Source organism: Neofelis nebulosa, chromosome 15 (genome assembly GCF_028018385.1).
Source record: "Neofelis nebulosa isolate mNeoNeb1 chromosome 15, mNeoNeb1.pri, whole genome shotgun sequence".
In the NCBI taxonomy this organism is placed as follows: Eukaryota; Metazoa; Chordata; class Mammalia; order Carnivora; family Felidae; genus Neofelis; species Neofelis nebulosa.
Window position 1 is genome coordinate 25054666 of NC_080796.1, and position 576716 is coordinate 25631381.

Below are 576716 nucleotides of genomic sequence, written 5' to 3' on the forward strand. Positions count from 1 at the left end.
GAGGGAAGTTCCTTAAGTTCGTATGACTGGTCTCGGTTTTACGCCTGGTTCTGTGAGACATGGAGATGTGAGAAGGAAAAGAAAAATGGTGTTGAAGAGGACATGAAAGGGAAGGGGGAGAAGTGGAGAGAAATGTCAAAGGTGAGGGCTTTGCGTTAAGCCTTGAACATTAAGCATGGACCCTTGAACATTACCGTCACTGACAGAAGGGGGAAGCCAGGAGGAGCGGTCTTTGGAAGAAAGCACATATATTTGCGATTTGATAAAATCAGTTGGAGGGCCAGGTAGATAATTACTTGGAAATTTCCTGTGAAGTCGTGTTTAGCACCCAGGAAGAGGCCTCTGCAGCTGGGGGCAGCCTGCCAGGGTCTCTGGTCATGCCAGGCATCATTCCAGTGGCCTGAAGGGCTGAGTGGTTGTCTTCACACGCCTGTTAGCCATTTGGTAAGACCCATGGAATAGATAGGTGGGAATGTGTGCTTGGAACTTGGGGGAGAGGTTTGTGACTAGAAATAAACACTTGAGAGCAAAAAGAAAAAGTTACCTGACATTTTCTTTATCTCACAAATTGCTTTCTTCTGCTTTATTGCTACCCGTGGGTAAGTCAGAGCAAAATCAGCTTTGTCTGTTTCCATTTTACAGATGAAGAAACTGTCAAGTTATTGAAAACTTCAAGTTCATATAACTAAGTTCAGCTTGGGATGGGAATCCAAGTTTTCTGTCTCCGAATGCCATATGCATTCTACTCTAGGATGTGGCCCACTAGGCCCAGAGCAAACCCATACCTGTTTTAGGTGGGAAAGTTAAGGGTCTTTTTACCTGTTGATGTTTCCAGGTGCTCATTGGTTTCCTTGTGGCTTTGTGAGTAGCTGATGGTGGGAAAACTGAGAGTTTTCTAGAGTGCTCTTCCAGGGCCCTCTCCTCATGCCAGGCCCTGAGTATAAGCAGATGCCCCTGCACATGCCAGTTAGGCCACAGCTGGCCTGAGACTTCTGGCAAGGCTGCCTTCTCCCTAATAGCTTCCCCAGGGATAGTCCTGGAGCGAGACTTTGGAGCTCTGGTTTCCATTGACTGACAAACTTAAATGACATGATGAGTCACCCGTTAGCTGGGAGACTCACTACTCTTAGATTCAGGCCAACCAGATGATGAGGGGCTTAGCATGGGGAGGATGGGAACGAGAAGGTTTTCCACTTACAAATAGCCCCATGGCATCTCCAGAGCTGGCTTTGGGTCTCTTTTGAAGTCACCCCAGAAAGTCCACTGATTCTGGATCCATAACATTTCAGGTGGCCCGATGATTAGCTCAGACACAAAAGAGTGTGGTGGTGAACATCCGGTATCTCATAATAGTCCACGCCCATAAAATCTACCTACGTCTTGTGTATTGGGGTCTGGAATGAGGTAAGACTAGTTTAGAGAATAGATGGCTATTTTCAAGTCTGCCATGGTCTGAGTCTACATGGGTCGAATGCACATTTTTCTGGTCAGAATCCAGTCTGGTGGTCAACTCATTGGGAAGTATATGTGATTGGCTACATTCAGCAACCTAATGATCCCTTGGGTACATTCTTTTTTTTTTTTTTTTTTTTTTTTCAATTTTTATGTTAGAAAGAGAGCATGAGTCTGGGAGAGGGGCAGAGGGGGAGAGAGTGAGAGAATCTTAAGCAGATTCCATGCTCAGCACAGAGCCCAATGTGGGGCTCGATCCCACAACCCTGGGAGCATGACCTGAGCTGAAATTATGAGTTGGACACTTAACCAACTGAGCCACCAAGGCGCCCCTGGCAGGGTATATTCTTAAAAGAATCTACAAGTCTGGTTAAAATCCCAAGTCAGTATAATAAAAACATTTCTAAACCCTGAAAGTTAGTCCAGAGTAACTGCAATTTACTAATATTCTTTGAATCAAATTTCCTTCTGAAGATAATTTAATATAGACAGCTTCCTTTTCTTTGTCTTTGTCCACATGAAAGTCATTTATTCAAATGTAAAAAAAGTTATAATAAATAAAGGGAGAGTGTTGACTTTTTAATGACCACCAATCATGTATCAATTTGCCTTTCCTCCCCATAACTGCTATCAGAAGGCAGTTGCCTTTTCAAAAATGTTTACACATGTACAAGTCATATATTTAAATCTCACAAAAGGCTATAAAAGTTACAGAATTTCCCCATACCACAACTCCATATGCACAGGTCAGAGGGCTTTCTGAATAGTAAGTCACATTGTGTTAGGACACAAATGACTTCGAGGAATGATTTTGTTGGTGGTGAATCAATCACCTTAAGAATGACCTGTGAGAGTGGCGCCTGGGTGGCTCGGTTAAGCATCCAACTTCAGCTCAGGTCATGAACTCATGGTTCATGGGTTTGAGGCCCGCGTCGGGCTTTGTGTTGACAGCTCAGAGCCTGGAGCCTGCTTCGGATTCTGTGTCTCCCTCTCTTTCTGCCCCTCCCCCACTCATGCTCTGTCTCTGTCTCAAAAATAAACATAAAAAAAAATTAAAAAAAAAAAAAAAGAGTGACCTGTGAGAGGGATCCCAGAGCTTCTTAAAGTGTCCAAGTAGCCTCCACTCTGGGAAACATTGCGTATTAACGCTGCTAATGCCTTTTCCACTTTGGTGGATGATCTGCTGGAGGGAGGCTAGGGGCAGGGATGACTGAGTCTGGACCTTGAAGGTTAGTACCTATGGTGCATTAATGGCTCATAATCTGTGGGCAGCAGCATGGTGATCTGCAAGAGGCTCAAGCTTTTGTGCCCAACAAATCTGAATTTGAATTCAGACTATACCACTAACTAGATCTGTCATCTAGTTACTTAACCTCTCTGAGCCTCAGTTCCCTAAATATCTACCTTTGCAGCCCTATGCCTAGCACATTGCCTGAGCAGTGCAGACAGGAAGAAAGGAAGGAGGGAATGCCAGAAGCAATGTGTATAGACTAAGCTGTCAAGAAGTTTGCCAGTGGAGAAGATGAGGGAAGTGCCTCTAAAAAACTATTTTTTAATGTTTATTTTTGATATAGGCAGAGCATGCGTGCGGGAGGGTGCAGAGAGGGAGACGCAGAATCCAACGGAAGCTCCAGGCTCTGAGTTGTTTGCCCAGAGCCCGACGCGGGGCTCAAACCCACGAACCATGAGATCATGACCTGAGCCGAAGTCAGACGCTCAACCTACTGAGCCACCCAGACACCGCGAGGGAAGTGTCTTTGAATGGCTTTTAAAGACGCTTCAAATCCTCAAACACTCTGATACTTGGACATCAGAGGGTCTCCGAGATGTGTGCCATGATTATTATATTCTCAGGACAGGGCAGCTAAGAGAATCCCGTGTGGTTTGGCTGTCAGATGTCCTAACCTACTGATTCAGAGAGAAGCAACGTGGATTGTAGGGAGATGGTGGTGAAAGTGGCACTGAGCAAAATGAAGTGGGCTAAGGGGAAATCTTCGGAGTTGGCAAAACTACCGGGAAGCTCCAGATACTTGGACTATGTCTGGAAAGTTGCACTAGCTATGTGGGATGCTGGTTATTGTCTTAAAAAAAAACCAAAACATTAAATTGCTGAATGCATCAAGTTTTAAATGCAACTTTCTACAAGGATGGAAATGTTCTCTATCTGCATTGTCCAGTGTAATGATAGCCATTAGTCCTGTGTTGCCATTGAACCCCTGAAGGGTGACCAGGACGACTGAAGAATTAAATTTTAGATTTTACTCCGTTCCAAAAATTTAAATGTAAATAGTCGCATGTGGCTAAGTGAACACCATATTGGACAGCACAGTTCTAGATTGTCACACAGATGACTCATTCACATTTGCTTTTAAAATATGCTTTGGACATCATTTTTTTTTTTTAATCATGACACTTATGTCCCATGGTTAAAGTAAGGGTACATCACGCCTAGCGAAGTATTTGATTATATTATTCTACTTTAGGAGAATTTCAATTTAATAAATTGTATACAAATTTATACATCCAGAAATCTCAAACCAGCAATAAGAAAAAGCAAATAAAAGGTCTCTTACTGGCATATAATTTCCATAAAGCCTATGCAGTTTTTTTAACAGATCAGGTAACAGAGTCACCACTGGGACCCACACTTCGGGAATTCAGACAGTAACTGAGGAGTGGAATACTTAACAAAAATGGGACATGAGAAGTTTTCAGAGAGATACACAGAGGCCCAGAGCAGCCCGGCTAACAAATGGCAGGGTCGGGATTTGCACCCTGAGAGTCTGACCCTAAGGTGTGTGCGTTAACCCACTAAGCTCTGATGGAACACCCCCGTCTGGGGAAACCACACACATAAAACCCATAAACATAAGTACCACAGTACTTAGTTTTGTAGGTTCTTGGGCATGAAGGGGTCTCCAAAAGACTACTAATGCACTCTAGCATTTTCCTCCATGAGTTATCCTGCTTTGTCACGAATCAATCTAATTATGAAACAGCTCACCATCGCCTAGGGCCATATATTTTACATCCGGACTGTTGTGACCTTCGTGAAACAAAAAAATAAAGAGCTGGTGATCCTGTTTCATTCAGTAAATATTTACTGAGCACCTGTTCTGTGCCAGGCACTAGGGATACAGTGGTGAACAAAACAATGTCTCTGTCCTCATGGAGCTTGGAAAGATGTGGGAGACAGACGAGGCAGCTGGAAACATATATGCCCCTGGCGAGGAGTTCCACAAAGGAAACTCAGGTGCCATAAGGTGGCAAGTAGTGGCTGGGGGCAGGGAGGTGCCAGTTCATGTGGGGAAGGTGAGAGCATGCTTCTTGGAGACACGTGGAGGTGAGAGAGGGAGCCCGGGTGAATACCTGGAGAAGACCAGTCTGCACAGGGAACGGCAGATGTGAGCTGGGACAGAACTCAGCATGTCTGCAGAAGAGCACTGAGGTCAATGTGGCCGGGGCAGAGTGAGGGAAGGGATGGGGGGATCGGGAGGGGTCCTGGAGGGTCTCCTTGGCCACGACGATGGCCCTGGCTAGTCCTCAGAGGGAAAGTGTTTCCCACAGCGGCTCGTCTGTGCTTGCACCTAAGCCATCCCCTTCCTGTGGAACTCTCACCTGTCCTCCTCCTTCCCACTGGCCTTGCTCTCCCCCTGGCTGCCATCGCCTCCTCAACAGACCACAGTGATGTTCCCAGGCAAGTTCCCCTCTCCTGCCTCTTACCCCCAACCCACTGGCACGTGGGGTCCACGTCATTCCTCAGCTCCCATCAGGTCACCGATGCCTCAGTGCAGTTACGTCATAGACGCCGCATGTCCTTCCTGGTCAAATTGGTGTCAAGATGGCCGGCACACTGCACTGACTTCTCACTCTTTCTGATCCAGGGCTCCCTCCCTCCCATTGAAGAGTAATGTCTCTGTGGCCCCAGAACCTCATGCTTGTGCTTGTCCTGTTCCCTACCCTGGACTGCCTTCCCTCTGCCTCCTCGTGCCTCAAACTTCATTTCCTCAGTCCTTTCTGCCATTCTCCAACTTCACGAAGCTTTTCTTCATTCCCCTCTTTGATGAGATGTATTGAATCCATGAACCCTTCCTGTCCTCTCTTACAAGAGTCAATCTAGTTGACTGGTGTCCTGTTAGCTGTGTTCTTGTCCTTTCCCCCCAGATCAAACTCTTTGAAGGCAAGTGAACTCAGCGGCACTAGGTCATTTGATGACTCCTGTAAGAAGGAGAAAACAGCACGCTTTCATCTGAGTGAAAGCCAACCAGCATCAGAGACCATGGCTTGAAAAAAGGTAGGCCAGGCCTGATTTCTGGCCCTGGGATCAAGCAACCATGAGCAGGACACAAGGTCACATCTCTCCACGGTGGTCCTGGAAGCACTATCTTACTTAGGTTGGAATCTCTGGCACTGCCTTGCACAGTGCCCCGCCTGAATAAAGCCTTGGAATTTGCTAGACTAAGTTCAACCCTGATTTTTATGGATGTGAGGCTCGAAAGAAAAGAGGATGCTGTGTTTGGGGTTGGCAGTGGGTGGGCCCGTGGCCCCTTGAAATTTATGCTTTGATTGGTTCTTTAACAATAGCCCAAAAAGTGATGATGAGAGCAGGGCAACATAGAAGATTGTGGATTGTGAGAGCAGAGTACCAAAACGACTCATTTTCAAGTTGACTGTTGAACTCAGGGTTCGTCAGTCAGTTTTCTGTTGAGGCCTGCTTTAGCCCAGCTAACACATATGCACATTTCAGTCTTAGATGTGTAGTCCACAAGGATTGGGAAGAAGCAGTAACTGCTGATCAAGCAAGAGAGAGAATCTAAGAGGCTACCAGGCAGATGAAATTTAATGATCTTGATCAAGTTACTTAATGGATGGAGACTCAATTTTCCCATCTTTAAAATGGAATGATAATTTTCAACTTAAAGAATTTTCATGCAGAATTTACTATAATGAACATAAAGTACATGCCATGGGATTAGCATTTTATATCATATATGTTTGTTGTAAGTATTGTTACTCAAGGTAAACAGAAGTGTCCCTGATACAGAAGAGACCAGAAGAAGCAGAATATTGAGGATGATGATTGGTGATTGGCTGGGTTTTGAGTTTCCACGCACTTTCAGGATGTGAGTTATTCTAAAGGGCTGCTTGATATTGTGCGCCCTCTCTCTCTCTCTCTCTCTCACACATACACACACACACACACACACACGTGTGTGCATGCGTGCAATTAAGTGTTCTATGAACCTTTGGCTAGGTTTTAAATTTAATTTCATTTTGGGGCGCCTGGGTGGCGCAGTCGGTTAAGCGTCCGACTTCAGCCAGGTCACGATCTCACGGTCCGTGAGTTCGAGCCCCGCGTCAGGCTCTGGGCTGATGGCTCGGAGCCTGGAGCCTGTTTCCGATTCTGTGTCTCCCTCTCTCTCTGCCCCTCCCCCATTCATGCTCTGTCTCTCTCTGTCCCAAAAATAAATAAAAAACGTTGGAAAAAAAAAATTAAAAAAAAAAAAGCTATGCTGTGCGCCAGTTTGAGGCCTCAGATTAAATAGTTAGAATGTGACCCCAATTCCAAGTATTAAAGGAAGGAAAATTTTTTTTAAAAAAAACGATGTCAGCAAGACAATGTAATTTATCCATGATTTCAGAGGGTAATGCTAATGCCAGAGCATGTCCCAGAGCTCTGCTTGGGAAGCATGCTCATTAAATGAGCAATCTGTCTCCACCCATAATAATTTTAGAGTTAGACAATTTACCTTCATGCAATAAAGAGGGCCCCAGGCAATGCTCATGGCTCGGGGAGAGTAGCAAGTTTCCCTCTAGATATAAATGAAGCTCCCAGAGGTACGAAGGCATCGTGTATTTCAACCCCTTGACTCTCTCAAAGTACATTCCAGGTACTTACATATTCATGCTACCTCTTTCAAAGAGTATAGACTTCCGAATCAAGACTTAGAATGGGCTCTCAGCTCATGGAGAACTTAGATAGAAGACTGAACCGTTCAAGGCTCATTTGCAAAGTGGGGGATGAGTTTATATTGCAGAGTTGTTATGCACATTCAATTGGGTAACATTTGTAACCCTTGAGAGCGCTTGGCACGCAAAGTGTGCTCCATGTGAATTCCTTTCTCAAAGCATAAAATCTTGACCTGAGATGAAGTGGAGTGATGTTGAGCAAGTTAGTGGCTTGAGACTCAGTTTTCCCATCTGTAAAATGGAACCACAGTTCCCAACTTAAAGAAGTTTTATGCAGACTAACTATAGTGAACGTAAAGTATGTACCACAGAGCCAGTTTACCTGGAGTGCAATAAATAATTATTAATAATCAACATTTGCTAATGAATGAATTTCCTTCTTTACCAATGAAGTGTCAAATATCACCCTATTAACATTTCAGATACACTTAAAATATCACCACTTATTTCCAGTCTCCACTCCTGCTATATTTTGCGTGGGAAAAGACTTGAATTTGGAGAAGGGAAGAGTTGAGTCTTGCAAGACCTGGGGGTGAAAGCAAGGTCACAATTACCAACTGCCAATTCTGGCAATATTCGTTTTCCAGGCTTTAGCGGGCCTTCCAGGCCTTCTTTCCTATAGACAACTTGGCCGGCCAGCCATTGAGCCCACGGTCACATTCTTACCGGGTTTGTTTGTTTCTTTGTTTTCACGAATCTCTTTGCTAGCAAAAGCCTCATCTAACCCCTGGGCCTTGGACACAAGACCCTGCCTTGACCTCAAGCTTTCACATATTCTGAATCCACTCCTCGTGTCCTGCTGGCCTCACCCCGTCACTGCCTTTGTGGTCTCGTCTCTTCTGCTTCCGCATCTCTCCAGACTTGCCCCTTCATCCCACTGTCACCCACATTCCCGTTGCCCACCCGTGCCAAGACCCCGTCTTCTGTTTGATCAGACTGAGGGTTTCGAGATCCCAGGTCCGTGTCCCCGGTGAGAACACCACTTTGGAAGAGGAGGGCAGGCGGCAACAGGAGTGAACGTTTGCAGGGAAGAACTCTCAGAGTGCCTGCTCATACCCTGAAGAATGTCAGCCTCAGAGTTTTGGGGGAAAAAAAACCAATTTGTCGATCAAGTCGCTTTTGGCTCTCTGTGGAGTTTTCCAAATTTCTTCTGGAAGGCCCCCATTCTGTGGCTGGGGGTAGGAAAACCCACACCTGGGAGGCCTGCTTGTCTTTTCCATGCCCGTCTTCATCCTGAGCATTCCTGAGAGGTACCGGCCGTCCGTGCTGGTGGCCTGGCCCCGGGCTCTGTGGGGAGGAACGCGGCCACACTCAGACATTCCAGCGGCTGCTCCAGGCCGGTGGCACTTCGTGAAGTCCTGGACCACACCCTCTCTTTGGAGTGTTTGCTGGTGTTGCCATGGCAACCAAACACCCTTCCTTTATGTCACCCCCCTCCCATTCCAGTCAGCTCCGTCACCAACACCTCCGTCACGGGCCTCCTCACATCCCTCCCCAGTTGCCCAGGGACACAGAGCCTAGAGGGTGAGGATCAAGACCTCTTCCCCTGGCTGATACCCTGGAGTGAGACGGCTTGGAGGGTCCAGGGGGCTGACTGGCCTTTTCAGTCAGACCTTGGTGTAGACACAGCAGATGACATGGTGGAGCCAGAGTGCCGTGGAACGCTTCCATTCTGTAACTGTATAGACACCGAGTAGCTGAATGGTCTGTCTGAGAACACCACCAGGCTAGAGAGTGGGGATGAGACCTACGCCTTATACCAGTTAGATCAAAACCCCGTGGGCTCAGAGGGGAGTTCAGGGAGGAGTCCCACTTCCATGAATGCCAACAAACTCGTGTCACAAGGAGCCTTGAAAGCGCACAGGCCCTGTGCCACCGTCATGCCTCTCCGCAGCAGGCACTGACTCCGTGCCAGTGACCCCGGGGGAAGAGGCACGATCGGACGTGTAAAGGTTGCCGTGTCTGCTGTGCTGGACGCAAGAAACACCGCAACCCCCTCATCGGCAAAACAAAACAATAGATCAAAGAACGGTCAAATTTTGCTGCTAGTTTAGTTCAGTTCGCTCACCGTGGAGACCTAAGACAGATTCCAGGTTCCAGGGGAGACGGAAAGTGGCTCAAGCGAGCCACACGGCAGCATGCGGTAAAAAAAAAAAAAAAAAAAAGACACACTGTGAGGGGCGCGTGGGCGGCAGCCTGCTTGGGATTCTTTCTCCCTTTCTGTGTCTCTCTCTCTCAAAATAAATAGACATTAAAAAAAAAACAAAACAACAACAACAACAACCCAAAGATGCATTGTGGCTCGCATACTTAGCTGCTGTGTGGCCTTGGGCAAATTACTTAGGACCTCTGAGTTTCCTCTGAGTTCAGTGTAGACAGTCGCAGCATCTGTGCATAGGGTTCTCGTTGGGGTGATTAGACAAGAGAAGCCATGCCAAGGTGCTCAGACAGTGCTTGGGACATAATAAGCAATAAACACACGTTACTTGCTGTTAAAAACAAGAGCCTCTTGGGGCGCCTGGGTGGCTCAGTTAAGCATCCAACTCCTGGTTTTGGCTCAGGTCATGATCTCACGGTTTGTGGGCTTGAGCCCTGCACTGGGCTCTGCATTGACAGAATGGAGCCTGCTTGGGATTCTCCCTCTCTTCCTCTCTCTCTGCCCCTTCCCCGCTCACTGTCTCTGTCTCTCTCTCAAAATTAAGTAAACCTAAAAAAACAAGAACAGCCTCTTTAGCAACAAAAGAAATCTCACTAAACAGGATAAACCCTCTTAGAGGAAGCTCCGTTTCGAAGATACGAAAGGATCTTTTGTCACATAAAAAAGAATGCATAAATATGAACTTAGAACATGTTTTCTTGCTACCCTATGTTGTCGATGTTATCAAGAGAAAGCTACTGATAACATCAGGGACAAATCTGGCTCAATTTTAGTGTCCAAGGGGCACAGAAGAGGGCCAGGGAGTACTCCTGTTGATGCTTACGAGGTGTGTTCCAGGCATTGTGCTAAGTGCTTTCAAAAGCATCCTCTCCTGCAAGCCTCAGGCTGCCTGTGTGGTTATTTAGCTACTGTGTCTCAGCTCAAACCCACCCTTTTGTATCCTGCTTTGCAATGCTGCTTTTGGAAAACTGCAAACATGGCTTCCTTTTTGTCTGTCAGTTCCATGTTAGGTTTTGTCCACAGGGGGCAGGAGAGGAGACTGGAAGGAAGGTGGAGGGAGACGGGATTGGTTCCTTCCTGTCTGCTTGCTGTTTGTGTCTATGCCATCCTACCAGTGGCTTTTCACCGTGGTAATAGCCCCGCGTTATGGTCTCCGTTATCTACGTGTGCTTGAGGAACCTGCCTCGTTATGTTCTCACAAGAACCTTCCAGCACTGGGCAAAGAACCTCTCCTCGTCGGGGGCATCCAGCTTCTGTTAAACCAACTTCCCCTCTTTGTTCTTCTAGCCCAAGGGTAGGGGCTGCTTCCTACAGTCATTATTAGTGCTATTTTGGGGTTTCAAATATTTTTGCTTTTCTGATCCTCCAGTATCTTTTAAACAAATCCCTATATTAAATTCTCCCTGTTGAAATCTTAACTGAATCCTAACTGATACACTGCTCAAGTGGCAGAAACAGATGAAGACTTTGAAATCCTTCGTTTTATGCCACTTAACATACCAAATTAACACCATTAAGACTATCTTAAAATACAGATTTAGAAATGAAAATGGCCGTTCAGAAAACATAAGTAAAATGCTGTGAAATTGATTATGTAGTAATGGGGCCAGAAGGCCTCAGAAATGTGTTTTTTGTTCTCACTCTATTTCCATTATCAGTGCACAATGAACCTGTATTCACTTTTGGACGTATCATAATTTATATACGATATATGATGCATACATCATAGATTTTCCTAAATAGTCCCGATTTCAGATAGTCTGTGCCAATTCTGCTTCGGCTAATTAGGGTGAACAAAAGAATGGCACACATCTTACTATTCACCATTTCCATACCCACGTGAGGCACTGATCATGGATCTCATCACTCTCTCTGGCTAGATACAGATGCATCCTCAGAATTCTTTTCAAATCACAGGCAGCCACTACCACTTGGCCAAATTTAGCACTCAAGTAGGAACCTATTCTCCAACCCTGTAATCAATCTTAGGGTTCATAGAAATTTTACTTTTAGCATCAAAATTTCATCTTCCAGATCATCACCCTGAAGAGCTACAACATTCCTGTGCCAAATGATATATATGTAATAATTTTTAGTTTGAAGTATATATTAAGACCCAGTCAGGAAACGGCACACATTTTAGGTAATGCAACAGAGGAAGTTCCAATTAGAAAGGTTTTGGAATAAAAGAAAGGGCATATAGAGAATTGTGGGGAAACCCAAAGATGAGCAGCAGGAAGCAGCTCGTACTTTGAGAAGATGAGATAGTGCTGCCGAAGCCCAGGAGGTGGCGCCACCGGAAGGGAGTTGTAATCACGGCACAGCCGGAGGAGTTCCGAGACCAGATAGGCAGCTGGAATCATGAGGGAGATGCTAGAGACACTATCCAAGTCAGAGAGGGAGAGGTACCCTGGCTTGCTCCCTCCTCCTGTCCTCCAGTCTTCCCCCAAGCACCTCCATTGTCCTGGACCCCCTCCAAGTGCCTCTATTATCCCACTGGACTGGAAGCCTATTGACATGAGAGTCTGGGAAATGTAGTTTATAATAGAGTCATCTCTATGTGACACGGAGCAGAGCAGCAGAAGGTTGGAAAAGGGATCTGAGGACAGACAGTTGGCTTTTGAGGACTGTAGGCATTACCATGTTATACTCAATAGTCACCAGGACAAATGCAGTGAGGGCATGTCCAATCTAGCCTTACTCTTGGGCACTTAGGTCCTGCGACATCACCAGGGCATTGTGTGAGGTGGTTTCGTCTCTAAGCCGGTAGGTCTCAGAGCACTGTCTGACCCATGGGGCAGCAATAGCCTCAGGGTCACTTGACATCTGAATCCTTCTAAACAAAGGAAGTTGTTCCCAACTGTTAAGCACAGAACATAGCTGAGGTTCTTCTACCTAGAAAGGTTGTAAGGGATCAGTTACACCCGATTCACAGCGCTGTGTCAACAGGCATATTCATAAACTCTAACAAAGGGCACTTTTGGTGAAACATGATGTCAAAACCTGCCCATTCTTACAGGAATCAATCCAATTATAGCCTACACTGCAAAGTCCCAGAACAAGGAGGAATTTTTTTTTTTTTCCCTCACTTTGGAAAAGTGCAGACATGAGCCAAATCCTGGAGTCCCACATATATCCAGAGAAATTGTCAGCCATCCTACAGAATGCTGAGGTTTCATTTGACGCTAAACTGCTCGTTAATTGGCACAATAAATTAGGCACTGTTGACGGGAGGAGGGTTGGAGGCTGCGAGTTATCAAAATCAGAGCTGGGCCTGAATCAACAAGCTGCCCTGAAGGGCAGAAGGTTTTTGTTCCCAAAGTTCTCTCTCAGATATCGGGTGTCACCATGCACGTATGTGCAACACAGAGACCAGGCCAAAGAACCACTAAAGCCCAATACAGGGCTACGCCGAACAGACAGAGCAGGAGTCACAATTTTTTAGCTCTGCATTACAGTCATATGACAGACAACACACCAAGCCGAGACCAAATAAACAAAAAGAGACAATGTGCTTCGTTTGCACTCTGAGCTGTTTTCTTAACGGTAGTGCTTAAGTTTGCACTGATCCAGCCACTTTCTCTCCTACTGCCTGAGATAGGGTAACAGGCCAGTGACCTGGAAAAATCTCAACGGGAGGAGTTTTTCCCTTTCTAGGAAACACAGTGAGAAACTCCTAGGAGGCAGTGGCAGTATGGTTTCACGGTGAGAGTCAGACACCTGTGGTTGAAATGCCTGTACTTGCCCTTAGCTGTGACCTTGGGCACGTCGTATCAAGTCTCTGACACTCTGCTTTCCGCTTACTTAAGAGTAGTCATTTCACAAGACTCCCGTGAAGACTGAAGACTATTTTGCAGTGAAGCGTTTAGCACAAGTGCCTGGCACACATTAGGTGTGGGATATGCACATCACATCCGGGAAGTTCCAAATGCAAAGGGACAGAGAAATACTCTCGTTGGAAGAAACCCTTCCCTTCCAATAGTTCTTTTAGATTCCAAATTGCCTTCTCCTTTCTCTTTCTTTCTTTTGCTGGCCCTGGAGCACTCATCCCCGCCCCTCAACCCAGGGTTTCCATGTAAGTTTCTGAGGTTCACCTGCTCAGATGTATTGGGATGAAGTGGCCATCTTTCTTTTTGCTCTCCTCTGTCGGAGCAGAGACTCAGCATGTTATGCATACATAGCCCAACCTGCACTTTCTACACTTTCTACTACACTTTCCTCTCCTTTTTGTGGTGAGTTCATGCCTAGGGGAGGGCGACCTCGAAGCTCCGTCACTGGCTGGCTGGAATAGGTTGTTTTTGGCCACTGATCCGATCCCCTTTATTTAACAGACCCCCTTAGTGGCTTAAAACAATAACTGTTTTATTATGTTGCATAATTCTGGGGTCAGGAATTCAGGCAAGGCTTGGCAGGGTGATTCTTCTCTTCCATGTGACATTGATAGAAGTTGCTGGGTGGTATGCAGCTGGCAGAGAGACTAATCTTGAGGGTCTAAGACAGCTTCAGTCACATGTCTGTGCCTCAGCAGGAATGTCTAGAAGGCTGGCTCAGCTGGAGCCGTGGATCACAGTGCTTACACGTGACTCTCCAGCATGGTGGCCTCAAATTTCTTATGCGGTGGCTCAGAGCTCCAAAGGCAAGAGTTCCAGAGAAGGAGGCAGAAGCCCCAGGGCCTTTTATGACTCAGGCTGGGAACTTACAGCATTATTTCCATTGTAATCTATTGGTTAAAACAGTCAACCTGCCCAGCTTCAACGGGAGAGTCCATAGAACACACGTCTAGGGGGAGGGTTTCGAACAATTTGTGGCCATGTGTGAAAACTGCCACAGTCTTCACCTCCAGATAGTTCCTGCTTGTATGGGGGAAACTGCTCTCATCACTACTTTGTGAGAGGGCCTACTAAGTGTGCAGACACTTAACGTCTGTTTTTGGGGGATAATGGGTGGCAGGAGAGAGAACATCTATTTAAAGTTACGTGGTAGAGAGGGAAAAAAAGTGGTTGAGTGCTTGGGCTGAGCACCATGAAGCATTTCATCCTGCTACCCTACCCCAAATGCCTCTATAGAGTCACAAGACAGACAAGTATCAGGGAGGGCCTTTTGCAACATTGGCCTTAAACACCCACAGGTAAGTTTAGTGACTCCCACCATCCTGTACTTCTCTCTCATGGTTCTCTTCACCCCGGTAACGATGGACTCAATGTCTGGCTTTCCCCATAAGATGCCAGGTTCTGCGATGAAGAAGCAGCTTGTCTAACTCAGCAGCACACGCTGGGCACCGGGCATCGTGTGTGAGATAGGGTAGATACTCAGTAAATACGTCTCATTGGCTAATTATCTGGATGGTGCTAGAAAAGATGAGAATCACTACTGCCTAACGACACGTTTATAATTAGCTGTGAGGTGTTTAACTTTTTGTTTTGGTTAGGATGGTGGGCTGTAAGGCACCTGAGGTGTAACATCCGAAACTGGAGCGGTTCCCCGGTGGGTCCCCCCAGATCACTCTGTTGACAGACACAAGGTAACATCCACACACCTGACACTTACTAACAGCTTTGTTTATTATTTAGTTGATTATTCCATTTTTTATAACCGTACAATAATTCTCTTTGAAACAATACTGTTATACCTGAAGTTGGTCACATGATATCCATTCTTCCTTCTATCGTAGTCAAGTGGGTTTTTTCCACACTCAGTGTTTTAATAGAACGTCTGAATCTCAAGAAGTGTGCTTAACCAAAAATAATGAATGAACTGAACTCCATGGAAGATGACTGCATACTCAGTTAAAGGTCTAATGCTATTATGGTGGGTCATGTATGTTTAAGGGGAAACGCCAGGGTCTCAGGGGGAGCCCAGAGCCGGGGGAGGGTTGGCAGGTATAAGTGACTCCTTAAGACCTGTTTGTCAGCTTGGAAATTTGAGGTTTAATACTGGTCTGGTACCATCACCCTTTTTAGTCAGGATGGGTTCCTCCAGGCACGCTTTGGGAAAGGTCACAAGGGCATGATCAACAGTGTTTTCCCAGGAGCCAAGATCCTGCAGTTAAATCCTCAGAGGAAGTTAGAATCCTGCCCCACTCATGTTGGCCTTCCTTGTAACTTGAAAGTGGATGATGGGACCCAGCCATAGCATCTGTGTGTCTAGTGTGTGTTTAATGTATGTGGATAGTGCATGTGTGTGCGTGTGTGTGTAATGTAGGTGTGTATAGTGTATGTGCATATAGTATGTGTGTGTAGTATACATAGTGTGTGTATATATGATATGTGTGTTATGTATGTGTAGTCTATTGTGTGTGCATAATGCACGTGTGTGCAACATATATGTGTTGAGTGTGTGTGTATACAGTGTGTGTATATATATGTGTGTGTTATGTATATGTGTGTGTATTGTGTGTGCACAATGCATGTGTGTGATGTATATGTGTTGAGTGCGTGTGTATAGTGTATGTGTATATGCGTGTATGATGTATGGGTATGTATAACTTTTGCACGTAGTGCATGTGTATAGTGTGTTGTGTGTGTAACGCGTGTGTGTGTGCTCTATGTACGTCTCGTGTGTGTGTGTAAATGTATGTGTGATGAGTGTGGTATGTGTGTGTGATGTACGGGTGTGCAGGGCGTGTGGTGTGTGTGTGTGGAGGTGTGTGTGTGAGCACACGTACCTCGAGGAGGGCACAAGGGGACACGGAAGGAGGAAAAGAGTCATGGAGAAGGAAGGGATGAAGGAGGCAGGGTGGGGCCCGAGAGGAAGAAGAGAAATCGGATGCAAAGCTGGAGGGAACTGGGGGAGGAGGAGGGGAGACTGGGAGAGAATGAGCCTCCTTATTTTAATAAACAGAAGAGGGGGGTCAAAGAAGTGTGACCCTGACGCCACTCGCCGTCCTCCCTCCTCAGCCCGTTGGCTCACGGGGCCAGGAAGTCAGTGCAGCCCTGGCGGCCCCCACCACGCTGCACAGACCCCGTGTTCCGGGCGGACTTGAACAGAGGGGGTAAGATGGCCTGTCTCTCAGCCTCGCCCACCGGTTGGGGACCAGCTGCCTGTGGCACTGTCCTCCCTGGCGGAGGTCAGCGATGTCCCTTTAGGCATCCCACCTGCGGCCCTGCACTGCCCATGAGCGGGAGGGCCGACTTTTCTGCTGGCCTCGGCTCCGGAAGTGGAGGAATTTCTGAGGCAGGTACCTTCCAGAATTCGAGACAAATCTTTCAGTTTTTTTACGGGAAGACGCAGGGCGGGCTGTGAGCCCTCCCAAACCCGCAGCCTCACCCCAGACCCCGCCGCCAGACCCCGGGGGAAGCTCGCTCCGCAGACCCCTCGGTCCCCAGGAGTGCTCCGGTGGCTGAGTTCAGGGTGCACCATGGGCACATCTGTCCCAGGCAGGTGTGGCAAAGGGAAAGCTCTCTGGGCGGGTCCCTGTGGAGCTTAGAGAAGGGACAGCTGCATGCCACAGGCAAACTGGCCTGTTCCTGTCGGGGCCCAGGCAGCGGTAAAGGAGGCATCCGGGGCAAACCGCCTAATGGGGTTCCTCTCTTTGCCTGGGGTTCCTCATCACTGAAACAGAGGCGAGAACAGCACTTCCTTGGTGGTGGGGGCGGGAGGCTGTCCTGAGGATTCAGGGATGTACGAAGTGCTCAGAGCAGCTCTGACACACGGTAAGCACGAACGGGATCTGTCATCGCTATTTGGAAAAAATCCAGGAGAGTTCCATATCGTCCTGCATCTCTTTCCTGACCTTTCTCTTGTGTTTCCAAATGAGGAGCCCCGGTCAAAGGCAGGGTGACTAGAAGTCTGTGTCGAGGCCTCTGAGGTGTGTGGGCCACATGGCCCTCAAAGCTCTTATGGAAAGGCTGGCTTCCCTTTTAACTGGGCCACCACTTATATCTGTGGCTATCACACTAGGGTCATGGGACAGAGCCAAGGGCCCGGCCTCTACTTGCCTACACAGAACCTCGGCTACTCCTGGCAGCTGGATGGGAGGTGAAAACTGGTATTCTCCTGTGGATGGCCATCCAGAGAAAGGATCTGCAAAACTAGCGACATAATTAGGCAAATTTAGCAAGGGAGAAATGGACATTAGTTGCGCGCGCGTGTGTGTGTGTGTGTGTGTGTGTGTGATCAGTAAGAACTTTAGTTCACCGAAACACTGACATGGAGGTATCAGCCCTTCCTGGACCAGAGTGGGTGTCGGTCAGGCCTTCTCTGCCCAGGGTTAAGTGACTCTGACACTAAAGAGAATCCAGGCGTGCGACGTACATATGTGGTCTGGAGAAGTTCATCCTGGAGACACAGTTTTTTAGAATAATCAACTCTACTTCTTTTCTAGAATATGACTGCTAACTAGTCTCCCAGGCAGACTGTTTCGAAGGTGCATTTGACAGGTAGCATTTTGTCGCCTCTTAAAGATCGTATTGTCTGAAGGAGAGGCAGAGATCCACCAGAAGGAGATTTCATTCTAATCCTGTCTTAGAACGGGTAAGGATCTAAAAAATCCCGAAGGCCTGCTGGGACCCATGTTGGAGGCTCAGTTCACCTGAGAGGTGTGAAACAAGCAATAGGAAGGTGTGGGGGAAACCATGAGACCCGCACAGAGGCCGCCCTCCCAATTTCCTGTGGTCTTTGTGAGCAGAGCTTAGGCTCCCAGAGTGAGATGCTTCCTGAGGAACGCTTGAGGCCAGGGCCCGAGGCCAGTCTAGCAACTCTCTGACCTCATCTCTGTCTCCAGCTAACGGACTCAGGGACTCAGTGAGCACAGGGTGCCTCGACCTGATAGACCTTTCATGGGAAGCATGGCAGAACTCTTGAGCATTTTGATGAACCTCATGGGAAAAAAAAAATTAAATGAAACAAATCAACTGTAAAACAAGCCCCAAAGTAATCCCCTGCAGAGAAATACTGCACGAAGCTGCCGGATGGCAGCTGTACCGACCATGCAGATGGAGAATGTCATACCAAAGAAGTTCCACCGGGAGCAAGGATCAGTTTCTCCCTGGTTTAGCTATTGCCTCTCCCTGGTTTAGAGGTTTTAATGTTCCATTAAAAAATATTAAAAATCCACAAACCAACCCAGATGTTCCTCTCCTCTCTCCTGCTTCGTTTCGGCAGCCACACCATCTGGCTTCATGGCGCTAGATGTCTTTGCTGTCCCCATAGTCGTTGTAAGGGACGCTCAGGGTCTGCTCCTCGCACGTCTTCCTGAGGTCCCGGCTGAGCTCTGACCAGTCAAGTCCGTAGGGCTTGATCTCACTGTAGCGGCAGCCCAGGTACTTCAGGGAGCCACGTCGCAAGCTTATCTTGGGTTCCTGAAGGAGGCCATTGCACCAACTGCTGAGATCGCCTAGCTGGGAAAGGATGAGGCCAGCTTTCCTATGGATCAATCATGGAGGATACTACTATTAGTGTGAGACTTCGTTATTTCTTTTAAAGCCTTATTTGTTTTTGAGAGAGTGTGAGCAGGGGAGGGACAGAGAAAGAGGGGGGCAGAGGATCTGAAGTGGGATCCACGCTGACAGCAGCGAGAAAGACACGGGGCTCGAACTCACGAACCTCGAGATCTTGACCTGAGCTGAAGTCGGACACTCAATCTGCTGAGCCACCCAGGCAGCCCTAGAGTGAGACTTTTCAACTCCAAGAGGGCACAGCCTAGTGTGTTCTACCTGCTGGTCTAGCGTGGGCACTTAGAACAGGGGTCTTCCATAAATATCTGTCAAGCAACTGGTTGGATGGACAGATGGGCGGATCGAAGAACAGTCTGGCCGTGCCAAGTGGGACAGGCACCAAAACAAAAGAGAGAAACAAAATGCCATGAGGGAAAATAAAGAAGAGAAAATAACTGATATTTTAGTGGGAATTTATGCCCTTTGAAAATCATAGAGTTGGCAGTTTTGAAAGACAAATCAAATCCGTTTTCTTTATAGCCAGCAATTTACCGTCATCAAATGACAAATAATGTATGTGAGTGAGTATTTGCCTTTTCCAGGCTATTTCAGAACTAAGCAGAAACAGCTGATATACTGAACTTTGGAGGATATCAGTGTAACGAATTATGCCCGTATGGAGGTAGTGGCAGTGAACTAAGGGCCAAGACAGCAAGGCCCTCAGGGCATACTGATGCAGGGCCATTCTTGGGGGAAATGCAGACTCACGGTGGCACACGTGACCTAATTAGCCTTCAGGTGAGCTCATGCTCCATTCCGCCTTCTATCTTGGAAGGCCAGGAGGCCATGGCCATTGCGCCCCAATCAAGAGAGAGAGGAACAGGAGGGGACGAGAGGGCACCTGAGCTGCTGCAGATCGCCAGTAGAGAGAGAAAGGAACAGAGGAGAGTGAGGCTGCCCCAAGTTCACGCACACTGGAGTGCAGTGATCCCTCTGGGCCAACACCAGAGCCTGGGGGCCTCCATGAGCAGCCTCGGGGAAGCAGCCCCACAGTCCATCTCACTGGAGTGCAGCCTTCTTCCCTGGGCCCATTTACAGTGTCAGAGAGAGGGGCTGCCTGACAGCCAGCTGTCAGACTCACCGCCTCTCTGGGCCCTTAGAAGCAGCGACGGAGCAACGTTTCCCTCACTCAGCTGTGTTCCTCTCATTCTACAAAGGCCTGAGTGCTCAGAGACCCACGGCATTTCTCATTTGAAAGAGCTCGTGGGAGGCTGTAAAATGCCGTCGTGAAAAGCTCAGTGAACAGCACCCCTTGCAGGATTTATCAGCGGCTAAGCTAACTTCTCATGTGAAGAACCACTCTTTTCTAATCCAATCAACAATTCTTTCCAGAAGATGGAAGTTTCTGCATTCCGTTCAGGATGACCTTTCAGAGAACAATAGCCACATTCATTTCATTTCTCCCCTCCTGTCTGGCTGTGACTACCACCGGGGGCGATCTCACTGCATTCCCGGGAGGCCATGCTGAGAGGCACAGAGATGATGCTGGAGGAAAGGTGTGGAGATTCAGCAGCACGGTCAAGGGGCTGAGAGAGGGTGAGGTCATCGGAGGGCAGTGGTATTTTCTCCGATGTCAGTGGTGGGTCAGAGGAAGTCAGACACTCCTCCTGCCGCAGAAATAGCATCTGATGCAGACCGTCTCTCCTCTGCCTCTCAGACTCTGCAGTTTAGCCACACAGGCTTCCAGAAGTCGTCATCAACAGGGACTTTGGTGGCCCTTCCTCTTAATCTACCCCACTACATGTCATTAGTTGTTGACAAATTCTTGGAAGGTGAGAACAACCAATGTCGTTCTCAAAGTATTTCAACCCGCAAGTCAATCTGGAGGCCTCCGTGAAAGTTAAGGGAACAGACTTATCTGCTCACAGGAAGTATGTAGCCCACAGACCCTCTTCTGTTCACTCTCAAGACGAGCTCCAAAGTGGGCCGATGCATCTCAAGGCACAGCGCTCTTCCCTTCCTGTGGTTCTCCCTGAGATCCGTGACACTGGAAAGTAAAACTTGATTTCCACAAGCTAATGAAATTACACAGTGTTTTCTAATATATAGCCTTGAGAAACCAGCATCACACATGGAAGGGTCTCCAGGGAGGAGAGTCTGTGAAGAGAGTGTCAGGTCAGCAGCACGCCCTGCTTTACAGGGGGATCCACGATTCTTCCCCTGCTCCCTTTCTTTATTAACCAATTTTCCTCCTGACTCTTGAGGTACGAGAGAGAAATTTTAAGAGCAATCCTAATGCCCTTGGAAATCAAGATGATATATGCAATGTTAGTGCTATTCAAATTGTGACATTTATGTTCCCTAACCAAGAACTGTATATATACACTCAATAAATGTCAGGAGGGAGGAAAGGGAGAAGGAAGGAGGGGGGAGCAGAAAGAAGGGAGGGAGCAGAGTGAGAGGGGGAAGGGAGGTGGGGGGAGAGAGGTGGAGAGAGGGGATAATATTAGGTATACGTAATAATAAGGGCAGGAGTAATAATGTATAGACCAGAGGGGACATATCTTAATGTGTATCTTCTCTCTAACCCAGGGTTTGCTTTTTACCGAAACTGAGACAAAACAAATGAAAAGCCCCTTATGTATTTCCCTCTGTGACATAGCTCTGGCATCTGTTTGCCCAAGGACCGCCAGTCTCTATAAACTGCAGGAAATAATTTATGAAATGCAGAAAAGATTCTTCCTAACTTACACTTCAAATCACTGTATTTTGGAAGATACTCCTAAACTTCCTCCTTCTTTCAAAAGTAAGAATGCAGGAGGGAATGTCCTGAACAATGGTCTTCTACGAGAGTTTATAATTTCAGGTCACAAGAAGCACTCTGACACTGGGCCTCCCTCCAGTTCGCTCAGAGGTCAGATGGGTGGGACAACTTCTGGGTGATACTTTCGTGCAGCCTATTGGCAGGAGTGCAAGGATTCTTCAAGTGCTAGAGGATTCCATTGTGTTGATTGTCTTCATTTTCTTTCCTTCTTTTTTTTTTTTTCTTAGTCCTTGGCTCTCCCCTTTTTTCTTTATGAACTCCTAACTAATTCAAGGACATACAGGTGCCAACATTTCATGTGAAAAGCCTCTTACACCGTCTATCTGAACATTCCAGTGCTTCCGCTGAAATCTGTTTTTCTTGGAATATATAGCCATGATGTAGAAACAAAATGAAGTTAGTATCTGCACACATCGTCCCCATTTGTCTCTTTCTAAGAATGTTATCTGAGTTGTATAACCTATAAGCAGTAGGGACTGAATATTGAAAAGTTGCAGCTTCAGGGCCAGGGAAACACTATATTGTCCTAACTTTGGCCAAGATAGCTGTCAAGGTGGGTACTGACCACCACGCTGTCTTTCAAAAGAATGTGCAGTTGAGCTGAAAATACGCCTGTGCAATGCATATTGCATAAGAAAAGTTCATATGCAATAAATATGTTTGGATAACCCCTTCAATAAAATTCCTAATTTTCTTTCACAAGACTAGGCTTCTGGCTCCTACTGTGTTTTAGCATTTGGAATGCCATGTCAGCATGAAAAAGAGGCAGGTAAAACAGGTCAAGGGCAAAGATTTTTTTTAGAGTTCAAGAAATGTATTCATGACTTGGCTGCTTAAATACAGCTTATCCAAAACTAATCTATATGAACTGGGCTGTGTAAAAGCACAGAACTTCCTTCTACAAGCAACTAAGCTCACCCAGGAAATCTCTGTGAATTCGTAGATTCAGTATTATGGTGTAGGAGGTACCAAATTTTAAAGAGCTGAGGTCTTTATGAGAGGCAATGAAGTTTATTAGTTACCTGGGGCCCAGTTCATCCTCACACCGCCAGGTGAATTCTCCAAAACTCTCATAGTGCTGGTTGTAGTGGTAGAGGACTCGGTGTAGGGTTGGAGAACCCAGATCCAGGAGGGTGTTATAGGCCGTCTGTTGCTCCTTCCCACTGGTGTAGCCATTGAAGAGATTGTAGATCTTATCTGCTATCTCTGAGGAGGACAACAAAGGTAAATAAATAAGATTTTTAACGTTTGTGTATGCACGTGCAACATATGAGTGTGCACGTGTATGTAGATGTGTGTAATACATATCCGTGTGTGTGTGTGTGTGTGTGTGTGAGAGAGAGAGAGAGAGAGAGAGAGAGAGAGAGAGAATGTTGCTTAAATACCAAACCTGGAGGCTGGAGACAGGGGTTTGAGTAACTCACTTTATCTCTGCCCCATTGTTTGTAGCTCTCTTTTCTATAAAATGAAAACCTTCAAATGGAATATTGCTGAGGTCAATTTCAGTTAGAATAGTCTCTGTCTTTGCCCATGTTTCCTGAAAATACAGTGCCTGAGGCAAAAGACTTCAGATTAATACTTTATTGGCAAGTGCAATCCCAGGGAAGCTGGAAGGAGGGAGGAAGGAAATGAAGCAAGAAAGGGGGCTGAGTTACTCTAAGGGAAGTGTGCTAAGGGAGCAGGTGGTAAGTTTTGCAGGACAGGATGTATGAAGCTACCAGAGCCCCACCAGTCTGTCCCAGGAGAATGGAAGCCTTTACCCCCAGCTCCCATCTGTGAATGGTCTGCAGGGACTTCTCACATTTGCCTTCATGAGCCATTAGCTCTCCCGCGCTTCCGGCTTGCATATGCTTGGGTACCAAGTGGGTCCTGCAAAAGCTACTGGGAATCCCTGGGTGGCAGGGGGTAGAGATTTGGCTCAGGGATGAAGTGAGGTAGTCAGGCGATGCCAGGGCAGTGTGAAGAACCCGGAGCGGTGAACGGTCGCAATTTCTAAGGCAACCTTGGCCCCACGATTAGGATTTCAGGAACACCAAGCCTTTGCAAGCCCACCCCCCCGACCAGATATGAAAACACGTTTGCAGATCTGTGATGACACAGAAATTGAATCCAATACATCCTGCAGCTCCAAATGAGTAATCCTTCGGTTTAATTTAGAACTCTTATATTTCTCCTCCAAGGCATACATTGCTAAGACTGAACTTGGTGATGTGGCAAAGTGGCAATGAATTTGTATAGCCTTGGCATTTTTCCTATGGAGCTCCAAGCACTTTATCATTAAATGTTTTCGTATTAAACCTGTCAGAAGGGAGATTTGTTCACATTTCCTTCCTAAACAGCTGGGAACTGAGATCTGGAGAGCAGAACTGTGTCTCAGATCCAATGTTAAATCTGAGGATGAAGAAACTAAGTCTACAGGTTTCTGAGACAGAACTTTGCCCACTCGACCTCCTGTTAGCCAAAAGGCATAGCAACCTGATTCGCTGTCACAACTCCAAGTGAACTCAGGGACGGTTGGTAATGACAGTCATTGTTGTAGGAGTTTTATGGGTTGGAAGGAAGAAAATTTCTACTCCTACTCTGTCCAGACATTGCAATGATTTCCTTACTTTTCTATCTTGCCCATCGCCTATGAGGACGGGGGCCAGAGCTTCTTCCATGTCCTGAGTGCCCAGCACAGGGCCAAACAACATAGTAGTTAAAGAACATCTTAGCTAAAAGAATAGAACTCATGATCTATCCAGTGATATTTCTCTATCCCACGCTCTACCAATCCTTTAGCAATCAAACTCTGACGGCCAGCACCTTAACTGCATTAAAAATAACTTCAGTCCAGAAATCCACTGAGATATTCAGGATTTTTAAATTCTCAGGTTGTTAAAATAGGATCAAGAGGTAAAGTGGACAGTGACTTAGAATATAACGAGTACCTCTAGTTACTTATTAACGGTCTCTCGATTGTCAAGAAATTTACGTATATAAACTCTCATCCTCACACCATCACTGCAAGATGGATACGAATGTCTGTATCCTACACACGAGGACATTCGGAGAGAGGCCAGGTCACCCACCCAAGGTCACATAGCCAGTGTAGGCTGGAGTCAAGATTTAAAACCACGTCTGTCCTCCATTACTCTTTGGCACTAATGCTCAGGGGATTGGAGTGTTTCACCAATTTGAGACACAGGAGGCAGAATCCTGGTGGATGCACATCTGAGGTGACTGTTTCTAGTAGACCCATAGGTGGCCCCTAGGTGTCGAGAAAGAGGGACTCCCAGTAAGTATGCAGGGAGCCTGTCATTTCTGGAGCCGAGAGAGACAGGAGCAGAGAGACCAGTCTAAGAGCCGTATTGTTTGCAGTGAGAGGAGGGGAATGTGTACTGAGAGAAGAAAGACCAGGGGAGGAAGAATGTGGGCAATCAGACCAGAGCCCAGATAGGGAGGGCTGGGGTTCTGTTTATTGATGCCTCTCTGTTCTTATTTCTGGTGATGGGAAATAGCATCCCTGGCCCCAGGCCCTGGTTATGACTGTCTCCGCAGAGGAACGGAGATGGCTGAGAAGGTGTTTTCGGGTGTATTTACTATTCTCATAACACAACAGTAATATCCAACTAGAGAAGGCTGATGCTTTCCATTAGCAGCAGCACATATGCCCGAGGCCAGGTGGGAGACGCCCGGATGCCACCATAAATCTCCTAAAACCAAGATAATCTAACTCCAGGGTGTGCTTACAAGCCTACATCGGTAAGCGCGATGCTATATTCAGAGGGATCTATATGCTAGGTTCCTGGCGCGTGAGTATTTCTGGTTCCTCCTATTTCCACGGACGAAATTTAGAGATGTTATTTCATTAACTTTCATAGCATCTCAAGAAGTCATTAACTCAAAGAATGGAAAAGAATACAAGGTATTTTTAGTTATCATTTTACCCAGCTTTCAGCTTCACAGAAGTCTTGGGCTATCCAAAACAGGGATATGTCCTTCCTCTCTTTAAAATGCATGGTGTTCAGGAATACTTAAAATGCAGGTGGAGGGATGGCAGGGAGTCTACAGACATAACTCATCACAAAAAATCAAGCTGAGTTACTAGTTCTTAAAAGGGAAACGATACCTCTTAGGGAGCAGAATAAACCAACAGGGCTGGGACTTAAGCCCTCAGACACAGAGGATGGTTAAGAACAGGCACCGTGGCATATAGCATCATATGAAGGTGAGTTCCACCACACTAGCTGTGTGGCCTTGGACAAATTACTTAACCTCTCTGGGTCTTAGTTGACTTTTCTGTTCTGTGACGGTGAATAATATACACCTTCCGAGATTATTGCGAGACTAAGTGGTGTTAAACATAAAGCCTTTCTTCAGCACAATGTCTGGACACAGTAAGCATACATGTATTCATCCATTCAATACAATCACCATGTACTTGGTATTTTTCTAGGCACTCAGGCTACATCAGGGAGAAACTGACAGAAGTCCTCACCCTTGAGGCGCTACGGTCCAGTGGTAGGAGGCATTTAGGGGAGCAACAACCATAGCAAGTACAATAGAGTCTGTAAAAAAGTGGGAGAGAGTCAAGAGGAAGAAGGAAGAATGGGGGAGTTGTGTGGGGCCCTGAGATTTTTCAACACGTGGCCATGATAGGTCTTATTTTTTTTAATTTTTTTTAACGTTTATTTATTTTTGAGAAACACAGAGAGACAGAGAACGAGCAGGGGAGGAACAGAAAGAGAGGGAGACACAGAATCTGAAGCAGGCTCCAGGCTCCGAGCTGTCAGCACAGAGCCTGACACAGGGCTCAAGCCCACGAACCACGAGATCATGACCTGAGCCAAAGTCAGTTGCTCAACTGACTGAGCCACCCAGGCGCCGCCCCCCCCCCCCCACCATGGTAGGTCTTATTGAAAAGATGACCCTGGAGCCAGGACCTGGAGGTCTTGGGAGGGGATGAGCTGCAGGGAGATGTGGGGAAGAGCATGCCAGGGAGAGGCAAGCCAGCACAGAGCTCCTAGGCTATGGCGGGCAGCATATCTGAAAACAGCAAATAAGCCACCATGTTTGGAGTAAGATGAGTGAGAGTCGAATGATGGTGGATGTTATTTTATTATTATTATTTACTATTATGATTATTACTGGTTCATCACTAGATCAAGCTTTTCCCAATGCCATGAGAGAGATACTGAAACACAGGAGTCCAAGAGACTGTGGGAAATAGTCTTATTTGAATGAGGGGGGGATTCCTGGGGCAGAAGTGAACTTTCTTTTACCCCAGCAGTGGCTGCTCTTTTTTTTTGTTTATTTACTTTTGAGAGAGAGAGAGAGAGAGAGAGAGACAGAGATTGAGCACTAGGGCGTGAGAGCAGGGGAGGGGCAGAGTGGGACAGAGGATCCAAAGCAGGCTCCACGCTGACAGCAGAGAACCTGATGTGGGGCTCGAACTCACCAACTGCAAGATCATGACCTGGGCTAAAGTCGGACGTTTGACCCACTGAGCCACTCAGGCATCCCAGTGGCTGCTCTTTTTACTATGAAATAAATAAGAATCTTGGAAGCATCTATACCTCCTAATGGCTTCCTTGCTGCTATAACGAAAGTTCCTTGAATGGAGGTCCTAAGGCACCATTGTCATGAGTCCCTGGGTCTGTCTGGCCCCACAATGAAGTAACTGATCACAGAATTCTATATGAAAACATGAGGGCAAGGAACCCCACCTGGCTTCTATCTTTGTCCTTCTTGGCACTGTCCACACCGCCCACCCCCACCCTCCAGCCTCTGTCCCCTTCCCCTGCAGCCTCTCACCTCCCCCGGCTGCTCTGTGCTGCCTTCACACCCGTGATTCTCAGCCCTGGGAATAAAATTTGATTCTCCACCTGGAAGTCCTGTGAAAAACACAGATTAATGGTTTCTCTGGAGTTCCTGATTCAGTAGGTCTCAGATGGAACCTGAGAATTTGCCTTTCTAGCAGGTTCCAAGGTGAGGCTGCTGCTATTGGTCTGATCACACTTTGAGAACCACTACTGTAGACAAATTAATTCTCTCAAGGGTTTCCTTGCTTCCTCTGGGACCGGCAATATGGCAAATAGCTCTCCCTTTCCCCTTGACCTTGGCAAACGCTCCTAATGTCCCTGTGTTGGCAGAAACCTGCCTGAAGCATTCTCCCACACAGAGGAATCCTCCCATGCCCCCAGAGAAGGGCAGCCTCTCAGCCTCTCATGAGTACTTGCAAACAATTTACTGCTCTCTCTGTACATACATAAATGTCCCTCCACCTTAAAAACTCACCTGCCTCTTCCTATTTCCCCCTGCTTATTTCCTGACCATTCTTCCACAAAAGAATCTGGCATCTAATTCATCTTTTCCACCTCATTTCTCATCACCATTTAGGGCAACTTCACTGTCGACATGAAAGTCCTCTTTAAGACTAGATCCCCCAGCCATCAGGAGTCAATTATCCTGTCTGAGACCTTCTCCAGCTTTGTCCCAGTAAATCCCAGGATCACATACTGTCAACACAACCTCCTTTCAAACTTCCTGTACTTCTTCCTGCCGTCAAATCTGTCCTTCAGTGATGGAAACCACCGCTCACTTCAGGCATCGGCTCTGACTGCCTCCTTCTCTACCTGGCACCATCCACATGGCCCATGGCCTGTGCCCTCAGCCGGCTTGCTCCATCCTTTGTCTCTTCTCTGTCTTCACACAGGCTCCTGGGATCTGCTGGGGGGACAGTCACAAGCCACTGAGCTAGGTGGTTCTGCTCGTGCTCCGTTGGCATTCTCAACACACCCCTGCCCAGCCCTTCTCACAACATATGACGCCTAGCATGACCTCTTTCTCTCCTGTCCCACATCCAAGCCATCGGCAAATCCTCTTGGTCCTACCATCAAAATAACTTAGGACTGGCCCACTCAGCACCACGGCCCTTGCAAGCGTCCCCTTTCCTCTGTCACTGCCACAGCCTTGACTCCCCACTTCTATCTCGGACCTGCTATCTGGAGTCCACTCTCAGCACAGCAGATGAATGCTCCCGGACAATGTGAAGTCCAATCACGTCCCTCTTCCGCTTGAAGGGCTCCATTGCTTCCCTTCCGAATCCCAGGTTGAATCCTCAGCTCTGCACTGGGGCACCACGGGATCCGCCCCACTGTCCCTCTGAACTCCTCTTTGCCCTCTCTCCTCCCCATCCCTCTCCACCATGGGGGCCTCCTTCCACATCTTTAAACACACCAAGCATCTCTTTCGTGCTGCTCCTCCTTCTGCAATGATTTTCCCCCAGTATCAGCGTGTATTCTTCTCCACCCTCTTCCCAAACCATGCCAGTTAAGATTCTGCCCTCAGCTTGGAGACCAGGCTGGTCTTATCATGGACACTAGCTCATTCCTCCCGGGAAGGGTGCTTTCAGGAGAACATGACGAGAAACTCACTGGCTCAGTGGCTTTAGTGTCACGATGTGATAAAATTCTTCATAGGAAAAGTGTGCATACAAGGAATAGAGTCTAGCTTCCTGATGGGTAATTAGGAGCCGAGGTCATGCTCCGGGTCACTTAAAAGGTAATTCCCATTTGTTACTAGATTTAAACTCAGACCCAAGTGAGTTATATTTATGACCACCATCTGGGTTTGAAGGAGGCAAAGCATATGGTTTTTCGGTACAGCTGCTAGAACTGTATTAATTTGTGAGGATCCCCTCAATTAGTCCAGGCCATTAATCTGCACGTTTGCCCCCTACAGGACCCCCTTTTGGCTGAAGAGTAAAAGCACCTGGTGACGCTGTGTCATTCTCTCAGCAATAAATTGACTCTCCTGCTCCCAGCTGGTCTGCTGGGCTTCCAGACACTCTGTTCTGTCAGGGAGCCCAAGGGGGCAGCCGCACGTCTTGATTCACTTTGGGGCTGAATTAACCCAAAGGAGCCCCACAGAGAAGCGGAATAGTGGTCTCTCCCAGGCCAGCTCTCTACGTTGGCCATTCTTTGGTCCAGTGTCGCGGTCTGTCCATCTGTTCCCGCAGGTAGCACTGTGCTACAAATCTCCTACCTGCTGATCCCGCCCCTGATGCCCCACCAGCCTGCGGCCTCTTCCGCAGGCAAGTCCGAGGGGCCTACTTCTGCCGGCAGAGACATCAGCAAATTTTCCAAAACAGAAATAACTGGGGCACCTTCCCACAACCTGCTCCTCTCTGGCTTGGAGTAAGAAATCAACAGATGATGACATAAGGGGGCCACCGGTCCTGTCCAGATAGCCTCTCATTGCAACCCCAGACTCTGGTTTCATCATCTAGGGATTTCGAGACCTTCCAAAGTCATTTGGTCCATACCCTATCAGCCAGGCAGCGCTCACTCTGGAGAGAAGCGTCCCAGTGGATTCTCATAGTTCTAAAAAGGGGGATTTTTCCCCCCCCGCCACCTAACTTGAACACTCTGCTTAAAATGTAGGTCTTTTATTCATTCAAAGACAGGTTTTCACTCTTTTACACAATGACCTTCTAAATATCTAATTTAACATTATAGGCAAAGTGGGAACTGATGTCAAATAATGGGTCTGAGTGCCGAGGCTGTTAGCTGCTCACTTTGTGACCCTGGTCAGCTGTTCACTCGGCTCTGAATCTCAATTTCTGCACCCATAAAATGGGGGCAATATTCTATCCATTCAGTAAATGCTTACCGGGTCCCTATCGGAAAGCAGACTCCGCATGGTTAGCGGCGGCATTTCTGTAGTCACGGAGACTTTGAGGCTGGAATTCTAAATGTTGTGGCCAAGCAATTTGCTCATACCCCTTACATCACCTCATTTGGGCTCCTGACTTCAGTTGTATCAGATTGGCCATGAGGGGCGCCATCTTAGAATGTATGTTCCCTAACATTTACTGCACCGTTCCTACGAGATGGGCACAAGAAAAAGACTTAAAGTAAATTCACTCATTTGATTCTTATTAGACTCTTATCAGGTAGGGTAGTCTTATCCCTTCCCCCATTTTATAGATTAGTAAACGGAGACATGAGGTGAGGTCAGCTTCTCAAGGTCAAGTAGCCAGCAGATCAGGAATCTGAACCTGGATGGTCTGACTCCAGAGCCTAAATTTTCCTGTCACCAGTCGGTCACCATGCAGCCTTCCTTCGAAGCGTTAGGGACGTGACAGTGAGCCAACAAACCAGATTCTGCTCTAGCAGAACTCACTGTCCAGTGAGAGATACTGGGCCCGTGAGGATACTAACAAATGGAGATGAATGTTCCGAAGGAAAGTAACACGGTGCTGCGGAACCTCCAGCAGTGCCTGTCCTGAGGAAGGGACACCGGATCCCAAATCTGGAGGCGGAGGGGAGTTAATCGGTTCGCTCAGGGCTGGGGGTGGAGAGCACTGGAGGCAACGAGACCGGAGGCGGGAGCAGAAATGGTGTGGGGGACCTGAGAAAGGCGGTGAGGCAGAGACGCAGAGATTGATGGGGAGAGGGGACAGGAAGAGGCTGGCAAAGTGGGCCAGGGTCGCCTCAATCAGGTCCCGTGTGTCTGGTGAGTATTTTGGTCTCTGTCACGAGAGGCATGGCAATCCTTGAAGAGTTTTAAGAAGGGGCCCGAGCAGGGGCAGATCGCTGTGTGGAAAATAACCGCGCTCTTCACAGGCCACACGTGTTCAGTGAGGTGGTAACTGCGAGGATCCTTCCAGGAGCTGTGAGGGCTACCGCGCCAGTGGTTCCAGTTAATGTAGGTCTGGGGCGCTCCTCCCCGTGTGTTTTCACATCACTGCACGCGCCCCTGGAATGCTGCGGGGCCGTGTCCCTCACGGGCAACCCGATACACCTGGAGCCAGGAGCCACCCGGAAGGCCACTGGCGGGGCCAGCAATCAGCCTGGCCACCCCACTTCCCTTCCTGAAACTTGCACGGCCGGAGCTCCCACAGTCGGCCCGTGTCTCCGCTCACGTGCAAATCAAATCGGCCTTAGGCCACCGGAGAGACGGCGGTGGCTGGACAGGGCACTGTGCTTGGCATCAGAGCTCTGCAGAAGGGGTGCCCGGGACGGCCAAATCCTGGCTCTGGAGGCCACGTGATAAGCCTCAGAGCAGGGGACGCTCTCGAGACACGCCAGGGGGCAACATGAAGAAGGGGATCTCTAGCAAGTAGGCTGTTTGTGCCACGGATGTTGACGGAGGCAAACCCCTTAAGTGACAAGGGCCTATTCCGGTGCACTGAAGAGGGACAATTCTCTACCAAGGAACTGGCCCACGGATACTCTGAAATACAGAATTAAGGATTTGGAAACATCTTTGGTGGGGGGGGGGGGTGAAGATACGGTAATTAATTCCCCACCTGCAGACTCTCTTATGCTTTAATTCAAAATAACCCTTCAGATGTGCACAAACACATGAAGCCAGCAAGTGCCCGAATCAGGGTCCTGAGGGCCGAGGTCACGGGCACTTCGGTGCACACCCAAGCGTTTGGTGTTGTCGCCTGTGCGTGCCCAGGGCTTTCGTCAGCGTGTCGTGCCAGCTGCCTGACTCTCAGACCGTGTGAAATAGCGGCAGACCGTGAGGCTCTCCACCAGAGGCAGAGGCAGAGGCGATCAGACAGGTGCTGCCCCTGGGCTGGGCCTCGAATCCTCCCCCTTGTCTGCGGAACCCACGTTCTGTCTGACTCCCTTGCTCCCACTTTCGGCCCCCCGCAGCCTCTGCCGGCCCCAGCGTCACTCACCTTGGGCTTTGACATCATCCACCACGGGGCAAGGGGTCTTTACGATCACGTCGCTGGGCCTGGAACGCCGTCCGGTGTTGTCCACGCCCCACAGGGTGAACCTGGCAGAAGGGGGAGGAAACTGTCACCAGACAGAAGCTGAGGGCCTGGCTGACAGTCAAGCTGTGCTTGGGCGGGTTTGGCCCCGGCCGTTCTCACAGCCTTGTGTCAACGTGCTGCTACCACTCACATCATGAGGTGCGTAGCCCAGAGCCTCTCGTGGCTTCCCGGCGGGTCCTGGGTTGTAACGGAGTGCTTCGGGTCTACTACTTGGCAGAAGGCATCAGGGCACCGAGCAGTGGTTCTCAAAGGGAGGCCCTCAGCCCAGCGGCATCGGCCTCACCCGGGTACTCGGCAGCCATAAAAGTTCTCCCGTCCGGCCCAGACCTACTGAATCGGAAACTCCAGAGGGGTGCTCTAACAAGCCTTCCACTTCTACTCTGACGGCCACTGAGCCGAGCAAAGACGTATGTGTCCAAGGAACCTGGGGTCAGAACTCGGGTCCGAGGCCCCACTCCCCACCGTGGGGAGTTACAGCTAAATCCTCTGAGCTCTACTTTCTCTCACCTGTGAAACGGGATGATGATGAACCCGCCTGCAGGTCCCTGTGAGGCCGAAATGAGATCATTACGTCCCGAAAGACCGAGGACAATACCCGGCAACCGGCGACACTGAGTAAATCACGTTCATTCTGTTCTGTCCTGTCTTGTGCTCAGATGGCACGGTGACGCAGAGGGCCGAGGACAGTTTCTCCCTTTTGAAGTCAGAAGCGGAACAGCCAGCGTTGAGGGGTCCTGACTTGCCTGTGGCTGGGGGCCTGCTTCCCATGTTCGGCTAGTTCCACCCCACCACGGACCAGAAGCCCCAAGTGGAAAGGCGGGCTGCTGGGACTGAGAATGTGACGACCTGCCTGGGGGCAGGGCCCAGACCACACCTGTGGGCCCCGCAGGACTGCCTGGGCTCCTGGCTGTCAGTCAGGCTGGGGCCGGTGCTAGGCTTTCCCTCCTATGTCCACAAGGCGGCTCAGTCTGTTCCACTGGCCTCTGCTCCTTGGTTCAGATCCACCATCTTGCCTGGTCCTAAACCTCATCTGACCCTGGTCCAAATTCCGGCACCCTGCTACCCTTCTCTCCCTGCCAGCCCTCTCCTCCTAGGTCTGAGTGGTCCCTCTGTGCCACACCGGCCCCACACAGCTTCCCAGTGGCTGCTTGGATCCTCAGCAATGGCGGTCACTGGAGTTTCTCATCCTCTGGGCCTCCCAAGCAGGCTCCACAATGTCAGTGCAGAGCCCAACGCGCGGCTCGATCTCACAAACTGTGGGATCTCAACCGGGGATTCTTAAACATTTTTGTACTGTGGACCGAGAATCCTCAGAAGAATGTTTTTTTAATGCATTAAATAAAATGCACAGATAGGATGGCAAAATAAGCCAGCTGGGCTGAAATGCACGTCTCCTTCCGTGGAGCCCAGGAGAAGAACCAGCCCTAAGCCTTCGTGTGAGGTAATGAGGTCATGGTCATGGCAGCAGCCTGGAGTGGCTGGGGAGCGAGAAGCTGTGAGTGAAGAAAATGCAAACCCCGATTCAATTCTGAACCACCGCCACATCCCAGACAACCAGCCTGCAATTCTGCGGAAGTTACTCCGTGTTGCTGAACCTCTCTTTTCCTCAACTATAAAATGGGAGCAAAACCCCGACCTCACAGGGTCTCCGAGGCTCCCAGGCATAGTAAGCACTCCATAAACGAAGGCTGACCTCTCCATTTTAATGATCAGAAAACTTAGTTGCAATCTTGCTTAGAATTACTTAGTGCTTAAAAACAAAACCAGGCTAGGGGCCAAGTGTTTCCAACAACTAATCCAGGGCTCTCTCCTTGCACCAGGGACTGAAGGTCTGGCTTCTCCTGATCCTCTGCGGAGAGGAACGACTCTCCCGGGCCCTCCACGGCCCTCTTCGCGTGATCTGCAGCGGCACCTAGTGGAGTGCCGCAGAGCTGGCTGCTCCTTCCTTCGCGCCCCCCCCCCCCCCCCCGGGGTGCTGTCTCTGACTTCCCCAGTAATCGACACTGACAGAAAGTTCGTGTTTTACGAGACAGCAATACTGGAAGCTCCCCAAAGATAGCAGAGTGGGAGAAGGTATCGGTCTCCGGTCTTTGATCAGGAAATATGGCCCAGTCAGGCCAACATGAGGAGGGTCCCAAGATGGGTAAGGGCTGGCTCATAGGAATTTCAAAATTCCTAATTAACAGTTGTGACTTAGTGGCAGGAATTATTGAGCCTTTGTTATAAATGAGAATTCCAGTTTCACCGAATTGGAGGCATTTGACAGCAGGCGAGGTGGTCCACCCTCCCTAATCTTTGCTCCTAAAGCTAAGAAGCTTTGCTCATACAGGGTTCGTGCTGCCCAACAGCACCAGAGCCGCTAAGAATCACAAGTAGGCTCTCTGTATTTCCCAGCTCCTCTAGAATATCCCTTGTCTTTACGTACTTTACTCGTATGGCCCCCTGGTTACTCTTTTTCCTAGATTGAAGATATGCAGGCTGAGCATCTAAGTTCATTTTGCAATCAATGCCACTCACACTTCTAGGGCTTTGCACCTCTGAATTCTTTAACTGTGGAAATGGAGATGATTTATTCTGGCTACTCTGACTCTATTCTTGTGACCTCATCTGTAAACTGTTACATGTTTTTCATACCGATGGAGTCAAAAGTTCCCAGAATGACGTCACTAGGAAGTCTGCCTCTCCCCCTCCCCGCCAATTTTCCCATCATGACTTACACTCCTTCCATGTCTCCCTCTTTTGGAGTCTTTTACGTCTCTGCTTCACCAAATATTTGACAATTGTTCCAGGAGCTCAGGGCAAAATGAGGAAGAGCTCCCTGAGAGCACAGGGCTGTTCCAAGTGCCATGATACAGAAGTCCACTGTATTTCCATTGAAGAAAAGTGCTGACCATCTCTAACCTCTACAAACTCTCTCAAAGTCACTAGAGCTAGCTTTCTAAAAAAGCAGAGTTCTTGGGGCGCCTGGGTGGCTCAGTCGGTTGAGCCTCCGACTTCAGCTCAGGTCAGTTGAGCATCTGACTTCGGCTCAGGCCATGATCTCGCTGTCCATGGGTTCGAGCCCCATGTCAGGCTCTGTGCTGACAGCTCGGAGCCTGGAGCCTGTTTCAGATTCTGTGTCTGCCTCGCTCTCTGCCCCTCACCCACTTGGGTCTTTCCCTCTCTCTCTCTCTCTCTCTCTCTCTCTCTCTCAAAAATAAACAAACATTAAAAAAAAATTTAAAGAAAAAAAGCAGAGTTCTTGGCATTCTATACCTTTCATCTAACAAAATGAATAATCTCCCCTGACTTACAGCATTCACTCTATTTTTCCGGACTCACTTTCTTCCATTCCCTTTTACTCACCATCTGCTTCTGCTCTACGGGACTACTCTCTACTCACCTTCATGCCTCTTTGCTTTTGCCCTTGCTGGCTCCCTAGGCTGCTGTGCCTTTTCCAACATCACTCTACCTATGGAAATCGTACACAACCCAAGTCAGACGATGTCCACTCTAGTCAGAATTCACCATTCCTTCCTTTTGCCTTCTACCACACGTTCCTTGTTCTCCCATCTAGCATTTCTTTCTTCCTACCCGATATGAAAGTGACTTGTTTGTATCTGTCCTCTCTGCGTGGCAGAGTCTTTGAAGGATGGGGCTATCCGGTCTTTCTTCATCCTCCCTTTCCAGGCCCTAGAAAGCTCTCCATAACGCCGATGGGGAGAGGACTTGAGAAACTCAAAATATTTCCCCAAGTTTCTGAAGGAACTCAAGCAACAAAACAGAAGGAGCTTAGAGCCTCAGGACGTTCAGGGTAAAGAATCGCTAGGCGGATGTGTGTCACTCACATGTAGATGGTGTCCGGTTCCAGGCACCGAATGATCAGAGAGATGGTGGTAAGCTGCTTGTCTGGCACCTGAGAGGGCATGGCACAAGGAGACTTGGCTCCAGAGATGATGTCGTCCACAAAGCTCAGCACCGTTTCTGCCCAGGGGGAAGGAACGGAAAAGGCCATGAGAAACAACGACGGCCAAGCGGTGAGGGCATGGCGTCAGTTCAATGAGAACTTAACATTAACACTGCTTGGTCCCCAGTCTTCTCGAATTGCTGCAGAGAAAAAAGACTTAGAAGGAATTGGCTCTTCTGTTTCGTGTTTCGTCAATTTAGAGCCGTTTGTCCAGAGTGAATGCAGATACAACTCCGGATGCAAGACATGCATACCCCATCTGTGAGCTCTTTTATGAAATGTTCTTGGCGAGGGCAGAGAACAGCTGCTGTGGTCAGTGGTCACTGCCAGACCTTTGCAGTACCTGTACACAGCAGGAAAAGAGCCTTCGGGGAAGCAAGAGACATTCTCCACACCCGAAGGCACTGCATAGGTCTCTCAGCCCGAGTGATGGTTTCAAAAGAAGCCATGTACCCTGAGTCGGACTGTGGATGCCACTCTCCCGTTGGCGACTACACTCACACGTAAGTCTTAGGCATGATTTATGTTGACCTTTCCCTATGTGTAGGCAGCAAAATCCTAAGGCATGGAACATTTTTCATGGGGCGTTTCCCGTTCTTTAAGACTTCCCTCTTCTAGCTGGACCTGGGAAAGCAGAGTTTGCTTTAGGACAAGACACGGGGTAAGCACATCTGTTTGCACATGGCTTGTGCCTGGAGGGGGGTTATTAGCAAAGGAATTTTTTTTTTTCTGTAATCATGGCAGTGGTTAGCACAGAATTGTTCCCTAATTGTGGGCTAGGATAACCAGTGTACTGTATTGTTGTTTCTTTGTGAGTGTGCCTAGAGGCAGTGAAATGGACACCTCTGTAATAAACAAAAAGAAAAACAAAATCAAAACAAGACTTTGTCAGATAGCTCGCCATGCAAAAACTCTTATGTGGGCAAGATGGCTGTTCTAGCTTGTCCCTGCTCCTCCTGCACTGCCCTGGGACACAGGGGACCGGGAGCAAAGGCCAGGAGGCAGGGCGTTTTTCTTCTCTCTTCTTTTCACCAATGGATCAAGATGAGCCCACGAAGTCAGAGATGCTCACCTGTCTCCACTTTGGAGTGGTCCATCCTGTCAGTGACCTTTTCTTGACGGATGAGGTAATCTACAATCTGCACCCCAATCGGAGGCTCTGAGTGTTCCCACTCCAGGACCACAAGGGTGCTGCTGGGCTCGTGAACCGTGGAGAGTCTCAGCCTGAGTGCATACAGAAAGAAACAACACATGGGGTCCCTGTTGATACCTTCAATTTTTTTCTGATACTGGCCATCTTCTCAACTGTTACACCCTGAAGTCTTCCTTCTAACCTTTCTTAACCAACTGCTACAATGATCTCTCTGAGCGCCTGTCTCCTTCACTAGAGACCAATGGTTCTTGAAGATCCCGGAAATCTACATTTTATTACTCTAAGTGCCTGTTACAGGTTAGGAACTCAACCTATATTTGTAAGTAAGTGACTCAAAAATGAATGAACCCCTGCATCTTACAGGGTCAATGGATAGGGCTTATAGGGTCAATGGATAGGGCTTTCGGGGTGGCCCTTTATATGGCTTGGAAATATAATTTCTGGATTTGCTCTTGAAAATAGGAAAATGTGCTTAAAAAAGCTCATACGAAGGCTCAGTGAAGGTGGTGTCTTGGAGAGCCCTGCATTAACAAGGCCATGATCAGCTCAGTTTCCATAGTGTTACCAGGATCTGCCCTGCTGGGGGGAACGCTGGCTTCCATCCTTGCTATGGATCTGCTGGCCGGGCTTTGCAACAGGCTCGGTGTGGAGGCAACACACGTGGGGGCTTTACTGGACAAGAGAGATGTGACAACATGTTAATAAGTTCTCTTCGGGGTGATGTCCTGTGTCTGCAAACTCTGATTTCAGTTTCTTTCTTTGCTCTCGGGTTTCTTTGAATATCCTGATTCCCAACTCCAGTATTTCTTTGCTTTTTCCAGTTCATAGTCTCCTCCTTCCATGCAAATTGTCTATTTTGGCCACTCTTTTGCCTTCCCATCTCATACCTCTTTGTACTCAAGACACATTATTGACATTTGGTGGTATGGATCTCCTAATGGTCCCCGTGGTTTCAATTTGCTGCCTTGTTCTGACTTTGTATGTGTGTCTCACGTTTCTCACTTGCTTCCAATTCCCTGTTTCTTCCTAGACCACGGGTTTCTGGGGATGTTCCCAGTTCCTGTTCACTCCAGTCTCCCTCCTTCACAGGCATCCCTGCCATTCACCCTTGGCCTCGGGTCCCATATCTCACAACCTCCCACAATCATCGTCCTCTGGTCTCTACTCAGGTCACAGATGCCTGTCACTGGTCTCAGGGATCACTGTGCAAGGTGCTGTGGATGGAGCACACTAAAGCAAAAGTCAATTTCAATTCAGCAAATATTTGTTAAACACCTATTGTAAGAATGACCTTGGGGCTAAAGATGCAGGGGAGTGGTCAATAGACAACTATACATGTGCTTATAATAATGTGTGATAAGAACTTTAAGAAGAAATCACGGGAAGCTATGGGAGCAATAGCAAGGAATTTAACCAGTGGGAAAATAATGCAAAACACATGCTCTTTAGTGGCTTACTATGAAGGAGCTCATAGTTTGCATATGACATTAAAGATGGAATAGACCCAAAACAGTGCGGATATTGACAAATTCATTAATTAGAGTCATATGCAGAGTGCTATTTTGAAGGAAAAGCATTAGGAAGCTTAAGTGAGTAACTAAGCCTTTCTGAGAACTCAGGTTCTTTGAAAATATGGACTGAAGCCCCCCTCTCCTGAAAAATAGCGTGCGTGATTACAGAGACTCGTGTAAAACCAGAGTGCATTTCTATTTCCAATGACCAGTCAACATCAAAGAAACTAATGTCTGCCACTAAAGAAGTGATTAAAGTTGACACAAGAAGTGAAGTCCTTAATAGAGGTTCCTGCTTATGGAACCTCTGCTTATGGAAAGTTAGCCCAATTTGATCTTTAGCGATGACATATAGTAAACACAGGTTTGGAGAAAAAAAATCAGCCCTAAGACACCAATGGCTGGCTCTTGTGTCCACCTAGTGATAACTATTTGGCGGCTTCAGTGTTGTGTCAAAGGTAATTTTCTTAGTTGGTGAATCCATCCAGAAGCATCATCTGCTTCCAGTGGCCCCCTTTATACCAAAAGAAAGGACTTCTACTGACAATGAGCTTGATTCTCTTTTGACTCAAGAGGTCCAAGTCATGGCCGTAAAGAGCAAGAAACAAAGGGCCGGTGTATCTAAAACTACCCTTAGAGAGAGGTCGTGTAGACAACACTGGTCTGTACTGACCGTCTACTGTTGTGTCCTCCTCCTCGGTTCTCTTCCTGCTCATCCTGGCCCGTTGGTAATGCCCACCTGTACTCCCATGCAACAGGCCAGAGGGCAGCGTCCAACAGAACCAGCCTCCCACTTGCTGGTTTCCTCCTGCCGGCTCGCTCTTGCTGACTCGGCCCTCCTGTTCCCGCTGGTCCTGATCCTCCCTTTGGGCTTTCTCTGCCTCACCAACCCACGGGGCCACACAGGTCCGGCTGTTCCTGCCAGCACTCTTTATTAGACACCATATGTCTGTGCTTCACTTCCAGGGCAGATGCCACAGTAGAGGCTAAGGCGGTTCCTGCCTCAGGCCCTTTACAGGAATTTCACCAGTTCTGTTCAGCCTTCCCCTGAGGGCAAGGAAATTGGACATGTTCACCGTGAACCACCCTAGCAGCCCTCTGTACTCTGTTCACTCCTCAAAGGCACATACCCCCTGATGCTCATCCCCAACTCTCCTCTTCCCAGTTTATACTTACTCTGGAGCAGCCCTTCTCGTAGCTGTGGTTGCATCTCTCATTTCTTTGGGGTTGATTTAAATCTTATCTTTAGTGCCTATCTTTTTTTTAAAGTGTTTATTTATTTTGAGAGAGAGAGAGAGAGAGAGAGAGAGCACGCTAGTCGGGGAGGGGCAGAGAGAGAATGGGAGGCGCAGAATCCGAAGCGGGCTCCAGGCTCTGAACTGTCAGCGCAGAGCCCGAGGTGCGGCTTGAACCCACACACCGTGGGATCATGACCTGAGCCGAAGAAGTCGGGTGCTTAAACGACTGAGCCACCCAGGCGCCCCCTAGTGTCTATATTTTCTACAGAGCTCCAGACTGTCTTTCCCTCTGACCACTGAACATCTATCTCCGTTAGGACTGCCCCGACAGAACCCCAAGACGGGTCCACACGAACACAGCCTCCTCCTCAAGCCTGCCTCTTTTCTCAGCTGTGGCCTATTCATCTTCCCAGCCACAGGGGCAGGAGTCTTAACATCCATTCTCAACTCATCCCTCTTTCCCCCCTCCCACCAACAAGTCACCCACTGCCCCCTGCTGGTTCTACCTAAAGTCATCTTTCTATCCTGTCCTCCCCACACTATCACGGCTGAGATCCCAGCTTCTTAGGTGGTGGTTCTGCTTCCTGCTCAGTGACCTTGGAAAAATTCAGTCCATCTGAATGCATTTCCTTATCTCTTAAATGAAAGTGATAACAGTACCTAATGGCTCCACACGGTGCCGCCACCCAGGGTGTCCTTGGCCTAGTTAGCGGCTCGCTACAGGCCTCTCACTTCCTCCTTTGCGACACCACTTTATCCTCTGATCTGCACGTGCTGTCCTACCCCCTCCACCTTCAGGGAGAGATTCAAGGGCCACCTCCTTCATGAAGGCTTCACCATTCCCCAAATTCAGACTTGACCGTTCCCTTTCACACTTGGCTGAAACGTCTCATAGAACTCATAGAACTCTTATTGTCTGTCTTCTACCTACAGCTTCTCTGTGTGCCTGCCTCCCCCGGAAGATGGAAAGCTCGCCGAGGGCAGGTACTGCCTCGCAGTTTTCTTACCCAGCACCCAGCCTACTGCTTTGCACACAGTGGACCCTCTGTAATCTACGTGTGCAGAAGCGTGCGGAGGCGTGCATGCAACAGAGGCAGAGAAGGGGAATCGTACACAGGCTGTGGGAGAGGCGCACAGGTGGGGAGTCCATCAGCTCCAAAAGCGGTGGAGTCACATCGGCACCAGTCCTCGATGACGTCTCCAGTCCCTGAGCACCACAGGGAGCTCATGGTGGCCTCCTGCAAGAGCTGCAAGAGAGGGCAGGGGAGAGAGTGAGCGTCCAGGAGTCGGGGTTGGGCCACCACAGTCGAGAGACAGAATCAAGGCTCCGTCTGCTTCTTTGGTTTTTGCATTTTTAAAAACGTTCATTTATTTATTTTTGAGAGTGAGGGAGAGAGAGAGAGAGCACACGAGTAGGGGAGGGGCAGAGAGAGAGAGAGAGAGAGAGAGAGAGAGAGAGACAGTCAGAGAGCCGGAAGCAGGCTCCGAGCTGTCAGCACAGAGCCCAACGCCGAGAGATCATGACCCGAGCCAGAGTCGGACACTTAACCAACTGAGCCACCCAGGCGCGCCAGGGCTCTGCTTGGTTCTAAATAATATCCAGGCAGTAGGCTGTGGCACTGCCTCACCATTTTTTGAGCTAAAATTCCTAATCCCTGGAGACCGTTTCTGGGAAGCCAGACCTCGCAGGACCTGTAGGGTGCCTCTCTCTCATTAATGTGACAGGTGAAGGGCTGTCACTTTGGAAGCAAGTCTTACTTCTCCCTCCTACTCCAGCCGTCATTCCACATCCGGGGCCCTAGGGACAGTAACCTCTGTCCCATCCACTGCCCTTACCTCCCTTGTCTCTGCCCTGAGGCCCTTGGCCCTTCCTCAAATGCCTCTCTGTGCCTCCTTGTGTGGCCTCTGCACCCTGCCCAGCATGGCTTCCTCATTCCTTCAGCACACCTTGTACCCCACGTACGATAATTACACAGTTCTGCCTTGGGTTGTGATTGCGTGTGAGGCCTCTCTCTCCTGGTAGAGGGCAGAAAGTGCGGCCGACACGCTAAGAACCGGGCTCTAGAGCTGTCTGCTCTGGGTGCGGACTTCGGCTCTGCCAATCACTGCCGTGGGACCTTGGGCCAACTGCATAAATGTTTCCTCACTGGAAAGACGGGAGACAAACAGCACTTTCCTTACAGGGTTGTGATGATCACATGAAATAATATACGCCAAAGGGCATAGCATAGTACTTGTGCTATGCACGCACTAGTCGCATATAAACAGTACACAGCAGTCATCAATAAATGTCAGCAATTATTATTGTGTTTGAATGACAGAGTGGGGTCTTATGGGGAAGCTTATAAATGCCGCAGAGCCTAGAACAATTCTTTATATACAGTGTTTCCATAGCAGATATTCAGTATTAAATGAAAGGACAAAGGGATAAAATTAGACCAGTCAAGGAGCAGAACTTGAGATGGGGCAATTCTCTGGCGAGGAAGCAGATCCTGACGGGCACTGACCCCTCAGCGGGGTGCTGCTGCCTCAACCCCAGGCCAGGGATGGGCAGAGGGGGAGGCTGGCCGCATGGCACATGGCTGGCCAAGCTGGCCAAGGTCAGCTTTCTCTCTGGGTCAGCCCATCTATTGCAGCCGCCGCTTTTCCTGTGAGTCTCTTCTCTCTGACCCGCTCTTACCAAACCCACATGGAAAATTTGGGGCCAAGAAACTGAAAGAAAGAGACAGGGGGGCGGTGGGAGGGAGAAAGGAAAGAAAGAAGGAAGGAAAAGGAGAAAAAAAAAGAGGAGAAGAAGAAGAAAAAAAAGAGAGAGAAAGCCCTACAAAAATCAAAACGCCCATGCTGAAAGCCAGTATCCCAAGTTACGTTGCTTCAGAACTTGACATAGTTGAAAATAAGGGTCAATATTGATCTTCCTCATCCCAATCCCTCAGGTTGGGAGCGTCTAGGGAGGAGGCGCCAATTCCTGAGTATCACTATAATATGTGTGCAGTTTAGAATCTCAAGGCCCTTGTAGGGCTAACACTTTAGTTTGAGCTCCTTGGAAAATCGTTATGATTGACAGTGGAGGACACTTAGAGTCAAAGAGGTGAGGTGAGCTGCTCAGGGTCACGGGCTAGTGAATGGGGGCAGTGACAGAACCTGAGCTCAAGGTGACCCATGCTACATCTCAGGCTCTTTCTAGCAAAGCTCTCTTCATAAACGCTGGATCTGCCAGTTCCCAGCATGAAGCCGGGCGCACGGTAGGTGCTCACTTTATGCTCTGCCTGCCTGAACCAAATTCAAATCAAAAGTATACTTTTCTAAACTAAGAAAACAGACTTTCATTGAGATTGGTAGAATAGAGAGGAAATTGTGGCTGCCCGTTTACAGTCTTCCATCAACAATTACTAGCTAAGCACCTGTGGGGGTGTTTCCTGTGCTTGGCGTTAAGGATACAGTGATGCGTAAGACCTATACAGTCTCTGCCCACATAAATCTTGCAGCAAAAGAATAAACAAGCACAAGTTACATAAGTAGCCAAATAACTACAACTGGGTGGTGGGGACTCCAACGGAAAAGGGTGAAATGTGGCAGGAGGGACAAGGAGGGCGGCCGGTCTCACAGAGGAGTTTGGGAAAGCCTCCCTGAGGATGTGTTTTTATTGAACTTGGAGGGACAGATCAGGAGTCTGGTTACAAAAGATGGGGAAGTGTTCCAGGTGGAAAAACCAATATTAAGAAGACTTCAGCCTGGATGAAACTTGACCTCTAAAATCAACGGAGAAAAGGTTGCTCTGGCTCTAAGAGACAGAGTGAAGGGGGAAGAGGTTCTCAGCAAATAGGAAGGGGTGGGGCGTGTTACAGAGGTCGTGTGGGCCATGGTGAGGGGCAGTGTCACAGTCTGAGGGCAGCTGCAAGCCATTAAAGTGGTTATTTTTTATGGTTATTTATTTTTGAGAGAGAAAGAGTGGGTGAGGGGCAGAGAGAGAGGGAGAGACAGACAGTCCCAAGCAGGCTCCATACTGTCAGCACAAAGCCAGACTTGGGGCTCGATCTCATGAACTGTGAGATCATGACCTGAGCCGAGATCAAGAGTCAGACAATTAACTGACTGAGCCACCAAGGCACCACCCCCCGCTTTTTTTTTAAGTTTACTTTATTAATTTTTGAGAGTGAGAGAGGGAGGGGAGAGAGAGAGAGACAGACAGAGACAGAGAGAGAGAGAGAATCCTAAGCAGGCTCCACACTGACAGTGCAGAGCTTGATGCGGGGCTCATGAACCATGAGATCGTGATCTGAGCTGAAATCAAGCGTCACACACTCACTGGCTGAGCCACTGAGGTGCCTCATTAAAGTGTTTTAAATAGGGGAACAACATTATCAGATTTCCAACCCAAAGGAGTAAGGACCAACACTTATGGCAACAAACATTTCTTCAAAAGCTTTAACTTTCCACTTTTGACTTGCACAATTCCACGAGTTCTGACTCCCTCAATCCTGGGCCATAGCTAGCTGAGAAGGCAGGACAGGGTAGAAGAGAGGAATCAAGAAGAAGGCCTTTTGGAAAGGAAGGGGAAAAAAACGTTTTTCTTAGTATCTGCAGTGTGTCAGGCATTGCCTGGGGAGTCCTCATTTGTTATGAGATTTAATCCTGATTCCAGAAAAGAAATGGGATTTTCCCATTTTTGTTATTACTTTGTTCTAAGGAAAGCAGCTGAACTTTTGAGCCAAGTTCACCGGTCCCTTCATTCCTCCATTTATTCATTTCATTCATTGATTCAGCAAAGTGCTCACTATGTGTCCACTACAACTCGCCACAGAAGAACAAGTGCTTCTCAGGGTCTCCAGGAGAGTGAACCATGTGAACACTTGTGATAGGAGGTGATACGCGTTCCAGAAGATGTATGGATACAGACAATGTGCCGTGAAGGCACATGGGTTGGCCTCGGAGAACAAGGGAAGGCTTGTCACAGTGGGTGATGCTTGAGCTGAAACCTGGAAACACTTCACAGCAGGAGTTTGCCAGTGACAGAAATGTATGACAAGCCATTCCTGGGAGGGAGAGTGACAAGTGTGAAGGGCTAGATGCACAACAGAAAATGTGTTTAAGGAGGTACAAAGAGTTAAAATTTGGAGGATAGAACATAAAGTATAGAGTGGGTACACCCTAACCGTGTAAGTGAAGACACCGTTGGGACAATGAAGGGCCCTTATAATGACATGCTAAGGATTTTAGATTGTATGTAACAGATTCTGCAGAACCACTGAATTATCTTGCTGCAGTAGGACCAGATATCCACATCAGAGAGAAAACTCTGACTGATCTCACAGGAAAACCAGCAAGAGGTTACTGTAACAAGATGGCGGCCTGATGTTACAGTGCATGACTGAAATAGTTAGGCTGTGATGGGGGTACAGTAACAAGAGAATGAATTCAAGGTATTTGTCTCTTTTTTTAAACTTTTAAAAATGTTTTTATTTATTTATTTATTTAAAAAAATTTTTTTAACGTTTATTTATTTTTGAGACAGAGAGAGACAGAGCATGAACGGGAGAGGGGCAGAGAGAGAGGGAGACACAGAATCGGAAGCAGGCTCCAGGCTCTGGGCCATCAGCCCAGAGCCCGACGCGGGGCTCGAACTCACAGACCGTGAGATCGTGACCTGAGCTAAAGTCGGACACTCAACCGACTGAGCCACCCAGGCACCCCGAAAAAAAATGTTTTTATTTATTTTTGAGGCAGAGGTTGACAGAGCATGAGCAGGGGAGGGGCAGAGAGAAAGAGGGAGAGACAGAATCGGAAGCAGGCTCCAGGCTCTGAGCTGTCAGCACAGAGCCCGACGCGGGGCTCGAACTCACAGACTGCGAGGTCATGACCCCAGCCGAAGTCTGGACGCTCAAGCGACTGAGCCACCCAGACACCCCTGGATTCAAGATATCTGTGATCCCTGGTGATACACAGATGTCAGGGAGTGACAAGAAAAGGAAGCAAACTTGGTCTCCATTTGGGGCAACTTGGTAGAAGAGAATCCCATTCACTGAGATTGAAGCACAATGTTTGTGCTGTTTGGGGTGGAAGATGGTGAGTTCAAGTTTGTTGGGTCTGGGACACCTGGTGGGTTATACGGCTCCACCTCCTGGTTTCTGGGCTGTTTCTAATCACAGACTGAAATATGGCTTCATAGACTGGTCCCAGAGAAGGAGGCCAAGGAGACCAAGAGAGGTTAGAAAATTGGTTCCAGACATGCCAGAGAGGTAGGGATAAGAACACACGCTAACTTACAGGTTTTGTGACTTAGCACCCCCACCCCCTCCTTTGCTTCTACACTCCACATCCTCATTCTTTGGGAGAAAGAGAAAATTGGAAGGAAAAGCAGAGGAGTAGAGAGAATGAGCAGAAAAGAAAGAGTGCGTCTGAGGAATGAGAAAGAACAAATACGTGATGGTGACTGAACCTATTCGGCCACCTTGTCTATGCGTTTAGAAATTAAAATATTCAAAATACGGCCAGATGCCTGGTATCTCCCAACCACTCTCGTGAAACCAGTGCAGGGAGACAGGGAGGGGCCAAGATGTGGAAAGTAGGAGATCCAGAGAGGGGGATGATGAAGACAGATTCCTCTAGCTTCCCCATCATGCTCATGACGCCCCTGCAGGAAGCCATGAGTCTCTGTCCTCCTCTCCCACCAGGCTCTTCCTTATTCTGCAGCTTTGCACGCCTTGCCCCGCAGCACAGGGCTGGGCATGTGCTCTCTGCCTCTGCTGTTCCCAGGCAAGTGCACAGGTGATCCTGGGGCACCAGCAGCCTTGGGTGCTCACAAAAGACAGGTAAGGGTGCTGGGTTAAAGCCACCGCAGCTTTGGGTCTCCACAGTGACACCAACCCCTCCTCCTCCTCATCCCTGTAAACCCCCCTCTCGTGGGCCTTTCTCTCCAACTCCTCCTCCCCAGTCACTTCTACCAGACTGAAGAGGAATTCATAGGCCAAAGGAACCATTTATTCTTTTGAGAAACCTTGTCTTCAAACACTCAGTGAAATGTCTGTGGCAGAGGCGGAAAGGTGAGGGAAGCCCACGTGTGCAAAATCTGTCCTTGTTGGTCTGAGCATCACCTACGAAACAACATGATACACCAGGTGTCCCTTAAAGGAGGACAGAGAAAGCAATTATGGCCCCACCTCGATGGACACACCTCTCAGGCAGGCAAGCAGCTCTCTGCTCTGACTCTACTAAGTCTTGTCCCCAAGGCCACCTTTGCCTGTAGTCTCAAAAGTCCCACACCCTGAGCTTTCGTGTTTTTATTCTTGTCATCGTCATCACCGTTGCTGTTGTGTGTTTGACCCACTCTGTTCTGTCTGTCCTTGAGGAGATCAGAGAGCTAGGAGATGAGCTAAGCCACATGTCTCCAGCTTATCCCTTTGGGTCCATTCGTTTTCTCGCAGCACCTTTGGAAAGGGAGCCGCAGAGGGAAAGGGGGTGCTGCTGGGAAATGTCATGATCTAGTAGCATTATTTGAGGCGGAAGATTTGCATGGATGTGGTGTTTTATAGTCTTTGTTCTGAGAGTCAAAGTGATGGGCAGAAAACCATCCCCTCCAGGCTAAGACCAGACTCTTCCCTTCGGGACCTGGGCCTGATGCACTCCTCCTAACCTCGCAGCTGGTCTAGGCTCAGGATCTGTTAGGGGAGCTGAGCCTCCTCTCATGACTGTCCCCTGAGGCTTTCTGAACAAGGCCTTTAGTGACTACAAATGCCGTGCCTCCCTCTCCACCTTTTTCTTTCCAGCCCTTGTTGCTCAAGGACCTACCCTAATGCTGAGTTGTGACTCCTGACTCATTACCATGGGTGTTGTGGATGCACTGATTTGATTTCATATGCAAACATGCAAATCTAAACAAATAATGTGCCTGGATTAGCTCAACAAAAAGTCTCACTATCCATATTCTAGCAGGGAGCTCAACTACACCCTGTCACCCCCCAGGCCATCTGGAAAGCCCTCTGTTGTTGCTCAGGCCTCCCAGAGTCAAGGGTCCCAGGCCTCTTACCCTCTGGGTCTGGTTGTTGGTCACCAGTTCATAGATGGGGGCTGCTCTGGTCACCTCCAGCAGAACTGGCTCAGCAGGAGTGTCAGGGCTGGATGTCACATGACACAGGGGGCAGGATGAGGGGCATCGTCCCTTGCTCTGGCACTCCATGCGGACCCCAGCTGCCATGCGCTTGGTGCCAGACTCTGACAGGCTGGCGATGTATTCTGGGAACGTCAGCACCTTGGGGTCTCTTTCCCGCTCCTCCGACTCATCGGATGGAGAGTTGCCTGCCGGACACAAAATGAAAAGGAACAGTGAGCAAGGATCATGAAAGAGCAAGGTCTTGCATGTTCTTGTGGCCCGAGTGCCGGAGTCAAGTCGTAGGGAGGTCATGAAATGTCACTGGCAGGTTACGGATGTGATTCTGACCTCCCATTGAATATGGGGAACCCATCCTCCCAGTAACCAACAGAGTTGGAAACAGCCTTCTAAATGTGAGATCAGGTTGTTTCCTTTCGGAGAATCATCAGCTCCACTGATCCCCTCAGAGGGAGGCATCTTCAATGCATGTGCAGGATCTAGGACTGTCATCAGGAATACAAACAGTAGCAACAGTGATTATTCCGGGACTCAGCTCCCTCATCCATTAAATGAAGATATTCCTAGTACTACCTCTAGCGTTGTGTGATGAATAAGTGACAACATGTTTTTAAAGCACACACCCCAGTGGCTAGTGCATGGCCAACCACCATCATAACAGTCTTCATTATAACCACAGGTAAGATTTACCTAAACTATGAAGTGAGATCCAGTCCAGGCCTCCTTCAACCCTTACAAGAACTCTCTGCATGGACTTCCATCATTGCATCCATTTTATGGGTGAGGAAAGCGTGGTCAAGAGCCTTAAGATCACACAAGGGTAGTAGGTGGTCAGAGCTGGGATTTGAATCCAGTTTTGCTAGATTCCAAAGCCTTTGAGTCATTGGGGGAAGAAGAGGACTTCTCTGCTTCACTACCCATCAATGTATTGAATATGGGGAGGAAGTTCTGGCTTTTTCAAAAAGATCTGCGCTCCAAAGCACTCCAAAGAGACAGATTCACATCACCCTTGATTGATGAGTAAAAAAGGTAGTTAGAGAAACTCTTGGTTTATTTTTGGTGTCAAAGATGAGAAATGCTTACCCGAACATAATACTTTGTTCCCTATGGAAGAAAGCATGGCTTGATATTTGTCCTCCAAGCCTTCATGATTTCCCATTTAACCTCTTCATTCCAGAGGAAGATGGAAGTAGGGTCCGTTGACCCAAGTCTACCTTTGCCTTGGGTTCCTTTCTACACCCCTGGCCTTTTGTGACACCACTGCAGTCTCGAACATGAGACAATTTCATGCAGGCCACAGAGCTTTTAGAAACAAGGGGCAGATCTAGAACATTCATTCTGGTAGTCTTGGCCTGATCTGGGGGAAATGCAGTACTTGATGGGCCAGATCTCTGGGGGAAATGGTTGGAAGGTTCCAGAAGGTGACCGGGATACAACTCATTGACTTGATAACAAGGTTCTCTCTTGTGGGGTCCAGGGAGTGCTCTGCTCGCCTGTCTCGTTTGTTATGTAATATGAGCCCGTTTGGAAATGTCATGAGACATTTCAGCACTGTTGTCTCCCAGATGAACACCCTCAATATGTGGATGAGGCATCTTTATCCAGAGACTCCACTGACACGGCTTTCCTCCTGCTCACTAACACAAAGGATTCTCTCAGTGACTGCAAACACGGGATACAATTCATTTCACATTTGCTTTTTGTTTAATAACAAACCCAGAGTGGAACTGAAGCCTTTCCTAGTTTATAAAAACTGCATAACTACATGTACCAAAACCAAGAATGATGTTATCAAATAGGGAGGCCCAGGAGCCCACACCAGCGAGCCCCAAGGTCCCTTGAGCCACATGTAAATCCTGATTGACATTCAGGCTTATGCAACTCAGTCCCATGGCTGAGAGTATTTGTAAAATGACCACAATCTGGAAGGACTCTCCTCACCCAGCCCCTGGCCAGCCCCTGGCCAGGCCATATAACAGGATATATGGACTGGGTAGGGATAAGAAGTGAATGAGGTCTTGGATTCTTGATACGATTTCTAGAAAAAAAGGCCTTCATTCTTTGGGGAAATGAATGAAACTCCAAAAAAAAAAAAAAAATCAGTGAAAACACAGTGCGTCTTTTCAAGACAAAATTTAAAAATTTTTGCTGCACAAACCTTGCCACAGAGCTTGAGTGTCTCCTGGAGGGCCCTCGTGACCCTTCCGATCAGATTCATCTCAACCCACAGCCCTCCTTGTGGAGTGTATTCAACAGAGGCGGGGAAAAGAGGTCCCATGAAATGACCACTAGATGGCGATATCAAGTGTAAAATGACTTCTGTGAGAGGGAAAATCTTGCAATGAATTCTGTGTGGCCACTCTGGTACTACAGAAAATAAACTTGGAAAAGTAACACCTGGCAACTTAAAAAAGTGTGTGACAGTACCATTTTTTTCCAGTGGAATAAGAAAAAAATTTAATGAGTAGCCTAATTCCAGAAAATGTATCCTAAGGAGAAACAATAGAGAGCAAGACAGGTAATTCTGAGAGACTGAGAATGAAAATCCTCCCTCAATATCCTTCACATGGAGTGACACTTCTAAGTGGAGATAATATGCCACCAAATTCCTTTCCTCTCGCCTTGAATCCCCAAATATCCAGGAACTCTGCCCCCCACTTGCCCACCACACACTCCACACGCATTCAGGTGTAGGACGCCTGCCCATTTATCACTTAGGGTGCACCGCTGTGACAGCCAGATGTGGCCACTAGAGGGCACCGAATCCCCAAACACAGTGGAGCTGAGTGACCACCTCCCAGCCCTCCAGCACTCCATCCTTAAGACTTGTAATTGCTGTAAACAGTTGAGAGGCTATTCCCTGGTGGCTGTCTGCTGACTGTCCCAAGCAAAATCAAGATACCACGAATCCCCTTCGATATCCGGGCAGGAGCACGGTTAGGGAGAAGAGAGGCGTGGGAAGGAGGATGCAAAAGAAGATGGTGGCAGACCACCAAACTCTTGTTTTGATCCAGAATCCTATTTTCTTTCTCCTGAAAATATTCAGGTTCGTAGAAAGCAGGCCCTGTGAAGGACCCTCTAGCCCCCTGGTCATGCAGTACGGAGCTGTCTAGAGAGGAGCTGGATTTATACAGAAGTGATGAGCAGCGAACTCCCAAAGCCATCCATTCAGGCTCCAGCAAAGAATAGAGATGTGTGTGTGAGAGAGATTTTTCAAAGAGGAAATGCATTTTCCATGCGCAGTTAAAGGCACAATTGGGAAATACTCCTTAAAATGATGGAGTCCGGTGGTGAAAGCCCAGATAAATCTCCCTTTGCCCAAAGAGAGCACCTATAACATCATGTCTGTGGCAAGCGAGAGAGTAGTTCAAATCCTAAAAGCTTTAGGGGAGTCTGATCTTTGACATTTGCTTTTAACTCCCCTTCAGTGTTGGAGCGGGAGGCAGAGAGAGTGCATGGAGAGTCACAGAGAGGAGACCCCCTTATTTCCTTATTGTTCAATGGCTCCCCCCTCCACCTCCTACTCTGGTTACATTCCTTAGGTACTTGTTGCCTCTTCTGCCCTCTAGATCCCTGGTGGAAATTCTCTAGTACTTTAAGTCACTACGTTGTCTCTTAATAAAATGAATATGCGATTTCAACAAGTTACAGAGACTCTGGACATAAGAAAGGAGCTACAATTAAGGGCATAAAAGATTATAATTGGCAAAGTGCCTTCTGATCAAGGGCATCCAGGTGCCCAGAAGGGGCGTGGCACACTCTTATCCCTGTTTGCAGAATTCATCGAATTGCTCTCAGGGAGGCTTTGGAGTCCAGCCATGACACTTAGCTTTCATATAAGTAGAAGAACAGCCAACCTGGAATGTAGTTAACAACCCCAAAACTGCAAAGCATTTTGCAAATACAGTTTGCTATAAATAAATGCCATTTGCTTTAGGCTAAATCTGTATCCTACAGCACCCAGTGGATGAATTTCCTCAATAGAATATTGTGGAATGAGAATGTTGGCATCCTCAATGTTCCGAATCTCATTGTGGATGTGCCCATGGCCTTAGGCGTGTACATACTGACCCACCTAGACTCAGGAGCCTACGAGGATGATAAAAGCGAGGGACCCATCCTCATACAGGGCCTGCTCTGCTGGTAGGAACTGACAGGTCATGGAGGTGGATTAGTTGTTATGAAGTAAATTGGTACAATTCCTGTAGGATTCGGGGACTGCTTAAGACTCTCTCTCCTGAGTTGGTGCCCAAGGCAATGAGATGCTAATGACATCACAGCCAGAACTACAGAGGTAGTTCATTAGGCAGCGAAGAAATCAAATGCAAACTAATTAGATCCTAGCCCTTGGAGACGGCACAGGATCTACAGGAAAGAAAGCTTGACGTGGGGCAGATGAAGCACAGCCGTGGCAAACCGCACCCTGGAGCCCCCCAACACCCTGCATTCCACCACCCTCCCCGCCGCCAGCCTGCTCCTGGTCACAAAGGGTGTCCTGGAGGTATCTGAATTCACATTTCCATCCAGGCCCTCCGGCTCAGATCAGTCTCTCGGGATGTTTGGTCACGTCTTTGGACAGAGAGGTTTAGGTCACTTGGGATGACTTAAAATGAACTCCTAGACTTGCCGTAAGACAGTCTCTGAGACCTGAATAAAGTACAATGTGATGGGTTAATAATCAAGGAGAAGGGGACAAGGCATAAACTGGCCACTTCTCTCTACTTCTCTGTAGGAGACAGCGAGTGTTTGGGGTCAGTAATTGTGTTTCAATTGGGTTTCATCTTTGAAACTCCTCTACCCATTTCAAGCGTATCCATATCCCTCCTCTCTCTCTCTCTCTCTCTCTCTCTGTCTCTCTCTCTCTCCATGGATATATGTTTTGGGGGGCAGGGTAAAGGGGGTGAATATAACAACCACGACCATAGACTTAAAAGTTAAAAACAAGTCAAACATAAAGAATAAAACCGAAGCATTTGTAAACAGTTGCTAGCCTCGTACTAAAGCTTCGAAGGATCCAGTGGCAAGAACAAAGTGTTATCCTAACCACAGCCAACCCCCCGTCTCTAGCCGGGACCTCTCCCACCGGTGTTAACAGAGCCTTGTCAATAGCTTGCTTGGAAATCCATCTGAATGTCCGACGGGCACCTCAAAGCCAACATGTCCCAAACTGCTGTGGTCATTCATCCATACTCTCTCCATCAGCCTGCCTCTTCTCTCCAAGGTGCTCGTCCAGCGAATGGCACCAGCTTCCTCACTGCTCAGCATGCGAGGCTGGGCTTCGTTGTTGGTTCTTCCCTGCCCTCCCAACCAATCACCCAGTCTCCACATTCTCTACCTCCCCAAACCATCCACTCCTCTGCTCGCCCACGGCTGCCCCAGCGGCACAGCAGTTTAAAGTGTGAGGTCAGAGTCAGACTGCCCGGGATTGACTTCTGACCTTAGCACTTGCTAGCTGTACAATTTGGGGTGAGTTTCTGAACCTTTCTGGGCCTGGGCTTTCTCGTCCATAAAAAAGAGACAGCAACTGAACTGCTTTCATAAAGCTGTGGTGGAGGTGAACTGATATAATCCATGAAGAGAGCTTTGCCGTACACAGTGAGGACACAGTGAGGCCTCTCCAAAGTTAATTACTCTCATGATGCCTGTCTACTTGCCTGCCCTGCCTGCCACCAAACGGGCTCCTTGAGGGGCAAAACTGTGTCTAGTTCTTCCACTGTAATGTCCCACAGTGTTGTTATTGCCTAACAAGTAGTTAATGCATTCGACAATTCATTAAGCAAATATGTATTGAATGTCTACTGACGTCTGTCGAATTAATAAATCATTTATAATGACTTGTATAGGACGTGACTAGGTACTAACCAGACAGGCAGGGTTTCAATTCGTTTCTCGCCTTGCCGTCCTGGGTTCTTTTGAGATTTTCTGGTTTTCTCCTATAAAAAAGATGGACGTCCATCCAGAGCAAGTTCCACCCCTCTCAGGGACAAATGTGAACTGGCCCGAGATAATCTGATTGCAAAAATTTGAGGAAATACCGCAAAAGTACACCTTGCAAAAGGTGTACTTTTGCAAAATCTCAAAGGCTATGGCTGTACATGGAGTGTTTATCTTGGGATAGAAGGAGTTAAGCTTAAAAAAAGGAGCAGCCGATTGTGGCACCGACGAGCAGGCAGTGGTTTTCCCGTGACTAGTAAATGTGGGAGCGTTACAGCCACTAATGTCACAAAGTGGCAAACGGATATGACTGGTGTCCTGGGCCATGAGGCCGCGGGTATCCAACAGCTGCTGAGGTGGAAGGCACATCGCTGTGGGGGGCGTGAGTGACAGCATTTGTACTGGGATTCAGCATCGTGCATTCTACTTCACCAATAAAAAAAGACAGTGGTTGTAACAGCAAGAGCGGGGGGGGGGGGGACACTCTAGCCCCCAAGAATGGCCCTAAGGAGGAAACATGGAAACCTGTATCTTCTGCAGTTTTCCTACCTTGCCCCATCTCAGCCTGTACACAGGAGCCCACCCACGTTTCCAGGCACACATTCATCATTACCTATGAGCTTAGAGGAAGCACATCTTTGGGGATGTGCTTTTGGGATTAAATACTAGAAAACCATTGGTTCACAACTGTCCAACATGTTGGACATAGAGTTTATATTCCTGCCCTTCCCTACACATGAATTCACAATTAAAAAATATCCTATGTCAGGATGTATTCTTTTGGCCCTCAAATTAAAGTTTCTGAAACTTCAGATCTAGTTCTTTGGTACTTCTTCAGGAAGCTTCTAGAAATAGCAAATGGTCTTTGTTATAGGCATGAGCAGCATCTCTGGGTGTGGTGAGGTCCAGTTAAATAATTAGCAGTCGTCAAACATCCACTGGGCACCTTGGCAAAGCACAATTAACTGTGGGGTTGAAGAAAAGGTGTCTTCTGGAAAATTGAATTTTTTGTTTAATTGATACTTAGCCAGAAAATGCTTACTTTTCCTCCAATTCCTGTTGACATTTTTCTTCTCTAAAAATGCAGTTTTCCAATTTTCTGCCTGCCTCGTGAAGCATTGCCTACCAAACAGAATTAAGCCTTTCCTCAAGGCACCTCAGGTGATCGTTTTGTTTATCAATTATGACTGTGCAGATTTAGAAGCTGTAGGAGACAGAAATAAAATGGTACATATACCCCAAAGGGCTTTTGAAAAGTTGATCGATAACCTAAGGTTACAGTTTCTACGATTCCCTCTCCCCTTGATGGGCACGTTGTCAAACAAACGATTGCCTGGTTGAGGTTCCTGGCTAGTTGGGTTCACGTTAGACTGAAGTTTTGGTGCAGGTGCAGTGCTCTGTCTTTGCCAAAAGTCGTTAGTCCTCTTTGGCATGGGAACAGTTAATCGAGTAACGAACTGACCAAACCTCTGACCAAAACTCACCAAAGTCTCTGTCAGCCTCTTTTTTGGTCAGTAATAGTGATGGTCCACTTAGGAGGAGAGGTTGAGTCCAAAAAATGGAATAGCAGCACCTGCCGAGGGATTAATAAAAACACAAAGATGGTCTTTGCCTGGCTGTGACTCCATCTGCACCCCCTTTAATCTTGAACTTAGTGAAAAGGGGAAAAATGAAGAAAGCTCCATGAACCGCCGCTTTGAGGATGCCTAGAGACCCATCTTTACGCAGCCCCATGTGTCTCAAGAGGATCGATAATAAAATCCAAGAATTCCTAGGAAGCCCTAAAGCTTTGTCAAACATGAACCCTTCTCGTCAGCTACACTGCCAGTCCCCAGTGGGCCAGAAACTGCCTGGTTCTCACCCAATGCCTGGCACTTGGTGAGCATTCAACAAATACAAAGGGGTGGCAAGAAGCAAAGGGATTGTAGCTCTTTCTGGTCTCTCACCGCCTGTAACTCCTCGAGTCCGTAACACAAAGCCTCGTTAGGATTCACCATAAAGTTGAGGCCAGGAAACCTGATGTGGCTCAGGGGGTTATCTGGAAACAGTTACTAAGTGCATATGGGAGATGGGGCTGGTATCACTGTCCTCACACACCAAAAATTCTCTCTTCCCTCCACCTTTCTCTATACATTTATTCACTTATCTATTTTAAAGTTTATGTATTTTGAGAGAGAGAGAGAGAGAGAGAGAGAGAGAGAGAGACAGAGAATGAGTGGGGGAGGGGCAGAGAGAAAGGAGGACAGAGAATCCCAAGCAGGCTCCGCACTGTCAGCACAGAGCCTGACGTGGGGTTCAACCTCACGAACGTGAGATTGTTACCTGAGCCAAGGTTACCTGAGCTTAATGGACTGCACCACCCAGGCACCCCCTTCCTTCCCTATATATTTATTAAGATCCTCTCTGCTCCCATCGTCCCTAATAGAAGTAATTCCACTGGTACCTGGAGCCCGTGTCCAGAAGAGCACCCACCACTGCATCAGACTGAGTTTGGTTCCATGTCTTGTCTGTCCCACTCTTCTCCAGGATGGGGCCTTACTCACCCATATGTCCCCAGAGCCCAGCACTGGGTCCTCTGCAGGTACTTGCTCAGCCTTGGCTGAAGTGTAATGAATATACGTGCACACTGTCGAACACCCTTTTGTAATGTTGACTTGATTCCATTTTTTCATTTGCCTCTTACGGCCCGATACGTTATTCACCAGATGCCTTTCATGCGACTCTGAGCGGTTCTCCAAGGTTTTTGTTCTTATCAAGTCTCTCCCCCTTCATTTCCTAGGGCTGCCAAAACAAATCAGCACCAACAGAGTGGCTTCAAACAATTTATTCCTCCAGGTCTGGAGGCACAAAGTCCAAAATCAGTGTCCACAGGGCCACGCTTCCTCTGCAAGCTCTCGGGAAGAATCCTTCCTCGCCTCTGCCAGCTTCTAGTGGCTCACCTCATGGCATTTCTTGGAGTTTCTCGGCTTGAAGCTGCACCGCTCCGATCCTGGTCTCAGCTGTTATGCGGTCGCCTTCTCTGTGCCCAAATTTTCCAAGTTTCCCTCTTCCTTCTAAGGACACCAGTCATTGGATTTGGGACCCACTCTGTGAATTATATCGGCAGAGAACCCGTTTCCAAGTAAGGTCACATGAGGTGGGCATGAGTTTTAGGGAGAAGCCACTCAGGATGTAAGAGCTGCAGTCCCTCCACTGCAGTGTCCATAGCCTGTAGCATTGTGACATCAACCACTGAGCTCTCCCCTGATCGACGGCCAGTGATGCCTGGGGGCTGGCTGTGCACCTGCTGGACTTCCTCCCAGGGCCCCAGGCAATGGGAAGAGAGAAGAAATTTTCGGCTCCCTCAGCATCCCAAGGCCCCGCTGCAGCTCTGTGCAGCTTCTCGTCAACATCAAAATAAACCTGACATCGAGATTCAGAGTCACAGCCTTGTGGATGTACAGAGCTGCACGGGATTATCCCTGCTGACAGAGCGGCATGGGGAGGGAGGCGGAGGACGGGGCTCAGAGAGAGGGGAAAATGAGGAGCACCCATGGGATGGCTCTTTGCGACCCTCCATTAGTGGAGAGACTACCCGAGTGAGTGGGCACGCTCATCGGGCTCCCAGCAGAGCCTCCCGTGCTCTTGTCCGCAGGTTAGCTCTTTTCCCCAGTCTTGTGTGTCCTGTCTGGGAAGCTGTGCTGGGAAGCCAAGCACACCCTCAGACCACTCGGGGGCAGAAGGAGCCAGGATCACTCTGGGGAGTAAGTAGCCCAGGCACAAGTGGAGGGAGAACCCTGGACCAGAGAGACACGGCTCCCAGGACCAGCGTGGGCCTCTCTGAGCTTCCGGTCCTTTCCGGAGTGGAATTAACGATGCTTCCTCCTATTTCCCAGGCAGTATCATTTCCCAGTCAGGGGTGCCCAGGAGTCCCCTTCGCTTTGCCAGAGCCATCCCCTCAGGGACATTCTGTGTGTGACTCCTTCCACCTCCTCCTCCATGTATTCAGTCTCCTGCCCTTTATGTGCTCCACCTGGGGGCTTGTCCTCTCTTTTCCTTCAGACTTCAAATCTGGACAAGACAAGCATAATGGAGAGAAACTCCTTGACATTCTGAGATGGGTGGAACTGGCATGTGACCAGTACTTGCCTTTGCTCCACGTGACAAGAGCCTGGCTTGCACAGTGTGTGTGTGTGTGTGTGTGTGTGTGCGTGTGTGTGTGTGAGAGAGAGAGAGAGAGAGAGAGAGAGAGAGAGACAGAGAGAGACAGAGAGAGACAGAGAGAGTGGCTGGGATGCTGACATGACTTACACTCAGGTGGGAGCCTCTGGGGGTTATGTGGCTCCGCAGAGGGAGATTCAATGCCTTGCTGAGACACTGCGAAGGCTGGTGTATAAATATCTTTAACTACCAAACGGTCTAGAAATTTTTAATAAAAATATTATTTAATAATAATACTATTCCAACCAGCAAGGGAATGTCGTAACGGTCTCCATTTTCCTCTTGATACTCATCTAGCTTCTGTTTTTCAAATGAATGTGGATGTTAAGTCCTTTTGCTGCCCTGGCCAATTTATTCTGCAAATTAACTATATATGACAGAAGTTAAAGTCCGTTACCACTTAGCTTTGCCTCACTGAAATTTATGCTGCTGTCCTGCCCGTTGGAGCCACGGGCTCCAATAGATTGTGGCTCCTGGTGGTGATTTGGATTCTGCTTAAGTCCTTTACCTCTTGGTCCTCCTCTCTTGAGTTTCAAATGTGCTGAGTGGACCAGGATCTTTTCACCTCTCGGTGACCTGTGCTCTGTTCTCAGACATATGGTCCCTGCAGCCACCCATCCAACCTTAATCAAACTCTCCTTATGAGACATAGATTCATCCAGAGCTGTAACCCACACTGGTCTGTGAGGGAGGGCTCACTGGCTCAGCCTGGCTGCAAGTGGTGGAAACAACCAGATGCACGGGAAAGCAAGGGTTGCAAGATGAACAGGCCAGCAACGAGCGGCAGGCGGATGTAATCTCAGGCTGTATTTAAGAGAGTGCACTGCCCATGCAGTGATGGGCCAAAGTGGTGTCATGTCAAGCCACCCTCCAAGAGCTGGTTCACTTCTGGGTGAGTCAGGGAGAGACATACTCTGACAACAGGGAGGGCAGTCAGGGTTCTGGGGCACATGGACCCGGTATCCTATCAACAATGGTTGAAGCAGATGGCGGGCGGAGTCTGGAATGGATACCAGGAGACCTGGAAGCGGACTTGGGAGCTCTCTCTCCAAGGATCTGAAGGGCTGTCACATGGACGTGGGATCACATGAATTCTGTATGTTTCAGAGGTAGAATAAAGATCCAAGGAAGGAAATGGGAGAGAATGAGTTTACTGAGCCACAGGTTTTCACTGAGTGCCTACTCTCTGTCAGTACAGTACTCAGTGCTCATGTGCACAGACACATTTTTGCCAGAAGCTCATTTTTCCAGTGTGTGAGGTGGGAGAGTAGATAGAAAAGCAGACACTGATATGATGGGGAGTGATATCAGAGGCTTCAGAGATAGGCTTAGGGCATGCCCATGAGGAAATTTGGAAATCCACTTTGCTGGGTATGGGGGAGACTGAAGGAGGACTCTAGATTCCTTCAGGGACACATCTTGTAATAACTTACAACTGATACGAAGTAAGATGGGCCGCCTAGGAGATGGTGGGCAGAAGCATTTGTATGGAAGCCAGACAGCCACTGCTAGGGATGTCATGGCAGGGCAGGGAGGCGGGGGGGAGGACTCTTCAGAAGAAGAGCTTTGTGTCCCTTTTAACAGCCAGATGTTAAACTGCTACTTTCTGTGACTTCATCTTCTTGGTCTTTCTCTAAATCAGTGCAGCAGGGCCAGGGATGTGCATCTTATCAGACATACCAAAGGATTCTGACTTCGGATAACGCGGCCATCCTCACATGACATGTTGGGATTCGACACCCTACACAAGAGTAATTTTATAAATATTGCCAGAACACTTCTTAAAAATTCTCCACGTTATCCCAATATGTAAAAGAAATTAAAGTGGGGAATAGATTCCTAGGCGTTTGGCATCTTGACTGTTTGGTAAAAAATAAACAACTCTATTGTTTATGGAGCCATTCAAGCATCTACTCAGAGCCCCAGGCACAAGCAGCCTAATTTGAAAACTACTGATTCAGACTCTGATGACATTGGCCTGAACTATTCCAGAAGTAACCAAGCGTGCTCCCCAGCCAAGAGGACCGCATGCTGACCCTGAGAAGGATATTGCCACCAGCAGCAGATTCTATTGTTGGCCATCCAATTCTATTGTTGGTGCTTCCTGGATTTTGCCAGACAAAAACCACACTGTGTGGTCAGTCCTACTTAGGTGATAATAATCAAAGTCAGAAAACTTTATACTCTTGACCAAGCATAGATCTAGTCAATCATGCACATTCATCTCATAAAGAACTTCATGGAGATGTGAGAAGGCCACATCCATGCAGACAGTTCTGTTCAGGGGGACAATAAAATGAGGGGCAGATGCAGAAGCCAGATCTAATGCTCTCCTGCAGACAGTGAGTATAAAGGTGTGTATTTATTAATACATTTCATTATTAACGCATCTCGTTCAAATGCCTTCAAGAGAACTTTATCATTATGTCCGACCAAGGTGACACTGTGATGTTACTCTACTTCCCTGCATGCTTATAGCAAGAGTAGAGATCAAGATGATTACAAATGTTAGAATGACCTGTGAGGTTTCTTCCAGCCAAGGAAGAAAGAGGCTGTTACTCATGTAGCAGGGCCCAGCTGTCATCACCCATAAAGAAGGCCATCTTGTCACTTTGGCCATTAAAAGCCCTGACACCACAGTCTCCATTAAAGTCTACCTCACTCTTGTGCAAACATACAATTTTTCTTATTTCAATAAGGAAATTAATGGTTGATGGGGAGAACAGCCAGCCAGCCAGCCAGCCAGCCAGCCAACAGCCAGGCAGAAATGGCCCTGCCTAGCCCCTGAGCCAGCAGAAGCTCCCAGACCCAATGATGTGTGAGGACATGGTCAGTGAGGAGGGCCGTCTCTGAGACCTTTGATACTGGACCACCAATGAAAGCAGATGTCTGGTGTTGAAAATGAAGGGAAGGCCAGAAAGAGGTGAAGCCCCATCTGTCTCAGCATAAACCGTTGAGACAGACACTGTAAGCATATCATATCCCAGGCCACCACCTCAGCTGGCAAAGACCTTCTTCACCCAGAATTCCTCATCTCCTGAGAGGAGGCAGTTAGGCCTGGGTTCAAATTCAGAGGTCTGGGATATATTATAAGACGCTTAAACTCTTTGGGCTACAGTTCCCTTATGAGTTAAATTGATGAATAACACAACTTGTCTCACTGGGTTGTTCTGAGAGTTAAATGGGATAAGACATGTCAAACCCTTAGCCTGGCCTCCAATAACTTAGCTCTCAATGGTAGCCATTGTTCACCATTACATCTCCAAAACCTAGCCCAGTCTTGTAGCACAGTCTGAGAACCCAGTAGGTACTCAATACATACAAAATGAGTGAAAAGTGAACAAACATTGACGATCAAAAACAGAACAAGGATCTTCATGAGCTAGAGACAGAACAAGAATACTCAGTAGTAAGTGAGGACTAAACTTGCAGGCTTTGGATCTGTAGGAACCTAACACACCAAGGTTGCCAGGAAGTCCGTTCCTACATAGTTAAGGGATCAGAAATCCCCCACGTTGTGGGGAAACAGACTATGGTTGAGGAAGGGCTCCACTACTTGCCCCCCAAAAGTGAGGCCAAGGAAGCCATGCCTAAGTCCAGGCTTCTGTGAGTACTTAGCTGCCTGCCTGAGATGGCAGGAGGGAGGAGAGCCAGAATGTGGCTGACCCACTGGCTTTAGTACTGGAGTCATGACAGCCCCATGGGATGGGAGAGGGGAAGGAAAAGATGATGCTAAATTCATAATTCGTTTGTGACCACGTGCTTCCATGTACACTTTTGATGCATGACAATCAATCAAAAGATGTGGCTGGTTTGCCTAATGGTGGCCTCTCAAGCATCACTGTTAGTAGTATGCTTGTTCAAAGTGACATGGTCCCTATGGTCCCAAGGTGACCCTCAAGGCTGGCAACCCATCCCTCCAGCAGTTGGGTGATCTTTTCATTAATCCTGGGGGGAAAGAGGGGACACCTGGGTGACTCACTTGGTTAAGTGTCCGATTTCGGCTCAGGTCATGATCTCACAGTTCGTGAGTTCGAGCCCCACCTTGGGCTCTGTGTCTCCCTCTCTCTCTCTGCCCCTCCCCTGCTCATGCCCTCTCTCTCTCTCTCTCTCTCTCTCTCTCTCTCTCTCTCTCTCTCAAAAATAAATAAACATTAAAAAAAATTTTTTAAATGGGGGCAAATGGGTAGAAAAGATGCTGGTGACCATGTTGAGCTTTACCTATTTCAAATAAAAATGCTACGTAAGATTAAATTTTGATCCTCCAAGCCAACCTTTCTAGTTACAAAATATTTCTCCCTGAAATTCAATACTACTTGGATGGTTCCTGCACAGGTGGGTAGTATATAAATGGCAGTATTTAAGGACCTTGAGTAATGATCTATAATACTTAGGGGTTAGTACTAAGAGAGTGCTAGGACTTCTAGATTCTTTTTTATTTTCACAGAAGAGAGAAAAAGCAAATCCCTCCTAGGTTTCAGGAAGACCTCAGGGGTATCTTTCCCTTATATCAATCTGGAATCAAAAACCCACAGAGAAATACAGAAGATAAGCCACTTCAGATATATCGAGTCATGAATCCTATCTTTTTCTAAACCTTGTAGCTATAGGATCTTGGATTTAATTTCCATTCCTATGGTAACAAGTCTACTGGAGGACAATTCGGATATTGTCTTCATTCTAGTCTAATGTCAAACAAATAAAGCCACACAATGTAATAGATGTCTGCCCCTGTGTGCATGTGTATGTGTAAGTGCACATACTCCTAACAAAATACAGTCTCACCCCAGTGCCAGGAACTTAAGTGATATCAAGGAAGCTGGGACAAAAGGACTCCTTTAAGATGGTTGATAAGAAAATTAATCATTGATATTTCCAAATCCCTGAGGCACATCTAACTGTACTTTCAGAAACAGAAGAAAGTGAATGTTGTCAACAAGCAACCAAGGCTGAAATTTTGTGTGTATAGTGGGAAGTACTCATCTCAAGGTTGTTACCAGTATTTATTTTTTTTTGAGAGCAAATCTTTTTAGATCCTTCTTGTGCTTCTGTTTTCAGCCCTCCTAGGACTTTCTTTCCATCAAAAAGTTGGTTGACATCAAGCAAAAGTCAAAAGACCCAAACTGGAACTCAATTCAATTTAATAGAGCAAATACCAAGTTATTGAATGTCTATTTACAAGGTACTGTGCAAGTCTTTTGAATATACCAAAATGAATTATGTGTAATCCCTACATTCAAAGGCTGTATTACCTTGTAGAAGAGATAAGACAGATATATGGAATTTCAGTGCCTTTTTTTTTTTAAACCAAATCATCAGATAAGGACCAGACAGTATCAGGATGATTAGACCATTCTAATCATTGAGGAAAGCTTCATTGAGGAGAGGGAGCTGTTGGGCTAGGCCTTGAGGGATGAAAGCATCCTTAATAACAAGAGCTACCATTCATGGTAGGAGTTGGCAACTCTTTCTCTGTAAAGAGCCAGAGAGTATATATTTTAGGCCTTGTGGCTCACCAGTCTCTGAAGCAACTATTCAATTATGCCTTTGTAGTGCACAAGCAGCCACAGACTATATGTAAGTGAATGGCATTGCCCTGTTCCAATAAAGTGTTATTTATGGATACTGAAATTTAAATTTTATATAATTTACACACATCGCAACATGTTATTTCCCCTTTTATCTTTATTTTTCAAATATTTAAGGAGGCAGAAATCATCCCTAGCTTGTGGACCATACAAACACAGATTTGCCTGTGGGTCATATAGTTTGCGGACTCCTCATCTCCTGAGTTCTCACTATACACGCGATGCTTTACAACACATGCTCTCATAGAACCCTAACCTGTTCTGTGAGGTAGATGCTATATCATTTCCATTTTCTAGATATCCGAAGTAAAGCTTAGAGGACTTAGGTCATATAGATTTCAAAAACCCTGCTCTGAACCACTAGGCCACCCTACCTCCTAGTAATGGTAAGCAGCTCAGGGGAATGGTGGAATTAATAGGTTTTCTTTAGCCAGAGGCATTCAAAGACCTAAAAAAACTCTTTACAAGGAGTATGAGGTTTGCCATCATGGCTTGCTCACAGTGAACTCATCTTAGATCTCTGTTACCATCATGTTCTCTCTTTTCACAGGTCATGCAGGGGGTGGATATAGTGTTTGATAGCTTCTACTTTCCAGAATGTAATATTCTCCCATATCTGAAGGAAAAAGGACAGCCTTCAAGCATTCGTTCCAACCTCTAGAGCCCGCTGCCCCCATGACCGCCCAGAGCCCACGCGTGGACCTTGCTAGCCCGTGCAGGAAGCGGGCATGCTCACATTCATCATTCTCTTCACATTGCTAACTTCTCTGCTCACCACTCTGAGCGGCAGTTCTCTCTTGCGCGACCTCCTGTCTCTTGTTTAAAAGCAATTTAATGTGCTAGAGAAGACGGAAGGAAAACAGGAGTTTCCATGTCCTTCCATCACCTCTTAGGATATCAGGTGGTGGTCTCCATCCTTCCTTGATCACCTTCCTTCTCTGAAAGAGCCGAATGCCCTTCACACCGTCTGTGGGTCACAGTGGATCACTGGCTTCCAGATATGATCCCGACAGCTTCATCAGTCGGTAAATATGCAACTGTTAAAGAACTGTGATGTGCCCAGCATCATGGTATGTACTGCGGAGAGTTCTCAAGTATAAGATACTGACCTCCAGGAATGTGCAACCTATTTGAGATAGCAAGACTAACAAACATGTGGTAACAGTAGTAATAACAACAGCTGATCTTTAGACATCTTGCCACTCTACCGAACACTTTGTATATACTCTGCCCACGAAACAGCAAATCCGGACTTAGTAAGGAGGGTATTATCCAAAAGGATTATTGCGTGGTACACGGGTGGAGTGGGGATACCATTGCAATAGGAAGAAGGGATTATTACAATAGGGAGAACGCTCTGGTAAGGTCTGCAAGCATCTCAAGAGTTAGGCAAAAAGAGGTTTTTTTTTTTCTTTTACAGAAGGCAATTAACAAAGCTAGAAAGAAACAGGTGTGGTGAAGAGGTGTGAGGCCAGCCCATTCTCCGAAGAGGCAGTATGTTCCGTCAGGTTGACTGTGGGCCAAAGGCCAGGGGTATAATAAAGTTTGATAAGCAAGCATTTTGTTTTGATAGATCCGTGGGGACAGTTTGGGTAATCCTTTATAAAGAAAAGAACGGGGATTTGAGGGTCTGTATCTGGCCTTCTCATAAATAAAGGGGACAACCATGACTCTTACAGTCTCATAGGGAAGCGTAGTTCTTTGTGGTAAGCCATTTTCCAGAACACAAATGACTGGATTTCTTACCATCCAGGCCAGATTCAACACTGTCAGTTCTTCATACGGACCGTAGTGATTGATGCTGAAACTGTCCCTACCTTCTGGATGACAGAACTGAGCAACAGAGAGGTAAGTCACTTTACTCAAGGTCACAGAGGTCTAAATGGAAGTGCAACGTGCACCTGGGCCTGATCCTAGGGTGCACAATCAATCCCGCATAGTATGGTTAAGATTGTCAGCGTTACTGGAGTCTGGAGGGGCAGAGAAGTCTCAGAAGGCTTCCTGGAAGGCCACATTCTAAGAATGGACAGGGGCTGATGAGGTTGTCAGGGACAATGTGGATGATCAGGTCAAAAAACAGAGGCGAAGGTGGCCAAGGAGGTCTTTAAAGAGTGTTAAGTCTATGCCACAGACGTTTTACATAGATAAGGTGACACAAGATGGGGTAGGGCCACACTGAATGGGCCCCTGGAAAACCACACTGGGACTTTTAGGCTTGGGGCAACAGCTAGGGACAAGCCTGTGCCAGAGCTTGGCGGTAAGTGGCATGGGGCACAGAAGTGGGTGAGGAAGATGGAGTGGGTAGTGAAACGTAGACCGACTTTGAATGACTGAATGTTTGAACAAATGGGAGACTGGAAGCCAAAGCGATCAGCCACGAGGCTGTAGTAACAAGGCGGGCCTGTCAGTCTGCGGTCAGACTGGGGAGACTCTCACGTGTAAGAACAAGGGGCAAACCGAGGTGGGGGGAACTACAGAAGAAATACGAGGATTTGGCGCCCTATCTGGATAGAGGAGGTTAAAGCTTTCACCTTATCAGAAGGTCTGTAACAAAAGCTTTTTTTCTAAGTAGACTTCATAGAACTTTTGTTTTTCAGATCTGCTAATAACATTATTACAAGTAACAAATAGAGTGACAAATAAAAAGATGTTCGAGCTTTAATGTGAACGAACAACCGAAGTGAAAGTTAAGCAGGGTTTTGGGCTTTTTTTTATATCTTCAGAAAGCCTTTAGAATCCTAATATGTTTTACAAATCTCCAAAAAAGAAATACCGCATCCAACGTTGTTAGAAAATAATGCGAACGTGGAATTCATTTCTTGCAGAATCTCTTGTTGGACGGGTGTGCTACTGGAAAACAGCTTAACAGTGAACATTCTTGAGGACCTACTATGGGCTAGATGCTCTAACAGCCTCAAGACTCTTAGTCCTCACAATGTTCTGCCATATTCTCCTTATCCCATTTTGCAGATGAGGACACCGAGGTCAGAGGCTGTGAGTCACCTGTTCTAAAACTGCTCAGCCAAATCCTTTTCCTCTCCACTCTGCACCATGTTTCCTTCCACATCATAGATACACGAGATCTTCGAAGTCAGACTTCCCTGGCTTTCTCCAGAACACCCACAATGACTGCATTTTGCTGGGTGGTTGTCAACGACTTCTGAAGGCCTTTCCTGGGATGCAGGATTTCCCACATCATGGGCCTAAGGATATCACCTTCCGATCTATTGGCTTTCACCTGCCGTTACGCAGGGCTTCTGGCAGTATCATTCCAATTTTAGATGACTCTTCTTTTGTTCCCCCCAACCTGACATCTATAAACGTGACAACACGGGCAGGAAAGGGCACGATGAGCAATCTGCAGCTCCTTCATGCAGGCTGGTGTGACGTGGGGAGGAGAGGGAGGGCACAGATAAGGCCTGACGTATCACATATCCTTGGAATTAACATGCACCACACCAGTGCTCACAGCCGCTACCATCACAAACTGTTTAGTGTTAAATTTAGAATAAAAACCAATTAAAAGATAACAAGGAGACATATGCTCAGAATGGCAAGAATCAGAGTATTTACAGAAATATGACCTCTAGCTACTGCAGGGAGGCAGTAGGCTTCACGAGCCTGAATCTCCCCGCCTTGCCCTGCCCGTTCTCTGTCTTCACCAACACCCGAGGTTCATCTCCACCCAGATTGCTTTCGCAGGAAAAACTACGGTCATGTTTAATACGGTGGATGGACTCGCTTGTACCTGAACACCTGAGACCACACACGTCACCGCTAACCTCGATCCCCCTGCGCTAGGCCAAACGACTGATCTGGGTTCAAGGTGCCTCTCCTTGGCGTCCTGCCATAGCACAGGCTGCTTGTGAGATAAGAATACAGGTGAAAATGCAGGTTCCCCATTCCTCCCGTATATCTCCATAAGGTGTGACTGCAGTTCAGGAGCCCCCCACAAGTGAGATCTTGCTAGGATGAACATTCCAGAAAGGTGAGTTTGCGCTCTCTGGATCCCCAGCCTTGTCAGCATCGAGAAGCAAATTGTACTATCACAAAAAGCAAAAATTCTGCTACTCAAAAATCCGTATCAGCCTGGTATAATGTCTGAGCCGAAGAGCTTTATTTATTTATTATTTTTTTAGTTTAATTTTTTAAGTTTATTTATTTCGAGGGAGAGAGAGAGAGTGAGCAGGGCAGGGGCAGAGAAAGAGGGAGTGGGAGAGAACTGCCAAGCAGGCTCTGCACTGTCGGTGTGCAGCCTGAGGTGGGGCTTGAACCCACAAACTGTGAGATTGTGACCTGAGCTGAAACCAAGAGTCGAATGCTTAACTGACTGAGCCACCCAGGCGCCCTGAGCCAAAGAGCTTTAAATTCTTGCTGTTGCACGATGAGGGAAATCACTGCAGGGCCCCAGGGCTTTCTACTTCCATCCATTTACCCCCTCCTTACCCTCTTCATCCCTAGAGTCACTTCTGGGGGACATTTCCCAAATTACTGTCACATCCACCATATGCTTGTTCTTCCCCTTAGTCCAGACCCTCCACACTTCGGACTGGTCTACTCCAAAATTTTCCTGATGGCCATCCTATCTATAGGCTTTATATCTCTCACTTATCCTCCAAGATGTTAACGGGTGTGTGCTTCTAAAGCATCCTGGGAACATACCTTTTCTCTGCTGAAATCCTTCAATAACTCTCAAATGCCTTTAAGGTAAAACTAAGGCAACTGGGATGGCCAGCAGGCCCTTTACACCAGTCCCTTGGCCTCTCTCTAGCCTCATTTCCCCTGAATTCCATCCCCCCGCCCCCCGCCCCGGCCCCGGGTCTCCTGTGCCTTGCTTTGTTCCTACTGAGAATGTCCTTGACCCAGAGCTTGCCTGCTAACATCCACTCACCCTCAGTTCTCCATCCAGGCAACATCTCCTTCAGCAGGGTTTTCTCAGTCCTGCCCCAGTCTGGAGCGGGAGGCCCTCTTCGGTGCTTTCTGTTCTCAGGTCTCTTACAGCTCTTATCACAGTATTACAACTTCAGGTTTGCTGGACACCTTCCCACGTATTTTATGAATGACTTGAGGGCAGGGCCTGGCTCTTATTCACCAGCATACTTTCAACCCTTGGCTTAGGGCCTGGCACTCAGTACACTTTTAGCAGCAGGTGCTGAGTGTTTGCTAACTTGTAGACTGGAACCCTCTCTCCAGGGGTGGGACGGCCAGCTAAGAGCTGGGCTGAGCAAGGATTTTATCTTGTTTGCTAGTATGCGAATAATGCCCAGCCATAAGGAAACTGTTAGGAGTAGATCATGTCATGGCAGATCTGGCATCCTTACGGGATGGGGCGCTCATCTTGGGTCAGCATTACGGCGGATCGAAAATTCAAAGAGAAACACCGGGACAGTGGAACCGGCGTCCAGAGCCCTCCTGGGCTTCAGCACATGGAGAAGCAGATGCCATAGCTCTGTTGAGACTGGGACAATGAGTGACCAAGCCTGGGTTCTGCCACTCTCTGTGTGACCACAGCCTAGTGTCTTCACATCATGGGGCTCAGGTCCTCCCCTCTGGAATTAGGGGTGCTAGACGGCCAGTCGGGGGCGGCAGAGTCCTACTGCAAGGGTACATGTCAGCAGGCAGATGTCCCTGGGGGAGGAAGGCTTCCAGTGTTCAGCACCCGGGGCGGGGCGATCTGGGACAACACATTCACCTTGCAGATACCCCAAGGGATGCAACTCTGGTCTGCAAGGGGCCTTTCGTGGTTTCACAATTCAGAGGGACTGAGAACAACTCACAAGAGACCCTTCACCAAAAAGGGTCATAATATATAACCTACCTCATCCCTTCATAACGTGATGAGAAATATGGTATATGTGAAGTACTAACAATTGTAAGTTACCATTATAATGATTTCTCAGGGCCTTGGTGGTTTTAATATTTTACGATTTTCTAGATGAACCAGGCAATGTTCCCAGGGAGACACAGAATCTGAAGCGGACTCCAGGCTCTGAGTGTCAGCACAGAGCCCGATGCAGGGCTTGAACCCATGAACCGCGAGATCATGGTCTGAGCTGAAGTTGGATGCTCAAACGACTGAGCCATCCAGGCACCCCCCCCAATTTGCTTTTATCTCTAGATTATTAATGCCCTTTGCCTGCCCGAAGAATGCAGGATACGTGATGTACCCAGCTTCCAACATATTAATGACCCTTGACGAGAGAGACTGTGCAAAGTTTGAAGGGATAACATCTCTTCTTTATATTCAGCCCTGTAAAAGAAGGCAGGGACCAGTAAAGCTTGGAGGCTGGCGTCTCCGGATATCCTCGTCCACATTACTGTGATCAATACTGAAGATGAACCCACGGTGAGCAGAAGCTAAGGCAACATCTACGGGGAGTCACAAAGAAGTGGGCCGAGTCCCTGCTCTCTAAGGGAGGAGTCAAAGCAGACCAAATAAAAATGCATAAAGCCATAAATGCCCCCAACACATCAATATATATAGAACCAATTACCACAGTAATCGACTGGATTTGTAACAAATTGACGGGAGGGGCCCTGGCAGTCAGCACGGGCAGCCAAGGCACGCACAAAGAGAGACTTTATAAGCTGCCCCTGTGGAATCAACCTGACTAAAGAAAAACCCCAAGGAAACAGAAAAGTGTCAAGGGAGTCCAGGCTGTTGGTTTACCCGATTAGGTTGTTTTTCCCTGTCACGGGCACTCACATTTCACCTACAAAGCACATATTTTACCTGGCAGATTTACTAAGAAACTGAGCGAAAGAAATGCTTCTTTCTACTTGCCTTTTTCTTTCTTAGTTACCATTTTTTTTTTTTAATCATCAAAACCAAAAATGTTTTTGAACCTGCTTGGTTTTGCAATTGCCTTAAACTGAGGGCTCTTTGCTGACATCAAGTTCCAACTAAGGGACTGGCCACTGTCCCTTGCCGGATGTCATCAAGTCTATGGGCCTCGTGTGGTTATGATTTAGCCGCGCTGTCTAATTACACTGGTTTTTAGGGGAAGACCGGTGTGACGCAGGCACGAACCCTGTGTAGGCAGGCGCCACCCCTTCTCTGCCTCAGAGAACAGACAGCCTTCCCAAAGCTGCAAGGTCTGGGCATCCCACATGTCCCAGGCACAGCCCAGTCCAGCCCAGCAGCATCTCTCCCCAGAAACGCTTGATGTTGTGAAGGGTCTTGCACGTAAAGCTCTGCACACGGGTCCCTTTGCTTCCCTCCTTCCGTGTGTCCCAGATTCCTCCTGTGGGCAGCCACCATGAGCCCAGGCTCTTTGGAAGTTGACAGAATGTGCATAAGCCTGCCCCTGAGAAACCTTCCAAGGAACAGGATAAACTCCCAAGGTGGAAAGTGTGTTTTGGACCTTGCGATGGCTTCCTTTGCCTCGTCTGTGGGTCCCCCTGAGGGCTCAAGCATGCTGTCCCACAGATACTGACTAGCCAGTTGCAGGAAGAGAAAGAGGTAAGGTAAGGCTGGCAGAGAAAATAGGCCTTCCTTCAGCATCTAGAATTCCACGGTGGGTCAGGAGCCCTCTCTTATTAACCACTGATGCCTACCACTGTGCCTGATCTACAGTAAACAGTCAATGCACATTTCTGCATGAATGTGTAAACATCCATACCTTGCAAAGGAACTCAGCCTTCCCTCAAAGTGCTGCTAACCGGGGTCTACATGTCACAGACTCTGCTGACGGCAACATATCGGCAGGAAAGTCAAAGTGCATGTGGGAATTTTTAAAAGAGGGACGTTGATCTGATCAGAGAACTATCTTCCTCTCATCAGTAATGGAGATAGAGATGATATATTCTGGAGCCTTTGACTGATGCAGCATTAATCATCTAGGTTTTGTAGTGTAGCTAGCTGGCAGCCGGGGCCAGGTTTCAACGTGATGTCGACTACTCCCACTTTTTTTGCAATTACTTACTTACCTGATCCCTTTCTTGATGATTTCTTTGACATCAGTTTTTCTTATGTACTTTTTAATTTTCGCTTTAATTTATACCTTCTACTAATTGATCCAACTTCCCAAGAGTTCCGTGAGATTCAGAAAGAATCCTCTAACAACAGAGGAATGGCGATTAGGAACGAACCAGAAATGGCTAGTGGCCACACAGAGAAGCTCCGATGGACACGGCTTGTTGATTTGTTGGTTTAGGTCAAAATGGTTTTACGTCTTGTGTTTCATTTTAAATACAAGCTGTGTGTTGCACCTAATACCTATCCCGCCCTTTTCCCAAGAAAACTTTCCTACTTGCTTTATAAAAGAAATGTCAGGAAACGTGGTAAAAGAAAGGCTGCTATTGGCTCCTAGAACATTAACTGGTAGACAGAAATTGGGGATAATAAATCACAAACTGAAGGTCCACACACGGATTGACTCCACTTTCTAGTATTTAATCCTAGTCCTACCTTGTGCTGATCACCTGATTTTAATGTCCAGCCTATTCTTCTAATGCCAAACCCCAGGACATGACATTATCCCCACCCCACCCCACACTCAAAACAATCAAACCTGGAGATAGGGGGAAGGGACAATGAAAGGGTGGACTAGTGCCGGGGGCTTCGGGGCAAGGTGTTCAAGGAGATGTTATCTTAGCCATTCTGCTGTCATTTCCCTTGGAAAGGGAAGAGGAAGAGAAAAAGTATGGCATTCACTCCTATATTCATTCCACCAATACTGACCGACTGGATGCTAGGTGCTGTGCGTGGCGTTACACATTGCTGGAGATGGGGTAGGCATGCGGGGTGAACCCAGAGATCCGTAGATGTTCCTCTAAAGCGTCCGTTAATGGAAACCAGGCCAAGATAGGGGTCTAACAAAACACCGAACTGCTAACGAGTTCTCTCTCAGCCCCAACATCACTTACGTTGGAACTCTGGCTGTAAATAAGGCCAGGGACCCATCTCTGGGGCACGAGAGGAATCAGTGTCTGCATCTGTATGCAGGCAGTGGAACTAGAGGGCAGAGGCTTTGAATCACAGGTAAAAGGAAAGGCTGGTACAGCTGGACACATTCATGAATTTTTCTCCCTTTGTGGAATGTACCTGGCAGCTCCTTTGCACTTAAAAGGCAGAAACACCCAGGCTGCTTATCAAAAAGGGCTCCCCAGGGATCCTTTTCCACGGAGAGCACATTCTCACAGCCCCCACCCCTTACTCCCACCAAAAAAAGAGTTGTGCTTATTTCCTGATCTTTTCCCAGCAGGGGGGTGCTACAACTGGAACTGAAAATAGTTGCCAAAGGATGTGATGCTGATCCTGATGTTTGGAAGGAAGGTTTGGGCCCCCTGTTCCACGAGCCTGATGAGTAGGTGACTTGTAAAATATACATCAGCGTTTCTGTGAAGCACAGAATTTACCCAGGGCAAGTTTTACTGATATCCCTTTGAAATTCTTATCAGTTACTATTTTGTTCAAAAAAAAAAAAAAAAAACCTGAGCTGCAAATTTATTAAAATAATTCTAATAATAGTAATAATAAAAAGCCTTATACTGAATTGAACACTTACAGAATACTAGACATTGTGCTGCATATATAACTATTATGTTCAATCTTTACACAATCCTCACTTGTAACGTAAGTATTAATAGCCCTATTTTATAGACATGGAAACTGAGGCTCACAGCCACTAAAGAAACTTCTCAAGAGTCACAGCTAATAAAAATTAAAAAAAAAATTTTAATGTTTATTCATTTTTGAGAGAGAGAGAGCAAGAGAGAGCAGGGGAGGGGCAGACAGAGAGGGAGACACAGAATGTAAAGCAGGCTCCATTCTCCAGGCCCTGAACTGTCAGCACAGAGCCCAACACAGGGCTCGAATCCATGAGCTTTGAGACCATGACCTGAGCCAAAGCCAGATGCTTACCCGACTGAGCCACCCAGGCGCCCCAGCTAATAAAAATTTTGATTGAAATCGGTCTGACTTTAGAACTTACTACAAAAGCAACTACACTAAAACTCCTTTTATTGTAACAGCAGTTGCATTAACCTATTTAGCCATGAGCCAGGCATAATTAAATGTTCCATTCTGTTATCAGAAGTAGAAAACACTGGCTGAGTATACAGAGTCACAGAACCTTAGAAGTAGGAGAAATTCTAAGAAGTATCACCTGATTCAAGGTAGTTATTATACAGGTGAGAAGATTATTTTGAGGAGGGTTAAGTAATTTACCCAAGGCCAAGGCTGGCTAATGGTTCAGCTGAGACCAAGAATGTAGGTCTTCACTCCCTACCCAGTGCTTTTTCCCTCAACACGCTGCCTTAGAGTCGGATGGGCGATAGAGACCTATTACTACTTAAGAAACAGGCACTCATCCCCAAAGACATGAAAACCCCAAGTGAGGTCAAGCATAGATTTTCACATTTGATGTGGAATATCCCTTTGCATCATCATCTATCTTGTACATTTATTTCTGACATTTTTTTTCAGAGATTAAACTATTAGTTGTGGAATGGAGCGCATAACTTAAGATCGAAATCAAAATACTGGTAGATATATGTATTGTGCCTTATGCTTATTTCTCTTGGTCTATACTACCACAGCCAGCCCACATGAGCACTGATCTACATGCTGGATAACACGGGATGGGCTAATATAACACTGTATGTTAACTATACTGGAATTAAAATTTCAAAATAAGGAGGATGGGCTAAACATACCGGTCCCATCTCAGCTTGCTGAATCTAGGAAACAGAACAAGTTGGGCTCGAAGTGGAGCTTCTTCTCTTCATATTCCATCAGAGAACCCAGGCTCCTCTGTTTTCCACAGTCATATTGATCATCAGTCTGATATTTACCAAGTAACTTCATATGCCCTCCTAGAAGCATTATGCTAGAAGCTATGAGAATTTAAAAACGAATTATGAAGCCTTTGCATTTGCTATTTCTTCTGCCTGGATGGTTCTGTCCCAGGTCTTTGCATGGCCAGCTCCTTCTTGTCTTTTCCAGGTCTCAGCTCAACTTCACGCCCTTATCATCATCACTGAGGCCTTTCTGTGGCCGCCATCTTCATCAGCCCCCAGTCCTCCAGCCAATCTCTATCACATCACCTGGTTTCAGTTTCCTTATAATATCTCTCTCTCACTATCTAGAATTATTGCTCTCATTTATTTGTCACCTGCCACTCTCTGTCTCTCTTCAGTAGGATATAAGCTCCACAAAAGCAGGAAAGTTTTCTGTGTCATTCATCATTATATGCCCAGTGCCTAGACCAATGTTTAGATAAATCAGGTGTTGACTAAGTGAATGAATAAGCCCTCTTCCAAGAAGCAATCAATCAAGTTGTGAGGGCAAAGCTTACATGCTTGGAGTAGAAAGTAATCCAGAATACTATATAATTAACTACTAAATTGTAGGTATGCACAATATGTCACTATTGTCAGGCCCATAATTATATGAAAGGAATTTGATATCACTACCAGAATTGTCCCATTAACGAAAATGTTAAATGTTAAACTATGAAATGTTAAACTATGAAATTCTGCAACCATTTGTGGATTCTAGAAGAAAAAAACCGGGGCCTCATAAATACTAAATTTAAAAATACCTAGAAAACGCTTGAGATATTAAGATGAGAACAGTGTTGCCTATAGTACAAAATTTAGAAAAATCAGCTTATCACCTTTAGTCCTGATTACTGGCATGTTTCCAATTCCTTTTAGCACCTGAGGGCTTAGGACTGTTCAATTCGGCACACAAGCCTATCGATCAATGGCTTAATCAGAGAAAAGTCCTGGACCAAAGTGAAAACCATTCAGTCGAGTCCTCTTATCTGTGACACTCCTCTGTGGGGATGACACCAGGATAGGCCCCTGGAGGCCACCGTGCCATGGCTCCATCATTAAAGCCCCTGCACCGGACAGGACGAACAAGGACAGTGGGGGAGCCCATTCCTTGTTGGGTCTTTGAGACAAGTCTATCACCTTGCTCTTCAAAACGGGTCCTTGGACAGGCAGCATTGGCATCAAGTGAGAGTTGTCAGGACATGCAGAATATCAGGCCCCACCCCGACCTACCGGATCAGAATTCCCATTTTAACAAGATCCCAGGTGATACATATTGCGCAATAAATTTTGAGAAACGCCGCCATATAGGAAAACGAAAAACTGCTGCGGCCACTGTGCCATTGCTCATGGCCCCCCGAACCCACAACAATCAAAAACTCCAGAAAACTCAAGGTGAAAGGCAGCGGATCCACTATGCAGTCTAACGAGGGTTGACATCTGGCCTCGTCGCGCTCATCTTAGACCAGTGACCTGGCTTCAGTGACGTCCTGGCCCCACCTCCATCTTGTCCACTACACTTCCCACCTTAATCTCTTCTTGTACCATTGGCAGGCAACATGGCATGCAGCTGCCCACAGTCTGTGTCAGGAGGTGAAGGTGTCCTGACTCTGCCACTTACTAGCTATGTGACTGCATGCAAGTTATTTATTTAAGCTTTCGGAGACTTGGTTTCCTTATCTATAAAATGGGGAGGGTAAGACCTAGGGATTAAATGAGAAAAGTTATATAACATGCTATTTGGTAATATTATTCACAGTGGTGTCTTTCTGCAGCCTAAAGATCCAGTTTACTCTGGACTCTGCATCAGAGCCTAGGGGACTTGAAGATTCAAATTAAACCTCACCCATATGTTTAGGAAAGCTTAGCTCCTTTTCAAAGCCTCTGTTTATGACACCACCAGGCTCAGCTTCAGCAGCACCTTCACCAGGCCGTCTGCCTGGGAAAGCCATAGAACAGCTGTCTCCTCTAAACCTAAATCCCCTCTCTGCTCACTACAGGGCTTTGCGTGGAGCAGGCCCTCAGCAAATGTTTGAGGAACGAATTAATTAATCATTTAAAGAAAATAGCTATATGCCATAATTGCCTTGCCACTTGAGCGCTAACTTCATCGTTGTAAACGTGCAGAAAAAGAGCCTTTGGAACTGGCTTGCAACCTAGGGTTGTAAAGCATAAAGCATTATAGAAACGTGTTTTATTGCTCTTTGTTGGATTTCTGTGTCGCGTCCTGAACTTAATCAGGTTTTCATGCCATTTACCACGATTATGTACGTTAGCCTGCAAAGTGCACCAGCGTCACGTGTCCCACCCTGGGTCTCTGCTGACCAGCACTCACAGACCAGGATCAGAAGGCTGGCGGCCGATCCAGCTATTGTTTCTGCTTCAGCCATGGCAGACATCTGTTCATTATTCTGGGGAAAGGGACCAGCTGAGTCTGTCTCGGGCTCTATCCACCCAAAAACAAATCGATGGGAAGTGGAAAACGTGGCATCCTGTGTGGTAAAAACACAATGCCATGCAGGTGGTTTACTTTTCTTCCTTTGACTCTAATCTGACTTAAGACTTGGAGCTAGAGAGTCACCTTACTCTCCACCACACCCCCACCCCCAATACAACCCTCAGCTCCGTATCATGGAAGAAGAAGAAGCAATTCTTCTTAGCTTTCCCCACGGAGAGGAGGCAACTGGCTAGAAACAAATAAACAACAAAAATTCAGTGGATTATGGACTAGAAAGTGCAGCAGACAGGAAGAGTTTCCTAACTCCCACCTGTCAACCCAGATAACCCCACTGATGTGCATGCACCAAAGGCAATGGCAAGAAAAGATAATGACAAAGGTCAGATCTTAAGTAACAATGGAAGTGGTATTGGAAAAGGAAAGGAAGAAAGCCCTGAGGAAATCCGCTCCTGAATGGAGTATTAAAAAGAAAAAAAAGAGAAAGAAAGAAAGAAAGAAAGAAAGAAAGAAAGAAAGAAAGAAAGAAAGAAAATGTACTGGGTGTGTCAGTTGGAGGATGAAAATTAAGCCCTTGGAAGTTCTTATTTGAAGAAGATTCGATGTTTTCTTTTTCTTCTCTTTTCTTCTTTCCTTTTTTTTTCCTTTGGTCATTTCTCCGGAATCTACATATCTGTAACTCTTTACTGGTTTCTTTTGAAGTATGAACAAAGTAAAGGATTCATTCCTTCAAAAACAGTGAATGCTAATTATATGCCAGGCACTGCGTCAGGGATGCAGAGTCAAATACCAAAAGGAAATGATGACATTGTTTTGCACTTCCTCCCAGATTTCTATCCCAAGTTCAGCTCTCTGTAGATACAATTGTACGCTTTGTTTTGTTTTGTTTTTTAAGTTACCTTTGTAAGTCTCCACTCCACGGTAACACAAACTTTTCAGAATGTATTTTTTCCCATGTGTTAAAAGAGTTTTATTGTAAAAGTGGCACATGCTTGTGGCACCTGGGTGGCTCAGTCAGTGAAGCGTCTGACTTCGGCTCATGGGTTCAAGCACTGTATCGAGCTCTGTGCTGACAGCTCAGAGCCTGGAGCCTGCTTCGGATTCTGGGTCTCCCTCTCTCTCTCTCTGCCCTTTCCCTGTCCATGCTCTGTCTCTCTCAAAAATAAATAAACATTAAAAAAAAAGTGGCACGTGCTTATTGTGGGAAAAGCAATACAGAATTTTTTAGTACAAAAAATAAAAGTCTCTACCCCATAGCCCTAATCTTGGAGCAAACAGATAATGTGTGTGTATACACACACACACACACACACACACACACACACACACACACAAAGCTATTTTGAGATTATATACATATGTTTCTCTCTATGTAGGTATATATATACATAGACATACTGTATACACATATATATATTTAGTGACAGATTAGAAGATTATACATATATATTTATATAGTGTGTATTGGCATATATTTATATGTATAATTTTTAAAACGGATGAGACCCTAATATATCTACTCTTCTGCGATTTGCTTTGTTCACTTGCAAATGGCTATGGATGGAACCTCTCTGGATGGATAGACAGTAAACTAGCAACAGTTGCCTGGCTGCCTCTGGGGTGTGGAACTGGAACACTGGGAACTAAGAGTGGGAGGAAGATTTATTTTTCACTTTATTCTGTTTTATACGTTCTGGATTTTTTAAATAAATAATCTTTTTAAACCCCCCCCCCCCAAAAAAAAAAGAGAAAGAGAGAGAGAGAAACAGGGTAAGTGCTGTGCCATCCATTATCGCGGGAGACAGTCCTACAGGGAAATGGCCACACAGAGAAATGAGAAGAGTGCTGCCGGGGGATAGGATAGGATACAAGGGGCTTTAAGAGGCAGCAAAGAACTCCACCCAGAGGATCTGGGAAGGGGTGGTGGGAGGGGTGGCACGTGAGCTTCCGTCAGCTGGGAGAGCAGGAAGGAGGGGACTGTGGAATGGAGGTGGAACAGAGGACAAGGTGAGACAGGCAGCACATGCCCACAGGCTCAGACGTGTGGAAAAGGCTCCAAGCCCTCTTCCAAACCCTGACCCTGGACCCAGAGTTGGGGCCTGAGCCTGGGACTGGGTATCGTTTAATTGCAAATGGCAATTTATAGACTGGAGAGGGCAATTAAAAAACAAAAGCAAGAAACAGAATTCAGAGCCGGAAAGACTCATTTGCTGATCCTAAGGGGCTAAGGAGAGAGGGAGATCCTTCCAGAAATTAGACAACTGAACGGACACCTGGGAAAGGAGAAAAACAGGGAGCCCCAAGAGGAGACAAGACAGGGACCCAAGAAAAAATTTCTGAGTGAGACAGAAACATATCTAGGGCCTTGGACTGGGGCAGGGAGGGAGCTTCTAAAGCCTTTCACTGTCTGGAAGCAAATGCAAGGGTTTGGGATTGAGAGCGAGCAGCCTTGTTATCATCAGAGTGGAGGATACTTGGGGCATGGAATGGTCAGTGATACAGCAGCTGCAGAGGCCAGAGATGTAGCAGGTTGGAAAGGGCTCCCAAAGATGCCCAGGGCCTGATCCCCGGAACTTGTGACAGTCACCTGTGAATGGCAAGAGGGACTTTGCTGATATGCTTAAATTAAGACTCTTGAGATAGGGAGATTATCCTGGATTATCTGCATGGGCCCAATGTAATCCAAAGGGTCCTTACAAGAAAGAAGAAGCAGGGGGCGCCTGGGTGGCTCAGTCGGTTGAGCGCCAATGATTTCACGGTTTGTGGGTTCGAGCCCCGCGTCGGGCTCTGTGCTGACAGCTCAGAGCCTGGAGCCTGCTTCATATTCTATGTCTCCCTCTCTCTCTGCCCCTCTCCTGCTTGTGCTCTGTCTCTCTCTTTCTCAAAAATAAAAAATAAACATAAAAAATTAAAAAAAAAAAAAAAAAGGAAAGAAGAAGCAGGTAGGAGTCCTGGCAGACAGCCAGGTGACTCAGAGATTGGAGTGACACATCTTAAAGATGGAGACGGCCAGAAACCAGGGAATACAGTGGTCTTGAGGAGCTGGAAGGGGCAAGGAAGGAATTCTCCCCTGGAGCCTCCGGAAGGAGCCACCTTATTGATACCTTTAGTTTGGCCTATTGACACAGTATTTGAACCTCTGGCCCCCAGAATAGTCAGGGAATAAATTTATGTTGTTTTAAGCCACTTAGTTTGTGATTTGTTATCGCAGCCCAAGGGAACTAATACCAGGAGTGAGGTCATGCTCACGTTGAGAAGGCAGCCAGGGGTGAGTGAACAGCTTCAAGCTGAAGAGTCTCATGATTAAGTGGCATTTTAAGAAGATAACAGTATGATGTTGAGTGGACTAGAGTGGAAGGAAACTGAAGAAAAGGAGACACGTGAGGACGGATTTCAGTTTTTCTTATGAGAGCTGATACCATAAGCTCATACGGCTTCGAGACACGGACAGGAGAACCTACACCTGTTGAAGAAGTATTTGGGTGGTAAGAAGAACAGAACTTTGTAAATGAGTGAGTGTGGAGGACGGAGGAGAGCATCTAGACGTACTCCCCACTTTGCATTTTGACCCATCGTTGCAGTGCACAAATCTACTAGTGGGTACAGAGAAAAGAGATGGTGACCACTGAGGTCCCTAGAGCATATCCAGGTAGAAATGCTCAACACTCAAGGGCAAGGTTTTAAAATCTCAGAGATGTAGGCTAAGGTAGACACAGAAGAGAATCACCCAGCAACGGGGAAGAAGAGACGAACATTAAAGATGAAATTCTGGAAAACAAGCAAGATGTAAATAATTTCTTCAGAGGAGGAAGGGGAGAAAGGCTGAGAAACAAAGGCCAAAGATTTATGAAGAGAATCTAGAGGGAACAGAATCAGGGACTTGAACGGAAGAGAGAATTTTCAAGATGACAGACCTGGTCAAGAGGGACAAATTCTTCAGCTGACATAGATACAACGGTCACCGAATGGAAAAGTAAACTTCTGACTGAGAAGCCCTTGATTTCCTTCTCCACTATTTCTGTAGGGTGACAGGGATTGAAAGCAAATAATAATAATCTGAAGAGTCAAAAAAGAAGCTGAGGAAGAAGAGAAGAGATATGTAAACTACTCACTCAACATCTGGTAGTCCTTATTTGCTCTGTAAAAAAAAAAAAAATTAGGGGCGCCTGGGTGGCGCAGTCGGTTAAGCGTCCGACTTCAGCCAGGTCACGATCTCGCGGTCCGTGAGTTCGAGCCCCGCGTCAGGCTCTGGGCTGACGGCTCGGAGCCTGGAGCCTGTTTCCGATTCTGTGTCTCCCTCTCTCTCTCTGCCCCTCCCCCGTTCATGCTCTGTCTCTCTCTGTCCCAAAAATAAATAAAAAACGTTGAAAAAAAAAATTAAAAAAAAAAAAATTAGGATACGCTAATCCTGAACAATAAGTGGGAGTTTATTTTTCACAGGTTTCAGTCAGACTTATTGAAAGACAGATACTCCTCAATATTGGTGTGGCCACACCATGTAGCGGTAGTGTGACAAATAGGTGCGTGATGAATGAAAGGCTGGCTTCTGAGGATCTGGCCAAAAATATCCATCTGTGAGTTTCCGTCAGCCAGGCAGAACTGGAGCACTTCGCATGTCTATAATAAAACCCACTTGGAAAGCTGCCGCATGAGAAGGGCTTTTCCTACCATTCCCACAGCCGCAGCCACCGCCATCACCACCCGCTGTCACCATAACTGCCTCCATCACCACTAACAACAACCACAGTAAACAACTGTTGGAGACTTACCATGTGCCCGGCTCTGTGTCAGACCCTGGGGATTTAAAGTTGAATAAGGCATGACACCTACCTTTGAGAAACTGTGCAGTGATTTGTACAGAGAAGAGGGCAGTCTTTATTCTAATGTCTGACCTGAGAAAGCTGTTCACATAAAGAGGGACGTGTAAGGATCCATACACTCTCGGAGCTGGGAGGAACCACAGAGGGCATTACAGGGGAGGTCCGGGCCGTTAACTGACAAAGCAAAAGTCACCTGACAAATTCTAGAGACCCAACCTTTAAGTCCTATGCATTTTCCATTTCGTTTCACTCCTAATAAATCTCCTTTCCTATTCAATCTGTGAGTAATTTTAGGCATCTGATCACAGGCGCAAAAGTGAGCAATAGAGAATCCCTTTCCACTAGAAGGTTTTGAAAGTTAGAGTGGACAAGAACATATAATCAAGGGACTCGAGTCCAAGAAGATGGCACTTTTATGTCATGGTAGGTCCAGCCCTCTCAGAACACTCGTCACCCCTAGCATATAAATCCCATCCTGGAGCAACCCTCTCAGAGTGCAGAAAAGTGGAAGAAAATCTTCCTTCGTTTTACGTATTTATAAGTCTTCATCAGGAGCATCCTTCTTTTGGAAGAAAAGGAAATTAGTCCCTACAGAGGAGAAAAATATTTAAGAGTGGTAAGCAGACCAAACAATAAAAGAGATAAACTCCATGACGCAGAGGTAAGACTTGGGAGGGGGGTGGTACCCATGGATAACTGAGAGATATCAAAGTAGACATACAAAAATGTTTGAATATCTTCTGAGATCAATAACAGGCAAAGTATTGTATACATAATACTTATGAGAACTAGAGTCACCAGTTGGACTGTGACAAAATGAACTTGAGAATGGCTTGAGATCAAGATGGGTGTAGTGCCAAGGTCATGGATACACCTCCCTCCTGGGCTCAGGGTTTAACTTCAAGGACATTGCAGTGCTCGGTATAGAAGCAAAGAACAGAACCAGGAATACAAGGGAAGGTCAGGCTCATTTCCCTGTAGTCATAGAACCTGGCCATCCCTGAACCACTGGCAAACAGAAGCAGGGAAGGAATTAGCCTTTTGGTTCAATCATTAGGCTCTGGCATAGAAATGTAAGAAAGCTTTGCCAGCTGGAACTGGTCTTATCTACATTTGCTTACATGACACTCCTTTCTTGGCAAATTGGAATAGAACAGTATTAGGAGACTGAAGTTTGAAAGGATACTAGAAGCCTGTGATTATGTCCTTGGGTTTAGAGGAATCAGGGCTTGGAGGGAAATGGCTGCAACAACTGGGAGCCCAGACACAAGCCTCTTACTGCTTCTGGAAGAAAAGGATGAGCCGGAAGAGAGGCCCTCATGCCTCTGCTACCCATCAAGTGAGACAAAACAGAAGTTTCTATGGAGCTCAGAGAGTGAAGAGCATCTCAGCCATGGGGGCACATTTTCCCAGTCCAGCACTGCTGACATAGGGGTCCCCTCATTTCAGAGAGACTCTTGATCATTAAATCTTAGGATGACTTACTTCTTGAGTTTCCATTGCACTAATTTCATGGCTTGCCCTTTAGCAACTCACACATCTATAACTCAGCCTCATCAGAATGCCATGAGACTAAGCTCGGAAGAAATTCCACGAATGGCGATTCTACATCAGTCTTGGTTGATCAGAATACATTATTTGCCAGCCAGTACTCCTCCCATACCAGAAGGTGAATTCAAAAGGTTTGAATAACTCCAATTTCTTATACTTACTTGGACAGAATACTAACCGGCTATCCAAGAGTAGACAAGGATTTATTTGTAAGGCTGTTATTCAGAGCTTTATAAACACTTGAGCCAATGGAGATTTCCTCTTAGCACAAATCAGTGGGGAAAAAATGGGTCTAAAGATAGGGCAGGATGGGGTGAGAAGCAGAAAGTGGTGGAGACTGCGACACTCTCTTGCTCCTCCCACATTCCATGAGAACAGTTGAATACTTTGCCCTTGCCATGAATGCACAGGGACTAGTAAATACCCTTAGTGGACTCTTTTCATGGTAACTCACAAAGTGACCATACAGTTTTGACCCCATCCTGTATCTAAAGTTTCCCCAAACATCCCAACCCTGGCAATTTTAAGGATGGGCGCAAAGCATCAAGACAGTATCTGAATTAGTCCTTTGCCAACAGACTCCTTTATTTTGGTCCCATGATTTGCACCTAGACAGCTGTACCTGCAAGGGTGTAGAATATGCTGGTGAGCACATCACTCACCTTTGCTGATGTCTTCATATTCCAGCCAGAGTCGCCGCTGCACCTGCTTGTTTGGGTACCATATGGAACAGGACTCCTCAAAGCCGTAGATAGCTTCCTGGATGTAGTGGTTGCCAAACTGGTCCAACAGGGCCACAAAATCCCCACGAGACGTAGCTCCATCCAGGGAGTGGAGCGCATTGCTGAGGGCTACAGAGAAACATCACCCAAAAGTAAGAGTGAGGTCTCACAGGGTGGGGAGCATCTGGATTCCCAGGCCATTCAGCCTCAAAAGCAGAAGTACCTCTGTGGCCCAAAGTGATGCTGGAGAGCTAGCTGAAGTATCAGGTGAGCTTCTCCAGTTAGCTACATCAGACACTTTAGTCCCTAAATGAGTATCTTTTCAAGGCAGTTGGTTATGCTGTTAGCTTCATGCAGGCATTACATTGCCAAATCTAACGCCCTGCTTCAGTCAACCTTGGGTTTTCTTTTTCAAATCACAAGTCATGACATCAAATTAATTTAGTGAGCTCAAATAATAGCATTTAAAAAAAAAGAATAGCATAGTCTAAAATAGAAACACAAACACCAGCGAAGAACATTTCACATCGTAAGATGATGTACTGTCTCATGAAACTTCTTTTGTGCGTATGTGGGGGTGTGCATATGCACAAGGTCGCAGTGTAAAAAAATGTATTCTAACTGTGGGTAATGACCAAAAGAGTTTTTGGAGACAGAATATTGCCTTCAGACACAGACATTGGTAATGGGAAGATAATGGAAGAAGAGGAGTAAGGAAAGTCCCTAATACACTATTCATATTTATTTCAGAAAATCAAAAGTGTACAAACAGGGAAATCCCAAATGGAGGAAAGGATCTGTCCCTCCCCCCCCACCTCCTCCCCAGCCACATCTCCACAGATTCATTTTCCCTGTTTAGGAGAATTACACCTGTCAGAAAGAGAGCCCACAACAAATTTTCCAAACCCAATGCCTTCTGAACTTGGACAGCTTTAGTCTGACTTCCTCTGTACACACCTGTGTCCTAACAGGACAAGGCCAAGCCCGGCCCAGGCTCAAGACCCTTAGTGCGGAAGTCCACATCACCTGTGATGCCACCTGTGGCTTTGAAAGGCATGTGGCAACAGAGATGTCCCCCTGTTAACCCTTGATGTGCATAGCACCTGTGCTGGGTGCAAACTCAGCACGTGAACAGCCCAAATTCTCTACTGCTACATTTCCCGAGAAGGAAAAGTAGCTTAGTTCTTTCAAGGATTTTCTGTACCAGCAGAGTTTACTTCCGGAAGATTCCCCATCCCAATCCCTTCCTGCCAAGAACTCTTTCACGTTAAAATAAAGTTCTGGGCCCTCTTGTGTCCTATGGACATGTTCTACATCCTTAATGCAGTTTCTTTCCCTAGACGTAAAGCTTTACTTCCGTGAGGATATGGCTCATTTCCTCTTTATGCTTCTCTACCTGTCCCCTACCTTTTACGTCTCTCCTGTTGGCGCTAAGACTCTGCCTTTCTGTTGTTGACCCAAAGGTCTCTCCTTGTCTTGTCCTCCTGTGCCAACAATGTCATCTGGCTCCAGTTACCTTTCCACCCAACACAGAGAAACAAGACCCTATGGCATAAACTTCACATCTGGCATGTTCTTTAGGTAGCTTCGGAGAAAGAATGCGAGTAACGTTCTCCTGGTCCCAGGGGATGACGTGGAATGGAGGTGCGCACCTGTATTAAGGCCTTGTCTGTAGCAGTTTTCCCATCTGCAAATCACACATTCAAATAGCTTAAGTGCTAGGAAAAACTTGATTCAAAGCATTGACCGCTAAAGTGTAAAGAAACTTGTACGAGCACCTGTTGTTTTTTGGCTCAATTTGTCCTGAGTTTTGGAATTCACTACTCCTTAACTTATTAGCTAGCTCTCTCTGTTATCTATCATCTGTCTATCTTTTGCTCACCTGCTAGTATTTCGTGACCATAAAAGCTGTTTTCCATCCCCTCTCCCACATCCTCCTCTTTCTTGTTCCTTTGCCCTTATTTCTTTCATTGTCTGAAAACTCTAAGTCATGCTCTTTGCATGTGGACGGTTTTATTCTGTCAATTTCTACAAAGTCTGCTTCTGCACATCCTCTCTCTACACTGTATGACCCCAGGAAGAATGATAAAGTAGGTGTTTATCTTCAGCGGTTCCCACCTTGCCCTTCCCATCTCTTCTTCGGTCCATGATAAAATGTGCAATAATTTAATCTATACTTAGACAAGGATCTGATTCCAGGGGCTTGTCCTTAAGGGTGAATCTGAGTGAATAGGTTATGTATCTCGCTGAAGTGGCTACATTTTAGACTGCTTCTTCAACAATGGGATAAAAGGCTTGTGCCCTTGGAAAGAATTCTAAGCCCCAGGAGCCAGTGGGATGGACGGCTTGCTGTGGTGCTCACCCTGAGAGACGGCCACTTGGTTGAGTTTGATGTGGTACATCACAGACCGGACCTTCCAGTGCTGCAGCACAGGGTATCCAGACACCTCACTGAAGTTCACCATCCCTAGGGGTAGAGGAGACGCGGGCTCAGTGTGTGCAATTAATTCACAGGTCCCAAGTCTACTAGGTTAGCAGGTGTCATTGTGAGAGAATGAGAAAGCATTCTTTGATGGAGAGAATTTCTGGAATCACAGTGACAACAGCTATCATTTTCTGAACCCTTACTCTGTGGCAGACATTTTGCTAAGCACTCTGCATGTATAAAGTCACTTGATTGTCACCAGACAGGTGTTATTATCTGCGTTTTATAAATGCAGAAACTGAAGCTCAGAGAGGGTGTCTGCATAAGGGCCCTAGGCCACCAGCTAGAGCCAGGGTGGAGATCCAGATGTCTCTGAGGCAGGGTGGTGCTCTTAACCGTTCTTTTTTTTTTTTTTTAATGTTTATTTTTGAGAGAGAATGAGAAACGCAGAGTATGAGTGGGGGAGGGTCAGAGAGAGAAGGGGAGACACAGGATCCGAAGCAGGCTCCAGGCTCCGAGCTGTCAGCACAGAGCCCGACGCAGGGCTCGAACTCATGAACCGTGAGATCATGACCTGAGCCGACATCGGATGCCCAACCGACTGAGCCACCCAGGTGCCCCTGTTCTTAACCATTCTACTACAATATTCCCTGAGTAAATTTATATGAAACGCTAGGCTTACTGTAACACACCAGATTTTCACTCTCTTTAATAGCTGCAGTAATTGACTCAGCTCACGTACCTGATAACATTGATTTTTCTGTCCCATTTAACTGATTTGTGTTCAGTATTTAAGTTTTAATTACTCTGAAGCTGATAATGCTTATTTCTTCTTCACCAGGAGGGACAGGGTCAGCGTGACTAAGTCATTAAGGGGCAGGGTGGCCCTGTATTGAGTGCCATCTATGTGCCAGACAGTATGACAGACACTTTATTTGTGGTCTCCCTTTTTACCAATGGGAGAACTGAGGCTCTGAGAAGCCAAGGCACTTGTCCAAAGTCATTCTCAATAAGCACATCCTTGTAGGTGCTTAGAGAAGATAAAACAGGCTATTCTTGCTTGAGCACCTTGGAGAAGGAGGGGCACCCTATTTGAATTCCAGTCATTATGATAAATATAAAACTCTACAGAAACAAAATAATTATGCTGTAAGAAATTAAAAAAAAAACACCTTGCTAAGTTTAGAAAACCAATTTTAGCTTCATTTCTATGCCTAATATTTGCTGTGTGTGTAAGTTATAGGAATAAATATATATGTATATGCATATGTGATATGTGCATATACATATATGTACATAATGTACATATACATTTATGTACATATATGTATATGCATACCACATATGCATATACATATATGTACATAAATATAATGGCAATATGTATAGAAAATTTAGATAGACAGTGTGTTTTAATATAATGTGTATAAATGTAATGGCGATAACACATACGCAGTGAGTTACCCTACCATTTTGACCCATGCTTCCGTGAGGCGAAATCAACTAATTTAATACATAAACTGGATGAAGAGGGGGTGGGATTAATTAGCTGCTTGTCAACTCTGGTCAAATTAGCTGAGTGACTACCAAATTTCCATTTCTGTGTGAATCATACAAGAATAATTATTGGTGAGACAAAAAGAAAAAAAGGTCAGAAGGGGCACTTAATGAATCAGTCGCTTAAATTTCATGTCAGGCCATCAAAGATAAGTTCTTGAAACTAAAAGAAGGTCTTCCGTACTTTTTTTTCTTTCAAATGTTCTTCTTTCAGGGCATTAAGCTTGGTGACAACAGTCATACTTTGGCTTTTAACCTTTATGTTAATTTTATTTTTAGTTTTAGTTTTTAAAGTTTATTTATTTATTTTGAGAGAGTTAGAGACAGCATGAGCAGGGGAGGGGCAGAGAACGAGGGAGAGAGAGAGAATCTCAAGCAGGCTCCATTGCTGTCAGCGGGGCTCGAACCCACGAAGCCGTGAGATCATGACCTGAACTGAAACCAAGAGCTGGACGCTTAACCGACAGAGTCACTCGAGCACCACCCCCTTATGTTAATTTTAAAGGCATATAAATGAAATTCTAACTTTACAGGATTAACATCCCGGTCACATACCTCAAAGGCACATTTCAGTAGAGCACAAAACGTGCACTCTTTGTAGAACTATTGTACGTAACGCGCGTTCTCTAGTCACGTCAGCTCACTAGCTTGTGGTTATTTCAAAAAGACTATTAATAAAAAAGTGAGCAAGTCCAATCAATGAGGCCTTTTCAGTATATTGGAAAACATTCCCTTTAATGGAGCTGCTTCCTGATGGGAAAAGGAACAGGCAGGAAAAGCAGTTCTAACACTGGCCATGTTGCTAGAAGGGCCCCTGGCTGAGTTCCTCTCTGGCGACCCAGCTGGGGGATCTTTTGGTTGCTGGAGGTTTCATCTGTAAAGGCAGAGGCTTAGCAGAGGCGATCTATTGCTTCCTTTTCAATCCTGAGATTCCAACCAGCTGTGTGACTTTGGGCTGGGCAAATCCTAGGTTTCCACTCTCCTATCTGAAAAGTGGCGATAATGGTATTCACCTCGCCTGCTTTACAGGTGAGCTGCCAGAACCCAGTAAAGTTACGGGTATAAAGGTATGTTGGGATAAGATAAAGTATTATACCACACGTGGCTTCTATAATGTTGTCTTCTGCCTCATCACCCCTAATTGTATAAGCTTGACATTTCTTTATAGATGCTTTTATTATAAATTCCTAGGCTTTAGTTCAGAACAACAGAGGAAAGAAAATTACAGCAGGGATGTCAGGGGTTAGGAAGGGGTAACAGTGTCCCATATTCACTCAGGATGAGCCAAGTTCACTGTCACTTAGCTGTCACTTAGCTGCTGAACAACAATCCTACCGAGTGCATTTCGGCTCCACCATGATCAGGAGACAGTTACGGAACTGTCAGTGCTTGGGAGGTGTTATTTTGTGCCTGCATGTGGATAATATGTCCATTAGTTAGGAAGAAAGGGGTATTTTAAAGTATATGCTTTCTAGCCGGGTCATAGGATTCTTTCTCAGTGTGCCCTTGACATGCAGTCAGTTCTAGTTCTTTGTTTTATGTTATGTTATGTTATGTTATGTTATGTTATGTTATTTTATTTTTATTTTTATTATTTGGGACACATCTCTCAATGACTCTTTTTTTCAAACAAAATATCTGACTATGTTTTCTTTAGAAAGAACATACTTTCCCCTATCTATGCTTGAAAAAAGGAATGACTGAATTGATTTATGCACAATCAAGAAAGAAAGAAAGAAATGAAGAAAAGATGGAAGGAAGAAACAAGGAAGGAAGGAAGGGAGGAAGGGAGGGAGGAAGGAAGGGAGGGAGGAAGGAAGGAAGGGAGGGAGGAAGGAAGGACGGAAGGAAGGAAGGAAGGAAGGGAAGGAGGAAGGGAGGGAGGGAGGGAAGAAACAAGGAAGGAAGGAAGATTGGTTTCTCCTGTTATTTTATTTGAAATGTCAGGGAAATGTATTCTGCCCAGAAGTTTTAAAAGTCTATTTCCTTCAGATGAACCCGAAGAAGTTCCAAAAAGATCAGAGCTCTAAATCTTTACGCAGGTTTAATAATTATGGCACCCACTGGCCCATAAATGTAACCAGCAGCCTCCTCTCCCTCCTTGGTCTGCCTCTGGTTTCTTCTTTTTCTCAACTGAGAGACTCAAAATACAGACAGGCATTGGCCAGACCATATATAAAAATAGAACTCCGACCCCTAATCTGCAGCAAAAAGCTCAGGAAACCAAACTATTATCTACAGTAAGCACCCCAAGAAGCTAGTCTACTGTCTATAAATCAGACTTCTAGAAGTCAGACCACTATCTCTGTCAACCAGTCCAGGAAGCCAAACAATAAGCCCTGTAAAAAGTGGCCCAACATGACCAGGACTTGACTGATACCTGACAGCATTCCTATCTTTGCTGTTGCTCCCAATTTAGGTCCGACCTACGTGCCCCTAAACATCTACCTGGAATGCCTCACTCCCAGGTAGTTGGCCCACTCTCATACCAAAAGCGTCCAACCTGGGCACATCCGAGGCCCTCCCTTCTTTCCTCTGCAGCTTTCCTACTCCTCTGTCAGCCCTTCAGTCTTGGCCAAAATGCAAGTGACAGAGGCTAAGTCTCTTGCTATAGCAAGCTCTGAATAAACAGCCTTCACCTGTTTTAATTTGGCTGCTCTTCATTTATTTCCACACAACTTACAACACAAAAAAAGGCTGGCAAAGCTCAGGGTTCTCAACTCTTATTTTTTTTACTTTTTTAAATGTTTGCTTTATTTATTTTTGAAAGAGAGAGAGAGAGAGAAACAGAGCATGAGCAGGGGAGGGGCAGAGAGAGAGAAGGAGACACAGAACCTGAAGCAGGTTCCAGGCTCTGAGCTATCAGCACAGAGCCCGATGCGGAGCTCAAACTCATGAGCCGTGAGATCATGACCTGAGCCGAAGCTGGATGCTGAACTGACTGAGCCACCCATGTGTTCCGTGATGAAGAGGGAAGCATTCAGCAAGATAAAGCACAAAAATCAGTTATTTTCCAGTATGTTCTTCCAACCAATATTCTGAAAGATGGAAATGGTTATTAGGTGTAAAACGTTCTCTAGTTAAACAGGTTTGGGAATTGCTGGGTTAAGTGAGGCAGAAGGGATTTCATTGCTACAGGGCTTCTTGGGACCTGCTCTCTCTATGCTAAGGAGTTGCAAATTGCTGAGAGGTAGATACTATAGTCTTTCTAAACAATATTTCAAGGAAGAACCTATTTATAGTAGAGCACTGGTTTTTCATGAAAAAACACCACCATGCTTGTAAATGCTGATATTGAAGCTTCTGAAGATCACTTTAGCTCTAAAATCTTCTAAGCTTGTAGGTTTATGGGCATTATAACCTAAAATAGCACCTAGGGCAACATGATATGATATTCTCTATGTGACTCTCAGGAAAGATACAATTAAAATGTTACCAGAACTAGAAAGTTAATATAGGAGACATTTGGTCAAACGTCTCTTGAATTCTTCTAGTCATTCTGGGCTTTTAAAAAAGCAAGATTGAACCTTTGTGCAACAAATGTTAGACTTCACTCTCTCAAGGCCATGACAAGTGTAAATGATCTATATAGACATCCTTCTACTCCTTTTATGTCCACTATGCCAGACTAGGAGAGGCCCAAGGGTACAGAAGGGAAAGAAGTTTCTGTTGCGGATGAGGACTGGGCTTGGATCTGTTCCTCATTTCCACAGACGTAGAGTCGAACATGCTCTTCTGATATTTCTCAGATCTCTCCTCACTCCTCCAAAAATGCCTCAGGTGGTATCCAGGACTCCTCTCTGTCCTCCCAGCCTAGCGACTGAAGCAAAGTCCCCTCACCTCCACAATAAACTACTACGCATGAAGTCTCGGTGGACCTTTAAACAGGAGACAGGTTTCTTTGGTGTGGAACCTGTCCTGTTTCTGTGTGTCATTGTACCCCTCTCTTTCCGGGCATTTTACACACACACATGGGAAGTATTGCTCAGCAAGTGACACGGAAATGAGAAAACCGGACTGCCTACCACTAGACACGGAGCACCAGGAATATTCTACCCACCTTACAAATATGAATTTATTTACTCCTTGTATCCATTCCATAGGGAAGACATTTTTCTATTCATTTTCACAGGTAAAAATATCGAGGCACAGAGAAGGTAGGTAACTTGTCCGAGATCACACAGCCAGGGAAGGGTTGAGCCCAGCTGTCAGGCTCCAGAGCCTACGTTATTAATTGCTACGCAATGCTCCCTCAGACAGACCTACTTCTAATCTGGTTCAGGTCTAAAATAAAGTTTGGACCATAAGGTCATGAACTTGATATCTTGAAAAGGTTTGCCCTCAGCACAATCCATTCTTCCGAAGAGGGAAGAAAAAGGAGAGAAAGGTATTGGATGGGGGAGACACAGAACGAGGAAGTGAGAAGAATAATGGAGACTTGAGCACAGCAGCAGTGTAACTGAGCTCACATCCAGCTTTATAGCAAGTGATGCTGAGTTCCTGGTCGGCCGTCCCTTAGGGGTCCACTGGACTTTTGAAGTGTCTTCTTCAGTCCAGGATGTGTTAACAGGGTAGGCCTCCAGAGGCCCAAAATGGAGGAGCATTCCCTGAGGTTCCTGCCTCTTCCAATCAACCCATACTTTAGTTCCATAATGACCCCAGGGGAAGAATGCCAGCGGGCTCAAAACAGCATTGAGGGCCATCATCCCCAACTTAGGATGAGGCCCGTGAGCCCCCCAGAGACTGCACTGCCTCAAATCACACAGCTAGAAAGAAAGAGCTGTGACTCAAAGCCAGGGTCATTCGACAACAAAACTCTACCATTTTCTCCTCCCTCGTGCTGGTCCATAAGTACCTGCCAGGGAACCCAGAGGCCCCAGTGACAGATATCCTAGGCTATGGATCCACCTTCTCTCTGACTTCACTTTCTCGAATCCACCGAGACCTCTAAACCATTACATATGTGCTATGCCATTTGTTTTCAAAGCAACCCAATGAGACTCGCAGGGAAAAGTACTAACACTACCATTTTGCAGATGATTATATAAAAACATTGGCAATTTTACTGACAAATAATCCTACCAGTGTTTCAGGATTAAGTTCTTATTGTTTATTATGGAAATTACTCACTAGTTTCTCTTTTTTTAATTTTTTTAAACATTTTTTTTTATTTCTGAGAGACAGAGAGAGACAGAGTGCAAGCAGGGGAGGGGCAGAGAGAGGGAGACACAGAATCCGAAGCAGGCTCCAGGCTTTGAGCCATCAGCACAGAGCCCGATGCGGGGCTCGAGCTCACAGGACACGAAATCATGACCTGAGCTGAAGTCAGACACTCAACCAACTGGGCCACCCAGGTGCCCTGGCTGGTTTCAAAACCAAAATAAGTGAGGTCAAGAGTCTTGATTTTATGAAACCATCAGGAGCTGCCTGCTTTTTGCCAGTTGAGTGGGGCAGGACATACTCACCAGTCAGGAAGTCGGGGTCAGGGGTGGGCTCCGAGATTTCCTCCAGGCACTGATTCTCCAGGGGAACAGTGGCCACCACAAGACCATCTGGCAGTTGCTGGTCTAAACCCCGAGCAAAGTTGTTTTGCCTGGAAATAGAATAGATGGTCATTTCTGAGTGTTAAGGTGAATCCCACTTCTTGGTGGGCAATCTAGATCTCAACCCACAATAAAAAAATTCTTCCTAGACCAAAAGGCTTCCCTCCTCCTGAACCCCACTTGCTGGACATGCCTGGAATAGGACAGGGTGTGAGAGGTAGGGTGAGGGCCAGAACAGACGAGACATAAATCAGCTGAAAAGGTTATTCAGAAGATAGAGAACATTCTTCCCTTCCTCCCATCCCAGACCCTACCTCCTGATCCACACTCCCCAAGATCTGGGCATACACAGTCTTATTTCCAGACTACAGAGTAGACTCCAGCCACCGCAAGATTAGTTATGACATCTCACTGCTTGCCATTGGCAAATGAAGTCCCAGCCTAAAAGGGGAAAAGTCTACTGTCTGTAACAGAAAAAGCAACTGATTCCAAGAACTGGCTTGGGTATTTACTCTTGGTTTGCTCATAAGGGTCCAGGCCTAGGATGTTACCGATTACTGGTCCATATTATAACATTCTCCTCCTCCTCCTCCCCTTCATCATCATCATTGTCTCCTGGGAAGCATGGGCTCTGAGGAAGATGTATTCTAACAGCCTAAGACAGACTAGGAACAGGGGTCAAATGGAGAATCTCCAAGAAGTATTCTAAATCAATGTCTTCAAATATTTTGCTCTCAGGACCCCTTTGTAGTTTTAAAAGTAAATGAAGGCCCCACATAGCTTTTGTTTATTTGGATTTTATCTGTCAATATTTACCATATTAGAAATTGAAAGAGAAATTTTTGTAATATGTATTAATCCATCTAAAAATGAACATATTGTGAAAAATGATGAGGGGAGTGGCATTAGTTTATATTTTTTGCAAATTTCTTTTGCAGCTGGCTTCTCTCCTCCGCATGCAACTTACTGTAACGTACTGTTAGGGTTGAAGTGAATGAGGAAAATCCATTCTTTCTCTCTCTGTAGTTCGGAGAGGCAGGACCTTGTATAGCTCCTGAAAGGATCTCAGGGACCCTCAAGATCCTTGGGCCATACTTGAGGACTACTATTCTAGACTGACTCACACACTGATTCTTCCACTCAGAGCAAATCAGAACATGAGGATTCCCTCGTGGCTCCCATGGGAAATCTGCAGTCCTTGCCTGGGCAAGACAGAAATTTATTTAACACTTTTTTTCACCCTGAGGAAGCACGGTTCCCAGATTCTGGAAAGAGGAGAAGACCATGGGAGAGAACACAACCTGTCCTTTTAGGATGCCGTTCCCCTTGCTCTAAGATACAAAGCTTTATGCTGACTTTAAAGCTCTTCAAGGAAGAAGACCCACCAATGGCGCCGAATAATCAGTTCTATAGACATGAGAATCACCTGAATGTTCCTTTCAGCACTTGCCCAGCAGCGACTTCCTTGGAATGGTTGTTGTAACCAAAGAACATTTCCCCAAAGAGGGTCTGGTTCATGGGAAGCTCCCTGCTTTCCCCACAGTCACCGGCCTCTGGGCAGGTCTCCGCGATGAGCTGGCAAGAGCGTCCATCCACACCAAGCTTGTAATCCTCGATGCACCTACCGTGGTGGAAAACTCAAGATAAAAAGCTGTTCCATCAATGAGATACGCAGTCAACTCAACCCAACAGATTGGGAAGAAACACCTCTGGGAGAGTGCTGGGTGGTAAAGATTATGAGTCTCCCAGGTTCATTTTGGCCCCTTTAGAACTCAGGTTCTTAAGCCTACAAACCGAGTCTCCTTCCATTATGTGATCATACAGAAACTCTCACCTTTCCTCTGCAGACAAGTGCTTTCAGAGCTTCGGAATGCTTCTTTCTCTAAGTATATCCTCTCCCAAACAGATCAGGGGAAGAGTCACTGGCCATAAGCTTGTAAGCGGGTTACCACATTGAAATCTGAGCTATTCTAGAACCTTTCTCCAGAACCATCAGTGTGGCCAGACCCTGCATTTGTTTGGAGGGTAATTAGGCAGCAAAAGGAATGACACTAGGCTTAAGAAATTAATAACCTTCTCATCTGGTCCTGTGACAAGTCATCTAGGAAATTAGAAAGATCGATCATCTTCTGACTGTGTTCTGGGTGAATGTATCCAAACACAAGATCGTCCCATGTTAAACTCCCCCTCCATTCCGAGTAGCCTTCCTGAACTAAGTAGATGCTAGGGCACACTGTGTGAACACCTCCTTGGCATCCCTCCCCATTAAGCATGTACAGTTACTCTAACGGAAGAGCAGTACTGATGTTGGTAAATATGGCTCAGTGACCCAGCAGTCATTAATGGGACCTTATTTGTAGTTATACTGAGAAAAATGTAATTTGTTAGTTCAAGGACTACTTTGATAAACCCGTCATTTAAAAAGCAGATTAATTTAATGTGGGTTTCTCCTTAAAATATACCGGATTTAGAATTTATAGATGTTTGTGACATGAAAACACATCATTTATCACTATCTATGGTAATTTTCATAACAAGATAAAGACCTCTCTTCTATATGGAGGAACAAATAATCACAGTGTTAAGTGGTGAGAAGCGATGACGGTGCCCTTTACTGGGTGACCTTGGGTGAGTCGATTAAACTCTCTGAGCTTCAGTTTCTACATCTGTAAAAGGAGGGGGAAAGGCTGCTTTGCAGAGCTGTTGAGAAGATCAAGTGAGACAACGAACTTAAAGAACTTACAGTGTCCCCAGCAAACAGCAAATACTCATCAAATCCTGCTATCGCTATCATCAGCAGAGGGACGAATAAGGTCCGTGTTACCGCAACTTTAACGGTTCATATTCCGCATTTGCCATTTACAGACTTGTGTTAACTGGTATGAACTACAGCTCTTTAACTTTAAGTGCCTGTGATTTAGTCTTTACACAAAAGTGTGAAGTCTTGGAACTCTTTTGGCAGGCCATATACAGGGGCTTGGAGAGTGCTACATTCACACACGTACCAAATTCTGACTGAGATCAGAAAGAGATTCTACAGCTCCAGCCTACGTCTGGGACAAGACAGTGAAGTGGCTCCTTCCTGGAACCATAACTCACTGTTTCTGGAAAGAACCGTGAAGCCGGCCGATCCCCTCTCAGTCCCTCCTAAGTGTCCTGACAGCTCCCCCTTCCCCACTCGCCCCTCCTTCTTGGTGTTCATACATGTGTCCCACTGTAAACTCCTTTGAGGGCAGAGGCCAGTCACCTATTCTGCGGTCTCTCCTGTATCTAACACTTAACTAGGTTCTCTGCACAGACCAGATGCCCATATGTATGTTTACTAAATAATTTATGAAAGTATCTCTATTAATTGAAGTGGGCCAGCCGTACCCCACGACATTATAGAGACGTTGCAATTTAGAACAAGTTGCCACTTACAGAAGGGAATTTTACAAGAAACTGAAGGTAAAAAGTATCAATTGAAAAGAAACAAAACACAATGAAATACAATAAAATAACATTAGCACTCCACCCAATAATCCTGTCATGATTATTCAGCAGGCACTGGCTTTTAGCGACAAGCTAGCATAGCTTTATTATTATAAACATTGATTTTCATTGCAAGACTCTTAGATTATGAGATCCTTGAGGGCAAGAACCATATGTCATTCATCTGTGCTGCCCGGGAGCTGGCATGGTGTGTGGCATAAAGCATGCACCCTGCCTGACAGGGGGGGAAACAGGGGTGGGGAGGGGGAGAGGAGGGAGGGAAGGGAAGGAGTGGGGAGAGAGAAGGGAAGGAGGAAGGAAAGCGGAGGAAAGAACAGACAAGCAAACCATGAGTGTACAAGAATGGGCCAAATGGTTATTTACTTTATAAATATAACATGCAATGGTCTTTAAATATAATTCTAGTCAGTGGTATAAATGTAAATTTTGAGGGAACCACAGAATTAGAGAGAGAGAGAGAGAGAGAGAGAGCCTGGATTCTAATCCTGATCTTCCCGCTTACCAACTCCCAGTCTTGAGGAGCATCTTAACCTCACGGTGCATTGGTTTTCTCCTCTGTAAAATGGGGTGGCACTGCCTGCCCTGTTCCCTCACACATTTATCCTGGGAACAAATGAAATGAGGGCTCTTTGACTGCACCAAGGAACGACCAGGTCAGGGGGAGGGTGGCTGCATAAAACGCTGGGGCTTTGGGGCAGAGTTTAATCATGTTTCCACTCCTCCAAAGACTTCCCCCTCCCCTTCTCTGAGAATTAATTCGTTTTACACAATCTTTTCCAAGCTTTTGGGCCATGAAACCCTTGTGTCACAGAACACAGTTACCATAGTTGCGCAGAACAGTTTGGAAAATTCTGGGGTATGCTGGCAATGACTGCGGTCAGCTTCCTCTCCCACGGGGATGGGACTAGACTTTCCCTGAGGGTCCTCTCAACTCTTGACTTTTAAAGTGTTGCTCTTCCGGTCCTGCAGGCTCTTTCTTCAGAGCCTAAGGGCTGGCCTAGGGTGACCGGTTCATTTAGATTTACTTTCCTGGCTTTAACACTGACCATCCCGCATCCCAGCCTCACAGGCGGCTTGACTCACCCACAGAACATGAGGATGTTGTACAAGGTGGGGTCATCCGGGAAGGGCGCCATCTGCTGGAGACACAGCTGCTCACAGCCGCCATTGAAGCCATCTGAGCAGTCCACCCCAATGTGGCGGTCGTAGCAGCCAGAGCTGTCCTTCATGGGGCTCAGTCCGGACGGGCACTGGAACAGTCAAAAAAACATCCATGCAGGGAGGTGAATCAGGGGACTGAGTTCTCGGGGAACCAGAGTGTAACCACTCATGCCTATTCTTAGCACTCAGCCTTGAAACCATTAACATTGGCAAGTAATGCACGAATTTCCCACCGTGCTGGACTCCCATTAAAAGCAAGCGACCTTTTTGACATCTTGCTTCTTTTCTCTGGGCACAGATCACACACATTTGCATTAAAGCCAGTTCCTCTACACGGGCTAGAAGGGGACGTCACAGCAAGACAAGAGTGAGGTGTGCTGGCCTCCCAACTGGGTGGCAGTGGTGGGGCAGAACTGAACAGCAACAGCAGAGACTTCTTTGGACTAGTTGGACTAAGGGGAGAGAGTGCTACTGTCTGCACTTAGTATTAATAGGACTTTTTTTTTTTTTTAACATGCAAACATGTTGCCAACCAGATAGACGATGGTGTTGGAGAGAACGGGCAGAGCCAGGACTTCCAGCTGGAAGGAGGAAGTGGACTTTCTCCGTGACCCTGGAGGGAGATTTGACTGCTCTCCTGGAGGGAGTGGCCGGACCCACAACCCTCCCACCTCAAGGACGCCTGCGGAGGACGCGACACAAGGGCATCTGCTACATGAACACCCACGGGTGCTGTGCTTGGGTCTGGGCTTTGTCCCAGTGTCCTGGATGCTCTTATTGTGCAACGATTAGCTTCTCTGCATGGCTACGTCCTCAGTAAATTCCCCAGGAGTGCCAGCAAAGATAATCCAGGCGGAGATGTCAGCCAGAATCTGGGCAAGACAAAGGGGCTTGGTGAGCAGGGGGAGCCCTCTCACACACCAGGCCAGGTCTAACTCATCGGTCTTACTCATTCAGCTCTTGACACATCCCCTTGAAGTACGGAGCATGATCGGTCCCATGGGATAGGCGAAGAAGCCGCAGCACAGAAAACTTAACTTTCCTAAAGTCCCGCTGCCGATCAGGCAGGACCACACCTAAAACCTGGCAGGTTGAGTATGGGGGTCCGCGACTCGGCCGCCCCATCATTAGCTTCCACAGCGATCCGTCTCTCGCACCGTAGTCACTGTTTACTGAGCACTTACTAGGAGCTGGGCATTACGGTGGTGCTCTGGGTATTTCGTCTCACAGCACCCTATAGGAGGGTCTTCATTTAATCCATGTGGAAACCATTAACATTGCCAATTAACGGCACTGGGGCCCGCCAAAAAAAGTCAATGAATGTGTTTCACCTTCCTGCTTCTGTCTGTTCAATAGATTCGGCACATTTGTGCTACGGCCAGAAGAGGGGTTAGTAACTTGCTCAGGGCCAAGCCACTAGTGTGGGGCCGAGCTGGGGGTCTGTCTAGAGATGATCTGCTTTTAATGACCGTGCTACACACACTATCAACTAACGAACACGCTCCTCCAAGACCAAACTGGAAAACGTTCAAAACCTGGTGGAACACCATCAACCCTCCCACCCTCCTCCTGCCCTGCTGCCTGGCTGCTTCTTTCTCTCGACTGCCAAGCACTCTGGCCTAGGAGCCCGGGGCTGCCGCAGGTGGGCCTGGGAAAACCCGCCTCCCCTCCCCGCAAGATCACAGCAGGATGCACACTGTTTGCTGACATTAATTCTGCAATTTCCCAAACAAATGGCCCCTTGGCCGGCCCACCGGGCTACCAGGCTGGCCCATCCCCTCCCTCCCCACGAAGCCAGCTGGAGTGCTGGAAGGTGAGGGCATTCAAAGCCACTTCCAAGGGCTGCCCCATGCGGTGCAGACCCAGATGTTCCAGATGATGGTAAACAAGCAAATGAGGCAGCTGAGGATGGCACCCCATGTTTTGTTAGCACCCCCACCCATCCACCTCCTTGGCCATCCAGCTGTTAGGGCAGATGTGCCACCAGAAGGGAGCTGGCTTCGCCACTGTGAGGCTGCCCCGCATGGATGTGGAAGTTCGACTGGAATTAAATGGGCTGCCCTGGTTGCTAGGAGTCCTTTTTCTTTTCTCCCTTCTGTGAAGCTTAAGCAAAGCCATCAAAGTAGAGACAAAGCCAGTCCTCCTGTCATTCCCAGGTGTGGTTTCAACCCTTGCATCGGCGAGCTCACCAGCCAGGACTCCCACCTTCCCAACCACCCGCTTTTTTTTCCACCTGCTTTTTTCCATTAAGCGTGATTTCTGACGAAGACTTCACCAAAGGAAACCCAAGCAGGCTTTGTTCCAGAATTCCAAAGCCTGGCATATCCACAACTTGCCTGGCCCTGATGTCTGGATGCCCACTGCTGTGCCAAGTTGGACCACCTGATATTTACAGTCTCTCGGAGGATCTGGAGAGAAGATGGTTAGCTGCCTTGTCCCAGTTGCATTGCTTTTGTTGTTCTTATAAGCAAAGCGAAAATAACAATAACAGCCATTGGGAGTTAAGCAATTCCGTGTGCAGGACAATCAATATATATTATCTTCAATCACAACAACACAGACTTTTTCTCACCTCACTTTACAGATGAGCAAACTTAAGACTCAGAAAGATTAAGTAGTACCTTGTTTCAGGTCACAGAGGTGGAAAATGGCAGAATCAGATTTTGGAACTAGATCTATTTGACCTCAAAGCTCAAGTCTGTCTCTTCTACTCTGCTGTGCTGCTTCTCAGGTGTGAGAAAACGTGGACTCATTGGAATCCCTAATGAAATAAAGTCAATTCAATACATCAACAGGTAAAGCAATCTGGTAGACTTGTTGTTTGTTTGATTGTTTTGAGCAACTCCCAGAGTACATTCTGGGATCAATTATGGATTTGTAGGTTTAGCCTAATATTCTTTTTATTTCTATTTCTCTCTGTGTCTCTCACTCACCCTTCTCCTTTACACACACACACACACACACACACACACACACACACACATTATGGGTACAAATATTTATAAGGCAAAAACACTCAAAACGTCCAGAGGGATGACCCTGAAGGCAAGACAAGCTCCTCAATCACTGAAAAAGATGCAATTATCTTCACTGCACTGTAACTCACTTGGTCTGCAGTTCAGGGAAAAATATTCTTGAAAGATTTCCAGGAAAAAGAAGGCTGAAACCGAAAATACAGTTTTCTTCTCAACCCTGGTGGAACCAGAACACCCATTCTCCAACAGGCCCGGTCAATCAAGTTTCCCACGGTTGACGTTTGTTTTTGTTTTTGCCCACATGTTCCTTGTACTGTTGTGGTCACATTCTAGACTCCTCAAAATCTGAATCTCAATACAAAAAAAAACTACTGGCTCCAAACCATGCCTTCTTCTTAGAAGTATTTGCAGCCACAGCCCAGTTGTCAGGAGAGAAATCTTGCCTCCAGGAGGAGCTGGTATTTTCTCTTGGCAAGTGTTGGCCATTCTCACCTCCTGGCTTGTGCACAAACTCTCCACTTACTCCTTAAAAGAGCACTGTTTGCTCAGGATGGAGCCCCAAAGTCATGTATTAACTCCTCTCATATTAGTTTACATTTAGCAGTCCCAGAGCCTTTAGAAACGAGGGGCTTAAAAAGAAACTCCGTTTATTATGGCAACAACCCTCCCCCATCAAGAAGGTCTAATAAATGAGCTCATATTTTAGCGACCCCTAAACTACACAAGGTTAATCATCTTTCATGAGATGCTCATGGCTTCTTGACTTATTACTGGTCTAAGGCATCATTTGCTAATGAGATTAAAATGATCCCCCCCCACCCCAATTCAACTTCTTTTCTTCACTGTCTCTTCCCTCTTTTTTTCCCAATGATTTTTGGTTGATTAATTACTTATGAGTCTAGTCAAATCTCACTAGGCCCAAGACATACACCCTTCTGTTCCAGATTACGAGGCAGATGCTGTTAGCCGATGAATAGGAGTCATGGACACGTGAGCATGTTCGGGGCCCCTGGGAGAAGAGGAACACTTTCCCGCAGGTGAACCTGCCTTGCCTTACCTGGATGATTCATAAGATATCCAACCATAATGTCTACTCCAAACAAGCTCCCCTTTACTACATGCTGATCTTCCTTTTACAAATAATGATTTCCCTGACTTTTCGATGGGCTCTGACATGCCAACCCAAGCCATGCAGGACTTCTCCCAAGGGGAAAGTTTGGTGGAATTAAATTTATGTTTCAGCTTCCTGCCCCCATTTCTCTGAAAGCCTCTGAGGCATAGACTTCTGCTTACTGTCCTACGGAGAGAAAGAGATATGGTCATCTGTAATGGTCTCTGCACATCTGTGCTCCAGCAGAGGTGAAATGACACATTTGGTGGGAAACCACTGTGGGCAGCATGTGGACAGAAGGGCGGCAGGGTCACTGGGTAATTCAAAGCTCATTAGAGCATAATGCTCTGGCAGGCAAGGTCATGTGTTCATTACACGGGAATGTGGGACAGCTGACCCCTTGCCTTCCAAGGCCACGGTCTGCTCACCTAAGTGCACACAGATAGTGTACAAAGCAGAGGCATTTTTTGGCCACTTTCAGGAAGAGTGTGAAGATGAGGAAGGGGCAGTAGAGCATGGGCTTTCTGTTATTTTAGAGCACTGGAAATAATTTTCAAACCTTCTAAGTGTTTTAACTTAAAACTCAACAGGTAGGCTGGATGAGAAGAAGGATGGCCTGGCTCAAGCTGGGAATGGGGACCAGCATCCTGCCCACCACGTCTGCCCCAATCCCACTGCCATCTCCCACCTGTGGCCCCCAAGGGTGTCAGCAATATAACCTCCGGAGCCTGTGAACGCGTCCCCTTACATGACAGAAGGCACTTTGCAGGTCAAGTTGAGAGGGGGAGATTATCCTGGATTATCCAGGTAGACCCAACGTCATCACAGGAGCCCTTAAAAGCAGATGAGAGAAGCCGAAGATCAGAGAGCAGGTGCTACAGAAGAATGGCCAGAAAAAATGCAACATAGCTGGCTTTAAAGATACAAGAAGGGGACCAGGAACCAAAACCCGAGGGCAGACTCTAGAAGCTAGAAAAGCCAAGGCAATGGATTCTCCCCTGGAGCCTCCAGAAAAGAATGCAGCCCTGCAGATAACTGATTTTAGCCCCATGAGACTCCTGTTGGATTCTCACCTAGAGAGCTGTAAGATAATAGATGAGGACTGTTTTAAGCCACTAAACCTGTGGTCCTTTGTTACAGCAACAATAGGACACCAATAGAGTCACTTCGCAGGACCTTAGGGAACTTCACAGGACACAGAGCCCCCGCTCTGGTGCTTTCCAGGGAGGGACTACAGCTCCCACCTCGGCACAGTAAGGACAACGGGTAGAAGTAAGACCCAAGTTATCAGCAGCAGGTGGCTGACTTCTGCTCCGGGAACCTTCCCAAAGGTTCAACAATCCCCGCTTTGGGAGAGTGTTCTGGTTGGGGACTGAGAGACCGTGGCTTCCACAGGTCTGTGCCTTTCACGGGCATTTGTTTCCTGTCCTCAGAGACAACATAAACAATAGGGCAATTAACTGGGTAGCAATTAACCCTGTGGGAGTCCATGCGTAACCGAGAAACGTGTCCTGCCTTCCTAGAAAGAATGAAGATTGAGCAGCCCATGTGCACCAGCCCCACCTGTCTGGCTTGCATCCAATCGGGAAAATACACAGGTGCCTCCCCTTGTCCCACATCCCTGCCCCTTTCCCAGGTTCCTTCAGGGCCAGTGTGTTCGGAGTTCCTCACCTCTTTCTCCTTCCACAAAAACATGCCTCTCCTGAGAAGGCTTTCGGTTGGGCACCCAGAGTACTGAATGTCAGGGTTGACGTGGAGAGGAGAACGGCAGCCCAGTTCACCCAAACGGCACTCTGGTGCCGCCCAAAGGCCCCTGGCCCTGGCCCACACCTCCAGACGACTCTGGAAGGCTCTGCTATCAACATCAGAGCTCTCGCACAGTGCTGACGTCTGGCTCAGCTCACGGTAAGTCTCAGCCGGATCACAAGGGTCGAGACTCGGCACATCAGCCCTCACCCTCCAGTCCTCCTGTCTCAGGGATCACGCGCGTGATGGCCAAGGAAAAACAGTCCATTGGATGGCCTGCCAGTCACCTGGCCCCAACAGCCACGTGGACCAGTGACTTCAAAGTATTATGTTAATCCCAAGCACTGGTATAATTGCGTGACTTTCTGCCGCGGCTCCAACTCTAAAACGCAGCGCGGCCTTATTGCAAATGCATATTCATCAGAACTATTCCTGCTAGCTTCGTCTCACAGATTACAGTGTTAAAAGTACAAAAATACACCAGCAAGGCTACGTGCCAAGTAAAAGGGGCTAGGATCACCAACAGAAGGCACTTGACAGGCAACCGTTCGGGGCTCAGGAAAGGGGCAGAGAGGTGGAGAGCATATCATGTGTAAGTGTACGAAGGTGTGAGCGCGCTCCGATTCAGCTGGGACCACCCGGGGTCGGGGGGAAGGTATTCGTGCACGTGCACACAGTGTTTGAGGACTCAGAGGGACCTGAGAGAGTGGCAAGGAACGAAAGGTTGAAATCTGAATGAAGAAATGCAGGTTGAACGGTAGGGAAAAATGTGGCTCGGCTGGGAGCTCCATCAGACAGTGAAATTGTCTCCCAAGGGACCCAGTTGGGAAGCTCATTGCTTAAGACGTCTGAAAGCGGACCAGCCAAAGGGAGGGGGGCCCTGTGGGACACCAACTTACCCCCCCCCCCCCACAGCTGCCTCTGGAAGACAGAACCCGCAGAGCGCTTCTCTTTGTCCTTGCCCGGTGGTCCTGTTTTGCTTTCCCTTCCTTTGATGGACCGGCCAGGTCTCCGCCTATCTGCCCCTCAGCTCTCTCCCTTTTCTTTTCTTCCCTTTCTTTCCCTCCTCAGATGAATTGGGCTCCTGTCAGCTGCTGCCTGATCTGTGAAAGTCCTGGGAGGCCTTAGGGCTGAGAGAGTCCCACCCTGGGTCCCAGGCACATATCCGTCTTTGATGGAGCACAGCTCCCGGGACCAAGCAGGTGCTCAGAGACAGGGAAGGGGTGTGTGAAAGAGGGATTCGGCCCAGCCTCCTCACAGCTTGCCCCTGCTCTGGGTCCCTTTCCTGAAACACAGCTGTCAGATTGGGAAGCAAGACGAGGCACCGTATTCTCCCTCAGCTGAAGGCTCCTGGCCCTGCCCCAGAAACACAACAGAACTATGTGTCTCAACAAACCATCTCTCCCTCTCCTTTATGCCCACTTTACATCTGGCTTTCCTGTCTGTCTTCCTTCTTTGTCCTCTCCTCTCTGTGAGGATTGCATCATTCTGCCCTTAAAAGAAAGGAGGGCTGGTAACAGAAAACAGTGCTGCTGGGCATGAAAATGCCAATATAAAGGCTCGGGCAGCTGATGGCTTCATCCGCTCCTGCCTCCATTTACCTGCATGGTTCAGTCACTCTTTATCCACAGTGCAAGAGCTATCTTAGTCCGCTCTCGACCAAATGGCCTATTTAGGTCCTGGCATCGCATGTAGCCAAAGTCTCCATAGCCGATAACAAAGCAGAAAACCACCTTCGGTGAAGTAGAGTTCATTGCTCTGGTGGCAAAGGGGACATATTTTTACTTTTCCTACCGTACCTGGCGCAACTTACTTCTTTCATCATTCTGGTCCTAGGTAGGTTTCTCCTAAAATCTCCTATTACAGCCAATGTGATCTGACCCTAGACAAAGGTAGAATTTCCTATTATGGTCAATACAGTCTATTTGCTATTAGAGTCAATGTCATAGTGTTAAGCAGCTAATTAATTCTCAAATTGTTTGGGGGTAGCCCTCACCAGTTAGATTGTAAGACTAGAAACAAAGAATCCTGCTATGTGATCCATGAAATTTCACTAGGATAGTTATAGTGCACACAGTAGGTGCTCTATAAATTCTTGATTGACTAGTGATTAGCTTCTCATCTCTGTCAAGAGAAAATTCGCAATTTAGACTAGACAGTGGTTGACAACTAGGGAGGGATCATTTTGACCTTCTCTCTTTTTTAAAAGTACTTTTAAAAGTTTATTTATGTATTTTGAGATAGAGTGACAGAGAGCGAGTGAGCAGGGGAGGGGCAGAGGGAGATGGAGAGAGAATCCCTGACAGGCTCCGCGCTGTCAGCCTGGAGCCCGACGCGCGTCTCGAACTCACGAACCGTGAGATCATGCCCCGAGCTGAAATTAAGAGTCAAATGCTTAAACGACTGAGTCGCCAGGGTCCCCCAACCTTCTCTTTCTTCTTTTTTAAAGATTTTATTTCTAAGTAATCTCTACACCCAACGTGGAACTCAAACTCAAGAGCCCGAGATTAAGAGTCACATGTTCCACCTACTGGGCCAGCCAGGCACCTGGTCTTTCATTCACAGTGTATTTGCGTCCGCATATCTGCATTATGTGTTATCCTGGGCGCCCCCCAACCCACTGGAATCACAAGCCTGATGGGGCAGACGTACCACACAACCAGTGGAGTCCAGCTTGCGGTCTGAGATGCAGCGGAAGTTCTTGCTGCAGCCCCCGTTATCCTTGCTGCAGTCGCGCACTGGCCCAAAGGAATCTAAGAGAACCTCCAGGCTGTCAAAGGAGGACGAGGTCATCAGCTCCTCTCTGTGGGGAGACACAGGGGGAGGGCGAGGAGTCAAGGCAACTCCAGGTACATCAAGTAGCATCACCTTCCAAGTTCCTCTCTAGTCACCCGCAGCACGTCTCACTCTCACGAAAATTAAAGATCAGCCACATTCTGAGCCTTGAACTAACAAATTATGGACATTCTCCATATCTGGGAAATGAGCCAAGGCTGTAATGCCTGGTCAAAGAAGGAGGTCTAAACTTGGGCAAGGAAATTAACATTTTATTGCCTGTCAGTCCTTAGGGGATGTGGGAAGTGCTTACAAACTCTAATTTTATGTCCTCTCCCAGAGCATGAGCCTTGGGGTGTACAATATTGACCCAGATAGAGTAGATCCTGGCACTGCGTACAGGGAATCTGAAGGCAGCCTGCCAACTTCTCCTTTCGGCTCGTCGTGACTCCTTTCCTAGCTCCTGGCACGGGCAGGTAGTTCCTCACTCAGCGCCCCAAGCCAAATGTGGCCCCAGCACCCTGGGCCCGGACTCACCTGACCTCCACAGCGTCCTCCATCACTGTCATGTCCGTCTTACACTTTGCCGAAGGGTTGATGGCCAGTTCAGCCGGTGGGATCACAAAACTCTTGCTGAGGGGCAACCACATGCCCTCCCCAAGGGTGTAGGTGAATCTGCAGGGACACCCAACACCAGGGGGTTACAGCTGGGGAGTAACCACCCCGCCGGGGGACCTGGCCTTTTGCTGTCAGGGGCTTCCTTATCGGCCCTCGCCGCCTCTTCAGGAAAGGGAGCTGGCCGCCATGCCATGGATAAGATGACGGAGTCCCAGAGAGGCAGAGAGGCCTACGCCTGTGCACATGTCCAGCCAGTTGGGGGAACGGATTATGGCGCCCACTCACCAGCTGTTTGAAGTGGTTTTTATCAAGCCCTAAGAAATCGAATTCCAGTTTCCTTCAGATGTAAAGCTGGGCTTCCTCAACCCTATGTCAGATATAATTGGAAGCATTTTAATTGAAGAGACAGGCTGGCCTCCCACCGTCCCCAGCCCTCAGATTGCACACCCACAGTGGTAGCGACGGCTTCTCTTCTTGTGCCTCAAGGAAGCCTCCAAGGGAAAGGAAGACGGAAGCTCCCTCTTTTCAGGTTGTGTGGTGCACACAGAAATGAGGGAAGACAGCAGCCCAAGGGAGAAGAGAAGAAGGAGAACGGGGCAAGCCTGGATGTGTTCGCCACACTCCTACCCACATCCTCAGCTAATGGCAGTAACCCTCAGGAGACAGAGGAGTTTTTTGTTTTTTGTTTTTTTAATTCTTATAACAAGGGCTGAAAGGAATAGAAGAATCAATCAGCATTTCAAGGGAGAGCTTAAGAAAACCGTGAAAGATTATTTGTTTATTTATTCATTCATTTTATTTCAAAGGCATTCAAATACCCTGTGTTCACAGTCAAAAATAGCCTATGGGATAAAAGCCAGTGTGGGTGGGATATCACAAGGCTGTGGCAGTCTGGCGGCCCCTTCCAACTTAATGTGGAGGAAGGAGCAATTGAAGAATGCATACAATTAAACAGAACCCAGCCCTGGCTTGATCAGCACGCTGGTCACAGAGCACCGCTTCAGAATCCTGCTCATCCGTCTCCCTTAACCCACATGCTCCCTTCTCCACTCCCTGGGGTTGCTTGAGATGATGCTAGGAAACGAGACGGATGGCTTGCAATCTTTTATGAGAAATGCAGTCCTCTGGAATGCTGGCCGCGGAGAATGCCCACTGACCCAGGCTCGCGTGATTTTCACCCACTCCCTAACGGACAGGCAGCCCTGGGTGTTGGAACAGCTGACAGAAGAGAAGGCGGGTGCCCAGGGGAAAGGCAAAACCACTGAGCAAGTGGGATGGGGCTGGGTCTGTGCAGGGATGCAGGGAGGGGTCTGCACCAGGTGAGGGAGGCCAGTTAGTAGGGGACAGAAGAAGACACTTGCCACTTCATTCTTCTGTGAAGCAGCTGGCAAAACGGAAGGCATGCCAGCCCCTTCTCTCTCTCTCTCTCTCTCTCTCTCTCGTCTGGAAAGATTAAGGAGCCGATTAGGGCAAATGATTGCCCCTAAGTGCCCGGAATTTGAGATTCAGAGGTGGAGTGGGTTCGAAGGCAACAACATGCAAGGTGTTGCACTGACATGGCATTTCAGAATGGACATTCTTGAGGGTAATATTACAACAGGCAGGCGGGGGTGAGGACACCACTAATATTATAAGTAAGCTATTGTTTCAGCGAGAACATACACAAGTGTGAATGGTACCAGGGAGGAAGCAGTTTATTTGTTGATTTGGACACAGAGGTGAATTTTTGTTTTCTATTTTGGTTATAAAATTATAAGTTTGCACTGATGCAGAGCAACAAATCTGGGACCTGTAGCTTATAATTTATGAAACAGATTTTCGGAAACAGTTGGCAGTGCTAGCATATTTCTGACGGTTAATTTTTCTTTTGGAAGAGAGAGTTCCACATCCCTCTGTCTCAGTGTTCCCCTCCTCCTCTGCATTCAGCAACAATTCAGAGGGAAAAGCAAGCCACCTCTTTCCCCAGCTGAAACTGTTCAACAGCACCCTGGACCCACAGAGCAAAGTTTATGTCTCCAACAGTGTCATTCTCACCCCCTTCTTCAGCCGCTTCTTTCCCCAACCCCCGCCTCACATTTTGTGCTTCTACCCTGCAATCGGACTGTCGTCTCTAAAGTCGCCTTAATTTCCTCACCTCTTTGCTTTGCTCTTAAGAATCCTTTCGGAATTTGCTTCCCTCTCTTTGCTGGATTCCAGCCATGTTAAGACTAAGTTAAAATCCCCACCCCTTCCAGAAGGCCCTCCAGGATCTTCACGCTCAACCTCAGGCTGAAACAAAGGACACTCCTCTGTGCACACACACGGTCCCTGGCTGCCCCCAGAGATGGTGACTCATGGCCACCTTCTCATGTCTATCACCACTCAGAAGAACGTGCTCTCTTGCGTGGCAGGGGAGGTTTCTTTGCCATCTTTGTATCGCACTGTCCACCACCAAGTTTTGGCCCAAGGAGGTCACTCCATAAATATTTACTGACTGTTCAACAATGAGATTCAGTTATGTTCCCTAGTTTGCATAGGCTCCGGGATGGATATAATCTCCATTGTCAAACTTAAGGGAGAAGTGATGGCGAAGATCATCCTTTACTTAGAGCAGGATGTGGGTCAACCTCTGGGTCTGAATGGATTTAGTGGTCAAGATGGATCTGGGTTTCATATTGTGAGGAACCTCCAAAGGGCACAGTAGTTTCTGAGACATAACACTGTACCACATTAACAAGAAAAACAGTGTAATCTTCGATGTCTGGTAGGGCCGAGGTGAAACCCTGTAAGAGGAAGCAAAGTCAGATGTGGCTGAGACTAACCTCAGTTGAGAACTCTCAACACAGCAGGTGCTCTGTATGCTGCTCCATTTACCCTCAATACAGTCTTCTCAGATTGGCCATTTGGCTACACTTTACTAATTTGTCAACTAACATTTTAAGGAGTTTAGCAACCTCCCCAAGGTCACCTCTCCATAAGTGGGAAAGACAGGGGTTGGTCTGATACTCAAGTATGGCTCACAGCAGCTTTCCAGCCCATACTGGCTCATGCCTATGAAATTCTGAAGTTTTCTTTTCTCTGCAAAATTTACTGAGTAACTCCAAAAACCAAATATAGAACAAACTGTCAGAGAAAAAGCTGTGTCCTGAAATCTCATCTGTCCCTCATTCATGTAGATTTGGCAGGAATGACTTTAGAAAGCCACCAAAGAGAAATTGGGAGAGCATCTGGAATGCTTTCCCAAGTTGGGCCTTCTCTTGCGACAGCTGGTGGTGACCACCACAGTTGATGGCTCAGCTGTAGGCTGAGTCCTGCACACGACACTGTTGAACTAGCACTTGAAACTTCTGTTCAGAAGCGAACCCTTGCCAGAGAGCACTGGGCATAATAAGCCTGTACTCTCACTGTGGGTTGGCATGAAACAGAATGTGGGGAAACTGACGGTTAGCTCTTGGCATCTTCACTCTTCCCCAGGTCCAGCCATTCCGGGATGAGATGTTGTTCCCAGGGACACAGGTACACATTTGGAAGGAGGGTGTCTGAGAGAGAAATCTGGTCTGCGCCAATCCCTGCCACCAGAGGGTCTAGTGAAATGGCATGATCCTCACCATAATGGAAAGAATGTCTCTGGGTTTGCAGAGGAGACTCAGTTCAGCTTCCTTGGACCCTTTGAGTCTAGCTTGGGCCCTTCCCAGATTCTTTGGGATTGCAGATTACCAAGGTTAGGTTGGGTAACAAGGTCTTTATTAATCTGGTTTCAAGCCCTTCGGAAAAACCTGAAATGATCAGCTACAGACATTTATTGGAGATTTACTGTGTTCAAAATCATATATTAGATAGTAAATATTTAAAGCCATGTAGGGTATTACCCCTTCCCTCAAGAAGACAATCATTTCATTGGAATAAACAGGCAACTAAAAAGAAACATGAGATGAAATAATTGACAAATAAATATTACAGTCAGTATGTTATAGATGTTTGGAGGTGGGGAAAGTCTTTGTGGATTTGGAGAAGCTTGAGAGCAATGTTTCTCAATCCTGGGTAGAGATCAGAAGAACCATGGTGATTTTAAAAAACTTGTGGCCTGATCCCATGCCCCTGAACTTTTCAATTAATGGGTTTGTGCCGGGGAAGATCACTGGCCATTTTTGAAGCATGCTGGGATTCTCCTGGAAGATCAGGGTTGGAGAACAATTCTTGGATGACATTATAAATTTCTTGAAGCCATGGGCTATGTCAATCATATTTGTTTGGTCATATCTACAGCATCTAAACCGGTGCCTTGCAGTGGTAGGTGCTCAGTAGATATTGGGCTTAACTAAGATTTGACCCAGACCATGAAAACGGATAATGTTTATATTAGAAGAAGAATATATATTCTTGCTAGGGGAAAGAGGATGAGCAGAAGTGTAGAGCGGGAAGTGTTCAAGTTGCCGGGGACGGTGGATCAGGTAGGGAATAGATTTGACTAAGAACAGAAGGTTCCGGGGAGCCTGGAGGGCTCAGTCGCTTAAGTGTCTGACTCTTGGTTTCGGCTCTGGTCATGATCTCACGGTTCGTGAGCTCGGGCCCCACAATGAGCTCTGCTCTGACAGTGCAGAGCCTGCTTGGAATTCTCTCTCTCTCCTTCTCTCTGTGCCCCTCCTGCTCTCTCTCTACTAAAAAAAAGAAAAAAGAATGGAAGTTTTCATAGGAGAAGGGCAACTTATAAAACAGCCTTGTACATTGGCATTCAAATGTGGAACGATTCAAATGTCAGAAATGTGCAGTGGCTTGGAATTCATTGGGATACTAAATCATGGGTGAACAGAATGGCAAGAAAACAGTCCTTAGCTTCTTGAAGAGATTACAGTCACTGACCAGGTCATAGAATTTTCCACAGTAGCCATTGGCAGGTGGTTTACTCCGATCCCAGGGTGGTTTTGATGAAAGTTCTTAATACCTAAAATAGGTAAATCATGACCCATTGCTTTTACCAGACAGGCAAGTTATTGTCATGTTAGGGCCAACATGATCGATTACCCCACTGGCTCCTGAAATAACTGCAAGGGTCAAACCATTCAGCTGACCCCTCTGCAGTGCGTGGGTATCACACGCAGTTGGCAGCTAACATATCTGAAAAGAATAAATACTTGTGGGGATGGAAGCACAGTTTTTGTACAGGTTCTGCTCTAATAGCAATTTCATTAAGGCCCCGGTTTTTCAAAGTGTTGGTTTCTGACTTTTAGGGGAGAGGAAACTTATGCACATCAATCCGCTGAACTCCACCAGGCTCTCCATCTGCCTTAGCTTTATCACCCTTGGAAGGTCTTAGCAGACCAGTGGTAGAAAAAGAGAGAGAGAAAAAAGTCAGCCAAACGATAAATCCTTGTTGGAAAGTTTAAATGCCCAAGTCATAGTCTAAGGAATATAGCTGACATCTTGTGCAGCACGAATCCTCAAAAGCAGCCTGCGGCCAATGCCATTAATGTGACCCAGCCTCCCCTGAGAGAGACATTCAGGAGGGAAAAAGGTAAGGGGAGGCCCTGTGAAGAAGCAGCTCTATAAATATGCGCTCTTGCTAAGAGCATGCTTTAAGAGAACACTGCAGGGGCCAAACCCAGGCCATCTGGGGCCAACACAGAGGAGGAACCAGAGAAGCTGGGTTAGAGGAGTCGGCTCTAGGGGGCAAATGCAGGAGCAAAATTAACACCTAGGCCAGGCCAGGCTGACAGGAAGGGTCCAGGGAAGGGACCGGAAAGGAAGCGGAGAATATGGAGACTCAGCACTCTGTACAAGTGCAGGAAAAAGGAAACAAGCTTTCCATTTGCCCCACACGGCCCGCCTTTTCTCCAGTAGAGCCCTGCACTAACTTAATGCATCCTTGGCAGGACTATTTACTTCCTCCATCAGAGGGCATGCACGTAGAGGGACATGTATTCACATCCATACTGCCAGGCCACAAGCAATCTCAGGTACTCTGCCGGTAGTCAGCAAATACTCATTAAATGAAGGACACGCTGACAAAATAAACGCATGCTAAGATCTTAGTTTGGAAATAAAGTTGTGTTCCGGCTAAAGCCTCGCGTGAATTAAACTTCATGAACATCCAATAGTTCACGGCGGCACCCAAATTCTTTCTCCGCTGGTTGACTTTTCTAGCATGTGCTATTCCCAGGTATGTAGGTAGAAATTTGGGAGGGACTAGAAATATCCAATTTGATTAGGAGGGTGGTAGATAAAAGAAAAATAATAATGAAGTAGAGCTGAGAAAAGGAGGAGGCAGGGGCAGGACAGATTCTGAATAAGACTTGATGAAAAAGGTGCAAATTAGATGCAAAAGGGAGAGGCAGAAACTGACATTAATTGCCTGCTCTGTGCCAGTTTCTGTGCCAAGGGCTTTCCCTGCATTATCTCATACATTCCTCACCACAATACAACCAGGCAAATAATGCGGCCCCATTTAGCAAACGCAGAAACTGGAGGCTCCAAGAGGTTAAGTAAATTACTGGGGCTCACAGAGCAGGCAAGCAAGGAAGCCAGGACCCAAACAAGGGCTGTCTGCCCTCAAGAGTGCTCCACGCTGTCACTGGGCGTGAGTCCGGGGCCAGCACTTTTGTAATGAGAGGGGCAGAACAGCTAGATGTGCTTCCCATTTTCTACTTTATCTCTAGGGAAGAAAGTTCAGTGCCAAGTGAGACATGGGGCTTGTAGACATACGTAAGCGAGTCCCTAGACAGCCACTTACCTGAATATTTTATCAGAAGGCTGTTCTCCCAAAACCAGGTCAAAGCCCCGCTGAAATATTGTGTAAGGCCAAGGCCTAAAAGGAGAAACATCATTCAATTAAAGTCAACTCCACAAACACTCTCTGAACATCTACTTCGTGCCAGGCACCATGCTGGGTACTGGAGACCCAAAGACACAGAGGCCTCATCCCTGCCCTCAAGGATCCCACTGACGGGAGCTCACGTAAGACCCTGAATGCTGGAGCCAGACCAAGAACAGGATCAACATAAAAATCACCAAACCACTAGGAAAGTGGAATGTAACAGACATGACAACCACAACTACAGAAACAGTAAAATTATATTAAGGTGGACCTCACGTAGCTGTAATTCATGGTCCTTCTGATGTAGATTTAACTGACACTTAGCTTTGCCTCACTTAAAAAAAGAGGGTCAGCATGACTTCTTGGGAAAGACGAAGCCTCTGGAGTCAGACAGTTCTGAGTTCAAACTCTGTTCTGCTGTTGGCTTACTGTGGGCAAGTTAGTTGCCTTGTTGAGTCTAATTTCCTCTTTGGTAAAAATAGAGTCTGTAATAGCTGCCTCCAGACCACTATGAAGATTAAGCAGACCTCGTAGGCCAAAGGCACAGCTCATACAGGGTCCTCGACATGTTCCCCTTCCCTCCTCAAAATGACAAGAAGGTTGACAGGTTCCAGATGTTTTCAAACATTTTAATGCCATTCCTCCAAACAGAAACAGTTGAAATGGTATTTTTTAAATGATTCTTAACTACAAGTCTCCCTTATGAGCTTCTAGGTTCTGTCACTTATAATTGAAAGTAACAAAACTATTTTATTTAAATAGTACATATATCTTTTGACTAACCCAAATGTCTAATCCAAAAAGTATTTACTCATTTGAGGCAGACTTAGGAAAGCCCGCGATTGTGCTGGGTACTAAATATTGTACACTCTGGATGAACTGAGCCCTTGTTCCCACGGAACCCAATGATTGAGGATTTTACTGGAGACTAGAAAAAGTCAGCAGGATAAATTGACATAATTATGATTTGGGGCTAAATCTAATGCTAGGAACCAACCCAGTGGTTGTCAGTGTGGGTGCCATCACCCAAGAGAGTGCATTTGGGGACATTTATGGTTGCTCTCCCACATAACCATTGGACACAACGATTGGAGGACACTGCTGGCATTTAGAGGGCAGGGCTAGAAAGGCTAGAATCGGACAGCGCTCAAGATAGCTCTGTGCAACAAAGCATTTCCGTATGTCCTACAAACTACAGAATGTCTCACTACACATTTACATAGGTTAAAACTTGCCTGTCGTGACCTGAGCCAAGATGCTAACTCCATTTACACATAAGCACAGAGCGGCTTGTACTGCTTTAACCTATGACAAATTTTCTGGGTGCATAACTATCATGTAAATCGAGGGAAGATTATACATTGTTACTTAGAAATTTTACCAAGAGGTGTTCATAAGTTTGGAAAATCATATCATTGTCTGCAATGCTGCTCACGATCTTTGAATCACCAATACAGCACATCTGGATCAGTGGGTACTGCTCTTGGACATATCGTACATCATATGTTACTTTACTTATTACATTACGGTGAATCTACATTCGGGGCAAGTGTCTGTCAACTTTATTAAATTCTCCTGTTGCAATAGTACCACAGCATTTACACATTAGAAGCTACTCTATCATTATAAATTATTGCCTTTTTATTTCTCTTTTAAACACTGTTAAGGCATTACATTTATTTTTGAAATCTTGCGTATATAGATTTTACTACTTGTGAATTTCATGTAAGGGGTTAAAATATTTGTCCTATTTCATGTAAAGGGGTTAAAAATATTTGTCATAAAACAGAGTGCTGGGTCTGACAGGGTTGAACACCACCAACGTAACTCAACTAGTTAGCCAATTAACTAGCCAAAGGAGTCAGTATTTGCGAGGGGAGCTCCTGGGACTATAAACCGAAGTGGCTGGGATGAATGCATTCTTTTTTATGCTTACTATTTATAAACACTTTGTTCTTGGAATTCCATTTAGAAATACCCTGAAGCAACTAGAGTTGGCTCCAAAAAGGACCCCACATTGTCTTATGAATAACCCCTGCATCAAATCAACAGCTCTCCCCCATGTGTCTTTCATGTTTGTTCTGTTCATTGGAGGTGAACCCACAGAGAGGGGTTTGAATATGATTCTTTTTTGCTGAACAGCGAGTGGTGGCTTATGAGTTGCTAAAAATTATGCATTAATTGAAGAAACAGTCTAGAATTCATGAGGGGAAAAACTCCCATGTGATCCTTGACACCTAGAAAGGGGAAATACAAAGAGAGAGAGAGAGAGAGAGAGAGACGTAACTTTATCTCTCTGTTGGGCAAAATAGCATTTTATTTACTATCAGTTTAATAATTTTAAATAACACACATTTTGCCTTCTAGTCATCTCTAGTGCTCGAAACTGGTACGATGTGTAATTAGAGTTAATTCTTGGCATGGGTCCTAGGTTGTTTGAAAATATATGTTGAGGAGCCAAATTTTAGGACTGGCATTGATTACAATGCGAACAATTAACTGCGTAGAAGAACATAAATAAACCTGTATTCAAGCCATAGGTAATAAATCAATGAGCCCACTGATTAAGCACACATCAGCATGTTGCTAGGTAGGTCAGGTCAAAGAGCCTTCCTGCTCTCGAGGGGCCTGGAGATCGAGAAAGACAACTCAGAATCCAAGGGCGCAGATGTGCAGGGTAGAGCTTGCCCAGATCACAATGAGAGGCAGCAGGGTACATCAATTAGGATGTGGGTTCTGGAGCCAGTCTGCCTACTTCACATTCCAGCTTAGCCACGAATCACTGTGCGATCTTGAGCAAGTCCTTTAATCATTCTGTGTCCCCATTTCCTCACCTATAAAGTAAGGCGGATGGTAACAATTATATCCACTTGGCGAGGTTGTTACGAGGCAGAACTATTTAATATAGCTAAAGGGTTCAGAACAGTGTTCTGGCATTTAGTGAGTGTCCTACAAGCATTGGCTAAATTAATTAAATTTAGCAGTTACCCGAATCAAATACAAATATTCTAATAAGAAGGTTCTCAAATTTCTATACAGGAATGAGTGTCTTGCCCTAGGGTGCGAATGCCGTGGCAATACCAGGCTTGAACTCGGGTTGTACATGTATGCGTGCGGCCAGGAGAGGAGGCAATGATGAATATGGGAACACCAAGGCCCCACCCCCCACCTCCCACCCAGCGGTCACTTCACAGGACCGTGACTATACCGTGTTGACATTAAGTATAGGGAGAGGGGGGAGAGCATGTGTGAAACAGCAAGAGAAATCAGAGAGGTGGGATTGCCTATTTGATTTATTTAGCAGATATTTATGGAGGGCCTATTGGGTGTGAACTGTGATACTAGGCAACAGGAGTTGGGAGAGATTCTTGCCCTCAAAGGAATCTACGGTCTTTCTGAAGAAACACGTCTGGCCAGACAGAAGAGAGTGGAGTAAACGGGAGGAGGGATGGAGTTCCAGGAGACCAGCTAAGTGGTACTGCAGTGGTCCAGCAGTCCTCCCGGCCGCTGGGAAGGCTGGGGGTTGGCAGGGCATGGGATGACAGCAGCGGGGAGCTTGGTGCCCATGAGCGGAGAGGCTACGGCGGGGGTGGGGGCGGCATACAGGAAAAGGCAGGGGGTAACACCAGCTTTCAGAGCTGGACCTGAAAGCCCCAAAACCGCTTTGGGGCCGAGTTATCCCTGACCAACTGAAAGAGGGAAGGCCTCTGTGTCAGGGCTGTTTGGGTACAAGTCCAAGTAAGACAATGGAACTGGCCTCACCAGAAAGAGGCCCATCACTGAGACTCTCCTATCCAGGTTTAAATGGAAGTTGCCGTTGGAGGGGGGTGCCTGGAAACCGGGCCCCAAGGCCCTCAAATTGTCCCTCTCCTCTCTTTGTTTGGTTTTTCACCTTTCAGGCTTTATTCTCTCAAAAGGCCAACACCCATGCTGGAGACTTGGTCTCCAGCAGCTGCCACTCCTGTCTTTCCAGGGTCAGGCCATAGAGATGTCTCCCCTCCTCATTAGGAAAACATAATCCATGGAGGAACTGCTTGACAGGTCCCGAATCATGTGAGCAAAGCAGACCAATCTCTGGGGCCAGGAAAGGAGAGGCATCTAAGCAGAGGCAACCCCTGTTGGGTTTTCAGGGCTGGAGCTGGGAGGAGGGTGAATGTCAAACACATTTCCACCCCAGCTTCTACCTGCTTGTGGGGCAAGAGTCCTGCCTCCCTCAGAAGTGGGTGGTATTACTGAGCAGACTGAGCCAATACGAGTTTTGTGGAAAGAGCACAGGGCTGGGGAGTTGCCCACGGACAGCATCAGGATGGATGTGGGGCAGAAGGTGGAAACCTGCAGCTGGAAAGAAGCTTTACTCTCTTGACTTCAACTCAGAGGTGTGGGCTCCAACATTCTCTGTCCTGCATTGGATAACCCAGTCCCCTCTTGTTAGTTTGGAAAAATTAGCAGAATCAGAAGTCAGGAAAGAGTTGATTTGTTAATTTCTTCATTCTGACAAATCAAGACCCTGAAGACTGTCCTCCTGTGTGGGCAGCCATAGACGGCCTAGATTCAGGGTCACAGGCCAGCAGGGGAACCATCCAGAACCATTGCCTCAAGCAGAAACACAGTCTGTGCCGCAGACAAGCCCCACAGTAATGCAAACTGGTATGCTAGAACTATTCGCAATCTTTTATTTGCCTCTTCCTCTCTCCCTGGCTCATACAATACCCAGTTTATGCAGAACCTTTCCTAAGCCCGGGCAACTCCCAAACTTTCAGCTACTCTCCTCACCCCTTCCTCTTCTTCTCCAAGACACATCAGTACTCATGGGGTTCTCCCTTTGGTCCTGGTGTTGGGCTGGGCCAGAAGTTGGCTGTGGCCTTGTCTTGACTTGACTGGGGGGGCATTTCTTCCATGATACCACCTAGACCTAAATGAGTCAGTGAACACTCTGCATGGTCTGCTCCACTGGAGGAGCCCTCACACTAGCTCTCCCAGTGCAGAAAGAGACCATTTCTGTTGCAAACGATTTCAAATTCTGCTTTTCGATCATGTGCAGCCTTCCACTTAACAGTGGCACCTAGAAATGGAGCTTGAAAGCTTTTGGTCGGCATGTCTGGTAATAGGCTTCCTTGTGGAGAGCTCAAAACTCATTGCCTGGGAGGGAGAGGGGGAATAGAGATAGATAGATAGATAGATAGATAGATAGATAGATAGATAGGAGGGAGGGAGGGAGGGAGGGAGGAAGGAAGGAAGGAAGGAAGGAAGGAAGGAAGGAAGGAAGGAAGGAAATAAGCAGAGGGGATAGAGAAAGCAGAGAGAATACATACATGTATGTATGTACGTATGCACGTATGTGGGGTGTGTGTGTGTGTGTGTGTGTGTACACAGTTCAGTGTGGAGAGAGGATGCTTCAGCTGTAGGCATTGATAAATAAGGCATATCATGGAGCTTCTTTTGAACTTATATTTTCCTCCACCTGTCACTAAAGAGAGTATTTTACAAATGAAAATTATGTGTCCATAGTTACATAAAAGCACATCCTTTTAAGCTTGCCTCTGGCCCACATTCAGCTAAGTTTAGGGTGGAAGCATAGTCTCTGAAATTCCAGCCCAGCTAGAGCTACACTATGGGGCTCTGGTTTAGAAGATCATACCCATATGTAATATGACAGGCTTTTGAGCAAACGTTCCTTTCCCTGGCTAGGTAAATGCATTTGCAAGCAGGGAACGGTGAAACAAAGAAAGAACAGAGGTTCATTAAAAAATGCTTCTGGAAAGAAGGTAGTTTGCAAGATATACAGGAGAAAAGGTGAAGAGAAAAATGGTAAAAATGACTTTTCCAGCTATGCCGTTGGCTGAAACATTCCATGCCTCAATTTATCCTAATGATAAGAAGGGGAGATTATTATGTGCCGCTGTCTTCACAATCAGTACCAGTTCTGGAAGAAGTAAGTACTGGAACGACTGATGTCTCAATTATTTGCTAAACCCATGGCTTTGTCACAAGTTAAATAATAAGGATAATGATGCTTGATGTATCCATAGGATGCTTTAGGGCCTGGGGGCCCTTGCAGATTTCTTTCTTTACCTGGAATTTCTCCCCCTCTCATTTCTGTGGGTAACTTATACTATTCTTTTAAGTCTGGCTTAAAAATTATTTCCCAGGGGGCGCCTGAGTGGCTCAGTCAGTCGAGCGTCCTACTCTTGATTTAGGATGAGGTCAAGAACTCACGGGTTCATGGGATCGAGCCCCAAGTCGGGCTCTGAGCTGACAGCGCAGAGCCTGCTTGGGATTCTCTCTCTCTCTCTCTCTCTCTCTCTCTCTCTGCACCCCTAGAAATAAATTAATTAATTAAAAAATAATTACTTCCCCAAATAGATCTTCCCTGGTGCTCCAAGACTAGGTCATGCCCCTTATTATATAAAACACCCTGCACTTTTCTTCAGAAAACCTATAAATCTAATTAATGTATTATGTATTCGGTTACTATTTGCCCTCATCAGATACAAAGAGCCCTGCCATCATTTTTGCTCTCCCTTCACTGTCTAACATCACGCCATCACAGAACAGGCACTCGGTGAAGAGCCAGATGACATGACAAATGAGGCCAGACCCGGTCTGAGTCTGGGAGGACGCAGTCCCACTGTGCCACACGGCCTCGGGCAAGGCACTTAATTTCTCTCAGCCTCAGTATCTTCATCTATAAAATGTGGAGAAAACAGTAGCTGGAGTCATATATAAATGAGGGTGTATATATTAGCACAGCACCTGCCACACGGAACAAATTCAATGGCTAGTAGCTACGGTCATTATAACCAACACCACCATGTGATGAATAAAATGCATTTCTAACATTACGCTCTACTTAATTTTTTTCTAACGTTACATTTCCAAAAACAAAAAACAAAACAAAACAAAAACCACCGTGATGACCGTGGTATATTTTACAAACTCATGTTACCTTTAAGCATGTAAATCTCATGTAAAAACAAATTAAATATTGATACGACTTTATTCATTATTTAATGTCTGTTATTTAGAAGTTTTTATGTAGCAGAATACCATATTTGTAAGTTTACAAATACCAAATTCGTAGGTTTAAAACCCGGCTCTACCACTGACTAGCCCTCTGCCCTTGGTTAAGGTCATGAAATCCTGCCACCAGAACATTCCATGCACTTGCTCCCGTCATGCCCAATCCCATCCTGCCCCCATCTTTCCCCGACATTTCAGTGTCTGGCTCACTGTCCTCTCTGACACTTCGCCATAATTTTTGGTGACTTCAGTAGCCACTAAGATGATACTTCCAATTCTTAAGCCACTCAGCACCTTGACTTTTCTTCCTAAAGGAGCCTGTCCTCCACCCCTACTCCCATGGTAACGCCTAGACTACCAATGTCTGCAACCCTTCCTTGGTCATAATTTCAGGAGTCCCAATATTTGATCATCACCTCCCACCTTCCTAGATCATTCCTCCTAACACCAGAATTATCTACGCTCCCGAGACTTAAAATCCATTCATCCAACCACCATTTTATTGACCCTCACCAACCTCACGTATTCTCCCCCTCTTCACTTAGATTAAATTCTGTGGCCCGTTATTGGAATCACATGTAACCCCCACTCTCGCCCGTCCACCGCTTTATCATACTTGTCTAAAACACTCCAACTCTGGTTCAGCTCAACGACCCTGTGGCTCCAGTCCCGTCTGCGCAAATGAATGCAGTTGGCAACCGGGCTGATCGGTCTCATTTTAAATCCCACACCAGTGACCTCAAGTGGGTTCTGAATACTGCCTACATCACACTACATTTTCCTTGTCTGTTCACTCTCCCACTCTCTAGATCATATTTCAAACCTTCTTCTTTCTCCTCAAAACCTCCAACCCCTCCTCCCCCATCCTTACCCTCGGCTAATGATCTGCTTCCTACGTAACTGAGAAAGCAGAGGCAATCAGATTAAAAGCTTGTACCTCCACATCCACCCACCTACATGCCTCTTGCCTATTGCTTGGCCCCTCTTCCAGTATTAGGCACGAACACTTTGTGTTCCATCCAGAATGCTACTATTGCAACTAACCCTCTGACATCTTATAGGCAGTGCGACAGAAGGGAAGGAGTCCTAGGTGGAGGTTACAAATCCCAACTCCCTTCTGCTACTATGACTTCAAGTGAACACGTGTGCCCCACGGTCTCAATTTCTTTACGTGAAAAATGAAAACCATGAGGTATATAGCATATTCCATAAAACAAAGTATGTAGAAATGATCATTGATAATCTTTGATCATTCACGTGAATCGGGTTTCTGCAGTTTTATTCTATACTTTGTGTGTATGTGCATGTGTGTGCTTTACAGAAATTAAATTAATTTCCACAGGTAAAACAGTGGAAGCCGGCAGAATTCCTGCCTCCCCGTGGCTCAGTTTTCTTGTCTATAAAATGGGACATTAACAGTACCCACCTGACCAACTGCACAGGATTAAATGATCTAAAATATGTGCCAATTACTCATAATGACCTTGGATATATGGTAAGTTCCGAATAAATGCTGGATTTTATATTTCACACATTGTCGGGAATGCTGGTTCTAAATGTCGAAAAGGGTTTTTCTTGAAGAAATTTTAGATATAAAATGATTTTGAAAATGGCAATAATGAACAAAATGTTGAGACTGCCTGCCCCCCGACCCCCCGCAATTTTAGAAGATAAGAATACAGCCTTGAAAAAAAGGGGCAATAGGCAAAGACAAAGGCACAGTATGATGGTGAATTTTATGTGTCACCTTGATTGGGCCGCAGGGTGCTCAGATATTTGGTTAATCCTTATTCTGGATGTTTCTGTGAAGGTGTTTCAGATGAGATCAACATTACAATCAGTAGACAGAGTAAAGCAAGTTGCCCTCCCTAGTGTGGGTGGGCCTCATCTGATCAGTTGAAGGCCTGAATAAAACAAAAAAGCTAAACCTTCCTTTGAGTTAGTGAGATCGCCTCTTGCCTGATCAACTTTGAACTGAGACATTAGTTTTCTCCTGCCTTTTGACTCGAACTGAAACATTGCCTTTTCTTGGGTTTTAAGCCTGCTGGCCTTCAAACTGGAACTACATCATCAATTATCCTGGATCTCAGGACTTCGGATTCGGACAAAAACTATACCATCGGCTCTCGTGGGTCTCCAGCTTGCTGACTACAGATCTTGGGACTTGTCAGCCTCCATAATCACATGAGCCAGTTCCTTACAATAAATCTTTTTTTCTATATTTGTGTCTGCAGCTTCTAGGTTCTGTTTCTCTGTAGAATACTGACCGATGCATACATATAAACACACACACACATACACAACTCTAGAATCCACGCTTAACCTTTTTGTCAACACAAAGCATTTCAGGGGGACACAAGCATGGACCCCAAGTAAGGCAGGAGACATCATTGCCTTGACCCTGAACACCTGCCTTATGGAGAGAGAGATACATGCCTGCCTCTATAACTCAGGGGCCATCACAGAAGGCAGACGCAGAGTCTATCTGCCCTCAGATGGAGAAAGTTGGCGCAGAGACTTGGAGTTCCCCTGTATGTTCTGGGATCGAGGCTGGTATAAAGTAGAGGAAGAAATCTTGAATAGGTCAGAAAAAAGCTCGTAATAATAGCTGCCATTTGTTGAACATTTGTCACATGCCAGGCAGGCACAGCCACCCGGAGAGCTATCCAGCCTACGGTTACTATCCCCATGTTGTAAAGGTAAACAAAGGTTCAGCAGGGTTAAGTAAGTTGTTCAAGGCCACACAGCTAGTAAGGGGCACAGGTGAGTGTTATCAGGGACAGCACAGCCCACACTTTCTCCCACACCTTGCTCCCCCTCCTCTCCATCAGAGGCACAAGGATGCTGGAGAGAACGTACAAAGACAGCATTGCGTCTGCAGGCAGGGATGCTACTGGGTGCTGGTCTGGCCTGCCCACCACTGGCTTCCAGGTGCAGTGACAGGTGGTGCGGGTGTTATCTATAGCTCACAGGAGGGATCCCCTGCTTTCTTTCCCGTGTTTGTGTGGGGCAATTCTGACATACACCAAGTGGTAAAGTCACTTGTTTATCTGTCTTCCTCTTTTTTTTTTATTTACTTTTGAGAGAGAGACAGAGAGAGCAAGAAGGGGAGGGGCAGAGAGAGAGGGACACAGAGAATCCGAAGCAGGCTCCAGGCTGCGAGCTGTCAGCACAGAGCCTGACGTGGGGCTCGAACCCACGAACCATGGGATCATGACCTGAGCCGAAGTCAGATGCTTAACCAACTGATCCACCCAGGCGCCCCAATCTGTCTTCCTCTTAAATGTTCTCTCATTGACCCAACTACTGACTCTCCTTTCTCCTTGCATCTTTTAGAAATGACACTTAGTAGGACGGCTCTCACACTTTGGGGTACATCAGATTCATCCCACATATGGGATAATAGTTGTCAAACTTTAGTTGCTCTCATTTCACATATCTAAGGTGAAGCCAAGCATCAGTATTTTTAAAAAGTTAGGTGGGTGATTGGAAAGCACACAATAGGTTGAGAATCTCTGACCTGATATGTGCCCGCTCACACCCCAGCCAACCTTTACGAATCAGTCCAGCATTCTGTAAAATACAACTGCCATAAAAACAGAAATTGCAACCTAGCCCAAGAATTCCCTGGAACCTGCTTTTAAATTTCTGAATAATAATGAGAGATGAAGCATACTGAGTTCTTTCCTGTCCCTTTTCCTGATGAATTAAGATATCCCAAATCTCATTACGAGTACACGAGATGTACATTTGTTTTGTTTTGTTTTTTAACTGTCAAGTCATTTTGACTTCAGTGAATCAACATTTCCATTAAAAGAGTATGCAGCATTGAGATTTTCATGCATTCATAAATGCATTCACAGGGACAGATGTCCCCCCCCCCCCATAATACACACACACACACACACACACACACACACACACACACGAGCCCATGCTCCACATGCACACACATTCACAAACCCTCACGCTTGGCCACAGCCAGCTGCAAAAATTGCTTTGGGGGAAGGGGAGTCAGATGCCTGGCAGGGCTCACAATGGCTCTCCTCCTCCTCCTCCTTCTCTCTTTACCTCCTGGCAGCTGCTCTGGACACTGAAAGCCGACGTGCAGGACGGGGCCGTGGAGAGCAGGGTCTCTTGTAGAGGAAATCAGCACTGGGTCTCCCATCACTCACACAAGTCACCCCACGGTCCAGCTTCTGAGGGTGGCTCGAGTCAGGCAGACCGCGGTGTGAGTCCAAGGCCTAGATTTGAGGTCCCTGCCAGCCCTGTGAAACTGACCAGATATTTAACCTTTCCACATCCCTCTTTCTTTTACTGTGAAATGGTGGTAATAATAGCTGCCTGTTACTTACAGGGCTATAAGCAGATTAAATGAATGAATAAATACCGTTTCAGTACAATGACTGAAGTACAGTTGTCCTTTCCAAATGGAAGCTCTCTCCCTCCATTTCTCTCTGGCCTCTGAATCCGAAGGCTTGGTTGATTTTTACCCTGGGCTAATGCAGCCGGGGTTTCAAGTTCAATCCTCCTGAAAGCTTGTTAGTCTCGCTTACCACTGTCCATGGGCACAGCCTGGGCCGCGTGTCCCCGGACACCCATCTTGGCTCACAGATGAGTCGGACCCGAGCTTGGTAATGGATCCGTGCAAATCCATTTCTGTGTGAGAGAAGCAGTGCGGCACCTATTCACCGCGGAGGGTGACCTCCCTGTAAAAGAGGAGGGTGCAAACCTGGGGTTCCCTCCTCCTCCAGAGATACCTGCATTCAATTCCCGTGAGAAGGTTGGAGGGAGCCAACAGCATTAGCACAAAAGAGAAGAGAAGAGGCAGAGGAGGCCTAGGTGAAAAGGTAGCTTCGTATCTGCCTATGATTTTGCGTCAAGAGAAACTGACAGTGTAAATGAACCAGAGAAGAATCACAACGATATCCATCGAGGACCTGTATTTAGTATGGAGCTTTTACCCCTTCCCCAACGTCCTTTCCTATCTCCTAGTTTCTTTCAGTTCTACTAATTTGTTTCACGATAAATTCAATTTCTCCTTCACATATTCATTTATTTATTTACTTGAAACATATTAATTATCCAAGTGCCATGTAAAAAACAGTTTGCTAAACACCGTCAAGGGACACAGAAATGATTAATACACGTTCCCTGCCATCAAGGACTTCATTAATGTAGTGAGTCATTCCTTGAGCAGTTATTACACACCTCTGAGGAGCCAGGCATAATGGGGTGTGCTGGGACACACAGATCAAAGGCTGGGTCCCTGTTCCAAATCATGGTCTGAGAAGAATGACAAGTAAACAATCCACGGTGTTTGGTTTGTCAATTTTTATGGCAGAGCAAATAAAAGCCATTGTTTATTGTGCATTTACTAGTAGTCAATGAACCAAGTGCTTGCTGCTTACTACTTCATGTAATTCTCATACAAATGGATAGGCATTCTATTAAACCCATTTCACAGATGGGGAAAGCAAGGCTTAGGAGGGTTCAATAACGTTAGCCAAACTCTCACAGCTAACACATGACAGAGCCAGGGCTCAGGTGTGGCATTCTCAGATGTCCCGGCTCTTGCTAGGACCTCAGTGGATCACCTCCACCCTGCTGCTTCCAGAGAAGGCGGGAGGCACTGAGCGGCACTGGCTGCAAGGGCGAACCCACACAAGTGTCCACATCCCCAGGCAGACGTGAGAAGGCAAGACTGAAAAGGCTGAGCTTCAACCGTGAGCTTGGGCAAGATGTGCAGCAGGCAGCTAGACAAGCAGGGCTGACCTTGCCCAGAGAAGGGAGCACAGAGATGGAGAGTGGGAGCAAAAATAGAGACCGCAGGAGCAGAATAGAGGTAACACCGGCCCCTGATCAATCATTCATTCATCCCTGCTTCAGCGATAAGATCACCGAGGCTCAGAGAGGTTACATGGCCAAAGAACCATACGGAAGACAAGCGAGGTAAGATCATTCGTTCATTCGTCCACCTACTTATTCAGCAAATATGTATTCATTGGCTGGCATGGGCCAAGCTCTGTGTTCCGGGGATACAGATGTGAACAAAAGCAAAGATGGTGAGGTTCTGCTTCACGGAGTTTATACTCATGAATAAATATAATCACAGTTGAGGAGAAAGCTCTGAAGGAAGGAATGCGGTCTTGAGTGTGTGTGGTCAAGGACAGCCTGTCTGAGAAGGGGAAGGTTAAGCCCTGCGCTAAGAGGAATTTTACATACAAATTGCAGCATGCCACTCCCCTCTGTTAAATTCCTGTCCTGGCCCTCAAGGCCTTCCTGCACGACCTGGCGCCCTGCTTAGCTCTGGCTGGCCAACTTCATCAGTAGCCTCCACCTCCCTGCTTGTTACTCTACAGTCAGGTTTCTGGAATGGGCCGGGATCATCCAGGGCGAGTGAGGCCTGGAGCCTCTGCCCCTCCCCCCTGCTCTGGCCGGTACCTTCTCATCTCTCAGCCTCCAAGGCTCCAGATTTCAAGTGACCCTGCCCTTCCCTCCCGTTAGCCATCCTTGATGAGCCGTCTGTTTCCCTCATCTACTTCTCACGGCCTGTAAGTATTCTCGGACATGTTTGTTTTATTGTTTGTCCTAGTGCCTTCCCCACCAGAGTACACAGGCCTTGAGGGCAGGAGTCCACAAGGTTTCTGCAGCCAGTGGCAGAGCCTAACATACGGCACGAATGTCATTCCATGGGGAAAGAATGAGTGAATGAGTTGGGTGATTACAGATCAGCAGAAGTGTGTGACATTAGAAACAGCAAGGTCTATGTGTGTGGTGTCTGTGTGTGTAAGAGGGAGGGGGGGAGAGAGTGATTGCCAGACTGAGTTTGACGTTTCAAGGTAATAATTATAATAGCATCATCAACTGACAATAAGAGCAGAGACAAAATATGTAGATACTTCCCTTAAGGCAGAAAAGGAAATGAGAAAAATGATATGGAAAGATAACAGGGTCAAGGGACCACCTAACATTTGAATAAGGGATAGAAGGTGGCCAGGCGTAATAGTAGATGCAAGAGAGAGTCGGCGGAGGGGCAAGACTCTACGGAAAGCGAGCTGAGTCGAAAGGACAATTTGAGGCAGAGTTCAGCTGTGGCACTGAGGACACAGCCACTTTCCAAAAGGGCAAAGATGAGGAGAAACCGCAGGCAGACACAAGGAGGGCAACGACCCTGAGCCACAGAGCTCTGACTTTGCTAAGTGAGATCTGAAGTTATGGGCTGAGCATCAGAGCCAGGATAGGACTGGATGATTGAGGACGGGGAAGAGGGTTCTGGCCCATGACGAGAGATGAGTAAGAAGACTATGACGTTGCTCTGAGTCCCTGGCTAGAATTCCAGAAGGACTACCCATCAGCAAGTTTCTTCAGGATTCTCCCCAGCTCGAGGAAGCCCCAGAACAGCACAGAAACAAACAGAAACAGCCATTATAAAGCTTGGAGCAAGCTAGGCAGGTGGGGCAGTGGGGTAGGGATTTGGGGGTGATTGTGAATGTACTTTCATAAACGGCTCATGTGAGGTCTAGGCTAGCTCAGGTTGCATATAGAGCCAGGAGACAGACAGGGGAGGATACTGAAAAACGAAGTCCAAGAGTAGACTATTTGGGAGGATGGAATGGGACAAGGAGAGGCTAGGGAGGCTGTGAAGAACTTGAGTTCGACAGCCTAATCGTGAGATGCTTTTAAAATACACTGCCATCAAGCAGTGGCTCTGCCGGCCATCACCTAAAATCGAGAAGAACCAGAAGATACTGGTGACCTGAGACATCAGTTAGAAGGACAATTAACATGTATGGTTCTTCATTTGTGCATTCATTCAGCAAAGAGCTACTGAGGGCTTACTATGTGTCAAACACCATACTCATCATTGGGGAAGTGGAGTCAAGTAAGACATAGCCCCCTCCTCAAGGACCTATATAGTCTAATGAAGGAACCAGGTAAATCAGTGGGTTAATTGGCTTCTATGGGGAAGCAGCAGGAGGAAGGCAGAGAGCAAGGTTCCAAAACCAAGGCTTTATCAACTGCATGTATTCCAGGAAGTAATCACAGCCGTGCGAACTGAGGGCAGATGAATCACGGTGACTACTTCTCCAATCCCATTCAGTGACTGCTGAATGCATCTAGTACAACAGCTGTTCTCGGCCACGGCGGCATCAGAATCCCCTGGAGAGCTTGCTGAAATTCGAATGGCTGGGCCCCACCTCAGAGTTTCTGATTCAGGAGGTCTGGGATGAACTGGAGAATGTGCATTTTAGCAAGTTTTTAGGAGAAGCTGATGCTGCTGGCCTGGGAATCACACTCCGAGAACCTGTACTAAGGGCGTTAAGCTTCACTGGGCGTCAGAATCACCTTGGGAGCTTTCAACCCCACGACTGCCCCAGAGATGTCCAGTTTAATAGGTCTGATATGGGGTGTGGCCATGGATATGTTTCAGTACACCCAAGGAGATTCTAATTTGCAGCCCGGCTAGAGAACAATAGCATTGCTTTGTGACCGGCACTGCGAAAGATGCCCAGAACACAGAGCACAAAGACCTGGCCTAGCTCATAAGGAGTTCAAGGTCTAGAGGGAGAATTACACATATGCATATATTTACATAACGAAAGGGAGGTGAGCAGTGGACGTTTGGAAAAGTGCAGGGCGAGGCTGAGGGCAAGCAGGAAAAGCTAGAGTTGAGGAGGAGGAGGTGGGATTTGGAAAGGAGACTGGAAGAGAGGAAAGGTTGGACTCTTCCGGGGTGGTAAAGCAGAAAAGGAGCAGTGGTGATGTCAGGACAGGTGAAGTTTGATGATGTCCGGGTGGGGGTGGCTGCAGTCCAGGAACAGGAGAGAGCCTGAGAAGGTGCTTTGCTGGATAAATGCAGGTGGCCCGATGTGGCTGATGTGCCAAGGACATGGAAGGTGAAGCCTTCGCAAGGCGAGGCAGGTCAGGAGGCAGGACGTGGGCCAGGCCGAGGCTCTGGGCCCCCCAGTGGGTCTCGGGAAGCCCCTGAAGAGCTCCCCACAGCGGCCCTGGTACCCTCCCTGGGCTCTCTCCCTCACCTCACAGTCACAGCCTCCCCCTGAAAATCATCACAGCCCCCTGCTTTTTCTTGCTATTTTTCATGTAAAAGACAGATAGGAAAAAAGCAATTCGGTGCCTCAGTCTTGTTAGACTCGCAGTAGATTTCAATCCCCTTTACTTATTTATGGACCTATTTTTCCCAAGTGCTTCTTTTCCCTGGTATATTTGTAAACACCATTTTTATTCCTCTTAATCCGTTTGGCAGCATTAACTCATTCTGCACTCACGGCCCTTATCTTTCCCATGAAAAATGTTCACAGACGTGGTTAAAATTCACAGATTTTTCGTCTTTCCCAAAACTTTTTCTGATATGGGGCTTGGGAATGTTTCCTTGCCTAGGCCAGGTTTTGCTGAAGGCAACTCACTCATCAACGCAAGATACGTTTCCTACATTTTGCATCTCAGTGCCCCCGCGCTGCGCACACGAGCTTTTCTCACACGCGCACTTAAAGCCTGGAAAGTATTCGCTCTGACCTTGGACTTGGGCACAGTGGTTGGGCAGCCTCGGGCCTCTGGACTAAACAAAAGGTTTCAGATCCCCGTGGCTGTCCCTCCTGCATCTCCTACCAGCCTCAGATCCACTCACACAAATGACAGCTGCTGGGCCTGCCCCTGTCGGATTGTGCCACTGTAGAATGTTCCAGCCAGAGCGTAATCCATTCTAACTGCCAGTGGAGACTTGAGGAAGTCCAGTGATTGTAACGGCCCAGCCAGAGGCAAGATAGAGAAAGACACAACAGCGGACGGGGGCTGTCCTCCGTGCCTCATTGATACCGTGAAAGCTCTGTGATTTCTGGGGTCTTTTAGCATTCTCCAAGATGGGGCCTTTATTCTCCCTCCACACTGCTGGTGCAGCGGTCAGGAACAAAGGCCGAGGCTCGGTAATTGTTGAGCACAGACAGCAAGGAGAACGGAGTGTTTGAAAGTGCCATTCTGCAGCATTCAGCTTTTGATTTCCTCTCTCTCCAATTTAAGTGATGGGGGATGGTAAGCATCGCTCTGGGGAAAAGGAAATGGAAGGCCTTTACCTCCATTAGAACCATCCAGAAATGAGACTCATTGCCCGGCAGTGAGGTTGCCATCATTGCTGAAAGCTGACAGGCTGGAGCCTTACTGGGGATGTGGAGATGATCACAGACTTCTGGGAAAAAAACTGGATTTTAGGAGACCATAAAACCCAGTACTGAGAGGCCACATCCCTTACCCACCTCCACTGCCACGTGTCCACTGAACCACTGCGAGCCTCAGCTCCCAAACTGCAGAGATTTCAGAAGACAGGACGCTTGCTGCCTCCTCGAGCAGAACGTTCTATTTTGAAACGGTGTTAAGCATTCAACGCTTTTCTTATCTGAATTAAAATCTGCTTCCTTCTCATTTGTACCTATTAGTCCTGGGCCTGGCTCTCTGGGGCAAAACCGAGCAAGGCTCACTTTCTTGCTACAGTTATTACCATGTGCTCCCTTCACTTCTCCTCCTTCTGCACTGAGCACCTCCAGGAACTTTACCTGACCGATCTCCAGTCACTCTCATCTGGGCACTGTCCAGCTTGTCACTGAATGGCCCTGTTCTAAACCTTGAAGGCTGTGACTGACCAGACCAACACACCACAGAGCAAAACTCACAAAGCCTCCTGACGACCCTCTCGCCCCACTCGGCCCTTTTCTGCACACTCTGATCCCACCAACCTGGTGCAAGGCCACCTTAGGCACAGCGTAGATAAGAGCTGTCACACTCCCCACAAGTTTGGCACCTGTGTCAGAGGCGGATGGGAACGTCCACGTTCTTCCCACTCTGCCCGCTGTTGTGCACGTTCTGGGCCACCAGCCGGATACCCACGTCAGGACCCAGGCACTGGGAGTGTGGCTGCTGATGGAGCACACCTGGGCCCCCCCCCCCCCCCACCCCGGTCCCTGCCCTCAGCTGAGGGAGCTGCTTTGCCTTACGTAGGCCCCTGTCTCAGGGCAGCTCACATCTAGGGACGGGCCCGTGTGGGGACCAAAAGTCCAGGCCCCTGGCCTCTCCATTTGGGACATCTCTAAAGGGCTATCTCAGCTCCTGGAGGGCTGGCAGGGCCTCTGTTGTCACTGCCTGACAGGGGAGCATCTCCCCCTGCCTAATCTGCTTCTCTCAGTCCGTCACGGTTGTTGCCCCTGAGGAGAATCTCCCCAGAATCCGGCCTGCACGCAAACCCTGCCTTGGCCAGTTTCCTGGGGAGCCCTCCTCTCCCACACAGGCTTCGAGTCCAGCTTTCATGCAGTGGTGGGAAAGTAACAGTGTGCCCGCAACTTCCCTAAGTTCTCACCTTCTGCTTCGCACCTGGGGACTTCTGCCCTCAGGACACCTGTCTGGCCTGGAGAAATCGTTCTGTGCACACCAAAGGCCCTCTCTCACTTTCCCCTCCTAGGGGCAAAACAAAGCCTGGATAACATGAAATGCCTTTTCCTGGGGCAAGTAAATCTCAGTGAGGAGAACCCAGAGCCCCCCCTCCCCGCTCCCCCCACCCGGCTCCCGACTCCCACCTCCATTAACCTGCAGAGAGTCCTGTCCCTGTTCTGCACTGTTCTGTCCTGGGCTGCCCCGCCCACCCTGCTTTGTCATGCTTCTCTTCCCACCCCCGATCCTTGGTCCCACTCTTCCCGGGTCTCAAGACCATCGCAGGTCTTGCTTCTGCCGTATGATCCCTGCCCTGGGCAGCCACCACACCCTCATACGCTCTGGCAGTTACAAAAGAGTAAGGAGTCTGCATTGGACTGAGTGGCCCAGAAGACCCGAAGCACGAGCTCCTGCAGTCGCCATTCCCCTCTGCCGCTCCCTGGGGCCTGCCCCAAGCCGGGTCCTCCCGTGCACCTCGGTCCTCTGCCCAACGCTCTGGGTGCCAAAAGTCCCCCTACTTGGATGGGTATCAGCTGCTCCATCCTGTCCCTTGGGGTACAGCTACCTGGCCCCTGTTCTCCATCAGCTGGGCTCGTTTACTTCCAAATTGTAATCTTGAGCTCTTTCGTTGCTTCCCTCCCTCCAACACGTTCTCTTTTTTCTTTCTATCCATTCCATCTGAATAAAGAGGGCCTAACACGCCTGACGAAGACAGGGCATTTTCTCCTCTCGCTGCAGACATGGCCAACCCCAACCTTCACCTTGAAGCAAGCCTGGATAAGCTCAGCAGGCCTGTGAGCCGGGGGGACTGGTTAACGGGGATGGCAGCCGAGATCCGGCTCCCAGCACCGCCTCTGAAGCTGATGCTCAAACCTGCTCTTTTGTCCCTTAGAAGGACTGTCTCCCTGTATGAACACCTTCCAGCTTCTTTCATGTTCCCGGGCTTATCTCCCGCCCATTTGTCCTCACAACATCTGCACTCTCTACGGATGGCACAGTCAGGAGGATGACAGAACCGTTGCCAGGTCCAGGCAGGAAACAAAGCTGAAGACGGTGCCAAACCACAGGAAAGGGGTTGTTATCTCTTCATAAGAACCGATACGAAATCACTAGTTAGAAAGCAAGGTAGAGCGACGGAGAACACGAATACCGAGAAAGGGGACCATGATGATGCGGACAGTCCCAGTGAGTGTGTATTATGCCTGACGTATACAGCTCTGTGGGGGGAGGGGGAGGGGGTGCACGGGGGTGAGGAATAGGAGGGGGCGGTACCTTCACCGTGCAGAGACACCTGAAGACCTTCTCTAGCTCTTTGGGGTCAGAGCGAAGTAAATGCTTTGGAAGTGGACAGAAAGAGATAGCTCAAAATAATTTATTTACTTATTTTCTGACCATGCCTGTATTCTCGAGGCTACCAGGACGCATCAGGTCTTTTGGTTCGTGTCACTCAGGGCAATCTCATGGTTAAGGAGTTCAGAAGCCAGATGACGTGAGTTCAAAAGTTCAAAACGTGGCTCTGCCCCTTATCACCTGGATGCCCTTAGGGAAGTCGCTTTACCTTTGGGTCTCCTTCCCTTCCCTGTAAAACAATGATAATAACCATAGTCACCTTATGGGATACTAATGGTAAAACAGTACCCACCTCACAGGACTGCTGAAAGATTAAAGGAATTGATAAATGTAAAGGCCTTCTAGTGGCTAGGCACGCTGAAAATGTTTACTGGCATCACCCTTACCTGCTGGACTGGCCTAAATTGCCTCCTACATTGCTGGCTGTACCGCCATCTAGCGGGTGGCCGTGCGCACCTTCTCTCTTGCCTGGGCAATGTCTGCAGGTCAGGGACATCATTAAACATCCTACAACACACAGGACAGCTCCCAGCCCCACAAGGAATTGCCAACCTAAAATGTCAGGAAGTGCTAAGTTTGAGAAGCCCCGATCGTCTGCAGGAGTCATCAAACTTTCTGTGAAGGGCCAGATAATAAATATTTTCGGCTTTGCAGCCATATGGTCCCTGTTGCATTTGTACTCAACTCTGCCTTCGTAGCAGGAAAGCAGCCATGGACAATATACAACCAAATGAGCACAGCTGGGTTCCAATAAAACTTTATTTACAAAAACAGGTGGCAGGCCAGCTTTGGCTTGAGGATGACAGTTCGCAGATCCCTGCATTAATGCCTCTTACGCCTTCCCGAAATACCATTTCCATCATCCCATGCCCTGCTCAAAATATATTCTGTGGCTTCCCATTTTCTACTATGGGAAATCCAGACTCCTTGTTTGAAATTCAAAGCCTTCTGGTCACTGCCCGCCCACCTTTCACACTTTTCCTCTATGCCTGTCCTATCAGATCCACTGCCTATCACTCTATTTCCCGAACAGGCCATGGGCATTTCTGCCCCCTCTCCTCACAATCTGCCCATATGAACTTGCCTATCATGAAATTCCTCTTATTTGCAGGTTCTTTCCTTCTCATCCGCCCTCCTTCTCAACAGGTGCCTAATGGCAATGGCAGTGGTTGGAAAGATGTTGGCAATTGTCAAAGGTAATGGATTGTCCTAGAGGAAGGCTGTAGCTTTGGGAGTAGAGAGGAACCGCTGGGTTTGAGAGAGATTTCTGAGAAGAACAAAGAGGATCTGGGGGCTAACAGGGTGTGTGTGAAAGAGAGAAAGCAGAAGGTAATTGTGGGAGGTGGGTCATGGAGAATGACCCCCAAGTTTCTCATATGGGAGACCAAGTGATTGTTGATGCTATTTCTACAATTCTTCACACGAGAATTGTAGGAGTTAGAGCAGGGATCAGGGCAGGTGTGGGCTTCATGTTCCATTCTGGACAAGTTAATTTGAGATACTTGTAGGAAATCCATGAGCAAATATCCAGAAGGCAGTTGGAAATGGAGCCTGAAACCAAGGAAAGAGATTCGTGCTAGAGATACAGATTTAGAAAATACAAGCGTACAGATCACGTTTGATTCTCTGGGAGAGGGGCAGATCACCCCGGGAAAACAGGCAGTCTAGTAACAGAAGGGAATCAAGGACCCTGCCAAAACCTCCACGAAGGGGTAGGGATTGCTGAGGGTGCTATTGGGAAAAAAACACAACAACTTTCTTTTCAGATGCTTAAAGATTTAACCTTTGTCCAGGACACTTTTAATGTGGGGAAAGCTAAAGACCAAGGTCTTACTTGAGGTTATTTGCAAAGTAAGAGACATTAAAAAAAAAAAACAACCCTCTTTTCCCTAGGTATAATAACAAAGCAATTTCCAAATTAATTCCTGACTCCTTCAAGAAAACTTGGCTCTGGGTATAAACCTACATTCTATCCAAATCTAAATGTTTTTGAGAGTCTCCAACTGATATTAATTCTACCCTTGGATCTGAAGATCGGAAGCAGCATTTATTCCTTGAAGGGATCTAAGAAATATAATTTTATTAGCCTCTCTGCACTCTTCAAAGATATTCTGGTATGAAGATCTTGGAAAGTTTTCAGAGTTGCAGTTAATAATTACATGTACCTTCATATGTCTGGTACGAATACACCGTCATGGCTAAACATAGGGGGCGAGAGGAGTAACTCACTAATGAAGGAAAACAAGCTGCAGCATCATGAGGCAGGGCCCAGATGTGACTTGCTGTTTACACAAACACACACATTCTTTTGTCTGTTCAGAGGAGGCTACAGTGATTGATTTTATGTATAAGGAACATTGGCTGTGATAGTCACTCTTTTGTTAAAACCGCAAGGCTTCGAACAATGGGATGTATGCAATGTCTACAATTATCAAGGTTGATGTTTCACCAACCGAGAAGTCTTAAGCACTTTCTAGGCTGAAACCCAGGAGTACAAAGAGGTACTCCCCAATTTTGGCTTTGTCCTGGCCTTCTACGGAATCGGATTTGGGAAAATACATGGGCCGCTGCTGTCCTCGCATAGGGTTGTAAGCGTGACAGGGAAGAACACTGGAGTAAGACCATTCATTTTTGGTGTTTGGGATTTGTATTACCTTCTGATTGACTCCAGGTTTATGCATTCAATCTACTCTTACTTAGCAACTTTTTATCCAGCTGTCAAAAGCATTAGATCTAATCACTGGCACTTTCTTTACAGAACAGTAAACTCTGCAAGGAGAAATTTTTTCTCCTTTTCAGTGGTGGCAAAAGAGCCAATTAAGCTTCATCCTGCAGAGGTACAATGGCCTCACAGACAAAACATAAACCTAGCAACTCCATTAAACTTTTGCATTCATATCCCTGGAAAAATGAAATAGGCAAAGATGATGTCAGCCACTCCGGGTCTCCAAGGTTCACTCGCTGTTTCTAAAGCAAGAATAGGTGTGGCCCCTTCCCTCCTGTTTATTTCTTCTCCCTTCCTACAGAGCACAGGGGGAGGAGGAAGAAGAGAAAAGAAGAGAAGGGGTTAGCCAGGACCATGATTTTCACCAGTAATGGACGAATAATGGCTCATTCCAGGAAGACAGGGAAAATGAGCTAAATTAGAAAACATTTCACAATGCCAGGCCTCAGCATCAAGTTGAGCCAAACTCAGTCCGGCACAGCGATTTCCCACCTCCCAACTGTGACTGCTCGTGCTCAAAGCTCCAATTATATCAGCCTGAATGCTTCTCCTAAGACGGCCCCTTCTCTTGTCCGCCTCCCCCTGCCCCCATCCACAGCGCCCTGGCTCCAAAAGGCAGTTTTGACTGTCAGTGCCTTTGGGCTTCGTCCCCTCCCTCAGCTTCCTTGAGCCGCCTCTCTCTTCTTCCAGCTTCCTTTATTAAAAATGCTAATGCTACCATTCTCTGCCTGGATTTCCGAAAAATGCAGCATAAAGGAGCTGAGGCTGGGAGGAAACACGAGAGCAGAGATGATCAGAACCAAGGAGTAGCTTTTTATCGGGCTGTCCCTCAGCTGACGCTCCCAGCCCAGAAGGCAGTGAACGCACAGCAGGAGGAGGGAGAAGAAGCTGCAAGTTTTTTTTTTCCTTTTAAAATTAAAAACTCTAAAAAGAGAAAATGCTGTCCTTGTAACTTGGGCAGGGACTCGCAGCTTTTGTTCTCTTTGTCGGAGTGGCAAATTTCGTCTTCTACTTTGGAAGAAGAGAGAGGAAGAGCAAAGGCCCGGAAACCTGGACTACGCCAGGTATCAGAGAAAGACGAGGAGGGGGATGGGCGGGCGAGAATAACCAGAGAGGAAAGCAGGCAAATCAAAAGTGACTGTGAGGATGAGGGGACAAAAAGCAGCAAAAGGGAAAAAGCAAAAAAAAAAAAAAAAAAAAGGGAAGAAGAGCCTGGAATGGATATAAATGAACAGGAAGGAACCCAAGGAAGGGCAGAGGACACAGTCGAGGACCAATGCAGAACTGCAGTCGTTAAGGAACCGTGAAAATCCCAAATAGAGAAAACTATCTAGATAATTCCTTGGGGGTCAGTGTCATGAGGTACCTCCAGAAAGCTCCACCCGATCCAAATTTACAGAAAGCTGACCCTCCCTGCACCGGCCAATACATAAATATCAACATTGCATTTTCAGCCTCGCTTCTTTCTCCTTATCACGTTTCCTACCTATGTCCCCTAAATAACTTCCCTGCCCTTTCCTCTGACATTTATACCACTTAGATATTAACAAATGACGCCACATCCCATTTGCACTTGCTTTAGCCAAATTACACACTGCATGATTGTTCTTTTCATCTCTCCCTGTAAACTACACCCTTCACCGCCATAATTAGTTGTGGTGCTGTTCCCCAGAGCACCTCACTTCTCTGTGCTTCAGGTAATAAAACACCTTCATCATTTCAATCACGGAAAGTGGAGTGCAATAATGGGTGGCTGCCCAAGGCTGGGAAGAGACAGAAGTATATGTAGTGGAGAGGAAACAACACAGAACTGAGACTCAGGAGACAAGATCTCTAAGCTAACTCCTCCCGCTCATCAGGGGTGTGGCATGGGCAGGTTGTAAGTTGGGCTGAATTCCTGCCAAAGCCCATATTAACTCGGACAGTCTAAGATCGGGTCTTCATTAACTCTGCAGTAGAGAGACCGTGGAGGCACCTGGACTTCGGGGGCTGGTGGACTTGGGTTCAAACCTCGGCTGTACCACTGACACGCCTTTCAGATTCCTCTGATTGTTAGTCTCCTCAGAGATAAACTTGAGAAAATAATGCCCACCTTACTGGGGTCACCGCATGAAGTAAGGAGAGGTTCCCGGACTTGCCGCACTCCCTGTGCCCCAAATGACAAAATAATTTTCACAGCTCTTCCAGGTCCAAAGAAGTATCTACTAGTTTCATTTATTAAATAGTTAGGTCCAAACAATTTAAGTATTAGTATTATTGACCTCCTAACAATTCAGCGGTCACTTGAAAAAAAAAATGAATACTAAATTCTAAATTCTAAATTTCTAAATTGAAGGTAGAAAGTAGGGTATCTGACAGCTATCCCTGTTTCTGCTCACGGAGCCCCTGTAAGATTGCTGTGGCATACCACATCCCTCCGTGTGTCCTCAGGGAACCAAGGAAGTAAAGCGTAGGTAAAGCCCTCGACAGGCAGAGAGAAGTGACAATCAGATCACTACCTCAGCGTCTAACCTGCACCCACAGGAGTGAACTGAAACAGATCCCCACCAGAATCGTTTGCTTCTCCACACTGTTAAATACCGGTTCTGGGGAGCTGAAAGATAACCGGAGAAGTAACCTCCTGGGTTGAACCCCGCATTCAAGGAAAAACATACACTCTGAACACCGTGAATGAGAGCCACAAAGACAAGCTTAGAGAATGAGAATTCTGCATCCAAACTCATTAAGGACCCGTGGCTGGGCCCCTGAGGCCCCTGCCAAGAAAAGGCAGACTAGATGAGGATCAGAAAGGATCCTTCTCAACTGTCTAGAATGAAATGGCAAAAGAAAACCTTGTCTCTCTTCCTCTTTCCAATAAGATTTAGTATCTCTCCTCAGATGACCTTTCTTGCAATCTCTATCATCAGGTATTACTTTGGGTGGCGGATACAGAAAAAGAGAGAGGCAAGAAAAATTTGCTACTTTTGCTTTTTGAAAAAGGCCTTATGGTAGATCTCTCAGCCACCTGGTACTCTTTGTTCATTAATTCAGCCATTGATTTAATGTTTATTGAACACCTACTGTACGACTGAGAGGTCTAGGCATCGCAAACACAACAAGGCAGAAACAGAGCCAATGAACAGTCTGTGTCTTCAAGGAGTTTTCCACCACTGTCCAGTCCAGTGGGGAAAGAGACAAGAATGCCAGTATAGCACCGAATTATTCTCCCATTTGCCTACACCCAGGTGCGAGGAAACCCCAGGGAAGAGCCTTTTAAATCTGCTGTGGCAGGAACTAGGAGCAGAGCAAAAGCAGGAGCGTTATGAGATGGGTTTTCGGACCAGTTCTTAGGGGTACGTGGGAACAGGGTATTTATCCTTGGACACTACCCATCCCCACTGCCAAAAGCGTCTCGGAGCTCTCCCAGAAAGACTCTCCTTCCGGAGAACCAACTGCTGTAAAGTCTGGCTGCATCTGTCTCACAAGTACACTCTAGGTGGCCTAGCCTAGGTCAGTGGGGACTCTGTCAGCTTGTCACCTTGCTGTGGCGACTCACATTAGCACTCGGGTTATCAGTGGAGCCACTGCCGCACCTATGTACCTCAGTCCGCAGGATGCTTCCTTCTCATTCTTCGATTCATCTCAACTTGCTCATTCATTCATTCGTTTATTCATTCATTCATTCATTCATTCCTCTGACTACTTACAGCCTCCAACTTTCCTATATTTCAATCTCTTAATCCTGTACTTCCTGCACTTTGTATATTACCTTAGGCCAAGTGTGAAGTTTTGTAATTCTAACGAGATCCCTCACTTCCTCACTTGAGGCTGACCCTCATCCAAGCCTCAGCTGGGCGGTAACGTGTGTGTGGCGGGGGTGGGCGTGAGAAGGAAGTGAACAGAATGGGCTCCATTCATTCCAACGCTGTGTTATGTGCACAGAAGTTAGCATCCCCCCAGAAGAACTAGGAGACTGGAAGGAATCAGCAGATAAATTGCACCCTCTTCCTGTCTACCCTCCACCCTCACGGACTGATCAGAGGTACACATTTCCACAAGGCCTGCCTATACTACTGTCCCATGTGTCCAAAAACTGACCTCTTGTAAAGCTGTCGCCAGCTTACCAATGTAGCCCCGTCCTGTCTCAGTCATCTCTTCCCTCACTCGGCTCCCGTGGGATTGTTCCTTCCTAGAAAGCCTTAACATTTAGGTTTTGTTTCTAGACTACTCGGGCTAGGACAGTCTACGTTCTTCAATGTCATCGATTGCAAAATGAGGGGAGATGGTGACAGTACCTTCTTCATAAAGTTGTTGTGAAGACGGAGTTAATGTGAAGTGCTTTGGACAGTGCCCAGCATATAATAAACCCTACATGACTGTTGGCTAATATCATTCATCTTTTCTTTTCAGGAACACCTAACACAATCCCTGAGACATGGAAGGTCATCGCTAAATGTTTTTCAAGTGAATGAATCATGAAAGTGCACTGCTTTAGTGGCCCTTGGAAGACAAACGAGTTGACTTGGAAAGGAACACCATGCCAAATACTAAATAAAAATAAGCTGAGTTCTCTTTTGTGGCTAAGGAGACCTAAGCACCAGGAAATGCACTGGGAAAACCATGGAAAGGTTTACACAGAACTTGCACGCGTACCCTTACAGGCAACCAATCACTTATTCATTCAACAAACGTGCACTCAGCGCTTAATACCGAATGCGACAGGAAATGCCATAGAGTTGCAAAGGTGAGTAAGACATGGTCCTGAACTTGAGCAACTTGCAAGGTGGAATAGCAAAGGCAGATTAGTGAACAGATGATGAGAATTATCAGATCGTTATTTTATGGTGTGAAAAAAGTGGCTGAGATAGGTATGGGGAGTCATAGGACCAGAGAAGAACACTGGGTAGCACCAGTTAGGTGTCTCGAAGGGGGTTATCCGGATGCAGACTTCTACGCTAAGTTGGGAATAGCAAGAAAAGTTTGGCAGTGGGCTAGGGAAGGGTTTAGGAAAAGCCACTGTGGGCACAGAACACCCCACAACCAGGCGTCCACATGGTAAGCACAGACACACAGGCTGGACAACAGATTCAGTGTCACTGGAACATAACAGTGCAGGCAAGGAGTGACTGCAGTGATAGGGCTGACCTGGCAGCAACCAGGTCGCAGAGAGGCTGGAGGCCACCGCGGGAAACCGCACATTTATTCTGTAGGGCCGTGGGCTCCCCTGGTGAATTTGGGGGCAGGGCGTAAAATGAACAGCTCCTCTGGGTAGATCTTTCGGTGGCCGAAGAGGATGGATTTGAGGACAAGTCATGAGGCAGGGAGCCAGGTGAGAAGCCTAGCGTGGCGACCCAGGTGAGGGATAAAGTGCTGGCCTGGGACACGGGTGGGACAGGTGAGACCGTGTGTGTAAGGAGATGCTCGCTGCTGGAGGCGTCCCTCGGCCTCAGCACAGCCCCCAGAGAGCTGGACTCAGACGTCCCCCCACCACTTAAGAACCCATGATGGAGCTCCACCAGCCGATCTTCCGAAGACAGGGCAGGTTAGCCTCGGCAGAGGCCTCAGACATCAGGGCTGAAATAAGGCCCAGGTTCCTGCTGAAAGCGAAGACCTAGGCCTAAGTAAATGTTTCCGTTAAACATTTCATTCACAGTAGCCACTGAACTCCGAAGGGATCAAGAAACTGAAAGTCAGAAATGAAGAGGCAAGTCAGAGGTAAGGCCAGGATAAAAATCCAGGTCTGGGTGGGTAGGGCGCTCAGTCGGTTGAACGTCCGACTTCGGCTCAGGTCATGATCTCATGGCTCGTGGGTTCGAGGCCCGCGTCGAGCTCCTCCGCTGACAGCTCAGTGCCTGGAGCCTGCTTCGGATTCTGTGTCTCCCTCTCTCTCTGTCCCTCCCCTGCTTGCATTCTGTTTCTCTCTCTCTCAAAAATGAATAAACATTAAAAATTTTTTTAAAAAAATCCAGGTTTGTCTGGTTGAAGTGTAGGGACCCCCCCCCCCGCCACACACACACACACACACACACACACACACACACACACACACACAGAATTTTAACTTCACTGCAGATTCCTCATAGTCATTACCAACTACATTTTCAGTATCTGGAGCCTCAGAACCACTGCCTCCCTTCCCAGCTCCCAACTCTTCAGCGTCTTAGATTACCAACTGGAACCTTAACCATGCCCCACATCCCCCATCCCTGGCCCTAGCAAGTTTAATCGCTAAATTGGCTGAAACTGAAAGAATGGGGAGAGGTTTTGCGATAGTATCACTGGCCCTGTCCCTGGGCTTCAGTTCAAAGGAATCGCGGTTCAGGGCCAGAGGAGAGAAGAACAGACTTAATGCACTTGTAGGCTCTGCTCTCTCCCTCTGCAATCCTCTGGTGCACAAGGGCACAGCAGGGGTTGCTGGGAAACAGGAGTCTTCCTCTGGTGCACAAGGGCACAGCAGGGGTTGCTGGGAAACGGAGCCTTTGATGATGTGTTCTCCCTGCTGTGGAGACTAATGACTTCAAAGAGGGCATCCTGCCACGCTAGGGGCTTGCGTGGAAAATCTGACTGCGGTGTAATTAGGAAGAAGGCTTGAGTTTAGGCTTGTACATCCAACAGCACCCTCCTCTGCCTGTTAGGAAACAATTTGGCAAAGGGAGAGACGAAGCTTTGACGAGCAGGGGTGTTTCTTCAGGATGACTGCTTTGATGCTGACAGAGAGGAAAGAAAGTTAAAACCAAACCAACCAACCAAACAACAACAACAACCCCAGCCTGGGCAGGAACTGCTGGTCAATGGTCAAAATTGAGAGATTTTAAATAACGGAAGCAAGTCCTCCCTCCTGAAAACCATCTGCCTGGCAGGTATTATGATGCCTGATGCTAACTCCCATGCATTAGATACTCTCACTTTCCACGATTCTCATTTACCTACCTTATGAGGTGGGTATTATTATTATTATCCTCATTCACAGGAGAGGAAGTTACGGCACGGAGAGCTTAAGTAATCTGCTCGAGGGAAGTGGGTAAAGCCAGTAAGTGGTAGAACCAGGATTTGGATTCAAGGGGTATGCTTGTACAGTCCTAACCAATATGCTGTACAAACTCAGTTCTTCACTTAAGTTCCTAGTGGACTGGACCTTACAGGACTACCGTGAAGATTGAATAGGGTGTTTGGCACAGAAGTCCTCCGTGGAAGTGATGTGCTGTGAGTGGTATCACGACCTTCCATCCTTCCTGCCCCTGACATAAATGTCTTCCCTGATAGTCTATTTCTCATAATGCTTGAAATCTCACCAATTATTCGATTTTTATTGAGCACATATTCTATGTCTGACAGTATGTGCTTGAGAATGAGACTCAAAATTACGCTCTTGCTCCAAAGGTCTTATGGTCTACAAGGAGTCAAGACCAGTAGAGGAATAGAAATACCAAGGCATAATGTAGCAACTGCCACAAGGTCTGAGGCAGTCCAAAGGAGGAAGAGATGAATTCCAACTGGTGAAGGAGGGAAGACTTTATGGAGGAGCAGGTATTTGGGCAGGACCTTGGCAAATGGATAGAATTAACTGAGAGGATAAGGGGGGAGTACTTGGAAGGGAAGACATGTCCTGAGGAAAAGTGGGGAGGGGGTGAAGTAAAAAGTAAGTATGGTCAGGAAGCAAGCAGTTTAATCAGGCTGGAAACAAGTGCTGGGGCCTTGGGTGCTGGGAGGGCCTTACCCTGAGAGGCCACATGGTGGCCATACTTGTCCTCATCCATCACACTGAGAGCCTAGACACAGGGTCAGACTTCTGGGGACATTCCATCTCCTGCCATTGGTACAGTGTGCCCTTGAGCACATTATTGGACCCTCTATGTCATGGCTTCCTCATCTGCACAATGTGAAGAGGGAACGATATGAACATTCTCAGAGCATTTACAAATAATGCCTTCATGTAGAAAGCACCCTGTGAGTATTAACCATTATATTTACAGGAGGTAAGAGATAATAGTGTGTTAGGATGTGACAATGCAGTGAAATTCGAGGCATTGTTCATGCCCTGGTGAAGTTTAAATTCTAGCAGTAGGTTATTCTAAACCCAACTTGCCAAACTGATGTTAAGATCACATCATTTGGTGGTAGGTCAAAGAACATAAATGAGGCCATGCCAGTGCAAAACTCAATGCCATCACTTATTGAGAGCTTCCATATTTTATTTAGCATTATTGAGTACAACATATTTATTTATGTTTTCCTCATAAACCTTATAACAACTGTGAAGTCGATACTTACTATCCTTATTTTTACTGATGAAGTTGAGACTCAAAACTGTTACGAATTCAGCCCCAAATGCAGTGCTTTTAAATAAAAGAAATGAGATTTGAGCCCAAATGTGTCTGAGTCCATCTCTATGCTCTTCCCATTATGCTCTGCTGCCTCCCTTACAGTTGAAAATGTAAGCGGGTGAACACTAATCCTCTTGGAAGTGAGGAACCCACAGCCTCCCTGCACGGATGAAATGGTTTTATCAAGGCTATTAAGTGAAGTTTAGGTAACGATACCCAATCCTATCCCTGGAAGGAAAAAACCTCTGAGCATATTCCAGACAACCTTTCTGCTAGGCCAAGTAGCTTGGGGAAGATGGATGGATGGCTCAAACATGAAGATACCACTCCTGACCTATTGGGCAAGAGCTCTGAAATCTTTGTGAAAAACAAGGACCTGAGTAGGTGTTTTATTTTCCCTCGATTGTGCTGGTAAATGAGTAAATGTGATCCATACAGGCTCTGCCATGTCCCCTGCTATAGTAATGGGCCATCTTGACTTGAACACATGGCCGTGGTTCCACACTGGCCACAGCACAGAGCTAGTCAGTAGCAGATGCCTGCCCCTGACAGACAGTTACCAGCCTGGGGCCCCCAGGATGTGTCTGAGTGCTTTTTCAAACCTGGATTGGGCAAGAAGCCAATGACATTTACTGTGTTTATTAGGTCTCCAGTAAGGTCCCTCTAGTGACTTGTGGCTTTCCCTGGGACTCTACATCATTTTGAAAGAGATACTTAACTACAGACCACACACTTGCCATTGTTTTAATCCAGACATCAATTCATGGATCCCCTGCCCCTAGAGCCCCAAGGCTGAACTGTGGCTTCTCTCTGGCTTTCATTTCATTTCGAGACTCTAGCTCTTGAGGGATTAGACGCAAGAAAATTCTCTCTAGGGACCAAGATTCTTTTTCTTTTCTTTTTATTTTTTTTGCTTATGAGACTCTCAATATTGCTGCAATATTCAAGAGGTTCACCTATAGAATGGTGACAATAGTAGTTACTTCATAGCATTGAGATGAGAATCACATGTGTTGGTACAAGAAAAATATGGAGAAGAGTGGCTGGTGCATCACAAGGACTATGGAAGTGTCAGCTATTATTATTACTAATATTAATATCAATTCTATTACTATAGCACTTGAAGGGCAGAGTGTGGGGGGAGTACTATAACACCAGGCATGCAAAGTATTATGGCTCCCTGGCACTGATGTTAATTCTACTCCACATGGGCTGCTTTCAGTGTAGACTGTGTTCCCATTTATGACCATCCCACAATGGCAAGACCTCACTCCATTTAAAGTCACCCTTCTCCTGTGGCTACAAATGAAGGAGTCCCTGTTGTACGTCAGGATGGGAGGAAGTCCATGCTGAGAACTGTGGTATGGGCAGCTGATGGGATCATCCACTTCCCGGGCTAACTAGGCTAGTGCGGCACTGGGGCTCTGAGCAGCTGTCCAAGGTCCTGCACAACTGAAATTTGGGGCCCTCTACATCTGAGGGTCTTGGATCCAAAGGGCAAACTTGACTGGAAAGCTTGATTTTGGCTGTATCTCCCCAAGCAAATAATGCTACTCTTGGTGTGGAAAACCTTGTGGAATGGTTAATAAGCTTGATGGAAAGGAGCCTATAAGGTTGGAAAAAGATTATCCCAATTGTTAAGCTACATCATGGTTTAATAAGAGCCTAGATGTTGGCATCAGACAGTTCTGTTTACCACTCTGTGATTCTGGTCATCATACTATTGAGTCTCAAATAATACTAGGCACCATTTTCATTATACATACGTGTGTGTGTGTGTGTGTGTGTGTGTGTGTGTGTGTGTAAAACAAAGCAAGACCTATAACAATATGATGCAATTTTTGTTAAAAAAATATACCTAAACAAACAAAAGGTCACAATGAGTTCCCTCCAGGGAATGGTACTTCATGTGGTTTGGATTTTCTTCTTTTTACTGGTGTGTGTGTGTGTGTGTGTGTGTGTGTGTGTGTGTGTGTTTTCCCTAATTTTTCTACCAGTTACATGCATCCCTTTTATAAAAAGAAAAGGCAAAAAACAAATACGTAGAGACAAAATGTTTGCTCTCCAGTTTCTGAAATTACATGAAGTTAAAATTTCAAAAAGATATTACAGGATGAACGTCTGAGTAAGAATCCAAAAATACTTCTCTAGGAAGAATAAACCTTACGATTATTTTTACTAAAATTGTTTTCACAGAAATTGTAGGTGGAATAACCACTGCTAACTACTCACCTCTTAACCAGTTTGTAGGATTTTTATCAAGATTAGTGATATTAAAAAACAAACACTGAGTCCAGCATTATCACAGCTACTAATCAGCATTATGCGAGGGCTCAACGTCTTCAGTGACATTGAAGTTGTACTGCATTAAACACTGTGCTGAATGTGAGGCTCACTGCTTGGGGTTCATCCAGCCCTTTGCTATCCAGACCTACAGAAATGTTTTATTAGAGTTTGACCAGAATGCTAGACCCTGAACCACTTTCTCCTTTCCTCTAAAATCAGGTTAAAATGGAAGGTTTAGCCATTAAGAGTAACTTCCTCATGGGGGCGCCTGGGTGGCTCGGTTGAGCATCTGACTCTTGATTTCAGCTCAGGTCATGAGTCCAGGGTCATGGGATCAAGCCCTGTGTCGGGCTGCATGATGCGCATGGAGCCTGCCTGAAACTCTCACTCTCTCCCTCTGCCCCTCTCCCCTATGCCGCACTCTCTGATTAAAAAAATAATAATAATAACTTTCTCGTGGAAAAAGTCCTGACAATAGTAATGTACCACAAAGATACTTTTAAAGCTTCCTTCCTTATCTTTTTTCCTCCAAATTCTGTGATTATAAGAGTAATACATGCTTATTGTTAAATTATGAAAGAGAACAAAAATATATACAGAATCGAGGGGGGCAGTGGGAAGCAAAACTTTTGATGCATAGCAAAAGAAATTGGGAGGAAATGTGCCCAAATGGTAATGGTAGTTTTCTCTGAGCATGGGATAATGAGTGGATTTTTTTTTTCTATTTATTTTAGAGGGGAAAAAAAAGATATATAGCCAAGACCTCCAAAGCCAGGGAAAATGACAGCACTCTCAAACCTAGTATTCTTAGACCAAAACCCAAGGAAGCTGAAGGTCCAGCGAGCATTCCTAGTGGAAAATAGCCATGCATTCAGTAGAATATATAAATTCAGGACACTATCTGGAAAGCATGGGCAAGACATAAAACATTCATTTCTATAAAATTGAAACAATTTATCTTCCATTCTTGAGCAGATGGGAGGGTAAATTGAGGTTGATTTTTTTTTCACCCTGGTGGTCATGTTGGAGGAAATATGAGTGTTCCCGCCTCCGGCACTGTTTAAAATAAGTCTCTTGGTGCCGTGACTGGACTAGTCAGAGAGAACACTGTGATAGCTACACCCTCCTCCAGGGGGTTGGCAGTATAGCAGGGGGCGACTGCAGACGCTCGTCACTCAGGGAAGGGTGGCACAGTGAGGCCCCTCTGTCCCAGGGGGAGGAGGGTTCGGAGAAGCTGGTGGAGAGCACAGAACGTCCACCTCTCATCTACAGCTGGTAACTGACCTTTAGGGTGTTCTATGCGATTCACATTGTACTCCCTTTGAAACCTATATTTACCTGACTGACTTAGCTCCAATACCCACCCATCACTGTCAAGTGTGGCCACCGGCTCTGTAACCTTAAGCAAGTTTCTTCACCTCTCTGGCTATTTCCCAATCAGTAAAATTCAAGGATCCTTTAGGATGCACTCAGCCACAGTCTACAAATCCGTTACTTGCATTGCAGGGGGTGGGTACAGTGACAAGAGGGTGCCCTCCCAAGGGGTCTGGAGACTCCACTTCCAGCTCAGGAAGGGTTCTTAAGTCTTAAGACTTAAGCATTAAGAAATGCTTCTGGCTGCGCTTCAGAAGCATTTGGGGAAACTTTTTGTAGGTACAGATTGTGGACTCTCTCCCAGACCTGTGAAATGAAAATCTCTAGGGGCAGAAATCAGAAATCCGTATTTTATATAAGCTGCCCAGATGCACTGGGGAGTCAATTACTAATGACGTATTTTGCTTCTGTATCATCCTAAGTAACCAAGAAGGTTACCGTTGCCTCTAAGAGGGGAGCAAAGGGCACCACCTAAAACGACCACAGCCAGGCTCAGCGCAGCTCATTAAGCGCCTCTGTGCAAATTAGAAAAAGGGGCCCATCTGGACAAACATCGCCTTTGTCTCAGGGTTTGCTTGCCTTGGTGAACACGGGCTAGGTTTCAGGCTTGGGTTGCTCTCCTAGCCAGATGTCTATCTGCAACGTACAAAGTCTAGCACTGTACTCAGCGGACTGACCGCACGCTTTTTGTGAAAATGGGTCAAGTCAAACATGTTTTCACTTGAGAAAATCCCCGAGAACGAGGTGCAGTTTCCCAAGCCGAGTGGGGGAACCGATCCCATTACACCTGACTGAGGGGGTCCTGGCGGGTGGAGATCTGTGTTCAATTGCTCAGTTCCCGCCTGCTTGTCCAGGGAGGGGTTTGTTCTCCTTCCATGGACAATATTTCAGCTGGAATCAGGTTACAGCGAGGCTTCTAAAGAGAGAGGAAACTAGGAGCTTTAGATTGAATTCTACGAGCTAAGATGAAGATCTGTTTGACATTGAAATGGGTGGGAGAAAGGACAGCCACATTTCCATCGACTCCTGGGGGAAGTAGGGGAGACAGAAGCAAAGAAAAAAGGAGGGAAGAAAAGAAGAATGAGAAATAAGGGTCCAAACACTGGGAACCCTTGTCAGGAATACGTGAATAAGTTAGGTATAATTAGAAAGAGTCACATACAACACACACACAGAGAAACAGAGAAAAGGAGAACAAAAAGAGAGCTAATGGGGAGATAATCCCATTTGTGCATGGCATGGCAGTGACAGGAGCTGGCACAGACAGTGTGGTCGGGAGGGCGGGGGCGGGGGGGAGCGCACCCAGAGATACAAAGAGCAGTACCAGGCTGGCTTGGAAATCTTGTCTGAGGGGGTGGGGGAAGGCGAATGGGGCATTGGTGACACAGAAATCAGTGACACGTGGGTGGGGAAATAAAAGCCAGACAGTGAGCTAGAAATGGACAAAGGGAAGTCAGGAAATGTTGTATGTCACCCAGGACTGTCTGACTCTGTCTGAGTCACTTCTGAAGAGACTTTGGGCAGGTCAACGTAGGCCAAACACCGCCCAAGACCGGGACTTGGGATCAGAGATGCACGTCGGCATCCCAGATGCTGCCGTCCAATGGGCGAGCAGTGGCCCTCTGTCAGACAGCTGTGAGGAGGTCTTTGCTCAGTTCTAGGTGGTCAGGAGGTGAGAGTGGGTTTGGGATCATTTTGAGTAATCGGGGGAGCCTGGTCTCTGCTCGATACCTAGAACCCAGAGGCAGAGGCATCCTCTCCACTGAGCTCTGGTCATTGTACTGAGAGTTGTCTCCAGACAAATGTTACCAATGGCATCATTTGGGCAGCCCCCCTCCCATTTACTGCCATCAAGGATGTATTTTGAGCCAGAAAGAGGGACTGAAGCTAACCATGACCGACACCGTCCTCATTCTTGGCTTGAAAAGGAAACTGGATTCTACAGGGTGGGACATTTGCTCCTTATATGGATTTAGAATCCCCAGGCAGTCGCTCTTGGGAGGGTGCAGCAGGCAGACGTGGTAGAAATAGGAGAGAACAGTAAGCACCTGGCACAATGGAAAGGCCAGATTAAGGCAGCGTGGGCTGTTTGAGAGAGAGAGAGCACGCACACATGTGTTCTTATCTGGGGATGCCATGGTGAACGTGTTGCCTCTTGAGCAGCCAGTGAAAGAAGGCTCTGATGAGCAGGGCCATTCCTGACAATGGCTTCTACAGCCTTAGAGAAACACCTGTTCGTTTCCTACTGCCGGCTCTTCCCCTCTCATGAATTATCACCCGATCACAACCCTTCAGCATTGAAATCTAGTGGTATGTGATGGTTCTTTAGTGGGAAATCTCCTTGGTGTTGCCCTCTGTATCTGAGATGCCAGAATAAGAAGTCAGGCTATTATTTACAGGGAATCTTCAAATGCATGAATTTTATCTAATGTGGTGTCCTGAAAAATGTATCTAGAAGCCCTTGGGCACACTTTTGATTTAACAACAACAAAAAACTATTGATAGCCTTTCTTAATAATCTCCAAAGTAGCTAAATAAATTTGTTTTTTTTTCCCCTCCTCTAATGTGTTCATGTAAATCAATCTCTCTTGCCTCCTCCAGCCTCATTTATTGGTTTCATTTCTTGTCTGTGAAAATTTTCCATTTGTCCTTGTTGTCCTAGCAAACAAATACTAAATACATACTCTAATAGTCTCTGGCTGTATCTATAAAGCCACAGGGATAGGAGGCTGAGGGTTTTTTAGTGAATTCATACAGGTTAGACAGAAGGCATGGTAAAGCCTCATGCTGGGGGTAAGACCCTTTTATCCTGGGTCCTCTGCTGGACAACCCTGTCACCGGGATGCTGTGGCAGGAAATGATTGATTTTTGTTGCCAACCTCGAAGACCAAAAATGTAACCTCAAACATCCCATGTTCTTTTAGTAACTCATTAGAAATCTGTCATTCATGACTTCGTTTAAATCTTTTTGAAGCTATTTTTACTTCTATTGAACAGGAGCCTCTTGTGTAATGAGTTCAACAATTTTACAACTTGTGACCTGATCCTGTCACCTGGGTGCACTACGGTGACTAGATTCACCACCCGGATCCACTCACACATTTCTCAACCTGCCTCACTTCTCCTTGGGCATTTTCGGTAGAACCAGAGTCACCAAAGAATGGTTGTTGGCAACCCCTTTGACTCACGTGCCTTATATATATGGTGCCCTATTCTGTCCTTCTTTGCTGTTTGATCTTGACAACTTTATCTACAGAATAATTTTAGGACTATGTTCTACGTGCAGAATCCAGATAAATAAATACACATTTAGATAGTCTCAAGAGGATATGTGTGGGTTTGTTCCATTTTGTGTGCGCGTGCGTGTGCGTGTGCGTGTTGTTTTGTTTTCTTTTTAGGGTTATTTTAATTTATTTTGAAGGACCCAGAATGATAATGTATAATGAGGGAATATCCCACCAAATATACAGACACCTTGGAATTTCTCCCTCCTGCTAACAATTTTAAGGGCACGTATATGGAACTTTCATGTCCCAAACCTTAGAAAGCAAGAGCTCTTCAAGAGTGAATCTTTCCTTACTGTATCATCCTCTTCTCCTGTCTCTGTTAACTGCATTCTTAAGCTACCCTGGGCTATTTATTTGCTACTCCTGGAAAAGCCATGCTTCTTGTATCTCCACGCCTTGGCATATGCTGTTTCCTTTGCTCGGAATTACCTATGTTAGCTGCTACATTGAACAGTTCACAATCTAACTTCTCCACGAAATCCTATTCTCGGTTCTCAGGTGTCACATAAGTCACCCCTTAAGCTGTAATCACATGGACCTTTGCTCACACCTTTATTTTAATAGGTCTTAGAATTGAATGTAATTTTTTCATTATGTGCCCATTATCTATCTAGACTATTAGTTCTTCCAGAGCAGAGACCACATCTTCTTATAATTAGCAATCTAGCTCATCCTGGTACAATAGGTAATGGAGGAGATATTTGTTGGAACCATGAATGACGCTGCACAGTAGTGAGAGGATTTCTACACACTAATCCGCTCACTCACCCACATGCACATGCGCACGCCACACATTCGCACACCATGCATGCACATTCACCACACACACACGTGCACGTAGGTGCACGCGCAGCCACACATGGGTCTAGGTAAACCAAAGCATAAGGCAGAGGCTGGGTGAAGTTACAGGTGTTAACTTCTCTGCCTCACCAAATCATCCATTTGTAATTTTCTGCATTTGTGTCCTTAATCCATTTTGTTCCTTGCCTGAAATAACGGATGCTTATTGCTACTTTTTCCCTTATACATTAGCCTAGAGTTTTCACAAGGGAATTCATTTTAAAGATTACCGGCCTGGGATTTGCTTGTTCTACTTCAAAAGAATGTTCAGCCATTTTTATATACGCAATACAAGGATCCTAGGTGAAAAACATAAATACCCACACACGCTGCTTATCTCCACCTTCTGGAACATTAAATATTCAGGAAAATGAGGCCCACCATCGATTTTTCCATAATACCCCAATACGTATCATTAGTTGGCAATCTGTCAGGCAGGTTTCAACTCAAGTGACAGACTTCACGTTCAAATCAATTTCGATTAATTTTGCAAGAATCATTCGGAGAAACGTGGCATCAGAGCCCTGATTTAAATCAAGATGTATGGCATCCTCCACTTTTCATTTATCTTGTCATTTTACGGGGAAAATGCAGTCATTTGTCTGGCACTTTTTTATATACATATAAACGCATGCTGCTTATCACTCCTGGCTCCATTATCCCCAAGACAGTCACTTTTTTCCCTCCTAACAGTTGCTCCATTATTTTATTAGTGTCCAAAACGAGACCTCGCAGACAGTGATGATCAGAGAATAATGGAAATTAGAGATGGAAATGACAGATTAGGTCTCCCTGTCTGTTTCCTGGGGCTAATGTTCCTGTCAGTCTGCGACTCGCTGCTTTAGCCTGTCTTATTTTAAATGACACCAACGTGGGGCCTCCACCAAATCCCTGGAGGCTCTCGTCTACATCCTAAGACTGCCTCTACACGCAGCCAGAGGGAACGACAAACCCTGTGCAATTACCAAGTGAGGCCAGGCCCGTCCTCGCATGATCTGTCTGCAAGGCGAGGGATGTGGAGGCTTGAGCGATTGGCCACCAAATCCAATCACTGCAGAGGGCCAGCCTGGATCATTCAGGGCAAAAAGCGAAATGATATTTTGTCGTTGTTTTCTTCAGCAGCAAGTTTGCAGGCTAAGAGATAGAGAGCTGGTTATCCATCACCCTTTACAACATTTTACTCAGTAAGAATCCTAGCCAACCGAGATGCTCAGCCACCACAGAAGCTAATATCCTGGCTCCCCATCCACTATGCAAACGTGTCAGGGGTCAGAGAGTGAGGGGACTAAGGGGACTTTAAACAGCGAGTGGCACTCTTTTATTCATACGCCGCTTGACATCTATCAGCCAAGCCTTCTGCCCTCCCCACCCATCTTTCAACAAGACGCTACCTCATGTGCATTTACCCTTCTACTAACACCTTCCTCCAAATCGTGGGGGGTAGCCTCTCCGATGCGATCTCAGGTTCAGTGGAAACAGAGCAATCCTTCATTTTCACTAACAGAAAAATTTCATGGCATTTTGACTTCCTCAAGTTTTCTGACCTGTGACTCAGATTTCCTTTCCCTAACTTCATTCCCTCTTGTCCTTATTCCTCAACCTCAACCCGTTCCAGAACATTTGCCCTCTTCTAACGTCGATGGGCATCTATCACGCCTTGACTTAGTCATCAGCTGGCCAGTTCTCTGAGTTGAGTTCTTCTACCCTTTGTCATAAATCACTCCCTTGGGCTCTTCAATCATTTTTATTGCTCTTCTCCAAACTCTCACCCATTTGTCTCCATATTTATTGCTTTGAGAGTCCAGAACTACATTCAATATTCTAGGCTTGGTCTCTTCAGAATCACACAGAGGGGGCTGATCATCAACCCCGGGAATATGAGTCCTCCATGGCAATGTGCGAAATGATGGTGGTTCCTTTTTCTACCCTGTCAGGCTGCAAACACATTTCTAATCAGCAGAAAAGCAATCACTCTCAGATGGCTTTTGCCTTGATCTCTTTCTAGTTTTCCCTGTTCCATCGACTGCTATTATTAGTTAGTGTTTATCGACCCCTTTCTCTATCCACTCTGCTCCATGGGGGAGCCAACGCAGAAAGCAAGCAAGCTCTCAGCACCCAAGACAAAGTAGAAAGTTGCTTCTAAAAAGCAAGAGAAGACGCACAGTGGTGACGGTTGCACAACAATGCGAATGTCCTTAATGCCGCTGAATGGTACACTTAAAAATGATGAAAATGGTAAGTTTTATGAGGTGTGTATTTCATCACAATAATTTTTTTTAATGTAAAGAAAAATCCAAGACAAGATAACTTCTATCACAGTCATGTGTGCTTGGGGGAAAGCAAAGGTCTCTGAAAGAAATGGTTACTGGGGATCCGGGCAAAATACCCTTACTTGGTACGGAGCATTCCCACATTTCCCCCTTGCTGACAGTGGTGGGGAAAACGAGTGTCTCCTCACGTCAGTCTCACAAAGCCCCTTGAGCTCTGGGAGAGCTCCACGGGAGTCTGTGTGGCTTCGTGTGTCTCCAACAAAATCAACAGCTAAGTTCTGCCTGTGGAATCCTGGTGGCTGGCGGTAGAATGCAAAGGAGGAGAGGGACAGCTTGATTTTCAGATCCCAGCTGGAGGCTGTGGGGCTGCGAGTCAGAGGCATCATCTCTGAACTCGTAAATGGAGAAAAAGATGACACGGACGTCACTGGAATGGTATAAATATGGAAACGCATGGTGACATTTTTACCCATTCGCTATTCAGAATATAACCACCCCTTAGCTCCGTTCCTCTACACGCAATTGTTCCGCGTCCTGTCTGCATGAAGAAGGGTGACATCTGGGAACCGGCTCATCTGCCATCCCCTCACTTACCCCTGGTTTGTGCCCCATTCATTCCGAATGCAAAGATGCTTGTGTACTGGATCCTTCATGTAACCTTCGTAGCAAAGGCATTCCCCTTAGAAGCAGGGTAGGAAGAAGGAAAAGAAACATGAAGGAATTGATTAACATGTCTGTTTGAGAAAATGAACGTGAAACGATCAGATTAAACTCAGACTCTAATAATGGTGTGGAAGAAACCATAAATCCCATTATGTCACACATCCCCATCTCTACTGCCCACGGAATGAACACACCCCCAATCTCCCCATTTTCCACTACGTGCTAATTTTCTCTAGTGGAGGAATCTAACATTTGCAAAGAGCCTACTATATGTGCTCGGTAAACACAAAGAACGAGAACTCTGAGCAAAAGAACTTTTTCAACCGTGTTTTCTCAGTGCCAAGTCTACTGCAAGGTGCATATTAGGTGATCAATAAGTATTTAAAGAGCACATAAGCAATGTATTTCATCAAATATTTCTAAGAAACTTGAAAAGTAGGTATTATTAGCTCTGCTATGCTGATAGGGGAAACTGAAGCTCAGAAAAATTGAGGGATCTGGAGACAACTTATAAATGGCAGAGTTCATATTTGAGCTTATGACGGTCCATCTCTGGACCTTTATTCACACCATGCCAGGCCATTAGCCCATAGAACAATGACATACTTAGAGGAGGTCACTTATACTTCTTATGGTTTTCTAGGAACTCTGGGTTTTTGTTTTTAAATGAAAATGGCTAATTATTTTGGCGCTTTTAAACAGAAGAACCATCCACAATTCTATATTTGTTTAGAACATTACTATGCTTCCTTACCATTAGTTACTCCGTTAATATACCAAGCGGTCCACAACCCCTTTGGAACTGTATGCAACACCGTGTGTGTGTGTGTGTGTGTGTGTGTGTGTGTGTGTGTGTGCACATCTCCTCACGGCAGGATTCCACAACATTCTTCTGATTTACAAGCAAAATCAAGACCCCCAAGGATTAAGAATCATTGCTCCACTTAGTACTGATCTTGGAAACATTTGCTGCTGTGCCCTTATATTAGTAATCCTTAAGCAATGCTGTGTATCCCTAAACTGCTGAGACCGGAGCCAGTGCAGCACTCGTGTGAACTCTGTCACTGGCTGGTTAGTTCATAGGTAGTAGAAGGACAGGGTATGACTTCCCACCATTTGTAAATTGTAAAAGTGGCATGCCTTGAAAAGACAAGGGACATAAGGTTTCCTCATCTTTCTAGGAAGAGACTCTAAAAAGGGATATACATAGCTTGGAGTATGATTTTCTGCTTTCCAAGATAAAAAAAACAATAAAAATGAAGCGAGGGGTCCCCACCTCGCGGGGGACCCCTAGAGCGAAGGGACTGGGTAGGTTCTAAAGGAAGGAGTTTTTTGTTGTTGTTGTTGTTAGGATCTAAGGTTAATCTTTCTTTTCCAGATGGGCCTATAAGCTACTGACCATCAGGGCCCCACTACCAGGTAACAGGTAACGCCCATTCTCTTCCCCCACACCTGTTTAGCTCAAGGTGCTGAGGAGTGGAGTGACAATTAGTTCACTTCTTAGTTTAGGGGGTGTCCACACAGAGTATGAGGTTAGTACTTTGTCTCCTGTATGGGAAACTCAGGCTTCCACGTGGGCTAGATTCACAATAGGCTCACATTTACTGGCTTCAGTGGTGCTGAGCTGTGTCCAAGAATGGTCAGGGAGCTAGGAGTGGAACATAGGAAAACAAAGCTAGAAATCAGGGAAATGATAATAAAGCTTTCAGATGAATGACGTTTCTCCAGGAGAGAGGAAGATAAAGAAGGCAAGTACCAGAGGATCATAAAAGAAGAAAATTACTAAGGGGTCAGCCTTCCTATCTTACCAATTCCAAAGAAAGCATGGACTTTAGACTATAAGCCACACAAGGGTAGGAACAAAGTTAGGTTTTTTGTTGTTGCTGTTGTTTTGTTTTGTTTATTCGCATAAGCAGGGATTTTATAAACAGTGCAAAATGGAAAACTGATTATATCATTTCAAATTTTGCCCTGAATTTACAGACAACACGACCACCACCAACTCTCAAGATGCAGAGATAAAAGGCAACTAGTGGGTCTAGTTCACAGACAGGCTTCTCCCTTCAGGAGATCATTTCCCAGCTGTCCCTATGGACATCAGGCATGGGTAGGACGTTGAAAAACAGGAAGTAACCTCATGAGGCTGCTGAGCCCATCACTCCGACTCTTAGAAGGGTCTTGGCTAGAGGCCATGCCCTAGACTTAAGGATTGACCAAAAAGGGAGTCCTTCCACGTTCGAGATCTAGTTACTGCAAAACATGTAAAAATAAATGCAGTAACAACTGAGAGTTCAAGCAAAGCCTGATTTTCCTAATGATGGCAATACCTACCATTTGTAGAGTACATTCACCTTTCTCAAATTGCCTTCACAGTCATTATCTCCTTGTGAAGTTCCATCACTCATTACCACGTGGGGACCCGCTGCCGACAACAGATAGAGCTTCCCTCCGTCTAATGTCATATGCGGCCCAAAGCCGGATCAACAGAGACATTTTCAAACATACCAGGCTAGAGTCTGAGGATATCCAAAATCTGCCTCTCAAACGATCCTCATTTCCGGAACCCACCAAACTCCCCCCTTCTGTATTCCTCCTCAAAACCAGTTGGGCCATCTACACGGAAAAGGAGTTCAGACTTGATGAGGGAAGTTGCTATGGCAACCAAATGCTAAATCTTGACTTTAAGAGGGGTTTCATGCGAGCACAAGCTCCGACTGTTAGCTGTGAATTTTAAAGACCCCACAAGGGTGTTGGATGCCCTCCTAAGCTCGAAGTGTTACAGTCTCTGCATCTGCTGTGACAGATGGCGGGGAACACATGACGTGCCGGCTCTGTGGTGGTGTTCACAGGAATCCAATGGAGAGACGTGTCACGGCCACGGAGAGGTGCCCAACCGGGATGGATTGTGCCCTGCAGGAGGCACGCACAGGCCACCACACTGCCAGAGAGTAGAAACCCACCAAGAGGTGATCCAGGCAAGGCCTGGAAATGGCTACACTTGATTTGTGTTTGCTACCCTTGAGGTCAAATGCCTTGAGGTAACTTGCATGGTGCCCCTGCCTTCCCTCATTCCCCATTCTGTAGGTGAAGGGGTGAGGTGCAAATCTCATCAAAGGATCAACCTTGACTTAAGGGCTCCTCCGACATGACTGGGCTGGACTTGATGTGGCCAAAAGCCCTGACTTACCTATCCTCCAGGTAGCTGTTGGCTTTTATTAAATGCAACTGGCTGGTGTGCTCCATCTAAAAAGGGCAATCTCTGTAAGACATCTGGACTACGGTAACATCTAACCTCCTGGTCTCCTCCCCTGTGGAGACATCAGGCAAGAGGCGGGCCCAGAGTCAAACGGTCCCATGTGACCCTGGGAGGGCAGACAGGGAAGTACGCCAGTTGCACATCCTGAAGGAAGGGGTTTTAATGGAGTTTGGAATGAGTGGGTGATCCAGGTGGCAAGAACAAAATTGAAAGCCATGCTACTTTGCCAAACTGAGTTCAAGAGAGAGAAGCAGTGGTTCAGATCAAGGAAAGGGGAGGAGGGCTCCACTGAGTCTGGGAAACTGGACCAATGGCCCTCGCCAGGTTTTACACATTTCTCTATGGTTAGCACTGGCCTCTAGAAAGATCTGGGGTAGAAAGAATTTTGGTGAATGGCAATCTTGGATAGCCAGTAAAATCTGATTTAGCTTGGATGCCCGTGCTGCTTGTAGACACATAAAAGCTACATATCTTGCAAAGGGCAGTGTCTGTGGCCAGGATTGACGGGGGCTGTGAAATCAAGCAAGTGTGTGTGATGCCTCCACAGCTGCCCAACTGGCAGAACAAAGTCCGGGGATGGAGTAGTGAGAGAAGTTGCTAAATCCAGCTAGTCTGTGTTTCCATCAGAAAACAAGCAATCGGGCAAACATACAACTGTAAACAAAAACCCTTAGAAAGTACAGCAAAAGTCAACCTCTGGCTGGATCCAACCAGAGCACTAAGCCATTCAACCTCAGTGGTTTGCCATTAGCCCACCCGGACCTGAGACACACCTACGGTTCCAAACCTGGGCAGATCTGGGGAAGAATGTCAGTGTGCACTTGGCCGAGGGCTTCCAGGCACTGGGCTAAGAGCTCCAGGTATGCTACATCTCTCCCAAAGAGTGTGTTGCTACAACGTAGGAGGGAGGCTGACATGGAAAACAGATCAGCAGGCTTCCTCCAGCTCACTCTTCTGGAGACCTCTGATGCATGTTTAGAAGATCCATGTAGCCACCTCTATGAACTGGGCTGGGAGCTACAAAGGGTAACGTTAACGATGCTCGTTCTTTCTCTGCCCTTTCCCACCTTCTGTTTCTACAGGTGCCATAAAAATGACCACAAACTTCACGGCTTAAACAACACTGTTTTATTATCTTACAGTTCTGTAGATCAGAAGCCTGACATAAGTCTCAGGGGGCTACAAACAAGGTGTCTGCAGGCCCACATTCTTTTTTGGAGCCTGGAGAAGAGAAATCTGTTTCCTTGCCTTTTCCACCTTCTGGAGGTTGACCACATTCCTTGCCTCGTGCCCCTTTCCACCAGCTACAAAGCCAGCAGTGGCTGGTGGGGTCCTTCTCGTGTCGTATCATCCTGGCCTCCTCTTCTGTCTCCCTCTTCCACTTTTTAAGGACCCTAGTGATTTTACTAGGCCCACCTGGTTGACCCAGAATATTCTCATTCTAAAGCCTGTTGTTTAGCCACCCGGATTCATCTTTGCCACATAACGTAACTCACTCACAGGTTCTGGGGAAGAGGGGGACAATATCCTTGGGGGATATTCTGCCTACCACAGCTGCTATTCTGGACCACTGTGCAGGTGATGCGTAAACGCATGCTTAACTTTGGAACGTTCTGGAAGGTTGCCTAAGGAGAGCTCCAGGCCCCAGAGGATGCTCCTTTGCAGTGACTGAGCGTGCGTGTTTGTGTGTTTGTGCGTGTGCGTGTGTGAACAAGTACACACGTGCACTTGCACTGTTCCACATCTCCATATGGGCAGACCTCTCGGCATGGCTGGGAAAGCACACGTCCCAACACGGTGACATTTCCAAGTGAGTTAGCTGGAGGATTGCAAAAATAACGTCGGCTTGACTTGCAGCCAATTCCCACACTCAGCTCTTTGGAGAAAGGCTCTAGGACGGAGTGTGGGAGGCGATAAAGTTTCTTACTGATGAGCGTGTGGGATGACCACATCATCCCACGTGCGGGAAGAAGCAGGGCAGGAAGGGGGAGGGTTTCCAATTCCAGCATTAATGAAAACAAAAGTCTCCGCAGCAGCACTTCTCAGCTGCTACCCCAAATGAAGACGATGCACCTTAGCTCTGCTGTGGGGTTTGGGTTCCTCTCTGCAGTCTCCCGCATGGCTTTCCAGTTGGATATTCATTAATTGTCACAGATATGGGGAAGCCACAGGCAGAGGAGGGCTTCCCAAAGTCATTTTCAGCAAGGATTAGCAATGAGACGTCTAGGAAGACTGAAGAGGGAGGTGATAGGAACTTCGCTGTGGACAAGCAGGCACCCGGTTCCTGGCTTGGGAAGCATGCTCAGTATAATGATGGTTGTTTGCATAGTTTTCAGTGACAGATATGCTGGATCTGACATGTCTGGGGAAATCAAGCAACCCTTGATAATCCCACCTCTGCTCTGACTTCATGATGGATAGAACACAGACTTATGGCTTAGGAAGCCGTGGGGGCTTTGAGTGAGTTATGCACCTTCTCGGGGAATTCACACATCGATCTAAAGTAAGAAGGTCGTTTCTCTCTAAGACCCCTCCATGCATAAAACACCAATCCCTTCTCCCCACATGTAATTAAAAGTGCTTTCTGCTCTTTAAAACCTCAGTAGAGAAGAACAGACATCATGTTTTCACTCATATGTGTATCTTGAGAAACTTAACAGAAGACCATGGGGGAAGGGAGGGGAAAAAATAGATACAAACAGAGGGAGGGAGGCAAACCGTAAGAGACTCTTAAATACAGAGAACAAACTGAGAGTGGATGGGAAGGTGGGGGAGAAGGGAAAATGGGTGATGGGTGTTGAGGAGGGCACTTGGGATGAGCACTGGGTGTTGTATGTGAGCCAATTTGACAATAAATTATATTCATGAAAAAATAAATAAATAACACCTCAGTGGCGCCTTCCAAGGCCCTCTGGGGATCATGGTTCTCTCAGAAGTGAATTTAACAGCTCAGCTTGTCCCAGGATCTCCCAATCCAAGTCAGTGGTGGGGACCAGAGACCTGCTGCACAGAGAGGCCCCGTCTTGGACATGAGCCGCTTTTCCGTTCTCCCGAGCACACTGGCTTTCGGGCAGGGTGCACAGCCCATCTGTTTGATTTGGTGTTTGCCTGACAGCGTGGGAGGAGCAGCAAGTAGGCACAGTCTTAGACATCAGATGTTTAAAATGCTGTACTTTCTCTTCCACACGCGGGCCTGGAAGACCTGTGATGGGCCCAGGTGAAAACTTAGACCTAAGAAGGTGAACTTTAGCCATTGTCGCCACCTGTTACTCTCCCAAAGACATCTAGCAATGGTTGTGACAGAAGTAAGGCTATATCTCCTGGACTCAACCTCTATTAATATCCCTCCAACCCAGCACCTGAAGAAGATACACCCGTGGGGGGGTGTGTGTGTGTGTGTACGTGAGCACGTGTATGTATGTATTTATGTGTGCCTGTGTATGTATATGCATGTGTGTACGTTTGTATATGTGTGTGCCTGTGTATGTATGTGTGTACTTGTATGTGCACGTGCATGTGCATGTATATATGTAACTATGTGCGCACACGTGTGTGTAAGTGTACGTGTGTGCACATGCATGCATGCATATGTGCATGTGTGTGCGTGTATGTGTGCACATGTACGTGTACACGTGTGTGTATGCACGTGCATGCATATGTACGTGTGTGTGAATGTGTGATGCGTATGTATATGTGTATGTGTGTGCACATACACAGGCATATGTGTGTGGTATGTAGTGGAGGTGAGGGGCTGTACGTGAGGTACGGAGAGTGGGAGCAGTTGGCCCCTAACTCCCCACATTTCCCTTGGGGGTCTTAACTATCATTATACCCCTTCCTTTGTTCTAAGGCATCATACTATTTCTCTGGGAAGGATCTATCTGTAGAACCGAATCTACTGGAACCAGGTCTTTATAACGACTACTGGAGATGAACCCTTTCTGCAAGAAAAGCGCACAGCAACCTGGAAGAAGAGGCCCACACTCCTCAGTTTCCTGGAGCTCACAAAGCTCTCAGAGCCGTGCATGAATATGGACCCTCTCAGGGAAGCCCCACCCCATCTGGTAACATGACAGCCTGGAAGATGTCTCTCTCCTTTGCCCCAGTAACCCCTCTCCTAAGATTCATCTGAAGACTATAACTTCAGATGTGCCCTGCGTTTATGTGGAAAGATATTCATTTTGGTAGTATTTGTAAAAATTAAAAATTTAAAGCATCCTAAATGTCAAATAATAGGGAACTATTTAAGTGAGCTATGATATAGACGTACAATGGAATACCAAATAGCCATTAAAATTATGTTATTGACGATTATTTAATGGTTCTGGAAAATTTTCATGATAAAATGTTAAAGTGAAAAAAATCAGGGAAATGCTATTGGACTTCGTGTGCTTATGAGTCTCTGAAAATCATGCACAGATAAAGATCAGAAGGGACATTACGATTTTAAAATGATTTCTCCAGAAGATAGAATTATAGATAATTATCATTTTCTTCAATGAGCTTTCCTAACTTTTCCAAATTTTCTGCGATAAACATGCATAGTCTGGCCCCAGTAGCTGACATCCAATGGATGGATGGCAAATGGGTGTGGAGGTCATCTTAAACGGGTCCATACAGAGTGGGGGTCCCAGAAAAGATACTTCCAAGGCTTCTGCCAGAAGATGACACATTTTAAGCCCACATGCTCGGGGGCCCAACACTACACCGGCAGCTTGCACGGTCTAGACTCCCAAAGGCAATGGAAAAATTGGGAGAGACGGTCTGGGTTTCTAGGGGAGTGATTGCAAGAGGCATGAACTCTGACAGTTACCCGCTGCCCGGTGCTCCCGCCTACCAGTTTCGGGGTCGCACTGGTGTTCACAGGGGTCCAGGAGCCGCCGGGCACAGAGGTCCATGGCCCAGGGCCCACTGGAGTTCTGCTGAGAGAAGAGCACCACTTGGGCTGGGTTCAGCCAGTCACTGGCATCCAGCTGGCTCCCCTCCAGCAAGATGAAGCGGCTCCCTGCAGGAGAGAGAAAGGAGGTGTGCCTGTGTGTGCATACAATGCGCACACGTGTGCACACACACACACGTCACTGAAGGCAGAGTAAGGGACGCTCTGCAGAATACCCCAAGCCGAGATCACTACTCCTACCAGCCCCGGCCTGTCATGAGCCCCCGAGCAAGGGATCAGCAGATGGAGGCTCGGCCACCACCTGGACCTCCTGCCACACCGCCCCCTGGTGCCTTGCCCCGTCCCGTCTCTATCAGGGTGGACCGAGGGAATCCTGGGACACAGCAGCTCTGTGATGGCCATGGCATGGCTCCATCAGACCCAGCCACAGGCACTGGCGCTCGCCCAAGGAACAGGGACCCGCTGCCTTGTCTCCTCCACATGCCACGAAATAGCAGGCTCTCTCACACCAGGGACAGTCCCCACCTGTCTTCAGCCTTAGAGCAGCAGAGAGAACAGACATTATACAAGTCGATTCGGTGCTCTGGGCTTAACAAATTCAGGGCCTCTCAGAACCTGTTTCAATCCCTCATTATATTGGGGTCCCCCTGGATGAAAGTAAATTATCGCTTCAGTGTTCTAGGCTTTAGCAAGTTACTGCAATTAGGAGTTTCTCACCCGGGCATACCCAGACCAAAGCATGGCTGATTCGTAATCACCTCCTCTCCTCCGCTTAGCCTCTCCCTTCCCAAAAGCCAGGAATCTCAGTGTCGATCTACCTGTATCCAGCATGCTCTGTATTTCTCTACAAAGACAGGGGCTTATTTTAAAACAAAGAGAAATGAGAAACTGGAGTGGGTACAGAGAAGAGGAGGTAATCTGTTCAGTTTTATGGTTGTTGTTGTTTTTTTTTAACCTGCTTTCTGTCCTCATCTGTGGACAATCCAAATTTGTCCTAAGCCTCACTTATCTGGGTTTATTTTTCCCTCGCTTACAGTAACAAGTAACAGTGACCCCCCAGCTTCCCTATCTTCCCTGTCCAACTCGAAAACTTCCCCTTTGGGGAGGAAGCCGCATCCTCGGAAGTGAGCTCACCATCGGCGATCAGGTGCTCGGGGACGTGCAGGGTGATTTTGACAACGAGGGGGCAGCTGACGTGGGACGAGCACACGAGACCGATTACACAGCTGGTGATGCTGATCAGCGTCAAGGTGGTCTTATTCACAGGACTTCGGGGGGAGCCCACTGGAAGCAAGATACAAGCAAGACACGTGGCGGTAAGAATCTTGGCAGCGGGAGGACAATTTGGCCTGTTGCTGCCCAGCCCAGCAAACGGGGGAGGCAGTGGGCAAACCTAGCCCAGGCGGGAAATGTTTCAGCTCACGACCCCAGTGAGCTTCATCCTCGAGGAACACCATGCCGTCAGCTGGAGTCACAGGGGCCTAGCCTACTGGTGGCCCTCAGGGTGAACAATGGCCAGTCATGTGCACGTTCTCTGCACTCATCCTGGGGCAGGTTCACAAAGAAATCATAGATAGAAAGGAGGGCATTCTCCCCTTCCACTCCCTCCGCTGAGCTCCAACCTCTTGGGTGACTCTTCCTCTCTAGGGCCTGGAAAGAGGAAAGTCTCTCTGTATGAGCAGAGGATGTTGCCATGCCAGAAGGGTCTCCCCAGTCCTGCAGGCACTGGGGTAAGGTTATAAATGGCAGCCTAGTGAGAACATAATAATGCTGAGAAGAAGACACCTTCCCAGGCAGGTGTGGACAGGAACAGGAAGGAAGGTTTTCTTGGTGTGTTTTTGTTGGTTTCGTTTTGGGTTTTGTGGAGACGATAAATGGTAGTTAACAAGAGGGACCTTTCACCTGGAAGCAGAACAGATGTGGGAAAGAAAGCAAGTTGCCAACCAATATGTGTCCTTTGTAATTTTCTCATCATCTGATCCGCGTTGGCATTCATTAGTGCTAGAAATAAAATGCATCTATTATGTCAGACAGTGTGCTAAGTGCGTTGCATACTTTGTTTTGTTTTTATTATTTGCTTCCTTAGGATGAATCTGTGAGTCTGTATAGCAACTACCCACTTCACAGGTAAGGAGAATAAGTCTCAAAGAGATTAACCTCACAGCAATAGTTAAAACTCATGAAGCGTAATTATGTCAGGCGCCAGTGCCCAGGCTTTATGTGGCTCGTATCATTTAAAGTGACCACAATGTGAGGAGGCAGCCCCCACAGAGGGACAATCAGAGAGGCGACGGGGCACGTCCAGGGTCGAGCAGCTACTAAGGAACCGGTCCTCGCCCCCAGACGAGGCACTGCTCAATCTCTGGGGGCCAGGGGAGTCTTTGGAACTGCTGTTCTCAGGACCACAGGGAAGGTTTGGGTCCACGGCTGCACCCACCCTTTACGGCAGCACGTTCCCTGAGCGGGCGAGCCGGCAGTAGCTGGGATGACAGACTCCAGGGTGGCAGGCAGACTCTGGGTCCTCGGTCCCTTGCTACCTGCAGACATTCTATTCATGTTAGCGGCCTTTCAACGAGGGGTCTGTTTTCCCACACCTACAATTCTCCCTGGGCCACTCAGGCCCAGACCGGGCCTGAGCACATCTACCTCCAGCATATCCCCCAGGCGCTCGAATGCGAGACCGGACTCTCCCTCTTCCTCCGATTTCCATCACCTGGAGAACGGCACCCTCGGCTACTTGGGTTTCTCAAGTGGGAAAACTCCATCCTCTGTTCCAGAAGCCACACCCTCCACCACCTCCAGTGCCATTAAATCTTTTCTCCACTGGTGTCCAAAGTTCCTCTTGCCTACATTCTCTCCATCCCTACCCACGCCCAGCATCGCACACCCGGACTGCGGCAAGAGCCATCTGCCCAGTCTCCCTGCCTCAACCTCCCCCACCCTCGCCTACCCTCCACCCCGGCCCAGAGGCACACTTCACGAAGCAGAGCAGACCAGGGCCGTGCTCGTTAAAAGCCTTCTGTGATGCCACCTGAAGTGCTAGGTTCAAGTCCTCCAGTCAAGGCGTGTGATCTTCCAGCCTTAGTTCCTAGCAAACCGCAAGCCTGCACGATAAGCTTCATTCTAGTAAACTCTTTACCACTCTCTGACTAGACCATTATCGTTTATGTCTCTGTGACTTTGCACATATCATCTCCTCCTCCGCAGAATGCCACTTTGTCACCTTGTCAGCCTGGCATACACCTACTCTTCAAGTCTCAGCTCAAACAACATCTCCTTGTAAACACTTCCCTGAAACCTTTAAGAGCAGATTCTCACTCATTCTGGGCTGTTCCTTTAGCCCTGGGTGCACCCTGCTGTTATAGCTTTTATCACACAGCGTTGTCACTGTTTACTCATGGGACTGCAATAATTTGCTACTCCTCTTCCCGTCTCTCTGGTCCTTCTGCATCGTCAACCCATCATCCAGCGTCTCTACCTGGCTTCAAAATTTCCAGTCGTTCTCTGTGACCTACAGAACCAAGTGCAAACTCATGGCACACACATAATCCTTTGGTAGCTGGCCTGTTATCCTGCCCCATCCCTACTGTCCCGTGTGCCCATATACTGACACCCCGGATTATAGCTGCCATATTGAACTGCTCTTCCTTGCTTTAAAATACCAGGTTCTTTTGTGCCTTCAAGGCTTCACATACGCTATTTTCCTTACTAGAACGCCCTTACCCCAGAGCCTCCTTTTTCAAGACATTCTATACATTGTATATAACCCAGGTCTCCTTATTTTCTCCTTCTTTGCCTCCTATTGCTGCCAGGTAGAATGACCTATTCTGTCTTCTGAGAACTCACTTTACCTTATTTATAATACTAAATTAAGCCTTATCACTGTGCCATGTTTTCACGTTTCTACCTCCTATCACAAAGCCTGACCTATGGCAGGTGCATTATAAAATTTCTTGCTGGCCTGATTGATGTATTCTGTTCAATTCAACAAACACTTACAAGCATCTATTATAGGCAAAATCCTTCACAAGGCACTTTGGAAAAATAAATTAGACATACCCATCCCTAAGAAGCTTACAGTCTAGTTAATAGCAATAAACAGTTGATGTACTCGGAGAGCTCGGTATTTTAAAGGAACAGTTTTATGCTGCAAAGAAACTCATTCGAATTCATTACTACGGATTTTCCTAAAACGGGATTTTCTTAAAGAAGAACACACCCTGCTCTGGGTTGGATGGGCCTAGGTTGACTATCTGCTGTGTATAAATATGTAAAGAGGATCAAGGGATCCACATTCTCACCCTCAGGGATACTGGGGCATCAGACGTTAGGCCCAGAGCCCCACTCATCTCTTGTGAAAAATGGTGGGAAGGATTTTTGTCCCGATATTAGCAAAGCTTACAGAAACTGGAAATGAGGAATTAAAAGGGCTGCTTCCAATCCCTGGGGAGAAGGCCCTCAGCATGGAGGAAACTCAAGTGGAGGTAGGAGAGAGCCAAATGAGAATGTCTTTTGGGGGGCATTGGTCGATCATTGGTTGGGGGAAATGCTATGGAGCGTAACAGGAGGGACGCCACTCAAATATCCTCCACTGTATCCCAAGGGGCCCCTGTCCAAGATTCTTTAAGATGGGGTGCTGTACAAGCCCGAGGCCACACCGTGGAGAGGTCTAGGAGCCACAACAATGGGACTGCATAGCGCTCTGGCGGTCACCAAAAAGGGCACATTTTAATATAATTTAATCCCGACGGTAGCCCTGTGCATGATGCATTGTTAAACACGCTTAACATGTGGGGAAACGGGAGGCTCAGAGAAGTTGTTGTCCTTATCCAACATCCCACAACAAGTCAATGGTGAAGCCTGTGGAACCCAGACCTCCCTCGGTGACAACAGTGGTACCAGCAAGGGCATATAGGCGGTGGCGATATCTACAACGTATCTACAACAGCCATGCTTGAACATCGGGTGGCCTGGAACAGATACCGGCTGTGCGGAATAACAACTCTGTCAGTGGTGAGGGGAGTGAAGGAAATAACCGGGGCCCTGTCGGGAGAGAGGAGGCAACTTGGGAGGCTTGGGGTCCTGCGGTTCTTCCAGATAGAGGATAAAAGGTCAAATCCCACAACACACGTATGTCAGGCCACAGATCATTCCTCAAGCACGCCATCCCACAGCCGCCACCTCGCCCAGTCCCCAGGCTGGTGTGGCTGGGTAAGCACGAGTACAGCCACTGTCCGCTTTTTCACATATAATGCACTTTATCAACTTTATTTCCTGTGTCTAAACACCAAAAGAGGACTCCTGAGGCTTCCAGAAGGAATTGAGAGTCTTCTGACCAAGAAATAGCCTTTCAAACAACTTCAAAACTTGTTTGAGAGTGCCATTATCTGGGAGAGATGATTCTCCAAAATTTTCCACTCTAGGCTCTTCTTTCTTCCTTAGGAGGAAACACCGGTCGGGATCCAAGAACGCTTCCTGCAGAAACTGGCCTTGGTCCACACGGGCCCCAACCCGACCCAGAACCTCTGCAGCAAACTGCCTCCTCTCCCCAGAGCCCTGTCACCCGCTGTGCCCCTCCATCCTTCCCACCTCTGCTGCGCCTCCGGCTCCTGGAGGGGTCGGTGTAGAAAGTCAGCTGGGGGTCGTTTTCTGTCTCTGTGCCAGAGTCTCCTTCGGGGTTCAGGAAGGCGGAACCAGCTGTAATGAAAAGCAGCACAGCAAAGTCGACATCTTCAGTTTTTCCTTCATGACACCCAACCACTGGGCAAGCTCGAGAGAAAAATCGATAGAAACAAGAGCGGGTTGACTGACAATCTGGGAGGGGTAGCCACAGACACTGGAGCATCCTGATATACCGATTTATTGGAGAAGTGGACCTTTTCGTGACGGCACTCACTGGCACCTTCTCCCCGCCCTGCCCGTGCTCCCCGCAAGGAGGGACAGAGAGCCGCACTGCCAGAGAGGACCTTCATGGATGGAGGCTGGGAAAGGAAGAAGGGAAACTGCCCTCCTCAAAAGCGAAGACATTCTGTTTTTGCTTTTTTTTCTAGGGTTAATATACATTCCACGTGAAAAAGAGGAAGTAATAAAATACATAGACCTGTGTAAAGGGAACAAACCAGTGTCCTCTAAACCCTGGCAATCAGAGAAAAACTGTTAACATTCGACGTGTATGCTCTCTTTTTCTGATACAGAAACAGATAAAGGTTTCTTAATGTCCCCTTAAAAATGGCATTTTGCTGTACCTTCAATTTTATAGCCTCGGGGTTTTTTTCCATTTAATAAATGGGCGGGCAACTTTCCATATTAACAAATATGGATCTATATTATCATCTTAAATGGCTGCATGGTAAGCCGCTGGACAGCAGACAGATGTGCAGGTAGTTAACGGATTCCCTATTGATGGACACTTAAGCTATTTCCAATTTTTCGCTCTTTTAAACAATGTGGTGATGAACAGCCTTTTACACACATCTTTGCGCACTTGTCCAATTATTTCCTGAGGATAAATTCTTGTTTATGAAATCGCTTGGTCAAAGGGTTGATATATTTTTTGGGTAAGTAACACTTAACAAGCCTCCAGAAAGACTGGGCCAAAAACAACCCCCCCCCAGCCGTGCCTGAGAGTGGGGGGTCCAGGATATTAATGGTTCTGCCTCTACACATAATCCACCTCCAAGCCCTAACATCAGACACTGGTACCTCTTGCCTTGTTGTTGATCCGCTTTCTCTGGCTACTGGAGGTGTGCGAGAGCAGGGTGGCCTGCTGGTGATTGGAATCCACGGGGCTGGTGGCGATGATGTTATCTTTGTACTTATTCATCAGCGACAGCTTGGCATTGTCGCTTCCTGCGTAAGGGAGAGTCAAGGCAAAATCTTTCAGAGAAAAGGCCAAAAGGAAGCGAGAGCCACGAAATCTGCATGAACCAAGTAAACGGAGTTTCACAGAATTGAAATAAGGAACCTTTAAAGTGAGAGATTGTCAGAGACTGAAACACTCCTCTCTGATTTCTGGAGGCCAACAAAACTGAGAGAGGGGAGAAAAAGAATGATTACAACTGAAAATCCAAGTCAACTGACTCTGCTATCGATTACGGTCACCACCTGTGGCCCTCTGGCTAGATACAGGCTGCGGATTCCTTTCTTTTGGTCGACACAGAGTTTTAAAAGAAGCCGAATTTGAGGGCAATCAGGCAGAACACACCCCCTCGCCCCTCCACCCCAGTCTACACCCTTCCCTATTGTCTGCCACCTAACTACTGCACACGTTTGGGCTCCCTGCCGCTTCCTGAATGCACTGGGGTTTGTAACCCCTGAGTCACACATGGCTACCTGGTGGGCTCAGCACCATGCCAGGTGCTATGGGGGACGTGAGACATTGACGACATGTCTCCTATCCTCAAGGAGTCCCCTGACTTTAAATCTCATTTAGAAGTGGCTATTCATACAGGAGGATCTCTTCTAGATACCAAGCAGAATGGAAACTTTTATGATGTGATTTCCCTCTCTTCAAGCCCCACTGAAAGTCCATGCATCTTAAGCAATTTTCAGGACCAAAAACGTCTTCTTTAAAGATAACTGAGCCAAGTTTTGAGGGATCACGGTCTTGGGGTTTTATCTATGAGGCGTGGCTTACTTATGGAAGTTTTAGAGACGGGAGAGCTACCGTAAAGGAAAAGTACAATCGTTTCCTCTCTGCACCTTGTTGACCCGATTTGGTTCAGCCTGATCAGGTCCAAGTCCTTTCCACCCAGCGTCTCGTAGAAACCCGAGGCACCTAAGGTCGGACAGCTTGACTGCATCTTATCTGAAGACCCTTGTAAAGACCACAGAGCCATGGGCAAGACAACACATCTCACCACCCCCACCCCAGGCAAAGTCTCGAGAGTCACAGAAACAGAGACCCCTGTCCCTTCCACCTCCGTGGCAAAATAAATTGCCGAAGCAAACGTGCCACATACAAAACTGTCACACACACACGTTGATCTTTCTTCGGTAGCTTCTCCCTCCCCTGGGGGCTGCTCTATCAGATATGAAAAGGGCTCTATCTAGACCCACTCTTCTGTTGGATGTAAAGGCAGCTGTGCTCCCAATGCCAAGCGGAAGTGGAGGGGGATTCAGTTTATACTTGTTCTTCTGATTCCCCACATTAGAAAACAGCTCCCATCGTCTCACAGAAAAGCTGGCTCTTCTTGCCCCCCCCCCCCCACCCCGGGGAAAGGGGCACACGTCTGCCATTATGGACGACAACCAGCCACCAAGATTGGAAAACTGCTGTTCCCGGTTCACTCGCGAGCTCCCCGGGACGAGGACCCACTGGCCCACCTGGTGTGAGGTCCATCCCCGCCTTCTCGTTGCAGCCCTGCAGGGAGTCCAGGGTGCGGGTGACCTGGCTGGCAAAGTCCTCCCCTCCGTTCATGCACTCCCTCTGCAGGTGGTGGCGCAAGTCCGTGATGTCGTACTCATAACCGTCCAGGATGGGTGTCTCCCGGATGCTCAGGGTGCCGCTGGAGTTGTGGCCCTGCACGCGGGCGTTGCGCAGGCTCTCCCGCCCGTGCCCGCCGATCAGCACGGAGGGAATGTAGTGAATCTCGTTGGCTGCCTCAGCGCTGGCACTCTTCTGGGGCTGGGGCACCCGGCGGCGTTTACACCAGCGTCGACGCGTGTACAGGATCATCACCAGGCACAAGATGGACAGCAGGAGAGCGATCATGCCACCCTGGGAAGAGACAGCAGACAGACGTGGGAAGATGGGCGAGCTCGTCCCGCGGAGAGGCACCGGCCCTCCCCCTACCACCGTCCATCACTCACTCACTCATTCACTCCTTCATTCATTCAGATGCAGGAGGCACTTAGAGTTGAGCCTCACTCAGTGGCACAGGGACAGTCTGCCGTGATGGGTGCTTAAGGAAAATGGAGAAAAATGGGATTGCGATGACCGGTGCTTCATTTAAGTGATCCACAGTTGCTTCTGGCTTAGCAAACAATTTGAAAGAGAAGTCTTTCGATGTGTGTGTGTGTGTGTGTGTGCGTGTGTGCGTGTGTGCGCGTGTGCATGTGTGTATCACTTCAGCTGTAGAAACAGGGGAGGGGGTTAGTTTGTTAAGGCAAATCTGTTACACATAAAGCTGGTTTCCGGCCAACTTAGCAGCAACTTAGCAGGATGCTTAAGCAGCAACTTAGCAGCAGGATGGCATCTCATTTCTTCCTTTCTCTCACCTTAAAATCAGCCATGTATAGGTCCTAACCCCAGCGACATCAATGACCAGCAAGTCCCCTCAGATTCCTTGTCTGGAAGGGGGTGCTGAGGACTGAGTTAGGGAACTGTGCGCAGTGCCTAACAGACTGTGTCACATGGAATCTGGGCTATCCTCAGCCTAACCTGAAATGTTTCCATTGGAGTAGGGGAAGGCCATCGACCAATCCAAAGCTACGTTTATGTCCCTTAGGCATGCACAAGCAAGCGTGTGGAGGACCCTCACCATTTGCACGTGACTTTTTGGATCCCTACGGCTTTAGGGGACAGCTTGCTCCCACACATGCGGCCTTGAGTGATCTCTCATTCTTTTACAATTCGAAGGAGGGACCGAGACCCGTGTCCTAGGGCCAGGCTCGCAAAGGCATTTCCTTCGCAACCTTCTTATGCTCCCAGGCCATCTTCTGAGGCCTCTCCTTAAACACCAGGACTCTACTTGGTTGTCTAGCAGTGGCCAACACGCCACGCTCGGCGACAAAGAACACCTGACCTCGACATCCACGGGGGCTCGGCGGGCATAAACCTTCCCGTGCACGATCTGTATTCAGTCCCTTGATTTTGGTCAATATCTCTCCAAACCTATTTCACTAGGTGGGGGGCGTGCCAGATGGCTCTGACCTCAACTCGGGCTTCGGTCACTGCCACCCCGTCACGTAGGCTAGAGATGAAAACCCCCTATTAATTCCCAGTGCCCCACCCACCCCAGGCTGGGTCAAGATCATTCCTTCAAATGCACCAACAGGAGCCTTTTCCAGTCTCGTGATAACTGTATCTTGAATTTATAAAGTTCCTCTCCCCATACATCTTCCCATTTACCCTCCCTCCCTGACCATCACCTGGAGCAAAGGAGCACACGTCCCCGTGCGTACACACACCGTGTGCTCAGGCACAGAGAAGCTGACACAGGAAGCAACAGAGTCAGCTGCCAGGTGACAGACAAGTCACGTCAGGCGGCTTGTTGGGGACAGACACTGGCCGCCAGGTTCTTCAGACTTTTCTTTTCTCTGTTGGAACCCTTTCTCCTGGTGAAATCTCTCAGGCAAGTACACAGAAAGCGTAAATACGAAGCTGCCTGGGCTGCTGTGTGGGTGGGGGTCCCGACACAAGTATTCTGGGTCCTGGCTGACTGCCACCTCCCTGCAGCCCGCCAGCCCTGCAGACGCATCCAGGGGGCGGCACGCCCGGGGGCCGCAAACAAACCAGAGCCCGCCCCCCGTTTGCCGGAGTCCCACCCGCTAGTGTTTTCAGCAGGCCCTTTATCTGGGAGTCAGACCCGCCATCGTTTCCTTCACCCCAAATTGAAACCGCAACAATGGGCAATTAAGCCACACAGAAAGAATAACTTCCCGAGTGAGAGGAGTTGTCAGACATTGAATTAGGCTAGTGAAAACGAGAGGTAATTTTATTCCCTAAAGAGCCGTGAGAGCAATATAAACATCAATCTCCCAGGAAGGGCTGAAACACCATCTTTCCCGCTCACACTGAGGTATTCGGGGGGCCCCTCCGTGCTTCCCATCAGTTTCTCCCGGTTTTGATCGGAGGCAGGCCGAAGGTTCATCCCCCATATTATGCAAGTAATCAAGCAAGAACAGTTGTCCATTCTGGGGCTGTTCCCGTGTATCAGACGTTGGTTCTAAATGCTCTGACTTCTAACTGCTGCTGGAGGCAGGGTCAACTATTTCTCCATTTTACATCTGAAAAGCCTAAGGCACAGAGGTTAAGTAACTTGTCCAAGGGCACACAGCAAAGAAACAGTTCTGGAATGGGAACCAAAGGCCTCCCCTCCCATGGCAGAGCCTCTGTTCTTAACCACCAGGCTCCAGTGATGCTCAGGCTTCCGGGGTTGCTCACTGGAAACACACACACCCTGGCTTCTGTCTCACAAACCGTAAGCGGGTGGGGTGGGGGGAGTGTGGATAATCCAACTTAGATCTACCCTCCCTTCTCGAACAAAAAACAGAAACTATTCAAAGTGCACATGTAGCTGACAGCGGGTCCAAAGAGGCATCGTCATAAACAAAGGACCTTTCACGGGGCGCCCACTAAGCGTCCAAACCCAAGATTAATTAATTAATTAACCCAACCCTCACGTTTCAAGAGTTCTGTGTGAAAATAAGACAGCGTGCCTCACACATCACCACAAGCCTGGAGGACATCATTAGGTCTCAATTTAGTTAAATTTCCACGAAGAATTTGTTTTCTCTTTCAACTGTGAGACCCACTGAAAACCTCTAGGTTCAGCCCCTCCTTTTCTGATGAAGAAACTAATGCCCAGAGAAACTATAAAACTAGACAGCTCCAAAGTGGTTCTAGACCTGATCCTTTTTCATGGCACCGCTCTGTTAGGTTCATCTAAAATTCCCCAGGGGCACCCGGGTGGCTCAGTTGGTTGAGCTTCTGACTCCTGACTGTGGCTCAGGTTATGATCCCAGGGTCGTGAGATCGAGCCCCATGTCGGGGCTGTGCATGGAGCCTGCTTCCAATTCTCTCTTTCTCTCTCTCTCTCTCTCTCTCTCCCTCTGCCCCTCTCCCCCGCTCACGTTTTGTCTCTAAAATAAAAATAAATAAATAAATAACATTCCTTTTACCATGTGTGGCTCTAGACGCTCCATTTGGAATATTTTATATTTACTTATTTATTTAATTAAATATAATGCATACACTTTTTTTATTTTTTAAGTATTTTTTATTTATTTTTATTTTTTAAATACAATTTACTGTCAAGTTGGTTAACATACAATGTATACAGTGTGCTCTTGGTTTTGGGGGTAGATTCCCGTGATTCATCGCTTACATACAACACCCAGTGCTCAAGTGCCCTCCTCAAGGCCCATCACCCATTTTCCCCTCTCCCCCCCAACCCCATCAACCTTCCCCCCATCAACCTTCAGTTTGTTCTCTGTATCTAAGAGTCTCTTATGGTTTGCCTTCCTCCCTCTCTGTTTGTAACTTTTTTTCCCTTCCTTTCCCCCATGGTCTTCTGGTAAGTTTCTCAAGTTCCACATATGAGGCAAGCATGCATGATATCTGCCTTTCTCTGACTTACTTCGTTTAGCATAATACCCTCCAGTTCCATGCACGTTGCTGCACATGGCAGGATTTCATTCTTTCTCACTGCCAAGTAGTATTTATTTATTTTAAATAATAACTTATAGGGAGCTAGAACACAAGTTTCTGATTGGCTAAGCCAGTGTATTTAGCATATCTAACCTTGCTTTATTGAAATGTTTCCCCTGCTTAGAGTCAGTGACCCTAACAACCTTGGGTTTTTCTTAATCGGTTATTAGTAATGGGCGCCAGCCACTAGGTGAGGCTCGGCATAGACATGAAAAGGGACTGTCGACGTAGGTATTCAAGTTGTGGTAAGGTTTCTCTGCTTCTACAACCCAAATTGGTGGCAGATGTCACGACCCTTAGCAAGGACTTACTAATCGTGGATTCATACATAAATAATCACAGAAATAATGTTACATGCTATGAATATATAATAAAAACATTTTGTCATAATAATAATTTGTAAAATCACTATACACAAATTCCTCTGAACTGCTTATCTGCTCTATCCAGTAAGAAGGTCCTGGGTAGGGAAAAATGTAGAGACCCTCCACTATACTAGGAGAAGCCATGGATATAGCCACCTTGATAACTTTCCTTCTACAGTGATGACATGGAAATCCAGTGCTCACATTCGATCGTTTTTGCATTCTTGTGATAAACCATAGTTTTTGCTTTTAACATTATTTTCAACCAAATTCCACAGAGAATTTTAAGCATTTTCAATTTAAGTCAGAGCTGCTCTAAAATTTTTCTTTCAAGGGATCTAACAGAACAAAGAGGTGGCAGATGAAATGGAAAGAGTGCCTGAACCAGGAGCTACAGCGAGGAGCTTCCTGGTCACCAAGTCAAAAAGGGAAAGGCAAGCTGCACACATCTTGTCTGATGATAAAATTCAGTGGGAGGAACAAACTTCCTCCATGCATTTGATCCCAGACAAGACGTCATAATGGTGACGTCATCACACGAGGCTTTACAGAAAGCATGCAGGAATTCACACATGAGCTCCTGGCTTTGCATTTCTGTATCACCTTAGCTGTGCTCAGAGGGTATTCTTCATTTATGTGTGTTAGCTTCAATTTTTATGGTATGCAAAACGAAGCAAAACAAGGCAAACGCATTAAGGTACATCTGGACCCAATGACAGGTAACAAGTTGCAAACTCTGAACATTCGAGAAAAAAATAACAATTACTGCAAGATATGAAATTGTTTTGCTCTTTATTCATCTTTTCATGAATTTTCTGATTATTCTATCGATTTTTCTCAAAACTATTAACATTTTATAACTAGAAGCACGTTTGGGGTAGATGAGAACTCCACATCCGTTAACAAGTTGCATGCAAAAAAAGTGGCATTTAAAAATATGTTTTCTTTAGAAATCAATAAATCATTTCTACTGGCTTTAATAGAGATCAAAAAAATGAAACCAGCTTTTACTTTATTATGACACTGACATTTTTCAGCACTTACCTGAGAGAATAGTATGATGTTGGTCAGATCCCTTACAGGTTTTGAAACCTTTGTGTAACAACGTTGTACATAACACTGATGATGATCGCCCAGGGACAGAACGTTCTAGGCAGATCTCTGTTTATGCTCATCCCAATCATGCAGGCTAACCCCAGACTGTCTCATTATCTGACCTGTGTGTTCATCCTGGGTCTACGTCGCACCTCCCACCCTGAGCTCACTCCTACTTGCCCTTCTGAGTCATTTCAGTGACACAGCCTCAGCCGATTCTTCCCTAGTCTCACTGACCTGCCCACGGAAGCCTCCACATAACTCTGACCACAAGCATCTTTCCTTTGGTTTTCCTGTCCAGCTCATCTACTAGAGTACAGACTTCATGAGCAGGAGCCACTAAGTTCTGGGGCCAAGCACAGTGCATGGCACAAAGGTGTACAATAACTAAAGAAGGAAGGAAGGGAGGGAGGGAGGAGAGGTCAACTGTGCATGTATTTCAATATAGACATCTTCTATGTGCTTGCAAGCAAAGCTTTATACAATTGCTATGTAACTCATCCATTCATTTCATTACTCAATCATTCAACAAGTTTTTACTTACTTCAGCAAGGCATTTGTCTACTGGTCACAGGGATGGAGATACTGCAGTGAAAAATACAGGTATAGTTCCTGAGCTCGTGGGCTTCACATTCAAGTTAGAGGAAACAGTCCCTATAATTTGGCTTTTAAAGGTAAACTCAGGCACAAAAGGAAGATGAGAACAGCTCACCAGGGCTTGGAAATGTCACTGCTCCTCATAACAGAAGAAACTGGGGCAGGTAAAGATATCTCGGACTGGAGGTAGTACCCTAGGGAACACGTCGGGGCCAGTGGAGTCCTTCCCTTATCTGGTATCAATGTCATATGATCAGTAAATCCCAGAATAAAGAATCTCCATCTATCAAATGTCACTGAAGTTTAGGAGTCACTTGGGTTTTGTGAACCCTTGGCAGAGAAATGGAAAAGCTGAGATTATGTGTCCAGCTACCATCTGTCAAGGGACTGCAGCCAATCAATCAACTCACATTTCAAAGCTCCGTTTCACCCTAGGAGTAACCAGAAGAGTGAGTCTGAGACATAATTAATTGTCCCTCAAGGCAACTGGACACACGGAATTCAAATTATATTCCTAAAGGAATTAAATGGTGTTAGAAAATCAGAATGAAATAGACAAGTTTGGTGGTCCATGTCTCTTATTTTCTCCCACTAACAATGCTCAAGGGTTGTTGGGGCAAAGGGCCTCTCTCATATATGACAGTGATCACTTACATCTATCTCTGGCTTTCAAAGGAGACAGACCAACAGGAGAAAACTGTGCAAGTCTGCATGGCATCGCCGGCCATACTCAAATCTAGATCCAAATGTTCCAGGGGCAGTAAACAGATGAGGTACAGAGATGACTTTTCAAGGTCTTGTCTGACCCTGTGCTTCTGAGCAAAACTGGACCTCATTTACTAAGAACATGGAGGTCACCAGTAAAACTGCAGGGCCAACCAGCAGAAGGGCTCTGGGCAAGCTGTATTAACTCCTCTGCGCCCTCCCCAGGCTTTCATCTAGCAAATGAAGCGACTGACAGAAATGAATGGACTCTTCCAACTTGAAAACTTCCTGATTGTTAACACTGATCCCTGTCAAACTGGAAATAGCTCTAAACTGGTGGAGAAAATGTCTTTGAGCTCTTCCTGTGCAGGAAAGCCAGTAACTACAGACCACAGCAATAAGGGAACTGATCCTTCAGAGGTGGGCTATCAACCCTACCTAGCCCAATGGAACCCGTGATAGGAAGCCCCAAAGGCACAATAAGGCCTTTGAAAATTAGATGATGTCATCAAAATTGTGGTAACATGTTGTTGACCTCAAGGATCCCTTTACTGTCAGAAGGAGTCACCTAAACTAGAAGAGAAAGCCTCTTGGTTTGTTCTTCTTGAAGATTCTCTTTCCTGTGGTGGCTGGCAAACAGAAATCCATTATCCCCTGCCCATCTCTTTCCCAAATGGAAGACGAGAGAAACATGTTAAGCATATTAAGTAGTGAGTTCAATTTATAAATTATTAGGAACATTACCTCCCCTTGGGGGTTTTCCGAAGTCTTTAATAGTGTGGAAATGCTTTCCAGTTGCCACGGGCCACCACGTTAATTAAGAGGCCTCAATATGTCCTCTGGGGCTTCTGACGTGAATTGCACATCCCACGTGGGGGACAGAGCTGCCCTGCCTGGTTAGCCTCTCACTGGGGCAGGATACTATGTTAGCTGGCTGCCATCAAATGCTTTAGGACCCCTTCCCCATGCTTCCAGGCGCAAGAACCCAAAGCTAAGGGAAGAAACAGAAGGCCTTCCAAGACCTTCCCTCATTAAAATGCCATTTGGGGAGGTAGAGACGGGGACCAAACAGACAGCCTTCCATAAGCAAGAGACAATCCCTAAGACTAAGAGTCTTCCAGATTAGGCAGGTTGACATCTGAAGGCTCTTCCAATCTGAAGACACTGTGAATAAAGTTCTTCTCCGGAGGAGACTCAGCTTGCTAGCCTTTTATTTTTTATTTGTTGGCTTTTCCCAGGTCCAAAGTTTTAATTCGGTTAGATTTGCTCACTATTCTTCTTCTTTAATCCAGGAAGTTGGTCATCCATTTCTTTATGAGCCTTCAGGAGGTTCATTAATGAGAGCCTGAAGCCCTCTAGGGAAAGTGGCTGGAGGCTAGCATGCTGGAGTCAGCCCGGGCTATTTCAAGTTGTCCTCTTTCAGGTTCTTTTTATAGAGCTGCTTTTTTGGTTCTTGGGATTTTTTCTTGCCTCAGAACCTTAACTTTGCTGTCCCAAAGCAAACGAAGGAGTGCATTTGTTCATAAGGAGCTCAGAGCTCTCGGATCTTCAGTGGCACCAGGCGCCTGTTGTTTGCCTTAATGAGAATGCCAAAGCCAGGTGCAGCCGGGTGAGGCAGCGGCGGGGGGGGGGGGGGGGGCGCAGAAGCAGCTTGCTGTATGCAGGGTGTTCCCGGTCCAAGGCTAGCCTAACGGGTCCCCTAACTCCAAAGACCTGCCTAGATCTCAGCAGAGTGGGAGAGCATGGAGGAATCAGGACACTGGGCAAAGCTGAGGTCCTCCCGTCCCTCTAGATATAGACGGGGCAATATTCTAAGAGGTGCCTTGTCAGACACTGTGGATGGGACCCCCCAATCAGTGTTGTGTTAAGAGGCTGGCCCCACATGTAATATGGGGTATGTGCGTGTGTGCACGTGCACAGATGCATGTACTGTGCACGAGAGGCAGGCTGGGAGATAAAAGGGTCCAGAGAGAAGCAAAAGCACTCCAGGTCGCTGTCTCAGCAACCCGTGGGCAGAGCTGCGTGAGACAGGCTCCCTCCATGGGCTATGTGCACCAGCCCTTCAAAACTTCACAAGCCAAGCATGAAGCCAATAAATAAATATCTCCAGCTGGATAATGCTCAATGCTTATTCTTGGCCACGTTCCTTTCCTCCTTTCCTCTTTGTTTTTATGCAGTAGGTGATCTTGATGAAATAAAATAATAACAATAATCTGCTCCATTAGGACCAAACATTAAGGGAATTATTGAACAAGTAACAGAAGAGGCAGCTGGCACAGGATATGCTAATGACCATTAGACTTTAACCCTCCTTCTCTCTAAACATAATGGAGTTGTTAAACCCCTCTTCCTCTCATCTCCCAAAAGTCAGGCAGCCCAGCCCAAGGGGAGGTGAGAGGTCTCAAAGACCTAATAGCTCTGTGGGCAGCAGCTGGGGGTGAGCAAATGAACAACATTAATGACTAGTCACTGAGAGCAGACTGTATGCAAGGTACCTGTCAAGACTCCAATGACTTCAGCTGAAAAAAAAAAAGTGGGGTATAGCAGGGTGGAGACATTCGAGATGGCAAGATTTCCCTGAATGTGGTACATATCACTTTCTGAACCAGTGAAGACTTAAAAGCTCTGTTTCCTCTCCGGAAAACAAACAAACAAACAAAAAACAAAAAACAAGCTGAGACGGATCATTAAAAGCTGTGCTCTTCAGAGATACCTGCTAGTCACGGGCTAGGTACAAGACCCAACACATAGGGTGTGGGTCTTGATCATATTCCTGTCCCACGCAGGAAGGTACAACTTGGTCATAATAATTGCCGTGAGGTCTGGTGTGCTAGGGTCTAGTCAGATACTCAGGAGTTCTGCCCAGGAGATTCCTCTCAGTGGAATCTCCAATGGTGCAGTGTCTGTACTAGGAGAGGTGACAAACCTACCAAGCTGAGGGTTAGTTTTGTGAAGATCTCAAAGGCTACAAATCACTATGAAAGCATTTCTCGGCATCTACAGCAATCCCATTACACATGCTTAATCCATGCCCCCCTACTAAATTCCTGTCTTATTTTGTAATTCTATGGACACACTGCCTTATTCCTTCAGTATCGAAGCAATGAAGAAGGAATAATAACTACCATGTGTAAAGTATTTACCATGTGCCAAACATAGCACACGGTGAATTACATTCATTATTTTATTTAATCCTACCAATAAATGTAAGTAGCAGAAATTACTGTTTCCATTCTTAGATGAGAAAACAGATTAGAGGGGTTAAGTCACTTGCTCAGGTTCGTGTGGTAGTTAGTACAAAGCCAAATCAAGACTCAACCACTGGTCTTAATGATGTTCTATGACCTGGCTGAGTAGAAAGGGGCCCACCATCTGGGCCTGGGCCAGGGCCCCAATTCCCTAACCTCCATCTTTTCTAAATTAAGCCCTGAATGGCCTTGCACCTACACATAACTCTTAGGATTATACACGTAAGGATTCCCAAATGTCTGCATTGTGGACAGTCTACACGGTAGATGTCCTGGACGCCCCCAATCTTCTTCAGTTAAGCTTGATCACAGGGTTAACCAAATGCATCATTTCAAGCAGTAATTTAATTGTGCCAATGGTGGCCATATTTACCAGGCAAGGGAAATCTATTGTGATCATCTATTGTGTCATTCTGACGCAGGCAAGGGAAATCTATTGGAGATACCTATTCTTGGGTGGATGTTTTTTTTTTTTTTTTAACATTTATTTATTTTTGAGAGAGAGAGAGAGAGCATGAGCAGGGGAGGGGCAGAGAGAGAGAGGGAGACACAGAATCCAAATCAGGCTCCAGGCTCTGAGCTGTCAGCACAGTGCCCGACGCGGGGCTCGAACTCACGAATCGCGAGATTGGGACCTAGGCCGAAGTCAGACACTTAACCGACTGAACCACCCAGGCGCCCCTTGGGTGGATATTTTCTAAGTGAAATCAGCCGTCTTAAGGGTTGCAAGGTACAGATGTTCAAGCATTTCCTTGAGGACAGTCTGCCATACGTGCACACAGACTTAGGTCCCTCTGCCACCTGAAGCCCTTAGTCTGGGATCAGAGACCTAAGAGGAGCAGTGGATGTTTTCCATAATATAACAGCACATGTAGAAAACAGACTTGGAAGAAAGTGTCAGACTTGAACACTTTCAAGGAAGCCAGGAACTGCATCGCAGTCGGGTCACCTACAAGTTGGCTGGCCAACAGACCTGAAGAAGGTAAGAGAAAGCCCTGCAGGTCATGTCTTGCATTAAAACTCAAAGGATGATAACGGTCACTCCCAATGCAAGTCATTCAAAGCTAGTCAAATACAGAAGTCAGCAAAACTCTCACACACAGCTTTCTGCTCACAAAGGATCTCTCACTTGTAACATACTTCACCCACAAGGCTGATGAGAACAACGGGCACTCGTGGCCACAGCTCTTGTAACACTCCAGCTGTGACTCAATCTTGGCATCCAAGTAAGATGCATATTAAAGCTGAAGAACTGTAGCAAAGGGAGCAGGCGAAGGAATTAAGGACAGCAGAGATGCTGACGTACAAACGCAATTAGCATATCCTATGCCAAGATATCTTCCAAGCCCTTCACTCTTGCCAACAAGCTTTGTCTGATATCAAAGAGGGGAGGGAGAGGGAAGACTGACAGTCAAAAGAGTCTCCTCTTGGGCCATGCGCTAAGTGCTGTGGCTCTTATTTCTGCCTCTTAAAAAATTATTATAATTCAATTTTTCTCTGGAACTAATCAAGCACAGAATCTGGAGAAGAGGCCTGGTTTGGGAAGACAATCTCTGAGTGAGGCACTGACGTCCTCATTAGGGCAGGCTTCCTTCAACTACCACCTCCAACATCAGCAGCACATGGTCTTTGGCTAATTATATTTTTGAAGGCAAAGCCATTGTCAAGTCTTCAAATCCTCCCCATCGTTAATTAAAAAAAAAAAAAATTGCCCTGCTCTGCCTCCTCCCTCCCTGGCATCCCACCCACCCATCGCCGCGTGATGTCAGCTTTGTTCCTCTGGTTTTCCAGGATTTCTCTCTTATATTTGGCTTCTGACAGGGAGGTGATGAGGCTGAGTACAGAACTGGACACCTGTAACTCGATTTCTTCACTAGCTTGTCCGTGGCTCACTTTGTTCCTGGGTGGAAACTAGTCACCTCTACCAGGTCGTTGGGCACAGGCCCAGTGTTCACCAGCCAAAGATGGGCCCAAGCAGAGGGAAGCTGAAAGCTGAGCCCCAGCTCACCCCTCTGCCCGCCCCCCCCCCCACCCCAACCCCGTGGAAAGTGACAAAAAGCCCAACTCAGCTATAGTTTTGATTTACTGATCAGTGGCTGGATCATGTAGTGTGAATCCACAGGTCAGCCTGCTCTGGCCAGAGACACTCTCATGATACAAAGATAGTCAGGGGTTCTTGCTTCCAAGGCAACTGACGAGACAGACATCATCTTTCCAGACAAGACATTATTCTGTACCTGGGGCGGGCATGTGCTGCTGACCCCAGAAGGGCCATTCCCAGCCAACCAGTGGCACCATTATGATTTAATTCAGATCACCGCGTTCATGGGATTTTATTTTTCTACTTTTTAATAGAGGTGATTTTTTTTTTCTATTTTTAAGATTCAGTGTTATTGTAAGGGAGAGGGAGGGAGGGAGGGAGAGAGAGAGAAAGGTGGGTTGAAAGGAGTAAGTGGGAGAGGGAGGGAGAGAGAGGACACACGCCCATGCCTATTGCCTATCCCAGAGCCTTTGCCCTCTCCCTCCCCTGACCTGCCCTCCCTCACTATCCCTTTGCCTAAGCCCCTTACCCCCGCCACGGCCCCCACCAGAAGTTCCTCTCCTTCCCAAAAATGAGTTTGATTTCTACGATCCTAGGACATGTTTTGTCCCCACTCTGAAAGCATATGTGGGCATTTCTGAATTAATCTTTAATCCCTAATTCTGCTATGTCCCATATCATAGCTCTGACTACACACGCAGGCAGAGACCCCACTTTAAAAACTTTCCACAGCCCCATTCTCAGCATGGACAGTGCACTGCTTGATTAATTAAAGTGAGGTTGGCTTGGCCAGGTTGATACAGCACACAGAACATGACTTTCCTGCTGTCTGTCAACTCAGACTTAAGGCCTCCATCGGGGAGCCCATCTTCACTCCTCTCTGCTGGCTCCCTGGCCAGTGCTGAGAGGTCCCCTCAGCGCAGAGCCACCCAGGAAGAAGTCAGCTCTGGTAGGACGTCAGCATCCTCACCCACGAGGGTGGGTGGTTCAGATGGGAGGTCCATGCTACAGACCCGTCATCCAGAGGACGTTAGCTGTGCTTCCAGAAAGCACGATGGCTTCCATTTATCCAACCTCGTTCTGACTTGTACCTTTTTGTGCCATCAGCAAAGCTGCTGTGAGATGGCAGGGGCCTCACTTAAACCGACAGCCATTTTTCCTCTAGAAAAACTAACTGGCCTGTACTTGCTTACTCCACAAAACTCTGCGTGAATCGCGTCTCGTCACCAGAGAGGTTAAAGAAATTTGTCACCACATTTTTTCCTTATGATTGACATATAACTGACATATGACATTACGTTAGTTCCAGGTGTACAACATGATGATCTGATATTTGTATATACTGCAAAATGATCAGCACATTAAGTGCAGTTATAAGACATCTATTAGCACCTAATTATAGGAAAACCTCTGCTACGTGCTTTACAAAGGGAAGGGTGTGAAGAAAGTCCTCTCTCCTGGAAACCAAAGCTTTACTTTTTGTTTTCATTAATATATGCATTTTCTGTATTTATGTATGCACATATATTTGCATTTATCTTTCCGCTTCTAGAGTGTGACTGCAGGTAGGATGTAGGAGTTCTCGCTAACTCCGTTCTGTAGTGCAGAAACTGCATCTGCCTTAGCAGAGGGCCACACACTGTCAGGACCAACCGTTCTCAACGGTCTTCCCCGCCACCACACCATGACGAATGCGGGCTACAAACTGGGTAGACCCCACAGGCACACCCAGTGCCGGCTGTAACCCCAGCGAAGTTTCCTCTGCGTCAAGAAACCAGACCAGAATGCAAGCTGAGTGAGAACGACTTTTTTTTATCGGGCACTTATAATGTAGACTCTATTCTAATGGAGAAAAGGAAACCAGTTACAAATCCTGACACTGTGACTATTATCAGCGTCAGATTCAGCTGCCACAGTTCACAACTGATGGGGACCCGGCACCGTGGCCGAGAACTGCAGAGGTGTGAACGCAGCCACTGAGGATATGAAAGGCGAGCCATTTGCTTTGTCCAGAGGCTGGGTCAGGGACTGTCCTGTCTTCAGGTCCTGGGAGGGGCCCTCTAAATTTATAACACTAGTGAGTACTACCCCAGTCCTTCACCCATGCCCTGGAACACTCAAAACCGAAGTCTTCACTCTGAAAATATCTCACAGTGATTTTGCTCAGTATCAATTAAAAAACGATTTTAAAACATTCCATAGACGATGACGGACGAATAGATGGATAGAGATGGCCTTGTGACTAGCCAGCTCTGGTGGGTATGGTAGTCTTCCCTGGGCTTCCTGTTCCATGATTACGTGAAGGGAAGAGGGGAGGTGACGGTTTAGTGGAAGAGTAGGGAGCCACAACCATCAGAGAGGAGACCTGAGTAGAACATTCCACCAAAGGTCTTGCAAGACGAGGGAAGGCGAGCTGACCAGCAACCAGCTTTTGTTTCCCAATGGCGCCACTTACCGGTCATTCAGCCCTCGGACTTTTGAGCCTCAGCTGTCTGTCGGATTTGCTCAGCCTTCTTCATGGGGTTGGCCGTTCATTCCCAAAGTCCCTCTTGGCCTCCTAGCAAAGACCAGAGGCTCCGCTAGGACGCAGAGATGCGGAACTCCTCACCTTCACCCCCTCCCCGCCCCCAAGCAAGGAGTTCATGCTCAGGGAGACAGCCGCACACACAGATGACGATGAGGTCCGTGGCAGGAAGGCGTGTCAGGGACTGCAGAGCATGACTCAACCCTGCCTAAAGGGAAAGGGGTCAGGGCATTTTCCAGGGAACTCACGGGCGAATTTTAAAGCCAGTAGTTAGAAGCAACCCCACTCAGAGGAGAGGAAAGACATTGTAAGCCGAAAGTAAAACACACGTGAAATCACAGAAGTATGACACAGCAAGGGACTTCCAGGCACCATGACCGAGTTGGTCAGTGTGGCTAGGACAGAGTGGAAACCGAGGAGACGAGATGAGGGTCAGGCCACGAAAAGGTTAGCTGGGAAGTGACCTTTCAGAGCGAAGGGAATTACTTCAGGTGTTTTGTGAGCAAGATGATACCGTGCAAGCCGCACTTTGCTAAGAACAGCCTGGTGGCAATGGGAAGGGAGTTTTTTGTTTACGTTGATTTATTTATTTTGAGGGACAGTGGGGGAGGGGGAGAGAGAGAGAGAGAGAGAGAGAGAGAGAGAGAGAGGGAGAGAGAGAGAATTCCAAGCAGTCTCTGCACTGTGAGCACAGAGCCCGATGTGGGGCTCTAACTCATGAACCATGAGATCATGACCTGAGCCGAAACCAAGAATTGGATGCTTAACTGACTGAGCCAACCAGGAGCCCCGAAAGAGGGAAGTTTTTGAGGGGAGCAAGTCAGAAGGCAGCGTGAACAGGTGGAAATCGCCTGTAACAATCTGGTGAGAGGAGGGGGCGGGGCGGAGGGGGGTTTGGGGAGGGAGGCTGTCCTACCAGCGGCAGCAGAGGGGACAAGTACAGAAGGATTCCAGTGGCATCTGGAAACTAAAATGAGCAGAATTTGGTGCTGGAGTGAATGAATGAGGAGGGGGAGGAAAGGGGGTCTATCCTGGGTGATGGTGTTGGTGGTCCTGTCACCACGGGAGGCACAAGGGGAGGACAGGGTGGGTGGGGAAACATTGTTCACAATGCATGTGGGACACCCAAGCAGATATGTAAGTCAGAAGCTGGTAGGAGAGGCCAAGGCTGGAGACAGAGGCAGTTATAAGGACCAAGTGAAAAAAAAAAAAACATGATACAAACAAATTCTACTCATTTCACAAACACCAACTGGGGACATTCCTTGTGTGAAGCGTCATGTTGGTAGCTGTAAGAAATATAAAGATGAATCAGACTCAAAACCAGATCCTGCCATTTAGGATCCTGGAGTCTGGTAGGGAAGACAAGATTCATCAAAATTGCCTTTGGATGGAAACAGACACCAGCCATAAGAAAGGCTCAAAGAAGCCTTTCCTGTTCGCTCGGCCATAGGAGACCAAGGGGGAGGAATCCTCTCCAGCTGAATGATGCAGAGAGGTGGCCAGGTGGACACATTTGAAATGGGACCCGAAAGAGAGGTAGGATTTGAACGCATACACATGGAGGGGAAGGAGGGACCCAGGAAGACACGGCCACGGCAGGTGCAGCAGCAGTGAGTAAGAGGGTACAGAAAAGGGCATCCTGGGCAATAAGAATGAGTAGGAAGACAGATCCCTCTCTCCCCAAATAATAAAATGCACTATTTGTGTAGATGATTCTCAAGCGAAAGAACTACTTTTCTCCTTTTCACTCTTCTTTCTCTGCGACCCTAGTGACGTGGAAGGATATTAACTGGATAAGGCAGCCTTTGACATAGACGCTGGTAAAAAATTCTGGAGGCAAACGCAGCCCTTTGAACACACTCACAGTCCCACACAGGAATGGTTACACGGCCCACTTCCCACTCCAATTTTTTTCATTAGATGAAATCAGGTGAAAATGAACATCAGATGCAAGTTTGATCAAAGAGGCAAAGGAACTCACAAAGGGCATGTGGAAGAGGAAGCAGGGAAGAGAAAGACAGCAGGGTCTCCAGTGCCTTAGAGACCGAAGCCGGCCTCTCATTACTGAGAGAGGTGGCACTGACTCGTCCTCGACCATGTCCAGATGCCGTTCTGAGAACCAGGAGAGCTCTCCCGGAAGGGAAGTCTGGGAGGTGTCCCGTTATTTGGCAAGGCAGAACCCACTATCTTGTCAGGAATTTTCCTTCCAAAGCAGACTTTTCCCTCTCGGGTACACGTGCTGTCCTGAGAAGAGAGCACACAGGGCCACTGAGGCCGTCAGGGGAGGAAGAAATATAAAACCACCGGCTCGGTTGTGCTTTCCAGAATCACTCTGCCTCTGGTTTCATCGCAGTCATTCTGGGTAGAAGGAGAAATGTCCTCTTTGAGGACTCCAAGTGCTCCAGAGGTGACTCCAAGATGCACCAAATCCCCCAAGCAGAAGGTTGTGGTCTTTTATTTCCCACGATGTGCTCCCTCCCATGGTCCAGGAGCCACTCCACTCTGAGGCCGACCCCAGGAGGCTCCCAGTGTCCTCCCTGAGGCAAAGGTGGGGGCGTGTCCAGGCAGACTCCGTGGGAGACTGTGAGGACGGCTGGCTGAGTACAAGAGGCCCTGGGCTAGCGGCTCAGCAAATCCTGAGGACAGGCCCCACCGGGCCACGGGAAAAGGCTCCCAGCCACCAAACTCCTTTCGACAGGTCAGCATAGCGGGAAGTGACAGCTCTCTCCCTGGGCAGAACCACTTCCATTCAACCCAACCTACAGGCAGACAAGCCCGCCATTTTCCCCGCCGACCATCATCCCACGTTCGTAAATGGGAAAAAGAAAAACAGAGTTGCTGCAGGGAGCAGAATACAGTTTCTCTGTATATTACTCTGAAGTCTGTTTTAACTGGGGTTGCTAGTGTCCCATATGTCCTTCACTTTCATACTCCTGGAATACCAGAGCTGGAAGCAACTTACAAGGTCATCCAGTTTGGGATTCCCAAGGCAGAGTGCCCACAGCCCATCCATGTGCTCCTAGTTGGCGCCATGCCAATGGCTGGCAAAAGTAGGGGATGTTTTCATTTCATTCTTTTATAAAATAATATTTTTCCTAACCTGTACCGATATCATTAACGATAACATCAAACCCCTGGTTTTGTTGGCCTTTTCATCTAAGGCAAAAACAAGTTCAAACCGGAAAAGCCAGTCAATGTAAATAAAAATATTCAGAAAATACCAAGGCAGATTAAAAAAACAACAACAAAAAAACAACCGTGGCACAATCCGAATGCCTAAAGTTTTAAGAACACTCATGTGCAGATGAGAACAGGCTTCTGGCAGGTGAAGACATATGCCTGCAGTTTCACAGACTTTTGTGGGGAAAAGGCCCATAAGCAAAGCCTCCTGATTTCTAATTCAATGCTCCCCTGGTCTCCCCAGCCCAGCATGTATCACTGTTGAGCGAAGAAGAGAAAATGCCATCTAGGGGAGCACAGCCTGGTGGCGCCACTCTGTTCTGGGAGTTCCGGGCAGAGCCCCAGCGGGGACACGTTGGTGCTGCCCATTCCAACCGCAGGCGGGGTCCAAGGATGGTGGCTATGTTCTGACAGGCTGGAACTCTCAGGTGCCGAGGCCGCCTGCTCTGGTCAGCAGAGCCCCCGAGGCGGCCAGCTGAAAGCCCAGGGATGGCGACCTGCGTGTGTACACGCCACATCATTTAGGGAATAAAAAGAATCAAACTGGGATGCTTCAACATCACCGTTGGGAGGCCCTCCTGCATTTGTTTGTTTGTAGGGCGGCTTACCTTCCTTCGTAAGAATGTGTCTGAGGCCCAGACAGGTCAAGTTCTGACACACTCACTCCTCTACGTCCCAAATGCTTATGCGTCTCAGTCCCAAATTCTCCCACCTTCTTGCTCAGACAGAATATAGGAAGGGAGGAAACAAAAGGCTGAGCCCTTTAACAAACACCTGCTGTCTGATCTCTTAGGGATCTCCTATGGCCATGGTGCTTTAGGGGGCTGCAGAAGTCCCCTTAAGTTCACCTTAAGCAAACTTCGGGACTGGGAGCCAAGCCCAGAAGGCCCAGATACTTCTCCATGAGGCACTCACTGCTGTCAGCCACAGTTCAATATATCAATTAGCTGAGCATCTGATTCGCCCAAGTTAGAAGGCTATTTGACTCATCTCTTGCTATTCGTGGATGTCAGCAGCAGTGACAGAGGTATCAGGAGAATCATAAATAGCAAGGCAGCAGCAGGAAGCTCCCGACCTCCTCGGATGTACCACGGAGACTCCTGTGCAATCTGGAGGAGAGCTACTGACATCAGCCTCTCATGCAGGCAAGACTTCCAATGAACCTGGGCTCATACTTGACAGGGTATGCGATAAGGCGATTTTATGAGGTGAGGTCTCTCAAAATGCCTCGTCCACCTTCAGCCTTATTTATAAGCAAGGCAGACAGCCACCACTAACTCTTAAAGTCCTTAAGTATAGGGGCACCTGGGTGGCTCAGTCGGTTGAGCGTCCGACTTCGGCTCAGGTCATGATCTCACAGTTTGTGGGTTCGAGCCCCGCATCAGGCTCTGTGCTGACTGCTTCCTCAGAGCCTGGAGCCTGCTTCAGATTCTGTGTCTCCTCTCTCTGCCCCTCCACCACTTACGCTTTGTCTCACTCTGTTTCTCAAAAATAAATAGATGTAAAGTCCTTACGTATCACAGACCAAATGTATCATGACCTGTCTAGAAGCGTAATATACTTCTCTGCGTGCATGTCCACCAACATTAGGTGTTTCTGTATAAGGGGCTGTTGTAACCTATCTAAACATTTCACAAAAGTCTACTGTGTATATCAAAATCGAAACCAAGCAGGAGCCATCAGCCTCATAGGGAAGGAAAAAAAACTGCATATTTCCTAACCCATACCTTGTTTATAATTCCCTTGTCAAGTCTAAGCATATTTTGTTTTCATCAACTTTGTCTTCGCTAAACCCATCAATACCTCTCAGGAGAGGCTAATATGCTTGTATCTCACCTGAATTTGTGCCTTGAATTTGTAGCAAGAACGATCTCTGTCAATGTCTGCCTTAAGTGACAATTATAATCAATCTATAGGAGTCTGACTAAAATGAGCAAACTATTATCTTTCACTCTGCAAATGGTACCCTAACACTTCCACTAAGTTGTTAAGATTTCAGTCTGTTTACGCGCTGTAGACAAAAGAGAATGTACTAGATGGGGATCAGCCGACTATGGCCTCTAGGCCAAATGGTGCCCGCTGCCTATTTGGTAAATAAAGCTTTATTAGAACACAGCCACATTTATCCATTTACTTATTGCATATGGCTACTTTGGCACTATAAAATGGCAAGAGTTGGGTAGTTGTACCAGAGTTCAAACAGACTGCAAAGCTGCAAGTGTTTATCATCTGGCACTTTACAGACCCGTGGCCTGATTTCCTGCCATTGCCCACACAGGCTTCTGTCTCTGGGCACATGGCTGCCTACATCCACTATACCCAAAGCTACTCTGTCCCCACCAACCACCCATTGAGTGTAGGCTTGAGGTCAGATTTAAAGGCAAATTTCGGGTCAGTGAAAGAATCACGAAACTTTAGACATGGGCAGAAGGCAAGAAGAAGGCAGCATGAGCTGGAGGAAAGATAACAGCCTTCAGATTAAGAACCCTGAGTCTTGGGGAGCCTGGGTGGCTCAGTCGGTTAAGCGTCTGACTTCAACTCACGTCATGAACTCGTGGTTTGCGAGTTCGAGCCCAGCATCAGGCTCTGTGCTGACAGCTCAGAGCCTGCTTCGGATTCTGTGTCTCCCTCTCTCTCTGCCCCTCCCCTGCTCATGCTCTGTCTCTCTCTGTCTCTCAAAAATAAATAAATGTTAAAAAAAAAATTTAAAAACAACAAAGAACCCTGAGCCTTTTCACCAGTGCTGGCCACAAACGTCTCCCATCAGTCCATGCCTTCTCTTCCCCATCGTGAACGTGAGTAACAACACTCTTAGATACCTCAGCAGAACAGAAATTCCCATAATGACATCATTTGGTTTGATAAAATAAATAAATAAATTAGTGAAGTTCTTCCAGGGAATTTGGAGCTGGGATCGTCCTCCCAAACCATAGGATAGCTGCTAGGAAACCCTGTAAACAGTGAAACAGAAGTGGCTTAACAATGCCCTAGATGTACACGGCCACATCCTGGCTTCACAAGGGGCCCGTACTGTTGCCCTGATGACCTTAATTGCCTCAGTCTTGCCCCTGAGCACAACTCCTCCAGGACTCCTGCAAGGGGCTGCCATGATCCCAGCTGCTTTTCTGGCTCCGTAAGGTAGTGGGCCCTGGAGTAACACACTGCGCACGGAATGGTTACAGGCAGCTTGCCCGGCACCCCAAGGGTTTACCTGGTTCGTATTTACTGGGCACCTCCCACGGGCCAGGCACTGTAGGAAGTGCTTAGTAAGAATCATCTCATTTAATCCTCAAAACAGCTTTAAGAAGCAGAATCTATTATCATTCCCATTTCATAAATGAGGAAAGTGAGTTCAGAGAGTTTTAAGCAACTGACCCAAAGACACTAGAAAACGTAGTAAGGGGTAGAACAGGAATTTAAACCAGTCTCTCTGATAACAAAGCCTTGCTATAAACTCCCGCCCTGAAGTTCAATACACGGACTGTATAGTCTTCTCTGGAGTCTTGGCTTCTCGATGACCTCTGTCCAGAGTCAACCCCAGGCTTCTCTGCGATGCTTTATCCGTTTGCTCAGTAGATCTTCACCCTTTGATGTAGCTCAGAGACTCCATCATGACAGCACCTTCCTTGCCCAGTTCTCTATGAGCTTTCCCAATGTTCATCAAGTGAAGAATCTCTACTGTGCTAGCCAGAGGAAGCAAAATTATCCCACAGCCTGGAAAACTGAACAAACTGGCTGACCCTGAAGCCAGCAAGCGGCACGGTCACGGCAGAATGAAGTCTGGAGTCGGATGCGTTTGCCTTGAATCCTGGCTCCACCTATAAGACCTCGGATCTGTGATGTACTTTCTCGAAGTCTCAGTGTTCGTATCTGAAAAGTGGGAGAATTACCATCTATTTCACTAGATTTTTAGAGAGTGGACTGATATTATGCATGAAAGTGATCCCATACGTCGCCTGGGACTCAGCGAGTAAAAATGTTAGCTTCATTACTATGAGTATCACCAGTTCTTGTTATCGATTTAAACCCCACAGAGATTATGACTCCCGCTTTCAAAAGGATCTTCAGAGATTTTTGGAACTAAGTACTTAAAATTTGTTGGCTTCTATATCAAGTGAGCTAAATTGCTGAACAGAGTATTACATCATGTTGTTAAAAAATAGTACCATGAAAATGTGGCCTCTTAGCTGTTCTCCTTGCTGTCTGGAGAAATGGGGGCAGCTTAAGGTCTCCATGAGCTTCAGGAAAGAGAAGAACAAAACTGTAAAAAGGATGTAAAAAAATAAAGAAATGGAAAAGAAGGTAGACACTCTACCTGCCTCCCAGTTCTGCCAAAGGCCATCCTCCAATATTAAGTGTTAATAATATCATTAAATGTTCCTTGAAAGCAAAAGGTTGTCTTATTAATTTTCTACCTCCTTAGCCTGACAGATACTGGTAAAGAATCCATATCTAAATGAATGAATGAGTCAATGATTTCTTTTAAATCAATGACAGGTCAAAAATGCTTTTAAAATGTTTTTTTTTTGTTTTTAAAAACTGCAAAGAAGTGAAAGTATGTACCTGAAAAAGCCTACATTTATTGTTATATGACTTTCACAATTTAGATTGAAAAGTCCCTAACTGCCCTCTTCCCTTCCCTGCCAATAAGCCCGCAGCCAGCTGTGAGGCGGTGTGGCTGAAGCCAAGGTTAGCAGGTGGGTGTAGCCAAGCTGAACGGAATCTGAGCTTTTGGGGTTAGCTGTCTGGTGTAGCCACAGGAAGAAAGATCTATATTCCAACTTGCTTGTGGGTCCTAGTGCTCACAGAGTTACTGGTTTTGAAGCAACAATGGGGGAAAAGCATCAGATGAGGCTCAGCAGTCAAAAGTGGACAAAAAAACAAAAACCGACGAAAGGACATGTAAGAAATACTTACTGGGCACCCACGACTGGCTAGAATATGAGCTGGTGCTTCTTAGAGAACAGAGTCTGAACTCTGCCAACTGCTTCGACTTAAATCCTGGCTGTGTAACCTAACAGCTGTTTGAGTTTAGGTATGTTACTCCACTTCTCTGGCCCTTGGTCCCTTCATTTGTAAAATGGGATGATAATTATCCCTACCTCATGGTGTTGTGATGAGAATAAAACATACGGTAATATATACCACAAGTACTTTAGAGTAGTGTTTTTTCGGGGGATTTTTGGTGGGGGTGGGGCAGAGGGAGAAAGAGAATCCTAAGCAGGCTCCACACCCAGCATGAAGCCCGATGCAGGGCTTGATCCCATGACCCTGGTATCATGAACTGAGCCGAAAATAGTGTGGGGCGCTTAACCGACTGAGCCACCCAGGCTCCCCTGCAGCACGCCCGTCGCATTGAACAAGCAAATCATGGGATCATGGCTTCTCTCCTCTGCTAAAGAAAGTGGTTCCGAGCTGGGCCTGGAACAGGACTAGTCGTGTTCTGTGCCACCTAAGCCAACCTTCCTGTAACCACAGCCAACGGGAGAAGGTTAAGGTTATAGCCTCCCACGGGGTGATTTGAGAGGAAAAAAGCTGTCAACAAACAAGAACTATGGTAACTAGCTTCCCTCTGCTTGTCTCCCTAAGGAGTCAGGGGAGGTGGGAAAAAGCAGGGAATCTGGCAGCCACAGGGACAGGGATGGACACGTAAAGGTGCAAGAAGTCCCCAGGGGTCACAGGTGAAGTGACTTGATGAATAAATGGATAGTACAAACATTGAAAAGCATCAAAATGGGGATGAGATTTACAGAGTACGCTGGACAAAGGAGCTAATTTATGGCAATGGGAACAATAAAGAGGGACACGTCAAAGAGCCAAACCACAAACCAGCCGTGGATGCTGGGGGCTGACAGGGTGACTCCCAGATCCTGCACAACCTTTCAGCTCCAGAGTTCATGAAATTCTACTTTGAGGATTTTTTTTTTTTTAATTACAAGATTCCTGTAGGGGCGCCTGGGTGGCTCAGTCGGTTAAGCATCCGATTTCGACTCAGGTCATGATCTTATGATTCGTGGGTTCAAGCCCTGTGTGGGGCTCTGCGCTGACAGCTCGGAGCCTGGAGCCTGCTTCCGATTCTGTTGTCTCCTTCTCTCTCTGCCCCTCCCCCGCTCGTGCTCTGTCTCTCTCTCAAAAATAAATAAACATTAAAAAAAAAAAAGAGAAGATTCCTGTCTACCTTACCTCCATGTGAGTTACTATAGTCAAACGCCCTTACAGAGAAGGCCTGAGTGGATCTCCATTTTTTGGAAACTAAAAAGCCTTAGCAGTGAATGTATCCATTTCACAGTTGAGGTGAGAAGCTTCTCAAAAGGTCAGCAGATTACCTGACGTCGTATAAAGCCAGGCTCTGAAGCTTACCTTCCAACCCTAAACCCAGTGTTTCTTTCCCACACATCCTAGCCCCCACCCCACACACCCATGTGAATATGGGAGCACAGCCAGCACTGGGAATAGCCCAACAACTGAAACGGCTAATGGACTCCCATGTACCTGCACCTAATGCGCCTTGGCAAGACAGGCACAGCCAAACCATGGTGCCAAGTGGGGAGGTTTAAAAACCAACCTTCCCTTGGCACTTGGGAGAGCCCCCAAATGGGCCCTGGCATGTCCTCTCTTGCACATCAGTCTGCCAGTAACAACCCAAGTGCGAGGAGGTTTTGTCTGTAGGGATCTTGCTATTATTTTATGAACTGCCCACCATTTTCTTAGTAGGAGGCCAAGTACAAGACAATGGCTTTGGCAAGGGGACAGTATGGCCAGCAAGTCAGTCCTGCCCCATAATGGATGGCTTGAATTGCTAGAAAAGTTCTTTGGACTGAATCTGTTATCACTCTAGTTCTATCTTTTGTGGTAACACAAGACATGTCTAAACTCCTCCATTTCTTTCTAAAAAAATTTTTTTTAATATTTATTTTTGAGAGAGAGAGAGAGAGAGAGAGCGCGCGTGCATGCACATGAGTGGGGGAGGGGCAGAGAGAGAGAGGGAGACACAGAATCTGAAGCAGGCTCCAGGCTCTGAGTTGTCAACACAGGGCTTGAACCCACAAACTGTGTGATCATGGCCTGAGCCGAAGTCGGACGCTCTACTGACTGACCCACCCAGGTGCCCTTCCATTTCTTTCTAAAGATCAAAAAGAAGGATAGGGCATCCTCAGTTGAACTAAGCAAACAATATAAATTGACAATGAAGATGTAAAAGTGACCCTGATTAACGAATTTGCTAATGAATTTTTGTAACCGATTAGCTGAAGGCAAAAGGGACTGACAGAAAAAGCATCTAGCTCTCCTATGCCCACAGACACTTAATAATAAACCGATGGCCTTGACGGCACATAGCAATGACCATACTTAGAAATGCTCTTCTCTGCCCTTAAACGTGGCTGAGCTTTACGAGTGCAGTGAAGACAGCTTCAAGCAAAGTAACACACGATGCATAGGCAGCTGAACTGAACTTGAGCGAGGATGCACAAGTGAGAGCAAGGATGGGTCCTCTGGCACAAAGTTGGCGACGGTCGTGGAAACACAGTCCTGGAAGCTCCCATAGGTATGTTCTGTAGGCTTTGTACTAACCCGGCCCAGCCGTTACTTCCCCAGGATACAACTTCTCTAAAGTGTCCATTCTATTTCCTGGATGCTGGGACCCCACAGTAACACCTGTGGCCTCCTTTGTCCCTGAATCTGGTTCTTTATGCTGTTTCTCCCAAAGGAAAACCACGTGTCTAGGGCTCACCTGGAGCTCCCAGAGACAAGGTGCTTGGAGACACCTGAGGAGCCAGCAGTTGAGGGCCACACGGACCTGCAGACACTGGCCGATGGGCCCCACAGAGGTGGGACTAGTGGTCTTGAGCAGACCCAGGCTTCACTGATGGGCTCCAGTCCCCAAATCTCCAGGGAGATAGACAAACGCTCAAACATTATTTTTTTCCACACAACTGTGAATTGCGCCTAGGAGGGCTGAACTACGAAAGCTTACCTACCAGCAGGAATTATGACTGCAAAATATATATACCAAACTGAAGGATTTTTGAAAGGTTACTTGCTATGAACACTGTATTTAACCAACCTATACGCATATAGGAAGTCTATTACCACTGCCATCTTTAATTACAAAGATGAAATATATAGATAATACATTAAAGTGCTATTATGCACCATTCAATTCTTTTGCATACCGTAAGAAGAAAAATGTAGATCATATGACAAATTAGCAAAAGTACAACATGGAAATTTAAACCCACAGAGTCTGAATATCTAAAGTCAAGTCATGTTAGGGGTGCCTGGGTGGCTCAGCTGGTTGAGCCCCTGACTTCAGCTCAGGTGGTGATCTCATGGTTTGTGGGTTCGAGCCCCAAGTCAGGCTCTATGCTGACCGCTCGGAGCCTGGAGCTGTTTTGGAGTCTGCGTCTCCCTCGCTTTCTGCCCCTCCCCCACTCGCAGCTCGCTCTCTCTCTCTCTCTCTCTCTCTCTTAAATATAAGTAAACATTAAAAAAACCAAAGTCATATTAAAACCTGACCTTCTATGCTGTGGAGTAAAGGATGTGCTTATAACTGAACAATTCTCTGATTTATGGATTTAAATTCACACAACTGATTTCCATTCGATGATTTGGCTTTCACTTGTTCAAGAGTTTGCAAAAGAGTATCAAGAGTATCCCTGTGTGCTTCAGTAGTTTTAAATGTCAATTACCTTGCAAGATTCACAATAAATCTCTTCCGCCCAGTTTGAATCATGCTGGAGGTTACAATACATTGTTTGACCCTCAACGCGGTAATCTAAGATGTCAGGAGGGAAAGAGTACCTCTTTGGAAAAACTAATTCAAAAATTTTAGGATGTGATTGAAAAATAAGTAAAGCAAAAGGGTTTTCAAAGTTTTCAACTGCCAAGTCCCCAGCTGAGGTACTGGTTTCCCTCAAGTCCACCATTTTACCGATGTTATACTTACACTGGGTGCAGTGGAAACAAGGACTCGCCAATTCTCATTCACAGAGTGTCATAAGGATACAAAAAAGGTATTCCTTTGCCTTTCAGTCTCTCATTACTTATACTTTGTGCTTAAAACTAAACACAGTAAATGCAAAATATAAAAATAAACAGTGGTCCCTGCATTGAGGCAATATGGATGGGAAAAGGGTAAACACAAAATCAGAGAAATGTAAACTTGAAGGTTGTCACAGAACCATTAATTCCCTCTGCACATATTGGAAATATTTAGAATTACCAGTTAAGCTTTTAAATATACATTTTCTTAACAAGAGACAAAAGGTTGGGTGTATTCATATTTTGATAATCACCTTAACTTTTCTCTTTTTCAAATTATGCTATTTGGATCCGAACTGAAAACCACATCAGTATCGATCATTACAGTTAATGAAAAATAGCTCTGCTATTGTTATTTCATAACCAACAGGGCTTGGGTAATAAAATTTCATGTAAGTGCATTTTGCTGTTCAACAGTGTTACTAGTCAAAGGCCTGCAAAATCTTCTGACATTTATAATGCTCTCTTTCCAGATGCCTCAAATGGCTGCCTACTTCACCTCCGAAGGATGTGGTATAAAGCATATCAGATGAAGTCTACCAGTCCCCGAGTCTCTTAAGAAGAAGCCATCAGAGATTCTAGGAACGGTATCTTCAAACAGGATACCCTCAGGCTTGATTTCTAAGCTGAGGGCAGATACACAACTTTAGACTTTGAAACTGTGTCTAGAATGGAATGTTAAGGACAGGAGAGGCAGTGCGCGAGAGCGTATGGCATGGAATGGGAGTAGGGCAAGGTAAGATAGCAAGCTGGACTCGGAGAGACTCTCCTGACCACCGCGTCTTTGCCAAGGACGGGAGGGAGTCCTTACATCTTCACCTCACCTTGGGGTCCCTGTTTGCTTGCACAGGTCAAAGGCTTTCCTGAATTTTTCATGGAGACAGGGGCCTATCCACAGGCAAGAGGTCAAACACAAGACTTGCCTGCCCTCACCCCCTGCCCATGCTCTTTTAACCTTTGCCCCCTCCAGCAAGGTTGATGAATAATAACATAGTGAAGAGTAACATAGAATAAAGTAAAGTAAAGCTGAAGGAAGAATCTCTTCCATTTTATTTGGAAGACAGAATGTCATCGTTGGTCTATGGGTGACCAGTAGCATATGAAGGAAAAATTTCAGACACAGGTTGAAGGCTGACTTTTGTTCTCTTTCCATTTCAGCGCCCACGGTCCATTAATCCCTGCTCGGTGGGGGGAGGCCTCAAAAAACAAAGCATTAGTAACGGAGGGCTTCTCATAGGGACTGTTATATTTTAAGGGCACAAACTATTTCCTCAAATCCTTTGGCATCCTTGATCTGCACATTTCTGTCTCCACGGTCACCCACCCCCCACAAACATACATCTATGTGTGCACATACACATGCATGTGCACACACACAATACCCACGTATATACATCTCTAGAGAACTTATTGGAGCACATCATTCTGAAGATAGAAAGGACAGGATACTTGAAGACAGGATCCTTGCTACACTAAGATTCGTGATGCAGCAACGAGGACCAGCATTAGACCGTCTTTCCATGGATCCTCCCACTACTCCCTCAAGCCCCACACCAAACACACCTTCTGATACGTTGCCTGTCTTGACCATCTATATTCAGGGCCTTTCAGATACAATCATACCCAGTATTAGTCCTTAAGAATCTCCATACACTTCGTTTCACCCTAAACATTTCCTTGGCATGATGACTGGTTCTTTGAAATGGTCTCAGACCAAAAGAAACAAAACAAAACAAAACAAAACAAAACAAAACAAAACAAAACAAAACAAAAACCATCTAGAACAATGACGACTGCTTTTCACATTGATGGGAAGATGTGAATGGCTGGGGGAAATCCACCATTGTGCCCTTCTTTTCAGTCGGACCATATCATAAATGTGAAGGCAACGTGGCCTCTACATCTGTCACTCCAGTCAATGCCAGGGTTGATTCGGCTGATCTGCCCAATCTTACTGCTCTCTGGGAACTACAAGCTACATGACAGAAGACAATCTTCCCTGAGAGAGGAAATGCTAGTCTTTAATTAAGGATGTACAAGTACCATAACTGCCATATTAGAAACCTCAGTAAATTTGTAAATATGAGGCATGGCAATCTCATTTACCTGCCTGCCTTCCAGCACATCTAAACATTGAGGTTTACCATTTGCTCTTAAGGACTCTTTTCTTGACCATATAGTTTAAATAAGGTAGATTGTGTATATGCAGGCAATCTATCAAGCTAGTTATTCGTGCAGAGATCAGTGGAAGACTTACATTCTGAGATTTCATCAGAGATTTTATGGAAAGAGTTTCAATGTCAAATATTTGGATAATGGGAATTTTTACGTATCTGAAGTGTGCTCAATTTCTCCCAATTTGATAAACAAAACCAAACAGCACGTAGTGTTGGTATCAGAGTAACAGATAAAGTTTAGATCAAGACCTAGATTGGTTTTATGTAGTTTCGTAAACATGAAAGAGCCCATGCCTTCTGTATATATGGCTCATGAATAATCAGTCCGGCCTCAACCTGCTCTCAGGCTTCCCTAGAAGCAGACGATATGTTGGTTTTACCAATACCATACTAATATATAAGATGCCAAGGGAAGCAGACATTGTCTATGCCCACTGGGAAATTCATTCATTTCTTCCACAAATATTTATTAAGCATTAACTATGTGAATGCATTGTTCTGAGTGCTAAGAACACAACAGTGCACAAAATACCACCAGACCAAACCCCTGCCTGTCACTGTACCATCTACTTTCGAGTGAGATTCTAGAACACAAGTTCCTAGAATTTTAGGAAGAATCTTCTCATTTTTTTTGAGGCCTCAAATTTCTGAAGAGGAGAAGGGAGGCTGATGGTGACAGTTCTGAGCTAGGCTACAGGGAGGGGCAAATACCTATTGATATGCCCTTTGTTGTAAGAGGACAGAAAGCCAAATGTTGACTTTCTCCTGGCTGGAAGAGGAGAGAGAGGGCTTGGTAGCAGCAAGCAGCTTGGCAATTCAGTCATTCAGCAAACATTTATGGAGCAACTATTACAAGATACTCTGATCTACTAGTTGAAGAACGCCTTTATAAGACAATCCACTGCCACCATCTGATATTCTCGTTTGTAAAAGTTACTCCATGTCTAGGCATGTTCCCAAAGAGAACAGGTGGGTAACGGTGGTATAGAAATAACTACCACTTATATTTCACCCCAGGTGGAGACACTTCCCACAAATGGGAAATTTACTTATTAACGTGATCAATGATCGTTGTGGAGTGAGTTTCGTAGAGCTACGTTCACGGCGCCAAGGCTCTTAAAGTCAAGATAACATAAGCTACGGCCTGAGAGGTTAAAGCCACGCTGCTCCTACCATGACTGAGATGTGCAGGATCCTCAATTCCTCTTCTGCTGATTCATGCTGGGGTTCTTCAGTTGGGTCTTGTCCAGGGAGGCTGGGAGCACCATCTTGGTGATGAATGTGAAAGAGCAGAGTGCCATTCTCCAGCCACTGCTGCCTCCAGCGCACCAGAGGGATGTCCTCTGTGTTTCCTGAGATCTCTAGAGGACAAACACCAAAGCACAGGTCAGAATTCGGACTGGCCCAATCTGGATCTTCTTATTCATCTTCTTCCTAGGCAATGGTACCAATCAGCCGGTGTCAGCTAAAGACGACAAAGGGTTCCAGCTATGGTTAGGTCAGGTTTCAAATCTCCAGGAAGGGAAGAGGCCCCGAGAAGAAGAGACTTATCCACCCCCTAGATCTTTGCTCCATAATCGAGTGAGCCAGACTCTCACCCATTGAGAAAAACACCAAGGTGGAAATTTGAGCTCTTCCCCATATTTCTATGATCAATAGCATCCTTTACCCAGCACTGTTTGAATACCCTGATAACCCCGGAGGTAAATAGAAGGTTGTTTGCCTCTTGTAAATTTGAAAATGTGAGTTCCCTAGCAATTACTCCTAGACACCAGTGAATCTACCAAGGAAAGAGCTGGTAATTACTGTGCAGAGAACTGGCACGTCTGGAACAGTCCTGGGAGGTTACTGCAGAGCAACTGGGGCTGACAGAATATTTCTAAAACCACAATCATTTGCTGCATAGCCCACTGGAGATGTGTAATACTCGCCGTGGCAGGGATGTTTTTTTAATTCCCTTTAATTTTTCTCTTCAGTTTTGCAGAGCAGAGCTGGTACACACAGAGGGGGTGGTGAAAACCTGGGCCCTTAGCACAGACACAAGCACTCACCTGCTCTCAAGGCTCGAGATGGAGGCACCGGACTATCATCAACAATTAACAACAAAATACCAAAAACCTACTATGCATTTCACACTGCAGGTGCTAAGCTACTGGTACAGAAGTATGCTATTATGGGTCTCTCCTGCTAATATTCCTAAGCAAGATCACATCGAAGCTATGAGATAATTCACAACAGAGAGACCTGATTAGCCCAGCCTTTCCTAAACTTCATTTGGCCTCAAAATCATTTCTTCCTTAGCAACTATTACCACCCTAGGGAACTAATATTCCGCTGAGCACACTTTGGCAATGCATTGCTTTATAAAAGTTCATTTTTTAAAAGGCATGGCTTCTTCTCCCAAAATTTATCACCTTTGACCAAAAAAAATAATAATTCCACGGACATAAAAAAGATTTAATAAGACACATTTAGAATAGTATTCTCATCAAGTACCGCACCATAAAGAGGGAAGCAATTTTGAATATTTATGGAGTTTATAAATATCTTTCACTATTTGTAGGAGGGCACAAATGATGTTCTGCTTTATTTATTTACTTATGTATTTATTCATTAATTGACTTAACATATACATTGGGCATTCACTGTGCACCAGGCACTGTTCTAGGCACTGTGATACTAATCTAAATGAGGCCCTCAACAAGTTCTCCAAAGCAATCCACCCTTGGGTGAATGTGAATGTGGGAGGTATTACACCATGTATATAATGACACCATGTGAAAACGTACAATTTAAGAGTAGGCTTGCCTGGGTTGAGGTGGAAGAAGGGGAGGAAATCTGGAAGAAGATGGTAGTGGCCTTGGGTCCTAAAGGGTGGTGGATATCCTTTTAACAGGTACAGATGTGGAAAGGGGACATGCAGACACTGATAGGAGAATTAGAAGGAGGACGAGGAAGAAGAATACTGGCTGGTCCGCTCAGGGTAGGTTGACGAAAAGAATTCACAGGAGCCACAGGTCATCAGCCGATCCCTAAAAGACACAGATAGTATTCCCTACCTCTTCCTAATACCCTCCAGACCGGGGAGAAGAGTAAATGGGTGTGTGACGGGAGATGAGGGGACAGCAAAGACAGGATGATCAGAGACCCCCTTCATCCTCAGCCCCTCGCCCACTCGCCTGGCGCCCAAACATCCCACCAGGATGGTGAGCTGTCCGTGCTCTGGAAGTGACCAGCTCAAGCAGCCAAGAAGCTGCACAGGGTGTAAGAATGGAAGATCCCCCGCATCCGGGTCTTGGTTTTCCGCAGGCACAGCCCCATTTGTTAAGTGAGGCAGTGAGTGACACAGGACTCCCGAGTTCACTTTTCCTCTAACGTGGCCTTCCAGACTTCCAGGTGAAGAGAAACCCTTGGGCGTGCCTCCCAGCAGCAGCCACAGGACATGTCACTACAAGTGCCCCAATCACAAGCTACTTCCCAACCATGGGTCAAGCCTCAGGAAGATTCCTCCTGGGAAGCACATCCCTCCCCCAAGTGCCTTCCCTGCCGCTGCAGGAAGAGACCAGTCTCCTCAGCATGGACAAAACTCACAAGCACTAACAGCTTATAATAGAACACCCAACACCATAATTCAATCACTCAGAGCAACACGCTTTCAGCCTCCTACCCACACCGGCTCTAAGCCAGCCTGGGATTAATTCCATACATGTTGGGTGCCACTTCAGGCCTTCCTGTAACTCTTTAGAAGGAATCTAGCAGCACCTCATACCTCCAAAGCGCTTAAAATGGATTTTTCTTTCCCAGGAGACTCTCATCAACTAGGCCAGGCTCATTACCTCCATTTTTACTGTGGAAGCAAGGACAAGTAAACACCCAGATCAAGGTCATGCCAGCCTGACACAGAACAGGAGCTAAAACAGAAGTAGTCCTATCAGATCCCCTCCATTGCCAACACACACCAGACAACATGACTTTTGCAGAAGCCGGAGAGAGAGAGAGAGAGAGAGAGCACATTTGAGTATGGAGTGCGTGTGGTCTTCTAGCAGGTTCTGAGCGGCAGTATTTTTATTTGTTGTGCAAGGTCTTAGTATTCCAGGACTTCTTTATTTAAAAAAAATTGAAAAAACATTATTTTATCAATAACATTTTATTAAAAAACATTTTTTAATATTGATTTATTTTTGAGAGACAGGGAGACAGAGCGTGAGCAGAGGAGGGGCAGAGAAAGAGAGAGAGAGAGAGGAGACACAGAACCTGAAGCAGGTTCCAGGCTCCAAGCTGTCAGCACAGAGCCTGATGCGGGGCTCAAACTCACGAGCCGTGAGATCATGACCCGAGCTGAAGTCAGATGCTTAACTGGCTGAGCCACCCAGGCTCCCCAAGTATTCCACGACTTCTTTCAAAATTGAGATAGAATTCTCATACCATAAAATCTGTCCTTTCAAAGTATACAATTCCATGGTGGTTCGTACATTCACAAAGTTGTGAGACCATCACCACTGTAATTCCAGAACATCTTCATCAGCCCAAAAAGAAACCTATATGTATTGGCGGTCCAAGACAATTTCTGAGGATGAAGGCGTTCTGCTCCAGGGTCCCAGGAGTGGTGGTATCAGGGAACGAACAGGTTATTGACAAAGTGCTCCCACAGGGAGGTGAGCTGAGAGCACAGAATCTCTGACCCTGGCTTCCAGGCCAAGCCCTCTGAACCTCTTTGTGAGATATTCATGCCCATCTCCACAGACAGTGATATCCTGGTCCTGCCCAGACCAGACTCATGGTAGAGGGCAAAAAAAAAAAAAAAAAAAAAAAAAAAAAAAAAAAAAAAAAAGGGTAAAGCAAGGAGAGCACCATGCCTGTCCATGAGGGTGCCTGTCGTTTTTAAGATTCAAGATAATTACAGAATGATAGCTTCTCCTTTGGCCTTTTTCCCTGTCCTGGCAGGATCTGACATGGGAGGGCCAAAATGTTAAACCAGGAACTTATTTACTTATGCTGAATCTGCCCTAGGCCAGCCGATGAAAAACCACAGGGCACAGTAAACGTCTTGTGAATTTCGTCACCAATGGAGCTGAGATCAGAGCTTGGAACATCAATGTAATCACGTTGGCCTGGATGTTAGCAAAGGGTCTCCAGAAGAAGAAATGCTCAGAAATTGCTTTAGCAATGCAAGCCTTCCCTGAAACTCCCAAGAGGTACATACGGGAGGCGACAGTTACTCTGGTCCAAAGCCTCCTGAGGGCTGTGGATAAGGCTCACACTGAGCCTCTGCTCTGTGCGTGCTCCGCACAGCCCAGTCCTCCATAGTGGACTGATTAAAACAAGTGCCTACAGAAGCCTCCACAGCCATTTCAAGATACCACGGGTGGGCTGGGCACCATTGCCAACAGCACGCTGTGGGATGGAGATCTCCAGAAAGGGAAGGATGCCCTTACTCTTAACGTGTCCATTCTTCCCCTATACAAGCCTCACGTCTCCCAGCACCTCCCAAATTCTGGAACTGCCTAGAATACACAGAAACCAGGATGCCATTTGTTCCTGTATACAATGAAGATTTTTGGAGCACACTCCATTGGCCACATTCAGCAAACTGCTATATGATCCCTACCCTGAAAGAGGCTTTGATCTAGGAAGAAACTGAAGACATGGCCAAGACTAAGTACTCCAAGCGGTAACAGCCATGCTGAGTTGGGGGAGGGTGGGATCTGGCTGGACATGGGATGTAATGGGAAGAGACGCTGGAGGCAACTCCATATGAAGAGAATGTGTACTAAGAAACGGCAGCCTGATGCCTGTTTGCAGAAGGGTAGCGTTAGTGCAGAGGAGTCATGGAGGACGAGGGAAGGAATGCAGATTGATGTCAGGTGTGAAAGGTGTGAATGCCAGTTTAAGCAGTTCCGAGCTAATGGAAAGTCACCCCCGGTCTCATTAAGCAGAGAAGGGAATAAGGCCAGGATTTAGAAAGATCAAGAAGACCCAGAAAGAGAGCGGCAGACAGACTAGACTCTACCCCAATCTCATGGTAACTCTGATCCCGTATTCTGCAGTGACCAAAATACTGAGCTGGAACTCAAGAGATCTGGGTCTGGAGTAGCCTTGAATGTACTGCCTAGCTTTGAGTTTCCTTATCTACGTAAGAAGGAGCTGTACACATGAATTTCAAGACCGTTTTGTAACTTGACATTCCATGATTTTAAGTCCAGAACAGGGTGTTTCACATGACCGCCTAGAAAGATGGTAATTTCCACGTGCCAAGAAATGTCCACTCTTCTCTCAGGCCTTCCCTGCATTCCACCTCCCCTTTCCCTCTGAGCACAGGGTGGACAGGTTTGGGATGATTTCATCAGAGCCTTTAAGAGCCAGGCCCCTTCTTGGACTGGACCTCAGGCTGGGGAGAAAGGTTCTCATTCCTGCTGACGCAGATACGCGGTTTCTAAGGAAGAAATCCTGGAGCTTCTCCATATGCAATAGAGAAGCAGGAAGATGGGTAAGCAGAGGCAGTCATGCTAGAGAATGAGCTGGGGTGGGGAAAGGCACAGTGGAGAGTGAGATAAAATCACTTTTATTATCATATTTTTTTATTTTAGAGAAAGAGAGAAAGGGCAAGCAGGGGAGGGGGGAGGGGGAAGGGAGGGAGGGAGCGAGGAGGGAGGGAGGGAGAGAGAGAGAGAGAGAGAGAGAGAGAGAGAGAGAATACCAAGCAGTCTCCACCACACTCAGCACAGAGGCTGACGCAGAGCTCGACCCCACAAATGGTAAGACCATGACCCAGGCCGAACTCAAGAGTTGGACGCTCAACCGACTGAACCACCCAGGCACCCCCAAAATCACTTTTCAGTTAGTCATTGTTGTATGTTAGCATGTGCCCTGTGAACTTGTAGCACTGTGTTTTTGTGGGGTTAGCTTAGGATACTCAAAGCTTGCTACCAAAATTCCTTTTCCAAACATAACAACTTCCTCCTACCATCCAAGTGCCGTGCCCCTTCTGTAGGTGTCCCCTCACGCTGAGCATCCCTGAACTGAGCCACTAGAACAACATAGCATGTCAGCGTCAGAATTTCCCCCGAAAGACAACTTCACTGAACACCAGATCTATGATGCCCTCTTCCAAAGAATTTGGCAATTTAAAGTCAAATGTGGATTTGAACTGGGAAAATTCTCAAAGACCCTTTAATGCACTGAATAACTCAGAGTGGCTTAGAGCACTCTAAGCCTTTCTGGGCCCTTTTTTCACTCCTGAGAAGGCTGAGTTTCCAGCTAAACCCAGCTAAGTAGTAATGAGGTTGCTCAGGTGGTGGGGTCAAGCCGGGAGGAGGCATGAACTTGTCAATTCCAAGCCTCTCGTTGAGGCACCTGCTGAACTGACCCTGCAGTCTTTCAAGGTTGAGGGCGACACCCCCTGATGACCATTACTGACTATTAGAAGACCTTGTTTAGATCAGGATTTCCAAACTTGCTGTTAATCTTAGAAACTCTTCCTCTAACCAAATCTAATACAGCTTCTGAGGGGGCTCCCCAGCACAGAGTCAGAAAAGATCTGGATCAATTGGAAGACAAATAAAATGCACTACCACGAAACTCCCTGCTGTTAGAGGAGACTGGAGGGGGTAATCTATGCATTATCAGTTTTGCCTGGCTGTTTTTCAATTCTGTTAACTATGATATTGTGAATAGCCTCATGTTCTTGATGAAAAAATTGCAGGGGAAAGGGTCATCTCTAAAAGTGGAATCTAGCCTTCTCTCCACCCTGTGCTACCACAGTGGCCATTTTGAGTTTCCCTATGTGACGGAGACTGTGCTCAGGACTTCAGCAGGGATAAGCCAACTGTTCAAAACGAATGATAACAAATGGGTTTTGTCCATCAGTGACTATCACTAAGGTAACTAAAGGTAAGCCTGTGATATAATTACCCCCCTTTCTTCCACTCTTTTTTGATGTTTCTTCCCACCCCACCCCCACCTGCCTGATTTCAGAGTTTGAAAGATTATTGATGGTAGGTGCCAGTTCCCACATGGTTTCATTATGGTCTTCCAACTGAAACTATAACAGTGGCATTAACTTTCAACACCTTTGTAAGAAAATAACCTGCTTGAGTCAGGGGTTAATAACAGCAGAGGATCGCTAATTATCCTGCAAATCTTTACCCTGGTATCAAACGTGACCCAAGTCTTTAATGTCTCTGGAACGGCAGCCTCTGAAGACCCCAACTTGTTCCATAACATAATGACAGCAGCACATTAGTGTACTGGCCATCTGTGAAGAAAGATAAGGGACAGATGAAGAGCAGACAAAGGAGAAGGATGCAGAGAGAAAGGACAAAGTCAAGAGAAGTAAGAAAAGGAGGCTAGCCAGAGAAACGATGTCCCTCGGGCTGAGTTGGCTGGGCCTCTACACCTCTCGCTACAGGGACCATCTGGTAGGGAGTTCTGAAGTGATAAAATCCCACAGCCCAGAGTAAGAAACACATAAGATAAGGTGCCCTGCTGGGCCTGAATTCAACCAGCACAGATGCCAGAAACACCGATGGTTTGCCTGAAGTCTGCACCTATGGAGGCCTGGCTCAGTGAACAACAAAATGGGAGACAGCATAGCCAGGAAATTCTTTTTAAAGATGTTCAAAGTCCTACTGCGAATGGAACTCTCAATGTGCTTCCTCTATTCAATTCAGTATCTGCCATGGGGCTGTTTCTTACCATCTCATGGCTTGAGCCATGGACACAGAATCACACAAGCAAACCCTCTACAGCAAAATGGATTAAAATTTCAAGAATCTCTTTTTCAAGTAACTAGAACCTTCTTGACTTGCAGATCTGGGATAGAAATTTCCACTTGTGACAAGGAGAAGGATAACTGAATTTCTATTTCCTTTCCTTGGTGACACGTGCTCTCAAAAAACAAGAGTGCCTCAAAGCATTAATGATCCAGTGATGAGAAACGGAATGGTGGGTTGAACGGAGCACTGGATGGGGAGCTGGAAGAATAAAGCTGTAGTAATCTCTCTGGAGCTCCTTTTTATCATCTTCAAATCATGGGACCAGGAGGTCTCTAAGGACTCCCAAGCTGTGACCATGGTATTCCATGACACAAAGCCACACGTGACACTTGGTTCTAGTCATACCCCAAATCAGGTGAAAGCTAAGTATATTTCTGCACGCCAACTGGATAAGTCTTTGTGGGAGTTTTTCAAATCAGCCTTTCCTCTTGAGAGTATGGAATGCTTCTAGCTCACTCCAGCCTGTCAACTTCTAGAGTAAGGACTGGCTGTACAGAAACTCATGAGAGTGACCTCTGGAAACTCCAGTCGGTGGTCCCCAATAAGAAAGCATCCACATATAGATGCTTCCAAAAGGCTGATGTGGAGAAGGGTAGTCTCAGTAAGAAAACCTCACCTGATCTCTCTCGGCAGTCCTACCTTACAGAACTATATTCTGAATAAGTCAGAAAAGCTCACTTCCTTTAAGGCTAGCCACCCACCCACATCTCCTTTTCCAACAGAGGTTTAAGATAGACTAAAATGAACCAACACAGAAAGCAAGAGTGATTAGAGAAAGAAATAAAGACTTGACAGTCCATGGTATGGTGTCTCTGGGGCCGAGTCGGGGCAGAAGATGCAAAAAACAAAAACACACACACAAAAAAACAAAAACAAAAAAACAGAAGGTAGATTTTAAAATCAGACGTGACGGAAAGCAGCAAAGCTTTCTATGGATGCTGCTGGAAGTAGGTCACTCTCTGCTACTCTGTGCCGGCATGAATAGCAATCGAGCAACTACACGAACATTCTATTTACCTAGCCATGGAGATGAAAACATTCCTGTGGCAGAAAAACGCAGCCAAAAGGTTCTGACACAACCAGAGAGATGAGGAGGCATTCAAATGGCTTATGATTTCGTCCAAAATGGTTTGCTTGTTCCTACTACAGTGTTTCTCTGGATCTTTTCAAACCTCCGCAAAGAGTTTATCCACATGATACTCATTAAAGTCTCATTTGAAAGGGGGGAAAAAAAGCCCAAAGCTCTTTGAAAAAGCCAGGGTTATCTGAGCTGCAGATGTACTGGTAAGAAAATTTTTAAATATATCCAGCTCTATTCTCCACTGCCACCCGACTGACCTTTGTAAATTGAGATAACGACACGCATTTAACAAAATCTGACATCAAGTAAGATGTGTAATAATATTTAAACTCTGTAATGTTAAAATATGTATTTACGGATCATTTCATACATTGTAATGAGAATAAGTCATTTTGAAGCCTGCAGGTTCATGACTGGAATTCTGATTTGAGCTTTGTAAGTCCTTGGGGGCCACTTCCCTGCAGTGTGGCATTGGAAGCAATATGGCGGCCTGTGTTTTAGAAAGCCAGGGCACTAGATGGATACAGGGTGATTGCAAGGAGAGTTCTTCTCAGACAAGTGAGAGCTCTGCTCCTTCGGAATCCTCTCTCGCATCCTTTAAGTACTTCATTATTAACAAAGAGTTTAGCATTTGCGATAGTTCTCACCCTGAACTATTTCAATGAGGTCCCCTGTATGGTTCTCACCTTATAAAAGGGATGGGTAGAGAAAACGTTAATGACAAAAGATCACCTGTAATGACATAAAAAGGAGAAAAACCCACTGCTTGTCCTAAACTGTCTTGATTGAGCTCCATTTCTTATTAGTTCTCATCCATTTGTATTTCTGTTCTTATCATCTGTGTTTCAACTCAACAAGTAATATGTCTATTACGTGTTGGCTCTGCTAAGAAGCCCTTTCAACATTCACGGGTTAACCTAAGCCTCAATGATGCTTTAGTGTGGGTATTTATATTCCCATTTTACAGATGAGGGGTTCCAGAAAAGTCAATCTACTTGACCAAGGTCACCCAGTTAGTAAATACTAATTAGGGGGAAAGATGCCCAGGCCCCCTGACTGCAAGGCTACTGTTCCTCTCCACTATTTCAATTCCCATTCTCTCACTTTGTAAATCTCAACCCCAGGATAATATAAGTGCTCAGCAGTATCTGACATATGATGAGCACCGATCAACATCAGTGCCTTCACTGTCATTGTTAATATGGTTTGTTGTTGTCATTATTAGAGCCACTCACAAAAATTCTAAAAGTGACTAATAATCCTTGACAGAGTTAAGCAAATGGTCCCTTTAAATGACCCCAACTGGGAGGCACCTGGGTGGCTCAGTCAGTTGAGCATCCGCCTCTTGATTTCGGCTCAGGTCATGATCCCAGGGTCGTGGGATAGAGCCTATTGGGATTCTCCCTCTCCCTCTCTCCTTGCCCCTCCCTTGAGCTCTCTCTCTCTCAACCTCTCTCTCAAAATAAATTAATTAATTTAAAAAAAGAGATGACTCCAGCTGCTTAAGAATCTTCAGAAGCCTGGGAACCCTAAGTCCAAGAATGAGCTCAGGTCCAGTGAGGAATGGGGCCAAGTCACTTGTGTATATTTCTCTAATGCTTGTTAGCACACTGAACACTCTTTAGATCTCTCTCATAAAACCCCCCTTTATATACATACCTCTGCTTTAAGACCCAGCCACAGAGATTCTCACCGAGGGAGGCTATGCCATCCATGCCCATTCAAGGCCGGCGCGCAAATGAGTTTGCCGTCGGGCACTTACCAAGAGACTCGTGAATTCACACAGGCAGGTCCCCCTGGAGGGCCGAGGGTGTGGTGACTGCGGTCAAGGAAGAAGCAAGGACCAAATGGAGGTTGTGAGCAAACTGAGTCCTCTTCTGCAGACGAAATCTGTTTAAGTGCTTGTTATCATAAATGCCAGAGGTATTGCAACTTAATTTTTTTTTTTTAAGAGGTATTGCAACTTAAGCAGAACTTGTCTTTCTCATCTCAATCCTGGGGAGCAAAGCTTTCTGGCCCCTTCCTACAGACCTGTGAGCCCACCTTGCTGACCATGAGCACTGCCTTCTTGCACATACAAAGGTGGGCAGGACAAGCATTTCTCTAGGCTCTTCTCTCTGAACCATTTCCTCTTACAGAAAAGGGGGAGAGGGTGTCAAGTGACCTCTAAAGCCTCTTCTCCCTCTAAAATTCTCTGATTTTAGTTGGCATCTTCCTACGATCTGCACTTGCCATACTGGGAACTAAACCTTAGGTTCCTCCAGACTGAAGATGAAAAATGCTACGAATCTTCGGTATCTCTGCTGTGTTGTCCAGCCTAAGAAAGGAGAGTGGGAGGGAATTCTACAAAGACTCAAGCACAGGAAAAATTCCTTATTATCATCACTGTGTTACAACTTGCAAAGCCCACCCTTATAAGGCCCCCTCCCTTTTCGTTCATCAATCCTATGCAGTAGGCTCTACAGAGGTAGAGTCAGAAGGCCAAACAGTGATGATCACAAGGGTTAGTGCTAATGAGATGGAGATAACAGGGCTCAACTCCAGTCTACTGACTCCGAGCTCAATGCTCTTTCTACCAAACTGTGCTGTCTACCAGAGCGATGTTTATTTATACTGAGAAATCATGAACCACTGTGCTTGTATTTGAGCTTAATGAATTAGATATACAGAAGATATACATCAGGAGTAAACACTGTCAGGAGTTTGAAGAGTTTGGACTCACAGGCCCAGGAATGAAACTGAGTTATTAACCAATTCGCACTAGTCTACAAATCACATGGCAATCTGATATGATTTCCCCATGACAGACTCCCTTGGAAGATCAGATCTGCTTCTTCCTCTCTTCCAGTTATGGGTCTGAAGACTCGCTCGACACTGCCTTGGGCCCATTTCTGCAGGCTTATTTGGGTAAATGCTCATTATAATAGGGGTCAAGATGACCTCTAAATGACCTGACAGACAGACCTCCCCAGGGAATCGTGGATCTGGCCATCTAGTCCCAACAAGAGTGGGTTAAAGGAATACAAGGTCCCTTGATTTCAATAAGATGTTGCTGCTTAAACAGGAAGGACAGACACTGACAAGACCAGTTGCTAACATCTTTGTGCTTTTCTTCTCTTTCTTCATTATAGCCCGCTCTATATTCTTTCTTAATTCTAAAGCCCTCCCCTCCTCTCCAGGCCCTCTACACAAAACACACATTAAGAGGCTGTCAGCGAGAAATAGGAGTAAGGTATTCTTCATGAAGGACTCATTTTCAGAAAACAGGTGAAGTCTGTCTGCCATTTTGCATTCATCAATGGCACCAATCCTCACACCTGCTCTGGCCTTCTACCCTTTTATTGTGCGGATGACTGCTCTGTGGGGCATGTCCGAATCTGTGGGCTTATATTATCATATATACTTTATGGCACCAGGAGGTTTTTCCCTTTTTTCTCGACTCCATCTACAAGACTTGTAATGTTCATGCTCCACAAGTGCCTAGTGTCCACACAATGCTGGGTGATGTAAAGACCAGGCTGAATCTGCCAGAAATGAAGTAGGACAACTGAGAATTATTATTCTTTTTCACAACAGCTATCACATTGAGCTAAACACATACATGCTCCTTAAGCTACTGAACAGCCTATAAGGTAGCTACTATTATTACCCCAGGATTAGGGAGGTGAGGCACAAAGAGACTAGGTAACATGACTCTAGAAAAGGAACACATTCTTCCTGAAGCCTTACATGGTCCACTCACCAATTCTAAGTGACAGATCTAGGGAGGGATCATTAGCACCCAAGCCAGCACACTGACTCCATCGGTGACCAAGGAAGAGGCTGCAGACACACCGTGGTGAGATCAGTCAGGCAGAATCCTTGGTATCATCTGCCATGGCCATGAGAATGGGGAATGGTGAGGCACGAACTGGACCTGAAAATCTATCCATATATTCTCTTTTGTGACTTGATCAAGTCAAGAATAGGAAGTATGGGTACATGTATAAACATCAGCCCCCAAACACATATGGTCTTTGAACCTAATTCAGAATGATGGCTAACGCTTATGACACATTTGCAATATGACAGGCACTATCTAAGGGCTGTTGAATACACTGATTCATCTCACCTTCACAGCCACTGCATGAGGTGAACAACTACAGGTTAGAGGGCGAAGGTTCAGAAGGGTTAAGCAGTTTGCCTAGCATCATATGCTTAGCAAGTAGAGGAGACTGGATTCAAACAGGATGTCTAGATCCAGAGTCCGGATTCTAAACCACTATACTTCCCTGCCTCTTCCCCGGCGGGGGGGGGGGGGGGGGGTTCCGGTATATACCCCCTGTTATAAGACTAATTCCTAATTAATCTATTTGCTCCCTATGTATTCCTTGCCCCTTTTCTCCTGATTTTCTGCCACAGCCTTGCTACCATTCTTATATTTTAACTGGAGTTACATTTCTTCTGGAATTTCATTTTTAATTTTCAGCAATGTTCCACACATATTTCCACTGCAAGATAACCTCCCATGGTTAGTTTTCCTTCTTAGCTGATCCTGGCACACCATATCGGTACCAAAGATCAGGAAATTAACCTGGAGGTGGCCCTGACATTTTCATTCCCTACTTAGTAGCACTGACCCATTCGTTAGAGGCTGATTCTATGGCCAAAAAGGCATAGAGCTGGAAGGCAATTCTGTGTCAGGAGGCTCATATCCTCTAGGACATTGGTCTTAAAGCTAAGATCACCCTGGGGGTGGGTGCCTTGCTGGCTTAGCCAGTAGAACATATAATTCTTGATTTCGGGGTTGTAAATTCAAGCCCCACATTGGGCGTAGTGATTATTTTAAAATAAAATCTTAAAAAGAAGCTAAGTTCGATCTCAGCTTCTTAGCAACTATGTCTTTTTCATTCATGAAATTTCCAGTGTCTTTGTTTACTACACTTATATTTTCTGGTTGTACCACACCTGGGAAATAAGTTCTGTATGAATAATATCTTCTGGGCGAAGGAGTACTTCCTTTGCCCTAAGCTCACCTTCCTTGGGTTTCAAATAGAGCTTTGAATCCTAGCAGTTGAGTGTTTGGTGAACAAGGTCACGCATACTTTAAGTGACGAAAATTCCTCTAAGAGTCCACCTTTTTATCAGTAGACTCATTCATATTTCTTTGGTACATTTTTGGCTGTTGTGTCCAGTATGGGTCAGGCTTTTTATTCTGCCTTCATAGAACTGTACCCACCTCCTCCTGACCACTGCACCTGCCGTTCCCATACTTCTGCTGCGGTCATTAAATGTGTTCCCCAGAGTGGAGCACACAGCATAGCAGAGACAAGAAGGATCCCAGTATCGGAAAACCCTAGGTTTGAGAGAAGGTTCCTGCACCTATTAACTCTGCAATCTTTATGCCTCAGTTTCTCTACCTTTCAAAAAATGGAAATCATACCAACATCTACCTTACAGGGTGATTAAAGTGAAAATGCAAATGGAAGTGGTTCAAAGCATGAGAAATAGGAGTTGTAGTTATTAATCTTAATAGGATCCTTAAAGATCAGTGACAAGAATAACTTATTTTATTCCTGGTAGAAAGTCAACTGGTTCTACATAAGTGTAGAGAACTGTTGGGCTTCCCAGGCACTTCATGATGACATTTCGTTCCTTCTTTTTAGCCAGGATAGCATACTGGCTCCATGTTTTCAGCAAATGATTTTAATGAATTCTAGACTATTTTTCTGAATCATTAATAATGTGACAGACAGTCTTTTATTTTATAACTGTAAACCAGACCCTGTATGCGGGAGGGCACTGCCTTGATGTTGATGGCATGAAAATCACCTCCCTCTGCTCCGTCCTTTGACATGGTTTCTAATGATCTCCTTGCAGTCTGTCTCCATCAGCTTGACTTTTTAGTATATAAAGTTTAGCAGCATCTAAATCATGTGTAAAGACTGTCAGTTATACCGCTTTCACAACTGAGGCTCTATCACCAACAAATATGGTGGTTACTTACCATTAAAAATAGATTTTAAAAGCCATATATGAACGACCCAACGCTAACATCATCCTCAATGGGGAAAAACTAAGAACCTTCCCCCTAAGGTCAGGAACAAGACCAGGATGTCCACTCTTGCCACTGTTATTCAATATAGTATTGGAATTCTTAGCCATGGGAATCAGACAACACAAAGAAATAAAAGGCATCGAAATCGGCCAGGAGGAGGTCAAACTTTCACTTTTCACAGATGACATGATACTCTATATGGAAAACCCAAAAAATTCCACCAAAAGCTGCTAGAACTGATCCATGAATTCAGCAAAGTTGCAAGATATAAAATCAATGCACAGAAATCGGTTGCATTCCCATACACCAACAATGAAGCAACAGAAAGAGAAATCAAGCTATCGGTCTCATTTACAATTGCACCAAAAACCATAAAATACCTAGGAATAAATCTGACCAAAGAGGTGAAAAATCTATACACTGAAAACTATAGAAATCTAATAAAAGAAACTGAAGAAGACACAAAAAATGGAAAAATATCCCATGCTCCTGGATAGGAAGAACAAATATAGTTAAAATGTCGATACTACCCAAAACAATCTACATATTCAATGCAATCCCTATCAAAACAACACCATCATTCTTCACAGAGCTAGAACAAATAATCCTAAAATTTGTACGGAACCAGAAAAGACCCCAAATAGCCAAAGCAATCTTGAAAAAGAAAACAAAGCAGGAGTTATCACAATCCCAGACTTCAAGCTATACTACAAAGCTGTAATCATCAAGACAGTATGGTACCGGCACAAGAACAGACACTCAGATCAATGGAACAGAATAAGAAATGGACCCACAAACATATGGCCAACTAATCTCTAACAAAGCAGGGAAGAATATCCAATGGAATAAAGACAGTCTCTTCAGAAAGTGGTGCTGGGAAAACAGCAACATGCAGAAGAATGAACCTGGACCACTTTCTTACACCACACACAAAAATAAACTCAAAGTGGATGAAAGACCTAAAGGTAAGACAGGAAGCCATCAAAATCCTTGAGGAGAAAGCAGGCAAAAACCTCTTTGATCTTGGCTGCAGCAACTTCTTACTCACCACATCTCTGGAGGCAAGGGAAACAAAAGCAAAAATGAACTACTGGGACCTCATCAAAATAAAAAGCTTCTGCACAGTGAAGGAAATAATCAGCAAAACTAAAAGGCAACTGACAGAATGGGAGAAGATATTTGCAAACGACATATCAGATAAAGGGTTAGTATCCAAAATCTACAGATTTTGGACTTCTCAAACTCAACACCCAAAAAACAAATAATCCAGTGAAGAAATGGGCAAAGACATGAACAGATACTTCTCCAAAGAAGACATCCAGATGGCCAACCGACACATGAAAAAATGCTCCACATCACTCATCATCTGGGAAATACAAACCAAAACCACAATGAGATACCACCTCACATCTGTCAGATGGCTAACACTAACAACTCAGGCAACAATAGATGTTGGTGAGGATACGGAGAAAGAGGTTCTCTTTTGCACTGTCGGTGGGAATGCAAGCTGGTGTAGCCACTCTGGAAAACAGTATGGAGGTTCCTCAAAAAATTAAAAATAGAACTATCCTATGACTCAGCAATTGCACTACTAGGTATTTATCCAAGGGATATAGGTGTGCTGTTTTGAAGGGGCACATGCACCCCAATGTTTGTAGCAGCCCTATCAACAATAGCCAAAGTATGGAAAGAGCCCAAATGTCCATTGGCGAATGAATGGATAAAGATGTGGTATATATATACAATGGAGTATTACCCGGCAATCGAAAAAAACGAAATCTTGCCATTTGCAACTATGTGGATGGAACTGGAGGGTAGTATGCTAAGTGAAATTAGTCAGAGAAAGACAAATATCATATGGCTTCACTCATATGAGGACTTTAAGAGACAAAACAGATGATCATAAGGGAACAGAAACAAAAATAATATAAAAACAGGGAGGGGGACAAAACATAAGAGATTCTTAAATATGGAGAACAAACAGAGAGTTACTGGAGGGGTTGTAGGAGGGGGGGATGGGCTAAATGGGTAAGGGGCATTAAGGAATCTACTCCTGAAATCATTGTTGCACTAGATGCTAATTTGGATGTAAATTTAAAAAATTAATAAAATTAATTAAAAAAATAAAAAATAAATAAATAAGTAGATTATTTATGTATTTATGGATATTTCAGAGAAAGCACCAGCAGGGGAGGGAGCAGAGGTGGAGGGAGGGAAGGGAGAGAGAGAGAGACAGAGACAGAGAGACAGACAGAGAGAGACAGAGAGAGAGAGAGAGAGAGAGAGAGAGAGAGAGAGAGAGAGAGAATCTTAAGCAGGCTCCACATTCAGCATGGAGCCCAACACAGGGCTCGATCCCATGACCCTGGGATCATGACCTGAGCTGAAATCAAGAGTCAGACACCCGACCAACTGAGTTGAGGGCCACCCAGGTGCCCCTAAAAAAATAAATTTTAAAGGTAGAACCTGGTAAAGCTCTTTGCAAATCTAAGCAGATCCCCTTGATGCATATGTATGGTACACCCCTATGACAGAGACACTAAGACTTGATTCCCTTTATAGACATCCAGTGTTGCCATGTCCCCCACCGCTTCTGCCCACCCACTCCTTACACTCCTGCCCACCCACCCCTCACACTCACGCTAAGTTCAATTCACACTTAAGTATTTAGAGATCTCATCCATCATTATCAACTTTGGTGACTGGCCCCCAATAAGGGCTGAATTCCTACAAACAGGAAGGGTCTGTCAGATGACCCTGAGTCAGACACTTTCACACCGTTTTCCCCAACTTCATCTCTGAAATTCTTCAGGATTCATGGCTGTATCTTGTGCCACATCCATCACTTACCTATTCCTGGTTCCCTGGCTTGGGGGTATACTCAGTACAGGTGACCCTCAAACAACATGGGTTAGAACTACACAGATCCACTCACAAGCGAATTTTTTTCCAGTAAATGCAGTACTGTAAATGTATGTTTTCTTCCTTATGATTTCCTTAATACCATTTTCTTTCCTCTAGCTTATTATAAAAATACAGTCTCTTAATATATACAACAAACAGAATACATGTCAACCGACTGTTTATGTGATTGGTATGGCTTCCAGTCAACAATAGGACATTAGTGAACTTTTTGGGGAGTCAAAAGTTATTCAGATTTTTGACTGTACAGGGAATCAGTGCCCCAACCTCCATGTTATTCTAGGTCACCAGTACTCACTGTTACTTGGCTTACTACTTAAATCTTCAGAAAGTAAGATGTCTGTTGAGATTTCACAAATTCTTCAATAACAACTGAGAGAAGTCATTTCATCACTTTTCTCGGTCCCCCCCCTTCCACAATCATGAAAGGATTTGAGGGTTTTCTGACTGCACCATTTTGCTACACCTTGTGGGGATCTCTTATACCCCTGATGGTAACCAAAAATAAACATTTTGGTCAATTAATTTCTATTTAACACACATTATTTCACATTTGGTCACTTAAAAATCTATTAATGATTCCCAAATCCCTGTGGGTTTTTCTTTTTACTATTTTCCGTATTTATAATGGTCCCTTGGGACAAAATATACACTAGGTAGCTTTGCTTTCTTTTGCTAGAGGTTTCCTCAATAACGTAAGGAATCCATAATATCCCCCTTTGTGTTTTCTTTGGTTTTGCGTGAAAAGCTGAACCTGGATTTGGTGGGGAAAAAAAACCTTCCGGTATGAAGATGGCTTTTCTTTTTGTGGGCAAACCTTTCGATCTTAAGTGATGGATCCCCCAACTGCAACAGAAACCCCTCAGCACATCCATGATCCCCTCAGGAACAAACCAGAAAGCCTACACTGAGTGGCCTCGGCAGTAAGACAGATGGAGAGGGCATACAGCCTTTGCCAAGAGGGAGGGCCAGTCATCTGGGGAAGGGACAGGAGAAGGAAAGACGTTTCCCGTCTAGAGTTTCTAAGATTGTATTATAGATGATAAAACTAAGATGAAGGGACTTTAAAAAGTAGCTGGCTCTGCCTCTTTAATTACCCTGTCTAGAAAGAAAGTCTGTCATCAGGGCTGGAGTCTGGGTCTGTTCAAGAGATTGATTGGAGTAAGACACTTTTTTCATCCGATCTAGATTGCTTCAGTTTTACTGGAATTGAGGCGGGCCATAAACCTATCAGTGACTCAAGAAAATTGAAGCAATTAAGTCTGCAGGTGCGCACATTTGTAATATTAATGATGGATCTGTGTTAATACCAGTCACAGGAGGCTGCCACGTGGCACATTCGCGTCTGCTGGGGATGAGATGACCTCGCCAGGCACCGGTATCCACAGTCCCGACACCAGCGAGTTTTGCTTGGTGAGGAGGGACTTTTGTCACCTGCCCACGCTGCTCCTCTCCATCCCAGCCCTGGCTTAGGATGCTTCCCCATCATGGCTCCAATTCCAATCAGATGATTTCATAGACGCTTCATGTGACTCGGGTGAAGAAAATGCCAGCTAAAGGTACCTAGTTAGATACGGAGGGAGTAGAATTTGCCAGCGTAATTTCGGAGTCTGACAGACTGCGTTTGCATATGAACCATCCTCCTTAATACTGGTTTGCCCTGAACAGGTTATTTAAGCCTAAAAAGGATTATATCTACTTTATAAAGTTGTTGTGAGCCGGAAATGAAGTAATAAATGCAAAGCTCTTAATACAGTGTCTCGTAGCTACGGTCACTTTAGTGATTTCTCCTTTTCTGACCTTGAAAATATTTTAGCTCCTAGAAATCATTCCTCACAGGCTGGCAGACTACTTGAGGTTGAGGGACAGGTTTATGAAGAGAAGAGCAGGCAAGTGCCTGAAGGGCCCCTTCCGTAGGCATTTCTTTCCACCTGACCCTCTCGGGGCGGGGGGGGGGTGGGGGGGTGTGTCACCAAGGGCAGCCTGTCTATAGACCGGGCAGCGACCCATGACATAGATCAGCACAAGACGAACTCATCAGATTCTGATTCTTAGGAATCTGAACTGGGGAATATGGACGAGTCAGGCACAAATCAGCAGAAGCAGAGCTCAGAGAGAGGCACAGTAAAACGCACAGATGGGGAGTCTGCACCATAAGGGCCACTTCAAGCTGGAGAAATGAGGAAATACAAAAAACATGAGTAAGCAAAGCTCTGAGGTAGAGAAAAGACATGGGGCGAAGAGGGAAGACGCTAGGCAAGACCGCAGAGGGACGAGGAAAAGCAGGTGTGGGGCAGGATGACACAGGGAACACCCCAAGGCCCTCTGCGGAGCCCCGAGAGCTATCCCGGATCCAGGGCCACCTGCCTCAAGGCCCGGCAGGGGCATGCGTCCTGCTCCCTCATTCCTGCGAGGCCACTGCCTCCTGCTGACATGTATGAGTCCTAACAAGGACTCCCCCCTCACTGAGGAACTGAGTCCCTGCGCCTTGTAATCAACCACAGGAGCCTCCCCACTGAGAGTGAACACCCTTCAGAAAATCTGAACTGCTCAGTGCATTCTGAACCCTGGCCCCTCCCCAGATGACCTTGATCACAGCACACAGCACAAGCCTCCTCTGGTCCTTCTGTTTCAGCTTACAGCAGACTCTTCCCGCGCGCCCCGGAACGACAGGTAAATAAGTTCATATCACTCTGCGAGAGAAGTCATGAACAATGTTTGTTTAGTCAAAGAGTAAACTAGACCCAGAATTGTATCTTTTCAAGTCAAGGTACGGTCCTGAAAGTCTCTTCCTAATTTTTTCCCATCTGTAAAATGGGAGTCACGATAGCACAAACGTCAAACCACAACATACTACATCTGCAAGATCATGAAACACGCAGGTAGATAATGATGCATTCTTCTTTATTATAAAGGAAAAGATTTTCCTTTGCCAACCCACATAACTTAACAGTCAGCAACAAGGAGAAAGGAAACAAAAAAAAAGCACTGTACATGACAGCTAAAATCAGAATTTGATAAGATATTCTACTTCTAAAGGGATACCATCAAGTAAAAAAAAAAAAAATCAATTTGAGGAGGGGAAAAAAATCTGGTTTGTTTATTAGTTTTGCTCCTAATGCCACCAAATGGACCTCAATCTGAAATGGCTTTTGAAATCAAATTTGCTGTTCTCTGATTCTGCAACTTACTCTTTATGCTAATCTGTCTGCACCTGCAGGGACAAAGAAACTGGCAACCCTGAACATGAGAGCCAGGAAGAAAAAGCAGCACAAAGATTCAGGAAATTAAACCAGGACTAAATCATATTAGGTGTATAAAGGTTGGACTTTTTATAAAACAAGGAAAGAGTGGATTGAATCTCTGAAGGCGTATTCCAACTGGCAAAATGACAGACCCTCGGTGAAGGAGCTGGTGTCTTTCCAGGGTCCCAGAAGAACGGTGGCACGTGGGGGTTGGGGGCAATCTGTAAGGCTCAGTGTCGGGGCCATGCTAGGTTTCTCCCAGCCTCGTGCCCCTGAATCTAAATAGGGGTTGCTGTAGGAATGTCTCAAGGACTTTCATCCTTTAGGAATTTAGCCTCTAGAAGCTGGGGTTAATTCTTCCTTGCAATCTAAAAATCTATTTACTTAGGTCTTATTTTGAAAGAGGGACCATGATTTTAAGGAAAATCTCAGCCACCATTTATTTTCCCATTGTTTCCCATTATCTGCAGCCTCAAACATTTCCTTTCTGCTGACCTGCTGCTACTTCATCAGGCATGCTCTAAAGGTGGCTGGAGGCCAAGTTCAGTATCACAGCCACTACAAAACCAAAGGATAGAGGCGTTATGAAGGAAGTTAAAAATACTGTCCTTTCCTGGGTGGCTCAGTTGGTCGAGGGTTCACGACTCTTGATTTTGGCTCAGGTCATGACCCCAGGGTCGTGAGATCCAGCCGCAGATCAGGCTCCTAGCTGAGTGTGGAGCCTACCTGAGATTCTCTCTGTCTCCCTGCCTCTGCCCCTCTCCCCCACTCATGCTCTCTTTCAAAAAAAAAAAAAAAGACAAAAAGAAAAAGAAAAAGATACTGTCCTCATCTTACTGGTGTCCAACCCTTCAACAGCAGAAACTCCACACCCCCTATTTAAAATATAACAAAAGCTCAGAGAGTTAAATATTTTGCCCAAGGTCACACGGAGCATTAGCTCATAAGAAATCCAGAGAAAGCATCTCAGACTGAGGCTCCTTCTGTTATACTGCTTCTCAGAATCCAGAAAAAAATTGAAAATATAATTTTTATATTCTAAAATGCTTCTACTTTGAATATTTTCTCTATTGCTCTGTCCAGTATATTTAATCTTAGACTCCGCACTGTCAACGTTCAAGTTCTGTCAACAGCCGGTGGCTGTTGAGGTCCAATGAATGCTCTGAATGTTATGTGTTTAATGCTCAAGGAAAAATATCCATTTCCACCATGGAGTTATTAGACCTAGGGAAAAAAATCAATTTGGCACATAAAATGCTCAACAGCCATACTTCCTCTTCATCCTCCTAAGCATCTCTTTATTCCTCCTTTTTTGCCCTATCACCAGGCGTAAAAGAAGACAGGTATCATACACCTCAAAAAAGAGGTCATGGGGGCACCTGGCTCAGTGGGTAGAGCATCCGACTCCATCTCAGGGTCATGAGTTCAAGCCCCACCTTGGGTGTGGAGCCTACTTTAAAAAAGAAAAAAAAAATTAATTTCAAAGGGAAAAAGATGTTATATAAGATGAAATAAAAAGGGAATCAATTTTGGATCCACATCCTGACGTTTCACTAGACCAGCTGTCTTATTTCCTTCAGACCAACGCTAATTTCTTATAGAAATAAGGTCACTTTTATGGTTAGTAATTCAGCAGAAGCATTTCTGTAGCAAACGGCACAAACTAATTTATGAAGTAACTCTTTTTCATTAATTGATTAATTGAGGAAAGTCTGCATATCCCATATTTGTGAGTTAAGGAGACGGAAAACAAGAGGTTAATTGACTTTCTCAAAATCATGTCATGAAACAGGGTTAGAGTTAGGGTTCAGAGCACCTGCCTCTTTAGTCCAATTTGTTATTGGAGGCACAGAGGAATGTCTTTTAGTGAAACTTCTTGAGATTTTTATGTCCCTAATTCTGTTCTGTTTCCCTAGGGAGGAAGTGTAGTGAAGGGGAAAGAGAATGGACTTTAGAATCAGACAGACGTGGTTAGACTCTCAACTCTGACATTTGCTTGTCATAGGATCCCAGGCAAGTTACATAACCTCAGAGCCTCTGTGTCTTCATTTGTAAAATGTACGTAACAATAATCACTTCAAAGGATGTGTGTAGATTAAATGAGACCATGTGTGAAGTGTGTAGCAGGCACTCAATACATGTATGTATCCTTCTTCCTTGGACAATTAAAATATAACTGAGCCACAAGAGAGATAACAAACCAGAAACTGGAGCCCCGTCTTCATTTACTTCCAATTAGCCGATGAGTTCTAACGCTTCAATCTGAAAATAAGATAAATTGTGTGCAGAAAGCACATTGAGAGTACCATTTTATTTATTTATTTTATTTTTTTAAGTTTACTTATTTAATCCCTACACCCAACAGGGGGCTTGAGCTCGCGACCCCAAGGTCAAGAGTCGCATGCTCTTCCGACTGAGCCAGCCAGGAGCACCTGATGGTACCATTTTAAGTGCCAGGGTCTTCTCATTGGACAACATGAAGTAGGAAAAACATGAACCAGAAGAAGGAAGAACCGAGCCACAAGTGGACTGTGTAAATTTCACTCATCCATTCAAAGTATTCTCTTGAGTCTTATCTTCACGCCAAACCCTAAAGGTCACAAACACGAGTGAGCTGGTCCGTGAGTTTACGTTCTGGAATGGGCAGGGCGAAAGAAGGAAAACAACAGTTAGGAATGCCATGAGGGAGCTACGGGAGCGATAGCCACAGGACAGAGCGAGGGTATAGTCCATTGTTTTAAAAACTTTTTGATCATTTTCACATCTTTACCTCGACCACCCAGCAACATCTAACATCATGGTTTATTCCTTGATAAAAAGAAAAAAAACTTCTTTTTTCTGTTTTAACTGGAGTATGGTCAACACGTTACATTAGCTTCAGGTGTACAACACAGTGACTGGACGAGGGCACACTCTGTGAGCCACCCGTCACCATGCAACCCTATTACAACTCCATGGACTATTCTGCCCCAAATCTGATGTTTTCCTTAAGTTTTTCATTGAAGTAGAGCCGACATGTAATATTAAATTAGTTAAAATTACTAAACACGAAATTAGTTATAAATTCGTTTCAGGTGTGCAACATAGCGATTGAACAATTACATCCATTACAAAATGCTCATCGTGGTAAGCGTATTACAGTATTATTGACGGTATTCCAGATGCTGTACTTTCCATCCCCATGATTTATTTATTTGATCACTGGAAGTTTGTACCTCTTAGTCCCCTTCATCCATTTCGCCCATTCCCCCACCTCTCCTCCGCTTTGGCAACCACCAGTGTGTTCTCTGAGTCTGAAGGGGAGAGAATCAAGAAGGTTTCAAGGAAGAGGCGATATTTGCACTAGGGTTAAAGATAAGTGTGGTTGTCTGAGCAGAGTGTATGTGGCAAAGGGACACACCGGCCATGCTGTTGGCTAGAATATGGAACCACGTAATAATGATAGCAGAACACTCTCCGAGAACATCAAGAAGGCACTTGGCAGGCCGTAGCCGGAGCGCTCACTGGAGGCCGAGTCACAGGGGACACTGTGTGACACGCTGAAGGGTTTGAGCTTTATTCTCTGGCAAAAGGGAGTAAAACACAAGGCCTGATTTGGGCCTTTAAGCAGGTAGCTGTGGCATATAAAGACCAGAAGAGCTGAGATCAGAAACAGGGAGACCAGCTATGAAAAAGTGGAGCAAAGAGGGGTTAGGGGCCTGTACTATGGACAGGAGAAGAGAGAAAAGGCAGAAGTAACAGAAGGGGGTGGAAATTAAGACCGAGTCACTGCTCGGGTCTGGGGATGACGGGAAGGGAAGGCGTGTGGATAACCCTGAAAGGCTAGTGTGAGGCCCACCCCCAGAAGACACACAAGATGGGGAGCAGGTGTGGGGGAGGGAGCAGAGCTTCCCATATGCTGAGTCTGAATTGCACACTGGACCTCCAGGCAGGGGCACCCATGGGTACGTGAATGCACATGTCGGAAGCACGTGGGAACATCCTCCTCCCTGGCTGGGCAGGCGAAATGGTACCTTGGAGCCACAGGAACGGATGATTCATCTAGAAGTGTGCAGCGTGTAAAGGTCTGGGCCCAAGGATGACCACGGGACAACACTTTCCTGTAAGGAAAAGGCTTCTCTACGCCTCAGTTTTCCTCTTCTGTTAAGTGAGAGGGACGGGCTTCTGTGCCCTCTTCGGTTATTTTCTCCTCTACAATGTCTCATTTCATGCTTTTTTTATCGGGCTCCGGCTTTCCCTCACAACCGGCTCCCTTTTCTTCCTTCCACCTTTGTTACTTTTGGAAAAGGCTGTTTGAAGCTTAAGCCCCTCTGAAGTGGCCCCTTGATCCCTCTGTCGTGAGGGCGTGCGTGCAAAGAGTACAGCAGGGAGACTTCACAGAAGAAGAAAAGGCAAGCGAGAACAGGGGCAGGTCTCTGTGCCGGGACATGGCCCTTCTCATGCCTTCAAAGACGCCACAATAGGATGGATTTCCCTCCCACTCCTCTGGTGTCCGGGGGAGGTGTTTTTGAGGCACACCAGAAAATAACACCGGCACCCAGCATGAAATACTCCTGGCTCCCTCGATGCTCTCTCTCCTCAGGCTGGAGGGAGCTCCACCACTACAAATTGTGCCTAAGATCCTGGCACCTCATTACCTACCAGTAGACGGAAGAATTATTAGCACCATAAAATTCTCGTTGGCCATATCCCCATTTATGAGTTTACCCACTCTTCGTCTTAGCAACGCACCATGTTTCCCACTTTTCTACCTCCCACCTGCACGAGGCCCATGTAGACACTCTCTGTGGAAAATACACCCAAATTCCTATTAAACCCAAGACAGAGAGGAGGAAATTCAATTTATTTTTTGTATACTGCCCGTTTCTCATTAGCCTTGACTTCTTAAGCCCTTGGGTTATGGGCCAGTGCTTATTTTCATGGCTGCATCACTAGATTTTATTACATTTGTACCGAGAGGCAAGATAGTCTCATTTTATTTCTGGGGAAATAGGTTTAGTGACCTGATGACAACAATTGGCCACGGATCAGTATATTTTCCCTATTATGGGAGTCCAGGGCCATATGTTTTTGGTTGTCTGGACGGAGTATAAAATGTATCGCTCATCACATGCAAATTCAACATTAGTGATCGACTGCCCTCTGTGTGGCCCCACCCAGTATCAGGAGATGACAGCCCTCAGGATTTTCTACGATTCTCGTAGGAAATCTGCAGGTCCAAAGGCATCATCCTTGGCTCTGCGCCAAATCTGGTCAGGTGTCACTGAGGGGCAAAAAATGCTTCCTTCCTCTCATCCTTCAAAATAGAAATTGTTTTTAGGTATTGGAAATGAGGAATTCAGAGTACAAAAGCCAGAAATGAATGAAAATGCAGTAAGTGGGGCTTTTCATGTAGAAAACTGGGACTAAGGATTAGATTTCTGCCCCTGGAATAAAAGACTTGCCTCTTGCCGAGGCCCACTGCATATCAGGAAAGCAACAGAAGAGTTCTCCTAACCTCCCTCCCCTTTGTGTGTGTGTATATGTGTGCGTGTGGGTGGGTGGGTGTGCACACGTGCACGCACATGCGCATGTGTAACTTCCCCAAATCCTCAAGTGTCAACACAGTCTCCTAAGTGGACCACTTCCAGCCATAAGCACCTGGGGTCTGGATACCAGGATTATAAAATAAATATCGCTCCATAAGGGAGTCTTAACCACCTGGACCAAACCCCTGTAGGAAGTTCTTGTGCATCTCAGGTGTCCAGACAAATAAGGTCCTCCAAATCCTCATCCACGGCATATGTGTCTTTTGTCAGAGTCAATTCTCCCTTGCTGTCATTTAAGCCTGCTCCTTTTAGCTTAGTCATCTGTGGAGACAGGAAGTAACTACCCTGAAGCCTCCTTACAATAACTGCAAAAATGTGACCACTGCCTCCTGGACGCCAGGTGCCTCTGACTGCAAAGCTCCGTGCTGCTCTAGTTCCCCATCACAGGTGGGAAGTAAGTTCTCACAGTCATACTTCAGAAACCATCAGGGGGTGAATGCTTGGCAGGATCACGATTTCCACTCAGGAGGAAAGAAAGGTAAATGAGTGCACAGACCAAAGACAGGAGAACCATGTAGTCGTGCTTTACCACAATCCCAGGCCCTACCTGCGTCCCACTGAAGGCAGAGGCTGCTGGGTGAGCGCCCCAGGGTTAGTGTAACTAACGTCCCAGTCGCAGAGGTGCCAAAGAATGTGTCCCTCCCCAGATGGAAATCTCCAGAGTGCATACATTCTTTAAGTGTGCTTCATTTTTAATGTTTATTCAGTTTTGAGAAACAGAGTGAGAGCGGGGGAGGGTCAGAGAGAGAGGGAGACACAGAATCTGAAGTAGGCTCTGAGCTGTCAGCACAGAGCCCGACGTGGGGCCTGAACTCACAAACCGTGAGATCATGACCTGAGCTAAAGTCAACCACTTAACCAACTGAGCCACCGAGGCGCCCCCAGAGTGGGTACATTGTGATCCTAATTCCTGTTTTCATAACTCGAACCTACTGCCCCAGTCCCAATCTACCTACAGGAAAACTGAACTCTGTTAATGCTCTTGACTTTCACTTCAAGATTTTCCATATCTTCCCTTTTCCTTTCATATCCTATCCATCTTAGAGGGAAAGCTATTCTATTTCTTCCCAAAGTTCAACCCCGCGACTCGGGCTCTTCACCCTCTCCGTCTCTGGACAGGACTCTGAAGATAGGCTTTACTATCTTGTCTCTTGTACCTTCACTCTGTCTTTCCAGTATCTCTTCCTCTTTGGTCTAAAATAATGCTCACAGTCATTCTCACCTCCGTATCTTCCAAAACAAAAAATAAAAAACAAAAAACTTTGATCTTGGTTTTGATTTTTCTCATGGCCTTTTTTACTCTCATTCATTCCCCAACCCTTCGAAAAATTGAGCTTATGAATTCATTTCCTCTACTTACTCTCCCATTTATTGCTAAACCCACTCTTTACCAAATGACACAGAGCATGAGTGGATGAGCACAGGCGTAAGATATGATGAAATTCTAACTGGACCAAGAGCTTCTTGAAAACATGGCGTGGGCACAGCAAGTGAATGCTGAAGGAATGAAGGAATGAATACAAGAGAGGGATAGAATCGTAGATGGTAAGCCTAAGATATGCCCCGGACTGCTACTAACCCGTGCTAGGCATTGTGTCAGGTATTGCTAATACTTGTCTATTTGACCACAGATGACTTTGGTTCCTACCTCATTTCTGCTCCTAACCATCTAAATGATACTGAACAAGTCAGTTAACCTTGTTCTGAACCCTAGTTTTTTATCTATAAGACAAAATGATTGGATGAGTGGACTAAAGAATTTCTCACACTCCTTGACACCTAAAAGGTATGAAGGAAAAGCATTTGGTTGTATATGCTGGAGTAGAACTTGGAGATGAAATAGTCCTAGATTTATAAGGCATCTTTTTTTTTTTAATTTTATCTGACTGGGAACCTTGTTCATTTTTCTTCCTGTTTACCAAATGTATTTATTCAGTAATAATTTATTTTTTCTCTTTTTCTTCAAAGATACGTTTGACTGGGACCATATGGCCCAGTGCCAAGATCATGGGTTTTAAAGCCAGGAAGTAGGAGTTTAAATCCCACTTTGACACTTACTAGCCATATGACCCTGGACAGGCTACTCAACTGATCTGAGCCTCAGATTCCTCACCTGTAAAGTGCAGCAAAGGCAGTAAAGTGCACCTGCAAAATCCCTGCCTCCCAGGACTGTTGTGAGAGGTGGCTGAGATTAAGAGCCTGGATCACATAATGGTTGGCTCAGAGAAGGCACTGGATAAATCTGAGCTTCCCTGGTTTTCTCCTTCTCTCTTTCTTCAACAGCAAGGGTAGAGTTTCTATCAGGTTCCTAATAAACACTGCAAGTACCACGCAGACACCATTTAGTCTCTCAATGGCTCCCAGGCGGGCTGGTGTCCCTCAGGGGAAATGACTGACCTAGAGGAACCCCCTCATTATTTGATGAGATAACAGTTTTGCCACGAGTTCGTGGGGTCAGTTAGTGGCAATGTCAAAGTTGGTAATCAGGTTGTTTTACTGTTCACGTGGTACTTCAAGAGCCCCTCACAACACTCCTTGAGGGGATCTACACGGCCAATTTTATGTTCCTCTGACAGGGGATATCTTCTTAAACTCAATAATGATGGTCTGACACAAGGACTCCTGTGTGTGACTGGGGCTGTCAGATGCCCTGGTCTTTGAGGATAGCAGAGAAACCATTCCCACCCGCTTGGCCAACACACACCTTCCCCTAGTGTTTTTCCTTCCTCCTTCTTGTATCTCTAGTGGCACCTTCTCTGTAGCCTCATGGATCCGTTCAAACAATTCTTTTCTCCCCATTCAGCTCTCTTACGTCACCTAGTTTCAGACATACACACACATTTTCAAGAAGGGAAAAAACAGCCATAGCCCTGACGCTAAACAGACAAATAAGCCAAACAACGACACCAACAATTAAACCTTAAATGTACTGTACACATGTGGTTGAAAAAAACTGTTCCACAACTGTTCCCCTTGGAATTGAGCTCGCAGACACCGGGATCCATCTAGATGCTCAGCACTTGAAGAAGGGATGGATAAATGGTGGTATGGACCCAGGACGCAATACTAGGTAACACTAAATGCCATGGACCACCATGTTTCAAAGAACATTTAATGACATGGCAAGCCACTTATAACATAAGGTCAAATAAATGTCTTTGGACTTTTTGAAAACCGTGTAAAATATGAATTCCATTTTCTACAAAGAAGCATCACACGAACAGAAAATTGACAAAAGACGCAACTCATGGTTATAGTTCATCTCTGGGGAGTAGGGTTACGATTTCAAATTTCTTCTTTACTTTTTTGTGTTTCTCCTAATTTTTCTAGGACCGAGGGATAGCTTTTAATGAAAAGAAAATAATAGTTTTTATTCTGATACCATGGATTGTTGAGTATCTTTGAGGGTAACTAATATGCATACTCTGGTGTTTTGTTTGTAAAAACTGCCAAAGCTATTTGCAGGGCATAGACTATTACAGGCCAGAGGGAACCAGAAAACAGCATCTATTATCAAACTTTTGTTTTTTGTTTTTTTTTTTACCAGCAAAACTCTTTCTTCAAAAGAAACCTTAAGGAGATGCTTACTATGTCAACAAAGATAAAAGAAGAATGCTTCTCATCCCAGCAGGGATAATGGGCCCAGAGCCCCATCATCCCCACCCTCCTGTTGGCAGTGGAGGCATGTTAATGAAATCTCTGGGACGCTGTGAAACGTAATTTGTAAAGATCCTGATCTGGCACAACCTCTCCAAGCCACAGATGAAGAATCAGGCTGGAAGATGGGCAGTGGCTCGCATAAAGTCACCACGTCTCCTGACCGGGGCAAACAGAAAACCCAGATTTCCAGCCTCCCAAACCTTTAGCTTCACCTAAAAGAGGAGAGCATTCTTTCAGTGATGTTCTTGGGACCCAAGACAGAGCACAGGACCCGCGATGCCACCCTCAACAGTGTGCTCAGCAAGCCACGTGTGGAATTCTGCCCCTTCAGCAGGAGCCGGACGTTATTTATTATTTGCAGGTGACCATGGCCGCTTTTACAACCTTCATACTCTGTGTACCTCCTCCAATCCCCTCTCCACCTTCAGGCTGCCTGGGTTTCACAAGAAATACTAGTAAATCCCTTCCCCTGCTTGCGATGAATCAATGTCCCTGTCGCCTGCTAGTCCTCAACCGTGTGTCACACACAGCCAACTTTCAGGTGGAGGCATAAAACCCCAAATCTTGCTGAAGACGCTCAGAGAGCCCAAGGTGCCCGTAGGAGCTGGGGAGTGTTAATCCCCACTTGCCAGGCCAGCTCCTCCTCTGGTAATTACATTTTGCCTCAGAAAAGCATTCCCGCTGCCACTGTTAGATGCAGGCTTCATTTGCACCTCACCAAGTGAAGTCTGGAGTTAAGGTCTCTCCGAGGGTGGCTCGCTGACCCCGGAGGTGGCTTCATTCAGGGCCTGGCTGCATTTCAGCACCTGCTGAGCTGGGCTCTTGGTCCTGGGGTTTGCTCAGCTCCTCGCAAAGAGCTTTGGCTTAAAGAAGTTGTATACCTGTAAGGTATTATTATCACCTAATCTTTCTCTATCTTCACCTCCTGTAACAGTGATGGGGAGCCAAGCTCACGTGCCTCAGAGTTGCAGTTTAGTACAAGCCTGGAGGCTTGGATGTTGAAAATGTATCTGAAGCCCCAGACGTGACAGAATTGGACTGGAAATCTACTTAAGTACCTAAGGAGAATGGAAGGCTTCCTACTGCTACACACGGAGGCACCTGCCCGCCCGCCGGCCCGCCAACCACAAGAAGAAAGACCAAGTTCCAGTGCCGGAGATGAACAATATTCACTAAGTGTCCAGCCACGCTTTCTGGGTGCTCACCGTTTCATAAGGGGGGCGGGGCATGGAGGCAGCTCCCTCAAGCTTGAGAATCAGGCCAGGAAGCCAAAGACACAGAGAGGCCTGAAGAGTTGCAACATTCACCATGTGCCCGACTGGCTCCCTTGCCAACTGTGGCTGGTGTCACCATCGGTAAAATCAAGAAGGTGGGCAGGACAGTCACAAGGGAAAAAGCCACGTTTCTTGGAGCTATCAACAAACCAAAAGATGCGATTTCTTTTTTAAAAAATCCTATACTCTGTTGATATTACACTAGTTGAACACTTATTGTAAGCGTTTCTATTTTAAAACATGCTCTTTCTAAGAAGTCAAAGAATTCAGAAGTTTCTGAAGCGAAACTTCCGCCTCGCTTCCTTGTGATCTCACTCCCGGAAATAACTAACGTTAAACGACAAAACAGACCTCTGCATGCCCTTCTCCAAGCTCACATAAATATATACAAATGTGTGGAATTTTTCTTCCCTCTCTCCTCTTTTCTTGCCTTCCTTCTTTTCTTCCTTCCTTCTTTAATCAAAAGGGTATTAAAAACATCAAAAGGCTTCCAATGAGGTTTAGAAAACAGTAATGCACATGCCCTAGGAACCATTTCACCTGACCCAGAGTCAGAACTGCTGCCTGTGTTGCTTCTCCCTTTTCTGCTACCACACTCGCCTGCCCTTCGTGGGAAGGGCGAGGGGCAGACACACGGGCAGCGAGCAAGAAAGGAGCACAGGTTGGTGATTTTCTTGGTTTATGTAACTAGCCACAGCCAGTCCCTTTCCTCAAAAGCAGAAGAGGCGACCCAGGAGCCCATGCCCTCACCTCACCAATGTGGAGGCACAGAGCTCCCCCACCTCTGTGATTTGTCTGATGCCAAAAGCCTTCCTGCTCAGTGGAAAACTCAGACCATCATTGGTCCTTGAAGGTGCCGTGAGAGTTTCTAGACTGTTCTAAGTGCGACCAGGTGTGACCCTTCCAGTCACAAAAGCTCCTATGGAGGAAAGTTAAAGCCACCTATTATCCTTTGGTGAATGTGTTCATCTTGGATCCATAGCTATGATGGGAAGGAGAGGGAGAGAGAATGAGAGAGAGATGCACCATACCCTGAAAATACCTGAGACAAATAACACCAACCGTTATGAGTGCTCCTCAAGTCTCAGGGTCCAGTTCACAAAACACTGGAACCTAATCTGATGCCCTCAGGATACATATACCTCCACATTTGTACCAACCTCTCCCACACGCACTCACTACTCACTCATAGCACAGGCAGAAAGGCTTGCTGTGCCTTCGCTCTCACTCACCCTCTGGCCTTCTCCCAGTACCATCCATACACTGGGCCCTCGGGGGTTCTTCCACAACCCTACAACACCCCATCAAAATTGACCGTCAGCAAAGGGCTTGAAATCAGACACTAAAATAAAAATTAGATGTCACTGAAAATGGTCACCTTTCCTAGGGTGTTATCAGTCAGTGGTTGAGTGAAGCTTTTACTTTGTTTAATACAAATAGGGCATCCTCATTTGTAACTACGTGGATGGAACTGGAGGGTATTATGCTGAGTGTAATTAGTCAGAGAAAAACATATCATATGACTTTACTCATATGTGGAATTGAAGACACAAAACAGATGAACATGAGGAAAGGGAAGCAAAAATAATATAAAAACAGGGAGGGGGACAAAACATGAGACTCTTTTTTAAAAAATTTTTTTAATGTTTATTTTATTTTTGAGACAGAGAGAGACACAGCATGAGTGAGGGAGGGCAGAGAGAGGGAAACACAGAATCCAAAGCAGGCTCCAGGCTCTGGGCTGTCAGCACAGAGCCTGACATGGGGCACAAACCCGTCAACTGCGAGATCGTGACCTGACCTGAAGTTGGACATTCAACCGACTGAGCCACTCAGGCTCCCCAAAACATAAGAGACTCTTAAATACAGAGAACAAATTGAGAATTGCTGGAGGGGTTGTGGGTCGGGGGGATGGGCTAAACGGGCAGGGGGCATTAAGGAGGACACTTATTGGGCTGAGCCCTGGGTGTTATATGTAGGGGATGAACCACTGGATTCCACTCCTGAAATCATTATTGCACATAAATGCTAACTAACTTGGATGCAAACTAAAAAAGTAAAGAAAAGGAAAAAAAAAACACCCAACATGCAACAAACAAACAAATAAAAAACAAATAGGGCATCCTCTTCACTTCTGACACCAAAAGCATTAGCTGCCCATATATTAGTTTAGCCTTGTTTACATGAGCATAAAAGTACACATTTGTGAAAAAACATACACATACCACACCCCTCAATCACCACCAGTATCATCAGTGCAATTCATCACACCACAAAGGCCCCGGGACTTATGACTTATACACAGTTAAACTGACCGTTTTCATTTTTATCATAGAAGCCAACCATTACCATGTGACAATGTCCTAGATGGAGGGACTTCACAGCCCCAACAACCAGTAACCCACATAACAGCACTCTGTTCATGTGCTATACATATATATCACACTTAGTATATTTACTTAGCTTTTCTGTCCCCCTAACTTGAAAGCTCACTAACATTAACTGAATATACACTAAACGTGAGACACAGACATTACTTTACAAGCATTATGTCACTTAATCCTCAAAATAACTCCATGGCGTTGGTATTCTTCTTATGCTTTTTAGGCTGTGAGCTTCCGAAAGGACAAGATCCATACGCTAGTCTTCTGTTTCCAGTCCCTGCTGGAGAGTCTAATAGATAAACTGGCAGGGGTTGCTGGGCAGACAATTAGCATCGTGATGAAATCCTAAAACTAGAAGACATTACCAAGCTCATCTACACTGTATATACATCTGATCATAAATTCCATCTAAAAGGTCATTAGCTTGTGCCAATGAAACTCAACCCACACTCCACCTTTGAATAGAAACCACCCACCCACGGGAAGCTCATCTGAAACGCTCTCTACATTGAATCAAAGCATCTCCTCCGAAGCCTCAACTCATCCATCCCTGACTGTATTCATTTGTCTTTCCCCACATCTACATGAAAGACCTTCAAATATTTGAGGTCCGTTCCCACAGTCTTTTTCTGATCAAACATAACTAGTTCTTTTAACATGTCTTGGGACCCCTTCGCCATTCTTTTTTTTACATGTCTTTGTTTTTGAGATTGGGTAGAGAGGGAGGCTAAACTCAAACATTAGTAATAAGCAGGTGGGTAGCATACATGTGCGAGCCTGGCCCTGCTTAAGGCAATGAAGGAGGGATGGGGCTGGGAGTGAAGGCGGGGAGCCCTTTCTCACCAAAACACCTTCAAAGGAGAAAACAGACTTTGTGAGAGCCAAGTACAATGTGTATTTGCACTAGATTCACCCACTGAGCTGGACGCTTCCTGAAACACGACAACCAGAACTGACCTCAAAAGTCTGGGTGCCATTTGACTGGCTCTCAAAAAAATGACGTTAATTCCTCATTGGAGTAACGATACTTCTATTAATGCTGCAAACGTTACATTAACCTTTTGGGAATGTGACATTCTGTTGACTCGCATCAGGCTCCCTGTGAACTAAAGCCTGGAATTATTTTTATAGGGCTGTTATTAGTTGTTTTTCTTGAATGCAGTTTTAGGATTCTCTGTTTATTCCTACTAAATTTCACCTTGTCAGATTTAGCCCAGCTGTCCAATCTGTCAAGGTTCGTCTGAGTACTGACTTTGTTGCCTTTGCCCAATGCAAATATTCCCTTTGCTGGTTTCATGTAACCTATAATTATGATAAGCATGTCTTTTTTATAGATAGATGAGTCACGTACTAATTCGCTCTTTTAAATCGTACAATCAGTAATTTCTAATATACTCACAGGTCTCTACGGATTTGTCTATTATGGACATCCTATAGAGATGGGACTCACCCAGTACGTGGCCTTTCGCGTCTGCTTTCCTTCACTTAGCATATATAATGTCTTTAAGATGCAGACATGTTGTAGCACACATCAGTACCTCATTCATTTTAGGGCCAAATAATAGTATAGCGCATGGATAGAGCACATTTTGTTTATTCATTCATCAGTTGATGTACACTTGGGTGTTTCCATTTTTTCAATATTATGAATCATGCTGCTACAAACATAAGTAAGTTTTTGTGCAGACCGATGTTTTCAATTCTCTTGAGTATATACCTCAAAGTGGAATGTCTGAGTCATATACAAAGTGTAGGCTTAACTTTCTGAAGAAATGCCAAGTTGCTTTTCACATCAGTGGAACCATGTTACATTCCCACCAGCAATGTATGAGGGTTCCGATTTCCCTACATCCTTCTTAGCATATATTCTTGTTTGTCTTTCTGATCATAGCCATCCTAGTGGCTATGAAAGGGTATTTCATTGCGATTTTTATTTGTAGCTACCTAATGACTAATGATGTTGAGCATCTTTTCATGGTCTTATTGACCATTGTCTATCTTCTTAGGAGAAATGTCTACTTAAGTCTTCCCTAATTTTTTAGTTGGATTGTCTTTTTTATTGGGCTGAGTTATAAGAGCTTCTTAAATGTATTCTGGATGCAAATCCTTTATTAGATCTATGATTTGTAAATATTTACTATTATACTGTGGGTTACTCTATAACCCACAAAAACAGAGGTCTGTTTTCACTTTCCTAATGGTATTCTTTGAAACACAAAAGTTTCAAATTCTGATGAAGTCCACTGTATCTATGTTTCCCTTTGTTGCGTGTGCCTTTGCTATCATGTTTAACTAAGACCCATTGCCTAATCTAAGAACACAAAGACTTATGTCTATGTTTTCTTCTAAGGTTTTATAGTTTTAGCCCTTACATTGAGATGTTAGACCCACTTTAGTCAATTTTTGTATATGGTAGGAGGGAAAGGTCCAACTTCATTCTTTTGCATGTGTTATAAAGGAAACCACAGGTTCCAAATGGATTCCCTTATGTTAAGGGCCCCACCCCAACAAACCAACACTGAAGGGGTTTTAACTACCCCAACCCCAGCCCCAGGAATGTAACTTTTAACCAGCAGAGATGGAATCTTCTGGTCAACACTATGAGGTAATCTACTGATAGACCCTTTCTGTTCTCTTTAGGAGGTTGACCTTTCCTAAAACAATGCATTCCTGGCAAACAATTTCCTTTTTTCTCCACCCCCTCTCCGCCTTTAAAAAGCCTTTCCTTTCCTGCAGCTCCATGGGGCTCCTTTCTACTTGCTAGATGCAATGCTGCTCAATTCATGAGTCATTTAATAATTAGATCTTCAAATTTATTACGTTGAATTTTGGTTTTTAACACACGGGCTATGGTGTTTTGCACTGCCCCAGAACCATTTCAACCCATTCAACCCCACTGAATTGTCTTGGCATGCTTGTCAAAAATGAATTGTCTGTAAGTGTAAGGGCTTATTTCTGGACTCTTAATTCTATTCCATTTCTATATGCCTATCCTTCCACCAGCGCTACGCTGTCTTTGTGATGGTGGCTTTGTAGGACAAACATGCCTTTGAATGTTACAGAAGTTGATTATGGAAATGCTGAGCAAGGTAGAACTGAAGAGCCCTGTGGCATGATACTAGAATATAAGCCCTGCGAAGGCAGGAGCCTTGTCTCCTTTGGTCTCTGATGTATCCCAGGTGCCTAGAAAAAGATCGGACACATGGTAAGGCTCTGAATAAATATTTGCTGCCATGAATGAATCACTGAGTAAAAAATATGATTAGAACTCACTCCCAAATTTCAACCACGGACACATCTACTTTGCTGGACCAGCGTTCTGCCTTCTCTTTCCATGGTATCTGGAAAGCTAGTGTGGAAGACCTTGCCAAATGCCTTGCTGATGTTTAAAGAACATTTATTTGAACCCTTAGCGCAGGATACCGTATGTGATATCCATCACCTTAGGACCTCCAAAAGAACAATGACTTTGACCACCCCTGGCACAGGAGGTTGCCGCTTGGTAATCTAAGACAGAAACCTTCTATGACATGCCCCCCTAAAACCATTATCACCAATTTTGAAGAACTGCAAAATCCTAGGGCCACCACAGTCATATCATTCGGCAGCTCAAGAGAAAAAGGAGAACTTCCATCTGGTGAGCTAATACTCCAGTTGTCACATTTGACCTCTGGGGAAGAGCAGGCCCAAGAAAAAGAAATGGAAAACAAGCCAAAGATGACCCTGCACACACCCTCCAGATTGGCTCTTCAAGGGCTCTTCCTGCCTCAGAACAGGACCTGGGTGGCTGCAAAATGACACATGGGTAGATCTCATCAAAAGATGAAGGAAAAGTCAACAGAGAAGGAAAGATTTCAATCACTTCCCGCAGATGAACGACTAACAGAGTTTTGTTTTTTACAAAGTTCGTTTTTTTTCTTAATGGTATGTGACAGCTGACTTTTCAGCTGTGTGTTTTGTACATCCGATTGTTAGGTCTCTGAATTCAATTAAAAATTTATATATTGGGGTTTACATTTGGAGTGCAGTTCTATATAAAAATACTGGTATGGACACTGGCTCCCAAGAGAGCCTGCCTCATAGAAATATCCTTGCCTGAAATTTCAGGAACTTTCAAGCAACTCCTATAATCCAATCCCTCCAGCCTCGTGTACCAGCCCTGCGTCTACATTAATAAACAGCCATCACCATTTTCATTTCAGATTGCTACACAAATGATCTCATTTAATCTTCTCGATTGATATAGATATTGTCTTCTGCTGTACAGAGAACAGCAAGGCTCAGAGAAGTTAAAAAAAATTTCAATTCAAATACAACACTGTACGTTAACTATACTGGAATAAAAATGAAAATTAAAGTGAGACTGGGTGGCTCACTTGCTTGAGCGTCCAGCTCTTGATTTCAGCTCAGGTCGGGATCTCAGGGTTGTGGGATCGAGCCCCATGTCAGGCTCCACACTGAGCATGGAGCCTACTTAAGATTCTCTCTCCCTCCCTCTGCCCCTCGCCCTTCTAAAATAAATTTAAAAAAAAGTAAATAATTAAAAAAAAAAAGAAAAGAATTTTCAATTCATAATTAGAGGAGCCAAGACTCGAACCAGGTCTGTCTGATACCAAACCACATGCCCTCAGCCACGGTACACCCTGCCTCTCAAGACGATGTAATGCGCCATAAATGTGCATGAAGAGAGATTGCCTGTGCACGTGATTGTTTCCTGAGTCTAATCTGAGTGCTCCCTTTCCTCCAGGTCACCGCCTTGGACTTCGCCAGCTCAAATGTACATAATCATCTCAAGCCCACTGCCTCACTTTCTTTTTATCATTCTCACATCCTCAGTGTGTACTTTTATTTTCAGTGTGTGTGTGTGTGTGTGTGTGTGTGTGTGTGTGTGTGGTAAAAGAATACCTGATGTGAAATCTACCTTCTTGACAAATATTTAAGGGTACAATATAGTAAACTATATACACATGGGTGCACAGCACTCGAGAACTTTTTCATCTTACGTGACAAACTCTCTACCCTTTGAACAGCAACTTCCCATTTTCCTCTCCCCCCGCTTAAAGCCCCTGGCAACACCATTCTACTTTCTGCTTCAAGGAGTTTTACTTTGGATATCTCATATAAATAGAATCGGGCACTATTTGTCTTTCTGTGGAGATTTATGGCATTTAACATAATGTCTTCAAGGTTCATCCTTGTTGCAGCACTTAACTGGATTTTCTTCTTTTTTAAGGCTGAATTAGATAGACAGATATATAGATATAGATATAGATAGATATAGACATATAGATGTATTTTTTCTTTATCCATTCATTTGTCAGTGGGTATCTAGATTGTTCCCATATCTTTACTATTGTTAATAATGCCACAATGAACACGGAAATGCAAATATCTCTTTGAGATCCTGTTCTGTAATTTTTTTGGGGGGTACGGGATAAATACCCAGAGGTGGGATTGCTGGACCATACAGTGGTTATACTTAGAAACTTTTGAGAAAACTTCATGATTTCCCTAACGGCTTCACCTGTTTTTACATCCCTGCCAACAATGTACAGTTCTAACTGCTCCAAGCCTTGCCAACACTATTTATTTATTTACTTACATTTATTTATTTATTTATTTATTTATTTATTTATTTATTTATTTATTTATTTGAAATGTCCATCCTAACAGTTATGAGGTGGTATCTCACTGTGATTTGCACTTCCCTGATGATTAGTTAGATCAACCATCTTTCATATACCTGTTGACCATTTGTATATCTTCTTTGGAGAGGTGTCTATTCAAGTCCTAAGCTCATTTAAAAAAATTTATTTAAATGGTTGTTTATTCTTTGAGAGAGAAAGAAAGAGAGAGAGAGAGAGAGAGAGACAGAGACAGAGACAGAGACAGAGAGACAGAGAGAGAATGAGAATGAGCAGGGGAGGGGCAGAGAGAGGGAGACACCGAATCTGAAGCAGGCTCCAGGCTTGAGCTGTCAGTGCAGAAGAGCCTGATGCGGGGCTCAAACTCAGGGACCATGAGATCATGACCTGAGCCGAAGCTGGATGCTTAACTGACTGAGCCACCCAGGTGCCCCTAAGCTCATTTTTAAAAATAAGTTATTTGCTTTTCACTGTTGAGTTACTAGAGTTCCTTATATATTTTGCATATTATCCCCTTATCAGATGGTTTACAAATATTTTTTTCCCATTCTGTACCTTGCCTTTTCACTACTGATTGCTTCCTTTACCATGCAAAAGCTTTTTAGTTTGATGGAGTCCTACTTAGGTATTTTTCATTTTGTTACCTGTGCTCTTTATGTCATATCTAAGAAATAATTGCCAAGACCAGTGTTATGAAACATTTTCCCTATGATTTCTTCCAGAAAGAAGTCTTTAACCCATTTTGAGTTGACTTTTGTGTATGGTGTAAGACAAGGATCCAACTTCATTCTTTCCCAGGACCGTTTATTGAAGAAACTCTTCCTTCCCCATTGTGTAGTCTTGACAGCATTGGACCATGTATGCTCGAGTTTGTTTGTTTGTTTGTTTCTTTCTTTCTTTTTATTTTAGAGAGAGAGAGAGAGAGAGAGCACATGTGAGCAGGGGAGAGGGGCAGAGGGAGAGAGAGAGAGAGAGAGAGAGAGAGAGAGAGAATCTCAAGCAGACTCCATGCTGATTATGGAGCCTTACATGGGGCTCGATCCCACGACCCTGGGCTCATGACCTGAGCTGAAATTAAGAGTCAGATGCTCAACCGACTGAGCCACCCAGGCGCCCCTGCTTGAGTCTATTTCTGAGCTCCATTTGCTTCCATTGGTCTGTGTGTCTGACCACGCCATACCATTTTGATTACCATGGCTTTGATGTATCATAGCTTTGCAGTATGTTTTGAAGTTAAAATGGAAACATGTCCCCTGTGCATAGACTGAAAGACTTAATAGTATTAACATGGTCACACTACCTAACGTGATCTACAGATTCAATGAATTTTCTGTGAGAATCCCAACGGCACATTTGGCAGAAACAGACAAACAATCCTGAAACTCACAGGGAATCACCAAGGAGTCTGGATTGGTACAACAATCTTGAGAAAGAAGATGTGGCTCAGTGACTGCTCTTACTCCTGTTGCTTCTTACAGATCAGCCCGTTAACAAGATCACAGCAGGCACTTCTGCAGATCTATGACCCCCCTCTCTTTGGACATTAGCTCCGAGAGGAAACCTGGAGGTCAATCAGAGGCAGGAACCTCAGACAACCAAAGTCTGTTTGAACACCTCAGAGCCAATACAGCTAACTTCCAAGAGTAAATCCAGTTTTGAACCACCCATACCGAGATCTTAAATGGTTTCCTCAGTTCCTTAGTTCTTCCCCAGTCTTAACAAAACTCCCATCATTTTTACTCATCACTATCATTTTTCCAGTGATTGCTGCCACTAGGAAAATGCTGCAGCATTTTCAGAGAAAAGTCCCATTATTATTTTTCTCCCAGCTGCCAAATACCTTCATCTCACTTCATATAGAAATCTCTCGATATAGGTTCAGTCTGACAAGTGCAACACTCACAGCACAGTCTTTGGGGTTAGAGCCTGCTTCACACCCTAGCCCCATTATCTGCCAGCTGGATGTCTTTTCACAACTCCTTAATGAATCTAAGCCTCAGTTTCCTCATCTGAACGTGGCTATAATACCTCTATGGAAGGTTTGTCATAAAGATGAAATTTTAAAAATACAGTGCCCGACATTTAGCAAAGCCCACGTGGTAGCTATTCTTGCTTATCATTATCTACTGCTCTGGACTGCCTGGATCAGTCACTTTGCTCTGTCTCAATCTCTCTCTGTACAGCAATAATAGGACTTTTCCTTACGCGGCATTAAGTGCCGTGGTAGTCAATGTCAAAGAAGCAAATGACTGAAAAGAAGGGAGCAAGGAGAAACATTAGAAATGCAGAAGAGAAGGCAGCGGGGAGGAAACAGGACACAGTAGGGGAGTGGTTTCTAAAAATCATTGTTTATAATCTCTTGTGATAAACTGATCTCCATTCTCCCTCTCCATCAGCCCCAGGATAAGGAAGTGAATATAGTCGACTCATCCCCAATCTCTTAAATGACCCAGGCTATAATTTAGGTTCCAAGGGGTCATGAAGGAACCCAGATCACCTTCTATTAATGTGAAATGAGCCTGTAAGTGCACTTCGGGCAGCAAATCAAAACCACTCTTAGCGGCTACTCCAACTCAGGAGGTTCCTGTCTCTTAAAGGACCAGCTGCCCTTTCATGAAAGACCATTTTTTCTATGAATAATACATATACTACTAGGGAAGAATATACATTCCCATTAAGCAACATCAATTCTCAACACACTGGATATAATCTCTCGTACTGCTATAATTAAAAATTAAACACGAAGTATTATGTTGAAGAAACTCCAAAGCTGTTTTTTATGTACTCCCTTTTTTCCTCCAAAAACATTGCTCTTACCAGCTTCTCAATATAATTATATTCCAGGGAAAACAGGCAGGCATAAAAGAATAAATCAACATATAATCTTTCTTTAAAGTCCTAGCTTGTATTTTACGATCAGTACAGACTATTAAAAAAAAATCAGGTCTGAAGTTTCCTCCGATGAGCATATACTATCTTCCATTTCTTTTTATTTTAAAAAGGAAAATCACATAAAATACAGTTATGTTTTTTAGACACAGGAGACTTTCACTGACTATGTGGGTTTCTGTGAACCAGTTTTGAAACTCTAAGTCCCTAACATATAGTTAGCCCTTAATGGATATTCTCTGAAATAAATTTTAATATTTAATAAATACATATTAATATCAATATTTAACATTTCATGAATATTAATATTAAAAATAAAAGCTAAGAAGAGATTTGAGATTGGGACGATTCAAGGTTTTGCCAATATGGTTGTCTCCTGGATTTTCTCCTTCTCTGCTCCACTTCTCCCTTTACTAAATAAAGAGCAATCTCAAGTCTGGAAAGTACCACAAGGAGGTAGGAGGGTCCTCATTACTGGCCTTAGTACATTCAGGAGAAGCATTCGCATCTTGTTGATTTTTAAAAAGTCTGTTAGAAAGGTCCCTGATCTCAGAGAAGTGTGGGCATTTATCTTCTTAAGCTATGAAGATTTTTTTTAAAGCATATACTTCATTAAAAGGAAAATTTGGTTATACGCATTTGATCAATGTTTCCAAATTGCTTAAAGTTCAAACTGTAGCTTTATAAAGCTAAAAAGATTCTTACAGATCATGGAATCTAAACACTCCTTTTTACAATAGTGGAAGTGAGGTGAAAAAGAAGCAAAGGGATTAATCCCAAAGATACCTGCCCCCCACCCTCCAACTAGTAAATGGCAGACAGACTTGCTCCCAGGCACCTGATTCCAATCCCAACACGTGTTTCATTTCACCGCACTCTACTATAAACCCCTTAGTACTTTATGGACAGATAATAAAAATTAGTTAATGCAGATGATGACGATAATGAAATTTCACTGTGCTGGAAACAGGGAAATGAGGTCAGTTAGTTGGCATTTAGTAATGCTTTTGTTAAAGCAGAACATCTCTTATTTTCTATCTCTCTCTGTATTTAAAAAAAAAAAACCTCTATGTATTTTGCTAAGAAAAGAAAAGCCACAGGCAACTAAATATCATTCATTAAAACATTTAAGGCAGGTGACAGCTCCTGGTAATACATTTCCAGAACAGAGCAAGGCGGATAAGGACAGCTGAGAAACTGCATACACATAGAATTTTTCTACTGATACCCTAATCCCCTGCTGGCCAATTTTAAAAAGTGGGCTTTTATTGTACCATAAAAATGAACAAGCTGAGGTTTTCACATCCACAGAAAGGTTTGTACCTCCATGGAAAATGTTTTGCCTTCTGGAGTTCAGGATGAGAGGAAACCATTACCACTGGGTAAAGACAGCTAACTACTAACTACTGTGGCAGAACCTAGGTATCGAAACTCCCTTTGTGAGCAGCACATAATCTACAACTTGAAGAAGATGATTCCATTTCTGAGCATAAGATCAGTTGATTACGGAGGCGAACCTGGTTTGGGGGTCTTTTCCCAATCTTTCCAAAAATATGACCTTGTGTTTTAAAAACCAAAGATCTAGCTTTGGAGGACCGTCTGTCAACAGCTATGAAAGCTAAGCACTAGCATCCACTGTAAGCCAGAAATTTCACTCATAGATTTATACCTAACTAAAACACATTTATACATCAGTCAAAAGACATGCACAGCAGCCCTATTATTTAAACTAGCCTGAAACGGGAAACTACCCAAATGGCCATCAGTAGTAGGTTGGACAAATACGTTGTGATAGATTTGCACAACGGAATACTATTTTGCAGTGATAATGAGTGGACTATAGCTACTCTAATAACATGAAGAAACTTTCACCAAAAAATCATGCAGGGCCAAAGGAACCACATAGGCAAAAAGTTTGCACCGTATGGTTTTGTATAGAAAATCTGGAAGTGATCAGATTAATGCATGCCATTGCAAATCAAGTTTGTGTTTCCCCAAGGGTGGTGGAGGTGAATGGAAGGGGCACAAGGAGGATGGTTTGGGGTACGGAGAAGCAGAGGGATCCTACTGTGTCTTGATCAGGGCCCTGGGTATACAGGTTGCTACCTTTGTTGAAATGCATTGACCTATCTGCTTATATGTCATTTAAAAAAATCTGAAGTCCTAAAACTTTTCTATGAAAACATGATAAGGCAAGAATGACAAATTAGTAGAAGAGATGTCCTGTCAATAAGATAGGGAATGACTGTACCCACAGGCAGCCTTCCTCCCTTGCCCTGCTCTTCCTTCATCACTGCTTATGAAACTGGTCACCAGCTCACAAATGAGGAACCCAAATGTAGAAATGTCACACTCTTATGCAGGAACCAAGGTACTCACTTCTTCCTGCCCCAAGGCAAGATGGGGGTCTCAGTTTTCATATACTAAAAATGGACCTATTAGGATAATGAGTGAGTTCACGCCTGTCATTTCTAGTTGGTTGCTGGCAGTCTGTGGCACCTGAGATGTGTCCCACTGATTACAAAGAGGAGTCAGGTACATTTGGGGAACATACATCATTTGGGGACATGGACTGATTGGACGTTTGTCCTTTGTGCTCCATCTGTAAGGTCTGTTGAGGGAGCACAGAGGTCCTTCCTCTGGCTGTAATAAAGGAAGGATGGGGATCGATTGTTAAGTACCCATCACGAGTCAGCGCAGTGTTACACATTTATGTAACCCTCACAGCAGCTTTCAAAGCTAGATACTACTGCACTCATTTTACAGAGGAGGAAACAAAGTCAGAGAGGACGAAGCTTATGCTAGTTGTACTGCCACTAAAGGAGGGAAGAAAGATTCAGATGCGGGACAGTTGACTCATCAGGCTCCTTCTAGATCACCTAGCTTCCACGGAGGTCAATGGCCCTTTGTCAAAATGTCTGCATTCCCTAAAGAGAAGAACCAAAAGGGTTCTTTTCAACTCTGTCAGTTCTATCCTAACATCGTGGATTATTCCAAGTGCGACGAAAAACACAACCACTCTTCTGCCTAAAAAAAAAAAAAAAAAAAAATAGCCGGGGTAGTGAGGGTACAAGATTATAATAACTGCCATCACTGGTCTGACCACTTTCTCAATCCAGCCTAATATTCTTTAATAAACGATGGTATCTAAGGGGTGGTCTGTGAGAGACTTCCCAAAGGGCGGGCCTCAAAAGAATGAATGTCCACATTCTATGCATCTAACTTCTCTTAGACTCCAGAAGGAATCGTTCCTAGTGCTACAGGACTGGCCAACGCCCAAAGAGGAAAATCCCAATGATGCCAACCCAAAAGCCTTCAGGGAAACCGTATACCTGTTTCAGGGTATCATAACTCAGACTGGAGATGGCCTCGCATGAAAACTATTTCCTGACCACCATAGCTGCTGCAATGTCCTAGAAGAAGCATCTGACCCTTCATGCCTAAGTTTCCCCACCAATGCAAACAGACTGTAACAATTCCTACCAGTCCTTGAAGGTATTAAAAGAACTAGCTAATGTGTGCATAAAGAAGCACCATCTAAGTGCCAAGAATCACGTGACCATCAGTACAGGGAGCCTTGGGCAATGCAGCCTGGTGTTGGTCCTGCACAGGGCACATATTCTCAGCTCCCAGCAGAGGTCTGAGAGCGACTTCCTAACTCATAATGAGATGCTAAGGCAAACAGATGATGTGAAATTATATTGGGGGACTGAATGGATCAAAAAGCCAGAAAAAAAAATCAGAGTGAAATTTGCCAGGCTAGAGTTCTACGGTTAAGCCTACCCTTTGCGTACAAAATCACAGGCTGGACATTTGTTCTCTGTACTCTCTCCAGCAGAATCAGCAGGACGGCACTGGAGGGGTGGTCAGGAGAGAGCAGCCACAGACACTAGGAAGTACGACTGAATGACTGTGAGAACAGAGAGGAAGATGCACTGAGCTACAGTGACAGGGCAGCAGATACTCAGTGGTCATGCAAAAATAGCGAAACAATAGATAAATCGAACTTAACAGCCAGCTCATGATCAGGTGACTCTCCTCTAAGGCTTCCTTCCATCTGCTGGCAAGCAGAGTGACTAATAACAGCCTCCCAGGTCCTGAGTTAGGTCGTTTTACATGTTTATCACAGAGTACTCGCACCAGCCCCCGAAAAGTGGGTACTGTCATTTTTTAAGAAATGAGGGTCAACGTGGCAAAGTAACTTGCCTAAGACGGTGAAGCCATCACTAAAATATAGGTCTGGCTGACACAAGAGCCCTTGCTCATTAAATGGGGACCTCTTGTCTCTGATGGCAGTTATTCACAGTGTATACGAGCTCTGAGCAGATCCCTAAGCCACCTCAGTAAGAAATGCAAACCACAGTATGGCTTTGGAGGTAAAGGGCACGGCTCGGAGTGCAGTAACTCATCCAACAAGCATTCCACGACGGTCTACCCTGGGCCGGGCTCAGGCTAGACGTGGATAATGCACTCCCTGGCCTTGGCAATGCCCACTGGCACCCAACAAGCCATTCTGGGCAAGTTCTCCACAGCACAAACCTCAGCCACAGCTGGCGAGACACGTGCACCAGCAGAGGTCACGGCCCCCTTGAACGCCATTCTCAGGGAGCCCCTCAGCACACAGAGCATTTTTTTTCATCTGGGCTTTGACAGTTCTTTATTAATCTCCTGAGGATTATGGCTAAAAAGTGCTGCACGTTCCTTTACTTTTAATTACAGTCCTATGGAAGGTTTAAAAAAAAAAAAGTAGTAAAATTACTGCAGAAGAAAAAAAAAGAGCCCTTAATAATTTATTCATAATGCTATTAAGACAAAGTCATGTTTTATTGGGCTACGTGTGCTTACATTGTGACGCAGAAGTCAATAAGGGGGAGCTTTAGTAATATATAATATCCATTAATATTCTCCACATATGTTCACCAAACAAACAGTGTCTCAGCATCAATAAATGATTTCAATAATTAAAAAGTGTGATTTTCCCAGTCTAACTAGTTGCTATTGAAAGAATGCCACAGACGCTTATACTCACAGCCATTCATTCGCAGCTAAAGCAACTGTCCTTTGTGGAGAAAGCGAGAGCACAGAATGAATGTTAGTCCAGGAAGGGGTTCTTGTCTCCGCGCTGACACGAGCCCCAAGTGACCTTGAGGTCTAGACCCTTTCTTCTTCATCTGTCAGATGAAGAGACTGAGATGGGATGATGCCCACGTCTCCTCGGCTTTACAACTGTGAAACAGCACTCCTCTGGGCCTTATCTTTATCCCTTCTTGATCACCACTACCTTTCGTCAAGTATCATTTTGAAATGAGTTTCCTTTTTTCCCATCTGGGCATTCCCCTTCGACCGCTTCGCCTGGCTCACAGAGTTAACAGGCAGAATGGGGACCCACGCGCTCTGGAGTCAAGCCACGGTTCTCTCTCTGACTTGTCGTGCGCCCTTGAATAGGAAGTCACTTGGGAATTCTAGGCCCATCATTGCCTCACTGATGAGGGATTATGTGACGGTACTTAGCTTCCACCCAAGAGAGAGAGGGGATTAAATAATATGCTCGTATGGGACTTAGCCAATACTTGATGTTACACTGGGTACTCGGTAGTAATTACATTTTGAGTCTCACAGAACTCACCTGAAATTCCTTACAAATTCAAGGGCTAAATGCTTCCTTAAGAGAGTTTAGTTCCTTATTATCCGCCCCGCCCCCCGCCAAAAAAAACTGTGCCAAAAACTGCGACCTCTGATAGACCGCTGCAAGCATGATTTCCTTCACCTTAGCTCCTACGAATCACTAAGGAATCATGACCACTGTGTTTCACAATCTCAAATCATTTCCCCCATATTCCTTCCTAGATAGATGCTTATTGTGCTGTACCCAAAAAGGGAAAATGTCTTGTGGGTATTTCAACACTCTTAAGACTTCCCTTCCACCATGACTAACTTGCCCATCCCACTATAAACTGCATTTTCACCAAGCTGGAAGAGACAACATGGCTTCGTGGAAAGAACTCCCATTTAGGCAGGAACTCGAACTTGATTACATGATAATAATAATTATTGTCAGCACTGATTGAGAAATCAGTCTATGCCGGCATTGTTCTCGGTAATTTTCATTTATCAAGTCCTTTATTTTTCAAGACAACCCTATGAGATTGTTACTATTTTCATGTCCATTTCACCGCGAAAAGAACACGCAGCACAGGGAGGTTAAAAGCTTCACAATGCCACATTTCCAGGAACTGGTGCACACCAGATTTAAACCCGGGCAATTTAGAGTCTGGGCCCTTAATTAATGCTGCTCTTCAGAATTGGCATGATGATCTGAAAGAAAATGTGTAGCCATACTGTTTTGTTTTTGTTTTTCTGTTTATTTTGAGAGCGAGATCAAGACCAAGAGAGAGGACGCAGGTGCATGCGTGTGCGCACACACACACGCACACACACACACGCACATACGACTGGGGGAGGAGGGACAGGGAGAGAGGAAAGAAGAGAATCTTAAGCAGGCTCCCAGCCATCAGCACAGAGCCCAATGCAGAGATAGATCCCACAAACCATGAGATCATGACCTGAGCCGAAAATTAAGAGTGGGTTGCCTAACCAACTAAGCCACCCAGGAGCCCTGTGTGTAGCCATATTGTAAGCACGCAGTATTTTTATTTAATTTAGGTCAAAATCGTTTTCTTAAATGTTGTTGGTTTTCCCAATTATGACATAATCCATCCTTCACACTTCTCTACCTTAACTTCCCACATTTTTTACTCCACTGGCCCCACTACTGTCTCAGCCCATGGACACAACAGCCAGTGGCATCCACAGTCATCCCAGAGTGAACCTCCGTTGTATTCCAGCTTATACCTTCCCTAGGTCCTGGCTTTCAGAATTCTGCTTGCTGATATAGCAGCTTCCTGTCTGAAATAAAATTCAGAGGAACAAGTCCCTCCCCACTCCTGTATTTGTAGAGCCTCAGCCTCTGATGAGGTGGGCACTTACTTTAGAAGAGCTATTTATGAGTTCTGCTGAAATTCCTTTGAACAGTAGGGCCAGCAAGATGTTAGGGTACCCTCAAATTTTAGCCTGTGATACCTTGTGCTGTTAAAGGGAAGCTCCAAGGATTACAGGCTCCTTATTTCCTGCAACTCACTGATCCAATCGCCAAAAACATCATCAGCGTATTTGGCCAGGTAAACACCATGCTGAATGGTGTTCAAATAAACAGCAGCAACATGAGGCAGATAACAGGACTTCTAAGACACCGTTCCCAGAAGATAAACACAGTCATTTGCTGTTATCCTCTCACAAGCCCAGGAAGAAGAGCAGCCCTCTATTCCATAAAGGCAGAAACGCTGAGGCTTGGGGAAGTACGTGGGACCCCTGAACCCTGGGAACGAGTGGCAAAGCCAAGAAATAATGAAGTAGCAGATGGCAGGCCATCAGCAGGAAGGTGGACCTCCCACTGCCTCACCTAGCTAATTCGGGGCAGCTGGCAGTTTATCTAGAGATCATTGTCAAATCGTGCAGTGCCTTGCTTTTCCAAATGTGGCCCGTGCACCAGCTGCATGGGCGTCACTTGGGAACATGTTAGAAATGAAGACTCTCCGGCCCTTCCCCAGACCTCCTGAATCACAACCTGTGTTCGGAGCTGACTGTTCCCAAGTGTACTATATAGTGGGAGGTTCTGGTAGAGGGTTCCTAGCTCGGGTGAAGACTGGCCTGCCTGACCTAGCTGTAAGTACATGTGACCATACAAAAGCAAAATCAGGGTCGGCTTTAGCTCAAGCGGTTACTTCGCATGTGGTTATTAAAAGCAAAATCAGTTAAGGGAAACATTTAAAAAAAAAACTGTACTCAGGATAAACAGTGACACCACAGCAGAGTCGGCAAAAGATCTCTACATGGAAATCCAATAGGGATGTTCCATTCACTGCTCTGATCCGCCCTCCACTTTCTTTCACCTTGTTCTGTGCCCAGGGAGGCCGACCTGAATGAAAGCAGAGAGATAAAGAGTGAGACTCCCCCTGGACTGGCCTCAGGCTGGCTGCATCCCTCTGTGGGGGTCACAGTTCTCTCCAAAAGCCCTCACTGTCTCTGGGTTCCAGGAACAGCCCCTTCTCCTCCCCCTCAGGCCTAAGGCTGGTGACCACACTTTGCTGTCATTAACCTCTGCATACTGCACTATTCCTTTCTGTACCGTTTTAGTAATCCCTTGGTAATTTCTAGAAAACTCGGCTGGAATATATAACCTGTTTTCTACTGGGACACTGGTTGATGGATATAGATAAAAAACTGTAGCTATAGCTCAAAGAAAGAAAGGAGGATATAAGGCAATAACCTATCATGGGGAGGAGATTTCAAACAAAGAATGATCTGGGGAAGGAAAGAGGTTGCAACCAATTTAACCAATGGCTGATGCCCCATCACACTTGCACCTGAAACACAAGAACCTGATCTGAACGTGTTTAAGAAGCTTACCCTTCACCTGTTAAGAAATCCTAATTCTCAGAATGGGATTTGCTGCATTTCAATAGAGAGTCCCTACTTATCCAGTGTGTAGTGGCCATGTGTTGTGACAGCAATGTCCCTTAGGTGTTCCTCTGGCTTGCATCCATGAAACAGCCTGAGAAGATAAGTCACCTGCTGCAAATGTCCCCTCCTCTTCCCTTCTTCTCCTTAAAGTTCCAAGTTGATCAGATACATCGCTGGCTTCCCTCTAAGGCCTACCCTTTCACAAGCATCCTAGCCAGAGTCCACTCCGATCCCACATTCCTTTGCAGAGCATCACCCCTCTTTTCCAGAAACTTCTGGAGTTACATCTGATCACATTTCTTTCTGACCTCCCTGCATCACAGAATGTCAAGTGTGTACACTCATCAGCCCACCCTCAAAACAAATGTGACTCCCAACTGGGCGTAACAGGGCACGTGCCACGCCAGCAGGCCCACTTCTACAAGAAGTTGGCACCAACAGACTGACTGGTCCCATAAAAAGCCTTCCCGGCAGCTCCCCATCCATCATCGCCACTCATACGCGAAGCCTCTTTCCACCACATCCTCACTCTGTCCCTCTATCTAGAATCTTAGATAGAATCTAGAAGGAACTCCCCATCACCACCCAGCCTTCAAGGCCACTCCTTACAGGCCCGTCTTTTTTGTAAAGTCTTCCTTGCAACTTTAAAATTTTTTTAACGTTTATTTATTTTTGAGAAGAGAGAGACAGAGCATGAGTGGGGTAGGAGAGAGAAAGAGGGAGACACAGAATCTGAAACAGGCTCCAGGCTCTGAGCTGTCAGCACAGAGCCCGACGCGGGGCCCGAACTCACGGACTGCAAGATCGTGACCTCAGCTGAAGTCGGACGCTTAACCACTGAGACACCCAGGGGCCCCTTTCCTCGCAACTTTAAAACATAAAAATTTCTCCCTTATCCAACTCTGTTGGGGCTTTTTGTTTCTAAGTCAAAGCCAGGGGATTTCCCATGAGCAGAATACATGTGCAAACACATATGGGTGGATATATGGGGCAAAAGGATTCAAGCATGACTTCCAGGTTCCTGACTTTTTAAAAAAATTTTTTTTATTATATTTATTTATTTCTGAGACAAAGACAGAGCATGAGCAGGGGAGGGACAGAGAGAGAGGGAGACACAGAATCTGAAGCAGGCTCCAGGCTCCAAGCTGTCAGCACAGAGCCCGACGCAGGGCTCGAACTCACAAACTGTGAGATCATGACCTGAGCTGAAGTCGGTCGCTCAACCGACTAAGCCACCCAGGCACCCCTCCAGGTCCCTGACTTAAGAGCCTAGGTGGAGGATGGTGTTATTTACTCGTTAAAAAAAAAAAAGTTTATTTATTTACTTCAAGAGAGACAGAGACAGTGAGAGTCGGAGAGAGACAGAGAAAGAGAGAGACAGAGAATCCCACACAGACTCCCCACTGTCAGCACGAAGTCCAATGCGGGGCCCGAACTCAGGAAACTTTGAGATCGTGACCTGAGCCAAAATCAAGAGTTGGACGCTTAACTGACTGAGCTACCCAGGCACTCCTATTTACTCATTTTTTAAATTAATTAGTTAATTTCTGTCTCTCAGGCCTCCTCTTTTCCGTAATGGTCCCTCCCTCTTCCCCCCAAGAGAAACGTGGCCTACAGCATGAACCTAAAGTATGTTTCACATTCAGGACTCGGCTGATTGGTCTCTGTGGTGTCCTTTCACATGTTCCCTTACTTTTTTTGTCTTTTAAAAATCGTGGCTAAGACACATACCATGAAATGTACCATGGTAACTATTTTGAAGTGGACAGTTCAATGGCATTAAGTACATTCACAACAGTACATGATCATCCCCGCCATTCATCTCTAGAACCTTTTTCGTCCTCCCCAAATGAACCTCTGTACCCATTCAATAGTAACTCCCCATACCTGTTCCCCTCTTCCCCTTAACCCCTGGCAGCCATCACTTTACTTTCTGCCTTTATGTTCTGACTGTTCTAGGCACCGCGCAGAGGTGGAATATCACACAGCATTTGTCCTTTTGTGTCTGGCTTCTTTCACTTGGCATAATGTTCTCAAGGTTCATCCACGTTGTGTCAAATTTCCTTCCCTTTTAAGGAGGAATACCATTCCGCTGGATGCAGATAGCATATTTTGTTTACCCACTCATCTACTGATGGACACCTGGGCTATTGTGAACAATGGGTGGTGTCATTTATTGTGGCTGGGGAAGCAGAAGGAAGCGGCATGAAAGGTAAAGGAAGAAATGCATATCCAGTTTGGGTAGCATGAACTTTCAGCATCTGGGAGCTATACAAATGATCATTTTCAGTAGACGGATAATACATACGGCTCTCGAGCTCAGAAAACTATCTGGGCTGGAGGTAGAGCCTTACCATTTGTAGGCACTGAGGTTGCAATGGAAATCAAGAGAGTGGATAAGCTGACCGGTGGAGATAAAAGCAGAGTGTTCAGCAATAGGCAAGGGCTGAGTCCTAAAGAACTCCAATTTTGCGTTGAGGTAGGGAAGGATGAGCTAGAAAATGAGACAGAATGGCATGCAGAAAAAATAGAAGGAAATCCAACAGAGCATGTGGCTATTTGATTCTGAAGAACTTCTGGAATAGATGGAGAAAGTCAGGCCTCATCAGTTTGGTAAAAACTAAGACTGAGAATAGATAAAATTGAAATTCATTAAATTATGAATATTGATTTTTCAAATATGGTATGGTACATTTAAAACTATCTACTTGAAGCTTGCAGAAAATGAGTCGTAAATCTAAGAAAGTCATTTGTTCAAGAAATAGTAGAGGAAAATAAATACTAGGAAGGTGTGTATAAAATCACTAAGTTACATTTATGACAAACTGTTAGGTGCTTGCATACACCTTACAGAGCTTTTAAAGTGGTTGTAACAAAAAGAAATCCTGTCCCTCTCTCTCTCCCTCTCTCTCTCTTTCACACACACACACACACACACACACACACACACACACACACACTATCCCAAGAGACTGGCAACTTTACTGCATCAGAAGTGCAAATGCTCTAGAAAGGCATTTTTAAAACCCCAGCCCTTAGCAGTCCATGATCTATAAAAATCATTAAGCAAGAAACAGATTTAAGTTAGATTTCAGGACAAGCTCTCTGTGACTGGAAATTGTTACAAACATTCAAAATTGTTTGATGTGGATTGCAATTGAGGGACCACGGAATATCTTTTCCTAGCATTGTTTAAAAGCAAAAATGGGTTCTCATCTGTCTGGAACTAAGTGTGAACATGTCTCAAGATAAAGAAGAAAGACTGGAAGATCCCTCATGGGTCCTCCTTTTCATAATATTATATGATTCCGCTGTTTCACTGCTTTGGGTAGAAGAGCTTTCTTTCATCTTTCAATTTCCAATCTACTAGAATAGATAGCCCAGCCAAGTTTCTCAGACTCATTGACTTTTCCACTTCCTTAAAAAGCTCAGATGAAGGCATCTTTCATCTTTAATTACACTTCTGAATATTTTCCCCTTATTCTACTTATTACCGTTCACTTATTTGCCCTCCCTTCTCTATCTTTTCCCTCCCTTATTTATCTACCTATAAAACACATTAATATTCAATTCTGCCTCACCGAAATCCAGTATTTTGAGAACTCAAAGTTGGTGGGTACAGATGAACCATACATGACATGAGCGAAAGTGATTAATAGAGATTTTCCAAGGTCAGAATTTTACAGCTTTTGGCCAAAGGCCATCACAAGGCTTACAGAGGAAAGATAACTTACAAAGAGACCTTTTGAATAAGTTAGAAAGATCAAACAACGACTAAGTTGGAACGAGTTTGTAAATGTAAAAGTAGGTAACATTTCAAAGTTACTTTATTAAAACGAGTCGTAAGACCAATGCATCACTATGCCGTTTGGGCTGCAGTGTCTAACGTAACATTAGCCATGATGCTAAAGTGGCCAGTGAGTAAAAGAGGAGAAAAAATTATGCATGTGTCCCATACATTCAAACTTCCCTTTTCCAGTGATGTTCTAGAATAAATGTTAGTTTAATCATCCCCCAAAATGCATAGAGTTATTTCTAGATACAAAAGAGGAGGAAATAGGTGCATATGGGAACACCTACTAGGTGCTATATATGACTTTTCACTTATTCTTTACAATGATCCTACGAGATACAGACTCATCAGCTCCATGTTCCACACAAAAAAGGTTCACAGGGATGTGACAGCCCCTGTAGGTCATACTGTGGTAAATGGCAGGGCTAGAGTCTGGACTCAAGACTGTTGAAGCCCAAAGCCCGAGCAGTTGCACCACAGTCCACTTTAGGGAAAAGGAAATATGAAAGGTTCTGGATTCCCGGTTCTAATACAGGCTCAACAGACCAGGAAATAAGCTGATATCTGCCTTTAATTATGAAGTAGACATGATTTAGAAAAAGACTGCTGTGAAAGCCTGGCTGAGTTTAAGAGACGTAAGATCGATCAACCAAAGTGAAATTCTTTGTAACCCTCTCATAACACTTGAGAACACCAGTTTCTGTAACAGCTAGCCTTTTAGGGACAGGGGATAAGGTATTTTGTATAAAATCCCTTTAATGAGAAGACAGGTAGCGGGGAGAGTGCTAGTTAAACCATTCACACTGTCAGGCACTTGATATGCATTAGCTCACTGAACTGTCACAACCGTCTCTTGTGATATTATACAGGAGAAACTGAGTCTCAAAGAAGTTCAGTATTTTTTAATGTTTATTTATTTATTGGGGGGAGGGGCAGAGAGAGACTCTCAAGCAGGCTCTGCACTGTCAGCACAGAGCCCTATGTGGGGCTTGATCTCATGAACCGGGAGATCATGACCTGGGCACCCCAACAGTTTCTTGATCAACATCATTAGGTAATGGAGCTTGGGTCTGGATCGAAGGCTGATTCCAAGACAAAGTTGCTCCACGGTTATGCCTTTGTGAGAAGCGGCACTGAAGACATCTAAGGCAGTACCTCTCAGACTTCAATGTGCACCTGAATCACCTGGGATCTTGTTAAAACACATGTCTGATTCACTGGGTCTGGGGGAGAGCCTTAGATTCTGCATTTCGAACAAGCTCCCAGGTGATGCTGACAGCTGCTGGTCTGCAGACCACTATTAAGAATAGAATGATCTAAGTATTTATACCGCAACCCCCGCCAGCATGGTATGCTTCTGCTAGATGGCTTCAGTGGAAGCTCCACTTTCTAAAGTATTCAGCGATTGTTCTACCTGATGGGATGGTAATTTGCTACAGCTGCTAAGCTAGGGAGTGAGGGCATGTAAGAGACTGGGACCGGGGTAGGCGAGTGGGGGTGTTAGGTTAGTTACCATGTGTGCGTTACCCCAAGCCCTCAGCGCAGTTCTGCAAACATGTGGACAACTGCTCGGCAAACGAAGGATTCTACAGCAGCAGTAAGCAGTCCCCATTTGGGAGGGAGAATCCTGTCACGTCTCCTATGACCGTGGAGGCTACCACAGTTCTCAAATGGTCACGATGCCCTCCGACAGACCCACATCCCTAGGGGTGACAGCGCTCGGCCCAGGGAGGAGCCAAACACCTCCCAGCAACTTGGAGGTCTTTGGCACAAAGTTGTTTTGCAACCTTTTGCCACGTTCCACTGCTCTGCTTTCCACTCCACCCCCTCCACCCCAACTCCCGGCCCCCTGTCTCCCTCCAAGGGTTCAGCTCTCCTTATAGAGCTGAAGGGCAAGGGACCCTCCTCCGTGTCTGCAATCTGGAGTCAAGGCTGACTTCCACGGAATGTTTTGCTATTTCAGTGGAAGCCAACTTCACAGCAAATTGCTCTGGTTACCACTGGGGTCACTTAGGTGTTTGCACAGTCTATAGTAATCGCTTTACTTCGGCAGGGGAAAAAAACCAACTTATTACCACGTTCTTGCAGCTGACAGTGGCTTTTGTGTAGGGAATCTTTCACATCAAAGGAAGAAGAAATATGTTGTAGCACTGCTGGGGAGGAAATTTTCCTTTACCCTTCAAGATCTTCTAACTCGCGGGGTGTTGTAGGTAAGCGATGAACCCGGGAATCTACCCCAAAAACCAAGAGTACACTTTACACGCTGTATGTTAGCCAATTTGACAATAAATTATATTAAAAAATAAAAACTAAAAAAAATGATAAAACAATTTTTAAATGAGTAAATGTTAAAAAAATTTTTTTTCAATAAATAAAAAATAAAAAGGGAAAAAGTCTGATACAAGACAGAGTAACAGGAGAAAAGCAAACAAAATTTAATAACATGTATACCTCCTATACACATGGGACACCCAGGAAAACTGAGTAATTCCTGAAATGGCTGAAGCCATCATCTTGAAAACCATCTTTCACTAAAGACAAAGGAGGATATTGGGGTGGGGAGTCAGTCAGGGAAGTTACCAGGGAAAGCACAGGAAACACAGGTAATGTTTTATGCAGATTTAAGTTCACTGCCTTCCCCACTGATAAGAAATTCTAGAGATGACTCAAGCCCCTCTTCCTGGTACAGGGAGGGAGACACCCTTACAGATGGGAGATTTCCCTTATACAAGTCAATGTCTCCTACAAAAGAGTAATTTCTACTCAGTTTTAAGACTTTCTCTTGTGTCTGTTTTTCCTTAAAAATAACCAGCTTAAAACAATCAATATACCAAAGAGGCTTATCTTGGGTTGACAAAATTTGCTTCCCTACAGAACTCACACTAGCTGTTTCCGGAACTGTTCACTCCTACCCGCCACACCTCTTCTATGGGCCAGCTGAGGCCCTGCTCACCAGGGACAAGTTCCTAACGGACACTCTGCATTCAGCCCATGTCCAACAGGGGTGGGTGCCATGCCAGCGGCAACCAGATTGGGACACTGACTCCAAGAATGATGTGGGTGATGAGGTCCCATGGGGAAAATGGCTCCCAACTGCACTTGGAGTTCACTCCCTCCCAAACAGGCATCTCTATTCTCTTCATCTCACATCCCTAAGGCTCTTGGGTTTCCAGGCTAAACCTGGAAAGGAGGGTGGAGGAGAAAGGCAGGAGGTGCGGATATATCCCGATTCTAAGAGGATGACTGTGTTAACTTTTATCTTTACATTTCACACAACTTAGCCAATCCCAGGGCGGAATCCTTTTCTCTCTTCTCTTTTTCGAGTCAGTCTGTTATCGTGCCCAGTGCTCTTTCTCATTAATTTTTTCCCCACATCATCTCCTGCTCCTCCCTCTGCCGTGACCTCTCTCCCCTGTGACTAGTTGTGAAGCTTCTCTTTCATTTTCCCTGTAAGGCAATCTTTGTAGAGCTAACTTTAACTAGCCAACCAATTCTTTCTCAAGCCTGTACAAAGCATCTCGTGGAAGCAGGCAGGCAGGCACAGACAGAGCTGGCGTGCATGAGGCCAGCAGCCCTCCCCACTCGCCAGCCTTCTCTCTGCACATGTTCCCAGCGATCATAGGAGACAATGACTCATAAACCCTGCACTTGCTCCAAACCAGGCCATAAACACCTAAGGTCCTTTCCAGCTTCTACGTGGCAGAAAAGAGGCCATTTCCCCCGCAGAACTAACAAAAGTCACATATCGTGTTAGGACATTCGAGGGCCGGTGATTAAAGTCTTAAGAGCAACTCAGAGCCAGAGACAGCTGGTGGCGCCTGTTGCCATCAGTGTCCTGGAGCTGGCCGTTCCTTGCGGGAAGCATACGTGACAATTCCAGCTGGGGAAAAAGACTCCTCAACACTGTCATCCTCTTGACCTTAGATGTGTTCTCTTCCTTTCCTTCTCCTACCACTACCTTGCTTCCTTTGGATGTGCTGGTCCCAGAGTTAGCCTTGTTTGGGTCTTGACTTTTTCTGTCTCTTGCCTTCCAGCGCTCCTACTTGGTTAAATTCTCTTCTTTGCTCTCAGCTACAGGGGCTTAACCACAGCCCTCGATCCAGAAGGCTCTGCCCTGGCACCAGTTTCCAGGCCCTCCCAACCTTGCCACCTTCTCCCAGTTCTGGGCTAACAGGATTCATCCATATTCGATCACATGCCTTGCACTAACAGATGACGGAGACAAACCCCATCCAATCTTGGTAAATAAATTAGCGGGGGGAAAGGGAGTAAGGAGTTTCCCATGGAAACCTCAGAGAAAGAGATCAATTCAAAAAGACATACCTACAAGCAGTGCATAAACCTGACTGACAGTAAAACTGAGATAGTAAACTAGAGATAGTAAAACTGGTCATATAAATAACCGCAGTAAGAATTTAGATAAACCCACAGGGGAATAGGCCCTGAAGGATCAATGCAAAGAAATGATGGCTGGGAGGAGACAAGGCACCCCTACCTGCTCTGAGTTAAATATCATTCTTGGCCAACATGCTCCTGGACAGAACACGGAGGGAGTGTCGCTTAGTGATGAAGTGTGCATACTCTGAAATCACACTGCCTGTGCTCGCTCCTTACTTTGCAAGTACTAGCTGGCATTTGAACTTTTTGAGCCTCAGTTTCCTTATAGGTCACATGAGGACAGCAATACCTATCATAAGGTTGATGGACTGAATGAAAGGGAATAATGCACGTCAAGTGCCTAGTTAGCGTAGTGCCTAACACATAATGATTTCTTAATCAATACGTGCTTGGAATCCTTTGTGTTTACTATCAGAGCAGAATCCTGAGCTACATGGGCAATGGATCTTCACGACATGAATGGCTCACCCATAATTTTTATTTTTTAATCAAATGTTTATTTTGAGATAATTGTAGATTCACGTGCAGTTGTAAAAAAAAATAATAATAACACAGAGAGATAGCATTTGTTCTCTATGCAGATTCCCCAATAGCAACATTTTGCAAAACTATAGCACGGTGTCCAATATCACAGTCAGGATACTGACACTGATACAATCGCGAATCTTATTCAGAATTCTTGTTTTACTTCTACTCATTCGAGTATATGTAGGCATGTCTTTATCTTATGCAGTGTTACGCATGTGCAGGCTCGTGTATCCACCCCTACAGTCAACAGACACAACACATCCGTCACCACAAACATTCCTGGGTTCTCAATCAATTTTTTAAACAGCCTCATTTGGGTGCCAAAGTCAAAATGCTCATTTCTGCCTTTCTTCTGGTTCCTGGTGCCTCTTATCAATAACGCCCATGAACTCCTCCTGAGCCATGATGGAACTCTTCATCCTCCAGCGCATTGGTTCAAGCACGGAAACAGAGTACCTGGCCATTAAGGAAGCGGTGAGGATGAAAAGGAAGAGAAGTAGAGAGAGCAAGAGAAGAAAAAGCAGGAGGAGGAGGGAGGGGAGGAGTAAGAAGAGCAGAGGACAAGAAGGGTGAGCAGGAGGAGAAGGAAGGGGAGGAGGAGGAGGAGGAGGAGGAGAGGAGAAGGAGGAGTAAGGGGAAGGGTAGAGAAGGAAGGGAAAGAAAGTGAGATCAGGAAGAGAAGCAGGGAGAGGAGCAGGAGGGCAGCAGTTACGGCAGCCCCTTCCAAGTCCAAAAGACCATGAGCAGCACCACCATCTCCCCAATCTCGGTGCCCACCCATTTCACCCACGAGGAAACTTCTGGTCAGCAGGCCAGTTCTGAACTGCTATAGTCCAGAGTCCAAACAGAACCTGTTCTGATTCATACTGAGATTTGGTTGTAAATGCAAGCCCACAGGAGTTATTAAATTAGGCCCCAAACCCAGACCCCATTCAGACGAAAATTAAACAAAAAGACACATATGAGGAAGTACATGTGCAATTACACTTTCGTGATATCTAAGCTTAGGCTCAAATAACTTTTATGATGATAAAAATAAAGTATACTCGTTACATAAAAGTTGGCAAGTGCATAAAAACGGAACAAAGAAAATAATAATCACTCGTAATCCCATCACCAAAGATGATGACCATTATAGTTTCTGGGGTAAAATATTCTCTCGGGTCTTTTTTCATGCAAACGTATCTTTATGTGCGACACTTAATTTTACAAAATTTGTAGCGCACTACATAGAGATTTGCATCCTGGATTTTCCCTTGAACATGTTATTGGGTTTCCTCCGTGCTTTTGAATCTGCTAAATCACAGTACATGATGAATTTAGAGACACAGCATGGTTTATTCACCCACCTCCCTGCCATTAGATATTTTGTCAACTTCTGTTTCTCAGCGTAACACAGTGGTCTCCGGATTCTGGACTGAGAAGGGCCTTGAAATGTACAGAATTCTCTGCTCACATTTCAGTCAACTCCATGTTTATTTAACACTGATTTTACACCAGCACTCTGATGATACGTGACAAGATCTTCAACTTTCAAGAAAGGGATAAAAAAAAAATTACTTGTTTCTACTTGGCCATATTATTCAGTTAAAGAAGAAAAAAGAAAAAAACGTTTTCCCATTTGTTTCTATGCCAACTCTACTCTCTAGGGAGTCTAAACACAGGAAGAACAATCACATAAAATTCTATGAGATCCTCTCCCATATGAACTGTTACCGCTACCACGGTAGGTTCCAGGCATATAAGCACTGGGCAGGATATTTTAGTTCTGGAATACTTCTCACGAGAATCATCTAAAGGACAAGGTGAAAGATCCAGTAACCTTCCAAAGTACCTCAACATCTAGGATTCCCAACATTTTCTAGGCCTCTCAGGTGCTCGCTCCATGTGACCTGATTTTCATCCTTTTTGGATTACACAGCCATCACCAGGCCACGGTGAGACAGGCACAGACACGGTGACGTCACTGCCTCTTCAACCTCACAGCATTTACAGAAAGCAGCCCTCTCTCTGTAGAAAAAGATCGGAGACTGCCAAAATGATCATTCTTAGTAAGACTACACATGCATCGTGTTTGACATTATCCCATTAAAATTGTGCTCAGATGTGTTATTTTACGTGTAGATGAAAGCACGTCTTCGCTTTTCTCAGAATCACAATCCGTTTCCTGTATTACAGAAACAACCAAGGGTTGATTGTTAAGTCTTTACCTAACAGCTTCCTTCCCACTGCCTCACAAACATACTTCGCTTCATAAAAAATACAGTGTCTTTCAGCAACTGATTTCCCCTGGAACTAAACCCCCTTCTTTCTTTTCCTTCACTGCCAAACTTCTTTAAAAAGCTGTCTACATTTGAACCCTACTTTCTCATCCAACATTTTCAACGTCCTGTGATGTTTTCTGCCTCTACCATTCCACTGAAATTACTAATACCGTCTTTGTTTGTCTTTCGTTTTAATTATAAGTACTCTTGGCTGTCCAATCCAATGGGCTCTTACCAGGCTTCACCCTGCCTGGTTTTCCACCAAACTGAGTTCTTTGCTCCCATCCTCAATCAGAAAACACTGTTGTAACTTCCTTGACCCTTTGCTCTCCTAATTTTCATCCTAACTTCCCCACCAATTCTCAGGCTTTTGACTTTGCTGCCCATTAAATGCAAACTTCCTTCAGTCTCCCATCCTTCAGCTCCCTCCTCATGAAACTTAGGCCATCACTCCCTTACTTCACTTGTTACCTGGATCCCAATGACTCCCATACCTTTCATTCCAGTCCTCATGTCCCATAGTGAGGTCTACAACCCAAGTGTCCCTTTAAGCCAGTGTCCACATGAACTTCCCAAGGGCGCCTCAAACTTAACCTTTCCAAGCCAGCGTCCACATGAACTTCCCAAAGACACGTCACACTCAACCTTTCCAAAAACAAAGCCATTATCTCTCTCTTCTCGGCCTCGCCCCAGCCCAACACCCCTTCCCCCAGCAGGAGGCAAGTTCTACCCACAGATGTCTGGGCCTCAGTTCAATTAGTAGCAGTCCCAGCAGGTCACTGATTTAACATACAGAGGATGCATCTGACCCTTAGCCCCCCCTACGTCCAGTTTTCCTTTCTGAGTGTCTCCCAAGTTCAGCCTCACAGGTATCCACTCGAGCTTCTGGAAAAACTTTCTACCTTGACTCTCCTGCCTGAAATCCTCGCATTCCCTTAATTTTATATCATTCCCAGAAACATATCCCTAAAGCCCTGGGAGGATCCCGTTCAACAATCATCTGGTGAGGATCTACAGTGTGCCGGGCACCGGGTTAGGCCCTTGGGCTATGTAAGTGAACAAAGCAGACAAGAAGCCTCACCTCTGGGGTGAGCTCTGGGGAGCACTCAGAAGCAATAAACGTAATAAACAATAAACGTAATAGCATCAAGTCACTACTCAAATCTTCACTGGCTACTCCTTTCTTACCCTCCCCACCATAAAAATAAAAAGTCCAAACATTTAAGCATGATGACATCAAAGACCCATAATCAAGTGCCCGATTTCCAGGTGTCCCACAGTGTCCCCTTCCTCACTGGACCACTCACATTGGCCCAGCACGGGGCATGCCATCACACCTCCCAGGCTTGCTCAGGCTGGTTCCTCAACCTACACTGCCCTTCTCCTCTTTATCTACAAAACACCACTCACGCTTTGAAATTTCTATGTAAATGTTACTTCCTCTATAAAGCTTTTCCGTCCTGAAAACCCTGGACAGGCATCAAAATGAATCATTTCTTCTATGCATCTTTACAGCAGGTTTATTTATCCTATCAATCATTTTACACTTACAAAACATGTTATGTGTGAGGCACAGTGCTAGGGTGTGTGTGTGTGTCTGTGTGTGTGTACAGCAATTGCTTCATTCTGCCGTGTATCGTGTTTATTTATATACATCTCCACCCTCCCACAAACACAGTAAATTGTAAGATTCTTGAGAATAGGGCTCATTTTTTTTTTCATATTTACATCCCCACCATATTGCCTTGAACATGGCTGTTGAATGAATGAATAAAACGCCATATATTAGGGGCGCCTGGGTGGCTCAGTTGGTTAAGTGTCTCAACTCTTGGTCTCGGCTCAGGTCATGATCTCACGGTTCGTGAGTTCAAGCCCCACATCGGGCTCTGCACTGACAGCGTGGAGCCTGCTTGGGATTCTGTCTCCTTCTCTTTCTGTCCCTCCCCCCCTTGAGCTCCGTATCTTTCTCAAACGAAATAAAAATAAGCTTTAATAAAATAAAGTAAAATAAAATAAAAAAGACTATATATTAGTGGTAGTACTGAGTGTGATAATGACAATCTGATTATTTAGTGACTCTAGGTAATAAGAACAACCTATGTATAAAAGTGCAATCAGCTGAGGCGATATCCTTCTCTAAGGATGATGGGTGTTATTTTTCAATTATCACCAATTAATATGCATGGAGTGCTCACAGGATGACTGATGCTGATCGGGGGAGGGGGGGTGGCTCTGTGGAACATTACTGAGGTGGGCCTTGCTCTCCAGTGCTCTGAAAGAAGTAATTTATCTTTATATTCTTGGCATCGATATGCAAATTAGTATATTCCTAGGAGCATAAAGTAAAGACCAGTTATGTAGTTCAGAACAGGTATATCCCTCTTTAAAAAAAATCATTACAAAGAGAGTCAAACTAATGGTGGGGATGTCTTAGGAAGAAAGTATGCTAATCCCCAAACAAAATATTTTTCAAATATTTAATCACAAGCTTTAAAAATCAGCCCTGACCAACCTCTGAGCCCCCCACGGCGTTTGATTTGCCAGTATCATATTTCCACATGATGTTGGAAATGCGTTTGTCTCTTAAAGCAAGTGTATAGGTGAAAGCCCCATGAGGTCTTGGGTAATACTGTCAGTCCACAGACTTTATGTTTTTAAGTTGATTTATTCTGAGAGAGAGAGAGTGTGGGGAGAAGCAGAGAGAGAGAGGGAGAGAGAGAATCCCAAGCAGGCTCCGCATTGTCAGCGCAGAGCCCGATGCGGGGCTTGAACTCACAAACTGAGAGATCCCGACCTGACTCAAAAATAAGAGTCTGATGCTTGGCGCCCCAGTCCACAGACTTTAAATCACTCAGAAGGTCAGAGCCTTCAACAGCTGGTGGGCAGAAGCTCCAGAAAGAGCAAAATCTACTTCAGGAACCGGTCAAGAAACAAAAGTCATAATTTGCTTTATTTTCCGCTTAATAGACATTATTCCCACATGGATTCCCTGCTCCTCACGGTCTGCACCTGGAAAACTCCCACTCACTCCCTTTTTTTCAATTCTTGAACGTCATCTGCACTGGGAAGCCTTCCCAACCTCTACCAAAGTTAGCTAGCTAGGCCTTCCTCTGCACCCGTGAATACCCAGCACATAGGTTCTCTGTGGCATCGATCTCCTGGTGCAGTAACTCCACCCCCACAGCCAGGAGCCTCATCAATGTCCAAGATTATGTCTCAATCACCTCTTGTATCCCTAGAACCTACCCAGTGCTGGTGCACAGTAAACGCTAAATAAAGGCACAGAATTCATGTTTAAGGCCAAAGGAGAAAAGCAGCATTGGCTGCTGAATACACGGGTTCCTACACACCTCTACGTGTACCTAGCTAATGCTAATAATCCAGGGAACAAAACTTCTCTCCTATTCCATTTTCTGGTTCAGCAACACTAGCTCCAGAATGGGCCGTCACAGCTTTGCAGGCTGCAAGGGGTTGCCATGGAAACAAGGTTCTGGATGGAGGCTCTGGCTAAAGAGTCCTTTCTCAACTCAAAAGAAGCTACAAAGATGTAAAGGGTATTTTAGTTCCCCCTCCTCTCCTTTTCCCCCAAACCTTTCACTCCTCGGGAGCGCTGTGAAAGCTGACACCAAGCTGAGTTCTGGGAGCCAGTTCTCCTGCAATTCCGTACAGTCCTGGAATGGCCTTGCCCATACAGAACAATGCAGATTTAGCTCCGGACTATTTTTACTGCCTTCTGTGCCTCCTTCGCCTTTCCTTTTGCCTTTTGTTATTATGGCTCTTCCTTCACTTTGCCTCATTCCCATATCACACCGAACTGCCCCAAGCAGGTCCGTTCACAACCGGCCTCCTCTCGATGAGCCGTCCCTCTGTCCTAAAATGGCAGGGAAAGAAATAGAGCGGATGCGGGGGAAGGTGTTGAAGGAGCCACTCCCGCCTCCCCCGCCCCACCCAGACACAGCCAGGTGCCGTGGTGCGTGGCCTGCCGGAGAGTCACGGTCAAACACCCCATAAATAATGCAGAGGGCAGCCTCTTCCTCCCTGTTCCGTGTGGCACCCGAAAGCAGGAACATCTCGCTGAGGGTTAGTTGCCGCACTCCACATAAAAAGGGCAGGAAAGTGGCCTCGGAGCAGGAACACAGGGCAGCAGAGGGGCCCCCAGCTGACCGCGGGCTGCAAAACCCCCTAGAAGCACGTTTGCGTGATTACTTGGTATTTAATTGAAGTATTGAAACGCAGAGCTGCGACAATGAGACTGAACCTAAAACGTCCCCAGCCACGCTGAAGAGCTTTAAACACTGGGAAATTTTACACAAAAGGAGTAGAGAAACCGAGCACAGGGAAACCTGATGGGTGCCGTGAGGCCCACCGGTTCCGGACTCCCCCGCCTGCCATCTTTTCACAAAGGGCTCTCTCCTCACCTCAGGCCTCCCAGAGGGTTTTTCTTGATCTTGGGATTCGCACAAAGCCAAAAATCCAAGGCGAAAACCCCGACAGAAACTTACTTTCACGATCAAATTGAAAAGACCTTCCTAAGGCTAGTTCCCAGGAGTTATTTAATTCTCTCAGCTTCTAGGTTTCTTTCTTTTTCTAAATAAGCTCAGTCTTTTGATGCAATATGCATGACTCCCAGACACAGGGAGGGTCCTCCATTGCAAAGAGACAGCACTTTCTTCCATAATGAGTTTCGCCCTTCCCAGCTCACATACACAGGCTCCATCTCTTGGGTTTTCTGACCAGGGTGGTGTTTGCCTCAGCACTCCTGCAAGTCTGGCCGCTGGCAAGAGGGCTTCAGCCGTCCGGACCGTGTGCTCCATGCGGGTGCATGCGGTGGAGATGACTCCCTGGGACAGGGTCCTGCTTGTGCCTATGGGACCCTGAGCCAAGTCTCCCTCTCTGCCGAGTGGAGCTCGGGACATCTACCACCAAGATGTCCTCTGGTCGTCCCACTGCTCGTCACCAGGCTGCTGTCAGACCAAGGGGCACAAGTGGAGGTGGCTTGCAAGTGTGGAGCATTTTCATCCCCGAGGAATCTAAAGATTTGGGATTTAGAAACGCCATTTCTGCCCTTGTTCATCATTGAGGCTGCTGTGTTCTTCATGGAAGGAGCAGCCTTGCCGGGGCCAGAACATCCAAGGTGACCTTATGGACGGCGTAAACTACGTGCGATCTTTAGGAGGATAAAATGTTTCCAAGTTTTTGAAAAGATTTGTTTATCTGGGGGAGAGTGCAGGTGGGGGAGGGGCAGAGAGAGGGAGACAGAGGATCCAAAGCAGGCTCTGTGCTGACAGGCTGAGAGCAGCGAGCCCAACGTGGGGCTCGAACTCACGGACTGCGAGACCATGACCTGAGCTGACGTCAGATGCTCCACCGACTGAGCCACCCAGGTGCCCCAAGGTTTCCGGTTTTGACTGGGACTCAGAGATAGGGCCGCCAGACAGCATCGCACTCTTGCAGAGGTGAATAGAGCACTGGTGTCTTACAAGGAGGACTGTGAGTAAAAGACTGAGAAATCTATGGCCCTAGAAAAAAAGCCGGTGACGTTGAACCATGACACATGCCGTATGCTCAGCAGGGAAACGGAGGGATGGCCCAAATGGATATCAAGGCAGGAAAAGGGCCTTCGTGGTGGCCCACGGGCCCGGAGAGCAGACGGAGCGGGCGTGAGTTAGCAGCCCTGCCCCTTGATGGAGCGCGACGGTGGTGCGCAAGGCTATTTTCCCTGAGCCTCAAGTTTCTCCTCTCCCCACTCGCACATTCTGTGGGGCTTGGGCTGAAAATGAAGGGAGATAAGCAGTTGACTACTCTCTGCACAGAAAACGTGACCTGTAAAAGTTAGCTGTCCTACCTCCACCTCCTTCCCCTCTGCCAACGAGGCTTTTATGAGCTCTCACATCACACATGACTCCCTGATCTAAGAGGCCCCAAGATCAGGAAAAAGACAGGCTGACGGAGTGTCTCCCTGTGCCCCTGTCAAGAGCTGGGGCTTGTGGGAAGACCTAGACCGGACCCTGGAGGTAGGCTGGACATGTCACGAGTTCTGGCGAGAGGCACAGTGGTGGCAGAACCAGACCGGTGAGCACTCACTCAGGACTGCTGTCAACAGGAGCAAAGCAGATGCCAGCGAAAGAGAAGCCCTCTTGACCCACTTAGCACAGGGCTGGCGGCTTCGCCTCTTGGCCTCAGCAGAGGCGGAGACGCTGAGGGAAGGAGGCTACCTGGAACACTTGGGGGTCACCGGGTTAAGAAAGAGATCGATGGGGACACTACTGTTACCTGCCAAATCCCATTCTCCTTTTGCCAAATTGGTTTTAAAAGGAGTTGCACCGAGGAGGTCATGAGGGTCAGCCCCACGCTACTGAGGGACAGAGACAAAGCCGGGGGTGTTAACGTGGGCGGCCAGAGGCTGGGGGCGCCGGGGAGACAGGACCAGAAGTGACAGGAGCCACGCCTCCCCTGCTCTTCCATAGGCAGAGCACAGTGCCACTAAAGCAGAATTCGGAGTGGAACTGTCTTTGCTTCCCGTCAACCCGATTAGTTGTAGTATCTGGGGACATGTAAGCGGAGCAATGACAGCTCACGAGTACGTGACTGACTCGTTCTGGAATCCAGCGGCAGGCCAGGCCCTGAACCTGGAAGGCCAAGGAGGCCAGAGAGGAGACTTTCAAGGAGCAAAATGGGGATGCTCTCATTTCTCTCTTTCCTGCCCCCCGTCCTCACCACCCCACAGCCCCACATTCAGCTCAGATCCTTGCTGGCAAGGTTAGGCCCGGGCTTGCCATCTGCTGATCTGACCACCCATGTCACTGCCCGGAGACTTGCATTTGGCCACCCTACTCTTCCTACTTCACAGTGGCCAGAGTCCTGTCCAGACATTACCTAACTCATCAGACTCACTGCATTCCCGCCAGGGAGGTGACGGGAACTATCCTCCTTATTTCAAAGAACTGGGGGCAGAAATGCCCGGGATCTAAAAGGTCTTCTGAGCCACTTGCAGTAAATTATGGGAAAGGCCGAGAGAGAAGATCCCCTGAGATACTGAGCCAGACCCAAAACAATAAACAGCACAACCTCTTCTGGACCCTTCTTCCCTCTGGGGATTGTCACAGCTTGAAGCAATTCCTTGGAGCACCAGCTTCAAGGCCAGGGAACCTCTCAATACTCCAGGGAACATAAGCCTCCTTGCAGCTGGACTTGACCGCAGTTGGTTACCGGTCGGGAATGAAGAAGTACAATCTTCTGCGAGGTTTCAGACAAGAACAAGACCGCACAGTACAGGGTCTGGCTTCATTCCAACAGTCAACAGAAAACACGGAAGGTTAGCACAAATAATGTACAACCATTTCCAAAGCACTCATGGTAAAGAGGAAAAATTAACCAATTAATAATCATTATTGGACTTTTATTTCTAATCATGGCAACTAATACCCCGCAACGGTGCAACAGTGTTTGTGGTTTATAGAGTTCTTGCAAAATACTCCGGAGCGTCTGCTTCTCATCAGAAGCCCATGGGCGAAGCAGGGTATGTGCAGTTTTTCCCTTTTTACAGATGAGGGGACCACAGAGGCCCCAAAAATGTATAACCACAAGCGAACACCCCCAAAATGGTAATCACAGATCACACGACGCGGACCCTCGTTCCTGCTGCACTTTCTACCCTCATCCCACCCCCGTGGCCCACGGGCTCCTTCTTCCTTTGTGCTAGGAGTTCAGGGTCCTCAACGGCCGACTTTCTCGACAGACAGCAGCTATTCATTTCAAGCCGCATCCTACCCATCCTGGCTCCGTGAGCTGATCACATCTTGGCCGGTGGTGCAGCGAGAACTGGCACAGCCAAGCCTTCAGGAGGCTTGAGGATCGACTTGCGAGCTAACCCCAGGCAGGGAGCCGAGTTCAGTGGCTGATCGGTGAGGGGAAGTAAAAGAATTAAGCCCCAGAGTTGCAAGTCTATTTCCATCTTGCCCAGGAAAGGCCAGGTCCATTGTGTAAAAGGTTTGATGTAAGGGCATTTAATTTTGTTCTCTCCGACGGAGATGTTTTCGAGGAAGCCTTTCAGCTGTGCATCTGATTATGGCAGGGCTTGGGAGCCGCTTCCTGCAGAGGGCTGGACTCTCTGTCCCACGCACACCACAGTCCTCTTTCTAAGAAGCACAGGGCACGGGTTGGGCATCTTTTCCCTGTTCCGAGCAACGCGTTAGCTTAAAGCAGGTAGCAATGGAGCCCCGGCTCCCCTCCCGTGCCCGTGCATTCATGTGCCTTCAGCGCACTTCATCCTCCCAAGAAGCATCTGGACAGAAGTTCGGGAGCATGTTCCAGGCCAAACTGTTCAAGTCATTCTTGTCCCCAGTCTTTTTTCTGCCTCCTACTGCTGGCCAATCCCTCCCCTCTAAATTCTCTCCAGGAGAGAGAAGACAAAGACCCTTGAGACCCCACCACAGGTTTGATGAAGGTGTGAGTGGGAGGTGGATGTTGTTTTAGCTAAACTCTGCTGCGTCGTCTCAGACCTGAGCTTGGAAAGTAGCAATGACGGATTTCCCGATCTGATGTATATAGCCCGAAGCATTCTAGCTAACAGCTACCACAGAAGCCACTGCCCAGAGGAACAGGAGGACAAAGACAGGGAAGGCGAATCCTTTTTTAATATCAAATAGGAGATGAAGTTTTCTTTATCACCAATTAGGAGGTCTTCAGGATTCACCAGCATGTTTTGATAGAGGAGGAGGAGTGGGAGAGAGTTAGCACCACTAAAAGGGGCAGTAACTTTTATTACGCTCAGTGAAAATTAAGGACGGCTTTCCTTATCCATAAGCAACGAGGAAGCATTTTCACAGGGGGCTATGGAGAGCTGCCCGCCATCCCTAGTCTGGATGGCAGGACATACCTACGTGCCTCTCTCACCTGCCACCTGTCACTCAGTAAGTGTTGGTCAAGCATCAGCCAGGTGCCTGGCATTCTGCTACATGCCAGGGAGCCTGTAAGCACTAGGAGATCGCACCCCAGGGCTTACAAGGGTTTAAAATCTAGTTAGAGCGACATGATCTATGTACAAACAAAGTGATTAGCAACCAATTCAAGACAGCATAAAGCTGAGTATTTATGATAAAGACAATAAATGTCAAATGACTTAAAGCATGGAAAGGCCGCGAAGAATGAAGTGGTCAGAGAAGGTTTTATAGAGAAATGGGGAGTGGCCTGAGCCTTTCAATGCATGGATTTGGATAAACAGAAAGAGAGAAGGAAACCTACATATACAGATTAACTTAGGCAAAGGACCAGAGTTCTGAATGAAGATGAAGAAACCAATGTATCTCATTGTATTTGCGTTTCAATTAACTACGCAAAGATCAGTGGACTGATTGCCCATTTAATTCCCCACCGGTTTGGAGAGGAGAATTTAATACTAACAGACTGGGAGCTGGCGACGTCAGAGAAATCCTTACTGTGAACATAACCCCCTCAGCAGGAAGGCAGGATGTTCACCTATGTCTGGAGACAACAGTGCCTGTGTACCCTCCATAACCTCCCCACGCTTGCCTCATGAAAAGGAAAAAAGTGCCTGAAACTACCAGGGATATTAATGATAAAAATAGGCATGTAAAACACTCTGTATTGGCTCAGACCAATGATCCATTCAGAGCAGGATTCGGTCACTGAAAATGACACCAAGTATATTAAAGGAAGGACATTACCGTCTTTTGTGATCTCAATCTCCAAAGGTTAGGGTTAGTACCCTAAACACCCTAATTTCCTCCTAGTAGCCGATTACGGCTCCATAAAATATAAACTTGCCTAAATTATTCTTCAACCAATTTGTATTTTCTGACAGTGTCATCTCGGAGGGTAATGCATTCTGTGTGTTTACCACCCGCTCACTGTATTAAGTAATAATAATACCCCTTTTCGTTTCTCCCAAATTAAGTCTCTCCTTCAAGCTTCAAAGGATGCCCCTCATTTCTAATATTCCAAGATGTTGCGAACAAATCTATGTTCATTTAATTAGAACGTCTCTTAGCCTTCACCTCTTTAAAGAGGGCTGAACCTACCGTTACATTAAAAACTGCCTCTATTTGTTGTTGATGCTTGATGACCTCTTCAGGTGCTTTCTTGGCTCTGTTTCTTGCTGACAGTGCTCCTTTAACATCAACCTTCTTCCTCCTCCTCTTCCTCCTCCTCCCCTTCCTCCTCCACTTCTTCTCCCTTCTCCTATCAGATACAGCTTTTGATTGTCTGATTGCCTTGGTCTCATCTGCCTCTAAGACCCTCAGCTGCTTGCTTCCACCTCAACAGCCTCTGTGACTGATGAATTGATCCAATCCAGCATGGCCCTAACCAACGACTACCTGGGAGGGACAGACTTTCCCCCTTGGCTGGGGACATACAACCAGGACAATCAGCCATACCCCTTGAGTCTTGGCATCACCTGCAACTTCAGGATCAGATGTAGCACCACGCTTTAGGGTTGCAGACCTGACTTGCTGAGTCGCCACTGCAGGAGCCAGTTCATGCAATCCAGAAGCACAGGGGAGTAAGCTTCGACGCAGACCTTGACCAAGAGGAGAAAGGAGAAGGGAAGGAGCCAGGCAGATAGATGATCTGTCCTTCCCCATTCCACAAACTATTCCAAGGTGTGGTAGAGCCCTATCCACAGATATATGCCCACATTTAGCAGGTACCAAGTCACCTGCTATGTCTTCTTGCTGGTGTCATGAAGCAAAGGCCATCATCCTAACGCATCACCACGTAACTCTTCTTGTCCTTCCTGCTCACTGCCCTGCCTCTTTTGTGCTCCATGCCTTGCCAACAATCATCAAAACTTACCCCTTAGGTCCCAATTTCTAGGGAATCTGGGCTAAGGTAAGCATCAAGAATACCATTAGGGGCGCCTGGGTGGCTCAGTCAGTTAAGCGTCGACTTCGGCTCAGATCATGATCTCACAGCTTGTGAGTTCGAGCCCCCGCGTTGGGCTCTGTGCTGACAGCTCAGATCGTGGAGGCTGCTTCAGATTCTGTGTCTCCCTTTCTCTCTGCCCCTCCCCTACTCGTTCTCTGTCTGTCTCTGTGTGTGTGTGTGTGTGTGTCTCAAAAATAAATGACATTTTTTAAAAAATTTAAAAGAAGAATACCATTAAAGGTTTATTAAGGATCTAATGATACCAGAAAGAAAAAGACAATATGACTGGAGATTCAAGGTATAAATGGAAAAAGGTAAATAACATTTTGAAGCTAACATACGCTCCATGCCAAATAAATAACATAAATAACAAGCAACAAAGGCATGAAGAGGGGTAAACAATCATGGGAACCATCAGACAAATTTTGTGCAGGCAGGCCATAATCATCTGAGTGGCAAAGAATGAAACTTTAATTTTTTACAAAAGTTATCTTTCAACTCCCTCGTCTAATCTTCTGCAATATTTCTGAAATTTATTTCTATTGGCTTGACATTCCTGTATGTGGAAGACTTTAATGTCGATTGCACACTAAAGAAATTTCATTACGGCCTCTCTCTTCTATAAAAATATTAAAATGTTAAATGGAAAATTTTGAAGTAGTGGTTTCTAGAAGACCCCTCGGTTAATGCTCTTTATTCCGAGAAGCACCCATTTATCGCTTTCCTTGACATCTAGGCCAGTTCTTCACCCATGTCACCGTATTTTCTCCTGTTCTTCCCACACCCAGTACCTTCTCCACAACTGAACAGCTTCAGCACGTCTGACCCGCTGTGTCTGGGTCTGAAACCCAATATCCTAACCACTAGGCTATTCTTCCACTTTGGCTGTGGTTTTGTAGCCTTTCAATGACTCTTTGTCAATAAGTGCTCCACCCATTTCTTGCAATAGAAGGGTGATATGCCAGCCCGGGGTCCCTTCTGCATTTCCTTAGGCGTTTCTGACAGCTACACAGGCCTTCCCGTGAATCAGGTTACTTCTAGAGGCGCCATCGGACACATCTGGCCCATGGTTTTACAATTTCACTCTCAAGTTCTTTCAAAACTGTTGGATGGATGGCATCCCATTTTGATGATTTATTTAAACGGTTTGTCAGGTCAACCACATTCTGTACGCATATGATTCAAAACATAAATGCCTACTGTCGATGTAATCTTTCATGTCAACTTATGCACCAACAGAAAATGACCTTTATTCCAGAAAGATGCAATTTCTTCACAAATAGTGACTCGCAATGCCCCGGTGAAGCAATCATCAGGTTCCAATAAAAAAAAAATGATAATAATACAAATGTTAAGTTTCAAATGAAGAGCAAAAACGTACGGAGGCCTTCATCATTTCTTAGTTACGATCCTACCTGGGATTTAAGATTATTCACATAAGCTCTTGTCATTAGATGAATTCGAGCAAAAAATACATTTCTGAAGAGGAGTCATAACTTGGAAGTACCGTATGAAAAAAGAAAATAAGCAAGCTTCCATTTCACTCTTTGCACAACTACTGGAGAGATTCTTTCTTACCTGTGTAGGCTATACTCACCCCGAATCTTACTATGCACAAGAAGGATTCTATGCCCGGAACTGGCCTTTCTATGGTGAATTCAGAGACAGTGAACCACATTTAAGGTCTGCTTAATTTGATCAAAATTCCCAAAGTCTAACATTATTAGAAAGTTAAAATGTTTACCTTCAGATTCTCCACACGTTGTTTTCAAAAGTCAAACAAGTAACTTTTGAAAAAGCCCATAATTAAAAAAAATATTCTTCCCCTTAGTTTGGGGGGCTCATGGTACCATTGCTATTTTTGAAGTTGTACATGCCTGTCTGTGCACATATGCACCAAATACAAGATCTATAAGCAACTCCCAAACTGAAGTCTAGAAGAAACATCTGTGATAAAATGACTATTCCCTTCTGTGATTTCAACTGTGTGTTTATACTCCTTGGGTATTAGACAAGACTCTAAAGGACTAATTCCCTGTGGGAGCACCTGAGGGAAAGAGTTGGTTTATTTCATAGACTGGATTAAAGAGAAAAAGTAGGTTCAACTAGCAACCCGACCCAGCAAAGTCTGGATCAGCCACTGGCCTTAGGACATGGCAATCACTTATCTCCACTCTATGATATGAGGTTTGGGATTTCTTATCAACATGAAATAGGAATATGATAACGAGTCAAAAAAAGTCAAAAAAAGAAGTATGCTTTTAAGACTAGAGAATCGGCCTCTGATTGTCAAAGGTGCAGATGTGCTCCAAGAAAGATGGTGCCATTACTAGGATCACTCAGGCTTTAAGCCCAGGTCAATGTGCTCAACTAGACCAGTAGATGAAGACGCCAGGTTTCATCAAATGGTGAGATCAGATTCATCTTACTGGGGAAGCACAGTGACGATCAGCTTCAGACAATGTAAAAAATGCTGAAGGTGTAAGAGCTGTGCAATCACTGAGTTCCTAGAACAAGTTGATGTGAATTCCAAGAAATTCATATCCTGGGTGTTAAGGACCAGACATGAATGGCCGAGATAATGATAGCGTCAAGGTCAAAGTAAAATCAGTTTAAGGATAGGAGAATGGTTTAGGGAGGTGGGGCATGCAGAAAAGAGGCTCCAGAACAGCCGTTGTAGGACCGGAGGAACCCAGTGACGAGGAAGCAGGATGTAAGATCTATGCCACTGTCAGATCTAGAAGCACTGCCAACCCAAATCTTCCACAGCCTGGGAGTCAGAATGTCTCTGCAAAGTGTGCACCTGAGGAAAAAACGAAGTAAAGAAAAGAACAGGAAAATTATGAGAACCTAACAACACCAACAAAGCACCTCCCGTTTCTGTAACCCTAAGAAGGTGCTAGAGGCCATGCTCTATTCTCTTCTTTGTGTATTCTGTCTTTTTTAAAAAATGTTCATTTATTTATTTTGAGACAGAACGAGCTTGTGCAAGTGCACAGGGAAGGGCAGAAAGAGAGAGAGAGAGAGAGAGAGAGAGAGGCCCAAGCAGGCTCTGCCCTGACATCAATCTCACAAACAATGAGATCACGACCTGAGCCAAAACCAAGAGCCGGACACACTCAACCAACTTAGCCACCCAGGCGCCCAGGCGCATTCTGTCTTTTAACGTTAACAAGAGTCCTACAATGTGAGTACTATTCTCTGCATTTCACAAATGAGGAAACAGACTTCGCAAAGGTTAATGAACAAGGTCACAGAGTTTGTGACTAGACAACCTTATTCATGGCTAAATCCTACTCTGTAACTTGATCTACTTTTTCAAATTCACTTAATCTTTCTTTTCTGTTGTTTATTCCTGTTGAAGTTCCTTTTTCAAAGCAGTGATCTTACCTCGTTTAACAGAGAGGATGAGGAATAAACCTTGCCCAGTGTTGGACAGGGTGGTTTATGTAACCCTGGTTATAAGGCTAGGGACATCCCTCCAGAGTACTTGGCGGGCACACCCTCCCGTCCCAGCCCTACGGCATGCCAATAAGGAGACTTGTAATGAACAGCTTAAAAGCAAAAATAGTGCCTGTCCCCAGGAAGATGACTGAGTGGCAGAGAAAGTGGCAAGGCACCCACATAATGCTGACACTCCTGAAATCGTCCCTGCAGTTCTTACTTTCTAATGATTTAGGACCAGGGAAATATCGTGTGTCATCTCCCCACTTAGATGCATACTCTGCAGGTCACCGGATACTGCTCTGTCACTAGCACTGAGATCCCTGAGCTGGGAGCTGGTTTTCTGCTTCCGCCAGAGTCAGCCTGGGTGAGGGCCACACCCTTCAGGTAAGGCTCCAAAACCCCAAGATGTAGCTCATTAGGGACTCTAGCTCGTTAAGGCCCATCACACACTGTCAAGGGTAATTAAATCAGGGATTAGTGTCACCCAGAGAGTTTGGCGTGAGCCTCGTCCACGTTAAAGTGTTTGACACTGAGTGGTGAAGGCAGACAAGGTTACTGTTAGCTCCTAGCATGGAGGCTCCTCTCCAAGGCTCTTGGGGGCTGGCTGGTAGGTCCCCTGAGCAGGCGAAAGCTTTATATTTTAGTTTCCCTAAAAGGTTTTTTTCTTTACTCTCGGCCCCAGTTTGCACTAACTAGATTTTTAAATTAAAGTACATGGCACTTTTCACTCTTCAGATCCCATTAAAAACCACCTTCCCCTCGACTCACCCGAAGCTGCTCTCGTCCACCCTCCAGATGGATGGAGCGGCCCAAGTGGCCCTCGATGTCTGTGTTCCCTCACGATCTGCCTGGGGTACAGTGACATGTGCCCCTTCGCATACTTCTTGTGGAAGTATAAATTAACACAACCTTTCTGGAAAGCAGTTTGGTCCTAAGTTCCAAGAACTTTAAAAATGCTCATACCTCTTTGACCGAGTGTGTAATTATACTTCTGGGAATCTACCAGAAGAAAATAATAAGTACAAGAGAATTTTGTGATAGGTGATTGCTGACATATTACGTATAAAAGCAAACAAACTGGAAATGTCAATATTATCAGTAGAATACTGAACATCCATATGTCAGAATACTCCTATTCATTTTAGTCACCAAATACTTATTTGCTAGGCCCTGAGAATTTAATAGTAAACTGTCTACACCCATGCACTGCCTTCTCAGAGCTTATAAAACTGTTTTTAGGTTCTGATAACATGGGTATTTGTTTATACTAAAAATTTAAGTGGAAGCCCAAGATTTTAAGTTATATATGCAACGGTATTTCAAGTAGGTAAAAACTATGCTTAAAAAGAAGAAAATACACCTACGTGTCAACAGGGTCACCTCTCACTGGTGGAAGTTGAGTGATTTTTTTTCCTTCCTTATGCTTTCCTATTTCTTCTGACACAAATGCCGTGAACATGTATTATCCTTGTAATCGAAGGAGGGGAGGGAAGGACTGCGCTTCCGAAAACATGTGAACAAATGAACAGAAACACAACCTATCCAATGCCTTTCTCCCGGAACAGGAGATGTGATTCTTACCTCGGCCAAGACGAGCACTTCTTTCGGGTTACCAGTCACTACCTTCCATTTGGACTTAGTAGTCACCAAGTAGAGAAGGGGAGAGAGCAAATAAAGTCTCCAAAAAGGAGTGGGGAAGGTCTGCCTTCCTCCATCCTGTGCCTCCAACCAGATGGCGTGATCCTGGGGCTAAATCCCAGCACGTCCCCTCCTGACACCAACACTCCTAAACCCAACACCAGGAGGGCAGTGCAGGTTCCTCTCAGCAGTAGGGGGCTCAGGTCCTCGCTGAGATGGTCCTTTAACAGAGCATCCAGAACAGTAGTCGGGAAGCGATAATCCAGAATCCTGCCAAGGTGTGAGTACAAACCGGGTGACAGCTGGGTCCCCAGACTCCAAGGGCCCCAGTGGAAAAAACCAAGCTAATGTAGTTCCTCTCTGCCTACGACCCTGCCTCGGTACATGTTCTAGAACTTGCTGAACAAACTGCCTGTGTTTAACAGGTGTAATGTGGCACACACCAGCAGAACTGTCTGTTGAAGACCTGGAATCACACGTTTGTTTACGCGGATCCCCAGCAGGATCGTGGCATTGGTGGGTATTCGTGCCCAGAATGAGAAAGGGGTTAATGATGAAGGAGGGGGTCCAGCGATGCTGTTCTACCTTTCTGTGTCACCTGGCTTGGGTCAGATTCTCCAGGAAAAGAATCCTTTTAGGTTAGTTCATAAAGCACAACTGATCCCACCATATACTTTTAAAGATAGCTTCTAAAGAGGCCCTGATGTCCTAGAGTTATGAACATATGTTGGATCTCGTTCTTATCACACACACAACCTTAGCTGCCAACCGAGGCATGTGCAAAGATACCTCGAAGCATTGACCTAAATAATAATCAGAACAGGCGAAGCACTTTGCTGGATCTAGACTTCCCCGTGGTCAGAGGAAAACCTATGCTCAGAGAAGTTAAGTAACTGGATTGCAATCACACATAGACCGAATTCAAAACAGGGTCTGCCTGGATACCAAGCCCAGCTCTTTTCTTTTCACAACATTCTGTTACCTCAAAAATATATTAGGATTTTTTCGGACACTGAATTAATTCTCCTCTACCTAACAAAACACATGGTACAAAATCCCATGTGCCATGTAAGCATAAATGCCTTATAGTCCCAAATTCCTCATCCTTGCCTTTCTTTTCCCTCTAACTGGTGAGGAGTAAGGCAAGAATAGAGACAATCAAAACACAATGATGGCAAAGGAATGGGGCCGTATGTTGTAGTTATTATCGCTTTCCCACTGAATATCAACAGAACAAAGATAAAGACCACCATCCTACCCACAGCCCAGCTAATGCAACGACTGAGACTTTCCTTAGTAATCGGTAGGCAAGTGTTTCTACTTATCTGAAAGGGCGAGGATGAATGAGTTCGCAGGTTAACCCTGTAAAGGTCTAGTTTGTTTCTATTATGTTTGAGATGGAGAAAGTGAGGCACAAGAACATGACTGATTTGTTCCAGACTACAGTCTTCTGAAAGCTGATGAGGACAAGGAACAGGCCTCATTTGCCTTAGGGTACTCATTCACTCATTCAGACACTGACCCCTTCAACAAACTTCGGTAGCTATCACGCATCAGATGCTAGCGAGACAAAATCATCTGTGCCCAGGACCATGCCGTGCCCACCGTAGTCACCCAGGGCGTGTATGCTGAAAGCACATATTGATTGCAGATGACGGTGGCAGAAACGATGGCACCGATCTCTGGATCCACAAAATCCCAGTCTCCTGCATGAACATCTACAAAATTCATCATTCCACGAATGTCGCTGGCCTCTGTGCTTCCAAGGAGCACTGAGATCCACAGATTAGTAATGGATTGCAAACACAAGAATGTCATTTCATCAACACTAAATGGGTTACGTTTTCATTTCACTGAGTGCCTTCTTGCTTCCGAAATGCAGGCCCAGGAAAGCAGTAGCACCGAACTGACCTCTCCACCACTCATTATCCACTCCTGCCCCATCTCACGGGTCTAATCAGCTCTTACAGTTCTGATCTTGTTAGAGAACACTGGTCTCCCACCCCTGGCGTCCTGCCTAATACACTACTGGGAACAACCTCACTCGCGTGGAGAATCACAAGGTGTCTGGATTTCAACCAGATAACCTGATTCTATTCTGGAAGTGGGTCCACTTCCCACCAGCCCGCAGGACTGAATTTAGGCCAACGCTGAAGTGCTGTGTTTCAGTCTTGCTATTATTCGAAACTGAATGAAAAGAGCTACCTTTCCTTAATAATTTAAAAGGGATCCAAAGGAGATTTATTGTCTGATGTCTGCAAAAATCCTCAAATGAAAATCCTGTGAGAAACAATGGATTTTTATTGCTTAAAATATTGATTTTTTTTTTCCTCAAGTTTTAAAAATGTCTTCACTGGATGCTGCTATGGAACACAGAGAGGAAGTGTTAAGAATGGCTACGGGAGGGAAAGGAAACTTTAGCAATAATAACCATCCACGAGAAGAGGTATCATCATTATTTTTGAATGAGTTGTGAGAAATGCCTTAGGAATTCCCAGAGGGATGTCCAAAGCTAACCACGGTGGTTAGTTATAACAACGACTTGAAAAGCAACAAGATACTAGGGCAGACATTACAGCAGATGAATAATGAAGGGGTTCAAGTGAACGAAGGCAAAGGTCTGTGTGTGCTCTCCTCTCTCCCTCTCCTTGCTGCCTTCCGGTGCAGTATTAATCGAAGGACCATCCCTGGGATTCGAAGAGAACTTCCAGTACCTGCGGAGGGGCGGGGGGATGTGCTCACTGCCACGGGGCGCTGATTTTGCTTTGTTGCTTGTGTCACGGCAGCAAGGGATGCCAGTTCACATTAAGCTCTGTGCATCTCATCACATCAGCAGGGGCTCTGAGCCAGCTTGATGGGTGCCCGGATTCATTTGTGACCAAGGTGAAAGCCCACCTCAAGGCGGTGTGCTCATCAAATGAGGACGGCACCTGCGCCCCCTGCCGGCACCCCGTCACCATCCCCAGCAATCTTCGATCTGTCCGGTGTGCCTCCTGCATTCCCCACATTCATCACCACCCCCCCCCCCGACCCCCGCCAGACGCAACAGGAAAGGAGCTATGAGCAGTGGTGGCCGTCAGCATCCAAATGACAGAGGCACGGAGGAAATCACAGCGCAATTCATAGGGACCACAGCCCACTTGTTTCTAAAAGGAGAACTCTGAGACCCGGCAACAGCCTGTGATTTGCCAAAGGTTGTGCAGTGAGGCCAGAGTGAGAAAGGGAGTGGGGACTAGGCTGGGCACAGACATCTGGTCACCATACTGTGTCTAGGACTGCCCTTGAGTCCCCAGGTCTCACTTCCATCATTTGTGAAATACAGGCTTGGGCTAAATGACCTTTAAACATACTCTCCAGCTTTTAACACTCTAAAACTGTGTCAGTTCAAGTATGCCCACGGCCCAGCAGCACCTGTATCTATATACGGCATCACCTACAGCTTGTTAGAAATGTGGCCTCTTGGGGCGCCTGGGTGGCTCAGTCGGTTAAGCGTCTGACTCATGATTTTGGCTCAGGTCATGATCTCACGGTCATGAGATAAGAGCCCTGAGTTGGACTCCACGATGGGTGTTGAGCCTGCTTCTCCCTCTGCCTGGCTCAGGCTTTTTCTCTCTCTCAAAACAAGAAAAGAAAAGACAAAAGACAAGAAAAGACAAAAAAAGACAAGAAAAGACAAGAAAAGACAAGAAAAGACAAGAAAAGACAAGGAAAGGAAAGGAAAGGAAAGGAAAGGAAAGGAAAGGAAAGGAAAGGAAAGGAAAGGAAAGGAAAGGAAAGGAAAGGGAAGGGAAGGGAAGGGAAGGGAAGGGAAGGGAAGGGAAGGGAAGGGAAGGGAAAAGAAAACAAAAGAGAAAAGAGAAAAGAAAAAGAAATGTGGCATCTTGGTCCCCACCCCAGAAGTACTTATAGATACTCTGAACTTTAATGATAACCCCAGGTGATTCATATGCACATTAAAGTTTACAAGCATTGTTCTAGAACAGTTTATCACAGGCTTGGAGAGAATCATCAATTCTAACTTGAGGATTACAAAATAAAGCAAAATGAATGCCAGTCTAGCCAACCTCTCCTCTTGAAGCAAGCATCACTGTTGCCCATTAAGAGGGCCTGACACTGTGCTAAAATTTGTCATCAAGTTAAATCTCACCCTACTCAAGGCTCTTGCTCACGGTTTTGGCTCACAGCAGGTGCCCAGTGCCTCAGAAGCCATCGCTGCAGTCCTGGTGGCTGTCTTCTCCCCAAGCATCCGCTTTTGAACACAGCTCAATTGGACTGCCTGAGGGCCTTTAGTCTTACTGCATTTGGTTAAGAATCCCAGCAGAACAGTCTGTAGATGTTTCGAAGTATTTTAGGAAGTATCACACTGTGGTTTTAGGCAGACCTCCCTTCCTGGATGTGCTTGTACGATTGTAACACCGAGAAATGTGCCCTCACTGTGGATCCATTTACCTCCCCAGGGGGGGTTGTTAGTCAAACAAAAATGAATAACGCCTCTCTGTCTTGTCAGGCAGCACCGTACTGCTTGCTTCTCACATGGAAACGGACATATTTGGTTTCTTCACCTAAGGCATTCAAAATGATTATACAAGGTTTTTTAAACATCAGCACTACAGACATGCTGGGCTTGGCGATTTGCTGTTGTGGGGGCTTCCCTATGTATTGGAAGATGTTCCACTGCACCCCTGGCCTGCACTCACTAGATGCCCGTCTCAGGGATCCCTCAGTGGTGGCCAACGGAATGTCTCCAGACAGTACCAAGTGTTCCTTGGGGAGGAGGGATAAAATCGCTGCTGGCTGCAAACCACTGGGTGAGAAAACACGAGTGTGGACAATCAGGAAGCGTAAGGAAGAAGTCTATGGAAATGTGATTCGAAAGAGCCACAACACAAACGCCCAGCACTTATATTCTTGGGTAAGATAAACAAAGAGGTATTAATAACACATGCAAGTCAACGCGCTGGTGAAGACAGAAGGAAGACTCAAGAGAGACACATGATTCAGAAAGGAGAAACCAAGGGGACTAGGCTACCTCTAATTCCAGCAAGTGTCTCTTACTGAAGAGCAGAGGTCTGCTTCTCAGCTACACGCATCATCAACTAAGATGGAAACCATAGAAGAAACAGAGAAAAGGGTTCAAGGATGTCAGACAAACAGGGGTGCTACAGTAGGAAATATCACTTTGAAGTATTAATTCTCTGAGGCAGGTCTGCTGCATACAGATTCATAAAATCTACAACTGGAATGAGTATTAGATTCACTTACTCCAATGCCGTTATTCTATACACAGTGTAGAGAAGTAAATGCACTAATCCAAGGTCACAGTTACCAAGAGGCAGAGTTAGAACAGAAATCTTCAATGTCTGTGAAGGCTGAGGCTCAGTGTTCATGGTCTTTGGTTGCCCGACGCCCAGAGCAGGGCCTGGAGAACAGAGGATCAAAGATAAAATTGAACCTGGGTCTCCTATCTCTTGGCCTGATAATCATTCTACCATGCCACTCTGCCTGTTGTGATTTATGAGGATTTGCAGAGTGTGGAAAATCTGTTAATGAAATGCTGATTAAAATCACACCTAGGGGCACCTGGGTGGCTCAGTCTGTTAAGCATCCGACTTCGGCTCATGTCATGATCTCATGGTTCGTGGGTTCGAGCCCCGTGTTGGGCTCTGTGCTGACAACTCAGCCTGGAGCCTGCTTCGGATTCTGTGTCTCCCTTTCTCCCTGCTCCTCCCCTCTTCATGCTCCGTCTCTCTCTCAAAAATAAATAAACGTTGAAAATTTTTTAAAAAATAAAATCATATCTAGTGTATTGAAAAATGTACAATGTGCATCCCTGGGTCTCAAAATAGAAAATAAAGTGGACAGGGTTTAGAATGAGGTTCAGATGCCATCACTCAAGCAAGAGGGGAGCTACCTTCCAGGGTACCAATGACAAGGAACAGAACCCTTCAGAGGCTGGATCCCAGTCCCTGCCAGCCACTAGAACAAGCCCCAGAACCTAGCCCAGTCAACTCCCCCCCAGAGAGGAGGAGACCAAGCCATCGAGGAAGAAGAAAGATGTTACTACCTCTGAGTCAATATACCCGATCACCTTAAAAATGCTAAATTTGGGATATGTCAAAGGTTGACCTTAGAGCCAGCCGACTGGGACTGCAGAATTTTCCTGCTCCAGGAAATCTCTCTGCTTGCTGATGCTGGAGCTCTCTTATCACGGGACAAAGTCTCTCACACCACCAGTGTGCTGGGGTAACGTACTGGTTGAAACTCATTCTCATTCAACTACAATCAGTCAATCAAAGAGTATTAATTATGTCAGATCACAGTTTCTGTGGCAGAGTGGAGGCAAAGCTATTGAGGAATTGGGTTGTTGAGGAGGGGAAGGAAGAGGGAGAGCACAGAAAGAAAACAGTGTGAATCCAAATATATTTAAAGCACTCGGTCATTTTGCTGAGCCAACATGGCTCCCTCTTCAACTGGACGGGGACAAATAGCTCTGTCCTGGGGTGGTTTTGTCATGCTAATGCAGCCAGACAGCTCTGCTTCACAAGATTTAGAGGAGGTTTTTGTGAGTTTGTTTGCACCAAGCTGAGCTTCCTTAGGAAGCTTTCATTAATCAGGACTCCACTGAACAGAATGGGCACTTGGGAGCTACTGATTAAAGGCAGTGAAGAAGGTGCAGCCTGAGTGGAGTCCAAGGGGGCAGCGAGAAGAGGTACCTCCTCAGTGCCAAACACCGTGCCAGCTTCTCCTCGAAAGTGACTTCCTACACTCTTAGGAGAAAAGTATTATCTCTCCCATGCAGATGAGACAGCCGAGGTTTCAGGGCTTTGAATAAAAACTTGGCTGCAGTCATTTAACATGTCAGTGGTGGATTCCCTGACACCAAAGTTCAAGCTTTCCACTCCAGCACACAGAAGGGCTAGGAAGAAAAGAACGGTCCACTGAAAAGCCCTTCCAGGTGTGAGTCAACAAGGGAGCTCAGGATTTAGTGAATCTCAGCACAAGAGGACTCGTGGGTTTATTCTGTAACTACGTATTTGTGGAGCATCTGTGATGAGCACAGCATTGTTCTAGCCTCTAACAAAAGACAAGGGCTCTAATGAAAGACATCTAAGAAATAGTGCTTCCCGGGGCGCCTGGGTGGCTCAGTCAGTTAAACGTCCCAACTTTGGCTCAGGTCATGATCTCGTGGTTCACGAGTTTGAGCCCCGCATCGGGCTCTCTGCTGACAGCTGGGAGCCTGCAGCCTGCTTCAGATTCTATGTCTCCCTCTCTCTCTGCCCCTCCTCTGCTCACACTCTCTCTCTTTCTCAAAAATAAATAAACATTTAAAACGATAAGAAACAGGGCTTCCCATACATGAGCTTACCATCTAGCTGGGAGGAAACATAAACACAGAGCGAACAGTTAAGTAATATAAAGAATACAGTTAGATACCAGGAGCTCTGGGACTCTCGAGATGGGGAATATCTACATGAGAAACTGCAATTATGGGAAGCCTTTATCAAAGAGAAGGACCCATGCTATTCTTTGCAGAATGACTAGTATTTCAGGAAGTAGAGAAAGGGAAAAGAACATCCTGAAAGGAAAGACATGATATGAACCAACCAGGACTGATGTCTCTCCCCTAAACAGAAGCTTATAGCTCAGGTCAAGAGGGCACTCTGGATGCAGTAATGAGGACAGGTGTGCAGAGATATTGGGGAAATGACCGAGAATCTTGACTGTCAGGAAATCTATTAGAATTGAGACAAAAACCTAGTGAATTCCTAGGACTTATCTGATAGTAATTATTATTCCAATTTTACAAGTAGAAGACTCAAAGTGGACAGTGTCTACAGAAAGCAGCAAGAGGGTGGGACACGGTCAGAACAATCTCCACTTGTCCTCCTTGTTTCTCTTCCAGGGGCCCCTCTGAGAAAATGTTCCCAACAGGATGAATCACAGACCTTGGTTCCATCTAGGTATCCCAAGCACTCTCACTGCTTTTTTCTTTTTTTTTTCTTTTCAGTTTTAATTATTTATTTTGAGAGAGAGAGAGACAGAGAGAGAGAGAGAGAGAGAGAGAGAGAGAGAAAGCAAGGGAGGGAAAGAGAAAAGGAGAGACAGCAGGCTCCACACTGTCCAGCACAGAGCCCAAGGAGGGGCTCGAACTCACAAACCCTTGAGATCATGACCTGAGCCAAAATCAAGAGTCAGATGCTTAGCCAACTGAGCCACCCAGGCGCCCTACTGCTTTCTTTATCATGGTATTTTTACCACCTATAAAATAAGTCACTTTAGGAAAGTTTGCCATATATGGTTGAAAGATGTTTGCCTTGGCACAAAGACAAGATACTCATAAATAAGTCAAATCTCCCTAACCGTCAAATGAGAGCTTCCATAAAACACTGCCATTTTGAGCTCAAAAAAATTTTTTTTTCCCAATTGGCTTTAATCAGAGAGAGTCTTGAAAAGTAAATATATGGCTTTACAACCACCCTGAGGCACTACACTGAGTGAATGAATGAATGAATGAATGAAGTCTATCATTGTGGTGATGCTATAGGCAGTTGTGACACAGAAAGGAATATGTATTTGGGCCTCTGCCCCTGGCTGCTGACAAAGAGCTCCTAAAAGCCTTGTAATTTCCTGAGGGATAAAGATAACGCGAGTGCCTTATGCGGAGCTCCTAAATACCTTGGATTTTCCTGGGAGGTGGAGTATCTTTTGTTCCAATGAGGTGACTCCTGCTAGGCTCGTGAATGGGAACTGGTGACCAGGAAGACCACACCATGATTAGAGGCTTGGAACTTTCAGCCTCACCCCCATCATCTGGGCAAGGGAGAGGGGTGGGACAATGAGTCCGAAATCGACCACCCCTACGTGTTGAAGCCTCCATAAAACATCCCTGAACTACAAGGTTCGGAGAGCTTCTGGGCTGGCAAACACAATCACGTGCTAGGAGGGTGGCACACCTCATCTATGCTTGGGACCCTTCCACATATGTCCCTTTTCATCTGGCTATTCATGTCCTTTATCATATCCTATACTATAAACAGGTGAACGTGTTTCCATGAGTTCTGTGAGCTGTTACAGCAAATTATCAAATCTGAGGAGGGGCTTGTGGGAACCCCAATTTATAGATGGTTGGTCAGAATTACAAGTGACAACCTGGGTTGTGACTGGCATCTAAAGTGGCGGTAGGGAGGGAGTCTTGTGGAACCAAGTCCTTAACCTGTGGAGTCTGCACTAACTCCGGGTAGGTGGTGTCGTAAACTATGAAGACACCCAGTTAAGTGCGCAGAGAGGTGGAGAATTGGTTGGTGTGAGAAAAATCCCCAGACGTCTGGTGTCCAAAGGGTTGTGAGCAGAGGAAAAGAAACAGTGTTTTACTTTTGGCAGTCAAATCAGTGAAAGTGTGTTTGAGAAGCATGAAAGTCACGTCGGCAGAAAACGTCCCTCAAGAATCCACCATGGCTGAGCAGACATTACACCTTTCCTCTGATGGGGATCACGTGAGCATTATCTGTTCCCCTCCGAGCATCCCCTGAGTCAGCCCCAAATCTCCTGGTACGGAGAGGACACCATACATGCATTTTATGGACAAATGAATGAAAGAATCTCTCAAGCACCATGTGACCCAATTGACCACTTCCTGGGAAGCAAGGCTAACCTCTATCACCCAGCATGGATCAGCACACAAGATAAAGAACATTTTGAGGGGCGTGTGCATGGCTCAGTTGGTTAAGCATCCAACTCCTGATTTCAGCTCAGATCATGATCTCACAGTTCATGAGTTCAAGCCCCGTATCAGGCTCTGGGCTGACAGCATGGAGCCTGCCTGGGATTGGGTTTCTCTCTCTCCCCGTCTCTGTGTCCCTCCCCACCCCCCCTCCCTCTTCCTCTCTCTCAAAATAAACATTTTTAAAGATTTTGTTTTAAAGAACATTTTGAAAAGCACCAGGGCACACTGTTCTCCCCATTTAAAGTGTATATCCTTCATCCATATGTGGATTCACTGGGAATCCATGTGTGTGTCGGCTAAGTGTAATTTACAAACGTTCTTTATGTTATTTATGATCTATTCTTTGTAAGAGTTCTCTCCTCTAAATCAGGATAACTTGGTAGCTCTCTCCATTGAGCAGATAGTGAAACCAAGAAAATCGAGTGATGTGGCATTCTGTCCAGGTACACACCAAGGTAAGAAGTACTATGAATGTAAAACATCTGAGACTTTGCAGAACTCTGGTTAAGAGCATAGGCTTTGGCGTCTGACTTTGGCTCAGCCCTGTGTCAGGCTCCGGCTTATAGCTCGGAGCCTGAAGCCTGCTTCAGATTCTGTGTGTGTGTGTGTGTGTGTGTGTGTGTGTGTGTCTCTGTTCCTCCCCCACTCGCTCTCTCTCTCAAAAACAAAGATTAAAATAATTAAAAAAAAAAAAAGAGCATAGGCTTTGGGGTAAGGTAGACTAAACAATGCATTTTGTTCACTAACTTTCTAGCTGTGTGATCCTGAGGACACGTCTTGCCTTATGACGCCTTAGCTTCCATGTTAATACAAAGCACTTCACAGGATAGCTGTGGTGTAGGAGATTGTGCAGGTAGAGTTCTTAGCAGGGGACCTGGCACACAGTGTATTGGGGGTGGTTGGGAACCGCCTTTCCCCTGGAGTCATGCTTCCCTATGTCAGAAGTCCCTATTAGGACAGCAGTGCTGGTCTTTCTGCCCTTGGATTCCTTGCGAGGAGAAGGGGAATGGATCTGAGTGGTGAGTGGAGGAAAAGATCTGAGCTGGCAGAGCTCAGCCCCTCCCCTCCTGTCTGGGGATTTTTGATGTCTGCGTGCCTGGAGAAAGCATAACTTCTGCTCTGCTCTCTCTACTCAGTGGGGGCTTACCAGGGCCAGCTCCGTCTCCCAGGAGGCATGGCATTTGGGACATGAGTCTGTTTAGTCAAAAAGAATGGTATGCAAGCCTTTGACCATAACTAAGCCATGTCTCCCAGCATAGTGTTATCAGTAACAAAGGTGGTAATTCTCATTTCCAACTGTCTAACTCTTGTCCCTCTGTCTCTCAATTGGTCCTGAACTTGGGTGACATTCATTGAGTTCACTCAACCCCAACAGTTAGTATCTCACAAATAGCACCTGTGGGCAAGACCAAAGCATAGTGGGCTTTACTGCCTCACTCGTCTATAGGAAGTCAAGTTAGTCTGCATCAGTATCAGTGACTAGCAGGACACGAGTATAGCGGCTCCCGCCTGCCACATAAGCATAAACGTTTCAGCCAATTTGCTGAATGTCCTTCATGTGTCTATGGGGCGGTATTAGGGTCTGTGGTATAACAAGGGCCACAGGGGACTGAGTGTGCATCATGATACCATGAGCCCTAGCTCTAGTGGTTATGCAGACATACTCTGGTGACAGCTCCCTTTGGTCATATTTATTCAGTAGTTATTGTCATTTGAAGCAATAAAAATAATAACAGCACACTGCCAGCAAATTTACAAATTCCAGGCAAGGTGGTCAGCATGTGGCTCCGTGGCCACATTGCTGTCGTAGTTTTTAAAATTAGGCTTGTAGCCAACAATTGTTACATGATAAACAACCACAGGAAATGAAATAAAATAAAGAAGCAAATTAGTAAACAAAAGCCATGAAAAAATGAAGGAGTGAGTTAACTACAGTTTATGTGCTTGACATTTAGAAATCAGAATCCTCTCCTGTTATTCCAGAACACCCCCAGGACTTGGTATTACTTTGCAATACCAGTTGATGTGGAATGGTCTGGAAAGCCAGGCAAATACGAAGCAAAACACAGAAGAAGACTGTCAGGTAGCACCTACCAATCAAATAGTCCTTGATACATCATTGTTACTCTTCACGTCCACGATTTTATATTTTAAATTTTTTTAAATGTTTATTTTTGAGAGAGAAACACACACACACAGAGTGTGAATGGGGAAGGGGCAGAGAGAGAGGGAGACACAGAATCCAAAGCAACCTCCAGGCTCTGAGCTGTCAGCACAGAGCCCCATGCAGGGCTCGAACCCACGATCCGTGAGATTATGACCTGAGCCATAGTCGGATGCTTAACCGACTGAGCCACTCAGGCACCCCTGTATTTAAAAAAAATAGGGATAATAAGCAACAGCATCTGAGAATCACTGGGACTGAGTTTCCTTTCCTTGAGAAAGACTGAGGTTAAAAAATTTTAAGTATATCTTGTAACAAAAGCACTTTTGCTCTATCCGATGGTCACTATTTAATCTCGCAAATTACTGACTTCTGTGAAGACAATGAAATTGGGGGGGCCTTAGTTTAAGCCCTATGTCTCACCAGGTGTTCACTCACTAACAATGAAAACATGCATAGGAAATCAGGATTCTTTGGGGGGGGGGGGAGGGAGAAGAGAAGAAACACAGAAAGGAAGGCTGAGTTAGAAGAGTCACAAATTGGGGCGCCTGGGTGGCTCAGTCGGTTAAGCGTCTGACTTCAGCTCAGGTCACGATCTCACGGTCCGTGAGTTCGAGCCCCGCGTCGGGCTCTGGGCTGATGGCTCAGAGCCTGGAGCCTGCTTCTGATTCTGTGTCTCCCTCTCTCTCTCTGCCCCTCCCCTGTTCATGCTCTGTCTCTGTCTCAAAAATGAATAAAACGTTTAAAAAAAAAATTAAAAAAAAAAAAAAAGAAGAGTCACAAATTATTTACAGTGAGTTTGACTCCCGAGGCAGGAAGAAAAACTGAACTTCAGAAGACAGATGTGGTCAGCAAATTCCCTTCCAGACTAAACACAGGTCTTCCTAGCCTTCTGCACACCCCTCATGGCTATCTAAACTCAAATAGCCACCCTGCTCCAGAGTTCTTGGTAATCACCTCCGCACAGAACCCGGCAGAATGTAAAACTGCCAAGCAGCCATGTGATTTACATGGTGACCTGAAGACGAAAGCGGTTTTTGCATTTATATTGGGGAAAACCCATTAACTGGGTAATTTACATTTCCCTCTCAAATCTCCCTTTAGTACACACATTTCCAAGTTTTTGTCAATGTCCAGGCTGAGGAAGAACATTAACTTCCATCATCACCACCATAACCATCAATCTACATTGTAACGTGAGGATTACTGGGAAGTCAACTTTGCTATGGACAGGTGCAGGGACGTCATTCTAGGCTCGACCGTCATCACTGTGCTGGATGGAGATCACAAATCATTCAGCAGTGGCATTCTGGAGCAATAACGCCTGCCCTGGGAAACCAGCATCCAAGGAGCACCGAGCCAAGCAGGAAGGAGAAGGAGGTAAATTCTTAAAATTTCCAAATTAGGCATTTACTCTCACAGACATTCCCCAAATCTCACTCATTCAAGGGATACCTTCATAATTTAATTCTTCCATGTTGAAACACCACCTGAAATTTTACTTTACTTCAAATCAATTTCTGATTAATCTGAAGCTTAGTGACAAAAATCAATGAAATTAATTTCGTACACCTATTATTTCCTAGTACACATATTTTCTAATATATGTTTAATATATTAGAAATATATATTTTCTAATATATATATTTTTCTTATATATCATATATATCATATATATATATCATATATATATCATATATATCATGTATATATCATATATATATCATATATATATATCATATATATTTTCTAATATATGTTTGAATCTCATATATTTTTTAAAATAACAGCCCATGTCCTACCTAGAAATATTCTCATACCAATGCTAACTTCTTAGTTTTGGTCATTCATTACATTTGGGCAAAATGTGAATGAGGAGAAGCTGGGGAAGGGTAGAAGCTGGGGGAAGGGTACAAGAGCATTACCTGCCCTATTTCTGCAATGTGTCCATAAGCCTAACGTTATTTCAAATAATAAGTCACCACTTATCGGGCAATAATATCATTGAACCAGGTCCCACAAGTAAACAAAATGTCAAGTTTCTTCGCCTTCAGGTTTAGCTAGAACTTTACCAAGTCTCCGTGGAAATTATGGCTATAACATGTTTCCACAGACCATAACCTGTTGTTGATGATGCCATCAGAAATTCTGGAAGATACTCTCTATGCGAGATTACTGGACTACATACGTACTAAATAAGTACTCTTGGGGCTGAAACCAAAACAGGTCAGGAGCAGGGAGTGGAGCCTAATGGGGTGGCATCATCCCTGAGCTGGTTTAGCCTACTGGATAACAGCCCCAATGGTGTAGGGGCAATCTGATCCAATTCGGAGGTGCCACAATGTTCAGATGCTTGGGAAGGTTGTTTCTGATCTCTCGCTGCACACAAGGGCTCCACACAGGCTATGATGAGACTCCACCTCCTTCCCACAAAGACGCTTTAAATTAGAAAAGAATTTCCCAGTTGGTATACCACAGCATACTGACATGCTACACACGAATTGAAATATGCCACAACGTTCACCTCCAACCGTCGGGGTAGCCGATGGGGTCTGGCGTAAGCCACAGTCACTAACCCCATCACCTCCAACCTCAAGAAAACATGTTAGGTACTCCAGGGAGACCCACAAAGACTGTCTCCTTAGAGGTCTCCTGCGATGAAAAGGTTTGGGAAGCACTGGCCTTGATGCTTTCAGAGCACGCTACGTCCTCAAATCCCCAAGTGTCTAATCCCCAGGATCGCAAAGCCCAGAACCAAGATTCGAGAAACACGGATGATTCATTGGATTCCTTTAACCTGTGACTTTGGAGAAGTCAACTTTCAGCCCTGATCCTCTGGTGATGCATGAAGGTGAAAATGCCTCAGATTTAGAGTCTCTGTCTTAGGGTAGTGCAAACTCTTCCAAGTGGGTCTAGAACAACAGCCATTCCCCTCACCTTTAATCTCAAACCCCCTAGGAAATGAGCCGAAATTGCTTAAAATGTCATAGTTGCTCAATGGGCCTCCCCCATGACCTTTAAGTAATGATAACAGTGTGCCTTCCAGGCTCACTGTAAAATATATCCAAAGTCTTACAGAACATGACTTTAAAAAAAAAAAATAACCACCTCTGTAAGCCAGCACCTTTAAACACCATGATTCTGAGATTCTTAATCAACCACTTTTTCTTGCTGACTGGTAAAAATCCCCACACATGAAGGTCATGGGGGCTAAATACGGCACACCTACTTGGTACAGGTTATGATCCTATAAAGCACTGTCCTCCAGAGGAACCACAGAACACACACTAAAATTTGGTAACAAAAAAGAGCTAGAGTAGAACGAGGAGACCAGGAACCTCTATTCATTCATTCGTTTGTTCGTTCTTCTGTTCATTCACCAAAAACCAGGTACCAGAGATACGCCAGCACTAGGACCACAGGCTAGGAACAACAGGTGTACAAACTACTGTTGCTCCCTGCAAAGTGTTGTAACAGACGTAAACCAAGTGCCCACAATTCATGTGGAAGATAATTAACTCTCCCTGGGACATCAGGGGCAGCTCTTGGCTGAGGCACCACATGAGCTAGGTGAGCCATTTTCCAGCTTCTTGGTCTCAGAAATTCTGGAAGATACTCTCTAAGTGAGATTACTGGACTACATATGTACTAAATAAGTACTCTTGGGGCTGAAACCAAAACAGGTCAGGAGCAGGGAGTGGAGCCTAATGGGGTGGTGTTATCCCTGAGCTGATGGCAAGAAATTTTCCTTCTTAAAAACTATGGGAACCACAACGAGCTTTTGTTGTTCTATGTGGGCTACATCTATCAGAGTTTGCGGTATTTATCTGAAGCCAGAACTGAGAAATGTTATAAATAATTATTTGTTTAGTGTTTGTTTATTTTGAGGGAGAGGGCATGAGCATGCTTGTGCGTGCATGAGCAAATGAGGGAGAGGCAGAAAGAGAGAGAGAGAGAGAGAGAGAGAGAGAGAGAGAGAATCCCAAGCAGGCTCCACACTCCGTGCAGACAGAGCCTGACATGGGGCTGGATCTCATGACTGTGAGATCACAACCTGAGCCCATATCAAGAGTAAAGACGCTTGGGGCACCTGGGTGACTCAGTCGGTCAGATGTCAGACTTTGGCACAGGTCATGAGTTCAAACCCCGCATTGGGCTCTGTGCTGACAGCTCAGAGCCTGGAGCCTGCTTCAGATTCCGTGTCTCCCTCTCTCTCTTTGCTCCTGCCTCTCTCTCTGTCTAAAATGAACGAACATTAAAAAATATATTTAAAAAAAAAAAAAAGTAAGATGCTTAACTGACTGAGCCATCCAGGAGCCCCTAATTATTAATTCATTTAAAAACAATAATAAGAAACCCACCACATGTTAACAAAAACCATGTATTGTATGGAAAAAACAATATTTTTATGATAAAAGAAATAGAGGAATGACAATATCTTTCCAAAATTCTCCAAAATTCTTTTAAATATCCAGCTATTTAAATACAAGACAGTTAGGGGGTGCCTGGGTGGTTCAGTCAATTAAGCATCTGACTTCTGCTCAGGTCATGATCTCATGGTTCGTGAGTTCAAGGCCCGCGTCGGGCTCTGTGCTAACAGTTCAGAGCCTGGGAGCCGGATTCTGTGTCTCCCTCTCTCTCTGCCCCTCCCCCCACCCACGCTCTGTCCCTCTCTCAAAAATAAATAAACATTAAACAAAATTAGAATAAGAGACTCTTAAGGACTGAGAACAAACTAAGGGCAGATGGGGGGGGTGGGGAAGAGGGGAAAGTGGGTGATGGGCAGGGAGGAGGGCACTTGTTGGGATGAGCCCTGGGTGTTGTATGGAAACCAATTTGACAATAAATTACATTTTTTTTAAAATCAGAAAAAGAAAGACAGTTGGATTTTCATCCCTGCTTCTGCATTAAATATACTACAAAATACTATGGCTGAAGTATATGAAGAAAATCCTGCCTCACAGAGAGATGAATTTAGAAAAGGGAGGAGTCTTTTAATAGCGATTTCAGAAAACCGTGGATATTCTTTTCTGATACTATACCAAAGCTCAGGAAGTATTAACTTCTTAAAGGCAAATGGCCATGTGGAAACAGAAACCATACATGGAACATATTGTATACTCTTTGTTAAAGTCCATTATCCATGTTGAAATTTGAATATACTTTTTTACTCATGCACAGCTTTGTGGTTTTTGGAAGTTTTGTGGGGGTTTTTTGTTTGTTTTCTGGGTGTTTTTAGAGAGAGAGGGAAAGGAGGGACAGAGGGAGAGGGAGAGAATCTTGACCAGGCTCTATGCTCAGCCTGGAGCCCCACACAGGGCTCGATCGCATAACCCTGGGATCATGGCCTGAGCCAAAATCAAGAGTCAGATGCTCAACCAACTGAGCCACCCAGGGGCCCCTCGTGCACAGTTTTAAAACGTCATGCACTGGTCACTTCAAAAATATTGGCTCATGGATTTCCACAGATCTTCCATGGTTCATTATACAACTGCAAAATCTCCCATTCATGAATAGCATTACCAGTCTCATGAGGCAAGTCTATAAGTACTGAAAAGCTGTCACGCTTGCTGTGACATTCACAAGTTGTTATGATATTCCTTTTTTTTTTTTCCTCTTGAAAGCTTGGATTTTATCATTCGCTACAAATATTGTCAGTTATTTTCCAAGCTCACTTTGTTCATTTTCAAGAAAATGTCGGCCAAGTTCCCAAGTCTGAATAAACACAGCTCATTTGTTCTGTCAGGCACAAATCACGGTATGTGACAAAAGCAGATAGTTGAGCTTGCAACTGAAACACCTGCACTTGAGTTTACAGGCAGAAGTCGTATGTGTGCTTCTTCCCACTCGGTAGGTGAGAACAGAAGAGGACACATGCTCGAGGGCCAAAATTTAATAAATTAATCACTTACATTGCTTCATTCTAGGATATCCGCAAGTGAAAGTGGATTCATGGAACAAGCGAGAGTGTGGTGAAATACTCAGTGAACACTTGTACGGTTTGCCATCCCTGCGACCATTCCTGCTAAGACACCTGCAGTTTTTCCCAACACTGCTTTTGCAAACATCAACCCCGTGAAAAAGATAAAGATCATCTTGATATCATGAAGAAAACAGTTTTCACTTCAAAGAGCCTGTGGAAGGGGTCCTGTCGATCTATGGAAAGGTCGGTGGGACACTTTAAGAACCACTGAGCTCTAGGCACTTAGGTGGCTCAGTCAGTTAAGCATCCAACTTCAGCTCAGGTCATGATCTCATGGTTCATGAGTTCAAGCCCCGCGTTGGGCTCTGACAGCTCAGAGCCTGGAGCCTGCTTTGGATTCTGTGTCTCCTTCTCTCTGTGCCCCTCCCCCTCTCACACTCTGTCTCTGCCTTAAAAATAAACAAAACATTAAAAAAAATTTTAAATGGCTTGAATATGAAGGCCATTTCAAAAAATAATAATAAATAAACAAAAAATAAAATAAAACACTGAGCTAAACGCCAACGCTCCTCAGGAGTTGGCCTGGTGAAGGTCAATGGAACCAAGCTCAAGGTGTTTTCACAACAAACGTGCTCTGTGCCAAACAAGTGAGCACTGTGCTGGAAGCTGAGGATACAGAGATGATTAAGACACTGCCTGGGAGGAGCCTATTCTTTCATGGGATAGGCAAATGGGGAAGAAAATAATTTCAGGCTGAGGGAGTATTACTAGGGAGGTATGCGTGGAGACAACACAGCAGGCAAACAACCCTCAGAAGAGGACGTTGTATCTACGATGTATATGGAAGAACGAAAGGAACTGGAAAGGGAGGTAGATGTACAAGAAAAATAACAGGTCAGCATTCATCAAGCATGAAGTGGAAGGGACTGAAGTGACTCCCTCTCCCCATGCAGCCCGGGAGTACGACCTCGGCTCCAAGAATGAGCCCCAACTAGTCCAAGCTGAGCCATTATTGCATCACTCTTGGCACAGAGATTGGTCCAGGGATGGGCAGGCCTAAGTCAATTCACCCCAGTGAACTGCAAGGAGGGGCTTGCAGGGTGCTGCGGGGAGGCTTGTGCCAGCTCTCAAAGCGATCTTGACTCTTCCTCTGGACATACTCCATATGGAGGTGGTGCCTGCAACCATAGCCGCCATTTTACTACCAGTCTAAGGATGCAGACCATGCACACGGGAGGCCAAAGCCATGAGAACTGCAGAGACACAAAGTTGAAGCCCGGATAACAGTACACCTGATTACCACTTTCACAGGCCTGAGCCTATGGATCCCCTGTATCAATTACTTCAGTTCAAGTTCAGTTTTCTCTTACTCATAATGGAAAAATTCCAAACTAATGTGAGCTTGATCTGACATGGTCCTGACAGGTATGAACCAAATCATGGAGTGCCTTCCATACCTTGCTAAGAATCGTGAGCATTCTTCAGCAGGTCCAGGAAGTCAATATAATATTATAAATGGGAAAATAATAAAGCTTCTGAAAATGCCACCAGCTGATTTGGGGAGGACTCTTTCATTTTTATGCTCTGGCCACACTGGCTTTCTTTCAGTTTTACAAGGTACCTTCCCACCTATAAAGAGGTTTTCTGTTATCCAGAAAAGGAGGAGACAATTTCAAGGAAGATCAGTAGGAGCAATCAGCAGTGGGTCACTAAGATGGGGCCAGAGAGCCTTCCCTGGATTTCACATGGCATCTCAGTGCAATGAAGCAGTCAGGAAGCTAAAAGCCATTCTGAACAGGGAGAGAGACTGATCAGGTGGCTTGCTAAGAGGGTATACTAGGGAGCGGACAATTTTTTTTTAAACCAGGATAGACTGAAGAGAGAGATCCAAGAAAAGGAATGGGCAAGACAAAGTAAAGATCTAGAAGAGAGGAATGACAGATACGTGAGGCCCCAGAAGAGGCAAAATTCTTTGTTCTGTGAACACAGAACTATCTTTTCTATTTTGCATCCTGAGAGCCTAGTATCATCACCAATACTTAGCAGCTACTTGAAAAAATATTGGCAGATGGAAATGAGAAACTAAGAATGAATGTGGAAGCATATCTGCAAGTTTGAGGGTAGGGGGTGTACAGAAACTATGCCTGATCATCAGACTCAATTTGTTTATTAGGTAAAGTATGAGGCAAAGCTGTATGCTAAGCGTAAAGATACAGAAATTAGGTTGTGAGCTTAACTATCTACTAAAGATTTTTAAATAGTCACTTAAGGCAATGAGAAGAGAGGTTGATCAAGGACAATAAAAAATTAATAAGCAATGTTAAGGACCACATCAAAATTGGAATCCAGATATTTATGGAACCATCAATCCAGACAAATGGGAGAATTTACATACAAATCTTGGCATTCAGTCTAGGGCTCAAAGTAAAGCATGTTGTATGGGGAAATGGATCCAAATTTAGACATTTACTAGTAGATGCTATACAATAACAAGAAGCAATGAAATTGAGGATTCTAATAAAAAAGTTACTTCAGGAAAAGGAAGAGTTGCCAGAAACATTCTAATAGACATGGGGAAAATAAAAGGATCAGTGAAATGGTGAATTTCAAGGGTCAAATACCAGTCAGAGTGAAAGGGACAGCAGGAAAGCGCTGGAAAGAGGAATCTGTGGTATGAGCTGACCAGTTTCAGAACTGGAGGACTTTTAGGCGTAAGGGGTTAGTGGCCACAGTTACAAGTGAATACAATGGGGTTCTGAAGGTCAATGAAGTGCCAGAAGGCAAGGAATTTACAAAGTAGGAAATGGGATATGTTGTCCACGTCAGCGGTTGGCAGCCTATGACATATGGGCCACTTGCTTATTTTTGAAAATGAAGCTTCAATGGAACAACCACACGCATTCATTTTTGCATTGTCTACAGCTGGTTTTCTGCTACAAAGATACAGTTAGGTAGTTGCCCCAGAGACCATATGGGCCGAAAAGCCTAAAGTATTTGCTATCTTGCCCTTTAAGAATAGGTTTGTTGATGGGGTCTATATAGTTAAGGAAATGTTCTTGGGTAAAGGCAGGAGGCGAGAGAGAGAGAGAGAGAGAGAGAGAGAGAGAGAGAGAGAGAAAGAAAACAGAGTGGCAGTACGAAGAATAAGGACAAGGAGGGGCAGGAGGTGATGAAGCTGCTGATGCGTACTTCCAAAAAGGAGGCATCTTCCGGAAGGACAGCAGAATTGTATGGGTCTAGAAGGATGGGTCTTAACTTTTTTGACGTCCCTGTGACAGAGACTGCTATTTTTCCAAAACACCTATTCTATATCCCTGCTTAGAATTTAAGTTGACCTCTTGCACTGTTGGTAGGAATGCAAACTGGTGCAGGTTATCTGGAAAACAGTCTGGAGGTTCCTCAAAAAATTAAAAATAGAGCTACCCTTTGACCCAGCAATAGCACTAGTAGGAATTTACCCAAAGGATATAGGAGTGCTGATGCACTGGGGCACGGGTACCCCAGTGTTCACAGCAGCACTCTCAACAATAGCCAAATTATGGAAAGAGCCTAAATGCCCACCAACTGATGAATGGATAAAGAGGATGTGGTTTATATATTCAATGGAATACCATTTGGCAATGAGATAGAATAAAATCATGCCATTTGCAGCAACGTGGGTGGAACTGGAAGGTATTATGCTGAGTGAAATAAGTCAGTCAGAGAAGGACAGATATCATATGTTTTCTCTCATATGAGGATACTGAGAAACTGAACAGAAGACCATGGGGGAAGGGAAGGGAAAAAAATAGATACAAACAGAGAGGGAGGGAGGCAAACCACAAGAGACTATTAAATACAGAAAACAAACTAAGGGTGGATGGGGGAGTGGGGGAGAGGGGAAAATGGGTGACGGGCATTGAGGATGAGCACTGGGTGTTGTATGTAACCCAATTTGACAACAAATTATATTCATAATAAAAAAATAAAAATAAATAAATAAAATAAAAATGTCAAACATATTGCAACAACAACAACAAAGAATTGAAGCTGAGCACATGGCCACCTAGCTAAGACTGCAATTCCCAGCACCACCTGCCTGGACTTAGGGCAGGTGACAAAGTTCTCACAAGGGCACAGGAGTAGATGTATATATATGTACAATGTGTGTCTCACTTGTTGAAACAAAAAGAATATTGTCATCCTGTACTTCTGCCTTCTTCCTTCCTAGAAGTACAAACAGGTGCTGGTCAACCTGCTTGTCCATGCACAAGAGGATGATGACCTGGCGGGGAGGCAGAACAGCAAGACGGAAGGACCCCGGAGTGCTGAAAAAGTGCATGGAATGGAGCTGCCCTTCCAAACTGCACCACGTCTCTTGGGACGGTCATCTGAGAGAGAATAAACTCTTCCTCTTTAAGTTATTTTTAGAGGGCTCATTGTTCCAGAAGATTAACCTCTTTCCAACTTAGAGGACCCCTTTAAAAATCCGATTAAGCTATGGACTCTCTTTCCAGGAAACTGCACTTAACACACAAATCTTCTACTTAATGGACTCAGGAGCCCATTCATGATGCTGAGGCTAAGAACACCTGGTACGGAAGCATCAGTGAAGAAAGCAGGGCACGGCCATCCCTCCTACGTGCTTAGACAACATTCTGAGAAGGTGTTCAGAGGACACTTCTCAATCAAGTAGCCGCTCTTTGCCTCTGCACCCTTCCAGGTTGCATTCTGATTAGTGCTAGACTGAAAAGAGCCATCCAGAGGACAGTGGGAAACACAGGAGGGGGAACATGAGAAAGAGAGTAAGTCCAAGGCACAGGGTGAGACTATAAGAGGGAAAAATGAGCAGGAGAATTTTAATTCCCAACATTTGGGAGAAAAGTAGACATACAGGGGAGAACAGGACAATCTGAAGCCATCAGTGCAGGCCATTAGATGTGCCCAGACTTGCACTGCACGTCTCCAGAGGACACTGTATGTACACAGGTTTTACTGGAAATGCTGCCTCATGAAGTTACATGGTGTGGTATAGTCACTAAAAGTATTCTCTCACTATTTAGAATTACAAAAGCCACCTAGAAGGCGGCAGCAATGAAAGAGTCTCTCGGGGCACTTCTCCAGTTTCTATCCTTAGCTTCACACCCACTCAACCAAAGGCTGTCAACTTCTCACACAGATCCCAAAGAGGGCACTTAAATATTTCTAAACTGCACTTCTTTTCACTCATTTTGGTTTCTACACTTTCTATTTCCTGTTCCCTTAGGCTACAGCTCGTAACTTCTCCTGAAAACTTAGAATCCTCATAGTTGCCAGATTAAATCCCACTATCCTTTAACTTCAATTTAGAACATTTTCTCTGGAAAGAATTTCCTACTATCCTGTCTGATTTAGTTTTTCATTACTGACTAACAAAGCAATCAGTTCTTTTTTTTTTTTTTCTTTCAACGTTTATTTATTTTTGGGACAGAGAGAGACAGAGCATGAACGGGGGAGGGACAGAGAGAGAGGGAGACACAGAATCGGAAGCAGGCTCCAGGCTCTGAGCCATCAGCCCAGAGCCCGACGCGGGGCTCGAACTCACAGACCGTGAGATCGTGACCTGGCTGAAGTTGGACGCTTAACCGACTGCGCCACCCAGGCGCCCCAGCAATCAGTTCTTAACTCAAGTCATTGCATTTACCACACTGTGTAGGACAGTGGCTAAGACTATAGGCTTTACAGATCATTTGAATGTTATATAAATTGCTCTAGAGCAAATAAAGAAGGAAAAGTTAAAAATTATTTTATACAGTAAATGTAAAATTGATACCAAATCTTGGCAAAGAATACACAAAGAAAATGTGAGGCTAACTTCACTTAGGAATACTGGTGCAGAAAAACCCTTAATACATATTAGCAAACAGACTCCAACAACATATTAAAGGAAAACAACCACTCACTATTTACCAAGTGAAGATTATTTCAGGAATGCAAGGATAGTTCAATATTAGAAAATTCACTTATATAATTCATCCTTTTAATTAGTCTAAGGAGAAAAATCACATGATTATAAATACTAAAGAAATTGTAGTATTTTTAAAAAATCATTCTCAACAAAGAAAGAAACACTCGATTCCTCTCTAACATGATAACGTTTATCTATCTTAACAGAAAAGCAATTACCATAATGGCAAGACAGTACAGTTGCTACCATTAAAGTCAGGAAAAGACAAGAAATTATATTATCATGTTTTTATTTGACATTGTATTGTAGTTACTACTAGTGTAATCAGGCAAGAAAATGAAACCAAAGAAATAAAAATTTGAGGGGACAATATACAACGATCAACATTTGCCTATATGTCTGCCTAACTAAAATACGCAAGAGAACCAACTGAAACACAAGAATAGCTAAAGAATTTAGTAAGGTAGCAGCAGTTGAAAATTAACACATGAATATTGGTATCTTTGATATACACAAACTGTAATCATTTAGGAGATATATATATATGCACAATTCATAATACATATACTACATAGGTATATACAAAATACCTCTTTTACAGGAGTACAGAAAGACAAAATACCTAGAAGTAAATCCAACAAGAAACGTACAAGAACTTTATGACAAGAAAGAAAAACCTTGAAAACCCTACTAGAGGGCAGACCAGAAGTCCCGACCAAATGCAAATATACCAAGTTCTTAAACAGAAAAACTCAACATCATAAGGATTTAATCTCCCTAAATAAGTTAGTTAAAAATTTTAACAAGATCTCAACCAAAAATACCCAGCTTTTATTTTTCCTGTTTTTTTTTTTTCAGGAACCGAACAAGCTTCTTTGAAAGTGTCTGTTTGTTTCAGATACACTTCACACCCAGGATGGAGCCCAATGCAGGGCTCAAACTCACAACCCTGAAATCAAGACCTGAGCTGAGATCAAGAGTCGGACGTTCAACCAACTGAGCCACCCCGGCACCCACGAAAGTTTACATGAAAAAAAAGTGGCTAGGAAAACTCTGAGAAAGAATACTAGCAGAGGGTGACTAATCCTACAGAACATTAAAACATACTACAATATACTTTAAAGCTTCAATAATTAAAACATGGATAGGCACGTATACACACACAAGCACACACACACACACACACACGGTAATAGAACAGAAGTTCAGATAGACCTAAATGTATTAAGGAATTCAGCATGTTATAAAGATGACACCTCTAATCAAAGGGGAAATCACAGACTATTTAATAAATGGTACTGAGACATCTGAGTAACCATCTGGAGAGCTAAATTTGGTACTTCCCACAGTACATCTGGATAAGGTTATGTCTCACAGAATATGTTAGAATGTTCAAAATATATGAAATATTTAAATGCAAAGAATGAAACCAGTAGAATATAAGGAGAAAAAATGATGAATCATTTTATTATCTTAAAGTGAGGAAGAACTTCCCGACTGAGACTTAAGGTGTGAAAGCCAAAAATAAATAGTAACTTACAAAAAATTCAAAAGCTGTTGGAAAACCAGCCAACTAAACAAAAACACGGGCAAAATCAAGAGACATTAATCTCTTGATCTGAGGAAAAAGTTTATTTGTAACTTCTATTACAATCAAAGGGATAATCTCCTTAGTGTTTAAAGTGCTTCCAAAAATATGAAGTAACAACGACAGATCACTTAACACTTAGCAAACTGACAAATTTGAGAACACTGGATAAAGACAAGTGTTGGTGGGGGTATGGGGGTATAGTGGCCCTCAAATACTACTGATGAGTGCGCAGACTGGTACAGCCATTCTGAGCACAATCTGACAGTATTTAGTCAAATTAAATATACATAATCTTTAGGAGTCAGTGATTCCACTCCCGCTTACACATCCCAGAGAAATTTTAACAACAGTCCTTGAGGGAAGATGCACAAAGATGACACATGCAGCGTTATTTATGGGGATGAAGAGCTGGAGGCGACCCAGTGTCCATCACTGAGGGGACTGGTGAAATGTGATGGATACCTGTCATGGAGTCCTCTGCAGCAATGAGAACCATTGGGCTACACCTGTACTGTCCGATAAACCTTTCTGCGATGATGATGGAAGGGTTCTATATACATATTGTATGTAGAATTACACACATATACACTGTATATACTATATAGTTATATCTACTACATACGTATATTGTATAGTATGTACAAAATAGATAATACTGCATATATCACACGTTACACGTACCATAATGTATATGCACTATAATGTACTATAAACGTACTATTCGATACGGTAGTCACGAGCCACGTGAGGTTCTTCAAATGCAAATTAATGAAAATTTTTAAAAAGTAAAACATTCAGCTGCTCAGTCGCACCAGCTGCATTTCAGGTGCTGAAGAGCCACGTGTGGCTCGGGATTACCATATTGCATAAGGCATATGTACAACATTCTCATTATTATGGAAAGCTCAGTTAGACAGTGTTGGGCTCTATCTGCACCTAGTGACATGAGGACATCTTAAAAACAAAGTGCTGAGCGCAAAGAGTAAGAATCAGAATGTCATTATATTACATCACCATTTAGTTAAGTCACAAATGCAGGAACACAAAACAACTACTCACATTTTGCAAGAAGACATAGCCCTCCCCCCCACCAAAAGATAAACATTAGGAAAATTAGAGTGCTTGCCTGTGAGGAAGGGTAGGTGGGAATTGGGAGCAGTGATAAAGAGAAACAAAGAGCCAAATATATGAACCACTGGAAGAAGGAGGGTTTTCATAGGCCTATGACAAAATGTATTGTGAACTGAGGAGTATGATTAACTCAAACCTCTGCACTGAAATTACAAAAACAAAAAGAGAACACACAAAACCGCATATGCGAATATTTACAGCATTTGTATTCCTAATTGCCCAAGACTAGAAGCAACAAAATATTCTTCAACAGGTAAATGGATACAAACTGTGGTATATTCATACAATGGAATATTATTCAACAATAACAATGAATGAGCTATCAAGCCAAAAAAAAAAAAAAATCGATGTGGATGAATCTTAAATGCATAATGCTAAATGAAAAGAGGCAAGTCTGCAAAGGGTACACACTGTATGATTATAATTCTATAACATTCTGAAAAAGGCAGAACTATAGTGACAGCAAAGATCTGTGGTTGCCAGAGTTTGGACGTAATGAAGGGAAGGTTGAATAGGTGAAGGGCAGGGGATTGTGTAGGGCATTAAAACTATTATGTGGGATCCTAGAATTGCAGATATTTGATAGTATGCATTTCGTTTGTTAAAAACCCATAGAGTTTTAGAGCACAAAGAGCCCCTCTCAATGCATGCAAATTAAAAGAAAAATCATTTAGGAGGCTGGGTGATCCTGGGATGGAATGTAGAACGAGGCAGAACTCTAATTCTATCAAAAATATATGAAACAACCTCACAAAGGTGGGGGGGCATCCTGACTTACATACCTTCGGCTGGTCTTTTAAGACTAAAGACAAAAGATGCTGTATGTAAGAATTATACTCTAATTGATCAAGTTTGTCCCCACTGGGGTATGGGTAAACAATTCTGATACTGCCACAGATGCACAGTGGAAGTGAACAATTAAAAAAATGGATGGAAGACAGAACCAGATTTCTCAATGCTGGGCTGGGCTAAAGAAAGGCAAGAGACTAGAATGATCCATGGATTAGATAATGCGTTAGAGCCAGACACATCAGCATGAACTCATGCTTAGCTTAATAAGATACAGATGGTTACTTATAGAAATATTTATAAATATGTGTGTACATAGAAGTTAGTATATACACATGTTATTTCCTTGCTCTGTCAGCTGAGATCCTACAAGCTACAATACCCCAGAATAAATAAATACAGTGCCTAGATCTTGTTTAATACTAATCTCTAATTTGAAGAATCAGGGCTAATTAGAGAAAGAGCTGATTCCAGAACTCTGGGGGCAGGGGCTAGAGGGCGTAGTAGGCATATACAAAATGAGCTGGAGCAGAAAGAGATAAAAAGTAACAAAGTGCTCAAAAAACAAAAACAAAGCAAATGCCCACATTGATGAGGTTACCTCAAAGGCACACAGAAGCCAACTGCAAGAGCTCCCATTAGCCAAAGCTGGAACAATTTCAGCAATAAAATCAATAAAGCAGTATTGGATTATAACCCAAAGTATAAAATAAGTATTTGTGAGTCCATATGATATAAATAAATGATTAAATAAATACATTAATGAGGGATAAGAGACAATTCTCTCATGTACAATAATTCAAAATAATTTATGTAGCTACTCAGCTCTCAAAATGGTAGACCACAACTCCCCAGCTTCTTAGTATATACTATACACAGTGAATTCCTTCAAAGAGTACAGCATGGAAAGGGGAGGAAAGAGAGTAACTTCCAGTAGAGAAATCTGACAAATTCTACTTCAGTCAGGTGATGGAGGGCAACAGCAACAATGCTAAGTCATATTGACAGAATGTGCCCTTGACATGATGTGAAAAATGGCTTCCTCCCCAAAACACATAGTTCCGGTCTCATTGTGAACAAACAAATCCCAGTTAAGGGACACCCTGCAAAATACCTGACCAATACTCCTCAAAACTGTTAAGGTCATCAAAAACTGGTAAGATCATCAAAAACAAGTCTGAGAAACAGCCACAGCCAAGAAGAGTATATGGAGACTTGATGACTCCATGTAATGTGGCGTCCTGGTTAAGATCTTGGGAAAGAAAAAAAGGGATATTAGGTAAAAACTAAGGAAATCTACACAAAGGATGGACTTTAATAGTAATGTATCAACATTGGTTCTTTAACTGCAATAAATACATCATACCAACATAAGATGTTATTTAACAGGAGAAAATGGATGTGGGGTATGAGAACTCTGTACTATCTTTGCAATTTTTCTGTAAATCTAGAACTACTACAAAAAATTAACTTTAAGTGTGCCTGGGGGGCTCAGTCTGTTACGTGTCAACTCTTCATTTCAGCTCAGGTCACGATTTCATGGTTTGTGAGATCGAGCCCCATGTCTGCACTATCAGTGCAGGGCCGGCTTGTGATTCTCTCTCTCTCTCGGTCTCTCTCTCTTTTTCTGCCCCTCCCTTATCCACTCATGCTCTCTCTCTCAAAAATAAACACTAAAAAAATGTAAGTTTATTTTTAAACAAGGAACAAAAACAAAAATGAAACACTGCCAGAATGTCTGAAGCCCCTCTTCTTTCCCTCCGCCTTCACATTATCTTCCCTTTCCACCAGACATAACACCCAACTTTTATTTTGTGGGTTTTGTTTCTTTGCTTTTCATAAAAAATGTATATCTTTATGTCCTCAAATAATGTGTTGCTATTTTGAATTTTATATAAATGAGACCGTGCTGTATTTGTTTTTAATGTTTATTTGAGAGAGAGAGCAGAGGAGGGGCAGAGACAGCGAGAGAGTGAATCCTCTGTGCTGACAGCACAGAGCCTGATATAGGGCTCGAACCCATGAACCATGAGATCATGACCTGAGCTGAAACCAAGAGTCAGACGCTTAACCAACTGAGCCACCCAGGTGCCCCAATATGATGTATGAATGTTTCAGCTAGTTGCTTATTTTTTACTTAACATTACTGTTGTAAGATGCATCCATGTTGGTGTATGTGGCTGCAATTCATTTATTTTCATGGCTGGATCGCTTCTCGGCCTTTTGGCTAAGATCAAGTGTAGTATCTGTTCTTATCAGTTTTCATGGCTGGATAGCATTCCATTGGATGACTGTTACACCTCCATACTTCTAGCTTCCTATTAATGGACACTGGTTGCTTCCAGATTTTGTTACGACTAAAAAGGCTACTACAACATTCCTGTGTATTGTGAAAATTACTAAAGACAAACCTCATTGAAGTGACCAGGGGAGGCTAGAAGAGGGAGCCCTACCCCTCAATGTCAATCACAGGAAGAACTATCAATCACAAACCCCAACAGAAGAATCATTCATAGGAAAGAACGATCAGTTCACAGGCCCCAACAGGAAAAGATGTACACTGAATCTTCTACAAGAAGTCCACTAGCCCTGCAACTCAGACAATGAGAAATCATCATCACCCTGAATCCTTGCTTTTCACCAACGGACTGTCATTCAAAACAACCCCTCTCAACTTCCTCTGTCTTCTCCATAAAATAATGTTCCTCTCCTTTGTTAGACTTGCCTATGGTTCTGCCATAGCTTCTATGTCCTCATTTGGAATTCTCTGCCATTCCCAAATGAACCCATTGCTGCTGGTAAAAGAACTTTATTTTTAATGCTTATTTATTTTTGAGAGAGGCACAGAGTGCAAGCAGGGTAGGGGCAGAGAGAGAGAGAGGGAGACACAGAATCCAAAGCAGGCTCCAGGCTCTGAGCTGTCAGCACAGAGCCCAACATGGGGCTCGAACCCACGAACTGCGAGATCATGACCTGAGCCGAAGCTGGATACTTAACCGACTGCACCACCCAGGCACCACAAGAACTTTTATTTTAAGGTTAACAATATACATATAAAAATTCCTGTGTAGTAAATACCTGGAAGTAGAAATGCTGGATTGTGAGACATGCATGTTCTCAACTTTACCATGTGATACCAAACTGTTCTATAAAAGTTGTCATATATCAATTTAGACAACTATCACCAACAGTTTAATCTGTACAAATTTTGTTCCTTGGAAACCCAGGAATCAACAGAGGCACCTCATCGTGTTGTCTCAAAATTTTAAATTGTATGCAATTTAAAAAATAAGTTAATAACTATTACATACTTATAATAAAAAGACTGATGATAGATGACAAGTTGTGGTACATTAGAAATTACCAGAGGCCTTAACTTGTCCTGAGAGATTAACTTGCTTAAATAAAAGAGCTTTTTTCTGCCATTTGTGTGCATATATTTCAACTCAGTGTGAAAGTGGAGAAATAAAGATGGGACGTGTCCCCGCTGAAAGGAAGTCAAGTTCTGTGCCCATAAACTGACGTTAATCTGAGAAACTTTGAGCCTTTTGGGTTTAATTGCATTTCCGCCCTCAAAAAAAACTCCCTCCAAATACATATATATATAAATATATATATATATATATGCTCTATAAAACAAGACCTCAATCTTCACTCCAAAAAACTGCAAAGAAATTAAACTTGTATTTCATTTTTTCCTTCAAAAACTCCAATGACTTGAATTCAAACCTATCAGTATATCTACAAGAGCATCTGAAGTGTTGTAAAATTCATCACCCTGGCATTCAAAATGCCTTTGATGTAAAAATCTACATTTCTGTAGACAAACTATAAATAATAATCCTCTCAATACTGTAAATTAGTGCATTCTTCTGCTTTGAGTTATGTAAGTATAGGAGACCCTACTTTCAGATTGCTACCATTCATCCTCCTGGTGTCTTAGATGGGCTGTCACTGTATATAAATTTATTTACTGTTAACCTAACAGCTGACTGTAACAGAGAGTAAAAGGAAGGACAAGAAATTTTAAAGTTTCTTCTCAATGGAGAATTGGACGGACGAGTGAAAAAAAAAAAATGTAGGGTTGTTTCCTAACAAGCAAAGCTCAACTTTTGCAGAAAGGTAGAAAATTATGCCCACTATCACACTGGAAGCCAATTAAAAAGCTCAGTAAAGGGCACCTGGATGGCTCAGTTGGTAAGCATCCGACTTCAGCTCAGGTCATGATCTCACAGTTCGTGAGTTCAAGCCCCGCCATTGGACTCCGTGCTGACAGCTTGGAGCCTGGAGCCTGCTTGGGATTCTGTGTCTCCCTCTCTCTCTGCCCCTCCCCCACTCACACTCTCTCTCTCAAAAATAAGAAAACATTTTTTAAAAATTAAAAAAAAAAAAAAAAAAGCTCAGTAACTGCTAATCGAGCAGCTCCACGGGGCCCTGACAGTGGATTCAAAGCACAAGGCTACTTGATACAAAGGGCAGTGGCCTGGGACAAGGAGCTAAAAACCTTCTGGATGGCTCCATTTATCTGTGGAGCCGTCTCTCTGGGATTCCCAGTTTGCATTTCTGCGGGGTCTTTGTAAGAAGAGCACTGGACAGGTTATCTTCATCCCCATGGATCCTACATCGTTCATCACCACAGAGGGTGCCGTCTGTACACATCATGGAACATGGCTCCCCAAACCTGGACACTATAAATGAAACAAGAATCCCCATCTCTGCTTCGGTGAGTAAGTATACCTGCTAAGGCAAATATTTCTTGATGAAGTTCACTCTCTTCCACATTAAGGCTTGGGTGAGAAATCACTCAATGGGCAAGGATATTCAAAAGGTATTTACGTAGACGTCATGAAGGATTCTTCCGTACAAAGTAGGTTAGCGTACTTTCCCTATCCTACACCATTGCCGAGCCTTCTTTTATCCAATCATGAAAAAGAACAGATTTTGAAAAATTTTAAGGCATAAAATCGCCACTAAGAGAAAGGTTTAAATGTCATATCGACCTGAGTTCAAGTAATGGATCCATCAATTGTGAGCTTTGCGACCCTGAGTGAGTTATTTAACCTCTCTGATCCTTACTTTTCTCCACTGTTGGAAGAAGTGAAAAGCCAGGAGTTGACACCAGATCTGTCTTCAAAGCTTGTTCTTTTAACCACCACACTGGACTGTTCCAGACAGTTTAAACTGCACCTTGCATGTGGGAACGTACTACATCTCTGCAGGCTGATTGATTTATCTTCGGGAGTACCTTCTTCTATCAAAAGCCATGGCAGCTAAAACTAAACACCAAGGCTCAGGAGAAACAGCCTTCTTCACTAAGTTTCACACATGCACGAGCTCAATCTTTGGGTCTGAAACACAGGAGCACCCCTCAACAGTAGTGAGACTGATAAATCTGTTCTGTTCACAGCACAGAAGACCACACTTCAATGCAGGTTAAGCAACTGTGTCAAAATCAGACATACCTCCAAAGCAAGAAGGTCTACGGTCTTAAGAGCTCGGATACAAAATTTTAGTTGAGATAGGAAATTTTCATGATTTTATCTTCTCCTGAGAGAGTAATACGGCCTTTTAAAGAAACTTCCAACATGAAATACACACTGCTAACAGAGTCTGAAAATAGGGTGGGGAGGATACTGACGAAGCAGGGCCCACTCACTTCTCCTGTTTCAATTCTCTAGAACACCATGAACTTTTGAGATCATCAATTGCAACCTGTCCATTACAACTGGACCACCTGGAACATATCTTTCTACTTTGGACTGAAATCCAATGTAACACCTGTTAGCTTAATAGCCAACGGGTTAACTCTGTCAGCACCAATCATAATTCTTTCAAAACAAGTTTCCTCACCATGTGGGTTTTGCTTTTACAAACCTGTACTCTCTGCTTGCAATTTGAGCATACTTTCTTTTTCCATGGACTCTATCTCCTGGATTGCAATACCTAAGACCCATGCCCCTCCAAAAAACAATCAAACAAAAAAGCCTATGGTTATTTTATAGCCTCTTTTTAGTCCACAGGTCTATGCATCTAAAGATCTTAAATTGGAAACTGTCTTTACTTTGGAACATTATAGAGTTTCCCCAACATTTCTGAAAGCAGGTTTAGACTGCCTGGCTTAGAGTTGCTAGATAAATACCATAAAGAAAAGGGAAGCATGACAAATCTAGAGATGGCAGGCCTTGACTAAAAACATTCCAATTCAAAGCATTTTAAAATTACAGGTAGCGAAACAAAGCACAACTGAAAAGTTACACGTGGCCCTTGCACACTTTGGACAACAAGAGCTCCCACTACCGCACCCCACCCCCAACACTGCCCCACAGGATGACCCATCCTACAAGCAAAACCCATAGCATTGCTGGCTGAGGTAGCTGCTGGGAGTCAGGCTTCACGACCTTCTATGTCAAATCAGCCCTGCACTGCCTGGCTTCTAAGTGGAGAACTACGCTCCACTCTCTCGAGCCGCACACCGTCCCGACGACTCTCCTCCCACAAGGGCGATCCCAGTACTGCACCACACGCGGGCCATCCCGTATTCCTGTTCATCACCACCCACTGCTGAGATGGCTTCACCTTCCCCTTGGCCAAGCCAAATTGAATCCATCTTTAATCTTGTTCGTTCGTGTTTTGACTTTTTAAATCCGCACAAAGAGGACGGAAGTGGGATACACGCATGTGCCTTGGGGGACGGGTAAAGCTTCCTAGAGAGGTGAACAAGTGTGCATGGTTTAAAAGGAAGAACAGATGGGTGCCAAGTAGAGAAGGGGGAAAGCGCATTCCAGGTAGAAGGAACAGCATATGCAAAGTCTTGCAGGGACATGAGGCTGGGGACGTTAGCTGGAGTCAGAACATAGTCTTGTTTGCCTCACTGAAAAAAAACAGGACTTGATCCTGGAGACAAAAGGAAATCAAAGGAGCTGATTTGGGTCAAGGTCGCTAATGAAGCCCATGTCATCCATGGAGTCTGCTCTTACCATGCAAGTAGTTCCTTCCCCAGCATTCCCACACCCCTTAACACCCATACCACAGGATCAAGTGTTATTTCTTCCAATTCTTACAGGTATTTCAGTCTGTTTTCCCTGACTAGAGAGAATCCGAGGGCAGGGGCCTTTTATTTTTTTTTCACTTGTCTATCCTAATAATGCCTACGAGTGCTGAGCAAGTGAACGATCAGTAATTTCCCAGGACTAGTGAACTCGTATTCCTCTAGAGGATGGCTTAAGCACACTTCAGTTCCAGAGAGAAGAGTAGGGGAAGCTCAAAACCAAAGTCACTACAGCCCTTACTATTGGCCACGAGCGACAGAATCCAGGACCACAAAACTTAACCTCAAGAGCAATTATACACTTGAATCTTTCCTCCATGAACCTGGACTAGCTCTGCTCCCTTACACAAGCTGATAGTCACTCCTATTCCCCCTGGGAATACTGGGCCAGAAGGGATAGGCATCAGCACATCTCTGGTTCTGAACATGCCCCCACTGACAGGGGGTAGGGGGAGACACAATCAATGCATTTAGGAAATGCATCTGGCCATGAAGTGAGAGTGTGTCTGTTCCTGTATGTAAATGCCAAGTTGCAGGAGGTTACCATAGCAACTCCAGCAGGGTGCTGCAGTGGGCAGCTTTGCATAGAGGTGCAGAAACCCCATTCTTTAACATCTGGTCTTTCACTGTGCACACTGGATCCCAGCAGGCTTTAGGCCCTGGCTTTGGGATTCTGCAAAAAAGGACATGAAAATTTTGAAGAACTGCTAGTCCAGTTTCCCATTTTTTATGCACCACACACAGCCCTCCTCATGCACAGTAAACACTGATTGTAGAGCCCAAAACAGGGCTCTTTAGAAACACAGAATTCCCTATACTCATTCTTGTATATTATGATGAACAGATTGTACTTGCACATCAGCATGACTTCCACACAAAATCTACAACCACTGAATAACCCGGCAATTTTTTGTACACTTTAATGAGTAGCATATGCCCAGTGTCCCCATGCCCAGCCAGCCCCCAGCTTTTATTATGTTATTGGTATGTCTTTAACGCAAAAATAAATAATGCCATCCAGAGTGTAGGATGGACTTAATGGGGTCAACTAAGCTGCACTCTAGGAAACGCAAACCAACTTTTCAAAGGATCGGGCAATTTCTGAAATTGCTTTTCTGTGGGGGTTGGAGAGTGGGAGGTTTACTCACCCACTTCTTAACGCTTTCACTATGAAGAGCTCTCTGGCGAATAAAGAGCATGAGGGAGATGTTAGATGACATTCCACATGTGGCTGTCACCTACGTATGGCCATCAGGAAGCCATGTTCCTACAAAGTGAACTCCAGCTGGTAGTACATTAAGTAGATGGAACAGCCTCCTGGACGGTTTCGTTGTTTTTCAGTTTTTGGATCTAAAGACGAACTTTGAATTGGGTTATCTCTGAATTCTTGCCTGGGCAAAAGAACGATGATTTAGAGCATCACTAAAGAAATGGACTGTATGGTGGGCCTGCACAGCAGGGGAGACATACATCTGCACAGGGAGTAGGAAAAGAAATTTTGGTTAATGAAGTCACATGAACCTGTGGTGCTTTGCAAGATGCTGGAGCAGGACCACAATATCTTTGCAGCCTGGTAGTGAAAAAGAGGTGAATCAGAAATGACATAGAGGTTCCAGGATCTGAAGGAGTTTTGTGGCCTAAGAAAATTAAAATAGGGGTACTGGGAGAGAGATGTAAACAAAGGAAGGAACGGAGAGCTCTTACCCAGGGAGATCATTCTAGGTGCAGGAACGTCTATGCCTACCTAAGGTAGCACTGGGAACAAAGAAGATGCCAACATTAAGAGACTACAGTCGGATGATTTCTTTAATGGACATGTGGAGGTGGCTGGATGAGGACACTGTTGCACGTAGGCACCGAGGGAGGACTTGACAGGATGGACATCAGGGGTAGAGGAAACTTGAGTGTTCTGAAGGAAGGCCAGAAAGAGTGTCAGTAATCTGGTGAAAGATAAAGAACCCTCTCAGAGGGTGCAGCCTAGAGATCCAGCCGGTGCAATCCGGCCTGCACACGCCTGCCAAGGTGGGGGCCAGATACCTGTTTCTAACTCCCCCCAGGAAATGCCGTAGGTGTCCAGGGGGTGTGAAGCCAAGAACTGAGCATGTGGCCAGAGAGTGGGGCGAAGGGCTTATGGGAGTGGAGCTGGTAGCCTCCAAGAAGTGCTCTGTCAGTCTGCTCCTGAAGGAAAGCGGGGAGGTCAAGGCCGGGAAAGGTTTCAGAGACACCCCTGCAACCCGCTTCCGTGGGGCAGGGCGGCCGCGGAGAGGTCGAGGGCCCGGCGTCCAGGTCGGAAGCGGGGAGAAGCCGGGGGCACGGAGGCGCCGGCCGGCAGGTGGGTGTGGAGGGCGGGCCGGGCGCGGGGCGGATCCAGGAGGTAGCTGTGGGGGAGGGGAGGTCGGCGGCTAGTGGGTGTGTGGAGCTAGGGGAGGTGGGGGGTGGGGGCGCCGGGCCGCGCCTCGGGCCGCCTCGACCTCCCCCGGGACTCACCCAGCACGAAGTAGGGCAGCTCCGTGTTTTCCAGGTCGTCCACCACGACCATTTCTCCCGGGAAGTCGTTGCGCACCGAGAAGAGGAGCTTGGGCTCGGAGGCCGAGGGGCTGTGCATGATGCTCAGGTCGTTCTCGCGCAGGAAGGGCAGCGCCGACACCGTGATGCTCTTGAGCTTGCACTCCAGCTCCTTGGATGGGTCCACGTCGCCGGCGGCCGTGGCCAGCACCGCCGCGGGCCCCCAGCAGCAGGCTAGCAGGGCGCAGAGCCCGGCTAAAGCCATCTTGAGCCCCGGCCGCCTTCCTCCGGCGCCGCGAAGGTGGGGGAGGCGGCGAGCGGGCGGGAGCGAGCGAGCGCGGGAGGCGGGGGAGGCTGCGGAGGGACGTGGAGCCGGGAGAGCCCAGCTCCGCGGAGCCAGACGCCGCGCGCCGTGCGCGGGGCTTGCGCGCTGCTGCCCGGAGCGCCCGCGTTCTTTGTTCCTCGCAGCTGCTTCGCTGGGGAAGGGAAGGGGGGGAAGGAGGAGAGAAGGGAAGGAAGGACGTCGGAGGAGAGAGGAAGGGAGCTGAGGATTCTAGGGAATCAGGTCAGCCCCCAGCAGGCTGCCGGTGCTGCTGCCTTTCTCCTCCTTCGCCTCCCCCGGCACGAGCACGCTCTTGGCTAGGAACTACCTGCACAGCGTTTTTTAAAAATCGGTCTTTGCAATGCAAAATCTTCCCTCTCGCATCATCATCCGGATGGCTCGGGAAGGGCACTCAGGCACACACCTTAAAAGGCGTTTCCTGAGAGCAGGTGGGGGGGGGGTCTTTCTAGATGCAAATGAGCCCCCCGTTATCTTGTCGGTGTAGGTGGCCCCATTCTTTTTTACCCACTGTTTGTGCAAATATATGTTGGATAAACGGGTGCTGAGAAATTTGGACGTATATATTTTTACTCAGCACTACTTTGCAGAAATATTTAGAGGAAATACGTGGGTTGTAGATATCTCAAGAGGTAGATGTGAACAGCAAAACAAAGCCAATGCACTGTATACAGTGAAGCTGAAGACCAGAAGTTTTATTGGCGATTTTCCTCTCCTTTGTTCCATTTCTGTTAGAAATGTTATCTCTGGTAACCAGTATAAAAATGATGTGGGGAGTGCTATAACTTACAGAAAAAGTAGAACTAGCTGGAAGAAATTGTTGAGCCTTTAATTTTAGAGAATCCAGTAAATAGATCAGAGCTGGAAGGACATGTGGAAACAAAGTGTCTTAAGTACCCCTAACGAATTGGAACGGAATAAAGGAATGTCCCTCCGGTATGGACCAAGTCAGTCCCAGCCCCATCAGAAGTAGAAGAGTGTAGATAACGGCGATAACCCATATAAGGTGTGTTTCCATTAGTGCTGGGCAGTGTTGCCTTAACAAAACAATGACTATATGCAATAAACCGTGATAGAAAAGTGAAGTTTGTGTGTGCTGGAATCTGATGTTTTACTGAACTTTCTCTCACGTGATAACCAATAATTTCTTTTAAAAGTTTGCCCCTCCATCATTTATTCAATGCTGCTTAAATAGTGTTGTAAGTCTCCTATAGGTAGTTCCTGCTCTCCAGGAATTTAATGCACCACACTCTCCAAAGAGGATCCCCATTTTAGAAACAATTTCATTCTCACTGTACCTGGTGTTAATGTATTGGCATATATGAATGTATGTCCTTTAAAAGAAAAAAAAAACAACTTTTGCCACATATTTCCCGTGGCTACTCTAGTTGATGGATGAGAATAGAGAAAATGAGCCATGTTCAAGGGGTGAAAGACCTGTTTAGTATGAGAAAAAGAACAAAAATACTTTATTACAAGTTGTCTTTTGAATCTGATAAGCTGAGAACCATACTCTGAGAACTAACCACTGCAAAAAAGATTTATCAGCTAATGATCTTCCCAAAACGCATCCTTCTCTTCATTACTTCCCTAGGAGGTACTGAGGAAGAGAAAGACCCTGTGATACCTTTTTTCCTACTCTCCCTAGCATAAAAAACACTATTGAATTTAGTTATGCGAAGTTTACCATTGAAAAACTAGAGTAGATGCCAGGAAAACATACTTAGTCATAAAATGTGAGAAATGGCATAAAACTACCAAATCATCTGTTAGTTCAGTCTCTCATTTAACACAGGAGGCACTTGAGGCCAGCGAAATAGGTGATTTGCCCAAGATCAATCTAAGAAGGGGTGGAGCTAAGACCGCAAAGGAGACTTCTTTGCCTAATGCTCTTTCCACAACAGTTACATTACACTTAGGTGCACCCATGGATTATCATATCACAGTAATTCATTCAGTAAACATTTAGGTACCTACCATATGCTGGGCATTAGGCTAGGCACAGACAGATTCTAGAGGAAAAATACTCCTGCTTTTAAGTAGCATATAGTCTATTACTTTGAGATCCTTTTTTTTCTAATTTTCTAAAGTGTCGAGTCACTTTAGAAACCCTATGTGAACCGTTTTGGGTTGATTTTCTAATAAGTCAATATCTAGTATTCTTTGCCTATCTACATTTTTACACGGTTTCCTACTCACATTTACAAGAAAAAGTGTGTAGAGTGGTCATTGAAAAAAATGAGTATTGAATTGGAAATAGTTGGAAGTTGTTGACTCAAGCCTTTATAGACCTCTTGTCTTTCTCTATGGAAAGATCAGACAAAAGAACTGTACAAATAAATTGAGGTCAGATTTTTTCAGGGCACAGGATTCCTGTAAACATAGATACAATGTCACATGGCCTCCTCTTAGAGAATTAAATACCTAGAGATAGGGGAAGGGTTGAAGTTCACAAAAGCTAGACCATCTGTATCCTGTGATGTTTTCCATTTAAATGGAACTGGGAGAAACTTGTAAGCATCTCAATCATCACCTTTGTGTACAGGCAACATGATGTAGTGAAACAACAGGTTGGGATTCAAGTCTAGAGTCTATAATTTGCTTATTTGGAAGTGAGATTGGGCCATTCTTTTTTTTTAATGTTTATTTATTTTTGAGAAGACGGGGGGGGGGGGGGGGGAGGAGGACCAGACAGAGAGGGGGAGACACAGAATCTGAAATAGGCTCCAGGCTTTGAGCTGTCAGCACAGAGCCCTATGTGGGACTCAGACTCTAGAAGGGCAAGATCATGACCTAGGCCAAAGTCCATGCTTAACCACCTGAGCCACCCAGGCACCCTGAGATTGGACCATTCTTACCTTCTGTGTCCCCATCAGTGAAATGGAGTCCGTGATCTCTGCCCACACCACAAGCCACAGATCAGTGCAAATACTTATATTCACCAAGTTGTATTCAATAGCAGGTTCTGTTAATGTCTAATCTATCCCCTCTCCCCTGACAATACACATATGCATTCCATTCCAATCAAATTAAAGCCTGTTTTCCATTTCCAGTCCTCCCATGCCATTTGGTCCAACTGGGATGCACTGCTCTGTGTTCTCCAGGTCGTGTCTCATCTCCACAGACCAATCTCCAGCCTCATCTACGTAGTGGGTCCTTCTACCACATTCTTGTCTCACATAGCTCCTCACAGAGAGCATTTATATGCATGTACTCTCCACCTTACAAGGCCGAGGGCCACTGCCTAACATAATGTCTTGCATTGGATATTCCTGTTTGCAAAATAGAAACATACATACTTTTTAGAGTAGTGAGAAGAAAATGAGGCTATGTATCGAAAGGATCTGACACATTTTAGGCATTTTAGTTAGTGTTCAGTAGTGTGATAGCCTTTGACCTTATTTCTTTATTCAATTATTGCAGATAGAAAGTAAGCTTCAGAATCTCCTTCATGAAATGGTCTCCCTTGTAGTAGCCAAAAGCAAAAGAAGTGATTTACACTCTTGGTGTATACCAAGGGTAAATGACTGCATGTGTTCACCAAAAGAAATGTACGTGAACATTCATAGCAGGTTTACTTTTAATAATCAAAAAAAAAGGGAATCAAAAAATGTGTCATTAGGAAAATAGATACATGGCTTATAGTCACACAACGGAATACTATACAACAATAGAAAATACACAAGCAGACACACGGATGAGTCTCACAGACATAATGATAAGCAAAAGAAATCAGACACAAAAGTAGGCATACATGCAGATTCTATATTTATGAAATTCAAGAAAACGTAGCCATCAGTCTTTGATGATGGAAGTTAAAATAGCGATTATCTCTGGGGTGAGGGGGATTTTGACTGAGAAGTGCAGACAAGCTTCCGGGGTGCTAGAAATGATGTAGGTAGTCATTGTGGATGCATATATAGGCAAAAATTCATCAAACTCTACACTTGTGGAGTTTTAATGTATTTTATACCTCATTAATTTGTTTAACATGGCTTAGAACTCCATACCTACAGTAAGAAGAAGGAAGGTCAAACCTGTATAATAAGATACAGAGGAGGTGAAAGTGATGGATGGGTGGGGCTAAGGGGGGGGACCATAGGAGAAATAGTTCTAATTTTTCCCCATTCATTCAGAACATCTGGCTCCTTGATGCTTTTTAGCTAATCCTGATGTGTACTACTTGGGCATTCATTAAGCCTCTGCTTTCTTTTACTTTTTTTCTAGTTTTTTACAAAATAATCTTTGATGTCGCTCTTCATTCAAGGAAGCTAAATAAAAACACTTATCTCCCTTTCTATGTGTTTTTTTTCTTTCTCCCTATTTTCCCCACCACAAGAGTTGGTGTGAACTCCCCAAATTCCTTTGCCAGCTCCAGCCCCTAGCTCTTCTGTTGAATTGGATTTTTCTTTAACAATTACTCTCCCATGCTCTTGCCAAAATTTAGTGGAGTATGTTAGTTAGCTGGACATAAATCAGCTGTGCATCCCCATTAGGACGTCAAGAATCTATTTCACACTCTTTGATCCAAAGTTAATAATTTTTTTTTCCTTAGTCTTGCCTTTTCTCCCTCCCCCCCCCAACCCCTCAATTCACAGGCTCAGCAACAGCACCTGCTTCACAGAAACAAGGCTGGTCCTGTTCTGATTTCTTTAGTCTTCCTTTAAAAACCAAATGGAGATCAACAGTCCCTCTTCCTGACACACACTGAAGCAAAAAGAGACACACAGAAGGAGAGCACCAAAGGCAAAACAATTCTCTTTTTTTGGAAGCAGGACATTTTTCCCCTTTAATCTCTTCCCAGAAACCTGAAGTTCTCCTCTTTGCCTTTGTCTTCACAATCCTGGTTTTGGGGACAGAACGTTTCTTGATTTAGCTGTTCAGAGTCTCTCTCTACTCTTCTTACTGAGTTCCTGCTCTTTTTCCCTCCCTCTCTCTCTCACATCTCTGGTTGTGTGTGTGTGTGTGTGTGTGTGTGTGTGTGTGTGTGTGCCTGTGCGCGCGCGCACTGTAAGATAAGTATTTCTCACTTGGGGGCTCATTTCTAATTAAGCAATTCAGGACCAAGAGGCTAAAATGCACAAAACAACTGAATAAAACCTCAAATTAGAAGGAAAATGGCTCAAATGGGTCCCTATCTCTAGGAGTTCTAGTTAAGCGAGCAAACAAAATGGTCTGGGACAAATGATTATTGTAACTCAGGAAGATTAGAAGAAAATGTAATTAGCTCCCAGCTTCTTCCTGTTCGGCGGCCTTCTTACACCCTCCAACTCCCCAGCCAGCCGCTTCGTAACCCACACCAAAAAGTCCCTGCTGCAAAGCCGGGAGGGTTAACAGAGCTGGTACCCCAGCCTGCCAGCTAACCAAAGGAGACAGCCGGTGAGACTCCGAGCCCGCCCCCTGCCCAGCCGCCCAGCCAATGGGCACCTGTGGGGAGTGTGGCGCTGTGTCTCATTGGCCGCCAACCTACGTGCATAAGAAAGAAAGAGAGGGGCTGGCAGGGCAGCATTGTTATCTTAAGACACTCATCTGGTGTCTGAGTCTGCAGGTGACACTGCTTAGGTACGGAGCGCGGAGTCGGAGCAGGGACGCGCCTGGGCTGCAGCCCTGGGATGGAATCCACCTGCCTCGGAAGCTGCTCGCGGCTGCTCCGGCAGCGCCTCCGCTGAGCTCGGAGGCTCCCGTTAACACTTGCCCAGGGACGTGTACCTGCCTTACCGCGCGAGCGCAGGGGCAGGTCTGCAGGCGGCCGGCAGAGCAGTGGAGCCGGAGGAACTGTCTTCGCGCAGGTGCAAGGCAGTGATTTCGGGAGAAGGAGCGGGCGGGTGAGTCTCTTTAGAGTTGGAAGGAAAGCAAGATCTTGGGTTTCTCTTCCGTGGAGGCACGGGGGACTCCCCCAGCTGGGTTTTGCACTTTCCTTCCCTCTTCCACCCGCGTGCGCCCCGGCCTGGCGCTGAAGCCCCACTTCAGACATGCTTTGGGCGACAGGGACCCTTGCTGCTCAGCAGGAAGGCAGCAGGCAAGTGGTCTAACGGCGGCGGCGGCGGCGGCGGCGGCAGCAAAGCGGGGAGCAAGAGAATTATTTGAAAAGAGACACCCGCTCCCTCTCAAACGCTGAGGGGGAGGCATTCGCGTTTCCCCAAATGAGAAAGAGCCACAAGAAATCATGAAGTAAAAACTTTGGAAAGCTGCCACTGGAGATGTTGCACAAAACCCTGGAATCTTTTAGGAGTCTCCTCCCAGTCGGTGGAGGTTTGGGGAGCAGCTGATACAGCAAGGAGGGCTCTTGCAAGGATTCAAGGTAACAGTGCAGGGTTTTGGTAATATTTCTCTCTTCCCTTTTCGTTGTCCTTCCGTGTGTCCCTTGGTAAATGGATCATTTCGCCCTCCTAGCACCCTCTTGCCCAGGTGCCTGGCAGTTAGAGGGAATGATCCCACCTCTTAGTTTCTGCCTTGTGGAGCTGAGCAGTGGACTTTGGGGTTTAGCAGGAGATCGCCCTGTTACTGCCTCCCTGGTGTTGCATGGCTGTCACAGGGCTTGGGCACTCTGCCTGACCTATATTGCTTTTGCCTGGTTTAAGTCCTCAAAGTTAGCGCAACTCCCATTAGCGTCAGAAAATCCAATCGGGCTGGATAATTGCAGAAGATGACGGGGACTTTCGCCTGCTCAGCGGCTGCTGGGCTGAACTGTATAGGCTGTTCGCTGTGTTTGGGAAGGGCCCCCAATTGCTGAGGGTGTGATACATGGTACATCTATATTCACATGCTCCTAGAGCTGGAAGGATTCACATGCTCCTAGAGCCCGTGGCATGTCAGTTAGCAGCTTCTTTCTCCCAGGCATATGCAGCCAAGAAAAAATTTCTGAAGAGTGCAACCCTGTGGGTTGCAAATAGTCTCCCCAGGGTGGTGGCAGAGCCCCATCGATTGAGTGGAGCCTGGCAGCACGCTGGAGATACGGGGAGAGAGCGGTGCTGTGCTGGGAAGGAGGGGCAGGCTGAGATTATAGAGCGATCCCTGTCCCTGGTTCTGTGATCATCTGGGTCCACAGTCTGGTGCTGCCTATGGTATGTGCGTGTGTTTATGTGTGTGCCTGTGCTCACAGCCGTATGCAGGAGGCAAGCTGCTGCCCAAAGAACCACGCGTGCACAGCTCTGCCTAGGAGAGATGCCTGGAGTGTTCCTTGCTAGTAAGAGCGTGAACTTGGGAGCCGTGGTTCCAGCCTGGAGGACTTTTCTCCTCACCAAGCAGTCCCTCTGCATGGTACATATTTATCCAGGGTATATAGACCTAAGCCAAATATTAACTAATAATCAAGCTAATGCACTGTAACATGATTGAACAGACCCCTCTGTAAAGACCTGTGTGTGTGTGCTCTTAGCCCTGGGAGCTGGGTGCCCGGAGCAGGAACAAATGTTTTGTTAAAAGGGTAGCAATTGTAACAGGCTATGTGTATGGCTGGATAATCTGGGCCTTATTCAGCAGTAATAATGATATGTCCGCGTAGACCAATCAAGGAGGATAAAAGCTTTATCATAAGTCAAGCATTTCTGCCTCTGTCCTTCTCCAGACATGTGCGTGTGGAGGGGACACTCTTTCTGACCATGTTCTCTAGGATGCATATAATGCCAGTATTAACCGAGCAGCTAAAGTATTTTACAGAATCCCCTGGGGGGCAGTCTGCTGACATCAGGCAACAGCAGAGTGATGCTGGAGTTGGTGTGTTTTCCCTCTTGATTTCACACAGTTGTGTGTATGTTATTCGTTTGAAGCAGGACCCTCCGGAGTTCCCTCTCACTCCCAATAAGTTGCTTTGCAGCACTGGAGACATGACCAAGCAAGGCTGCCACAGTGATCCTGAAATCTTAGCAATATCATAGCTGCTGCTCACTCTGGGGAAGGATGCATGCTTTGCTTCTTTCAGGAGGAATGAGATCTGGTAGGCGCAGAACATAGATGCTATGAAATGTTTGAGGGAAAGGAAGCAAATGTCAGGCCCCGGTCTTCCCTGCTGGGGGCGGGGGGCGGTGGGGACTGGGTCCAAAGGGCTTCACAGCTGGGCAGCAGCCATGGAAAAGACAGAATCATCCTTGACTCTTTCTTCTCCCTCCTCTCCAAAAATGGGGCTGGCTTTGTCTCCCAGAATGGAGTGATGTACACTGCAGTGTGGGCACCAGGAAGGAGGAAAGGAAGGAAGGACTGGGGAGGGTGCTCTACCAGCACTGGGCCAGGCTCAAGGATGGGGGCAGATCATCCTCTGGGCGTTCCCTTCTGGCCCTACTGACAGGTTGTTTACTGAGCAAGGCCAGAGGGCACAGAACATCCCTGCGTCATCAACTCCTTCTGATCGTCTTTCCCAAGGCACAGGCTGGCCACCGGGGAGCACCACATAAGAGATCCCTTCTGAGATGGTGCTCCAGAATCCCTCCCTAGCTCACAAACAAGAGGTAATCTGGAGGGACTTGAGACAGCTGCGTGGGCACTTTCTGCTGACGGGGATGCTTAGTGTCGAGGTTTCCTGGTTAGTGTTTTGTTTTCCCCACTGTGCAGTGTATTTTTGGCGATTCAACTCTTTCTCTTAAATAAGAAGAGCTTGTATCCGTTTTACAGTGGCATCCTTTTCCAATGGGCCGAGAGCATTTCAGGGAGCTCATCTAATTAAGCCTCGCACAGCTGATTGTCTCACTTATCTTTGATGACCCTAAGAAGTGGAGCTTTCCTTCTTGGAAAAGCAAGGGCTGAGAACCTTGGAAGGATGAACTGCTTTACTTGGGGTCCCATGGAATGGGATCTGGGGCTCAGCCCTCCTGGACCAACCCCAGACTCCCCCGACTTCTCCTAAGGAATGGTTTCATCTCGGTAACTGAGATTTCATTCGATTGCTCTGTGCTTCACAGGAATAGGAAGTGGCAGTGATGTAGGGCTTTGCCTCCAGCCCTGACCTAAGCGCTGCGAGGGATAAAAGTCTTAGAAGACCTTGCCTTGGCCCTCAGTGATCTTACAGTCTAGTTAGGAAAAGAGGCTACATCTGGGAAAAAGATTAACGACAATATACATTCTCAACAGCAGTTCAATACAAGAGATTCATGAGGCTGACCTAATTAATCCATGATTGATTTGTACAGATAACGAGAGCTATCAGTATTCCGAGGAAGGAGAATCTGAGTTGTGCCATGGGGGACGGGGTGGGATTTGCTTGGAGAGGAAGAAATGGAGAAAGGATTCCAGCTGACAGAGATGCCAACTGAGGCATAGTTAGAATGCTGGAAATTTCGAGGCTTGCACGTTTCCTTGGGGTTTACCCTGGGTCATTTCTCCCTTCGATCCTGGAAATACCATACACCTGAGTTAATTACTTAAAGCATCTATTGGCCTAGAGGAAGCTACTCTCAGACATTGGATACCTCATTAGGCGTTGAAAATTACCTAGCCTTCCAACCACCCTCAAGTCTAATCATACATGATGAGAAAAATAATGCTCAAGGTCAGGGACCTTATCAACATTGTATCAAAATTTTCGGTTGAAGATATTGGGGAAGAATCAGGCAAATTTCAAGAAAACATGAGAGAAATCTCCTCGTGGTTTAGAAACAGAATCTCCTAAGAGAGAGTCTCGATTTTCCTCCATTTCCGATTTCCCCACCCAGATGTCCCTATTGGGGTTTAGTTGAAACTGGCAAAATGCCAAAGCCCTTAGGCATTTAGCATTGAGCAGAAGATTTTCAATCTTAAGATTCTTGAGCACACCCATGTGCATAACCTCTTGCCTTCCCTCCTCTTTCCCTTTTAATACAACATATGCTGTAGCCGTCACAAAGGAGGAGGCCACAGAAAGCAGGAGGGTGGGGCACAGAACCGCCCGCAGCTGTACCGGGTGCTGTGCTGCTCAGCCGAGCAGGAGAGGGAACCAGGCAGGCTGCCAGCCTGGGCAGCTTCAAGGAAGGGCCATGGGCTGCAGACTGCCAGGAGATGGCTGTGACCAGTCAGCCACACAGTTTGCTCCAGCAGCGAGCCTTGTCTCCTAGAGTAAAGGTCAAGGCAAACCATAGGTTCTGTGAGAGAACAACCACACTATTCATTGGTCTTCACTTGGCTTGAGACATCTATTCACCCTGCATGTCACTTGTTGCTTGGGTGGCCCCATTCCAAGATGGAGGCAGTTCCTAACAGGCACTGAGAGTAGAATGACCTACCTAAAGTCACACCATAATTGCCCTCAGGTCAAGAGGAAAATCCCCAGAACTTAGTTTGTGGGATCCCTTAGCCCCAAAGGGGCTGTCTGAGGACAGTCCTAAAGGATGTTTACTTTCTGTGTAAAATCTTCCCTTAGGCCTCCCTGTCGCCTTTGTTTTCTGTGTTCAGTGATCAGGCAGCCGGACAGTGGGTCTGATGCCTTTTTCTTTTCTGTTCAAGAAGTATCCATGCCATGTCGGGGGCCAAGGCAGAGGTCCAGGCCCATGGGTGTGTGGGGAATGGTTGTGGGGTTAAAGGCTTTTCTCTTTGGAAGTGAAGAGAGGCCACTCACCTATGCTTCGGACTGGGGGCTGCGGTGGGTAGGGATCATCTGGCCAATGAGAATGCTGGTTGATCTCTTTTGAGATCTTTACTCTGCCACGCAGACGGAGATAAACTTGAGTAACGTCATTACAGCATGGAGTCTTCAACACCCAGTTCTATCATCCCTTTTCCTGGAACCCATGTGGAATGCAGATATGTCTGGAATGCAGGGTTGAGCAAGGGAATGGGCAATTTCACACCTCACAAGACTGAGTTCTAATCTGCACTGTGCTCCTCATACAGTAGCCACGGGCCACATGTGGCTCTCGAGCACCTGAAATGTGTGCTGTGAGTATAAAGTGCATACTGAATTTTGAAAACACGGTTTAAAAGAAAAAATGCAAAGTGTCTCATCACTAATTTTTAATATTGATTACCTGCTAAGATGATAATCTTCTAGATAGCTGGGGTTAAGTAAAATTTATTGAGATTAGGTTCACCCCCATTCTTTGTGCTTCTTCATGTGGCTACGAGAAGAGTTGAGATTGTGTACGTGGCTCACATCACATTTCTTTTGGACGGTGCTGGGCCAGGGGCTGTAGAGTAGTGTCAGGTAATGTAGACAAAGGACAGAGGCGTGAGATAAGAGGAGCCAGAGACATGAAGAGAAAGAACGTGGAGGGAGCGATGCCAAGCAGCCCAGAGGGCCTCAGGGTGTGTATTTCTGAAATCGAGAGTCGAGGAGGACACACGCGGCTTCCTTTGATTTACATTTGAGGGGCACCTCATCGACTATGATTCAGCCCACCCAAAGCATTTACAGAGCACTGCAGCCCTCATTTGACATTCAAACAACTCACAGATGACAGACCTGGTCATTTTATCCTAATGTTTTTGAGTTTCAGCCTGACAGTGGAAATAACCACGGAGATTATCTTGAGGGTTTCACCCCAAAGTGTGAGGACACAGCAGCTGGGACCAGCTAGGCATGTTTGCTTTTCATATCTCCGTCTTTCTTCTCATCTCTACCACGTTATCATCTTTCCTTGGGAGAATTTTCCTTCAAACCAGATATGTTGCTCGTGTGGTAGGGAGAGAGAAGGGTCACTGCTATGTGTTCAGTATTCTTTTGTGGACCTATCAGTAAGAAGACTGAGGGGGAAGGCATCATGATTGAATTTTGTTTAATAATTACAGATTTAAACGTTATAATTCACTCATTGTTATCATTGTTCTTTTTTAACATTTTTTTTTTATTTTTGAGAGACAGCACGAGTGAGAGAGGGACAGAGAGAGAGGGAGACACAGAATCCCAAGCAGGCTCCAGGCTCCAAGCTGTCAGCACAGAGCCCGACACGGGGCTTGAACCCACGAACTGTGAGATCATGACCCGAGCTGAAGTCGGATTCTCAACCGACTGAGCCACCCGGGCGCCCTTCGTTGTTATTGTTTTATTATTTTTAATTGCAGTGTGGTTTGGCGACAACTCGAACTCCACAAATTGCTCAGCATTTTATAGTTTACAAAGTGTTTTCCAAGCTTTCTCTCACCCGATTCTCTGATTTTCCTTTCAAAGTTTTCCACGATCTGTCCCCAAACTACCTTTATTAATTTATTTTCTAATCCTTCTCTTGTATGCGTTCATTCAGTCTTGCTTAGTCAAACTGGTCTACTAACTGTTCTTCATGGTTAACCATGTAAAGTAGGGCTTATTACCTCTCCGAGCCTCCGTTTCATCATCTAGAAAATAAAAAGGAATAATGCTACATCTCTCAAAGTGTTGTTCTAAATGTTAGACAGGACAAATTACATAAGGTTCCAAACACAGTTCCAGGAACATGGTTGATGCTCAACACATGTCAACCTCCTTTCCTACCAAAGGTCTTCGCTTTGATATTGCCAAGATTAAAATGTCCAAAGGTGAACTCACTATGTACAAATTTCACACATAAAATGAGTCCCCTCTCTGAATTCCCTGCTTTGGCTAAAGGCTCACCCAAACCCCCAGAGGCACAATTAAGAAATACAGGTTGTCCTGGGTTCCACTTCCTCTCACAAAGCCACCCACATCCAATCAATCCCAGAGGCCTGACAAGGTCTACCTCCTACTGTTTTCTCAAAGCCACCCTTCCCTCCACCCTCACCCCCCCACCCCACTCTTTTGTCAGGCTCTCATTCCTTCTCATTTGGAGTTTCCCAATGCTCTGTCTCCCTGTTTCGTCTCTTAAAGCCTAACCAGTCCAGTCTCCTCCCTGCAGCTAGGGCAAACTTTCAAGATGGTAAACTTGAGTACGCTTCTCCCTAATTGTAATCCTCCACTGCAGTCAGGGTAAGACCCTAATGTCTTCACATGACAAATAGGAGATACTTCACAAGCCGGCCTAGCAGTCTCGCCATGCCTCTGTCCACGCCCCGCTTAGCACTCCAGCTGCCGGAAATGACCGACAGGACTGTTAGGTGTAGCTGTGGTTCTCCTGCAGGACCATCCCTGACCTGTCCTGCTTCTCCAGGGTTTCAGACCTTCAAGACTCTGTCAAGATGATCTCTTCTGTGAACACCTCCATGAGATTCTGAGAAAGAATGAATTCCCTCCTCTTCTGTACTTGTACACATTTCACTCAGACTGTCTTTTTGTGCTGTACCCACCGCACTATCATGAGTTGTTTATGTGGCCATCTCCTGCACTTAAAGGTATGGTTGGGATTGGCTTTCAAAGACGTATTTCTCAGAAAATATTTATTTAGTATATTATTAGGTATATGTGCCACGTATTCTTCTTAGGCACTGGGGATTCCACAGAGAACAACAGACAAAATCTCTGCCAGCAAGTTGCTCACCTTCCAGGGGGAAGATAGGGTAAGAATTGTAATAATGATTATTATTAAGATTGCTGATAATAGCTAACAGTTGAATAGCACTTATGTGTCAGGCATTGCTGAAAGCTTGACATACATTAACTCGTTTACTTCACCTAAGGATCCTATAATTCTCATTTTGATAAGTCCTACATTCCCATTTCATAGATGATGACTTGGAGGCCCAACGAGGTTAAACAATTCGTCCAAGATCACACAGTTAGTAAAGGGGGTATTTCGTGTTCTAACCCAGTTTCGATTCTGAACCTATATTGTTTCTTACTGTGGTATCCAGAAAAAATAGACATATAAACAAATAAATGAGATCATTTCATGTGTTGGTAATGAAGATTATTAAAATGGAGTATTATAAGAGAGTGAGTGAGGTGGTGGTCAGGGAGGGTCTCTTCAAGGAGGGAACATTTTTTATTATTTTTTTAATGTTTATTTTTGAGAGAGAGAGAGAGAGGGAGACAGAGCATGAGTGGGGGAGGGGCAGACAGAGAGGGGGACACAGAATCCCAAGCAGGCTCCGAGCTGTCAGCACAGAGCCCGACATGGGGCTCGAACTCACAAACCACGAGATCATGAACTGAGCCGAAGTCGGATGTTCACCAACTGAGCCACCCAGAGCCCCAAGGAGGGAACACATTTAAATTGAAACCTGATTGTCAATTGAGGAAGGTAGAAATCCCAGGGTAGGGAAGGATCAGGAGAAAAGAAGTTGTATGCTGTTTGTAATCCAGGCTCTAGCTGCTGTGATGTCCACTGCTGGTGGTAGGCACTCAGTCCTGAGTGGTCTTGGGGAGTGACAAATTGTCCAACTGTTCCCCAAACCTCTGCCATCAGTCCACCTGTCCCTTCTGTTCTTTTGGTTTAAAACATATCTCACAAGGCGTCTGGTTTGCTGCTCCCCAGAAAGGTAGAAGGTGCAGGGACACACACACACACACACGCATCCCCGCTCTGCTGAACCACTTTATTTCACTTCTCTCCTGTGAATGACGTATCACTCAGAACCTTAGGAAGTGACAGGCAGAGGCACAGCGAAAAGGCTGGAGACAACCCAGAGGCATGAGCAAAAGGGGAAAAGAAAATTATTTTTTAACAAGACGAGAAGTGACTTGGACTGGCGGGAGAAAAGGGAATTGGATCAGGGAGGGGCATGCAGGGTGGGGGGTGCTCTGTTTCCTCACCTGGGTGGTAGTTTGTGTTACAGTTTTTCATATGTGTTTTATGTATATCCACATGTGTATGTATACACACATATATACACAAACACACATATATATTTATATACAACACACTACATATATATACATATATATCTTCTCTATGAATATTTCTCATAATAAGGCTAAAAAAATTGGTGGGACAAGTTCATACCTATTTAATGTACATCCAAAGCCTACTTTATGACAAACATTGTACCAGGCTTGTTTTTACTTATATTGTTGTATTTAATTTTTTAAATTTATTTATTTTGAGAGAGCGAGTGGGGGAAGGGCAGAGAGAGAGGGAGAGAGAGAGAATCCCAAGCAGGCTCCTCACTGACAGTGCAGAGCCTGATGCGGGGCTTGAACTCACAAACCTGAGCAGAAACCAAGAGACGCTTAGCTGACCGAGCCACCCAGGTGTCCCTAATTTTTATTACTGCCTTTATGAAGTAAATATCATTCCTGTTTACAGACTGAAAAATAAGGAGGACAAAGAACAGAGGAGTTGCCATTGAGACCCAGGACTCTTGCCCCCTGCACCATGCCCTCTACCTTTTGCACAGGAAAACTCCAAGGGTCAGCAAGGTGGGGAGGAAAGGCCCCTGATTTCTGGGTCAGGCAAACTTGGGCTTCAGTGTAATCTTGGCCACTCACTAGCTGTTTGAGCTCAGATACATTTCATAACCCCTCTGAGCTTCAGTATCCCCATCTAGTGCAGTGGAGACAGTAACCCCTTATCTGCACAAGTATCGTGATGATTGAAGAGGATTGAAAAATATCAGCAAAGTGTCTGCTACACAATGGGCACTCAAAAAATGGCAGCTACTGTGTTCATGTCCTGAAGTATTAAAGCTCATCAGACATTGACTTTCGTGGAGAGCAATGATGGCATTTAGCTGCGGTCAGTGGGAGTCAGGTAGTATATGCTGTTAGATGCCAGTGAGTCAGGAACTTCCGGGCAATAGTACTGTATGCCAGGCAGCATGCTAAGTGCTTTCCAGGCATTGTCTCATTTAATCATCCTACACCCCTCTGAGAAGAGTTGTTCTCTTCTGTTTGTAGATGAGGACATTAAAGTTCAGAGAGATTAAAGAGCTAATCCAAGGTCACACCACTTGGAAGTGGCAGAGTCTAGTTTTGAACCCAGGTCTGTCAGGTCCCAGAGCTCATGCTCTTCCACATTGGGCTTTGCAAAGTGATCACGGTCTTAGGTCGTGTCCGGGGGAAAGGGCACATTTGTGGTCAAGGTAAGGGTATCTGTTCCAAGGTCTGGGCTAAATCAGTCAGGAGTGGACTGGAAGCACTGTTAAACCCTTAGGGGATTTGTGGGGCAAGCCAAGAGAGTTACTACACGTTCAAAAATGCTGTCAAGTTTCAAGTGCAATGCCTTACACATCTGGGGTATTTTGTATGTGCGGGCTGAATATTTCAAGTACCTGTGTTTCTGAATACAGGTGTCGTTCCATTTTCAAAAGAGCAGGCAATTTTAAAACAAATAAAATGAATCGAGTCCCTAGGCTTGGAGGAAAAGTTTTCCCTGAATTATGCAAGGACATATTAGCAGTGGTTTTTAACCTTTAAAGAAGGAGACGAGTCTAATCAAATAAACCCTTACCCAGAACCCCAATAGATGAAGCAGATAAGAGTAGACTTCCCTGATTGGAGCAGGTCTGGGGACCTGGAGCTCTGTCACCTGTCACTTGTCTTTTCTCATCTGCATGTGGTCCTTGAGGAACATCCTTGGGACCTAAAGTCTGTTCATGGTACGCTGCAAACCACTGCACTACAGAATTCCTTTAAAAAGCAAGACTTGGTGATTCATGTAAAATAATGGGTGACATATTGAAATTGATTTTAAAATAGGAAACTCTCACCAGCCCCCAAACACCTGTGAATTGACTAATGACTGTTGTTCATTCTTGTTCTGGATTGAAGGTGCATGAAATTCGACGCATAGAAATAAAATGTCTGCTTTGAGTCAAGCACGGTGCTAGTCACGGTATCACTGGCCGTAAGTTCAGTTTAACAAATCCCTACAAAGTAGATATTATTCCCATTTGGCAGATGAGAAAAAATAAGTACAGAGAGGTTAAGTCAATTATCCAAGATCTCACAGCTAGTGAGTTGTGGAGTGGGGCTTCAAACTCAAGTCATAGGATGGATTAGAAAGCCAGAGTATAGCCACGAACCTGAAGCCTCTGCAAGAATGGATCAGGAGTGATACTGCCTCTCTCTGTCAACGTTTTTTTGGTTTTGTTTTGTTTTGTTTTGTTGTCGTTGTTGTTTGGTTTTTTGGTCTTTTGTTTGTGTTTTACTTTTCCCAATACTCCTCAGTGGTGAGATTTTACAGAAAAACTCTCTCTGGACCCTCTGACCTCCAATGACTCTGCTTTCTAGTGCACTGAGGTCTCCTGGGACCCAGGCCGAGGTCCTTCCTCACAGCCCCTTGCCCTCCTCATCCCTAACCTCAGGGAGGGACTGGCCATCAGGGTCCATCCAGTCTCAGTGGCAAGACCTTGGTGATCAGGAGGCAGAGTGTCCTGGGCACCAGGCTGCTGGGCTAAGGAAGTGTGGGGGATTCCTGCTCAGCTGAGGTCTGGTAGCCTGGAGATGGGGCTTACTGGGAGAGTGTGGGGTGGGGTTGTGGAAGGAAGTCCTTGGAATACCCTTAGAGGTATGGAAATGCTTAGGCACTCAGTAAGGAATGCGGGGGCGGTTAATTTCTGCCTCCCCCTCACTGGTGTTCAGCCATTTAGCATGTGCTATAAATAAGCCATCAAGCAGGAGCAGGGGAGATGGGTGAGCAGCCTTCCGGCGGGGAATGGGGTCCTGGGGGCTCCCTGCACGCGCCTCTTTCCCTTTCCGCGATCTTTGTCCTTTGGGATTTGAGCCCTGCGGGATAACGGAGCAAGGGCAACATCCTCCTGAAGCCTCGGGGCACTGGAGACCCCTAGAGGCAAAAGGCTGCATTACAAGCCCCCCGGTTGCAGAGGTGCAGGCAGGGAGCCTTGCCGGGAGCCTGCCACGGCTAGTACCTTTCCCAAGACCCGTGCCTGGAAGTGCAAGCCCGTAATCTCCCAAGGGACAAGGGCGGGTCGGAGGGCGGTTGTGTGTGGGGTGGGGTGGGGGTGGTAGCAGCAGTACTGGCGACCCTCCCCCTCCCTGCCCCCACCCATTGTCCCTTCCAATGCCAGTGGCTGCTGCTGCCCGCTTCTTAGCCCCTGCAGCAGCCCCGTCAGCCCTCCGGGCAACTCCCCACCGCCTCCATCCAAATGATGTCTTTCCCTGAGGGCCTCCACGCCTCTCAGTAACCTGATCAACTAATTTGTCCTGAAGTATTAATGACTAATAATGATGCAATGTGCTGCCCTCTCAATTAACACTCGAGCACTTCTGAAGACAAATTCACATATTTTAACCCAAGTGGGAGACTTGTGTCTTTTCCCTTTTGAGAGGAATTTGTAGCCCCCTCAGAGGGAGCCATACAGACAGCTGCCTGTTCAGGACCTATGCTGCATTACTCCTAATCTTCGCGATGTTGGGGGCGTTATGCCCAAAGAAGGCCTGCTCTCACCCACAGTCCTTAAAAGCAGGGCTTGGTGCTGGTGATGGGCACACACAGGAGACCCTGTCTCTCCTGCCTCCTCTCCCACAGCTAAGTGGGGACTGAGAGAAACCCGAGGCGGCAGAATCCACAATGACGCCCATGTAGCCTTCATTAGGAGAAGTCTGGAATGCAGGAGTTGCCATAGACGGCCTCCCGATGTCTCAGTATTACGTCTCTGGGAGTCTGATGGGCTTTCACTCACATGTGAGATGATCTAGGCGTCTAGAGATTCTGGCCCCGGGATGATTCACTTGGGTTCACATGTCTGGCAGGCTCTGCTATGTGTTAGCTATGCACTGTGCCAAGGTAACCACACAAGCCTCAGTTCCCACATCTGTAAAATGGATGCAGTAAAACTCGTGTCACAGGATTATTTTGAGTCTGAAATGAAATGATGGAGAATTAGCACTTCCTGTAATGTTCGGTGCATGCAGAGTACTCAGTAAATGACAGCTCTTTTTCCTAACCATCTTGTTTTTGTTTTTACCATTTTTGCCCTATCCCAAACTTTCAGTGCAGGGCAGCATACAAAGGTCCTATTTATTAGTTAAAAGCAGGTGAAGCAGTGCAGCCTCCTAGGTGTGGTCAGTTTGGTAATGAACTAGATTTCTTTCCAGGTGACAGCACTGCATGGAGTTTTTGGGTTTGTCTTGGTCTTTTTTTTTTTTTTTTTTTTTTTTTGCCTCTGCTTGGTTTCTTTAAAGGTATCTCACAAATGCAGTGAGCAAAATGGATTTGGCAGTGACTTAAAAAGACTTAATGCATTTTGAAAAGAAAAAAAAAGGCACAACAAAAACTGGTTTGTTTCTGTGATATATGGTTCATGTGATATGACAAAAATCCATTTTTATGCTTAGGAAAATTGGCTAATTTTAAAACAGTTGACACATGCCGTATGCATATAGAGTAATGATAGATTTTGCTCAGGCAAACAACCAAAGAACACAGGGCCAGTGATATCTCTGTTAGGGCTTTAGTTGGTTAAATCCCTATTTGGTGGCAGACCCGTTCCACACAGGAGAGGAGAGTGAAATGACAAATGGACTCCTTGTGGCCTCAGGTGCTAGAGTCAGATATTTTATCATAAAGATACCAACCACCAAGCTTGGAACACACACTGTGTTTTCATGAAGTGAGCAAGAGCAGACAGACTTAGGAACCTACCTGAAGAGCAAGCTGTATGTGCAAGAAGGTGAACAGTTTTTAAAGATATTATCTGGACAAAACAGGGAGAATAGTGCAAGGGACACTGAATTGTTCAGCCACCCTGATCTGGTGAAATTTGCCTGGTCATTTCTCCTGCTGGACCCACGGATGCTTTTCAGACTCCTGATAGCAGCCTTTAACATCCTCTGGTCACACTAAAAGGGGACGCCCACATATTCCCCGTTACTACCATTTAGGACAACGAGATTACATATGAAAATACGATACTACAGAAGTTGCATGTGAACTAGAAAGTGATCATGAGAAGTTTAAGATGGAGACAAGCTCTCTATTAGCTTGATGTCCCTCCCATAGATTCCTCCACTTTTGGCTCCTAAGTGTAAGTCAGCCAGGGACCCATCTCCATCACAGGCTAATGACATGCTTTCTATTTGACTCAAAAAAAGCCTTTGGCTTTTTGTTATTTTATTTTATTTTATTTTATTTTATTTTATTTCATTTCATTTCATTTCATTTTATTATTTATTTCAAGGCAATATTTAATTAGTGACTGCAGAGGAAAAAAAGCTGAACAGCTTAGAGAAGGTTTATGGTTCAGGTCTGCAACTCTCAGCAATTTGACATTCTAATCCTGTTATTTCTCACCTTAAACTGAACAGAGTCAGCAGGGTTGGGTTTTTTTTTTTTCCTCTTCCCATAATTCATCTAGCTATTAGGTTCCCCTCCCCTACTTCCTACGCTCCTCCTTTGCTTTATCTGACTTCTTTGTCCTGTTTTTTACTGCATTTCTTTCTGGATATCAAAACCAAAACAAACAAAAAACCCAAAACAGTATCTTGGTGGTTGATTGGTGACTGAATCACTTAGAAGAGAAATTAATTCTTCTACTCCCTACTTTGATTCCCAGAATGAGCCCCCTGTATCCCACGTGAACTTGACCACTCAGGTGACTGCAGCTGAGAAACTGAGCAGTGTCCCTGGTTCTCTTCTTAGGTGTAGACTGTAAACATTTTGTAGCCAGGATCTGAGCCTTCTATCTAGCACAGGGAAAAATTTTTAATGTTTATTCAATTAAACAACCTCACCATCTACCCCCACAGCATCCACTTTTCATTAAATAAAATACAGGCTTCTGGGAGGTTAACAAGTATCCTTCCTGTTGCGAAAAATTTCGTATTCAGGATTTCAAATGTATAGAATTCCAAAATCAGGAAAGTGTTTTCTTTAATGCGGTGGTTCTCAAAATTTAATGTGCACCTGGGGAGCTTGTTAAAATGCAGAATCTTCAGTTCCTCCTTCGGAGAGTCTGATTCTATAGGTCTTGTATAAAATTCAGAAGACTGTGTTTTAATAAGCAGATGATCTAAAGACCACCCTTTGAGAAACACCATTTTAAGGCAAACCGAATAAAATGTCACCCAGTTCAGTTTGGCCAAACATTAGTGTCCCTTAAGCAGTTAATGGGTGTCATGAAGGAAATAAGGTCTGTGCTTGGAAGAGGTGGGGTCATGGTTCTCTTCTTCCCACCTGCCCTCTCCTATACCATTGGAGGTTTATAATTCACTTAGCAGGCTAGAGGTTCTGAAATGTGTTGCGATAAAGAAACATACACCTTCACTTTATTTGGACAAATATTTCCAATATGTCTTGACCTTGACATTTTTAATCATTTAACTTTATGGCGAAAAACCTATGCAGTTTGGGCGAATTCCATACGGAAACCATTGTCATGGGGGGATGGGCAGCATCTACTGGACAAGGGAGATACAGCAGCCCGGCTCCACTATTATCAGATTTCCCAAGGGGAGAATGCATAACATTCGTGTGGCACCACGTTAGTGGGGGAACCACTGACCGTGGGAAGATCTTATCGTCCGGAGAAGTGTTGGTTATAATAGCCGTCATTGGTTAAGCATTTAATATTCACCAGGTACTGTTCCGCATTTTTGAATATGTATTACCTTATTTACTTCTCAAAATAACCCCATGAGTCAGACACTTTATCCCCATTTCACTGAGGATGAAACTGAGACACTGAGAGGCTACTATTTGCTTAAGATCACAGAGTTTGAAAATAGTTGACTAGGATCTGAACCCAGGCAGTGAGCCTCAAGAGCCTGTCCTGTTATCTGCTCTATCAGACAGCCTCTCCTGCAGTAGCGAAGGTTCTGGGAATTTCTGCCAGGGAGGAATGACAGCTGCAGCTACCTCTCAGTGCCTCAGGATTCTTTTCCTGCGTGAGGGCCTGGGATCATTGCCCCTTATTCATCAGAGAATTTATTATAATGACCGCCTGAACCTCTGAAAGATTTTGCTGTACTTAAACACAAAATATGCTTAGCAAAACAACCTGACAAGGATGATTCATGGAGAGCAATTAGGTGCAGAATCCTGTGCCTACCAAATAACGGACTGGGCTGAAGATCTGGCCATCCTGCTGACACCTTCATACAAAATGCAATCACCCGGTCCTTGTCAGGCTAGCCTGGTCTCAACCCCTTCATGTACCTGACCATTGAAGGAGTCCCTGAAGGGGCAAGCTGGGCTGGGTGACACAGTTCCAATTTACTTCACCTCTTTGGCCCTCGGCTTCCTAGTCTTAATTCAAAAAGAGGAGGGAGACTAATGAGACCTGCATTGTGGCAAGGCATAAATCAGTATGTAAGTACATATATGTGTACGTATGTAGGACGAGTAGAGCTTTCCTGTCAGTTCCTTCAAAGGTGTTAATGAGGAGATAACAGGAGGTCAAAGTCATGGTCCTGGGGAGTGAGAGGGAATTGAGAAAGAAACATCTTGGCTCCCAGATCCTGGATCTCTTCCAAAATGCAGGTGGGATGTGGGTCACTGGAACTTACAATCCAGCCAGGAGTTTTTGGTTACTTTAATTTCCTTCTTTTGTAAAAATGTGAATAATACTAGTTATAGACATATCCCACTGGGGAACTTGGATTCTCCTTTATTAATGAAAGCTGGAGAAGTGTCACAGGATAACGGCGGAGAATTTCCCAACCCGATTTCCAAAGAACTAACACTTGCCAAGCATCCTTTTAGACATTCTACAAATTGTAGACTATTCAGTTGCCCCCTTTAAGATCAGGAAGCTGAAATTTAGGCAGGTTTGTTATCAAGAGTCAGATACTCAACCGACTGAGCCACCCAGGCTTTTTGTGCATCCAGGCTGCTGACCTGCCATCAGGCACCAGCCCCAGGAGCCCATCAAAAGAGCTGTTCTTCCAAGGTCTCTCCTTCTGAACTTATTCCTATGGATCCTGAAGCCCCTTGGCAGTTAATGAGCTTAGTGGAAAATCCCTCCCTCCCAAACTGAGCACATACACTCACCAAAATAAGTCTTCTCAAAATAATTTTCCTTTGGATCAGGTCTCAGACATGCCGAGCACAGGATCAGGACCAGAGCAGGGACTGAGCATTTCAATCCAGCGGGCTTCACGTGAAGCCTGGATAATCAACCGTGAGGAGTAGGAGGAGGAGGAGGAGGACGAGGAGTGTGGGGGTTAGTTTAACTAAAGCAGACCTTGTGAGGGCTTTTCTAAGCACTCCCATGTGGAGAGCCCCACTCTTCTCAGAGGAATACAAATTCTATTCCTTTTATTTGATCATATAGTAAGTGCTTAAGATCACAAACTCTGGGAAGGCTGGCTGCAGATTTATCATTATTGGTTGAAGCTGAGTGGCTGTGGGGGTACAGAGGGGTTCATAACATGATTCTTTCCACTTTCGTATACGTTTGGGAAAGTTCCATAATTAAAAGAATAAGATAAATCATGAATTTGGAGAGAGAGGGAGGGAGGGAGAGGGAGAGACTTGAACAGAAATTCCACACAAACACTTTCTTGCTGCGTTATCTGGGACCAATGATTTACATTTTCTGAGCCTTTGTTTTCTTACCAATACAATGGAGATAATATCTGTCTAAAAGGATTATTGTTGAAAAATAAATGAAATAGTGGAATAATGAACTTAGCACAGCGACAGGCCCATAAAAATTGCTCGATGAATAACTATCTTTGTGGCTGTATTATTTTTTATCTTTGTTGTTAGTATCATTTTGTGAGTTCCTTACAGCAGCTACTGTACCTTCTTGAGGTTCGTATTCATCCTATCTAGTTCAATTCCAAGCTCATATAACAAGAGCAACGAATATTTATTGAGCTTCTCCAAGGCGCCAGGCATTTTCTAGGAGCCAGAGATAGAGCAGTGAACAAAATAGACAGAAAATAATATCCCAGCCCTTATGGAGCTTATTTTTTTGTGGGAGGAGACGAAATAAGCAAGAGTCATTATGAATAAGTGAGTGGTATTTTTTGCTAGAAGATAGTAAGTGCTATGAGAAAAAAAAATAGAGCAGGGGAGATTGGAACAGTTGAGGAGGGTTGCACAATTACATGGGATAGTTAGGGCAAGACCCAATGACAAGGTAACATTTGAGCAAAGTCCACAAGAAGGTGGGAAAGTGGTTATGTGGTTATCGGGAGAATTTTCCCCACAGTGGGAAATTAATATATTTTGTTTAATAGCTCCTTGAGACCTATTTAACTCTTTTTTGAAAATATTTATTTATTTATGTTTGAGAGAGATTGAGAGAGCACGAATGGGGCAGGAACAGAGAGAGGGGGAGAGAATCCCAAGCAGGCTCTGTGCTAAGTCAGCACAGAGCCCAACAGGGGGCTCGAACTCATGAACCATGAGATCATGACCTGAGCCGAAATCAAGAGTCAGATGCTCAACTGACGGAGCCACCCAGGTGCACTGAAACCTATTTAACTGTTATATCACCTCTTAACTTCCACGCTATGCATGCTTTATCCCATGGTAGGCTCTCTAAGAGCTTAGAGAATGTACCATAGTTTACATTTATGCTTAATCCCAGAGCTCTATAGGTTAAGAACTCAGTAATTGTTTATGGAAAATAAACTCACACCTATCTTTGCTGAGAGTTCTTTTTTGTAAAAGCAGAAACTGCAGTGTATACGTTTGCAATAAAACTCACCCTCTTTACACGTACCTTTATAAGACATCCTCTTCTAAGTTTTATTAATGTGATCCTTTCAATTAAGCTAACTCAGGACACAGCACCAATTAATTATAGGGAAATCTGTAGCTCGGAAGAATTTGGGGGAGGTGAAAAAGGCGGACACAGGACACAGGACAGACACAACTGATGTCTTTAGTGCAGTCCTAGCTGGGACAAAACGTTTTAAGAGTCTTAATGCAAATTAAGAATTGCAGTTATACATTATGTGACCTTAATTGAAAGCAATAGGCCCCAGTTAGATTTGATTCCACAAATCCAAACAAATGACCAAAGGCTGCTATTAAGGAAGCTGAAACAAAGGTACCTGAAAAAAGTAATTTTCTTATGATGTAGTCAGCAAGATTTTCTGCCATGGAGTTCTCTCACAAGGTCCATTTGGTAATCATGTTCTTTAGTAACCACACCTCCCAGAACAGGATCCAAGACTGCTCCGCCTCTGGTCAAGCACCTGTCCACAGTGAATGGTATTGAGAGATGGCAGAATGATTCATTTGGTTGCTCCTGATGTCTTCCAGAGAAGAACCACAGCCAACAATGGTAAATTACCTTCTGGATGGTAAATTACCTGCAGGCTTGTTGAAGATCCAACAGACAAAGACACTGATCTCTCCTCCTTAACACAGACCTGCCCTGTCTGGTGCTGAAGAATCTGGACTTTTTTTCTTCAAGTAACTTTATCAATATAAATGCTTCTCAAATTGGGACCTACACAGCACAGATCATTATTTTCAACAGAGGCCTCTACATTGTGATGTTTTGTCCTCATAGAGCCTGACGGAGTAACAATACATTGTGTAACTGCCAATCTCCAGAGAGACCCTCACAAAAGCAGGTTGTCTGTCTCCTGTCTCCTAAGGCAATCTCATGAATAAACCATCTTAATGTTAAGTCATGTGCATAAATAACTTAAGCCAGGCTTGTGAGAGAAAACAAAAAGAGAGTATGTGGGACACTGATCACTCACCATCAGTGTTCCCTCAGCCAAGATTCGGGAGGGTTCCTTGAAGCTTGGTAACAGGTGGTTTACCCATAAGTTTCAACTGAACAGAAATTCCATTCCATTTTAATGTCCCCTTTCTGGAACTCAGCTGACAATGAATAGGACTGATACAATTCTAAGCTTCCTCAGAATGTTCCCATCTTCTCCTCTGTGAGGCTGACTCCAAGCTAGAATGACTAGGGAAAGTTTCCTTTGGACATGAATATGGATCTTTAACTGCTTGGCAGGTGGGGGAACAAGTCACAGGTCTTTTGAATCCATCCATTGAAAGACTACAGAAACACCATGGAGAGGAGTTTACTTCTCTCATTTCTGATTGTATCTCCTCACTCACTTTTTCTCACTAGACTGGAGTTATGTGGCATTTAAAATAATGTCCTTTTAAGTCTATTTACCCATCTGTCTCCTAGATCAGTCTCTATCCCTCAATCTTTTCTACCACATGTATTTCAAATTCAAGTTTAGCTCTTTCTGCTTATGTCACACTTCTCTCCAATCTTTTTCCCTTGTTCTTTGTCAGCCAGCAAAAATCTCTCTTTCCCATCTTCAGAACAGCCTACACACCATCTGTCGAGGTTGGCAGGCTCCTGTTCTCTCCTCTTTCTTCCCCTAGTGGGAGTCAGTCAGGAAAAGCATGTGGATCCCCTTTGAAGCATCTATAGGCAGACCAGACCATCTGATGGTTCCTCCTTCACTAATGAACTACAGTTTCATGGGATAGGAAGTGAGCTTTGGGGGACCAGTCTGTCTGCTTGGATCCAGGGTGTGGTTAGAACAGACTCTAGGGTCAGATGGCTTGGTTTCAGTTCTGGGCTCTACTAGTGATGTGATCATGAGTGAGTCACTTAACAGAGCCAAGCTTCTTCATATAGAAAATGTTGTCGACCACTGTGTCTCTCACAGGGCTGTGGTGAAGATTAAGTGAGGTGATTCAGAGTTTAACACAGTTGCTTGGCCCATGAATGTTATGATATGATATCATCCCAAGCCAATGAGCAAAAGCCCAACGTTTCACTCAACAGTCCAGAGAAGATCCAACATCTTAATATGGCAGAGGGTCCCGGTGGTGTTGTTATGTGTCCAGAGAGCATTATCCCTTTAGGAGAGTGTAATATTTCCATTTGCTTCTTTGCCACAGAGCACTAGTTTACTAATCCAGAGTCTTATCGCTAAAGAGTCCTATCAGAACTTGTGTCCTAATTGAACGAGTAGTAATTTGCACATAGAGCATTTCTGGGCTGAATTTCTTTTTTTTAATTAAAAAAATTTTTTTTTAACGTTTATTTATTTTTGAGACAGAGACAGAGCATGAACAGGGGAGGGTCAGAGAGAGGGAGACACAGAATCTGAAACAGACTCCAGGCTCCGAGCTGTCAGCACAGAGCCCGACGCGGGGCTCAAACTCACGGACTGCGAGATCATGACCTGAGCCGAAGTCGGCCGCCCAACCGACTGAGCCACCCAGGTGCCCCTGGGCTGAATTTCAAAGAGCAGCCAAGGCTTATGTCAGGAAGGCTTTCTAACAGCAACCACTATTACCCCGACCTTTTTCTCCAGGAAATGCATTGCTTAAGACATTTGAAGTGAAAGTGGATAAAACTCTGGAGAGTATGAGGATGGGAACAAAGTACAGTAGCCCTTGGGGATGTAGGACTTAATGGTCTGGCAGGTCCCTTTCCAAAGCTGGTTCACTTGATTCATGTGTCTTTCACCTATAACGTATACAGAAGAAACCTAGATTAGAAACACAAAACATTTTCAGTTGTCCAGCTGCATATTTTGTAACTAGAAATTTATAGTGAATAGCCCTTGTGAAGATCAGATCTATTTTCTATGTTATATAAAATATGCATTTCTTCTTATATGTTCTTTGATACATAGCTTGCTTTAATCTTACATTAAAAAATAAAAAATGATAATGAAAGACCATATTTCTTTGAAATAGGTTTTAAAGTGTCATCGATCAATTGGAATAATGAAAATAATGGAGAAACAAGTTTAAGTGTGGGATTCGTGATCACTAGTGGAACAATTATTCCAATAATTGCTCTGCTATGAGCAGAGATAATAGGGGTCTCATTTCCTGTCATTACTTCCCATCTTTGATGGAGGTTTCTCACCAATCTCATAAAGTTAAGAGTCTTTTGATTTGAACCTCCTTTAACATGGGAAGGATAAACCTTTAGCACTAAGATCGGAGACCTGAAGTCCTTCACTGACAGCCAACTGTACATGTTATCGTGCCTCTGTACGTACTTGTGCATGCCCACTTGGGCTGTGGGTGGATGGGTCTGGTAATTAGCAAAGGATTAGTCTAAGAGGGAAATGAGTTGCAGAAATATAAGTGAGATTACAGAGACCCACTGTGAAAGCCGTCTCGTTCCAAACTCAGTCTTAACTTATTTTTTTCCCCTTGCTACACTGCCTCTGTGTGTGTGTGTGTGTGTGTGTGTGTGTGTGTGTGTGTGTGTGTATTTGTGGAGAGGAAATGGGCCCACCCAAGCTCTATTCTTATTAAGGACATCAGTCATCTCCCTGGTACAACTGATTTCCAAGTTTTATACTACACTGACCATGGGCTGACCCTATGTTCAACTTTGGATTATTTATAGTGGTGGGCTAGTGGAACATGAATAAATGTAATTCAGAGAACACTAAAACTTATTTTACCCAAGCCTTCCTATAAATATCTCATTGGAGCAATGAGCAAGGGCAAAAGAAATCAGGTTTTGCCCTGCGGAGCCAGCATGTAGAAATGAATGAGTAATCAGGTAGTCAAAAACAAGGTACAAAAGCAAAGACCCCGAATAACTTAAAAAAAGACCAGATTTAGGAATATTCAAGATCGAGGAGCCCAAGAATAACAGACTTGACGGTAAGAGACAGCCTACAGGGGCAGCCGGATGGGCCTGTTCCAGTGGAGGTAACTGCCCAGCAAATAGCAAACCATGGCCGATGTGGGCTAGAAGAACCTTGGAAGAGGAAACCCACTTGGGTTGTGAGGCATCAGCTCCTCATGAGACCAGGCCTGTGTTCCCAGGTGGTGTAGCGAGGTCTAGGACAGGCTCTGTGCACTTTTCTCCTTCCTCTCTATGGTTCCAGTGTAGGGATGTCAGTACAAATGTTCATTTCATCCTTTTGGAAGACAAGAGCATGTGGTGGGTGAAGGGAAGGAGCCACATCTCCTCAGTAACACTGTCATGTTTCCAAAGCTGTTTTGATCAGCAATAACAAATGCCTGGATTTGAGCAACTGCAAGTGATTTCCCAGGCTGTGAGGGGGAGGGATTAGGGAGACAATTAGACAAAATCATCTGTGTTATCGTATTGAAAGCAAATATCTGCCTTATGTTAATGGCCTTTATAGGATCCACAGAGGTAATACTAATGGAATTATAGGGGACATGGTCAGGAATGCCCAACAAGAGCCTATGGTAATTCAATTAGCAGAACCTTCAGGAACCATATAATTGCATGAAATTCTTAGTTTTCCCCTTGTTGGGCAACTTTACAAAATCTTTATTTCTGTCTCTCTTCATGGAGAAGGATTAAAATTGTGTCCTTCTTGAACTTGAGCCTTGCCACTCAAGCATCCCTCAAGTAGGATTTAACTGTGAGAACCTTGCCATGTCCAGCATGTGCCCTCAACAGAGGCAAGGTCTTTTCAGCAGACATTGTTGGGTCCATTTATAGAATTGTGTTGTTCTAGGCTTGTCTTTCCCATCACATGGTGAAACTGTATTTAAAAAGTATTAGCCTGCCAGTGATGGAAGGAGACCCAGTCACCTCACCTGTGGTCATTCCAGTCACCCCATTTTATTCAGGAGGTAACCAAAGCTCAGGGCTAACTTGTTCAAGGTCACAGAGCTAGTTATTGGCGAAAGCCACACCTGTAACTGGGGTCCCATTCTTCCCAGTCCATTCTTCCCGTGGTCCTGGACTTTGGCATGCTCTTGTCACAATAGAAATGCTGGTGTTAGGACCAGACTGAGACCGGCAAGTGAAGAAGAAGCTAATGACACTTAGGAAATGTTTCGCTGTGGATCTTATTGTTTGTATCATGTTAAAAGGGGTAACACTGGTGTTATTTATGTCCTGGCAGTATTCAATAGGAGAGGCATGGGCAGCTTTTTTATTTTGTTTTCTCCAATAACATTTTTAAATGTTTATTTATTTTTGAGAAAGAGAGAGACAGAGTGTGAGCAGGGGAGGGGCAGAGAGGGAAACAGAATCTGAAAAAGCACAGAGCCTGACACAGGGCTTGAATTCACAAATCATGAGGTTATATCCTGAGCCGAAATCGGCCACTTAACCCAACTGAGCCACTCAGGTGCCCCTCCTCAATAACATTTTTAAGGTAACTTATAGGAAAACAAATTTTCTGGTCCTCCCAATACCCTAAAAATCTTCCTCTGTAATATGATCTCAGTCTTACCTCTTTTCATTAACAGAATAGCTTGCTTCCCATTATTTTGACACCCACGACTTGAGGAGGATACGTAGTGGGGTTCTTTCCACTAATAATATGCTTCTGAGAAGCCAGGTCTGGACAGAGGTCCTGGACTCCACCTGGACTCCACCTGCCCACGATACCCAATGTGTGAATGGACAGGATCACAAAGATGAGAAATGCCCATTTTCCTGGTATCAGCAACTAGGGATGAGATACATTCTTTTTTTTTCTTTTTTCTTTCTTTTTTTGGGGGAATGAGACACATTCTTAATTTGCAGGCAAAACCTTGTGTCTAACCATTTAGTGTATCAAATCTCTTTCTATCCCCTTTTGATTTTAATAAGCCTTCATTTCTCCCTCTCTCCTGAACAGCTACCCATGACTAAGAAGATTTAACTTTCTTTCCATACATATAGGGATGCCTTGCACATATTTGCATATGAATAGAAAAGGTAGGACTATAAAGCGGTGTGTGTGTGTGTGTGTGTGTGTGTGTGTGTGTGTGCGCCCGCGCACGCACGCGCAGGTGCGCTCACGCCTACACCTGCGAGGGTGTGAAGCATGTACGTCAAGACCCGCATTACCCAATAAGAGTTGACCCAGAATTGGCCTATAGTCTCCTTGACAGGCTTAACGCTCTCTCCAATGATGCCCTACTAATCAGAGTATTTTTGGATATTCTTCTTAAAATATTACTTTCTGGGTCTCATAGCAAAATATTTTCCACTCATCAAACGCCTGCTGGTCACTTATCCTACATCTAGCAGTATGGCAGGACCCGAATGTATAAAATAAAAGAAATGCTCCCCATTCTCGAGGAGGCTTACAGCCCAAGGTTTTCCCAACTCATCTTTACAGTCTTTGTTATTCACCATATTTGGTTCTGACTTTTAATCTAAACATAAATTATTCCCTCCAAGGACAAATATTTGCCACTGTTAATTATATTTACAAGAATGTGCTTCGGGTTTTGGAGGTACTTCCAAAAATATTTTTGGGTCGCCGCCACATCCCTGAAATAAAACAATGTACCGGAGGGACATCTTTGATGAGCAAACTACTTTTTTTGGAGATTTAAATTCCAGCCTATTTAGCAGACTATTGTGACTGTTTTATTTTTCTACACCCTTTTTCATGTCTTTAAATATCCCTTTACATCATTAGTTCTCATGCTTTTTTGTGTTGCCACCATATGGAATGAAATTCACTTGCTGACGGCACCCTCACACGCATGCGAGACTGACTCCAACAGGTTGTAAGGAATAGCACTCACCCTTACAAAGGACACTGGGCCTCTAATATTCCCCCCGCCCCCCTTTTTTTCACCCTAACAAAACGCAGTAACTCAGTTCATGGCCCGTGAAGGCCCTCTACGTGACACTGTCATTTTATTATTTTTCAAATTATGTGTGTTTGAACACTTCCCGAAACACAATGTAGGAGAACTATGGCATCCATCCCCCAAAGGAGCAATGTTCTGGAACCTCCTGTGGGTACCACGTTCCACAACAGCTTTATCATGTGGTTTTATTTATTTTTATGTTTATGTTTTTGCTACTTACTCTGTTTTTACCCTGTTCTTGATTTTGTAGTGGAAAAGGTGTTGCCAGTACACCTTAACAGTTTTTTTCTTTCTGCTTTTCACCCGTCTCTGGACTATATTTACTTCTAGGCTGATGGTATTTTCTTATTTAAGGACTTACCAGCTCTATGAAAATAAGCATTCAGTAAAGTTAGCCTTATTGTGTAATTGTGATTCTTTTATTATGATGGGCATCAGACTAACTTGACTTTTTATTTTTTTACCCTTGGACTCCTTTCACCCATTTTATTTATTTATTTTTTAATTTTTTTTGACGTTTTTATTTGAGACAGAGAGAGACAGGGCATGAACAGGGGAGGGGCAGAGAGAGAGGGAGACACAGAATCGGAAGCAGGCTCCAGGCTCTGAGCCGTCAGCCCAGAGCCCGACGCAGGGCTCGAACTCACGGACCGTGAGATCGTGACCTGAGCTGAAGTCGGACGCTTAACTGACTGAGCCACCCAGGCGCCCCTCCTTTCACCCATTTTAAAACAGTAGTGGTACTATTCTGTAGTCTAAGCTTCTGCTCACAAGCTCAGAAGTGGCCCTGGGCAGACTTGTGTTGGGCATAGCACATGCTCAGTGCCTTCTCTTTCCTCGTCGCGCCCTTCTCCCTCTTCCCTGTCCATTCTTACCTTAAAGCATTTAGCCCTCCTAAGTTGTTTCTTACTTCATCTGGGTTTGAATCCCAGCTCTGCCATTCTTTGACTGTGTGCATCTAGGCAAGCCACTGAGTTCCTCCGGACTGAAGTTTCCTTAACTATGGTTAAGATTGGGGAAATTGTGGGATGCTCTCGGTGGGCATAGTGGAGTCAAACCAACACCAGTGCCTGCGAGCAAGAGGGAGTCAGTTCTTGGAAAGCAGCTGGCAAAGAGCCGAGCCTACCTAGGGATGCCAAGGGGCAAAGCAGAAGTCATCGACCAGCCATAGAACCCGATATGCCGAAAGCCAAGTGGAGAAAAATGCTTGGAATCCAAGTCCTGGACGATGGCCTGTAGGTAGCATTGTAACAGATAGGCCAAGAGCAAAAAACCAGGCAGCTGGCTTTTTGCTGATTTGTTGCTTCTTTTAAGAGGGTTTGGTGTATATCCCCCTCCCTGGGCTGTTGCCTCAAAGCATTTGTAAAGAATAATGATACCTTCCTCACTGGGTTATTTTAAGATTTTGATGACGCGCTGAGTACGAAAGTGCTTTGAACACTGTAAAGTGCTCTACAAATGCTAATTTCTCTATTTACCCCTTTTCAAAACTGTTCAAAGCTGGCAATTTATATTGGGATAAGAGAAACAAATGTATGGTCCGGAGTAGAAGACTGCTAATGTTGCAGGAGATGCACATTTTAACAGATTGCATTCTCCTAGCCCAGTTGTTTCCCGCCCTAGATATGCATTAGAATCACCTGATGAACTTGGAAAACTTAGTGCCCAGGCCCTAGACCTGGAGGCGCTGCACTGACTGGTCTGGGGAGGGGCCCAGGTGCTTGGTGTAGAAGGTGATCTAATTGAGAACCACTGCCAGAGGAGGAGACCGCATATGTTAGAGTTTAGGTGAGCATCTAGAGGACAATCCGAGTCCATCCCACCCTGTGTGCACACTCACAGATGCGGGGCACTCTGCACTGGTTTCTTCAATTGGAGCATAGTCATTGGGCAGCTGCTCTATGTCCCGCAAATCCTGGGAAATCAAAGGGAAATAATACAGGGTTCCCAACCTCAAGCAGTTCAGTCCATGGAAGACATGGGCTTTCGTGTAGGGCACAAGTAGTTACAATTTCATGTGGTAAGTTCTGTAATGGGGTAGGGAAAATAGAGGTGTGAGACTACAGATTCGACCAGGAAATATCAAGGAAGCTAAGCTTTTCAGCAAATGTGAAATTTAATATAAGTGATGACAAACGTACCTTTTGCCAGGCAAAGGATAATAGTGACCGCAAACATTCATTGGACAATTAGCATAAAGAGGCGCTGCTCTGAACTCTTGGTAACCCATCTAGTCATCCCAATGACAAACTTAGGAAGTAAGTGTTAATATTAGCACAAATTCCCTACCAGTTTGTGGTAGGGAAGTGGTTCTCCAAATGCGGTGCCTCCCAGGCAGTGGCGTCATCACTAGGGACCTTGTTAAAAATGCAGGTTCTTCAGGGCGCTTGTGTGGCTCGGTTGGTTTGACTTCAGCTCAGGTTGTGATCTCGCAATTCTTGAGTTCGAGCCTCCCGTCGGGCTACGCGTTGATGGAAGCTTGCATGGGATTCTGTCTCCTTCTCACTGCCCCTCCCTTGCTTGTTCTCTCTCTCTCTCTCTCTCTTTCTCTCTCTCAAACTAAATAAACTTAAAAAAAAAAAAGAAATGCAGGTTCTCAGTCCCCACCCCAGACCTACTGACTGAGAAACAGTTGGGTGGGCTTTGTAGCCTGTGTTTTAATAATCCCTTCAGTTGATTCTGATTCTGCTCTGTCTAAAACACCAATAGGTTAAGTATCCTGCTCAGTGTCACTCAGAGACTAAATGGTAGGAGGAGGATTCAGACCCAGGCAGTCTAGATCAAAGCACCCACTCTTAACTTCTGTGCTGAGAAGAAGGAAAATCTGGGGCATCTGGGTGGCTCAGTCAGTTAAGTGGCCGACTTCAGCTCAGGTCACGATCTCACAGTCCGTGAGTTCGAGCCCCGTGTCGGGCTCTGTGCTGACGGCTCAGAGCCTGGAGCCTGCTTCAGCTTCTGTGTCTCCCTCTCTCTCTGCCCCTCCCCTGCTTGCTCTCTCTCTCAAAAATAATAAATATTTTTTTAAAAAATTAAAAAGGAGGAAAATCTTTTCCCAATTCATATGTTGAAGCCCTAAACACAATGTGACTACATCTGAAGATAGGATCCTTAGCAGGTAACTAAGATGAAATGAAGTCATAGGGTGGAGCCCCAATACCATAGAGCTGTGTCCTAAGAAAAGGAAGAGAGAAAAGATCTCCGTCTCCCTCTCCCTCTCCCTCTCCCTCTCCCTCTCCCTCTCCCTCTCCCTCTCCCTCTCCCTCTCCCTCTCCCTCTCCCTGGCACCATGGTCTCGGATTCCCAGCCTCCAGAACAGGGAGAAAATAAGTTTCTGTTGTTTAAGCCACCCAGTCTGTGATATTTTGTTATAACAGGCTTATCTGGCTAATGCATACCCCCACCCAGGAAGAGGGCCTGGCATATGCAAAGGAGCAGAGACAGGAGAAAGCATGGGCTTTGCCCGGGGCAGAGCTGAATAGGATGGGGAATAAGCTGTTGGGTGAGGGGCAGTGATGGAGTGTAAGGTGTGACCAAAACAAGAGAGATTGAAGCCAGATCCTAAAGGCCCTTGCATACAAGGGAAAGGCACTCAGACCTTCTCATGTGAGCAGTGAGAAGCCAATGGAAGGTGTTAAGCAGACCAGATTGGCATTTAGAACAGTCACTATTAGGGGAGAAAAGGATGGAAAGGAGTATGGTGATTTGGTGCGGGGGGGGGGGGCGTCGATTGATGAGTTGGGAAACTTGCTTGTTTTCAGTTCAAAGCAAACATGAAGTAAGGTCATAGAAAATTGGGTCTAACGTCTAAATCTAAGATGCACTGAAATTAAGATGTCTGTCGAAAATGTATATAGAGATATAGAAATGTGTACATATAGAAACAGACTTACATATAGATTTAGATGAGCATGGATTGGAGGACGTTAAGACCTGCACTAAGCTGTTAACGCTTCTTACTCCGAGCAGTGAAACTGGAGGGGGAAGCAGAATGAATGTTCCTCAGACTCTGTATTGTTTTCCTTGTTGTCGACAGCACGAGGTGCCGATTTCATCTTTTAATGAGCACAGTAATGACCACATCTGTGTGTGTTGTGTGTGCACGCACACACGTGCAGGTCTGGAGCTCAGGTTTGTAAATGGGGGCTGCGTTGCTGGATAGGCAACAGGGAAATGTGGGAGCTCAGGAACCTTGGGAATGAGGAGGAAAGTCCTCCAAGAATGGCGGGGTGGCGCCTACTCGGTTCAAAGGATGGGCAAGAAGGGGCTCTTGGGTGGCTCATCCCGTTGAGCATGGGACTCTTGGCTTCTGCTCAGGTCATGATCTCACGGTTCATGGGTTCGAGCCCCAGGTAGGGCTCTGTGCTGCCAGTGAGGAACCTGCTTGGGATTCTCTCTCTCCTTCTCTCTCTGCCCCTCCCCTACTTGCACCCCCTCTCTCAAAATAAATAGAATAAACTTAAGGAAATAAATAAAGGGCGGTCAAGGAAAGTGTAGGAGCATAGACCAGTCCCAGAATGCCGGAAGAGAGTCTGTGATCCTGGGGAAGCTGTTTCTTCATCCCTCACTGTACCCCCAGTCCCTCCTGATACATACTAGGTGCTCGTGGTCCAACAATTGTGAAACGAAAGTATACCTTTTAGCAAGGGGAGTGACCTCGGTGTCATGGGCTCAGGCTAGTCCTGCAAAATGGCAGTTGGGCAATTGGAGATTCTAAGAGTCAAAAGAAAGACGAATTGTATTTTCTTCTCTCTGTCCTCCCTCCTGTTGACATCTCCCGTGCTAATCCTGGAGAAATGCACTCTTGTAGATACGGAGTCACACGCCATATGTACAAGCTTCACACAGACATGGATGTTGTATTCTGTTTTCATCCCTGAGGTAATACTTTAGGGGAGAAAAAAAAACACCCGTAGATATTTTGCTCATCGCAAGATGGGGGTGGAGGTGGGGTAAGCGAATGTAAAGGTTCCCCCACCCTTATACCTTATTGCTCTCGTAGGGTCAACGTAATAAACTTTTAAACTTGGCAGCATGATAATTCTCTGACAGACAGCAGTTGTAGGCCAAACCTGAGGAAGATCAATGAATGATCTATTTGCAGCCGGGTGGTGGTTTGCATTTCCAACTCTGGCCACATGTACTGGAGCAGCTTTTGTTTGACTTTTTAAGGGCAACTTTGCACAGCATGAGCCCAGCTTGCTCTGGAGAAGGAGGAGGATTAGCTGATAATTTTGATCACCAGCTCCTTCTGAGGCCCACATCACAGAGAGGAGAGGGCACTGGAGAACCGCCCAGCCCTCCCCCAGATGTCCCAGGCAGATTGGAATTGAGGGCTCTTTTAAGGACTCCTTCTCATTTTTCCTTACTGTTAGCTTCTGATCTGGATTTCCCTTGTCTCCATGTGGCCTCCGTCATGTTCCAGCTGAAGTGGTTTCTCTCATCTTTCCTCAGTGGAGATGCAAAAAAAAAAAAAAAAAGGACAGCATTTTCAGGGTAAAAAGGGCTTCTTAGCATTCTAACTCTGAAAATCGTATTTAGGCTGAGCAATTTGGGATTCAGGCATATCCCAAGATGACTCTGTTGATGATGACGTATGAAAGAAGGGCAGGAAAGAGATCGAAGGGTGTCTTCTTTAAAAATAAAATGTGCTGGGGATCCTGGGTGGCTCAGTGGGTTAAGTGTCCGACTTCGGCTCAGGTCATGATTTTGCAGATCATGAATTCAAGCCCCGTGTCGGGCTCTGTGCTGACAGCTCAGAGCCTGGAGTCTGCTTTGGATTCTGTGTCTCCCTCTCTCTCTGCCCCTCCCCAGCTCGTGCTCTCTCTGTCTCTCTCAGAAACAAATAAACATTAAAAAAGTACCGAATTCTAGAGCATGGCCAACTCCTTTTTCCCTTATGCTCCCATCCAAGGCCTCAGTAGACATTGACAGCTCCACCTATGATCTATGGTGAGATTTTGATGCTCGTTCACCATCTCCACAGTGACCTCCCTAGTCCAAGGCGGTGTCATCTTTTACTCAGTCCACTTTCTGACCTCTGACCTCATCTTTCCTCCACCCTTGGCATTCTAGATAGATTCTCTTCTCAACAGAGCAGCCTTAGCAAACCTACTCCAGCATAACGTTGTACTCAGGTCAAGCTCACGCCTTGTGGTTCTTACAGAATCTGGTTGTCCTCTATCTATCTGACCTCATGCTCTCCTGCACCCTCACTCCCTCATGGCCGTGCTGCCACACCAGCCTCTATGGTGTTCCTCTCGCTGGCAAAGTAGGCTCATGCCTGCCCGCTCTTCTCCCTCAGCCTGATATGCTTTATTCCTCCAAATGCCCTCTTAATCTCACTTGCATTGAGTCTTTGCTCAGATGGCACTTGCCATCTCACTTGCATCGAGTCTTTGCTCAAATATACCTATTACTTGAGTACTTGATATAAAATAACAACCCCCCCACACACACTGTTGCTCTCTATCCTCTTGCCTTGCTGCACTCTTCTTCATGGAACTATTCCCACCTGATATGTTATATATTTATTATTGATATGTTTGCCATCTGTACTCTATCCCACTAGAATGTAAATGTAAGAAGTAGTTGACTAGTGCTCAGCGTGTAGAAATTCATCAATATTTTGTGGAATAAGTCTAAGATATAAAAATAGTATTTATCGTGACTCATAGTTTATAAAACAGGTGCTGAATAGAACCTGGACATTCAAGAGTTCTAGAAGCTTAAACTTAGGAGGGCACATCTGTGCAGATCATCCGTTTTCTCCTACCTTGCCCCTCATTCGATTAGGATGAGCTTGAACGGGAGTCTTCTGGCAATTTTAACTTCACCAACTGTATCATAAAGGACTGTTTCTTGAATAAAAGAGAAGGTTTCTTAAGTTTTCTCTCGAGACCCTAAAATGGGTCCTTGCTTATTATAAGAAGCCAGAGATTTTGCCTTGTACTTCTTGGAAGCCCACATACACTTAACACATAGCCTTACATATAGTTGCTTGCCAACTTTTGTTGAAGAATTAACAATTGTTGGGTATTTTTCTGGTTGTAGTTTTTTTCCTCCTGAATCCTAGGCTTATAAACTTTCATCTAACCTGGATCCATTGAGGTGAGGTGAGATCCAGTGCTCTAATATGAATGCACGGGGATGAAGTGGGGTACAAAAGCCATATCCAATTCACTTTTCATCCATCCATCCATCCATCCATCCATCCATCCATCCATCCATCCATCCAAGGAACACTTTAAATGTTAGGTAATGTGTTAGATACTGGGGTTAAAATGACAAGCCAAAGCAAGTGATAATGCAGCCTTCATGGAACTCACAGACTAGCGAGGGAGACACGCTTTGATCAAATAATGATCCAAACAAATATGTAAAATTATATTGGCAAGTTTTATGAGCAAAAGAGAGACAATCTTAACAGGTGCTTGTAGTCAGGAATTTGACCCTGATAGGGACATTCAAAGAAGGCTTCCTTAAAGAGGTGGGTTGAGTGAGAAATAGATGAACAGAGCCCTCAAGAGCATTTGCTCATGCAGAGGCAATGTGAGGAGCAAATGCCCTGTGGTTGAAGGCTATTAGACTCATCCCAGGCCTTTAAAGAAGGTCTACATGGCTAATGCACAGAGCAAGGTAGAACATATGGGTTTGGAGAGGTGGGAGGAGCCAGATCATTCATATTAAGAGTGATGGGAAGCTGTTGAATGATTGCTGTGTTTTGGGGTTGAGAATGAGCAGGTCTGTTAGTTTTCTTTTCCCTTTATTTCTTTTGTTTGTTTGTTTGTTTTTAGAGATAGAACAGGCAGGGGAGAGGGGCCGAGGGAGAGAGAGAATCTTAAGCAGGCTCCACACTCATCACAGAGCCCAACAGAGGGCTCAATCCCACAACCCTGGGATCATGACCTGAGCTGAAATCAAGAGTTGGTAGCTCAACCCACTGAGCCACTCAGACACCCCAAAGGTCTATTTTCTATAGCTGCATAGCAGTTTAGCACAAATCTAGTGCTTTAAACCAACTCACATTAGTGATCTCCCAGTTCCCATGAGTCAGGAACGTGTGCATGGCTTAGCTAGATCCTTTCCTCAGGGCTTCATGTGGCAACACGTGTTGGCCAGGCTATATTGTCCCTGGAAGCTCAGCTAAGGAAAATCCACTTTTACGACCTTGCCGCTTATTGGCAGAATTTACTTCCTTATAGTTTTAGGTCCGAGGGCCTCAGCTTCATACTGGCTGTCAGCTGGAGACTAACCTCAGGTCCTAGAGGCTATCGACAGGCCACTGCCACATGGCCGTCTGCATAGGCAGTTCACAGCCTGGCTGTTTGCTTCTTCAAGGCCAGCAGTAGAATCTCTGTCTCCAGTCTGCTAAAATGGGGTCTTCCCTAATATAATGTAATAGTGAGAGTGACATCCCATCACTGTTGCTGCATTCTGTTGATTAGAAGCAAGCTACAGGCCCTTCCTGTACTCAAGAGGAGGGAATTATACAAGGATCTGACTCACTGGGGGCCACGAGAGGAGGTAAAAAGAGATGATATGTTCAGATCTGATGCATTATGCAAAAAGCATTGGAAGTCCAGATGAGAGAAGATCGTTTAGATTAAGGTGGTGGCAGTGAGAACAAAGACTTATGGTTAACTTTGAGCAACATTTTAGAAGTCAAATTGGTAGGATTTAGTGATAGGTTATACTTAAGGGACAAGAAAGAGGAAGATACCAAAATTACTGTGAGGTTTCTATTGAATAAGTATATCAGTGGCACTCAACGCTGTCCATTCATTAAAATCCTTTGAGGGGGCTTTAAAAAATACTCGCTGCAGGGCATGACCCCACACTTTTTAATCAGAACCGTTAGGGGTTCAGGCATTGGTATTTTTAAAAAGGCTTTCCTGGTGATTCCAATGTGCAACCAGGATTGAGAACCCCAAGAACATATTATTCTGCCCTTCACTTTGCTAAGATCATGAGCCACTTAAGATCATGAGGCTGATTTTGCACTTACTGACTTGAGAAAGTTTTGAGACGTCAGTTAAAGTACTCAGGTTGTACACAAATCCTATGAGCTCAGGAGGGAGGCCTGGGCTTGAGGCATGAATTTCTTATAATCTATGGGTAACTGCTTTCTGTGGCCACAAATGTGGGTTGACGCCTCCCAGGGTAGAGCATATAGGGAGAAGAGGGAAAGGCTTGGAACTGTACTTTGAGAAACTCTAATGTTTAATGACTTGGTCTAGGAGTATGGGCCTGTTAGAGAGAAAGCAGAAAGAAAACAAAGTATGGGGTCGAGGAAACCAAGAGGAGGGTGTGTTCATGAAAGAGGCATTAGTCAATGGTGTCAAATGAACTTATGGAGGTGATGTGGGAGTCACTCTAATGCCTGACTCTCTCTCCAATAAAGGATGTCAGAAACCTCTAGTTACTTTTAATTGAACCCCTGAACTATAGCATCTGCAAACTTTCTCTCTTTTTTTCCTCACTACAGAGGTAATGAATGTAAAATGTAGGCAATTAAGGAAAAACAAAAGGAAGGAAATTTTAACTACCCATAAGCCTACCAACCAATGATAACTACAGTTGGTATTTGGTATATATACACATATACATACATACATACCATGGCTCCAAAATGGTATCTGTGTGGTGTTCTTTTTTAAGCATATGTACGTTATTTTTAATAGAGCAATAACTTGCATACCTGTATTCTTCACTTAATATATCTTAAGCAATTTTCTGTGTCATTAAATCTTCTTATATAGCATACTTTTAAATGATCGTATTATACTGAATTATATGGATATGCCATAATTTGCTCAATCTATTGGACAACATTTAGGTGTCTTGAATTTTCCACTATCCTAAGGACCACATTTTAAAATATAAAACATAATCGGGAGTGCGAAGGGTCAATAAAAAGCACTTGGACCTTGGGAATCCATGGAAGAATAAGACACAGGTAGAGAGGAGCTTCATTGCTGGAAGAGAGAAGTACAGAATGTGACCTAGATCTGGAACTAAATCAGGCTTAGATACACAAGCCCTCCCATCGCCACCCCTCCGAGCGACTGCCGTGCCACAGAAGCAGAGCTCTTGCGCTTTTATTGGATGACAGGGAGCAGGCAGCATGCACATCCACTGCATGCAGACAGCTGGCAAAGACAAAGAAGTCTAGAACTAACGGGCCCAGACCAGCTTCAATGTTCTCTCAAACTCATAGAATGAAGAATTCTTGGTGAGGAGAGAGACCGGGGCTGCTGCTTCTGGTGAAGTAGTCCCCATATGTGGTAGCCAGCCTTCAAGATGGCCTTCAACGAGTCTCCGTTCCTGGTATCTACACCCTTGGGTAGTCCCCTCCCCCAGAGTACCCGGTTAGATCTACATGAGCGGTACCTGCAGCAGACATTGTGGTGCACAACTTGCATGGCTAGGTTGTAAACATCGTGGTGGCTTCTGCCTTGCTCTCTTGTGGAGCACCCACTCCGGAGAAAGCCAGCTTCCGTGTTGCGAGGATACTTGAGCTGTCCTTCGGAGAGGTCTGTGTGAATGAAGAGTAATGGAGAGCTCCTACCGAGAGCCAGCGCCAACCCGCTGGCCTTGAGAATGAACCAACATAGACTTGGGTCTTCTACCGCCAAATATTCAGATGCCCGTAGCCCTAGGCAACGTCATGAATGCAACCTGGTAAGAGACCCAGAGCCAGCCCGACTTCCTGACCCACAGAAATTGTGTGAGATAGTAAACATTTTTTTTTTTAATTTTCAGCTGCTAAGTTTTGTGTTCATGGCTACACAGTAATAGGTAAATAATATACTTCAGAAACATAAGTAGCTCAGTTTCTCTCTCTCCGCTGTTGTCAAGCAATAAACCATCCTTGTAGCTGAATCTCCGTGTGCAACTTCAGAACAATCGTCCAGAGATAGACTTGCTAGATCAAAGGAAATGCAGAATTGCAGTGTTATGGGGTCAAATCTTTTTTTTTTTTAATTTTTTAAACATTTTTTTATTTTTTATTTTTGAGACAGAGAGAGACAGAGCATGAATGGGGGAGGGGCAGAGAGAGAGGGAGACACAGAATCGGAAGCAGGTTCCAGGCTCTGAGCAGTCAGCACAGAGCCCGACGCAGGGCTCGAACTCACGGAGTGCGAGATCGTGACCTGAGCTGAAGTCGGACGCTTAACTGACTGAGCCACCCGGGCGCCCCATAGGGTCAAATCTTAAGTGTGTTGTTTCAGACACCATGACATTGGCCTTCACGTGTGTGCCCGTGCCATCACTTCTCTTGTCCCATTCATACCCATACAGATCCATGACTTTGTTTTCTGCCCGTAGGCAGTGAGGCTGGAACAGGAGTAGGGGCAGAACAATGACAGGATTCCTCAAAGATTGGTCCCATGGCACGTGCTGACCTTTGGAGGGTCATCTTTGTGAACATAGAGAGGTTGGTGCTTAAGATGCTCGACGTGGCTTCATTGACGAGACTGCCCTGGTGGAAGTGTTTGCTGCTTTGGACGGGAACACACTGATATGTGGAAATGCAAAGATTCCTAGAAAGAAGAAAAAGGACACGTGTGGAGACCGGGAGAGAGATGAATGGAGAGAAGGGGAAGGAGGCAGGAGTAAAACAAAGAGGTCTAAAGCAATAGACTGCACATATGGCATTAGAGTTAGAGGAAGCCGTGCCCACCACAGGAGAGGGAGGTTTCGGCTAATGATCCCACCCATGGCAAGCTGCTCCTGTTTATGGGCAGGAAGCTATCAAGTTCCAACAGCTGTAGCATCATGCTTTTCAAAGGCCTAATTTTAGAATGCTCCTGATAATGCCCCAGGAGTTGCTAGATCTGAATTAAAAACTCCAGGTCCTTTCCTCCCCCCCCCCCTTTTCTAAATAAAACGTTATTGATTTACTAATGGCCTTTGCATCCTGCTGAAAACAACCCTATAGAAGAAGAAAGATGTTAGTAGAGCCAGAGGGCTAACAGCTTGGAAAAACCCAGATCGCAGGTGGGCAGGTAGACAGAAGAGAAAGGGAGGGTGGAAATTCAGGGTACAAAGAGGCTTTGAAGGGGAAGAGTGGGCTGCGGAAAATAAATGTTGCCCTGGGATCGGGATCTGGATCCGTAAGCGTGGAAGTCCTGTGTGGATAATAGGCCCCTCGGGTCTTTGTTAAGACCATAGTTTTGTTGGAAGAATGGGCTCCAGTGAAAGGTCTCTGGGTGGCAAACACCTACCTAGATTCTAATGCCCGCCCATTATTAACTGGCCACATAGACCTAAACCTTGTAATCACAGTCTGGACTCTGGTTCTTCCTCTATGAAACATGGGGCCCTTCTACAAGTCTAGAATTCCAGATGTCAATTGCCAATGTGGTCACCATCTTGCTGGGAGTTTTCTCTATCATTATTACAGTTTTTTTCCTGGTTGCTGGCTTTCCCCGACCTGCAGGGCAGGAGAGGACAGAGCTGTGCTAACGGATAGAGGATGATATGAGTGAGCAGGAACCTGCTTTTGGAGCGGGGGGAGGCAGGCAAAGCAAGAGAAGTCGGAGATCAACAGGAGCAAAGGGAGAGAGAAGCCAGGTGGGAGAGGCCGGCAGTGCCTAAAGCTGCATAGAAGCCAGGGTGATGAGGGAGAGTTGGACTAAGGAGGGTAGAACCCAGTGGTTACAAGCCGGCTCTGGACCAGACAACCCGTCCCGGCCATAAAACGCCGGCATCTTGACAAATTACTCAATCTCTTTAGCTCTTCATTTCCTCGTCCATAAAGGTAAAATAACAGTAGAACGCAAGGCTGTTTATTGTTCTGCGGATCCAGTGAGACAGTGTGTATGTAAAGCAGAGAGAACATCGCCTAGCACCCAGTTACTACTCAGTGAGTAGGAGCTACAGGTACTACAAGTACTAAAAGGTCCTGGTTTGGAGAGTGGAAAGTTGCTGTGGGTTTTGCCGAAGTCAAGCTCAGTGGTGTTTGTGGAACGAGGGGCGGCCGTGTGTGGGTCGGTTCAAGAACAATGTTGAGAGGCATTTTGTAGTTGGGGGCGGGGATAGCTTTGTGTCTGTGAATACACCAAAAACGAAAATGGGAATTTAAGTGTTTGAAGAAGTACGTTTACCATTCCCTCCATGCCCATGGTGGTGGCAGTTGTGACCCCCTAACTGCTGATAACTGCCCTTGAGAGAAATAGCTCCCAGCTGCTACATCTGTAAACCGTGCACATTACTCCCCGGTGTCTCCTCCCCCGCATTCCCTGTTTGTGTCACTGCCTCGAATGTTTGAACCCTTTCAAGCCACATCAGGGGACTCTACTCTGGGGGCGTGTGGATGGTACCCAGAGGTGTCCTACGTGGTCCGACAACTCTACCTTTGTTGTCCTTTGCCTTTTGGGTCTTTGCTTGCACGCGCTCTCTCTATCCCTTTACAGTCGTGGTGCATCAGCAGCGTGGTGGCTTAACTGTCATTCCGGAGGCGAAGAGAAAATGCAGGATGCGGCAGGCCCTCGGATACGACTGCACAGGATACAACTGTGTTTTGCTCAACAACAGAGGGAACCATTTGCTTAGATTATGGAGTGAATGGTGTCTCTTGGCATTTGCAACGACAGTCTGAACGCGGGTATTCAGTGGCCCTATAGGGGAGGGGAGGGTTCTAAGTCAGGATGAGAAAAACAAGACAGAAGAACTGAGAGCATCTTTAATTGAAACTTCAGGGGACAGTGAGCCCAGAAAGCATATGGGTAATTGCTCCCCGGGTCCTCCACACCAGCTGCGATGTCAGGAGGGCACTTTCAGCCTTTGGGCCGCTCATTAGGGCACAGAGCGAGGATGGATGGAGTGAGACAGAAAGCCCCATCCTGCTGAATCACCAGTGCCAGTTCCAGGATCTGCCCGGGCCATCCCCATGGGCAGCCTGGCCAAGGACTGAATAAGCACAGGGCTGTATGTAGATCTGGCAGGATATCAAGGATGATGGGGCGGCAGGAGGGCTGAAGGAGCCGGAAGCAGCGACATTTGTGAATGAGTGTGATGAATTGTTTCTGTTTGTTTCCACTAAACCCCAGCTCCGCCTCGCACGAGGGGAACAACCAGTGTGAGCGGCTGAGATGGTTGAAAATGGCAGGATTAGCTGACTGGCTGTTCGCATCAGTAGCTGAAGCTCTCTAGCCAGGACAGCTGGCTCAGGTCTTGCTCAGTCATACAGATGATGGGACAAATAGAGCAGCACTCCTAATATCTTACATTACTTTTTTTTTTTAATTTTTTAATGTTTATTTTATTTTTGAGACAGAGAGAGCGAGAGTGGGGGAGCGTCAGAGAGAGAGGGAGACACAGAATCTGAAGCAGGCTCCAGGCTCTGAGCTGTCAGCACAGAGCCCGATGTGGGGCTCGAACTCACAGACCGTGAGATCATGACCTGAGCCGAAGTCAGAAGCTCAATTGACTGAGCCACCCAGGCGCCCCTATATTACTTTTTTAATTAGAAAAAGGTTTTTTTTTCTGATTACAAAAATAACGCATTGTTTTGTAGAAAATTTGGACGTACCTAAAATCTAACAAAGGGAGTGAAGGGTATCCATGATTGCAGCACTTGGCAACAACTACCAGTATAAATTGACTTGTAACACTTTTCTCTGGGGAGAGCACAGCTTTGCAATATTTGCTCCTTTCATTCGGTACTGGAGGTGTGTGACGGTTGGTCTGAAGAGTGTAGAGCGTCTTCTTTATTGTTACCATGGAGAAGCCAAAATAGCAAATGTAGGGACTTGCTCAAAATCTTTGTGATGGCAACGTCTGCCGCTTTTGGCCTCTAATAATAAAAATAAACTGAACTATCAATGTCTGTCTAGTGCTTTTCATCGTAAAGAACTTGCCTCTGTGGTACCATTCTGCCATGGATTTCCCCTATTTATTTACCCAAGTGCTAGTCCGGAGGCGGCCATGATTTAAGGGCGATTAATTTAGTAGGCGGAGGCAGAAAACGAGGAGCCAGGACCTCTGGTCCCTTCACGTCTATGGAACCGTGCTTCACTCAAAGTCTTTATGCTTAACGGCAACAGGATGGAAAGAGTATCCTGCTCCGGATGGTATAAAGTTACAGAGTCTCTGTGTAGGGGAATGGTGTGAGCAATGTATCCCTAATGTACAGGGATACATAGGAGCAGATGAATTGTGGACCTATCCCACCCCGTGTTGTCCGATATGGTACCTATGAGCCATATGGGGCTGTTGAGCACTTGATGTATGGCTCGTGTGACGAAGAAACTAAGTTTTGAAATTTGACCTCATTTTCATTAATTTAAATTTCAAAACTTCTGCTCAATTCAGTTATCAGAAAAAATTTAAGTGTGCTTGGAATACGTTGGGTATGTGATTTCTTTTTTCAACTGTAAATTATTTCAAATCTAAACAAAGAATCAAGTATTCTTTTTTAAAAAATTTAAAAAAATGTTTTTAATGTTTGTTTATTTTTGAGAGAGAGAGGCACAGAGTGCGGGCAGGGGAGGGGCAGAGAGAGAGAGGGAGAGGGAGACACAGAATCTGAAGCAGGCTCCAGGCTCTGAGCTGACAGCATAGAACCTGACGTGGGGCTTGACCTCACGAACCGTGAGATCATGACCTGAGCTGAAGTCGGACACTTAGCCAACTGAACCACCAGGCACCCCTTAAAATGTTTTTTTAATGTTTATTATTTATTTTTGAGAGAGAGAGAGAGAGAGAGAGAGAGAGAGAGACAGACAGAGTGCAAGCAGGGGAGGGGCAGAGGGAGAGGCAGACACAGAATCTGAAACAGGCTCCAGGCTCTGAGCTATCAGCACAGAACCCGATGCGGGCCTTGAACTCACAAACCGCAAGATCGTGACCTGAGCCGAAGTTGGCCGCTTAACTGAGCCACCCAGGCGCCCCAAGAATTAAGTATTTCTGATGAAAACTTAGCATCTCCACTGACATGAGCTGTAAGTGTAAAATACACCCTAGATTTCAGACTCAGTGTGAAAAAATACAAAATATATTGGTAATAATTTTCTCATATTACATATTCAAATGACAAAAATTTGTGTTTTTATTTTTCTAATTGAGATATAGGTGACATACAACATTAAATTAGTTTCAGGTGTATCATGTAATGATTTGACAATTACACTCATTATGAAAAGCTCACCATGATAAGATTAGTTACTATCTGTCACCATACAGAGTTATTTCAAATGACAATATATTGGATTCACTAGGTTAAATAAAATATATCACTAAAATTGATTGCATCTGCTTTTTAATGTAGCTGATAATAAATTTAAAATATCTGTGTAGTTTGCATTATATTTTTATTGGACAATGCTGGATACAGCCACGTGTATCAAGTCTCTAGCTGTATCTCCTAAGATGTAAATAATGAGGGTCTGTCTGTCCTAAATAAGAAAGATCCATCTGTATCTTAGATATCCCTCTACAATTCAATAGACAAACATATTTTTGAATTATGGATCAGTAATTCACCCACGTGTCAGAGTTAGAACAACTATGGTTTCAGTGTTGGTTGTGTGAGCTCTGTAATCATGTATGAATTTCTTTTTTTTCCTTTTTCCTTTGTACGAGGAAATAATTTCAATCTCATAAAAAAAGTCATACAGGAGTACAAAGAACTCGCCAGATGCCCTTTATCCAGAGACCCTATTGAAGTTTTGCAACTGACCCAATAATGTCTTTTATAACAAAGGAGCCAACCCAGGACTGTACATTTCTTGTAGTTGGCGTGTCTTTTTTAAAGTGCCCTTCAATCTGGAACAATTAGTTCCTCGGTCATTCTCTGAACTTCGTGACCTTAACATTTTTGAAGATTATGGGCTTGCTATTTTATAGGATATCTCTCAATTTAGGTTGTGTAATGTTTCTTCATGCTGAATTCAAGTTGGGATTTTTTGCCTGGACTGTGCTAGAAGTGATGTGATCTCACTGGATCCTGTCAGGTGGCACATGATTTCTCTTTGTCTAAATTCTAGTGATGTTAGGGGCACCTGGGTGGCTCAGTCGGTTAAGCATCAGACTCCGTTTTGGTTCAGGTCATGATCTCATGGTTCATGAGTTCAAGCCCCACATTGGCTCTGCACAAGACAGTACGGAGCCTGCTTGGGATTCTCTCCTTGCTCTCTGCCCCTCTCCCATTCTCTCTCTCTCTCTCTCTCTCTCTCTCTCTCTCTCTCTCTCTCTCTAAATGAATAAATAAACTTTAAAAAGAATTTTAAAAGGTTATAAATCCTGGTGATGTTAACTTGGATCACTAGAGTAAGATGGCAGCTAGCAGTTTGTCCACTGTAAAGTTTTTTTTCTTTGTATAACTAGTAAGTATTTTGAGGAAGATCTTCTGAGACTGTGAAATATTCTTCTTTGATGAAGAATGGGGGTATTTCACAGTATAGCACTGATTTATGTTTCTTTTCTGAATGGATTATCACCGTGAGAATTCCTAAATGATGGTTTTCTAATTCTATCCTTTTTTTTTAAATTTATTAGTTGGCATTCTATTATAAGAATTATAAGAAAGCTCCCCCCTTCCCGGGTATTGCTGTATGTGTGTGTAAATAATGTGGCCTCATAGATTCTTATTTTACTCAAGGGAATATAATCCATTACTATCAATATTTATTTTGATGTTCAAATTGTCCCAGAATTCATGACGGGAACCTTTTCAAGCTGGCTCTGTGTCCTTTTGACATGTATCCATCCTTCTTTGGAGATACATATACACATATGAACCCAGTAGTTTGCTAGAGCTTACAATGGCTTATGGGAGCCCACTGCAAAATTTTCAGGAAACGTGTGAGTCATTAACATTAAGTGGGTAGCTTGGAATCAGGCATGTTGGGAAGTATTTGCACCACGGAAACTGGCAAATGCTACGATCAGAACTTTTTCCTCCAGAGAGCTGGATGTTAAAAATTTGCCAGGACACCGATGTTTCTGTCATAAAAAGATGTTCCAAGTTCATGTTACACCTTCACTGCCACAGGCCTGTAATCATTCATTTCTCCAACAATCCCTGATTCCTTTTGGTGGAAAGAATAGGACTTAGAAACCAAGATCTTAAAGTGAGGTGAGTCCTACTGGACATACTTGGGGTGGACAGAATTGGGAGAGATAGCTTGTATGTGTGTGTATGTGTATGTATTGCATATAAATATGTACACATTATTGTGTAGACATATATACACATATGTACCTTATTGCATATACATACATATGTACATTTAATACATATATAATTTAATACAATATGTTATTGTATATATATGCATATATACACTTTAATTTTAAATAAACATTTTACTTTGGAATAATTTTATATTTACAGAAGAGTTTGAAAGAGCACAGAGGTCTTGTGTGTCCTTCATCCAGCTTCTCCTAACTTTCATATCTTGTAACCGTGGTCCATTTGTCAAAAATAAGAAATTAACATAGGTGCAATACTATTAAGTAAACTATAAAATTTATTTAGATTACATCCATTTTCTACTAATATCCTTTTTTCTATTCCAGAATCAACCCAGAATATCATATTATATTTAATGTGCAAACACACACACACACACGCACACACTTCTGTCTATCTATCTGACATCTATTTATCTCCCCATCTGTTCATCTGTCAACCTCTCTCTCTCTCTATCCTTCTATTTCTCTATCTAGATTTAGAAATATGAATTCATACTTCTAATCAGGCCAAACCAGAGGGTTTATTCTAGCTTTTTTTCTTTCCATATTTCCAACTCCTCTCTTTGACCATAAGAAATTTAGCTCCTGTTATCCTTAATATACTTACTTATTGGCTAACCACCCCCCCGCCCCGTATGAAACCAATTTCCTGACTTCACTGGGCTACTGCTCCACTCAACTACCTGCCTTACATGGATCCAGATCCTTGCTAGTTCCTCCCCCCCCCCCCCCCCCCCCCCCCCCCCCCGCTGCACAGGCCTGCCTATTGGCTTTCTGACTGAACCGGAAGGAAGGAAAAAAGGAAGGAAGGGAAGGAGGTGCACAAGTTTCTAAATCTCTTAGAATCTCATTTTCCTTATATTAACTGCTTGTGGATTAGTACTATCTACTTTGTTGATAGTAAAGTGCTTAGCACAGTGCCCAGTAGAAAATAATAACTCAATAAATAGGTCTTTTAACTGTTGTTGTTGTTATCAAGGACCAATTAAACAGGAAACAGGAAGCCTAGAAGGAGGGATTGTGGGGATGAGAAGTTTTGGTCTTCACCACTATGACATATGTTGGCAAACTAGGTGTGCATGAAAAACTTTTCTAAAAAGTTGGCCTTCCAGTATTCAGAAATACTGTATGAGTCTGAGATCATTAGAATTTATTGGCCTAAGCCAGAGTTTCTCGATCTCAGCACTACTGACATTTGGAGTCAGGGAATTATTAGAATTGTCCTGTGGATTATAGGATGCTTAACAGCTACCTGGCCTTACCCATGAGAAATAGCACCCCTCTGCAAGTTGTTGCAACCAAATATTTCTCTGGAAATTGATAAAGGTCTCATGGGGCAGATCTCTCTCTTTCTCTCTGTCTCTCTCTGTCTCTCTCTCTGTCTCTCTCTCTCTCTCTCTCTCTCTCTCTCACACACACACACACACACACACACACACACACACACACACACACACTGGAGACCCATCAGAATAAATACCTGGCTCTGTCTTAACTGTATGTTACCAAGTTTGAGGAATGGGATATTTGATTTAATTTTCCAAGTTCTTAGGAGTTACTCTCTACTGTTTTTCCAAAGATTTGGACTGAAAATCAATGATACAATTCAAAATTAGGCTGAGAATGATCTTCGCTTTGAATCAGAAGCTGCAGAGTCAAGCCTCAGTTGTCACTCAGTTGTGGACATCTGTAAATCCCGGTCAGCACAGTCATTCTAGTGTGGCTTTGGCTAATCAGGCTTGCCACGAGAGAATTATTGTAAGGATTTGCCCTCACCTTTCTTTGAAAGAAATCCCAGCGTTACCTTCCAGCCTCCCTTCCACTGTCCCCTTCGTGCATTTTACATTCTAGCTAAATGTTCGTTGTCCGATAAACATTAGTCGGATGAACGAATAGCTATTTATTAGCTTTCCTAAAAGGAAGGAAGTGGGGAAACTTATCGCCACATCTTCCAAAGGGTTTAATTTATCAGAAGCAGTCTGGGTAGTCTGTGGCAGGGTGAGCCAGAAGGAAGCCTGCATTAAGGTTTGTAGAGAATTACTCTAGCTCTTCTACCGGAAACTCGGAAACCTTTTTGCACAAGGACCCAGACGGTGCTGGAGCTGCCGCGGTCTACCTAGGTCTGCGGCTCCCCTTTGTAGCGGAGAGAGAACTTGGTGCTAAAGAGCCAGAGAGGAACACGCATGGACCAATACATTCAATGGGCAACAGCGTGGCAGTTGCATACGTTCAAAATGATCCGCACAAGTCAAACCTGAACTCCTCGGGGCCACACTGCCATCGCCCCGAATTCAGAGCGCCTTTCACTTTGCACCACCTCCTGGAGTGGGGTTTTGGCAGTCCGGGCAGAGCAGCGTGGGCTCTGCGTAACGTCCAGGATCGCAGGGCAGCAAGGCTTCTCGGACGAAGGCTGAACGAGAGCGCTCAGAAACCTCCTTCGGGATGCCGATTTTAGTGTGTGAACGCCAGCTTCGGGTAACCTGCGTTATTCACTTAAGAGGCTGCTAATATATAAGCAGCCAGTAGAAATCAGTGCGAGGGAAGGGGAGGCATTCGGCTCAAGAACGGGAGAGAGGACTGGCCGTGATGGATCAGCTTGCTTTCCATCATGTCTCTCGAACCCACCGGTGCGCTTCAGACCGTACTTCTAGAAATGGTTTCTCAAAGCCAGCAATCCCGAAAGGTTGACTGTGATTGCCTGGTCCATCCGGGAACCTCAGATGGGCTGGCCATGGCCACCACCCCATACACAACACACCCAGCGCAGCAACCTTCCCGATCATTCCCACTTGGTCACTGCATGCCACCCTCCCCCGGCTGCCCACCGGGACCAGTCAAAAGCCTGTGTGTGGGGGAAATGTTGCCTTCCTCAAAAAGCAAGCAAACAAACAGAAAAACCCACTTAGGGATGGGTTCCTTGGACTGTGCTGCAGAAAAGGGATAATGATTCTTTCTCCGTGTACTTATTGACATTCATTGAGCAGCATATAGTTTATTTTAGCTAGACTTTGTGATGTAGCATCTATATTTAATTCCACAAGCTGTCGGGCAGCTCATATATTTACAAACACCATCCCGGAAACAATGTGTTTGCTGGTCACAGCTGCATCTGTAACATCTCGGGAGCTCTGTGCTGTTTGGCACAGCTCAGGGAATTATCATTTTACATTCTGGTCTGTGCCAAGGCCCAAATAGGGCAGAGCTTGGGCTAAAAGTTCAGATTCAGTGACAGGCATGGCAGGAAGCCAAGAGCAAGAGTAGCATTGAGGGCCGAGGGTCAGGATGGAGAGCTGCTCGTCAGCCCCACCTCGGTGGGGCTGCCCGCAAGGTGGTGAGCAATTTCTACGTGATTGGCTTAGGTTTATTTTGGCTTCTCAGGCCTGAAAGAAATACTTAAATTGTCCTGTGTGTATATAGAAGCTGGCTCTGCTGGGAAGCGAGCTGGGGCTTGAGCAGCGGAAGCCGGGCTGGTGGGAAAGAGGCAGGGATGGAGAAGGTTTCCTCTCTGGAGGATGGAACCAGCAGTCTGCTAGGGGTTGGAGCGAATGACTCAGTAGCTGGACCCAGGGAGGGGCACATCCAGAGGCAGGCGGCAATTGGCATGATCTCGGTCGCAGGAGGACCAGCTTTGGCCAGCACGCGTCAAGAGGAACACAAAAAGAGCTTGGGGGGCAGTTCAGAATTAGGCAAAAGGGTAGGCAATTCTTGGAGGTCTGTCTCCTACAACAGCAAGTAGGGGAGCTGAGGGCAGCGGGTTCAGGAGTCAAGAAGGATGCGAACCCCTTACCTGAGATGCACACGCTAAGATTGGGTAGAAAGGAGGGGATGGGGATCTTGGGCACAGGCCCAGTTGGTTGGAGGGTCTGAGGAAAGAGCGCAGTAACTCAGGGGTTGTGCAGGAAACCAGCACCTATGGGTCATCCACCCGGGCCCAGGTTGGGGGAACATGCCTGACCTTATGAATTTTAAGATAGTGCAAGTGATATGTAACTGCCTTCTCCTAAGGCCATGCTGACAGGCCATCTAAACAGGAGCCACACAGCTTCCCCAAAAGCAGAAGGCTTAAATGTCTTTATCCACATCAGGAAAATGATTTTGGGCGAGACCTGCTTTTAAACTCTAAGATTTTAGACTTTTCATCACTCCGTAGCAATTTCTTAAATGAGAGTGAGTGACCTAGAGGCATCCAGGATAACCTCTGTGACTACAGCTCCCTTAACAGAATAAAGTCTGTGGATCTTAGGTTTTAGGTCATTTTGACCATACTAAGGACTCTCTCGGAAGAACATTACTGGCTTCTCTGTTCTTGAGCATTCCCCAGTGTAACACAGGCATAACAACAACATCCACCTCCTAAGGTTCTGTGAAAATTAAATGAGTCAATGAATGGAAAGTTTTAAAGACCAGTGTTTGGCACATAGTAATTGATGCCTGTGCAATAATTGGTGATGATGACGATGGGGGCTCTGGAACTCATGGGTTCCCACTTCTGGAAATGTCAATTTCTCACGGACACGTGTGAAATAGAATAAGCTCTAGGCATAGCATTGGAGGCCAGGTTCACGTCCTGATTTGCCCCCAAGTCAGCGACGTGACTGTGAATAACTCACCGCACCTCTGTGGCCCTACATTTTCTCATCTCTTGTCCATTGTGAAGGGGATTCCATCACTGGCTCGCACTGGACAGTTGCATCAAAAGTTCCTTGAGGGATTTGCAAAATATTTCAAAACATAGAAATATACCCCAACCTAGAACATCAGTTATTTCTCCCTTTCCCTCCCTCTCTGTCTCTATACCAACCCCCACCCCCATCATCACTCTCACCAACACACATATACCGCACACACTCCAGGCTGCTGAGAACCACTGGATGATTTCCAGCTAATTTCCAGGATCTCACCCTGTTCCCCCCAGTTCTATGACATGATCAGGTGGAAATTAATCAGGGACCCAAAGAAGGCAAAGTTACCAAGTAATGAACACAGAGCCAAGCTTTGAGAAGTTTGTTGGAGAAAATGAGTCTAAAAGATGTCATAGGCAGACACAGACTCACGGAGAGGAGAGGGAGGCAGAAATGAACACAGTGTTAGGGCCCACAGGCAGATAACAAAGGGTCAGGTGACAGAGGCCACAGAGAAAGGCAGATGGACTGCCCACTTCTGAGTCATTAACTATGGAGGGCCTGGGGAGGAAGACCGGTGAGGCCACTCAGAGTGACCTGTAGAGATCCCCAAAGGCTAACGGGGACATATCTCTTTAACAGAGATTTTACCTTCTCAGGCTCCAGCATTCTTACCTGTAAACAGCAACAAGCAAACAAAACCCCATAGTGGATGAGGCGGTGCCTGTGGACTCTTTTTGGCTCTGATACTTACGTTGAAGCATTGGAAGAAATAACAGCGAACACATACACAGCACTCACCACAGGCCAGGCACTTTTTAGAGGCTTTGTAAATGTTAGCTCGCTTAATCCCCACAACCCTATGAGGAGGCATGAGTATTGTTATCCTTTTTTAATATACATCACAGAAGAGGAAACTGAGGCCAGGGAGCTGGAGCCAGCGTGAGAAGCCGGGCAGTTCGACTCGCTGGCCTATGCTTGTGGTGCTTCTCCATGGACCCGCTGGCGGGGGTCTCGGTGTGTGGCAGAGGAGGGCAGATGTATCTCAGGGTCACAAGGAACTGCTGTTCTTTCCTAAAGGAGTGTAATGGAAGTGGTTTTGAGGAAGGTTGATCTGCATGGAGACCAGGTTTTAAAGGCTTTGAAATAGACAACCTTTCGCTTAGAGGTTCTGTTTGATCAGCACTGCCTTCTTTCCCTTTTCTGGAGGCCTCCGTGACCTCAAGAGAAGCTCTGGGGCAGAGGGGCCTCCCTGGTCGGACACCGCGACCCGGGCTTTACTGTGTGAGGCAAAGCCTGTCAGGTGACTTGTCTCTCCAAGGAAAGTGCCAAGGACATCCCCCAGGCGCGTACGAAGCCTCTACAACTGACAGATGAGTCCGCCCTTGACAAGTGAAGGGCTGGTTATCACACAGCAGAAACCTATAAATTTGGAGCCCTGAGGGGGTGGAGCCTACAAAGTCTAATTGTCACTAAAGCTGTGTGTGTGCGCGTGCGCGCATGGGCATATGCGTGTGTGTCGTTCTTTTAAACTCCTAGGACCCCCAAGTCCTATACTTTCTTCCTGTTCCGTGAGGGCAAGTTCTGGGTCTGTGCATCAGATTTAGTGCCATCACCTAGGACATTCCTTGTGCATAGGAATTGCTTAACAACTGGCTGTTTGAAGGACAGAAGTGGGTGAGGATGAGGGCAGCTGTGGTATAGGTCTTGGAGTCCGAATGTGTGAGTGTCCCTTCTGCTTCTGTGTGGAGTGACCTCGGCGAGGCCCTTCCCCTCTTCCACCCTCTCCTCTCAGAGGTCTCAGATGAATGTAAGAACATTTAGGAAACAGTCATTATAATTAGCTCCTACCTTTGCACACATAATCATTAATCTTGCTCCCCTGATCTTACGCAGGGAGGATATCCATATGCCTCACCTATTTTAAGTTGTTTCCTGACCAGCGGTCGGGAAATGCAGCAAATGTAAATGTAGCTTGATGGTTCCGGGCCGGTTCTGGGGGGAGAAACCGAAGGTTGTGTCACGGAGCCTAGAGCAGACATGGCCGTCGGGGTGTGACATCTGCCTGGGCTCACGCAGGGAACTACGGCCAAGACGGAAGCTCTTGGAAGGGCAACCAGGAGCCTATGACCAGGGCAAACGCGCCGTGGTTAGTCTCTGTGGAGGCTGGAGCTCATCCCGACGAGAGGGGAGACTGAAAGTCACTGAGGTGAACTAACAGCCCTCCACATCTACCTGCCCTTTAGGAATCTCCACCCCAGAACGCCCTGTCATTTCTCTTGTCTGTCCGCCCTTTCTAGACAAAGGGGAGGCCGAATTCACACCAACATGTGGTGGAGGACAAGAACAAATCACGCTTTCTGTGCGTGTCTACCAAAGACACCCTCAGATTTATTCAAGAAAACATCTCCTCAATAGAGTTGGCCAATTAACCACTCAAATGGCTTGAAAACTTATTTAATGTCACTGCCTAATCATTTTATGAAATGTCACTGCTCCAACGGGCAAGGATTTTGGCTTTATACCTCACTTTTTATATGCTTCACTCCCTTCCTGAAACAGAGTTTCCTCCCAAATAGGACTGAAATCTTAATGCCTTTCCCCATATATTTGCGCCCCTTGTGTTTGCATAGAATAATGGAATTTCGGCACCGGGCAGGATCCTAGGGATCATCTTACCTCTGAAATCAATTCACTGATGACCAGAGGACGCTCCCAGAGGGAAGTGACTTGCTCCCAAGGGAACCTGTAAGTGGCAAAGCCTACGTAGTTTTATCGATGTGAATCATGTTAAGTGATACCGGAGGATCTGAAGAGGGTAGACCTGGGGGCGGCCGGGTGGCTCAGTTGGTTGAGCGTCCAACTTCAGCTCAGGTCATAATCTCATGGTTTGTGGGTTTGAGCCCCACGTTGGGCTCCGTGCTGACAGTGCAGAGCCTGGAGCTGGCTTCAGATCCTGTGTCTCCCACTCTCTCCACCCCTCCCCCGCTTATTCTCTCTCTCTCTCTCAAAAATAAATCACCATTAAAAAATGTTTTAAAGCAGGTAGATATTGATCTACCGCTGAAACACCTGATTCCCTCTTGCAGCTCACATCCATTCCTGGCCTCAGCATTTTCATCTGTTAAAAGGGGATAAAATCTGGAAGATGAAGTTCAAGTGTAATTTTATCACCTGTGCTTCGTAAGCAGTAACTACCACACAAATATTAAGTGATTTATGCTGGCATTTATTAATGACAATTGTTGACAGAATGAATGATTTTGTTAATTATAATGACACTTTCTATTTCTCCTTCTCTTCTGGACTCTAACAGCAGCTTAGCTTGGCCGTGCCCTCAACTCCTCTGATAAGTGACCTTCCCTCTAGAATAGTTTTCAGAGAGGAAACTCTACTTCTTTAAAAATTTTTCTTTTAATTAGGCTTCACGCCCAGGGTGGAGTGCATTACGGGGCTTGAACTCACAACCCTGAGATCGAGACTAGAGCTGAGATCAAGAGTAGGACGCTTAACCAACCGAGCCACCCAGGAGTCCTGAGGAGACTCTATTCCTATCTCATTTGCCAAGATTTAGCACGTGAGCAGCGGACGCCCCAGATCCTAACTGCTCTGCATATCGACAGGTCCGGGCATAAATGGAGATTGAGATCACCAGGAGAACATGACACTGTCCCCCCCCAGGTCCTCAGCTGGTTGACAGAGTGGTGGAGATACGATTCTCTCCATTTCAAAGGCCGCTCTGCCTGCTTCTCACGTGACTTGATCTGTACTTGATTTTCTCTATTGGCAAAACCGTAATCCCTTTTATTCACGGCTCGATGAACTTATTTCACTTGTGCCTTTGGTCCAAGGCTAATTTATTATTTGTGTAGGTGTAAAACTCTGTCGTAGGTGTAGTGTAAGTAAATGGAATTATTTGGCTCTCACAAGTACATTTGTATTTTGTTCCTCAAGGAGCTAGCTCAGCCATGACTTTAACAATACTCACGCGGAACATGGAGGTTTACTTACACAGTCAGCTTTAGCATAAAACGACCCTTGGAAGCATTGTGGGGAAGGTGCTAATTGTTTCAACCTGCTGAATATTAGCAATCCCACCAGAAGTCAGGAGAATTGAGATGGTTATAATTTGCTGGACGTTTGCTGTTACAAAATCCCTAGTGATATTATTTGTGGAGCGTAAACAGGAAATGGCCCCAGAGCCCTTCCCCTGAAAGAGCCTAATTCTCGCACAACTGTCAGTGCAGCCGTTACTTTGTCTTTTTTTTAAAGGTGAGGGAACACAGTCTAGAGATGTTTTAAGAGAAAGTTTTGAAACCGGTTTAAAACTTCTCCCTCTTGAAAAGAGATCTTTTCGTCGGGATGTCTTCAGATGCCGAGGAAAAGCGACGAAGCGGAAGCCGTAGGATTCCAAGGCCAAATGTTTCCCGGGAGCAGTCAGCGCTGCATTCAGGCGATCCTGCTGCACTCAGCAGACTTGGCCCGGCAATCAAAACCATTTGATTCCAAAGCTGATACTCCTAGAAGCAGGCAGGTTCCAGCACATTGTGAGCTCTGAAAAAGCCTAATTACAAAGAATGGCAAGAAGCACACATTGACGGAACGTATCTCCTTTCTTTCAAAGAGCACACGGCCTTTCACACCTGTCCTCAGAAAACTCTTGATTGGCAGGCGAGGTGGCAGCCGCCACTGCCCCCCCCCCCCCCCCCGTGTTAGAGCACAGGGCCCAATAAGTTCAGGAGCTGAGCCAATGCCACATGTTGTCCCTGGCTCACCGTGATCCTTCTATAAAATGCACGGAATTGAGTTGTCACATAAATTTGAGGACGAACTATGTGTGAGGGCTGGAATTATAAAAGCAAAGACCTGAACTCTGACCTTGAGGGGTCTGTAATCTAGACAGCCGGGGGGGGGATGGAGGTGAGCAGCATCACTCTGCTCAGGAAACTGCCATGCTAGCTTTCTCGCGTGCCGAGAACAACAGATGGTTCTTCCTCAGGGAGCACGGAAACCCCTCACCAGACCAGGCTTTTGCACAGGACGGTAGAGGAGTATTGCCATCTTTTATGTTGTCTGTGTTATTTTTTCTATTGCTGTGGAATGAATTACCACCAACTTTGTGGCATCGAGCAGTACAAATTTACCATCTCGCAGTTTCTGGGGGTCAGGAATCCGGGTATGGGTTAGCCGGGTCCTCTCGCTCCAGGTCTCACCTGACTGAAATCAAGGTGTCAGTCAGGGAAGCGGTGCTTCCCTGGGGCCCCGGGTTTTCTTCCAGGCTCACGTGGCTGTTGGCAGAATTTGTTTTCTTGGGCTATGACTGTCATTCTCATTTTTTTTGTTTTTTACTAGCTGTTGACAGGGAATTGCTCTCAGTTCCTAGAGGCGACCCACAGTCCCTTGCTGCATGCCCCCCAATAGGCCATTCACAGTATGGCTGTTTGCCTTCTTCACATCACCAGGAGCTTGTCTCTCTGACACTTCACTTTCTTTTAAGGGTTCTCATTCTCCTGATTAGGTCAGGCCCACCAAGGATACTTTCCCCTTTGAACAACTCAAAATTAAGTGATTAGTAACTGATTAGTAGTATCTGACCATATTCATAGGTCCTGCCTGCACTCAAAGGGAGCAGATTATGCAAGGCGTGCACAGAAGGACATGGAGATTATGTGGGGGAGTGCACAGAAGGACACGGGGCCATTTTAGAATCCTGTCTTCCACAGTGTTCTCCCACCGGTCAGTGTGTTTCCACTTCATAGTGTTTGCTGCCTTGGCCTGCGGAGTCAAGTAGCCCCAGTCTCCAAAATGACCCTTCTCCCTTCCCCTCCCTTCCTCCGTCAACATGCCTTTAAAAAGAGAACAGTATTTTATAAGAGGAATTAATCACCAATAGAGTTTCAGACAATGGAGCGAGCCCTTGCTTTTGTATAATCAATGCTTAGCATAGTGTCTTAGGAGTTCCCAATTTATGCTTCTCAAGAAATGAATGTGTGAATGATCAAATGAGAAATATTTTGGGCATCCTCATCGGATTACATCCTGTAAAAACAGGTCCTACCCCCCCCCCCCATGTGCAAGGCGGACTCCTTTCAGTTTATATCACTTTTCCCCTGATTCAAGAGTAATGCATGCTTATTATAAAACACTCAGGGATTTTTCTTCCTTCTATGATTTTATTTTTTATATTTAACTTTTTAATCCATCTGGAACTAATTTCCCAATGCGATGTTTAAAATATTCCATCCCCTACCCAATTAGTCTGTAATGTTTTCATATGTATATGTGTATGCTTAGCTCTTGTTGATAATGAGCTCTATTTTTGAGCTGTCTGTTCTATATCATTGATCTGCCCATCCAGTTTGTGTGCCAGCATCACCTATTTTAATGATCAGAATTCTGTGCTATGTTCTGAGACCCAGTAAGGCCGGTGTCACTTCCGTATTCTTCTTTTGGCCTCTGTCTCGACCAGTGCACGAAATGAGGATCTGTCTTGTGGTGGCACCAGCTCTTTAGGTAGGCACAGCCTTCTTGGCAAGGTCTGGACATGGAGCCAGATCTAGGCTCATATTCTGTCTCTGCATCTTCCTAGCGCAACTCCACCGAGTCCTGGTGAGAGGCAAACCTGTAATAATAACGCCATTGTAACAAACTTACTGTGAGAATCAACTGGGGCAGCTTCTAAGAATCACCCAGCACAGGGGTGCCTGGGTGGCTCAGTTGTTAAGCGTCTGACTTTGGCTCAGTTGTTAAGCGTCTGACTTGGCTAAGACTTTGGCTGATCTTGCGGTTTGTGGGTTCGAGCCCCATGTCGGGCTCTGTGTTGACAGCTCAGAGCCAGCCTGGAGCCTGCTTCAGATTCTGTCTCCCTCTCTCTGCCCCTCCCCTGCTTGCGCTGTCTGTCTGTCTGTCTGTCTGTCTGTCTGTCTGTCTCTCTCTCAAAAATAAACATTAAAAAAAATTTTTTTTAAAGAATCACCCAGGAGCACATAGTAGGTGGTCAGTACCTCCTAGCTGGGGTGGAGGAGTGAGTCTGAAGGTGCATATTCTCATGCATCTTTCCAAGAGGAGGCCACAACCCTCCTGAAAGCATCCTGTACAAATGCTGAGGCTCGGGTCTCTCACACTCGGGCCAGCCTTTAGGCTCTGTGTATCCAGGATTCATGCTTGGCCCCGCCTCCCGGAAGCCTCTTCAGGGCTCACACCGGTCCAAGGGAAGTCTGGTGGTTTTGTTGAACTGGAGCCATTGCAGACGACACTGGGGACTCTGGAAGGGGGCGTGAATCAGATGCTGAAGGCTACTTTGTCTGCCCTTACAGGGTTCTGGAAGTACCAGAGAATTAACATCCTTGTTTCATCCCCAAGGAAGGAGCCTGTCTCCTTGGTTTTGGCAGCCAGGGAAAGTCCTCAAGGCCACAGATTACAGGTCCTGGGGAGTAGGGTTAGAAGGCATCCTAGCACATTCTAGCACTGAAGTGCTCTTGGCGAGGGGAGACGGCATGTGCTGTTCAAGATCTGAGGGACAAATGCAATTGTAAGGACCTCCATAGGATCGAATCAGTCCTCTGTGTCTGCCCAAAGGTTTGTAAAGATGACTGTTTATTCTTAGACAAGGTGCAGGTGCTGGAGATCGAAGGCCATATGAAATATGAGGAGTCACAGGCAGTCAGGAGTTTTGAAGGCCAGAATCTTCTTGCCTGGCCCCTTCCCTTCTACTCAGAGAAGGCCGGGCATATGCTCATTCACTCCTTCAAGGAGGGTCTCTAAACACCAGATGTCTGCTCTCGGGACCTGGGACAGAAGAATACACAGCCCTGCCATCAGGGAGCTCCCATGCCCTGTGGAGACAGAACTACAGGCCTCGTTTGTACTCGGATCTGCTCTCTGATGGTAGGCGATCCGATTTCCCGCTCTAACGCCATTCCTGCGCGGCCTTCAGTAAGAGGGATCGGATCCTGAAGGCTGGAAGGAGTCTTAGATATTATCTCATCAAGCCCCTTTATTTTCTGTAGGAGAAAACTACAGCCAGAGAAGGGGAGTGATTTGTTCAAGTTCACCCAGCTTCCCAGCAACGACGGGACCTCCCTACTTCTGTGCCACACGCTTGGCTGCCCGAGAAGTGGGGTCTCTGTTCATCTGGCCTCAAGCTTTTTGAGGCAGTGGGGACGCTGTGGGCCTGTGACGGACCCCCAGCGAACATTCTGAGGGAGGGAGACAGAAGCAGAGGGCGTTGAGTCAACACAGGAAGGGAAGCAACTTCCTGGAACGGCTGGGCAGACCTCCAGGGTTCACAAATGTTTCTTCCTTCCCTCTTTATCTCCCTAACCCTCACCCTCACATGTGTGAAAATGAGGACGGCGGTCTTCCCCCTAGGATTGTTTTAAGGATCGAAGGGAACACGTGCCTCGAGCACTTTGCCCAGTACCTGCGATGAAGAGGTGTCGTTAGCATAAGGGGGTTCCTGACGTGCGAGGCGCACAGGCCCGTGCGGGCTGAGACCAGGGTGTCCAACTGACATCGCCGTGTCGGACTTTTCTAGTTCCAGGAGCCCTGGAGGAGCGGCACAGAGCGGGGGAGCGTGGCGAGAGAATGAAGAAACCAACTGCCCGGGAAAAGCATGAGGCGGCAGTGCGGCACTCGGCTTAGAGGGCTCGGGCGGGCGGCGGCCCCATGGGCAACCCTGCTGGCGCTGGGCCTCCCGGGCTGGGTGCTGGCGGTCTCGGCCACGGCCGCCGCCGCTGCGCTCCCCGAGCAGCATGCCCCCTCCGCCGGCCAGCCGCCCCTGGACTGGCTCCTCACCGACCGCGGCCCCTTCCACCGCGCCCAGGAGTATGCCGACTTCATGGAGCGCTACCGCCAGGGTTTCACCACCAGGTACAGGATCTACAGGTGAGTGGGGCCCGGCGGGTCAGGACCCGAGCCAGGCAGCACCCCCGCGCCCCCCACCCCCCACCGTCCGGAGCTGCAGGTGCTGTGCCAGCTCCCCGTGCCCCCAGACTGAACTGGGGGAGAGGGCGGGGGAGCAGCCAGCAGGGAAAATAAGCCTCCCATGTTGGTTTTTAAAAAAAGAAAGAAGAAAACACATACAAGCTGGAAAACCTGCTGATGCCTCCTGGGGAACTGAGCAAAAGGGTTTCTATTTATAGGCTGTGCTGCTTATAAATTGAGGACAAACCAGGCAGCATGGAGTCAGCGTGTGGCCCGTGCTGCCGCAGGAGGTCAGAGTCAAACGCTGGGGCCGGGTTTTAACTAATGGGTTAGATACTTTCATGAGTTGTAATTACCTAGACATGCAAATGAAGGAAGGGCAGCTCCAGCTCCTGCCTTCGAGGTCGGGGGAGACCTTCCAGGTCAGGGGGCAAGTCTGCCCTCATCCTTGTCCCCACCACAGCCGCAGCTGGCCTTGTGCGTGGACAAGGGCTATGTCTTCTTGGCCCTTTAGGCCCATCCTGGGGAGCGTCGGAGCTGAAAGTCAGCCATGAGGCTGGCCGGGCTCATCTGATGAGGGATGAGCCTGGCTGCTGGACCAAGCACGTCAAAAATAGAAGGGTTCTCAAAATCCTCACCTTGGGTGACCCAGCCAGCCTCAGGGCTCCCACGAGTGCATCTCTGAATAAAAACTTCCCCTTCATCCCTCTGCCCACTCACCCTGTTGTCACCGCTCTTTTGTCCTCTTCACCTTGCCCGTGGCCTTCAGACAGCCCTGGGAGCTTTGCTGAAAGTTTTTTCTTTTATCAAAGACATCTATTTTTCCAATTACAAATTAGTTTCTAATGCAACAGAAAGAGAGAAAATAGGAAAAAGCACAAAAAGAAATAAAACCAGAACGTCCCTTGTTCCTTTTAGCAACTAGAGGTTGCTATTGTTAACCGTTGGGCACATGCATTTCTAGTCATATGAACATACTGAAATTTTTGGCCCCCTTGCTAGATCTTGCACTTTTCATGGCTTATGCACACGAGTTCATTCAATCCTTACAACAGTTCTATATTGGAAGGACAGTTATTATCCGCTTTTTACAAATGAGCTCATTGAGGTCCAGAGAAGTTAAGGAACTTGAGGAAGGGCACAATATATTTAGAGACATTTTTCTGTTTCTGGGAGTTTTTTAAAGTTTCTGCGATAACTGTGCAGTCTGTGGAGGCTAGTATAAGGTCTCAGAAATAAGGTTTCAGGGTATTCATCCCTGGAAGGTTCCCAAATGGTAAGAGCAGCCATTTATAGAAGCTGTTCTCCTGGGTTCCCACACGTGGATGCAGAGGAAGGGACAAGATCAGGCATTTGAGGGGCTGGTACAGACAGAGAAAGTCCGCTCTCAGGAGCAACCCACCCAGCTCTCCTTTCAGACCCTTTCTCTTTCTTCCATCGTGCTTGGATCCAGTCTGGTCTTGGACGGGATTGCAGTTCACACTCTGCTTCAGTGGCTCTGGTCCGCCCCATCCTCTAAAGACTACGGAAGAAATTTGCTGGGGCCACTGAGGCAGAATGCCGCCAACTCAGGCTGGGAGAGGCAGAGTTAACGCCGGCTCAGGTGAAGGTAAATGGGCAGAAGAGTTTGACTTGATGTTCAGTAAATGTACAAGAAACTGAACATATGCACCCCCCCCCACAAATTTTCTATAAAGTAAATTCAGAATAATGATTCTCTTTATTAAAGAATTTTTTTTCCCATCCTCAGAGACTGAGAGAGAGAGAGAGAGAGAGAGAGAGAGAGAGAGAGAGAGAGAAAATTCACCCTAGAATGTATTTAAGCAGCAAATCCCTCCAGTCCAGGAAAACAAGATTTAACTTACCTTAGACTTTTCAGTTCATCCCAATCTTTTAGAAGCACTTTTTTTTTTTTTTTTAAGTATATTGGAACTGAAATGTTAGGCTGGGAATCCCAACACCACCATCCACTTCAAAGGGCTATAGAAACTGGAGTGAATAAACTATCACTTCTCCCTGAGTAGATTTTTCTTCTCCTTGAGTCCCAGCCCCAAGCCTGGCAGCCGCTGGATGCTTGGGCGGGAGCTCCGAGCTGGCCCATGGGGAGTGTCTGTAATCACTTCTGCACCATCAACCGTTCTATCAGCTGGCAATGGTTTTCTGATCACTTAATGTGACAAGCTCTTACACTGTGCCATTCTGTTTCTCTGGGGTCAGTTATTGCACATGAACCTGTACTTGGGGAAACAGTAACCAGTCATTCTGACAGGAATGCGGCATTCTGATGGGTGACCCTTTGGTGGGGCGAAGAGAGAATGGTCACACACGGCTGCTCCAGGAGCATTCTGGGAGTTTTGCCTTTAGTTATTAAGCAAAATGGTGGATCCATGGATACTGTTGTAGGGATCTACATTACTCCTGTGGGAATTCATTTTGAGCCCTTCCTCTTTTGTCTCCAGTGGCAATTCTCTCTGGCAAATTCAAGATGTTGCTTACTTTGACTAAAGTGGTCGCAGAAAACTGGTAAAATATACATTGAGGGTCGTCCCCAATGACCTGAAGGGCATTTTGTCTAGAAGGGCAGAGAGAGAAAATGCTTACAGAAAACATCAGTTCTGTGGTGAAATCCTGGGTTTCAAATGGCATTAGTGTTTTATTTGTTTCTTGAAGAAAGTTTTCAGGAGGTAGAAATCAGATGGTATCCACACGTGCCTTCCGTAGAAGAAAGGAGATGAACTGTGGTGTGGGAAGAAGAAGACCTCCCAATGTGGCTAGAATGTTTGGTGCAGAGGCCATGAAGCTCTCTCACACAATGAGAGAGAGGCCCTCCTTCTCTTGTGTGTAAACAGATCATAACTGGCAAAAAGCAAGTTTCTAATATTAAGCTCTGAATCCCATCTATTCTTACGTGGATATCAGAGTGTGCTCTCCCTTTGAGAAGATGCCTGGTTGTTCTAGAATAGCTTTGGCCTCTATCCGTGGGCCCCTGGAGATTGTTGCCCTGTCTGTTTCAAGTTTGTATTCATGTAGGCATAGATGCTTCAGAGTGAAAGTTCTGGAGCCAGATGACCCGGGTTCTAATCCTGGAGCTGCAGCTTACTAGCTGTCTATTGTTGGGGAAACTGTATAATTGCTTTGTTTCCCAATGTCCTTATTTATAAAACCAGGACAATAATAGTTGTCTACCTAAAAGATTGATGTGAAAATTAAGTTAGTTAATTCATGTTAAGCACCTAGAACAGTATTTAATGAATATTCCCTATTATTAGATTGTCCTCAACAAATATTAGCCAATGAAAGAATGGTAATGAGGTAAGAGCCATGGGTGCTTTGTGATAATGTCTGCTGAAGTCTGTCCACATTCAACAGACTATATGACGAGGAGGGGGGAAAAAGCATATTAACCTTTATCCTTCAATCTCTCTCTCTTTGGGAGAGGAAACCAACCAAAGGATGAATGAATCATCTCTGGGGCACACGCTCACTGGTCCCCACAGGTAAAAATCTTTCTCCTACAGTCAGGGCTTGTTAACTGAGCAGGCCTTCCTCAGGACATCCTACAGAAGCCAGTCACTGCCAACTTCTTGTCCCCAGGGACAAAACGAGCAATCTCGGCATGGCACGGTTATGAGAAGAAAGACAATAGGCACTCTTGTCAAGCCTTCCTAAATAACAGAATGGGCTTGGCCATGATACCGAACTTGGGGCAAGCTTTTAAATGCCATTAATCAACCTCTCCCCATGTCTTCCAGCCCTGTTAGATCAAGATCTGAGCAATCAGCCCATTTCTCAGACTCTGTCCCTTAACAGGCTAGTCGTAAGAGCTAGAGGAGCAGAGCTCTTGTCTCCAATTCCATCTGTGACCTCCGTGCCCCCTCCCTTGCTTGACTCCATAGCCCCCACTAGAAATACACATAAGTGCTCCACCTCTCACAGCAGGCCTGTGAGGCAGATGGGGGCTGTTAGGGTCCAAAGCAGTGAGATGGACTTGTTCAAGGTCACAGCCAGAAATAGCACCCAGGGCTCCTGACTTCAGGTCTCCTGCCCATTACTCTAGCCCATGCCACTTCCCTCTGACTGGTAAGTGCATCTTCATTATACCACGCAACCTAATCAGGCACCTAAATTGAGCTGATGCAAATGTAAATATGGTTTCTCGAAACACTCTAGCGGTAATGTTCCATTCTCCGCTTGCTACAAATCAAAGTAATGAGCAGTCTGGTTTTTTTTTTTTTTTATTTCTTTTTGTATTAAAGCTTTAATAGAGAGATAATCATGGGATTGGAAAAAATCCAAGCCACTATGATGAAACGCTTGAAACTCGGAAAGAATAAATTAAAATTAAGAGAGAAAAGTTAGAAATCATACAGAACAATGAGCATAATATGGTGGTTGGGAGGAAAGCAAAACTAGGTATAATTCCAAATTATTGATCTTAGTCATTATTGCCTCCATTTCTGTCTGCTGCTTGTTTAGGAAGGAAGGGTCTGGGGCTACATTAGAAGCCTTTGGGGAGGAAAATGAACAAACAAACAAAAAAGAAATTAAATAGGTGTCATCATTGACAAAAAGGATATTATACTTTCATCATATTCTGGGCAAATTTTGCAGATTTTGAGAACCAAAGTAGAACAAAGCTGGAAAACGAGAGAGGGGAGTGATACCCAAAGGTAGGTAGCATTGAGGCAGGAATGCATTTTTAGCAGGTGCATCTGGAAATATCCAACGGGGCAAGCAGAGACAGAACCGGATGATGTGGTGAGTTAGGGCAGTGAAGGCAAAGAACTTTTCAGTAGACACCGGAGCAACAACCCTAAGAAAAGACAATCTTTGTGCAATTCATCAGGATGAAAAATAAGATTTGGCAATAGCTCACATGTGAGGGAAGTGAGAAACAGGAACAATCAAATGTTTGATCCAACGTGCTGCTCCAAGCGTGCCTGGTGCACCTGCAGCATCTGTGATAACGTGAGAGCTTGTAAACAGTACGGGATCCCGGGCCTCACCCCAGACCTACAGAATCAGAATATGCATTTTAACAAGAGCCCCAGACGAACAGTATGACGTGAAAGCTTGAGAAGTACCATATCTGATTGAGCTAAGAGCTTGGGAGGTAGAGAGAAGAGCAGGATTGAGCAGGGTGGAGAAGGACAGAAGCCTCTGTGGTGAGGCAGCATCCCCCACGATGCGTTAATATTTACTGGAGATGTGACAAATGAAACAGAATAGTAGTCAAGGGAGGTTAAGTTCAGGAATTATTAGTGCCAAGGCCCATGAACGTGTAAGAATAGATCCAGCAGCTGGGAGAAAAGTTTAAAAGCAGAAAAGGCTGGAGGGCCTAGAAGCAGCCTGTGGGTGCCTCCCGGGAGATGGAGAGGTGAGGAATCGGAAAGCAGCTGTGGAAGCAATCACACAGGAGGAGCTCCAGAGCTGATTTATCATCCGGACCACGTCTCACGGACTAACAAATACTGATTTGGATAAACAGCGAACCCTGGGAGAGGCACCATCTCCAATTAAGAGATCACAATCCACATAAATAAACGGCAACCAAAGGCAACCTCAGGCTGCCTGGGTAAATCCCAGTGATTTCCGAGGCGTTCATTACAGCAACTGAGGTAGAGACGGGCTGTGTTATCAGGCAGCTTCAGGGCACCACGAGGGAGGCCGTGCTTCTCAGGTGGATGGGACAGGCAGGAAGAAGGGGAGCTCTTCTGGAGAGAGGGCCTCACCCAAGTGAACTGGTTGATCTCTCAACTTCTCACTGGATCTATATTTTGACAAGGGAGCTGGGATGGAAGGAGAGAAATGAATGGTCTACAAACTAGAAAAAGACACACAAATCAGAGCAAAATTAGAGGCAAGGTGGCAACGATGAGCCTCTAGATCTGGTAACAGGTGCTATTTTTCTGTTCACAGGTGAGGCGTCAGGAAAGGGACAGAACAAAACAGAGTTTACTTTAACCAAGAGTTTGGTGCTAGCTAAAGGTACAGCACCTCTGACATATAGGATCTAATCTGGGCTGTGGACCCAGATTAAGGAATGAGCCTTTTCCTCACCCAAGGAATTTCCTTCCCGAAATGTCTGGAAGGCCCCCGAATCGGGTGTTGCATAGCCTCATCCTCAGACGGCAGGGTCCTGTCTCCGACTGTGACGTGGAAACATACTACACAATGCCACAGACATATACGAAGCTTCCACTGTGTAGAAATAACTGAATGAGAGAGTGTTCTGCTCTCTTGGAGCAGGAAGAAACAGCACATAAATAATTGCAATTTAAGAGCATTACACAGAGCAAAATTCATTCAATCAGTATTTTTGAGGGCCGACTCTGTGCTCATGCTTCTACAAGATTGCGATCGTACACCATGACAAGGAAGGACACCGTTCTTGATCTGATGGAACTTACAGATAAGTACGTTTGGAGAACTCTGCACAGAAAGGTCAAGGAAAGCTGGAATCAAAGGGAAGGTATAGACCAAACTCTGATGAATGAGAGGAAACTGTCCAGGTGGAGAGCTGGGGGAATGGTGTGGTGGGCACGGGAGCAGTGTAGCCAACGTCCTGGGAGCACAAATTGTGGTTTAGAAACTAGGCAGCCAGGCCCAGGTATTTAATGTAGATGTCAAGAAGCATGTGACTGTGTCTCTCCTTCACCTGCTCTGTGACACTGTGTTATTTCTGCCGTGACTTGTCCCTCCGAAATGCCAAAAGGGCCTCTTAGGCACTGGCTTCTTCCAGGGTTCAATTTCAAAACACTCGCACCTGGAGGGGCACGGATTACTCATGTATTAGAGACGAGTAAAAATGAAGTAGAAGTAATTGTATATCCAGAGAAGGTAGAGCCAAATGCAATTCCTTCCATTTCTACCTTGGAAAAAAGGGATGTGAATGCTCCCCTGGTGAAAAAATGGTAAGCAGTGCTTTAAGGCCCAGTAAAGCTACTGGTTCATCTGAAAATCCTGCATCATTTATGCTTAAAAAATCAAATTCAGGGTAAGTTTACCACACTGCGTATTTGCTCACTCGGTCCTCTTACAAGTATTTATGGAGAGTCTCCTTTGGGCAAAACATGATTCTGGGTATGATGGCAGGCTACAAAAGAGAGAAACCAGGGTTCTGCTGATTTCTAGGAGTTCAGCGGTCCAGCTTGAATGACAGTCCACACACTGGAGAACATGTTGGAAGGTTGCATTTCATGCTGGGGAGAAGACGACATTTAGTACATTCTCGATTGATGGACAGATTTGGCCCATGGATGCTGTGTCAGAATGAATTCTCAGGATGCCAGGGCAAAACGACTCTTGTCCCAAATGTTTTTATGTCTTTGAGGGCTATACCCAGGTTGTCCACCCTGGCTTGAAACAAGATTACAAAGATGGTCTGTGAAGAGAAAATGTAAAAATAAATATGTGCAAGAAATGAAGGGAAAAATCCAGGATGGCCAAGGGGAGAAAAGCAAGATCAGTTTTGTTTTCAGAGGAGATTTAGTAGTGAGATCTTGAGTCAGTCGGGCAGAGAAAAAGAGGATTAATTTTTGCTTCGAGAAATAATTAATTTTATTCATGAATGAATTGCTGCTTAGAGCCGTGTGTGTGAGTGAGGTAGGCTTCATCTAGAAACCATCACGACACAGATGCTGGCAGACAGGGACACTGGCTCGTCATGTGGTCTTTTCCTTTTCTTTTTCTTTTTTAATTTTTTCTCCTCAAGAGAAGAGCTTTTTCTGGGTCAGGGATTCTCATTTTTTTTTCTTTATTCCGCTTCTGCCACATTTATCCTACCTCAGGGCTTCCCACATCTCCCACAAGAAAATTATTTCAGTCCCGTGTTGCTTAGAACAGTGAATGGCACGTGGCAGGGCATTTATTCATTCAGCACATATTTCCTGAGCATGTGAGTATTCTGGCCACTCCACAAGTGCTGGGGACACAGCAATGAAAGAGATGTGGCCCAGGCCTCAGGGGGCTCTGCCCTCAAGGAAGATTCACCGGAGCAGGTGGCTGGAGGTGGGGAGGTCTCTGAAGCGGCACAGGGTGCTGCGTGTGGGGAGTGTGGTTCCCACACCAATCCTCCACCTCTTCCAGGATTAGAAGCAGGTGAGTGTACTCACAAGGTGCTGAGGGCAAGTAGAACACACTTATTACCACCAAGCTGGGTGAGAGATGGTCTGGACCTGAGTCAGAGGCAGGGTTCCTATCCCCACCATCCATCCCTGACTCAAAGTAGAGCCAACTAGAGCCCGCTGGTGACCTTGGCTGGACTGATCTGCCCAATCCTAAGCAAAGCCACTGGAGGAGGCATCGCTGGATACTGGGGATGGGCCAGCTCTGGTGGAGCTCCGCAAGAGCTGACGGTGAGAAGGGGGAAGCTCTCAGAGGGACTGTCGACTGGAGGGCATAGGTGACGGAGGGACAAGAACTGTTTGTGAGCAGAGATCTCAGGGCATCGACCACACAGTGATGAGTGTGAGCCATAGGATAGCCGGCTCGTACCAACCTCCCCGATTTCCCCATGGGATTAGGTGGGTAGGGGGCAAAGAAAAGAGGTTGTTCTGAGAGTGCAGACATTGGGGAAAATTTCTATTTAATTTTGGAAAGAAAGCAAAATATTCTATTATTAAATATTAATGTTAATAAATAATAACTATAGAATTATATATATAACTATATATATATATATAGTACAATTATCCTAATGAGAAACCTACAAGGGAGATGCTGTCTGTATATATATATATATATATATATATATATATATATATATATATATATTACAGATGAAGACACTACGTTTTACAGGATGTCATGCATCTGGTAAGAGGAAGAGCCAGAACTCAAGCCACACAATAGAAGATCTAACTGTTAAATATTATTGAATCAAATGCATAATTTTAGCCTGGGATTCTTTTTTTTAAACAGTTATTTATTTATTTATTTATTATTTTTTAATATTTATTTTAGATAGAGAATCAGAGCATGAGCAGGGGAGGGGCAGAGAGAGAAGGAGACAGGCTCCGAAGCAGGCTCCAGGCTCTCAGCTGTCAGCACAGAGCCCAACGCAGGGCTTGAACTCACGGACCATGAGATCATGACCTTATCTGAAGCCAGATGCTTAACCAACTGAGCCTCTCAGCGGCGCCTATTATTATTACTTTTTAATATAATTTATTGTCAAATTAGCTAACATACAGTGTATACAGTATGCTCTTCGCTTTAGGAGTAGATTCCCATGATTCATTGCTTACATACAACACCCAGTGCTCATCCCAACAAGTGCCCTCCTCAGTGCCCATCACCCATTTTCCCCTTTCTCCTACCCTCACCCCCCCCACCATCAACCCTTAGTTTGTTCTCTGTATTTAAGAATCTATTATGGTTTGCCTCCCTCTCTGTTTAAAACTGTTTTCCTCTTCCCTTACCCCATGGTATTCTGTTAACTTTCTCAAATTCCACATATGAGTGAAAACACAGGATATCTCTTTCTCTGACTGATTTATTTCACTTAGCATAATACCCTCCATTTCCATCCACATTGTTGCAAACGGCAAGGTTTCATTCTTTTTCACCTCCGATTAGTATTCCATTGTGTATATACACCACATCTTCTTTATCAATTCATCAGTTGGTGGACATTTGGCTCTTTCCATAATTTGGCTATTGTTGATAGTGGTGCTATAAACACTGGGGTGCATGTGCCCTTCTGAATCCGCTCTCCTTTATCCTTTGGATAAATTCCTACTAGTGCTATTGCTGGGTCATAGGGTAGTTCTATTTTAAATTTTTTGTAGAACCTCAACACTGTTCCAGAGTGGCTGCACCAGTTTGCATTTTCACCAACAGTGCAAGAGGGTTTCCATTTCTCCACATCCTCGCCAACATCTGTTGTTTCCTGAGTTGTTAATGTTAGCCATTCTGACTGGTGTGATGTGGTATCTCAGTGTGGTTTTGAATTGTGTTTCCATGATGATAAATAATGTTGAGCATCTTTTCATGTGTCTGTTGGCCATCTGGATGTCTTCTTTGGGAAAGTGTCTATTCATGTCTTTTGCCCATGTCTTCACTGGGTTATTTGTTTTTCGGGTGTTGAGTTTGATAAGTTCATTATAGATTTTGGACACTAACCTTTATACCATATGTCATTTGCAAATATCTTCTCCCATTCCATCAGTAGCATTTTAGTTTTGTTGATTGTTTCCTTTGCAGTGCAGAAGCTTTTTATCTTGATGAGGTCCCAATAGTTCATTTTTGCTTTTATTTCCCTTGCCTTCAGAGATGTATCAAGTAAGAAGTTGCTGCAGCTGAGTCAAAGAGGTTGTTGCCTGTTTTCTCCTCTAGGGTTGTGATGTTTTTCTGTCTCACATTTAGGTCTTTTATCTATTTTGAGGTTTTTTTTGTGTGTGTATGGTATAAGAAAGTGGTCCAGTTTCATTCTTCTGCATGTTGCTGTCCAGTTCTCCCAGCACCATTTGCTGAAAAGACTGTCTTTATTCCATTGCATACTCTTTCCTGCTTTGTCAAAGAGTAGTTGGTCATACATCTGTGGGTCCAATTCTGGGTTCTCTATTCTTTTCCTTTGGCCTTTGTGTCTGTTTTTGTGACAATACCATACTGTCTTCATGATTACAGCTTTGTCGTAGAGGATGAAGTCTGCGATTGTGATGCCTCCTGCTTTGATTTTCTTTTTCTACATTACTTTGACTATTTGGGATATTTTGTGGTTCCATACAAATTTTAGGTTTGTTTGTTCTAGCTCTGCGAAGAATGCTGGTGCAATTTTGATTGGGATTGCATTGAATGTGTAGAATGCTTTGGGTGGTATTGACATTTTAACAGTATTTGTTCTTCCAATCCATGAGCATGGAATGTTTTTCCATTTCTTTGTGTCTTCTTCAATTTCTTTCATAAGTTTTCCATACTTTTCAGCATACAGATCTTTTCCATCTTCGGTTAGGTTTATTACTAGGTATTTTATGGTTCTTGGTGCAATTGTAAATGGGATCGATTTCTTGATTTCTCTTCCTGTTGCTTCATTGTTGGTGAATAGAAATGCAACTGATTTCCGTAATTGATTTTGTATCCTGCAACTTTGCTAAATGCATGTGTCCATTCTAGCAGCTTTTTGGTGGAGTCTTTCAGGTTTTCCATATAGAGTGTCATGTCATCTGTGAAAAGTGAATGTTTGACTTCTTCTTTGCCCCACTTTGGATGCCTTTTATTTCATTTTGTTGTCTGATTGCTGAGGCTAGGACTTCCAACGCTATGTTAAACAACAGTGGTGAGAGTGGATATCCCTGTCATGTTCCTGATCTCAGGGGGAAAGTTCTGTTTTTCCCCATTGAAGATGATATTAACTGAGCTTTTCATATATGGCCTTTTTGATGTTAAGGTATGTTCCTTCTATCCTGACATCTTGAGGTATTTTATTAAGAAAGGATGCTGCATTTTGTCAAATGCTTTTTCTGCATCTATTGACAGGATCATATGGTTCTTATCCTTTCTTTTATTAATGTGATGAATCACATTGATTGATTTATGAATATTGAACCAGCCCTGTAGCGCAGCAATGAATCCCACCTGATCATGGTGAGTAACTCTTTTAATATACTGCTGAGTTTGATTTGCTAGTATCTTGTTGAGAATTTTTTTTTATTTTTTTAAATTTACATCCAAATTAGTTAGCATATAGTGCAACAATGATTTCAGGAGTAGATTCCTTAATTCCCCTTACCCATTTAGTCCATCCCCTCTCCCACCCTCTCCAGTAACCCTCTGTTTGTTCTCCATATTTAAGAGTCTCTTATGTTTTGTCCCCCTCCCTGTTTTTATATTATTTTTGCTTCCCTTCCCTTATGTTCATGTTTTTTGTATCTTAAAGTCCTCATATGAGTGAAGTCATATGATATTTGTCTTTCTCTGACTGACTGATTTCGCTTAGCATAATACCCTCTAGTTCCATCCACATAGGTGCAGATGGCAAGATTTCATTCTTTTCAATTGACGAGTAATACTCCATTGTATGTATGTATGTGTGTAGTATACATTTCCATACTTTTCAGTATGGAATACTGAATATACACACGTACATACATACACACACCACATCTTCTTTATCCATTCATACGTCAATGGACATTTGGGCTCTTTCCATACTTTGGCTATTGTTGATAGCGCTGCTATAAACATTGGGGTGCATGTGCCCCTTAAAAACAGCATACCTGTATCCTTTGGATAAATACCTAGCAGTGAAGTTGCTGGGTTGTAGGATAGTTCTAATTTTAATTTTTTGAGGAACCTCCATACTGTTTTCCAGAGTGGCTGCACCAGTTTGCATTCCCACCAGCAGTGCAAAAGAGATCCTCTTTCTCCACATCCTCTCCAACATCTGTTGTTGCCTCAGTTGTTAATGTTAGCCATTCTGACAGATGTGAGGTGGTATCTCATTGTGGTTTTGATTTGTATTTCCCGGATGATGAGTGAAGTTGAGCATTTTTTCATGTGTCAGTTGGCCATCTGGATGTCTTCTTTGGATAAGTGTCTATTCATGTCTTTTGCCCTTTTCTTCACTGGATTATTTGTTTTTTGGGTGTTGAGTTTGATCAGTTCTTTATAAATTTTGGATAATAACCCTTTATCTGATATGTCGTTTGTAAATATCTTCTTCCATCCCATCAGCTGACTTTTAGTTTTGCTGATTGTTTCCTTCATTGTGCAGGATGAGGTCCCAATAATTCATTTTTGCTTTTGTTTTCCTTGCCTCCGGAGACATGTTGAGTAAGAAGTTGTTGTGGCCACGATCAAAGGGGTTTTTGCCTGCTTTCTCCTTGAGGATTTTGATGGCTTCCTGTCTTACCTTTAGGTCTTTCATCCACTTTGAGTTTATTTTTGTGTATGGTGTAAGAAAGTGGTCCAGGTTCATTCTTCTGCATGTCACTGTCCAATTTTCCCAGCACCACTTGCCGAAGAGACTCTTTATTCCATTGGATATTCTTTCCTGTTTTGTCAGATATTAGTTGGCCATACGTTTGTGGGTCTATTTATGGGTTCTCTATTCTGTTCCATTGATCTGAGCATCTGTTTTTGTGCCAGTACCATACTGTCTTGATGATTACAGCTTTGTAGTATAGCTTGAAGTCCAGGATTGTGATGCCTCCTGCTTTGGTTTTCTTTTTCAAGATTGCTTTGGCTATTTGGGGTCTTTTCTGGTTCCATACAAATTTTAGGATTATTTTTTCTAGCTCTGTGAAGAATGATGGTGTTGTTTTGATAGGGATTGCATTGAACATGTAGATTGATTTGGGTAGTATTGACATTTTAACAATATTTGTTCTTCCTATCCAGGAGCATGGGATATTTTTCCATTTTTTTGTGTCTTCTTCAATTTCTTTCATAAGCTTTCTATAGTTTACAGTGTATAGATTTTTCACGTCTTTGGTTAGATTTATTCCTAGGTATTTTATGGTTTTTGGTTCAATTGTAAATGGGATTGATTCCTTGATTTCTCTTTTTGTTGCTTCATTGTTGGTGTATAAGAATGCAGCTGATTTCTGTGCATTGATTTTATATCCTGCAACTTTGCTGAAATCATGAATCAGTTCTAGCATGTTTTTGGTGGAATCTTTTGGGTTTTCCATATAGAGTATCATGTCATCTGCGAAGAGTGAAAGTTTGACCTCCTCCTGGCCAATTTGGATGCCTTTTATTTCTTTGTGTTGTCTGATTGCAAAGGCAATCCAATACTATGTTGAATAACAGAGACAAAAGTGGATATCCCTCTCATTTTCCTGACCTTAGGGGGAAAGCTCTTAGTTTTTCCCAATGAGGATGATATTAGTGTTGGGTCTTTCATATATGGCTTTTATGATCTTGGGGTATGATCCTTCTATCCCTACTTTCTTGAGGGTTTTTATCAAGAAAGGATGCTGTATTTTGTCAAATGCTTTTTCTGCATCTATTGAGAGGATTGTATAGTTCTTGTCCTCTCTTTTATTGATATGATGAATCACATTGATTGTTTTGTGGATATTAAAGCAGCCCTGCATCCCAGGTGCAAATCCCACTTGGTTGTGGTGAATCATTTTTTTAATGTATTGTTGGATCCGGTTGGCTAATATCTTGTTGAGGATTTTTGCATCCATGTTCAGCAGGGAAATTGGTCTATAGTTCTCCTTTTAGTGGGATCTCTGTCTGGTTTTGGAATGAAGGTAATGCTGGCTTCATAAAAAGAGACTGGAAGTTTTCCTTCCATTTCTATTTTTTTGAAACAGCTTCAAGAGAATAGGTTTAACTCTTCCTTAAATGTTTGGTAGAATTCCCCTGGAAAGCCATCTGGCCCTGGACTCTTGTTCCTGGGACATTTTTGATTACTAATTCAATTTCTTTACTGGTTATGGGTCTATTCACATTTTCTGTTTCTTCCTGTTTCAGTTTTGGTAGTTTATGTGTCCAGGAATTTGTCCATTTCTTCCAGATTGCCCATCTTATTGGTGTATAATTGCTCATAATATTCTCTTATTATTGTTTTTATTTCTGTTGTGTTGATTGTGATCTCTCCTCTTTCATTCTTGATTTTATTTATTTGGGTCCTTTCCTTTTTCTTTTTGATCAAAGTGGCTAGTGGTTTATCAATTTTGTTAATTCTTTCAAAGAACCAGCTTCTGGTTTCATTGGTCTGTTCTACTGGTTTTTTGTTTGTTTGTTTGTTTCAGTAGCATTAATATCTGCCCTGATCTTTATTTCCTGTCTTCTCCTGGTTTTGGGTTGCATTTGCTGTTCTTTTTCCAGCTCTTTAAGGTGTAAGGTTAGGTTGTGTATCTGAGATCTTTCTTCCTTCTTTAGGAAGTCCTGGATTTCTATATACTTTCCTCTTAAGACTGCCTTTCCTGCATCCCAGAAGTTTTGGGTTGTGGTGTTATCATTTTCATTGGCTTCCATGAACTTTTTAATTTCCTTTTTAACTTCTTGGTTAGCCCATTACTTCTTTAATAGGATGTTCTTTAGTCTCCAAGTATTTGTTACCTTTCCAAATTTTTTTCTTGTGGTGGATTTCAAATTCTATAGCGTTGTGGTCTGAATATATGCGTGGTATGATCTTGATCTTTTTGTACTTGTTGAGAGCTTATTTGTGCCCCAGTAGGTGGTCTATTCTGGAGAAAGTTCCATGTGTACTGAAGAATGTATATTCCACTGCTTTAGGATAAAATGTTCTGAATATATCTGTTAAGTCCATCTGGTCCAGTGGGTCATTCAAAGCCATTGTTTCCTTGTTGATTTTTTTTATTAGATGATCTGTCCATTGTTGTAAGTAGGGTATTGAAGTCCCCTACTATTATGATATTATTATCAGTGGGTTTCTTTATGTTTGTGATTAATTGATTTATATATTTGGGTTCTTCCACATTTGGCACATAAATGTTTACAATTGTTAGGTCTTCTTGATGGATAGACCCCTTATTTATGATATAATGTCCTTCTTCATCTATTTATACAGTCTTTATTTTATAGTCTAGATTGTCTGATATAAGAATGGCTACTCCAGGGGTGCCTGGGTGGCTCAGTTGGTTAAGCGCCACCTTCAGCTCAGGTCATGATCTCACAGTTCGTGAGTTTGAGCCCCACTTTGGGCTCTGTGCTGACAGCTCAGACCCTGGAGCCTGCTTCAGATTCTTTGTCTTCCTTTCTCTTTGCTCCTTCCCCACTCATGCTCAATCTCTCTCTGTCTCTCAAAAATAAACATTAAAAAAATAATAATAATAAAAAAAAGAATGGCTACTCCAGCTTTCTTTTGTTGACCGTTAGCATGATAGATGGTTCTCCATCCCCTTACGTTCAATCTGAAGGTGTCTTTAGGTCTAAAATGGGTCTCTTGTAAACAGCATATAGATGGGTCTTGTTTTCTTATCCATTCTGTTACCCTATGTCTTTTGATTGGAGCATTGAGTCCATTGACATTTAGAGTGAGTACTGAAAGATACGAATTTACTGCCATTATGTTGCTTGTAGAGTTGGGAGTCTTTGTTGCTTTTGGTCTTTATTTATTTTTTGTTTTTGTTTTTTCATCTTTTCTCCCCTCAGAGAGTTCCCCTTAAAATTTCTTGCAGGGCTGGTTTAGTGGTCACTATCTCCTTTAATTTTTGTTTGTCTGGGAAACTTTTTCTCTCTCCTTCTATTTTGAATGACAGCCTTGCTGGATAAAGAATTCTTGGATGCATATTTTTCTGATTCAGCACATTGAATATATCCTGCCACTCCTTTCTGCTCTGCCAAGTTTCTGTGGATAGGTCTGCTGCAAACCTGATCTGTCTTCTCTTGTAGGTTAAGGACTTTTTTTCCCCTTGCTGCTTTCATGATTCTTTTCTTTCCTGAGTATTTTGTGAATTTGACTACGATATGCCTTGTTGATGGTCTGTTTTTGTTGAATCTAATGGGAGTCCTCTGTGCTTCCTGGATTTTGATGTCTGTGTGTTTTCCCAGGTTAGGAAAATTTTCCACTGTGATTTGCTCACTTAACCCTTCTACCCCTATTTCTCTCTCTTCCTCTTCTGGGACCCCTATGATTCTGATGTTGTTCCTTTTTAATGAGTCACTGATTTCTCTAATTCTTAAATCGTGATCTTTTGCCTTAGTCTCTCTCTTTTTTTCTGCTTCATTGTTCTCTATAAGTTTGTCCTCTATATCTCTGATTCTCTGTTCTGCCTCATCCTTCCTTGCTGCCGTGGCATCCATTTGAGATTAAGGCTCAGTTATAATGTTTTTTATTTCATCCTGACTAGCTTTTACTTCTTTTATCTCCACAGAAAGGGATTCTAATCTATTTTCAACTCCAGCTAGTATTATTATCTATGTTGGTTATCTATCTATTATTATCTATTATCTATGTTGGTTAAATCCCTGGCTGTCGTTACTTCCTGCTCTTTCTTTTGGGGCATCATTTTGAAGGAAGTAAAGGAATTAATGAGGTAAAAAAATTAAAATTAAAGAAAAATATTAAAATCAAAAAATTAAAAGCAAACACACACATAAAAAAATCGAATCAATTATGCTAGATCCTAGGTGTGTTTTGGTCTGGGTGTTGAAAGAGGCTTGATAGATTAGAGAAAAAAGGGAAAAGAAAAAAAGGGAATTGTTTGAAAATTTGAAAAAATGAATACACTGAAGTAGAATAAAATGAACTGATGGAAGTAAAAGAGAATTTGAAAAAAAAAATTTACACAGAAGTAAAAAAATTAAAGAAAAATATTTTTAATAAAAATTGAAAATAAAACATGATTTTTTTTCTCGTTCTGTATTTAAGAAAAAGAAAAGAAACGAAAAAAGAAAAAAAAACAAAATTGAATAGATGCACCGGCAAACAGACTGAAATATGACAGAAATTCTTTCGTTTTCCCCTAGAAGTCAAACTATGAAGTGCTTTATAGTCCATATACTAAGCAGGTGGAGAGACTTGTGTTCCTGAAGAGCGAGGTTGACTCAGTTGGGCAGGACTTAGTGTAATGGCTCCATTCTCCACTAGATGGCGCTGCTTAGCTTACTGGTGGGTTGTTGTGGCGCTTGTTGGTGTGTATGCGCATGTGTGGGAGCTGTGAAAATGGTGTCCCCCAGCTACCCAGTCTCTAATATTGGAACTCTGTTCTCCCCGATCAGCAGTTGTTCACCTTGTCCCTTGTCTTCAGCTTCCATCCACTGTTTGCTTTTACCATGTCCATGACCAAGCCCCAGGCAGCACCTCCCTCCTGAGTTTTATCTCAGATGTGGCTGTGTTTCCCAACCCCTTATTTCTGGGGGACTGCGGCTTTGACCCATTCTGCTCCTCTGCAGGAGGGTCTCACTGATCGATGGCTGGGTGCCGGCCGCATCCAGGAACGTTCGTGGGACCGTGCTGCTGCCGAGGCCCAGAGACTGAGGCCGGGTGCCAGCCCGCCCCAAGGGAAGTTCACGAGATAGTGTAGCAGCAGCATTTCAGGGATTATGGCAAATCACAACACACATCTGTCACCAGGCTTCACCCCCAGCGACCTTGTTCCAGCACCAGTGAATGTGGTTGTTCTCCTGGGTCCACTGGCGCCTTTGTCTTTGGGGCAGTCACACAGCCTCTACCAGATGTCCTCTCGGCAGGGGAACCGGCTCTTCCATTGTGGCCTGAAGACCCTGGACTCCACTCTGCTCCTAGGGATTCACCCTTCTCACCAGAGCTCTGCCAGGTATGGAGCTGCAGAGTTTCAACCTCTGTGCTACCCTGTTTATAGTCTTAATGGAATTTAAACCCTCTCCTTCCTCCTTTCTCCCTTTTTAGTTCAGTCCCTGCAACTATTACCATTTTCACTTTCTCTCCAGCTGCTTTTTTGGGGGGAGTGCTTTTCCCGTATTCTCCGTCCCTCCACCCCCACCCCCCATCTCTGTCCTCTGTCTGCACACATAAGTGGCTCCCTGCCCTCCGTGGTTCTCTCTCCCCCAGTTCACCTCTGTGCCATGTACCTGCTGAATTCTGTGGTTCAGGTTGTGCAGATTGTTATGTTAATCCTGAGATCTGTTTCCTAAGTGTGCAGGATGGTTTAGTGTTGGTCTGGCTGTATTTCATGGACCTCAGACACAAAAAAACTTCCATGCTGTTCCGCCATCTTGGCTCCTCCCCATGTTGAGAATTTTTGCATTCGTGTTCATCAGGGGTATTGGTCTGTAATTCTCCTTTTTAGTAGGGTCTCTGTCTGGTTTTGGAATAAAGGTAATGGTGTCTTTATAGAATGAGTCTGGAAGCTTCCTTTCTGTGTCTATTTTTTTGGAACAGCTTGAGAAGGATAGATATTAACTTTGCTTTAAATGTCTGGTAGAATTCCCCAGGGAAGCCATCTGGCACAGGACTGTTATTTGTTGTGAGATTTTTGATAACTGATTCAATTTCTTCACTGGTTATGGGTTTGTTCAAATTTTCTATTCTTGTTTGAGTTTTGGTAGTGTGTGGTGTCTAGGAATTTTCCCATTTCTTCCAGGTTGTCCAGTTGGTTGGCATAGAATTTTTCATAGTATTCTCTAATAATTGTTTGTATTTCTGTGGTGTTGGTTGGGATCTTTTCATTCGTGATTTTATCTATTTGGGTTATCTCTCTTTTCTTTTTAAGAATTCTGGCTTGGGGTTTATCAATTTTGTTTGTTTTTTCAAAAAACCAGCTCTTAGATTCATTGATCTGTTCTGGTGTTTCTTTTTTTTAATTCCAATTGTTTATTTCTGATTTAATATTTATTATTTCTCTTCTTCTGCTGGGTTTGGGGTTTCTTTGCTGTTCTGCTTCCAGTTCCTTTAGGTGTATGGTTAGGTTTTGTATTGGGGATTTTTCTTGTTTCTTGAGATAGGCCTGGATTGCAATGTATTTTCCCCTTAGGACTGCCTTTGCTGCATCCCAAAGGGTTTGGAATGTCATGTTTTCATTTTAATTTGCTTCCATATATTTTTTAATTTCTTCTTTAATTGCCTGGTTGGTGCATTCATTCTTTGGTAGGATGTTCTTTAACCTCCATGCATTTGGAGGCTTTCCAAATTTTTCCTTCTGATTGATGTCATTGTGATCTGAAAATATGCATGGTATGATCTCAATTATTTTATATTTATTGAGGACTGTTTTGTGACCCAGTATGTGATCTATCTTGGAGAATGTTCCATGTGCACTCAAGAAGAATGTGTATTCTGCTGCTTTTGGATGAAAAGTTCCGAATATATCTGTCAAGTCCATCTGGTCCAGTTTCTTTATTGATTTTCTGCCATTGTTGTAAGGGGAGTATTAAAGTCCCCTGCAATTACCATATTCTTATTAACAAGACTGCTTATATTTGTGATTGATTTATATATTTGGTTCCTCAAGTTGGGGGCATAGGGGGCATAAACATTCACAATTGTTAGCTGTTCTTGATAGATAGACCCCATGATTATGATATAATGCCCTTCTTCATCTCTTGTTACAGCCTTTAGTTTAAAATCTCATTTGTCTTATATAAGTATGGCTACTCCAGCTTTCTTTTGACTTGTAGTAACATGATAGCTGGTTCTCCATCCCCTTACTTTCAATGTGAAGGTGTCCTCAGGTATAGAATGAGAATCTTGTAGACAGCATATAGATGGATCTTGCTTTTTTATCCATTCTGTTACCCTGTGTCTTTTAATTGGGGTATTTAGTCCATTTACTTTCAGAGTTATTACTGAAAGATATGTATTTAATGTCATTGTGTATCTGCAGGTTTCATGCTTCTGGTGATGTCTCTGGTCCTTTGTAGTCTTTGCAGCATTCCACTCACAGAGTCCTCCTTAGGATCTCTTGCAGGTCTGGTTTAGTGGTGATGGACTTCTTCAGTTTTTGTTTTTCTGGGAAAGTCTTTATCTCTCCTTCTATTCTAAATGACAGCCTTGCTGGATAAAGGATTCTTGGCTGCATATTTTTAATATTCAGCACATTGAATATTTCCTGCTACTCCCTTTTAGCCTGCCAAGTTTCAGTGGACAGGCCTGCTACTAGATGCTTTCAGAATTCTCTCTTTATCTGTATTTTGCTAATTTCACTATGATATGTTGTAGAGAAGACGTATTCTTATTGAATCTGAAGGTAGTTGTCTGTGTCTCTTGGATTGGATGTCTTCCTTCCTTCCCCAGATTAGGGAAGTTCTCAGCTATAATTTGTTCAAGTAAACCTTCTGCCTTTTTCTCTCCCTTATTCTGGAACTCCTATGATACAGATATTATTACATTTCATTGAATCAGTTCTCTAATTTTCCCCTTATGGCCCAGTATTTTCTTATCTCTCTTTTTCTTGGCTTCACCATTTTCCATAATTTTATCTTCTGTTTCACTTATTCTCCACTCTGCTTCCTCCATCCTTGCTGTCACTGCATCTAGTTTATTTTGCACCTCGTTTACAACATTTCTTAATTCATTGTGGCTATTTCTTAGTTCCTTGATCTCTTGTAGCAATAGATTCTCTGCTGTCTTCTATGCTTTTTTTTCAAGCCCAGCTATTACTCTTATGACTATTACTCTCAATTCTTTATCACATATATTGTTTATATCTGTTTTGAGCAATTTTCTAGCTATCATCTCTTCCTGGAATTTCTTTTGAGAATTCTTCTATTTCATCATTTTGGCTAGTTTTCTGTCCTTTATGTGTTTTAATAGCTTGTTATATATCCTGCATGTTTAGCACTACTATCCTAAAAAGGGGTCATACCCTATCCAGGGTCTGGCCCTTCAGGAGGTGTTTTTGGAGTGTGTTGCATGCTCTCTGTTGTTGTCACTCTGGTTGTTTTATCTCCCTACTCATAGTGGTGGTTTGGACTTTCCACCAGGTGTGCTTTGATTTGTTCATTGAAGTAACCCTGGAAAAAATTATAAAAGGGAGGTGGTGGAAGAAGCCTTATTACATACAAAGACAGAAATGACAGGGGTGGGGAAAAAGAAAAGAGAGAAAAAAATTGACCAGGCAGAGAATCAGAGAAATTATATGGATTAATTGAGAGAGAGAGAGAGAGAGGAAAATAAAGAAGGAGGTACATAAGACGTGTAGAAAGAATAGATTAAAAATGTCTGCTTAAACAAACCAACAACTAGAAAAGAGTAGGGAAAAATAAGAGGTAGCAAAGGAAGGAAAAAAAATTGTGTGTGTGTGTGTGTGTGTGTATATACACGTGTGTGTGTGTGTGTGTGTGTGTATGTATATATATATATATTATATATATATAATAAGAATTGAGCAAGAATCAAATCAGAAAATGCAAAACCACTGGATGGGTATCTGATGGTCCTTTGGAACCAGTGGCTATGCTGGTCTGGAGGAGGGACTGCCTGGTTGGTCAGTGTCAATCTTGCTCCAGTAGATATGCAGTTACCAGGCATGGAGGAGGGGCGTGGTTTGGTGTAGGCAGATCCTGCTTCCACTATGGGCCTGTTGTTGGTTCCCTGAAGCACCACCTTGTTGGTGATGGGGAGAAAAATGGCAACACCCCAGTCTCTCCTCCCCAGACTGAGTGTCCCAGATCACTCTGTTCAGGCCATCCTCGCAGTGCTGCGCAGGCCCAAGCAGGCTGGTTTTTCCAGCTCCACAGTCTCCAGTGCTTCTCAGGCACTAGGCTGGGATTCAAACCCCACCACTCCTGCTCTGCACCCCCTCCCCCCCACCCCGTTTCCAGTGAAGTGCCACTCTGCCCAGCAAGCTGACAAAGGGCCTCTGGCTGGCAGACTCCTGCAGGGTCTTTTGTCCTTGAAGGCTATCTACCTTCTTCCCACAGCACTCAAGGGAGGAGATGGCTCTTTCTGACTGCATTTCTGAGCTTGCTGCTGAGCCTGGGGTTGGCTCCCCTCCTTCCCAGGCATGGAAACAGGGTGACCCCAGTACAGAGAAAGCCTTGCAACCCTGGAACAAGTTAGAAATTGGTTCTTCATTTTTTTCCATTCCCTGGTCCAAATACAATCCCTACATTTGTCCAAATACAATCCCTACACTTCTACAGCCTCTCTTTCTTTTCTTTTTGTCTCCCTACAGAAGAGGATCCCTCCCTTCCATGCCTTCACCACCTGTTTTATCTCTCCCAGTTCTCAATCATGCACCTATGGCCCGCCAGGTTGTTCCTGTGGATGCCTGGAGATGTTTCTGTCACTCTGTAGTCCAGATTCCTGGACTTCCAAGTCTTCTGGCCTCAACACTGCTGTGTTTGGGGGACGAGGGAACTTCGGGTACCCTACTTCTCCACCATGTTGACTCCTCCCCTGAGCCTGGGATTCTTAACGCTCCCAGAGAAATGGTACCCCCAGTTGTAGCCACCTGTGCTCTCTGCCCCTCCTGCCATTTCATGTGGCATTATGGCAGATCTTTGGGACTCAGAAGATGGGCCTCAGGGGACTCAGTGGGGCCATCTCACTCAGAGATCCTGTAGTCCTGTTTCCACCAGAGTTCTCCATCTGCGCCTGGGCTCTGGGGAACCCTCAGTGAGAGGAAGCTACAGATGAATCTTCCTGAAACAGTTCACCCACAGCAAATTCTGTATGTATAGCCTCTACACTGCTGGCATATTTCTATAAGGTTGCAGTGTAAGTTAAATTTCTGTAAATCTAATCCTCTACTAGAGGGACACTTAATGCCATTCCAAAATGCAGTATCTTATGTTTTTTTTGCCTGGCAATGGCTTATAAAAATCCAGTGTTAAGTAAATCTATAGCTCCTGACTTGAGGACCAGGTAGCTACTGATTTATAAATACACGTATCCACTAGGAAATGTCTTATGTTTCAAGGAATATTTTCATAAAGCCAGAAAAAAACTCTAGTGATGCAAATAACCTCTGCTTATTAGGATGCTTTGTAAATTTGGAGTTCCTTACAATGACACTAGTGGCATATCCTTTGGTATGCATCCACAGTACACCAAAGATGGAAAAGAAAGAGACCTGGAGGCTGGGGCTCCCAAGGCAGTTTTGGGATTTACAGGGGTAGCTGTGGGCAGATGAGGGCTGTTCCACATGGGGCCTGGTTCGAGGAAGATGGAAGGGTCTGGCACAGCTCCCTCTGCCTGCTGTTTTTCCACCTCTGCACCTGTTTAATGCTCCCTGGTTCTGCCACTGTAACAGGATCCTCCCTGAGCCTAGAAATGTGCCTCTTTCTCCCTCTTGCTGCAAAGAATGAACAAGTTCTGGATGTCACAGTGAGCCAGAGTGAACAAAAAGTCTCAGTGGCCAGGAAGGAGGCCCTGGTGGGAGAAAAATGAGGTAGCCAGGACCAGCGCTATACCACCCTTCATTATCAGCCCCTGTGCCTGGGAGAATTCTCATTGTCCTGGTGTGCCAGGAGAGACTGTGCTTTACCTGGGGACCTGCTAGTGACGGAGGAGGGACAGGAAGGAAGACTCTTTGGGGAGTGAGTTCTCCTGGATCCACAGAAGCATGTAAACACCCTCATGTAATGATCCCTCAACATGGGCTGCATAGTTGGTTTACTAGTAACGGGGTAAACTGTAGCACAGCAAGCCAGCCTTTGCCCGGCTGGTTCTGTATGTTCTAAGCTGTGCATCTGGTAAAGATGGAGAGGAGGGGGGACTGTGCTAGTCCATGAATGTCAGCCTCTGTCATCTGGAAACTCATGCTCAAATCAATAGAAGAAACGTGGCTGTCGAGGCTGATAGTACATGTTTTGCCTTCTGTTACCACTAAGTAGGGCAGTGTCCATGTTGATGTCTGTGGGTCAGGAGACTAAATTTAGGAACCACAGATTTAGTGGCTGGTCTGGGACACAAGGCCCAAGCTGAAAAGGCAGTGTCTGAAAGAGGCCTGAGGGCATGGGGTGGCAGACTGGTACCCAGTGATGTTTGAATATGTGACTTAGAAGGAAATGTTAAGATCACCTGTTTCCTGGGGTTCCTGAGGGGCTTTGTCAGTTAAGTGTCTGACTTTGGCTCAGGTCATGATCTCACGGTCCGTGAGTTCAAGCCCCGCATCGGGTTCTGTGCTGACAGCTCAGAGCCTAGAGCCTGCTTTGGATTCTGTGTCTCCCTCTCTCTCTGCCCCTCCCCAACTTGTGCTCTCTGTCTCTCTCTCTCAAAAATAAATAGATATTAAAAAGTGAAAAAAAAAAAAAAGAGACCACATGTTTCCTGACCAGTGCAGACAACCACTCTACAAATCCCCATGAAGGTTGTCGGCCAGCCTTGGCTTGAGCACACCCAGTCCTGCGTGTTCACTGAAGCCAATTTCCATTCATTATCCCTAAATTCTAGAAAGACCTTTCTGGAACTGAATCAGTCTTTCTCTGCACAATTCCACATATTGGTCCTGACTCTGCTTTCTTATTTCTTGACAATAAGTCTAAATTCCTCTTCTTCACAACAGGTCTCTAGATATTTGGAGGTGATTATTCTCCTGAATCTTAGACTTGTTGGCACCGTGTAACTTCCCTCCAGAAGTTCTTTCTCCTTCCCCTTCTCGATGTTATTTCTCTCAAACCATCCTTGTTTCTTTTGCCCAAGTCCACCTTTCCATATTTCTGCATAAGGAGAAGATCAGAAATTTACTTTGACATAAGATTTTCTTCCACTTCTGGCTCCCAGAGAGCTTGCTTGCTTGCTCATCTTTCAAAGCATTCAAGGCTTTTGTCATGGACCACTATGAGTTCACCATGCTGGAATTTCTCAGATCAGGCATTTCTTCCCTACAGACTTCTTTAACTTCTTGCTTTCTAGGCAGTTTTCGAAGGTTACTGATGGGGGTTCTAGGGCGCAGGCACGCCTCAGAAGATGTGGTGACTTTTCTCTGGAACTGAAGCATCATTACTTCAAGAAAAGTTGGAAATATGTGCTGGGCTTATGGTCAGAGAATACAGATTTTTTCATCCAAGTTACATGTAGAGGGAAAAAAATCCTAACTTTTTCCTCAGCTTTTCAAGGAACTGCAGCTACCTCCCATTTGATCTGATTTTGTGCACCTAGATTTGGTTTGTGGTAAAATTGTAGCCAGAACTGCACTCATCATGTTTCCTATGACACTTATGTCTCCTGTATTCCTTGCTGTGCTTCCTGGTATGGCAGCTGGAATGTCACAGCCACCGGGCACTGTAACTCCCACCTCTTCCTCATCCCCTCCCCACGTTTGAGTTGTGTGCCTTCCATCTCAGAGCTGTCTTTGAAAGCCTTCTTCCTCTTTCTTCTCCTGGCTTCACTCTTTCCCGCTTGTAGTTTTCTGTCTTCTCTAGTCCAATCTGCCTGAGGTACTCTGCTGGTCTTTCTGTGCCCAAAGGATAAAACCCAAATACATTTTCTTGGCATGAGAGTCCCTTCCAAATCCACACATTCCCTCTTGTGACAAATATCCAATGAACACTGACCCTGGGCTGCTGACTGTGCTGCACACTTTCTTCCTGCTGTCCTTTGTTCCAGTCTCACTGAACAGGTACACATTTTCCCAGATACAGAAGACTGCTTCAGATGCCATGTGTCTTTCCATGTCTCATTCCCACTTCCCGCAAAGCTCCTTCCATCTTTCTCTTCCTACTCACCTCTCAAGCCCACTTAAATGTCAACTCCCTATGAAGTCTTCTTTGGTTCCTGCGAGAGAGTTAGTTGGTCATTCCTACTTACGATTCCCCATTGATGTGTTCATATTTCTGCTGTATAACTTATCTTGTGTATTTATTTACTTATATGTCTTTACTTGCTCTTCTCTTGGCTCTGACCTCCTTCAGGCAAAGAATATGTTTTATTTCATCCTTTTATCTCTGGTTCCTGGTACCATGTCTGCCACATGTTAAGGATATAATAAGAGAATGAAACCCCTCAGTATGAGTAGCATGTTCTGGGACTGAATTAGATGGAAGGAGAAAACAAGTGGTTGAGGCTCCAAGCTCTAGAATCATACTGTATAGGTTTAAATTGTAGTCCTGCTACTTCTAGTGTGAACTTGTACAAGTTGTCTTTAATCGAGCTTAATTTTTTCTCATCAGTAAAATGGGTAGAATAATAGGATTTTCTTTATCAGGACTATTTGGTGATAACTAAAAGCACAGTTTGGTTTATTTCAAGGTAAGTGCATTATTCTTTGTGAGGGGTCTCCTGAGAGTAAATATGGAAAACAATAGAATGGGGAATCTTGAGAAGGGGGAAAAAGAGAAAATGCAGAGAGTTTAATTGAGAAAGAGGAAAGAAAGGAGGGGCAGTCTTTATCAAATTCTTTTTACTGGAGTTTCCATACATTAATCAAATTTATCACTTAAAACCCACATTTTTTTTCTCCCTAACTATAGCCTGAATTAATCTATTCATTGATTTTATAGTTATAGATAGTTCAAAGTAAATCTTTCACAGTGACAGGTGCTTTTCCCTTAGAGCAGGACTCACACACTATGATCCTACAGCATAAAAGTCAAGGGCTCAGAACTAACACCATTTCCATATAGACTTAGAAAACAAGAAAAAGAGAGATCCATATGGGAATGTTACTGAGCTGAGGAGAAATGGAAGCATGGATGCTTGACCACATAGACAATAAAATCAGGTAATTGAAAGAGACCTTTATCAAGATTGGCAATAAAATCAAGAGTGAAGATTCTTTTGCCAGGCTGGAATAGGGGATCAGCATGATCAAGGTATTAGAGTGGGTTAACTGCTGGAATAAACAGTCCCCAAATCTCAGTGAGTTAGTACAGATTTATTTAATTATTTATTCATTGCTCAAGTCCAGTGCAATTTATGAGATGGTTAAAAGGAGAGTGCTTCATGAAATCATTCAAGATTAAGACTCTGTCCATGTAGTCACTCTGTCATCATCTAGGGTCTCAGTGTCCTCCTTTGGGTCCTGGTAAACAAGGAAAGAGAGAAAGGTCTAATGAGTTAGGCCTGGGTTCACATTCCACTGGCCCGAACCCATTCACATGACTACATTTAAATGCAGAGGAAGCTGGGGAAATTTGTGTATCTGTGAACCCAAGGAGAAAGTAGAAATAGCTTAGAGAATACTTTCCAGTCTGCCATGAGGGATGGAATGCAATAAGGTGGTGAAGTGCAAAGCCCAAGATTTAAGTTCAAAATGTCAAGTTCACAAATGTAAGATATAGGTGGCTTGGCTCAGCAGTTACAGAAACAAAAACAAATTGGGTTGGAAAAAACGTGGGGTTCTGATTGACCATAAGATTACTGTTTAGCCAAGAATACTTTCTTCTTCAAAAAAAGGAATGCGGGACACCTGATTGGCTCAGTCAGTTAAGCGTCCGACTTTGGCTCAGGTCATGATCTCATGGTTTGTGAGTTCAAGCCCTGTGTCAGGCTCTGTGCTGACAGCTCAGAGCCTGGAGCCTTCTTTGGATTCTGTGTCTCCCTCTCTTTCTGCCCCTCCCATGCTCATGCTGTCTCTCAAAAATAAATAAATATTTAAAAAAAATTTTTAAAGGAATGCAAATGTGCCAACTATATTTCAATAAAAAAATAACAAAAATTTAAATGAATTTAGTATACAACTACTAAAACAAAAAAGGAATGAAATATTCAGGTGTGTTAACAAAGGAAATATATTTCCTTTACATACACACACACACACACACACACACACACACACATGAAAGATCATAGACTATCTTCACTCTTTTGGTTAGCTGTGTGTCCTTGACTAGGATACTTAAATTATCTAAGCCTCAGCTAGCTCAGCTATAAAATAGGACTAAAGTTGTGGTGTATATCAGTGTATCAGTTAACTACTGCCATAATTATGGACTTAAACATAACCCCCATATTCAGCTTCAAACAATATCACTTTTCTCGCTCATGTATCTGGAGGTTGACTGAATTAGTATGCTTCAGGCTACAGGTCTGCAAGGGGGCCATGTGGTGTTTTCTCCAATGATGTTTATCATGGGTCTCAGGCTGAAAGAGAAGCACCTGCCACTAAGTGGGGGAAGTAGTGCTCATGGCCAGGGCAGGCAGGCCAGAAAAAAATATGCAATGCCTTTTTAGGTCTTGGCCCAGTGTTGGCGCCTGGTCACTTCTGTCCATACCTGTTTGTCCAGAGTGAAGCCACATAGCCAAGTCCAATGTCAATGGGGAAGGGAAATGAGGTCCGTCTGTATGAGTGATGGGTACTGTGAAGTCACTTATCAAAGGGCATTCTACTATAGGTGAGAATGAAGATTCAATCTGCCACACTGATATTTATAAGGTTGTGGTGATGATTTTAAAAGTATGTAAAGCATCCACTACCATGACTGGTAACATAAGAGTTCAGTAGATAGACACAATGATGATGGTTATAATGATGATAATGATGTATTCAGAAATTGTATCCTATACTCTCCATGGCTCAGAACACAGCTACTGAATTGTGTTTAATTTTGGTTGCCACCTTTAAAAAGAAACACATTAACAAGCTAGATTGCATGCAGAGAAGTTTTAGCATAAGAGCCTAGGAATCTAGAAGCTATTGAAGGAACAAAAAATACTTAGTCCAAAGATCAGTTCACATAAAAAGTAAATACACCCAAATTCCAGAAGGGCTATCTCATTGCAAAAGGAATAAACTTGTAGAACAGTGGAAGGAGCTGCCAGTCTGGGGGAATTCTCTTAGAGTTAAGTAGATAATGGGAAGCCCATGGACATTTGCTGGGGAGAAGCATGGCACGGGCTGTTAGCTTGCTGAGCAAAGACACGCACGACGGGAGGCAAAGAGTGGTGAGCAGAGCCATTTTATCCACAGTCGAACAGATGAGCTGTGGGGAGCAGGTTGGGAGGTCAGAACAGAGCTGAGGTTTCTGAGTGGGAAAACACAGATCTTAGCTCCCCTTTCAGTTCATTCTGGTCTCACAGATTCGCTGGCCCTTCATTCCAATGAGTGTGTTGTATTTCACATTGATTCTACAAACACACTGTCCTCAGTGCCCTTTTCAATCCCCCAAGTCCCAAATGGACAGTGTGAGATTTGCCAAGCAGTGACCCAGTCCTCCTCCTCTAAGCTTGAGTCTCCCCTCCCCATTTTTCCCAATCAGCCTTAATTAAACTGTTTGAAAGCTACAGCTTGATTTTAATTAGAGCAAAATTGTGAAGATTAGAATGAAATTGGCCAATCATTGTTTACAGGCCGTTGTTTGAGAACACAGCAGGCTGGTAAATTACCTACATGCTAGGCTTCTTGAATTCTACCAGATAGTGGGAAGGACAGGGGCACAGGGGCATTGGGGGAGGGCTGGCCCCATCTCTGCTCTGGTGCCTCCTAGGGTTGCATGGACTGAGGTATTATTTAACCAGCGGGCTCCTGGACTGAAGCCTTCCTGTCTTGGAATTTCTCCCTGGTTAACAAGGCCAAAGGATTTCCTGGGAAGTATGATAGAGGCGTACCGGGATCCCTGAACTTGAGCACAGGTCATAGCCAAAGGCAGAAAATCATTCATGAGGTGGTCTGGGTTCTTGTCAAACTCTACCACTGATAAAAGGAGACTTGGGTCACTTTTTTTCAGTTTCTTTGTCTCTTCATTTTTAACCTATAAAAGGTTAATAGTTGAGTAATGATATTTCTGCTTCCTTTTCCCCGAGGTTCTTGTATAGATAAAATAGTTGAGCTTGTGTGAAAATTGTGTACAAACATTTTTAAAAATGAAAGGAAAGCTTATACCAATGTAAGAGATTATGGTTTTTATTATAATTTCTTTTTATAGCTCAGATTAATCATGCCTTATTCATTATAGCAGTAAAGGCTCTAATAGCTAAGTACATTACAGTAATCTGTTGTTGAGATAGAAATCTCCTGATGATGTGATGTGTCTAGAAATACTGCCTCTGTACAGGAGCCAAAACATGATATATCCCTCAGTCCCTAAAATTGTCCAGCTAAAGAATGTGAAACCATCTAGGTATCTCACTGAGGTAAATAACTCAATGGTGGCCCAAGTCCTGTGGTGGGAGCAGTAGCCCTGGATGTGAGGTATATTGGCAGAAGGATGAAAAAAAAAAAGGCTTCTTTGTGATCTGGGACTCTTCAGGAAAATAAGCAGTGCAATCCTCTGTGGTGTTTATTGAAATTCCTGTGTCAAACTGGCAAGTCTCAAGCTAGCTGGGGAAAGGCAACTCTCCAAGAGAAAGGTGAGCTCTGAGAACAAAGACGTTTGCATTTATCCAGAACTGGTTGGTATGTGAGAAATTTTCCCATGGTCATTGGTTGACAGTTCACATAGACAAAGTAAAGTCACAGGAAAAATGGCAAGAAAACTATTTGTGTCTTTAGCTAAGGCCAATTCATCTTTTTTTTTGCTCCAAAGTTCTTAAATATTTAATTCAATGACCTGTCCTGTGTCTCTCTTCATTTTTCAAGGAAAACCAGTCATATTTGTTTTTCTTCCAAGTATGGTTCCTACCAAAAACAACCTTTTGGAGAATGATAACTCAGTCCCTTCAGCATTTGGCAGTCCCTTTGAACACTGAAGGTTGGAGCAGGGTGGCCCCCCCAAAAGAGGTTATTGGAAATAGATCAGGAAGGCCAAAGAAGAGAGAAGGACAGTATTTCCTATCATGACAGCCTATTCTTTCTGCCATTGTTTTAAAAGTGGTGCTTGGAGGTGGGCATCCTGGGCTCCACAGCTGCCATAAGACTTCTCCCCAACCTCTCTGGGAGTCCCAGCGCCTATTCTGAGAACTGCCGCCTGAGTGAGCAGGTGATGATTGGTTAGCTCTGCTGGAAACGGCATTGATTGTCTCCCCAGTAAACACAACCTGGGGTCTAACTCAGGAGGAACAAATGGGCTCCTAATACTCAAGGACATACTGATGCTGGGACGGGGTTGTGCCAAGCCTGCAAGGGGGCCACCCCAGAGGGGGTGGGTAGAGCTGCATATTCAGGGTACAGGAAATGAGACTTTCCAAATGACAGCCATAGTGGTGGCCTTGGAAAGGTGCCTGAACATGCTTTCCACACAGAAATGGAAAGATAGGTCTATTGGAAAACTGGTAACTATTAATTCACTATTAGCCCAAGGTCTCGGCACAAGTACCTGTGTGGTAGGTTGCAGTGTTCATGATTACTAGATTTCAGCCTCATTGAGGTATAGTTGTGTTTTTATTTTTAGACTGTGGATTTCCTTGTAAAATACTCTCTCCTTGAAGGCTTCATAAGGAAGGGAGGTTTCTTAGGTAATGTCTCTTCACGGGGGCTGGATCAGTATTCTCAGTTTACAAGCCAGAAAGGTGGTGCTTCCACACCGAGCTGCTGGAAACAGCACCGGGATGGAAGATCCCCAGCCGTGCTCTTTCCAAGTCTTTCAGAGCCAGGAGCCTGGGGCCCTGCAGGGGGGCACACGTGCTGCCAGAGTTCTCGTCGACCTTGTATTACTTGGAGGAACGCAGTGCCATGGCGTGGTGGGTGACATTAGACTTAGAGGCTGTGACTTGGAGACATTCTTTACTTACAACTTTCAAATCAGGAACACCTTGTAGCCAGTTAGTATTCTCATCAGAGCCCCTTTTGCTTCAAACCCAGAGCTGGTCCAGTCCCAAAGTCCTGCAGAAGCTCCTGTTGCCCGAGCTTGGCATGGCTGTGATTCTGCTTTCTTATTACAGGCCCTTTAGGTTCTGGGAAAATCCCTAAGTTCATGGACAACTAGAAACGTCATTTGTGGGCGATCTGGACCATTAGGGTTGAGCAGTGTGGGACACAGAAAGCTACAATCGTTTCAGAATATATAGAGAGATTTTGGATTTTGCCTACCATACTCTCTGTGTTGGTGTGTACAAATGCTATAACACACTGGGTTTTAGCCTCCGGTCTGGATTATACCGTTCCTAAATTCTGTTTTGGTTGTTATTAATAACTTTATGGGCATGTTAACCCTTTGACAAAAATGTATGTTGTTCACTCTGGGCTAATCTAAAATATGGTGGAAAATGGAATCAACTTCTTACTTATAGCAGCCTATTGGAGCACCCTTTCCATGTACCACTTGAACAGCTTTGCAGGTAGAATCCACGTTAGAGTGTTCTGGTCACCCTTTGCTTTAACCTGGGAGCCCTTTAGTGGTCTCTGCTGTTCTAAAGGCACTTTCCACTGGGGCTTCACCACTGTTGGAGACGTTTGCTCTCTCAGACTGTTTACTGCCTGACAAACACAGTGGGGGAAGATTTTAAGAGAAATGGCTAAATTGAAATGGAGATTTACTTGATGTCTTAATTGAAACAAAGATGATGGCTTAATTGAAGTAGTGTGTTAATATAATTGATATATAGAAAACATCCTTTTCCTAGGGAAAAAAAAAAGAGCCTTGATTATTTTATTACTGGAAAAAAAACTGCTAAACGAGAAATCGGAAATGAACATTTATTCTCTGAATAGCTCAGGCTGCCTTCCAGTATTGCCTTCTGAGGTTTTCAGATGCTGGAAAGAACCAGGTTAATAAGTTCTGTAAGTACATTTTTACCACTTTCTGGCTCAAACTTCTTTCACAAATGTTTCCCCCATTATTTTGATTCAATGAAGGGCCCCCAAAGGGCAGGGAAGAAACTTAGCGAAGTAGAAGAGAAAACCACCAGGCACCCTCTGAGCCTGAACTTTCTTGCCAGCAGCTGAGGCCTAATTCTGGGCTGATACCCGCACAAAATCGTGGTTGTTCTTTTGGGTCTCACAGGGTCGGTAGACTAGCATGGTGCTAAAAACTGTGGACTACAAAGCCAGACATCTTCTATTTAAACCCTGACTCTGCCACCTACTGGGTGTTCCCCAGTGGGCAAATTAACTTATTTGTGCCTCAATTTCCTCACCCATAAAATGAGGATAATGATATTTTCCCCCTTGTAGGGGTGTTTTGAATATTGTATTGGTTAATGCTTGTAAGATGCTTGGAATGCTTGGCACATACTAAGAATTCATTAAATGTTAACCATTATTTTTTATTATTTGCTCATAAAATGCTTCCTAAGACAGTATCATTCACTTTTTCTAAGTCATTTGTTATTCTGTGTTATGATTTCCTGAGAAGCCATAGGAGTTGGAATCAGGCCTTTAGCTTTGATTTCTCCCATGGTACTCTGTATATGGGCTTGATTTTAACTAGGTCTCAATTTCTCCTTCTGCAAATGGGTGTGCTGAAGCCACCTTCATCCAAAAAGGTTTTGCTTTGCTGTATGTATTTTGGATGTACAGTCAATTCATGTTTACATAGAGAACCAAAGGAATGAAATGTTCCAGGTGATGAAATATTTTCATTGAAAGGTAATAAACATTTAAAAGTAATTAGAATACCATAAAATACACTTAGTCTACACAAGGGAAAATAGCGTTACAGAAACAGCAGTGAGGTATTGACCTGGGTTTTAATCTCAGCCACTTTCTAATTCTGTAACTTCATGCAAATGATTTTCTCAACCTCTCCGGGTCTCGCTGTTGCTGTTGTCACTACCATCATGGTTGTTAAAAGCACTGTGGTGGGGTCAGGACACTAGCTTTTTGTTCTGGTTCTGGTACAAATTGGTTATATTGCTTTAAGCAAACTGCTTCCCTCTCTTGTTTTGTGGTTTTCAATCATAACGTAAGAGGAGAGGAATAGACCTTCTCAACGGCTATGCTTGCTGGCACCTGGTGGTACTGCAAATGGATATGGATAGGTATGGGCATGGCCATAGGTTGACCCTTCTGCTCTTGGGGCAACTGGGAAAAATCTGGGCAGCATATGTTGCTTATCTCCTCTTGTCTGATCCCAGTGCATCCCATGGAGAATTTTCAATGTACACAATAATATGAAAAAGATTGGCAAATAGGACTAAAATGTTCCTTTTAATTCTAATAGCCCAAGTTTCCCTCTTGATAGTTGTGTGACATCAGGCAAATTAGCTTTCTGAGCTTCCACAGCTTGGTTCATTTAAGTAAGATGTGCTCAAAACTCTTTCTGGTTTGGGTAAAATATATATCGTCCCAAGTCTGATGTTGGACAAAAGAAGATGAAGACTAAGGAAAAGTGCCTAACTCCAAGATTGTTGCTTCTTTTGGTGACCTTGAACCTTAGGAGTGTGGCAGAAATTGTTATACCCATTGTAGGGGGGTGGGGCTGCTGATCATTAACATTAGATATAAACCACAGCCAGAGTCTGGATGGGGGCTCCATACTCACTGGACTTCAGAGTGTTGACCATGGGTTCAGAATGTACCTCAGGGTTTGGAAGTTGTCCATGTCCACTGGAAGAGGGCCCAGACTCAGTTTACCAAAGCATAAGAAAATACCATCAGTGCCTTGACTTACATATTAAAAATGCACAAAATCATCCCTGCAAATTATATTTCTATAAATCAAATCTAATTTTCCCATTGATATGCAGACACATTTAGGATGCTTTACTTTCATTTCAGATCAATCATGAATTGGTAGTTGCTCCTATGTATCTTGTAGCTTTTTTTATCTAGTTGTCAATAATTTGCAAACAATTAAAGGATTAGTAGAGCTATGACAGTAAATAATTGACTATTTTGAATAAGTAAAATAAATGAGAGAATCTCCCAATCATTCAACAAAGATATACTGAACATCCATTATTGTGTTGTTAGAAGTACTAGCATTGTTCTATTGCTGTTGAATAAGACCAAAAGAATCAATATGAAGAATCTTGCCTTCATAGAGTTTGTTTTACTGCAAGAGAAAGAAAATTTAAAAATATATTATGACAGTGATGAGTGCTAAAAAAGATACATAAAGCAGAGCATGGGACAGAGTCTGGGAGAGAGAGGGTGCTCTTTGAGATGGGATGGTCAGGGGAGGCTTTTTCTAGGAGGTACTCTTTGGCAGTCTTGAATAAAGAGACTAAGCAAGCAATGTGACCACCAATTTTTATTTATTAAATTTAATTAAAGTGGGAGCTACCTCTATGGTAAGGTGATCTTTCCTTTTGGTGAAGGTTTAGACCATTGTAAAAAAATTATGAAAAATGGAAGAATGCCTGCTTTTTATTTCTCCTAGTAATTTAATTGATAGGATAGAAATTCTTTATTAGTTGATGAAGCCTATGTGTGGCCTACCACAAAGCAGGGAAACTGGGTTTGGTATCAGATTAAAAATACCATCACCATGATCCAAGTCAAGGAGCTTACTGCCTGTGCTTTCTTCTGAGTTTTATGGTTTCAGGGCTTAAGTTCAAGTCTTTAATTCATTTTGAGTTCATCTTTGTGTATGGTGGAAGATAGGGGTCAAGTTTAATTCTTTTGTATGTGGTTACTCAGTTTTCCCATTACCATTTACTGAAGAGACTGTCCTTTCCCCATCGTATATTTTTGGCTCTTTAGATACAAATTAATTGGCCATATATGTGTGAGTTTTGTTTCTGGGTTTCCTGTTCTGTTCCACTATCAATGCGTCTGTTTTTAGGCTAGGCCCATAGTATTTTGATACTATAGCTTTGTAATGTAGTTTGAAATTAGGAAGTGCGATGCCTCCAGCTTTGTTCTTTTTCTCAAGATTCTTTGGCTATTTGGGGTCTTTTGTGATTCCATACAAATTTTAGGATTGCTTTTTTTCTATTTTATGGAAAATGCCATTGGAAATTTTACAAGGATTGCAATGACTCTGTAGATTGCTTTGAATAGAATGGACATTTTAACAATATGGATTCTTCCAATCCATGAACTATTTTTCCATTTATTTGTGTCGTCTTCAATTTCTTTCATCAATGTATTATACAACTTTCAGTGTATAGACAGACCTCTTGCACTCTTCATTAAATTTATTCCTAGGTATTTCATTCTTTTTGGTGCAACTGTAAATGGGATTATTTCCATAATTTCTCTTTCTGATATTTTGTCATTAGTTTGTAGAAATGTAACTTATTTTTATATATTGATTTTGTGTCTTGCAACTTTGCTAAATTTGTTTATTCTAAGTTTTTTTTGGTGGAGTCTTTAGGGTTTTCTATATATGATATGTCATCTGTAAACAGACAGTTTTACTTCTACCTTTCCGATTTGGAGGCTTTTTAATTCTTTTTCTTGCCTAATTGCACTGGCTAGGACTGCCAGTATTATGTTGAATAAAAGTGACAGAAGTGGGCAACTTTGTCTTGTTCTGATCTTAGAGAAAAAGCTTTCAGCTTGTCACCATTGAGTCTAGTGTTAGCCGTGGGTTTGTCATATATGGTCTTTATTATGTTGAAGTATGTTCCCTCTACACATTTTTTGTTCAGGGTTTTTTTCGTAAATGGATGTTGAATTTTCTCAAATGCTTTTTTTTTGCATCTACTGAGATAATCATATGATTTTTATACTTAGTTTTACTAGTGTGATGTATCATATTGATTGACTTGCGAATGTTGAACCATCCTTTCATTCCTGGAATAAATCCCTCTTGATTATGGTGTATGATTGTTTCCATGTACTGTTGAATTCAGTTTGTTAATAGTTTTTTTGGAGATTTTTGCATATATGTGTATCAGGGATACTGGCCTATAACTTTCTTTTCTTGTAGTGTCCTTGCCTGTTTTTGGTATCAGGGTGATGCTGGCCTCATAAATTGAGTTTGGAAGTTTTCCCTCCTCTTCCATTTTTGGAAGAGTTTAGGAAACACTGGTAGGAATTTTTCTTTAAATGTTTGGTAGAATTCACCAGGGAAGCCATCTGATCCTGGACTTTTGTTTGTTGGGAGTTTTTTTATTACTGATTCAATCTTCTTTCTAGTAGTTGGTCTGTTCAGATTATTTATTCATGATTCAGTCTTGGTAGGTTATATGTTTCTAGGAATTAATCTATTTCTCATAGATTGTCCAATTTATTAGTATATAATTGTTCATTATAGTCTCTTGTGATCCTTTGTATTTGGGTGGTATCATTTGTAATGTCTCCTCTTTCAATTCCAATTTTATTTATTTGAGTCTTCTTTTTTTTCTTGGTTAGTCTAGCTAATGATTTGTCTATTTTTCAAAATCCTTTCTGAAAAGCAGATTTTATTTTCATTGATCTCTGCTATTGTCTTTTTAGTCTCTATGCCATTCCTTTCCAGTCTAATCTTTGTTATTCTTTCTACTAACTTTGGGTTTAATATGTTCTTCTTTTCTAGTTCCTTGGAGTGTGAATTTGGTTATTATTTAAGATCTTTATTTTTTCTTAGTGTAGGCATTTATCACTATAAACATCCCACTTAGAACTACTTTTGCTGCATCACATACATTTTGGTATTTGTGTTTCCATTTTCATTTGCCTCAAGATACTTTTTTTATTTCTCCTTTGACATGTTGGTTATTCAAAAGCATGTTGTTTAATCTCCATGTATTTGTGAATTTTACACCTCTTGTACTTTCTAGTTTCATTCAATTGTGGTTGAAAATGATGCATGATATAATTTCAGTCTTCTTAAATCCATTAAAATTTGTTTTGTGACCTAACACATGATCTACTCTGAAGAATGTTCCATGTGCACTTGAGAATAATGTGTTTTATCCTGCTATTGAATGGAATGTTCTGCATATCTGTTATGTCCATCTGGTCTAATATGTAGTTTTAAGGCTGATGTTCCCTTGTTGATGTTCTATCTGGATGGTCTATCCATGGTTGAAAGTGAGGTATTGAAGTCCCCTCCTATCGTTGGAACTGCTATTTCTCCTTTCAGATCTGTTAGTGTTTGCTTGATATGTGTAGTTGTTCCCATGGTGGGTGCATAACTATTTACAAACGTTGTATTTTGATGAGTTGATCCCTTTGTCATTATATAATGCCCTTCTATGTCTCTTGTTATAATCTGGCTTAAGGTCTACTCTATCTGATATAAATATAACTACCCCAGGCTTCTTTTGGGTTTCCATTTGCATGGAGTATCTTTTTCCATCCCTTCACTTTCAGTATAGGTGTCCTTAATGCTGAAGTGAGTCTCTTGTAGGCAGCATATAGTTGTTGCTGTTGTTTTTTTAACCTATTAAGTCACTCTGTCTTGATTGGCCATTTGGCCAGTTAGACATGAGATCAAGTGATTGCTCATCATGTTGCAGTGGGTTTTGGTATAGAAAACACTTTGACAAATATCCCGTACTTTAATTAAAGTTTAACATTTCCTGTACAAAGGAAATAAATGATAATGTATTATTATGAACTTGCCTTCTTAGATAAATAAAGCCACACAATGGGAATTTTAAAAGACTTTGCTGGAACCTTGAATTATTAGTTGTCTCTTTTCTTTTGTTTCCCTGGTAATATTTGGCACATGCCCCTCCTCTCTGTCTCAGTCTCTGTAGTTAGGTGGGAGAATTCTATAGGTTTAAATTGGGCATGGATTTTTATTATTTTGGAGCTCTTTTTATTTTTCTGCAGCCCTGTCATTTGTAGTCCATGGATTTGGGGAGAAAGTTAGACCAAACTTCAGCACTGTCATAAAGAGCAGAGTGGGGATAGGTGAGAAGGTTGAGAAGACCTTGAATTTTGTTGTTCCCTAAGGCAATGGAGCTGGTCCTTATGAGTATAATTTGAAAGGCTATGGAAAAGTACTTTCTCACTAATGGATGTGATCCTTTCAATTTCATCCCAGGACAGATTCCCCTTGGAAATGTGTCCCTTTCAGTGAGGATCAAAATATGAAGATTAAAGATCTAGATGGGACTAGAAAGGAATTTGGAATTTTGCCATCTTATAGAATAGGGCTTCTCAAAAGATGGGTTCTCTTAGGTCTTTTCAGGATGTCCATATTGACATCGGCAATGATGGCACAAAAAACAGTGGTGAATAAAACTACTGGCATCTGTGTTTGAATAAAAGCAGTCTCACCAAATCACACCAGTCATCTCCATCATTACATACTTGCACCTAAGCACACACACACACACACACACACACACATACATGCTTGTTTTTATGCTAGATTCACATAAGAACATCCTTGAAGCAGTTAAACTTACTAATTTTATTAGATATTGACCCTTAAGTATACACCTTTTTTTAAAATAGGCTCCATGCCCAATGTGAGCCTTGAACTCATGACCTAGAGATCAAGAGTTGCATGCTCTACCAACTGAGCCAGCCAGGCACCCCTACACATCTTTTTAGTATTTTGTATGATGAAATGTAAAATAAACATAAAATGAGTCTAAGGCTACTGAAGAATGATGATTGTCTCAGGGAAAGATGCTTTTGTGATTGAATTGTAAGCTGAACTAGTCGTGTTTTCATTGGAACTGAATTTTTCTTCAAAGAGCAGCCAACAGATAAACTGTGGTTATTTAGACACTTTAGTGTCTGGCAAACATTTTCTCAAAAAATAAAGGGGCGGGGGATAAAGTAAGCCTACCTCTTCAAGGAAAACAGCTAACAGTATCTGTTGCCAATGATAAAATTTAAGCTTTCAAATGAAAATTAGAATTTTGGAAAACTTATATTTGTCATTATGGGCTTAGTAGCAGTTCCAGTACTTAGCAACTTTATGCATGGGATTTGTGATATTAACAAATACGGTGTTTGACATTATATAATGAAGTATCACAATGTGGAAGACCTGAATAATTCAGTGATCCCATACTTTTTGGATGACCAATGCGTGATGTTTCAAAAGCACGAAGGGTAAAAAGATCCATTCAAAATACAATATAGAACACTGGATTTTAATGTAATAGAGTATAAAAAGTGCGTTGATGTGGTTTCAGATTCCACTCTGTAACCTTTAAGGAACGACATTTGTTGCATTTAGTGAATATCCACAAAGACTACGTAAGAATACATGCAGAAGCAAATATGAGAAAGTAGCCTTCTTCTGGTAAGCCAAATATTAAAGATAAATTTGCAAAATTATCTTGCAAAATGCAAAGTAATACCACTTGCAAAAATGCAAAGTAATACCACTCTTCTTGCTAAATTGGCTTTGTTTCAGAACATATGGTTATGGTAATAAAAATATGTCATTTATGTTATATGTAATAGATTTACTGCTGTTATCTTTAAGTGAACTAATAAATTAAAATTTTCTGTTTTAATTTTTAAAGTGGTAATTATCAATAGAGATAAGCCGCATAAATATGGGGGACTCCGTCATGTGTTAAGAGTGTGAACGGGTCAAAAGTTTGAGAACCACTGTTGTAGACCACACTCCTTACTTTCAAATGGATAACTGAGGCCATGATAGGTGATGTGACTCATCCATTGAGTGGCAACTGTGACTAAATCGTATCTCTGCAATCCATTGTTCTCGTGTTTTCACTGTTTGCATAATTGTTTTCCCGTACTACACTACTACATGACTACCTGCATATGAGTAAGCAAATCAGAGACTCCAGTGAGAAAGCAGATGGGAATAGGTTCTGATGGAAGTCAGTTGACAGCCTGGGAATGGGAAGCTGGGTGGAAGGCCAAACGGCCTCTTGCAGGCAGTGGGTGCCTCCATGTGGAGGGATGCGTGCTGAGGGGAGTGAGGAGGGTACAAGTGGAGGAAGAACATGACCTCTTTCAGATTTTCTGTTTCTTGTTCTTAAATACATTGAGCTTTTCTTCATCCCTTGACTTTTCCTCCAGGGAGTTTGCCCGTTGGAAAGTAAACAACTTGGCTCTGGAAAGGAGGGACTTCTTCAGTTTGCCATTGCCTCTTGCCCCAGAATTTATCCGGAACATCCGCCTCCTCGGAAGGAGACCCAACTTACAACAGGTTACTGAAAACCTGATAAAAAAGTACGGCACTCATTTCTTACTTTCTGCCACCCTTGGAGGTAAGCAACATCATGATCTTACACTAATTGGCTGTCAGATCATTGAAAATAGCTTTAAGACCCAAGGAGTATAGCTTGAGTCTTCCTGGGTCTTTGTTCTTCCTTGCCTGGTATTGCCTGAGAAATATTTTTCTTTCTGGTGCCTTTGAGAGCGGTATAATCTCTTGACATCCAAATTTACCTAGAACATTGCTATTTGCTTATAAGCATCCTCCTGAGGAGGGGGTGTGGGGTAAGGAGGTTGGGGGACTGACAGGCTCCTACTAAGCACTTGCCAGCAGGGGGCGCTCCTAGTTTTCTTTTGACAGAGGCTTCTCACCTAGAGGCTTTTCCACATCCTAATATTTGCTGTGGCTCTAGTTGTCAGACCCATGGGCAAAAAAGCAAATGTCCATTGAGTCCCTGACCCCTGCTTACCTCCCTAAAGATTGGTAACTGGACAAACCAATTCTAGTGATTCTGGGCTGGATAGGGACAAAGTTGGGAGTGGGGATGGTGTACCTGTGGCCAAATCAAAAGCTCTGAAGAGGCAGGGTTCTCTCTGCCCTGGGAAGAAGAAAGCAAGATTTATTATAACATTTAGCTCACTGTCTGATGGACGAAAAGGATCTCTCCAAGGGTTCAGGCCAGCTGCCGGCATGTGGTAGGTGTTGAGTGTTTGATGGGGAAGAGGGTGGGTGAGCTTCAAGGCTTTTGCCCTTTCTGAGGGAGCAGAAATATCCATGGTGACTTCTCATAAACAACTTGAGAGAGAAAATTTTATCTCCCCCATGGAGGTAGATTGCCTGAGACTGAGATCAATAAAGGATGTTAAATGGATAAGCTGGAGGGGAGGGGATGAGCTATGGGATAGTTAAAGAATGAAGGAAAAGGAGGAGGGCCTCTCAGGCAGTGATGCCGGTCACCTTGGGCACTGTGTGATGAGACTGTTCTGAAGACAGTGATGAGGAAGAGGTCGTCAGCAGGGGCAATGGGCTCCCTCTGAGCTCTGACTGTTCTGGCCAAGGGTTTCATGTTCTAATTGGCAGGGGATTCAGAAGGCCTCACCAATGGACCCATGTTGTTTGCTTTAGGAGAAGAGTCCCTAACCATTTTTGTGGACAAGCGGAAACTGAGCCGCAAGACAGAGACAGCAGGAAGTGCACCTGTAGTTGGGGGCAGTGGGAACAGCTCTGCCGTGTCCCTGGAGACCCTGCACCAGCTCGCAGCCTCCTACTTCATCGACAGAGAGAGCACACTGAGGCGGCTGCACCATATCCAGATAGCCACGGGGGCCATCAAGGTAACAGCCTGTGGCATACTGGGAGAGGGAGGGCAGACAGCAGAGAGAAAGCAAGGGGGAGGCTAGGGTCTTAGCCAGCTCCAAATCAGTCAGACCCGACTGATGGACGTGGGGAAGAAGCTTTCTGAGATGAGGCACAACCTTCCCTAAAAGGTGGCCCAGGTCTTCACTTGCACAGCAGATAGTCATGTAGCTTCTACTGGGAGGCAGTCTCCAGCCAACGGACTGTTGGTAGAAAGGCAGACAAGGTCCTTATTCTGCACCTCTTACGTTCTAGTGAGGGATGGGAATTTTACACAGGTAAAAGCAAAGTAATTTTAGATAAAGATAGAAAAGCAGAGTCATAAGGTACGGATTTCCTGGGGTGGGAAAGGAGCAGCTAATATTAGCCAGATTGGTCTGGGGAGGGAACTTTGGGTTTAAACTTTGAGGCTGAGTCTGAATGACCCGAGGGAAGAGTATTCAGACAGCAAGAACAGTAAGTGCTAAGGCCCTGAGGCAGCAACTGGCTTGGTGCCTTGGAACACAGAGAAGACTGTTGTGACTATAGTAAGGTGAACAAGAAGACACTGGTACAATATGACGGTCAGAAGTAGACTGGAATCAGATTACATGGCCATGAAAAGGAATTTTAATATGTCAAAGTGCAATGGAAAACATCCAGAGAGTTTTAAGCAGAGGAGTGATATGATGCCATGCATGTTGGAAAATGATCCAGCAGTTACTATAACATTAATAATCATAACCTCCATCCTATCTTCTCTACTTATATCTAGGAGAATTCTAGGAAAACTCATATTGTAATAGGGAAGAGAAGACCAATGACGATACTTGAGAATGCTGGATTATTTTATTCTAAATGTAAAATTAAGGTGGCAAGGAATGGTCAGTCTTATCTTATATTCTGCTTTTATCACACCCAAAATTTAGATGGTTTTGTTCATTTGTTTATTGGTTCAGTAGATATTTACTGAACACCTATTACGTGTCAGGTACTGCTCTAGGTACTGAGAATCCCAGAGTGAAGAATACATATAAAGTCCCTGCCCTCATGAAGCTTAAATTCTGGTGATGGAGGTGTAATATAATGTCAGGTGGGATTAATGGTATGAAGAAGTGGAGCCAGGCAAGAGGATGACACACAAGAGGAGGACAGGGACAGGGACACCACACTTTAGGGAAGACCTGTGTGAAAAAATGCCATTTAAGCAGACATCTGAATGAAGGGAGGGAGCAAGCCACATGGGAGTGAGAGCAGGTGCAATTGCCCTGAAGCAGGAGTGTGCATGTTACGATCCAGAAACACTGCATAATGTAGCAGGAGTGCCGTTACAAGAGGGGTGAAGTAGGAGATGAGGCTGCAGAGAAAATTTTATCTCCCCCTGACGGTAGACTGCCTGAGACGGAGATCAATAAAGGATGTGAAGATCATGAGGGCATTACTGATCAGGGAAGAGAGGAGAAAGAGGGATCCTGGAGACTGATGCAGTGACTACTGCAATGGTCAAGGGAAGAAATAATGGTGGCTCGCTCAGACAAAGCTGGCTGTATAGAGGTAGTGAAAATTTGGCAGATGCCAAGATATATTTTGATGGTAGAGCCCTACAGGTTTAGCTAATAAATTAGAAGAAAGGACTCAAGATTAACTGCAAGATTTTTGGCATGAGCAGCAAGATGAACAGTGATTGCATTTACTGAGAAGGACAACAGTGGGGGAGACGCCAATCTGAAAGAAGCAAATCAAGAGCTTGGTTTTAGACACAGTGAATTTGACATTCCTATTAGACATCCAAGTAGAGGTATCTAACAGGAAGGTGAATATAAACACTAGGCTTCAGAGAGAAAGGTCATGACTGAAGATGTGATTTTGGCATACAAATACATACACACATGTAGGTGGTATTTAATATCATGAGAAAGGATGAGATGAGATCACTGGAGGAGTGAATGTAGCTGGTAGAGCAGCCCTAAGGCTGCCCAGCCCTAAGGCTGAGTTGTGCAGCACATCAATATTCAGAAATGGGGACTGGGAGAAGGATCCAACAGAGAAGGCTGACACCAGGCAGAAAGGTATGAAGAGAATCAAAGCCATATCACAAGACGATATGAAACAAGTGTTTCATAGAAGAAGGAGCAGACAACTGCGTTAGATGCTGTTAAACAGTCAGATAGAGAACGGACCTTCAATTTGGCAACATGGAGGTGACTAGCAACCTAGATAAGAGTGATTTCAGTGTCATGACAGGTACAAAAGGCTGAGTGCAGAAGGTTCAAGAGAGAAAACAAAGTGAGGAACCAGAGGAGTAGAGACAATTCTTTAAGGGTTTTGCTGTAAAGGCAAACAGAAAAAATGGGCGATAGCTGGAGAGTGGTATAAGGTCAAGAGAGGTGGAATTTTTGTTTTTAAGATGAGAGATACTCAAGAATGTTGGCATGTTGATTGAAATGATTCAGGAGAGGGGGAGAAAATGATAATTCAGAAGTGATAGGAGACAACTGCAAGAGCAACTGGGCAGGCGGGAGGGGTGGTTCTTACATAGCATAAACGTCTCATCCTTTGTAGCAGGAGGCATTCAAATGCGCAGGACACATGCAGTAGGATGTAGCCGTTGGGGGTCGGGATGTGGATGTCCCCTTCTGATTGATCCTATTTCCTTGATTACACAAGAAGCAGAGTCCTTGCCTAAAAGGAAGGAGAAGGGATTACTGAGAGAAGAATGCAGGGGATGGTTTCAGAAGAAGAGGAGTTAGGTATTTTAATGGACTAGATAAATGTTGTGGGTTGTTGGGCAGCACTGAGAGCCCATTTGAGACCCATGGTCGTAGTTACATGGGAACAGTCAGCATAGCTGTGAGCTTTATCAGCTACATTTGGCACTTCAAGTACAGGCAGGCATGGAGGAGGTGGAGAGTTGATTGAACAGAAATGTGTGTGTGTGCGTGTGCGTGTGTGTACGTGAAGATGAAACAAACAAAACGGGAGTTGAGAATATACACAAAGCAGTGATTATAGTGATGGACCAAGGGATTGGGGACTGTTAAGGGACGGCAGGAAGTGAAAAGTTGGTTAGGTCAAAAGATTGGAAGCCTAAGTAGGTTTGATACTTGTTAGAGGGAGGTGACCAGGGGAAGTGCAAGTGTGTGATGATTTATGTTGAGATTGGAGAGAAAGTGCAATTAGCAAAACAAATCAGGTTCTGAACATGTCCATGAGTGTGGGTGGCTAAGACGGGGCTGGAGGACAAGATGAACGGAGAGGGGAGAAGGCTAGGGACCTGGGAGGCCAGGGTATTAAAGGGTTTTCTACATGGATGCTGAGGTCAACAGGAAAGATACAAACCTTTTGGTGATAACAGACAGTGGTAAGCAAGCTTAATACTGGAAATCCTTAACAACTGAATGGGACTAACAAGAGAAATAGACAGCAACATGGAGGGGTCATGGGTGATAAAGTCCTGATGGTTCTGGCTTCAGAGGAGCCAGAGATGGCTAGAGAGGAGGGGGAACAGTGTTCAGGACAGTGGCAATGCACCTCACTCCTCTGCCCAGCACTGTGAGGTGTGGGAACACAGCCAGCCACTGCTAGGCAAGACTGAAAGGGAACCCCTGTTTTCAGCATCTTCTGGACTGTGCTTAATGCAAAAAGATGAAGCAGACTCTTGAGAGGAGATCAAGGTTATGGAGGACCTTGCTGAAGACTGATCATGAGACCGAGAGAGCACAATGGAAGTTACCTGAAGAGGTCAGATTAAGAGAGGTGCAGTGTCTGGCGTGAGAGCCTGAGACAGGGCAGTGGCTGAAGTTAACAGGGATTTAGGGTACCTTTGGGATTCTGGTCTCTGAGGCAGCTTAAAATGATGAAAGAAGACTATTAGTAACATGGAGTGGGTTTTACCAAGAAGACAGAACTCTGGGGAAGCCCCTTTCCCCCTTCAGTCTTGTAGTGAGTCGGCTGTGTCAAAGTGGGAGAAGAATTGGTCTTATCTGGAAATAAAAGGTAGGTCTGGGTCAACAACTCAAAGGTCCCATTAATGTGCCTTCCTGTCCTTTGACCTGACCAGCTTTTCACTTTCTTCCCCCCTTCATGGCCTCGTTTGCCTCACTATTTGCCTAACTTAGACTCCATGGTCCACCACTATAATCACGGCATTGGATATATCTTCAACTTGCCCCCTCACTGCCTCCTCATGTCCATGCCATCCCCTTAATTCAGGACCTCATCAACTCTTGCCCAGTTTTCTTGCATTATCTTTTTAACTAGTCTTCTCGTCTCCATTCTCAGCTCTTCTCTCTTATCTGCCCTCTCTGCTGCCTGCATCATGTACCATCCCCCCCGGCCCCGTTTAAACCACTGCGCCCCAGCCACGGTGGCACTGTGACAATGCAGAGAACATAGGGTTGAACCCAAAAGTCTTTGCTGTGCCACTGCTCATGTGGGCTGCGAGCAAGTTACCAAACTACTCTGAACTTCACTTTTCTTATCCTTAAAACTGTTCAATAATTAAAATATTTTTTACCTTGAAGGATTTCTGCAAGGATCAAATAAAAAACAGAGAGGGTGCATGAGCCACAGCACAAATGGAGCTTGAAAAAGAATAATTCCTCATCTTAACAAAACCATAAAGCCATTGAAGATTATCCCTAATGGTCTCTTTTGTCTCTTCTCAACCCGTTTCCCCCATCAACCCTTCACTTACAATTTCTATCATGTAGGCCCGTCCTGTTAGTCTGTTTAAAAAAATTTTTTATTATTTTGAGCGAGAGAAGGCTGGGGGGCAGGGGGAGAGAATGAATGGGGGATGGGCAGAGAAAGAGAGAGAGAGAGAGAAAAGAACCCAAGCAGGTTCCACACTGTCAGTGCAGAGCCAGATGTGGGGCTTGACCCCACGAATTGTGAGATCACAGTTCAAAATCAAGAGTTGGACTTTCAACCAACTGAGCAGCCCAGGCATCCCACTAACTATTAGTCTTTATCCAAAGCCCCTGCTGTTTGCTTTGCTTGTCTGTTTACGTAAGTGTCTCTCCCTCACTCTTCTTGGCTCAAGTCAAAAAGGTAACTCTTTGGGGAAGCCTTTTCTGACTCCCAAGGTAGTTAAATGCTCTCTTTGGTATATCAAGCAGATGCCTCTTTTATAGGGCTTATCATTTGAACTATATTTGCTAGCTAACATGAAGTCCTTGAGGGAGGGACTGGCTCTTATTCATCTTTGGTTCCCAGTAGAAGTACAGAGCATATTCCATTATGGGTAATGAGTAAAGGTTTGTTGACTGACAGAATAAATGAATGAATGAATGAGTCACTGTTTTCCACATAGGTTATGCTCTTTTCAGTGTATGTACAAGGGCATATAAACATGTTTAGTTGAAAGAAACAAAGCTACTCCAAGTCACTTGAGCATAAACATGGTTTATAAAGAGGACTACGGTGAAGACTATCACATATCTCCAAGGACAAGACACTAAATGTCCAGACACATGGGTCTTATAAAAGGGCAGTAAGGCTCCCAGGTTACCCCATTTCTTGTTGGAACACATGTCATCTGTTTTTTTCATCTGCTTCACCTTCTAGCTTCTTTTCCAAGTTCTTTCCTTTGTTTTTTTTCTAGACCTTTCTGTACGCCAGTGACTTCAGCTTACATTTAGCTCTGCGTTGCTCTGGAGCTGACGCTGACTCTGGCCCGGAATGAATACTATTTTTCTGTTTTATCTCTCAGCTGGTGCCATTGGGGCAGGAACCACTCTTGTTCACTGCTGTATTCTCAGTTCCTGGCACTTGGTAATGCTTGATGATTATTTATTCTGAATTTTAAGGGTGTCCACCATCACCCTTTAAATTGTTTCTCTCAGTGTCACAGTTCTGACTTCTCTGGAGGGAAGTTTTGTTCAGAGTTCACTTTAGTCCACTATAAAGAGTTCAATACATAGTCTGAAATATGGCTTACCGGACTCATCTCTTTGGCAAAGTCTGCAGGTGGCACAGTGAGAGGCAGGAAGGTACCCAAAGCCACATCTATCGTAGCGCCTGGGAATGCACTTTCCAGAACTAGAGCCACTGCCCATCTCCCCAGAAGTGGGGCCGCCATCCTTGGAAGGTTCTTTTTGGAACTCCTCCAATCACACATGGAATGTGGGATGATAATTCATCTTCCACTGAGCTGATTAACCTGGAGTTTTCTCTGTTGAGGGGTGCAATGTACTCCTTCCATGGGATGCAATTCAGAAAAACAGGAGAAAACAGGATTATTTTCTCCTACCTCCACTCCTCCTCGTCCTCATGCTCACATAACTTAGCTCTAGAGAACCACGTGACCTGTCCAAGAACAGCCTGCTAGACTGAGGAGCAACGGGAGGTCTCGGCTCCCTATCCCACCACCGTGCTCACCTGATAGGGTTGACCTGCCCATTTTATCCTACTGTCAAATGTTCCACTAGAGACCATTCCTTTGCTTGATCACGCTTTTACAGATCCACATAGCAAGGGCCAGTAGGCTGGAAGCATCCCGCAGCGTATCCCTGCTAGCTGATACTCCTTTACTGGGGCTGTAGCCCCTGCCACCTGCTTCCCTCTACTGAACATGCCTTTTCAGGAGTAGAGCTGGCTTCCACCGAGGCCATTACTCTGCATCGAGGTGGGTGGCATGAGGGGTTCTGCTCACCTGCTCAGCCTTGGGGAAGGGAAAACCCTCCAGCCTCTCTGCCTGTCTCTTATGTCTGTAAGCAGGTGTACTCTTACTTTTCCCCCCTTGTTAGCCACCTCTAGTTTACTAACATGCCCCTTTTGTTTATCTGACACATTCCTCTGAGACCCTACTGAACATCTCACTCTGTTGCAAGGTTTACCCTGCTCAGTGCACACCTCTCTTACAGGATTTGTCATATTATATTCCAGCTGTGTGCATCCCCACTGCCACGTCCCCACACCCACAGGCGTGGTAGGAGGGCTTGGAGCAGTTGGGACTCCGTAGCTTGCACACCATTTCTTCGCCGTGGCTGGCACGCAGTGAGGCACTAGATAGACTGCTTGGTAGGTGAAGGCTGGCTGCCTGGTTTAGTGGGAAACAAACTTGCTCAAGGGAGAAAGCTTGGGATCAAGTTTCAGTCTTGATGCTCACCACTTCTATGACCTTGAGAAGTCAGTGAGTTACCAGCTATTTGACTCACCTGTACCCAGGGCTTAGCTTCAGCTGACAGGGCTACACCAGCTATTAGAATATTAAACCACTTCCATATCAGCTGGTAAACAGTCTGCACCCAATCACCTGGGTGCCATCGTAACCACTGTTCTCTCTCCCTTGGAGCCCCCAGGTCTCCCGTTGAATGGACCTCGGGAGGTCTCCAGAATGCTGCTGGTACCACCCCTGGCACCTCTTCTGATTAGCCCACCCACTCCTGTCTTACCTGCTGATTAATATTGTGAATCGCACCCCTGTCTCTGCCATGGGGTTGGGGTGACACCCAATGACACAGTTCACATGGAAACACTTGGAAAACTATAAAGGGCTGAATATATACACTGTACCTCCTGTCTGTGATGTCTGGGAAGGGATCAGAGCCATTAAGCAGAGGACCTTGTTCTCATTCGCAGCTCACCCTCTACTTAATCGAAGTGTGGGGAAGGACTTGGTTTGATATGTTCCAGGGCTTACTGAAAAGAGCCCACACAAAAGTTCAGATGGGTCCCAGGATGGCAAAATGGAGTGGTTCTCACAAAGCATCCTTAAAAAGACTTGTCTGAATTCCTCAGCGCACAGCCTGCGATTCAATTTGCAGTTCTCTTAAGCACACACACCATCAGCTGTGCTCACCCTGCCCGGCCCTATCGCTCACAATTAGAAGCCCATTTCTGTCCCTTTTAGCTTTGCAGGTGTCCCCCTAGGTAGGACAAGAGCAGTGGGGGAGGCAAAGGGCAGGGGGAGGAGAGCAGACTCACTGGAGTGAGTGTTCGCACAACCTAGTATTTATGGAAAAGTGGATGTGCTAATGAACCTGAGATCCATCAGGGCTTTCTGAAGGCAGGACAGTCTCTGTCAACAGACCAATTAGCACACAATTATTTTCCCTTTCTGAAAGCTTATCTGAGATGCTCTTTGAATGTGTGTGCCTGAGTGAACTGCACTTTCCATTACCTCTATGGACCTCTTCTATAATCTGCCAAAGCTGTCTGCCTCCGCTACAGAGAAAGCCCAGGGTTCTCTGGACTAACCCTCCAGAGACTCTGGTATTTTCATCACTTGGGGGAAGGGGCCTTCGGGCATTTTGTTACCAAGTCAGTGCCCAGGCAATATCTGCAAGAGGACCCTCTCCAGCTCCCTGTCTTCTTCCAATCTCCTTATATCTCTAGGGAGGACAGAGGTGGTTCAAAGCAGAATAGCAGTGGAAGGAGCAAGGACGTTGGGATCTAATGTAATCTGAGTGCCTTCCTCACTCTTGGAGATCTGGTGTGCCTCCTTATAAGGAAATGAGCTTGAGAATCACAGCCTTTGTCTCTTCTTCATGCCAGTTCTCGTGGCGCAATTAACAAAGGGAAGCTACCCACATTCTTTCAATGCCTTTATCGATTTGATTGTCCGCTTGTGGAACTAACCTTTGGGAGTAGCCAAGTAAAGGTCAAAAACCCACATCAGAGCCAGGCCCAGAATACTGCACAAGATGGTGGCGGTGGTGGTGGGGAAGCAGATGGGTTGGCAGTACGTAGGTAGGGATTGTGCTGAGATAAAGGAGAGGAGAGTGGCTGTTCTCTGTTATCCTCCTTGAGGGGTCATCCTACTCCTACGTAAGGCATGTAGCTCCCTCCCTACCTAGACTTGATGCTGGTGAGCGACCAGCTCAGGGGTGGGTGGATGGAAAAGCCAGTGCAAAACTCAATGACAGTGTGAACAGCTTAGATGGAGGCGGGGACAGGCAAGTGTCCTAAAGACCAGACCCAGCCGCCATCTCACCCATCATCCTACCCTGCCGTTCAGTCCACCACATTCCAGAAGACCCGGGCTAGTCCTCGGCCAGGGCTCCTCTTACAGGGACTTTAACACCATAGAGATAAAGACGACCTTACCTTGAAAGAAGCCTGGCTCTGCCTCCCCGCTGTAGTTTGACAGCTAGCCAATCACCCACTCACTCTATACAGAGACATTATTCAGCACCTGGTGCCCACCTGTGGAGGGAGGCAAGTGCATGTGTAACAGACCGAACACTGGGATTAGAGAAACACGTTTCTACTTGTCTGGAAACTCCTTATGGAAGTGACTGTGTCTCACTCACTCAGTGTGAGTTCTGGATGCTTCTTGCATATTTGTTAAATGAATAAATGAATGAATGAGTGTATGAATGAGCTGAATGAATCCTAGCCCTGTAGGCAACTAGCCATATGACCTTGAATAAATCATTCAACTCATCTGGCCAAGGTCTTCCCATCTGTAATATTAGGATACTGTGATCTCAAGTCTATACAATTTGTTTTGCCCTGTGTTCACATTCTCAACAGAGGGCAGATCACTAAGCTATTTTGGATGAACTGCGCCGTTTACACTTGTTTTTAAAAGTGATGTCATCCAAAGGGCTTTAACTCCCTTTATTTTCCTGAAGTCCTCTGATGTGCCCTCAGAGGAGACAGGAGGGACACTGACTGGGTGCTAGGGTTCAAACGATAAGATCCCATTCCAGCTGCACATAGCCCTGTGGCCTGGCACACCGTAACTCTTGGAACCTTGCTTTCCTTCTTTGGAGAGTGCTAGTAGTGCGACTTGTTTCAGAGTTTCTGTAAGGGTTAAATGGGATGATCCTGGAGGATGAACTTGGCAGTTGTAGAGAGGTCGCTCCTGCCCATGTCATGGGCTCGGTCCCATTCTTTATTCAGGCTGGGTTTTTCTGCTCTTCATGCACCGTGTCTAAGGCTGCCCCTTCTTCCTGGTCTGTAATTACCCCCCTTTTCTCCTAAATCTCTCTGCCTTCCCATCCATCCCCATTCATCCTTCATGGCTCACCTCTTCCATGAAGCCTAGTCAGACTACTTTACATCACAAGGATTTCTCCCGTCTCTCTCCCTACTGTATTTCCAGTCAGTATCAAATCATCTCTCATTGAATTACTCTGTTCCATGAGTATTTTTTAAAACTAAATATACTAAACTCTTTTTGAAAATTTCATTTACACTCTGCTCTTTACCTGCTTACTTCACCTTGTAGCTTGTAGGGCGCTAGTCACGTACACTATACTTTTGAGCCCCCGCGGTGCCCCTTCCCCTTTCTCTCAGAGTGCCTGCCTTCCCTTCTTTCGCTGTCCACTTGTACTTATCTTTATTACTATTAATTTTATTTTATATTAATTCCAGTATAGCTAACATACAGTATCATGTTAGTTCCAGGTGTACGATAGAGTGATTCAACAAGACTTCTACTTATCTTTAAGGACCAGCTCAGCTGAGTCTCCTCTGCCCTTCTTCCCTCGAGTTCCCTTTGTTTAGAGCTGTGTTTTCCTCAGCGCTCGCTGACACATAGCTTCCGCTCCACTTGGATGCATCTCGGCCCGTTGCATATGCACCTGCCTTCCCCACAGGTTGTAATTCCCTAGAGGACGCAGCATATAACTTGTGCATTTCTGTGCTCATTTCTCACCCCCCAAAGCCTGGAACGTATTACACATTCTCTAATGTATTAAATACCCGGTGTGCCAGGCACTGTGTTAATCGCGGCTGACAACATGGTGAACAAAATAAACATGGGCTTACCCCTGTGGAGCATTTGGTGTGTGGAGGACCCAGACTTTCACCCCACGTTCTCAGTACAGGATGGAAAACTGCAACGCGTGTGCCTGCTGCAGGGCAGCCAGGACAGAAGGTCAGGGGTATCAGGGCTGACTCCTTGAAGAACTCCAGGAAAGGCGTTCTGTGAATGTTTGATGAATTGTATAGAATTCAACAGTGGCTGCTCAATAAATACTCGTTGATTGGTTGATTGATTGTTGGCAGAGCTTTCGCAGATCCTGAGAAGAAAGGGCCGCAGGTCCCCATCATTCTTATTACGGAATTATTTCAGTGCATTTAAAGCTCCCCATTTTTCATCTTATACTTTAAAAACATCAGGGAAAAACTGATAGGCCAACTTTATAATATTTTAAAATGATTCTGTGGTGTTTTGGAATATTACATGGCTATAAGAGTTTATGTATATTTAATATACTTATTAAAATATGCAGTAAGCCCATGGCTGATTTTCTCTAAGGACGTCTCAGCGCCGAGGTGGGACTTAAATGTTTAATACTAATAATAATACTCATAACTCATATTTCTCTAGTGCTTTTCATCTTCGGGATCCCTAAAGCCTGTGAGCACCACGCCGAGTGGATGCAGCTGGGCTCGCCAGCCGGCTGACAGCCTCCACATCTGGCCTCCTGTTTCCCTCTGGGGGAGGGAGAGGGGGGGACTCCAGCTCAGAGGTCCAGCTTCCTCAGCCTACGTTGAATCTTCTCTTCCCGGACCCAAATTCCCTTCGGCCCCCTCTGAAAGCCTCCCACTGTGTGCACCTGCCGCTGCCAGCCCTCTGCTGCTGAGAGTGTGTTAGAACAGGGAAGAAAAGTGGCTTTCTGCTCTCGGGGTAGGGAAACACATGCCGTCCTCCGGCTGGTCAAGGACAGGACACAGAGCCTGAGATCGGATGGCCGGAGAGGGAAGCGCATAGGGATGGTCTGCGCATAGGGATGGTCTCCCCGTAGGGATGGTCTCTAAATCCACACTGTGCCCTCCTTCTCTAGGTCACGGAGACCAGGACGGGCCCTCTGGGCTGCAGCAACTACGACAATCTGGACTCAGTCAGCTCTGTCCTGGTACAGAGTCCGGAGAACAAAGTGCAGTTACTGGGTAAGCTGTACCGTGATGGGTGTCACACTGGGTGAAAAACTCAGACCACCAAGGAGCAGGAAAAAGCCCTCTGTGCCTCATTTGGCTAAACCCTTCTCTCACTCTCTTTTTTTTAGTGTTTATTTGAGAGAGACAGAGAGAGAGAGGTGCAGTGTGAGCAAGCAGGGGAGGGGCAGAGAGAGAGAGGGAGACACAGAATCTGAAGCAGGCTCCAGGCTCCGAGCTGTCAGCACAGAGCCTGGCACGGGGCTCAAACTCATGAACCATGAGATCATGACCTGAGCTGAAGTCGGACGCTTAACCAACCGAGCCACCCAGGCACCCCTGGCTAAACCCTATTTAAGACAAGAGCTACCAGGACTTCTGGGATGTGTATTTAACAACTTTCCCTCATTCTTTTGAGAAAACTTCTGAAATGGTTTACCCTGCATCCAAGACCATTGTTAGCACCACTCAACACCCAAACCCTCGGAATTCATAGTCCTCCCCAACCCCCAGTCACTATCCTGCAGGAGTATCACATTCACCCTTATACGCTTTGGTCTAGTTTGATGATCTCCTTTGTTGCGCAAAGAACCCTCGGCTTTGTCCTAAGGACATATTGGGGTACGGTTAGTCTTTGCAGATGGTTATGGGGCCACCGTAGAGCTTTACAAACCGTGGGACTATTGGCTACCCTGAGAGTGGTCCCTACCTTCTGTGATTGGTCTGTAATCCTCCACGGGGGATCAAGGCCAGGAGAACAGTCTGAGACGAATGGGAGCCTCCGCTGGAGACAGAACTAGCTAAAACACACTTGCCAACAGGAAGGCGATGGGACAGGTAAGGGGAGGTAGGGGAGGTGCTTAGTTCCTGCTGTCTGCCCCGCAGGCATCCTGGGGGCAGGGCGATGCAAACGGATTCAGACAGGGCTGTTTGGCAGTCGGAAAAGTTCCTTTTTCTTGAGGCCTAACTGAATTGGACTCTGTTTAAGATATTATTGTCTTGGTATTATAAAATCAATAGCCCTCACCCAGGATCTACGATTACAAATTCCAGGCAACCTGAGCCAGATGCAACCCATCAGTTCTTTTGGAATCAAGGAATATATAATTAAAAGGAGTAAAAGACTGCTTTATTTAGAGCCACCTAATGCAATTAGCATCCCTCTTCTCCTCTGTCCTTAGATGGGCTGGGTTTGTGTCTGGAAATTAGCGATGAGTGAAGTTCGGAATGTCTGGTGGTTCATTTGGAATAGTTTATGCCATTTAATTTTATAGCCCATCACTCATGCAGACACTGCTCGGGGCACTTATTTTATAGCAATGGGAAGTGTTATAGTGAGGAGGAGGGAGGTAGTGGGGGAGGTGAAGACAAAGGACTTGGATGAGTGTGTGTGGAAAGGCAGCATGTGGACCGGATATGTGGGGAGGGCCGCTCCAGTGCCACTGCAGGCACAGCATCGAGAGAGGAAACTTGAGGAGCAGTTCAGATAGGAGGTGGATCTCAAACAGGACTTCTGCTGGTGCTGCCGTGCTAAGTTATGTTTTCAGGTCCACGGAGACCAGGATGCATACTCTGATTTCCTGCCAAGGACACGGTCAAGGGTGTGACGATAAAGAGCTGGCAGATATTTGAGGAAAGGGGAGCTCAGCGTATCCGAAGTTCTCACGTCCCTCACGCTCCTGGCACCGTCTCTCGCGATGTCCCTACTGGGGCAGCCTCTTGCAGGTCTGCCCTCAAACCTGGCCCAGGTGGCATCCAAAGGCATGCATGTCCTTCACTCATCCCTTGATGTGCTTCCGACAGCCACTGTGTGTGGCTTGAAGCCAAAGAGGGGTGTATTCTGCTCCTGGTAAACTAAAACCCACCACCACGGATGGATAGGAAGACTGAAACCTAGAGAAATTTAGTGGATTATATCCCAAGATCAGAGGAGCTAATTAGCAGAGAGCGGAGAGCCATTCCTACCTACCCAGGCTTGACTGAACTTCCAAATCTCAGTGCGAGTTAAGCACACTGAGGCAGGGCAGCCAGTCCCAGACGTGCAGTACAAGCTGATGGTACCAGGGCAGAGTGCGACACCAAGCCAACTTTACTAGTCCTGCGACGTGGGCAGGTCACCGTGGCCATCGGCCCTGGATTCTCAGTGTGCCCAGGGAGTCACTTGCGATTGTATCTGGGAAGCACCTGGTGTGGTGCCTGGCCACTGCGTACCAACAATGCCTGTCCCTGCCTCCTGACCAGAGCAGTCTCCTTGGTCGTCAAGGGTGGGGTGGGACATCCCAGAACGTCTGTGACTTAGCAAAGCCAGAAACAGGATGGCTAGCTGAAGCAGAGCAAAAAGCCCATCAAGCCTTGATTCCTCCTTCATGAGATTGTAAGGTCTTCTTTTATCTGAAATACCTTCCCATTTCCATCCTAGAGATGCTGATGTGCAGCCAATAAGGCCATTCAAATGATATGCACGCTCTCAATTTGGCTGATGTGAGGGGTTCTCCGAACCCTTGGGCTTCGATGCTCCTCATCTGCATTTTCTGACCCTCTCCCACCCGTCACTGGGGCAGCGGTAAGCCCCTCACCCCATCAGCTCCATAGAGTTAGGCTCTGGGGTGACCGTTCTTGGGCCCAGAATGCCCAAGTCAGCAGAACCCCAGCTGGCGATCCTGCAGCCTTAAGTGTGGGAAACCAGGTCCCCACTGGTCCTTGCCCCACAATTCCCTGATGCGTCCTTTCCCTAGGCCTACAGGTGCTGCTGCCCGAGTACCTGCGTGAGCGCTTTGTGGCGGCGGCACTCAGCTATATCACATGCAGCTCTGAGGGGGAGCTCGTCTGCAAGGAGAATGACTGTTGGTGCAAGTGCAGCCCCACCTTCCCAGAATGCAACTGTCCGGATGCTGACATCCAGGCCATGGAGGACAGCCTGCTGCAGATCCAGGACTCTTGGGTGACTCACAACCGGCAGTTTGAGGAGTCAGGTGAGCAGTTGGCGGGCCCACACTTCCCTGTCAATGGGACATGCTCTGAGGTGCAGGACTAGAAGGTGGGGAACTCACCTTGGATCCCGCCTCATCCGCTTACCTGTGTCCTTGGCCCCTACCAGGTTATCTCACAACCTCAAGTCTCAGGTGGTTGTCTTCTTGTTATCTGTGCAAACGGACGTGATCCCCACCAAAGACATGCGTCACGAGGACTTAATGAGCTAATGTGGACATATCTGAGGGCATTAGGACTTGCCTGGTTTGTTTGATACACCTTTGCTACAGATTGCCTGTGCGCAGGTGCACAAGGAATGTTTGCTGGATGAATGAAGTACGTAGAATAGTTCTAGGAGGCACCCAGCACATACTAGTCCTTGCTTGTTACACGTATAGCTAATAGCAAGGTTACCTTGAGATGCAGATTTAGGGCTTGGTTTTGAATCCTTGTTCTGGGTTCTGGTTTGAATGTTTGCGTCCCGCCCCCCCCTCCCCAAATTCATACGTTGAAAATATAATGCCCAGGGAGATGGGGGCCTTTGGGAGGTGATTAGGGATCAGTGCTCTTATAACAGAGGCCCCAGAGAGATCCTTCTCACCTTCGGCCATGTGAAGACACAGAAGTGAGCCACACGTGACCCAGAGAGGGCCTTCCCCAGAACCTGACCGTGGTGGCATTCTGATCTTGGACTTCCAGCTTCTTGAACCGTGAGCAATAAACTTCTGTTGTTTATAAGCCACTCGGTCTGTGGTATTTTCTGAGAGCAGCCCCCAAAGACTGAGACACTCTGTTACTGACCAGCTTTGTGACCTTATGTGAGCCATGCAGCTTCAGAATACCGCCATTCCTCATCTGTAAGAGAGGGAAAGTGATAATAATAGGTGGATGGAAGGCTCATATGGGATAATGTAGATAAAATTAATGTATAACTATCTCTACCTGATACACTCATACATTTCAACACTAAATGAGTGATAGTTATGTGGATAGATATATCTCAGAAATATGTTGGGTTAAACAAAGTGAAAATGAAAAATGTTTTATATACATATTATGTGAATAATACTATGATACAATATTATTAAATATAACACATATTTAATACTATTTATATGATGCTTAAAAACATACTGGCCAATACTTAATGTTTTTACAGATAAACATATGCAGAAAACATTAAGAAATATAATGATAAAGAAAACACCCAAGAGAGTGGTTACATCAAGATGGGAGATAGAAGGGAAGTTTAGGGCCTTTGGCTGTATATTTTCTTTGCAGAATTTCTCTAAAACAAAACAAAAGACTGAAGTCAATGTGGCAAAGTGGCTAAATCTAGTTGGTGGGCACATGGGAGTTTATTCTGTTACTCCCTGTGCTCTTTTGTAAGCTTACGTGTTTTATAAAAAAACCTACGTACATGCTAGTTGTTAATGCCATCACTAGGTATGATTCTCCAACCACTGGGAAGGGGAAGAGGGGTATGAAGAACCAGGTGCTTGAGAAACCAGAATGAGCTGAGGCCCCAGGCATTGACATTTCAAGTCCTAGAGAGGTAGTTAGTTGCTAAGGAGAACATTCCAGTCCCCCCAACACCAGCTGCACAGGAGTTGTGATGGTGGGATGTGTTCAATGATGCTTAATGTGGGGCATGACTTCGGGTGCTCACCACTGTGAGTCACTTACTGCTGAGTAAATGAGGGCTATCTGGGCCCCCATCAGGAGACAGTGGCTGCAGGTCCCAAGTAAAAGCAGATCTGGGCATAAATTCAGCCAATGTGTTGTGCCCAGGAAGCTCTGGGAAGAGCACAGACTTGGAGTAGGCAGCAAGGACCAGAAAGCATCTTGCTTCTGGATTAGCTACAGGAAAGAATGGGTGTCTGGCACAGAGGTGAAGCTTGAAAGAGACAAAGGGTATTCCAGAGTCAGAGAGAAGGATGTGGACAGGAGCAGCTGGTCTCAGGGACTGGAAATTTTCTAAGAAGCTTTCTGAGCTGGGTGCTCAGTCTCCCTGGGTCCACATTTGCCGGCTGTGCCTGCCTTCCACCTTCCACAGGATGTTGTGGCGTTACTGAAGAATACCAGCCTGTGACAGTGTTGTGAATGACTTACAGGAAGTTATAAAGGGAGAAAGTGGTACATCCCAAGGTCATTGGCAAAAGCGTGACCTCTGGCCTGCTTGGGTCGTGACGGAAATCTGTTTTGAAATTCAGAAGCATATAAGGGACAGGAAAGATGGAAAAGGATCCTGAAGCTCTGTTTTATGGCATGTTATTTATTTTCCAAATAAAGCAGTTTAAAAAGAAATCTATACAAGGGCCTGGGAGAATGGCTATGGAGCCTCTTTCCTCAGGCAATGAGTCCGGAGGGCCGGTGGGGTCTGGGGAGCGCCCTGCCGTCCCAGAGTCTGCGTGACTCCCCCTCAGCTCAGCTCTGCGTCCTTGCCCACAGAGGAATTCCAGGCCCTGCTGAAAAGGCTGCCCGGAGACAGGTTCCTGAACTCCACAGCCATCTCCCAGTTCTGGGCCATGGACAGCAGCCTTCAGCACCGCTACCAGCAGCTGGGAGCCAGCTTGAAATTGCTGTTCAAGAAGACCCACCGGATTGTCCGCAGGCTCTTCAACCTCTGCAAGCGCTGCCACCGGCAGCCTCGCTTCCGCCTGCCCAAGGAGAGGTGAGCACCCCCGCTACCCGGGCCCAAGCCTGGCACCTTCCCCTGAGGCTGCTGAGGCCGGGGGGCCCTCTGTCCAGCATGGCAGATCTGGCGGCGGTGACCCATATGAGGCCTTTTAGATCCTCTGCTCTCTTCACCTACTTGTGACTTGTGTCTGACATCAGAGAGAGCAAACAGAGGCTGATTTTACTTTTTATAAATTATAGTATATTCAAATGTTATTCTAGTCATGCTCTAATTCTCACTCATTTCTATTTTAAGAAGTTTTTTCAGGAAACAGAGGGGTGGAGTTGAAGCTCACACACCAATTACATACAGTGAGAATATACACACATTGGGTTGCTTCAAACAAGGGATTAGTTCTGAGTCACAAAAGGAAAGAAAGCTGAGCCCCACCCCAACCCCGCCCTCAGGAGCAGAGGCAGGCTGTATCATCATAGGCACTCACTGCACATCCACTCAAATGCTCGTTTACTCAACAAGTGCACACTGCGTATCCTAATATTAAGCAGTGTGTGTGTGTGGGTCCTCGGGAAGACATAATAAATATATAGAAACACAAAAACTATAAAATGATACCTATGTGGCAGCCACTTAAATCCACATTCGTGGAACATAAATCAGAGGCACGGTCTAGTAAAAGCAAAAGCCCGAGAGAAGAGCTACCTTCGAGAAGGAAGTCTCGGCCAGCTTGTGTGGGAGAAGATAGAAATGGTACACGGAGACGGGGCCTTGCAGGGCGTGGAGGCTGCCTCGCAACCCGGAGATGCGGCTCTGACAGAGGCACCTGTAAGAAGGGAAGCGTCAGTGGAGAGCCTAGACTAGCAAAGGCTTTTGAGAGGGGTTCACTTTTTTTTTCTTTTTTCAAGAAATCACTATTAAATGCTTACCAAGCGCCAGGAACAATCCTGGTTTCTGAGAACATGTCGGTGAAGAATAATGCAGTGTTCCTGCTCTCGTGGCATTTTCAGAGAAGCCATCTGTGAACAGGGAAACAATAAACAATAATTTCCAATCCTGATCCTTGCTGTGGATTATATAAAAACAGGCTGATGTGATAGCGAGCGACTGGGTGGTTCTTTCAAAAAGGGTGTCACAGAAGACCTCTTTGAGGAGGTATCACAGGAGCGGAAATCTAAGTCTAAAGAGGGAGCCAGCCATAGAAAATTCCTCTTCGTGGTGAAAGAGTGACAGAAGCAGTGGGAACAGGAAGGACAGGGATGGTAAGTGGGAAAGCAATGGATGGGAGTTGGGAAGTTTGGAGAACTAGGGATCGGACGGTCTTATTTAAAAAGCTGAAAACTACGTTAGATGTTTTGGTACAGAGGGTGTGGGAGATCTTCTATAGGCTTTTGAATAAGCGAAGGAAGTGGTACTTGGGAGGGATGAGCCCAGCTGCTGCCAGTACAAGTCTGATGTCAAGTATTTCTGGTGCTGATCCATCAGACAGACGCTGAGCTCTAGGCCTTACTCGATCATTCCAGAGTGGTGCAGTAGGGTTTCCATCATTCAGAGAACTCGGGGCTTTTATCTTTCTCATTACCTTCCCTGACTATTAGTCAGTCTCCTCCTACCCTCAGGAGAGACGCCAAAGTGTGTCTCTGTGTGATTCTTTATTCATTCTTACCTCCCTTCCCAAAGGTCCTTGCCCTATTGGTGGAATCGCATCCAGTCCCTCCTCTACTGTGGAGAAAGCACCTTCCCCGGCACCTTCCTGGAACAGAGCCACAGCTGCACCTGCCCCTATGACCAGTCTTCCTGCCAGGGCCCCATCCCCTGTGCCTTGGGCGAAGGGCCCGCATGTGCCCACTGTGCTCCGGACAACAGCACGCGCTGTGGGGGCTGTAACCCAGGCTACGTGCTGGCCCAGGGGTTGTGCCGGCCAGAGGTGGCTGAGTCCCTGGAGAACTTTCTGGGGCTGGAGACAGACCTGCAGGACCTGGAGCTGAAGTACCTGTTGCAGAAGCGGGACAGCCGCATCGAGGTGCACTCCATCTTCATCAGCAACGACATGCGTCTGGGCAGCTGGTTTGACCCTTCCTGGAGGAAGCGCATGCTGCTCACGCTGAAGAGTAACAAGTACAAGCCTGGGCTGGTGCACGTGATGCTGGCCTTGTCCCTGCAGATCTGCCTCACCAAGAACAGCACCCTGGAGCCTGTCATGGCCATCTACGTCAACCCGTTTGGGGGCAGCCACTCTGAGAGCTGGTTCATGCCCGTGAATGAGGGCAGCTTCCCCGACTGGGAAAGGACTAACGTGGACGCAGCTGCCCAGTGCCAAAACTGGACTATCACCTTGGGGAACAGGTGGAAGACCTTCTTTGAGACAGTCCATGTTTACCTACGGAGCCGAATCAAGTCCCTGGATGACAGCTCCAATGAGACAATCTACTATGAGCCCCTGGAGATGACCGATCCCTCCAAGAACTTGGGCTACATGAAAATCAACACCTTGCAGGTCTTTGGCTACAGCCTCCCCTTTGACCCGGATGCTATCCGGGACTTAATTCTCCAGTTAGACTACCCGTACACTCAAGGTTCCCAGGACTCTGCCCTCTTGCAGCTTATAGAGCTTAGGGACCGGGTAAACCAGCTCTCTCCCCCGGGCAAAGTCCGGCTTGACCTTTTCTCCTGCTTGCTCCGGCATCGGCTCAAGCTGGCCAACAACGAGGTGGGCAGGATCCAGTCCTCCCTGAGGGCTTTCAATTCCAAGCTGCCAAACCCTGTGGAGTATGAGACAGGCAAACTGTGTAGCTAATGGGGGCCCCACTCCAGTGCTGGGCAGGGAGGTGATCCATGAATCCAGGGTGCAAAGATCATTCAAGCCCCACCTTAGTGCCAACAGGGTTCTCCCTTGAGACTTTCCGCACCCAGCCAATGGAACCTCAGGGCTTGGACTAAAGCAGGCAGGAGAGAAAGAGACCATCACCACACGTGTGTACACGCTCACCATGTGCGTGCACACACGCGCGTGCATACACATACACACTCTCACACAGGGAGGCTACGACTCAGCAGCCTCGAATCTGTGAAGTCGGTGCTTTCAAATGCATGCAGTTGAAGGAGAGGAGCCAAGGGAGAGATTAAGAAAAAGAACCAGCCAAACCATGAAAACAAAATCCTTAAAAAGTGATTCTTATCATTCAAGAAAGCAAGAGGGGGCATGGGGGTAGGAACAGGAGCAGTTCCCCCTCCCCCACCATCGAGTCACTTTTGTATTCTTTTTAACCAGGTTTCTTAAAATGGCGTTGTTTCGTGATCCTCCCAGCGTTGGTTCTTACTTTTTGTATGCTGCCTCCTCTGTGCCCTCCCAGACACTGACTGCTTCTCAAGCCGGCTCCCCTGAGACACTCAAGGTGACACCAACAGAGGACCGTAAGGGCAGACAGGCAGGCTTGCTCTGCTCTCCACTCCTCCCTCCCTCCAGCCCCCTTGCTTCCTCAGCCCCCCTACTTTGTTCCACATTCCCCTGTGGTCCAGCCGGAACTCCTCTTCCAATGGCACCTGTCCTGTCCAAGAAAGCAGCTCTGTCAAGTTAGAAAGAGACAATGTATAGGGAAATGTTCTTTTTTAAAAACAAAACAAAAATATTTATTTTGTGATTGTTTTCTTTGTCAATCTGCTCCAGCCACATGAACGTATGAGTAAAAGTTTACCTGGTTTAATATATTTTCTTAAAAGGCCTTTTTTAGGGGAAAACAGAAAAGAGAAAACAAAAGAAGATTATGGTTCCCTGGGCTGCCTGGATTTTTTTTTTTTAATTGCTCTGTGTGTGATACATGGACATCCATGGATGGTGGATAGGCCGTGGGGGAGGCTGGTTGATGAGTGTGTTTTCAAAAGAGAATGCATGTCTGGCTTGACTGGGGTGTGTGTGGCGGGGGTTGTTACATGAAGAATGGAGTGAGGCAGAACTCCGGGTCCCAGAGTTATCTGGCTACCCTGCCCCCTCTTCCTAGACAGGAGAACTAACACAAGTCCTACAGCCAGGACTCCTCGCTATCAGAGGAGTGATGTGAAGGTCCCTGCTCACAGGGGAGCTGCAGCCTCTGCGTTGGGCAAATGTGTACTGAGGCGGGCTGGGGGTGAGGGGGAGGGCTCCTCTTTGCCAACACTGCTGCAGGCATCAGGAGAGTTTCCCATACTCAGCATCTTCTAGTCTGTGATCGCCTTTTGAAGAAACTGGGAAGGACGCAGACGTGGCATTGTTTTTCTCTGTTCTGGTTACCACTTTCCCAGCCTAAAAAGCAGGCTGGATGTATGCCACACAGAATGAGGCATCATTCTCCCCAGAGTGCCTCCCCCAGGTGGTCCGAGAAGCATTTCACAGCAGATCTCTTGGAGAACCACTTCCTCTCTACTCTCCACAGGTTCCAATTTCTTCAGGCGAAAGTCACCACATAAATACTAAGTACTCCATTCCCTACGTGGGCTATATCTCAGTTGGTACAAAACGAACTGGGAGACAGAAAGGATGGTTGTATCTATGCACCCAAGAGCCTTCGACGTTTATTGCTGCATAGAGAAGAATTCAGCATCATATTTAATCATTGTACCCTATCTCAATCCACAACGACCTGAAATCCTTGGTAGATAAGCAGCCTCCAGCATTTCTTTCTTCAAAGTTCCCCTGGAGGCTTCTAGGGCAGAAATCCAGAGTGATGGGATAACCTAGGGGGTAACGCACATATTGGCTATTTCTACTGGGCCACTGCTTGCTTTCACGAATTTGTACCAAGCCACTCATCTGTGGAAGATGGAACCAGCAGATGTCCTCTTCATCAATGGGGTACTGATGTGCCAGAGGAGTATGCTTTGGTTGGGAAGGGGGTTGCAAGCGGTAGGAAGGCATTGATACTTTCCACTGACAGGGTTTGAGAGATGCAAGAGAGATACCAGAGTCTGATTTTAGCACTGACTGTGCATGTCTCCACGCTGCAGGACTGGGTGGGCACATGCTTTCACCCATGAATTAATGGCAAACCATGTACAGCAATATTCAGAGTGAGGAGGAAAGCAGTTGAGAATGTGCCGTGCACAAAGTTAGCAGTGAGCACCTTCAGTAGCATGAAGGTAATTGCTCCGGTGAGAAGAGAGTCAGTACGTGGGGACTCACGTCTTACCTGGGCCGGTCCCACAGTTGAGGGGTAGGAAATCTTAGCTATCAGTCTCTGAATCAGACCAGACTGGGGGAAAAGCATACCTATAGAGTTATTAGGATGTTGTGTCTCCTTATTGTAGGAAGGCTCTGGAAAGATGATGGTGTGGCATACTCAGGTTTTAGAAACAGATGCACCCAATCACAAAGATTTCCACTTCTTGCCTGCTAGAAGGCTTAAACCATGAAGCTGAGTTTATCAACTCCACTTAAAAGTACTATTACACATTGGTAAATATTTAGGAGTGCCCTTCTAAACCCAGATGTAAGTACCATATTGATAGAAGGCCTAAAAGACATTAATTAATCACAGTAGAAGGAATGTTTATATTTGACCTACTCATCTGTTCTCTGTGATGGATGCCTGACTCTTGTGAGACAGTGATGGGTGTCTGGTGTACCAGAGCTTGGATCAAAGCAACAGACCAAAGATTTTGCTTCTAGAAAGCAGGTGGAAGACAGTGGGGGTGGCGGGGGTGGTAAAGTATGGACAAGATTCCTTAAGAGATTTTTAAAGGCTTGAGACCACACATTCAGCACAGAGGTTCTCAGAAAGCTAGGCTAAGAATGCCATAATACAAAAAGGCTGTCCCAGTCAAAATTGTCACCTTGAAAGTCTACAATAATCAGAAGATGTGAACAACCTATTCTTATACACAGTTGAAAATAAAGAATTGTCATTAATTAATTAGTCCTGGGCTGTCTGTCAATGTTGGTGAACTGAATGGAGAAGTAAGAGACAAATGGATATAACAATCAGGAATCCAGGCCTTAATTGTAACCCCAAAGAATGAATACATCAAAAGCTAATCTGCCCTAATGCTCGAGACTAATACCTCTAATACTAAATAACATATTTAATCCCCCGTGCTAATAATAATAATGCTAAGCTCTGTAAGCATATTCATGCATCGACAGCCAAACATAAATGAAGATCTCTTCAAATACAGGGCATCACAAATAGTTCAGATTCCATTCTTGGCTTCTTTTCACAAATATGAAAATAGTGGTCATGATGGGGAGAGCTGCCTTATGAGTAGATGGAATATATTGCCTACAGAATGTCCTGCCCCCAAATATCACCTTCAAAGCCTGTAATTTCATCATGCAAGTCTGCTCTCTTGTATATAAGAGAGAGATTTCTTTGCCATTGTATTTTGTATGAAAATTAAAATGCCCTTAGGAAGAAATAAGTCTTAGAAGCTAACCCACTGGCAAAATAGAGGATTAGATTTTTGGAGCTAGAAGATTTTTTGAGGTCATCCAGTCCTACCCATTTCTGACATGAGGGGGAAGAGGTTACAGCACTTGCCTGAGGTTGTATCTATCAGAAGGGGAGAAGTTCAGTCTTTCATCTCTACCTCTCTCTTCCAGTAAATGACATTTGGGTCCTAGGGGGTGACAGAGACCCAGTTTCAGGGCTTGGGAGTATGAGGGTGGGGAAAGGAAGACACATTTCTGGGAAGGAGAGGAGAACTTCCGAGAGGTGGGAGAATCCTCACATCTTTTCCTGGGAGTGATTCTAACAAAAGTAATCAGCTGCTGTAGCAATTGAAAGGAAAAGACTTAAGTCTCTCCCCTGAGAAGATTTAAGCATGGAGTAGACATATTTCCATCCAAGGCTGGAGATGCAGGGATCAATTTGCTGGTTTCCTGATAACTCTATCAGCTCAGTGATTTTTAATTACAGCATCCTGCCTCCAATTTCTTGCTGTTTTCTCTACCATCAGTTTGAGTTTGAATACCATTACAAATCTGATAACTTCTGCAAAGCATCTTTATTGTGAAGGGTAGAGATGTCTGGGTAACAACAACATGCAAAGGCTCTAGGCTGTGCAGTCACTGTGATAAACATATGACCTAGGTCTAGGGCCACGGCAGAGAACAGTAATGAGGCAATACACTCTGCTGTGCACTAAGAGTGCTTGTTCTGTCTAGCAGTAGAGCAAGAATACAGACCAAAGGAGCCACTGAGACACAACAGGCCTATGCTCCTGGCCTGGCAGGATAAGTTGAGAAATTCAGGTTCTGTGACTGGCTATAGACACATTCCCTTTTTAGATTCTTGTTCGGCTTCTGCCACCAGCCAGCTCTATAACTGTCAGCAGATCACTTGACTTTCTTACACAGATACTAGGGGTCCTTCTGGTGCTATCCTTTCATGCCGTTGAAGGCAGTATGGCCCAGGAGACAGTGCAGGCCATTAAGTCAGACCTGAATTGACATGTTGGCTCTGCATTTATATTTAAGTGATCTTAATTCTTGACTTATCCCCTTATGTGTAACCCAAACACTTCACCCCCTAAGATTTCCCTAAGGATTTTCTTTCCGTTCTCTTTCTGGATGCTCACCTCTCTGCATACTTTTGCCGAGTCCTCTCCAGCTTGCAGAATACATATATACCTTCAATTCCCTAAAACTAAATCCCATTTCCTTCCTCTTTCCCTTCATCCTTCCCTCTTTCTTTCCCTCCCTTCCTTCCTCCCTCCCTCCCTATGGTAAGTGCTAGGCTCTAGGATAGGTGCAGAATAGTCAATACCTCTATGTGTTTCTGGGCCACGGAGAATTGTAAAATATAATGTAGGGGATGGAGATGCAGACACAATCCAGAGTGGCGCATTCTCTAGTAGAGATGTACAAAGTATTGATGATATACAGAGAGGGAGAAAATTACTCCCTGGGAGTCACTAATGACATTTGTTGCGAACCCTCTAATCACTATGGAAGCAATACCCCAGGTCTCCATATGTTTTACATGTCAGTGGAGGGAAAGACCTAACGTGCAATGTGTGTGCCCCCTCTCAGAGAGCAGAAAGGAGCAATGGCAGCAGCAGAACCCCTCCCCCCGCCCCCGAAGGTACACACTACATCTGGTCGGTGCCGTTATTTGGGACTCCTGAGCACCACATCAGCACCTTATTATTCCGTCCAAGGCACACTCAAAGGACAGCCAGGTCTGTTTGGTAGAGCAGCTGCCTCCACGCCTTGAGGGTGCAGTGTTCTGAAACCACTGCTTCTGCCACTTGAACGTGCATATGATTCACTTGCAGATTCTGATTCAGCGGGCCTGAGTAAGGCCCCAGATTCTGCACATCTAACAGCTCCCAGGTGATGCTAATGCAGCTGGTCCAAAGACCACACTTAGAGGAGACAGTTCCTAGAGAGCATGCCTGTCGTCTTCCTCAGCCCTCGGGATTCTAAAATGGGGGTCTACCAGAAACCGTAGGGGCTAAGAAGCCAAAAGGTCAATAATGTCTGGCAAGGAGGTGAGGTCCTCACTTATAAGAATCTTGGTGCTCTACTGGCATCCAATTTCTCAACCACACAGGAGCCAGGTATCTGACCTGTATATACTAGTGAGGTAAGAAAAGAGAGGAGAGAGGAAAGAAGGGAAACTTAAGTAAATCAAAATTCTGCACGCTGAGAGCTCGCTTGCTTATGAATGTGTTTACAGATAAGCAGCCCCACAGACCAGCTGAATCATGCTGGCTGAGTAAAGGTCTTTCCCCCAAGCCTATCAGACAGAGTAAATCTGTTCAGAAGTGGGACAGGGAATGCCTGTCACTCTGTGGAAACACACATCAGATAAGATGATTAAATCCCCACCAGCAATGTGCAAGCACCCAGAGGCCCAGACTTTAGACTGCCAAGGTGCCATGCAATTTCTAGGCACTTCATCTAAGAAATAAAATGAATTATTTCTGTTTTCAGTTCTGTCCTCCTCTCCTCCAGCCTGTGCGATTACTACCCTTGCATCATTAATAAAAACAGCCACCAGAATTTATAGGGGGTCATTCTTCCAAGGATCTCAGCACTTGGAGAAATAAATCAATCAATGTTATTTATTGAGCATATTCAGCTAGGAGATGTGGGGAATAAAGCAAACATGTATTTAGTATGTACACTCCCTTAATTCAAAAACTTTTGGGATGGCTTAGAAAATATACCTTGTGGGGAGGCTATACAGCAAGGTGACAGCAGAAGCTGGATTTGGCGTGCTTTCTGGAGTCTGGCTGCCTTGGTTCAAATCCCATCTCTGCCACTTCCCAGCTGTGAGGGGTCGGGAATGCCATTTACTCTCTTTTAGCATCAGTGTGCACATCTGTGAAAGAGGGGCAATATCAGGCTGCTCTGATGGTCAAAGATGGGAAAGGACGCAGGCTCACAGTACATAATGCTCAAGTGTGGGTTGTTTTTATGGCATTAGATGGTTCGTATGTTTAAGGAAAGGGAAGAAAAGCAAAGCAAAGGAAAAGGAAATACCCACGTGACTCACCTGCAGAAGCACACTCTTTCCTGGAAACAAGGAGAAACTTATCATCCGGGCCCTTGCATAAGGGTCATTGGGTAATATAGTGGAAAAGTCTTCAATTACAGTTTTACGGCAGATGTAGATAAGCCATTCAAGTGGGTATTTCTTATACAGACCCTGTATAAAAGCAGAGAATATAATAACATCACTCATTGCCAGAATGCCTGTGCCTGGCTGGGTCACGTGGCCCAGGTACCTTGTTTCTAATGATGTAACTCATTACAGTGATAGAGCTTAGAGGTACCTAAGAGAATAGCTGGTTAACGTGCCCATTAGACTGTCTTTTTCAAATAGCACATCTTAAGTGCACTTTTAGCAAGTATGGTTTGCAGTCAATTCCTAGTTGAATTCTTTGATGGGGAACCAGGGTGTAGGACTGCCATAAGGATTTTAGAGACAGATATGAGGAAGGCAGAGTTTATATTCCAGTTATATCCAAAGTATAAGATGTGGATGGGCAGAAAGAAAGGTAGAGAGAATGTTCTAAGAAGTGGGAGCAACACGTGTCTAGGCACATACTCATAGACACAATGATGAGCCAGCCTGATGTGCATGTTCCACATCCAGTCTCCTGGTCCAATGCCCTTTGTTTGTTTCTTCTTTTAAAAACAACAGCTCTATTGAGATACGATTCAGATATTGTAAGGTCATAAGATTCACCCCCTCTAAAGTGCACAATTCAGTAGTTTTTATTCAAAAAGCTCTGCATCGATCACCACTACCTAATTGCAGAATATTTACATCACCCAAGAAAGAATCCTGTACCTATTGGCAGTCCCTTTCCATTCCTCTCCAAGCCTCCACCCTTGGCAAACAGTCATCTATTTCCTATCTCTGTGTATTTACCTATTCCCCCAATTTTTGTACAAATGAAATCATATAATATGTATGACATACAAACATCATATGATTTAAAAATACAATATTTTCTACCATTATGTGGATTTTCTTTTCACTTTACTGATAGTGTCCTCGAAGTACAAAAGTTTAGAATTTTGATGAAGTTCAATTGACCTACTTTTTCTTTTGCTGCTTATGTCTTGGATGCCGTATTTAAAAAGCCATACACTTATACCTAAGTTTTCTTGTAATAATCTTAACAGTTTTAGCTCTTACCTTTAGGTTTCTGATCCATTTTGAGTTAATTTTTGGACATGGTATGACACAGGGGTCCAACTTCATTCTTTCACAAATGAGTGTCCAGTTGTCTTAGGACCACTTATTCAAAGACTTTTCTTCCTCTAAGAAGTTGTATTGGCACAGGTGTCAAAAATTGATTGACGATAAAAATATGACTTGATCTGGACTCTTAACTCTATTCAACTGATCTGTATGTCTAACTCTATGTGAATACCACAGTGTATTTATTATTGTAGATTTGTAGTAAATTTTGAAATTAAGAAATGTGAGTCCTCTAAGTTCTTTTTCTTTGCCAAGATGTTATGGCTATTCTTAGTCTCTTTATTTTCCATATGATTTTTGAGGTTCAGCTTGTCATTTTCTGTGAAAGCACAAAAAAAAGAAAGCTGGGATTTGATAGGAATTATGTTAACTATATGGATAAGTTTGGGGAGTATCATCATCTTAACAGTATTAGTTATTCTGATCCATAAGTAGGGAATGTCTCTCTATTTAAATATTTCATTTCTTTTGATGATGTTTTGTGGGTTTTGGTCTTAAAAGTCTCACATTTATTTTGGTAAGTTTATTCCTAAGTATCTTATTCTTTTTTGATGCTATTATAAATGGAATTGTTTTCTTAATTTCATTTTTGGATTGTTCATTATTTGTGTATAGAAATACAATCGATTTTCCTATATTGATCTTGCATCCTGCCACCTTGCTGAACTTGTTATTAGTTCTAGTGCTTTTTTTTCTGTGTGTGGCTTCCTTAGAATTTTCTATACACTAGAGCATATCATCTTCAAATGTAGTTTTCTTATATTCTTTATTCTTAGTGACTCTTCTTCAACCAATGCATTCTTGTTCCTGCTGCCTCCTGTGGGAGCAGGAGAACTTCTTTATGCTCTTACTGGAAGTATCTGAGAAATTTAGTGCAGAGACAGATTGGCCTTCGGAAATATGGATCACCCTTAGCACTGTCTGTGGGCAAACAAAGGCATTCAAAAACTAACATGGTAAGAAGGTGAGAATAATCAATAATCTGTGGTGTTTGTTCAAAGTTCTTAGCCTATCTCCCAAGTTCTCGGCTGTCTCCATTCAATGGTAACAGTAATTGGATCGGCATTAATGAATGAGAACTCATGCATAGCCTCCATACTCGCCCCCATAGCTATTCAGTTCACGCTTCCATAGTGCCAGGACTAGGACTGCCAATGAAAGAGATTAGCTTTTAGCAGTTGACCAAGTCATTCTGTCTGGTTGTTTAGTCCCTCACCCATAGTAGATGTTCTCTGCTGGTTGTTCACATGTAGTTCAAAAACCTTTATGCTTCCTGTCCACTTCCAGAGATCCACCCACCTGCCTTTTTCACAGACATTCCTTGTCTCTGATAGTCTAATCTTTCTCCTTCCAGGCCCTTAACCAACTAACCAACCATGTCATTCCACATTGCCCACGAGTTCATCTATATTTTTACCTTAAGTCAGTTCTTCCTCTACACAAAGTTGATGACTAATTGCACTTAACATCAAAGCTCTGCCCGTGGGGAGGATTTCCCCCTCATCACTGTCCACCACAGCTCACCTATGAATGAAGCTGGGCCTTTCTACTTATCTGTTGTCTCATCATAAAGGCCGTCTGTTAAGCCACAGATGTGAACTATAGGAGATACACGAGTGCAAACTGACTGATGGCATGGGGCTCTGGGCTACCTGCTTGATTAGCTTACAGTGTGCTCTCCAGCTCTGCTTGTTTCCAATCTTGGATGTACCATATCCATCTTAGAATGCACTGCCACAGAACTGGCCCCACCTTGCGACTTGTGGGCTTTGCATGAACCCAGTTCATGATGGATGGCTCTGGTCATAGGACCCCTTGTATCTCAGGGTCAGAAGCTCTGTATTTCCCAAGGGCAAGTAGCACATCAGTAAATGCTTATTGATGGTGATCATCCTCTGTTTTAGGTGGCAGGGACTTTCTCCAGAACCCCAGAAGTCTACATTGTGATTTATTGACTGGAGCTTTCCATCAGCTCTGAACACTATTTTCTCCCACCATAGATGGCTCCGGTACCACAGGGTCTCCTAGGTTATATGGCTCATGTGTCAGACCATTTTCTCAAACCTGGTCCTTCTGCTGAGCTCTTTCTTGCTCTCGATACTACTCAAAGTTCACAGCCTTTTAATGTTATACAGCAAATGGGTGAAGGTGGTATTTCCAGGCATAGAATATGCTGCCTCCAGAACCTGAAGAGGCCATTAAGACTTATGCTACTTTCTCAGTAGTTGGAGGCGTAAAATACAATTCTTTGTTGTTTCATTTGGAAGGGATGTTCTGGCATTCTCCAGAACCTGTAGATCCCTAAGAAGTTCACTAATATGCTGGGGTCCTGAAGCTTTAATCTCCACTTTCTGAAGCACATGTATTTTGCCAAGGCTTCCACATAGTAGCCACTTCTTTTTCATCTGGTCTTATTATCATGGCATTGTCAATATAATGGGCCAGTGTGATGTTCTGTGGACCATCAGACATTTCATCTCCTTGATAGTCTTGTTACAACAGAGGGCCAAATCATTAACAAAACCTAAGACAAGACCATAATTATATACTCTTGTCCATCTCACATGAATATGAACTGCTTTGGGTCCTCTTTTCTTGTAGGGATGGAAAAGAATGCATTCACCAGATCACGGTCATTTAATATGCATTGGAGGCTATATTCATCTGCTTTAGTAGAATCACATCTGGCTCTGCAGCTACAACTGGGGACAGTAATTGATTAAATTTACAGTAGTTATTCACTCAGTCATGATTCATTCCATTTTTATAGGGGCTATTCTGGTGAATTAAATGAGGATTTATCATAGATCATCACCCTTGTATTCTCTGAAGGTAGCACTAATGTCTACCATTCTCACCAGGTTGCAATATTATCTTTTTATTTACTATGTTGACTTGGGGTGAAGGCACAGTTGCACCGGTTTTCATTTGGCTTTCTCTACTAAATTTCCTACTGTACAGGTTAAGGAATCAATACCAACTCCAAGGGTTTATGCCAAACTCCAAAAAGTATGTCTATTCCAATTATACCAGCAAATGATCATCAGGTGGGCCTGTGATTCCAGGAATCTGTGAAGCCAGACCTAAGGATTCCAGGATTCAATTACTTCCCTGGCCCCACACAGCCCTTCTGTATGGCAATACTCCCCCCACATTGATCTTTAAGATTCGACTGTAACAGGAGGGTTATTATGGCATATTGAGTCCCATATTGGATATCAATGCTAATTCTGACTCCATGTCCCACAGTCCTTGAAGAGTTTGGGTATTGCTTTTTCCCAAATGGGCTGTTGCTTGAGTAAATGGCTATAGTCCATTGGCAAAAGGACTAGAACATTTCCAACTGAATACAATTGCTATGGAGTTGCAGGATTCCTTTTCATAGAAATCCAGCATCTCTTTCTGCCCCTGGTGTTCTGGGTCTGAGAACTGACTGAAGTTTGGAAACTTGACAAAGTACCATGGATTTTAATTTGAGAGATTTCCCTCAGCCTTCTTATCATCCATTCTTGATATCCTTTGCCTGTGTAAATTAAGAAATATCCCCTTTGCTCATCTAACATGCCTCTGGAAATACCAAGTTCCATGAATATCACCATAGCTCTTTGAAGGTTAGATTCTCCCTCTAGCCAAAGCCAGATACCGCTTAAATATTGCCACATATTGTGATATCAGGGCCACCTTGCTTCATTACAATATTTGCAATTGCCTTGTTTCTGAGGGTTGAGTGCCATCACCTGGACCTTTATTGTTGGAGGATCTAATCAGGCTACTAGAAAGCCTAGTTCTGTATTAGCCTGTCCTATCTTCAGCCTTGGCCTATGGAGAACAGCTATCACTGAGCTGACCCACGTTCACCAGGTATTCCTTGGAGTGTCCTTTAGGCCCTCCCATGGAACATACTCCACTGGCACGTTTATGGCCTGATACAGTATATGCACTCTATGTGCCAACTTCTTTGAGCTGTTTGATCTCTTGATTCACCATCCACCATGGCAGTTCTGGCATTTCTACTTCACATAGTGTGGGTCTTTGCTTTTTCCAGATCCTAACAGCCCTTCTAGTAACAATCATCTCCAGGGCCTTTGCTAAGGCATCAAATCATATAAAATGGAGACTATTTCAATATTGATAAACTCTTGATTATCCAACCTTATGTTCCACACCTCCTGATCAGGTACTCCAGGATTCAGTCCCATGCATATGCTAGTAGCCACTACAGGGACATGTTAGCTATGCCATAACAACTTTGGTGTATACACTCCTTCCATAAAATTCTCAGTGCATCTCTAGTCTGATTGTACTGGAATTTGATTTTCCTTATTGGATTGTTTGCCAGGGGAAGGGGTAGGGGATATTTCCTTAAGCAGGCAAGCAGTGTCTTATAATGTGAATGTCTTAACCGAGGTCTCTGCATCATCTTCAAGGAAGGGGAGAGCTATGATCTATCAAGGCCGAGGGGAGGAAGGGACTTCTGAAGGTCCAGCAAGTCAAGGTACTAAGGTCTACTCAAATTGCCCTATTCCAAGTCTCAGCACCCTACTACTTTCCCATTAGGGACCTGCACTTGGCATAGGAGACTTACTGAATCTGAGAATTCAATCCTATCTGAAGCTCTACTACTTTAATGATTAAGTCCTGAGCCTAGTTTTCTATTCTCCTGGTACTCTGGCTGTAGGAGATTAGGGTTTCCCTAAATGCTACTAAGGCCTTCTAGCTTTCATATTTTGTCTGGAAATGATGATTAATCATCTGAGCCTGTCATTATTTATCTTTCAAAAATCAATGGTGCTCAGCAAATCACCCAGTTCCATGGGCCTTATAATTACCATCTCCCTTGTCCCTCTCAATCACAAGAAACACTGCACCACACCATGTACCCCCTTCTATGGATATCCCACATCAGTCTACTGCTGATGAAAGTTAACAGTCACACAGAAATGACCCTTCTTTCAACAGCTGCACTGCTACAATACCTCACAGGCTAGTTCTACCCCAGCTACAACCAGTGATGGGGTTTGCACCGCCAGAGAGCCAATGACTGACCCATCTCTAAAGTCCCATTTTGAAAGTCAACTTCCTAAAACTGCTTTTTGTATCAAAGAATTCTTAGGCGAGAATTGGCTGCAGAAGGTTTACTGGGGAGAGTTCTTGAGGTATATGTATGTGAGGAAGTGAAGAAGGCAAGTTTGGGCAGGAAGAGAAACTCACTCGTATTGAGGTTGTAACTGAGACCGAAGCAGATTCTATGGGGAGTTCTAGAGCCTGAATGGCCCTTCAGAACTCTCCTAAAGTGAGGCAAGAGGGTTAGGCTTTTAAATCTCCAAGCAGGCAGTCACTGGCCATGGGCTACCCGGGAGATGTGCAAGAGGGAAGGCTTAATTTTGGGCAAGGCAGTTCCTACTGACAAACATAGCTGTAAACTGTGAGTGGTCAGTAGATATTCTAAGAAGCTAGGCCATTTGTGTATCAATCCTGAAGAGGGGACGCTGTTGCCTACCACATCTGTCACAATGACCATCGCTATTATCACCCCACCAGGACCACTGCCTGTCTTTGACAGTCTTACCAGACTGGAATTTCCACACCTTTGCAGACAATATTGCTTATTCTAGATTTGGGATTGCTTTTTAGAGCAAAAAGAAAACACCCTCCTGCTACAGTTCCAACACACATGATCCACTAAGCTTGGCTGGCAAGTGGAGGCCACGGGTGACAACCTGATGCCAATTAGCAATGGGAAAGCTAGCCTAGCCCTCTGCTCTGTTGGCACTGTGGTTGCACAACGTTCCCTTTCTTTGGCTCACAATCTGACAAAATAGGTCTGGAATACGAGAGAGAAAAAATTTAGTTTGGCATTACAACTTCTTGACCATGACACTGTCCCGATTAATAATCACCTTGAAACTCCAGGTCATCACCCTCTAATTAATGTTGCCCCTCTCCTGTAGTATCCTGACTCTCAAGCCTCTGGGGTCAAGTGAGAACCCCAGTCTATCTTATTCCCATCAGAGACAGAGAGTAAGAGAGAAAGTGACTGTGGCAAGGACTGACTACATGTTCAACAAGCCTTTTCCCTATTTCTCCTTGACACACTAGTCTGTATTTGCCGGCCTCTTGAAGTTCAGTAGAGCAATGTGCCTGAACTCTGGACAGTCTGTATTTGCCGTCCTCTTGAAGTTCAGTAGAGCAATGTGCCTGAACTCTGGACAAAGGAAGCAGACAGAGATCATGTACCCACTCCCAGACCTGGCCCGTGGATGCTCCCACATGCAATTCTCCTCTTTCTTTCCTCTCTTGTGAGAAGCCAGGAAAGGTATGAGGAGTGAAGACTGGAGGCTTAAAGTGTAAAGCACAAGTATCCTCGGATGTCTGCTGGGAAGAAAAGCTGTCCAGAGGAGCTATTCTTCCAAATCAGACTGTTATACAAAGAATCATTTGTTGTTATCCCAGTGGCATTTGGGTTTGTTTGTTACAGCAGTTGGCTTACTCTAATACAGGGATAGCAAATGAATGTGAGCAGAGGGAACCCAAGGGAACCTGAGTTGTGTTTCTCACCAGCTCCAGGCACTGATTACTTGGTTACTTTTTTTAGATTCTCAGCACCCACCCAGTGACTTCAGCTAACCAAAATCATCATTTTGAAAATAAATGAATATTCATTTGAATATCACCTTGGTGGAAATAAGAAGAGTCAGAACCTCCCTATGATCAGAAGGGTCTTAATGAATCTAAGATGTGTAGCCTGTTACTCTTTGGACACCATGCATGGAGTTCTCATTAGGTAGAGAATGACCTATCTTTTCCCTGCCCTGCCCCAAGCTTCTCTCCACAGCATGAGCAACTCTGTCTAGAGGGCTGTATCCTGCATCTATTCAGAAATGCATTTCCTTTTTCTTCCAAGCAATACAGAAACTGATGGTCTGTGCACAGGGGTTTGGCCAGGGGCATTCCCCAAGACAGCATGGGCACATCAACCTAAGGCAAGAAATGTGGGCTCTGGGGAAACATTTTTGCACTTAACCATGCCAGCCTGGCACTCCACAATGTTCGCACTCCTCCAATTAAGCTGTTCAGTTCTCAATCATCTGGAGCTGCTGCCAACTGCTGGCTGCTGATAGTCAGAGTGGCTGCTGCCCGGAATGTCAGCAGTTCTGCTTTTCTGCCTCTCCTGGACTGGCTCTACTACACCCTTCTTCCCAGCCTCCCCATGACAGCAAGCTGCTAACTTCCCTTCACCCGGGTGCTATTAAGAGAGACACCTGGGAAGGTGCAGTGGGGCTACTAGGCTGTGATTTCTTTTGATGCCTGTAGTCTACACCTGGTACTATACCATTCCAGGACTTTGAACACCACCTCATGCAAGTGAGGGGTCAATTCTTGTTCCTGGAGATATTGAACAGCTTGGGTCGTGGACAGAATGCCTGCTGAACATACATTCCCTGCTAGCCTGAGCTGGTGCTCTACATATATGAATCTTTACATCACCCAGGAAGATAAATACTATATATCGATTTTACAAACAAAGATGTTAGGAAAAGCTAAGTCTCCTGACAATCTATCACTTTCTTTTTTCTCTCTTCTCATTACCAACACCCTGCATTAGAAATATGTCATCTTAAAAAAGAAAAGAAATGCATCATCTTCCCTTGACCTTGTAAAATCCAGCCTCTGGTTTTTGGCATCTAGATTCCTTCCTCTAGACATGTGTTGTTCAATATTATACCCATTAGCCACATGTGGCTACTGAGCACTTGAAATGTGGCTAGACAGAATCAAGATGTACTAGAAGTGCAAATTACACACCAGACGTTGAAGACTTAGTACAATAATAAAGAATATAAAATATCTTAATACTGTTTAATACTGATTACATGTTGAAATGATTATGCTTATATTTGGCTATAAGTCACATAAAATACACTATCCAAATCAGGTTTTCTTTTCCTTTTCAATTTTTTAAAATTTTATTTACTTATTTTAATATGATTTATTGTCAAGTTGACTAACATACAGTATATACAGTGTGCTCTTGGTTTTGGGGGTAGATTCCCGTGATTCATCACTTACAGCTTTTTCCTTTTTTAATGTGGCTACTAGAAACTTCAGAGCTACACGTGCAGCTTGCCTTTGTACCTCACAATATCTATGACTTGGATAGTGAAGTGTCTAGAGATTGACCAGAATGTTCTGTTACAGGCACAAACTGACCATGACACCTGCTGCTTCCCATAACCAGTAGGACAAATCCCATGGTCCTTAATATGGCTGACAAGTCCTTCCATGTTACGTCCCTCATCTCCCCTTATTTCCTGAGCCTCCACATTTCATTTTACATTCCTGCTAACCTCTGCATGGGGGTGCTTCCTCACCACCACCACTATGTTTCTAGCACCTCTACTTTGTTCATGCTCTTCCCTCTGCCTGGAATGTCTTTCTCCCCAGGAGTCCCCTGGAAAACTCCTTCCTGTTGGTCTTCTCAGACTTGATGACTGCTTCCAGAAACCTTCTCTAACCCTGCCCCTTGGCCCAGGGCCAGGATAGGGTAAGACAGGCAGGGCCCCTATGGTACAAAGTTTAAGGAGGTGCTTCTATAAACCCTAGAGTAGCACCTCTTTACATTTGGGGTCCCAGGTGCCTCTTCCTGTGAAGTCCCTGTGGAAGTCTGTGGCTGTGCTTCAGCAATGTCTTAAAATTATCTTGTGTGCTTTATTCACTGGTGAAACTCTGGCAGCGTGTTTTCTACCAAAATATTGATCGTGACACTCAAGAAAAAACTTTGTCCTGAGGAAGCACTCTGTTTATCAGGCACTGTGCTATGTGTTGGGAATTCAACAATGACATAGTCTATGATCTTAAAAATCATCACAAAACCTTGTTATGTGCCCTCTGCTTTCCTACTTCAAGTAGAAACTTCCAAGTTTTGAAATACTGACTACCTGTGCAGCCAGCTGAAGTACAGATTCTCAGGCCCCATCCCAGAGTGTCTGATTCTGTAGCTCTGCAATGGGGTCCAGATGTTCTATGATCAAATTTAGAGAAACATTCCTCTACTACATTCATTTAGCTTTCATTTAACTATTATTGAGTGCCTACTCTGTGTAAGTCTTTGTGCTAGGGGCTGTCAAGGAAACAAAGATAAATCAGGAAAGAATAATGTCTTATAGACTCCTAGAGTTTATGGAACGTCTCCATATGCGAAATTTTGTTTGATCAGTGGATTAAAGATTATCTCCCTTTTAGAGATAAGACCTATTTGCTCAAAATCACACATAAGTAGGTAGTGGGGACTAGGATCAAGGTCACAGTGAGAAAGCAGTGGGGAATGGAATCAAGGTCACATAGCTAAGAAGGTAGTGGGGATGACAGGAATTGAGGTCACATGGTAAGTAGTGGGGATTGGAATGGAGCCCAGCCATGCCTTCCCACTTGACACAGGAGTTTGTCCTGCAAAGGTGATCTTGAGATGCACTGGAATTTCATACCTAGGGACATGAGCCCACCAGAAAGAAAGGGAGGAGGAGAAAGGAAGAGGATTCTGGAAGCCAGCTCATGGAGAGAAGAGGGGAAGGCCAGCTAGTCTCTGGCTGCTACTCAATCCCAGTGTGATAGGGGCAAAGGTGGGTTCTCCTGCACCTGTGGGCCTGAAGTGAGTTCTGGAATCCTCTTAAATTCTCCTCCTTTCACCCTTCCCTAGCCCCAGGAACCCATCCTATCCCAGCAAAGGTAGGAGGTCCTGAGACAGCCTGACTTCTCTATAACACAGGTGTCTTTTTACCCCATTTCCCCTTCTTCCCCAGGATGGCTCGGAGAACAGAGAACATACTTCCCTAGTCCCTGCGCCCCTCCCCCAAGCTTGCTGAGTAGCCCAGGGCCCCACCCCTGACACGCCTAGGCAGGGTGGGCATGGGGGTAGGTAGTGCAGGGCAGCGGGCAACAACCCCTCAGCACTCCACCCCAGGCCAGCCCTCCCCTCTCCTGAGGCTGGGCTCCCAGGGCTCTGGAGACCAGGTTGTCAGTTAAAGCAGACCTGACAGCTGACAGCTTTCCAGAACAGCAGGAGCACGGTTAGCTTTCCTTCAGGTTTTTTTTTTTTTTCCCTCCTCTTTCTTTCCCCTGTTGTTGCAAGGCTGGAAGCCTGACTGGAATTTAAAGCAAGGCGCTGGGATAAAAATGTATGATAGCACCAAGCCCTGCTCTCTTGGCTTCCTCCTCCGATTGGCAGCTGTCCACTTTCTGGGGTCTGAGAACAGAACACCTGCAAATTGTCAGAGGAGGGGTCTGAGGCAGGAAGGGAGGTGACCCCGTACTCTGAGGCCTGAGCAAGCCTTCTTCGCTGGGGCGCTGATCATGTTTTCACTTGGGGCACAGAAGGAGCAGGCGGCCCTCCTGGGAAGCACCTGTTATCTGTCCCCAGGTCCCCAAGCCCTTCCCTCTCCCGAAGTCTGGAATGCCCAGGAGGCTCCTGTGCCTGCCGCTAATCCATCCCACTCACGGAATCTGTCTGTTCCCCTATCAGTTCCTGCTTATGGCAGATAGATAAATAGATGGATAGATAGGAAGGAGAGACTCTAAGCAGCTTAGATAAACTATCCTATTTACATCTCTGGGTCCAATCTATCAATCCATCGGTCTGCCCATTGTGTTTGTGTTCTCTCTCAATCTGCCACTTCAGCCTCCATTAACCATTCATCTGTCTTCCTTTTGCCCTACACTTTCCCCTTCCACCCCCCATTTCCCAGCATCAAAATAAATCCAAAGCTGAGACACAATGAGGCACGCCCTTCCATTCCACTCCAGTTATCCCGGAAGGTTGGCCATGGCAGCTGACACTGGGGGCTTCCTTCCACTCACCTCCTCAGGAAATATGCAAATAAACCGTTGGAACACTCAGGGGACAAGCACCAACAGTCAGGTCAGCTATGAGGCTGCTCCCAAATTCACAGTTCTGCAAACAGAGCCAATTGAGGCTCTCTTGGGATAAAGGGGGTGGTAGGGGATGGCAGTGGGCTGGGGCAAGGGGGAAGAGGAGGACATTGCATATCTGTACACAAAAGAGTTGGACCAACTATTAAATAAAGTGATAGAGTGGGAGGAGAAAAAAAGGTAGGAATTTCACAAATTTCAGAATTAGTACTATTTGTTGACATTTAAACAGTTCATTTCTGTAGATCCTCTCAACTTCATATTTCACTGCTAACAGCATAAGGGGCTATTTCAAATGACCAGATTCCCAGTAAATGCAGTGAAAATTCATGATATTAATTGTATATAAAAGTGTTTTAATGAAAGAAAGAAAGAAAGAAAGAAAGAAAGAAAGAAAGAAAGAAAGAAAGAAAGAAAGAAAGAAAAGAAAAGAAAAGAGGCCACCAGCTTCAGCAAATCAAGTGTCAGAGGCACTTAAACAAATGCAAGGCACATAAACAAACAAACAAACAAACATAGAGCCTCTTGCCCTTTCCTTGAGACCACCAGGCATCTAATTTTGTTTGGCCCAGAAATCCCGCAAGTCTCCAGCTTCCCATTGCCCTATGAAAACCACCGTAATCCTATTCCCATCATTTATCCCAGGACCCACGTCCCTAGCTGTTGGCCCTGGGGTCTCCTCTGGTGTCTACACATTCCTTCCATTAACTTCTGGATAGCTGTAAGCCAAGGAAGGCAGCACCTCTATCTCAAGACCCTTAAAAGGAGGAACTCAATAAGATATGGTAGGACTTAGTTTAAAATGAAAAATATAAATTCTGTGATTATCCCGATCCTCTGCCACACAGGTCAGAAACATGGGTCCACCGGGGGGTGGGGGGGCTGTTCCACCTGTCCCCGCCATAGGATGTGACTTGCCACGGGAGGGCAGCACCGTCCTGGACCCTGTGAAGTTTGAGGCAAGTACCAGAGGAATAGGGATAGAGGGGCTCCCAGCTGCCGCACCGCGTACTCCAGCAGATCTCACGACAGCTTTCAGAACTGCCTGGAGACCTGCATGCCTATCGACATTAGAGGCTGCTGGTGATGAATGGAACAGAGAGACAGGAGAAGTAGGCTTGAGGGGGGGTGGGACCCTTTCCACTCTCCAGGGCTAGAGAAACTCCCAGGAAAAAACCTCTAGGCCCCACTGCAGCCCAGGAAAATAAAGGACAGCTAACAACATTTTACTCGTCCACCATTTAATAGATGTTGGCTGGCTCAGTTTAGGGGCATGTGATATTTATTTATAAGCATACACTAGTGAATATCAGAAGATGTCAATAACTAATTATGAGCCCGGCAGAAGAAGAAAAGGCCCATTCCTCAAACCAGCCAGATGCATGTTTGAAAGGTAGTATTTTTAAAATGGGAGAATACTGGTCTCACATACATTATTTTAGGATAAAAAAATTCTGAATAAACATTGTTTTAAGAAAAAAAAAGGGGGAGAGATAGGAGATCTAAGCCCTACATTTCCTGATTCTGATGCTGGGAAAATCACTTAATATTCCTGCCTTTTATTTGGTTTATTTGTAAATGGTAAAATGGGGATGATGCAAACTTACATTTTTGAGAACTGGGTCTCTTGAGGTCCCTCCAAACTATCTGATCAATGATTAGGAGGAATTCAAGGACTCATCATTTATGGGAAAAGCTTCCTTCTTACTTTAAAGATAATCCCTGGAAAAGAGAAAAGCAAACAGTAAAGCAGAAAGGAGAGTCTTTCTATATCTCTACTTATTCAAGGCCAAAAAGGGGAAATAAGAGGCTTTAAATCATGGGGTTTGCAATGACAAGAGATCTCCTGAGAAGGTATGCAGTGGAATAAATTAGCACAGTGTCAGGCACACAGTAGGTGCACAACGTTTGTTTGAATAGATAGACGAACGAATGAAAGAATGAATGAACCAAGATGCACTGAGTTGTGGCTCTCTCATATGACCACTTGGTACAAAGAGCATCTCTAGCAAAGGAAGTTCTAAAAATTCCATGGAGGTCTCTAAAAAGAAATAGATTATTTAGTGCAATGCTTTAGGAGTGGTTCTGTACAATGACAGTGGGAAAGGCTAGATCAGTGTGCCACATCTTTTGGGAGCTTGTTAAAAATACAGATTCCTGGGCACCACCTCAGATCTACTGAATCAGAATCTCCAGGGTGGTACATGGCAATGGCATTTGATGGGCTCCTAGCTGATTCTCATGTAGCCAGCCTTTGCTAGTCCTCAGATCAGTGCTGGGGCACTACTGCTCTAGATGATATCTCAAGGGCCCTTCCAGCCCAAGGATCCCATGATTCTGTGGAATGGACACTGGGGAGAAGTGATCGAGACAAGGAGAATTCGTTCATCCCACGCTTATTGCGCATGTAACAGAAATAGAACAGTCGTGTGGCTATGATCTCTCACTGAGCAAAAACCTGACCTCCAGGGAAGAGCTGTAGAAATCTACCCCCACCATTACCATCATCCTATAGGACAGGATGTTCTTTTTTTTTGGGCGGGGGGAGGTTCACAGAATAAAAGTACTTCCTTAGATTGTGTTAAGTTTTACATTTAATGAAGTGCTTTTGTACTTGGCATTCACATGATATAACACGGCAAGTATGGTTATTATCCCCATTTCATGAGTGAGAAAACCGAGGCTTAGAGAAGTTTAATTACTTCCTCAGCATCATTTAGCTTGTATGCAGTAGAGCCAGGAAGCCAACCAAATTTTGAAACTCCTAATACAATGCTATTTTAACTATTCCCTAGAGTTACATCATCTGTGGAGTGTGGCTTAAATGTCCCTGTGAAATTGCTGATATTTTTTCATATTTTATCTGTGTAATAATATTATCTCCTGAGGCAAAGAAAGTGCCATCTTCCCTGGTAAAATAAATCCCAGATCTACAGGGAGAAGGGGAGCTGGACTGTTTGACTTTGTTTCTTTCCCCCCAAGATTCGTCTTCCCTTGGTGAAATTTCCCAAAGTGTGCTCCTCAGAACACCAATCCTACAGAAGTTTCCTGAAATGAGTGTTGCTTTGTCACTGAGGTTTGAGAAACACTGCACAACTCTTACTAATCCTAGAGATGCACAATGCTTGTGATGTATTAAAGACTGTGGTAGGTTAAATGGTGACCCTACAAAAATATATATTCCCCTTCTAATCCTTGGAGCCTGTGAATATTACCTAATATGGCAAAAGATGTGATTAACTTGAGGATCTTGAGAGGAGTTTATCCTGGATTAACTAGGTGGGCTCTAATTTCAGTCACACGTATCTTAATAAGAGAGAAACGGAGATTTCTCTCTCATTCTCTCTCTCTCCTACACACACACACACACACACACACACACACACACACACACACAAAGAGGTGATGTAAAGGTGGATCAGGGACAGATCTAAAGATGCTGTCTTTGGGGCACCTGGGTGGTGCGATTGGATAAGCTTCCAACTTCGGCTCAGGTAATGATCTTGCGGTTCATGAGTTTGAGCCCTACGTCAGGCTCCGTGCTGAGAGCTCAGAGCCTGGAGCCCGTTTCAGATTCTGTGTCTCCCTCTCTCTCTGCCCCTCCCCTACGCACACTCTGTTTCTCTCAAAAATAAATAAACATTAGAAAAAAAGATACTGTCTCTGAAGATTAGGGTGATGGACACAAGTGAAGAAATGTGGACAACCACCAGAAGCTGGAAGAACTGATTCTCTCCTAGAGCTTATGGAGGGACCATCAACCTGGGGATACTGACTTCAGACTTCTAGGCTCCAGAACTGTGAGAGAATTCAAGCCACCAAGTTGGTGGCAATTTGTTACAGCAGCCACAGGAAATTAGCAAAAAGGCCTTGAGGAGTCTTGCTAAGAGTCAACTCCTTTAAGATGTTTAACCCAACATTCCCCAAACTTGGTTGACCATGGCATCTTTTTCCCCATAAGTTTTATTAATATCCAAACAGAACTCATATTATACGCAACCCACTTTGGAAAATGCTGCCTGAGGGAAATCTTTTGTTAATTACTAGGGCTCCTACCGCACATCTAGGGACAGAGCTGCTCGTAGTTAATGTTCTGACCAAATATGAGCCAGGATCCTGTCCTGCCAACTCTGTAGTAGAGCTAAGATCAGGAGAATATTTAAATAAGACTTTCCTGAAGGCTGGGGATAGCAAAAGAGGAATGTCAACGGGATATGAATATAAAACTGGATGATCCTGCCAACAAAGGACTTTTTGGGTTGGGCCCACTGGGGTACGCTGTAGGGATATGGTTTTGCCCAGCTCCTAATCACTACCATATCGCTCCAAACATCTATACAAACCCCAATACCCCAGAGCATACTGAAATGTCTCTACACTTCTCTCTAGAAAGCAAGGCCTGCCTGTGCAAGGAGTCTGTCTGAGATGGCTCTTCTGCAATGCCCAAGACTTGGATGACAGCCTGGGGGCTTCAGTAGAGGAATTGCGCCTGATTACAGGGTACCTTGGCATTACACAAACATGGGGGAAGGCAAGGAGACCCATACTTCCTTTCATCTGGCTCCAGAGGACAGCCTCATCTTCAATATGCAGCTCTGTATATTCAAGGACCACATCAAAACAGGAGGCACAAGATCAGTGCAGGTACCCCGACCCAGGAAGCAAATACGCGACTCTTGTTTTGTAGGAGTGACATAAAGAATCACAATAATGGGAAAGATGCGTTTTATTGCATCCCCCACTTCCAGCCTTCCTTCCCTAATATCTACTTGTTGTTATGACTATTATCATTATTTTACACACCTCTTTCACATGAATGCTTGGCTATAAAGCAGCACTTGTTTTGCTTTATTGCCATTTGCCTCATGTAGGCCATTAAGGCTTTACCGCTCAAGCAAGGAGGCTTAATTTTATTTTTAAATAAGAAGGTTCTATGACTTCAAGACATTTATAAACTCCAGCTGGAAGGTGATTCAACCTTTCTGTGGAAGGCGAAAGACCTGGTGTCCTGGTCACTGAGCAACGGGTCACCATGACATTTCAAGAGCCCCTGTCTAAATTAGCCTGGCTGTAAATTCATAGAAAACACACACACACACACACACACACACACACACACACACACACACACCAAAAAAAGGAGCAAGAAAGAAAGATAGCTGCAAGATAGAAAGAATGTTTAGAGAAGACAGAACCTGTGAAGGCCACATGACAGACGGAAAAAAGTGGCTGCTGGCTCAAGAGGCCAGGTTTCAGAGCAATTACTTAAAGCTAGGCTGCACGCTCCTCACTGAGCTGATTCCTCTTGACAAGGAAGGGAGAGGGGCCGGGGAGGGAGGCAGACTTATTGTTTCTACCATGCGGGTGAATACTCTATGAACGCTCCTTTAAGTAGGGAGAATGGTGATGTGAACTCTATTGATATTCATAATGTACCAAAGCCAGCCTCCCATAATAGACTGAAAGCATTCACAAAAGCCCTAGCATGAGGCATAGATAGGGGTGTGTGTCTCTTCTTGGGATCTGAATGGAATCCGTTTTTCAAAGAGTGACCTCATGTTCATACCAGGTTATCCTCCCAACTCGTGCTGCCCTGGAAGCTACAGAATTGCTTTATTAATAAGCTAAACAGGTGAGCTGGAGGGGGTTATCTTTAAGGGAGTATGTATAATTCCCCTTCAGTGATGGAAGAGGGAGCCATTGCTTCCTGTCAGGGCAAAGGACGGCAAACCCTCCCCGGGCAGCCTCCACAAGGAAGGAGAATGCATTCCAGGGGTTGGCAGGGTGGTCAGAGGAGGGAGACGTCACTCTGAAGGCTGAGCGGCAGGCAGCACCCTCCCCTCTGGCTGAGCACCCGGCAGCTTTGTGGATCCTCCTCAGAACAGTGACAGCCAGAAACAGGTGAATTGGTACAGATAAAAGAACCCATCCCTACCTCTGGAAGCATGAAAACAGTGTCTGCTAACCTTTATATGAGGCATTTGCTCCCTTTCCACCACTGTCTCTGCTTTTCTGAAGCCCTGGACAGAGCCAGCTTTGTAAATACCCATGTGCCGATTAAAAATGTAAGGATGCAAGTCCAGCTGTGCCAAAGTCCATCGGTCTGCAACGGGACAGCGACGGGAAACAATTGAAATCTAATGGACCCCCTTGGGGATCACCTGTCTCTACACATTGTTCCCTGCCATCATCACTGACCCAAAATGGGACCATCTGACGGGGAATGGGCTGTGCAATCCATAGACAGAGTCAGCGCCATATGGAACAGGCATTCCAATTGCCCACTGCAATACATAAAAACGATTCAGGATTCTAACTCTATTTCCCTGGCGATCGAGTTTAGCTATCACTGGGCTCGCTATAATCAGATTCTGCCGCTATATTTATTAAATATAAGTTGCTAAACATATGGCTCAAGGGATGGGTAACAGGACATCCAGCCAGGCATAGCAGGAGTATCATTTTCCAGGTCTCCCCCCAGGCACTCAAGGCTGACAGTGTCAGAGAGCCGATGGCTGTTCAGAGCCTAAGAAGAATGGGTCTTCTCAGTCATGGAACCCAATGGTGTATGTAGTTGCTTAGAAGTTACAACCAAAGAGGCCAAGATTATGGGCTCAATCCTAGTGCCAGATAGCTCTGCCTCCCTTTATTCATCCACTCTTTTAGTGAACATCTAGTGTGTACCATGCCAGTGTTATGACTTGATGATACCGAGCTGAGCAAATCATGGCCAATATACCTGTCTAGAAAGCCACTCAGTCTAACATGGGAGAAAACCCAGAAAACAGAAATTTCACCCTAGTGTAGTTTGTGCTGTAAAATAAATGGGCACAGACTCATGTGTTTGGGAGCCCAGAAGTGGGGAACAACTAAAATTTAGTGTTTCCCATTATTTGTACAGAACTTTTCAGTTTATAATTTCTAAGCCTGACACAAAACTTAGAAGCAGAGGTACCTTCTCTTCCCAAGGGAAGGGGCTGAAATCAGAGACGCAATTAGCCAAGGTCATATGGCAGGCATGGGGAAAACACACTGCTCACCTGAGCCTTGCTGTCTGGTCTACGAACACAACTTACCCGTAGCACTGAGAGCCTGCTGGCAGATCAGGGAAGTCCCCTGTCAGGACCTGAAGTTCAGATCCCTCACTGACGACCTGCAGCAGCATCTTCACAGACTAAGAAAGTCTATGCATTAATTATCTGGATTGTGGCCCTCATTATTTATGGTTCACCATGGTGCGCGGAACCCAGAATCACGGGAGATGCATTGAGAAGAAGAAGTACAGTTGCAAAGACTGGCAGATAACCACACCTGTGTATGTGTCTCCTCCTGCAACTCCACACACGGGGCAATAAAAGGATGTCTTTAAGGCTGCACACAGTCATAAGGGTCAAGAGAAAAATAAATGGGGAAATGGGCACAAAATTTTCATGCTGGAGAATAGTTGAACAAATGGTAGTAAACTCAGCATGGCGGAGGAGGCCAAACCCAAAGCCCACAGTGAGAAAAGCAGGCAGGTCTGTACCTGGGGAAGCCCAGCAAAGCCCAGGAATTGTGAGCCACGATACCTCTGGAAGTGAGAGTGAGGGCAGGGCTGAAAGTATTTGTTAAATGTCTACGTGGGAAGCAGGTTCCCAGATACCCTCTATTAGTCTGCAAAGCTAGGTGGCTGTCAGATGCGGAGTTTCTGAAGAGGGACTTTGGGCTCCGGGACATGAGACCCAGCGCAGGCAGCTGCATGTACAGAAAACAGTGGACTGAATGGGAAGTTGGCACAGTGCGCTGGAGAACCTGGGCCCCTGGACCCCCGAGACAAGACACTAAAGCAGCCCAAGACTTATACTCCTTGGAGGCTCTACAGTGAAATGTCCAGCAGATTACTTATCATGAATCCCCCTTGTGTGCAAGCCAGCTGCAAACACACAGAGCATCCAATCAGCATTTCGATTCCTCACTGTTAATATATCGCAAGACATTAGAGGAAAGCCTCACGAAAGAGACCACAGCAAACAGGAAAAAAAAAAATGTAGAGACAAAGCAGGAAACAAAAAAAGATTTTCAAGGAGAAATTTTGGGAGTGCGTGGGTGGCTTGGTTGGTTAAGCATCCCACTTTGGTTCAGGTCATGATCTCATGGTTTGTGAGTTTGAGTTCCGTGTTGGGCTCTGTGCTGGCAGCTTGGGGCCTGGAGCCTGCTTCGGATCCTTAGTCTCTCTCTCTCCCTTCCTCCCCTGCTTGTGCTTTCTCTCTCTCTCAAAAATAAATAAAAATACTTCAGAAGAAAAAAGAAAAACTTTTATAATTGCTTTAGACAGATGAGAAAATACAGCACATACATATTAATAAGAGTTGACATGTGCTGAGCACGTTCAATGTGCTAGCCCTGCTCCAAGTGCTTTGTTAGTAACTTACTGAGTCCTTGCAATAACCCTACAGGAACCCTGTGTCGTTATTATCTCCATTTTACAGCTGAGGAAACTGAGGGTTTCAGTCCACTGTTGAACGTCCCCCTGCTGGTTGAGCTGCTGAGCCACATTTTGTACCCAGTCTGCCTCTTCTGCTTGTTAAGCTCAACTGCCCCACAAGGTAGGGGCAAAACTTGAACTTCTGTAATGGCAAAGAGACATTATGGATAGATATGAAAGCAGCCAACGAGGTTCACAAACTAGTGGAAGGGACAGGGAATCACAGGGTCCAGGCACATAAGTGCATGCGAATAACTACAACAGGCATGAGTTAAAAGGATGAAGGCTCTGCTAAGACTTGAGCCTAGCTTACCTCCTGTGGGGCAGCATTTCCTCTTGTAAATCCGGTTTAGCCACAATTGTGATCAACACCAGAAGAACCTCTATTTCCCCAGTCTCTGCCACAATCTCTGCTGGGTGCTGTCAGTCGGCACCATCCAAAGAACAGAACTGTGAGGACTGGGGGGCATTTCTCCCACCAAAAGTCACAGTCCTTTCCCTTCCATTGTGGCTATCTTATTTCTAACTTTCTGCCTTCTCTAGTCTAAAAATACAGGTAGGCACAAACATCAGTAGCTGTTGTGGAGGAACCTCTTTCTCTGGCTTCAAGCCTCCAAAAGGAGGGACTGCCATTTGAATAAGCTTCCTGGCCTCTGCTCCTCTGGGAAGAAGAATAACTTCTTATTGATGCGTTTGGGAGAAGGAACTGAGCCTGGACTTTTCTCTCTTTGTGCAGCCTGATCTCCGGGAAGACTCCTACTCTCTGTTTTTCCATGGGGTAAACTGGGAAGGCTGTTACCTTCTGACTCGGCCTAGGTGGGCAGGTTTATTCTGAAGTGTGTCAATAAGCCATCTACCCAAAGATCTAAGACACACCCTCCGACCTAGCTCTTTCTGGCAATAAAACTGCCATTTATTTTATTTTATTTTATTTTATTTTATTTTATTTTAGTTTAGTTTAGTTTTTGTTTATTACTGAGAGATAGAGCATGAGCATGGATGGGAGGGGCAGAGAGAGGGAGACACAGAATCCGAAGCAGGCTCCGGGCTCCAAGCTGTCGGCACAGAGCCTGAAGCAGGGCTCGAACTCACAAACTGCGAGATCATGACCTGAGCCAAAGTCGGATGCTCCACCCAATGAACCACCCAGGCGCCCCTAAAACTGCCATTTTGAACTCCCCCTGCCTGCTGTTCCCTCATAGCTCAGCAGTATCACACGTCTCCCACTCGGCTATGTGCTGTTGGCTCCTAGAACACACCAAGCTGTTCCGGCCTCTGGGCCTCTGGGCCTGCTATCTCCTTTGCTTTCACTGGCTGGAACTCCCTTCTTACAATTCTTTCTCTGACTGATTCCTTACTTTTCAGTTCTCTCAATGAGGTCTTCCCACATCGTTTTAACTACAGTAGGCCCATCTCTGCTCATTTTCCTCAGTCGTGGCTCCCTGTTTGTTGTCCTTATGGCACTAATCACAACTTTTATTCTTAAATATTTATGGATGTATTATATCTTCCCTATGTGATGGAAACCTCCATGGGACAGGGGCTTTATTTTGTTCTAAATTGTACCTGCAGCACCAACCATCATGCCTTGCACATAGCAAGTCCTTAATAAACAGTTGTTGAATCAATTAATGAAGTTAGTGGTTTCCACAAAAGAAGTTCATGCTTTCTACATGTTGGGGTGTTAAAACGTGGAATAGCTCTGTTGTTAATATCACTAAATAGTTCAACAAGTAATACTTCTTCCTATTTCCTCTGTTTCCTTAGTTTACCTTATGCTGATGGCACTGGGGCTTCCCGGCCTACCATGTGTCCTTGGTTCTTGCCAGGGACATTCTGACTTAGCTACCTGCTTTCTTCAACCTGCAACATGAGTCCGTATGCAGACTGTATTAGCTTCTACACAATTCAGCCACAACGTTAGTTATTATTTACCACATCATTCCATTCAAATCTATGTGTTTTTTCCCCCTATTTTACTCATTTCTTCCTGTGTCTCCTCTGTCTCTTTGTCCAAAGGGAATTAGTACTCCTTCTTTAATCAGGGATTTTTTTCCCTTAGGATTTCTCCTTCATGGATTCATAGCACTGGCATTTAAAAATTAATATCTGTACATCTTCAAAGATTTTAAAAAATCATGAAGACACCACACTTATGTTTTAACAGAAATAATCTTCAGCCACAGTCTATATGGCGTCCCTGGAATTTTGAACCACAGCTCTAGGAAGACTCTATGCTATCTCTTAAAGGACTAAGTGAAACTCTGGAGTTGGAAGGAACTAGCGAGGTCAAAGGGCCCCCTCTGGAGCCAGAAATCTCTAGGACCATCTGTCTTAGATGGTCCTGCCAGGACAAGGGCAAGGGACAAAGCAAATCATGAGAGGTTTGGTTCTCATGAGATTTGAGTTTGGCCGAACTATATTTGACCTGTAAGGTCCTTAGGTAGTTCAAAGTCATTCTTAGGACTTTTCCAGAACTAGTATGAGATATAAAGTTTATACAGGTTTTACCCATAATGACTAATTGTCTTAAAAGCCTTCTGCTTATGAATCAGAGCCATATATGTGTGTGTGTGTGTTTGTGTATATATATATGAATATACTCATGAATATATATATATGAATATACTCATGAATACATATATATATGAATATACTCATGAATACATATATATGAATATACTCATGAATACATACATATATATACATACATATATATATATATGAAACCTATTTAAGGCAGAGCTGTAAATGGTTTTCGAAAATAGAAAATTATATATCTAATTGCAAGCAATGTTCCAAATTAGAATATACTTAATTTGGATATTTTCTTTGATCTTTCCTTCCTAAGAAGAGTGGTCTGGGAACAGGCTGTTTTCATAGACTTTTCTGGATTTCAGTTTCAATTCTTCTTATCCTGAGCTTCCTCGGACCTGGGAAACCCAGAGTCTTAAATAGGTGTATTTAGAAAGAGTACTCTATTTAATACATAAATGGGCCCATATGGTACATCTAGTGATGCCCAAGTAGCCCAAGGAAGTCCTCAATTACTGGCTGCATTCATGCTCTCTGCACTTGGAAGAATATGTAGCAAGATAAATACATTCAATTATTTTTTCCCCTATTTTACCTTAATTTTTTATTTCTTCATCCTAATATCTTATGAACAGAACATATTTCTATTATGTCCAGTATTATAGACAGGCAAAGGCAATATTTACATTGTCTTATGTATTATTATATATGTGTACATATGCATATATATGTACATATCTATGTGTGTGTGTGTGTGTGTGTGTGTGTGTGTGTAAAAAGAGAGAGAGAAAGAGAGAATCATATAATAATTGCATAGGTCCAATAAAACATCCTTGTTGTCACAGCTTGACCTAAAAAAATACTTTGTTTCCATTTATGAGGACTCATTCATTGTCTCCTGGTTATAAATGTGGTTGGAAAATGTTCTGTGATGAGAGATACATGCTTATAGAAATCAAATCTTGAAAGGAGAAGGTATGTCTGATGATATGCTTAAGCCAAAGCTGTTGCTAGAGACAACCTGAGTCTCTGTGAATAAAGTATTGATCAGAAACACAGAAATTGAAGGGTTTCTCAAGAAAAAAAAGGTGTGTGTGGGGGGGGGGTAGAGAACAGGGTGGGGGGAGAGAGAGAAAGAACTATTGCACTCATGGGGGAAGCAGGCTTCAGGCTCTGTATGGCTTTTCTTACTCTTTCTGTGTCAGCCTAGCTAGAAGAGAGAAGACACAGGGGCATCAGAAAGAATAGAGCCAAGACCTGGAAATTTAAAGGCCAAGTGAAATCTGTCCCTCTAAATCAAAAGAAGTTGGGTAGTTGGTAATAAATAGCTAGAGACACAATCCAGACTCAGCAGTCTGCCCTTCCTCACCCACTCTGGTGAAACTCCCCAAGGAGTGAGATTCCATGTACCCCCCCGTTCCTGGTATACGCCATATGCCCTAGGCCTTCTCAGAGCAGTGCCAGATTCTAAGTGGCATACTATGTAAAGCAGGACGTCAGAAGAAATATCATCCCCTAAGAGATAAAGAGAATGTCTCAGACCTTGGCTCAGTAGTAAATCTCTTCGACTGCGGTCCATTTATACCATCCCTTCTTCACTATGAGATGGCAGTGTGGCAGGGTAGAAGAGGTAGGGAGGGCACACGGTTGCAACTGAGCCTAGCACCTGGCTCTAAACCCGCAACAGTATGAATAGACCAATAATAATGGGGACAAAGGCAAAATGTCCCGGGGTCTCTGGCAGCTGAGCACCCCTCAGAGAGGCTGCTGGGGCAAAAAGGGTCCAGAGGCATGAGCCAGTTCTGAACAGCAGCAGCACGAGGGGATCTGGAGTTCATAACAAAGGAAGAAGGTAATTTTAATCAAGGTATGAGGATAAGACGAGAATTAGATTACCATAATTTGCAAGAAATATTCTATAAGAGCTTGTTCTTTCTGATTAGGTACATCATCAATAAATTACAAGTTGATAGTATAAAGTTTCTATATAAATGTCGCAATAAATATATGTTTATTTTCTTCTAAGGAAAAATGGCCAGGATGTAAGTAGTTACGCCTTGCAATGTTCCTGGTGCATAGTAGGTCTACTAAATATGCGTTGAATTAATGAATTACTGAATGAATAAACTATAATCTATATTTTTTAACTTTGTGGTTTTATAGTACTCATTTGCTTCCAGTGGTTGCATCCCTATTTGTAAGCAAAATGTCAATGAAAAGAAATTGAACAATTCTGAAGTATTAGTAAATACCTACTGGGAAGGGGTTTGTGAGCTTATTTGTTTTGTGTCTGTGTTTGTTTTAATAAGGAATTAACTACCCATAGAGTGTATAAATGTTTGTACTGTTACTCTAGATGATTCAGGAGAGTCAAAAAAAAAACCCATTTCGGAAGTACTATCTTCTTTACTTGGAATTTATCTTGGTCTTTGGCACATTTTCTCAGATTGAGGACTCTGAAACAGTGAAACTCTCTTTATGATTCCAATGTCCCTTGACTCATAAGTCACAGGAGAACTAATGACTTAACACTTTCAACTTTTCTAAAGCATTTAAGGGAATATTCATCGTCCAACATCAGACGAATGGACAAGTCCAGTGGGTTTTGGGAACCACCTCCTCACTGACAGTGATGGACTTTGCTTCTAGCCAAGAAGAGAACATAGGGGGCTGACACAGACTTTCTATTTTTTACTCTAATGAATGCTATTTTCATTTGCTTTAGAGAGCAGTCCCTAAGAAGACTAGTGACAAGATGAAGGTTCACTGGTTTCCTTTCTCCCTGACAGGTTCAAAAGTGTGGTGCAGGTGGCAAATTAGACTTGGCTTCCCATTAATTGGTAGGAAGAAACTTTTCTCCTGCTGTTCAGATTGTCATTGGATCCTTTAGCACACATGGAGGTTTTGTGGTATTATTATTATATTTATCATTGCTGCTGCTAATGCTGTAGGCAATTTTTCTGAGAAAATCATGAAGGGCTGATGTCAATTAGAAGCCCCTGTGAGTAAATGTCTTAAAGTAACTAAAAAGTTGAGGTACCCATTTGCTGCTGTGTGAGCAGCAAACCAACTGATATAAACTCTCAGCTCTGGGTCTGATAAAGAACTTATCCTGTGATTGTCTTTAAAGACTTTGAGAAAGTAACAACAACAAAATAATAATATTGAGATGACAATGATTATGATGTGTTTTTACTTATCAAACTTCTACCGTGTGCAGGCAACATACAGTGTTTTATCTTTATTTGGTAATTTAAGCTACACAGCTACTCTAAGAGATGATTATTTTTTGAGCCCTGGAGAAGTAAGGGATTGGCCCAGCTTCACACAGCTTGTAAGTGGTAAAGCCATTATTCAACCCCAGTTTATAACTGGAAGGACTACAAAAACGCAAACCACTAGGATGAGAAGCGTAAATCCTTCCTTCCTAGGACATTCCAGCAAACAGAGCCAAAGACTTCCATGGTGAAACTGGACAGGATTTAATACCAAAGAAGACAAGTAGAGGAAGAACAGAAGAGGAGAGCATGTGTTTCTAAAGCCTGGTGGTCTTTTCCATGGAATTCAGGGAAGATTCTTCTGACAGACCAGCCCTAGATATGTTATGGAATAAGAAGGACACATGTGTAAGCACTGAACACTGTGATGGCTTTGGGATGTGCTAACCTGGTAAGCTAACCTACACTCCTCCAAACTCCCTTTCTAGTATGTTTCTGATCAGGGTGGGCTACGTGGGAGATTCTTTCATGAGAACCAGAGTGTCAAAGCGAGAAGGTAGCCATTTTGTAATATGCACACAGATTTCCCCAGTTTTTAAATTAAGCATTAGTCTAGATGCTACAGTGAAGGAGTTTTTGGCTGCAATTAAAGTCCCAAATCAGTTGATTTTGAGTTAATCAAAAGAGATGATCCTTGATGGGCCTGACTTAATCAGGTAGAAGCCCTTTAAAGAGGGACTAAGCCCTCCTGGAATAGAAAAGATTCCAAGCAATAGAAGAGAAGGTAAACTGTAAAATATTTCTACATTCTGAGGTCTCTATGCTTTCCTTATTGTTGCAGATCTGCTGACTCACCTCATTGGCATGAAGCAGCACCTGGGGCTGCTGCTGCTCTTTCCTTCCTGACTGCCTGCCCTGCGGACTGCAGGATTATGAAGCCTGCTCCTGCAACTGCATAAGTGTGCTCCTTGTAGCAAATCTTGCTCTCTCTCTCTCTCTCTCTCTCTCTCTCTCTCACACACACACACACACACACACACACACACACACACACACACATCTCCTACCATCCCCTACTGGTTTTCTCCTCTGGTTACTGAGGGACAGAAGAACCAGAGCACATCTGGACACCAGCACTATTCAACAGTAAATAAGCTTATATAAGAAATTGTCTCTCCAGGAGAAGAGGAGACACTGGTTGGCACAGCATTCTAGGTAAAGGAAGAAGCAGGAAAAGTTAATATAAAGCCACATCCAACAGGTAGGAAGTGGGTGTACTTTTCATGGAACAACACACTGTATTTAGTCTACTCGGGCTGTCAGAAAACAAACAAACAAACAAAAAACACAGACTGGGTGACTTAAATAAGAAAAGCTCATTTTCTCACAGTTCTGGAGGCTGGAAGTCCCAAGATCAAGTTCCCAGCACGGCTGGTTTCAAGAAGGGGCCTCTCTTTCTGGTTTGCAGGTAGCTGTCTTCTGTGTCCTCATATGGCCTTTCCTCTGTGTGTGCAGAGACAGAGAACGCCTAGGTAGCTCTTCCCCTTCTTATAAAGACACTAACCTTATTAAATTAGGGTCCCACAATTATAACCTCATTTATAAGAGGTTTGTGGAATTTGAGAAACTTAACAGATGAACATAGAGGAAGGGTAGGAAAAATAAGACAAAAACAGAGACAGAGGCAAACCATAAGAGATTCTCACATACAGAAAGCAAACTGAGGGTTGATGGGGTGGGGGTGGGGAAATGGGTGACAGGCATGAAGGAGGGCATTGTTGGGATGAGCCCTGGGTGTCACATGTAAGTGATGAATCACTGGATTCTACTCCTGAAGCCAAGACTACACAGTATATTAACTAACTTGAGAATTAAAAAAAGAGGTTAATTACCTCCCCAAGTCCCTATTTGCCCATATAGGAGCACTGGGAGTTAAGGCTTCAACCTATCCATTTTGGAAGGACATAATTCAGTCCGTAACATACATCTAGTGAACAAAAAGAAGAAAAATGTTTCCAAAACTAGGGAAATTGAAGGTTGGCCATTCCTCCTAAAGAATTCGCTAGTTATTGGTAGAAAGAAGAATTCTTCTATTGTTCAGGTTGTCACTGGGTACCTCAGCACATTTTTTAATCCAACTTTCCTTTTGCCCTCTGCCAGGTTCTATCACAATACTGACTCCTTCACTGTTTTCCAAAAAAAAAAAAGAAAGAAAGAAAGAAAGAAAGAAAGAAAGAAAGAAAGAAAGAAAGAAAGAAAAAGAAAAGTCCAGTTCATCATTTGTTTATAGATTTTACTGAAGAATCATAAGAAAAACAGTAAAGGACAGTTTACACGACACACTCCAGAGCAAAATATTTCAAATCCTCTCACCAGATATAACTGTCCAATATTCTTACTATAGTTCTTACACCAAATTCCCACACACAAAGTCAGTCTTTTGTTCCTCTATCGTCTCAAGTAATTCTGCCCCTAACCTGCCCTAATCAGGCTATTGCTATTTCATATAAAGAAATTTGAGGTCTCAACCCACCAAACCAAGTGATTTATCAAGCAACATGCAGTGGTCTCCCTCAGAGAAGTTCTAGTAAAACATACTTTTCTCCATCTTGCTTCAAGAATAAAAAGCACTGTTAAAGGAATTTGATGCCTGTCCAAAAGACACTTCCAAGTAAAGGACTGTGGCGCATCAGTTGGTTGGTCATCGATGGAGTGGAGCCTGATTCAGGATGGACACACGTACAGAGGGAGGCAGGCCTCAAGTGACCAAAGATATTATTTCCCACAAGCCAGACGCGGCAAACCTACTATCATTATAGTCATCTGCTCCTGATCACTGGGGAGAAACAGGCACTGTCTTGACAGCCTGTTGGGACAGTTGGGCTCACGGAATATAGGGCAGCTCCCCCTGAAGGAATTCTCTCTGCTGCTCACAAAAATGGCTAATTTAACACAGCATCAAATTAATAATGGAACGTAACTTTGCCACGGCACTGAATGCCTCACATTTGTTTGCCGCACTGTTGAGACGTGCCCTCCCTACACCCTTCCCTCATCTCATTACACAAGTGCCTCTTTCTGGAACTCACTGAGAATCGTTCCCTGTGGAACTCTTATACTTGGGTGCCTGACAAATGTTTCAGCAATTCAGTTTGGAGAGGCACACGGTATAACAGGAGGACTCCGGGGATAATATTGTGTGAATGTGCTTTGTTAAGGTTAAGATAACACATACGTGTAAATTTTTCTCTAATGAGTCAGGGGCCCAAAGTACTTGTATCCATTCTAATGACCTTCAGCAAGTCCCTTTACCTTTCGAGAATTCAGTTTCCTTATTTTCAAAACTGTAGTATTTTACTAGATGCTGTCTAAGGTCCATTCTGGATCAATAATGCCCGTTGTCATCATGATGACTTGAACTTTATGGCACACCCAGGGCCCTCCTCTACTCCTCTTATATATACTACCTCATTTGGTCATCAGAACAATCTTATCAAAATAGTACATCATCCCCATTCTTCACATTAAAAACACCGAGGCACAATGACGTTAAGTAGCTTGTCCAAAGTCATGCAGCAGAAAGGGCTGAGCTACAATTTTAACCCAAATAAATGTGCCTCTAGTACCCATACTCAGCCACTGTACTATACCGCTACCAAGAGTATGTTTTAATGATACATTCTATAAAAACAAAACCAGATTAAAAAACCCACAAAACCTCTGAATGGGCCAACACAACAACATCAGTAGGCATAGCCAGTAATAAACTGGAATTTTTTTAAACGGTGGTGGCAGACTTATCATAATCCATTTATGTTCTCGCCCAGGCTTCTTAGGACTAACATGGGATGCTTGGACCAGGGTTAACAGCACAAACCCATGTAGTGAAACAGGCAAAGCTAACTGGCTTACCCAGGACTGAAATCTTGACACTTGATCATTTGGAAATGTTCCACTTGCCAAGGTTTTGACAGATATTTACTCCTGCTATGCCTATAGAACCAGGCTGTAAGATCGCCAGCACTGTCTGCTTGGATTGCCTGTGCATGGGCAAATGGGATCTTGCCACACCTTCACGTTGGGAACCTTCCCAAGGGGCAAAACAAAATTCCAAAGAGGCAGCCTTTCACTTAGTATGTAGAGATGGCTATGATGAAAGTAGGTTAGCTCTGACTGCTACACAGCTGAGCATATTTTCCATACCTTGAATGGCCTTCCCCGTCTTCTCACTCACCCCAAACCTTCTCAACCCTCCAGAATGGCCATCCACATTGGTTTATCCTTCTTTGAACTCATGTTTTACTGTTAACTCTGCATCAGAGTTCGGTGCCCGATTATGAGCGTTATCCTGATGCTTTGTGATGGTTTCACGTGTAGCTGAGTCTCATTTGCCTCAACTGGTAGGTGCTTCAGAAAAAATGAGGCATACTTCTTTAATTCTTCCATGGCACCCAGGTCAGTGATACATGGAACACGTGGTTCTCTTACCACTAGGAAAACATTTGCTGAACTGGCCTGAATGGAGGATTTGCACACAGGAACTATCTTCTGGAAAAAAAAAATCTTTAGAATCCAGGAGTCATTGGAGAAATGAGAATGGCTGACCACAACGTGCATGGGGGCTCCTATCAGCCTGACCACTTACTTGGTGTGGCCACCACTGACATTTCTTCAGATTGTGAACATCAACTAAAGCTTTTAAAAAGACTAAGTGCCATCGCTAACTCAATTCCAATTAGGCTGGTAGAAAACCAAGAGGAAAGTTAGACCCCCATGGGAATCTCTTCAGCAAAGTACAAAGGTCACGGTTAAGGAGGGAGAGTCAGCTCCTGGACCACAACAACACAGAAGGTGAGGAAGATGGGAAAGCAGGAACACCAAAAACACGAAGTGAGGAAGCCAATGGAAACTATTGTTATTAGGCCAACCTTTGGGAATGCCTCTTGAGCACATTTCTGTGTAGATTCAAGACACTGCATTTCTTTAAGCAGGAGATACCACAAAATAATACCAATACCATATCAGTTTACAATCTAAAGGAGCAAAAGGCTCTCTTTATGTTGTCTTGATCTGATTTGGCATTCTAGGCCCCAATGGAATAGTGATGTCTTATTTCCAAGAAACCACTCTCTGTAGAGATCTTAGAACCATGGTTCTCTAAGAAGACTTACTGGGTTGAAGGAATGTTTGCACATCTTCCCTTCATGAGGTTTCCTATGGTGGGTGGTAGAATATCCGATCTGCTCAGCTGATTGTGTGTGAGCAGAGTCCTCTAAGTGCGTATGTGCTCAGGTCAGGGTAGGGCAAGAGTGCATTTGATTATTTCCATCGGAGTATGTGTGAGGTTGACAGGGAAACAAATGTAGGCAGTTCTGAGCCAAATGGCCATCGCTGTCCAAGGCATCTGCAAACCACATTTGTTTTTTGGCTGTGATGGAAAGGGTTGGCTATCTCTGTCTTGTCTTCCTTTACTGCCCTGATCCCCTGAGCCAAAGGAAGGTGCTGCCAGTGATGTCTTTCCCAGGCATGGTTTGTTGTTTTTCTTTGTAGATTTTATGCATTGGTGGCCAAAAGCCTTGAGTAAGGAAATGATCCTTTAGGAACAAAAAAGCTCTTTTGTATGTGACATTTAGGACATCAGGCAGAATGGGCTTTCCAGATAAAGTTGGCTGGCGATGGGAAGAGTGGCATCTACGGGTCATAAAGCACCATGTTTGTACATATTTCCTGCCGACAGGCACTTCCTCTGCATGCCAATCCCCTGTGTTAATGTCAGCACTTCCTTCTCCATGGGATGGCCTCTTGCTGAATAATTCTGCCTATGGAAGGTCCTTTGGTAGAGCTAGGAAGGAAGAATGCCCTGACCACAAGACCTTTTCAAACAATTTTATTTATTAGTTGGCTATTTCTAAATGTTTACATTTTTCTAAGAAGCAAAACGAAAAGACCAAAAAGAAAGAAGCAGTAGCTACCTAGTCATTCTTTCTTTTTTTTTTTTTTTTTTTTAAACTGGATTCAGAATTTAGAATTTGTCTGGGTATTGAATCTAGCCATACTGTAAACTTTTTGGAATACAAAAACACAGCCAAGAAAGTCCAAAGCCTCTATGGTACCAGAAGTGTCACAGAATAAGTGGGCACAAACATTAGACACGTGCTAGAACAGGAGCATCTTGTCAAAGTGACTTGACTGCATAGGAAGACCTCTGCTCTTTTCTGTTAACCTTGTCATATCTTCCAAACAGTTTTTTTCTCCCCCTGGGGCATTTCTGTGATCTTTCGTGTCATGAAAAAATATATACGTGAATTGTATTTTTAAGCTCAAACTGGAATTATCTCACAGTGATTTGGAAAAAAAAAAATCATTTTGGGTTTTGTGTTGGGAAAAAGAGGGTGTTTTTCCCACCTTTTACCGATGCTCCTTCTTATAAGGAAAAAAAGAAAACCTACAGAAAGGTGGAGAAAATGTGAGCTTGTCTGACCAATCTTTCCCCAAGACAATGGGAAGCTATAAATCTTAACTGAGCAATGGATAAGAGAAGTTCGACCACTTTCATTGATTTGCATAAATAGTGTATCATTATGATCAATGATTTAAAAAATTATTGTTTCAATTTTTATATGCTTTATAACTTTAGGTGAGGGTTTTTTAAAAATACAGATAAAATGTAGGGCAACAAGGGGAAATTGAAAATGTCCGTTTTCATTCTTAAGTGAAATCAGTTGGATTCTTAAATAATATTTATTCAAAATATGTCACATTGGAAAAAGCAGATCTTTGCAGCTTCTCTGTGATGCTGTCCTCAGCGTCCATGCCTCAGTCTAAAAATATTTCATAATTCTGATGCTAAAAGGACAGAGCATTCAGTCTGAGGTAGGAGGATTCTGAAGAGAGACATATGAACTGCTTTCAATTATAGGGGCCATTATTGCACGAGGGATGGCCGTCAAATGTTCTCTATTCCTAATGATGAGAAAAAGGGGAAAACTGAATAAAGAAAAGCTATAGTTAGATCCATAGGAAGAACTAGCTAATGGCGAGGCTTATTAAAAATGGGAGAGAGAACACAGGGTATTTTCTTGTCTTCCTTTGAGAACTTTTTTTTTTTTTTTTAGCTTAGAAGATACCAGTAGACTGGAAGGTCCTTAGGACCTTAGTGCAAGGGAGGGACTAGGTCTTCTGACTCACAAAGTCTAAGGAACCAAAAAATTTAGTACAAACTTTGGTGTCACAAAAAACCATCTGGGAGTTTAAAATATGGATCCTGTGGCCCATTTCCAGAAATGGTCATACAGTGGATTTGGGGTGGTAACTGAAGCATGTCAAGGCTTGAGATGCACAGATATAGTGGTAGGGCCTCTGACTTCGGTGCCAGTGGCCTGTGCTCCTCCTCTAGTCCACTGCTCATTCATCCAACGATCATGTCAAGCTGCAGCTTCCCTAGCTGAAAAATCCACACTTCACTTGGTCCTTCTGTGCTGAGAGAGAGGCTGCGGAAGGTTTTCTAAGGTAGATAGGCATTTTACGAATCTGATGGCATATTCTTTTTATCAAATTTTACATTCCTCGTTAATCACTCTCCGAAATTAATCAGAGAAGGCCCTCTCTCCTCCCAGCTAATTTTGCACATGGACTCTGAAATCCACAGATATTAATTAGGAGGCTGCCCTGTGTGCAGACCCATAGAAACCAGTTCTGCTACTTCCCACCTCTGTGATCTTGGGCAAATTATTCAAATGACCTGAGTTGCTATATCCTCATATGTGAAATGGGGACACTCTCTCCTGCCTCCCTGGTTGTCATGAATGTAAAGTCTATAAAGTCCCTGTTTCCTTACAGGTGCCTGGTTCTTGTTACCCACAGTCCTTCCCTTCCTCTTTTGCCATCTCTTTCTGCAATGGGAAATGGTTGTTTCCATTGACAGACAGACACTGACGTTTCCACTGTATTTGGCAAAAATCAGGTTTGTGGGAGATAACCCAGGATGAACAGAAATAAGCTTTTTACTTTCTCCAAAAGCTGGTCAGAGTTCTCATTAAAAAATCTATCTCTATCTCCATCCCTATCCCTATCCCGATCTCTACATCCAGAAATGAGACAGCAGTGCCTATACCTGGGTCTGTGGCAAGGGACACAAAATTCCCTTAGGGCTTCTGCAAACTAGCTTTATTGAGAACTCAAGGTCCTTCAGCAAACAGAACACATGGAATTTCCAGAAGGTCCTGTAATGATGCTTAAAAAAGCAAACAAAGGTTTATTCATGGGATCTTTTCTGGCCTCAGCTCTGGGATATTTTTTGCACTCATTCTGCTAAAAAGAGACTTGGGGAGGGGAGGAAATAGCTTGTGGAAGCTCCAGTGTCACATGGGAGATCCTGACCCATGGTTTGGGTGGAACTTGAAGAAATAAAGCTATGGAACATTTTGTTCATAAAAATCTCTGACATCAAGAGAGAGCAGGTGACTTTGGGTTTGTTTCCTTCCTTCCTTCCTTCCTTCCTTCCTTCCTTCCTTCCTTCCTTCCTTCCTCCCTCCCTCCCTCCCTCCCTCCCTCCCTCCCTCCCTTCCTGTCTCTCTCTCTCTCTCTCTGGAGGTTTAAAATATATTAGTGGACCTGTAGCCTGTTGTGGGCATAACCACAGTTCTCAAAGAGAATATAACACACAACTAGAAATTGCCTACCATTTTCTTTCATTGCAGACAAGCCCAACACAATTCGGGAGATGTGCTTGGAACTTCAATCTGCCAGTGCCTGTAGAAGGTGGTGGTACTGGGAATCCACTGAGTGCCTGGGCAGTTGTTACTGAAGCCACCATCACATCCCAAATGCTTAGAGGCAGAGGAGATCCTGAGGTGCAGGCTGGTCAGTCACGTCCCCGAGCATGGGGATGTGGCGAGCAATCACACTGGAGCTCACGCTGCCATCTTACCCTTTCTTCCTGCCCCCTTCCTCCACAACTCGCTGTGGCTCCCACTCTTCAGATGGAGTTCTGTGTGGGGGCCCTACCACCCTCCTGCGCCCACCTACTCGACCGATACTTTCTTTTCTTTTAAATATAACCTTTCACCTCACTGTCTCCCAGAAACCCTCCCTGACCACCCCCCCCCCCACACACACAAAACTGCATGGGAACCTCTCCTGAGCGTTCCACCATCATTTGTTTATATATGTGTCTTTCCCCCATTACATTGGGGGCTCCTTTAAAGACTAGTGTTTGCATATTCATCTCTGCTCCCAGAACGAACACTGTTCAAAAGGACTCAGTAAATGTTAACTTGACTGATTACTTGAATGAACGGATGAATCCTTCCCCCTCTCCATCTCTCAAAACTCCACGATGTTGGAAGCTGGAGCTATTGTACTTTACATCTTCCTAGACCTAAGAGACATTTGGGCGAGGAGCCCTGCTGACAGATGATCCTCTGAGTTCATCTGAGCGGAACACTCTAATCCCATCCCTGCCCCACAGACACAGTGCACCATGGGCTGAACGTTGGTGCCCTTCGCCATTCTGTGTGACAGTACGGGAGGTAAGATTTACTAGGGTTAGACCAGATCATCACAGGGGAGCCCTCATGAAGGGGTCGGTACCCTTACAGAAGAGGAAGAGACACAAGATCTTTCTCTGCCATGCGAGGGTACAGGGAGAAGGCAGCCATCCGCCAGCAAGTCCTCGCTGAACAGAATCAGCCAGCAGTTTGATCTTGGACTTTCAGGCCTCAGAACTGTGAGAACTAGATGTCTGTTGTTTCAGCCACTCAGGCTGGTGGCTTCAGTAACTGTTACAGCAGCCCGAGCAGATGAAGACAGAAATTGGCACTGATGATGGGGCGCTGTAACAAACACCTAAACGTGTGGAAGCACCTTTGGAAGCGGGTAATGAGGAGAGGCCTGAAGAGTTTTGAGGCGCTTGCTCCAAAGAGCCACCGCTGGCAGGAAAGGACGGGGAAAAGTCATTCTGGAGAGTGCTCGCTCACACCATGTGGGAGCAGCTGCCTCGGCCGCCTTCCTCTGAAGGCTCTGGGGTCTGCTCATAACGGTGCTTCTGCTCTGTGACATGGAAGCCTGTGTCGGCAGCGAGGGCCAAAGTGGAAGGACTGAAGGCCTGGGTCCTCCCCGTGCCGGTGGCAAAGACTGGCTTCTCAGGTTCAGCTCTGGAAGGAGGAGAGGGTTCTGGAAGGCCAAATTGGCATCTGTTAGCAGTTTGGAAAATAGCAGATTTAAAAAAAAAAATTTTTTTATCTTTAATTTTGAGAGAGAGACAGACAGACAGAAAGACAGAACATGAGCAGGGGAGGGGCGGAGAGAGGGAGACAAGAACATGAAGCAGTCTCCAGGCTCCGAGCTGTCAGCACAGAGAATGATGCGGGCTCAAGCCCAGAGACTATGACCTGAGCCGAAGGTGGGCGCTTAACTGACTGAGCCACTCAGGCGCCCCAAGGAAAAGAGAACATTTTAAACGGAGAGAGAAATCTCCTGGGGGAAGGAATCCCGTAAGAGGTAAAAGTGGGGAGAACTGAGAGAGAGGACAAGGAGCTTGTTTGAAGTTTGAAAGGGAGACATTTTGTTGTGTGGTGTTTTGGGGGAGTTTTTGCAGAAAATGGTTCAGGCCCACTCAGACCCTTTGCTGATCTTTCCTGCCACCGAACCCCACCCTCCAACTTGTTACAATGCGTGTAGTAATCCAACAAGTAGTTGCTGTCTCTTTATGGTGCGTTCAGCATTGTGCTAAGCCTGTGGGCCGCACAGAAAACACGGAAGGAAGACTCAGCTGAGTCCTCAAGTTGTTTGCAGCTTCGTGGAGGAAACAAGGCTGACTTGCGTGCAAACAAGCATGAAAACAACACCACACAACACTATGCGGTACAGTTTACAAAGTACCCTAGACAGTGATTCTTTGCTGTGTCTCAGAATCACATGGGAGAACTTTTAAAAATCTTGAGTCCAGGCCCTACCCCATATAAATGATATCGGAATTTCTGAGAGTGGGACCCAGACGTCAGTGTATTTTAGTTTCCCGGGTGATTCCAACATACATCCAAGTTTGAGAAGCCATGCTGAAGAGCGTTAGCTGTAACTAAAAATAATCTGAGCTGTCCATTCATTAGCTCTGTATCCTGGGACTGGCCAATGAGTATCTACCGAGGGGGTCTGGCTACCCCAGAGATTTTTGTTAAGTCTCATGAAAGATACTTCAGATCCCAAAAGATCAGCTTAATGACTGATACACAGAAGGTCCCAAAAGAGATGTATTTACTTAAATGAATAATATAGAGGGAGCTATTCAAGCTTGCAAATACATTTCATTAATAGTACATTACTAAATATACATTAATAATAGTACTTTTGTGAAAGATCGTTTAATGATAAGATCAGCAATAACGGCTGTGGTATCAGGTTCCAAGGTATATGATAGAGAGAGCCCCAGTGTTTAACATGATGGCTATACCTAATGGTGCTCTACACAGGTCTGTTAAACTGACAGGTGCCTTGGGTGGATTAGAAGAATCAAGAGCAAAGCTTTTTCATTCACCTTGGGAAACTGCCTACCCCGTTGCTCTGGTCCCTGTTCATCTATCCAAGTACCAGTGAGACGTCAAGCCAATAAGCCATATGGCAGAGGTTCAGAAATGTATAGAGGATTAGAGAAGGAGAAGGAAAGAGAAAAGGCAGGAGGAGGAGGAGAGGGAGAAGGAGGTAAGGAGTCCCGGGAAGGATAGCAGAGCAAGAGTGTGACAACACTAACGGGGAGGGATGTGGGAGAGGTTGGAAATGTGGAGAGTGACCGAAGAGACACTGGATGGGCACAATGGATCAAGGAGAGGAGGTGACAAGAAAGGTTTTATTTTATGATGACTTGAAGGTCCCAGGAGATGGAGGCAGAGGAGAGAGGGGGTTGGACTTATAAAAGGTCGCTGATTAACCATAAGAATTCAGAGACCGGGGATATATAACCCACCAAGAGCATGTCAGGTTTTACTTTCCTGACACTTTGAAAGTCTGAAGGTTGTTAAATTGCCTCCCATTCCTGAAAAAGCCCAGGCAGGCGGCTCCCTCTGGGACTCGCATTAACCCTCGTGCTCCACTGCCAGAAACATGAGCTCATTCCACTCGTCCGTCTGCAGTCCTAGCAAGCACGATCAAACTTTATGAGGCTTGTTACAAGCAAATTACATGGGAAGCTGCAAAGGATCGGAGGGAGGGGGACAGCGGCGGGGGGCCAAGCACACTGCCGGGAAAGGGGAGCAGGGGTAGGGATGCTGGGCGCAGCCCAGACTTGGAAGGCACCGGAGCCCATCACTGAGCAGCTGGCAGCTCCTGCCTCCGGGGCCCAATTTTCCAAGTGAGGACTTGAGTGTTCACACCTGCACTGGCTGGGACCCATGCTCTCCCGCCGCAGAGTTAATGGAGCAAGCAGAACCCAGGAATGCTCTCAGCCACAACAACGATTTCTCTCCTCCTTGGCCCCACCTTCTCTGCTGGCACAGTGGGTTTCTCTCCAGCTCTATGTCAGCTAGCTTCTCCTTCCAGACGCCTCTGCTGCTGAGGTGTGCAGATGTCCCAGCAAGATGGCATCAGAGGGGACTGCTCCAAGGCACAAAGAATCCCGGCACTTTTTTCCCCTTAGTGGAGCAGCTGGGTCTCGCCTCCTTCCCAATTAGCTTCCTCCTCCGCTTCCCAATATACAGAGCCCAAACTATTTAACATGTGACTTTTTCTTTCTGCATTATGTGAGCTTGGACAATTCCTTTTTTTTTTTTTTTTTGCTTCCCCTAGTGCATTCTTCTGGAAACAGCCTGGGTGTGGAATAACAGAATATCCCAGGAGCTGGGATTTCTGTGGCTCTGTGTGGCTCCTACAGAGAGAAGCACAAAATTTTGCTGCAGAAAATTTTGCTTAAACCCTTTGCCATAACAATGGCTGCTTGGAGGGTTTCCATCACCAGGGGTCCTTTCTCTTCAGTGCTGGATCCCTGTGCTCGCACGCACATACATGCTCACTCAGAATCTTGCTGAAACGGACCAACCTGGAGTGTGCAAACAGGCCCTATGCTGTTTGGACAATTCAGGAGGTGGGTGCAGGGTATGTTCAACCCCGGGCAGGGATCTGGATGGATGCCTTAGACCAACCTGAATGCAGGAAGCCAAGGAAGCAAAGGAAGGATGCTATGTGCATGTTGTTATATAAATTTCTCTCCCAGCACTGCCCGAGGTGGTTAGATGCTGTTTCCATCCAATGGGAGCTCCTTAAGCTCTCCCACTAATGCTGGAAAAACATTCACTTAACAGTCTTGTCCAAACAATTCTTTTTTTAATTCAGACATGATGAGCTGCAGGGGGGGGGAGCGGAGCCCCAGGGCTGTCCGCCTCAATACCATCACTCCTGACAGGGCACAGAGCCACATGTTCACCTCAGTGGTCCATTAAAAAGCCTGATGGGGAAACTGCGTTTATGGTCAGGTTACAGAAACAGGCGGGAAGCAATTAATGCTTTCTGCATTGCCCCGTCCTTCTGTTTTCTCTCCTTCCCAACACCCACACAACACGTGCCCACAAGCCCGACTCCATCGCTTGCCTGCACTATAATGCTCTTTCAAAGGCTCCTTCTGACCCCCGCCCACCGTCTTGCACACTCTCCCTTGTGCAACGGCTCTCTCGGAGAGCAACGTGCAAGGAGAGACATCTAGTCACACACGGACCACGCATTCACACTGACGCTCAAATCACAGCTGCACCCACAGCCTCTTTCTGCTCTCAGCTGACATTCTTTCCAAACACCTTCACTTGCCATTTTGTCTCTCTGACCTTGAACCCGCTCCCATCTTCCTTTCTCACACAGTCTCTCAGCAGAAGATCTCTGCTCTTCCCCCTTCCCCTGACCCCCAGAAGAGTCCCCCATGACTCTTCTCTCTGTCCACCTCCCAGTGGCCACATCAGCACCCCTTCCCCAGCACTCACAGGGGCTCCTTCACGAGGCAGTTTTAGAACTGTATTATTGTTCCCTCTCTCTTTCAATATACTCCTATCCTTCTAACTGAACTAGATTCCCCTGAGTTAAAAACCTAACTTTGGATTATGTAACAAGTTCCTTGGGGAAAACATGAGGATTCAGCCAGTCACTTAGAAGTAAAGCAAACTGCCAAAAAATAAATAAATAAATAAATAAATAAATAAATAAATAATTTTTTTTAAAAAAATGGCTAGTTTACCCAGGAACCTAATTAAAGAGAGATCTAGTTGGTGGAAAGTAGTGAAAATAAAGGCAATTCTAGGCTGGGTAACGTTAGTTTCTTGTCCACCAGCCATTCTGCAAGCATTAACTGGATAAAAAATGCCATTGGGGAAAACGTGCATCTGTGAATACCTAATATGTGCTCCATGAGGTGCAAACTGTGTCGAATATAGCAGTATTTGCTGCAGCAATACGAAATATATGCCACAAGTGTGATTTATTAGCCAAAGACAATCTATAACATATGATATGAAGCATTCACTATTATGATGAAGTTTAATAATACCACATGTCACAGTATGATTAATACACAGTTGATTATTCAAACATGGCCGTGCTGTGCTTATAGATTCTTTGTAAGAAATGGAAATCATTGTAACACGTTCCACACATATTGCCATATATAACTTTTTTTTTCTGTGATATTTCAGAAAGTTGGATGTAGTCCCCATGTGACTGCTCAAATGAAAATCGCGTGTACATTGAGTTTCACTGGCAGGCTGGCTTCCAAAAAGAGCAGCATGAGCCGAGCAAAGTGTTGTGCAGGCGGCTGAGGGGCAGAGCAGAATAGAAAGAGAACAGGGAATACTGTTCTGCACTTGTCTTTGCAGCGGTGGCCCCGACTGACCAGAAAAGACACACGATAACAAATAATTGCTAAGCGGCTTCTTGTTGGGGAAATTTAGACTACTAAATCGAATTGACAGGCCAGCGCTTAAGATACTCTCCAGTGCAGGGGTCAGCAGATAGTAAATCTGCCAGTAAAAGAGCAGAGAGTACATTTTTTTGGCTTTGGGGGCCATATGGTCTCTGTCACACCTGCTCAACCCTGCCATCGAAGCGCGAAAGCAGTGATGGGCAATAACCAGCCGGCATAGCTATGTTCCAATAAAACTTTATTTATGGACACTGACATTTGAAATTCATATAATTTTCACATGGCACAAAATATTATTCTTTTGATTTTTTTTCAGCCATTTAAATATGCAGAAGCCATTCGTGGATCGTGGACTGTACAAAAACAGGCAACAGACTGGATCTGGCTCACAGGCGGTAGTTCACAGACCGTGATTTAGAGTGTTTTATGGCAGATATTTCCTGACTGTGCAAGTCCTTCCCTGCCCTGCCTTCTCCTCTGCCCCTGCCCACCTCTCTCCCTCTCCCTTTTTCTACACCTCCCACCTTCTGCCTGCCCTACCTCCCGTAGTTAGCAAGGGCTTACTGGTAGACCAGATACTTCCTGCAGCTACGGAATCTGTGTTTTGTTTGTGGCTGGCCTGTTGTTCAGAGGGAAGCTTTCCGTTATTTCCTCTAGAAAATGCCACTAAGGAAATGCCTTCTTGGACACCCTCCTCAAAGAAACTGCTTCTTCTCACTACAGAAGACAAGCACTTTTTGTTTCCGTTCAGGAGTAGGGAAGGAGTGTAAGAGGTGCCCTAGGACTGGCAATGTTTCTACGTGTTCCTACAATACAACCAGAGCCGACCCTTTGGCGAACGTGTGGAGGGTAAAGGGACATGGTCAGTCATTCCAGCCACTGGCCAGGGTCTCACCAAGCACAGCTGCTGGCCTCCCCCATACCGGTTCCCTGCTGGAGGACCCAGAGTCCGCGTTAACACTCACTCTGCACTTCCAAGCTACAGGCAAAAGGGAGACACTCGGAGGCCGCCCGCATGTCCGTCTCTGAGGCTCCCACCCCCTCGCAGAGCACTGGAGCTGGAAGCGAGCCCCCAGGGGCGGTGCATATTAATGTGGCCTCAGGCCAACCCTGACTTTTACAGGAGCCTCTGCCAGAACTAGACAATACGTGAGGGGCCCAGCGAAGTGTTACATTACCCCCACTGAGGTTCAGAGTCACAAGTAATATGTCCACAATGAGATCCAACTGCATTTGAAAATCAAAAAGACTTACATTATCGGACTTTCGCCTCTTTTGCAAAAGTCCTGTGTGACGTTGTGTTCTTTTATTTGTCCTCAGTGGGCATTCTGGGATTTCTACAGCCCTGAAGTTTGCCAAAATGCAACTGCACCAGCTAAATGAATGTCATAGTCTAAGCACCCCCCACTTACACCCCAGGTTCTAGAGGGTGAGGGGGGAGAAAGTAGACTAGATCTCAAACAAGCAAAACTACGGACAAATACACATTGTAAATAAAAATATGAAGTCTTAGTTCCTGCCCTGGCACTGTCCTCCCCCCGATGACCCATGCTCCCTGCCGAATGAGCCACGCCTGCACAAAAACCAATCAGCAAGGGGAGGTTTCTGAGAGCTGGTGAATGTCTGAACATGTCCACGGCATTTTAAATCTCTCTACATAGTCTGATGCCACTGCAAGCCCACATTCTCCCTCCAACTAGTTATTTTTAACCACAGCAGAACAACAGCAGCATAGCTGTAGGGATGGGCAGGCGGGAGGGGCTGTACCAATCACCAAACATCCCTTCCCCCTGCAAGCAGACAAGCAAAGCATTCTTTGTTGGCACGGAGAACGCATCCCTCCAGGGGCCTAGAATCCATATCGTATTAAACAATTGGTTGAGTCTCCTGGAACTGTTGGGGAAACAATAATGGCTTGTTACTCTGCATCGCAATTGCAAAGAGGTCAGGACAGATTTAATAAAAGCTCGTATTATGTGGGCAAAAGGCAGGAATCGATATAAAAAATAAAACTGATATGTGGAAAGGGATAATGATCAGCCAGGGTCTAGTTACTCGGAATCAAAAACCATGATCAAAGAGCATCATGCACTGCCAAGACACATCTGAGAGGATCTCGGTAGGAGTTTCTAAGTCTACTCCTCTAAAATATGAGCTATATGCTAAGCAAAGATTCTCAAATGTTCCATGAACCAAGCTAGCAAAAGCCAACTGTTGAGCCTGTGTACCATCCTTTAGAAAGATCCAGAACATATGATCAATCTGGACACCCAGTGTCTAGGATGTTGGGGGAGAGAGATGGATATACCCAAATCACATCCTTCAAGGCCACCTGAACAGAATTGTGCCTAAGCAACTCTTCAAAGAAACAACTCTGATGGGTAAGACCCAAAGGAGGATACTTCGGAAGCTCCTCACGACAACTATTTCAATTGATTCCACCTCTTCAGAGCCAGTAATGAGGAACATGTTGGCGTGAGCTACAAAGCAGAAAGAGTGGTCTGGCACCCTGGCACCCTGGCCTGGGAGGAACGTATTACTACTTACTGTGGATACACTCACTTACAGAAATTCACATACTCCTTCATTCGGCAAACATTCATTTAAACACCTACTTTGTGCTAGGCTTTATCGTTGGGGCTGACGAAAACAAAAAACAAAGAAACAAAAAGGCACGGTCCCTGCCATCAATTAACTTACACTCTAATAAGGACACGGACATGAGAATAAATAGTTACAACACAATGAATGAACACCTAGAAAAAAAGATGTATACCGGAAGGAGTTACAACTTGGGTCAAGCTTACTGGGTGACTTAGGGTCAGATCATTTATACCATTTACACGAAATTAAAAAGGTGTAAGAGCCCAGAACAAGTGTCTTAACCTTCCTAGGAAAGTCAGAGGGGGCCTTCTCAAAGGAGATAATATTTAAGTTTTCCCAAAAAGCACGCAGGACCGCAAGTGTCCCAGACAGAAGAGACGGCGAACACATAAAGACAGGAGGAGGCGTGGTGTATTCAAGCAACTACTAGTAAATCAGAGGCTTCCTCGGGAACCTGGCACAGCGGGGAGCTCCGCTAAACAGCACCTCCCACAAAGGAGGTGAGAAGTTATTCATAAAGCCCTGATCGCTTTTCTCCAGGGGGAAGCACGGATATTCTGGCCCAGCTCGCACAGGCCCATGTGTAACCTCTCCATAGCCCCCTTTCCTTATGTGTGCTGCATCCTCACCACACTGCTGATCCATCCTGACAGGAGCCACAGATTGCGCTCTGGTTTTCCAGGCAGTAGCCAGAGATAGGCCAAGCAGTGCTGCGGCTAGACTGGCCTCCACTTGTAACCTGGACCCCAGCCAGGGGCATATACGCTCCAAGGTCCTAGGGTGCAAGCATACTTCACTGCTGCTATGTCCAACCCTTAGTCCTAAATCTCTTATTTCTGCTGACTAGAAAAGCAGCAATTGAGACACAGCCTGATATGAGGAGGCCAAAGGATCTCTGGGGATCTCCTATTAATTAACCATGGTTCTGCCATGTCTCTTAACCATCTGGACCTCAGTTTCCACATCTTTAGAATGGATGGATTGGAGCAGGTGACTCCCAAGGTCTTTCTAGCTCTAAGATTTTCTGAGTTGTTGCTACTTAGGGGACACAATGTGTAGAGGGTGTCACCATATTCACAGTTCAGCCAGACTCAGTGTGATGCAAGATTATTCTAGAACAGAGGTTGGCAAACTACAGCCCATAGGCCATATCTGGCCTGTATCCTGTTTTTGTATATCCAACAAGCTAAAAATGATTTTTACATTTTTAAAAGAGTTATAAATAAAACAAAGAAGAATATGTGACAGACCACATGTGGCTCACAAAGCCTAAGACTATCTATCTGGCCTTCTGCAGAAATAGTTTGCTGACTTTTATTCTAGAACGCCCAGAAACTGTCTGTATTGAAGGCCTTAGCCATTTAATATTCTATAAAACAGTGTTTCCTAACTCTGCTCGGGCTCTGAGGCAGATTAAATGTGGCCGCGCTTTCTTTATTGGGAGGTGGGTCAGTGTCTTGACCCCTGGGCTCTGGGTGGGCACTGCAATTGCTTTGTTCAACAGGACACAGGTGTCATGTACCAACCCAGTGTTGGGGTCTAGGCCTGGAGAAACTGGTCTCTAGGGACACTTCCTCTCTCTTGGGAGACTTTCTAGGAGACTTGAGTTGTATCTCTAGAAAGGTGACAGGCATGTGAAGCAAAGCCATCTTGGGCCCTTCAGACCAGCTCATCTGCTAGCTGAATATCACCAAGTGACCTTAACACCACATGGGAAAGAACTTCCCAGTCAGGCCCTGCTGAAATTCCTGACTCACAAAATCTGCACACATAATAAAATGATTGTTATTTTCAGCGTGTAGGTTTTGGAGTAGTTTGTTACACAGCAAGCGATAACTGGAATAGGATCACAGTATGGGCTGCTTATGCAATATGGACCAGTCCCCTCCTTTGTCTTGGGTGGAGTCCTGGATCCGTATTGTAATAAGGCCCTCCAGGAGATTCATACTACCAAACAACTTTGAGAATTAATCTTCATGCTGGCTCTGTTTTGATAGCATGATTTTCCAGGATGTGCTTGGAATTATTTAAAAAAAAAAAAAAAAGAAAGAAAAAAAGCACCTGCTTTCTTCCATGGTACCACGGGATGGGGATATGGGGGCTCTAGGTATGGCCTGTATCTATTCACAGGCCACTCCCTAACATCAGTCACCTCCAAGATACCGAGTTCCCTCTTTGGACCAAACTGTATCTAAGACACTGTTGGGATTAAACTGACTATAAGATGCTCAAAGGCCAGAGCTTGGTGTTATTTGTCATTGTATCCCTTGAACCTAGAAGCATCTAGCAGGGAACAAAGTAGCTGCTTCATATATATTTATGGATTGAAAGCAAATAATAACAATTCCCATAAATTTATTGATCATTTACGTCATGGTGGGATGGCACTAAACGTTTTATACAGATTGTTTCATTTAATCCTCTCAACCCCAAGAGGCAGATGTCATTAGCTTCGTCTTAGAAAGAGCAAAACCTGGGATACCTGGTGGCTCAGTTGGTTAAAGATCTGATTCCTGATTTCGGTTCAGGTCATGATCTCACAGTTCATGAGTTCGAGCCCCTCATCGGGCTCTCTGCTGTTAGCACAGAGAGATCCTCTGTCCTCCTCTCTCTCTGCCCCTCCCTACCCTCATAAACAAACAAACAAACAAACAAACAAACAAACAAACAAACAAACAAATAAATAAATAGCAAAACCGAAATTCAGCAGATGAATTTGCCCCAGACAGCAGATACAAAAGCTATTCAGATAGGGTCTATTTGACTTCGGAGCTCTTATGCACTGCGCAGCACTTCCTCTCACAGGCCAGACATGTGGAGTCCCAGCCTCTGACGGGCTTCGGACCTGGGGGAGCCAGAGCACAAACCCATGCCTGCAACGCTGTGCACAGCAAACCGTGCAGCTCTGTCAGCAGAGTGCTGTGGGGACCCCCGAGAGCTGAACTGGTTTACTATGCTCCGGAGCAAGTAAGTACAAACCTAATGGCTTCAAAGAAACCATTTTATTAGCTCGCAGCGCTGCAGGTCAGAGGTCCTCACACGGCATGGCTGGGTTCTCTGCCCAAGGCTAACATCAAGGTGTCACCAGTCTGCTTTCTCACCTGGAACCCAGGGTCCTCTCTGAAGCTCACATGACAGTTGTGGTAGAATTCAGTGTCTTGCCGTTCTAGGCCTATGGCCCCTATTTCCTTGCTGGCTGTCAGCCACTGGCTGCCCTCAGCTCCTAGACATCACCCCATGGCCCCTCTACCTTCAAAGCCAGAAGTGGACAGTCGCCCTTGTGTTCAATCTCTCTCACACTTCAAACTCTTTAGGAGGAGCCCAGTCCCCTTTAAGGGTTCCTCTGATTAGGTCAGACTTTTCCAAGACACTCTCCTTTCCTTAGAGTCAACAGATTTGAGACCTTAATTACATCTGCGAGATCCCTTCACAGCAGCACCTACGTTAGTGTTTGCTGGAACACGTAGGAGGAGGTATGTGCGCACCTGAGGCTGGGGATCTTGGGGGCCATCTTTCATTCTGCCTAGTACAAGTGCACAGAGCAGGAGCAGATGGACAAAGAGAGGCTACCTCACAGGCGTGTCCTCATGCAAAGGCTTTATCTTTCTCTGTACTCAGAGGCCCCAGTAGAGAGGGATCCATTCTGGAACCTTAAGGCAGATAATTATATGGTGGTTTCTTAATCTGAGAGTGGAGCTTGAAGGGGAGGGAGTGCTGGCCCATAAAACAATGACTCTGCATGTTAATGTGTGGTACAAAGGTACAGAGGCTGTGAAGAGTGGTACCCCATGCTGGTTCCCTGTCTTTCTGCTCCTAATAAGGTCTCTGTGGAGAACATTCGCCCCAGAGGTGCAAGCTGGGCAGGGTCTGGGTTTGCCTTTCCTCACAGTCCTACGTTCTCTGCAGAATCTGCTGCTTTTGCAGGAGGAATTGATTACTGAATAATGAATTATCATTCTTTTTTCATTTTCCAATCCTTTTCTGAAATGTGCTGCTACTTTTCTACCTATTGAGGCTCAAAAGTGGGAGGAAAAGAAAGAAGATTCTTTTTTCATCCAGAGGAGAAAAAAATCCCACAATCTTATCTAACAACCCTAGCTTATTCTTGGGGATGATAGTAATAATTGCTTTAATTAATTCAATTTCTGACTTCAGAGTAATTTCATTTCTTCCTTGACTGGACAATAATGTTTCCAATGAAGCGAAGCCTCACTAGAGAATACCAGGCAGGGCGGGGCCACTTGGTCAGATCAAAGAAGTTCTTACCCTCTTGGGGGGCATGAAGAGGGATCCTGGAAATAAATGTACCACTCGAGAAGAACAGAGGTGTTCCTGTGTCAGAGACCAAAGGCACGCTCACAAGTCCTCATGAGGCCATGGCGGACAGCTGCCCTCCACATCCCAGATTGTGGAAGTTCCAGACTATAAAATTTATTCTCCCAAGAAGAAGGGTGCATACAGGGGCACCACCATGAGAGGAGATCTCTGGATTAGGTCAGGCAGCCACAGGGGAGGAAGGGTAGTGTCACCCACAGACATCTGAAGGAGGAAGCTAGAGTTCTCACAGGGCAGAGCTGGCAGAAAGAGCCCAAGGGTGGCTTCGTGAAAACTGACTTGTGACCTGCGTTCAGTCCTTAACTTAATACACTCCAAAGTGAATACTCGAGAGAAGGAAAAGATAACAATCGGTTGATTCTGTGATACGACTGATTTGGAGGACCTTCTTCAACAACGAATTTCAAGTTGTAAGTCATCCGTGAAGCTCTACTACAGGGATTTCAGTATGTTTGAGAGTGTGTGTGAAGGTGTGCACGGGTGTGAGAGGGTGGATCCAAGTGTGTGAGAGTGTGTGTGAACATTGTGTGTGTGGAAATGTGTGTGAGAGTGCATGTGTGGGCGTGAGAGTGCGTGAGTGTGTGAGGGTATGTAAGAGTATATGTGTTTGTGAGAGTGTGTAAGAGGGTGAGTGAGTGTGTATGTGGAGTGAAGATGTAAGGGAGATTATATGTGAGTGAAAGGGTGTGTGGGTATGTGTGAGTGTTGAGAGTGGGTTTGAGTATGTGAGGGTGAGTGTAAGAGACTTGCATGTGAATGAAAGGGTGTGTTCAAATGTATGTGTCAGTGTGTGTGCGTGTGTGAATATGTGAATATGAGTGTGCAAGGGTAAGTGTGTGTAAGGGTGTGAATGCACATGAGAGTGAGTATGTGGGAGGGTATGTGTGAGGGGTGTGATGGTGAGTATGTGTATGAGAGAGAGAGAGAGAGAGAGGGAGAGAGGGAGAGAGGGAGAGAGAGAGAAAGAGAGAAAGAAGAGAGAGAGTGTGTGTGTGTGTGTGTGTGCGTAAAGGTGTGTGTGAGAGTGTGGGAGGGACAGCAGACAGGTTGCTGGAGTGACTTAATGTCTTTACTGCCAATTATTGGTGGGGAGGGAAAAAGGTGGATAGGCAGCCTTGTGATGAGGAGTTCCCTGGGGTTTGTGTGGGAGGAACGGAGCCAAAAAAAACCCCAAAAACCAAAAACCTGTTGTCCCAGAGATGGGAAGCACTGGACGGTCAAAGTCTGTTTTTAAAAACATTAATGTGTGGTATCTGGATTTCTTACTTTCTCTCATATTCACTCATCTCGAGTGTATCCCTCCTTTCCCTTATCCTAGAATTTTGTAAAATCCCCAACCAGGGAGAAAGAATGGCTCATTCATTCAACAGACATTTCTTTCAGATCCTTCCTTTGGGTGGACTTCAGTTTTCTCCTTGGCACCTACTGCCAAGTGACATTTTTACTTTTCATCTTATTCACCCTCTAGATCCTCAGCCACAATGTAAGTTCCATGAGGACAGAGTTTGTCCAGAGTTTTTCGCTACTATATCCCCACTGTATTAACAGTGCTTGATGCATAATAGATGATTTGGAAATGTTGAGCGTATGCGTAAATATGATGAATGCCTACTAATGCTCTGAACCCACTGCTAAACATCTGAGAGAAGGAAATTAATGAGAGCTCTACCCTTTCTTTAGTTCCCAGGTTGGTGGTAGGATCAGAATTGTATGCAAATGGTTGGAGTCCAGGTAATTAAGGGGCAGCAGAAGTCCATGCATAGTGATGTGAGAAGGAAGCAAGGGCAGGGCAGGGGTGCCAGGTACTGAGCCGTAACAAGCAACTTATGGGAGGCGTCACAGAAAGGGGGATGTTTGAGGTGGTCTCTAGGGATGAGCTGAGTTTGCCAGGTATAAACAGGGCTAGCAGGTGCAGGAGCAATGGAAGGGTGCTCCGTGACAAGGCACGCACACTAGAAGGTGCTGAATAAACAGAATGGCATGCTCAAGAAGCTGCAAAATCTAGTGCGCCCGGAACTGTGACTATAGATCAAAGCATGTGTGCCAGTGAACTGTGTGCCAGTTCAAGACTGGGGGTTTGGTTCTGCAGGATCCTGGGATGTTTTGTTGGTTTTTGTTTTGTTTAGTTTAAGATTTCAGGCCAATTATCAATGGGATCAAATGGGCAGTTATGGCAGAAGGTGAGCTGAGAAGGGAAAAGACTGACGGCAGAGGTGAGTTAGGAAGGTTCTGGATAGCCCTGGCAAGGCAGTGGAGGAGAGGAGTGGAGTGCATTCAACACTTAGAAAACAGAAACAATTGAACTGGGGACTGGAGACGGTGAGGGAGTGACAAGAGAGCAGGAGTCAGGAGGAATCTGAGCTTCCGGCTTGAACAGTTGGGCTAAGAACGGCACCAGAGAAGAGAGAAAAATGGGAGCAAGGTAGATAGGACATCATGTGACGTGAGTGCACACCGTTGAGGGAACCACACAGGTCTTCAAGAAATAGTTCCTGGGACTCCTGGGTGGCTCAGTCGGTTGAGCATCTGACTCTCAATTTCAGCTGAGGTCATGATCCCAGGGTCATGGGATCAAACTCCATGTAGGGCTCTGTGCGGAGCATGGAGCCTGCTTAAGATTCTCTCGCTCGCTCGCTCTCTCTCTCCCTCTGCCTCCTCTCCCCTACTTGCAGACATTCTCGAAAATACATTTTTAAAAAATGAAAAAAAAAAAATAAGAACTATTCCCTGACCTCAGAGTCTTCAAACACTTTAGATGTACTGTCACCTACAAACCGAACTTCCAGGAACATTATTTCCTGCCTCAATCATCAATCTGCCTTCCTCTCTGTCACCAAATTTTTCCCTCTGTCCTGCCTCCAAGCTTCGTTTTTTTTCTCTGCCCATCCCGTGTACCTGTTTTGTAAAATCAGCCTTAGTGCCACATTTTGTTGCCTCCAAACTGAACACAAGCACGGCCAAAGCACCAAGGAGATGCCCCAGCTGTTTGTTGACTTGAACGACATAGAACTTAAAGATCCCAAAGAGAGAAAACTTGTCTGTAGTTTGTATACTGTCTAAAACTTTCTTGGCCTGATACCTGTTAAAGAAGTTTAGGAATACCAAAAAAAATAGAAATGAAAATGAAAGCGGTGGTTTCTTCTGCTTAGGGGAGACCTGGCCCCTCTCCATGCTTAGTTTATTCATCTGACTACCATTGGAACCAGCATTCTAGGCAAGCTGGTAGCCCCACAGTGGTTTAAGAAACTTTGTTAAAGGGGCACCTGGGTGGCTCAGTGAGTTGAGCATCAGACTTTGGCTCAGGTCATGATCTCGTGGTTCGTGAGTTCGAGCCCTGCACCAAACTCTCTGCTGTCAGCGCGGAGCCCACTTTGGATCCTCTGTCCCCCTCTCTCTGCCCCTCTCCCACTTGTGTGCTCTCCCCCTCTCTCCCCAAAATAAATAAACATTAAAAAAAAACTTTGTTAAGGATGAGGGGAGATGAGATGGCATCATTCTCCAGCTTCAGTCAGGGACCTCCAGAAAGGACAAGTAATAGTCAAACTTGGAGACCAGGGGAACGGGTGGGGGCAGCTTCCCTGAAAAGTGGCCAGGCAGGCTCAGCCATGACAGCAGGGCACATGACTCCTTCCTAAGTCACAGGAGGCTCCAACTGAGAGAGAGACTGTCTTTTCAGATGGTCCATTACTGGAGGATTACAATTAAAAAAAATTAACTAGCCCCCTTATGAGAGGGACCAGATTGAAGACAATATGCTGCTTTGTTTTCCTAGTTTTCTCCCATTGCAAACAAGGCTCTAAAAATGCTATGCAGAACTAAGCCATGAATCATGCAGGAGAGTGCAGTGAAGTCCAGATGAAGGAGAGGCCGCTGTAGCAAGTTGCCAAACAGCCACAGCAAGGGTGCTCATTGGCAGGAGCTGAAGGGTAAAAAGACTTGTGGCAGGAGTGATAGAAGCATGAGGAAAGACGAGGAAAAGAAATCTGAGGACTGAGGAAACTGGGGTGGAGGCATCTGGTTGAAGGCCCAAGCAGAGGGGCCAAGAACTTCATTCTGTGAATTGAGAAGTAGCCCTGTGACAGGTCCCGGAACATGGTGGATTGGTGCCTGGAAGGGTGTGGAGAGCTTCTTGCAGTCATAGGTCAAGTCACTTTCTGTCACCCCCAGCCTTTCCTTCTGGCACCTAGATCATTAGAGTCATAGAGATGAGCACTGATCTCAGTCTTCTGACTCAGCCATCACAAAAACAACACTGTAGGGTGCCCAGGCAGGCCATATAAGTGAGTGCGCTCAGCCAGGTACAGGAAAAACCATCTGGATCTCTCCATAGATGGAAACACGGACAAAGACAAGTATTTCTCTACCATCAGGAAATCTGCAGTGTGACAGGATGATAAAGGGCTACGTGCACTCAGTCTCAGTGTCAGAAGCTACTAGGGTGTGGTGGGAGAGGTGGCAAGCCAGATGGCTCATTCTAATGGTGGGGCCACACTTCCTAAAACCCACTGGCAATAAAGAAGACCGAGTGCCCTATGGCTGGCACAGATGACTTTCACAAGAAGCCACACTAATTTTGACATGATGTCTGCCAATGTTTAAATATTCAGATTTTTTAAAGACACAAAGTATTCAACCTGTATGTAGTCTATTTAAAATCTCTTATCTGCTCCAATATTCTCTCATTGTATAAATGAGGAAACTGAGGCCCACAGAGAAGTGAGGTCCTGCCCTCTGCTACACTGTGAGCTGGGGACAAGACTACACCTGGAGTTAGCCACCCCCCCCCCGCCCCGTCCAGGCCCCCCTCCACCTCCCATTGTTCTAGACTGCTTCTCTGGGAGCCTTATCCTCCCCTCCGAGAAGCTGTCCCAGCCTCTTCCACTGCTCCCTGGCTGTCAGCAGCATCCCTGCAGCACCCCACTTGGGAAGCACCCTGCCCACTGCACATATTTCACCTGCCAAAAGAAAATAAACCCAATACCTCATCCCTTCCTTTTGGACCTGTACTGCATTGACCTGGAGAGCCCCACCCCCACCCCCCGCCCAGGTATGTTCATATCCTAATCCCCAGAATCTGTGAATGCTACAAATGCTAGCTTTTTTGATCTTTGCAGATGTGGTTAAGTTAAAGCAGTTGAGATGAGGTCATTCTGGGTTATCCAGGTGGGCCCTAACCCAATGACCAGTGTCCTTACCAGGGGGAGGCAGAAGGAGATCACACAGACAAAAGAGGAGAAAAAAATGTGACCAAAGAGGCAGGGACTGGAGTGATGTGGCAAGAAATTAAAAAATGCCAGTAGCCACCAGAAGCTGGATGAGCCAAGAATGAATTTCCCCCACGGCCCCCAGAGAAGGATGGCCCTGCCAATACCTCGGCTTCGGGCTCTGGCCTCCGGAACTGTGAGAGAATAAACCGTGTTGTTTTAAACCACCTAGTCTATGGTAATATAGCAGTCCCAGGAAACCCATACAGGACGCTTCCTTCTGCTGGGGAGTAGGCATTTCCCGCAAGACTAAGAGCAGTAATGACTACCATTTGCTGAATGCTTCAGCTATATACCAGGTCCGCAGATTTTCCCAATCCTCACACCACTCTATTACATGACGTTTTCTCCTCTCCTGCCCTCTTTCCCACCTAGGATACAAACAGGGAAACCGAGGCACTCTGAAGTCACACGGCTCTAAAGCAGCAGTGCCAAGATCTGAAGCCCACGCTCCTCACTCTCACCACCTTACCCCTCTGGGACTCCCAAGAGTAAGCTCTTATAACGTTAACAGTGAACTCCCATAGTTCCAGGGTGGAACCCAATGGTGGACATTTCCACTGTTGGAACAGATCAGTGCAGACTCTTTCTTTGGACAATGGCCAAGTTCCTTAGATTTAAGATGTTATATTAAATTATGCCAATATCAAAGAAAGAGTTGTGCCTGCTGCATAGATCTGTGGGCAACGGCACATCACTTTCAGATGCAGGCATTGCTAGACTGTACCAGAAGATGAACCACCACGAGGAACATCCCTGACTGTTCACGCATTGATAATTTTGTTTCTTCAGACCTTTGGGAACAACCACCACACAAATGCATAGTCAGGAAACAATGACTTCACACTAATAGAGCAGAGGCAAATCACAGGTTGACGAAAAATGGAATAGGTTTTACTAGAGAAAAAGGGAGGTACCTGGAACTGTATGATGTTTAAGTAACTAGAAATATTTTGAGGAGTTGATTTTAATCCAGAGGTTAAGACCTAACTATGGATTTTAAATAGTAATCTTGAGTACTTAGACAATTGAAGTCAATCTCTTTGGGCTTCAATTTGAAAATCTGTAAAATCTAAGGATAGAAATAGTGTGTACATATCATATGGACCAGTATGTGGCACATATTTGATTCTCAATGAACAACAGATAATTAAATTATCATTATAGTTGTTGCTAATTGTCCTTGGCTCATCCCCTGTTTTATGATACAAAATTTTAACTCAAATATTCTGTAAGAGGATATCACAAAAATGATCCAATCACCAGTTTAATTTCTCTTTTTAGAGTTATATAAAAAATTGTAATTCCATACCAGAAATAAGCACCCTTTCAAATTATTCTCTAAAATAACTTGTTGCAAGCATACATAAATTCACTCCACGTATAATATTCTTTCAATTGACTTAGAGATGTGAAGGCAGACTTGTTAGAGGAAAAAAAATCTATAAAGGCTATACTCATTCATCCACCAGATATTTATGGAGGACTGTCTCCAGAATCAATTGCCCTAAGAGCTAAAATGCTGTAGGATTATACACAGAAAACACAGTGGAGTTTGCTAATGAAAAAATTAAGTGTAAACTCAAAAGAGGGAGAATTCCTTTCCAACATGACGTGGAATTGTGGGAGATGGGAAATAAATAATAGCAAGGACAGCAAGGCATAAGGAGAAGCTCTAAGAAGGAGGTAGTCTTCTAGTGGAGTGTTAAAGGAAAAATCAGATTTTGACATGGGGGGGGGGCGGGGCAATGGTTTTCTAGACAAAAAGATGAAGACTGAAAATTTCTACGTGCCTGTGGCAAGCAGCAAATGAGTGTTCTGATGGAACAAAGGAATGAATATTTGATTTAATATTGGAAAGATAGATAGTAGAGACCTCAAATATGGCCAGAGCATTTTGAACCTTACTTGTTAGATAGTGAATGTCCTTAACATCCTTAATAGAGGAGAGATATAATCAGAAATGGGGATTTTGTAACTTAGGTGTGTAGCCTGTGCTAGTGGGAATAGATACAGAGAGACTAGTTAGGAGGCTAGGTGACAATCTATGTGAGAGGAGAATGAATAATCAACTAGGGGCACGAGTGGGATGGGAAGGGAGTAAAGACAAAAAGGAGTCAGCCAAAGGACAATAAACTGTTTGGATGAGGTGGGGTGAGGCGGGGAGTTAAAGATGACTCAGAATTTTAGATCTAAATGCCTGAGAAAATCTCATAGTAATCTGAATAAGGAGCACAGAGCAAAGGGCAGACTTTTCTGGAAGAAATGATATGCTTAATTTGGGATGCATGCAGATGTCCACCATGCAAATGCAAAACAAAAATAAAAAACAAAATACCTTTAGTTTAGAAGAAAGTTTGGCTCTGGAGATTGAGAAGGGGAGAGTCCTTAGGGTGAATTGTTGATAATCTGGAGAAAGCTTCAGATGACTAAAGGAGAACATAAAAAGAAAGAAAAAAACGAGACAAGAAAAGTCACTGGAGAACAGCATCTAATTTCATGGGGTTTGGAGTAAAATGGCATCCAGAGAAAGAACAATCTGAGAGGTAGGAGGAAAACAAATTTGGTCCCATGTCTCTAGAGTGTTTGACAGTCAAGAAGGTACAGATACTTTAGAGACTAAGATCTTGGAGAAAGCTGTGCTTTTTGCCAATGCTGGTTGTCTGGAATGCGCACCTTGCCCCCACCCGTCTCCATGTAGCCAATTCCAATTTATCCATGAGGCTCACTATAAATGCCGCCTCCTCTGTGAGGTCATCCTAGGCCATTTCCTAAGAAAAGATAGTTCTGTTCTCCCTCTGCTGTAGGAATTCTCACTTTACACTACCACTGCTTTTAGTCACGTGGTCACATGGTAGACATTCTTTGAGTGGGTGCCAGGGCTAGTACTGAAGGCATAAGAGAAGGGCCTAGTTTTGCTCAGCAGGAATGATACTTTTCTTCTAAGGCAGACCAGAAGGAAAGACTTCTTGGCTCAGTACCTAGGACCTACAGGTTTCCCAATGACTTCAAAATTATTTGAGATCCCAAAAATAAAAACAAAACAAAAAACACCTCCAAAATTTGAAAACAAATGTGAAAGGCAAAAATAAATGTTTAAGTATCTATAAAAGTTGTTATCTCAAATATTCAGCCATAAGTCTTCTATAATCACAAACAAATGTGATTCAATGTGGTATTTGGGTGCATTAAATACATGCATAATATACAAACAGGCTTAATATGGTTTGAGGTGATGCATCCAACAGTATGCCCAGAACCCAGGAAGACGTCAGGCCATCCTGAGAGAAGCCCTTTGGAGGAATTTTGAAGTAGAAATGAGGGAAGAAACAACACATATTTTACAAGTCTTCTATGTTGGCCACTTTATTTCGCATACATCACTAAAATAAAGGCATGAGGTTCTGGTAAAGACAGAGAAAACAATCCCCTAAAAATGTTCTATCCCTCGAGCCTGGTTATTACCTTCGACGCATCCTTGTAACACCTGTAGCAGTGACTGACATGGAGGCAGGTCTACCTTGACCTTTAGGAATGGAGCCCATTCATCAAGTGCCCTAGCAGTCTAGTGATCTCAGTCCAAACCCCACAAATAACCGTCTAATTGTTATAAAAATGTTTGAATTATTAATAAACACATATAGGAAAGCAAGCTTTCAACATCCCACAAAGAATAATTATGATGGTTTTAGAAACAAGCTATGACTTGCCAGAAAACTTGCTAGGCAACTTCCAGTCCATAGCAAATCTATATACTTAGTTTTGTTATCTTTATAAAGTATATTAACAAAATAATAGCAATAAGGCTCTGAAAAGATGTAATTCCTATATGAAGCCCTAAGAGGCTTTTTATGGAGTGAAGCAATCAGAGGAAGGTAAGCAGTGGCTTTTCCCTTAAAAAAATTTCAGTGGAGTTTTTTTTATTAATTTCAGATTTAAAAATTATTAAAAATGAGACTACATGTACAAAATATAATCTCATTTATGAAAATGACAGCCTAAAATTCTATTTCAAACCCAATTTTCAATACATGGAAGTTGTTCCTGAGCATCTGAGTCATATTAGGATATTCTTGTTAAAATTACCATAGTCTGTGGAGAAAATTAACTTTGTGAAGTATCCCATAGGTGCCAAAGTTATAAGCTTTTTTAAAATTAACATTCAGTTTTCTGAAATATATTGCTGGGTCTTCCTAGGACTGTGGCTTTAAATAAAATAGGCATCACATGTATTAAATGTATACAAATTTGAACTGTACACAGTTTTCAATACAACTATGGTACAATAATTTTATCTTAATGTATCCAACATTATATCAATCTTTTTACATATGCATCTTTCTCTCTGGTTATTTAAAATGAAATGGCTCACAGGTGTTTTATTAATGTGTCTCTGAGAAAAGAAAGGCAGTTCTTTTCTGCCACATTATTTTCAAATTTTCATCATGAAATCGCATCTATGAAAAGTAGCCACGGAGGTGGGGAGGGGTGAATGTTACGAGAAAGCAAAGTGAAGAGGCAAAAATAAAGTCAGAACCCAATGATCATTTCGAGGGGCAGATACAAGGCCAGGCTAAATTTTTTGAGTAATCAAGCACAATCTTAACCTCTTATGTGTTGTTCTGGATATAAAGATGTGGCTTGGAATTATTTCCCTTCCCTGAAACCACACCAGAGCATCAAGAATATATGTCAGCTTCCTCTAACTGCTGTGGAGTTGGCAAAGAGGCAGGAATCATGTGGAGTGACAGGGAGAGTCAGCCTGGCAGGTCCTAATTGCCCTATTTGCTCTTTAATGGTTCTCTCTGCTGACTTCCGTTTTGTAGAACTTCTATTAATGATCAACAGGCTATATGTACAAGGTACTTACTGTGCATTTAAAACTTTTTAGACTACTTATAGCCACTTGCACATTTGGGAAGAATTCCATTTGCAGAGACCAAGCTATTACATTAGTTGGGCGAATATACATTTTAAGGAATGCATGTTAATGAGACCAAGTGAAATCTGGTCATTTGAACAACTGACCAGGCATGCAAATGCTCGGGCTCTGTGTACAAAAGGAAGTTCAGGATTGGGTTGTTGATTTGCGTAATCGAAATAATTCCCTTTGTCCTTTTCTTCACTCTGACCATAAAACTTGCCAGACCATGGAGGAGGGTCTGCAGGTCAATCAGAATGATGACACACTGGAAGCCTTCTTCTGCCCCAGATTTCAGGTAATCTGGTTACCTGCTCTGTAGTGGGAAGAGAGTGCCTGGTATGTTAGACCAATTGAAAATGTTCTCCTGTGTTCAGATCAGGGAAAGAGAGAGAGTCAGAGTCATCACTTGCCACAGTCCTGAATTCTGGAATATGCTGGCTTAGTTCAGAGAAAGGGTATAGAAGGGAGATAAAAAGAGCGGAGGGGGTGGGAATTAGGAGAACAGGTTTTCAATCTAGGCCTTGTGGCTCCTTAGTTGCATAACACTGATCAATCATGTCCCCTCTCCAGCCCTCAAAAGACCCCAGGTAGAATGACCAGGGGAGCTAGGGTGAGGCCTAGGGAAGAAATCTGGGTCGGATGGTAAAACGACTTCTGGAAGCTCAAAGGTGACCAAGCTCATCAGAGCAGGTTTGGGAAACCATGCTCAAGTTGGATGGAACACATGAAAAGACCACCTTTATATGACAAAATAAATGGCCGTTTTATATGGTTAAATTCAGCTATAAGGTGTCTATTTTGCTGGAGTGTCCTAACTAGGTATCCTCCTCAGTAAAAGGGTCTGGTGGGAGTGGCTGTTTGGAGAGGTCTCACAGGTACTGATGCCAATCCCTTTCAAAACATTCAATTACCTCCTCAAATGTTGGCTTTAAAGAGCAAGTTTACAGGTAAAAACAGGTATATCATTTGACACTTAAGAACTGCTTCAAAATATTTAATCTGATTGAGTCCTTACAGTCCTATCAGGAAATAAACCTTATCATATCTTGGCTCCCACCCTGTGGCACCACCCTATTTATTCCCCATGCATGGTCCATTCTTTTTCTAACTTCCTAATTGGCTTTTCTGTGTTGACTACTTGTTCAAGGGTATTTCTCAAGGTTCAAGCCTCATTTTTTCCTCTTTTCTACTCCAGAGACGTCATTCTTTTTTTTTTAATTTTAAAGAAATAGCGCACATGAGTGTGAGTGGGGGAGGGGCAGAAGGTGAGAGAGAGAGATGGGGGGGAGAGAGAGAGAGAGAGAGAGAGCGAGCGCACCTCAAGCAGGCTCCATGCTTAGCACTGAGCCTGACATGGGGCTTGATTCCATGAGCTGGGATTGAAAGAGCGGACCTAGACCGGCCGACTCCATTTTGTTCTGTGTCCTCCATCTTGAGTGACTATGTCCCCGACATAGCCCCCTTTCCGGAAAAACCGCAGAAAGAAATTCCCGCTCAAACCTCAGACCATGCCTCCTCCCCTTGAATAACTTCCCGCTCACCCTTCAAACTTCCCGTTCAACCCATGCCCGGCAACCTGCGCAACGGGACTCTGATCCTTCTTCAGCCAATCGGCTAAGGCCATGACCATCACCCCCCCAACTCCCCCTAGACCCCTATAAAAACTTTGTGCTTTTGAAACACGCTCTCTCTCTCCGGCATCTCACCGCTGCCTTGGTGCAGGTAGGGGATTGAGCTCAAGCTAGCTCAAATAAATAGGCTCTTTGCTTTTGCATCGGACTTGGCTCCCTGGTGACCTTTGGGGATCACGAATTCTGGGCATAACAGGATCATGACTTGAGCCAAAATCAAGAGTGGGGCACTCAACCGACTGAGTCACCCAGGTGCCCCATCATTCATTTTCACATGACCTTCACATTTTTATCTCCTACCTGGACCTTTTCCCTAAAATCTATTTCTACCATTCAAACTGCCCACCAGACACTTAGTACTTAATTTTCCAGCATTGTCTCCAACTCAACAACTTTCTAGCTAATTCATCATTATCTTATCCCTCTTCCCTTCATCCCTTGTGGCTCCTCCTTCTGACTTTCCACTTCTGTTAATGACATCATCATTCTCCCACTTACCTAAGTGCAATGTTTCCATCATCTTGACCTCTTTCTCTCTTGTCCTCCACATTTCATCAGTTATCAAGGCCTTCTGATTATTGTTTCATAATTTCCCTCCACCATTGGTGTCACGGAATGGAGGCAGGAACTGGATAATTCACCCATTATTACCTGAAGACACTGTTACCTCACTAGCCTAAGGAACGCTCAGATAATTTCCTCCATGTTCCATGGCATTTGTGCCTTAGACTTTCCCCTTTGAGTGCTAAGAATTCAAGATCATCAGATGAAAACCAAGCAAACAAAGCTTCCCTGAGGGTGTGTGGCTTATGATTGCTAGGTTGGGGAACTGAGGTAGAAAGGGGCTTTTGTACAGATTACTTAGGGGATCCAAACTTTAAATCTGCAATACTAAATAAATGGAAAACCAAGGAATTTCAAGGAAGAGTAGAAAACTCTACAGAAGAAGATAGATTTGGCCCTGAGATCCCAATTTGCTGCAATTTCAAATATTATTTTAGCCCTCAGGACAAAGAAAGTTGATACACTGCAAGTGTCAAAAAAAAAAAAAAAACAACACACACAAAACTACACCATTTTCTTTTCTATTTCTTCTTTCTGAGCAGAGGTATAGGTACAATTTACTGCTTCAGACTGAGCTGATGGGGAAAATAAAGTAAAATTTTACATAAGTAATCTCAGTTAATTAGATGACTGGGGACATAGTACAAATATGACCATGGACACAATGGAGAAAAAGTGGGCACCATGTAGATGCTTAACACCTTTAGGTTTCAGTAATTTGTTGTAAAATTATTACAATAATCAAGTATGCCTACAGTGCATGTAAAGATTATAAGGAGAGACTAAATAGGTAGACAAAAGGACTAAGCATATTGACGTGTACATTAGAGAAAGCAATGATGTGTAAGTTATCATAACCATGTATGCCCAAGCAACGATTACTGCCTTCATACCCTGGCATGTTATTTACAAAGAGACAATAAAGCACAGAGGTTCAAAGAAGAAAAATTCATTCTGGACAGATTTGGATTTGAGTGTTTTCTTCTGCAAATTACCATGTTACTTAATTTTTAGACTTTAATTTCTTTATTTCTATAAAATGGGAATTAATTATGATGTCTACTTCACAGGCTGTGAGGATTTAATGAAATGATGCATGGAAAGCACTTAGCTTTAGTAAACTTTAGTAAGAAAGAGAACAATTACTCAGAGTTTTTATTACCATTAGCATTCTGTTTTCATGTAAATATGCATCAAGAAATCAAGTCAAGCTGTGGACAGTGCTGTTGCTTTAGGCAAATCCTTGTACTTCTTAATCTAGAATCATGGATACATAAGTGGAATATAGGTAGATGCTGGTGCATGTTGCTTGGTGAATTGGTAATAGTCTTAGGAGATGAGTTTAGAGCTCTTTTGTCCTTAAGCACAATAATTTAGTGTGCTTGAACATCCTACAACACATTTTAGCAAATTATCATCCATTTTGGCATATTACCCTGCCGAGTGCTTTAATGAAAGCATGATGTTTGTCAGCTCTAAACCTTAGTGTGAGTCTCCTTTGAGCCAGAGAGCCATGGTTGGTATCTAGGCAGAGGCAGATCTCCCTAACATCTTCTATATGAATGGCACAGTGGTTCCCAAGGAGAAGAGAGGAAGATGAATATCTCAACACAACCTACTTGAATTGTTACAGAAGCAGTTCAAAGGGCACCCCAAAGGGAAACAGGTATTCCAGGAGGGAGGGAGGGAAGGAGGAAGGGAGGGAGAGAGAGAGAGAGAGAAAGAAAGAAGGAAGAAGAAGAAAGAGAGGAGAGAGAGAGAGAGAAGGAAAGGGGGAGAGGAGGGCATTCTATGTTTCCTTCTAGTGAGATGGAAGGAATGGAAGATTCTCTTTTCAGGGACAGCATTATGACATCAAAATATTAATCATCCGACACTGTACACAAGGTGTTGGAGGGGAGAGCATGAAACCTTAGTCTTTCACAAGGAATAGGCTTAAAAAAGTTTCAAGGATTTTTTTGCAAATTATAAATACACTTATTATTATTTATTGCAGAGATCAGCCTTCATTAAAGTTAAATGCACAGTTAATGGGCTACTTTGTGCTTTATCTTTTGCACCCTCATTAAAGTTGAGGGTAGGCACATGCATTCCCTTAAGTATGCTAGAAGGCAAAATGATTTCAGTTTTTTTGTATTGTTGCTTCTGTTGTTTCATTAGTAGCCAATTAATTGTTCCTAATGAATTATCAAAGGCACTAACAATATCTGGGTTCTTCTTTTCCACTAACTAGCTCAACTATAGAAAACTTAATATTTTCTGGGAAGTTTTTTTTTTTTTTTTAACCCATTTCTTCTGAACTCTATTGAACTCAAAGGGATTCCTCCCACACTCCAAGAACAGCTAGAAGAAGGAGGGAGGAGAAGGTCAGAAGAGCACAGGGGTGGTAACAGCTCTCCTGAGCCTCAACCCAATGCCAGAGAAGGAGCTCCAGTAAGTAAATCAAGTCAACACCACCCCTCCCATTCCTCTGCCCTTTTATATGCAACTGTTAAATTAGCTTTAAGTTCCCTGAGGGTAGGAATAAGGTCTACTTTCCAACTGTGTTCAGGGTCTAGCACCTTACTTCATGTTAAATAACAACAATGCATTTTAATTGGCCTACTTTCAGAGCACCAGATAAAATTATTCTAATTAATTGGTTGATCTCATATTTCACTTATATTGTCAGGTTATTATTTTTCCCTTTAGGGCTCAAGACACCACTGACAGTTCAAATACTTCTTCATTAATTACCATGTCTTAGATTCCATATAATCTTATTATAATTATTTTGATATCACATTTATTGGGGACCAACATGTATTAGGAGCGATTAAGAACAGAGAATTAGTTTCAACTTTTCCCACCTATATGCACACCGAGTTGATGCTCAAAATCTGATAGAAGGTATACTTGGCTTGGCAGATGAGAGGCCTCAATTAGGTTTAATTGGGCAGACATGAAATCAGTTTCGAGAAAGTGATCGATAAACATTTTATAACGTTGGATCAAGTTTCTTTTTCAGCAGCTAAACATTTCTTGTTAACTGGCTCATCTTTTCTTCCTTGGGTTGCTGTGATACCCAACTGAGCCAAGCCCTACACTATAAGGGGGAACTAGGCAAACCAGTAGTTTTCAAGAGAAAGGGAGGCAGGAGAGAAAAGGGTTTGAAAATCAGCACAAGACCTTTACAGGGTTAAAGGACTCTGTGTGTTTAGTCTGGAGAGCGGATGTGAATATTTAAGCCATGTGAATATTTAAATGAACTTCCATGGACAGGAAATGGGTTAATTGCATATAACAGAACAAAGTCAATGGGTTGGTGTGGCAGAGAAAGAAACTTTTGCACAATAGAAGAAAAACTAAACAAACTTTGGAATCATATATACACTGGGTACCCTAATACAGATAGTACCTTGTCACTCTTAAAAAGATACTAAAGAAGCTAGATTTTTTTAATTCAAAAATAATTATGAATGCCTAATACACGAGACACGTTTATAAATAGACATGAATGGAGGTGGGGCACTTGGATGGCTCAGTTGGCTAAGTGTTGGGCTCTTGATTTTGGCTCAGGTCATGATCTCACCCATTGTGGGTTCAAGCCCCACTTCAGCCTCTGAACTGTCAGTGTGGAGCCTGCTTGGGATTCTCTCTTTCCCCCTCTCTCTCTCACTGCCCCTTGCCTGCCTCTTTCTCTCTCTCTCTCTCTCTCTCTCTCACACACACACACACACACACACACACAAAAGTAATAAACTTAAAAAAACAGATATGAACAAATCAAACTACAGGCTGCCAAGGAGCTTGGATTTTAGTGTGTGTTGTGGTGTGTGCGACGGGGGGAGGGGGGGCAGTTTGAGGACAGTACACAACATAAGCAGTCAAAGCACTTTTCCTCAGATAGAGGTATATGTTATGCCAGGAGGTCAGGGGAGTAAGGTCAGAGAGCCTGTGCAGGTCTAAGCATGTCAGTGATTTATGGAACGGGGTAGAGTTGGGATTTTAAACTAAGTGCAAAGAGGACCTTTGGAGGGTTTTAAGCAGAGAAGACACGATTTGAATTCCGTTTCTGAAAGACCACTCTGCCAGTTGTGTGGAGAAGGAATTAAGGAGGAGGAGAAGAATGGAAGCAGGGGCACCTGCAAGGAGACCACTGGTTGTGACAGGTGAGATGTGGTGGACAGATCTGGGGAAAGTTCGGGCAGCAGAGGTGCTGCTAGACAAGAAGGAACAGATGAGAGAACGGCGGGAGGGTGGCTCCCACCTCCAAGGAATGCTTGAACCAGGAATTCGGGTTTTAAGTGGGAGGTTGGAGATAAAGGTCTCTGAAGGCCCCTTCAACCCTGAAGTTGTGTAATGTTGTGGTAAATTTCAGGTGTGGCCACTCTAGATCCTCCTTTTAATCTTTCTGCTAATGCAGGAGCACTTGGCGAGCACGGACATTGATGTGGGGACGAGAGAGGGCACGGCGTCTCTGAAGGCAGAGACGTCCTACTGCTTTCCTCACTCCTGTACTTCCAGTGCCTGTGACTGTGCCTGGCGAATAACTAGTCTTTGGTGAGCAAATGAATAAAAAGATGAGAAGTGTATACATTGTTTACACCTGTAGTTGGCATTCAAACTAATTCATTCCTGGGGGCTCAGTCGGTTGGGCGTCCGACTTCGGCTCAGGTCATGATCTCGCGGTCTGTGAGTTCGAGCCCTGCATCGGGCTCTGGGCTGACAGCTCAGAGCCTGGAGCCTGTTTTGGATTCTGTGTCTCCCTCTCTCTCTGACCCTCCCCTGCTCATACTCTGTCTCTCTCTGTCTCAAAAATAAATAAATGTTAAAAAAAAATTAAAAAAAACCTAATTCATTCCTATTCAATCCACCTTGCTCTTACTGCGATGTAAGAGTTGTACTTGGCATCAACATAAAGAATAAATAGCTGCTTACTTATGTGTGCAGGTTTTCGAAGAATAGCAGTTAAGGTGGGTCAGAATGCTCTCCTCTCTCAAACTCATGGGTCTTGAACTTGTCTTTTCTTGTACACATATGCCACGTCTTCCAAATGAAGAAATGCTATAAAAACAGAAACAAATAACAAGCTGACATTCAGCAAAACCACTTGAATAGTGTTTGTGCTTGAAGGACATGTGTGCTATATGGACACTAGGGAAGGTTTTCGCCAAATTGTACTGTTAGCCATAGAGCCCAGCTCTGAGCAGGCCCTCAGTAAATGTCAGTGGATTCCCAAAGTCTAAGTTCATTGAGGGCGAGAACATGTATCAAGTGTGGTTCTTCAGTCTACCTGGAAGAGATTCAGCTCTGCTTAGGAAGTCCCCTGTTCTTATGATTCTCATTGGAATTAGACTATCACATCAAAATCTCCACATACCTGCCTTCAAATCACTCTAGATAAATTGCTTCCTGGCTTTTTGTTTTTGTCTTCATTCAATGTATAACTACCTGGTAGGTTCTAAAGACCCAACAGTGACCCCTCTAGGGGTTTTCTCTGCCTGCTCTTCCCTTTCCCTCCTATCACTCTTTGGACTGTTTCCTTTGTTTTACCTAATTCACAGAGTTGATTGCCCCTCTTGTATCATGAGGCAGAGGGAAAAACAATGATGAGGACCCAACACTAACTGGAACCTGCAACAAACAGAAGTTGTTGCCAAGGCAACCCAACCAGAGATTCCTGCATCCAGCCATCACAGGGTGGGGGGGAGTTTGGGATGAGATCACTTGAGGGGCAGGGGGACCTTTCAGGAAAAAAGCTGACCTGATAAAGGAACCAAGCAGTTGTCATTCTAAGTGATGTCTTTTTCCTTTTTCCCTTTCTCAATAAAGAGAAGAACTTGCAAAAGCCTTGAAAGATAAGCAGGCTGAGTAAACTAGGTGGGATTTCAAAGGCTCCTGTTCAATTAATCTAACTGCAGCTAGATCAGAACAGTTGTGCTCCTGGGTACAAGCAGAGGGGAGACATTAGGGCAAGGAAACAGAAGGAAGGGGGACAAGGCATTAAACACACTTCTGAACCACTATGTACGCTATAATAGGAGTGATCGCCTTTATTTATACAATGCCTTTTGTCCAGGATCCTGCGAGCACAGCACAGACATTACCTCCCTGGGCTTCCAAACACCTCTGTGAGCTGAGGATCAAGGACAGGGATTATTTTACAGATGGGAAAACTGGCACTCAAAAACCGCATATGTGCCAAGACCCCTTCACAAGATAGCGGCACAGCCAGAAACAGGATGCAGGTAAAAATAACGACAATCATTTTTTTTAATTGCTTCTTACCATCGTCCCTGCTGGATCAAGATCTATTTCACAAAATTGACTTTAAAGGGCCAAAGTCTCTTCCCTCCCTATCCTGGTGAGGCTGCATGCTCAGAATGTGGTTGTTTAAGCCCCTGACACATGGACTGAAGGGGGTCCCGGATGGGCTTGTGGACTCCAGTCGTCACATTAAAATGCTCCTGGACAGCGCTGCAACCGCACTAGACCTCGTTCTCCTGCCCTTTTAGGGGATTCATTTTGGCACCTTTCTGCCCTGTGCATTCTCAAACGGGGAATCTTCATCAATCAAACAAATGTTTATTGATTGCCTACCATGTTCAGCCCTGGTGCTATGAATGAATAGCAAATGTTACCTATAGTACTTACCTGCAAAAACGATCGTGTATACCACAGAGCCTTCTACAGAAGATGGAAGGGAAACACAGAGGAAACAAGGAATAAAGGAACAGAAAATGAACTGTTAAGATACCACAGACCAAATGGTGGTAGCAGGTGTGGCACGATTCTGAGAAAAGCATAGTATGGTGACCTGAAGTCAGAGGAGGCTTGACCAAGGAAGGCCTCTGGAGCCACTTGCTAGAGATTTGGTCTGTGAGCGGAAGGAGGTGGTGCCTCTATGAAACAGACCTCCACACACACCCTCTACACGTGCTCCACAGATAAGGACCTAGCATGCTATATTGTGAATATTTTTTGATTTACCCTGGCAACCTAACTCCTTCCTTGGACTGGGTCCTCCTGAGCAGAGACCGTGCTCTATTCTTCTCTGTATCCCGGTGCTTAGCTCTGTGCCTGGCACATAGTAGGTGATCCGTAAACCTATGATAAGTGAGTAGATGGGTGAATCAGTGAATCAAAAATGTCCTGATGACAACAGCAACAACAATGATATCTAATGCTAGTTTTCATGCAGCAAGAATTCACAGCTAATGTTAAATAAATAAATGATAATTCTAAGTTGCCACAGAGTACAGTAGGCTGTGATTTGGGAGGCGGTTGGATCTTGGCTCAGCCACTTACTATCCTTATGGCCTTAGGACAAGGCTCCAGATCTCTGTTTCTTCACTTATAAAATATGAATGAAATAATTATATTTACCTCACTGGCTGTGGTAAGGTTGAAATTAAATAATGCATGCAAAAATGCTTTGTAAAGTGTAAATCAGCATACGAGTCCCAGTCATTATTGCCATCAATAGCGTAATTTAGCATACCATTAATTTATGTCACCCATTACATACATTTCCCACCGAAGTACTATTGTAAATCATAGGCCTTTTAAGGCTGAAATGTCCTAATCTGAAGATAAATAAGGCAAAGTTGACATAAAATAATTTCTCCCAAGGTCCAACAGGCAGGACTAGAGCTAGTCTAGTCTAGCAGACTCCTGACCTGTGCTCCCTCCACAAAGCAGCTCTGAGAAGCCCCCCTGAGCAGATTAGTCTCATAAAGACGGAAACTAAGTGGCTGCCTTTCTCCCTTCTTTGTTCTCATCATTCAGTGTCACCACATCAAAACAGAACTGGACACATTCCTGCAGTCACTTCTCATCTCTACCCTCACTGAAGGCCAGATGGTACATCTCCTTCCTGAAGCTGTGGCAACGCGTGGCCAGCCTCCCAGCTCCAGTCCTACTCCCCACCTCCCATCTGGGCTCTGATGTTAAGTCATCTTTCTCAAGCACCATGTGAGCCCATCTCAGACACTTCAAAAGCCTCCGGTTGCTTCTTTTCCTAACAGCCCCCTTCATGAGGTTTGAACCTCTTATCACAGCCCTTCCCACTCTCACAGAGCCTCTTGGTTGGAGGCTGGGATGACTTCCATTATCACTATCTACCAAGCCCCCACTAGATCCTCGGTACAAGTTTATTAAACTAGAAGAATCATAACAAACCCTATGACATAACCACCCTCCCAGATTCCCCTCTCAGTTGTGACACACCAGCTCACAAATCCCTAGCCAAACCTTCCTTCCATGCACAGATTCCATGGAACAGATTCCATGACACTTGAGGGAAGCAGCTCCTCCAGGAGGGTGCTCATTCATGATATTAACCTTCTTCTCCCTTCTTATCCATCAGCAGCTGTCCCTTGTTCACGGTCCCCACCCACTTTTCCTTACCCAGTCAGCAGGAATCCCCTCACCTACCAACCCCACACACATACTCCCACTACCCCTTTGTACTTTGCACAATATACTTGCCATTATCCCCACACAACCACCCGCTCTGGTCTCCTTCAGCAAACCAGGCTCTTTTCCCATTTAGAACTGTGCCCAGGAGGAGGGGCCCTGCCAGATACCCTCACCGTATCTTCTTCCACGTGGTCTCTTTCAAAATGGGATTCTCTTCAGCAGCAGCCAATTAGTACAGAATGTCTGTTGTAGACAGCTCTTAGCATTAAGTGCCAAGAAAGCTACATGGTGTGTGTTTTAGTCTCTGCCTTTGGGGACCTTATGATATAGTTGGTGATACAAGAAATATGCAGAAAATAGTTACGTGGCTTCCAAGGTCCTTACATCTGCAGGCATTTCTCTCCCCCCCCCTTCCATGTGATTTATTTATTCGGCTTGAGCCAGCTGCCAACTGGTTATTTTCATGTCTGTGTCCTTTTTGCACTGTGCTTGTTTGTGAAGGTTTCTCTGAGTGTGTCACTTATGCTCAGAGGTATTTCTGTACATATTTTTTTTATGTATGCCCAAGCCCTCCCAGAACATAAGCTGGAGGGAGGGTTGTGGTAATTAGGTCCTTTCTATCACACCACAGACTGCTACATGCAGTGGCTTTCAGGAAATACTAGTGACAGAGGCTGGCTGAAAGAGGTCATCTGACTCAGTTGTTACTGTCACACACACACACACACACACACACACACACACACACACACACATTTGGAACTAGACTCAGTTAGAATCACAGTGCTACCTCTTCCAGAGGAATGTTAATCAACCCACATCACCTTCCTAGTGATCAAGGGACTCTCTAACTTAACATGACACCAGATGAGAAGTGACTAAGTATGCAACCGGATGCCTGGGGTCACAAAAATTGCCAGATCACTCATACTGCACTGGCAACACAATTTTACCAAGTACCTCAGGGAATCACTTTCTCCATTCCCTTCTAAATTCAAAATATGCTGTTTCTTCTATGCTTTTCCTCATGTAACATATGCTACCTCTTCCTGTTGATTCATTCATTCATTTGCAAATACTTGTTGAGCATCTCTCTATGCTGGTAATAAAACAGTGTGCCAATCAGTCTCTGCTCTTAAAGAGCTTACTGTCTAGTGACAAAACAAGCAGAAATGTAGGAAATCACCGAGTGATAAAGGTCAGAGAAGGCTTTGGTGAATGTCGATAAGAGAATTACCTAACTCAGAACAGGCAGATTTCCTCAAGAAAGTAACCTGGAAGTTTGACCTATGGATGAGTAGGTCTCAGGCAAGATGTAGGAGGAAGGAGGGAAGTGTCTACAGATGTGAGCACCTTGTAAGCCACATAATATTTTAGGCATATTTCTTTGTATCACCAACTAAATCATAAGGCCCCTGAATATGGATTAAAACTTATATACCATGTCACTTCCTTGGCATCCAAAACTAAGACCTGTCTATAGCAGTCATTCAATACCTACTGGCTGTTGCTTTAGAAAACCCTATTTTGATGTCTTGGAGCTCTCCAATTCTGAGGAAAAGCACTAGCCCTCAAGTGAGGTATCTCACCAGCCCACGTGGCTTAGTTGACAAAAAGGTGGTTGTAACATGCATCTGATGGGGAGTACTATCATCCTTTCTTCCTCAGAGAGTTTAGAAAAAATGAGACTCCCCCACACCCCAGTCTTCTTCTGTCATGAGGTGGTGAGAGCTGGGAAGTCTAGAAATATTGGCAAGTAAGAGGAGCCATGGTTGAAGATTTTCTGGAGAGCCTCTGTTGTCCGGTCACTTAGAAACCTTGTTAAGAATGACTGCTGCTATGGACTTCTTGTTCTCATCATGCGGGAAACAAGGTAGGGTGGGGTGTTCACATTCAGGTAGGCACCTCCTCTGTGATCACCCCCGATGCGGGCAAACAGCCCAGTGAGGAGTAAAGAGATGTCAGGAAGGTATCAGAATCCCACCCTCTTTCTCCCCACTCAGCCCTACCTGGCTCTTTATCAAGTCGGGCCGGAAGCACTGCCCGGGAGACGAGAGTCCCAACCACCCAGGGCAAAGCATTCAGATGATTTACTCACATGCCAATGACACAAACCTTGGAGAACATAGATTTTAAAACGCATGACTTTTCTGAAAATGCCTGGATAGTGTGAGCTGCAAATAACTAATACTCAGCAAGTAAAACATGCTATCTGAACAGGATTTTGGCTCTTAGGAGATTCTACCCATAAGTCTCCCAAGGCAAGATTCTTTGCAAAGTCATCTTCAGCTAAACTAGGAAATCTATTGAGAGAAATGGGAAAGATATATATATATATATATATATATATATATATATATATATATAGAGAGAGAGAGAGAGAGAGAGAGAGAGAGAGGGAGAGAGAAGACTCCTGGCAAGAGCCAGGAGTAGGACAGCCTTCTTGTCTCCCTTTCAGGAATGTGGGCTCTTGATACTGTGCTTACCACGGGGCTGGTATGTCACAGAGTCATTACAGAACATGGCAAACCATGAGATGAGAATTAAAACAAAAACCAAACCAAAACAAAAAAGGACAACGAAAAAAAAGGGAGAAAAGAGAGCAAAGGGCATTTAGAAAACAGATAAAATACAGACTAGAAAATAAAAGACCAGAAACTTTAAAATGAGTTAGAGACAAGTGAAAGCAGTAAGACAAAGGAAAGAGTTAAACGTTAGGCTAAAGATTTCACATGATTAAGAGTTGAAAAATAAGGCCGGGCAAACCTGGTGAGAAAACAAAGGGAAGCTCAGAGCTATCAAGGTGAGAGATTAAAATGTGGAAGTTAAAAGATGCAAGGTTATGATAAAACTAAAATCCAAAGATAAGTTTAGAGCTGGGGGAAGTGGGGCTAGGAATAGAAAGAACAAGGGTAGGGGGTGGGGAGGAGAGGGCAGAGACAGAGAGAGAGCAGAGGAGAGAAGAAAGGCGGGCACTGGGGGAGGAAGATAAGAGGACAGGCCCTCAGCTTCTGCTGCACAGTGGAGACAATGTGTCCAGGCTTTCTTCCTTGGCCTCTTTTCCCAGAGGAAAAGCTCTGCTCGGGCCTCCTTCCCCAGCTCCTTGTGGCCATCAGCCTTGCGTAAGGGCACAGACTGAGAGTCAGAAATCTGGTGGTCAGGCCCCCACTCTGACTACTTCTATCAACCCCCTAACCCTTCTGGCGTTCACCACCATGTCTGAAGTAGAAAAGTTAGCAGTAGCTAAATTGTACCCAGCCCATCAAAGACAGCCCCGGGCCAAGGAGATGCTGTGGGGTAGAGGCACTGGGATCTCCCTAGGTCCTGTCTCCTAGAGTCCCAGCTCTTTGCTCCCCTTTTGTTCTTGCTCCTCTTACCTCCACAGACTGATTTGGTTTGTCTCATTATCCCTCAGTGCCCTCCCTCCATTTGACCTTGTTTTTGGATCATTAAATGAACCCAACGTCTTTCTGGTTCTCTAGGGCGACTCCGGACTTCCCAGCGTGGATCTTAATTCTGCATAATGCTGGGCACGGCAGCTCTATTTCTTCTGATGGTAACAAACTCGGATTCTAATTCCAACCAGCTGTCTTAGAGCATTGGCCACAAGGGAGATCAGGAGAATATGTGTGTTTGGTTCTACATAAACCCATCCTGACTGCTAGAAAAACAGAGCATGCTGTTCCTATGTGAGGGGCAGCCCAATTCATTTTCTAAAATCAAGACACTTTGGGGGAAAGCAAATCTCATATTTCTCTTGTTCTTTGCCCTCAACTAATTCTTTGAAGTGTAAAGACAGCACCATGGGAGGAATATATCCTGGTGTTACTACCACAGAGAAATCCTGGGAAGTGAGAGGTTTTTGTTAGCATTGAGATGATGTCCATTCAAAGCTGTCATGCCTGACATTGCTTCCTGTCTCTTCACCTTAATAATGAGTTCCCAGGTATCAAGTGAAGGCTCCCTAAGTAGTGCAACAGGAGAAGCATACATCTGCGGTGCCGCAAGTGACAACAGGGACCGATTTTCATGCTGCTTAAAGCACACGATATGCCACTCTTATAGCACAGCAGCTCACAAAATCTCCACACGGTGATGATGCTAGAGAAGCGTATCCACTCTGAAGTATCAGATCTTCCTCTTGATCAACTAAACCTGCAGACAGAGCAACTAATTGGGTCCCACGTGCTGGATGCAGAGGGACCTTAAAACTTTTTTTTTTTTCCCCAGAGTGACTTGAGGGTGGAGAACACAGTACAATTTAATGTAGACAACTGTGAAGTGTTGTCTTAGGGCAGGGAATCCATGGAGTGAGCCCAGTGTGCATGTTAAGTGAAACCAAAGAGCTCCAGAGTGGGTCAGGCAAGCCCTGCGAATGACTTGCTTGGCTAGCTAGGATACCATAGCATCCTCTTGATAAATGTGACCTCCTCTGAAGATCTAGGTCAAGGTAAGGGGAGGGAATATCTTTTGTTGGTTAATCCCAGTGCTATTCATTTCCCCTGCGGCTGGATTAGTGTCCTTTCAAAAAAAGAGCTAGGAAAACAGTAATCAGTGTGTCAGGTTATCAATTGAGGGCTCACAGCTTACCATTCAACCAAAAAAGCAGAGGAGGACTTAGGTAGGAATGTAGTCTCTTCTAAAATCCCCAGACTTTCCTTTATCCACAAGCACCTTCCCCCCCAAAACTTTCAGAACAGCACGCACACCCTCAGACATTTAGAAGGCTTACACCATTGCCTGATGCGGATGTTATTTGAGATACAGCTCTATAAAAGTCTATAATGATAAGTAATGAGTCTCATTATTCATTTGGGTTTGGCACACATGAAGCTGACACATGTCAGGTGTTTAACCACTCCTCCCTTCTCCTTTCAGGATTTTCTCCAGGTAGAATCTAGAGCGATGTCTCAGGCTTCTTGGTGACTGAGGAATCCAACTCTGTTCTGTCTCGTTTTATGGAAGCAGTGCTGGGATGCCTGGGTAGCTCAGTCGGTTGAGCGTCTGACTTCAGCTCAGGTCATGATCTCGCAGTTCACGAGTACAGGCCCTGAGTCAGGCTCTCTGCTGACAGCTCAGAGCCTGGAGCCTGGTTGGGATTCTGTCTCCCCCTCTGCTCACACTCTGTCTCTCTCTCAAAAATAAATTTAAAAAAAAATTTAAAAATTAAAAAAAAAAAAAAAAGCAGTGTAGAGCTCAAAATGATTCACCTCCCATCCTCTCAAAACACAGCTTGGTCACATCCCTAGATTCTGTTGACAAAACTTCCCCGAAACTCCTCTTTTGTGGATACGAGAATAGTCAATGACTCTTCAGCATCTGTATTTTCAGGATTTTGTGAACATGCTCTCAACCTTTCGCATCTTATTGTATTATGAATTACTTCATGCATTTTGACTCACACTCTTTCTGAAACAGCACCTGAATTCATCTTCTTTATGAATCTTCTCTCTGTTGGAAACACTAAAGGCTTTACCCTTCTCCTCACAGGCCCAAGTACATGTTCCTTCCATAGAAGGACTTTTCTACCAGCAGAAATAAATCTCCTAGTATCATCTTAGCACAAATATTTTATTTTATTTTATTTATATTTTTTAATGAAATTTATTGTCAAATTGGTTTCCATACAACACCCAGTGCTCATCTAAACAGGTACCCTCCTCAATGCCCATCACCCACTTTCCCCTTCCCCAACCCCCCATCAACCCTCAGTTTGTTCTCAGTATTTAAAAGTCTCTATGACTGGCCTCCTTCCCTCTCTGTAACTTTTTCCCCCCATCCCCTCCCCTCTGGTCTTCTGTTGAGTTTCTCAGAATCCACATATGAGTGAAAACATATGGTATCTGTCTTTCTCTGCCTGACTTATTTCACTTAGCATAATACCCTCCAGTTCCATCCATGTTGCTACAAATGGCCAGATTTCATTCTTTCTCATTGCCAGTAGTATTCCACTGTATATATAAACCACATCTTCTTTATCCATTCGTCAGTTGATGGACATTTAGGCTCTTTCCATAATTTGGCTATTGTTGAGAGTGCTGCTATAAACATTGGGGTACAAGTGTCCCTATGCATCAGCACTCCTATATCCCTTGGGTAAATTCCTAGCAGTTAGCACAAATATTTTAATAACCCAGTTTCTTTTAATACCTACTGAGCCAATGGTAGTAAGATGAAGACAGAGGATTCTCAACCCACAAAGGTAATTACGATTTGGGGAGAATCACTAAATATGATAAAATTGTAAAAACCAAAAACAAACAAAATCTGTGAAGATGGAGTAAAATGTTCAGACTGCGTGAGCATTACCTCCAACTCTTCTTTTTAACTCTCAGTGTTCTTGTTAAGTCACACTGACACTGAGTAATAGGAAGAGAAAGAGTTAGGTTGAATTGAGGATAGCAAGAAGTTCAGGATCCCACAGCGAGTGACAAAAGGAACAAGAGATGATCATTTTTAAGATACCACCCATTGGAATATATCAATGATGTATGTTATTTTTAAAAAATAAAGAAAAGAGTCAAGCGACTCAATTTTCTTTTACTAGTAGGAATTCAGCTAGAGTAGCTGTGCAGGATGGGGACATTTATTTTATTTTCAGATGCACATATTATGAAAACAGTCCACATGAGAGCCATGAATGTTACCATAATTCTTAAAGGAGCCATCAGAGAGAATGGGCTCTGGAGCTGAATAACAGATACGTATGTCCTTCTAGCGGCGTCACTAAGGAACGACGTGATCAGGACTGAAGTTGTGCACACAGACTGCCTACACAACCGTATGTAAACTGAATGTCTCAGCGCTCCAGTATTGCCTGCCTGCCTTAAATCACCATTTCCTAGGTGCCTACCCAAAAGGCTTATCTTCTCCTGCACATCTAATGGGCAATCAAGTAAATGCAATACATTTAGACCTCTAGAGCCGTAGAGTTGGAGAGGACTTTAGTAATATAGCCTTGTAACCCAGTTCTTCCTCAGTAATACTGTCTTTTCCCTCACATTATAAAATTGGCATTTGCACATTTTAAGGGATATACAGAAGAGTATGGAAATGAAATAATAATCTATAATTCAATTATCAGAGTTCGGGATATCTTTTCTGAGGGGGAAGGATGATATATATATATATATATATATATATATATATATATATATATATATATATAATTATTTGTATATATCGGTGAACATATGTATGGTGAACATATGTATGTGTGTGTGTGTGTGTGTGTGTGTATATATACACACACACACACACACATTTCTATATACATATGCATACATGGACACATACACTTTAAGCTTACAAAACTGAGATTCTAACTCGTTTTTAACAATATGTACATAATGTGAATTTTCCCATGTCAATAAAACTATCCCTCAAAAACCACAATTAATTGGGGTGCCTGGGTGGCTCAGTCAGTTGAGTGTCCGACTTCAACTCAGGTCATGGTCTCTCATTTCATGACTTTGAGCCCCACGTCGGGCTCTTTGCTAACAAACAGCTCAGAGCCTGGAGCCTGCTTCAGATTCTGTGTCTCCCTCTCTTTCTCCCCCTCCTCTGCTCATGCTCTGCCTCTGTCTCTCAAAAATAAATAAATGTTAAAAAAAATTAATTTATTGACATGAAATTCATATAACATAAAACTAACCATCTAAAAGTGAACAATTCAATGGCCTTTAGTACATTCATGCTGTGTGACTACCACCCTATCTAGGTCCAACACATTTGTCACTTCTAGATAAAACCCCAGACCCATTAAGGAGGTTTCCCCCATTCTTCCCTTCCTCCAGTGCCTGGACACTACCAATCTATCTTCTGTCTTTATTAATTCACCTCTTCTGGATATTTCACGTGGACATCGTACAATACATGACCTTTTGTGTCTGGCTTCCTTCCCTTAGCATAATGTTTTCAGGGCTCATCAATACTTCATTCTTCTTTATGGATGAAAAATACTCTACCATATGTATATGCCACAACTGGTTTACCCCTTCACCCATTAATGGGCATTTGGGCTGCTTCTACCTTCTGGCTATTGTGAGTACTGCTGCTGTAAACAAGTGTGCACGTGTACTTCTTTGACTACCTGTGTTTTGGTCCTTTTGGGACTACACCAAGGAGAGGAACTACAGAGTCATATGGTCATTCTACGTTTAACTTTTTAAGGAAGTACCAAATTGCTTTCTATGGCTTTTTGATCAGTTTACATCTCTACTAGCATCAATGCACAAGGGTTCCAATATCTCCACATTCTCACCAGCATTTTTTTTTTTTTCTGTGATAGCCATCCATTACAGTGGGTGTGGAGTGATACCTCATTATGGTAAAACCACAATTTTTAAATGGCATCTGTTTTTTCCATAATATATTAAGTAGTCCCTGCCCTGTTGGCATTCAGGTTGCTTTGAAACTGTCCCTATTATAAATAACTATGTGATGAAATCTTTATCTAAATCTTTAATTAAATCTCATTATTTCCTTAGTGAAAGTTCCTGGGGGCAGTCATCTGACTTTGCAGGTCAAGAAGCTGAGTTACCAGGAGCTGAGACCAGAACTTGCGTTTTCTATACCTCGGTCAGTGCTTTCCTGTGATTTTCTGATGAGGTTGGGTCAGTATTTTATATGGCAGATATATAGCAAATTAGGTGGAACTCAGCTAAAAGCAGCGAATTCTTCAGCGTTGGGTCTGATGCTCCGTGGAAATAACTCCAAAGTCACTGCTGGCACTGTTTTCACTCATTCTATTTTGCCGTAAGTAGAAAAAGGGCTGTAAACACAGCAGAATTCTATGCGCTCACACACACTGTTGTATACTGTGTACCATCAACAATTTTACATGCATCGCCTTCAACAAAGGCTACCATAACTCCATCAATTCTGTAACATGCTACAGACTCTCGGTGGAGTGGGTTCAACTCAATCACACCGAGTCAGCTGCCCTTCTGTGACATTGTTTTTCCACCTCCACGGCATTCCATGGGTGGCTGGAAGAATGATGTGTCGATCTGTGCTGTCATTGATAGACCTCTAGTTAAATGGCATTTTCAATGAGGTTCGAGCTGGAAAGAGAGTGAGATCCAATGATACATTCTGAAGTTTTTAGTGAGATCCCAGAAAGAAATATATCCAGCCACATACAGTGCATAAAACTACAGTCTGTTTCCCCTCTAATTGGTAATAAATGTAAATGTTTAGTTATGCCTGACTAGGGAGCTATGAACAACACATCTGTCTGACTGCTTTTTCAGTCTTCACAAGGACTGCAGCATTTATACCATCTGTAGCTTGTGGAAGAAGAAAGAGACAGAGAGAAAGTAAGACTGAAATTTAGAGAATGGATGTTCTTGGAAGTACACCGGGAATTGATTCATTCAACAAATATTTATTGAGCATCTATATGGACTGGGCACCAGGCAAGAAAAAGAAGATGCTGTTGATTTGGAGGAGATAATAAGTATCTTCCCTTCCTAAATGCTAAACTAACTGATGGGATATTGTCAGGCAAATGGAGACATAAATGTCAAATTTGGCATTGAAAAAAATTTCCCAGTATCCAGTATTAGGTTGGGGTAGGAGTGGGTTTCCTAAGAATGGATTCCACAATGATATAAGCCCACCTGTCCAGATGCAGGTGGCACGGGAGCACTGCAGGCCTTGCCCACAAGGGCAGAGCATGGACTGTTTATCTCAAGTCTTGGCCAGAAGCAGAGCAGGCAGGCTGTCTGCAGTTCAGCAGGGTCCAGAGAAGAAGAGGAGGAGGCCAGTCTTCCTCTTACACTCAGTGAGATGAGTAAAGGGGCAACAGAGAGACACCAGGACACAAACACAAATACTCTGGCTCTTGGCCCTGCCTCTAGGTTAGGGTCACATGGGAGCTTTAGCAAAACTGAGACTCAGTCCCCAAATCCAGAAATTCTGATTCCTCTGGATTCAGTTTGAGCCCAGGCATGGATATTTTTAAAACTCCCTCATGTAACTGTAAATGTGCATCCAAGGGTAGGGAATCACCTAACAGAAAGTGAGGGGAAAGGAGTCCCCATTCCACACAACTTAGCAGATACAATGAGGGGTATGGATGAGGGGGAGCTCCTAACTTCCAGGCTCTCTCATTCTCCTGGGATAGACTCGTGAAAGCAAGCACAGTGCTATTTGCTGAGTGCTGTGGGTCCTCAGACAGTGGAAAGACCAAAAACCTGGGGTTCCAGAGACCCCAGGACCATAGATGGCCCAGGTTCTGAAGATCACTGTGGCAAGCTGTGGAAGACACAACCAAGAGAGGGAGGCAGGTGACCACAAGACCTTCATATGAAGTTACAATAGAGCAAGAGGGAGAATGATGGAAAAAGGAAGCAAGATAGCAAGGGACACAGACTGCTCATTAATTAGCATCCTTCAGGGTTCGGACTTGGGATAACAAGCCTTCCTTCTCAGAGCAAGCTGTCTGTGGTCTGCCTTAGCCATATGTACAGACTCCACTGCGGGGCTGTGGGGCGGTGCTGAGGAACTCAATAGTCTTAAGTTACACTGAGGATTAGAGGAGAGGATGCATTTCGAGTGCATAGCCTAGAGGCCAGCACAGGGCATGTCCTGATAAGATGTTCAGTGCTACTGTGCAGTTTGCTTCGAGAAGGCAGAACCTGCAGCAGCACAGGGCTTTCCTTGGCTTGTTTGCTTGAGCTCTGATGCACCTGTGTGGAGGGGGAGATTTTTTTTTTTTTAAATGACTTTTCATGGGTTAAAAGTTTTACAGAAATGCCAGATATTTCAGTCCATTTGGGGGGTTCAAATATCATTAATGGCAAGAAAGAAAGAAAGAAAGAAAGAAAGAAAGAAAGAAAGAAAGAAAGAAAGAAAGAAAGAAAGAAAGAAAAAGTTGTGCAATCCCAAACATTAGATCTTAATGCGTTTTACTGAGAACTAGGTCAAACAAGGATTCAGTACCAAACAAGTATTTTTTTTCATTCATTTGATCCTAGTAGCTAACCTGTAAGGTACATCTTTAAAAAAATTTTTAATGTTTATTTATTCTTTGAAAGAGAGACAGAGCACTAGTGAGGGAGGGACCGAGAGGGAGACACAGAATCTGAAGCAGGCTCCAGGCTCTGAGCTGTCAGCACAGAGCCTGACACAGGGCTCGAACTCAGGAACTGCGAGATCATAACCTGAGCCAAAGTTGGATACTTAACCGACTGAACCACCCAGACGCCCCTGTAAGGTACATTTTACAATCCCATTTTACAGACAAGAAACTGAGTTTAGGAGAAGTTAAATAATATTTCTAATGTCAGCTTTTAAGTGACAAAAGAAGGATGAAATATCAAGGCTTTAGGTTCATATCTGTCTCTGTGTCAATTATATTACAGGAACATAACAGTGCTTATTACTATCAGAGACAAGAGGATAGGAAAGCTATGATTCTTAAATCTTCCCAAAGCACTCCCTATAAGTCACCTTTGTGGCGTACAGAGAAAGGATTTTACTAGCTTGAGAATTCCTGCTTTGCTCTATCATCCAGAGTCATCACTCTTTCTCCTCTACACACTGCAAAAATTCCTTGTGTGAAGGCAAGAGCAAATTAATATTCACACTTTCTACAAATTTATTTTTCAAGGGGTCTCTAGGAGACCCTGCAGACTGTGGAAAGATGAGAACTTTCTGAACTCAGAGTCACTTTCTCCCCCAAGTAACTGCTTGCCACGTCCCTTACACAAGTGTCTTCACCGCTTGTTTTATGGGCCTGCAGACCATCCACGGGAAATACTGCGGAGAATATTGGCTGTAGACTCCTTAAATGTTCACTTGCAACTTGCGTTTGATGGATGGCCTGTGACCAAGTGAATGAATGAATGTTGGGGAAGACTGATATTGTGGAATTCAAAAGGTAGCAGAGATGCTGTGCTTTACCTAGAGAGCAGTTTTAAGAGGATCACAGCCTTCAAGGGCTGAGCTTGTGAGGGTCCGACTCAATGGCTGTGGAGTCTGACAGGACGGCGGGAGGCTGAGAGGGAAACAGAGGTGTCCTCGTCTCTCCCAGGGTCTGGTAACAAAGCCCTTCGCTAGGGCTGTAAGTGCTTGATGTCGTTACTCATCTTAATTTCAAATTCGTTCTTTACTCGAATCAGTCAGACCTCGTGTGTCAGCAGCGCCACACAATACCACTGGTCTCCAGGCCTTCCCGGAGGTCCTATCTTGGCAGCACTTCCCGCTGACTTGCAATTATCTTCACCTGCCTTTTAAAAAGGCACTTGACAAGGAAAGTCATAGTTAAGGAGGAAGAAACGGTCACTCCGTATTCGCATTCTCGTATTCTCGCGAGACGATCGCAAACCAAAGTGGTGCCTCGAAGGAGCTTCGTTCCAGGTAGCGGCCTCAGTGCAATTCCATGCACATTTATGGAGCTCATTCTCTGCGTGGGACACTGTGATAGAGACTCTCAGAGCCTCAAGGATAAATGAGTCCTAGGCCTCATCTTTCAGGTGGAAACACTGTAGTGGGGACTAAGATATGTACGTAAGTAACAAGGCTTCCTGGAGTCTCTGTTGTTTAATAGCTATCTACAGTAAGATCACATGAAATTTCATTGCAATGACCGTGAACACCTATGTTACCATCCATCTTATTTAATATAGGTTTAGCCACAGATAAAAAAGTAAAAGGTCACACATATCATTGCAGCACTAACCACTCTGCTGTAGCATGTCATGTCAATGTCATATTAGAAGTATTTTTGAATACAAGGTTTGAAACATCAGGGGCTATGAATAATGGAGAACTATGAACACTTTCCTTTGTCACGTAAGGGTACTCCAATGGTGTTTTAGGTCTAAGAGTTTCCTATCGAGAACTCTTAAAGTTTCAGCCTCTCAGAGGGACTTTTGGATCAGCACACGTTTGTGGAATGCCTACTCTGTGCTGGCCATTTAGCTGGGTCCTAGGGAACAGGGACCGAGATAATTAAGAGACATTTCCTGCCTTTAAGGAGTCATCAGCCTGTGAGGTGTACAAAAACAGATAATTTCAATACCTGATGTTGGGGGCTTAGGCAGAGAATCACACGGCACACGATACCGGCAGTCGACCCAGGACATGGATAGCCCAGCAGAAGGTTTGAAAGGCTTCTGGAAGAAATAACTGCTCTTCTAGGCCTTCAATGTTAGTATTAGGCGAAGAAAAATGTGAAGGGAAGTTCAGGTAGAGGGAAAAGAAAAGGCACGGAGAATAGAAGTGTGTGGTGTTGGGGGAAATCCTTAGTTTTTCAGAGTTAAGCACAATTCAGAAGATGGTGGATGTTGTTGGACAGGCAGATAGGTCAGGACTAAGAAGGCCTTGGGCACCACGTTAGGTGGTTTAGGCCTCATCATAAAAAGGGGCCCTGAAAGCCACCATGACTTTCAGGGGTGTCGGGAATGGGGTTACATGGAGCAAGGCAGAGGTGGGAAAGTGGGGAGCCTGGTTCAGGAGGCCACAACCAAGAGGTCGTGAAGGCCTGTGATAGGGGTGTGGAAATAAAGAGGACGGGAAGGGTAAAATTTCAGAGTTGGAAATTGATTGGATGTGAATACCAAAGAAGAAAGAATTTAAAATAACTCTGAATTTTGGAGCTTGTATGCCTACATGCATGTTGGTATCACAGGCACTGGAAATAACAGATAAAAGGTTAGGAGCAGGGGAAGAAAAGTCCAGTTTGTGATATGTGTTGAATTTAAGGTGCCTATGGGACGAGTGGGGGAGATGTCAGATGAGATAGTGAATGCATAAGTCTGAAGTCCAGAGGAGCGGCTAGGGCTGGAAATACAAGCAGAGACTGTCTTCTGCTTCTCCTTAGATCAGAGCTTGGGAAGTAGTCAGCAAGGAAGTCAATAACACATGTTTAAGGCTGAGCGCTTGGGGTTCCTAGGGGAGAGCTGTTTGCTATGGGAAAGAGGAATAAAGAAAATCTTTTAAGATTGTCTATGCCTTAAATTCTGCATTACAGAAAAATACTTTAGACCAAGAGAGGAGTTGGCTGTTAATCCCAACCTGAAAGCATTTTTTTTTTTTTGCTACCTATTTTTGGTGTCACTCAGTTTATTTTTAGTCACCACTGGAATTAACTCTGGAGAATCTTCTCTTGGAGTTTATCCAGGAGAAGGTGACCTGGATAGTGAAGTATATGGAAATCCTTTCATATGAGAATTGATTTAAATACCTAGGAGAAACACACAGACCTCCCCCCACCCCATAGCCCCACCCCCCCACCAAACACACACACACACACACACACACACACACACACACACACACACAGATAGCTGCATGACGATAAAGACTTCCTCCAAGTATTTGAAGGGCCATTAAATAGAAGAACACAGGCTTATGAAACACATCTCCAACAAATCAATGAGTGGAAGCTATATGCAGGTAGAGTGCACATTTACTCAGTAAATAATTATTAAAGACCCATGTTTAGTAGGCAGCATTCTAGGTACAGATACAGGGATCGAATGAGGGACAAAATGAAGTCCCTGTTCTCCTGAAGCTCACATTCTAATAATGGGGAGACAGATAATCAACAAGATAAATGACTTCAGATAATGATTGGTACCCTGAGGAAAGGAGTGCAGTGAAAAAAGGTAGCGCATGATCAAGAGGAAGGGCACATGGTGGGGGAGGAGCTCACTGGATTGGATGTTGGGGAAGACCTTCCAAGGAGGTGATATTTTCAAATCACAAAGATGATAAGCAACCAGTCTTAGGAAGAGCCTTCTGGGAAGGGTGAAAATCAAGTGCAAAAGCCGTAACTCAGGATTGAGCATGGGCTATTGAGGACAAGAAAGCAGGCCAGTGTGGCTGAAGGAAAGTGAATGGGGTATCAGATGAAGTCAGAGAAGTGACCAGAGGAAGCTCATTCAAAGCCTCTTCGGATTTTATTCCAAGTGTGATGGGAGACTTTTGTGTACGTTTTGGATAGGATTTGTTCAGGCGTAAAATTATATAAATTATTCTTTAAAAGATCCCCCTGTCTGTTGGGCAGAGGATGGAATATAGGGGGGTTAATCCTGTAGTAGAAGTTCAGGTGCCACAGAATGGCAGCTTGGAGCTGTATGGCAATGCTGTAGATAGGGAGAAATGGATGGATTCCAGAAACATTTTATAAATAGAAATGGCAGGAGCTACTGATGAAGTGGATGTTGAGTAGGGAAGCAGAGAGGAAAAGGGAGCATTAAAAATGACGCTTGGGTTTTTGACTTAACTCTTCAGTTGGCTGGTGCTGTCATTTATCAAGTTGGGGAAAGACTGGGAGGAGCAGCTTGTGGACAATAGAGGGGATCATGAGTCGTGTTTTGGATATATTATGTTGACATTCCAACTTGAATTGCAAGTGGATAAATCATACAGGGATAACTAAATGAGCCTGGAGCTCAGGAAAGAGGTCATGGCTGGAGAAACAAAGATCTGGAATCATTAACACATAGGTGGGACGTGAGTCATGGGACTAGGGATAGAAAGAAAGAAGAGACCTCAAAACTGAGCCTTGGAAGATTTTGATATTCAGAGACCAATTAAGAGGTAGGGCTAAAAGACAGAATAAAAACAAGGAGAAGGTGGAATAATAAAAATCAAAAGAATAAAATATTTAAAGAGGAAGTCACTACATTTAGGAAAATTACATAAAATTGTTTTCTCCTACCATGGATGGAATCTCCCCATCCCCTGTGAAGATCTTACTATTCCATCTCTCTCCTCTACTGGATGATGAAAACTGAACCTCACCAGCAGGCAAAGAGGATCCAGGCAAAGAGGACACTGAAGAAGGGAGAGATGTTTACTGGTTGTTCAAGTCTGGGCTTCTGGAAGTCTTGTTAAAGATTTTACTGTGCTCGTGGAGACTTCTTTCCCTAATGCGGGTGTCCCTTTCTCAGGTCTTCAGGAATGTTTTTCTTGCTTATTGCAGGACTCCTCCAGTTAGATTCTGACTTGATGTCAGTCTTCATAACCAGCAATTGGCCCTCTACTGATGACCTCACTTCTCACGTGCTGTCACCTGTTGTTATGACCGTGGTACTTCCCGATTAGAGACCAACTCAGACCCACATCCATGTGCCTTGCATAACCAGAACCTTAAACTTTTGTCAGCACCACAGACCTTTCTAGGTTCCAGCACTTACTTGCATATGGTCTGGGACAACTCACAGCACTAGAACCTGGTTATGATAGTCATGAGTGGCCACACTTAGGTGGAATGAACCATGTAGAAAGGGCCCTACTCTAAGGAAGATACGGGCCACACATGGAACTGTGATATGAATGGCCTTTGTGGACCCTCCCAAAACCCAAGATTCTGTGGTATTTTCAGATACAATGTAAAGTCACAAATCCTGGGTTCCTTCTTAGGGAATCACTTTGAAAGCAAACATTTAATGAAGTACAATTACATTTATCTTGCTCTAGCATATGACTGTTCTCAATCTGAAATTCTGTTTTTATATTTCTCTCATATGTTTTGTTTTGGGTTGAGGAAGCTCTTATTTTGCTGACTGGATATTTTGCTTGAGGCTAGCATATTGCTACTCAGGCATAATTCCAAATGACAAGATTAGACACTAGAGAGTTCATGTCCTTCTCGTCAAAGCTGACCTGCTATTATTTTCTTGCACATAGTAGGCACTCAGTAAATATTTAATGAATTGAACGGAAGCCTTTTGAAAAGTGGTTTCCTTGCTAGAGCAAATGGCTTGTGTTGGTGTTCATTACCAGGATCTGACACAGGATGGGGAAGGCAGTTTTGTGAAGCACATTTTCTGTTTCTTCCCTCATTTATCCTCCTGTTAATGTTAAGATGACAGGTTGATGCCTTTCTATTTGTACCAAGAGTTTTGACAAGAAATTATAAATTACAGACTTAGGAAATCTCAAAATATTTCTGTAGTTATCTAGTAAATGGCATTAGCTTAGTATGTACGAATGTGAGGTGGGGGCATGTTACACTGCCATGTCCCCTATCCCCATCTCATGGCCACACTCTGTAGTGTAGGCTTGTGATGCCCAGGGTAGGGGAAGAATTGTAGCTAAGGTCTATCACAGAATTCATAACTGGTATTCTCCATTTCCATGTTGATTGGCCAACAGAGGGTTTCCAAAACATTAAGAAGCCATGCATTCCCTAGGCCCCATTCCTCTCTACAGTACTTCTCCTTCCCTGTGTTGTTCATTTTTGCTAGCTGCTAGGTTTGTAGATGCTTTTCAATGCAAAGACCTGGTCAAAAACATGAAAGAACAGGAAATATGACAGTGCTTACAAACTGTCATACACAGGTTTTATTTGGACTGCAACAGTACCAAACATCACAAAGTTTTAAGATAAAAACAAATGTAAACTATAAGCAGTTTACTGAACAAGCTGAAATGAGAAAAGGGCAGGCAGAAAGCAACTTTATTCTCTCTCCCCCACTGCCCCTTCATACTCCCTCTGTGGAACTGTTCTTCCTCACTGCTGGACATTTGCTGGTCATATCTTCATTTTCTTCATCACTTCCAGGCATTCGTGAAATATCTGGCTCGTAGAATGTTTGGGAAGTCCAGTCCAGTCCTATCTCAAGGCTTCAATTTCTCATCCAATTTACGTGCCCCCACTGCTCCACCCCACCTGTCAGCTAGAGACTCACTCAGGCCCCGATGCCTGGAATGAAGGGAGATGAAATGGTTTCTTCACTCTTTGTCCACTTCTGCTCTTGCTTTTCTCCTTCACCTCTTTCCCACTCTCTAGGCCTGTTTCTGATCCTCTCGAGCTTGGCTCAGGAGATGAGCAGTCAGAGACAGTGCCACATCTTGCTTTGCTGGTGTGTTCGTATCACAGCATGTGGGCCTTTTGTGTATCAGAAGCCCCAATGTGAGGAGTTGCTTTTGTGGGCCCTTCACATATCTCCCCCATGTGCCGGTCTCTGACATGGGAATATCCCCTCTTCTCCCCTGGACTCGGACCCATCAACACAGACTTTCTCTCGGGGTGCCCCCTCTCTCCAGACTCTCCTATTGGGAAAGTTCCTTTTAATAAGTTCTCATATTACCTATTTTTTGTGGGTCCATATATGGCCCGTAGGAAAAAAATTTTTTTGAACCTGATGACTTTGGAAATGCAGGCCATTACCAGTGAAGCCCTCTTTGCTCTGCTGCTCCCACCAGTGCACACAGCCCTTTATCTACAGGCTTTTCAAGAGAAGTCAGTAGGTCCCTGAGTGTCTCAATCTCGAGGGGACACATATCAAGCTTCCCAAGCGGTTACATGAAGCCTTTCCTGCATTGGTGTGAGGTGGAGGGAAAGCACCCCTGTGCTCTCTCATGTCTTGGGGACACACCAGGAGAGAGCCACGACCAGCTTCTCCTATGCTGCCTGGAGTTGGCTGATAGAATAATGGGACAGAAACAGGTTTGGGTTCACGTCTTCCCAAGTCCTGCATAAATGATGCTGAGCCTCATTTGAGAATGCAGGAATACTTGCCCATCTATTATTCCTCAGCTTGTGGGTCTGAGCAATGAAACAGGAAAAGGAAGTATTATTTACACCCTGAGCTCCATAAAATAAAAACTCCCCTCTTCCCAAAAGCCAATCAATCTCTGCTTCTACTTTGGACCCCATTCCCTTTTGACTTTTAAAGGCAGTCTACCTCTCTTTTCTGCACAATCTCTCTCTCTCTCGACTGGAGTGGTGCCAGCAGCATCCAATGCGTCCTATAATCTCCCATCTTTACAAAATGCTAGTAAGTTCTCCTTTGACTCCACCTACTTCTCAGGTTACTGCAACACTTTTCTGTTCCTCTTCACAAACTTCCTAAAAGGTTTTCTACACAAGCTGTCTCGACTCTCTGCATCTCCAATTTACTCTTCACCCAACATCTGACTTCCACCTCCATTACTACTCAGCTGAAACTGCTATTGTCAGAGTTAACAACCTGCATGTTGCCAAATGCAATCGGCACTCTTCTCTCCTCATCTTTCTAAGTGTTTCACCAGCATTCAACCTAACTAACAAACTTCCTACTAGAAACACTTCCCTCTTTTGTCCCCAGGATATCACACTATCCTGGATCTGCTTATATTTGCCTGTGTCAAATTTCCTCCTAAGCCTCTCATCTTCTATTGACTGAGATTGTTAGACTTCCTGGGACCTTCTGGGATGTATTCTCTTCGTTCCTGGATGAAGTTCTCCATTTCCACTGCTCTAAATACCATCTATATTCCCCATGGACACAAAATCGCTATCTCCAGTCCAGTCCCCTCTACTCTGGTCTTGCATATTCAACTGATGTGCTGCAGCCTTCCTGCACTTAATATGCTCAAATCAGGAGTCAGTTTCCTTCTCAAAGCTGTTTCTCCCAGTCTTCCCCCATCTTTTCAGAAAAGGACAATGCCCTTCCCCGCCACTGCAAATGCCATAAAATCTGGGAAATATTCTTCTTTCTCCTCCTCCCCCCATAATGCAATAAAATCACATATTTATTGGAGATTTGTCATGTCTCGCATTCCATCCTTCTCCAGTTCCTACTGATTCCACCTCCAAAATGTTTCCAGTGTGCCTACATCTTTCCCTTTTCCCAGCCACTGCCATCAGGTCTAGTTCAACCATCACAAACGCCTTCTAATTGACGTTCTTGCTTTCCATTTTCCCCTGGTGGCTCAGTCTCTACCTTTCTTTTCAACGTCAAGTGTGGTTCCCATCTCTCGCTCACAGCTCTGAGCTATGTAGGTCTTTTAGTCCTAGGAACTAGCTGACCTCTTTCTTGCCTCAGGGTCTTTGCACTTGCCATCCTCTTTACACATCCTGTTCATTCTCATCCTTCAGGCTTCAGCATAAGGTCACCTCTTCAGAGATGCTTCCTCGAACCAGCTTCTGTATGTTGCCTCTATCTTGGTACTCTAGTGTTTTTTTCTTTGTATCTCTCATAATAATTGTAATTATTTTCTTGCTGTTTAATGTTTATGACGCGATAGAGTTTATGACTCTAAATTCCACAAGGGCGGAAACTTCTCTGGCTTCCTCACAGTTGCATCCTCACCTACCACTGGATTTGATGGACAGAAGGCAGGCAAGAAAGATGAGGTACGTGAGTGAATGGATGCATATAAGTATATCTCACAAAGAAACATCTCGCTCCCTAACTGCCTTTCCAACTGCAATGAGTTTGACATCACAACATGGGAGAAACAGAAATATGTGCGAATACTGGAACCGTTCATTCATTCCACAAATATTTAAGGGATATTCATTTACTATGTGCCTAGCACTGTTGTCTTCACTGGGGACACGGTATCTAACAAGATTCAAGTCTTCACCCTCATATAGCTTTTGTTCTCATTGGGGAAATGGATCACAATATATTTAACAAATAAAGATATGTCATGATGCCATTCCACAAGATATATGTTAAGAAGAAAAGTAGAGCAGGCAATAGGATAGAAAATGGCAGGATTAGGGCCATTTTAGAGCACATGGTTGGCAAGGAAGTTCTCTCTGGCCAAGTGACATAGGACCAGAGAGGTGCAGGGAGAATATTTCTGGTGAGGGAGCAGCAAGTGTAAAGGCCCGGAGACAGTAATGAGTTTGAGAGGTTGGAGAGAAGAAGAACAAATACTGTAGCAGTGGGGTGAGACAAGAATGGGAAGATGAGGTTGGAGAGGTGGTCAGGGGATCGATCACAGGGGTGTTAGAAGACATTGCAACAGGTTGAAATTTCATTCTAACTCAAATAGGAAGCTTTGTAGGGGTGAAACCAGGAGAGTAATGTGATCTCACTGACATTGTAGACAGACACTCTGGCAGCTCTGTGGGAACTGACCAGAGGTAACCATGGACATAGGAAGGCCTATTAGGAGGCCACTGTAGTAGTAGAGATGAGATGAACTATGGACATAGAGAAAAGTGCACAAGTTGATATCCTTTGAAGACAGGATCAAAACAACCTATGGGTGGATAGGCTGGGGGTGTGAGGCAAAGTCCAGGCAAGGTGCTAAATTCAGGCCTGAGTGACTGGGTGAATGTAGGTGCTGTTTACCGTGAAGGCAAAGCCTGGGCAGACACATTTTGGGGGATGGTGAACAAAGAGCTCTATTTTGGCCATGTTATGTTTGAATTGTATTGAAAATTGACATAAGCCGGTTTGATAATGCACAACTCTTAGGTTCATTGTGGTATACAACTACAGCCACAGAAAAAGTTGAAATGGGTGAATTAGTTACTGCCCCCACAACCTCATTACCAAGTTATAATGAAAGCAAGTCTCAGATCAGATTTCACTACATATGCAGACATAATGTCATTAACAAGTAGGCACAAAGCAATTTATACACCTGCTCTGTAAGCCTGATGTAGTCCCAACACACTGGCCTTCCAGTGCTCCAATCACTGCATGGCATGAGAAGTCTATTCAGCAGAAGATCATATTCCAAGGCGGTGTCAGACATCCAGAAATTCTTTGTTCTAATGACTAGAAACAGAACTGTTTAAGAATCAAGTTTCAGGTACTATCCCTAAATGTACAGCCCATTAGCCTTGCCAGATTCTTATACCCTGTTTTTATGTGGGTAGGGAATGTCCCCAAAATATTTTAGCCAATTCCCATATCTTGATTACCTCTAATTTGACCTATGAAAGCCCATTTCTAACATCCATTATGCTGATTAACAAGCCACTAATTTCACAAATGAAAACTCATTTTTGACTTCAGCATGCTAATTAGCAAAATGTCTGGTGTTGATCAGAGTTAAAGATAGCTGAAGTGCTTGTAGTGGCTGCCTCTGGAGAATGGCCTTTATGCAATGAAGCCAGCTGTAGTGCAAATTCCTGATTAGAGCAACTATCTGTGGCTTGAAGTAACTAACACACGCTTTTGGAGAACACTCTCTCTGTTACAGTATTACAAAGTAGTTGACAGACAATATCACAGGTTGTCTACAAGGAGGGATCTTATAAGTGGCTGAATAAACCAGTTCAATGCCCAGAACTGGAGTGCATTTGTGAATCCCTGGCATATGAATGGTATTAAAGCCATGAAACTAGATGAACTCGCTCAGGGAGCGAGTAGATATGAGAAGGAAAGAGGTCCAAGGTTGAGATCTGGGAGACTCCCAACCTTTAGGGACCACTTAAAAGAAGAGGATTTCGCCAAGGATATCAAGAAATGGCCAGTGATGTGGGCAGGTGATCAGAAAGGTTTACTGACCTGAAAGTTAAGTGGAAAAAAAAAAGAGTTTCAGAAAGGAGGAATGGCCAAATGTGTCCAAGGTTTCAAGGGGCAAAGTAATGAGGACTGAAGACTGACCATTGGTCATTGCAATGTTGATAGGAGCAGCTCCCATACTGCGATGAATGTAAAAACCTGAGTAGGATGGGTTAAAGAGGGACTGTGAGGCAAGAAAGCAGAGAGAGAGTTTGGGCAGCTTTTTGGAGTTGCTTTCCTCTAGAGGGAAAAGGAGAAATGGAGCAGCAGTGGCAGAACACAAGATGTCTGTGAGGTCTTTGTTCGGGTTGTTGTTTTTACTCTGTGAGATAGGACAGCACGTTTGTATACAGGCAGAAATGCGCCATTACAGAAGGGAAATTCATGAAGGAGAGTGCCCCCTCCTGATGCTATGCCATAGGTGGGACACTGTTCCCACCTGTGACTTCTACCCCAGTGAGTAAATTCTCTCCCACCAAGCTAAATTTCCATCTTAGAATAGAGTTGTAGGAGTTGATTAGTCATTTATTGAGGTGGAAACATTTTTTTCCAGAAGATTTATAATTCTAAAATAATAGACCACCAAGGAAGACACACTCCAGGTTTTGCACTGCTAGACCATGGCCAGGAGTGGACGAGAGACTTCTCTCCTCTGTTAGCTGTTGTCAGTGGGAAATGTTCTAATTGCCTCGATCCCCAAGTCCCAGTGGGAAATGTTCTAATTGCCTCGATACCCAAGTCCCAGACCCCTCCTGACCACCTGTTATATGAATGAGCCTCAGCCCCTGGTAAATTCAGAAATCTGCCAGAGTCAGAGTGAAACTGAATGGAAGAAACATCCGACCATGAACCAGAGAGGAACACTATGCCCCACTGGGTGGGTGCTGAAACTCTCTTCCCGAGATGAGGAGTCTCAGGTTATTAACTGGGAAGCCTCTGTGCAAAGGGTAAACACTTGCAGACTCAGATACGTCCTGGAGCAGGGGAGCTGAATGCAACTGGGATCTCTGGCCCTCTGGCTGGGGGTCAGATGTGCACAGCTAGCCTCACTCTCCCATGGTTATTTACTCCGATGTTTCTGTGACCCTGACCAGGGACTTCAGGAGGAAACGTGACGACCCCCACCCCGGAAAGGCCCCCTCTGCCTCCTTTCGCATCCATGTCGAGTTTGCCATAGCTAGGAACTCCTAATCTTTGAATCTTTCACCTGAAACTTTGTAGCTGTCTTCTTCCTGCTAGCCTCTCCACTCCCTACACTTCCATTTATGGAGTTAATTATCCCAAGAGAAACTTTCTCCTGCATTCCCAGCTGTATAACAAAACCTGCCATTTGTTCTCCATTGTCTGGAGACAGGAAGCAAATGCCTTACGAAGGATGCAAAACTCTTCCTAGACTGCCCTCACCTCTTTGAAGCCCTCTTTGGCTCTTTCCACTCCACGTTATCAAGCATGCCGGGTTCTTGGCACAAGGTCAAAGACATAAGCTGTTTCCTTTCCTGGAAGTGCACTTTGACCTTTCTCTGGCAACCTCTTAATCATCTGTCAACACCAGCCTAAATGTCATTTCCCCCTCAACCCTACTGCTGTGGACCTTTTTGGCTACCCATCCAGCATCCAGTCTCTTCCTCCTTATACCATTTCCCATACCATCAATATTACTCAAAACAAATTTATTTCAGGGAAGGGGTCTTTTTGCAAAAGCCCATCATAAGAATCTCCTTCCTTTATGCGGCGCCTGGGTGGCATAGTGGTTAACCATCTGACTCTTGATCTCAGCTTGGGTCTGGATCTCAGGGTTGTGAGTTCAAGCCCCGCACTGGGCTCTGCGCTGGGTGTGAAGCCTACTTAAAAAAAAAAAGAAAAGAAAAGAGAATTTCCTTTTACAGTATCTCAGGTAGATGTTATAGTCCTAGGAATGGGTACACGATCTTAAGGGAAGAGATTTTCTTCCACAGTGTAACCAGAAGTTTTTCTCTTTTTACTTTCAGACACAAACAAGGAAGCTGCTGATCATCACCTTGCAGCCATTAGGGAAGCTCAGGTCAAGTCCAGCCCACAAAAGAGGGCAGAGCTGGGAGAAGAACAGAACAATGGAGCTGGTGCCCTGGCCACGCTGTAACTTTTACCACCATGACTTGGACACTGTGTTTTGTGAGAGAATAAATAAATTCTGAACTGGGTTTGCTGGTACTTGCAGCCGAACACCCTCCTACATGATGCATCCATTCCTAAGTGCACAGACTTTGCATTCTTCAGTGCTCCCCTCCTGTAGGACTTTGTCACAGCACATTCACATCTCTCTCCCCACAGACTGTGACTTCATCAATATCTGTGTATTATCACTGTCTTGAACGAGTCCTAGCACGGTGCACATTGAGATGCAGAAGGCATGAACAAATGAATGAATGGATCCCTTGGCAATCCCAAAAGGCCATCCACTGAATCACAGGTTAAGAAGAAGGTAACAAATAAGAAACAAAGAGAGGAAAGAGTGTTTTCAAAGAGGACAGGGAAATAACTAAAAATATGTCAGTGTTTTGGATTAATTAGTGCTTTTAAATTCAGTTTCCTATCGTGTCCCTATTTGCAAAACGGACAGGAAATTATAGTACAATTATGGCAGGGCATCTACTTAAGAGCTTACACAGAGGACAGATTTTTTTGTAGGTTCAAATCTTGTCTCCAGTACTTACCAGCAATTGACCTTGAGCAACCTCTCAGAGCTTCACTCCATTCTCTATAATATTAAGATAATAATTCCTCACTGAGTTTCTTGAGGCTTAAACAAGGTTAAAATAAAAAGTATAGTATCTGGGCCAGAATAAACACCTAAGATCATCCAGGGAAGTGTGGGAGTTGGGGAAGTTATTATACGTTTGTTTTAATTGAGAATGGTTTCCTTAACAGAGAAGCTCACAATTCCCGTTGTCTTATAGCTAAGATTCTTGGTTCCTGTCTCTACTTGTATCTGAGCTTAGCCCAGATCCAACTGTGGAAATAAAGGCAGGACATCCCTTAGGTGGTGACAGGAGCACTGCAGTTTGCCAGTTAAACAAACAGAGGAAGTAGGAAGAAGCTCAAGTAGGAAGCACAGGACGGAGAGGGCTGTTTGCTGGACCTCTCCTCCAGCTGGGGCAGCTGCTTTCCAAGCCTTACATTCAGTGGTGGGGGTGCTATCACTCCCATCTTAAGGAAAAGAGCTCCTAGGCTTATGGGCATAAAAACCTCCCCAAAGTCGCATGGTTAGTCAAGGGTAGAGTTTCTAATCTATGCCCATTGGGTTTGAGACAAAGAAGGAGACCAGAAGGCCAGAGAATCAGAGTCTGAGGGTCCTAGCAGGGAGTTGAGGCGAGACAGTGTTTATTTGCATTTTTTTTTCTTTGTCCTGAGAGAGAATGATCTATTAGTAATTTAATTCCTTCCCTGCAGTTGGTGCAACATAATTCTCTGACAATGTGCATTCAGGCCAGTCCACAGGGGGACCAGAAAAAATGAAGTAGGACTCTCAGAAATCATGTTCCTTACATGAAAATAGATCAGGCAGTGGGAGGGGGCGATCTGAAAATAGCCTGAGGGAGTGAGAGACAAAACATGTGAAACAGCGAGAGAGAGAGGCTGAGACAACTGTGATGTGGGGAAGAAAGGGCACAGTGCAGAGAGGAGCAGAAGAAGGGAAGGGATGGGATGGTTCTTTCCCGGATGCTGCTACACGATCCATTCGTCCCCTCAGGCAAAATCCTTCCTAAAAAGACAGGTTGTTGTAAATTATGCCAATTTAGTTAAAGTACCACCTCCTCAGTAGTCTACCTGCTCTTCCAGGACCATCTGAAGGAAATAAATAAGGAGACACACAGGTAGATAGGTATCATTTCCCCTAGATTTGAAATTAACATACTTATTATATAAAATTTGCAAACTACAGAAAAGCATAATGAACATAATCACCTATCCCACCTCATAGATATAATTATTATTAGCACTTTATATGTTGACTTCAGGCTTTGTGTGTGTGTGTGTGTGTGTGTGTGTGTGCGTGTGTGTGTGTGTGTGTGCCTTGAGAGAAGTCCCGGATGTTGCAAAGTAACAAAAAGAAACTTAAGAATCTCCAAATTACTCAACAGAGATACATGCTGCTGAGCCTCCTGAAGTCTCTGGAACTACCTGTGTTCTAGTTGATATCAGATCCCTATCTTCTCAAAGATTGTGAGCCTTCAATTATGCCCTATCTCTATTCTCTTCTGTATCATGAAATAGATTTTAAAATACTAAACCCACACATTGCTCTATCTACCACCTCATTTTTCATCGCTATCTCTTAAAAGAATTGTCTTTTATAGGTTGGTGCCACTCCCATCTCTAACCCATTACTATTTAAAAATGTTTGCATGTATCATTTTATATTTGTCATTCTTATATCGTTTATTAGTTATGTAATTACATTGCTGATTAATTATATAATTGCATATACAATTAACAATTGATTGTTTTGAAATCTTGCTTCATTTTCCATACCCTCCACAAATTCAGCCCCCAGTGAGTATTACTGGGAGCTCTGCTCTCTGGGTTCGTTCTCCCATTTCTCCAGAAAAGACTACCAAGTTCTTCTCCAGACCTGCTAGAGTTCTGGGAGATAAATGGGGAAAGGAAGCTGGTACTCTACTTTTCAAAATGCAGGCTTATACTTATTATGCTTGTTTTAGCAATCACCTCCCCACCTCTGCTATTTGTGGCATGAGAGAAATCTGGGATTCTCGCTGCTCTTCGGAGGACCTCCGTGCAGCAATCCATCTCATCTCCAGCCCATCCTCTCAGTCCTGCTATGGTCCTGTGTTTATGGACCTAATTCTTCACCCTCCTTTCGTCCACGCCTTTCGGTGTGTGACTGTTGCTCCTCTCACTAAAGACCCAGAGTCTATTCCCACCCCTCACATTTAGGCTTGGTTACATGACTTGCTTTGGCCAATACGAGATGTGAGTGACCGTGTGCCAACTCTGAGCCGGTCCCTAAGGGGTCTTGAAATTTTCACCCCATTTTTTGTCCCCGTTTCTCTAACCTCACTATGAGGGCGGCACAGGCGTGCTTGCGCAGTGGCCTTGGGGAGAGGACACGAGGCTTCTGGAGCAGAGACGCTCCAGCTGAGGAGGACTGGCGGAGCCCAGCCTTGACAACAGCCTCAGCTGACCCACAAACACAGGGGCGGGCTGGATAATCTTCACAGGTGGGAACAACGAAAGACTTCTATGGGCCGATGAGGTTTGATGACTGTCACACCTTATTATTGTGACTAGAGCTAACCAATGCCCCGCGTCCCTCCAATACTTAAGGTTTTTAGAGAGGGGTTGGGGAGGGTGGGAATATCACCTACTTTCCCTGTCATCTTCTTTTCAAACATTTACTACTTCTCCATCTAATTCATCTGATTTTCATGTTCAACATTTTGTTAATATCTCTCTTTCATTGTCTTTCACCCTCTCGTTCTCTTTGTCTTTCTTAACTTTACCTGTTTTACTCCTTTACTGTCATTTCAGAGGATAATTCAAGGGTTGGGAAAATAGGAGATAAATACATGTGTCTAATCAGGAGTCCCTCTTTCCTAAAACACTCTGTTTTTGGTATGACAGAGGCAATGCTATAGTTCACTAAACAGTTTTCATTTTTCTCCTGGGTACAGCCCTCCCAGCTGCTTGCCTCTAAGTTCTGGCCAACAGAATGTGAGCAGAAATGATTTATGCCATTTTCATGACTCTCTCATTTCCTTGCTATCTTATATGCAGTATATTGGTAGTAATTATTGTTTACTCTTAGGATTACAGAATATTAAAGTGAATTTTTGGCTATGCTAGGAAAGGAATGAACATTCTCCACACATAGACACATGAGATTTTGTATCTCTCCTTTTTTGGGGAGAGAAAGAATAACCTTTTACTCATGCAATATATAAACACATGGTGTTAGGTGGGTGCACGACACTGATGTTGTTGTTTAGAAATTAGATATGGAATGGAAGATATGGTTGGACACTGAGAATCCAAAGGGGTGGGCTGTACTGGATGTTATTTATTAAACTTTGTACCTTTGCTGCCAATTCTCAGCTCTTCTCTCTAGAAAGCCTAAAATTACATTTTTCAGACTTACTTAAAAGACAGTTTCTAATTAGATTCTGCTAATTAGAGGCACTCCTCTGACTACTCTGACTCCCTCAGGAGGTTGTGAAGTCCAGACCGCACCCTTTACTATCGAGTGGGCAGACCCCACCGAGAGACACTACCTTCTCTTGACGGGTTATTGGCAGTCCAGCCCATCAAGTGACTTATGGGAACCCACATTACTTTGGTCTTCTCCCATGTGTTTTGGGATTTCTGGACCCAGAGACCCTGTCGTGTGCTTTCCATGTACATTATGCAGCTTTATTGATCTTGAGTGCAAATGTATGCTTCCAACAATCACAGCACAATGGTGTTAGAGAAGCCTGGATGTGGGGCGCCTGGGTGGCGCAGTCGGTTAAGCGTCCGACTTCAGCCAGGTCACGATCTCGCGGTCCGTGAGTTCGAGCCCCGCGTCAGGCTCTGGGCTGATGGCTCGGAGCCTGGAGCCTGTTTCCGATTCTGTGTCTCCCTCTCTCTCTGCCCCTCCCCCGTTCATGCTCTGTCTCTCTCTGTCCCAAAAATAAATAAAAAACGTTGAAAAAAAAATTTAAAAAAAAAAAAAAAAGAGAAGCCTGGATGTGACAGGATGACTCCAGTGTCCCTGCCATGATAACTGACCTCAAGTACGGGACAAACAGTAAGGATAGTTCCAGAAGGAGAGGCCCCTCACATATTCAAAATGAAACTGCCTCCAAAGGGAAGTCAATTGACCATAACTAACCATCTTCCGGTGCCTCCTAAAGTGATATCAGTGAATGAATGTCACAGCTCTCAGGACTACAATGGTGCAGGTTTCTGACAGTGGGATATAATGCACAGATACCACCTTTGGGAATTAGAAGAGATTGAGAGTATTTCCTGCAGAACTCTAGCAAAGATCCATGGAAATTGGCTGTAAACCAGGGCTTCCATCAGTCAAGGCTTAGATCTCAGTCACCTGTCCGTATCAGATGGGGCCAACACTGCATCGACCACAAACTGAGGTGGCAGAGTTAGACTAGAGCAAAGGACCGACATTCATACATTATTGAATAAAGCCACTGATTGTGCCAGGTGAAGGGTCAGTGCTTTCTGCCAGACAATTTACAAGTCCCACAGCCCAAGCACTGGAGTCCAATATTCGGCCCTGCTAAATTTCTGGGCCTTGATCTAGAATGTAACAAGCAATGAGGAACTTGAATATCTGCTACAATGCCTGTATCTAAGAGTCTTCCCCCACCCCGCCCCCACCAGGAATGATGCTCTGACAGGTCTAGTGTGGTTGCTGTCTTACTGTCTGCCCTATTTTGCATGGTGCTCAGTATTCAATTCTGGTCTTTCTCTCTCCCCACATTCTCTCTCGTGATGACATCATCAGTTTTCATGGTTTCAGATATCATCTACATGCTGATATTCCTCAGCTATGTGCTGTACTTGTACCTTCAACTTCTCTATCCTCAGCAATTGCATCACCAAACCCTCTGATGGATATCTCCATCTGAATGCCTTGCAAACATCTCAGATTTGACACGTCCCAAACTAGAACACTTGATATCTTTTTCTACTGCTAATACCCTTTTATATGCCATTCTTCCACCTGTCACATGGATATCATCATCTCTCACTTGGAACACAGATTCTCTCTTTGCTCCCCCACTACTTCATTCTTACAGCAGACAAAGCGATCTTCTGAAATTTAAACCAGATTTGTATCTTCATAATGACTTCCCACGTAATTATTTAAAAATTCATTAGTCAGTTGGAGAATGTCTTCAATTAACCTCTTAAAAAAGAATTAGTCAGTAGTATATTTACCAGTCCGACATGAGTATGTTTTGAAGAACTGTTTGGCTGGATATAAGACTTGCGCTAATAATCTTTCCTCCCATAGCTGCCAAAATTCCAGATGTTGCTCCATTGTTTTCTAGCATTTATTGTTGAAGAAATTAAATTGTCACCAGTCTAATAATAATGCCTCTGTAGACAAGCTCCCCATTTGTTATATTCCTTTTTTCAGAGGTACTCATAGGACTTCTTTCCTTCTTCATAATTCAAAAATTGTGCCCGGCTGTATCTAGGTATTCGTATCGTTTTATTAATTTTACCTGAAAAGTGAGCAGATTTGGTCATCCCAATGTGAGGTCTTTTCTCAAATCAAGAAATATTCCCAATAATATCTTTCTTAATTTTTTTTTATTTAAAAAAAATTTTTTTTTAATGTTTATTTATTTTTGAGACAGAGAGAGACAGAGCATGAACGGGGGAGGGTCAGAGAGAGGGAGACAGAGAATCCGAAACAGGCTCCAGGCCCTGAGCTATCAGCACAGAGCCCGACGCGGGGCTCGAACTCACGGACTGCGAGATCATGACTTGAGCCGAAGTCGGCCGCTTAACCGACTGAGCCCCAGGTGCCCCAATATCTTTCCTAATTTATTAATTTATTTCCTAATTTATTAATTCCAATATCTTTCCTAATTTAATCTTGTTCCTATGGTTTGGTTCCAAAAGAAACACTTTTAATTATCTGGTAAAGCTGCTGCCTTCTATCATCTATATTCATCATGTTCTTTCTCATGTTTCCACATTTATAGTGGGGCTTTTATTGCAATAAAAGAGCCAAGGATGAGCAGAGAAGAGGTAGAAGATGGGCGTCTACTCTGAGCAGACCAATTAAGTAAAGGCACCGCCTCGAGAGGAGGACCTAGCCCTGGAGGTGAGCACAAGGTCTCTTTGGACATAACCTCATGTCAAAGAACACAGCTTTGAGAATGGAGGAGGGACTGGATTCCAGCTTCTAGTTATGCCCTGGCACCTGGACGGTACACAAAATGTGTGGACACGTGGCAGCTCTGGTTCCAGGTTCTCCTAGGGTATGAGCTATCATTTCATGATTTAGTTGTCTTTTGTTTGTTTAAAGTAATTTCATCACTTACGACTAAATGACATTGGTAGGTCTGTTCACATGATGCAATCATTCCTTCAAATGCTAACAAATAAATAGAGAAAGTGCTGGAGTCAGTGATTGGCTGAGGCAGAACAGGATGTCTGAGAACAGTTTTTGTGGAGACAGCTTTAGGCAGCCCTACTAATGGGCAGAGAACATGTTAAGGAATAACCTGTGAGCTGAGGTTACACATATCCGCCAAAGTACTGGCTATCAAGGCAATGAGTTCCTGAGACACCATCTCACAGTATCTTAGGGATGGGAACGAAGGCCATTTCCTTGGTTACCGGGACCAACTTAATAAGATAGAGTACAGTATATTTACATCATATTGAACACTCAGAAGGGAAAAGACTTAAAAACAGATCTTCCAGTTCACAATGGAGTCCTTTCCTGGTTACCACTTAGACCCAGTCAATCAGTCTAGTCTCTGGGCCTCTGCCTTTCCCCCATATGGAGGGACCACCGTGCAACAATCCCTTTCTGTCAACAACGAAAGGGAGGAAGGGAGGAAGGGAGGGGGGGAAACACAGTAAGGTTAAAATATTGATATTAAAGTGAAATTCCTCTTAGAGATAGCTGTATCTTATAAATGGGGGAGGGGGTTGCCAAACTACTGGAATTAAGCTAAAAACATTAACTCCTAATTAGTTTTTGTATCCCATCCCCTATGCTTATAAAAGTACATAGATAAAAAGTACATAGATAGCATAGATTAGGTTTCCTGAGTGGGAAAATCCACACTGAATGCACCAGCATGAGCTGGGGAATAACTGTGGAAGTGCCCATGCGATACTCCTGAAACCATGCCTCTTCAGGGAAGCTACCCATGCCTGGTCCTCAGAGGCAGATGATTTGTCCCTTGTGTTCTCAACAGACTGCACACGTCTCCAGTAGCACTTTTTATATCTACTGTAATATTTTCTTCCATGTATGTCCTCATTAGTTTATGAATTTTTATCTTTGTATGCACAACATCTGCCCGCTAAAAGAGTGTATTAGTCTTTAAGAAAATTAACCAACAAATGAAAGAAATGAGGGAATGAAAGTAAGCAGGGAGGCAGGCAATATTCTAGTCTGTCCACATAGCACCTGTAAAGAGGTGGCAGAGTTCGTGTCACTGTGCGAGTTGAGATGTGGAATTTGGGGCTGCAGCTGCTCCCTCTGAGCACCCTTCTCCCAAGTCCGTTAAAATTAAGAAATGAAAGCATTCTATTCACCTGAAAAGCTGTGACAATTGGCTTTTGCTGCATAATAAACTACTCCCAATACTAATGGCTTGGTCCACCAGGCTCAAAGATGTTCCACACCCCTACCTTCTGTTTAGATGGTCATAGTCGGGGACAGGTCACGTCACACCCTGTGGCAACCTATACCAGCAAAATTCTGGATCATTCAGAGAAGTTGTATAGCCTCCAAAATAAGTCATGTGACCTTCAGGGATGTACATGTGTATATGAAAGACACAAAGAGATAGTGTGAGAGGGAGAGACAGAGAGAAAGGGGGGGGGGGAAGGTAGAGGGAAAGAGAGAGGAAGAGGGAGAGAAAGAGAGGGAGAGAGGAAAAGAGGGAGAGAGGGAGAAAGGGAGAGGGTGGGAGAGGGTGGGGAGAGGGAGAGAGTGGGGGGAGAGAGGGAGAGAGGGAGATAGGGAGAGAGGGGGAGAGGGAGAGAGGGGGAGAGAGAGAGGTGGGGAGAGGGAGAGGGAGAACCTGAAACATTTCCTGCCATAGCAGGGCATATAACCTGAGTACAGATAACCTAAAGTAAAAAATAATTTGCCAGACTGAGTCTGGGAATGATGTCAGGAAAGACAGTTATTCATTGAGCCTGCTCTTAGCTTTCAGGTCACTGCACTTACCTGCTGCAACTGCAACTTAGACAAAAAATCTATGCAGATACGTACTAACAATGCACTTGGCAATGCCAATGCCAGTTCACTGGCACCGATGCCACGGTTCATGCTAGGCTGCGGCTTCTGAATGAATCAGCTTTCTTCTCTGGCTGCAAAGAGTCGGCCATTTCTTAACCTATGTGGTAAACTGTTTGGGTGTAAGTGCTGAACCAGATACCTGCTACCAAAACTTCAAGTCATTTTTACAGTTCTTTAATTTCTGTTTTCAGCACCACTCTGAACTCCAAAATGAGTTCATATGACCTTCTTTTTGCCATGATAAATGGCTGGTCCATCCCCAGAACGTGTCTTTGCTGTCATATTTCTGCTTAGAAACTGCTCTTTTGCTCTCCCCACCCCCACCTACCTCTCCCTTGAGTTCAATCAGCCCATTAGACTCAGGTTGTGCTTTTTCTTTTGACATTTTTACCATCTAAATAAAGACTATTCTGGACACAATGTACTGAACCTTTCAATATAACACTGTGATTGGCAGCATTTTTTATTAGTGCAGAAGCCATGTCCCCGAAGTCGAACTAGCCAGGGGTGAGTCACTACAGTCTAGCTCAAGTCCACAATGCCATCCTGCCCCCTCATCCCCCACATGTGCAGACAGAGCTGTGCCTAATCTTCACTAGCCAAAGGAGGCAGAGAACTGGCATAATTGTCTAGATCATAAGGACAAAGCACTTCTCTCGTACACAGGCATATATCTCCAACAGGCTCTCCAATCAAGCACAAGTAAAATAGCATAAAAAATGGGAATGGAATCACGTCCTATCCACTCTAATGATTTGGGAAGAATATCTGGCTTCTCAACGGAGTCTCATTTTAGAAGTGCAGGAGCTAGTCCCCAGAATGCAAACGCTTCTACTTAAAATGTTCTTTTGACTCAACTAGGCAGCATCTGCATATTGGGGGACCTGCTAGAACAAATTTTTTTCGGAAGAGAAGAAGAAATTTGCAAGCAATTGGTGCTCAGAGTCGTCTCACTTCCCAGTGCCTCAGAGGGAATGAGAGCTGTGGCGGAGACAGGCACAGATGCTGCTCCCAGTGCTTCCTCATTTAGAACATTCAAATCACCAGAACACTGAGACGCATTTATTTGCCACTCTGAAATGTTGGGGTTTTTTTAAGCTAAAAATATTTACTCTTTTGTCGGGCCTTAGAAAACCCAGTTTTGAAATCCCCTTCTCTCCCCTCCCCCATTTCTGTAAACATTCACAACAATTTACAAGCGGTCAAGGATGAACAGATCTATGGACTATTTGGTGGAAACCAACACAGTGACAAAGGTTTCAGAATCTTGTTCTGGTGGTCAAGGAACAGAGTTAAAACTAAAACCACCGCCTCCACATCCACAAGGCAAGGAATCGTCACCAGAGAAGCTGCCTCAGAGGCATCAACATACAGCGGAAGGGCTTTTCTTTAATCTCATTTTACTCTGGGGTATGAGCATGGCTAATATCCAAATCAAGACACCTATTTATGCTGTCAAGAAGATAACATCTGCCCATATCAACCTGGAAACTAGAAAGGGTCATGAAATATTGATGAGATTGTAATAATAGAAGGTGACAGTTTGCAGGGTCCAGAAAGCAGAACAATGTAAGAGTGTTTGCACACCACTGTCCAAGAGGAAACGACACTGCCAATGTTGCACCCCAGTTGCACCCCATATTCAGTACCTGAAGAGCTATCTTCTAGGGGAAAGCAAGGGCAATGTATTCTCTGCACACATCCTGGGCAATTTCACCCACTCTTATAGTTTTGCTTACAGATACATGCTGGTGACTCTCAAACGGAGATCCAGACCTGTTGGACATTGCCACTTGGATTGCTCATAGACATCTCACAATTTATAAATCTAAAACCCAACTCAGTGCCTTCTCCTTCATCACCAATCCTTGGACTTCCTTCTTTCTTAACTGCCATAATCAATCAATCAAATTCTATTAATTCTTCCTCTGTAATAGAATTCAAACTCCATCTCCAATATGGGTTTCTCCATCACAAATGCTACTACTTGATTCAGGCCTATCTCATGAATTACATCGACAATCCTCTCTCTCTCTCTCTTTTATCTATCTATCTATCTATCTATCTATCTATCTATCTATCTATCTATCTATCTTGAGACAGAGAGAGTGTGAATGGGGGGGGCGGGCAGAGAAAGAGGGAGAATCCCAAGCAGGCTCTGTGCTGTTAGCGCAGAGTGGCTCGAACTCAAGAAACCATGAGATCATGACCTGAGCCGAAATCAAGAGTCAGGTGCTTAACCAACTGAGCCACCCAGGCGCCCCTCATCAACACTCTTCTAAATGGTTTCTTTGCCTCCATCAATTCAGTCTTCTTCAAACCTCTCGCTCCACCATCGAAGTGACTTTTAAAACCACAAATATGATGATATCCTTGCCCTGCAATGACTAATTATTGTCTTCGGGCTAACTCCCAGATGCTTTATAAACTATTCTCCACCCTGCACAACTTATCCCCTCAACCTCATCTTCTCATTCCCCTCTTTGCACTCTATCTTCTACCCTCCTGGACAATTTGCAGTTCCCCGGAGAAGCTACTCCCTCTTTCTTCACTACCTACCCTAGCCCTTCTCTTTTACCAAATTGGATCCTGCTCATTTTTCCAAACTCAGCTCAGGCACACCTGATCTAGAACATCTTCCCACCGCATTATTTAACATTACATATCAACTATTGTAAAGGATCCCTCTGATTAGGCTAGGACATTGAAGGTAGGTATATCACGTTGTGTGTAATACATAATGACAGCTCAATAGGAATGTGCTCAAGTAAAGAAATCTGGTCTTTTGTAGAGTATGTGGTATTTCTTGTAAAACTTTTCAAGTCCTTTTTGTTTTAATGAACAACTTTAAATTACTACTCATGTGCCTGTTACCTTGATATTGGGAAGAAATCTACCAGGGAGGGCATAAGAAATCCTAATACTAATAATGCACATTTTTCATTATAAAAAAGAATCTGAGTAATCAAACTCTGTGCTTAATCACTCATCATATATCAATTGTAGGACTATTTCCCCCAAGATGAACTGATGCAGGCGAGGGACTAAAACGTCAAAGGAGAGGTCACTCTCTGTGCCACGGCATACAGCCCCAGGACACAGGCCATGTGACCCTGCCAGGACCTGTGCCCTCTGGCTAACTAGCTTCAGGTGGCTGGTATCATCACAAAGGATGCAACAGTAGAGCAAGCTCTGCCTGACATCAAGCCATGAGGGAAACAGTGGCTAGAAAGCAGAATGAAGCGACAGACTTGCTGTCGGCCTTCACCTCCACGGAAACTGTTCAAAAGTTTACATTTGATTTCCTACTGGTACAGATAGGCTCTCAAAGTAAATTCTTTCCATTCCTCTCACAGATATTCAGTCAGTGGGAATCTATGAAAAACAAAGGAACCTATCTATCTTTTCCACACATACCTACTGTTAGGAAAACTTGAGGGTCCTCTTAGTATTCTGCTGGCTCTACCCATGGTAACACAGAAGGGGTAACATTTCTGGATCTGACCCTGGAGATCTGGATAAAGTATCGAAGAAAACCACAAAAATGATAAAAACACTTATTTGCATAAAAAATAGTATATTCAAATGTAGCAAGTTATCTCCCCTACTAATGCCAAGTCTCGGCCAGGGGCTATGGATCTATACAGACAAGGAACAACAGTTTCCAACTCTCCTTCTTAGGTTAAAAGAGAAACATCCTACCACGAGGATTATTAAATATTAGATTTTTTCATCTGGAGTGAGAATACAATCACTTATTCTGAAAAGCTATAAAAAGAGAGCCAGTCTACATGCAATGCCAATTGTTGACCTGTCTGAGACAAGGCAATGGATTCTGCGGGCTCTTAGTTTCTCTGCTAGCTGCGTGATTCTATAAATCCTTCTGACTGAAGACTGTCAGATATGCCAAGTGATTTGTGTTTATTTTTCGTCTGAGGGAAAAAAAAAAAGGCTAAAATTACTGGCATGTGGCTCATCTGAAGTCCAAGCTTTTGAGAAAGAGAAGGCCTTTCCTCACCTTCTAAGTGCCCAGTGGCCATCCTGTGGACTTGACTGACACTGCAAATGAGAGCCAGGAATAGAATTATAAGTCAGAAGAACATATCTGCAGTAGCTATGTATCCTAACATTGACTAGAAACCCACTCATGCCATCAGGTAACCTGGGTTGGTGCATGATAATAACAACGTGTTTGTTGCTAAAAATGTAACACTAGGATTTTAATGGAATCAAATACAAAAGACAATGGGAAAAATGAAAGAAAACTGCCCAAATCCATAGAGGGAGGAGGAGAATTCCAGATTCTCCAGCTGTTAGGAGAAAAGAGAGAAGACGAGGTATTTTAGAGAAAGAATTCCATCGTGTAAAAGCATGACTTTTTTCTTCTTTCTTCTTTCTTCTTATTTTATTTATTTTATTTTTTTTTATTTTATGTTATTTTATTTTTTATTTTTAAATTTGAGTATATTTGGCACACCATGTTACATTATTTCAGGTGCACAACACACTGATTTGACAAGTTTATACATTACATTATGCTCACACTTTAAAGCTTCATGAGGGAGGCTGTAAAAGGCCAATAAAAAACAAAATTCTTAGTATTAGGAGGAGGAGCTCACTAAATTTTAAGACATATTTATGGATGTTTGACCATGATGACTAGAGTCCTACAAAATGTGAAATCATTAATATATTCTGTACTCAGCATTGTATGTTTAATATTGCATATAGTTATTTGGATACCCTTACATCTGTTCAGTAATTACTGGCAATGAGGCAAAGTATCACCGGAAAAATATTCTGCTGTTATGAGCATATATTACTTTAAAAACATAAATTAGAGGTTAAAATATACGTATCTGATAAATGTATATGAAATATTACACCCAACTGGTAAGGGGAATTTGTTTCAATAAATCCTTGAGTTTGTAATGAATCTCCATTTCAGGACTTTCAAAGTACTTTTCTGACATTATTGGTTAATTGCCACAAAAGCAAAATTTGGAAGGCAAAGGAACAAATTCAATTTTTAGGTGAGGAAACAGAGTGTTGACCTGAAATCCCTGGCTTTGCTTCTCCCTCAGTCAGATGGGGGTTTTGAAGAACAATAACTGAGAGGATGAAGAAGAGAAGACATTCCATCCCTAGGTAACCTGTTCGGCCACTTTCTCCAATTTCTGCGAACTAAGAACCCAGCCTTAAAGAGCACCAGGGATTTGGAAATCCTGGACAAGTTCTTAATCGGCTCAGAAGGTATGACCTTATTTTAGAGATCTGTGCCAAACCTTAGCCTCTCTTATAGTCTGTGCCCAATCATCACACTGTTCCACAACAGCTAAAAACCTCCAGTCACAGAATGGCTAAATAAACTCTAGGAACGCTTTACTGTGAAAGTCTATGCAGCAGTTATAAATAACAACAAATCCAAGTGTACTGACATATAAAGATCTTTGAGACATATTGCTGTGGTAGAAAAAGCATGTTACACAGTGATATATACATTATGACATTATTAATGTTAAGAAACACAAACGACACTATATCTTACATATAACCGGTTTATTGGAAAATCTGATTTATTGCAATACAGATGTGAAATTGCTTTGTTATTTTTTTTCAATCACTACCTTTAACTGTACTGAATCTCCTCCTTCTAGCCCTTAATGATGTGCGGGACTGATCCCATAGCTTTCCAATTACTTTTGCATATTCAACAGCCCAGGTTGGTCTTCTCCATTTATCCTGGTTTAAATAATCTATCTCACACCCTTCGTCCCACCTAGTTCAGCCTGACTCCAGCTGGAGAGACCTGGAATGGGGAGGATGAGGATGCCTGGCTTATTCTTTTGCTGCCCATCTTCCTCCTTCCTCTTCTAGGTCTCTCTCTTCCCTCTAGTGACCAGAAGTAGAGAGAGAGAATTGGGAGTCTTGATGCCATTGAACTGGCCAGCATCTTTTTTGAGAACCATGAGTGATCTCTTCCTGAAACAGATGAAAAGCTCTGTTTTGACCTCTCCTGACCCACTTTCTTAGAGGTTCATACCTGATTCTCTTGCTGACAGGGTCTTTTCTTGTGGAAGCCAGCCATTTTGGTCAGGGTAATAATACGAATGTTCAAGCTACCTTCCTCTATGTCCACTTGAGGTACAGAAAACTCACCCTTGCCAAACCAAATAACATACAGCTGCTTCATTCTGTCCTCTGTATACAATTCTCTTTTTACCCTGCTTAAATAGGTGCTGAGTGAGGACCAACAAATCCACTCTGTAAGCAGATGTCCAACTAGGGCATTAGAGGCCAGTTTCTTCTTGCAACATTCTTCAAATATAAAAGTGTGGTTCTCCTGGAGACTTTTTCCTTTCACTTGAGTACCTCTTCTGACTCCCCAGAGAGATAAAAGGGAAGACCCACAGTACTCTCTCTAAACCAACAAATCACATCTTCACTTCCTTTCTTATACATCTGGAGGAGAGACTTAAAGGGTGATGGTAGCAGGGTCAGTTCTAAAGCTTCTTAGAGAATCCTGCAGGGAGGTTTTCAAAGACACCTCAGCTGCACTCACATTCATCATCCTGTTACATACAGCTATAGGTTCATAAAACTAATTGATTGACAGTGTTCTCTGGTAGAGAAATGGGATGATGGGTGATGGTAGATAGACTTTAGGTTGTGGAGTTTTTTTTAATGTTTGTTTATTTTTGAGAGAGAGATACAGCATTAGTACACATGAGCATACATGAGTGGGAGAGGGGCAGAGAGAGAGGGAGACAGAGAATCCAAAGCAGCTTTTATGCTGTCAGCACAGAACCTGATATGGGGCTCAATATCATGAACCATGAAATTATGACCTGAACTGAAATCAAGAGTTGGACGCTTAACCAACTGAGCCACCCAGCCAACCCTGTCTATAGAGTTTTTATAGAGAGAATGTTTTCACATACTTCATTCATGAATACAAAAGAACACTGACCGATTCTAGACATACCATGGATGGTTTAAACAAGGCAGCCAAAGTTAGAATCTCAATAGTGACCGCCATATTGAGCTACGCATCAATGACTCTATACTGATAGAGCTTCTCCAAGTCTGACTGAGGAGTTGCACTTTCTCCAAGAGAATAACTGGCACGTGGAGCCACAGAACACAGCACAGACTCTTCACCCACGTTGCTGCTAATGGGACACAGACTACAAGTCATTGTTCCCCTCCATGTTCCACCTGCTACAAGTCTGTGTGATCATCTGCTAGACTCTAATGAGAGCAGCAGAAACCCTGCAGGGCGGAAGGGGCAGTCTGGCAAGAGCATACACAGGGAGAAAATAGCCTTGTTCTGCCATGCTGAGTGCCACATGGAGTTACCACTTGTCAAGGTTTCCTGACAAGCATTTAGAGGGCTGAGAGGGGGCTTAGTTAACATGCAAGAGGCCTGGGATACCCTCCTGCATGTTATTGTGCATATCCAGAATAAGAGAAGGTCCCCAAGGCACCTCTATTGGCAAGGAGAGGACGTAATATAGCCAGCTTCTATCAGGGGGGCAATGGGCATATGAAAGTATAGTTTTTATATCTTTGCCAAGACTGAAGAATCTCAGTAGGTATCTGGAAAGGAGAGGACTCTACCACCTCTAGCAAGCTTCACTGACATTGGACAGATGACTCAAGATTCAAAAGGGTAGGATTAAAAAGAGAAATCTGAAGGTTTCAGGTAACAGTACAAATAATGTGATTTTGGTTCAAGACAAGTTTACTCTAGAGAGTACGGCTCTCTAAAACCTGCCCAAAATTTCCTCCATGACCTGTTATTTAGCATCAAATTACAAGAGAGCTGTGATCTTTTCGTTTTAGAAATTACAACATATGCTCTTTCATTCTTAGCTTATGATCTGGGTTTCCATTATGCTACCTCTTTGACCCAAGGCATAACAAAATTTAGTGTCGGAAAGGAATTTCAGAGATAACCCAGTACAGCCATCTCATTATACTGATGGGAAAATGGGAGACGTGAAGGTAGCTGCCTGAGGGCTCATGATGTGGTGGCAGGAGAGGCAATACTGGATCCAGCTCCTCAGATTCCCAAGTCCGTTATCTTTTTGGCCACAAAATGTTGCCCCTAGTGGCACAAAGGAGTAGCTCTAAGAGGTATGATTTACCTTCATGATTAGTTTTTCAACGTCAGTGCTGATGGTAGAGAATAATAAAGTTCCCTAAATGTTTACAGATGCTCACAATCTCATTTGACTACAACTCTGATAATCAAGCAGCAGAGCCATTATGAGGTCCATTTTGCAAATATGGCAACCAAGTTCAAGAGATTATTTGGTTTGCCTAAACCCACACAGGAACTGTCAGTTTTGACTCTCAGTTTAACTTTACTTCCATATCATCAATCACAAGCCTTTATTTTTTCCACAAAATTTTAACATCATAACTGACTACTTTACACCTGAACTTGATGTTTTATTCATCTCCACATGGATAAACCACAGATCAAGCATGTGCTTATTTTCGGATGTGTCTGCTAGAATTTTATTATGAGAATATGGTGTATTGAAATTAACAGCCAGAAGCCACACTGACTCAAAGAAGTACAATATGAGCCTGCTTTGCATTTTCTTAACTTGGGCTAGATGCCTTTGGGGAAAGACTTTAGTCTCTGCACACTCAGAGATACAACAGGAAGAGCGTGGTCCATGACCTACAGGTGACTGCTTCCAGCATCTTTCCTCTTGCTTCATCCCCCAGAGGCTTATACCTACCTCCCACTCATTGTTCACCCTACATCCACAAAGGCACCCTCATTTGGCTCTGTGAACAGTAAAACAGGCTAGCTAAACCAGGCAAACCTTGACACGTGGCTTGCTCAGCCTCTGGTGCCTACTGCTTCTTACCTTCAATACACACCACTTGGCCATATTAATTTTTGTCACAGGGGGGAGATTGGTCAGTGAAATCTAAATGGGCTTTTCCTATTTATTGATACAATTTCGTGGCAAGAGCAATTTTCAGAGCTTATTTTCCACTCCATTGAATCCCATGTTACTGCAAATGAATAAATTCCTCGGTCAGTGCAATGGCAAAACACAGTTGTAAGTGCTTTATGCTTCATTTGGATAAAGAGTTCAGGATATTACCAAATATAAAAGGAAGTTAAGGGCCATATTTCATTAGAAAGCTGTCTCCCCTGTTAATAAAACCTGATGTTGGTGGTAGATGTGCAAAAAAAAAAAAAAAAAAAAAAAAAAAGTCAGAGCGGGGACTTGCAGCTCTGGCTGGCATTCAATAAGGCAGTCCAGTGGTTCCAAACACCACCTGAAAAGCACGCCCCCTCTCCAGTCAAACCAATATCAACAGCCCCCAAATCAGGAAGAAACTGGATTGTGAGCTGGATATTCTACAGAAAATTAAAAATCCAAACCCCAGGCTGAGGTATGTTCTTCCTCAGATAATGGCTTTGCTGCCATTAAAGGAAGACTCATGCTAATGCTGCAAAGTGTAGGAGGTAATGGGTAAGCTCTATGGGCTAACGTGTAGTGGCTTTAATAAACGACATAGTGGATGGGCTGCTTGTATTTTATCTGTTTGTTGGACACAGAAAAAGGTAGCACCATCTCATTTCTCAAATGAGAAAACTTAGGAGCTGCCCTAGGCGAAGTTTAGGAATTCAGACTTTCATAAAAACTAGGTCACTCTCAAATTAAAGGCTTCCCAGCGTCACAAAGGGTGAAGAGAAAATTCCTCTCTGTATCTGGACCCATAACTTAGTCTTTTCTGTACCCTATCTCTATAGTGAATGATCCACATCATAACACGCTCCACCAAATCATAGGTAGCTCATTTTATTTAGCTACCAACCCTTGAGAAACCATAGAAGTTATTCACTTTTATAGGTGCTACAAAGAATACCTTCAAAATCTAGGACATGAACATCCCTTTTCATCAGTTACTTGACAGATACATTAGATCCCAAACTCTACTGTCACTGAACTTCTCTGAAAATTCCAAGTTAAGGTCAAGAGTTCTATCACTGGCTTGACTCTTTCTCATCACCCATTTTTAGGCAGATTCATGGGCCCAGCCCTGCTCCTGACCTCCACATTTCTGTTTCCTGTCTTGGCGATAAACTTTCATCCAAATTTCCATTTCTAATGCTAAAGCTACTATATATCATCAAACTCATTTTTGTGTCACCCAAGAAAGTATGAGGCCTCCTCATGCGTAGACCCATGCCTTATCCACCCACTTGCCTTGTTTGTTCATGCCAAGAAAGCAGTTTCAAACCCAGGCATAAGCTGACAGTCCATGTCCCAGGATCAATACTCAATGTAACAGATATTGCTATGGAGTGTTCTGAGCCTTGAAACATTCTATTCCAAATCGGCAAAGTCCAGATTCTGCCTTTTCTCTTGTGCTTACCCTGAAGTCTTTATCAGGTTTCATCTGTACACACATTTTGATTCTGGATATTGAGGTCTTCTTTGGTCGTGTTTCTGCCTGTGCTTTCTGTCCAACTGGGCCTTTTGAATATCAAGCCTGCCCTTCCAACTCAGGCTCCCCGCCTTTGCTATGCCCCCCAGCATGTCCTAACCCTTGACACACTGACCTTGGGTATACAACTTGGGTCTGCTACAAGTTTTCTAAACTCTCTGAAACTTATTTTCTTCATATTCTACCTGGTATTTACTCAGTGTTCAAACACGGCAGCTGATGCCAAGTCTCTTACATTATTTCCTACCAGAGTCACAATTCACCAGAGAAACACCAATCAGAGTTAACCCTCTGGGCTTCAGAATTTAGGGAGTTTGATTTAGTGAGCTCAGTAGCTTGGAAATACTCACGTCATAGCTCGTTTGTAGCTAGATTTCATTCAGATTTGGATTTAACGCCTACATTCTGGAAAGTTTGTATCTTTATTTAGGTGAGATTGTTTGCCGTGAACTTTTCCCTTGAGTTTTAGTTAAAGGCAAAATGTTCTAAAAGTCCAAAGTAATTTTGTCTAAACTAAGAGAAAACAAAACAACTCAGCTATCTTTTTTAATCAAAGCTTGACCAGCACACGCAAGGCCTTCTTTGCAGAGTTAATGTAGATGCATTAACACTGGGTCTCACACATAGTTAGTGCTCAATATTGGTCTCCTTGTTTCTTTTCCCAATTAATCTCCCTAATTATGATTTTCTATTTTTCTTCCTGAACTTAGCCCCTGTGTTGTCTTATTACAAATGAGTGAAGTAAAAATAAGGTCATTAAAGAACTCCTGGATACCACTAACATCTGCCCAGAAAGATCTATCTATAGTTTTAAAGTATTTTTTTCAGTATTCACAAATTCATTAATACACTGTTTCCAAATAGGCATTTATTAAACACTCACCATGTACCAGGCATTGAGCTGTGTTCCAGATTCTCAACATTCTTGACCTGAAGACTTTCTCTCTGTAGGGGAGATGAAGGTATAAGAGATAAATTTCATGCTATTCATTAAGTGTGACAGGACACTAAAATGACTCTTTGATATAAACATATGGAGAGCTCTAAGTTTTTCAAGTGAAACCCAAAGTCACAACTTAGGGGCTGATAGTTTATAGACCCAATAATCAACTGTCTTATGTGAGAAGTCCTATATTTTCCTGAAGAGCTGGAATGTGTCGAAAAGACTAATGAGAAACGAACATCCATGTGAATGTCAAGGAGACTGGTTGTCAAGATGGCAGGATGGGGCTGAGACCATGAAGGGACTGTGAGCATCAGCAGAGAGGCATTGGTTACAGAGGTGGATGAGCTTCTCCTCAGCAAAGGTGAGCAATGTCAGAGAATGATGACAGACAAAATACCAGATTATTTGAATGCTTGGAATTTAGACCACCTTTGGGTTAAGGAAAAGAAGAAAAAAATCCTAAACTGACTACTTATACAAAAAATCTGAGGAGGAAAATGGTATTAAAAGATTTTGTCTATCTTAAACAGGTAAGACTAAAATTCCTCCCATTGGTGGATGTTCAGACTCAAGATTTAAGGTAAATTCAGATATAAGGATATAAAGCTCAATTTGCACAATGGAGTCTGTAATTATGAAATCCACACCATCTACATACATAATCATAGTGTTTTTTAATATAAGAGATGGTGAACACTTTGAAAGAAAGATATGGTTTTGTTCACCTTCTGAAGAGTGAACAGAGTATAGATTTTGGGAATAAGTTCATATGATGTTTGAGTTTTAGCTCTGTTCATTTGTTGGCTGTATAAACTTTTGGAATCTCTATTTCCTCATCTGCAAACTATGGATCATGTAAGTTACCATATATCAAGGATGTTATGAAGATGTAATGTGTGGGAGATATCTGGTACTCAATCAGTTAATGTTTTCTTTTTCCCCTGTATCTTTTCTTTTCCCAGCACATAGCAAAGAATATAACACATACTAGATACTCAATAAACACATGGCTTTCCCTGCCTGTAGCACCCTCCCCACTTGTATTGCCCAGCATGATCCTGGAACAGCATCTCCCTGCTCTTCCCTTAAACATTTGTAGACCAAGAAACTGAGGCACAGGATGGTTCAGGAACATCCTCAAAGTAACATAGCTAGTAAGATAGTGGAACCAAGATATGTCCAACTCCAGAGCCCATACCTCTAACCAATTTTCTCTCCTGATTCCAGGTTCATCCAATTCCAAGCTCATACTCCTCTCATACTGCCATGCTCCTCCCTCCCACAGATCAGTTTTTCTTCTTATAAATTCCTCATTTGGTTTGAGATAGTTTTGACAAAGTTAAACTTTCAGTTCCCAGGGGAAGAACTTTGTAATTCTGAGCTCTACAAAGCACTATGGCATGCAGCCACCTTTTCAAATTTCTGCTAAATCAGCCAGCAAGCTCTTAGTGAGAACCAATATTTGGTATTGAGTTCTGAAGGATTTTGGAACTGCAACTGAAGATCTTGAGCCACGAAGACAGATGGGACACTGAAGTTAGCCTAATCAATGACATGCAGCTCCCTTAGACTTCTATTTTATCCATGGAGAGTGAAGCACCAGCTCAGGAGCTGGCTTGGCAGTCCAACTCAAAGAAAGAGAAGAATCTAAAGACAACCTGCTCTTCGAACAAAAATTTCCTTGGATGTTTGATAAGAGATGATAATCGGTAATGTTTCCTTCTATCCCTTAAATATCAAAGTAAGGATCTCTCACCCTCTAAGGCTGGCCACTTCCAGTACAATGCAAACTCCAAGAAAGCAGGGCCCATTGTCCATTATATCTCAAGTGCCCAGCACAGGACCTGACACATTGTAGGTTCTCAATAAATATTCATTGGAATAATAATCAAATGAATTTTCCTTCTTATTTTGAAAACTCTGACTCAGAAATATTGCATTCTGTCTCAGTTGACTCGATTTGGCTGTAGGGGATTGGTAGCGGTGGTGGGAAGGGAAGGGAAGGGAAGGGAAGGGAAGGGAGGGGAGGGGAGGGGAGGGGAGGGAAGGGAGGGGAGGGGAGGGGAGGGAAGGGAGGGGAGGGGAGGGGAGGGAAGGGAACTGATAGGCATTAACCATTACTCTATATCAGGCACGATGTTTCCTCTACATGATATTATTTAGTCCTCATCACAACCCCGTTAGGTATATATTAATACTCCATTTTACAGATAAGAAACTGGATCTCAGGGAGGTAAGGCAATCAGCCCAAGACAGCACGGCCAGAAATAATTTCTAAATCAATGTTTCCACTGTACTTGTGGGGCAGTTTTCATGAAGGCCAAGAAACTGACGGATGTTCATGGTTTGCTTCCTCCTTAACATTGCTATTAGACAGTTTGATCTAATAATCATTCATACTAAGTATAACGTTTTGAGCACTTACTATGTACCAGGAATTGTAGTGCTTTATGTATATTAGTACATTTGATTATTTCAGCATCCCGTGAGGTTAGTGATGTTATTGTTCCTATTTTATGGACAATGGGTAAAAATTTTGAGGCACAACCAATTTGTCTAAGGTCATATATCTAATAGGCAGTGGCCCTCTTTTCATATCCAGGCAGTTTGCTCAGTGCCCAAGCTCTTGGTCACTTTGCTACAAAAGTAGCGCTTTCCCCCCAAATCCCCACCCCTGGATAGTCTACTAGGATAAGTCTAGGGCTACCAAAGCGTGGTTGGTCTCCACTGCCACAGTGAAGGGTACCCCTAAAGCAATTCATCACATTGTAGACATTCAGTAGCAACAAAGTAACCCTGTCAAATTCTGGGTTAGTTTGAATGGGGTTAAGTTCTTGCCCTTTCATATAGGCATATTAAATAGGGACTTCTTAGCATAACTCGGTTTGGAATTTTACTACATTTGGATTGTCATTTCTTTTTTCTTCAGCTTTTTGCTTGTTTTAGTTTTAGCTTTTTAAATTTTTTAATGTTTATTTTTGAGAGAGAGGGCGGGGGAGGGGGGAGAGAGGGGGAGAGAGAGAGAGAGAGAGAGAGAGAGAGAGAGAGAGAGAGAGAATGAATGAATATGAATGAGTGGGGGAGAGGCAGAGAGAGAGGGAGACACAGAATCCGAAGCAGGCTCCAGGCTCTGAGCTGTCAGCACAGAGCCTGACGTGGGGCTCGAATTTATGAACTGCGAGATCATGACCTGAGCTGAAGTCAGACACTTAACCAACTGAGCCACGCGGTGCCCCTTAGTTTTTGTTTTAAGGAAGACTCACACAGTCATTGATTGCACCAAGTTTTATCAGTGCATGCTGATAATTCTGCTCAAAGTCACTAGATGCTCACCTTTAAAGAAACCTCAGAGAATCAATGATGCCGTCTGGCCCACTGGCACATTATACTGTAAAGTGGCTCAGGATGTGAATCAGAAAGAAGAACTAAAAATCTAGAAGCATAAAGTATCATAGGCATATTCCTCTGAGAAAATAAGAGATGACCAGAGTCAGGTGCAGATGAACCAATCAAAGTGCAGAAGAATCTTCCTTCAATTTCCTCATCTATCCACTTCCCTAAAAACTCTACTGCTGCCCTGCCCTCAAAGCTAAAAATGAAAGTAATCTCTAAACATGAGATTGAAATTTAATTTTCCTGGTGACCTATCTTGTGAATACAATAAATAATATCTTTTTAATTTCTTTATTGTAACTATGTAATAAATATGGGGAATGGCATTTTTCATTCAATTCTCAAGAGTGAGATTTAACCAAATTATGCTGGTCATGTGTCTAAAATTATTCTCCCTTATGGAGAGCTGCTACTTTTTAAAATCAAGGGCACTGACCAGTAGATGAAGCCTTAGCAATTAATCTGAAATTGAAGGAGAACATAACAGGCAGGTGTTTCCGTTTGAACTGCTCCTATCCCTGAGTCAGGCCAAACAGACACTATAATGAAGGGATTCTTCTTCATGGTCTGTTCTAGTAACACAGCTGGAGTAAGAAGAGGCATTCTCTACAAGATAACATGCTACCTCAAGAATTATGAAGTGAACCTCAGCCTCACAAAAACAAAGAATGGCTACTCAGAAAGAAATGTTAGAAATACTAATCCCAGTGAGTAGAAAAAGCCCAAGACTGACAGGTCTACAAACCCAGCCATATCTTCTTCTCTAGCATCCACAAATCATGTTGAATTGGACATTAAGAAACACTGTTCATGTCTTGAAGTAACCACATGAGTTTGGACAAGCCACTTCACTTCTCTAGGTCTCCTTTTCCTCCTCCATAATGAGTGGCCACTGGATTATTAGATCAGATGGATGATCATGAACCCCTAATTCCTCAAACATAGTATGATTCTAAAGACAAGCATGTTGTTTCATTTACATTGATTCACAAATTCATATTTATTCACATCACTTGAGGACACTGGGCGATTTTATTTTTTAGCAAAATAATGTCTAAATACCCCAAGGTGTCTCACATTAGGGGTCATATTTTGCAGGGCAGATGAGGTTAAATTTAGATTTTGTGTTTTTACACTAGTGATGAAAAGATTCTTTAAAAGCAAAGTGACACAGGGGGCACTTGGGTGGCTCAGTCAGTTAAGCATCCGACACTTGGTTTTGACTCAGGTCATGATCTCATGGTTTGTGGGTTCAAGCCCCATATCCAGCTCTGCGCTGGCAGTGCGGAACCTGCTTGGGATTCTCTCTCCACGCCCCTCTCTCTCTCTCAAAATAAGTAAATAAACTAAAAAAAAAAACACCCCAAAGTGATACATTTGGAAAGGGGGTGGTTTGGAAGGATGGAGGAAGGAAATATTATCGGTTCAGATGTACAGGAAGCAAACTTGTAGCTGCCAATGGCTGCCACCAATCAGCAGGTGACCTATATTTGTAATGTATTATTTACTACTGATGTTCGCCCAACCTGTTGGAAGCAGATACATGCAGTTCCTATCCTGAGGAGCAGATCAAGGACAGTGATAAGTAATATTGACTTAAGTCACTGTCATCAGTTCTAACTAAAACATAAGCACTGGGTCAATTTAACAAGCACATCGACCAACACAGCACAATGTCTGCACAAGGGACTTGATGCTATTGAGAGAGGATACAGAGTTTTCCTGAAGCTTTGCTGAGCTTTACAAGAGATGGTTTATGGGCAGAGGACAGGGCTAGCTTTGCTGAATGTACAAGATACATGCTACATTGCATACAGGCTTTCTTTCTTACTACGTTACCAACGTTGCTTACATAAGTTTATGAAAATTGGAGGGTTCATTGAGTTAATATCAAGAATTATGAAAGTACTTGAACCCACGAGGAAGACCATAAATATAGCCACTGCTATCCTGAAGTCTAGACTATACTGCTGCAGTGGTCCCTAGTGTGCTATTCGGCATTCCTTTTAATTTCCCTCCAGTTGTAATGAGATAACCAAGGTTTATAATACAGTAAATGTATAATTAAATGCAGATTATACGGCATTCCTGGCAGAACGATTCAAGATGCTGGATTGACACTACAAAAACTATGGCCACCACCTTGAACACAGATTTGTTGTTCGGGGAGATAAAATCTATAGCAGAATGGCTCACTTACAAAAGTCCAAGCTGTTAACTCTAGTGTTGATTGGCAAACTTAGCCATTTCAAGCACCTTTTATTCAGTCATTCACTTAACAAATATTTGTTGGAGGCCTACTATGTGTCAGGCACCGTGCGGGGCCCTGTACACAACATACAGCCACATGCACCTAACATTCCACAGGGGAGATAGATAGTAAGCAGACATATTAATACACAGAAAAGTTACATATCAGGATAAGCTCTACACAGAAAACGAGCAAGGAGATGCTATAGGAACAATGGAGAAAGGTAGCATTTCTGGCCTATGTTATAAAACAAATTAGACGATTGAAGAAATCATCTAAGGAAACTGGTATAAGCCTGTTGGCTCCCTTATCTGAACCATTAAGGACACAGTACTGGTAGATGCCCCTGTGGCTGTCAGGAGGGCTGGGGGAAGGCCTGAAATATAGTCAGCTTTCATGGGGAGACAGTATGATACCCAGGGTTATGAGTCAAAACACCTGGACTCAATTTTTGGTTCTGCTCATTGCTGACTGTATTTTTGGACAAGTTAACTGCTTCAATTATTGCTTTTCTCATAATCAAAGTGGGATAATACCTGGTTTGCTTATTTCTATCATGGTGGTGTAGGGAATAAATTAATATGAAATTATAAAGTGCTTTGCAAATGTTAGTTGTGTGATTATTAGGTCAACCCTAAGAATATCCCATCCTTTCCCATACCTTCAAGATGCCAGGCATGGAGACATTACCCTGTTTCTTTTCCTCCTGGCTTTATATATAAAATGCCCAACCTGTTGGAAGCAGATACATGCAGTTCCTATCCTGAGGAGCAGATCAAGGACCTTGCCTTCTAGCAAAATGTGTCCTCTGACATACAGTGTGCACAAACTTCAATCTGCAAGCAGAAGAGGGATCTTAAGTGCTCTGCACATCGGGAACTGGGAATATGCATATTAGTCAGCTGTTTGACATCTTGGTGGTAACTTCTTTTCAGTGATCAAGTTATATAAGGAAATAATCAGTAAATAGATAGATTGCCTCATTATGCAAAGTGAAATACAATCTGCCTTAGAAAGGAGAATCATGCCGAGAAGCTTGCTGAACAGACTCTGCCTCCAATTAAGCTCCGATTATAGAGCTGCACTTTAGTTGAAAATCCGTTCTCCAGAATGGCTGAGATTTCAAGGGACACGGTCAACACGATAATAATAATGATACCGTGCTGTTTTCTGCAATTCCCTTTCCCAAGGAACTCAGAGCTCCATCCTGACATTCTCTTGTCTTTTATATTCAAACGCAGTTGGGAGGATGAGGGGTAAAGACTCTCTCTGTCCTTCTAGACAGAACCAATGGGGGGAAAATATCCTGTAGGGTTTACCTGGGGAGCCAGGTTAGGAATCAAAGCCTGGGGCAAGGGCTGGGGGTGGGGGGGTTGTTGTGGGGAAGGGAGGGAACACAGGTGCTTCCTCACCAATCTTCTTGGTTAGCATCATTTAGGTGCTGATGGGTATGCGGTGTTATACCGAGAGTTTTAAATAACAGAGAAGCTGGCTTGGCCTCTGAAACAACAAAGATGTCGGTGGGGAAAAAAAGTACCCCAAGAAACACTGAACAAATTTACAAATTAAGTAAATCCTGAGGAATCCAAGGGGCATCTCATAAACATTACCATGTGTCCTATCATCTACTGTCCCACAAAGACCGACAGCATATTATTGCCAAATTGCATGAAACTGAAGGTGAGCATCAAGGCATGCCAGTATTTTTCCTTACTGTTAAGGTGGGAAAAATGCTGCCAATTAAACTCTGACGTATTTCTTTCTTAACACTGACTGTGGAACATACCTTGATTTTAGAGACGTTAAAATGTAGAGAGAAATGTGTTTTCGATTAATTAATACATTTGTCGTTTTTACCATGCCCCTAAAAGGACACACGAGAACTAAAGAAATCTCAGGAGATTGTATAGCTAATTTGATAGCAAAACTCAAGGGTCTTCTCCATAAGGAAAAACAAGGACTCTTCAGAAAAGCAGGGGCTTGAAGGTAAATATGAAAGAAGGCTGCAAAATCATGCCGGGTTCAGGGAGGGCACACAACATGAGGACTGCTAACCAAATCCTGGGAACCCAGAATGAGGGGAGTTCCTATGAGCTTAAAGAAAGAAATTTCAGAAGCAAAAGGATGTGTTATTTCACACAGCAGGCAGTCTACATAAGGAACTCATTACCCCTAGAGATAGCATAGACTAAAAAAAAGATAATTTGGTTCAAAAAGGGTTTTAGATAAATTCATGGGTGATAGATCCATAATGGAGTCCATCCTCTATACACTTAAATACCCTTATTAAGTCATCACTTCAGCATTTCCCTTCTGTGCTAAATAACAGTGCTTCCTCTAGCTTTCCCTGATAGTCCCCATTTTCCAATCCTTCAATTTTATCTGTCCTACTTTAAATCAGTGGTCCCTTTTAATGAGTTTTCCCCCTTTTAATGAGTCCCTGAAAACATTATCATGGAAAGTTCAGGTATAATGTAATCCCAAGTCACTATCAGAGTTTAAAGCTCTTTGAGGGCAGAGACGTTTCATCTTCACCTTTGAAATGTCACAGCACCCAGCACCCAGCAAAGTGCCTGGAATACATTTCCATTGGATGCGTGTGTGAACAAATGAGAGAATGTGTATCATCCCAGTTCTCTGACACCCTTATTGATACCTAGGTCACCTAGGTCCCTGTGCTCTGTGTGCATTGTTTACGTGTACCACGGCAGATGTTGGGGCAGGAGCTGGGAGGGGGGAGTGGTTGTTGTGGGAAAGGGAGGAAACACAGGTTTAAGTGTTTAGGGAATATGAAGGCTTAACCTGTGCCCCATGGTCAAGTGTCTGTTCTTGCCATTAGGACACAAGAAAAAAGAACAGAGTGGGTGGATAGGTAGGAAACTTAAGTAGGCAGTGTATATATGCATATATGATTATATATATATATATACATATATATATATATATATATACATACACATATGTATATACAGTGTGTGTGTATCTATATATATATAGATAGATAGATACACACACACACATAAATATATGCATTATAGTTTTTCCTATAGTAACAACTCCCTTAAAAAAAACCAAACAACTATTCCTTGCACAATCTACATGATTTGCAGCTGTCCATGGGGGGTCAGCTGACAGCCTTCTAGAAGTGCTGCAGAAGGAGGTTAACTGAGCTGTTGCTGCACCCTCAGGATTTCTGGTTTTGAGAAAATCAGCTGTTCCAAGTTATGAAATACCCCACAGGAGATGAGACTGGAATAGTAGGAGTTGTCTAAGGTGGCAAGTAGTCAAAAATACTAGGAGATAACAGACTTGTAAGATTGGTTTCACTGCCTCTTACAAAGGCCCCCTCTTGCTCATGGAGCAGAGTGTTGGCGGAAGTTCTCTTAATTAGAAAGATCACCATTAACCAGAAGGTGGCTTTGGTGACCTGGGCAGGAATCCTCCAACAAGCCTGAACTGCATTCCAGCAGTCCCCAAGTGTGGACGGGTAAAAAGCCTATCAGTGACATCATTTAGGACACACATAAGGAAAAAAGGGCAGTTAATGCTGCTGTGAATGCAAGGGTCATGTCCCTCTGGCCTCCTTACTCAGCAGTCTAGATTTCTGCTGATGGGGAAATACTAAAGAAAAAATTATTATTCACACACACACACACACACACACACGAATGTGTATTTATTTCTTCATAGCAGTTTTGAGACCTCTTTTGAGACAAGTTCTAAAACCTCACTTTGACAACAAACGCTCCTTTATGAACATTTGTCTTTTCCCCAGTGATCTGAGTTAGCACTCATCATTGTGTTCTTTATATACCGTATTTATGGAAATGACACCATGTGAGAATGAGATGCTTTATGACTGGTAATCTCTGTCTTGTTAGGTGGGATTTATGAGACCAGAGGGGCAGCCCTCCTCACTGGCCTTGAGCCTGATGTCAACATTTTATACATTTTCCCTTCCTCCTTGTTAAGGAATTGAAGATTCATTTTATCGTGTATTATCTATTGATTTTCCTTTCCTTTGGCCATATTTGCTAAATATTGAAAAAAATAAAGGAGTACTGCTTAAGTGGATCTTTTATAATGTGTTCCTGGGTCTGTGTGCATATATCTGTCCCTGTGCACCTGTGTGTGTGCAAGCACCCGTTATGTGTGTATGCACACTTGCGTGTCTGTGTGTCTGAGTGGTTGGGACTGTGCAAGATACTATTTTCCATCCCCAGAGAGCTTCCATAGCCACTGCTACACTAATACAAAGTGGCATATCTCATCCCTCAGTTTCTGCATCTGTATATTGTTACCTCCATGCTACAGATGATGAAACTGAAGTGCAGAGAATTTGCAGGGTTGGCCCAAGAGCAATAATGGAGAACAGTGGCAGAGTTTCGGTTCAATCCCCAACACAGCAGTACAAAGCAAGGGCCAGGAGTAGGGCATCAGCACAACACCCTAAAATGCCACAGCTGCCTTCTGCTGACTTCCTCCCAATGAAAGGCCTCTGAGCCTTAGTTACCTCATAAGTGGGATCACTAATGAGGGTGATTTCTACCTCATATGGGCTGATGAAATGACTGGATGAGATAATGAATGTAGAGCCATAAGCAGCGTACCTAGTCTGTAGTAAACTTACAATAATAGTTGGTATTTTTATTCTTATATTCTTATATTTTGTTCTCAAAGAGAACCTTTGGAAGATTCACAGTGTTCCAGGGGTATCAGATGGTTCATTTTGGTAAAATGCATAAAATTTGCAGATGACCCAGAAGAATGGAAAGATAATTTTTCCATGATAAATAAACTTAGTATAAAGTTTTTATGAGCTAAAAATGTGTAGTAAAAAAGTAATAGAAAAAACCACCAAGTCAAGTATTACCTGGGGCAATAAAAAAATTAAATCAATGTCTTTAATTATATTTGTAAGCTTCTAAATTGTAAAGGTTATTGGGGTCTAGCCTTCCTTGCATACCCTTAAAAAATTAATCCTGGTTGTGTTCTATATTCCAATGATGGTGCAAGTATTTTCCTCTGCTTTCATGAAATTTTCTTGCTCTGCTCTATGGCATGGAGCTTTTTGACGTTAAAATCTGGCATTACCCATTTTTAGGGGTGGGGGAGGGCTAAGGAGGTTTCTAGGGAAATAAAGACCAAAATACATATCCTTTAGATTGAGATCATACTTTAGCTTTTGGTGCACATCAACCACACCACAACTTAGAGGCTTATAAACATTCCCATTATTTAAGTCATGATTCTCCCAGGTGGTTCTTTTGGCCTAGGCTGGGGTGGGTTCAGCAAATCTCAGCTAGGATTGTCATATTACACTCAGACTCACCTCTCACAGTACCTGATAGATACAAACAGAAAGCTGATCAATGTTTTTTACCTTAATGGATTAATGAGTTAATGAATTAATGGGTGAATAAATGAAGTAATCTGCACATGGCCCTTTTTGGACACTCTTTGGTACAGGGCTTTCCCTTAGAGAACTAAGAAGCAATTAATTTATTTTCTTCAGCAACTTCCCAGTGCTCCTTGTCTCTCAAATGGCTCCTACACATTCTGCCTCCCAGTTGGCCACAAACGTAGACCTGCCCTCCCTGAGTGCTGCCCCAACTTAATCACACAACTTCTCCCGAATCTTCCCTTCCTTTTTTCCCTTTAACACTCCCATTTTTTGGGGGCACCTGGATGGCTCAACTGGTTGAGTATCTGACTCTTGACATCAGCTCAGGCCATGATCTCATGGGTTTGAGCCTCACATCAGGCTCTGTGCAGTCAGTGCGGAGCCTCTTTGGATTCTCTATCCTTCTGTCCCTTACCCCTCCCTCTCTCTCTCAAAATAAATACATAAATATTTTTAAAAATTTGTTAAAAAAAAAAAACCTCCCATTCTTTCAATGCCCTGAGAAAAAAGAGAAATTTTTCTCCCCTTAATGGGAGGAAATACAAAGTCACACTGCCATGGCAGGAGTACTGGGCAGATGCTGTGGCCATTTTGATGACCCATCCCAGGTCACAATCTATGGATTCTCAATGTGCCACACCATCCCAGACCACTAGGTAGCACAGAAGTGTTGCTATGTAAAAGAGAGCAGAACACCGCTTTCTAATATTCTTTTTTTCTATTAAAAAAAATGCTCCTGGAATGTCAGCAATTCTAACCTAAAATAGATGCCTCAGCCCCAGTCAAACAGCCTTTAAGTTCTTTAGAATGCATTCATCACAGACTGGAGAAGTGACAGCCACACTCTGAAGAGGAAATCCCAAGACCAAAATAGTCATCTGTCACTCCTGACAGAGGAGGGCGTGTGTGCTGGGAGGGGAACATAAGGTGGAGAGGACAACCCTATGGAGGGGCTGCTCTGGGCCCCCACATGCCACTCTGTTGGGGGGGAGTGGGACAGGGAATCTGGGACTTCACAGGGAATGTGGGAAATTGGAGACTCCATTCTGTGCAAGTCTGTTTTAGATAAGCTTGATTTCTTAGAGTAAATAATGGACTGGGCATGACTGGTGGTGAGCTCAGTCCTCTGTTTAACTGAACAGAGATGGCCACTTGGTCCTCATGCCAGAGCCTGAAAGAGGCAGATCATCAGCAGACACCTGTACCCCCAGTGGGGTAAAGGAAGGTTTTAATAGAAAGTGTCAAGGGACCAAACCCAAATTATCTGTATGTTTGTTCAGCTTCTGAGGGTGCATTCTAACTTGTCACACTCCCACTTCCACATGTAGTCACAGAGCTCCGTGCCATCAACTTGTGCAGATTCTGTCGGCTCTATCTACTCCCCTCGCTCCCCACCCAAGGCCAGGCTACTGCCCACTTCATGCCCTCCCGGCTGCTGTGCAGAATCCTGAGCGTCCTCCCTCTGGGCTTTACCACCTTCATAGCAATTCTACTCTTTCTAGAATATAATTCTGACTGTGTCACTCTCCCCAGGCTCAGGTTCCACACAGCTCTCAGGATCAAGTTCAGATATTCTGGCTCTACCCTCCCCTACCTCTCTATTCTCCCACCTCCACACACACCTCACTTCCTCCCACCCAACCTCCCCACACACCTTCAAAACAGTCATTTGAAACTACTTGTGGTTCCTTAAAATACAACAGACTGCTTTTGGCTCCCAGTCCTTGCACATATTGTTCCCTCTTCGAGGACAACACTCCCTCCGCCCCCACGTCATCTAAGACTTACTCATCATTCTAAATTCAGCTGGAGCATCACCTCTTCCAAGAAACCTTTCTTGAGCTTCCTAATCTGATACAGATGCTCCTCTT

General features: G+C 44.9%; 2 protein-coding genes, 4 long non-coding RNA genes and 1 pseudogene across 16 annotated transcripts; 4 read left to right on the top strand and 3 right to left on the bottom strand.

The window, feature by feature from the left end:
• Window positions 1–15117: 15117 nt before the first annotated feature.
• ASTN1 (astrotactin 1) lies at window positions 15118–318239 on the bottom strand. 6 transcript variants are annotated; one of them, XM_058700148.1, is made up of 23 exons: window positions 317570–318238; window positions 202986–203173; window positions 172788–173181; window positions 171165–171311; window positions 170052–170159; window positions 165597–165746; window positions 164379–164570; window positions 156241–156325; window positions 114672–114746; window positions 107885–108022; window positions 107225–107375; window positions 98663–98829; window positions 95514–95708; window positions 94010–94137; window positions 86925–87029; window positions 84503–84691; window positions 48430–48698; window positions 41517–41650; window positions 37574–37725; window positions 36383–36518; window positions 32457–32557; window positions 22801–22984; window positions 15118–18943 (listed from the first exon to the last, which is right to left on the bottom strand). In XM_058700148.1, the coding sequence occupies exons 1-23, from the start codon at window positions 317850–317852 to the stop codon at window positions 18706–18708; spliced, it is 3909 nt and encodes a 1302-aa protein (XP_058556131.1). In that variant the 5' UTR covers window positions 317853–318238; the 3' UTR covers window positions 15118–18705. The 6 variants fall into 6 exon arrangements, with proteins under 6 accessions (XP_058556131.1, XP_058556132.1, XP_058556133.1 ...); XM_058700149.1 differs by having other exon boundaries at window positions 164403–164570; window positions 317570–318237; XM_058700150.1 differs by lacking the exon at window positions 114672–114746 and having other exon boundaries at window positions 317570–318239.
• On the bottom strand, window positions 82680–84475 carry LOC131495318 (uncharacterized). The gene is made up of 2 exons (XR_009253888.1): window positions 84019–84475; window positions 82680–82877 (listed from the first exon to the last, which is right to left on the bottom strand). It is a non-coding gene; the product is annotated as an uncharacterized LOC131495318 (long non-coding RNA).
• LOC131495317 (uncharacterized) lies at window positions 211660–222384 on the top strand. Its single transcript, XR_009253887.1, has 2 exons — window positions 211660–211870; window positions 221940–222384. It is a non-coding gene; the product is annotated as an uncharacterized LOC131495317 (long non-coding RNA).
• On the top strand, window positions 310242–310347 carry LOC131496684 (U2 spliceosomal RNA; annotated as a pseudogene).
• On the top strand, window positions 317211–444424 carry BRINP2 (BMP/retinoic acid inducible neural specific 2). Of its 4 annotated transcripts, none has more exons than XM_058700156.1 (8): window positions 317211–317414; window positions 380477–380826; window positions 421803–421993; window positions 423067–423275; window positions 435021–435126; window positions 437847–438083; window positions 440533–440755; window positions 442397–444424. In XM_058700156.1, exons 2-8 carry the CDS (start codon window positions 380555–380557, stop codon window positions 443511–443513), a joined length of 2355 nt encoding a protein of 784 aa, XP_058556139.1. In that variant the 5' UTR covers window positions 317211–317414; window positions 380477–380554; the 3' UTR covers window positions 443514–444424. The 4 variants fall into 4 exon arrangements, with proteins under 4 accessions (XP_058556139.1, XP_058556140.1, XP_058556138.1 ...); XM_058700157.1 differs by lacking the exon at window positions 317211–317414 and adding an exon at window positions 323424–323752; XM_058700155.1 differs by lacking the exon at window positions 317211–317414 and adding an exon at window positions 323791–324228.
• Window positions 335885–343453, bottom strand: LOC131495316 (uncharacterized). Of its 3 annotated transcripts, none has more exons than XR_009253885.1 (3): window positions 343288–343453; window positions 342628–343028; window positions 335885–336481 (listed from the first exon to the last, which is right to left on the bottom strand). It is a non-coding gene; the product is annotated as an uncharacterized LOC131495316 (long non-coding RNA). The 3 variants fall into 3 exon arrangements; XR_009253886.1 differs by having other exon boundaries at window positions 342628–342771; window positions 342889–343453; XR_009253884.1 differs by having other exon boundaries at window positions 342628–343453.
• Window positions 444425–512400: 67976 nt separating the features above from the next.
• LOC131495315 (uncharacterized) lies at window positions 512401–519588 on the top strand. The gene is made up of 5 exons (XR_009253883.1): window positions 512401–513195; window positions 514824–514913; window positions 515168–515304; window positions 516824–516992; window positions 518533–519588. It is a non-coding gene; the product is annotated as an uncharacterized LOC131495315 (long non-coding RNA).
• The last annotated feature ends 57128 nt before the right edge of the window (window positions 519589–576716 follow it).

Bases quoted from the DNA above. Each gene is read 5' to 3' on its own strand.
- ASTN1 (XM_058700148.1), bottom strand. From the start codon at position 317,852: ATGGCTTTAGCCGGGCTCTGCGCCCTGCTAGCCTGCTGCTGGGGGCCC. The intron at 165,747-170,051 runs GTGGGAAGGATG...TCTTGCTTCCAG, and splicing joins GAGCCGGAGGCGCAGCAGAG to TGGGCTCCCCCCGAAGTCCT. The intron at 95,709-98,662 runs GTGAGTCAAGCC...CCACCACGGTAG, and splicing joins AACATCCTCATGTTCTGTGG to GTGCATCGAGGATTACAAGC.
- BRINP2 (XM_058700156.1), top strand. From the start codon at position 380,555: ATGAGGCGGCAGTGCGGCACTCGGCTTAGAGGGCTCGGGCGGGCGGCG. The intron at 435,127-437,846 runs GTAAGCTGTACC...TCCTTTCCCTAG, and splicing joins GAACAAAGTGCAGTTACTGG to GCCTACAGGTGCTGCTGCCC. The intron at 438,084-440,532 runs GTGAGCAGTTGG...CCTTGCCCACAG, and splicing joins CCGGCAGTTTGAGGAGTCAG to AGGAATTCCAGGCCCTGCTG.